Consider the following 531,363-nt stretch of genomic DNA (forward strand, 5'->3'; position numbering starts at 1 on the left):
AATGCTTATTTAAAAACAGAATGCTTGTTCCTTGGTACTGCAAGGAAAAATTAGCATTCAGACAAAAAGTTCTCTCAACAAGGCAGTTTTACTTTCTGCAGAAAGGCTGCTCCTCACAGACAGAACAATGGCAAGAGCACATCTGAACAAAGGAGGTAAGCAATTTTTATTCCTTACGCAGCTTGTCCTTGCTACTGTGTCCTGTCTCCACTGACTGGAGCCAGACCTCACAGTCTAAACTGCACCCGATTGGCTAACAGCTTAAAAACTTTTAAAAATAGGTAAAAGCAATGGAGAACAGAGTAAAAGAGGAAGTTGCTTACCAAAGGACTTAGAAAAGTAATAATATTCCCAAATAAGGAAGGGGCATAGGCTGCGAGCTGGGATATGCCTGTGAGCACGTCCAGCACAAATATCTTGGTTGAAGTACAAGAGCATAGAATGTACTGTGTGCCTGTGAGCATGTCTAACAGCTACATAGGATAGGGCTTAACAAACAGTTATCAGCACAAAGCAAGGAGTCTTGAAGGAAGTTAGTCTTTAAAATAAATTATTATTGGCCGGGTGCGGTGGCTCAAGCCTGTAATCCCAGCACTTTGGGAGGCCGAGACGGGCGGATCACGAGGTCAGGAGATCGAGACCATCCTGGCTAACACGGTGAAACCCCGTCTCTACTAAAAAAATACAAAAAAAACTAGCCGGGCGAGGTGGCGGGCGCCTATAGTCCCAGCTACTCTGGAGGCTGAGGCAGGAGAATGGCGTGAACCCAGGAGGCGGAGCTTGCAGTGAGCTGAGATCCGGCCACTGCACTCCAGCCTGGGCGACAGAGCAAGACTCCGTCTCAAAAAAAAAAAAAAAATTATTATTTCTAACACTTATGATTTATTCTTTAACAAGAAGGGAAACTTTGAAGAGGAAGCTTTTTACTTTCTACAATGAAGTTTTCTCCATGTTCTCCAAAACACCTTGTTCATCATGTTCCAACAATGGTCACTTGTAATAATCTGTTTTCCTGTCTCCCTCACCACATTGTGCACCCCTTTAGGGCAGGGAGCACCATATTCTTCTTTGTTATGTGTTCAGCAGTAACATAATGGCTGCACACATTCCCTCCTTCCTGCCTTTGCTCATTTTCTGCCTGTGATGTATTATACTAGATCATCTATAGAAACTTTTTTTTTTTGAGATAGGGTCTCACCTTGCTGCCAGACTGGAGCAAAGTGGTGCCATCGTGGTTCACTGCAACCCCGACCTCCTGGGTTCAAGCTATCTTCCCACCTCAGCCTCCTGAGTAGCTGAAACCATAGGCACATACCACCATAACTGGTTAATTTTTTTCTTTTTTTTTTTGAGCCACTAGCCACCACACCTGGTTTAGGAACTAAATTAAAAAAAAAATTTTTTTTTTCAAGATAGGGAGGGGTCTTGCTATGTTGCCCAGGCTGGTCTCAAACTCCCAAGCTCAAGCAGTCCTCTGGCCTTGACCTCCCAAAGTGCTGGGTTCACAGGCATGAGTCACCACACCTGGCCTAGGAAGTAGTTTTTTGTAATGAACAAGGTAGGCTCTCTGATCTTGAATTTACTCTTTTTTTTTTTTTTTTTTTTTGAGATGGAGTTTTGCCCTTGTTGCTCAGGCTGGAGTGCGATAGTGTGATCTCGGCTCACTGCAACCTCCGCCTCCCAGGCTCAAGCAATTCTCCTGCCTTAGCCTCCCAAGTAGCTGGGATTATAGGCATGCACCACCACACCTGGCTAATTTTGTATTTTTAGTAGAGACAGGGTTTCACCATGTTAGTCAGGCTGGTCTCAAACTCCTGACCTCAGGTGATCTGCCCGCCTCAGCTTCCCAAAGTGCTGGGATTACAGGTGTGAGCCACCGCACCTGGCTTGAACTTACATTCTAATGGATGAAACAGACATTAAAAAACTAATATAATTTGATGTGACAAGTTGTCAAACTGAGATATAGAAGGTGCAATGAGGAGTATATAGAAGACACAGAGAAGGCTTCCTCATCCATTCAGTTATTCAATAAACATTTATCCCAGCCTCGGTGGCTCACACCTGTAACCCCAGCACTTTGGGAGACTGAGGCGGGTGGATCTCCGGAGGTCAGGAGTTCGAGACCAGTCTGACCAACATAGTGAAACCCTGTTTTCTTTTTTTTTTTTTTTTTTTTTTTTTTTTTGAGACGGAGTCTCGCTCTGTCGCCCAGGCTGGAGTGCAGTGGCCGGATCTCAGCTCACTGCAAGCTCTGCCTCCCGGGTTCACGTCATTCTCCTGCCTCAGCCTCCCGAGTAGCTGGAACTACACGCGCCGCCACCTCGCCCAGCTAGTTTTTTTTGTATTTTTTAGTAGAGATGGGGTTTCACCGTGTTAGCCAGGATGGTCTCGATCTCCTGACCTCGTGATCCACCCGTCTCGGCCTCCCAGAGTGCTGGGATTACAGGCTTGAGCCACCGCGCCCGGCCGTGAAACCCTGTTTCTACTGAAAATACAAAAATTAGCCAGGCATGGTGGCAGGCGCCTGTAATCCCAGCTACTCAGGAGGCTGAGACAGGAGAATTGCTTGACTCCAGGAGTGGGAGGTTGCAGTAAGCTGAGATCACGCCATTGCACTCTGGCTTAGGTGACAGAGCGAGACTCTGTCTCAAAAAAACAAAAAATAACAAAAAAACAAACCAAAACATTTAATTGGTTAGTGCCCACTAAGTGCCAGACACTATACTAGACTCTGCAAGTAAAATTATTAGCAAAATCAGATGAAGAACTACTCTTATGGGGCTAGGCATGGTGACTCACACCTGTAATCCCAGCACTTTGGGAGGCCAAGACAGGTGAATTACTTTAAGTCAGGAGTTCAAGACCAGCCTGGCCAACACAGTGAAACCCCATCTCTACTTACAATACAAAAACGAGCTGACCATATGCCTGTAATCCCAGCTACTCAGGAGGCTGAGGCATGAGAATCGCTCAAACCCGGGAGGCAGAGGTTGCAGGAAAATAAACTACCCTCATGGGTTTATGGGGGGTGGAAACATAATGTTAATAGAATTGTCACCAAGTAAGTGCAAAATATTATGTTAGTCAGGGTTCGTGGTTACAGGCATGGAAACTGACTTAGGCTGACTTAAAACAGAAAAGGAATTCACTGGGAGGACATGGGGAGGTTCACATGATCACAGGAAAGGCTGCAGACTAGGCTCAAAAAACAGACCTGGCATTCCTCCTCCCAAGTTTTCTGTTTTCTTTTTTTTTTCCTTTTTTTAGAGACAGGGTCTTGCTGTGCCACCCAGGCTGGAGTACAGTGGTAAGATCATAACTCACTAAACCGTCAAACTCCTGGGCTCAAGCAATCCTGCAACCTCAGCTTCAGCCTCCTGAGTAGCTGGGACTACAGATGCACCACCACAGCCGGCTAATTTTTCTTTTTCTTTTTTGTGCCGATAGCACCCCACTGTGTTACCCAGGCTAGTATCTAACTCCTGGCCTCAAGCAATCCTCCCACTTGGACCTCGAAAGTGCTGGTGTTAACAGGTGTGAACCACCATCCCAGCCACCTCCCCAGTTTTCCACTGGACTCTTCTTCTCTGCCCTCTTTTAGGTATAACTTTCCTAAATCCAGAACCTTTGGGATTTGCATTTCCATTTCCAACTGGGGTAGGCTATTAGATATGGGAGTCTGAGGTCTAATTGTGCTTTATGCTGATTTTCAAATACTCCATCACTTTTCAGCCCCCTCATCCTTCCTGCCTTCCTAAATGTTTGATACCACCAATTCCTGAGCCTTGGTGCAACTTGCGTGCTTGACTTTGCTCTACCAAGTCAGGTATTCCTGTTTCTGTTGGCTTCCATTTTTGTTCTCATTGTTGTTTGGGTGTGATTTTTGAGAGATGAGGGCAAAAACATCTTTAAGTTGATGTATTTTGTTGTCTTTGAGGCACAAGATTATTCACAGAATTTTTTTTTTTTTTTGAGTCGGGGTCTCACTCTGTCACCCAGTGCAGTGGCATAGTCTCAGCTCACTGCAACCTTCGCCTCCCACGTTCCCAGATTGAAACGATTCTCCTGCCTCAGCCTCCTGAGTAGCTGGGATTACAGGCATCTGCCACCATGCCAGGCTAATTTTTGTATTTTTTAGTAGAGATGGGGTTTAACCATGTTGGCCAGGCTGGTCTGGAACTCCCAACCTCAAATGATCCACCTGCCTTGCCCTCCCAAAGTGCTGGGATTATAGGCATGAGCCACTGTGCCTGCCCTAATTTTTATATTTTTAGTAGAGATGGGGTTTCACCATGTGGGCCAGGCTGATCTTGAGCTTTTGACCTCAGGTGATCTGCCTGCCTCGGCCTCTCAAAGTGCTGGGATTACAGGCGTGAGCCACCATGCCTGGTCATTCACAGATTTAAAAAATTAACATTAAATTGATTGAAGTAACAGTGAAGTATAGTTTTTCCTCAAACTTTCAAGTTTGATTTATAGTTCTTATTATTCTTTTTTTTTTTTTTTTTTAACTTTAAGTTCTGGTATACATATATAGAATGCACAGGTTTGTTACATAGGAATACATGTGCCATTGTGGTTTGCGGCACCTATCAGCTGGTCATCTAGGTTTTACACCCCACATGCATTAGGTGTTTTTCCTAATGCTCTCCCTCCCCTTTCCCCCGACCCCCGATAAGCCCCTGTGTGTGATGTTCCCTTCCCTGTGTCCATGTGTTCTCAATGTCCAACTCCCACTTATGAGTGAGAACATGAGGTGTGTGGTTTTCTGTTTCTGTTAGTTTGCTGAGAATGATGGCTTCAAGCTTCATCCATGTACCTGCAAAGGACATGAACTCATTCTTTTTTTATGGCTGTAATAGTTCTTACTACTCTATTTATAGACTAGCAGCTAAAATAATACTTGAGTAAGTTAAATACATTTAAATATTAATTTTTTTTCTTTTTTTTAAGACAGGGTCTCACCATGTTGCCTAGGTTGGTTGTGAACTCCTGGGCTCAAGCGATCTTCCTGTGTTAGCCTCCCAATGTGCTGGGATTATAGGCATGAGTCACCATGCCTGGTCATTTAAACATTTAAAATTGCATTCATAAATCTAGCATATATGATTTTCTTTTCCAGCCCTTCAATTTTCTGGCTGCTAAATATTCTCAAGTACTGAAATAATTCTCATAAATTAAAAAAAAAACTGAATATGGCAACTCACCTATTAAATACTCTAATAACGCTTCCAAACCCAATACAATTTTTTACACCCTCCTACATAGACTTACAAGTCTAAGTTAGCTACCTGAAGATAAATTTTTAAAATTTATTTAAAATTGAATTTAGTTTTAGATTCAAGGAGTACATGTGTATGTCTGCTACATGACTGTATTTCATATTGGTGGGGATGGATTGGGGTTCTAGTGTATCCTTATCCAAATAGTGAACATTGTACCTGATAGGTAATTTTTGAACCCTAGTCCCCTGCAACCTTCCTCCCTTGGGTGTCTATTATTTCCATCTTTATGTCCATTGTCAAGCTACCTACTTATAAGTGAGAACATGGGGTATTTGATTTCCTGTTTCTGAATTAGATCACTTAGAATAATAGTCTCCAGCCCTATCCATGTTGCTGCAAAGGACATGATTTCATTCTTTTTTATGGCTGCATAGTGTTCCACGAGATATCTATCATCTATCTATCTATCTATCTATCTATCTATCTATCTATCTATCTCACATTTTCTTTATCCAGCCAACTGTTGATACACACTTAGGTTGGTTTCATGACTTTGCTATTGTGACTAGTGCTGTGATAAACATATGAGTGCAACTGTCCTTTTTAATGTAATGATTTCTAAGGAAATCATTTTTTTTTTTAAATTGGGATCACAAATTACAGAAGATACAAAGGACCTGGGAACATGTTAAAGTTTGCCCCAAGGATGCACTCAGCAAAGTCCAGACTGTAAGAATCTCTTCAGGGCAAACAACCTGGTTTATTTGACAAATAAATGCAAGGAAAAAAAAAAAAGAGAGAGAGAGAGAGAGAGAGGAATCGAGGAGGAACTTGTAAATTAAAGATACTTAAAAGTGATATTAAACAGTTAAAATGCATGGATCTAATTTGGATTCTGATTCAAACAAGCAAAGCAAATTTAAAATACGACATTTATGAACCATCTGGAAAGCTGTATATTCACTGGATATTTGAGAATGTTAAATAATCCATGTCAATTTTAAAAAATTGTATAATTACATATGGTTATGTTAGAAGAAAGGAGTTATTACCTACTAGTGTTTCTTACTGAGATAGTTATAGATGAAATTACAGGCTATGTGTGATTTGCTTCAAAATAGTATAGGAGAAGGTACAAGGTGGGAGTACAGATTAAATAAAATTGGCCATGAGTTATCATTGTTGAAGCTGAATGAGAGGTATCTGGTGGTTTACTATACTATTCTTTCTAATTTTGAATATGTCTGAAATTTTCTGTAATAAGTCTTTAAAAATTAGAATCATAGGTCAGGCACAGTGGCTCATACCTGTACTCTCAGCATTTGGGGAGAATAAGCGGGGGAGGATGTCTTGAACCCAGGAGTTTGAGACAAGCCTGAGCAACATGGTGAGACCCCCATATATACATTTAAAAAAATAGCTTTGCATGGTGGTGCACCTATGGTTCCAGCTACTTGGGAGGCTGAGATGGGGGGATCACTTGAGTCCAGAATGTCAAGGCTGCAGTGAGCCGTGATGGTACCACTGCCCTCCACCCTGGATGACAGAGTGAGACCCCATCTGAAAAAAAAATCAGAATTACAAAGATAAACTAATAGGCCACAAAGTGAATCTAATATAGTCTAAGGACTTACATATAGAATACATACACACAAATCATATATATAGTAATATATGATGTGTATATATGTACATACCATATATTATATATGATGTGTACACATATATTCACACACAGACATATATACACACACACACATATATCTGTAGTGAAATAAACCAGATCCACCTAGAGTGCTATTTTCCAGTATACACGCACAAGCACACACACACACATGTCTACATCACAGATTGGCATCTGCAGTGGCAGGGGACAGTCTTGTGTCTTATGAGACTGGGCCTTTAACCCATGGGAGATGGGAAAGATGGAGAGGTCAGGGTAATTATTACTCTGGGTTACTCCTTCAAGGTTACCTCAGGCTGGCTATGCCCTTCATTTAAAGGTTACTGCCCCTCTCAGGGTAGCTGCTGCAGGACTCTCTTTTTCTGGGCTCTGATAACTGCTCCCTCTCTTTGTACCTTCAGGCCTGGAGGGGCATGAAGGAACAGCCAGTTTTACTAAGCCCAAATTCTTCTTCTTCTGCTACCACTGCTACTACTACTACTACTACTACTGCTACTACTACTACTACTACTACTACTACTACTACTGCTACTACTACTACTACTGCTACTACTACTACTATTACTGCTGCTACTATTACTACTATTACTGCTACTACCTGTGATCCTGTGATTCCCCTACATACCACTCACACTTCTGTGAAGACACCTTCTGTAAACAAACCCTCCTGAAACCATCCCGATTTGAGTAAGTCAACTGTTTTCTTCTGGGACCCTAACAGATATAGCAATCTTTTTGTTTTTATTTTTGTTTAGACAGAGTCTCCCTCTGTTGCCCAGACTGGAGTGCAATGGCGTGATCTTGGCTCATTGCAACCTCCACCTCCTAGATTCAAGCGATTCTCCTGCTTCAGCCTCCCAAGTAGCTGGGACTATAGGTGCATGCCACCATGCCAGCTAATTTTTGTATTTGTAGTAGAGATGGGATTTTGCCATGTTGGTCAGGCTGGTCTCCAACTCCTGACCTCGGGTGAGCCACCCGCCTCAGCCTCCTAAAGTGCTGAAATTACAGGAATGAGCCACTGTGCCTGGCCATAATTGTTCATTTTAGACCAGATTTATTTTTTCATTTTTAGTTACATTCATTAGATTATTCTTGGTAGTCAAAAGGGAAGGCTTTTATTTTAATGCCTAAGAAATAAGTCATCTCCTTGGTATAGATTTTCACAAAAGTTAATAGACAAGATTTTGTTAAGCATCTATAAGATATGATTATGGTTAGCTTTGATTGAATGCTTACTACCGGCTAGGTACTTTGCTAAGCTTTTTGCTCACTTTCTGTTATTTATTCCACTCAACAATTCTATAAAGTAGATTACAGGTGTGAACCACCGCACCCAGCCAGAAAACATAGTATCCTACTTTCACAAAGGATAAACTGTGACTCAAAAATATTAAGTAATTAAATTACCCCAAATAACATAATTAAGAAGGAAGGGGAGATTCAAATTTAGGCAGCTAGATTCTCAGACTCCATTTCTTAACCTCTGTACTGTACTGCCTACCTAACATTATGTTGAGCCTCCAGGAGCTATAAAGAAAATGATTAAGATGGTCCTGGCTGGGCACAGTGGCTCATGCCTGTAATCCAAGCACTTTGAGAGGCTGAGGTGGGTGGATCACTTGAGGCAAGGAGTTTGAGACCAGCCTGGGCAACATGACGAAACTCAGTCTTTACAAAAAGTACAAAAAATTAGCCAGGGGTGGTGGTTTGTTCCTGTAGTCCCAGCCACTAGGGAGGCTGAGGTGGGAGGATTGCTTAAGCTTAGGAAGCAGAGGTTGCAGTGAGCTGAAATCGCACCAATGCATTCCAGCCTGGGTGACAGCACAGGACCCTGTCTCGAAAATTTAAAAAACAATAATTAAAAAAAATCCTATTAAAAAAAGAAATAAGATGGTCCTATACATGGGAACCCTTTAAGATCTTAAGGATAGAGAAGACATTAAGTGTAAAACTCGTTTGGAATGCTCATAAGAAAACTCTTGAAGGAAAAGTAGTTTATAACTTGTGATCTGTATTGTACTCAGTAGAATAGAGGACCTTACATTTTTATCATTACTAATCCTTTATAGATATTTTTCTTGAATTATTTCTGATTTGAATTATTTTGATTCTGTCATTTCAGTTAGGATTAGTTTCCACTGTTAGTAAAAGACAAAGTATTAGGTTGCTGCGCAGCAGGCTAATACTTTGTCTTTTACTAACAGAGCAGCAGTTTGTCTTCACAGATTATATGGCAAATTATATTCATTTCCTCAGGAAAGCCTTTCCTGTCCTAAGTACACTAGTCTGATGTTCCTGGTATGTGCTCCATGACATCCCTTTCCTCTGAGACACTCAACACAATTGTCATAAAATAATTAATCCCATCATTATATATTTAATATCTGTCACCCTCTGACTATGTAATCTGTGAAGACTGCTGCTCTGGTGTCTAGGGAAAATTGGTGCAATTACTTTTGCACTAACTTTGTAAATGGCAAAAACCGCAATCCACTATAACAGCAGCTTAAACACGATAAAAGTTTACTTCTCTCTTTTGTAAAAATCTCAGGAACCTTGTCTACAAAGTCATCAAAAATCCAGACTCTTTCCAGCTGACTGCTCCATCATTCCAAGGTCAAGGCCATCCTGGGATTCTACAATAATGACCATTAAATCCACCCTCCAAGAGGAAGGATGAAGTAGGGAGCAAAGGGTGCATACCAGTTGGCTTTAAGGAAGTCACATGACCACATCTAGGATTGCAAGGGAAGCTGAAAAATGTAAATTTTTTTTTTTTTTTTTTGAGACAGGCTCTCGGTCTATCACCTGGGCTGGAGTGCAGTGGCACAATTTTGGCTCACTGCCAAACCTCTGCCTTGCAGGTTCAGGCAGTTCTTGTGCCTCAGCCTCCTGAGTAGCTGGGATTACAGCCACGTGCCACCATGCCAGGCTAATTTTTTGTAAAAAAAAAAAAAAAAAAAAAAAAAAAGTGTGAATTTTATAATTGTGAGTAACCACATACCCCTGAATTAGGGATTCTGTTAATACAGAGGAAGAGGAGAAACATCTGTTAGGGGATAGCTTGCAGTTTCTGCTACAGATTTCTCAGTTTGTAGTGGGAACATCAATCCTTATGATTTTAGGTATAACATTTATCGTAACAAGAAAAAACAAGCACTTCTTAAAGAGAACACTTAGTGCTTACTAGAAAAACAGGGTCTTGATTTTTGGTTAAGTTTGAAATGATGTGGTCTTCTAGAAAGCTTTATTTGTTATTTATTTTTTTAGGCCAGTCAAGTGAAGCAGCGGGAGTGGAGAAGGAACAAAGAAATCTGTAACTGGTTGTGATCAATGAGTTGTAAACCCCGTTGCACTTGAAATAGCCAGTTTTTAAGTGTTGGCTGTCAGGAATAACATGAAAATAAATTTGCCGTCAGCCTCATTGCTTTTGCTAGCACCCTATATTCTAGTCACATAGGCCTTATTTATTTATTTATTTATTTATTTAGAGACAGGGTCTTGCTGTGCTTCCCAGGCTGGTCTCGAACTCCTGGTTTTAAGCGATCCTCCTGCCTTACCATGCCCCCACCCCTACCACCAGTTGCTGTGATTACAGGTTGAGCCACCACTCCGGCTCTTTTGTTTCTTAGAAGAATCATACTACTTCCTATTTCAGCGCCTTCACACAGGCTGCTCCCTCCGGCCCTCTTCCTCTACCTAACTTCTCTTCCTTCACATTTCCACTTAAATTCACTTCCTCAGGAAAGCCTTTCCTGTCCTGAGTACACTAGTCAAATGTTCCTGGTATATGCTCCCTGACATCCCTTTCCTCTGAGACACTCAACAAAATTGTCATACAATAATTAATCCCATCAGTATATATTTAGTATCTGTCACCCTCTGACGATATAATCTGTGAGGACAAACTGCTGCTCTGGTGTCTGGTACATATAATAGGTCCTCAATAAATATTTATTAGATAAATAAATGAATCAGAATAAATTAAAAATCTAGGAGTTGCAGGAAAGCACCTAACAATGAATTAACTTTAAAATGAAAACTGTCATCTTGGGAGGCTGAGGAAAGAGAATTGCTTGAGCCCAGGAGTTTGAGTCCAGGCTGGGCAAAACAACAAGATCCCATCTCAGAAAAAAAGATGAGAGTTACATTGTAAGGATTTCTCTCTCTTTCTTTTCTTTTTTTTTGACAGGGTCTTGCTATGTTGCCCAAGCTGGAGTGCAGTGGTGCAATCATGACTCACTGCAGCCTCAACCTTCTGGGCTCAAGTGATCCTCCCACCTCAGCCTCCTGAGTAGGTGGGACTAGAGGCATATGCCACTACACCTGGCTAATTTTTTAAAATTTTTTTGTAGAAATAGGGGCCTCAGTATGTCACCCAGGCTGGTCTCGAACTCCTGGGCTCAAGCAATTCTCTTGCCTTGGCCTCCCAAAGTGCTGGGATTACAGGTGTGAGCCACCATGCCCAGACTTCCGGATTTCTTTCTTTTTTTTTTTTTTGAGATGGAGTCTCGCCCTGTCGCCCAGGCTGGAGTGCGATGGCACAATCTTGGCTCACTGCAATCTCCGCCTTCCAGCTTCAAATGATTCTCCTGCCTCAGCCTCCCGAGTATCTGGGATTACAGGCACCCGCCAACATGCCCAGCTAATTTTGTATTTTTAGTAGAGACGAGGTTTCACCACGTTGGCCAGGCTGGTCTTGAACTCCTGACCTCATGATCTGCCTGCTTTGGCCTCCCAAAGTGCTGGGATTACAGGCATAAGCCACCGCACCTGGCCCCAGACTTCATTTTTAAAAAACAAAATTTTAAGTTTTAGGGTCTCACTATGTGGCCCACCCTGGTCTTAAACTCCTGGGCTCAAGAGATCTTCCTGCCTTGGCCTCTGATAATGCTGGGATTACAGGCATGAGCCATCATAACCAATGCAAAGATCTTTAATAATCAAAATAACCCTTTAAGTCCTGATGATCTCTAGGAGACTTGTAGTTCTACACTGACAATATTTAGGGTGTTCATAGGAAAAAAATATGTGCATACATGTATATGTATACTTATTTATATATTCATATTAACAGTAATAGGAGAAAACCTAAAAATAATGTGTTTGTGTGAAAGAAAGGGAGACTGAAGGAGAATAAGACTGTCTAGTTCACATCTCAGCTCCACCATTTATTTGCCATAGAACTTTAGAATAGTACACATAATGTGCTCGATAAATGTTAGCTATTATCATAATACAGATATAAGAAGACAGCTAGGTTCTGTGGCTCAAGCCTGATCCCAATTACTCAAGAGGATGAGGCAGAAGGATTGCTTGAGGCCAGGAGTTTCAGACCAACCTGGGCACTACAGCAAGACCCTGTCTCAAAGAAAAAGAAGAAAAGAAATGTCAAGTGAAAAGTTATACATCAAAATGTTAGCAGTGATTATCTCTTGGGTTTTGTTTTTTAAATGTGCATTCATTTTTTAAAAATCTGTTTTATTTGTTGTTGAGATGGGATCTTGCTGTGTTGCTCAGGCTGGTTTTGAACTCATTGACTCAGTCAATCCTCCCCGCTCAGTCTCTTGAGTACCTGGGATTGCAGGTGCACTCCACAACACCTAGTCTCATCTATATTTTGTATTTTGAAATAAGCATGGCTCAGTCTAGCACAGAGGTTAGGTTCATGAGCACTGGTAATAGTAGTTCCTGGGTTCAAAGCACAGTAACTTGTGTGACTTTGAACAAGTTGTTAACCTCTCTGTGCCTCTGTCACTTCTGTTTGTAAAATGACAGTCACAATAATTGTTTAGAAAGATCTTTTTTTTTGTTTCTTTTTTTTTTTTCTGAGACAGAGTTTTACTCTGTTGCCCAGGCTGGAGTGCAGTGGTGTGATCTCAGTTCACTGCAAGCTCTACCTCCCAGGTACAAGCGATACTCCTGCCTCAGCCTCCTCAGTAGCTAGAATTACAGGCATGTGCCAACATGCCCAGCTAATTTTTGTATTTTTAGTCGAGACGGGGTTTCACCATGTTGGTCAGGCTGGTCTGGAACTCCTGACCTCGTGATCCGCCTGCCTCGGCCTCCCAAAGTGTTGGGATTACAGGCGTGAGCCACTGCACCTGGCCAGAAAGATCATTCTAATAGTTTGGTTGTAAGATTGCTCTGGAATCTTTGCTCTCTGATTGATACAAAGACTGACTTTTTTTTCTGGGAAGTTACAGAAGAAAAGGCAATCCCCTTTTAAACGGAAGTCATTTGATGCCAATTCCAAAGTCCTAGAATTTTTTCTGTTTTGTCATTTTACTAGCATGAATTCAAAGTATCTGTAGCTGAGCACAGTGGCTCACGCCTATAATTCCAGCACTTTGGAAGGTTGAGGTGGGTGGATCACTTGAGGTGGGCGGATCACTTTAGGTCAGGAGTTCAAGACCAGTCTGGCCAACATGGTGAAACTCTGTCTCTACTAAAATTAAAAAATTAGCTGGGCATTGTGGCGGGCACCTGTAATCCCAGCTACTCAGGAGGCTGAGGCAGGAGAGTCACTTTTACCCAGGAGGTGGAGGTTGCAGTGAGCCAAGATAACATCACTGCACTCCAGCCTGGGTGACAGAGCGGGACACTGTCTTAAAAAAATAAATAAATAAAATAAAATAAAGCACTTTTACGTAGGTCAATATAAGTTATTTGCTGGTATTTCAAGTTTGTATTTTTGAAATTATACTTTATAAGTTGCTAGCACTGAACTCTTAAATTAGGAACACTTTGTGACGTGGCCTCTCTTAACTACTCTGACATCATTGTATTTGTTTTCCTTCTACCTTTCTTACTGCCACTCTTGGGAGACCCATGCTCAAGGTTATCCTCCTCTGATTTCTAAGTGTTGGAATTCCCTGGGGCCAGCTTCCAGGCCCTTTATCTTTTTTTCTATACCTAGTTCAACCTCTACTCTCCAAACACACCTCTTCAAGTACCTGCCTTTTGTTTTTTGTTTTTTGGGGGATGGGGGTCTCACTCTGTTACTCAGGCTGGAGTGCAGTGGCACGACCACAGCTCACTGCAGCCTCAACCTCCAGGGCTCAAATGATCCTCCTACCTCAGCCTCCTTAGTAGCTGGGATCACAGGTGTGCACCATCAGCCTGACTAATTTTGTGGATTTTTTGTAGAGACAAGGCCTCACTCACTATGTTGCCCAGGCTGCTGCCTCGTTTTGTATCTCCACTGGAGTGTCTCAGAGCCATCTCAAACTCAACAACTCCCAAACAGAAGTATGCATTTCCGCCCTCATCAGACTCCCCAAACCTGCTCCTCTCTCAGTTTTCCTTGTCTTATGAATGGCGCCATTGTCAAGCTAGTCATCAAAGCATCCACCTGAAGTGTCTTCCTCTCTCAATCAGTCCATCAGCAAGTTAAGTCATTACTTCCAATTTTAAAATACATCTGGACTCTTTCTCTCTCTCTATCTCCACTGCCACCACCCTCCATCACATGATTTATTGACTGCAGAACTGCAGTAGCTTCCTTGCTAGACTTGCCTGCGGTCTTGCCACTCTCCAAACCACTCCTCCCAGGGCAGCCAGAGTAACCTTTTAAAAATAGAAATCAAATTATGTCACTTCTTTTGTGTAAAAATCTCAAGAGACAGGGGCTCACTCTGTCACCCAGGCGGGAGTGCATGGCACGATCATAGCTCACTGCCACCTTGACCTCTTGGGCCAAGCAATCCTCCCACTTCAGCCTCCTACTCCCAGGGTAGCTAGGACTACAGGCACACAGCACCACCTACTCCATTTAATCTCTACATATGTCCTGTGTCCTAACTCCATGTTAACCCCTCCAAGGCTTATGAAGCCCAACATGACCTGGCTCCAACTCTCCTCCTGCCACTCTTCTCCACACTGTCCACCCTACTCCAGTATATGGTAAGCTATTTCCACCACATTAAAGTTTTTGTGTAAGTTGTGCCCTCACTTAGCCTAAACTTGTCTCTCCTCTTTCTTCCCCCAAAAATGTTGGTTTCTTTTCCGGTCTCAGCTTTGTGAGACCTTCCCTGGTCCCACTAAGTGAGTCTCCCTATTGGGGACTGGTCCCACTCTGCTCACAGCCATCAAGACTTGACATCTGGAATCATCTTTGATCCATTCTTCTTATACTTTATGCAGGGAATGTTCAACCAGTCCAGTTGACTGCTCATTCAAATCTGTTTCTCCTCTCTCTCCCTTCCTATTGCATAGTCCAGAAAGACTTCATGGGTAGCTTTGGAGGATGGACACGATTGGAAAGGACACAGATGGGCCCTCTGTGGGCTTCTACAAGAGCAAAGGTTAGCCTCCTGATGTTCCCTGGGAAATAAGGAAACATACTACACAGCCCATATTCAGTTTTCTTTACTATGTGATCTGTGTTCACTTACTTTCAATACTTGTCACTTCAGGAATATGGTTCTTAACTTGTTGAGAGGTTTATCAATTCCCTGGAATACATACTAAAAGCTATAGATTCTTTCTTAGAAAAATATACAAAAGCAAAATTTTGCAAGTCATAGGAAAAGGGAATTTCTAGGCAACCACTTCTGCTTTACCAGCCAATCATCTGCTGTCTTGGATACTTGCAACACTATCTAGTCTTTTCATTTGTTCAGCAAACACTTACTGGAGACCTATAATGAGGCCAAGCATAGTCTGAGATGCTGGGTTTGCATATGGTGAAGAACAAGATAGACATATGTCTCTGCCTTCACGGAGCTTACATAAGAGACATTAAACGAGGCTGGGTGCAGTGGCGCACACCTGTAATCCCAGCACTTTGGGACGCGGAGGCGGGCAGATCACCTGAGGTAAGGAGTTCAAGATCAGTCCGGCGAACATGGCAAAGCCCCCTGTCTACTAAAAATACAAAAATTAGCTGGATGTGGTGGTGGGCAACTGTAATCCCAGCTACTCGGGAGGCTGAGGAAGGAGAATCGCTTGAAGCTGAGAGGCGGAGGTTGCAGTGAGCCAAGATCATGCCACTGCACTCCAGCCTGGGCGACAGAGTGAGACTCTGCCTCAAAAAAAAAAAAAAAAAAAAAAAAAAAAAAAAAAAAAAAAAAAGGAGAGAGACATTAAACGAGCAAACAAATAATCAATATAAAGTCAGGTAATGGTAAATGTTCTGAAGGAAAATAAAGGGGGGCATGGAATAAGGGTGGGTGAGGCTATTTTAATGGTGTGGTCCTTTCTAAGATGATATTTGAGAAAGGCCTGTATACAGTAAGGTCAAGAGAAGAGGTGAGAGAAGCGCACTGTTGGCAATGGGAACAGAGAGTGCAAAGGCCCAGGGGACTTTCCTTCCTCCTAAGATGGAAGGCAAGGTCCAAGATTCTGCATATTTACTTCCTCCCATAATAGGTAGCCAGCACAGTTCTGAGGGTACAGTGCCAGGTTCTCTGAGCGGAGGGCCTCTTCAGGTTCTGATTCCAAACGTCCAATTCCTAACCTCCACATTTCAGGGCTTCTCTGGAATGTCTCTTCCCCTGAGAAACTTTAACTCATTTACTAAAGGGCAATCTACGATTTCTTTGAATATTAACATAATTTTTTTTTTTTTTTTTTTGAGGCGGAGTCTTGCTCTGTCGCCCAGGCTGGAGTGCAGTGGCCGGATCTCAGCTCACTGCAAGCTCCGCCTCCCGGGTTCCCGCCATTCTCCTGCCTCAGCCTCCCAAGTAGCTGGGACTACAGGCGCCCGCCTCGTCACCCGGCTAGTTTTTTGTATTTTTAGTAGAGACGGGGTTTCACTGTGTTCGCCAGGATGGTCTCGATCTCCTGACCTTGTGATCCGCCCGTCTCGGCCTCCCAAAGTGCTGGGATTACAGGCTTGAGCCACCGCGCCCGGCAACATAATTTTTTAAAAAAGTACTTGTAGGCTTGCATGGTGGCTCAGGCCTGTAATTTCAGCACTTTGGGAGGTCGAGGTGGGAAGATTGCTTGAGACCAGCGTGGGCAGCATAGCAAGACCCCATCTCTACAAAAATATTAAAAAATTAGCCAGGTGTGGTGGTGTGCGCCTGTAGTACCAGCTACTCAGGACGCTGAGGTGGGAGGATCTCTTGGGCCCAGGAGGTAGAGGCTGCAGTGAGCCGTAATGGAGCCATTGCACTCCAGTCTGGCTGACAGAATGAGACTGCCTCACACACACACAAAAATGCTTGTTACTTTCTAAGGGTATGTATGTGGGACAGTGATTTTGTTTTTCTGGGCACCTTGATAACGTTGCGGCCATGCTGCTACAAATAAAGGCAAGCGTGCATAGCAACGACTCGCTTTCCCTCTGCGCCCAGGCCGCTTTCCCACGGAGACTACATTTCCCAGAATGCCCCGCGGCCGGGAGGGCGCGCGCGGCGCTGTTTCGTGGGGCCCGGATTGAAACAAGATGGCGGGCTCGTGGTGAGAAGCTGTCAAGGTAACCGCTTCCCTCTAGTCCTCCTGTCGAGGACTCCCTGGAAGCTGGGCAGGCCCACAGTGTTTGTCTGCAGGTGTCGAGGTCTCCCGCCTGTCGTTCCCGGCAGGGCGAGGCTGCCTGCATCCCCAGCCTTTGTCCTTCCTGCAGAAGGGCCGGCATGTGGCCGCGCGCTTCCTATAGCGCCCCCTTCGTTCCCTGGAGGACGCCCGGGGGTGGCTGATGCAGCTTGTGGCCCTAGGGACTTCTTTAGGTCGAAGAGTCCGTGAGCTCCTGGTAGCCTGCTCCTCAAACCTCTGACCGCAGAGGCTATGTAGCTTTTGTTTGGGGGTTGAATTCCGGGCCAAGGGACTTGACCTCTGAAATGATCTTCCTGGGGTGAATAATCTGACTCCCAGCAGGGTGTGCTTGCCTCTGGGTTTCGGACAGAGGGAACCTAATTTCCCCCAAGATGTTTTGTTCGTGGTCAGAGGTCATGGGTTTATGTCCCACGCATGTCACCTATTAAGCAGCGATATACTGGTCAAGTAATCGATTGACCTCTCTGAGCCTTTGTTCTTAATCTGTGAAATGGAGATGCCTGCTTCACAGACTTGTGAAAGAGCACATATTGTATATGAAAGTGGATTGTAAACTAAAAAGCACACTTATGAGCTCACGGTTAGTAGTGTTAATGTACTGGCAGTGCAAGGTATCAGTGTTGAGTGATTTAGCCTAGCAAATAAGAGGGCCTGTGTCCTAATTCCCTTTTATCACTATTGGGGGAAGGGCACGGATAGTCGTTGAAGACTATTAAAAACAAGATTTAACAATGGTTGTTTGTCATTTATTCACAACAGCCCATGAAGATTGTGGTTTTCCCCATTTTGTCATTGGAGAAACTGAGGATCGTTTAATGACTTGTTTAAAGTTTCCCAGTTTGGCAGTGACTGACTTTAAAGTCCTTGGAAGCAAGACTTTTAAATTTTATGCTTTAGTTTCTTCATGAATCAGAATAAAGATACCTCACATGATTAATATGAGAGCAAAATGAAATGGTGACGAAAGTACCTTGGAAAGTTAAAGACCTTATACACATACAAGATGGTGAAATTTTATCTGGGACTTGAGAGCATTTGTATGAGTTCCTCCAATTGAGTATTTAATAGGCTAAGGATAGGCCTTCCTGTTTGATATTTCTTTATTATTATATTAATGGCTCAGGGCAGACAGAAATATTTCATTTATTCAGCAACAGGATAGTACTGTAAGTGATGTAGTATCTTGTGTATGGAACCTTAGAGGTTGTACACAGACACACTAGCATTATGAGAATGAATACTCTGTGTACCATTTGTGAATGACTGTTTCAAGAGTAATTACACATTTACTGAGTATTCAGTAAGTAGAAGGAGCTGCACTGGGTGTAGAGGACTACGTGCTCGCAAACGAGACATTCCGATAAGTCCTGCTCTTGCAAACGAAGCAGGGCGTTCCCGATAGGAGCCAGCTGCAAACAGCAGACCCTGGGGGCTTGTTTATGTGTAAACATCTTGAAAATCCAGAAAGTCAGGGAAAGGTCAGAAAAACAACAATGTGTCTTGTGACTTGGTAACATTCCACAAAGGACTGTATAAAATAAAGCGGAGCGTGTCGTTCGGCGCGGCCGCCATGTTTGTCTTGTCTTGTGTTGTCTTGTGTGTTCATTCCTTTGTTTAGGAAACACGCGGACCCCAACACTGGGTGCAGAGAAGTTTGCATCTAGGATAAATAGTAATGGACATAGTTCCAGTGGTTCTGATCTTGTATTTTGACCATATTGCTCTTCGTCCTGTTTAAATCATGGGAATTGCCAAGTTGTTTAAAAGCATTGCTTCAGTTGACTTCCAGGCAGTGATTCTTACCTTGTTCTTGTGGTGTTTAATATAACTTAAGTTTACCATAGGTAGCACTGATTTTTCTTTATCTCTTCAACAGGAGTAGAAATGGTATGCCTAGAAGCAGATGTTAAAAGCAGTTTCTCTTCAGAACATCTTTTTTCATACCACTTGATAAGCATCTTGAAACACCATGGCTGTAGCTGCAGTAAAATGGGTGATGTCAAAGAGAACTATCTTGAAACATTTATTTCCAGTTCAAAGTAAGTAAAATTTTTTTAATGTTTAAAAAGTTTTAAACTTTTAAGAATGTAGAAAATTTAAAGCATTTAGTTATTGTATACGCCTGTAATTTGCAGGAGTGTTTGCAGTAATGGAAAGTGGGAGAAAACCTAAATGTCAGTCAAAAGGGGAATGGATAGGTCAGATGTGGTGTCTCATGCCTGTAATCCCAGCACTTTGGGAGGCTGAGGTGGGAGGACTGCTTGAGGCCAGGAGTTTGAGACCAGCCTGGGCGACATAGCAAGACCCCCATCTCTAAAAGAAATGTAGATCGGGGAGGGGAATGGATAAATTATGGTACATCTTAACTGTGACTATCATGCAGCTGTTACTGACATGGAAAGTTCTATAAATAGAAACGAAAAAGCGTGTCAGAACTATATCTATATATATCTATTATATGATCTTATTTGTATGTTTAAAAGATGATCCATTATATGCATATGTGCATATGCATAAATGCAGAGGTAAAAGGTCTGGACCAAACAGTGGCTATCTGTGTAGCCCACTCGGGATTTAGCTGAGGGCAGGAGTAAGGGACTGGTCAAGGGTAACTTTCTCTTGTTCAATTACATGTATTACTATTTTAGTAGTTCTTAAAATGTATGTATAAAGGGTAAATTCACAGTCCCATATTCCAAAGATAATCATTGTTAATATTTTGGTGGATTCTCATTGTGTTTTTTCTATGTACCTAGCCATTTTAAAAATATGAAATGTAATTTCTGCCTTTTCTAAAGAACTGTATATAGTTAATATTTTCTCGAAAGCTTGTTAATACATGTTTGACAGTCAAAGCATGGACCCAAATAAGTAAATAGAATATTAAAGTCTTTTTTCTCAGCCAACTGTGCTTTCTTTTTTCTTTTCCTGTTTGTAAACTCTGTTCTCCCATTTCTAAAGTAGACATGTATAGAGGCTATGGTAGTTTGCCTTTTTATATTTAACTATGTCAGCCAACTTTTTATTTTTATTTTTTATTTTAGATTCAGGGGGTACATATGCAGGTTTGTTACATGTATATATTACATATACTGAGGTTTGGGCTTCAACTCAACCCATCACCCAAATAGTGAACATAGTACCCAATAGTTAGTTTTTCAACCCTTCTCTCCATCCCTCCCTTCTGTTTTGAGTCGCCAGTGTTTATTGTTCCCATTTTTGTGTCCATATGTACGCAATGTTTACCTCCTACATGTAAGTGAGAACGTGTAGTATTTGGCTGTTTTTGCATTAATTCACTTAGGATAATGGCCTCCAGCTGCATCTATGTTGCTGGAAAGGACGTGATTTTATTTGTTTTAATGTCTGGGTAATAATCCATGGTGTACATATATACCACATATTATTTATCCAGTCTGCCGTTGATGGGCTTGTTTCCATGTCTTTGCTATTATGAATAGTGCTCTGATAAACATGCAAGTGCAGCTGACTTTTTTTTTTTTTTTTTTTGAGATGGAGTTTTGTTCTTGTTGCCCAGGCTGGAGTGCAATGGTGCGGTCTCCGGCTCACTGCAACCTCTGCCTCCTGGGTTCAAGCAATTCTCCTGCCTCAACTTCCCAAGCAGCTGGGATTACAGGCCACCACACCCAGCTAATTTTGTATTTTCAGTAGAGACGGGGGTTTCTCCACGTTGGTCAGACTGGTCTCGAACTCCCAACCTCAGGTGATCCGCCTGCCTCAGCCTCCCAAAGTGCTGGGATTACAGGCGTGTGAGCCATCGCGCCTGGGATGCAGCTGACTTTGTAAATACAACTCTGCTTGACCTTGACTGTTGTCTCTTCTTTTTTATTTCCTATTTACCACCATTTGTAATTGAAAGTTTGTTTATTGAATTAAGGAGAAAAGAGCTATTTGAAGAATAGAGTAAAAGTAAAGTAATAGGCAATTTGTTATGGTTGAGGTGGGGAAAATATTTTACTCAGTAAACACCTTTGTTGAATAGAATGCTCAAAAGTTTGCCAGATCTTACTCTATTTTATTTTATTTTGTTTTTCTGAGACTGAATCTTGCTCCATTGTTCAGGCTGGAGTGCAGAGGCATGATCTTGGCACATGGCAGCCTCTGTTTCCCGGGTTCAAGTGATTCTCCTGCCTCAGCCTCCCAAGTAGCCAGGATTGTAGGCACCTACCACTATGCCTGGTTAATATTTGTATTTTTAGTAGAGGTAGAGTTTCACCGTGTTGGCCAGGCTGGTCTCGAACTGCCAGCCTCAAATGATCTGCCTGCCTTGGCCTCCCAAAGTGCTGGGATTGCAGGTGTGAGCCATTGCGCCTGTCCTAGTTTTTGTACTTTTAGTAGGGAAGGGGTTTCACCATGTAGGCCAGACTGGTCGCAAACTCCTGACCTCAAGTGGTCTGCCACCTCAGCCTCCCAGAGTGCTGGAATTATAGGCGTGAGCCATCGCACCTGACCACCGAATCCTGCTCTTATAGGAAGCTTTCCATCCCTGCTTCCTTGCTTGCCCCACTCTCCCCTTTTGTAGGGCCCTAAACATAATAACATTTATTACATTATATTCAAAGTAAAATCAACTTAGAATTCAGTAAATGGAACAGGAGATTGCTTAAGAGACTTTGGATATAAAATAAAATAAGTCACAACAAAACTACAATCAGCATTTGATTATCTAGGAGCATTTTTGTTGTGAGAATTGGGAGAAAGACCCTTACTTCCTAGCCTACTCTTTGCCTTGCAGGAACCCAGCTCCTAGACTAATGAGAAGTCAGATCCAATCAGTTTTTACATAGTCTATGTTTTGAAACAATTAGTTCTCACACAGGCCCATCAGAAAACCAATTAATGTGTCCCTGGATAATTGAAAATTGTTTATATATCTTTTTCCCCACTGGATTTCCCACTAAGTTTGCACTGTATCTAATTCATTTTGGTGTCTCTGGTGCCTCTCATTCATGATAGGAGATATATCAGTGTTTGTTGAAGTAATCTGAATGGATTAGAGTTACTCTCAAAATATCTAGTTAACTAAGAATTAGGTTACCCTAGAAAATCATTCTGTTATCAGTCATCCTAGTACTCAGTGACCTAACTTCTTATGTCCTAAAAGTCCCTTATACTGCAAAGTTCCTATTACTACTATTATTGAAAGTAAAGGGCTGGGCATGGTGGCTCACACCTGTAATACCAGCACTTTGGGAGTGAGGCAGGCTCCGAAGTTTGAGACCAGGCTGGGTAATGTGACAAAATGCCATTTCTACAAAAGTTACAGAAATTAGCTGGGCTAATTTCTGAGGTGGTGTGCGCCTGTGGTCCAGGAGGGAGGCAGCCTACTCAGGAGGCTGAAGTAGGAAGACTGCTTGAGCCCAGGAGTTCGAGGCTGTGATTGTGCCATTGCACTCCAGCCTGGGAGATAGAGTGAGACCCTGTCTCAAAAATAAAAAATGAAAATTAAAGAAAGTTTCATTACTGTTATTATTGATGTTTAATAAAAAAGGGAAGGACATTAAGATTAGAGGCAAAGCGAAATCATGATTAAGGAAGAAAGTTCAATAAGCAAAAATAAAAAGGCTTCCCTATATTCTAGAAGGAATATTTAAAAATTTCCCAAATGGTCAGTCAGCCTGGGAATGTAGACCACTTTACAGTTTTCAAAGCATGTTAAGCCATTTGATCCTTATAACGGTTTTGATTTTGGTAACCCATGTAGTATTATCCTCTTTATGAAGGTAAAGAAACTTGAGTTCTGTGGCCCTCATAAATTTACCCAGGGTCACATATTTGGTAACTGAGAACTGTGACCAAAATCGATCTCCCCACCTTACTTTGTCCAGTATACTTTCTACTGTACTTCCTTTTCTGTAGCAAGGTAAAATACTGAGCATTTGAAGATGGGACAACTTTTAGCTTTCATAGCTCTTTTCCAAATGTAATTGAACATATATATGTAACAAGAATAACTCATAAATTACAGAAATTTTTGTTAATTGAAATTCTTTTGGCACATTGAGTTGCTTTGGCTTGATTGGTGTTAACTTTGGCATTAGTCCTAATTATGTATTTAGAGCTTCTGCTAATTCTATATCCAGAACTTCCATTGGTAAAATGTCAGGTAATGAATGTTGTTTTTTTTTTTTTCGAGGTAGGTCTCACTCTGTTGCCCAGGCTGGAGTGCAGTGGCGCAGTCTTGGCCCCCTGCAGCCTTGACCTCCCTGGGCTCAGATGATCCTACTATCTCAGTCTTCCAAGTAAGCAAGACTACAGATGTGCACCACCATGTCTGGTTATTTATTTATTTATTTATTTTTGAGATGGAGTTTCACTCTTGGGATTACAGGCATGCATCAACATGCCTGGCCAGTTTTTTGTATTTTTAGTAGAAGAGGGGGTTTCACCATGTTGGCCAGGCTGGTCTCGAATTCCTGACCTCAAGTATCTACCTGCCCTGGCCTCCTGAAGTGCTGGGATTACAGGAATGAGCCACTGTGCCTGGCAAGTGTTAGACTTTTAAGGATGAGGGGTATTTGAACAAAATGGGGATGGAATTCCATACTGAGGATATGGTGAAGGCATGGAGATAGGGAAGGCAGGATAGGTTACAGTCCTATATCACAGGAACAAGAGGCTCTGACTTTGATTCTTGGCATTAATCAAGATGCATTCAAAACTTGCTTTTAACTATATTGAATTACTTTTAAATTTTTTTCTTTGTATTAAAAGAATATCCTCTTTTTGAATATAGGAGAACCTTTCAAAAGCTTTTAAAAAAGCAATTATGGCCGGGCACAGTGGCTCACACCTGTAATCCCAGCACTTTGGGAGGCTGAGGCAGGTGGATCACGAGGTCAGGAGACTAAGACCATCCTGGCTAACACGGTGAAACCCCATCTCTACTAAAAATACAAAAAATTAGCCTGGTGTGGTGGCGGGTGCTCGTACTCCTAGCTACTCAGGAGGCTGAGGCAGGAGAATGGCGTGAACCCGGGAGGCAGAGCTTGCAGTGAGCCGAGATTGCGCCACTGCACTCCAGCCTGGGCAGCAGAGCGAGACTCCATCTCAAAAAAAAAAAAAAAAAAGCAATTATGGCTCTTGAATTTGCAGGTATTCTAACAAAGGAAAATATACTTTAAAATGTAAGCATTTTGATTAAGAAAAGTTAATTTTGAACAGATTATTTCATATTTCATCACTTCATCACTGCCTTATAAACTCTGCACCTTGGAAAACCCAAAGTGCTTTATTTTTATTTATTTATTTTTTTGAGACGGAGTTTCGCTCTTGTTGCTCAGGCTGGAGTGCAATGGCATGATCTCGGCTCACTGCAACCTCTGCCTCTTGGGTTCAAGCAATTCTCCTGCCTCAGCCTCCTGAGTAGCTGACCACGCCTGGCTAATTTTGTATTTTTAGTAGAGACAAGGTTTCACCATGTTGGTCAGGCTGATCTCAAACTCCTTGACCTTAGGTGATCTGCCCGCCTTGGTCTCCCAAAGTGTTGGGATTACAGGCGTGAGCCACTGCACCTGGCCCCAAATACTTTAAGTTCTTTCTTGGAAAGGCTGGAGTACCCAAACACTTTTTTTATTTTACCTGGAGTCCTTGCACCTGTTACTCCCTCTGCTAGAAACATTGTTTTTATCTCTTATCAAGTCTTATTTTCTCATTCTTTAGAGCACCTTGGATATCACCTCCACTGAAAAGGCTTTCTTGAACCTGCACAATTTGTTTGGTAGCCTTTCTGTGTGACCCATCTTTGCCAGTGTTTACCAGTCCTAACAGTACTTATCCTCTATGTTGTAATTGTTTGTCTGTCTCTCTCACAAGCAGACTATACCCTTTTGAGGGTTGGGACTGAGTTTTGTTTGTTGTTGAATCCCTAGCCCCTAGCACAGGCCTGTTTCATAGTAAACAGTAAATGTTGGTTGAATGAGTAAAACTAGCTTTAAATTTATGGAGAAAATATGCTCAAATTAACTAAATCTATTTTACTGTTTGGGGTTTTTGCAGATGGAGCTTTATATTGTGTTTGTCATAAATCTACGTATTCTCCTCTACCAGATGACTATAATTGGTATGTATTAAAACTCAATTGAAAAAATAATAGTCTTAGCTATATCTGAAATAATTTAATTTTATTTCTTGTTTTGATGTCTTATGCTTTCGTTTCTCATTATTCTTTCCTTAATTTTGTTTTTAAAAATTATTTTAATGATTTTATTTACCCAGTATCTGAGCTTATAAACATTTTAAATAAAAATTATTATCATTGTGTTTCATTGAATATTTGTTGTAAGACAGACATGCTGTTTAGAACTGCTGTCCTTTCTGAAGCATGCTTTAGCTTTTTGGAAAAGTTAATTAGTTTTTATAGGGTTCGTATCTGTTAGCTTAAGCTATTATTTATCTTTTCTTTTGTTTGATATTGAATAATCCTAAATAACACATACTTAATTTAACCACCATTTATTTGGTACTTATTCAATTTAGTCACTATGATAAGAACTAGGAATAACATATGACATTGTCTTTTTCCTCTGCAGCAGAGTCTGATATGCAGAAACTGCTACCTATTTTCTTAATCTGTGTTGTTTTTATTACAAAATGATAATAAAAATATTTTTTCTTCTGTCTTGACACTAGTTTTATTTTTATTTTGTTTTCGAGATGGGGTCTTTTTTTTTTTTTTTTTTTTTGAGACGGAGTCTCGCTCTGCTGCCCAGGCTGGAGTGCAGTGGCCGGATCTCAGCTCACTGCAAGCTCCGCCTCCCGGGTTCACGCCATTCTCCTGCCTCAGCCTCCCTAGTAGCTGGGACTACAGGCGCCCGCCACCTCGCTCGGCTAGTTTTTTGTGTTTTTTAGTAGAGACGGGGTTTCACCGTGTTAGCCAGGATGGTCTCGATCTCCTGACCTTGTGATCCGCCCGTCTCGGCCTCCCAAAGTGCTGGGATTACAGGCTTGAGCCACTGCGCCCGGCCGAGATGGGGTCTTGTTCTGTCGCCCAGGCTGGAGAGCAGTGGTGTGATCTTCGCTCACTGCAGCCTGAGATGGGGTCTTGTTCTGTTGCCCAGGCTGGATAGCAGTGGTGTGATCTTGGCTCACTGCAGCCTGAGATGGGGTCTTGTTCTGTTGCCCAGGCTGGATAGCAGTGGTGTGATCTTGGCTCACTGCAACCTCTACCTCCCGTGTTCAGGCGATTTTCCAGCCTCAGCCTCCTGAGTAGCTGAAACTATAGGCGCATGCCACCATGCCTGGCTAATTTTTGTATTTTTAGTAGAGATGGGGTTTCACCATGTTAGCCAGGCTGGTCTCAAAGTCCTTACCTCAGGTAATCTGCCCACTTGGGCCTCCCAAAATGCTGGAATTACAGGCGTGAGGCACTGCAACTGACCTTTTATTTTTTTGAGACAGGTTCTCACTTTGTCACCCAGGCTGGAATGCAGTGGCGCTATCTCAGCTCACTGCAGCCTCAACTTGCGAGGTTCAAGTAATCCTCTTGCCTCAGCCCCCCAAGCAGCTGGGACTACAGGTGTGTGCCACCACACCCAGCTAATTCTGTATTTTTTATAGAAACGGGGTTTCAGCATGTTGCCCAGGCTGATCTTAAACTCCTGAGCTCAAGCAATCTGCCTCCCTTGGCCTTCCAGCATGCAAGGATTACAGGTGTGAGCCATCATGGTTGGCCTTTTATTTTTATTTTTGAGACAGGGTCTCACTTTGTCACCCAGACTGGAGTTCAGTGACGCTATGTCAGCTCACTGCAGCCTCAACCTCCCACGTTCAAGCTATCCTCCTGCCTCAGCGCCCCCAAGTAACTGGAACTATAGGTGTGTACCACCACACCCAGCTAATTTTTTTTATTTTTTGTAGAGACAGGATTTTGCCATGTTACCCAGGCTGGTCTCAAACTCCTGAGCTCAAGTGATCCTCCCGCCTTGGCCTCCCAAAGTGTAAGGATTACAGATGTGAGCTACCACACCTGGCCTTGACACTAATTGTACATCTAATGAGTACTATGATAGTGATGAAACTGGAGTAGGTAACATTTTTTGAACCTTGAAAGATTGAGTCATATACTGTGTTTTGCATTATATAAAACTATCTTCTCATGAAGAAATCATTTGACAGATTAAATGTTCATTGTAGCCGTGTTATGGTATTCAATCTTGCAACCATGGTGAAACAATCTATTGCCTATTCTCTGTTACCTACAAATTATTTTGTTGTGGTATTTAAGCTGACATATTCTGTGGGATGGTCTTCAGTTGTCTCCTGTGTTTTGGGTACCAGGTTTGCCAATCCAGTGATGTAGTATCTTCTCTTCAGCAATTTGTGATTAATTAAGTTTAGCCTTTTTTTTTTTTTTTGAGATGGAGTCTCATTCTGTTGCCCAGGCTGGAGTGCAGTGGCATGATCTTGACTCACTGCAGCCTCCGCCTCCTGGGTTCAAGTGATTCTCCTGCCTCAGCCTCCTGCGTAGCTGGGAGTACAAGTGTGTGCCACTACACCTGGCTAATATTTGTATTTTTAGTAGAGATGGGGTTTTGCTAGACTGGTCTTGAACTCCTGACCTCAAGCAATCTGCCCACCTCGGCCTTACAAAGTGCTGGGATTACAGGCATGAGCCACCACGCTGGGCCCAGAATGATTATTCTTTTTTTTTTTTTTTTTTTTTTTTTTTAAAGACAGAGTCTTGCTCTGTCACCCAGGCTGGAGTGCTGTGGCCTGGATCTCAGCTCACTGCAAGCTCCGCCTCCCGGGTTCACGCCATTCTCCTGTCTCAGCCTCCCAGGTAGCTGGGACTACAGGTGCCGCCACCTCGCCCGGCTAGTTTTTTGTAGTTTTTAGTAGAGACGGGGTTTCACCGTGTTAGCCAGGGTGGTCTCGATCTCCTGACCTTGTGATCCGCCCGTCTCGGCCTCCCAAAGTGCTGGGATTACAGGCTTGAGCCACCGCGCTCGGCCCAGAGTGATTATTCTTAAAGCTAAAATTAGGCCAGGCACTAATTTTAGCTTTAACCTGAAGTGCCCATTGCACTCCAGCCTGGGTGACACAGTGAGATTCCATCTCAAAAAAAAAAAAAAAAAAAAAAAAGAATAATCATTTTGCCGTGAATACAGTATAACTTTATTTCTAAAACATTCTTTTTTAGCAACGTAGAGCTTGCTCTGACTTCTGATGGCAAGACAATAGTATGCTACCACCCTTCTGTGGACATTCCATATGAACACACAAAAGTATGTATGAGAAAATTTCTTGTAGTTTTTAATTTGCTGTTAGAAATGTTTGCACTTCTTTATAGTATCCAAAAAGAAGGGAGTCGTCTGATTTTCCTTGTTTTAGATTTTCTTTTGGCTTTTTAATTTTACTATTTTGATTTTTCTCTTATTTGTTTTTCATCTGCTTTCTTTATAGTCTTTTTTTTTTTTTTCAGAATACAAAGTGAACCATTTAAACACAATTATGGCATCAGTTTTCTGGTCTAAAAATTTGGGTAGATTTCTGATTAAGGATCAAATACATCTAATATAAAATTATAAAATGCATTGTGCCATACTGCCCCATATTATAATCTAGAAAATTATGAAACAGTTGTATTTTAGAGTGCTGTTACAAATAAAAGTTGTATTTTAGAGTGCTGGGATTACAACTACTTTTTTACTGTTGGTTCTGACAGGTTTTTTTTTTTTTAACATTTGGTGAATTTGTTTTTTTTATTTTTATTTTTTAATGGGACAACATAGGTATGTATTTTGAATGGCTCAGTTAGATTTCTTTCCCTATTTTTTTAAAAAATCAAGTACTAGACAGAAGAGGATTTTGTATTGTTTTTAATATAATTTATTTTTAGTTTGACCCAAGTCTTTTTTTTAGTTTTGTATTTGAAATGCTTTTTCCTATTTCTTTAAGCCTCCTTCTACTAGGTAATGTTTGATTTGGTTTTTTTTTTTTTTTTTTTTTTTTTTTTTGAGACAGGGTCTCACTGTCGCCCAGGCAGGAGTGCAGTGGCGTGATCCGGCTCACTGCAACCTCCACCTCCTGGGTTCAAGCTATTCTCCTGTCCCAGCCTCCCAAGTACCTGGGACTACAGGCACCTGCCACTACGCCTGGCTAATTTTTTTATTTTTTTAAATTTTTGTATTTTTAGTAGAGATGGCGTTTCACCATGTTGCCCAGGCTGATCTCAAACTCCCAAGCTCAGGTGATCTGCCTGCCTCGGCCTCCCAAAATGCTGGGATTACAGGCATGAGCCACTGTGCCCAGCCTTGGCTTGCTTTTTGAGGAGAAAATAATTAGATGGTTTAGGTCATCACATGATATATTTAGTGATACTTATTTTAAAAAATCATCATTAAGGTCAGGGTGCTGGTTGATTTGACAAATAATTTCTTTCCTTTTTTTTTTTTTTGTGAGACCGAGTCTTGCTCTGTTGCCCAGGCTGGAGTGCAATGGCGCGATCTCGGCTCACAGCAGCCTCTGCCTCCTGGGTTCAAGCGATTCTCCTGTCTCAGCCTCCTGAGTAACTGGGGCTACAGGCATGCCCCACCACACCTGGCTAATTTTTGTATTTTTAGTAGAGACAGGGTTTCACCACGTTGGGCAGGATGGTCTCAATCTCTTGACCTCATAATCTGCCTGCCTCAGCCTCCCAAAGCGCTGGGATTACAGGCATGAGCCACTGCGCCTGACCAACCAATAATTTCTATATTCCTTTTTAAACTCACCATTTTGTCTCCCTGCTTTGTTAGGAAACAAAAGCCAGGTATCATAGGTACTAACCCAGTGCCTCTTTTGTATCACTTATTTGGGCAACGTTTAGAAAAATAGGCCTACACCACTGAGTTTTGGCCTGTAAACCCTCCAGGTCACACTATGTTGTACCTTTGTCCATTGTTATTTTGTTGAATATCTTCGGTTTATTTGTCCTGTTTTAGCAATTATACTAAGAATGCCAGGTCATTTCACATCATCCAGACTCTTATCCCCAAATGGCTCTTTATATCTCTGAATCTGACCGTCCTCAACTGTCAAAACTTTCCCACTGTACTTGTAGAACTTACCACCCTTGGCAAAATCTCTTACAACCTTAACCTATTCCAGAATGTTGCCTTCACCTTCTGACTCTAATAGAAACCTGCCTGTACCCTGGAGACATTACTTCCCCAGCAGTTCTTTTAAGTAGTTGCTGTTTTCTCTCTCATACTCTTTTACCACTGAGTCTAAAGATGGGGAAGGTATCCCTGTAGCTCCTCATTGTCAAATCTAGATCATTTCTCTTCCTTCCTAACAATTTCTGGCTTTGTAGCTTGTATCATCCAACTACATCATTTACTATCTTTTTTTGTTGCTGTTATCTACCAACTGCCAGGTTATTTCTCCTCCTCCACCACTCTGCACTTTCTTGAATTTTCTAAGCTTGCTGTCACACTTTCTCCAATACTCTTTTACCCTCATTCTTTGTTACTTCAATATCCATGTAGATGATCTAATAGTGTGGTGTCTCACTTCTTGATCTCTCACTACGTCAGCCACCCATTTCCATGGGAGGATTCCCTAGAGATATTCTAATTACCAATAATTGCTACTCCTCTTTTCCAATCTAAATAAGTCCAATAATTAACTACCAATCCCTCTTGGTCTCCCAGCTCCAAGAATTATTCATTCCCTCTTTGTGACCTACATCCATTGATTCAACCACTTTTTCACAGTCCCTCATGTATCTCACACATTCTCACTCCCTCCTTACCCAGCACAGATTCGTATCATGGTTTATCATTATCACCATTCCTCTGTATACATGCCCACCTTCCCTGCATCCTCTTTCTTTGTTGTGTTTCCTTTGTTTTGACAATTATCTTCTCTGCCACATCATCAATATTCATCTCTAGTTTAGGTAAGTAATCACTCCTACAAGTTTTCAAGTAAATCACTCTACTGCCACCATACTTACCACAACTGCAGCTGTTTTTCAACTGTATTAGGCGAGCCCCCCACTCAGAGCTTTTGTATTTCCTGCTTCCTTTGCCTGGAATGCTTTTACCTCATAGTTTACTCCCTTTCCTTAAGGTCTTTTTCCTTATCTGTTATCTTGTGTGGCCTTCCTTGGCTACTGCATTTCAAGTTGTAACTTTGCTCCTACACTCCTTGTTGTCCTTTGATTTACTTTTCTCAATAGCATTTATTATTTCTAGCATACTGGATGTTTTCTGGCTGTCTCCCATCACTAAAATGTAAGCTCGATGAGGACAGGGCCTTGTGTGTTTTTTTCTCATGCTTGGTCTTCAGCACCTGGAATAGCACTTTGAACTTGGTAGGTGCACAATAAATATTTTTCTGTTAAGTGAATGAAGTTGTTCCTTCCTCTTCATGCTTAAGGGTTTTATGTTTTAGGGCTAGCAGACATTCACATGAGAAAGCAGGGAAAGTTTTTTGTTTGTCAAGCAATAAATTGTAGATTGGGCTGCAAAATAAGAAACGTTCTTGAGAACATGTTACTATTAGAATAATAGTAACATGGGCTCAAGCAATCCTCCCACTTTAGCCTCCTGAGTAGCTGGGACTATAGGCACACACCACCATGCCCAGCTAATTTTTAAAATTTTTGTAGACAGGGTCTCACTATGTTGTCCAAACCAATATGGAATTCCTGGACCCAAGCAGTCCTCTCACCTTGGCTTCCCAAAGTGCTGGGCTTACAGGCGTGAGCCACTGTACCTTGCCCAATCTGGTTGTTTTTTTTTTTTTTTTTTTTTTTTTTTTTTTGAGACAGAGTCTCTGTCAGCCAGGCTAGAATGCAGTGGTGTGATCTTGTCTCACTGCAACCTCCATGCCTCCCCAGGTTCAAGGGATTCTAATGCCTCAGCCACCCAAATAGCTGGGATTACAGGCCCTCGTGACCACGCCCAGCTAATTCTTGTGTTTTTAGTGGAGAGGGGGTTTTGCCATGTTGGCCAGGCTGGTCTCTAACTCCTGGCCTCAAGTGATCTACCTGCCTTGGCCTCCCAAAGTGCTGGGATTACAGGCATGCACTACCATACCTGGCCCCATTCTGGTCTTTTTGACAAAGCTCTAACTTGGCTCCCTTTCTACTTTTCACTGATATCTTTGTTACTTTGCATTTCTGTAGTACGGTCATGCATTGCTTACTGATGGGGATATGTTCTGAGAAATGCATCATTAGGCAATTTCATTGTTATGTGAACATCATAGAGTGTTACTTACGCAAACCCAGATGGTGTAGGCTACTACACACCCAGACTTTATGGTATAGCCTATTGCTCCCAGGCTACAAATGTATATAACATATTACTGTAGTGAATACTATAGGCAATTGTAACACAGTGGTAAATATTTATGTATCTAAACGTATTTAAACATAGAAAAGGCACAGTGAAAATGTGATATAAAAGATAAAATGTAATATATCTGTATAGGGTACTTAGCCAAAAATGGAGCTTACAGGACTGGAAGTTGCCCAGGGTGAGTCAGTGAGTGTGAAGGCCTAGTACATTATTGTACACTGCTGTATACTTTATAAACAAACACTATATGTTTAGGCTACACTAAATTTTTTAAAAAATATTTTTCTTTCTTTAATAATAAATTAACCTTAGGTTACTGTCACTTTTAAACTTGATAAACTTAAAATTTTTTTTTTTTTTTTTTTGAGACGGAGTCTTGCTCAGTCGCCCAGGCTGGAGTGTGGTGGCGCTATCTCAGCTCACTGCAAGCTCCGCCTCCCAGGTTCATGCCATTCTCCTGCTTCAGCCTCCCGAGTAGCTGGGACTACAGGCGCCCGCCACTACGGCTGGCTAATTTTTTTATATTTTTAGTAGAGATGGGGTTTCACCGTGTTAGCCAGGATGGTCTCGATCTCCTGACCTCGTGATCCGCCCATCTCGGCCTCCCAAAGTGCTAGGATTACAGGCGTGAGCCACTGCGCCCAGCCAAAACATTTTTAATACTTTTTTACTCTTTTGTAATAACACTTAGCTTAAAATATCGTGTACAGCTATACATAAATATTTTCTTTATATCCTTATTCTATAAGCTTTTTTGTGTTGCAATTTTTGTTTGCACTTTTTAAACTTTTTTTGTGAAAACTAAGACACACACACAGTCTAGGCCCACACAGGGTCAGGATGATCAATATTACTGTCTTCTACCTCCACATTTTGTCCCACTGGAAGGTCTTCAGGGACAATAACATGCCTGGAGCTGTCATCTTCTATGATAACAATGCCTTCTTCTGGAATACCTCCTGAAGGGCTTGCCTGAGGCTGTTTTACAATTGACTTTTTTAAAAAGTAGAAGGAGTACACTCTAATGATGAAAAGTATAGTATAGTAAATGCATAAACCAGTTGCCTAGTAATTTATTATTATTATTATTATTTTTAAATTATTTTGGTTGAGACAGGGTCTCACTACATGTTGCTTTGGCTGGTTTTGAACTCCTAAGCTCAAGCTTCACAAAGTGCTGGGATTACAGGCGTGAGCCACTGTACCCTGCCGTTATTTATTATTATTATCAAGTATTATGTGCTATATATAATTGTATGTGCTATACTTTTATACAGCTGGCAGTGCAGTCAGTTTGTTTACATTAGCACCACCACAAACATGTAAGCAATGCATTGCACTATGGCTTTCTGCACCATCACTAGGTGATAGGAATTTTTTTAGCTTCATGATAATCTTATGGGACCACTGTAGTATACACTGTCCTTCATCACTGTACATTGTTGACCAAAACATTGTTATTATTTCAGACAGAATCACCCCCTGTCACCCAGGGTGGAATGCAGTGGCATGATCTCGGCTCACTGAAACCTTTGCCTCCTGGGTTCAAGCAATTCTCCTGTCTCAGCCTCCCAAGTAGCCGGGATTACAGGCATGCACCACCATACCTGGCTAATTTTTGTATTTTCAGTAGAGACAAAGAGTTTCACCATGTTGGCCAGGCTGGTCTTGAACTCCTGACCTCATGTGATCCACCCACTGCAGCCTCCCAAAGTGCTGGGATTATAGGCGTGTGTCACTGCGCCCAGCCTCAAAACATTCTTATGCAGCCCATGACTTTACTTAATTGTGCCACCTCCATTGCTTTTTAAAAAACATATATATAAAAATAGAGATGGTGGGGGTCTCACCACGGTGCCCAGGCTGGTCTCGAACTCCTAGGCGGAAACATTCCTTTGCCACTTTGACCTTCCTAAGTGCTGGGATTGCAGGTGTGAGCCACTGCACGTGGTCCACGTTGCCTTTTTTTTTTTTTAATTGAGACACGGTCTATCTGTGTCACCCAGACTGGAATGCAGTGGCGCGATCTTGGCTCACTGCAGCCTCTGCTTCCCGAGCTTAAGTGATCCTCCTATTTCAGCCTCCTCAGTAGCTGGGACTACAGGCATGAGCTACCATGCCTGGCTAATTTTTTGTATTTTTTGTAGAGATGGAGTCTCCAACTCCTGAACTCAAGTGATCTGCCTGCCTCAGCCTCCCAAAGTGCTAGGGTTAACACATGTGAGCCACCGCACCTGACCACATTGCGTTTTAAAGAGGTCTTGTTTCATGTGCATAAACTAGATATAAATGTATGCTATAATATTTAATACAGTGGTAGAATGTAGTTGTCACTAATAGTGTATGAATGTAAAGAAAATATCTGTTTGAATTGTTTCTTACTGGTTGTAAATTCAGATTTTCATTGTATTATAATACATATATATTGTTATTTTAAAGCAAGGCGGTGTTACAGTCTTGTTACATATATATTATTGTTGAATAATTACTTTCATTATGATAGCTTTATATAGTATTGAATGTTACAATCTTTGCTACATACCTTAATATCACTTAATATTTAAAATATAGGTAACTTGACCCTCCAAGATAGTGATTCCTTTTGTTTTCCATTTTGTTTTGTTTTGTTTTGTTTTGTTTTGAGACAGGGTCTCTTTCTTGCTCAGGCAGGAGGGTACTGTGCAGTCATGGCTCACTGCAGCCTTGAACTCCTGGGCTCAAAGGATCATCCTGCCTCAGACCCCAAGAAGCTGGGACTGCAACCGTACACCACCACGCCTAGCTAATTTATTTTTTGTTTTTAAATTTTTTGTAGAGATGAGGTCTCACTATGTTGGCCAGGCTGGTTTCAAACTCCTGGGCTCAAATGGTCCTCCCACCTTGGCCTCTGAAAGTGCTGGGATTACAAGATGTGAGCCACATGGCTGGCCAAGACAGTGATTCTTAAAGTCTTTAGCGAGCCACTGTTACTGGTGGAATATATTGCATATCATTCATGTGTGCTGAGGAGATGAGATTTTTAGTAATCATTAACTTTGGGGGAAAGGTATTTAAATAACAAAGCACTGTTTGGTGGCATTTTAGTCACCTGAAATGAAAATGTTGAACATTTTTCTGCTTCCATTGGATATAAGAAATGTCATTTTCTTTCTTTTTTTTGTTTTTGAGATGGAGTCTTGTTGTGTCACCCAGGCTGGAGTGCAAAGGTGCAATCTTGGCTCACTGCAACCTCTGCCTCCCGGGCTAAAGCGATTCTCCTTCCTCAGCCTCCCAAGTAGCTGGGATTACAGGCATGCGCTACCGCACCAAGCTAAGTTTTGTATTTTTAGTAGAGACAGGGTTTCACCCTGTTGGCCAAGCTGGTCTTGAACTCCTGACCTCAGGTGATCCACCCACCTCGGCCTCCCAAAGTGCTGGGATTACAGGCGTGAGCCACCGCGGCCAGCCAAAAAATGTCATTTTCAATGAAAAGTTTTTCATTGTTTCTCACCTTAATGATATATAAAGTAAATGGTAAACTTTTAAGTTAAAAAATAATAATAGGCATAATTTATACCTTTGAGAAACAGAAACTAAAGTAATAAGTACTTTATTACTGTGGAAAATAAGAATGTTAAATGGGGGTTTTCTTTTTTTCTTTTTTTTTTTCTCTTTGTAGTAGAGACAAGGTCTCGCTGTGTTGCCCAGGCTGGTCTTGAACTCTTGAACTGAAGAGATCCTCCCACCTTGGCCTCCCAAAGTGCTGGAATTACAGGCATGAGCCACCACACCCGGCCTTTCTATTTTTCTTTCTCTTTTTTTTGAGACAGGGTTTCACTCTGTCACCCAGGCTGGAACGCAGTAGTGTGATCACAGGTAGCTTCGACCTCCTGGTCTCAAGTGATCCTCCCACTTCAGCCTCTCGAGTAGCTGGGACTACAGGTGCATGCCGTCACGCCTAGATAGTTTTTAAATTTTTTTGTCTGACCATGTTATCCAAGCTGGTCCCATGTTTTGGAACTCTTGGGCTCAAGCGATTCTCCTGTCTTGGTTTCCCAAAGTGCTGGGATTACAGGCATGAGCCACTCACTGCACCTGGCCTAAATAAGAACTTTTTTTATTAGAATAGAAACCTAAAATTTGGTGTGAGAAGAAAAATATTTCTGACTAATGAATAATGCAACTAAGTGAAACTTTGTTTTGATAACTTATTTCCCCACCCTAAAGTACTATAGTGAATTACTGAGTATTGTAATTGTTTTATTGTAATCTCGAACAAATGCTGGCTAACATTCCCACATCTTCATGATGTTTGTTACTGATTATTTTGCAGCCTATCCCTCGGCCAGATCCTGTGCATAACAATGAAGAAACACATGAGCAAGTGCTGAAAACCAGACTGGAAGAAAAAGTTGAACACCTTGAGGAAGGACCTATGATAGAACAACTTAGCAAAATGTTCTTTACTACTAAGCACCGTTGGTATCCTCATGGACAGTAAGTTTTTTTTTCTTTTCTTCAATCCCTACTAGATACAGTAAAGGAACACATTGATTTTCTTGCAGAAACCAACTTCTGAAGTGGTATTTTGCATGAAGAAATTAACCCCAAGTATATTCACCTACTATTTTGTACTTTTTTTTTTCTTTTCTGAGACAGAATCTCACTTTGTCACCCAGACTGGAGTGCAGTGCCACAGTCTCAGCTCACTGCAGCCTCAACCTCCAGTGCTCAAGTGATCTTTCCACTTTAGCCTTCTGAGTAGCTAGGACTACAGGCATGTGCCACCACACCTGGCTAGTTGTGTTCTTTTTTTTTGACTCCTGTTCTGTCAACCAGGCTGGAGTGCAGTGACGCGATCTTGTTTCGCTGCAACCTCCACCTCCCAGGTTCAAACGATTCTCCTGTTTCAGCCTCCTGAGTACCTGGGACTACAGGCACGTGCCACCACACCTGACTAATTTTTTGTATTTTCAATAGAGACAGGGTTTTACCGTGTTAGGATGGTCTCAAACTCCTGACCTTGTGATCCACCTGCCTTGGCCTCCCAAAGTGCTGAGATTATGGGCATGAGCCACCGAGCCTGGCTCATTTTTTTTCTTTTGTAGAGGCAAGGGCTCACTCACTGTGTTACCCAGGCTGATTTTAAACTCCTGGACTCAAGTGATCCTCCTCCCTCAGCTGGGATTATAAGCATGAGCCACTGCCACTGTACTTTTAAGTTTACATATAATTTAGCTAAAATGAAATAGTACTTCTTTTTTTCTTTATTTTAATGGAGGAATTTAACCAGAGCTTTCAATGAATTTTGTAAGAGTTCTTGAAAATTTTTACATTCTATGATGTATTCATTTAATATGTTGTTTTTGTTCATTTTCCTGGTAATTGATTATGTCTTTAGCCCTTTATTAATTTCTTTATCAGATTTTGAGTTACTGCAAAAAACATTGGGTTACAGCAAATGATTGGGCAGCATATGTTCTCAGTTCCCTTAGAAACTATAATTGCCCTGATGTTCATAAACACTCACATTTTCCATCGATTCTTACCTGCCATTTGACTCTGGCATTAATTAGTTTTCCTTTTTTTGATTTTTTTCTTTTGTATCTGTCTTCTTCCATACCAAACTATAAGATGTTTTTGTTGTTTATATTTGAACAAACTTTTTTTTTTTTGAAAAGGAAGTCTCACTATGTTACCCAGGCTGATCTTGAATTCCTGGGCTCAAGCAATCCTCCTTCCTCAGCCTCCTAAGTAGCTGGGATTACAGGCACACTCTGCCACGCCCAGCCAGTTTGAACAAAACTTTGTTCTTACTTGTTTAACTCAGTAACTAGCACTGGGCTGGGTACATTTAGAGAATTAATGAGTATACATTCATCGAGCTGCTCTAAGTGCTGGTTAATGCAAAACATAATCCCCACTTACAAATTGTTTATAGTCAAGGAGGGAAGATAGTGGAGTAAATAAACGGTTACATCAAATGTAATTGAGCCTTGAAGGAGGGTTAGGAGTTAACCCATTGAGAATGAGGGGTAAACTTCACAGGCAGAGGAAACAGCATTTCTGATAAAGTGTGTGGGGGAAATTACTAGTAGGTCAGATTATGGCACCCAGAATATTAATTTATTATAACAAAACATAGCCCATTGTTTTCTGTCTTAAGAAGCCCCTTTCTTAATAATCTCTATAGTAAAAGTGATTTTTTATATCATTTTCCCAAGGAAAAATATTGATTATTTTTTGCGGGGGTGGGGCCAACATGGTCTTTCAATTCCTGCTTCTCTTTTGTATCTCCTTCCTTGATTTTTCCTTCTTATTTATTTTATTTAATTAATTAATTTATTTTTTGAGACATAGTCTCACTCTGTCGCCTAGGCTAGAGTGCAGTGGTGTGATGTCAGCTCACTGCAACCTCTGCTTCCCAGGTTCAAGTGATTCTCCTGCCTCAGCCTCCCAAATAGCTGGGACTATAGGCATGTGCCACCATACCTGGCGAATGTTTTGTATTTTTAGTAGAGATGAGGTTTCACCATGTTGGCCAAGCTGGTCTCGAACTCCTGACCTCAGGTGATCTGCCCACCTTGGCCTCCCAAAGTGCTGGGATTACAGGCGTGAGCCACTCCTCCGGCCTTCCTTTTTATTTAATACCCACTTTGTTTATGCATGCTATCTGGATTTTTCCTTATATTTTTAATTGTAAAGTTAGGATATGTGCAAACAAATTAGGGAACCATCTGATAGCCCTGTATCTTAAATCGTTAAATCTCATTATATTCTGAGATTTCTTTTTATAATTCTTAACATCTCTCATGTTTATTTTTTACTTGTATCACATTATCCAGATATTTGAGTTCAAACCTTGTTTCAACGTCTTCTGTAATGGCTTTCCGTACCTGTTTCTTTCCTGCATGTTCCATATTGCTACAATCTGTTTCAAGCATTCAGAACCAAATCATTGTAAAGGTGTATAGCCTGACAGAGACAAGACTGAAGACAGGGAGAATAATTAGGAGTCTTAAAACCAAGCATGTTATCTTTAGACATTTGTGTCTAGTACCCTAACTATGTTTAATCTTATTTACTTAATCTTACTGCTGATCAGCTTTTGACTGCTAGTTAGTTTAATCTCCTGATTTTTTTTTCCCATCAAAATTACTAGGCATTTTTTATTGTAAATTAACTTTAATTAGAGGGACTTGATTGTCCCAATATCTATCCTAATAAAGAGCTTGGCAGAAAAACCCCAGAGACTAGTTTATGTGTATAAAGAGAAATTTTATCTATAGGCCTTATCCTTGTAGATGTATCATCTTGCTGAATTTTACACTTGATCTTAGCCAAAAGGCCGAGAAGCGATATCTTGCTGAATTTTAAATAAGCCTATGTGTAATCACTTATCGTTCAACACATATTTATTTGGTATCTACATATATATTTTGGGTTAATATGAGTCATTTTCAGGTGTTAGTTTCTGGATGTCAGTGACCATTTCTTTCTTTTTTTCTATCCCTCTATCTATCTGTCTGTCCGTCTGTCCATCTGTCCATCCATCCATTCATCCATTGATTCATTCATTCATTCATTCTCAGCTTGTTTTCCCTAGTCAGACTATTTCTTTTTAAACCTCATTTAATATATAGAAGGATGATTTACTAAATATTTCACAGTTCTTAAGTTACAGCAGTCAAAAGAATGGGACTCATTATGAATTTATTAACTGGGGCTATATAACTTCTTAAATAAGTTTTTATTAAAAGGTTTAAAACACATTTTATTTTTATTTTTCTGAGACAGAGTCTTGTTTGTTGCCCAGTCTGGTGTGCAGTGGTGCCATCTCGGCTCACTGCAACCTCTGCCTCCTGGGTTCAAGCAATTCTAGTGCCTCAACTTCCCAAGTAGCTGGGACTACAGGCGCACACCACCATGCCTGGCTTTTTTGTGTGTTTTTAGTAGAGACGGGCTTTCACCATGTTGGCCAGGCTGGTCTCAAACTCCTGACCTCAAGTGATCCCCCTGCGTTGGCCTCCCACAGTGCTGGGATTACAGGTGTGAGCCACCATGCCTGGCCAAAACACACATTTTTAAAAAGTATTTTCAAACTATGCAGAAGTATTTAAAATATAAAATGGAAGTGTTCTCTATGTCTATGTTTCCCTTAGGGAATTGGGTAATATGAGGTAGGGCTATTCTTAGAGGTGGAGGTTAACCTACCTAGATGTTGAACATCTTTTCATGTGCCTATTGGCCATTCATATGTTTGGGTTTTGGTTTTTGTTTGTTTTCAGTTAAGTATCTGTAGAAATATTTTGTCTATTTTTTAAAAAGCAAATTGGGTGTCTTATTAAGGTATAAAACTTAACAGACCAAAGTGGTATATGAGCTATATGCTTTGTAAATTTTGTTATCTAAGCTTGCTTTTCACTATGTATGTTTAATGTATGTATGTATGTATTTTAATAGATACTGTCTTAGATGTGGTTTCCTAGGAGACCCTAAGATAAGGATTTTTTTATTGTTGTTATTTTATTTCAATTTTTAGCTTCGGGGGGTACACAAGGATATATTGTGTGATGCTGAGGTTTGGAGTATGATTGAACCCATCACCCAGGCAGTGAGATAGTGCCCAATAGGTAGATCTTCAGCCTTCTCTCACCTCTTTCCCTCCTGCCTGTTGTCCCCAGTGTTTTTGTTTCCATCTTTATGTCCATGTGTACCCAATGTTTGGCTCCCACTTATAAGTGAGAACATGTAGTATTTGGTTTTCCGTTTCTGTGTTAATTCGCTTAGAATAATGGCTTCCAGCTGCATCTGTGCTGCTGCAAAGGACATGATTTTGTTCTTTTTTATATCTGTATAGTATTCCATGGTGTATATGTACCACATTTTCTTTATCCAGTTCACCATTGACAGGCACCTAGATTGATTCCCTGTCTTTGCTGTTGTGAGTAGTGCTACAGTGAACATATAATTACATGTGTCTTTTTGGTGGAACAATTTATATTCCTTTGGGTATTTACCTAGTAACAGGATTGATGGGTCGAATGGCAATTCTGTTTTTAGTTCTTTGAGAAATCTCCAATTGCTTTCCACAGAGGCTGAACTAATTTACATTCCCACCAACAGTATGTAAGCATTCGCTTTTCTTTGCAGCCTTGCCAACATTTGTTATTTTTTTCTGTTTTTAATAATAGCCATTCTAACTAATGTCAGCTGGTATCACACTGTGATTTTTATTTGCATTTCTCTGATGATTAGTGATGTTGAGCATTTTTTCATATGTTTATTGGCTGCTTGTATGTCTTCTTTTGAGAAGTATCTGTTCATGTTCCCTTGCCCACTTTTTAGTGGAGTTATTTATTTTTTGCTTAAGTTCCTTATAGATTCCGGATAGTAGACCTTTGTTGGATGCATACTTTGTGAATATCTTATATTCTGTAGGTTGTCTGTTTACTCTGTTGATAGTTTTTTTTGCTGGGCAGAAGCTCTTTGCTTTCTTTCTTTCTTTCTTTCTTTCTTTTTTTTTTTTTTTTTTTTTTTTTTGAGACGGAGTCTCGCTCTTTCGCCCGGGCTGGAGTGCGGTGGCCGGATCTCAGCTCACTGCAAGCTCCGCCTCCCGGGTTTACGCCATTCTCCTGCCTCAGCCTCCCGAGTAGCTGGGACTACAGGCGCCCGCCACCTCGCCCGGCTAGTTTTTTTTTTTGTATTTTTAGTAGAGACGGGGTTTCACCGTGTTAGCCAGGATGGTCTCGATCTCCTGACCTCGTGATCCGCCCGTCTCGGCCTCCCAAAGTGCTGGGATTACAGGCTTGAGCCACCGCGCCCGGCCTCTTTCTTTCTTTCTTTATTTTTGAGACGGAGTTTTGCTCTTGTTGCCCAGACTGGAGTGCAATGTCACGATCTTGGCTCACCACAACCTCCGCCTCCTGGGTTGAAGTGATTCTCCTGCCTCAGCCTCCCGAGTAGCTGGGATTACAAGCATGCACCATCATGCCCAACTAACTTTGTATTTTTAGTAGAGACGGGGTTTCTCCATGTTGGTCAGGCTGCTCTCGAACTCCCGACCTCAGGTGATCCACCCGCCTTGGCCTCCCAAAGTGTTGGGAATACAGGTGTGAGCCACTGTGCTTGGCCAACTCTTTGTTTTAATTAAGTCCCACTTGTCAGTTTTTGTGTTTTTTTGCAATCACTTTTGAGTACTTAGTCATAAATTATTTACCAAGACCAGTGTCCAGCATGGTGTTTCTTTGAATGTAGCTTGTGTTTTTTTCTTTGAAAGAAAAGAAAAATGTAAGCAGAATAATATTTCCTAGGTTTTCTTCTAGGATTTTTGTAGCTTGAGGTCTTATATTTAAGTCTTTAATCTGTCTTCAGTTGTTTTTTATATATGGTGGTAGGTAAGGGTCCAGTTTTATTCTTTTGCATATGGTTAGCCAGTTATCCTGGCACCATTTGTCAAAGATCACTTGGTTGTAGGTGTATGGCTTTATTTTTGAGTTTATTATTTTGTTCCATTTATCTCTGTGTCTCTTTTTTATCACTACCATGCTGTTTTGATTACTGTAGCCTTGTAGTATAGTTTGAAGTCAAGTAATGTGATGTTTCTGGCTTCTTTCTTTTTGCTTAGAATTGCTTTGGCTATTTGGACTCTTTTTTGGTTCCATATGAATTTTAGAATAATTTTTTCCTTTTTTTTTGGAGACAGAATTTCGCTCTTGTTGCCCAGACTGGAACACAATGGCATGATCTTGGCTCACTGCAGCCTTTGCCTCCTGGGTTCAAGCAATTCTCCCGCCTCAACCTTCTGGGTAGCTGGGATTACAGGCATGCGCCACCACACCTGGCTAAGTTTTGTATTATTAATAGATACAGGGTTTCACCATGTGGTCAGGCTGCTCTCAAACTCCTGACCTCAGGTGATCCACCTGTCTCAGCCTCCCAAAGTGCTGGGATTACAGGTGTGAGCCACAGTGCCCGGCCTAGAATAGTTTTTTTCTAATTCTGTGAAATGATGTTGGTAGTCTGATAGGAATAGCATTGAATCTGTAGGTTGTTTTGGGCAGTATAGACATTTTAACAATATTGGTTTTTCCAACCCATGAACATGGAATGTTTGTCCATTTGTGTCATCTGTGATTGATTGATTGATTGATTGATTTTTGAGATGGAGTCTTACTCTGTCACCCAGGCTGGAGTGCAATGTCATGGTCTTGGCTCACTACAACCTCTGCCGCCCGAGTTCAAGCGATTCTCCTGCCTCAGCCTCCGGAGTAGCTAGGACTACAGACGCATGCCACCACACCTAGCTAATTTTTGTATTTTTAGTAAAGATGGGGTTTCACCATGTTGGCCAGGCTGGTCTTGAAATCCTGACCTCATGATCTGCCTGCCTCGGCCTCCCAAAGTTCTGGGATTACAGGCGTGAGCCACAGCTTCCGGCCGTCTCCTGTGATTTCTTTCAGCTGTGCTTTGTAGTTGTTGTAGAGCCCTTTCACCTCCTTGGTTAGATGTATTCCTAGGCATTTTACATTTTCTTGTGGCTGTTGTAAATGGGATTGTGTTGATAGTGTTGTTTGTTTTCTTTATCTTTACTCATTTTTTATTTAATCAATTATTGTGAGAGGAATGTTGAAATCTGCAACTGTAATTGTAGACTTCAGGCTCTCAGCTTGAACATTATTGGTATATAGGAATACTACTGATTTTTGTACATTAATTTTGTATCCTGACACTTGACTGAAGTTGTTTATCAGGTCTAGGAGCCTTTTGGCTGAATCTTTAGGGTTTTCTAGGCATTGAATCATATTATCAGTGAAGAGAGATTATTTGACTTTTTCTTTTCCTGAATGGATGCCTTTTATATTTTTTTCTTGCCTGATTGCTCTGGCTAGGACTTCCCCAGTACTATGTTGAACAGGAGTAGTGAGAGTGGGCATCCTTGTCTTGTTTGTGTTCTTAAAGGAAATGCTCTCAGCTTTTGCTTGTTCAGTATGTTGGTGTGGGTTTGTCATAAATGGCTCTTATTGTTCTGAAGTATATTCCCTCAATGCCAGGCAGAAAGCTTGCTTGATCGTGGTGAATTAATTTTTTGATGTGCTGCTAGATTTGGTTTGCTCGTATTTTGTTGAGGATTTTAGCGTCCATGTTTATCAGGATATTGGCCCATAGTTTTGTTTTTTTGTTATGTCTCTGTCAGATTTGGGTATCAGGATGATGCCGTTTTTGTAGAATTAGTTGGGGAGGAGTCCTTCCTCCTCGATTTTTTGTTGTTGTAGTTGGGGGGAATAGTTTCAGTAGGATTGGTACTGGCTTTTTGCACATCTGGTAGGATTCAGCTGTGAATCTATCTGGTCCAGAGCTTTTTTTGGTTGTTGGTTTTTTATTACTGATTCAGTTTTGGAACTCATTATTCATCTGTTCAGGGTTTCAGTTTCTTCCTGATTCAATCATGGGAGGTTGTACGTTTTCAGGAATTTATCCATTGCCTCTAGGTTTTCTAGTTTGTGTGCTTGGAAGTGTTCGTAATAATAGTCTCTGAGGAATCTCTTGAATCTGGGAGACGGAGGTTACAGTGAGCCTAGATTGTGCGCCATTGCACTCCAGCCTGGGGGACAAGAGCAAAACTCCGTCCCTGCCCCCTCCCCCCCAAAAAAAAATAGTGTGTGAGAATCTGTTGTATTTCTCTGAGATTGGTTGTATTGTCATCTCTGTCATTTCTGTATTACTTTTAACCTGGCTGTCTTTATTTTTAAAGTGGATTTCTTATTGGCAGCATATAGTTGGGGCTTGCCTTTTTTTTTGTTCTCACCTAATCTGACCTCAGTGCCCCATCTCATTTCAACATCAAGCTATTTAAAATGCTTTATCCCTCAGTTTTCAGCACTTTTACTCTTCCTCTGCTATTTGCTCTTAGCTTACTTTCTTCATGACATTTTACTTCTTTATATTCACTTTGAATGTCTACTGTCCCTCTTAGCACAACTATATATAGTTATAGATTATTAGGTATCTGTTAATGTTATATTTATATTTTTAGGTGACTTTTTTTGGTTAAATCTTCTTCTCTGGATTATTTTCTCTTTGTCAAGGATGTGGTTGGGCGTGGTGGCTCATCCCTGTAATCCCAGCACTTTGGGAGGCCGAGGTGGGTGGATCACTTGAGATCAGGAGTTCGAGACCAGCCTGGCCAACATGGCAAAACCCTGTCTCTACTAAAAATACAAAAATTAGCTGAGTGTGATGGTGGATGCCTGTAATCCCAGCTACTCAGGAGGCTGAGGCAGGAGAATTGCTTGAACTCAGGAGGCGGTGGCTGCAGTTAGCTGAGATTGTGCAACCAGCCTGGCTGACAGAGTAAGACTCTGTGTCAAAAAAAAAACAACAAAAAAACCTGAACATTTGTTTTGTAATTTGCCACAAGAATTCTAACACAGTATCCTTAATACAATGTATGGGTACTAAATTGTTATCTGATGGAATACTATCTCACCTAATTGTCTTCACAGCTTCTTTAAGGTGTTTAGTTCCTCTTTGAAATGGTACTTTATGGTAGTTCTGAGGATACACTGGTAAATTTTCCAGTGATTCTTGAAAGTTTTATTTCCAGAGTTCAGCTACCAGGTTATATGGGTTTATCCAGTTCCATTGTATCCAGGTAGGTCACAGGTGGGTTAAGATGCTCCTCATTATCAGATTCTTAATCAAGGTCAGCAGATCCTTAATGATCCAAAGGTGTTGCCCCACTTCGTTCAGTCTTGAAACTACCTGCGTCTAATTACTGGCCTCACCCAAGGTGGGTGAACTGGGAGTGTAAGTTGTATGACTGAAGAATCAACGCTGAATAGGCCAGTGGCTAATAAGTATCGTTGATTAGATTATCTCATGTCTGAAAATTTGAAGTGTTTACTATTAAATCTGTGGGCCAGGATTACATGCTTGTAATCCCAGCACTTTGGGAGGCTGAGGTGGACAGATTGCTTGAGCCCAGCAGTTGGAGACCAGCATGGGCAACATGGCAAACCCCATCTCTCCAGAAAATGCGAACAACAACAACAAAAATCAGCCAGGTATGGTAGTATGCTTCTGTAGTCCCAGCTACTTAGGAGGTTGAGTCTTTAGTCTTCCTAAGTTGGCATGAAAAAAAATCAAGTCATGAAGTATTCCTTCTAATATAATCTTCCTAGAACACATCATTTGAGCAATATTATTGTTGTAGGACTTTTTTCTTAGGTCAGCTAAAGACACACAACCACAAAAAATTATGCTTGCAGACAATTTGAAGGGTGAGGAAGGACAGGGTTTATCGAGTGAAAAGGAAAAAACTCAGCAAAGCGAGAGAGGTTCCTATTAACAGGCCCACATCTCACAGATTGAATCCCCAGGTTACCACACCAGATCATGAGAGGCCAGGCTCCTTTTCCCTGCAAACAGCACGAATTTCCTGAGGCTCTACCCCATTTTCCCAGTGCACAGGCTGGTCGGAGTTTCTCTGGGGAACCCTGTATCTCTATAGGGTTCCTGATAATGTGTCTGTTACTTTTCTCATTAATTCGACCTTAGTAACTGTTGAAATTCTTTTTACATATCTAAAGTTAATATTCTATCTTGATTTATCTTGGTGCTTCCTTTTCATCTCCCTTGTCTCTAGATTTTGGAGTGCCCCAAGAATCAGTCCTTGGACCTCTCCACTTTTCTCTTCCATTCTCTAGGACAGGAATCTCATCCAGTCCCATGGAATTAAATACCATCTGTGTGATGATGGCTTCCAAATCCATCTGTGGTCAAGACCTGTCCCTTGACCTCTAGGCTTATATATCCAATTGCTTACTTGACATGTGTAGTAGGTATCCGTAACTTGGTATGTGTCTAACTGCGCTTCTGATGGTCCTCCACAAACCAGCTTCTCCTGCAGCCTGCTCTCTCAGTTAATGCTAGTTCTGTTCTTCTAGGGCCAAAACTTGGGCCAAAACCTCTCATACCCAACATCTGGTTTGTTAGCAAATCTTGTTAGCTCTATCTCTAAAATGTATCCAGATGTGACTACTTATCACCATTCCCTCTGCCACTATCCTAGTCCAAATCACCATTCTTGCCTGTTTTGTTGAAATAACTTCCTAACTGGTCTCCCAGCTGCTTCCTTTGCTTTGATGCAGTCTGTTTGTAGCATAGCAGCCAGAGTAACCATGTTAATACTTCCCTTGGTTCTTGTAATTTTTCTGTTGAAAATCCTCAAACAGGCCAGGCACGGTGGCTCACGCCTGTAATCCCAGCACTTTGGGAGGCAGAGGCGGGTGGATCACGAAGTTAGGAGATCAAGACCATCCTGGCTAACACGGTGAAACCCCATCTCTACTAAAAATACAAAAAAAATTAGCCAGGCATGGTGGCGGGTGCCTGTAGTCCCAGCCACTCGGGAGGCTGAGGCAGGAGAATGGCATGAACTCGGGAGGCAGAGCTTGCAGTGAGCTGAGATTGTGCCACTGCATGGCAGTCTGGGTGACAGAGCAAGACTCCGTCTCCCCCCCCAAAAAAAGGAAATCCTCAAACAGCTTCCTATCTCACTCAGAAATACTCTTGGCCTACAACTAGCTACATGCTTTGGTCCTGCATTACCTTTCTACTCTCATGCACTACTGTCTTTTCCTTGTTCATGTATTCTGGCTAGATGGCCTCTTTTTTGCTTTTGAACATGCCCTTCCTTCCACCTCAGGGCCTTTATACTTGCTGTTTGTCTGCATAGAACACACTTTCTCGCAGTATCAGTAAAGCTAGCTCTCTTACTTCCTTCAGGGTTTTACTCAATGAAGCCTTCCCTGACCAGTTTATTTATCTTATTTTGCTATCTCCTGTATTGGAATGTAAGAACCATGAAAGTCAGATTTTTATCTTGTTTTGTGTGTACTACAGAATGATTAGGATCTACACATAATAGGTGCTCACACATTTGAAAATGGATAAATGATTCTGATTCTCGTAATACCTGGTTTTTTTTTTTTTTTTTTTTTTTTTTTTTTTTTTTTTTTGAGACAGGGTCTTGCCCTGTCACCCAGACTGGAATGCAGTGTGGCCTGATCTCAGTGCACTACAACCTCCACTTCCCGGGTTCAAGAGATTCTCCTGCCTCAGCCTCCTGAGTAGCTGGGACTACAGATGCATACCACCATGCCTGGCTACTTTTTAAATTTTTTGTAGAGATGGGGTTTCGCTATGTTGCCCAGGCTGGTCTCGAACTCCTGGACTCAACTGATCTGCCCACCTTGACCTGCCAGAGTGCTGGAATTACAGGGATGAGCCACTGTGCCCGGTCCCCACAATTTTTAAAAATTAGTTGGGCATGGTGGTATATACCTGTAGTCCTACCTACTGAGAAGACTGAGGTGGGAGGATCACTTGAGCCCAGGAGTTTGAGGGTGCAATGAGCTATGATTGTTTCATTACACTCCATCCTGGGTGTCAGAGCAAGACCCTGACTCTAAGAAAGAAAGGAGGAGAGAAAAAGAGAGGGGGTGTGGGGAGGGCGGGAGGCAGACGGGCATGAAGGAAGGAGAAAATAATTCTAAATTTCTGAAATACAGGGCAATCTTACAAATGCATGAATAATAGTACTACTTCATTTAAGAAATGACTTTAATATTTTCCCATGGAGACAACAAAAATTAGCTACTTCCATCAGTAGGAAACAGATTTGATTACCTAGCTTAGTATGAACCAGGAGGTAAAGTTTTCTGGGTTAAGAGCTGTGGACCAGTGTTCCAGATGTCACCGAGTCATTGTGTAATTTAAGAAGTGTAACAATATAACTTGGTTTGCCAGGAGCAATCTCAATTTAACTTGTGTATTAATTATTAATAGTGCCTGCAAGGTTTCCAGTCTGGATGATAGAATAAGGTCATCCTAAAATTTAGGTGCTTGCTTTTGGCTAGTGATTGTAGTGTACACTAAAATTCATGCATGATAAGAAATCTGTAAATGCCATTTGACATTTGTTGAGCATATTTTAGAACTTGACTTTGTTCAGTTTAGGGCTATCAGAGTCTCAAACATTTTCAGTTTTGAGTAGTAAATACAGTTGAACAGTGTATGCTGAATGACATTTTTAATGGATGGTTCTTAGCATTTTGAAGGTCTCAGACTTCATTGAGAGCTGATAAAAGTTTTCAATCCACTGCCCAGAAAAACACATATTCACAATTTTTACAAATAATTTCAAGAGGTTATTGACTTCCCAAACCCCTTCTAGAACCGCTCACTATTCCCGATGACCATTCTCCTTGCTTTGAGAGAATGCCTTTCAGAGACACTATTGCACTAGTACAACCTTGATTATCTGGTATGTCAATGGAACCTTTTAGAAAAAAAGCAGAATTTTCTCTATGCCAACATAAGTACATGTAGAAATGTTTATGCAAATGGTATTTTACTGTGTGTATTTTTTGACAACTTACTGTTCCATGTTGATATATACAGATGTAATTCATTCTTTTCAATTTAGTTCCTGTATTTTGCAAATTTTCCAAAAAAAAAAAAAAAAAAAAATAAGTGTGTCAGGAAGTTGCCTTTATGAAACCTGAAGTAAAAAATGCTTTAGCTATCTTAATCACAACAACTAAAGATCATAGGGTACATGTCTTACCATTTATAGTATAAAACTGAATTTCCACATTAGCAAAAAATTGAAAACAAAAATTAACTTGTGACCAACTTGCCAAAATCTGACCAGAAGGAAATTTTTGAAGATAACTCATCACAAAAGCACATGTACTCTATGCAGAAATTTTTCTTAAATCAGTGAAGAAAATAAGGAAATACAGAGGAGCAAAACAAAAAATTCTCCATGGTGAAATCACTCAAAAACTATCACTGCTAACAATGCATTTCATTTCTTTATATCTATACGTAAGTTTCGTTAGTTTGCTTATTTTTATATGGTTATAATCATACTGTGTATGTAAATTTGCTCCTGTGTTCTTCCTGAATATTTTAACTACTTTTTCTATATTCCTTTGGGACAGAGTGCTAGAAGAGGAATTACTAGGTCGAAGTTATGAATATTTTTTGATACATCTTATCATATTGCTTTTTAAAAGTATTTTGAAGTAAAAGTTTATACTTTTAACCAGTCGGGTCTGATGGTGCTAATTTCACCACACCTGGGCTTGGATTGGGCATTATGATTTTTAACATGTTTGTGATCTCAAAAACAAGTAAAAGGTTCCTCACTGTTCTGATTTGCAGTTCCTCCATTTTTCATGACATCATACATTTTTCCACAAACATATTACTAGTTATATCTTATTTTATATTAAAACATGATTTTGCATTTTAAAGACCTCCATTTAGAGGAAAATAGCCCCTTGTAAATAAAACTTTAACAGAACCCATTCGTGTTCACAATGTGATGTTTCTTTTATGTTTTAGAAGCCTAAATCTCACCAGATGTGATATTGCTTTACTACTAAGACAAAAAACCATTAGTTTTTAATTCAAAATCAGTCATCTAGGTTACCATGTTGTAATTATCCTCAAGATATGAAAGAAAACTATTTCAAATGCTTAATATAATTAATAGTCAACAACTTAGCCACATGTGGTGGTGTGCCTGTAGTCCCAGCTACTAGGCAGGGTAAGGTAGGAGGAGCCCTTGTGCCAGGAGTTTGAGGCTGTAGTACCCTATTGTTGAACTTATGAATAACCTCTGCACTTCAGCCTGGGCAATAAAGCAAGACCCAGTCTCTAGAAAAGAAAAAAAAAAAAATGATTACGTATAAAAAGGAAAACAAATTTTCACAATGGGAGAATGTGGCTTATTATTAAGAAATGCCTGATACATAGTTTCATTGATTTTTAAAAAATAGTTCCAATAGCAAAATAATCATAGAAGTTAGATTTTTATCAGGAATGATTTTTATTAAAATCATCTTATTCCAAGTATTTTCTTCTTTTCAAGGTATCACAGACGTCGTAAGAATCTGAATCCTCCAAAAGACAGATGATGCTGAGGTTCCTGGGGGAATCAAAGAGAAATGTGCCTCATTTGCCATTTGAGAAAATGTAGTCTGGTGTATTCACTAATATACAGTAAAGTAATAATGATAAAATATCTTTTCATATATTAGAATGTGTACTTATATATAAAGTAATTCTGGATTTGACATTCTTATTTAGAGAAACCTATTTTCTTTTTCGATTTTAGTCTTTCATTTATGTACAGTCTCCAATTTAGGACTTTTCCGTAGTGCCAAAGCCATACATATTCAGTAGAATATCAACAAATTACATCAGAAATTCAACACTTTACTATAAAACGGGCTTTGTGTTAGATAATTTTGCTCAACTGTAGGCTACTGTAAGTGTTCTGAGCATATTTAAGACAGGCTAGCATTTTCAATTTACAATATTTTCAACTGATAGTAGGTTTATTGGGATGTAACCCTACCATAAGTTGAGAAACATCTCTTTTTGGGTGTCTACTGTGATTTAAGTATTTTTAATCAGCAAAACATTGTTAGTAGTGTAAATATGATTAATAAAAAGGTGCATAGCTTTCATGAAGGAGATTTTTAAATTGCTTTTGAGAATAAACTCATACGGTCTACCAAGAAAATAAATGTTGTAATGTTTCAGTTGTCTTCTAGGAAATAATTAAATTAGTGATATTTTAATCAGGTTTTACTATCTGCTAGGCCCCTTCCATCCATTCTTATCAAATTCTCAAAATAATCCTTTGAAGGAGTATAATTACATTTTACAGTGACTTGAACCCTACCAAAAAAGTGGGAGAGCCAGGAGCCAAACTATCAGGCTCCAAAGCTTTTTTTCAGTGCATCACAATGACAAAGGGGTGGTTTTCTTTCACCCAAGAATGTGCTTTCCTAGAAATTTTTCTAGATAGAATATTATGTAATTTGTTTTGAGGGTTTTTTTTCCTGGCTGTCTTAAAGATTATGCTAGCTTTAGAACACATGCGAACAGCTGCAGCTCTGTGATTAAAACGTTAAGGTCACTAGACTGGTGTTATGAGAATGTTAATAGGTAATTCTGCTGCCTCTATTAGCTTATATGTGATCCTTAATAGCATTGCTTCCCCTTCAGTTTCTATTTAGGAAGTCAAGAATCTTTTAATAAGGTAGAAAGCTTGCTTTATTTAAATTTGTACTGTAGAATGTTTGTGATACAGTATTTGTAAAATTGATGTGAAAAATAATTTCTCATTCAAAGTCTATTGTTTGGTCTAGTTCTTTTAATAAAGGAACTCTAGTTGAAGTTTCAAGTGGCCAGTGAAGTGTGAGGAATAGTGACTAGGAGAGAGTAAAAGAAATAATAATGTTGACCCTCTGTTACCCAAAGGAAATATTTTTAAGTGGTTTACTTTTTCCGTTAATGTAAATTTCATTTGGAAAGATTAAAAAACAAAAGTTTGATTGAACTTGATAAATCAGAAATATTTACCAGCTTTGTCGATGGTGTATTCTTGAAAAATGTTTGGTTTTCTTTCAGGTTGACTTAAATCCAGAATCCTACAAATTTTTAGCTATGTTATAAATGTAGAAAGAAGTGAAAAGCAAATCAAAATATAATGACGAAGATTTTCTTCTCTTCCAAGTAGAAAGCTCTACTAAATTAGGGATTTACCCAAGACGTCTAAATCCACATACTTATGTGTCAATGCTTTGGAGAATTAACTTTGACTTTATTGTACTGGAAGTATAGATTAACACTGCTTTCTGGGATTTTGCTTTTCATGGTTTGCTGATTTTTAATTTTGCTAAATAAGCACATATTCCGTCACCAGCATCACTTGCCCTCTGTTCCTCCCCCGCCCCCCAGGGATAAGAACCTGTTATCCACCATCACTAACATTTTATGAAAGATCTACTTATTTCTGTTTTGCAGACTTTTTAAAATTTGTAAAATGGGATGCTTCTTTAAATTAAATACATTTAGCTTCATGAAAAACTCACTGTACAGTTATTGTTCAAGCATTATTGGAAACCACCAGAGGGCACTCTCACCCAGGGCTTCATTTGAACATCTCACCCAAAAGTGACTTTTAAAAGCACTTAATTAGCAGAGAATTTGGATGTTCATTAGTTGAGAATGACTAGTAGAATAAATGGTAATAGTGAAATTAAGTGCTGGAATATTCTGAGTAGGCCAATAGCAAAAACTGATTTTTTTTTTTTTTTTTTTTTTTTTTTTAAAGAGAAGATCTTGCTGTGTCGTCCAGGATGGAGTGCAGTGGCACAATCACATTGCAGTGCAACCTCAATATCCTGGGCTCAAGCAATCCTCCTACCGCAGCCTCCCGAGCTGCTGGCACTACACATGTGTGCTGCCACGCCTGGCTAATTGTTTTAATTTTTTTATAGAGATGGGGTTTTGCCATGTTGCCCAAGCTGGTCTTGAACTCCTGGGCTCAAAGCAATCCACCTGCCTTGGCCTCCAAAAGTGTGGGATTACAGGTGTGAGCCACTGTGCCCAGCCTTATTATTTTTTTTAAGATAATATTAACATTTTGTATACCTTCTTTCTTTGTATTTCTCTGCATAAATATATTTCAAAATGTATGCCGTTTTGGAATGCTTTTTTCACTTAATAGGAATTTTTTCCGTAAGTACTCTGATTTAATGGGTGCATATTCTTCTATAATCTAGCTTGTCATAATTTAATTAACTCCCTGCTGTTAGACATAATCATTGTTTCTGTTTGTTCCATCTTGTAAATAATGCTGTTATTAACATCCTGGTGGATTATTACCGTTTTTTTTTTTTAAATTATTTTTTAAATTTCTTTTTTTTTCTTATAATCTCATCAGAAGCTGGTAAGATCATTACTATTTTCTTAGATTTGTTTCTGTAAGTGCAATCATTGAATCAGAAGGCATCCATGTTTACGTACATTTTTAAAGTCAGTGGTTTAAACTGTATCTTTTTTGGGTTTTGGAGATGGAGGTTTGCTCTGCCCAGGCTGGAATGCAATGGTGCGATCTTGGCTCACTGCAACCTCCGCCTCCCGGGTTCAAGCGATTCTCCTGCCTCAGCATCCTAAGTAGTTGGAATTACAGGTGTGCACCACCATACTCAGGTAATTTTGTATTTTTAGTAGAGACAGGGTTTCACCATGTTGGTCAGGCTGGTCTCAAACTCCTGACCTTAAGTGATCCACCCACCTCGGCCTCCCAAAGTGCTGGGTGGGATTATAGGTGTGAGCCTCCGTGCCCAGCCTAAACTGCATACTCCTAACAGCAGTAGATGGAAATATTTTCTCTGTACTTCTATTGAAATTTTAAAAAATCTTTATCAATTTAGTAGGCAAGGAATGGAAAATGTTTTAATTCGATCAGCCACTTTAAATTTAGTATATGTCTCATTTCAAAGTATATAAAGTATACAAGTTTCAGGTCCTAACTTAAACCTATAAGAGGCCTTATTATGGGTTTATTTCCTTTGCAGCACTTTACCATAATGTGTTTCCTCTACCTTTCCTGCACAACATTCTTTATATGCCCCCTAAAATGTAACTTCTTTAGATTCCATTGTTACATGCAAGACTGTATATCTCTCCATAGCACTTAATCAGAGTTTGTAATTAGGCATCTTTTTGTGTGATTATTTGATAAATGTCCATCTCCCCTACTAGACTATAAGCTCCATGACTTCTAGGGACCCTGTCTGATTAGGTGTATCACTGTTCCTACCGCCTAACATTGCCTAGCACATTCATTGCTTCACAGGCATCCGAATATGGTTTTGTAAAATACATTGCTCTAGTGCATAGGATTTTAAGCTAAGGATTTCATGAATGGGATTTGGGGTGGAGGTATCTATGAAATTCCTGAAATTATATAGACTTTTGAGAATATGTGTTTTCCTGGGGATAGAGTATGTAGTTTCTCAGCAACTGATTAGTCTATCACATCATGCCGTAATTCTACTTGCCTGTAGCTAAACACCTAATAACATTAGAACTGAAATGATAGTGATATGCAAGATAGCACATGTGGTTTCCACATATTCTAAGAGGCATCTTCAATTAGATTCCAAAAATTTTTAAGAAAAAAAGAAGATATGATGTGCCATCATTTTGAATTGTTCTGGGCACTTCAGGTAAACCCTTACTCAAATAATACTCTTTCAGGTTCAGTGTGTATTTTTAAAATTTCCAGAAGATAAGTTGAATATCAGCCCACAAACACTGGTAGTAAGTAAACTTTTATTTGCTAAAGGCGTAAATAAATGTCTCCGTTGCTTTTAGGCAGATTTTTTTTCCCCAGAAGTTCAAAATAACTTGCTCGTAGTCTTCCCAAAATAATTTTCAAACATTCTAACACCAAAGAAAGATCTTCCCAATTGAGCTCAGCCATCAGCCTCCTACTATTTTTTTTTTTTTAGACGGAGTCTCGCTCTGTTGCCCAGGCTGGATTGCAGTGGCCGGATCTCAGCTCACTGCAAGCTCTGCCTCCCAGGTTCATGCCATTCTCCTGCCTCAGCCTCCCGAGTGGCTGGGACTACAGGCGCCCGCCACCTCGCCCGGCTAGTTTTTTTTTTTGTATTTTTTAGTAGAGATGGGGTTTCACCATGTTAGCCAGGATGGTCTCTATCTCCTGACCTCGTGATCCACCCGTCTCGGCCTCCCAAAGTGCTAGGATTACAGGCTTGAGCCACCGCACCCGGCCAGCCTCCTACTATTTTTTAATGTGCTATTTAACCTTTGAATGTGAGAATACTTTGAATGCACTGGGAAGGAATACTCAGGAACAATATGTAATGTGCTTTCTCGTTTTGCACAAAGGCATTCATTTTGATTTAGTAACAACCTCATACTTATAAAGCATATCCTCCTGCAGAAATGCTTCACAGTCATGACTGCTTGAATTCTTGTCATGTTGCTTGTAAATGAGCTCCTGTTTTTAGATGGAGAAATGGAGGCAGAGTCTCACAATTATATATGAGAATAGCAAGTAGAAACCTTATGATTACTTCTGAGTCTTTTTTTTTTTTCGAGCTGGAATTTCACTTTTGTCACCCTGGCTGGAGTGCAGTGCAGTGGCACGATCTCGGCCTACTGCAACCTCCGCCTCATGGGCTCAAGCGATTCTCCTGCCTCAGCCTCCTGAGTAGCTGGGATTATGAGCATGCACCAGCACGCCTGGCTAATTTTTTGTATTTTTAGTAGAGATGGGGTTTCACCATGTTGGCCAGCCTGGTCTCGAACTCCTGACCTCAGGTGATCTGCCCACCTTGGCCCCCCAAAATGCCAGGATTACAAGGGTGAGCCACCACGCCCAGCCTCTTCTGAGTCTTCATTTCAGCAAGAATGTCTCTTTTTTTTTTTTTTGAGAGAGAGTCTTGCTGTTGTTGCCCTGGATGGAGTGCAATGGCGCAATCTCAGCTCACTGCAACCTCCGCCTCCTGGGTTCAAAAGATTCTCCTGCCTCATCCTCCCAAGTAGCTGGGACTACAGGCATGCAACACCACATCTGGCTAATTTTTGTATTTAGTAGAGACGGGGTTTCTCCATGTTGGTCACGCTGGTCATGTCTTGAACTCCTGACCTCAGGTGATCCACCCGCTTTGGCCTCCTGAAGTGCTGGGGTTACAAGCATGAGCCACCGCGTCTGGCCAAGAATGTCTCTTCTTTATAATATTGTCTCCAAGCATGTAATATTTTTGGCAAATTTTATTAAGCGCCTATAGAGTTCAAGCCACTGTAGGTTCAAAGATGAGCCCTCCTCATTCCTGATTGACAAAATATCTTGCCCAGACCATCCCTTTTTTCCCCTCTAGTGAAAATTAATCTCTTCCTCACTCGTAATGCAAAGTACATTGAATTACTATTATACCACCTACTTGAATAATAGTCCTGATGAGTAACATATGTAGTCAGTAACATGGTAAGTGTGGCAATTTGGATTGATCCCATTGGACTTTTCAATTGCTGCATCCAGGTGTAATTACCATAAGAGCATAAAAGGTGAATGGTAAAGCTGAAAGACATCTTAAAGATGATTTTTGGGCACTGATATGGAAACAGATCCAAAGAGACTAATTGACTTGCCCAAGATCACAGATTGTGGCAGAACCAACCAATGTCTTTTTTAAACATTAAGAATATTTTGTATATATATTTATGCATATACATACTGATGAAATGTGCCTTTAGCAATAGATGTCTCCAGTGATGTACTAATAAAGGTTTAACAACTGGTTCTAACTTGTAATGTTTGCCAGTTTCCATGACTGGATCTTACAAGTCGGTGTGCACTGACACCACCATTCCACTGGATGTGCCCCTGAAATAATATATTTACTACTAAAACCATTAGATCGTTTCCTTACTTGTTCTAGTTATGCATTCAGAGACACTTTACCTTATTTTCTGATTACATTTGCAGGGAGAAATAACTCCTTACTTGTCAGTCTCAACCTTCACTTTTAGTTTCTTTTTCTGTTCCTTTTTCCAACCACTATACCTTAGAAACTTTCAGTTTCTTTTGAGGATTTAATAACTTGCTAATAAGTGTTAAAAATGACTTAATGGGTTCTATCTTTTAAGGGAACTTTGGATGAATCCTTGAATATCAGTTATCTGTTGCTAATTAATAAATCACCCCAAAGTTCATTAGTTTGTGTTCTTCCAGGTAATTCTTGTCTGGATCCAGCTCAGCTTATCGTGGCTGAACTTGCCCATGCAGCTGAGGTCATTAGTTGGGTTGTTGAGGCTGGCTGGTCCTAGGTGGCATCACTTGTATGTCTGGTATTGAGTGACTGTCAGCTGGGGCATTAGGGGGACTGTGTGTCATCATCCAGCAAACTAGGCCTGGATTATTCACATGGCTTTAGGGTTTCGAGACTATAAGATTAGGGCTGGGCATGATGACTCACACTGGTAATCCTAGCACTTTGGGAGGCCAAGGTTGGGGGATTGCTTGAGCCCAGGAGTTCAAGACCAGCCTGGGCAACATAGTGAGAGCCCATTTGTAAAAAAAAAAAATTTTTTTTTTTTTTTTCCGAGATGGAGTTTCGCTCTTGTTACCCAGGCTGGAGTGCAATGGCATGATCTCAGCTCACCGGAACCTTCGCCTCTTGGGTTCGAGCGATTCTCCTGCTTTAGTCTCCTGAGTAGCTGGGATTACAGGCACGTGCCACCATGCCCAGCTAATTTGTATTTTTAGTAGAGACAGGATTTCTCCATGTTGGTCAGGCTGGTCTCGAATTCCTCACCTCTGGTGATCCGCCTGCCTCAGCTTCCCAAAGTGCTGAGATTACAGGTGTGAGCCACCACACCTGGTCTTCTACAAAAAAATTTAAAAATATTAGCTGGGGGTGGGAAGGGTGGGGCAATGGTGCTGCATGTCTGTAGTCCTGGCTATTTGGGAGGCTGAGATGGGAAGATTGCTTGAGCCCAGGAGATTGAGGCTGTAGTGAGCCATGATTGTGCCACTGCACTCTAGGCTGGGCAACAGAACAAGCACCTGTATCAAAACAAAAAAGTGCAAGATTGGAGCTTCAAGGCTTCTTGAGGCCTTGTCTCAGAACTGGCACAACATCACTTCATAAGGCTATCTCAGATTCAAGGGAGTGAGAGGAGAGATGCTACCTATTGGAGAAGCAGCAAATACTATGACCATTCTCTTCATAATAGGAGTCAGCAAAACATAATTGATTTGTTTATGGGTTTAGATTGTCATGTCTCCATAGGACAATGCAAATGGTATGTTTGTCAGAACCCAGTTGGAGTTTTGTTTCCCAGCATCCAAAGGAAATCCCTAACTTATTTTTTCTTCCCATAAGCAGCCCCAAACACTTTTACTTATAAGCCATCTCTACCTGAATGAGCACTCATTGATAAGCTCAATCACTGATCATTTCCTTATCAGTTTAAACCATATCTATTTTAACACTGTCTCTTTTTCACACACATAGCTAAGAATGAGCTGGGGGGCTGGGCGTGGTAGCTCACACCTGTAATCCCAGAACTAGGAGGCAGAGGTGGGCGGATCACTTGAGGTCAAGAGTTTAAGACCAGCCTAGCCAACATGGTGAAATCCCGTCTCTACTAAAAATACAAAAATCAGCTGGGTGTAGTGGCAGGCATCTGTAATCCTAGCTACTCAGGAGGCTGAGGCAGGAGAATCCCTTGAACCTGGGAGGCAGAGGTTGCAGTGGGCCAAGATCATACCACTGCACTCCAGCCTGGGTGACAAAATGAGATTCCATCTCAAAAAAAAAAAAAAAAAAAAACGGCCAAACTGCTTTTTGCAAAGTGGTTGTACCATTTTATATTCTCACCACCATGAATGAAAGTTCCAATTGCTATATTCTTGCCCTCATTTGATAATATTTTTAGTTTTAGCCATTCTAATGGATATATAGTAATAATTTGATGGTTTTAATTTGCATTTCTCTGTTGATCAATAACATTATGTTTTGATTCATGTTGGGCACTCATATCTTTGGTGAAATATCTATTCAAATCATTTGCTTTTATTTTTTTTTTTTCTTAGCACTTAAAAAAGACTTTTTGCCAGGCATAGTGGCACATGCCTGTAGACCTAGCTACTCAGGAGGCTAAGACAGGAGGATCACTTGAGTCCAGTTCTGGCTTGTAGTGGCTTGTAGTGAGCTATGCCAATCAGGTGTTTGCACTAAGTTCAGCATAAACATAGTGACCTCCTGGGTCACTGGGACCCAGGGTTGCCTAAGGAGGGGGGAACTGGCCTACGTCAGAAATGGAGGTCAAAACTCCTGTGCTGATCAGTAGTGAGATCACACCTGTGAATAGCCACTGCACTGTGGCCTGGGCAACATAGTGAGACCCTCATCTCTTTAAAAAAAAAAACTACTTTAGTTTTTAAAAGCAGTTTTAGGTTCTGAGCAAAATTGAGAGGAAGGTACAGAAATAACATATATCCTCAATGCTCCCTTCCCCCATACGTAACCTCCCTAATCACCATCCCCCAGCAGAATGGCACATTGGTTACAATTGATAAACCTACAGTGACACATCATTATCACCCAAAGTTTATTGTTTCCATTAGGGTTCACTCTTGGTGTTGTACAATCTATGGGTTTGAACAAAGGTATAACGATGTATTCATCTTTATAGTGTCATGCAGAGTCTACACTGTCCTAAAAATCCTTGGCTCTGCCTGTTCGTCGTGTCCTCCCCACTAAACCCTGGCTACCACTGGTCTTTTCACTGTCTCCATAAGTTTTTCCTTTTTCAGAACGCCATATAGTTGGAATCATAAAGTATATAGCCTTTTCACATAAGTTTCTTTCACTTGGTAATATGCATTTGTTTCCTCTATGTCTTTTCACAGTTTGATAGCTCATTTCTTTTTAGCATCGAGTACTCCATTGTCTGGGTGTACGACAGTTTATCCATTCACCTGCTGAAGGACATCTTGGTTGATTGCTTCCAAGTTTTGGTAATTATGAATAAAATTGCTATAGACATCCATGTGTAGGTTTTTGTGTGCATTTAAGCTGTCAGCTCCTTTGGGTAAATACCAAAGAGCACAACTGTTGGATTGAATGGTAAGAGAATGTTTAGTTTTGTAAAAGACCACCAAACTGTCCTACAGAGAGGCTATACCATTTTGCATTCCCACCAGCAATGAATAAGGGTTCCTATTGCTCAACATCCCTGTCAGCACTTGGTGTTAGTGTTCTGAATTTTGGCCATTCTAATAGGTGTGCAGTGGTGTCTCACTTGTTTTGTGTTGTTTTTCTCTACTCAGACAGCTCATCCACATCATGGTTATTTTAGTTTGCATTTCCCTGATAATATGTGATATGGAACATCTATTTACTCTTATTATTTTTTCTTATGATTGAAGTTATAATATTTCTTTAAATATTTTGGATAAATCTTTTGTCAGATATATGCACTGGAAATATTTTTATGGGGGACCAGTGTTGATTGGATCTGTTTAAAGAGAAAGGAGAGAACGTTTCAGGCAGGGAATGCAATCGATGTGAAGGTTTGGGATAATTTGTTTCATTTATCTTTAACACCATGTTATGGGTGGCAAAATAACTTCATTGGCATTTTTTTTTTTTTTTTTTATCAAGAAAAGACCTTTTCTGAATGAAGCAGTATTATAAACCTAATGGTGACAATAAAAGTGATTCTGAATAAATGAAAACCAAAAGAGATTGTTCTGGTTTTACTCGTAAATATAATTCTTCATATACTGAGTTCAGTTTTTTAGCCATAAATGAAGATATGGGAAAACCATAACATGTTATTTGCTGAGAAGTTCTGGCAAATAAGCAATAAAATCATGAAAACTAAATCAACATTTAAATACAGAACGTAAACAGATAAGTCCAAAAGCAGAAGATTGCTTTGAAAGAAAAACCTAATTAAAAAACTGACAGCACAGATATTCAGTATTTCACAAATAAACGTTAATGCTTTTTTGACATCTTATAAAGTAAGCAACTTTAGATTGCTAAAACTAAAAAAAAAAAAAAAAAAAAAAAAAAAATGCAATTATTAAGACAATGGTGAAAAACTGCATCAAAGATTCTTAGAAAATGTTGGGAGACTGTGTGGCAAAAAAAGTACCTCAATTACCAGTTACCAACACACAACAATTTGAAATATCTAGGAAGATCAACCCATAGAACAAAGAAAGCTAATAAATTACCTTTTCTTGCAATTGGTTTGATGTGCCATTAATATATAGATATTACTAATATGGCAATTAGTTTATATGCTATTTGAATATGATAGTAATATGAAGGAAGAATTCTCTTTTTTCTGCTTCATTGCCAACGAACAACTAAGTCTAAACAATAAAAAAGTGTGGAATAAATTACTTTGCCAATAAATGTGATTTGAAGCTTTGTGTAGTAGTACGATTGGATGGATAGCTGCAGTGGTAAGAAGACATTCCGGAATAATTACCTAAGTTAAGGAGCTTGCCCTAGAATGTAAATCAACATACTATATCTTTATTTGAAAAATTCTTGGTAGAAAAAGCGTATCAACTGAACTGTACAGTGTGCTCAGTGACTTAGTAAAGACTATAACTTGTGTAAAGGCTAATGCAGTAAGTTTGAGATTGTTCTCTTTATTATGTAATAGTTTGGAAAACTTAAACAACTGTGATAGAGATATGATGGTTATCTAGAGGGAAAGTTCTGTTGAGCATATTTGAACATTTATTATTGCTGCAAGAAGCCAGTTTGATCCCAGCTTTATAAAGATATACATTGGGCCAGACACAGTGGCTCATGCCTGTAATCCCAGCACTTTGGGAGGCCAACGCAGGCGGATCACCTGAGGTCAGAGGTTCAAGACCCGCCTGGTCAACATGGTGAAACCCCGTCTCTACTGAAAATACAAAAATTAGCTGGGTGTGGTGGTGCACACCTGTATTCCTAGCTACTCGGGAGGCTGAGGCAGGAGAATAGCTTTAACCCAGAAAGTGGAGGTTACAGTGAGCCAAGATTGTGCCACTGCACTCCAGCCTGGATGAAAAGAGTGAAACTCTGCCTCAAAATAAAATAATAAAATAAAATAAAGATACATATTGGCCAGCTAGAGTTACCATCAATTATCTGAAGATAGTTCTGATAGCTTCAGAATTCTTTCATACAAGGCAGGAATGTAACTTGTTTTTCAATGGCAGATAAAATCAAAGAGCGAAAGCAAAAGGTAGAAGCTTGAAAGACCAGAGTTTCTACAGATTGTTATTAAATGTTCCATAATTTAACAATTGTCATTGAAGTTGGTGATTATCTTGATATTGCACATCTGTGAGAAGTAATCAAACTATTATGAATTTGATAGAATGCTTTAAGTTTTATTTTCCAACAAAAGAATGCCTACATATGGCAAATTCATAGATCTGGAATCCATTTATTTCATCAAAAGAGAATTAAAATTTAATTGTAAGCTTATATGATACATTGTTCTAACTGGCAACTAATGAAGAATTAAAAATGAATTTTGAAAATAGCACACCACTTGCTTCATTTTGGATAAAAGTTAAAAGTGAATATTCTGAATATGCTGAAATTATTTTAAAAACTTTTTTTTCCCATTCCCACTATTATCCCTTTGTAAATCTGGTTTCATCTTATGACTAATATTAAAAAGAACATGGAAACAGTTTAGATATATATCAGTCCATCAGAGTAGCATTATTGTCAATCTACCCTGGATTACATATTTTAACGAGAAAGAAACCAGCTCATTTGTGACATTTAGAACTTTTTTTTTTTTTTTTTTTTTGAGAAAGGGTCCCATTCATTTTATTGCCCAGGCTGGAGTATGGTGGTGCAATTGTAGCTCACTGTAACCTTGAACTTCTGGGCTCAAGCAGTCCTCCCACCTCAGCCTGCAGCTGGAGCTTCAGGTGTCTGCCATCATGCCTGGCTAATTAATTTTTTGTAGAGACCAAGTCTCCCTGTGTTACCCAGGTTGGTATCAAACTCCTGGCCTCAAGTGATCCTCCCGTCTTGGCCCCCACAATTGTTGGGATTACAGGTGTGAGCCACCCTGCTTGACCTAAAAACTTTTAAATATTAATATGCACTGTGTTTATTCAAAGTATATCTAATGGTCTAATAAACAGAATCACTATTTCAATTATAATCTTCAGTTATAATTGAAGAATGACAAAAAGTTGACTTATAGAAATTTTCTATATTGATCTTAAATTCACATTTTCAGTGAAAACTTTTTTAATACTTTTTTCTCTTTCCCTTTTATGTATGTTCCAATTCTATTTATTGAAATTTAATTTTATATCCATTAAGGTAATTAAAAAGTGGGGCATTTAAAAAAATGTTTTCTCTTTTCATTCTACTGGTTTCATTTTATAATTTATAAAAGTACTGGACCACAATGGATTAAAGAACTATCCTTTCATCACAGACAGTTCAACGTCTCCTATTTTTTTTTTTTTTTTTTTTTAGATCGAGGCTTGCTCTGTCACCCCAGCTAGAGTGCAGTGGTGCGACCTTGGCTGTCTGCAACCTCTGCCTCCCAGGTTCAAGGGATTCTCCTGCTTCAGCCTCCCAAGTAGCTGGGACTACAAGTGCACCCCACCACACCCAGCTAATTTTTGTATTTTTAGTAGAGACCGGGTTTCACCATGTTGGTCAGGCTGGTCTCGAACTCCTGACCTCGTGATCCACCTGCCTTGGCCTCCCAAAGTGCTGGGATTACAGGTGTGAGCCACCATGCCCAGCCAGCTCCTGTTTTATAGTGTACTTTCTGGAATGCTATTCAGCTTTCTCTTGAATTCTTTTAGTAACTAGGAGTTCACTACGTTTCCATGGACCTAACTCCATTTTTGGACAGTTTTCTCTCTCTCTTTTTTTTTGAGATGGCACCTCCTCTGTCGATCTCAGCTCATTGCAACTTCTGCCTCCCGAGCTCAAGCGATTCTTGTGCCTCAGACTCCTGAGTAGCTGGGATTACAGGCACACACCACCACATCTGGCTAATTTTTTTTTTTTTGGTAGAGACAGGGTTTCACCATGTTGAACAGGCTGGTCTTGAACTCTCGACCTCAGGTGATCCAACTGCCTTGGCCTCCCAAAGTGCTGGGATTACAGGCGTGAGCCACTGCATCTGGCCATTATTGGGCAGTTTTAATGGAAAATCTTTCCTTATATTGAGTGGAAATCAGTCTGCTTATGGTTTATAATTCTCAGACTTGATTCTGCCCCTGAATCTGTATGAAACAAATTTACTCCTATTTAAAAATATTTATCATATTCCTTATTTTTCTTTAAGCTTTATTTTTTCTTATTATCCATACGACATACTTCCAGAACCCTCCCTATCCTGGTTGTCCTCCTCTAGGCACATGCTTTTAATAATATATTTCTTAAAATGTATTACCCGGAACAACATTTTTTTTTTTTTTTTAAACTGTGGACAGTATACTTTTACGAATGGTGCCAATAATGCATTACATTTTTTTTTTAGCAGTCATGCCACCCTGTTGATTTGCATTGAGTCATCATTTCTTAAGAGGGAATCAGGATATCAAAATAGTCTCCAAACTCAGCTGATTCCTTCTGCAAATACACTCTCCACCCTTCTTGATTCCTTTTTGGGAGAAAAGAAAAAAGTTTATTTTCATTGCTAACCTCACTGATTTTTAATTTTACTATTTAAGTGTTAGAAACACAGCTGGTAATGTAACCAAAGAAGATTTTTGGCAGGGGATGATGCATTCAGAGGCTTCATTCTGGCTACAGGAAGCATGGAGGATGGGCTGGAACGGGAGCGTGATGGCATGCTGGGCACACTGTTAAGTGACTGATGGAGTCATTCAGCTGAGAAATGATAATGGCCTGGATTAAGGAAGGAGAAGAGGGGACCAAGAGATGCCAGAGATACATAGAGAGTAAAAATTAATAGGCCTTGGCAACTAATTTTTTTTTTTTTTTTTTTTTGAGACAGAGTCTTGCTGTGTCGCCCAGGCTGGAGTGCAGTGGTGTGATCTCGGCTCACTGCAACCTCTGCCTCCTGGGTTCAAGCAATTCTCGTGCCTCAATCTCCTGAGTAGCTGGGACTACAGGTGTGTGTCACCACTCCAAGGTAATTTGTGTATTTTTAGTAGAGATGGAGTTTCGCCAGGCTGGTCTCGAACTCCTGACCTCAAGTGATTCGCCCGCCTCGGCCTCCCAAAGTGCTGGGATTACAGCCGTGAGCCACTGCACCTGGGTGGGCAACTAATTTATATGGAATGACAGAGAGTGATTAATGAAAAATCGGGGGAGAAAAACTACTCTTGACATCTGAAAGCTGACTTGGCCTTCACAGCTAGGCTATGTTATTTTCCTGTTGGGCATAAGTCTCACAGAATACCAACATTAAACAAAATTACTCTGAGACCTTAATAAAGTGAGAAAAAACAAGTCCACTTCGTAATTTTGTCTAAGCACAGGCAAAAAGAGGGTCACGGTGCCATCCAGAAAATACCAAAAATCACCCTCTCTCAGCTAAAATGAGCAACTGCTACTTTACTAGTGACGGCTTTGTCCCAGCTCTAGTCTGCCTTTCCTGTAGAGAAGATGTATTGAGATAATCATGAAATTCTTCTTTCTGATAGGATCCAATCTGGAGCAAACCCCTGTTTCCTTAGACCTTCTCCCAATCCCAAATTCTATACTAGGTTCTTCTAAACACTCCTGCTGAGACACACCATGGTTCCCTATGTTGTGTGTTCTTTGCTGCAATGAGTAATAAACTCAACTTGTTTTAACTAGAGGTGTGTTCCTAGTGGTCTCTGGTTAAAGGGCATTGACATTAAGAAGAATTTCAGAGTTTTCTTGCTTGGACAATCAGGTGTGAGTACTGCCAGTAATAGAGATAAAGAGTACTGGAGGAGAAGAAGAAAATGTCTTCAGTTTTTAACAAGGTACCTTTGAGATATTAGTGGGTTACTCCAAGTGGAGCTATCCAAGAAGTAATTGGATGGATTTATGGCTCCGGGGGCTCAAGAGAGATGTCTGTGCTATATCTATCTATCTATCTGTCTATCTATCAATCAATCATCCATCTACCTACCTACCTACCTTGTAGCTACACATAATGTACTCAGAAATATATATATTTGAGAGCTTTTTTTTTCTTTTGAGGCAGGATCTCACACTGTTGCTGAGGCTGGAGTGCAGTGGCTCAATCTTGCCTCACTGCAGCCTTGACCTCCTGGGCCCAAGCAATCCTCCTGCCTCAACTTCCCAAGTAGCTGGGACTATAGGCACATACCATCACACCTAGCTAATTTTTGTATTTTTAGTAGAGATGGAGTTTCACCATGTTGCCCAGGCTGGTCTCGAACCCCTGGGCTCAAGCAATCTGCCTGCCCCGGCCTCCCGAAGTGTTGGGATTACAGGTGTGAGCCACTGTGCCTGGCCCATTGTGTATATAATAGCTGAAGCTGTAGGACTGGCAAAGAGCACCCAGAGAAGGAAAACAATGAGAAAAGGGCTGAGGACAGAGCAGCAAGGAATATCCCATATACTTATGGGATGAGCAGAAAATGAGATACCCAGAAAAGACTCTTAGAAGGAGCCATCATTGGCGGGGCGCGGTGGCTCACACCTGTAATCCCAACACTTTGGGAGGCCAAGGTGGGCGGATCACGAGGTCAGGAGATCGAGACCATCCTGGCTAACACGGTGAAACCCCGTCTCTACTAAAAGTACAAAAAATTAGCTGGACGTGATGGCGGGCGCCTGTAGTCCTGCTACTCCAGAGGCTGAGGCAGGGGAACGGCGTGAACCTGGGAGGTGGAGCTTGCAGTGAGCCGAGATCGCACCACTGCACTCCAGCCTGGGCAACAGTGCATAACTCCGTCTCAAAAAAAAAAAAAGAAGAAAGAAGGAGAAGGAGAGAAGGAGAAGGAGAAAAGAAGAAGAAGAAGAAAACAAGATCTGGTATTATTCCTTTTAAGAAGCTTGTCCGTGAAGGATTATGGCTGTACGATCACACGTGGGACTGGAAGGACAGAGGGGATACCTTCAGCCCAGGTGTTTGAGACCAGCCTGGGCAACATAGACCTTGTCTCTACAAAAAAAATTAAAAAGTAGCCAGGCATGGTGGCAGGCACCTGTAGTCCCAGCTACTCAGGAGGCTGAGGTGGGAGGATCCCCTCAGCCTGGGAGGTTGAGGTTGCTGTGACCCATGAGTGTGCTACTGCACTCAGCCGGGGCAACAGAGTGAAACCCTGCCTCAAACAAACAAAACTCGAAGCAGAGATAGTATGATCAGAACTGAAGCTTAAGGCCAGGCGTGGTGGCTCACTTCTGTAATCTCAACACTTTGGGAGGCCAAATTGGGCGGATCACCCGAGGTCAGGAGTTGGAGACCAGTCTGGCCAACATGGTGAAACCCGTCTCTACTAAAAATATAAAAATTAGCCTGGCACGGTGGTGCACGCCTCTAATCCCAGCTACTCGGGAGGCCGAGGCACGAGAATCGCTTGAGCCTGGGAGACGGAGTTTGCAGTGACCCAACGTTGTGCTGCTGTACTCTAGCCTGGGCAACAGGCTGTCTCAAAAACAGCAACAAACTGAAGCTTAAGGTCAGAAGCAGGTCTGAAGATTATTTGACCTTGAGTCCCAGAGTAGCAAATAGAGCTCCTAAGGTTAGGATTCGTTTTTTAAGAAATATGGGTGAAGCTCTGCTTCTCAATACACATGAAGTGATCTCAGCAGAGGAAAGAGGCCATGTGCCCAGGCTGGGCACCAAGCAAAACCTGAAATCACCTCTGAAATGTTTGGGAAAGCTACCTGTGCCAAGAATGTTATCCTGGTGTATAAGCTTTGTATAAACAAAGCAATTATAACTTTGTTTACTAAAGTGAGAATTATTTTTATTGACTTTAATATTTCTCATTATTAAGGAAATAATGGAATGTTTTAGTTCCAGTATTTGAACTAAAATCTTCCAAAGAAGGTTGAAACACCCCAACCTTTTTTGCTCTGGAAAATGCCCATTTTCCTACTGTAAATGCATCTCATTCCCTCCTGGCCATAGTAGACTGGACCGAGGTCAGTAACTACATTAAGTAGGGCTGAGCCATTTATGGTGTTTTGGGCTGAGCCATTTGTGGTGTTTTGTTTCTTGGTAAGCACATGACTCACACCCCAGGCCAGTGAGGGTCCTTTCTCAGAATTTGAAAAACCAGAGCTGGCCCAAAAGGCTTATTCCTTTTCTAGGACCAAGAGAGACGGGGGACATTAGGTTTGTTTGTGGCATAGTTCCTAGAAGAAGCCAGTGCAAGAGAAACAGAGATGGAGAGAGAAGATTCCAGGCAGTGTTCGAATCTCTGATTCCTGCTCTGTGAGGCTCAGGTGTGCTCTTGCCGTCTCAGAATCATGTGAACCTCTGTTCCAACATAGATTCCTTTCGGCCTCCACTAGTTTATTTCACCAAAAAAGAGAGACCTCGCTCATAAAGTGACTTCAAATAAGCTTGGTTTTAATTTACATTGTCAAAAGCTAACTTCCTTTTGATAAGTATCTCAAATATCCCACCCCAAATGCCAAGAAATAAAGTGACCACAAATGGCTGATGCATTTTTCCTAATAAAAGCAACAATTGTTCAAAATAATTTTTTGATCTATACCTAATATATTAGAACATTTATCCAGGCAACCCCCAAGGATCTCTTTCTTGTGGATCACCTTAGTCTAAATTGTATTTCCACTTCTCTCCTTCCTATCACGTGATTGCACTGAATGTATATTATCACTTTATTCAAATACTTTCTTCTCTAAAGCAAGAAGAAGTAAATCATTTGTCAGAAAAAGTACATATACTTTCTTATTTTCTTCTCTTAAGTTACATATAATTTCCCAGATGCCTACTCAAGCTTATAGTATCTCTAACCACAACTTATTTTAATAGTTTGGACTGTCCCTATTTGCTCTTTCAGATTTCCAAGTCCTTAAGGTTAAGCAGAAACCCTAATCCTTGTGTTTATCCAGACAAGTGCTAATTTCAAAGACAGCTATCTAAGCTGGTTAGTGGTTTTGTTCTTTGAAAAGAATCCTGGGTTTGCTTATAATAGCAGGGTTAATCATTGCACCAATAGTTTTTGGTTTGTTTTTTTGTTTTGTCTATACCTTCATAGAGAATCAGTCTCCCATTTCCTCCTGGGATTCCCCCTTTCCCCATTTCCTGTCAGATCTCAGTGGTACTCTAACCCCCTGCATTAGGAATAGAGTCATGGCCCAGGGCCAAGACAACCTGCACATGTATTCAAGTGGGCACATGACCTAAACCACCACAATTAGAGGACATTTCAAGACTTTTATGAATGCCGCCAACAGATACATTTTTTCTCTCTGCTGGACATGACCTTGAGGGACTGTGAGGCTGGCATTTCTGCAGCCATCTTACGATCATGAAAAGATCATCTGAGAATGAAGTCAGCCCAAGTCTTCTGAGAGGTAGAGAAAGGGAAACCAGGTCCTAATTACTTGCTAATTACCTAAGCCAAAAAAATGACTTTTTTGCTAAATGGATCTTTGTTACTTACAACCAAAAGATTCTTAACTGATGTTATACTTATCATGTGAAACTCAATTGAGTAAGAAGAAAAAGTGGATAAATACATGTGTATCTGTTTTTTTTTAAAAGAATAAGATCTGAGAAAGGAATGAAAACTCAGAATCTATTGGCCATATCAGCTTGTACCTATGTGTTTGCCATAATTATTTATCTGGAAAGAGAAACAAGGCTCTGAGCATTTTCTTCTAAGACATTCAGTCAGTGTCTTGGGACATCCAGAGTTGGAGACATTTAACCCAGTCCCTTACAATCTCTATGGCAACAATCTACTACAATAAAACAGTTGTTCTGAATAGTGACCTTGAGATGCGCTAAAGCCAGTCATCAGAAAAAGATGCATAGTCTTACAGAATATGAGATCTGGAGGCGTTACATCACCTACTGCTTAGTAATGCCATTTCCAACAGTATAATAGAAATACATATGTAGGGTTGAATCTTTAAATAACTAAAAGATTAAATATATGAAAACAATGGTTTTTCCAATGCCTTCCCTTCTTGATGAAAATCCCTTCGTGACAAAAACTTCTGCACAAGAGAGTTTTTACCATGGCTGGACCTTCTTAGGTCTTGGAGAACATAATAAACACTACCTATTTTACCCCATCCTGTAACTCCTATGCTGGGACTGGAAGAAAATGGAAGAAATTTACCATTAGCAGGTTCATCTGCATTCTACCCCTGTCCATAACTCTGAGAACTACTAGATGTAGCTTAAGCTAGATGTAGGGTAAGCCCCATCGGGGTGTGGCCCAGATCTGTCTTAATTCATTGACATATGACCAATGCCAAGCACAGTGTCTGCCACATATACTAGGTGCTCAATAAACTTTCTTTAAATAAACTTATATATGGATTTTGCATGAGTTTCTTATCCTTTCTTAGTTAGGCTAACTGCTGCAACAACCAGCAAAACCGCAGTGCCTTCATACAGTAAATGTTTACTTCTCACCTTTGTTACAGTCTCACTGTGGCCGATGAATGGGGAGAAATGTGTATGCTCCACAGTGCCATTCAGGGATACAGCCTCCTTCCAAGTAGTCGTGGTGGCTTCCCCATCCTTTGGGACCGTGGGCTCCTCTACTAGATTGAGGACACCCAGCCAGCCGGCAAGGAAAAAAGAATGTGGAAAACAGAGGATCATGCGCTAGGTTTCAAGGTTTCAGTGGCCAGCCCTGGAGGGGACTCAAATCACTTCCACTCACATCCCATTGGTCAGAACCAAGTTTTATGCAAGCTCACCACTGCAACTGCAGGAGAGCTGGGAACTATGCTCTAGCGGTGTGCCCTGGAAGAAGAGAAACTTGAACACTGGTGAATGTTAGCTTGCTTGGCTTCACTCTGAGCCCCAACTTCTTTTGAAAGAGGAATTAATCATTGCTATTTGCCAGCACTTCATGAAGATTAAATGAGGCAATAAATGTGGAAACACTTGATAAAGTGCCAGTTAAATATTAGCTATAAATATTCCTGGGTGATTTGGTTGGTTACGTTACCTCTGCCCATCATCTGTGAAACGCGTAGGCTGGAATGTTCTCTGAGAGTCCTTTCCAGCTCTAAAATGCTTAGATTCTGTGTTTCCTTTAAACTTTCAGCAAGTGCCTTTGAAATTTTGTTGACCCTTTAGGATCCTACATGTGATTCTACAAGCTAACCCTCCTGCCCTCAAATCCTCTTTCATTGCTATAATTTTGCCCATGATCTTTTTGAAGACATAACCTCTGTTTTATGTCATTTTAATTCTGTTATTTCCAACTATGGATTAAAGATAATCTTTGCCTTCCTATTACATTAGCCAGTTTTGGTCTGTTAGATTTATTTATTTATTTATTTATTTATTTATTTATTTATTTATTTATTTTGGGACAGAGTCTCACTCTGTAGACCAGGCTGGAGTGCAGTGGTATGATACGGTTCACTGCAATATCTGCCTCCTGGGTTCAAGTGATTCTCGTACCTCAGCCTCCGAATAGCTAGGATTACAGAGGTGCACTACCACGCCTGGCTAATTTTTTTTGTATTTTTAGTAGAGATAGGTTTTCACCATGTTTTCCAGGTTGGTCTTGAACTCCTACCCTCAAGTGATCTGCCTGCCTCGGCCTCCCAAAGTGCTGGGATTATAAGGGTGAGCCACTATGCCCAGTCTGGTCTGCTAGATTTCTTAACTTCAGAAGGAAATTGTAGCTGTGAGGAAAAGAACCCAAGAAGACATTTGACAGATTTGAAATATTAAAAACAAATATGATTAATCCTGCCTGGAAAGAGTCTATATAATAGAAGTTTGGTTCAATCTGTCTTTTTTACCTGTGGCTTCCTTAGCTGTCTTACCCCAGCTTCCCAGCCTTTTTTCTCCAGCTAAATTCCTCTTGCTGTCCATTGACAGCTGTTTTGAACCGTTCCTAGGGGAGTCAGCCAGGTGAAGTCTGTAATCTTCTATATTAAATTCAGGCAAGGGACTGACATTCATTAATGCTCAAGGGTATACTGGCTCCTAGGTCATTCACATAAGGGAGAGAAACTGGTCTATCCACTTCCATTCTAGCCCCTTCTAATCTTTCTCTGACCAAAACCAGGGTGCTCTATTTGCAGTGCAAATCTGATGTCATTTCTGTGCTTTCAACACTTTAGCATGTGTATTTAACTTTTTAAAAACTTTTTGATATATAATAGACAAATAATAAAATGCACAGATCTTCAGTACAGTTTGATGAGTTTTGATATACCTGTGAAACCACCACCCTAAACAAGATAATAGACTACTATCATCTCAGAAAGTTCCCTTGCTCCCCATTTCCTGCCATTTCACCCTCTTCTTACCCACTACCCCAAGAGGCAACCAGTTTCTGATTTTTGTCACCATAGATTGATTTTATCTATTTTTGGATTTCATACACAGTCATACAAGATAGACTTTTTTGTGTCAGGCTAATTTTATTTATTTATTTATTTATTTATTTATTTATTTATTTATTTATTTATTTTTTGAGACGGAGTCTGGCTCTGTCGCCCAGGCTGGAGTGCAGTGGCCGGATCTCAGCTCACTGCAAGCTCCGTCTCCCGGGTTTACGACATTCTCCTGCCTCAGCCTCCAGAGTAGCTGGGACTACAGGCACCTGCCACCTCGCCCGGCTAGTTTTTTTTTGTATTTTTTAGTAGAGACGGGGTTTCACCAGGTTAACCAGGATGGTCTCGATCTCCTGACCTCGTGATCCGCCCAACTCGGCCTCCCAAAATGCTGGGATTACAGGCTTGAGCCACCGCGCCCGGCCTGTCAGGCTAATTTTACTGCACATAATCTTTGAGATTTTCCTGTGGTGGTACGTGATCAGTAGTCTGTTTTATTTATTTATTTATTTATTTATTTATTTATTTATTTATTCATTCATTCATTCATTCATTCATTCATTCATTCATTTATATGAAGTTTTGCTCTTGTTGCCCAGGCTGGAATGCAGTGGTGCGAGCTTACCACAACCTCCGCCTCCTGGGTTCAAGCAATTCTTCTGGCTCAGCCTCCCGAGTAGCTGGGATTACAGACATGTGCTACCATGCCCAGCTAATTTTGTATTTTTAGTGGAGATGGGGTTTCTCCATGTTGGTCAGGCTGGTCTCAAACTCCCAACCTCAGGTGATCTGCCCGCCTCAGTCTCCCAAAGTGCTGGGATTACAGGAGTGAGCTATTGTGCCTGGCTAAGTCTGTTGCTTTTAAATGCTGAATGTGAAAGCTGTATGAATATATAGCCTTTTTTTTTTTTTTTTTTTTTTTGATACAGAGTCTTGCTCTGTCACCCAGGTTGGAGTACAGTGGCACGTTCTGGGCTCACTGCAACCTCCGCCTGCTGGGTTCAAGCGATTCTCCTGCCTCAGCCTCCCAAGTAGCTGAGATTACAGGCATGTGCCACCACAATTGGCTAATTTTTGTATCATTAGCAGAGACGGGATTTCACCGTATTGGCAGGCTGGTCTCAAACTCCTGACCTCAGGTGATCTGCCCACCTCAGTCTCCCAAAGTGCTGGGATTTCAGGCGTAAGCCACTGTGCCCAGCCTATGGCAATTTATTTATCCACTCTCCTGTTGATCGACATTTGGGTTGGTTCTAGCTTGGAGCTATTTTAAGCCTGCTATGAATATTTGTCTTCAAGTCCTTTGTGGATATAAGTTTTCATTTCTCTCAGGTAAATACCTGTGAGTAGACTCACCAGATCATAGGGCCTTTGATAGTCTAAAGACCCATTGTTTTTAGGATGAAGACCCAAACCTAAGGCCCTGCGAGGTCCTGACCACTTCTCTGGAGGCATCCTGCACACTTGCCCCTTCCCTTAACTCTGAATTTCAGCCTCTGTGTATATATTCTTCCCTCTGCCCAGAACATGCTTCCTTTGCTCTCTTCCTGTTAACCTTGACTCATCCTTCAGATCTAAATGCTAGCAACATTAAGGTAAAGCCCCTTATCATAGGCATTCCCAACTCTGTTCTTGATGCCCTAGCACTTACCAAGACTGTGGCTTTATATTGACATGTATGAGTATTTGTTTAATGTTTGCTTCTCATGCAACAGCAAGCGTCACTAGGGTAGATGTTGTGTCTGTTTTATTCACACAGTGCCTAGCCTAGCTTCTGGCACATACTAATCACTCAATAAACCATTGTTGGACGCATGAATGATGACTGCTCTATACCCCACTGCGAATCTTCTTCTCTGCTTTGGTGAAGTCCCATTTGGTCACCCAGAGAAGAAACCCTCCGTGCCCTCATCATGGATTTCTTCATGACCTGGACACAGCAAGAGGGGAAAAGACCAGGCAATCAGTTACGTTCAGGCTACCTGGCTTCCAGGAAAGAGAAAAGCTTAAACTTCAATCTTGATCATTCTTGTCCTAAACCATTATGTAAACCAAATTCCTGCTAAACAGGCTTCCGATCCAAATAAGACAACAAGGCAATGCAGTTAGCAAATATTTCACCTTGAAGGAGGCCAAGAGATTTGCTCCTGGTGTTTTTTCCCTTTGGTTTGTCTTCTGGAACAACCGGGTACTGGGGGCATTCTCAAGATGGCACCACATTTCTTGGAAAGTGGGATTGTTTCTTGGTAGAAAGTTATTCCAGAGGCCGGGTGCGATGGCTCATGCCTGTAATCTCAGCACTTTGGGAGGCCGAGGCAGGCGGATCACCTGAGGTCAGGAGTTCGAGACCAGCCTGGCCAACATGGTGAAACCCCATCTCTACTAAAAATACAAAAAAATTAGCTGGGTGTGGTGGCGCATGCCTGTCATCCCAGCTACTCAGGAGGTTGAGGCAGGAGAATCACTTGAACCTGGGAGGCAGAGGTTGCAGTGAGCCAAGAATGCGCCATTGCACTCCAGTCTGGACGATAAGAGTAAAACTCCGTCTCAAAACAAACCAACAAACAAACAAACAAAAAAACAAAAGAAAAATTACAAGCCATAATGCTTTTCCATCAATAAAATTTGTTTCCCATGTGGAAATGCACAACCATGGGGCATTTTTACTGTTTGAGTGGCCAGAGTGGAGGTGCTGAGTCGAAAGGCACGTTTAACAACATGTTGTTATTGTGAGCAAGGCTATTGAGGGATGTGTTTTGCTATGCATGCCCCCAGAATCCCAATATGTGCAGTAAAGATGATTCCTTCACATGACTATCTTTCTCATGGATAATTTCCTCCCCAGGTAGGCTCTTTGTCTGTCTCGAATGATAATAAGAGTAGACAAGCGTGTGGATACTAAGTTTTGTCTTTGCAAAAAGAGTGCAAATGGAAGTGATTCTACAGATGAACTGTAAGTGTTAAAGGAAACATTAGTTTGTATCACCACCAGACTACTTTTATTGCCACCAGAAAATGAAAGTGTTTTAGAAAACAGCAAATCCCTATAAAAAGAATAGAATGATGTCCACCAGTCTTGAAACAGGGATGGGTGATTGTTGAAGAGGATTTGAGGAAGTCAAAGGTGATAACATACATTAGAAAGTTTTTTGGGGGACAGGTGATGGATTGCTTTTTATTTTAAAATATTTATTATTATTCTTTTGTACTTGATATTACCCAAAAGGCCGAGAAGCGATTATTATTATTTTTTGAGACAGGGACTCACTCAGTCACTCAGGCTGGTGTGCAGTGGTGCTCACTGCAACCTCATCCTCCCGGGTTCAAAGGATTCTCCTGCTTCAGCCTCCTGGGTGCATGCCACTGTGCCTGGCTGATTTTTTAAATTTTTTGTAGAGATAGTATCTCACTGTGTTGCCTAGGTTGGCCTCAAACTCCTGGGTTTAAGCTATCCTCCTGCCTCAGCCTCCCAAAGTGCTGGCATTACAGGCGTGAGCCACTGCACCCAGCCTGGATTGCTTTTGTAATTAAAACAGAAAATGATTTAAAAATCTGGCAGAGAAATGAAGGTTAACATAAAACAACAACAACATAGATGATGTTAACACTCCTGGAAAAGCATTGAATGGAAGAAGGAAAGAAGATGAAAACAACTCTTTCCCCTCCCCCAAAATAAACAACAAAAAACTTGATCTTGAATATGGGCCCATGGAAGAAACTCTCTTTCAGGACATTTTAGATGGAAATAGAGTCCATATGCAGTAGTGGGCGTGCGTTCATCTAAAATGAACTTCTGTTAATAGTTTTAGAGCACTTTGTGTGTGCTAAATTTTTTTTCTGAGATCTTGGTTTGAGGGTCTTTCCTAATTTAAGATAATTTTATTCGTTCACTGTTTTGTTAGGTGAAGAGTTGGAAATATTTCTGTCTCATTAAACAGTGTTGATTCAAAGACAGACCACCTGCCTGATTTCCTACTCTCGTCCTCTAAAATAAAGACAAGCAACTGTGGGCACTCCTGAAAAGTGTGTTCCTTGTCCACTTGAGCTCATTTTTAAAGAATGACTCATGGCCAATCTGCACTCCAGCCTTTGATACTTAAGAGTGAGTGAGAGAGAGTGTGTGTGTGTGTAGAGGAATGGTGGAGAGAGGTACAAAAAGAAAATGAACAAAGAAGTATGGGTTGGAAGCCATACTCTGAGCTAAGTGCTGCACTTAACTGGAAATTCGAGGCCGACCTACAACTACAATGCTATAAAACTAAGATCAGGACAAAGCCATCGAAGTCTAAGGTTACTCTGGGGGATAGATACATGGGTCTGAAGCAAATGACACTATGCCTCAGTGTGTGGGCAAACCTAGCTTTGAGGAGTCTGGGGAAATGTTATAATTTTGGAAACCCTCTTAAAGAAAGAATACAATTTTAGGATGCAAATACAGATACTCCTCAACTTAGATGGAATTGCATCCTGATATACTTCCCATAAATCGAAAATACCCTAAGTCAGAAATGTGGTCAGGTATGGTGGCTCATGCCTGTAATCCTAGCATTTTGAGAGGCCAAGGTGGGAGGATTGCTTGAGCCCAGGAGCTCTAGATCAGCCCGGGCAACATAATAAGACCCTGTCTCTACAAAAAAATTTAAAAATTAGCCAAGTGTGGTGGCATGTGCCTGTAGTCCTAGCTACTTGGGAGATGGAGGTGGGAGGATCACTTGAGCCTGGGAAGTAGAGACTGCAGTGAGCCATGATGGCACTACTGCACTCCAGCTTGGGCAACAGAGTGAGACCCTGTCTCTCTCTCTTAAAAAAAAAAAAAAAAAAAAAGGAAAAAAAAGGAAATGCACCTATCAGCCCAGCCTACCTTAACTGTGCTCAGGACACTTACATGAGCCTACAGTTGGACAAAATCATTGAACACAAGTGTGTTTTATAATAAAGTGTAGAGCATCTCATGTAATGTACTGAATACAGTACGTTGTAGAATACAGTATCAGTTGTTTACCCTTGTGATCTTGTGGCTGGCTGGGAGCTGCAGTTGATACCACTGCCCAGCATCTTGAGAGTATCTACTGCATATTGCTAGCCCAGGAAAAGATCCCAATTCAAAATGCCAAGGACGATTTCTACTGAGTGTATATCACTTTTACACCATTGTAAAGTCAAAAAATCATAAGTTGGGGTCCATCTGTACAATAACAAGATGACGTGGTAGTGATTACTAAACACATAAATATATCCACTACACCTGACTTCGTGTATCCCTAAGCCAACTTTCCCTAAGCCAGACTCCATAGTGTCCAGGGGCACTCCAGTGTTCTCTGACACAAGAGAGATTGTGATGGAAGAAAAGTCAGAGAGAAAGGACATATTTGTTAAAATGCATGGCCAGGTGGCTGATGTCTGTAATCACAGCACTTTGGGAGGCAGAGGTAGGCGGATCACCTGAGGTCAGGAGTTCGAGACCAGCCTGGCCAACACAGTGAAACCTCATCTCTATTAAAAAATACAAAAATTAGCCGGGTATGGTAGCAGGCGCCTGTAATCCCAGCTACTCAGGAGGCTGAGGCAGGAGAATCACTTGAATCTAGGAGGCAGAGGTTGCAGTGAGCTGAGAGCTTGCCGTTGCACACCAGCCTGGGCAACAAGAGTGAAATTCCATCTCAAAAACTAAAGGCTGGGCGCAGTGGCTCATGCCTGTAATCCTAGTACTTTGCGAGGCCAAGGCGGGCAGATTTCCTGAGCTCTAGAGTTCGAGAGCAGCCTGGGCAACACGGTGAAACCCCATCTCTACTAAAATACAAAAACAAAAACAAAAACAAAACAAAACAAAACAAAAAACAGCCAGGCATGGCAGCATGCACCCGTAGTCCCAACGACTTGGGAGGCTGAGGCAGGAGAATCACTTGAACTCGGGAGGTGGAGGTTACAGTGAGCTGAGATCACAACACTGCACTCCAGACTGGGTGACAGAGCAAGGCTCTGTCTCCAAAAATATATATATATTTTTTTATTTCTCAAAAGGTATGTACACTTTCCATTTTGGTACTGGCAAAATGCCCTCAGAAAAGTTGATGCCTGTGGGCTCACAATGGTACACAAGTGTTCTCTCATCCCTCAACAAAACTGAGATTCTTTTTTAATCCCTGTAAACCTGTTGGGTGAAAAATAGCTTATTGTCAATTATACTTGCTATTTTTATTATTAGCTTGATGGCTAATTTTGTGTGTCAATTTGGTTAGGCTCTGGTACCCAGTTTTTGGTCAAACACCAGTCTAGATGTTGCTGTGATGGTATTTTTTTAGATGAGACTAATATTTAGGCATATGGTGGATCATGCCTGTAATCCCAGCATTTGAGAGGATCACTTGAGCCCAGAAGTTCAAGATCAGCCTGGGCGACATGACAAAACCTTGTCTCTACAAAAAAAAAAAAAAAAAGAAAGAAAGAAAGAAAAAGAAAGTTAGCTGGGCATGGTGGTGTGCACCTGTAGTCCCAGCTACCTGGGAGGCTGAGGTGGGAGGATCACTTGAGCCTTGGAGGTTAAGTCTGCAGTGAGCCATAACTGTGCTACTGCATTCCAGTCTGGGCAACATAGTGAGACCCTGTCTCAAACAAAACAAAACAAAACAAAACAATATTTAAATCAGTAGACTGAGTAAAGCAGATTACCTCCATAACGTGGGTAGGTTTTGTGCTCCTTATGAGAATCTAATACCTGATGATCTGAGGTGGAACAGTTTCATACCGAAACCATCCCCCACCACCCCTGGTCTGTAGAAAAATTGTCTTTCATGAAACTGGTCCCTGGTGCCCAAAACATTGGGGACCCCTGTCCTAGAAGAACTCATGTTGGGATTAAGAGTGTATCTGCCATCATCCATGTGTCCTCCACATGAGGGATGCCCTCTTGCTCCTCCACTACCTTTTCTTCCACATCTCAGACATCTTTGAGGGCCTCTGTTTCTTGAAAGAGGTGGTGGTCTCCACCTACCCACCTACCACCACTTTCAAAAGATAGTTCGTTGGCTTGCTCTACTTGAATTGCTTTTCCATCCAAAGACTTTCCATTCATATCATTGGCAGCATTGTTAGCATCTGCAGGGCTCTCAAAAGTAATCAGTGCAAAGTCTCTTGACTTGATTTCCCCATCCTTCATCAAAAGAACTTCCACATAGTGGCCAAATACTGCTTCAAGAGCCTTTCCATTGGGTTCTGTATTAAGGCCACCTATGAACAACTTGCCAGGTGGATCTGCTTCCACAATTTTGCTTCTTTTCCAGATTTTCTGAGATCTTGCCTTTATGCTTCCCTGGGTGATCACTAATCTAAATGTCTCTTTATATATAAGTACACATACACACATACACACACACACACACACACACACATATACACACCCATCCTATGGGTTCTGCTTCTCTGAAGAACCTTGTCTAATACAATTAGTGAGGTTACCTAGGTCAAATGTTTATTGGTCATCTGTATTTCATTTCATCTTGTTCCCTTCCCCCTTCCATTTCCTCCTTCCTCTTCCTCCTCCTTTCCTTCTCTTTTTGTTCTTTGCCCAGATCTTTTTTTAGATCCTCTGTGTGAACAGGCATCCCCCAAAGTGAGGGGCTCTGGCCTATGTTCCCTAATTTGCTAGGAGTGAAGAGCCTTTTTGACTAGGGACTACCAGTGAGACTGTGCGAATAAATACATTAAATAAACAAAGCTAAGTAATGGAGAAGGCTGCTTAGTTATGGGAACTGACTTTCAAAACCAGTTCCTCCTTCATTTATCAGTTAACCGCCGAATGCAGAATTTCCTGTTGTTTCTTTGTTTTCCTTTTTTTTCTTTTTTTTCCTTTCCTTCATAGCAAGTGATGTCATCACAGCTACCTAGAAGAACGATTTCCCACAGTGACGGAGGTTCTTTGATGTCACTAGGATTACAAAAGCCAGCAAAGAAATTCGCTATCAGTATTTGTTGCCAGAAATTACAAAGCAAATTAATTTCAAGCTTTCTGGGAAAGAAACCCTTCAGTGAAAGTAAACATTTAAGAAATTATTATTGTACAAGGAAATTCTGTCCTTTATCTGCCAGAGACAGAATGCCTGCAACCTCAAGGTACTAAATAAACAGACCTGGTAGAAGAGAGTTCTATTTTGGGGATATTTAGTGGGCTAAGTATCTGTGCCAGTGGCACCCAACCTTTTTGGCACCAGGGACCTATTTCATGGAAGATCATTTTTCCACAGACTGGGGTGGGGGATGATTTGGGGATGAAATGGTTTCACCTCAGATCATCACACATTAGATTCTCATAAGCAGCGGGCAACCTAGATCCCTCACATGTTCAGTTCACAATAGGGTTCGTGCTCCTGTGAGAATCTAGTGGCGCCACTGATGCGATAGGAAGCCATGCTCAGGTGGTAATGATCGCTCACCGGCCGCTCAATTCCTGCTGTGTGGTCTGGTTTCTAGCAGGCCATGGATAGGTACTGGTTCACAGCTGGGGGATTGGAGACTCCTGATCTGTGCCAAAATGCTGACTATCTTCAGATTGGCTAGGTTGGTAACTGGACTATTTTTCAAGCAACCAGACCTCTCCTGATGAAGCTTTGAAGTGTCTCGCTTTCTCTATCCTAGGTCAGATCTCCTGAACAGGGTCTCCCTTCCCTTTAATGGAAGTAGAGGTGCTAGTTTTCTGTGACTGCTGTAACAAATTACCACAAACTGGGTGGCTCGAAACCCCAGAAATTTATTCTCTCACAGTTCTGAGGCCAAAAGTCCAAACTCAAGGTGTCGGCAGGACTGGCTCCCTCTGCAGCATGCGGGGAGAGTGAGTTCCACGCCTGGCTCCTGTCTTCTGGAGGCTGCCACCATCCTTGGCATTCCTTAGCTCATAGGTGCATCCCTCTGATCTCTACCTCCATTTGCACGGCCCCTTCTCCATGGGTCTTCTCCCTTCTCTTCATGTCTCTTCTTTTCTTTTTTCTTTTTTTTTTTTTTGAGTCAGGGTCTTGCTCTGTTGCCCAGGCTGGAGTGCAGTGACACTGTCATGGCTTATTGTAGCCTTAATGTCCCAGGCTCGGACGATCCTCCTGCCTCAGCACCCCAAGTAGCTAGGACTACAGGCATGTGCCACAATGTCTGGTTGAATTTTCAGTTTTTAGTAGAGATTGGGGTTCTCATTATGTTATCCAGGCTGGTTTTGAACTCCTCAGCTAAAGCAATCCTCCTGTCTCGGCCTCCCAAAGTGCTGGGATTACAGGCGTGAGCTACTATGCCTGGTCATGTATCTTTTATGGTGATACTTACCATTGGATTTAGGGCCCACTCTAACCAGGATGTTAGATCATATTCTCAGGTGAAAGGGGTTAGGGCATGGACATATCTTTTTATGCCACAATTTAACCCACTACAGTGGATAAGGGTTTATGACCGCCTGGCCCCATCTTCTCCCAGAGGTGATGGTGACTCTTGAGAGCTGACTCTTTCAAGTGGTGGCATGTGGAATCTTCACAAGTTCATTCATTCATTACTGTAATGGGCTGAATTGTGCTCTCCCGCTGCTCTCAAAGTCATGTCTTGAAGTCCTAACTCAACACTCAGTACCTCAGAATGTGACTGTATTTAGAGGTGGGGCCTGTATTAGTCCATTTTTATGCTGCTGATAAAGACATACCTAAGACCGGGCAATTTATAAAGAAAAAGAGGCTTAATGGACTCACAGTTCCACGTGGCTGGGGAACGCCTCACAATCACGGAGGAAGGCAAAAGGCACATCTTACAACACAGCAGACAAGACAGAATGAGAACAAAGTGAAAGGGGTTCCCCCTTAAAAAACCACCAGATCTTGTGAGACTTGTTCAATACCATGAGAACAGTATGGGGGAAACTCCTCCCATGATTCAATTATCTGCCATGGGGTCCTTACAACAGGTGGGAATTATGAGAGCTACAATTCAAGATGAGATTTGGGTGGGGACACAGCCGAACCATATCAAGGTCTTTAAATTGGTATTAAGGTTAAATGAGGTCATTGGGGTGGGCCCTGATGCAACATGACTGGTGTCCTTATAAGAGGGGGAGTTGAGGAGAAGGCAGCCATCTGCAAACCAAGGAGAGAGAACTCAGAAGAAATCAATGCTGCCAACAACTTGATCTCAGACTTCTAGCCTCCAGGACTATGACAAAGTGTATTTCTGTTGTTGAAGCCACTCAGTCTGTGGTACTTTGTTACAGCAGCCCTTGGGAACCAGTGCAGTTGCTAAGAACCCACTCTCTGCCACATCTTCCACAAGGCAGAGGCACATCCTGCCTGGGGACTGGCTGTGAGTCTGGAGATAATTACCATTTTAGTCCAGATAGCTCACCAACCACCCCCAGAGCAGGACTATTTGTTTCTTTTTTTTGTTTGTTTGTTTGTTTTTTTGTTGTTGTTTTTTTTTTTTTTTGAGACGAAGTCTCGCTCTGCCGCCCAGGCTGGAGTGCAGTGGCCGGATCTCAGCTCACTGCAAGCTCCGCCTCCCGGGTTTACGCCATTCTCCTGCCTCAGCCTCCCGAGTAGCTGGGACTGACAGGCGTCCGCCACCTCGCCTGGCTAGATTTTTGTATTTTTTAGTAGAGACGGGGTTTCACCGTGTTCGCCAGGATGGTCTCGATCTCCTGACCTCGTCATCCGCCCGTCTCAGCCTCCCAAAGTGCTGGGATTACAGGCTTGAGCCACCGCGCCCGGCCAGGACTATTTGTTTCTTACTAACATTTCAGTGATATGGTTTATTATTCTAAAGATTTGGGTGTAAACAAGAGTTTATTATGTCTTCAAATATAAAAAGCTACAGTAAACAGCTGATTTTTGAAAGTATAATGAGGAAGATGCCATAGAAACTGTGAAAGAGTTCAGTGAAACTAGAGGAGTCCACCCAGGCTTAGACGATGTGATGTTTAAACTGGGATCAAAAATGAATAAATCACGGGTGAGCGAGGAGGAATGTTCCAGTCAGGGAAAAGTAAAAGTCTAAAGAAAGCCTGAGCAACATGGTGAAACCCTGCCTCTAGGAAAAACACAAAAAATTAGCTGGGCGTGGTGGTGCGCCTATTGTTCCAGCCACTCAGGAGGCTGAAGTGAGAGGATTGTTTAAGACGGGGAGGTGGGGAGTGCACTGAGCTGTGATTGCACCACTGCACTCCATCCTAGGTGACAGAGTCAGAACCTGTCTCAAAAAAAAAAAAGTCTAAAGCAGAAAAATGTTCAAAAAAACTAGAGAAAGCTGCGGAGATAGGCTGGGCCATATTGTGAAAGGACAATGAGAAGACGCCAAAGGGTTTTGGGCAGGGATGTTCTTACCGGAAAGATCATTCTGACTGCAGTGTGGAGCCAGAGTTAGACAGGGGAAGACTAGAACCCGGAGACTGTCCCAGGGGTCTGCGAAGGGGGATGGTGGATGGGGTGAGAGATTGAGTGCAGATGGAGAGAAATGGAAGAATTAGATATTTAGGAAGTTGAAGAAAACACATTTCCTCATTAGTTCAGTGTAGAAGGGTTGAGGAGGAGCAAGGAGTTAAGTACGATTTGGATAATTTGATGGGTAATGAGTCTTTTACTTTGGGGTATATTGGAGATGCTTATGGGTGAAGGGATTATATTTATCAGGATTTCCATGGTTGCAAGTGACAGAAACTGATTTCAAATAATTTAAGGATAAAGGACTGATGTGAAGAAACAGAGCTGCACTACCCCTCTTTATTTCTCTTTTTAAAATTTTCACTTCTCTCGGTGTATTGGCCTCACTCTTTCCTACTGCAGACTTGCTTCCTCCAGGCAATGGAGAGAAGGTGGTATTGTCGCAACTTGACATTTACATCTTCCCAGCTCAGGGACTCTAGGAGACAGAGCTTTTTTCTCCCAGCATCTTAGTTTGAATTTCACTGTGCAAGGTTTAGCCCCATCCAATTTTAACATTTCTGAAATCGGAAGCATCTTTTAATAGATGGCATCTTCCTTTTTTGTTGTTTCAATTGGCAGTATTATTTCTTAGTGATGGATAAAATAATAGTGTTTCTTACTGTAATGGAGTCTTAGATGTAATGAAATCCATATAAAATTTTAGAGAAGGGCTCTGATTGGTTTGGTGTGTGTCATTGACTGTCCCTGGGCCAATCATGGTGACCCAAGAGATAGGGGAGTATGATGATTGGTACTGGGATACAGGCCTATCCCTGTGGCCAGTGCTATAGGGTGTTATGGTTGAAAATCCCGTCTGAACTACACTTAGCAGGGAGTGGCAGTTGCTGCAAATAACACATGAAGCTGCTCAGGCCCAAACACACGATGATGAGTGCTTGAGAAAACAGTGAGTTCAATGTAGACTGGTGGCTACACTGGCTGGTGAGATACTGTATTAGTCTGTTCTCACACTGCCATAAAGAATGACCTGAGAATGGGTTATTTATTTATTTAGAGATAGAGTCTCACTCTGTCACCCAGGCTGGAGTGCAATGGCACAATCTTGGCTCACTACAGCCTCCACCTCCTGGGTTCAAGCAATTCTTGTGCCTCAGCCTCCAGAGTAGCTAGGACTACAGGCATGCACCACCATGCCAGACTAATTTTTGTATTTTTAGTAGAGACACGGTCTCACCATATTGGCCAGGCTAGTCTTGAACTCCTGACCTCAGGTGATCCACCTGCCTTGGCCTCCCAAAGTGCTGAGATTACAGGCATGAGCCACCGTGCCCAGCCGAGGCTGGGTACTTTATAAAGAAAAGAGGTTTAATTGACTCATGGTTCCACAGGATGCATAGGAAGCATGGCTGGGAAGGCCTCAGGAAGCTTACAATCATGGTGGACGGTGAAGGAGAAGCAGGCATGTCTTACATGGCCAGAGAAAGAGGAAGAGCTAGAGAAGGGGGAAGTGCTACACACTTTTTTGTTGTTGTTTTTTGTTTTTTGTTTTTTTGAGACAGAGTCTCAGTCTATTGCCAGGCTGGAGTGCAGTGGTGCGATCTCGGCTTACTGCAAGCTCCGACACCCTGGTTCAAGCAACTGCCTCAGCCTCCCAATTAGCTGGGATTACAGGCACACACCCAGATAATTTTTGTATTTTTGGTAGAGATGGTGTTTCACCATGTTGACCTGGCTGGTCCCGAATTCTTGACCTCAGGTGATCCACTTGCCTCAGCCTCTCAAAGTGCTGGCATTACAGGCGTGAGTCGCTGCGCCCAGCTGCTACACACTTTTATAAACAACCAGACTTTGTGAGAACTTACTCATGAGAATGGCAAGGGGGAAATCTGCCCTCATGATCCAATCACCTCCCATCAGGCCCCTCTTCCAACATTGAGTATTAAAATTCGATATGAGATTTGGGCGGGGACACAGACCCGAATCATATCAGATACCCAAATAATGATGTCCTCTGCCCATTAAATTTGGCAGCAAATTTGTCACCTTCAACTTCACTGAGAACATTTTCAATAGAGTGCAGGGCAGGAGGCCAGCTAAAGGGAGTTGAGGAATGAATGAGAATTGAGGAAAATGAGATAGGGTGGTCAGAAGTCAAAGAGAATTAAGGTTTGTGTGGGGACATTCTCTGCATTGAGGACAGAATTGCCCATGCAGCCCTTCAGGGCCCAAGGCAATGCCCTAGAGCAGCAGTTCTCAAAGATCATCAGCAGCCACCACCTGGGATTTACTAGAAAAGCAAATTTTGGGAACCTACCCAAAACCTACTGAATCAGAAACTTCAAGGTGAGGTACTGTGGTCTGTATGTTAACAAGCACTCCAGGTGATTTGGATGCAGGCTAAAGTTTGAGAACTAGGGCCTTAGGACTAGGTTTTTATGGAGTTGAACTATATTATCTGTCTCAGGGAGGCAAATGTGTGTGTTGTTAACATGTTTACTTCAGCTGGGCTTGCTGGAAGCAAAAAATCTGATTTGAGTAGGGGGTAAGGGCACAGATTTCTGTATAGCAATCAAATGAGAAAAAGGACTGTTGCCTTTCCAGGGCAGGATCCCTGCTGTCTGAGTATGAAATCCACCTGTTTGGGTTTATCAAGCAGATGAGCAATTTGACATCTTTCCACTCCTCTGAGCAACACAGTGTTAAGTAGATCTCTTGAAGGATGAGCCTGGTGCTTGGCTGGAGCTGTCACAAAGTGGCATTTCTCACAGTATTTGCAGAGGCCCTGAGAAATGTTAACCGGAGACTCAGTTTGCTCTTTGATTTCAGTCTTTATGGGTGAAAACCTTTCTCAAATGCATCTGTCTTTTTGACACTTTAGAGGCTAGAATAAAATCCAAAAGAGCAAAGTTTGTGAAAGATTTTTTTTTATCTTCACAAATCAGAATGGGTTTAAGATGTAGCTCTCTAATGTCACTCTTACTTGCATTCTGATTTGCTTTCTTGAGAGAAAGAGATTGGGATGCTTGGAGTTCCTGCTAGCTGCTGGGATTTGCATGTGATCCCTGACACACAATATCTGTGACACACGCTGGTATGTGTGTCTGTAGCTGATGTCCTATTAATAGCTGATACATGAATGTCATTTGTTGGGTGGGCAGATACAGGAAGTGTGGCACCGTGTAAATTCTATGAAGACGGGGCTGGTTGATTCAATGTTTTATCCCCGATACCTAGAATAGCACACAATACACGTGTTGATTGAATGAAAAAAATGCTAATTATAATTGAATCCTGGATCACTCAGAAACCTACAGATTCAGGGTCACCAGTTCTGAGCATTAATTCTCACCATCTGGGACCCTAAATATAGCATGTGTAGGCAGCAATGGCTGCATAATTTGTTGGGGCCAGTGCAGAATAAAAATGCAGAGCTTCTTGTTCAAAAATTAATAACTGTGAGACAGCATTAGCAGAGTATTCAGCCAAGCATGCGGCTCTTCTGAGTGTGGAGCCCTGTGCTCCTGCACAAGTCACACCCACGAAGCCAGCCCAGCAGGTAAGGAATGGGACAAAATTTTACCGATCCTGGTAATTTTCTGGAAATGGCTTTAATTTTTTTTCCAGAAATCCTTGAAATGACCTGTTTATTTTATTTTATTTTAAGATGGAATCTCACTCTGTTACCCAAACTGGAGTACAGTGGTGTGATTGCAGCTCACTGCAACCTCTGCCTCCCGGGTTCAAGCGATTCTCCTGCCTCAGCCTCCCGGGTAGCTGGGATTACAGGTGCCCACCATGATGCCCAGCTATTATTATTATTATTATTATTATTTTTGTATTTTTAGTGGAGATGGGGTTTCACTAAACCCCATTGGCCAGGCTGGTCTCGAACTCCTGACCTCAGGTGATCCACCCGCCTCGGCCTCCCAAAGTGCTAGGATTACAGGCATGAGCCACTGTGCCCGGCCATGACATTTTTATGTAGTTATTTTCTCCTTTTCCATGAAAAAGAAGGCAACATTAAAAATGAAGTTTGTCTGTGATAGGATTGGATTATCCCAATTCTTTTCTTCCTCCTTGGAGTGTATCCTTTGCCATGTTGCTCTACAATGCCTCCTACTGGAGAGATTGGAGTCTGTTTCCCCACTTCCTCATGTCGGGCTGGATCGTGAGGCTTGCTTTGGCCAATGGAATGTTAGTGGGCGTGATCGGAGGCTGTAAATGTGCCCATGTGGTTTGGCTTTTCTTCTCAGGCTCTGTCCTTTACCATGAGAACTGTCCCGGGTAGCTGTTGGCTCAAGCAAATGACAGAAATATGGGGTAGACTTGATCCCAAGCAGCTGCCCTAGCTAACCTGCAGACCTACATAGAAGGATGAAAAAGAAATGTTTTTGGTAAGCCAACAAGGTCTTGGAGTCTTTTGTTACACAGCATTTACATAACAGAAACCTAAGAAGGTATCCTTCAGGAGGATCCTAGTAAATGAATATCAACTGTTTTTTTTTTAAATTTTGAGGATGCTGAAAAAGAACAAGAGAGACTAGAAAAAGAATCAAAATTAATGCTGAATATTGGTATACAATCCTGCTCAAAAGATGGTTTAACATGATGCTCAAATCAGGTCAATAAGTCCTAAACAAACTCAGTGCTAAGCACTATGCAAGCTTTAATTCAAGTAATCCTGCCAGTGACACTATGAGTGAGGTTGCTAATATCATTGTCATTTTCAGTTGTGGGAGCAAAAAATCAGAGAGATGTAAGTAACTCAGCTAAGGTCACATGGCTTGGAAGTAGTGAAGCCAGGATCCTAACCCAGGTGGGATGGATCCAGAGCTGCACACTTAATCACCACGCCTTGCTACATTGCCATCTAAAAAGCAAGGGCCAGTGGCTCATGCCTGTAATCCCAGCACTTTGGGAGGACAAGGTGGGCAGATCACTTGAGGCCAGGAGTTTGAGACCAGCCTGGGCAACGTGGTGAAACCCCATCTCTACAAAAAATACAAAAATTAGCCAGGCCTTGTGGCTTGCACCTGCGGTCCCAGCTACTTGGGATGCTGAGGCTGGAGAATCACTTGAGCCCAGGAGGAAGAGGTTGCAGTGAGCCAAGATCGCACCGCTGCACTCCAGCCTGAGCGGGAGTGAGACCCTGTCTCAAAAATAAAAAGTAAAGGAAGGTCCTGGGGAAATTCAAGGTACTTTTATCTGTGTCCTGAACTTGACTTGACTTCAGACCACTTCTCCTTCTGCCTCCTCCTTGAAGATCAACTCAAATACCTGTTTCTTTGCTCTTGCCTTCACCCACACCTTGAGTTTGATGCCCGAGTAGATGATGCTCCCAACTCCCAGCAGCCCAAACTCTACTCTCCTTACCTAGCATGATGTGTCTGAGGAAACTGGGCCAATAATCCACTTGATTGCATAGCCCAGGGCTCTTTCTCACAGGATGTAGCTACCATTCCCAACCTTAGAACTGGGCCCACAAGAAGACCTTGAGATACAAAAGCCTTCAAGGTATGTGGGAAGGGTTTGCAAAAGGGGAATCAGGTTTATGGCTAAATGTCAGTAAGAACGCATGCCCCTGCCTTTCTACACTTCTCTGAATGCCCCTCAGCCAGGCTTCTTGGTGACTGTGTGGTGCCTGAGGCCATTCCTATAGCATGAATATATTAAAGCATGGTATAATCCAGACATTTGCCATTCTCCCTCCAGGTCATTACATATGAGCATGTCTCTTTGACAATGCTCTAATATGCCCTCAAGGAGGCTTCATTTATTTAGAGCTACATACAGATTTTGAAGAGAATGTATTTAAGACAAGTAGAAAAAGAATCTTTCATCCTTATTACAGATTATGTAAACTCCTAGCCAGATTCTAATTTCCTTGCTGCTCCCAACCTTGCCAAGAGAGATTTTTTTTGGACATCATTAAATAGATCTTATTCTAGTTGTCTTTGTTTGTTTTTTAGAGATTGCAAGTACTCCATAGGTTTCCTTAAAGAAGCAGCAGGAGGAAGAGGCCTCATTTTTAGGAAAGCTTGCCTTATGCTTGGGCAAAGGTGGACACGTCAGCTGCTGGTGCATGGGCCGGCAGCGGAGAGGAAGGATATTTACAAGAATTAACAGCTGGTCCAGAAAGGGTTCTGAACAATCAGGGAGAGGCCCTGTTCCTGACCCATCTGCCAAGCAGATGGGCTGTGATCAGACTGGCTCATCAGAAGGGGAGCATCTCTTTCCCAAGAATTCCAGTCCAAGTTCCAAGCCTGCGCTGGGAGCCACCGTTGTTGGGTTGAACTGATCCAGAACATATGGTCTGAGAGTAGAAAGGGAAGCTTCCCTGCAGTAGGCAGAAAAATGTCCCCAAACCCACCCCAAAGAGGCCTATATATGAATCCCCAGAATCTGTGAATATGTTACATAGTAAAGGGGAATGGGAATTAAGGTTGCCAATCCGTCGACTGTAACATAGGGAGATTACTCTAGGTTTTCCAGGTAGGCGCAATGTAATCCCAAGGATCTTTGAGAGAAGAAGAAGGAAGTGGAAGAGGAACCACCAAAGAGAAGGCAGCATAAGAGGGATCTGGCCTGGCGTTGCTGGCTTTGAGGTTGGAGGAAGGGACTACCAGCCAAGGAAAAAAAGCTGAAAAACGCAATGAGACAGATTCTCCCTAGGGCCTCCAGAAAGAACACAGCCCAGTTAACACTTGGATTTTAGCCCAGAGAGATCTATTTTGGACTTCTGATTTCCAGAATTATAAGGTAACAAATTTGTGTTGTTTTAAGCCACTAAGTTTATCGTCATTAGTTGTGGTAACAATATAAAATAAATACATTCCCCAACAGGAAATTAGGGTGCTCTTACCAAAATGAGAAGGAAGATGCCGGGCAGGCCAACAAAAAGATCAGAACAGATGTGTACTGCAGATGAGATCATGGGAGCGCTTGTTCTATAGCTCCCTGGATGGATATTTTCCCAGGGGAGACAGAATATACTTTCAAAGTATCAATAGTGGTATGGACCTGTTCCACAAAGCAAAAGCTAAGCTCATAGCACTTGTCAGCAAGACCAGAAGACCTGGAGTTAGGAGTGTGGCCTCTGAAGGCACTCCACAGAGATTGGAAACCTGGTTCCCTCATGCACCAGCTGGGTAACTCTGGGCAAGTTACTTAGACTGTCTGTGCTTCAGTAAAATGAGGATGATAAATATCTGATAGGATTTTTCATGGGGATCAATGACAATTATACACATAAGGAATTAATTAAAAAAATCTGTGGATGCAAAGCCCACGGATATGGAGGATCAACTATAAAAAAAAAAAAAGAATTAAGACTCACTTCTGGCATATGGTTAAGGCTCAATAAATGTTAATGGCTGCTATTATGACTAATAGTATAACCTAGCTCTGGAGTCAGACTACCTGGGTTCAAAGCCCAGCTCTGCCACTTAGAACTTCTATGCTTGGGCAAGTTACTTAGCATCTCTGAGCCCCAGGTTTTTTCATGTGTAAAATGGGGATATTAAAGTACTTACCTCATAGAGTTGTGATGAGAATGAATACATTAATTTATGTAAAGTACTAGAACAACGCCTGATATGCAAGATACTTGTTATCTAGCATCATCATCGTTAGTACTAGTATGAGGTCACCATCACTCTGGAGGACTAATAACTAAAGCACCACCACCGTGATGATGCAATGGCATCTTATGTGATCGTGAAGACCTTTTAGGTTGGGAAAAACCATGGTTCCCAAACTGTAGGGACCTCTGGGAGCAACATTATCTATCTTCCTATCAGAAACTCAAACCATGGAAGCACCTCGGTGAGATGGCTATATAATATATGAAAAGAAAAGAAAGTGGAAAAATTCGTCAGCAGAAACACACTGTAAGACTCCTGAAAGGGATGTAGAGAGAACCCACTTACACCTCCTATTTCTCTGCTCTGCAATTCTACAGGGTTGCATTTGCCTGATGTTTTTGATTTAGTGTTTTTACACTACGTAACATAGTGAGAACATTAGGTTAAGGAAGCTTGCCATTTTCGTTTTCAGAGCAGTCCTTTCAACAATACCAAGAATTCGCACTTTGGTAGATAATGACAAGAAATACGACAGCCCGTTAGTAAACAAGCAAATCATCTAATGGCAAAGGCTGATTTCATCAAAACATTCTGGTTCTCCCTCATCTGAACCCACACAAGGAATGAACCAATCCAATTGGAAAAAAATATTTGTTTTATCTTTGCCACATTTATTTACTCTTCAGGACTGTTTAACTTGATGGGGCAGAGAAGTTGGAAAGAACAAAAATACTCAAGGCAGTGAACAGCCTCCCAGGTCTCTGGCAGCAGGCAGGAATGCCAGTGGCCTGGAGGTATTTCCACAGGGGCCTGTTTGTGAGCAGTTTCTGAAGTTCTTTGCCCTCATCTTGAGGGGTGGAGAAATGACCTGCTTATGTGGCGGGTTTGCAGGGCAGGGGGTACAGAATAAGAACTAGAGAAAACAAGTCAGAAATGTAACCCCTGCTCTGTAAATGATTCCAAAATATGAAATACTTATTCCAAAAACTTTACTGAGCATTCTATACGTGCAAGACACTGAGACAGGTGTTACAAGAAGGCAAAGCTAAAGTAGACATAGATTCGAGCTCAAGAATTTCTTCATCAAATAGGGCATGGGAAAGACACACAGATACCTATGGGATGTAGAAAGCTCCAGGTATGTTTTGTATTATTTATTTATTTATTTTTTGAGACAGAGTCTTCCTTCATTGCCCAGGCTGGGGTACAGTGGTGTGATCTCGGCTCACTGCAACCTCCACCTCCTGGGTTCAACTGATTCTCCTGTCTCAGCCTCCTGAGTAGCTGGGATTACAGGCGTGTGCCACCATGCCCAGCTAATTTTTGCATTTTTAGTAGAGATGGGGTTTTGCCATGTTGGCCAGGCTGGTCTCAAACTCCTGACCTCAAGTGATCCACTCGCCTTGGCCTCCCAAAGTGTTGGGATTACAGGCGTGAGCCACTATGCCCAGCCTCTAGGTGTGTTAAATTGGAAGCCCTAGAAACAGGGCTGGAGATGGGGTTTGTGTACAGGTGCTTACTGTTGTAAATTGTTTTTGTTTTTTTAGAGACAGGGTCTCCCTCTGTTGCCCAAGATGGGTGCAGTGGCATGATCTTAACTCACTGCAGCCTCGACCTTCTGGGCTCAAGCCATCTTCCTGCCACAGCCTCCTGAATAGCTGAGACTAGAGGCATGCAGCACCACACCTGGATAATTTTTTATTTTTTTGTAGAGATGGGGCCTCACTATGTTGTCCAGGCTGGTCTTGAACTCCTGGGCTCAAGCCATCCTCCTACCTTGGCCTCCCAAAGTGCTAGGATTATAGGCATATGTCAGTGTGTCTGGCTTTATAGGTGCTATCTTGAAGAAGAGCTCTTGGGTGAAACCTTTAAGGATGCAAGTGGAGCAGAATAGGGCCGGGGAGAAGCTGGATAAAGAGGTGACCAAAGCCCCAGCCTGAAACCATTCTTAGATCTGGAGGGTGATTGGTACCTGTGGTATAATACAAAATATATATTAACCTTGGTCCCTGGTTCCCAGCATAGAGCTCCTAACCCCCTTGGAAATTACTCTTTTGCAAATGAGATGATTCTTGTTGGGGAGAGGGGGCCTAGGTAGCTTTAGGATGGGGCCTGGACACAGGAAAAACCAACCATGTACTGAGAAGGTTAGAACTTCCAGCCTTGCTCTCCCACCTCTGAGAGCTGGAGAGAGGTTAGAGATTGAGTTCAATCACCAATGGCCAATGATTTAATCAATCATGTGTACTTACTGAAACTGCCATAAAAAAATCCCTACACAATGGGGCTTGGAGAGCTTCTGAGTTGGTGAACATATCCAGGAGAGTGGCTCATCCCACCTCCCCAGGGACAGAGGCTCATGCATTCAGACCCTTCCTCAATACCCCTCCATCTGGCTGCTCGTGTGTGTCCATCATAATAAAGTGTAATAGTAGGTATGGCATTTTCCTGAGTTCTGTGAGGATTCTAGTGAATTATCAAAGCTGGGTGGGGAAAGTCATGGAACCCTTGAATTTATAGTCCACTGGGCAGAAGTGTGGGTCACCTGGGGACCCCATTTGTGGCTGGTGTCTGAAGTCTTGTGGAGCTGAGCCTTATAACCTGTGGGATCTGGGTTTCATAAAGGGAATCTGGGCACAACACAACAGCATTTACTAAAAGGTAATGCTACTGAAACACCAGAGATCCAGTCTAGGTCCTGCTGCTTGTTACACAGAATGCCAATCACTGAGACAATAAGTATTGCCAGGGAAGAAAGCTTTAATGGGGTGTTGCAGCCAAGGAGAATAGGAGATAAAGTCTCAAATGTATTTGTCTGACTGACTAAAATTGAGGGTTTTGTATAGCAGGAAAAGTGGGAAAACAGGAATTAAGGAGGAGTATGGAAGTAATCATGATGGATGAGGGGTCTGGCGTCTCTGTCTGGATACAGTGATCTGATGAGTTTTAGGTTTTTGTTTTTGCCTGAGTGTCTGTTTTTTGAGGAAGGAATTCAGATGAGATAAATGTATGTTTTAAATTTTAAAAACAGGAAGGGTTTTTATGTTCTTTTAAAAACTGTAATATCATTTCTATGGGACAATTGGGCTGGTTTTAATCCCCTTTTTCTATTCATTAATTTTTCAATCATGGGGAATATGGTTGTCTACCTTTCTGGCTACTTAATGCTAAGGGGTGCATTGTGGGATAATGATGGGAAATGAAAACATCACTCCTGAATCTGAAGGGCTCAGGAGCACCTGATTGGCATCCTGCTTGTTGGAGCACCATGATTTAAAAAAAAAAAAAATGCCCACGTATTAAAGTGAATCCATTAAGGAATCCAAGAGAACAATCCTAAGCCTATTAAAAAGTATTTCTGATTCATAACTGGGTGCAGTGGCTCACGCCTGTAATCTAGCACTCTGGGAGGCCGAGGCAGATGTGGCTCACTTGAGGTCAGGAGTTCAAGACCAGCCCGAGCAAAGTGATGAAACCCTGTCTCTACTAAAAATACAAAAATTAGCTGGGTGTGATGGTGCACGCCTGTAGTCCTAGCCACTTGGGAGGCTGAAGAATGAGAATTGCTTGAACTTGAGAAGTGGAGGTTGCAGTGAGCTGAGATTGCGCCACTGTACTCCAGCCTAGGTGACAGAGTGAGACTCTGTCTCAAAAAAAAAATTACTAAAAATTATTTTTGGTTCATTATATCCTGCATGCAAGAAGGGTTTTGGGGAGAATAATGCCAACCTGAAAAGCACATATTCCCTTTATGATTTCTGATTTAGGGTCTTTGCCTGGGCATTGAATATTAACTTAAGGCCATCTTAGGGTTCACAAGAGCATGCCTGTTTTTTTCTGGAGGGATGCCAGAGGGACAGGTTTTATCTGAGTGTGGTGAATCCATGGCTTAACACTGGGTAACTTGGTGGATGAGTGGGTAATCAGCAGCATCTCAAAAGGACTGACCCATGGTGGTTGCCGCTGGTTTGCAGCCTGCTGGGATTTCCAGGTCTTCAGCATGACTTGGTTTCTCAGCTTCAAAGAGAAAAGAGGCACATCTGTAGGACACTGGAACCTGTTGGAAGCAAGCTCAGAAAGACTAGTTAATACATTTTTAAAACACAAGGTTCATATTCCCGTCATTATAAAGCCAGTTCCCAATGGCTTGCATATGAAGCATATTATTGGTTGCTTCCTCTGGGGTGTTCCACTTGGCATTGATAAGTGGAGTTGGGCAGCCCCCTTCTCAGGGTAAATAGATCTTACAGTGGCTTTTATCCAGTTTACCAGGCTGGTCATTCTCTCAGGAATAGCTTCCTGTGTGTCTGAATTATATATACCCATCTATGATTGTTCAACAGTGAGCTGTGGATCTTGCTTATGGTCACTCAGCAAACACTAGGATTTCAATTGTGGTCTGTCGGACCCCTAAGCTGCCACTCTCCATGGCCACACGGTCTGTTCACCTTCAGGTTTTCTCCCTAGCTTCCCTGTCACTCAACGGTTCTCAAACTCTAGTATGCAGCAGAATCACTGGAGTGCTTCTTCAAGTAGATTTCTGGGCTCCACCATGACAGCTTTGATTCAGTTGGTCTGTGCCAGCCAGAGCTATGGCCGGCTACATTATTTGCAAAGCCTAGTGCAAAAGGAAAATGCAGGCCGGGCGGGATGGCTCACGCCTGTAAACCCAGCACTTTGGGAGGCCAGGACAGGTGGATCACCTGAGGTGAGGAGTTCAAGACCAGCCTGGCCAACCTGGTGAAACCCCATCTCTACTAAAAATACAAAAATTAGGTGAGTATGGTGGCGCACACCTGTAATCCTAGCTACTCGGGAGGCTAGGGCAGGAGAATCACTTTAGCCCAAGGGGTGGAGGTTGCAGTGAGCTGAGATCATGCCACTGCACTCCAGCCTGGGCAACAGAGCAAGACTTCATCTCAGGAAAAAAGAAAAAGAATATGTAGAGGTCTCATCCTAGGGTGGGGAAGTCAATTTCCCCTTCCCACTGGCTCAGTGCCCCAGTCCATAGCAGACAGGCCACCATGCCCACCAATGCTAATTGCAGCCTCACACCAGGACACGCCTAGTACCTGGATCAGGGATGGGAAGAAGCCCCTGATAAGTAGCCCACGGATTGAACTGGTGCTGCCACCCTAGAGTGGGGACAGCTGCTGCCTGGCCCTGGCCTGAGCACCACGCAGCATGCATGCAACCCTGATCCTCTCCGTGTTTGTGCCCAGGCCCCCGCCAGGGACAGAGGGCAATGGCAAACACAAGCCTCCTCTCATCAACACAAGCTCATCACACACAAGCTCATCAACACAACACTCATCAACACACCTCGAGTGGAGGGTGGCAGTGGTCATTGGGCAGGGTGGGAAGACTAAGTGGGGTGTGGAGGATGGGGTGCAGGTGCTGAGAACCCAGGGTGGAAAGGGGAGGCAAGCCGTGAGCCAAGTCTCCAAACCCCCATGCTTGCTCCATTGTCCAATTGGACTTAGTAAACACAAATTCGAAGGTAAAATCAAACTTCAGCTTCGATGTTCTGTGTGGCGACACTAGTTGCACACCCATGAATTCAACTCTGGCCAGAGAATATTTACATTTCTAGCAAGTTCCCAGGTGACCCTGAGAAGCAGTTGATCTTTCCTTTCTTTTCTTCTTTCTTTTCTTCTTTCTTTTCTTTTTTCTTTTCTTTTCTTTTCTTTTCTTTTTTTATTGCTTTGAGACTGAGTTTTGCTCTTGTTGCCCAGGCTGGAGTGCAATGGCGCAATCTCAGCTCACTGCAACCTCTGCCTCCTGGGTTCAAGTGATTCTCCTGCCTTAGCCTCCTGAGTAGCTGGGATTACAGGCGCCCGCCTCCAAGCCTGGCTAAGTTTTGTATTTTTAGTAGAGATGGGGTTTCACCATGTTGACCAGGCTGGTCTTGAACTCCTGACCTCAGGTGATCCACCCACTTTGGCCTTCCAAAGTGCTGGGATTACAGGCATGAGTCACCATGCCCAGCCAGTCCTTTCTTTTAAAAAGGCACAAAGCATTGCTCCACAGTGTGACTTTCCTCTTTTCCTCCATAAAATGGTGATGCTATTTCCTGCATTTCCTGCCTCATAGGCTTTGGTGAGAGGACAAAGAGAAGGATGCCTGAAAGTGCCCGGCACAGTGGTTGGAACAAAGTACATACTCGGGAAATGTTAGCAGCAGCACTAATAGTAATAGTCATAATTATTATTGCTGCCACCACCTTCGCTTTTGTTCAGGCTGTTGTGTCTGATGCCTTTTTCTAGTGCTCCCTATTTCCCCTCTGCTGTCTTCAGAAAAGAAACTAGAGAAGTACAGGGGCACGGCAGGGCTAGGGAGGGACACCTCAGGTCAGAGCCAGTTTTTGCCAAAAGCCAAATCATGAGGAGATATGTAAAGATGCTGAGGTTTGCCAGAACAAACTAAAAACTCAGATCCTCTGAAATTGGCCCTGGAGGGAGAAATCTGAGTGTGAGGAGAATGTAGGCAAACCATTTCACCCCACTGTTCCCTGGAGATTGTGTGTCCAGTCTGTAAAAGACACATAAATATCTCTAAGGGGTAGAAAGCTCCAGATGTTCTTCAGAGGAGGACAGATCAAGTCCTGGAGATAAAGATCCAACTCCCACAGCCACCCCCTCCTGCCCCTTCAGGAGTGAGTGGGGAGGTACCACTTTCCCTTCAACATTTAGACCAGGTTATGATGTTCAGAGCACAAGAACCCTGCACAGAGGCTGGCTTCTCCCCGCAGGGCTTTACCACATTTGAGATTACGTGGTCTCACTTGCTCTCCAGGGTTCACCCATCCCATCTCACATGGCAGACATCCACTGTTCTCAAACTCTGGGCCAGGGGACCAAGGCCAGAGAGAGAGAACAAGCCTGAGTGCCTCTGCAGTGGGTCTGGACTGTGGAGTGTTCCAGGGTGCTTAAAAAATACTGATGCCTGGGTCCCACCCCCCAGGAATTCTGATTTAATTAATTCTGCATTCTATGTATCAGTGTTTTGAAAACTCAGCAGGGGTTACTACTGTGCACTTGAGGCTGGGAGCCACTGCTATCCCGCCCACTCTGTTCTGGGATATTCTCTGAGGATCCTTCTCTGAATGGCTGACAGGCAGGGTGAACAACCCCCTCAGAGGCACCTCCATTAATCAGATGCATGAACTTGCCTTAGTAGCTATCCAGGAAGGTCTTCAGGAACCCCACTGCATGACCACAAGAGAGAACCAGCCACTGCAGGCGAGGTGAGGACGGCCTGTGCACGTGGAATCATTTTGGGAAGAAGTAGGAGGATCACCAGGTCAGCACAGGGTCGATTGTAGGCCTGTGTCTAGGGCATGTTCCCTGGAAATACAAAAGCTTCTTGGAGCTGTACTGAGAGCAGCTTTCGACCATGCTAAATTCCTATTAGCATTTTTTAAATGAACTAATTTGCTATTAATGTGTATTCTTTGGTGAAACTGTCTGTTCAAATATTTTGACCATCTTTTAGTTTAATTTTTTTTTTGAGACGGAGTCTCGCTCTGTCACCCAGGTTGGAGTGCAGTGGCGCAATCTTGGCACACTGCAACCTCCATCTCCCAGGTTCAAGTGATTCTCCTGCCTCAGCCTCCCAAGTAGTTGGGATTACAGGCGTCCGCTACCACGCCTGGCTAATTTTGCAATTTTTAGTAGAGACGGACGCGGTTTCACCATGTTAGCCAGGCTGGTCTCGAACTCCTGACCTCAGGTGACTGCCCCCCTCAGCTTCCCAGAATGCTGGGATTACAGGTGTGAGCCACTGTGCCCAACTAGTTCAATTTTCGGAAAATATTTTTTTTTGGCTGGGCGTGGTGGCTCACACCTGTAATCCCAGCACTTTGGGAGGCCAAGGTGGGTGGATCTCAGGTCAGGAGTTCGAGACTAGTCTGGCCAACATGGCGAAACCCCATCTCTACTAAAAATGCCAAAATTAGCCAGGCATGGTGGCGGGCGCCTGTAATCCCAGCTACTCGGGAGACTGAGGCAGGAGAATCACTTGAACCTGGGAAGGTGGAGGTTGCAGTTAGCTAAGATTGCACCACTGCACTCCAGCCTAGGTGACAGAGCAAGACTCCATCTAAAAAAAAAAAAAAAAAAATATATATATATATATATATATATATATATATAATGAAGTGCTGTAAAAGTTCTTTTTAAAATTAAAAAAACTTTTTTTTTTTTTTTTTTTTTTTTTTTTTTTGTAGAGTTGGAGTCTCACCATATTGACCAGGCTGTCCTCAAACTCCTGGGTTCAAGCAATTTTCCCACCTCGACCTCCCAAAGTGTTAGGATTGCAGGTGTGAGCCACCATGTCCAGACCAAAAGTTCTTTGCATGTTCTGGATACAAACTGTCAGATATAGAAGCCTTCTTCTGGCTCCAAGCAGTGGTGCTAGAGAGTGTTCATCAAAGCCTGGTATAGGTGCCCTGTGTTTATGAGCATTTGGCCCGGTCTGCCCTCTCTTCTGTGCCAGGCAGCACTGCCAGCTCAGGTACAACCTGCTCACGTCAGATCAAGTCCACAAACATTTACTGAACATCTATTCCCTGACAGGATCATGCTAGGAACCAGGGAGAATGAAATAAATAGCTGTTGTTTATTAATATTCTTTGTAGAATGTTGACCTCGAGCAAGTTACTTGCTTCTCGATATTTCAGTTTCCTGATCTGTAAAATGTGACTATGAAAGGACCCACCCTGAAGGGTTGTAGTAAAGTCGAAGTGAGTTAATACATCAAACTACTCAGTAGGATGTCTGGCATATATTACGTACCTAATAAATATTAGCCAATATTGTCATTATTTTAAAAATTCTTATTATTTGTTATAGCCTGAATGTTTGTGCCCCCACCAAATTTGTGTGTGTGTGTGTGTGTGTGTGTGTATATATATATACACACACACATTTTGAGACACAGTTTCACTCTGTTCCCCAGTCTGGAGTTCAGTGGCACGATCTCAGCCCACTCCAACTTCTGCCTCCCGGGTTCAGGCAATTCTCATGCCTCAGCCTCCTGAGTAGCTGGGATTACAGGCGAGTGCCACCATGCCTGGCTAATTTTTTGTGTGTTATTAGTAAAGACGGGGTTTCAATAAGTTGGCCAGGCTGGTCTCAAGCTCCCGACCTCAGTTGATCCGCTCGCCTCTGCCTCCCGAAGTACTGAGATTACAGGTGTGAGCCACTGCACCCGGCCTCCAGTGCACTATGATTAAGAGGTGGAACCTTTTAGAGCTTATTAGGTCATGAGGCAGAGCCCTCATCTGTGGGATTAGTGCTCTTAGGAAAGAGGCCTGAGGGAGCTTGTTCATCCCCACTGTCATATGAGTAGGCAGCCAGAAGACACTATCTTTGAAGCAGAGTGCAGCCCTCACCAGCCAATGACTCTGCTGGCACTTTGATCTTGGACTTCCCAGCCTTCAGAACTATGAGGAATACATTTCTGTTGTTTATAAATTGCCCAGTCTAAGGTATTTTGTTATAGCAGCCTGAATGGACTAAGACATTATGACAACTGCTACCATGGTGAGATGGAACTTAGAGGGTAATGGGGAAAACAAGCAATTATAATAGAGTGGTAGGTACTAATATAACTGGAAGCAGAGGTGCCATGGGAATATTCTGGAAGGGCCCCTATACAGGATTGGGGGTTATTGAAGGTTTCCTAAAGAAAACTGTGGCTTAGCTGAGAACAAGAAATGATCAAGACATTTCCAGGTATGGGAGGGACTGTGTATTAGTCCATTTTCATGCTGCTGTTAAAGACATACCCAAGACTGAGTAAATTACAAAGTAAAAGAGGCTTAATGGACTCACATCTCCACGTGCCTGGGGAGGCCTCACAATCATGGCAGAAGGCGAAAGTCATGTCTTACATGACGGCAGGCAAGAGAGAGAATGAGAGTCAAGTAAAAGGGTTTCCCTTCATAAAACCATCATATCTCATGAGACTTACTCACTACCATGAGAAAGTATGGGGGAAACAGCCCCCATGATTCAATTATCTCCCACCAGGTCCCTCCCACAACACATGGAAATTATGGGAGCTACAATTCAAGATGAGATTTGGTTGGGGACACAGTCAAACCATATCAGACTGTGAGAAGGAAGAACATTCCAGGCAGAGGGACTAGCAATGTACAGTCTGCAGGTAAGAGAGGAATGGTTTGGTGGAGAAGTTGTGGGGTGCTGAGAGGAAAGAAGGGACACAGCAGTGAGGTCATCCAGGCCTGTTAAGCCATGATAAGGAGTTTGGACTTGATCTAAAGATGGAGAAGTCACAGATCCTGCCCTTGAGTAGCTTCAAGTTAAACAGGAGAGGTGGACATAAAACAGATCATTTATTAATTATGTCATAGTTTAATATAATGTGAGAAGACAGAGGAGAGACCCCAAACCCTGATTAGGGCAGAGAAGGGGTTCTGGAAAAAGCCAAGATGAAATGCCCAGATCAACACGGATAGGTGTCACAAGGGAACACTTCCTCTTCCCAAGCATACCGTCTTGCCCCTCTTACCAGAGTCTTTTGGTATAACATCATCCTCCACCAAGTCAGAAACCTTAATGTGATCCCCCATGCTACTTTCTCCCTCATCCCTCCCTCACATTCGACCAATGGCCGAGTCCCACTGAGTTGTTGCCTCTAACTCTGTCACTCCCAATTTCCCTAGGCAAGGGCTTCAGCATCTGTTCAAGGGATACTTTCAGCAACCAGGTCTATCTATCTGAATTTGCCCTGATCAAATTCCCTTTCCACACCGCAACTGCCAGAGTGTCTTCCAGCATTTCCAACATGTCAATCCAGTCATGTTTCTCTCTTGGGCAAAACTATTTAGTTCCACAACATCTTGCTGGGTCTGAACTTCTATGCATCCATAGATCAAGAGCTAAGAATGAATGTGTGTAAAATATCTTTACCTCCTTTGGGGAACTGTAAAAGACCCTTTTAAATTCTATTTTTAGTATTAAAGATATGTCAATATCTTTTCCTATGTGTAATTTCACTAAACTTGAACTGTTCTTTCTTGAACAACCTGAATTAAGGTTGGAAGGTGTGTCTAGACCTTTCAGTGGTAGGGATTAAAAAATATAAATATATAAATACAAATTCTTAACTTCCTTATTTGTTTTCCCAGGGTGAGCACCATATAAATGCTAAATTATTGGTTAGTGGGAAGAAAGGTTATTCCATCATGGAGTCCTCCATACACACGGACCTCTTAGCCTGAATAATGTAAGATTTCAGCATTTCCCCCCTTCTTTGTTCTTCTCTAAGGTGGTTCTTTTCTACTTTTGCTTTTGCTTTTAAGAGTCAGGTTTATTAGGGACTAATTTTAACAAAATTTACCCCGTACTGTACATAATTCAGTAAGTATTGTTGATTTCCTGCAGTCATGTAACTGCCTTGTCAAGATACATAATACGTCCATCAACTCCAGAAATCCTCTCATGCATCTTTGCAGTTATCTCCTCACCCACCCCCACTTCCTGGCAATAGCTGATCTGTTTTCCAGAATGTAATATTAATAGAATCAAATAAAATATAGCCTTTTGTTTCTGGTTGCTAATAGTATATCAGTTTTGAGAATAATTCATATTGTTGCATGAATCAGTAGTTTTTTTTTTTTCATTGCTGACTATTATTCATGGTCTGAATGTAGTGGAATTTGTTTATCCATTTCCCTGTCGGTGGACATTTGGGCTGTTTCCAGTCTTTAGCTATTATGAATAAAATTGTAATTGTAATGTGAATACAGGTCTTTGTGTAGACATATGAATTCATTTCTCTTGCATAAATCCCTGAGAGTGGTATTGCTGGATCATATAGTAAATATGTATTTAATTTTATAAAAACTGCCAAACTGTTTTAAAGTGGTTTTATCATTTTTCATTCCCACCATCGATGTAAGAGAGTTTCAGTTGCTCCATACGCTTGTCAAATGTTTGATAATGTCCCTCCTTGTAATTTTAGACATTCTAGTGGGTATGCAATGGTACTTTGTCATATCTTAATTTACATTCCCCAAAATTCAAATTAGCATCTTCTAATGAACAAATTTCCACTAATATGTACATTTGTTGGTGAAAGTGTCTGTTCAAATATTTTGATCATTTTTTAGTTCGATTCAAAAAATATTTTTATTTTTGAGCTGTCAAAGTTCTTTATATATTCTGGATACAAGTTATAGACATAAAATTTTATAAAATTTTTCTGTCTGTGGCTTTAAATTTTTTTCTTAATATTATCTTTTTGCCCAGGCATGGTAATCCCAGCACTTTGGGAGGTTGAGGTGGGTGGATCACTTGAAGTCAGGAGTTTGAGACCAGCCTGGCCAACTTGGCGAAACCCTTTCTCTACTAAAAATACAAAAATTAGCTGGGTATGGTGGCACATGCCTGTAATCTCAGCTACTCTGGAGGCTGAGGCAGGAGAATTGCTTGAACTTGGGAGATGGAGGTTGCAGTGAGTGGATATCGTGACATTGCATTCCAGCTTGGTCAACAAAGTAGACCCTGTCTTTGAAAAAAAAAAAAAAGAAAGAAAGAAAAGAAAAGAAAAAAGTTAATTTTTTTATAGCAGCTTTATTGAGCTACATTCATATGACATCTTTGGAAGAGCAGAACATTTTAATTTTGATAAGGTCCAATGTATCAAATTTTTCTTATATGGTTTGAGATGTTTGTGACCTTTCTGAGAAAGCTTTGCCTAATTCAAGATCATATAATTTCATCCTATGTTTCCTCAGAAGTTTTATAATTTTGACTTACATGTAGGTCTGTAATCCATTTCAAGTTAATTTTTGTATATAGTATGAAGTAATGGTCAACGTTCATTTGTTTTGATGTGTGAATGTCCAATGGTTATAGTACCATTTGTTGAAGAGCTATCCTTTCTCCATTGAATTACCTTGGCACTTTTGTTGAAAATCAATTGACTCTATATTTGTGGTCTATTTCTGGACTCCCTTGTCTGTTCCTTTGGTCTATATGTCTATTCTTATACCAGTACTGCACTGTCTTGATTCCTGTAGCTTTAGAATAAATCTTAAAATCAAATAACATGACTCTTCCAACTTTGTTATTCTTTTTTCAGAATCATCTTTAGGTCTTTTGCATTTTTATATAATTTGTTAATTTTTACCCCCCAAAAAGGCTGTTGAGGTTTTGTTTAGGTTATGTTGAATCTACAGACTAATTTGGGGAGAACTGACATTTTAGCAATATTGACTCTTCCAAGCCATGAGCATACTCTGTCTCTTTATTTGTTCTACCATAGTTTCTCTCAGTATTTAAAAACATTATTTCAATGTAGAGGTCTTACATCACTAAGTATTTCATGTTTTAAAAATTATTATAAATTGTATTTTTAACATTTTACATTTCCAATTGTTTCTTGCTAGTAAATAGAAAAACTATTTTTTTATATTGACTTCGTATCTTGAATCCTAACTAAATTTACATATTTTATTTTTCTAGCACTGGCTAGAACCTTAGGGGGAAGCATTTGATTTTTTACCATTAAAAATGATGCTAACTGTAGGTTATTTATAAATAAGATTTATCAGATTGAGGAAGTTTCTTTCTATTCCCAGTTTGCTGAAATTTTTTATAATGAATGTATGTTGAATTTTATAAACACTTTTTTTTGCACCTATTGAGACAATTATATAATTGTACTATTTTAGTCCATTGAGATCAAGAGTTTTACTGATTGACTTTGAATGTTGAACTAACCTTGCCTTCCTAGAATATGCCCAAGTATGTCCTTTTTAAATATTTCTGGATTCAGTTTGCTAATCTTTTGTGACTATGTTCATGAGAGATATTTGTCGCTAGCATCATGATGACAGAATCAAATTCACACATAATAATATTAACCTTAAACGTAAATTGGCTAAATGTCCCAATTAAAAGATATAGAATGGCAAGCTGGATAAAGAGTCAAGACCCATCAGTGTGCTATATTCAAGAGACCCATCTCATGTGCAAAGACACACTTAGGCTCAAAATAAAGGAATGGAGGAAAATTTACCAAGCAAATGGAAAGCAGAAAAAGCAGGGGTTGCAATCCTAGTTTCTGACAAAACAGACTTTAAACCAACAAAGATCAAAAAACACAAAGAAGGGCATTACATAATGGTAAAGTGCTCAATTCAATAAGAAGAACTAAGCATCCTAAATATACATACACCCAATACAGGAGCAACCAGATTCATAAAACAAGTTCTTAGAGACCTACAAAGAGACTTAGACTCCCACACAATAATAGTGGGAGACTTTAACACCCCACTGTCAATATTAGACAGGTCATCAAGATGGAAAATTTAAAAAGATATTCAGGACTTGAATTTAGCTCTGTACCAAGTGGACCTGATAGATATCTACAGAACTCTCCACCCAAAAAAACAAAAAATATATATTCTTCTCAGTGCCACATGGTGCTTACTCTAAAACTGATCACATAATTGGAAGTAAAACACTTCTCAACAAATGCAAAAGAACTGAAATAATAACAAACAGTCTCTCAGACCACAGTGCAATCAAATGAGAACTCAAGATTAAGAAACCCACTCAAAACTACACAACTATATGGAAATTGAACAACCTGCTCCTGAATGACTCCTGGATAAATAGTGAAATTAAGGCAGAAATCAAGAAGTTATTTGAAACCAATGTGAACAAAGAGTCAACATACACCCCAGAATCTCTGGGATGCAGCTAAAGCAGTGTTAAGAGGGAAATTCATAGCACTAAATGCCCACGGATCTGAAATTGACATCCTAACATCACAACTAAAAGAACTAGAGAACTAAGAGCAAAGAAAGTCGAAAGCTAGCAGAAGACAAGAAATAACCAAGATTGGAGCAGAACTGAAGGAGACAGAGACACGAAAAACCCTTCAATAACTCAACAAATCCAGGAGCTGCATTTTCGAAAAAATTAATAAACTAGATAGACTGCCAGCCATAAAGAAGAAAAGAGAGAGGAGTCAATTAGACACAATAAAAAATGATAAAGGGGATATTACCACTGACCTCACAGAAATACAAACAACCATCAGAGAATACTATAAACACCTCTATGCAAATAAACTAGAAAATCTAGAAGAAATAGATAAATTCCTGGACACATACACCCTCCCAAGACTAACCAGAAAGAAGTTGAATACATGAATAGACTAACAAGTTCTGAAATTGAGGCAGTAATAAATAACCTACCAACCAAAAAAAGCCCAGGACCAGATGGATTTACAGCTGAATTCTACCAGATGTACAAAGAGGAGCTGGTAGCATTTCTTCTGAAACTATTCCAAACAATTGAAAAGGAGGGACTAATCCTTAACTCATTTTATGAGGCCAGCATCATTCTGATACCAAAACCTGGCAGAGATACAACAAATAAAGAAAACTTCAAGCCAATATCCCTGATGAACACTGATGCAAAAATCCTCAATAAAATACTGGCAAACCAAATCCAGCAGCATATCAAAAAGCTTATCCACCACGATCAAGTTGGCTTCATCCCAGGATGCAAGGCTGGTTCAACATATGCAAATCAATAAACATAATTCATCACATAAAGAGCACTAAAGGCAAAAACCACATGATTATCTCAATAGACACAGAAAAGGCTTTTGATAAAATTCAACATCCTTCATGTTAAAAACTCTCAATAAACTAGGTATTGATGGAACATACCTCAAAATAATAAGGGCCATTTATGACACACTCACAGCCAATATCATACTGAATGTACAAAAGCTGGAAGCATTCCTCTTGAAAACCTGCACAAGACAAAGATGCTCTCTCTCACCATTCCTATTCAACATAGCATCGGAAGTTCTGGCCAAGGCAGTCAAGCAAGAGAAAGAAATAAAAGGTATTCAAATTGAAAGAGAGGAAGTCAAACTATCTCTTTTGGCAGATCACATGATCCTATATCTAGAAAACCCCATCATCTCAGCCCCAAAGCTTCTTAAGGTAATAAGCAACTTCAGCAGTCTCAGGATACAAAATTAATGTGCAAAAATCACTAGCATTCCTAGACACAAAAAATAGACAAACAGAGAGCCAAATCATGAATGAACTCCCATTCATGACTGCTACAAAGAGACTCAAATACCTAAGAATACAGCTAACAAGCAAAGTGAAGGACCTCTTCAAGGAGAACTACAAACCACTGCTTGAGGAAATCAGAGAGGACACAAACAAATGCAAAAACACTCCATACTCATGGATAGGAAGAATCAATATCATGAAAATGGCCATAATGCCCAAAGTAATTTATAGATTCAATGCTATTCCCATTAAACTGCCATTGACATTCTTCACAGAGTTAGAAAAAACTACTTTAAAATTCATATGGAACCAAAAAAAGAGCCCCTGTAGCCAAGACAATCCTAAGCAAAAAGAGCAAAGCTGGAAGCATAATGCTACCCAACTTCAAACTATACTACAAGGCTACAGTAACCAAAACAACATGGTACTGGCACAAAAACAGACACATAGACCTATGGAATGGAATAGAGAACTCAGAAATAAGACTGCACATCTACAAGCACCTGATCTTCTCCAAACCTGACAAAAACAAGCAATGGGGGAAAGGACTCCCTACTTAATAAATGATGCTGGGAGAACTGGCTAGCCATATGCAGAAAATGGAAACTGAACCCCTTCCTTACACCTTATACAAAATTAACTCAAAATGAATTAAAGACTTAAATGTAAAATGTAAAATGTAAAACTCAAAACTATAAGAACTCTAGAAGAAAATCTAGACAATACCATTCAGGACACAGGCATGGGCAAAGATTTTATGACAAAAATATCAAAAGCAATTACAACAAAAGCAAAAAATGACAAACAGGATCTAATTAAACTTAAGAGTTTCTGCACAGCAAAAGAAACTATCATCAGAGTGAAGAGAAAACCTACAGAATGGGAGAAAATTTTTGCAATCTATCCATCTGACAAAGTCCTAATATCCAGAATCTACAAGGAACTTAAACAAATTTACAAGAAAAAAAAAAACAAACAACTCCATTAAAAAGTGAGGAAAGGACATGAACAGATGCTTCTCAAAAGAAGACATTTATGCAGCCAACAAACATATGGAACAAAACTTAACATCACTGATCATTAGAGAAATGCAAATCAAAACCACAATGAGATACCATATCATGCCAGTCAGAATGGTGATTATTAAAAAGTCAAGAAACAACAGATGTTGGCGAGGCTGTGGAGAAATAGGAACGCTTTTACACTGTTGGTGGGAATGTAAATTAGTTCAACCATTGTGGAAGACAGTATGGCAATTCCTCAGAGACATAGAACCAGAAATACCATTTGACCCAGCAATCCCATTACTGGGTCCCAAAGGAATATAAATCATTCTATTATAAAGATACATGCATGCATATGTTCACTGCAGCATTATTCACAATAGCAAAGACATGAAACCAACCCAAATGCCCATCAATCACAGACTGGATAAACAAAATGTGGTAGATATGCACCATGGAATACTATGCAGACATAGACAGGAAAGAGATCATGACTTTTGCAGGGACATGGATGGAGCTGGAAACCATTATCCTCAGCAAACTAATGCAGGAACAGAAAATCAAGCACCACATGTTCTCACTTATAAGTGGGAGGTGAACAATGAGACCACATGAACACAGGGAGGGGAAAAATACACACTGGGGCCTGTAGGGGTGATGGTGGTGGTGGGAGTGAGAGAATCAGGAAAAGTAGCTAATGCATGCGGGGCTTAATACCTAGGTGATGGGTTGATAGGTGCAGCAAGCCACCACGGCACACATTTACCTACGTAACAAACCTGCACGTCCTGCACATGTACCCCAGAACTTAAAATTAAAAAAAAAATTACAAATGAGAGATGTTGGCCTATACTTTTCTCTTTTGTCTTGCCTGTCTTTGGTATAACAGACTACATAATGTTGGTCTCCTAATACAAGTTGTTAAATGTTCTCACACCTCTGATTTATTTTTTTTTAAAGTTTATGTAGGGTGGATATTATTTTTCCATTAAATGTTTGGTATAATTCATCAATGAAGGCTTCTGAACCTGGAGAGTTTATTTCGTTAATATAAATAGAGCTATAAAGTTATCCACTTTTTAATTGTTTATTTATTTATTTTTATTCTGAAGGTACATCAGCAATCTTCTTCTTGAATAAGCTTTGTTAGTTTGTGTTTTCTTTTGTGGCGGTCTCTGTGTGGGATGTCGGCATATAACTATCTTCTGGCTTCCCAGTTGCTACAGTGATCATCTATGTATTTATTCATATCATCTTATGCTATCATTTTTATCCATTCAATGGCTGGAATCAATAGATCACAGTATAATCTGTTGTCAGTGAAGATGTGGCAGGGGGAACTTTGTGGTTGTGGCAAAGTAGAAGGCATTGTAGACCTTGGGCTAAAAATATAAGAAAGACAAGGATTTGCCTGATGGCTTTGTCAGACCAATTTGCCTCTTTTAATTAGTATGGATTTTAAAAACGGGAGAAAATTTAGAAAAGAGTAACTGGTTCAGAGAAACTTGTAATGAAAAAAATACTCCTTCCCTGCAAGCATTGGAAAAGCCAGAGAAAAGCCAGATACATTGGCAGGACTTACCAGCATGATGCTTTCTCTCTCTCTTATTTATTTATTTATTTTTTCGCATTTTATAAGAAACAAGACTTGACTTTAGTATTTATTTTGGAATTGTTGCCACATACTTAAATGTAACAGATTTTTTGATTGGGAGTTTTTGATAACAAAACAGAAAAAAAAAAAAAACAATTTTCCTCAATTCTTTATCCCTGTCCTATGTTTAAATATTGGGAATCACATTTGAGAATATTATAGTTACATTTGTTGGAATAGTACTCAGTGATTTGAATCACCTATTTTAAAAGCAACTTACTTGCCAAGCTACTTTTTCACTTAAAATGTTACTTTCATTTATACTAAACCCTATACTGTTTTCTTAAGGACAATTTGTTTACAAGTACAGAATAACCTACCTAATGTACTTTGGTTTAATTTACTTACATTTGAGGTATTTTTTTCTACCATCATCAAAGTGTTCTACAAGAATAAAATCAGGCATATGCTATAATATGTTGGTGAAGAGAGATTAAAACCATAAGTAAAGGCAAAGTGATAAAGGCAAACTGATATTATATTACGTTCCTTTATGGTGGGACAGAATCATTATGATTGTAAATTTAATGCGATAGGATAGCAGAAAAGGCCTATATGCGTGATCAGCTGGCCTTCCCATGTGGAATGTATGTAGAAGTTGTCCTGTGGTTTGAGGAAGCAGCTACTGTTTGCTGAGCCTCCCTCATGTGGCTCTGCCGCAAGCCTTGGCTAAAGGTAGCCTCACTCGTGATTACCCGTGATTGCCAGCCTGCAGGTTGCTTCACTGGGTGCTGCTGCTTCTCAGAATTCCATGACTAAGCCAGGAGTGGTGTTTGTTCTTTACTGATAGGTATTTCTTCTGCCTGCTCTGCTTACCACATCATCACACCAGGCCTTGACCTTTGTGAACCTCTCTGGAAAGTCAAACATACCTAGAGCCTGACCAGGCTTAGGTCTAATAACACCATCAACTGCTCTTTGCAAGGTCATGGAAAAGAGGTTGGAGGTGATTCAAATGAGAAGGAAACTTAATAGCTCATCCAGTCCAAATTTCTCATGACACGGATAGGAAAACAAAAATCCAGAGATTTTAGGGGGCTCCACCCAGGTCCCCTCTACTGTGATGCCTTTCTGGACATCCCAAGGTGATTGCAGTGGTGCTTCTGGCTGTTTGCAAAACCATTCTGTGCACTCCCCCATGACTTCTCATCCTTTGTTAGAATTATCTGTTGATGGTTTCTCTCTTACTAGAACTAGACCTCTTTGAGAGGAAGGCTGAGTCCCCCTAGTGGGTTCTGCTAGGCCTGGAACCTTGTAAGTACTCATGCATGTTTGTTGACTTGGTGAATCTCTCTCATGCTGTCTGCTAGGTACTATTGTTTTGGGGCCAGGCTCATGGAGATTAAGCAGAAACTTCAAGAAAGCCAAACTCCTCTTGGTAGAAGACCAGAGTCTGAAGGGTAAGCCAAAGTGTAAGCGGGGAAGCACATCCAAGTAGGGGAAGATAAAAAAAGTGGATCCAGGGCAGAAAGAAGGTGGTAAAAGTGTTTCGGTTCCCTCACTTACAGACGCATTAGATTCATTTATTCATTCATTCAGTAACTTTATATTGGGCCAGAAGCTGTTGTAGGCACTGAAGATATGGTGGTGAATATAACAAAGTCTCTGCTTATATCACAGTGGCAAGAAAGACAATAAACAAATAAATGAGTCCCATACAATGCTGAAGGCAGACTTTTATCTCTCAGGAGTATCTTAATAAAGATCTTCCACTCCCTTAGAACAAGTGTTCTCACCTGAGGTCAACAGACCCCTGCAGATTTAGAGTGAGGCTTCAGGTTGTCAATTAAGCCCCCAAATCTGTGCATCTAGAACATTTTTTCTGCAGAGAAAGTCTTAGATGTAGCCTGCCAATAAATGCCTGCAGAGCCAGGTGGGAATATGGAAGAATGAAATACATCAGGTGTGAGAACTCAGTCTCTTAAACACAGAGGAATATTATTTTCTTCTGCAGAGAAATATACCTTCTCCCTTTTGTTCTGACATATTCAGTCTTTTGGGTCTATCTTTTATTTCCTCACTTCTGGTAGAGACTTGGGTCCAGATAAATATCTCTTCATTATAAGAAAAACAGTAATGCAAGGGTGATGACAAAAGGCAAACAATGCTCAGTGTTGGGGAGACTTTGGGGCTGGTGAGGATTGGGCGAATGGGAGGGCACATGCCTTCTAAGGCGGGCAATCACTCCTCCGCTTCAGTTGATCACTGTCTTGAGGAAATGGGACCCAGTATTGACAGACCTTATGGCTGGTTAAGAGAAAGCAGAAATCTGGTTCTCTTTGGGGATGAAATCTCAATTTAGTTCACATTTTCTTTAGAGAATCCTGGCATACCAACCAGAACACTCTACGTGAGTCAAATACGGTCCCCATAGGCAGGTGGTTTGTGACCTCTGGTCTCTAGGTTCTACCAGAATTTCAGATTGATTCGTGTCTTAAATAAGTTTGAAAACCACTGTCCTAGAATATGACTCCCCTCCATTCTGTGGCGGAAAGACAGAGGGCATGGACATTTACCATGTTCCTGGGTCCCAGAAGTCTAGGGGAAAGCCATCTGCCTCACTGCTCCCTGCCCCACCCTGGGCCCAGAGCACTAATGCCAGTGGCATCTGCTCTGTTCCTCTCCCTCTCCCTTTGTCTACCAGTGAGTGTCCTCCCGTTATGGGAATGGAGCAAGCAGTATATTGTAAAAGGGACTTAGTGCTGAGAAGCACCAGAGGAAAAGTAGGATATGCTCATTAAAGTGGAAGGCAGCTCTCTTCTTCCCCTTCTCCATTCTGCATTCTGCTGTCTCCCCTAAACACCCCCACACCCAACCCCCAAACTCTTCAGAATGCCCAAATCCAACCAGGTCAGGAAAAAATAAGCTCACTGGTTCCTGTATTGAGAAGCCCAAGTGTGGTGCAGCTTCCGGCATGTGGGATCCAAGCACTCAGAAATTTCTCCCTCTCACCCAACCTCAGCTCTGCTCTTTTCTCTGTTGCCTTTGTTCTTTGACAGGCTCCCTCCATGTGGTAGAAAAGTTGACCTGCATGGTCTTTATCACTCATCATTTCAGAAGGGGAGAGCCTACTTCTCTTGCAGCATTTCCATCAAATCCTGAAAAGAAAAATAATCTGGTTAGTTCTACTGGACTTGTGATACTGGACAAACCTCTATGTCCAAGAGCTCAAGGCACTCCCATTGGCTCACCCGGGTCACACACTCTTCAGTGAGTGCATCCCAGGATCACAGGGAGTCTTGAGGGTGCTGTGTGTGGTAGGGTGGTAGGGAGATGACAAACTCTAAAAGGAAGAGATGGTGGATACTTAAAGCCTACCTTCTGCCCACAGGTGTGTCAGACACAATCTTCAAAGGCCATCCTATTGTTCCCCTATCCCCCAAACAAACAATGAAAAACCCTCCTGGCAATTTGGCAGTAGCTCAGTGTGGAGCATTTGTCAGTTCCAGTATTAGAATGTCTGCATTGCAAAACCAGAAACGTCCAGTCCTGGTTTGGCACACTAAGGAGATTTTCAAGCCTTGGCAACTCCTCAGTGCAGGCAGCGGAGGAAATGCTCCAGCTTTGTGAAAATCTTCTCCCTTCCCTCTTCATGGAGAATAACCGTTCATCACTGCAGCCATGAACCTGCCACACTGAACACATATGGTCTGAAAATCTAGGGACAAATAGAATAACTTTGGAAACCTGTAAATTTTAAAGCCAAAAGGGTGCTCCAGGGAACCAACTACATGAAGTTCTCTGGAAGCCACAGGATGGGAGGTTTGGTGGGGGTGGAGGTGACCATTGATTTTACGTAGGTAAATGTAAGACAATCTTATCCATAGAGAGAAAAATCCAAACTCACTGACAGTAACAGGATGATAGTTGAAATAACAGCTAATTGTTATCATTTGCTAAGTTCCAAAGCACTTTTCATAGATTATCTCAATTAATCATCACAACAGCCCTGTAAGGTAGGCGCCACGATCATCTCCAGAAGAGGCTAAATCAATTGCCAAAGATCACATATGTAGCAACTGGTGGCAGAGTGAGGATTCATACCTGGGCAGCTTAACTTTAAAGCCATGGTGCTAATGCATTCATCCATCCATCCATCCATCCATCCATCCATCCATCCATTCATTCAATGATTATATTGGATGCCTACTACATACTAAGAATTATATTCAAGGTGCTGAAGTACAGCTGTGAACAACGCAAGTACAAATCTATGAAGCAGAGTTGGGGAGAAAGTAAGTTGGAGAAAAAAGATATAAACTAGGTTAGTTGGTGATTGCGATTAAGGAAAAAACTAGAGCAGGGAGGAGAGAGAAATGTGCAGGGGGAGGGTCAATTCTGAGTGAGACAACAGGCAAGGTCTCACTAAGAACGTGGCATTAGATAAAGATTTGAGGAAGTGAGGGAGCAAACCTTGCAGCTATCTAAAAGAAGAGCATGAGAGGTAGAGGAGACAGCTCTCTACCCGACCTGGTACAAAGATCCTGAAGCAGGGGCAAGGCTAATGAGTTCTAGAATTAGCAAGGAGTCCAGTGTAACTTGAACAGAGTGATCAAAGAACAGAGCAGGAGGAAATGAGGTCAGAGGGGTAAACACGCTGGAGTGCAGTGGCACGGTCTCGGCTCACTGCAACCTCCACCTCCCGGGTTCAAGGGATTCTCCTGCCTCAGTCTCCCGCGTAGCTGGGATTACAGGCACGCGCCACCATGCCCGGTTAATTTTTGTATTTTTAGTAGAGACAGGGTTTCACCATGTTGACCAGGCTGGTCTCGAACTCCTGACCTCAAGTGATCCACCCGCCTCGGCCTCCCAAAGTGCTGGGATTACAGGCGTGAGTCACTGCCCCCGGCCATTATTCTTTTAATCAAGTGTGATGCAGCCACCGGGGTTGGAGGATTCTAGGAAGAGGGAACAGCATGTGCCAAGGAAACAGGAAAGCACATAAAAAGGAGTTGCTGGAAGATTCATTTCAACCCACAACCAAGTAGATATTAAATTTACGTTATAAAAATGTTAGGGCCAGGAGCGGTGGCCCACGCCTGTAAACCTGGCACTTTGAGAGGCCGAGCGGGAGGATCAGTTGAACCCAGGAGTTCGAGGCCAGTCTGACCAAAGGGCGAAATCCCGTCTCTACTAAAAATACAAAAACTAGCCGGGCGTGGTGGCAGGCGCCTGTAATCCCAGCTTCTCGGGAGGCTGGGGCAGGAGAATTGCTTGAACCCGGGAGGCGGAGGTTGCGGTGAGCTGAGATCGCGCCCCTGCACTCCAGCCTGGGCAACAGAGAGAGACTTGGTCACGTCCCCTCCCCCGCCCCCGCCAATTTTAGGAATAAATACCTTTTTATTTAAGCTAAAGTGTGGGTACACCCTTCCTCTATGATTTTCAATCAAGGAAGAAGAAGCCATATTAGGATAATTTAGAGGGCAGTTAACCCTAGTAGACATAGTGGTTCTTAAAGGCTTGGGGCCTCAGACTGTACACAGGCTTCACATGGAATCTGATTTGTTCCTTTATCCCGCTCCTTCACCCAGAACCCGAATCTAGCCCTTCATGTTATAAAAAGGGCCAGAGGTCCAAAGAGGGTAAGTGCCTTGTGCAAAATTATTCAACTACTTTGTAGAGGATTTTAACTAGGGTTCATTTAGCTCCGCCCACACCATAAAAGGCTCTTTCTAAAAAACGAAACATGATTACGGGCACAAGGCTCCAGCGTTAACAAAGCTCTGTGCTAGCTGGGAAATGGCCCCCTCCCCGACTCATCTGCTTATCATCTGCATAGAGTTATGTACTCAAAAGCAGGAAAATTATTGAGAAAACCATTGGTCCCCGGCTCCAGACCCCAAGGTTGGGAGCTGGTTCACGTTTCCTCACAGAGCCGGCAGGGGGGGCACCAGGCAAGGTTTGCAAGACGCGCCTCCGTCCCATCCCTCCCCCTTCCTCGCCCAACTTCCCATAGCCACGGCCTCAACTAAAAGTGGCCATTGACCTTGCAAGCTTTTGAGCAGTGATGCAATAGAATAGTATTTCAAAGAAAAATGCTTATCGAAATTTTGGATCCGGTTTTCCCGTGATTGTTAAGGGTTTCTTTTAAAAAGTAGGTCACATTTCAAGTAGGTCATATTTCGGGGGCGGGTGCGCAGACAAGGAGATGAGTTTCCACTAAGGTGGGGTGGCTTCCAACGGGGTTGGAGGTGAGAATCCCAGGTAAGGTAGAGGTGCCGGGATCCTTCCGAATTCCCGGCCCGGGGACGTCAGCCCTGCAGGGAATGGCAGAGGCACTCTCCGGACTGCTGGACTGCGGGAACCGAGGCCAGTCACCCAGCCCCTTCTGGGCGCGCAGGTAAGGCCGCCCCCTTAGCAGCCGGCGCAGGTGAGCCGGGCGGGCCGCCGGGTCTGCCGGAGACATTGGAGCAGAGGGGAGGAGGAAGGGAGGAGTCGGGTGGGTGCTAGTGACAAGGAGCCGGAGCGCCAGGGGGAGGGGACTAAGGACGGCCGGCGCCGCTTAAGGAGGCGCTGCTCTCTCGCTCGCTGCCTTCCAGGACCTGCTCAAGGGGACCGCCTCCGGTCCCCGGCCGTGGGCACCGGGCCGAGCACGGCGTCCCCACGCCATCAATGTGTCTTAGAGCCGGAGAGTCCCTTTTCCGAGGACCCACAGTCGCTCCTGCACGCCCACCCCCCGCAAAAGTGCGGCCAGGAGGGTCGCGTCGAGGGGGCGCCGCCGGGATGTTTAGAGGAACCCACCCCCGTGGCGGGCCCAGGGCCGAGGACCGCCATCCTTCCCTGAACCCGGGCGCTCAGCTGGCCCGGGTAGGGGGCAGGCTCCGGCAGCCGAAACGGGGTTGGCTGTGGCCGGTGGCGGGGGACATCTCCAGCTTGCGTCCGAGCACCCCGGGGTGTGGGGCCAGAGGCAGGCCGACCCCGGCGTGCACACCGTCCGCCTTGCACTCGAGCGCTCTCACCCGGTCTTCTCTGAAGCCTGTGTATTGCGACCGAGCCTCTTTAAAGCGGTAGCGGGGCCCGCGGTCACGTGAGGCCGATTCCTGGAAAGTTCCTGGAAAGCGGCCTCCGCAGCAGCCGGGCGGGGCGCGAGCTGAGCGCTTACTGGGAGGGAGGCGGGGAGCAAGGGAGGCGCGTCGGGCTGGAAAGTCGCGCGCACTCGCTGCTCCTGGGACCGACGTTTAACTCTTGCCAAGTCTCGTCGCCGCCGCCGCGGCTGGCGGGCCTTGGGTTTCCCCTGAAGCATGAGCACTCTGGCCCGCAGCCGCCCTCACCGCGTGGCCCGCGGACAGTGCGCGCCGGGGCCCCGGGCGCACAGCCTCAGGATCCCCCGTGCCCGCAGCTCGGGCGCCCGCGGCAGGTACCGGTAGCGGGGAGAAGCCCGAAGGCTCCGCCCCAAGGAGAGTTGCAGGGGAGGGCGGCGAGGCGCGGCAGCGTGCGCCGGGGAGCGGCGGACGGCCTGGGCTTCCGCCGCTCGGAGCACCGGCGAAGAGAGAGTCCGAGCTGCGGCTCTGCCCCGCGGCCTGGCGTTGCTGCCTGCTTTCTCCGGCCCCTTCTTGGCGTCGGGAAGTGTCTGGAGTTTCTTTTTTTTTATTTAACCTAAACTGCCATCCAAATTAATAATCCTCCTAATAACCTGATCTCCCGCTCCTCCCCACCGGCCTGCCTCCTGCCCTCGCTCCTTCCTCCCTCCCTCTCTCCTTCCCCACCTCCAGGGTCGCAGCCGGAGGGAAACCCGGCAGCAGTCCGAGGGTGGGGTGTCCCAGCCCGGAGGGGGCGTCGCCGCGCGGTGGGGGAGGGGGTCGAGGCAATGATCCTCGAGGCTTTTGTGTGCCCTCTGCGCACGGAACTCCGGCCGCCGCCTCCGAGCGCTGGGCTGGTCGCATCCCCGGGCATCTCGTTCCCAAATTAAACGTTAACGGGGGAAACAAGGGTAGATGCCCCTCCTCTCCTGGGCCCCACCCGCTCCCCCCCACCCCGCCCCATGTCCGCTGAGGAGGCTGCCTGGTGCGGAGGCGGCGGCAGCCGAGGTCGAGGTAAGAGCGCGGCGTTGGAGGTTTGCACTTCCCGCAGCGCTCGCGACCGCCCGCTCGGCCCCGGCCTCGGCTCGGAGCCCCGCGAAGGCTGCGCGCTGGGGCCGATTCCTCGACAGCGCCCGCGGCGGCGAGAGCTACCGCAGCCATCCTGGTCCGGGAGCGACCGCCGCAGCGCCCCCAACCCCTCCAGAGCGGGCACCGGGGGGAAGCGGGGGGAAGGGAGCGAGGAACCTCCCGGGCGGGGATGCGGCAGCTGCCGCGCCACCGCACCCCGGGTTGGTGCCTCCGGGCCCCGCAGCGCTTTAGGGTGGAGAACCAAGTTTGTGTGGGTGTTTCTTCCTGGGGGGGGCCCTCGGGCTGCCCCAGGTGTGAGACCGGAATGCCAATTTGGGGAGTCTCTCCTGTTCTTTCCTTTTTAATTTTTTTCTACTTGTCCTTGACAAGGGCCTATTCCCACTGGATCTGCAGGTGACTATTTGCTCTTCCAAGGTCTCCAGTCTTTGATTTCAGCTAGTGGCCCTGGGCGGGAAGACACCCTGTTCACCCTCATCCTGACCTCCGCCCCCCACCTCTTCAGCCAACTTTGTGTCTTGGATCTCTGCTCTCTTTATTCTTTCTCTAGAGCTGGGCCAGGGCGCTAACTGGAAGCTTGGGGTTAAATGGTGCAGGAACGTAGAGGCGGAGGAGTCCCTGGGATTTTCCACGTCCATTTCCCCACCCCCACCCCAGCCGCAGGGGTCCAGTTTGGACTGACCCAACCTCCCGCTTTCTCTTTGTAGGCGATCAGTGGGTGACCGCGTCTGCGAGGGACTTTGTCATCCGTCCTCCAAGACGTGGGGAGAAAAAGCCCCATCCTTTGCCTCTCTGCCACCATTTCGGACACCCCGCAGGGACTCGTTTTGGGATTCGCACTGACTTCAAGGAAGGACACGATCCCTTCTCTGACCCCAGCTCGGGCGGCCACCTGTCTTTGCCGCGGTGACCCTTCTCCCATGACCCTGCGGTGCCTCGAGCCCTCCGGGAATGGCGGAGAAGGGACGCGGAGCCAGTGGGGGACCGCAGGGTCGGCGGAGGAGCCATCCCCGGAGGCGGCGCGTCTGGCGAAGGCCCTGCGGGAGCTGGGTCAGACAGGTAGGGAGCCGGCCGGCCGCGACGCGTGCGGGAGGGGGCGCCTCCCCAAAGACGCAGCTGGGAAGAGGGGCCGAGGTGGGAAGCAAAGAATAAGATGGAAATACGTCTCTTGCTTCCAAGGGACCGCGGAGAGCACGCTCGCAGGGTCCTGGGTCCTTGGGAATGCGTAAGGAAAGTGGTTCTCCAGAGACTCAGGCCTGGCAGAGCGCGGGAAGGGCTTCTTGGAAGTAGCTTCTTAGCACGCTGGAAGCTTTACTGTTTTCCGCAGCTGCTCAGGGTTGGGCGCTCCGGCTCGAACCCCGGCCGGGGAAAGCGTCGGGCGCCTCCCTTTGCGCGGGGTGCAGTCAGCAAGTGGGTGCTGCGGGCCCCGCAGGCCCAGCAGCATCTGGCTCCCGGGCGGAGCTGCGGCTGCAGCCCAGGATCCTGGCAGCCAAGTTCAGGGACTGACACTGCCGCGAGGGCGGCTGCCCGGGCGTCGAGAGTAGGCTGCGAAGCCCCCGCCGAGCGCGGCTTCCAGGGTCGGCGCGCCCAGGAGACTGACGCTTTCAAGTACAGTCAGGCAATTTGTGCGGCACGCTATCTCTAGGCATCTGAAAAAGGAAAAAAAAAAGTAAAGTATCTGGCAAATCATTCTGGCTTTCCAAATCCGTATCCTAAAAGCTTACAGTTGTGGCACAGTTAAAATTTTGGTAGCAACAAGGGGAGGGAGAGGGAAAAGTTCTCTCGCTTGCGATTCCGGTCTTTACGTGTGGGCCATGGGCTTTCCCTCCAGGGGAGGCACCGGCAGATTGCAAGTATCCTGGTAATTGTGGGGTTGGGGGGAGCACAAATGTTCAGACTTCTTAAATATGGACGGTCTTTGAGCCTCCTTAGAAAGCAGGGTGAGCCGGGGAGATGGTGCAGGCAGATGAAATCGAGAATGCAGGGGAGGCCGATGGTTGTGATTGGATTTGGATTAGGGCACAGTTCAAAAGAGTTTAGGGAAGATTGTAAACCTGAAATAGTAATTATCACTGGGGACTTCCCATTTCTTAGTGACTGGTAAGGTAGTCATAAAGCAGCGAACAGAAGCTATTGTACTAGAGCTGTGCTTTTACAACAAGTACATAGCAGTGCTTTCTACGTAGCAGGCTGTTCATAGCAGGCTTTGCAGCCTTTTTTTTTTTTTTTTTTTTTTTTTTTTTTGTGGTTGGGGGGACACCAACCATCCAAAAAAGTTGCTTTTGTTTTTACTGTAGTTCAATTACAGGAGTAGGGTTTTCCACTTTTTAAAGGGCATGGCTTTTATTTCTAACTTCTGATTTTTTTCTAATTTACTTAAATCTTTATTTTACTTAAATAATGTTCAAAGTGTCATGCTTCATCAGCCAGTGTGTCATGCTGCAAATGTTCTTTTGGTTCATTTGAAGAAAATCTTAAGAAGAGCTTCAGAAAGTTAATTTTTTAAAAAAGAAAGAAAACTGGCTCACTGTGTTCATAAAATGTACCCAAATTTTTATTAAATTTCTACTGAAAGTATTTGTGGTGGCCCCTGGTAAACTTTCACTCACACACCACCTTTTTTTTTAGAGCTAAAAAAATTATTGCCAATTACTTGCTCTGTTCTAAAAATTCTTATAATAACTGTTTTACCCTCTTTTCTTTTTCTTTTTGAACAAAAACCCCAGGATGGTACTGGGGAAGTATGACTGTTAATGAAGCCAAAGAGAAATTAAAAGAGGCACCAGAAGGAACTTTCTTGATTAGAGATAGCTCGCATTCAGACTACCTACTAACAATATCTGTTAAAACGTCAGCTGGACCAACTAATCTTCGAATCGAATACCAAGACGGAAAATTCAGATTGGACTCTATCATATGTGTCAAATCCAAGCTTAAACAATTTGACAGTGTGGTTCATCTGATCGACTACTATGTTCAGATGTGCAAGGATAAGCGGACAGGGCCAGAAGCCCCCCGGAACGGCACCGTTCACCTTTATCTGACCAACCCGCTCTACACGTCAGCACCATCTCTGCAGCATCTCTGTAGGCTCACCATTAACAAATGTACAGGTGCCATCTGGGGACTGCCTTTACCAACAAGACTAAAAGATTACTTGGAAGAATATAAATTCCAGGTATAAATGTTTCTCTTTTTTTAAACATGTCTCACATAGAGTATCTCCGAATGCAGCTATGTAAAAGAGAACCAAAACTTGAGTGCTCTGGATAACTATATGGAATACTTTCTAAGAAAAGCTGAAGCTAATCTAATTTAAATGCTTGAAGAGGTAGCTAGGTGTTTAAAGTTCCTCCACGTACTTTTACCTGAGTGATGCTTCCCTTCTTAAGGCTGACCAAGACCAGTTGATCCTTTTAGATTAAAAATAAAATGTCGCATGTAAAGGCTGAAGGCACGTTTTATCAGAATGGCTTGCCTTCCTAGGTTCCTTTCCATTATGTCAAAGGTCCAGGCTCCAGTAGGAGAGAAAGAACTCCTCATAGGAATACTGAAGAAGTGGGAGGAACCAAGCTGACACAGGCCTCACTGCAATTTGATATGCCTGCTGATCAGAGTCTCTTTTGGGCATTTTATATTTTGCATTCTGATGTACCTAGGAGTTTTGTTAAACAGATTATGTGTGTGAGTTTCCCATTTTATGCAATTAACCAAATCAACCAAAAAAAAGTGACCATGAAGTCCTGTATTTGTCTTTTTACTACATGTATATACTCTCATGTGAATGAGTACTGTAGTAATCCATTTTAAGGGAGCCTTATTTCAGAAATATTTCAAACTGGTGCAAATGGAAAAGACTTTCTCTTTTCCTTTAAGGCTAAAGACAAGAATGTCATGCTATACAGGTGCAACTCAATCCCTGTTAATAAAAACCAATGTAGGTATAGGCATTTTACCCTTTAAAATAGCTGTGTCCCAACCTGTTGCCATTGATTTTTTGGAAATGGCTTTAGAAATGTCCAAGTTGTCCTTGAATTGTCTAACCATGGACATAAACCGTTGTCTCCCTTCTACTGTGTAGAATACTTTGACTTAATTTTCTTCCAGATACAGGGGGATACCTGCCTGTTTTTCAAAGTGTTTATTTACTGCTGTTACTATTTGATTAGAATGTATTAAATAAAAAAAAACCTGATTTCTACAAGTTGCACTTATTGAGTACTAGAGAACGTACACTTTCATGGTAATAGAGGATTGCCATAAAAACTTATGTCAAGTGAAATAAGCCAAATATTCAACAAGAGGTAGAACATTACTTGCCCTTCTGTAAAGTTATGGGCTGTACCTGCCCCCTTTGCAATTTAGAAAGCATGGTTTAGAAACTACAGGAATTGCCAAGTGGCCTGGTCTTTTACAGTTTGAATAGGCATAACACTGATGTCCTCTGTGTTTCCAAAAACATGGTTTAGAAGCTACAAACATTATGACATGGCCAGTCTTTTACAAGTTGAGTAGGCATAATATTAAAGAAAAATACAAAGTTTTATGGCCACTTATTTTTTGCTATATTAGTCTGCATAACTGTTATAAATGTATCATTTTTTCTAGAGTCCAGACATTATTCATTTTATGGCCTTTAAAATTTTCCTGCATAGCTACAATACTGTGGTGTGTCACCATAAAGGTGGACCCTGTGTGAATGAGGAAATTCAGTTATAAATTATAATAAAACCTGCTTACTGCCTATCTTACCTTATTTTCATGAAGAAGTTGAAAATGGTTTTGTGCCTGGCAGGAAACATACTATGTATATCCAAACAGCAAAGCCAAATACAAAAGATTGCTAGGTGTACCTTAGGAAGAGTTTATTTGTGGCCTAAAACTTCAAGAAAAGCTAGACATTTAGGGTCGGATATATGATGGGGCCATAGCCATTTCATTAGGATGCTCAGAATCTGCTTCATTCACCCTTTTTCTCCCACTGACAACATCTGTTTAGTGTTGGATGTTTGATTTTTCTGGCACAACTTCTATGTGATCAGTGCCAAGGGGCTTTGTGGAATTTCTTTAAAGGTCTTTTGCATTTCTATTGTCACTGTTTCGAACACTATTTCTCAGTTACTGGGAGCGGGGAGGCAGTTGTGGGGCATGAGTACCCGTGAAATTGGAAAAAGTTCTGAGTTACTGCTTGCAAGTGACTAATTATGAGAAGGCTGGAGGACAGCACAAACATCTCTGGAGTGTGCCATGAAACCTATTGCCTTATATTTTAATCTTCTGTATTGCAAGTAAGTTGATAAACATCAGGAGGCAATTATTTTATTTATTTATTTTTTTACGATGACTGACATCATTTATTGACTGAGTTTATTGTGAACCAGGTTCTTACTCAGCACTTGTATTATCTAATTTTCCCAAGAACAAAAGGAGCAAAGTACAATGATGACAGGAGGTTCCCCTCCCAATTGGTGAGTCAAGAGGCATTCTAGAAATATCCTAGCTCTTTTTTTTTTTTTTTTTTTTCGGGAGACGAATTGGGAAGAGCAAATTGCTGCCGAAAATGTCTACATTGATCCAGACAAACAAGTTAGAGCAGGCTGAAAAGGAACCCTTGGTGTTTTTACTGCTCTTCAGCCAGATCAACTGGAAAAGTATAGATACTTTAATTAGCACCGTGCTCTGTGGGATTCTAGTCAGCCTGGCCCAGTGGTTTTTTCCCCCTCCAACACGCCTGAAAGGGGAGCTCATAATGACTGCTGTGCAGGTGGGTGGGGAGGGCACTTCCTATTTCACTCAGTGGCTGATCAATGCCAGTTACCAATTATTGGTTGCCCCATTTTATACATGGTGGAACAAAAAGTACACTTGTCTGAATTTTCCTCAGCAAAACCTGGAAAAATATCCAGTGTTTTCTCCCAATGCATGGCAATTTAGGGCTTTTGTGAGGACATTTATTACTGTTGTTGTTGAAGAATATGGTATACAGGATTTATATATCCCCAGACTCTGAAAATATTTTGACCTCAGTTTCTGTTCTGGGCAGAGATGAGGCAGTGCAGTTTTTCATGACCATTACAGTGAGCAGTGGTGATTGCTTTTTAAGGACTTAGAGATTTTTCGGAACTTTGGATAGTGGAGAAAAAGGCAGTTCAGCTTATGAGATGAGAGGTCTTTTTTGGTGTGTCAGTAAGAAAGTCTTGACTTCATAATAATTATGTAATCCAAATAGGTAACAGAATGGGACAGTTGTTTGGGAGTGTTTATTTTCTTGGGGAGGATTTTTTCTGGTTTTAGAAAATTGTACCCTGTTAGGAGGGTAGGAGACGGAGACGTCATCTCGTCAAATAATCCAAGGGATGGAATGTCCTGAGACCAGGCCGTGCCCTTCTCAGTTGTGAGTTTAGGCACAGGGTAGGTGGGGTTTGAGTGGCTGTGGTTACGTCTAACAGCTGGACTGAAGTCTCTCTCTAAGTGGTCCTTCCTATCCTTTAGAGCAAAACAATGTTGTTGTATGCTTTCATTTACTTAACAGGTCTTCTGTATTCTCCTTTTCCAGTTTTTTTGACTTCTTAGAATTTTAAAGCTTGAAACTACTTTTTAGATCACATACTATGGATTTTATGGAAGACTTTCGGATCCAGAGGGGCTGGGAGATTTGCACGCACACACACACACACATGCACACAACCCAGCCAATCAATGACAGAGTCAGGATTCAAACGCAGATATTTTAATCTTAGGATTGCTATTTGTAAAAGTTGCACGCTCCTACCCTTTGTTAAGATTGCCGAGACTCTTCTTTGCTCTCCTGCAAGCCCTACAGTTCTCTTAACATCATATATTTCTTCTGCTGGGATTCAGAAACCAGGCCTGTGGAATACCCTGTGGGATAATTCCAGTTCTCGGCCTCCTCTACCCGATTCTGAAAAATCTGCCTCTGCTGGGTTTCATGTCTTGATCCACATTAGTTTTTTGTTAATTTTAACTCCTTAACATTTCTAATCTGTTTGCTGTTTTAAAATCCAAAACCTCCCATCCATGCTGTTTGATGATCTCATTTCTACCTCCGCCAGATGTGACTCACACCCAGCCACAATGCCCGGGCCACTGCCCACCCTCCCTTCCTTACCAGCAGGACCCACTCTTGCTTTTGCCTGCTCATGGGCATAAGGGCATAGTTAATTCCTGCCTTACTTTCTCCCTTTCCTATCATAAAGTTGCCCTCTTGACTCATCTAACACAGACCTTCTGGCCGCATGATACTCCAGTGAAAGAGGATAATTATACTCTCCTTGAGTTAGGTAATTGAATGATTTGGACTACCGTAAGATTAAATCTCTTTGTATCTCTCTTTGGTTCCATTCAGATTATGAAGCAAGTAGCCAGCCCCAGATGCCACACTTTTGTTATGGGCATTTTTTTAATCCACTTATTTTTTAAGTATAGCAGGCTCCTTTTTCAGTGTTAAGTTAACCTTCATTTGCACGGAATAAAAATGCCCTCCATTCCTTTGCTTCTGCTTTATGTCTATATGTAAGAATGATTCTGTGAGAGTTTTGTTTCATTTTTTCATATGCATGGTTCTTGTATTCTCATCTTCACATATTTTTGATTTTTCTAACTTTTCCTCTGCATGGCTTGAGTTCAGGTGACTTTATTACTAAGGTAATAAAGTTAACAACCATTGTTAGAGTAGCCTCTAAAAGTCCTGGAGTCCCCAGTGTCTGAAGTCATGGAGCAGAGCTGGCTATTCCTATCTATACCTACCTGAGCTTTGTCAGCAAAGGAGGCTGGATCAGCTAAGTGTGCCACAGAGAATAGGACTTACTTCAATAAACATGTATCTATAAAGATAAAATGAACTGCTTTTACAGACAACTCTCACTTTGACCCACATCCTTAACTTATAGGCATTCTGACTTGCCTTAGATCAGGAGTGCATTTTGTGATGTATTATTCACATGGCTTTGCTTCTCTTAGAGAAAGGCTTGCCAGAGTCCCAGTGAGAGAAAAGGAAGTATCGCCAGCTGCCTTCTTCTCCTGTCTCAGCATAAATGCCACCCAAGGAGCCCCCTTGCCATGGTGGGGTAAGGCTTTTTTGCCAGTTAAACCATCACAGAACTTCATAAAATTTTCCTACATCTCCCCAGTTTCCTACAGTGTTAAAGATAAAAATTTCTGTTTGTTCGTTTGTTTTTTTCTTTTTTGCTAAGCATTTTTTTCCCTTCTGTTAGTTTGGTATCCTTTTTCCTGTTTAGTGTTTGGTCCAGAATGCCACTGTGATCTTCAACATTCAGAAAAAGTCCATGTTGGCCGGGTGTGGTGGCTCATGCCTGTAATCCCAGCACTTTGGGAGGCCCAGGTAGACGGAGGAGTTCAAGCCAGCCTGACCAGCATGGAGAAACCACGTCTCTACTAAAAATACAAAAATTTAGCCGGTTGTGGTGGCGCGCACCTATAGTCCCAGCTACTTGGGAGGCTGAGGCAGGAGAATTGCTTGAACCCGGGATGCAGAGGTTGCTGTGAGTGGCGATCTCGCCCCTGCTCTCCAGCCTGGGCAACAGAGTGAGACTATGTTTCAAAAAAAAAAAAAAAGAAAACGAAAAGAAAAAGAGGCCATGTTATTTCTACCCAGAGAAAGTTGTTTGACTTCCCATTTTAACATCCCCCCTGCCATCTTGATGAACTTGACCCATCTTAGGTTTCCAGCATAGCTTGTTTCTCTTCATTTTTATTTCTAGGTTGTGGCCATCAATTCTGTATTTGGTCAGAAAGCGTCTTTGTATTTTACATATTGGATTAGAGCATCTGCTCATAATTATCTGTAGGAATAAGAGGCAGAGAGAATGGGGAATAATAGAAGCCCATAAACACATCTAGCCAATAGTTTCAACTTCCCCATTCTATCTCCTTTGCTAGAACCACTGACAGAAAACTCAGCTGCTTCTCCGTTCTGTCATTTTATTTTCCTTGTCCGTCACATGATAGGGATGTTAATATGCAACAAACTGGCTAAAAAAAATATCAAGAGAGAAAAGCAAGGGAGATGGAGCATCAGTAGTGTGTGGAGGCTCCTGAGAGCCAATTATTAAATACTGAGAGATTTTGTGAGCTAAATCATTATACATAAATTATTGGTAGATTAAAATCAGCCATGGTGGGAGTGTTACGCCACAGAAATGGGCAGATGCTATAAATTAAGACTGCCCCCACCAGATAGCTGATTTAACAACATAGCACTGATCTAGGTATTATGTCCTCCTCAATAATTGAAACCTCATTAGAGTAAGATCAGTTTATTTGTAGCCTCTTTTATACCAAGCCCAGTGCTTACAGCAGAGTAGGAGTGAACAATTCAAGGAATTATTATTATTATTATTTTAATGTGTGTCAATATTATATTGGGCTACATTGTCTTCTACTGTGGATCAGGCCATCTCCTGATTCTGTGTCTTTTTCTAGTTACTCTGTGGTATCTGTAGCTACCTTTTCAATTTCTTAGTAGGAAGGTGTTGGACAATCTCAAAATCACGTGATCATTGTTTATAACAACTCTTACAGATCAGGGCCTCTTTTTTCCTTCTAGCTTCATTCATTTATCTCATTAGTTTTCTAATTTTTTTCTTCCTCCCTCCCTTCTCACCTGCTTTCTCCCTCCTTCTCTCCTTTCTGCCAACATTTATTGAATGTATACTGTGTTACTCAACAGGAATACAAAGACAAGTAGGAAGTGTTCTTTCACGGAGGGAGCTCTTACAGACTGTGAGAAGGGATGGAGAGGAGGGGGACTAACATTTATTAAACAGTCTAATATATCCCATACTCTGCTTAGCCATTGCATTGAATCATCACAACAACCTGAAGAGGTATGTATGACCCTCATTTATTCCAAATGAAACAGAAACTTAGGTAAAAATATCCTGCCCAGTTAAGTAGGGAAGTCATGAATCAAACCCAGGTTCTGTATCTCAGGATACCATATTGTACAGGAGATGTAACTACATGAATAACTTACTGTAAAATGCATTGTTAAAGGCAGTGTAGTTACTTTGCGGACCGGGTGCCATTGACCTGCTTTGAGGGTTTGTAGAAGACAAGCCCCCAGAGGAAGGTATCTTGTGTCTGAGTATTAATAGGCTGGAGGGAGTCCTCAGACCTGCTGAGTGGGGAAGATATTTTGCCTGAAAGGTTGAAGAAGAGGGTAGAGATGAGGCTTGTAGGAGGTGCTGTCTGAGGGTGACTTGGGGCAGATCTTGCAGGCCTGGCTGAAAATCTTGGAATTTATCCTGAGGGCAGTAGGGAGCAGATGTCAGCTTTTCAAATGGAGGGGGAAACAACAGAACTAGGTTTGTGTTTTATATCACCCCTTTGGAGGTCCTTTGGAAAAATGGAACAAAGCAAGGGCAGAGTGAGGGAGACCGGTTAGGTGCAAAGTGGGTAGGAGGGAGGTGGTCCTTGTGGGAAGACTGGGGAGAGGGTCAGACGTTGACTCTCTTTCCTTGCCTGCAGGCTCAGATTTGCCCTGGAGTTTAGGGCTTTGAGTCACACAGATTGCACGCTTCCCTTTGAGGACCGGCTTCCACTTTGGGCAAGTTGGGGTAACTGGCACAGATTCTATTCTCAGGAAAGCAAGAGGTCATGGTACAGTGGGCACAACCCTGAACTAGGAATTGGAAAACTTGGAGTCCACTCTGGTTCTCTGACCTTGGGCCAAACGTTGAATCTCTGTTATCTGTACATTGAAGAGCCTGGAGTCTTCATGATTTTCGGTCCCTTCCAAGGAGGTCCCCATCTGCCCAGATGTGATAGCACACTGGGGCGGGAGTGCTCAGAGGAGAGACGGGCTCCACATAACTGTGGAATCTCAGTTTCTATGTAGATTGTAATATAGATTTTACCTCCATGCCATCATATGTTCTCATTTATTTTGAAACTATACTTCCTTCTTAACTCTGGGATTTTTTTCACAGCCAGCTGTTTTTTATCCTGGTTAGAAGAATTTTGTGTTTTCTTTTAGCTATGGATCTTTGAGCACCACCCTATCATCGACGAGTTTTTACTTGGGTTTTTAGATCTTGGTTGTGATGGAGACACAGGAATCTGGTATGTGCCAGTCATCATGATCATCATCATAACCCTTTAGATGAATTTTCATTATCAAGGGACCTAGAGGGCTGTCTTCGCTCTGCTCCCCAGCTAACATACAGATGTGTTCCCAGTAGATGATGAGCATAGGGTGTGTTTTTGCAAGTCATTTTTCCCATTTACATAGATTATTCTTATTTCCAATTGATCCTCAATAGATAAGAGTGCCATTGAGCTTTATTTTCATCTGTCAAGCAATTAAGAAAAAAGTAAAAGAAACAAAAAAGCTATAAAATACTAAAGGAAATTCTTAGATTCTTTGGTAAAATTAAAAGAATCTTGGTGCATGAATCATCCTGCCCCAATCTATCCATCTTGCATATTTGGGTTTTCCTGGATCTTTGTTAAAGTGGGGCATATCTCTAGTCTTGATAGGCAAGGAGAAAGGTTGGGGTAATCAGATGTCTCAAGGAGAGGTACATCATTGGGCCTGGTAATGGCTGAAGGCCCCCCAGAGATCCAGTTTGAAGCTGCATTGGGTAGGCCATGGGATTTTTTATGTCCGAGGCATGATAGGCAACCACTCTATAACAAACCAACTCTTAGGCTTCCAGAAGACTGAAAAAAGCTAGAACATTTACTAATGCCAGGCATTACATTTGACCCTTTACAAGTATGACCTCATTGAAAGCTCCCAACAAACCTCTGAAGTAGATTCTGCTTTTATCACCACTTCAGAGACAAGGAGATTGACACGTACACAGATTAAATGATTTAACAGTGTCAAAAGACAAAATCACAACAATTTCTCTTAAAGACCTTAATTACCTTTATTTGCAATTCTAGAATTGGGTAGCACTTAATTCCGTAAAATAGAGTAAGTGTTCCAATGAGCTGAGCAGAAGAGGTTGGTTTTACAGCCAGAGAGGAGCTGAAGAAAGCAAAAACAGAACCCGGAGTGGTTTAGTCCTTTCCAAAGTTAAGTTCCTTGTAAGGTGGGGACAGGGAGACAGAAAAATAGAAAAGCAGCTGATTGGTTAACATCAGGTTACTCCAGGTTACTTTTTTGTAAGGATTACAGTAGAGGGAACTTCATTATCATGCTGATTGAAACTAGCCTGCTTGGGAAATTAGGCTGTTATCCCTCTCCTGATTTCTTCTCAGAAGGTCAGATAACAACTTAGTCTCAGTTTGGTAAAAACCTCAGCTTAAGTGACTCCATTTTGATTAGATTAGATTTTGGGATCTAGTGTAAGACCTTAGTCCAAAACAATGACTTTCTATAATTTTTATTTAACACGAGGGAAACTTGAGATTTGAATTCAAACCACTCTGACTCAAAAACCATGGTTTTCTCATTCTTCTGTTCATTTTCTCAATAAGCTTGCAAATGCTTTTAACCTCTGATGCCTGCAACCAGTATGTACCTCAATATTGTCTGCTAGTCACATGTAGTTAATATATCATCTTGTGGTTAATATTAAGAGGGTTATGACCTCTTAACAATGATGCATCTTAATAATGATGCTATTATTGGGACTTTGGTTTCAGAAGTAATATAAGATCTACCCAAATCCTGATCATCCAGCTTGGAAGAGTCCCTGACATCTGAATTTACACCGTTTCTTCCCCCCCCCTTTTTTTTTTGAGACGGACTTTCGCTTTTGTTACCTAGGCTGGAGTGCAATGGCGTGATCTCAGCTTACAGAAACCTCCGCCTCCCAGGTTCAAGGGAACCTCCACCTCCCAGATTCAAGCGATTCTCCCACCTCAGCCTTCCGAGTAGCTGGGATTACAGGTGCCTGCCACCATGCCCAACTAATTTTTGTATTTTTTGTAGAGACGGGGTTTCACCATGTTGGCCAGGCTAGTCTCAAACTCCTGACCTCAGGTGATTCACCTGCCTCGGCCTCCCAAAGTGCTGGGATTACAGGCATGAGCCACCACGCCTGGCCATTCCTCCCTTCTTTTAATCTCCTTTAGGTGTCTATCTGGGGCAACCATAGCCCACAAGCTCTTCCCTATTACTCCTTTCCTTTCTATGGAGGTAAATTTTATAAATGATGTGTCCATCATAACAGCCATTTTATGTTGCAGAGCAAACAACCCCAAACTCTCAGTGGCTTAAGACAGTAAAGGTTTCTACATCTATACATGTCTGTCATAATCACCAGGGAGGCTCTTTTAGCCACTCAGAACAAGGTTGATGAAGCAGCTGCAGCACCTCCTCAAAAAACTGGGCTGAGGTGCCGAGCCAATAGGCGAGGAGAATCAGAGGATCTCTTATTGGTGTTTAAATGCCCTGTCACTTCTGCTCCTGAATGTTTGGTCAGAACTCTGCAAAATAGTGCCACCCAACCATAAGGGGGCCAGGAAGGACAGTTCTCCCCTGTGCCGAGGAGAGAAACAGAAATGTTTGGTGAGCGGCACGGTGTAATCACCACATATACCATGCCATATATATCCTGCTTCCTTCTTTTTTTCTGCCTAGCTTGGCAAATCTGACTTCACGTAAACTCTATAGGACACACATAGCCTCTTTAATTCCATTTATCTTTTGCCTTTGTCTTCCAAAAGATTTTCAGGTACTGCAAAACAGTGTCTGTCCTTTGTGTAAGCCAAAGGAATGATCTCAAGCCTTGAAGTGAAATTACATGTAATTCATCCCTCATTATCTTTGAGGATTGATCCCAGGACTCCCGCCCCCGCCCCCCACCCCCGCAAGCCCTGCCAAGGATACCAAAATCTGAAGATGCTTAAGTCTCTTATATGAAATGGTATAGTATTTGCATATAACCTGCATACACCCTCCCATATACCTTAAATCATCTCTAAATTAATAATACCCAATACAATGTAAATGCTATGTAAATAGTTGTTATACTATATTTTAAAGATTTGTATTATTTATTAGTGTTGTATTGTTATTTTTTATTGCTTTTTCCTCCTGCCAAATATTTTCATTCTGTTGGTTGGTTGGATCCGCGGATGGGAACCCACGGACACAGAGGACTGACCGTATTAAAGAGCTAGGGCTACTAACCTCAAAAAGTTTCTGAATGATCGGAAGTTCTTCTGATCTTCACAAACATCTCTTGGGCTTCCTCACTTGCTAAAATTAACCCTGTCTTTTCTCCAGTGTCAATACTCAAGATAAATAAATTATGTTCACATTCACTTCTATTGTTTACTGTTTTGCTTAATTGGCTATATTTCAATAATATTAAATAGTATTATTTTCTACCAGTTTTTAATCAGACTTGAAGCTTTTCAGGCACATTAGAGAGTAAATGGACTTTTGTGTGATAAATTGGCTACCTAATCACCAATTTTAATTTGCTTCTGAGGAAAATTGTATTGTAAATTCCAGACAACTGGTTTGCAAACCCTGCTTTAGAATGCAACTTCTTTCTAGGATGGGGCCTTTTCCTATAGCAAATTTCTGTAGCAAATTTCTGTATAACGAAAATACCAGAATAAATGCTGTGTTTTAATGGACAATTATGCACTACTACATTCATGGGTCACTATCTCTGAAAAAATTAGAATATGAAAAATGTACTTAATTTACAACACTCTACTGAACATATTGTTTTTTCCCTCGTTCAATGTTTTCTTCATTTCAGTTTTTCTACACTAACCCAGATTGAAACTTTGCATTATCTTTAACTTCTCCCTCTTTATATTTATTTCCTTCATTTATTTAGTTATTCATTTATTCGATCATTCATTCAGTCACTCATTCAATAAATATTTACTGAGCATCTACTTGTTGCAGTCATGAGGCAGGTTCTGGGGAATGTTAAAAAACACAGTCCCTGGCCGGGCACAGTGGCTCACACCTGTAATCCCAACACTTTGGGAGGCCGACATGGGTGGATCACTTGAGGCCAGGAGTTCAAGACCAGCCTGGCCAACATGGCAAAACTCCATCTCTACTAAAATTACAAAAATTCGCCAGGTGTGATGGCATGCGCCTGTAGTCTCAGCTACTCTGGAGGCTGAGGCACGAGAATTACTTGAACCTGGGAGGCAGAGGTTGCAGTGGGCTGAGATGGCACCACTGTACTCCTGCCTGGGCGACAGAGTGAGACTGTCTCAAAGAGAAAACAAAAAACAAAAACAAAAAACACAGTCGCCGACCTCAAGGAGATTCTGTGTAGCAGAGAAACACACAAGCCAGCAGTGCCATGATGCATGGTACAGTAAGATAATGCCTGCAATGGAGGTCTCTGCAAAGAGCAGCTAAGCAGAGAAGACCTATCTGGATCTGTTTGAAGGAGTCAAGAAAGACATCAGAAAGGAGGCAGCTTTTCATCTGAGACTTAAAAAATCAGTTGGTGGCTGGGCGCAGTGGCTCACGCCTGTAATCCCAGCACTTTGGGAGGTTGAGGCAGGCAGATCACGAGGTCATGAGATCAAGACCATCCTGGCTAACACGGTGAAACCCCGTCTCTACTAAAAATACAAAAAAGTAGCCGGGCATGGTGGCATGCGCCTGTAGTCCCAGCTACTCAGGAGGCTGAGGCAGGAGAATCGCTTGAAGCTGGGAGGCAGAGGTTGCAGTGAGCTGAGATTGTGCCACTGCACTCCAACCTGGGTGACAGAGCGAGACTCTGTCTAAAAAAAAAAAAAAAAAAAGAGTTGGCCTGGCCAAAAAGCCAGTCAAGGCAGTTCCAAGTAGAGCAGACCACACGAAGGTGTGAGAGAACACAGTTTGTTCCCATATGTTCTACCACTGTGGGTGGAACTCCAAACACAAAAGGGGAAACCAACCAGGAGATAACCCGGAGTTGGTGGGCAGGGAACTGAGCACTTAGGGCTTTGCCTGCCTTTCAAAAGAGTTAGTATCTTACCTGGGAAGTGAAGGAGCTATCGAAGGCTTTTGAACAACAGAGTAACCACATCAGATTTGGTGGCAATGTGGAGGCTGCTCTGGAGGGACATGACCTGAGGTCAGGGCTTCTGAACTTTAGACTTCCAAGGGACCCATGGATAAGATGTCTGGGATCTGTGAACTTGGACTGGAAAAAAGTTATACTGGCCATTGTCACTATCCTCTAAACTGAAATTTAGCCTTTCCTTTAAATATGAATCTAGGCAACAGATCACAGTAGAATTAACAGAAGATATGAGTTTATCACCAGTAGAAATGTTCTGATAGCATATTACAGCTGTTGTAGGTATCTCAAAATATCTTTTACACTTATCACTAAACTGAAATTATTGTAGATATTAGACTCACTGCCAGAAATTGTTAATGAATTAATAAAGGAGCACATATATACTGTGTGACAACTTTAAAAAAAATTTTGTATTTACATTTTAATATAATTTATCTTTTGTATTTTATTTTATGATTTAAGCACAGTATTCTGAGAAGGGGTCCATTAAAAAAAGTCAAAACTCACACACCAGAGGACGTGAGTCAAAACTCAACATCATCAAAGGAAAGTGATCGTTGAGGAGGTCAGTGCAGCCTAAGGCAGCAATGGGGAGAAGGAAGAAGAGGAGTTGGAGGAATTTGTGAGAAATTCTGGAGACAGAGTGATTCTTTTTTTTTTTTTCTTCTTTTTTTTTGAGCCAGAGTCTCGCTTTGTTGCCTAGGCTGGAGTGCAATGGCATGTTCTCGGCTCACTGCAATCTCCAACTCCCGGGTTCAAGTGACTCTCCTGTCTCAGCCTCCCAAGTATCTGGGACTACAGGCAGCACCACCAAGTCCAGCTAATTTTTTTAATTTTTAGTGGAGAAGGGATTTTGCCATGTTGGCCAGGCTGGCCTTGAACCCCTGACCTCAGGTGATCCACCCACCTCGGCCTCCCAAAGTGCTGAGATTATAGCCATGAGCCACCGCGCCTGGCCTGACAGAGTGAATTTGTTGATAGATCAGGGACATAAAGCAGGGGTAGGGGTATGCATAGACCCCATTTCCTCCAGCAGGTTTCTGGCTGGAGCAGAATTCTTATGCTTGTCACATGTGTTCCTTTCTTCCCAATGCTATAATTATTTACCGTGCAGCATGGTTTAAAACATGGAAAACATCCATCCTTTGCTTCCCTCCTCTGTGCCTGCCAGTCCTACACCTTTCTCAACTCTTTTAGTGTTATCTTCTCTAGTTAGACTGCAGATTCTTGGCAGGCAGTGCCTTGCAGTCTGCAACCCCATCATATATTTTTCACAGTAGGTGGTGAATACATGACTGACAGATTTCAAATGCACTTCCTGTTTTGAGGTCACCATGTACACCCTATTCTAGTTAGAGAAGTTATACCAACCTTGACATTCTGGGAAATTTTTTTTTTAGCCTAAATTCCCTTGGGTTCTATCATTTGTCTTCTCATAAAATAATACAAAATGTGCAAATAAAAATAAATCCATATCCTTGGGCTTCCTGATTGTTTTTCTTAAGTGAGTTTAGTGATGGTGGGTTAAATAATACTGTAATCTTAAGCCAGAAATTGAGAATATGGATTTGAAATGTCCCCATTACCTTTTTTTGTTTTTGTTTTGTTTTGTTTTGTTTTTGCTGTTGCATGTTCTTGGCAGCAGTGGTTGATGTCAGTATTGTTGCCCATGTTGTAGACTGCAGATGTTGCAGTGTAGCTGAGTACTTTGGTTCGCTTGCTGAAATTCCTCGCTATGCTTCTTATGAGGTCCAGGAATGTATAGATTTGCGGTCTGATGTATTTTGATGATTGCCAGATAAAACTGATGTCTGGCACTTTTTCTAGGAGAAACACATGTAGACATTTCCAAGTTGATTTGTAGGAATTTAGCGTTAATAGAACTTTGTGGCAAAACTTTTTCTAAGTGGCAGAAGAAATAAAGGAACTTTAGTTTTGAGGGCTGTTAACAGCACTCCCTTTAGTGCCAAAGCTGAGAAGGTTGATAAAGTACTGGATTGTTAAGATGGACTTTCTAGGCCGGGTGCGGTGGCTCATGCCTGTAATCCCAGCACTTTGGGAGGCCAAGGTGGGCAGATCATGAGGTCAGGAGTTCGAGACCAGCCTGACCAACATGGTGAAACCCCATCTCTACTAAAAATACAAAAATTGGCCGAGTGTGGTAGCATGCACCTATAATCCCAGCTACTCAGGAGGCTGAGGCAGGAGAATTGCTTGAACCCAGTAGGCAGAGGTTGTAGTAAGCCGAGATTGCACCACTGCACTCCAGCCTGGGTGACAGAGCAAGACTCAGTCTCAAAAAAATAAAATAAAATAAAATAAAAATAATAATAATAAGCAAGTACTGTATTTGGACTTTTAAGCATTACTGATACAGTAAAATACAGTTTTAGCTACTGACGCAAGACTAGCACCCAAGATTTTAGAAAAAGGCACTCTTTCCCTTTTATTTTCCAATAACATTTCTCAATCTGGTAACCAGGGAGACTACTCTGGGGTTAACTTGAGGTTTGATTGCTGTTTACTGTTCTTGTTTTTTGGAGAGGAGAGCAGAGTTTGGGAGAAATGAACTATTAAAAGTTAGCTTCCCGTACGGGCGTGGTGGCTCACACCTGTAATCTCAGCACTTTGGGAGGCTGAAGCAGGTGGATCACGAGGTCAGTAGTTCGAGACCATCCTGGCCAACATGGTGAAACCCTGTCTCTACTAAAAATACAAAAATTAGCTGGGCGTGGTGGCACGTCCCAGCTACTCGGGAGGCTGAGGCAGAAGAATCGCTTGAACCCAGGAGGCAGAGGTTGCAGTGAGCTGAGATGGCGCCACTGCACTCCAGCCTGGGCAACAGAGGAAGACTCCGCCTAAAAAAAAAAAAAAAAAAGTTAGCTTCCCAATGTACACATGAAAATTACATTCCTTTTCTTCATTTATATTATAATTATTTGAAGAGCAAATTAGATATTGTTAGTGAAGAAATGAGAGTGATTACCTGGTAATATGATGAGTTACTTTTTCTTTAAACTTACTGGCTTTTCCCTAAACACTAATGGGCTGGATAACAAGTTTTTACTTGTTGGCAGTGCAGTTTAGCCTCCGAATACTCTTGGAACAAAATGACTAATTTTTTTAACGCTTTATTGAAATATAAACTTTAAGAGAGTAAACATTTTCGATTTGGAAGAAGTATTTAGGTTACAGACCTTCAAATCCAGCTTTTTTCCCTGAGACTTGACATTTAATCACTAGGTTAATGAAGCGCCAAAAGAGAGAGCTTTTGTGGTTAGAAAAGGAGGTTTAAAAAAAAAAACAGAAAAACAAGTCTCAGCCTGAGATACTGGAAGCGACTTGACCTTGATTTACATATACAAGGAACAGAAATGAATTAGCCCGCTAGATATTTCTAGGAACTAGTTAAGGGAGAATGAACAAGATGGGAGCGAGAAGAAAGCGTGTGTGCGTTCGTGTGTGGCTGTCTGTCTGTCTGTCTGCGGAAAGACGAATCTCAGAGTTTCGGTTATTTCTTCTTGAAGAATTTTCAAACGGAGTTCCTGCAGGGGCTGGCTGTAGCGTCTACGATGTGCATACACGGTCTCTCGAGAGGGAAGTGATCCTGGCGCCACGGGGGTGATGCAGCAAAGTTCTTTTTGTCTGTGGCCAGGCTCGAGTGCGGAGCCCCATGGAGCTGTGGCGTGGCAGTTCCTCCCAGACGCGTCCGGGGCGCCGCTAGGGTCTCCCAGGACCTTATGTAACCCGGCGTCGGCAGCAAGGAGCGGGTCACAGGCTGACCCACGTCAAGGCGTTTCACTTTGGAAGCGCACCAGTTGAGTGTGGTACTGAGAGCAGACGGCTGGGTGCAACGCTTTTGCAGTATATCTCATGGGTTATTTTAATCTTTTCACGTAGCCTTAAGAGTCTCACTTGACAGTATACGAGAATGTGTCCAGGGATGTGGCTTCCATAGATTGTCCCAGATAAGAGCATCCCTTTTATTTTTGTTAATGCAGGGTAAATACAACCTCTTCTTAGGAGCTAGTTTTTCAATTATTCTAAAAGTGATAACATGCTCATGTTTCAAAATTTAGTCAGTTCAGAAGTGCACAAAATGAAAAAAATTGCCCAACTCTCGTCCCACTCCCCAGAGGTAACTTTTATTAAAAGTTTCCTTTTTATTGTTCCAGAATTTTTTTTAATGCAATCGAAGCCTCTATTTAAATCATTTTTTAAAAGCACACACAAATATTATTGTACTATACTTTCTGCTTTGCAATTTGCTTTAAACTTTAATATTTGGACTCTCTGTATCTACCTATATCTATATCTATTTATATCTTCGTGGCAACATAAGACTTTGCCTCATTCTTTTCAACAGCTGCACAATATTCCATAATATGAATGCACCATTGCTGATTGAATCAATCTCCTGCTAGTGGATATTCAGGTTGTTCCCAGTTTCCTGCTGTTACAAACAATGGTGCAGTACAAATCTGTGTACTAATGTTGCTGTGTGCTTACGGGAACATATATGATGAGTACATTCTTAGCAGTGGAACTTTGGGGTCCAAGGATACAGGGCACTAAACATTTTAATAGATATTTATTTCCAAATCACATTCCCAAAAGGTTGTACCCATGCATATTTCAGATGGAAATAAATTCTGTCTTTCAAGTTGTACACATAGCTGAAGGTTTTCCTTAAAATACTGTTCATTTTTAAACAGCATATTTTCCACGGAGATCAAATAAACTTGTTTATTTGCTAATTAATTGCCCTTGAAGTTAAATCTCTATTCTAGAAAAGATGTCTCGGAAACCTAGTGGAAAGGCCTCAACAACTTCGTCCCAGCCTTGATCAGAGACATTCACAGCTATCGGACAGGCACATGGCTCTATTCCTTGACTGTGGCTTCAAAGACAGCTGTCTTTAAAAACCCTAGGGTAGGATTGAGAAAGCTTTTTTTCTTTTTTTCGGTATGTGTAACAATATCTTCAATTCGTTCTGTTCAAAGGACATTGATTAAGCACAACTATGGTAAAAATTTCTCCAGTTCCCTATTCTCTGTCCCCTTATCCTGGTTTCCCGTCTTCTCTCTCCCCTTTTGTGTCTGTTTCTTTTCATAGCAGTTATCCTCTGCACCCACTGCTGATGCCAGATGGAGTGGCCAGTTCTAGGAATAGTAAAACTGATTTCCTACAACTGGAAGGTGGTTCTGGAGAGGGGATTAGCTTTGCCTAAGGTTATTATCACGCTGACCCGACTCTATATCTAGATCCTGCTTCCCGTGGGATACTTGATCTGCTATGACTCCAAAATGCCGAAAGCACTCCACCTACACAGAAACACCACATCTTCTTTAAAGCACCAGAAGAGAGAGCTTTTATGGTTAGAGAAGGAGGTTTAAAAAAAACAAACAGGGCTCAGCCCGAGATACTAGAAGTGACTCGACCTTGATTTACATATACAAGGAACAGAAATAAATTAGATATCAAAATTAAATTAAAATAAAATTTTAATTTAGATTTGTATAGGTAAGACCCATTACAGATGAAACCAGATACCAAATATGTTTCAAAAAAATGTGTTTCACAATGATATTAAATTGTTTTATAAGTGATCGTAGTAGCATCCCAATTACCTTTTAGATTATAGCCAACTTTTTGGGAATTACAAGACTTTTACGAGTATTTTATTTCTTAAATTACCTGCTTATCTGGAAAATAACCCTAGTAAGACCAAGCCCACTCATCCTGAAAACTCATCTTAAACAAAGCCAAGTCAAGTCAGAATAGGATCTGGGTGTCAGCAAAAAGGAAAACAAACAAAAAATCAAACCAAACCACACTAAAATAAAATAAAATAAATTTCTCATTTAAGGTCTGAATCTCTTTGGCTTTGTAAGCTACTGTTACCATACAGAGGTTTCTGCCTTAAAATAAAGGAAATAAACCAAGAGCATAGAAAACCTGTTTAATCAAAACTCTTAATTTCAAATCAGTGTTTCCATAACACATTAGAAGCCAGCAGGAAGAGAGGGGAGGCAAAATGTACAGTTCCATGATGTCCCCAAATAGAATGTTCACAACTGACAGGAAGCACCTGGGGGATTATGATTATTTGCTTTAGAAATTCAAAAATAAATTGTTTTTTGAAATAAAAAGGGAAAAACAAATCGATTTCTCAGTTCAGGTTGTTTTTAACATTTCACATACATCAATTTTTATAATCCCAATTCAGAAGACAATGAATTCAAGTTAATAATGTATTTAAATTTAAGGATAATGCAGGGAATGCCAAAATAGGAAATTCCAATAGAACAGTTGAGCCGAACTCTGAGTCTCCTTTTCTTATTTTGACCCAAGTTGACTTTCAATATTATAGTACTTTCATTTTTACAGCTCTTTACATATTCTGTAAAAAAGCTTTTAAAAAGTGAAATGAAGATGTTTCTTAACTATTAAAATTTCTATTGCCTAACTCTTTTAATTTTTTGAGTCCATTAAGACTTTAGAAGATATTCTTTCTCAAATCTGTCATTTAATTAACAATTTGCTAATGGCATTGATAGGATTTTTCCATTTTTATTTTCCAAATCAAGAAATCTCCAGGTTCCTTTTATTATTCTCATTTTATTTCTTTAGATACAATTCTTTTTTTTCCCTGGATAATTAGTATAGAATTTATTTATTGTAGAGAACTCTGTTCTGACAGCTGATAATATAAATATATGTTTGACCCACATTACTAGAAAGAATGTTATGCAAGGGAGTTTGTCGGGGAATATCAGCTCTCGAACACTGGGAGTTCAGGGAAAGAAATGAATTTATAGGTCATTGATCTTTGTGTTGTAAATAAAAATTAACCAAGAATTTTATGATTACATAATCAGTACATGAATTAGGTTTTACTGCATTTTGTTAATACATCGAATTGAATAATCCAATCCAAAACATAGGGTACCAATTCCTCTTGTCAGCAATACTTTGAAAGTAGGGATTTATTGAGAGTTCTTTTATTGCCTTGACTTCCTTAGGTTTGTAAACTATGTGATGGGTATTACACTTAGATTTATTAGGGTACTTAAAATCTTACCAAAATGAAACAAGCTCTTTTTGTCATAAGTATTGCCGATTTAAAAGCATTTGTGAAGGGATGGGGGGTGATTTTGCTTTTGGAATCTTACTCGTTACTGAAAATAAAATATGCTCAGCTTTTTCTTTTTCCAGTAGACATTTATTTTACTGAGTTCCAAGCTGATAGTTAACTTTAGGAAATGCTTCACATATTTTAACTAATTTTATGATTAAATTTTTAAAAAGGAGGTACATTTTAGAATTTTTTCCCCCTTTTAGATACCTGACTTACGTGTTTCTGAAGATAAATTGTAGATCCAGTCACTATAAATTCAGTTGAAAGACCAATCGTTCTACCCTTCTTTGTTGTTCTGATTTCAGAACTCCAGGCCAGTTTGTTGTCAACTTTAATGTACCTTTTGAGAAATAAATTGAGTCTCTCATTTCTTGCATGTGTTTGTGCCCCTAGAGCTGGAATGCTTTTCTTCGGCCAACTGAAAGTAGAGCCTGCTTCTTCTCCTCTCACAGATTAAATCTGCTTTCATTCGTGTTAAATTCAGTTAGTTCATGACCAAAAGAAAAGAAGTGCTCTCCTTTTTCTTTTTAATTTTAAACAACCACCATCTATAGTCTTCCTGTAGTCTTTGAGAGCTTCAAGTTATATAACTATGTTTGACTTTGTGTTTGGTTAATCTAATAGAGTCTACATTTTTGGGGGGCATTTAATTTGTGATTATCCCTTATTGCAGTCTACAGAGTCACATCAACAAAATAAGCAATTTTATTTTATTTTACTTTACTTTCTTTTCTGGTCTTTTTGTTTTTTAATTTATTTTTTAGTAGGGATGTGATTCTTCTAGCTACTTTCCAGTAGCAAATAGAGGGCAGAAACAGACATAATTTTATTGAATTTGCCTCACGCCTGTGTTTGCCCCTGCTTCTATTTACTCACAATTTAACACTTCTCAGAACTTTCACATTTCACCTAGCACGGAAACCTGATTGTTAAATGGTTGGATAGTACTGTGTGAAGGAGAGTCCTTGGGACCAATAATAGACATATTTGGATTTATTTCGCAGGTATTAAGCTGTGTTTCTTGACTTTTAGTTGAGCGCTAACTCTTGCCAAATTTTATGCCATGCACTTTACGTACATTATTTGACTTAATCCCCATAACACCATGCTTGGTATGAAACCACATAGTCTCTTTACATTTTGCAGATGAAGAAACTGAGGCTCAAAGAAGGTTAAAGTAGAAAGGCATCCCTTTACTACGTGGCAGAGCTGGAATTTAAACCCAGCTTATCTGATTTTAATACCTGATTCAATATTTAATATTTGGGATCTTAAGTTATGCCATGCAGCCTGAGTTACTAACTGGGAAGTCATTGTTATATCAGATTCCTAAGATAAGACTACCAAGAGACCCAGGCCCAGGCATTTGATCTCTGGAATGTTCAAAGAAAACTGCAGGGGTTGGGCACAGTGACTCACACTTGTAATCCCAGCACTTTGGGAGGCTGAGGCGGGCAGATCACATGAGGCCAGGAGTTCAAGACCAGCCTGGCTAGTATGGCCAAACTCCGTCTCTACTAAAAATACAAAAATTAGCTGGGCATATTGGCCTGCGCCTGTAACCCCAGCTACTCGAGAGGCTGAGGCATGAAAATTGCTTGAATCTGGGAGCCGGAGGTTGCAGTGAGCTGAGATTACACCACTGCACTCTAGCCTGGGAGACAGAGCGAGACCCTGTCTCAAACAAACAACAACAACAACAAAAAAAGCTGCAGGTTCTGCAGGCCTTTCTGCCCTATACCCTCCACTACCTACTACAAATTGCCTGTCTTCTTGGGGGCCTCACTTGTCTCGTCTGTAAAATAGAAGTATTATTTCATGTGGACTATATCTCTCCTTTAAAAAGAACATATTTAAAAAATTTTTAAAATAATTATAGATCTCAAAGGAAGTTGTTGAGATAGTACAGAGAAGGCCTGTGTACCTGTCACCCAGTTTCCTCCCAGTGGTTGGTTGCATCTTTTGTAACTATAGCACAAGTAAACCAGAAAACTGATCTTGCTATAAAGCGTTTGTATAGTTCTGTGCCATTTTATTGCCTGTAGATCGGCGTAACCACCGCTGAAACCAGGATACAGAACTATCATCACAAAGACCTCCTTTATGCTACCCCTTTATAGTGACCCCTACATTCCCAATCCTTTGCAGCTGCTGATTTCTTACCTATCGCTATAATTTTTATCATTTCAAATGCCTCTTTTTTTTTTTTTTTTGAGACAGAGTCTTGCTCTGTTGCCCAGGCATAATCTCGGCTCACTGCAAAACCTCCCTCTCCCGGGTTCAAACAATTCTCCTGCCTCAGCCTCCTGAGTAGCTTGGACTACAGTTGTGCACCACCACACCTGGCTAATTTTTGTATTTTCAGTAAAGATGGGGCTTTGCCATGTTGGCCAGGCTAGTCTCAAACTCATGACCTCAAGCAATCTACCCACCTCAGACTCCCAAAGTGCTGAGATTCCAGGCATGAGCTGCCATACCCAAACTCACATCTCTCTTTTAAAAAATAATTTTTTGTATTATGAAATAGCTCAATCAGAAAACTACAGGGAATGGAATATTGTAACAATACTTATGTAATCACCACTTAGCCATAATAGATAGCCAGATTTAATAAATACTGTTGTACTTCCTTTGCTGATTTATTTTAAGACATCTTTGTCCTACTTTTTGACCCTACTGACTTCCTACCCTCCCTAGAGATAAACTCTACCCAAAAGTTATTGTATATCCTTCCTGTCCGTGTTTTTTCTCTTTTACTGCATAACTAGGTGTCTACAAACACTACGTAGTTTAGCTTTGTAGGTTTTAAAAATTCACATAAGTCAACAAATATATATTGAGTGCCTACTGTGTACTAGACCTCAGGAATATGGTAGTGAACAAGGCAAATCTTTTGTTCTAAATATGTAAATATTTGAATACATGAGATAATTGCAGGCATCTGTAACTGTGTGAAAATGATAATATAGGATACTGTAGTTCAGACTGGCAGGGGAGGTGGGGAAGTGATGGGATTGGCAGGGCACTGAGGAAAGGCGTTGGTGACGATACTGTGTTTTAGATCAAAACCTAAATGATGAGAAGGAAGAGCAAGTGTTGATGCCCTAATGTAGGAATGAGTTTGGTTTGTACAAGGAAGAGCCACAAGCACAATGTGACTGGAACAGCACAGACGCCAGGGAGGAAGTAGGAGATGAGCTCAGAGGGGTAGAAGGTGAAGGTGGGAGGAGAGGGGGAGATTAGGCAGGGCCAAAGAGATGGCACTGAGGAGTTTGGGTTTTATTAAGGCTGCAATGGGAAGCCATTGAAAGATAAAAGCAGGGTCATGACATAGTTATCATGTAGGGGATGGCATAAAAGACGTTTAAGTGGGAAGAGTTAGGACACTGTTTCCGTTTATCCAGGGGAGAATTCAACCAGAGGGATGGTGATGTCTTCTATTAAGATGGAAAGCTTGATACTGATTATCTTTTCTGGATTTACCTGAAGGATTCAACGTTGTGTTTCAAAATTTACTTATGTTGATACTTTTAGATAAAGTTAACTCATTTTCATTGCTATGTATATTCCAATCTATGAGTACAGTATAACAAATTTTCTTTATCTATTAAGTTACTTATTAGTAGATGTTAAAGAAATATCTAACTTTTTTACTCCTGGATACGATTCTGCCAAAGCATCCTTATATAGAGAGGTTTGTGGATAGGATACTAGAGTTTCTCTGGAGTGTATATCTAGCAATAGAATTGCTGGGGTCTTTTTGATATACTCATTGTCAACTTTGTCAGATAGTTCAAAATTGCTCTCCAAAGAGGTTGTACCAGTTATTGTCCCTAGTCCCTAGCTGTATATGAGAATTTCCATTTCCTCACATCCTCAACAGTTAGTGTTAGGCTTTTAACTATTGCTAATCTGATGGATTTAAAATCATATGTCATTGTTATAATTTGCATTTCCTGCTTACTAGTCACTATGCTTTTTGACCCTTTAGAGTTAGATTTCTTTTCTAATTCCTATTCCTATCCTATGTCCAGATTTCTGTTGTGCTGTTTGTCTTTTTTTTTTTTTTTTTTGAGACAGGGTCTCACTTTGTGGCCCAGGGTGAAGTGCTCACTGTAACTTCAAATTCAGGCTCAAGCTATCCTCCTGCCTCAGCCTCTCAAGTAGCTGGAACTACAGGTGTGCACCACCACTCCTGGCTAGTTTTCAATTTTAATTTTTATTTGTATAGATGGGGTCTTGCTATGTTGCCTAGCAAGTATTGAATTCCTGGCCTCAAGTGATCCTCCCACTTTGGCCTCCCAAAGCGCTGGGATTACAGGCATGAGCCACTGTGCCCAGGCTGTTTTTTCTTTTTGATTTATAGGACTTCTTTACATATTCCAGGTGAACAATCCTTTGTTGGATTTTAAGCATTGAGATATGCATTGAAAAAAACCTTTGTTGGCTTTTATGCACTGCTGTGGTTTGAATGTATCCCCCAGAGTTAATCCCCAGTGCAACAGTGTTGAGGAGAGGTGGGACCTTTAATAGATGATTAGGTCATGAGGGCTCTGCCTTCTCAAATGGATTAATGTAGTTATCATGAGAGCGAGTTTATTATTTCAAGAGTGGGTTTGTTGTAAAAGCAAGTTTGGCTTTCTCTTGCTGTCTTGCACATGCATGCTCTCTTGCTCTTTTGTCTTCTACCATAAGATGACACAGCAAGAAGGCCCTTGCCAGATGCTGGCACCTAGCTATTAGATTTCCCAGCCTCTAGAGGAAATTGAGGAAATTTCCTCTAGGAAAAAAAACTGTGACAAATAAAATTTTTCATATGCTGCCCTGCCTCAGGTATTGTGTTATAGCAATGCAAAATGGACTAAGACATGCACTGAATTTTTTTCTTCCAGTGTTTAGCTTGTCTTTTCACTGTTTAGAGTAACGCTTTACATTTAAAATTTTACTGTAGTCAGATTTATCAACATTATTCTTTATGTTTTGTGTTTTCCTGCCCTGAGGTCATAAATATATTCAAGTTGTGCTTTTCACTTTAGTTGTTGAATTCACCTGGAAAACAATTTCATGAATGGAGATAAAGGTATAGATTAAAAAGTTTTTTTCTTTTCTTCATGGAAAATGAACTAACCCAGTACTATTTATTGGATAGTCTTTTCCTTTCCTTACTGATTTTTAAGGTTATCTTTGTAAAATATCAAGTTTTCCATAAGCATGGGTCTGTTTACGAGCTCACTATTCTGTTCTGCTCTTCTATTTGTCTGTCTCCACACCAATGCCATTCTTTTGTAATTACTATAGCTTTATAATAACCTTGCTATCTAGTGTGGTGAGTGATTTTCTTTATTCTTCTGTGTTATCTTGGCCATTTTTGATTCTTTACTCTTTGATGTTAACTTAAGGATCAACTTGTCAAATGCTCTGATGGGAAATTGTATAGATTTTAATTGTAATTGCAATGAATTTATAGATTAATCTGAAACAATTGTCATCTTTGAGCTTTTCCATCCCATACATGAACATGAATATCCTTTCATTTCTTGAGATTTTTTATGTACCTCAATCAAGCTTCACTTCATAATGATCTTGTATTTCCTTTGTTAAATCTGTTTATAAGTTACATAAATTCTTTTTTTACTATTGTTAATGGAATCTTTTAAAATTTTTATTATTTATTATTTTCATTTTTTTTTTTAGAGACGAGGTCTTGATCTGTCACTCAGGCTGGAGTGCAGTGACGTGATCATGGCTCACTGAAGACTTAACCTCCCGGGCTCAAGGGGTCCTTTTGCTTCAGCCTCCCAAGTAGCTGGGACTACGATTGTGCATCACCACACTTGACTAATTTTTAAAATTTTTTTGTAGAGACAGGGTTTTGCTAAATTGCTCAAGCTGCTCTTGAATTCTTGAGCTCAAGATATTCTCTTGTCTCGACCCCCCAAAAGTGTTGGGATTATGGGTGTGAGCCACCTTGCCTGGCTGGAATCTCAATCTCTCTCTCTCTCTTTTTTTTTTTTTTTTTTTTTTTTAAATATAGCTTCTATTAGTTTTGTGCTGGTATTTGGGATCACTATTGATTTTTGGATATTCATTTGTATCCAGCAACTTTTCTGAACTCTTACTAATTCTAATAGTTTGTCTGAAGAGTCTGGATTTTTTTTTTAAATTTTGTATTTATTTATGTATTATTATTACTTTTTTAAGACTGAGTCTTGGTCTATCACCCAAGCTGGAGTGCAGTGGCCTGATCTTGGCTCACTGCAGCCTCTGCCTCCTGGGTTCAAGGGATTTTCCATCCTCAGCCTCTCGAGTGCTGGGATTACAGGTCCCCACCACCATGCCCGGCTTTTTAGTAGAGACCAGGTTTCACCATGTTGGCCAGGCTGTTATATTTTTAGCAGAGACTGGATTTCACCATGTTGGCCAGGCTGGTCTCGAACTCCTGAACTCAACTGATCCGCCCACCTCGGCCTCCCAAAGTGCTGGGATTACAGGTGAGAGCCACAGTGCCTGGCCCAAGTCTGGATTTTTTAAACAGAGTTGTTCATACTGCTTTTAAGTAGCTATTAGTTTTCTCAAAGAACCAGCATTTAGATAATCTCTTTGTCTCTCTTCCAAACTCTAGAATATATGATGCTATTCCGTGCTTTTTGTACCTATGTATGGGTAAAAATTAAGCATGAGAACTCATTCTTGATACATTGTACAATATCTTGATGCATTATACAGCTGTCTTTTTTTTTATTCCTGCCTCCATCTCTTTTGAATTTACTAGAAAATTTTCACGTAAATTTAGATTAAGATGTTAAAAATATATAGCAAAAATAAAAATCTTTAAGAGATTCAACAACCTTTTATCACTTTCTGATGACCATCAGCATGTACAGTTACTGACAGAGTATGACTATAGACTCAGACACATACTAGACATATTACAGATTGCAAGATGTGGCCAAGAAAAAACAAGAAAAAGAAAATTATGTCAATCCTTAGTATTTGTTTGTTTGTTTGTTTTAATACGAGGGCTTGCTGTGTTGACCAGGCTGGAGTGCAGTGGCGCGATCATAGCTCCCTGAAGCCTCCATCTCCAGGGCTCAAGCAATCCTTCTGCCTCAGTTTATCCTAGACTACAGGCATGTGCCATTCTACCTGGCTAATTTCTTTTTTTAATTTTTATTTTTAGTAGAGACGAGGTCTCACTATGTTGCTCAGGCTGTTCTCGAACTCCTAAGGTCAAACAATCCTCCTGCCTTGGGCTTTCAAGGTACTGGGATTACAAGCATAAGCCACTGTCACTTGTCAATCCTCGGTATTTGTAGCATATACGTACACATGCACACCACACATATGTATAAAGTCATGTGACCTGTACAACATATTGACATGAGAACATGTGAACGTGCTTCCTGTGAATGAATAATCTCCAGGAAATGGAACCAGTTTCCAATTAAGATTCAAAGGTATATGACAGGTCTACAAGAGACTTTGGGAGATATTATTTCAGGGTTGAGTCTCTCCTCTTCAACAGGCCTTTCAGACCAGGAGTGGCTCAAATTTGAGTAGTACTCACCACTTAGGATTATGGTCAGGGCAGTTCACAGGGTGCTTTGTAACAAATCTCCCCTTCACTACTCAGCTCCCAGGAAAGAAGGGGGCTCTTTTTTGCCTCAGAGCCCTGCATTCTGTAATCCACTAAGATACTCACCTTGACGCTGCGAGAAGGAGAGGGTGGTGATGGGGAAAACACAGAAGTCAGTGAACTCATACAACTCACAGCCAGGTTGTCATCTGGGTCCTTTCCATCTTTGTAGTTTTCTAGATGAAGTAGCTGACAAAGGGCCTGACCTGGAGAGCACTGCTGCTTTATTGGGTTCTCCAAACTTTCCTGGAGTGAGGTCCATTCAAGATGTGGGCTCAACTAAGAGGCTGTTACCAGACTTTTTAGTCCACTGCCTAACCTTGGTCCGAGACCAAGTCATAGCTGTTCCCCGAAGCTATGAGAGTAAACACTGCCTCCTATTTTTAGTAGTTAATTGCTTGCAAAAAATAGCTTGAAATCCAGACCTTTAAGTCTCAGCAGCCTTTAGCTTCACAGACCATCCTGTGGCAACAACAATCTTAACAACAACAATAAAAGAACCATTAACACTTACCTGGGGTCACTGTGTGCAGAGCATTGTGCTATATGCATTGTTTTGTTTAATCCTCACACTGGGTGGTCATTGTTATTATCCCTGTTTTTTTCAGATGGGATAAAGAAGACTCAAAAAGGTTAGGCCCTCTGCCTCAAGTCACACAGCCCTTCAGAAGCAGAGCCAAGCCCGAGTCCAAGTTAGTACAGCCTAAGGCCACAGCCCATGGTTTTGACCACTTCTCCTTCTCACCTTTCCACCTCCCATTATGCCATCCATGGTGGGATGTTTATTACATGGATCTGGTCCAGTTTCCTCAAAGCACTTTTGTTGGTAAACTGGATTCAATCAAGTTAAATAATCAAGAGATTATTACCTTTCTGATTATTTTATTATTTTTTTAAAAGTCATTGGGTTTACAAGTTACCTTGTCTTCCTCATCATGTTCCCTTTTTACAGAGAAACCTGATATTTTTCCAATGCAGTATTATTTGGGGTAATGCCTGGCAATTTAAAGGGCACGCAGCAGTTGTGTGGAATGTAGTCTGAAAATGGCCAATAAAATCATCAGAGTATGAGCAAACTTCAGGGCGGGACCAGAAATGTGGCCGCCTGCTCCTTGGGCTGATTGCTTTAGCAGAAAAATCAAGTTCAGGATCCTGTGTTTACTGAGATGATTGGCACACATTATCAGAGTAGCTGCACCTGGAAAATTTCCGACTTAAATCTACTGACTTCATGTAAATGGCATATGGAAAACAACAAATGATAGTTTGGTTGCCAAATAAAAGTACATGAAACACCCACATGGAGGCAACATGCTTGTTTCTAATTTGACAGCTCTCAGAGGGAAAACGTTGTGGTGTTGGCTTCTTCCTGGTGAGTCCTCATTGGGTATACGGGTGTGAAAAAGCTTTGAAGCATTCTTAGTTCCTATTCTTCTGCACTCATAAATTCTCCAGAAAAAAAAAAAAAAAAAAAGAGTTTTTCTCAGTAGTAATCCTCTGATGTGTGGAAAGAATGTGAAAAGCAGATGACATTCTTACATGAATAAGCCATATATAAATTAAATATTGGGCAATGCATATTTTAAAAAATTAACACCCCAATAATCTGCATTTTTATTTCCCAGACCAAGCAAAAATGATGCATTTTATCCTAATCTAATATTTTTATGCTTCAAAGAGTTTTATTGTTCAAATTAACAACAAAAACTGCAATAAAAATGTAGTTTTGTCAGACAAATTATATTATAGGCACATTTATGCCTACCAAATATACCTAAACTCAATGTTTTATGAAAAAAAACTGTGGTGGGTATTTTAGAAAGTTAGACTTACATTTGTAAAGTGTTTAGTCACCTATTAACATATGAGCAAGTTCAGAATTTTTGCATGTTGGATTTTTTTCTTTTTCTTTGCTTTTCTTTATGTTTTTTTGAGACAGGGTTTCGTTTTGTTGCCCAGGCTGGAGTGTAGTGCTGCAATCACAGCTCACTGTAGCCTTGGCCTCCTGGTCTCTAGTGATCCTCCCACCTCAGCCCCCATAGTGGCTGGGATACAGGTGCACGGCACCACACCTGGCTAATTTTTTTTTATTTTTGTAGAGACAAGGTCCATTATGTTGCCCAGGCTGGTGTCAAACTCCTGGTTTCAAGCAATCCTCCAGCCTTGGCCCCGCAAAGTGCTGAGATTACAGGTGTCAGCCACTGTTCCGGCCTGGGTTTTTTTTTTTTTTTTTTTTTAAGTTGATTGCTTACATGTATAGGGTAAAATTTTTAGGAAATAAATAGCCATGCCCACTCCCCACTCCAGTCCCAGTAGTCTTGTAAATATGTCAAAGCAGCTCTCAGTACTTTTACATTTTCTTACTTTTAATTTAAAATTGTGTTTATAATGTATTTCAAATATATAAAAAGCACAGAGCACAGTAATTACCAATGCCACCACCGCCCACATGTAACAAGGATAATTGTTGCGGCTTGTCTTTCTCACTCTCTTAAAGGAGCAAGTTGCTGAGTGTCACATACACTATATAGCCAATGTATATAAGATAAGAAATTACCCCAAACTCTACTATGTATTGCTTATGGATAATGCTTCTTAAGACATAAATACACAATGGGAAAAATACTTAACCACTTCTGAAGGGCCATTACCTGTCAGAAATTGGGTGGATGAGGCCAGGGGCTTCAATCATATCTGTGAAGCCTTATTTTTAAAAAAATCACCTGAGGTGAATATGGGAAATGTTAATAGTTGTTGATCCCTGGAGATTTTCAGTGTAGAGCGTATGGTAAGACAGTTTGACTCTTCAGGCAGAAACTGGTCCTTTAGAAATGCACCTCCTGTGCCAATCAGGCACATTTGCAATTAATAAAAAGGAATTATGTGAAATGACCACAGGTGGATGCCTCCTGCATGTATTTCTATGGTATGAATATCACTTGAGTCAGGTAATGGGGAAAAAGCAAATGTAAAAGAATGGGAGCGGGGAAAGGAAATGTACTTCAAATTGTGTCCTTCCTAATTTTATTCTGTCTGACACTCTTCTGAACAGCAGTAGAGGCAGAATTCATACCCCCCACCATCACCATCATGGATGATATTTACTGAGTGCTTTATGTCTGTCACTTGCCAAGGACTTTACTTGAGGTATTAGATAGGGTATAGTTTCATCTGCCTGAACAGAGACCCAAAGTGACAGCAGCTTAAACAAGAGAGAATTTTATTTCTCACTCACATGACAGTCTGGACATATGTAGTCCACGACTGATATGATGGTTCCACATGCGTCAAGGATGCAAGCTCCTCCTATCTTGTTGCTTTGCTCTTCCTAGAGTATTGCCCTTTTACTCACGACCTAAAATGGCTGTTGACTCTCCGCTGCAACATCTAGTTGTTGCTTATATTTCATTGGCCAGAATTTAATCATGTGAGTGCATCTGGCTGCAAGGAAAACTGGGAAATTTGGTCTTTGTTCCACACAGCTATGGATGGCAGCCATAAAAATTGGGGTTCTATTCCTGTAGAAGAAGAAGAGATGGATACTGAGGGCCACTAGAAGTGCCACAAGTGGAGAGTTTCTGTTAATCCTTCTGACACTAGGAGTCAAGCCCAACTTACTCCATTCAACACATGAGCAAAAGACTAGGTCGAATGCTTCAGGTCACACAGTTAGTACTTTGTGGAACTGCTGAGGTGTGACTTTATTTTTGTTCCTTTTTGCTTTTGCATCTAGTTTGCTGAGAAGCTCTAATACTAGAATCAGGGCTGAGAGTTCTTGGGCTCCTTGGGATTGCCACACCTCATCAGTGTTTGCTTGATTTCATCACACCTTTTAAAACAGTTATCCAGCAAGGCACTTTGTGGTGTGTTCTTTAGAGTTGAAAACAAGCACACATTAAATTTTTTTTGTTTTTGTTTTTGAGACAGGGTCTCTCACTGTCATCCAGGCTGGAGTGCAATGGTGCAATCTTGGCTCACTGCAACCTCTGCCTCCCAGGTTCAAGCGATCCTCCGGCCGCAGCCTCCTGAGCAGTTGGGACTATAGGCGCCCACCACGACGCCCAGCTAATTTTTGTATTTTTAGTAGAGACGGGGCTTTGCCATGTTAGCCAGGCTGGTCTTCAACTCCTGGCCCCAAGTAATCCACATGCCTTGGCCTCCCAAAATGCTAAGATGACAGGCGTGAGCCACTACAACCGACCCATTTAATTTTGTTCAAGGAATTCTGTGACACTTATTTAGCAATGGGTAGTACATTTGGGTGTTGCCTAATCAGAACTGGGCATCTAGACCAGGGAAATGTCATTCTATAGTTTGATTCAGATTATACCTGGCTTCTGGTTAGGCTAGAATATGTGCTCCCAAAATTTTTTCAATAAGGAAATCCTTTAATAAAATATGTGTTCTTTTTCTGTGACACCTTTTTCTGAGCCCTATCTTGAGACTGTAGACTATCTCCTACATATTAAATAAAAGATGGCAGATTTTCTAGGAATCGTTTTATTTGAAGGAGGAAAAAAAATAGCATTGAAACCAGCCATTGCTTTTCTACATCATCCAACCACTGGCATCTTCCATGAAACACAATTTGATAAGGGAGTGATCCCTTTTTTCCACCCAGAGTACAATCTCCAAGAGACGGCATGTGCTGAAAACAAAACTTAAAAAGGGAACCTGGTTCCCAAGAGTTCACATTTGACATTTTTCAAGGTCATGCCAGATCAAAAGGATACACCCCAGGAGGAAGAACACAGGCATAGCTGCTGTGGCCCTCTGCCTTTGGAAACATTAAAATTGAAGTCTTTGAATGGTGCAATACTGGAGTAAGGATTAGGGTGAAGCAAATGAGGCATTCGCTTCTGGCAGCAAAATTCACAGGGGTGCCAAGCAAACTTCACAGGGGCACCAAGCCCTTTGTAATACAACTCAATACTATTTTAATGCAATAGTTGAAACTTCATGACGAACACATATCAACATTTTAAATAAAAATAGGCTGCCATTTGTTCGTTTTACCATTCTGCATCGTTGTGTGATGGGAACAGTCATTTCCAATCAGCCTGAGGTTCCTAGTCTGCTGGAATACCCCTCATTGTGTGGATTTATGAGGATTGACAATTGAGAGAACAGACTGGATGATGTGGGGCTTTATTATAGTTATGGCTTCTAAAAAAATTTATTCTCAACTTCATGGAAGAAAATTAGTATAGTCTGTCAACTAAATTTTGTTTTTAGTAGTTATGGCTTTTGACTGTAAATCTTTTTTTTTTTTTTTTTTTTTTTGGAGACAGGGTATCACTTTATCGCCCAAGCTAGAATGCAGTGGTGCAGCCTTGAACTCCTGAGTGCAAGTGATCCTCCTGCCTCAAACTCCTGAGTAGCTAGGACTACAGGCACGGTACATGCCTGGAGTTTTTTTTTTTTTTTTTTGCAATGACAGGGTCTTGTTATATTGGCCAGGCTGGTCTCGAACTCTTGTCCTCAAGTGATTCTCCCACCTTGGCCTCTCAAACTGTTGGGATTACAGGCATGAACCACCATGCTTGGCAATGTTAAGCTTTTATTAATTTCTCTCACTTGGCCGAAAATACAGAAGGATATTGTGATGAACGTATATAGGAGGGCACATTTTTCTTTTGCTCCTGGTTCTAATGTGGCTCTATAGAGCGCTCTTCTGGACCTCTATGAAGCCTGTTCTTCATGCTAGATGAGTCACGGTTCATCTAGGTTCTAATTTCAGGATAACATCACTTACTAACTGTGTGACCTTGGGGCCTCAGTTTCCTCATCTGTAAAACCAAGGATGATATTACATAGTTCATATACATAGACTTCATATACATGAAGCACTATAGAACATGACATAAGCACTATATAAACATGACATAAGCAATGCTGAACTATGTAAGTATTAGCAATTTTTGGTATTATTTCTCACAATGTGATGTCTTATTTATTGCTGTGCCTTCTACCGTCTAAAGATCACTTCCCGTATCACATTAAATCATCTCCCATTTCTGGGTGGGATGCATCTCCCATTTCTGTGGTGGTTTAATGGAACCACCACAGGCTCTGGAAAGTTACATCCCTGAACCCCAAAATACTCAGCTTAATTTGTGTTCCTTTAAGCAGATCACTAAGTTCTCTAAATTTGAGTTTTCTAGATGAGGATAAAACACTTACTTTCCAGAGGTAAGTATTTACCTTAATAAACACTGTAAGAGACTGAGCATGGTGGCTCATGCTGTAATTTCAGCACTTTGGGAGGCTGAGGCAGGCAGATAACTTGAGCTCGGGAGTTCAAGAACAACCTGGGACAACATGGTGACACCCTGTCTCTATTTAAAAATAAATAGGCCAGGTATGGTGGCTCATGCCTGTAATCCCAGCACTTTGGGAGGCTGAGGCAGCCTGATCACCCGAGGTCAGGAGTTCAAGACTTGCCTGACCAACATGGTGAAACCCTGTCTCTACTAAAAATACAAACATTATGTGGGCGTGGTGGCATGTGCCTGTAATCCCAGTTACTTGGGAGGCTGAGGCAGGAGAATTGCTTGAACCTGGGAGACAGAGGTTGTGGTGATCTGAGACTGTGCCATTGCACTCCAGCCTGGGCAACAAGAGTGAAACTCTGTCTCAAAAATAAATAAATAAGTAAATAAATAAATAAATAAAGACTGTAGGATTTACTTATTTAAAGTATTTTATTTATTAATTTATTAATTTTTTACCTTAATAATAAATTAATTACATTGATTTAACTAAATATTACCTTAATAATAATTATTTATCTTAATTTACTGCCTTGTTATTTACTTTATTACCTTGATTATTTGGTAATAATAATTTATAACTATGGGAATAAATAAGATCAGAGATAAAATAGCATCTATTCAAACACTTGAGCTGTAAAGGATGTTCAATAAATATTGGTTTACTTAAAAGCAGTAATTTATGACTGTTCCCTAGGGATCTGTGGAAATCTCCAGTGGAATCTTCAAACATGTTGCCTACTGTCTTTGTTTTGTGTTGCTATAACAGAATACCACAAATTAGGGTAATTTATAAAGAAAAGAAATTTATTTCTCACAGTTTAGGAGGCTGGAACGTCCAATATCAAGGTGCTGGTATCTGGAGAGGGCCTTCTTGCTGTGTCATCCCATGGTGGAAGGTGGAAGGGCAAGAGAGAACAAGAGAGCAAGAAGGGGCTGAAGTTACTTTTAGAAGAAGTCTATTCATATGATAATGACATTGATTCATTCAAGAGAGCAGAGCCCTCATGACCTAATCACATTTTAAAGGTCCCACCTCCCAAGACAGTTGCACAGAGGATTAAGTTTTCAACATATGAACTTCAGGGGACACATTCAGACTATAGCACCTGCTATATTATATTAATTTAAAAATATCCACACATACATTACAGCAGTGGTTCTCAGACTTTAGCACACAGAAGAATCATCCGGAGTTAGGGTAACCAAGTCATCTCAGATTGCCCTGGACTTTCCAGTTTTAACACTAAAAGCCCCTCATCCTGGGACACCCCTCAGTCCTGAGCTAACCTGGATGGTTGGTCACTCTGCCTGGAGGATTTGTTCAAACACAACTTCCTGGACCCCCACCTTTAGAGATTCTGATTCATCAGGTCTGATCTGGAGGGGAGCCTGGGAATTTGTATTTCTGACAAAGCTCTCAAGTGCTGCAGGGGTGTCTGAGACCACAGTTTGAGTAACATTGTGCTATGACTTGAATCCATGTGTTCCTCTAAAATCCATATGTTGAAACCTAATACCCAATGTGATAATATTAAGAAGTAGGGCCTTTTGGAAAGTGATTGAGTCATGAGCACTCCACTTCATGAATGGGATCAGTACTCTTGTAGAAGAGGTAGAAGGGAGTGCCCTAGTCCGTTTTTGCCCTGCCATCTCTTTTGCCACATGAGGACACAGTGTTCATCCCTTTTCTGCCCTGCTACCATGTAAGAACATGGCCATAAGGTGCCATCTTTGAAGCAGAGAATGGACCCTCACCAGACACTGAATTTCCTAGAGACTTAATCTTGGACTTCTCAGCCTCTGAAACTATGAGCAATGAATTTCTGTTGTTTCTAAATTACCCAGTCTAAGGTGTTTTTTTTTTTAAATAGCAATAGGAATGGACTAAGACACACTTTCACAACATCATACTAATGCCCATACTTGGTGTTTCATTTCTAAAAGTTGAGAGTTGCTCAATTTTTAGAACTCCACAGGGTTCCTTACATCCCTGGTGTTTTAACTCTCATTTTACAAATATTCAAAGAGGTGCCCTAGTCCCCCCTAGTCTCCCTAGTCTCCTGGCCTAGACTGGCCAGGAGATGAACTTCTGGCCCGTCATTACCATAGATCTGCAGTGGACACATAGAGACTCAAGTGGGGACCTCTGCTGAGCACATTTTGCTTACATATCCCTTTTCTAATTAGGAACTGTCAAAAGTGATTTTTTTTTTCTTTTTGAGATGGGAGACAGAGTCTCACTTTGTCACCCAGGCTGGAGTGCAGTGGTGTGATCTCAGCTCATTGCAACCTCCACCTCCTTGGTTCAAGCAATTCTCCTGCCTTAGCCTCCTGAGTAGCTGGGATTGTAGGTGTGTGCCACCACGCCTAGCTAATTTTTGTATTTTTGTAGAGATGGGGTTTCACCATGTTGGCCAGGCTGGTCTCTAACTCCTGACCTTAAGTGATCCACCTGCCTCGGCCTCCCAAAGTGCTGGAATTATGTGCATGAGCCACCTTGCCCGGCCAAGAAGCAATGTTTGCTTTGCAGATGGCATTATTTCAACAAATTTCACACCATCAGCTATAGCAACCAAAGCACTTAATTGCTTACCAAAAATGTATTTTAAAAAATTCTCTTTCATTACACTGTAATTATTGGTGGCTCCAAGAGTCATATTTTATTCTGATTTTATGCTTCAGCACAATTTATCCAATTTCTGCAGTCCCCAAAATGCAGAATTGCTAAATGAATGTAGAAATAAACCAAATCTACTATTTTATTGTATTCTGTTTCAATAATCAGTATTACTATGTGTAAATTTGGTAAGACTTCCTTTGATACTCAGTTTGTATTGATTTTTTGTTCATCTATCACAAAGGAGGCCTCCATTGGGTTGCTTCTCTGTTTTCTTTACAGCTCCTCCCTCTGCTCAGAGAACTGCTTATTTTGTTTGATCAGCCTCGTCTACTGGTTATACTTTTGACTCAATGCTCAGTCAGGCTTTGTCATTTTTGGGATTGAAGCTTTTCCAAGTAGCTCCAGGGAATGTTTTTCTTTGATTCCAGGAGATGCTAGAAAGACCCTGTGAGTAACACCTACTTCTTGGGGTTGTGAAGCAAAATAAGAGGATGTATCTAAACTGCTGAACATGAGACCTGCCCATTTTGCACTAAAAAAAGCTCTCCGATCTGTCCATTTCCCTTGAAACTCCCTCCCAACCCAGAACCTTTCCATGAATATTCCCCTTGCCTGAAATTCAACCTCTCCTGCAGCCTAGGTTCATTCCTCCATGGTACTTTTCCATGGTATCATGCACCTGTCCTTTGGAGCACCAATCACAGTGCCATTGTACTTTTTTTTTTTTTTCCCTGTGATTATTTCATGCCTGTCTTCCTTCTCTACACTAGGGACAGCACTGAAAGGTCATCCCATCTTTACAACCCCTTGTGAGGCTGGCCCAGGCTTCCTTTGAACCTGTTGCATATTTTGACATTGTCCCCTGCTCAATCCTGCTACCTTCAGTTCTTTCCATGGTGTTACTCCTAAGTGTGCTCCCTAATGCAAGCTATGCATTCTAATCTCTCAGAATCGTCTTCCCAGGGAACCCAACTTGCCATGGTACCCCCAATATAGGGAGGAATGGTATCATTTTTCTCAAATTGTGTATATTCTCAGTTTATCATAGTCCCTGGCACAAGGAGGATGTCAGTAGATAGTTGTGAAATGAATGAACAAATGAATCAATGAATCAATGGTGGTAGTATCTGGGTAATTTCTGTTTCATGCCCCACACTTCTCCTTTCTTTTAAGGGAATATAACCCCTACACAGGAATTTCTTGGGTTTCTTCCCAGGGATCTATTTTATTCCTCTTCATTTCCTTCCCTTTTCCCTTTTCCAGCCCCTTTTTCTCCTACCCTTCCCTTTTCTAAAATCTCTGCCTAGCAATAGCTCTTAGCTGTAGCCAAGGAGTGAGGAGGAAGCCCAAGGAAAGTGGCTGAGAGACAAAGACAGAAAACAGCTAAATTAGTTTAGAGACCAATTCAGGAACTCTGGCACTTCTTTCTGTCACAGCCTGTGTGGAGCCCTGCAAGAAAGGGCAATACCAAGGAACAGAGGAAGCCAATATCTGAAGGCTCTGCTAATTGCATGGCTGTCAGAAGGTACTTTCTCCTTTTGAATGAGAATAAAGAGTCTTTTAAAATAACAAAGCTTCTGTATAAATAGAAAAAAAGGAGAACTCACATTTTTGAGTCCATATGAACTCTTTTTATTAATTTCTCATCCTCATGTACAGTCTACTGCAGTCAATGCTTTATTTCCACAGTCCTGTTTTTCGTTTTTATGGTCCTTTTGTTTTCTTTTTCTTTTTGCTCCTTCTGCCCCTCCCAGAAAAAAACAAAAACAAAAACCAACAAACAAAAAACAGATTCAAGCTGGAAGATGAGTTTGAGACCTAGTTCTACCACTTTAGTAGCTGCATAGTGTCTCCGAGTCTTAGTTCTTTATCTGAAGATGGGCACTTGTTAACTAACTCACAGAGGTGGGCTACTGAGAAGCTCAAATGAAACGATGGGTGTGAACAAGCTTTGAGAATTGTGACACTCTAAAGAGAAATTGTCATTGCCACTTAAATTTTAGTGAAATGGAACAGCATGCTGAATGTAGTTAACAATTGAGTACTCTGACTTTCAATATTGGTAAGAAAGTAACTTTCTAATGTTCTCATCACAAAAATGTTAAATATCTGTGGCAATAGATATATTAATTAGCTTAATTTAATCACTCCACACTGTATTCAAAAATCATAACACCACTTTGTACACCATCAACATATACTACTATAGCATGTTAATATGCAATTAAAAAAAAAAAGAAAGTTAAAGCTGGTACCCTCCCAAAAAAGAATAGAACTCCTGACCTCAGGTGGTCCACCTGCCTCAGCCTCCCAAAGAGCTGGGATTACAGGCGTGAGCCACCGCGCCCGGCGCCTTGTATATAGCAAATTTCTATTTAAAAACAAAAAAAAAAAGACAGACTGACGAGCGTCATTGAGCAGCCAGCAAAGGATCCTAGGGAGAAACTGTCATTGCCACTTAATTTTCCAGGCCCTGTTTGGGATCTCCTTCTTTGGGATGACTTCTCTGAATCTCTCCTTGTCTTCTCATGCCTTAACCCTCTCTCCCACTGGGATAGGTGCCCCTTTTCTCAGCTGCCTTATCATCCTGCCTCTGCCCTTGCTTGACATTCTGAATTGTTCATCAGTGGCCTACTTGTCTGCACCCACCTCAGGACTGTTGTTTTAGAGAACAAGGACTTTTTTTGGTTCATTGTTCATTCCCAGAGTCCAGTACAGCTCTTGAGATATAGGAAGTATGTCATAATTGTTGGTTGAATTTATACTTGTTTAATACTCACAGATTGTTTAATCCTTATAATATGTTGGGGGATGCAGAATTCTTGGATTGTTTTATAATCAGATGTGCAAACTTGGGACTCAGATGTGGCCACATTTTCAGCAGAGATTTATAGATTATCTGGAAGCATTTTGGGATCAAGGATGGGCTTTTAAAATACCCTTCTCCCAGGTGCAGGCATTTTCCTGAAGGGTGAGCTTTGTATTTCATGTGGGATAAGGTGAAATACGAATAAACAGCTATACACAACACAAACATTACATAAGCAAGCAGATACTGTGCATAAAGTGCTTCTTCTACTGTTAAGATAGTAAGATTATAGGTCTCTTGAAGGCAGCCCTCTGGTCTTCTGTCTCTCTGACCTGGCATAATACTAGCAGATCCTTTGGAAATACGACATTTTGTTATTCCCCTGCTCAAAGTCTTTAAATAATTCCCCACTGTCGCCATAAAGAAATCTAGTTATCTTGGTTTGGCATTGAAGTCTGTCATGATCAGGCCTGGCCTCATCTCTTGACATTGCCCCATTTAAAATTCCACACTGCAGTCACTTGGAACAAATTATAATGTCCTGATCTTGCCCAATCAGGTGCATCTGTGGATGATCTTTCTCTGCTTTTGTCACCAGGCCAAATTTTTCTCTGTCTTCTTCCAGGCCCTGTTTGGGATCTCCTTCTTTGGGATGACTTCTCTGAATCTCTCCTTATCTCCTCATGCCTTAACCCTCTCTCCCACCGGGATAGATGCCCCTTTTCTGAGCTGCCTTATCATCCTGCCTCTGCCCTTGCTTGACATTTTGAATTGTTCATCAGTGGCCTACTTGTCTGCACCCACCTCAGGACTGTTGTTTTAGAGAGCAAGGACTTTGTTTGGCTCATTGTTCATTCCCAGAGTCTAGTACAGCTCTTGAGATATAGAAGTACGCCATAATTGTTGGTTGAATTTATCAATGAATAGATGCTTCAGATTCCATCCGTTTATCTCCACTGGCACCAATCTCTGGCTTGTTTTCCTATGACATCCCTGAGCAGGGATCCTGCAGAGTAGATAGAAAAGGCCTGTGTCTATCATGGAACTTGTGCCTCCCAATTGGCTTATACAGGCAGTTATATCACTGCAGATCCTCGTTTTAATTGGATTAAGGTATTCTCCTCTGAGAAGTGAAAACAGCGTATAATTTACAAGGGATATTAAGTGGGGTTCTAAAGTGTGAAAGTATTTGTTTTGTTTTGTTTTGTTTGAGACAGAGCCTTGATCTGTCGCCCAGGCTGGAGTGCAATGGCACCATCTCAGTTCACTGCAACCTCCACCTCCCAGGTTCAAGCGATTCTTATGCCTCAGCCTCTCAAGTAGCTGGAATTACTGGCATGCGCCACCGTGTTCAGCTAATTTTTGTATTTTTAGTAGAGACAGGGTTTCACCATGTTGGCCAGGCTGGTCTCGAACTCCTGCCCTCAAGTGATCCACCCGCCACTGCCTCCCAAAGTGTTGGGATTACAGTTGTGAGTCACTGAGCCTGGCCTAGAGTGTGAAAGTAGAAGGGACCTTAGAGGTTACAGGGTCCATTCCTCTTATTTTACAGAGAAACCAGGCTCAGAGGTGGAAAGATTCATCCAAGCTCTCATGATTAATTCATGGCTAAGGAAGATATCCATTGCTTTAGCCTGCCTCAGTCCCTTTGGGGAATCAGCCCTTCCCACTCTTGGTCCTAGCATTTTGGCTGGTGCTGACTTCACTCCCAAATCCAGGATGAGCATGAGAAGTAGGCCTCTTCAATCAGAGCACCAGGACTTATGTTCCCAGAAGGCCAAGCAAAACCAGTGAGACATGATTTCAGGACTTTGGAAAGAGAAGTTTATATGCTCCATTGGGGTTCCTGAGAGGATGAGATTCAAGCTTGAGACTGTTGACAGCCATCTTGTCACCATGTATAGACAGTCAAGGGAAGCAGTGCCAAGAGATGGAGAGAATGAAATCCAGTTTTCTTGGTTTGGCACTGAGGTCTCTCATAATGACATCATTGGAGACCCTGATACAGCCATGCTTGACGTCTGATCTCTGTAGGAGCTAATTAATTACTGGGGTTTCTGTTTATTTTTTGCTCAATCAAGTTTCTGTCACTTTCCAATAGTTAGCCTAAGGAATTCAACATTAGACCTAGAAGCAGGCCTCTTAACTTTCAAATGCTGTCGTCTTTCCACCAAACCACATCAGGCATTCCCCTGATTAACCCAATCCCACCCACACTGGGCATTCCTCTGATTAACCCAATCCCACCCACTGTCACGTAAGAGAAAGCAGAATTAGGAGGGAATGGGAGACAATGGGCTGCATTTCAATGGGCGGGGGTATGTGTGTATCTAGTGACGGGCCCCGGGGACAAGTAGGAGGCATGAGGTCAGTGGGGTAATGAAAGGGTTACATCAAAACCAAACTTCAGCTGCTTCCCTGTTTTAACCCCGGCAGTCTAATGAATAAGAATTGGTGGGCAGGAGATGGGGAAGTACATGTGACTAGAAGCTGATTCAGCTGGATGTTTCTTCTCGATTAATGAAAAAACCTTTTGGTCTGGACCTGGCAAAACCAAAAGTCAAGGCATCACTGTTTTATTGTTCATTTCTCATGACTCACCTAAGGCATGGGAAAATACAAGGCTACAGAAGAGCCACAGCCTTAATCAACAAACATTATGCAAACCCAGTACTACTAAGGTGGCTGTGCTGGGCTGTGTCCATTGATGGGGATCAGGCACACAATAATATCACTATGATATGCTAAGCAGACTGTCTCATGCTTTGGGGATAACCTGGTTGCAAGTCTCTGAGATCGGTTCTTCATTACCAGGCGCAAGAAGCAGGAACTGAAATTGTGGGCCTGTTCCTGGTGGGAATCCCATATGAACCATATCCCAGGGTGGGATTTTTAGCAATCTGCTTTCTCCTGATTTTTCCCTCTTCTTTGGTACAGATGAATTTCAACAACCAACTAAACTAGGGTGTGGGAGTAGCGACTTGGAGAGGACAGGAGATGGGTTCCTGGAGTCTTGGTGATGTTGAGTTCCTAAACTGTGCTACTTCTATGGAGATGTTCAGTTTGTGAAAATTTATTGAACTGTGCACCTATGATTGTTGTATTTCCTCTAAGTATATTATGTCTCAATAAAAACACCACAGTATGTTAAATGCTGTCATTGTAGGCAATTATTTGGCATTGTGGAGGTCTTAGAAATAAAATTAAATGGCGCCACTGAAATTATGTGATAATACTATTCCTGCTCTAGGGTGGCCATACAGATATTTCATGTATTTATATTAACTTCAAAATATGTAATAATCAAAATGAATATATAAATGTTAAAAAGAAAAATAGAGTTTTCACAATCCTCCAGGAGCCTAGGATACTGGTTGGGAAAGACTGAAGCATTGTTATAGTTCAGGATCACAGTGTAAGTTGACCTCAAATCCATTTACATCTCTCCACTTCTGCTGCCATCACTCTAGTTCATGCCACTAGTAACTCTGGCCTGGAGGAGAAGTACCCTCCACTCTTGTCTGATGTGTAATCCTTTGTCTACCGATATGGTCTGGATCTGTGTCCCCACCCAAATCTCACATCAAATTATAATCCCCAGTATTGGAAGTGGGATCTGGTGGAAGATGATTGGATCATGGGGGCAGTTTCTCATGAATGGTTTAGCAAAACCCCCTAGTGCTGATGTGGTGATAGAATTCTCATAAGATCTGGTTGTTTAAAGTGTGTGGCACTTCCCACTCTCTCTTCCTCCTGCTCTGGCCATGTAAGATGTGCCTGCTTTCCCTTTGCCTTCCGCCATGATTGTAAGTTTCCCGAGGCCTCCCCAGAAGCTGATGGCACCATGCTTCCTGTACAGCCTGGAGAACTGTGAGCCAGTTAAACCTCTTTCCTTTATAAATTACCCAGTCTCAGGTATTTTTCTTTATAGCAGTGTGAGAATGCACTAATACACCTACCTAGTAGAAAATCAGAAGATGATAGTTTTAAAATATGACTCAAATTACTCTCCCTTCCCCCCAGGTCTCCCTCCCAAGCCCTTCAAAGATTTCCTGACACTCTTAAAGTCCAAATCCTTCTCCATGGCTCACGGTGTCCACCCTTGACCAGTCCCCACCTGCCTCTCTGACCAGCTGCCCACCACCCTTCCCCAGCTCACCACTCTCAGCCCCACTGGCCTCTTTTCATTCTCCCAACACCACATGCTTGTCCTAGCCTTAGGGCTTTTACATGTATGCCTCTACTGCCTAAAATAGAAGTCTCCCAGATCTTTGGATTGCTGGCTTCCTCTGATTCTTTAAATCCCAGCTCAAATATTCCCTCAAGTAGCCCCTCTCAGCCATTCTATGTCACTATCTCACTACCTTACTTTATTTTCTTCATTGTATCCAAAGCTATTATGTTACTATGGTTGTTTACCAGAACATAAGCCCCATAAGGGCAAGGATCTTGTCCACCTTGTTTACGGTTTGTATCAGTCAGGGTACCAGCAAGGGGTCTCACTATGTTGCCCAGGTTGGACTTGAACTCCTGGGCTAAAGCGATCCTCCCACCTCAGCCTCTAGAGTAGCTGGGCCTACAGGCACATACCACCACACCCAGCTAGATGGCATTCTTAAAGGAGTTTAACCGACGGGAATTTAAGACAGGAACCAGGAACAGAAATGTGGGCAGGGTTAAGGGAACACACGATGTGGCACCCAGGGCCTACCACTGTGGAAAGCTATCCCCGCCGGTAGAACTGAAGGGGCAAGAGTGGGGAGTTGTGTTTGGAGATGGTAAGAGCTGAGGCTATGGGAAAGGAGCTACCCACCACAGCCATGGCAACGCAGGGGACAAGTGGAGACTGGGTAAGTTGCCCTGCTTCTTTCTCCTCCCACCCTCAGATTTCCTGCCATTATTTCCCGGCCAAGCCCAATGGGAAGCCAGAGAGCAAGAGAGCCTTACACAGTCCATAGAGGTCAGACTTTGGGGCCCCAGAACAGGGCAGGAAGGGTGGGGCACAGGGCTGGATTGGAGCAAACGGAGCATAGCCAACCCTACAGTGCTTGCTACGTAGGGGCTCCCACATGCTGATTGAATGAATGGATGACTGAATGAATGAATAAATGAACAACAAAGAAAGCTGAAGAGAAAGGCAAAGGAATATCCACAGGAATTAACATTTAGGAAGCTCCTGGTGGGTGCCATGTGGGCATGATATATAAATAATCTTGTTTAATCCACACAGGAATCCTATGAGATACCTTACTGTCCCTTATTATGGCTGAAGATCCTGAGACCTTAGAGGTTAACAAACCTTATTAAAGAGAAATCATGGAGCCAGGATTCCAACTGAGGTCCCAAGTGTTTTTCCCTCGCATTACACTAAACATAAATTGCATGTTTCCATACTTGCATCAGCCTGGAACCTGTATCCCTCCCATTCCTGCCTGGAATGCACTATAGCCTGCCTAAATCCCAGTTAACCTCTGGTTCAGCTCACGCTCCTCCTCTTCACAGCCTGCCCTGGATCACCACAGCCAAAGGTAATCTTTCTCTCTTTCGGATATTATAGCAACTGTTATATATCTTCATGTTTCAATTGTCATCTATTTCTTCATAATCTAATTATTTGAGAGCATCTCATCTCCTCAGCTATATTGAAATATCTTGGAATTTGAAATTTTTGTGTTTTTTTTGGTCTATTACTTTGTATCTTTATTGTAGGTAATCAATAAATATTTGTTGGTTTACTTACCTGTCTTATATAATTCATTTTCAATGTCTTTCGTTGTTTAAGAAAAAAATCACTTAAATGATACATTTTTACATATACTGTATAAACAACTTGTATCATTTTCTCATTTAATATTGGATCATAAGTTTTTTTTATTACATATCATTTGTAAACAATGTTTTAATAATATTCTAATAGTCAATTCTATGGCTGTACCAAAATTTAAATCATTTTCTATTGTGGACACTCGGGTGAATGGCATCCCTCGTCTCCTCAATATCAATGTTGTCCTAAACAGTTTGGTGCTACATTTCTTTTCTTTTTCTCTCTCTCTCTCTTTTTTTTTTTTTGAGATGGAGTCTTGCTCTGTTGCTGCAGGCTAGAGTGCAGTGGCACAATCTTGGCTCACTGCAACTGCCACCTCCCAGGTTCAAGCAATCCTCCTGCCTCAGCCCCTCTAGTAGCTGGGATTACAGGCACACACCACTATGACTGGCTAATTTTTGTATTTTTAGTAAAGTCGGGGTTTCGCCATGTTGACCAGGCTGGTCTTGAACTCCTGACCTCAGGTGATCCACCCGCCTCGGCCTCCCAAAGTGCTGGGATTACAGGCATGAGCTACCGTGCCTGCCCTCAAGCTACATTTATTTCTATGGAATCAATTTCCTTCACTAAGCCCTTCTTCAGGGAATGCTTAGTGAAGATTTGATTAAACACTACAGTTGTTAACTACACCAGATAAGTTTAACTTTGACACTCTAGTTTATTTTGTAATTCATCTTGTAATGGAAGAGTCAAAATAACAGTGTCTCCTGGTATATGCAGATAGATGAATACCTTTGGGAAGCCCATTGATTCATCTATCCATTCATCCATCCATATCCATCTATCCAAGTCTGCACAACTGGGGAGCCCAGGTGAGGAGAGCTGCAGTCATGATGGGAGGTTTGTGGTCTTCTCTGAAGATGTAACATTTCACCATCTTCAGTGCAACTCTTGTCCTCTGGCGACCAAGAGATGAGCATATTACGTCCTTGTGACTGTTCCAACTCCCTGTCAAGACTATATAGATTCCATGTATTATTATACTGATCACCGATCTAGACATCACAGTAGTTTTTGAGATGTCCAGTTGAAATGACAACTTTCATTAGTATTTAAAATACCAAACTATCTTTTTTTTAGCATCAGGAAATCCCCAATTCTGTTTCTGAAGTTGCCTCAAAGCACATGAGGGGATGTTGGGAAGGGAAATTACACAGACTATCTATCATGGATCAGAAGCTTGTACTGGTTATTTTACAAACATAATGCATTGATTAAGAGAGATGAAATCTGAATCCAGATTTCCTGGGTTTGGGTTCAAATCCCTGCTCCATTTCTTCATGACTGTGTAACCAGAACAAGGTTACTTAACTTCTCTCTCTCCTTTTTTTTCAGACAGAGTCTCACTCTAGCACCCAAGGAACAGTGGCACAATCATAGCTCACTGCAGCCTCAAATTGCCAGGCTTAAGAGATCCTCCTGTCTTAGTCTCCCCAGTATGTGGGACCACAAGTGCACACCATCATGCCCAGCTAATTACAAAAAAATTTTTTTGTAGATATGGAGTCTCACTATGCTGTTCAGGCTGGTCTTGAACTCCTAGCCTCAAGAAATCCTCCCACCTTGGCCTTCCAAAATGAGTGCTGGCATTATAGGCATGAGCTGCCATGCCCAGCCTACTTAACTTCTCTTATCCTTACTTTCTTTATCTGTAACATAGAGATAGTAATTACACCTCCCTCATAAGGTTCTTCTGAGACTTAAATCAGTTAACATATGAACACTAAAGTGGTGAAGCAAGCAGAATAGTACCTGACACATACTAAGTGTGATGTGAGTATGTGCTATTATTATTACTGATCTTATTTTAAACTCATTTAATTTAGTTCTTACAACAACTCTTAGTTAGATCGGGGTTGAAAATTGCCTATAGGTTGAACTTGGCCTGCAGATACGTTTTGTTTGGCCTGCACAATTTTCTTTAGCTTGAGCCAACATTTAAAACTCTGGAGTTTTATATAAAAATCTTGATTCCTGGCTCTTCTTGTAAAATCCTTATCTGGCAGCAGCCCACAGGAGCTGAGGGCTGCTGATTTCTTTAGATAAGGAATGCACCTTGGTAGTGTGCCATGATTCCGTGGGGATGACTTCAGTAGTGAGTGATAAAAGACCCAACCAATAGTTGCTTCAAGTCAGAATTTCTATCTCAATTAAGAAGTCTGAGGTAGGGTAGTTCCGGGTTTCATCCAGAGGCACAAAAACGTTGTAGGAGACTCTTGCTCCCTTACTGCTAATGTCTTACACCTGTCCTCTCTGACATCATTGGTATGTCAGCTATGATGCTGCACTCATACCTACTGATGCCTCCAAAGGCTCACACGTCACATGCAGATACCCGACCAGTGCAGAAGAGATATCTTTTTACTAGTCTCTTTTCCTTATAAAGGAAACACTTTAAAAAACAAAAAACTACCCTGGTTGAGTGTCTCCTGAGCTCACAATTGGCCAAGACTGGCTTCTATGCCAATACCCTGGTTGGAAGAAAGCCTAGGAAAGTTGGTCCCACACTTCCTGCCCTTAAGTGGGAAGGCAGGATCTGCCTATAGGAGGGATGAGGCAAGGGGTAGTGAACAGGCCAAGAATGCCAGGCACATCTCACTCAGTAATTGCTCAAGCACACACACCCAGCTTCCTCCACCTATTTACCTACCTGAGGGCAACTGGATAAATGGAATCTGCATGTCAAGTTCAGGATTCAGCGCTATAAACTTATGGAAGGTTTGAGGCATGACTAGTTTAGGTGGATTTTTTAAAATAAAAAAATCACTTTCAGTTCTTAAAAAAGGAGTCCGGTTTAGGTTCAAAGTAGCACGATAACTTTGCTGCTTAGAGTTTGAAATTCAACTGGGATATTTACTCTTGCCTGGATAACCTGCAGCACTGATAGGGTTTGGCTCTTTGTCCCCATCAAGTCTCATCTCGAATTGTAACCCCCAACTGTCAGGGAAGGGCCTGGCAGGAAGCAATTGATCATGGGGGCAGCCTCCCCCAGGCTGTTCTCATGATAGTGAGGGAGTTCTCACAAGATCTGATGGTTTAAGTGCCAATAAGTTTTCCTCCTCTCACTCACTCCTCTCTCCTGCTGCCATGTAAGACGTGCCTTGCTTCCCCTTCACCTTCAGCCATGATTATAAGTTTTCTGAAGCCTCTGTAGCCATGTGTAACTGTGAATCAATTACACCTCTTTCCTTTATAAATTACCCAGTCTCAGGGAGGTTCTTTATAGCAGTGCGAAAACGGACTTACACAAACACCAACAAATATTTATGGTATCTCTGGGTGAACGTCTAAGATGCCATTTAAAATGCTATATAGAGACGTGGGCGCTACCCTCTAGGTACTAACTATGGTCTAAACGCATCCTCTAAAATTTGTAAGTTGACATTTAATCACGAATTTTTTGTTTTTTTGAGACAGAGTCTCGCTCTGCTGCCCATGCAGGAGTGCAATCGCTATCTCAGCTCACTGCAACCTCCGCCTCCTGAGCTCAAGCGATTCTCCTGCCTCAGCCTTCCAAGTAGCTGGGATTACAGGCACCCACCACCATGTCCAGCAAATTTTTGTATTTTTAGTAAAGACAGGGTTTTGTCATGTTGGCCAGGCTGGTCTCAAACACCTGACCTCAGGTAATCACCCACTTCAGCCTCCCAAAGTGCTGGGATTACAGGTGTGAACCTCCACACCCAGCTTGAGCCACTGCATCTGGTCTTAGTCATGAATATTAATAGGTGGGGGTCTTTAGGAGGTGATTAAGTCATGAGAATGAAGCCTCATGAATGGGATTAGCCACCTTGTAAAAGGTCTGGAGGAAACTAGTGTTTGTCCCTTGTTATCCTTCCATCCCTTCTACCACATGAGGACACAGAGGTCAAGGCGCCATCTTGAAAGCAAAGACTAGGCCCTCACCAGACACTAAACCTGCCAGCGCTTTGACCTTGGACTTCCCAGCCTCCAGAACTATGAAAAATAAATTTCTGGCCAAGCGCAGTGGCTCACGCCTGTTATCCCAGCACTTTGGGAGGCTGAGGTGGGTCAAGAGATCGAGATCATCCTGGCCAACATGGCTAAACCTTGTCTCTACTAAAAATACAAAAAAATTAGCCAGGTGTGGTGGCAGGCACCTGTAGTCCCAGCTACTTGGGAGGCTGAGGCAGGAGGATCACTTGAACTTTGGAGATGGAGGTTGCAGTGAGCCAAGACTGCACCATTGTACTCAGCCTGGCAACAGAGCGAGACTCCATCTAAAAAAAGAAAAAAAAAATCTATTATGTGTTAATTACCAATTCTTAGGTATTTTGTTATAGCAGCATAAATAGACTAAGACAATACTCATCACGCAAGTCACTCTGGAGGGCACTGTTCTATAAGAGCAGAACAGAGTGTGATACATGAATGCTGCAGGCATCAGAAATTGTTGGAACCTTTAGTAAGGCTCCCATTAAGTTGGGGGCAGGGTGGAATAAGTAGAAGTACACAGTATGCCACTGTGTGGACAAAGTTGTTTCTGATTTCATACTAAAGATAGAACCCTAAGACAAGACCTAACAAGAGGTTTCTTTGTGGAAACAATCTTCTTAGGTTAATAGCTAAATATAGTGGCTAATGTCTTTCTCAGCTATACCTTATGAGCTACCTTTAGAACAAGCAGGTTGAAGCTCTGCCTTTTACTAATCCCCTGAGATAATCTTTTTAAAACTCTCAGTGGCAAGTGAAGACCCCATTGTTTTCCCCACCTCTGAGATTTCTTTCATATCCCTTTAGCATTTGCATTTGCTCTTACTGGTTACTTCCCATGCTGAATCATTCACTGTCTATCTGGTCGTCTTCTGGGGGAGCCAAATAGTTTTAAACATTCTCAGTGACTCATCTATCCTCACTAGTTCTTTCATTTATTTGTGTTGATGTGTCATACACACACACACTCTGTCTCTCTCTCATTAAAATGCTAAAAAAGTTTCTATTTACCGTCATAGTATACTCTACTTTCTCAGTGCATGTCTTCACTTGTCTTTTAGTTTTCTAGTTCATGCAGTTGAAATAAAGGTATAGTTATTTAATCTTTAACCAAGTCCCAGGTTTAGGCAAAATTGTCAAACTCAGGATTCAGCCCTTCAAAGCTTACGAATTATTGAGGGCCGGGCGTGGTGGCTCATGTCTGTAATCCCGGCACTTCGGGAGGCCGAGGTGAGTGGATCACCTGAGGTCAGGAGTTTGAGACCAGCCTGGTCAACATGGAGAAACCCAGTCTCTGCTAAAAACACAAAAATTAGCCAGGCATTGTGGTGGGTGCCTGTAATCTTAGCTACTCGAGAGGCTGAAGCAGGAGAATTGCTTGAACCCGGGAGGCGGAAGTTGCGGTGAGCCCAGACGGGCCACTGCACTCCAGCCTGGGCAACAGAGTGAGACACCATCTCAAAACAACAACAACAACAACAACAAAATTAATAATAATTACTTGGTGAAAATAATTCCGTATCATTACTATTTTGTAAAAAGAAAACTGGTCTCTTAGCACACTGTGTTGGTTGCTTTGCTACCTTCAACTGCTCTGCGTCAAAACCCTATATCTGAAATCCCTCAATAATGAGACTAACTGAGGTAGTGGTGCAACTCTATCTTGTACTTTAAAGCAGGCCTGCAAATACGGGATGCTCAGTAACCATGAGAAAAAGGCCTGATAAAAGCAACAACAGAAGCAAGTGGGACCCAAGGTGGACACCAGGGCACATCCTCAGCGCCTGGGTTTTAGACTATTTTGCCAAAGGTTTGGTTCTTTCCAACCTGAGATCATTGCTTAGATCTTTCTGGGGTGTAGTTAAAGTAAAATGAGCCTCTTTCTATTTATCCCACAGATGCTGTTCTCTCTTAACAATGTACTCCTTGAAGGCTTCTTAAGGTAATATCTGGTTGCTGCTGAATGCAGCCATAAATTCTATAGGACACTACCTTTGCTGAATGTGCTCAGTCCTCCCTCCTTAGCACGGCTCACCCTGCTAGACTTATTTTGCTGGCCTTCCTCTACCACCACTGCAACCTCCCAACAGGCTTTAAAATCCAGATATACCTAACGAATCACACAATTACCAAGCAGGAGGCTTTACATCAGAGCCTCTGAACATCCTGTTCTCTTCCCAGAATGCCCTTCTCCACCTCATCCACCTGGAGAATGCCTACGTATCCTTCAAGACCCAACTCAAGCTTTTTTTCTGTTTGTTTTAACCCCCCCTACAGCCTTCTTACCTTTCCAGATAGTACCAGAACTTTTCATCCACTACTATACCTTGTATGCAACTGTGTTACAGCACTCTCTAAACCTTCATGTCATCTCCTTACATTTTGAGCTTTATGAGAGGAGTGATATGGTTTGGATGTTTGTCCCCTCCACATCTCACCTTGAATGATAATCTTCCATGTTGGAGATGAGTTCTGGTGGGAGATGTGTGGGTCATGAAGTGGATCCCTCATGGTTTGTGGCTGGTGATAGTGAGTTCTCATAGGATCAGGTCATTTATAAATGTGTGGCACCTCCCCAACCTTGCTCCTCCTCCCCACCACGTGAGATGCCTGTTCTCCCTTTGCTTTCCACCATGATTGTGAGCTTCTTGAGGCCTCCCCAGAAGCTGATGCTGGTGCTATGATTCCTGTACAGCCTGCAGAACTGTGAGCCAACTAAACCTCATTTCTTTATAAATTACCCAGTCTCAGGTATTCCTTTATAGTAATGCAAGAATGGCCTACCACAAGGAGGGACTTACATTATTTTCTGAATCTCAATACTTTTCTCCTGAAAAGTGTTTACTAAGTATTTGTTGAATGAGTGAAGAACTATTTTGAAATATTTATAACTTGCTGATGACATAACAGTATATGGTAATAGAGAATTTAGGAAATGCAGAACTATACAAAGAAGAACTAAAAGCCATCTGTAATCTCTGGTTACTAGGAATTAACCAAAGTTAATTACTATTCAATAATTTTCTCTGTAGATTTTTTCTATATTTTAAAAATGACAGCTTTATTGAGATATAATTTACATACCTTACAAGTCACTTATTTAAAGTATACAATTTCAATGATTTTTAGTATTTCATAGAGTTGTATAACTATAACAACAAGTTTTATAACATTTTCATCACCCCAAGAAGTAACCTCATATTCATTAGGAGTCATTTTCCCTCTAACTCTACCCTCCTTCCATCCCTAGGCAATCACTTACCTATTTTTCCTCTAAAGATTTGCCTATTCTGGACATTTCATAATAAATGAAACCATATAATACACAGCCTTTCATGTCTTGCTTCTTTCACTTAGAATAATATTTTCAAGGTTCATTCATGTTACAGGATGTATTAGTTAGTACTTCATTCTTTTTTATGGCCAGTAGTATTCCATGGCATTAATATACCACATTTTATTTATCTGGTCATCAGTTGATGGCCATTTGGGTTGTTTCCACATTTTGGCTATTGTGTATAATGCTGCTATGAAGATTTGTGTACAAGTTTTTATATGCACATATGTATTTGTTTTTCTCTTAAGTACATGCCTAGGAATAGAATTTCTGGGTCAGATGGTAACTCTATGTTTAACCTTTTGGGGAAACTTCTAGACTTTTTTCTTTCAAAGGTGTGGCATCATTTTACATTCCCATTAGCAGTGTACCAGTATTATTCTAGATTCTCCACATCCTTGCCCGCACTTAGTAGCAATCTTTTTTTGCGTGATATCTCATTGTGGCTTTGATTTGCATTTTCTTGATAGCCAATTATGTTAAGCATCTTACCATGTATTTATTGGCCATTTATGTATCTTCCTGGGAAGAGCATTCAAATCCTTGGCCAATTTTTAGTTGGCTTATTAGTCTTTTAAATTATCGAGTTGTAGGCATTCTTTATATATTGTAGCTACAATTCCTTTATAAGATATGTGATTTGTAAATATTATCTCTTATTCTGTGGGCTGTCTTTCCACTTTCTTGATGGCATACTTTGAAGCACAAAAATTTTTAATTTTGGCGAAGTTCAGTATATCTATTTTTCCTTTTGTTGCTGTGCTTTTCATGTTAGATCTAAGAAGCCATTGCTTAATACAAGGTCAGAAAGATTTCAGCTATCTTTTCTTCTAAGAGTTTTATCGTTTTAGCTCATACATTTAAAATGTCTTTGATCTAGCTTGATTTAATTTTTGTAGATGGTGCCAGATAGGGGTCCTACTTTATTCAGTAGGCTATCCAATTGTTCCAGCACCATCTGTTGAAGAAATTATTCTCCCCTCACTGAATTGTTTGGGCACTCTTGTCAAAAATCGATTGACTGTAAGTATGAAGCTTTACTTCTAACTCTGAATTATATGCTGTTGATCTATATGTCTATCCTGGCGCCAATAGTGCACTGTCTTGATTATTGTAACTTTCTTGTGAGTTTTGTAGTTGGGAAGTATGAATCCTAAACTTCATTCTTCTATTTCAAGATTGTTTGGATTATTTTTGGGACTATTGAATTTTTGTATGAATTTTAAGATTAGCTTGTCAACTTCTGCAAAAAGGCCAGCTGGAATTTTGATAGGAATGGCATAGAATTTGTGGATCAATTTGGGGAGTATTGCTAGCCTAACAATATTAAGTCTTTAATCAATGAACAGGGGATGTCTTTCCATTTATTTAGGTCATTTTCAGTTTCTTTTGTATATTGGGCTTTCATTTTCATTTGCCTCAAAGCATTTTCTAATTTCCTTTGTGAACTTTTTTGACCCATTTGTTATTTTAAAATCTATTGTTTAATTTCCATGTATTTGTGGATTTCTAATTTAATTCCATTGTGGTCAGAGAATATTCTTTGCATAATTTCAAACCTTTTATTGCCTAAAGCAAATATGATATATATACACCATGGAATACTACACAACCATTAAAAAGAGAATGAAATCATGCCCTTTGTTGCAGCATGAATGCAACTGGAGGCCATTATCTCTTTTTTTTTTTGAGATGGAGTCTCAGTCTGTCACCCAGGCTGGAGTGCAATGATGCCATCTCTGCTCACTGCAACCTCCACCTCCCGGGTTCAAGTGATTCTCCTGCCTCAACCTCCTGAGTAGCTGGGATTACAGGCATGCACCACTACTCCTGGCTAATTTTTATATTTTTAGTAGAGATGGGGTTTCACCTTGTTGGTCAGGTTGGTCTCCAACTCTTGACCTTGTGATCTGCCCACCTCGGCCTCCCAAACTGCTGGGATTACAGGCATGAGCCACTGTGCCCAGCCGAAGCCATTATTTTAAGCAAATTGACCCAGAAACAGAAAACCAAATATTGCATGCTCTCACTTATAAGTGAGGGCTCAACATTGAGTACACATGGGCACAAAGATGTGAACAAAAGACATGGGGGGGCTACTAGATGGGAGGGGGAGGAGAAGAATGGGGCATCAGTTGAAAAACTACCTATTGGATATTATGCTCACTACATGGGTGGTGGGATTAGTCAGACCCCAAATCTCAGCATCATGTAATATACCCATGTAACAAACCTGCACATGAATCCTCTGAATCTAAAAAAAAAAAAAAAAGTTGAAAAAATTTTCAATCTTTTTAGAATTTATTGAGATGAGTAGGGCTGGCCGGGCAAGTTGGCTCATGCTTATGTTCCCAGAACTTTGGGAGGCCGAGGTGGGTGGATTACTTGAGGCCAAGAGTTCAAGACCAGCCTGGGCAACATGGTGAAACCCCGTCTCTACTAAAAATACAAAAATTAGCCAGGCGTGGTGGCACTTGCCTGTAGTCTCAGCTACTTGGAAGGCTGTGGCAGGAGAATTGCTTGAACCCAGGAGGCAGAAGTTGCAGTGAGCTGAGATTGTGCCACTGCACCCCAACCTGGGCAACAGAGTGAGACCCTGTCTCAACAACAACAACAACAACAACAAAAGAATAGGGCCAATACCACATCATGTATCCTGGAAAATGTTCTCTGCACACTAGAAAATACTATGTATTCTGCTGTTGTTTAGTAAAATGTTTTATAGGTATCTGTTAGGTCCAGTTGGTTTATGGTGTTGTTCAAGTCTTCCTTTTTTGTTGTTGATCTTCTGCCTAATTCTATTAATTATTGAAAGTAGGATATTGAAGTCTCTAGCTATTATTGTTGAATTGTCTATTTCTTCATTTAGTTCTGTTATTTTTCACAATCTATGTTTTGGAGCTCCTTTGTTAAGTGCAGAGATATGTTTATAATTGTTATATCTCCCTGATTGATTGACCTTGTTATCATTGTAAAATGTCCCTCTTTACTTCTAGAAACATTTCTTAAAAATCTGTGTTGTCTGAAATTAGTATTGCCACTTCAGCTTTCTTATGGCTGCTGTTTGTGTAGTATATCTTTTTCTATCCTTTAACTTTCAAGCTATTTGAATATTTAAATCTGAAGTGTGTCTCTTATAGACAGCATACAATTAGATCTTGTTTTTAACATACTGGCAATTTTTGCCTTTTGACTGGCTTGTTTAATCCATTCACGTTTACTGTTATTAGTGATGTAATTGCTTTTATATCTGCTATTTTGGTTTTTGTGTTTTCTGCCTCTTGTCTTTGTTCCTCTATTCTCCTTTGCTGCTTTCTTTTGAGTTAAGTGATTATTTCCTAGCGTAACATTTTAATTCCTTGAATGAGTTTTTTTTGAATTGCATTTTTGAGGTATTTTCTTAGTGGTTGCTCTAGGTGCTCCCATATATATCTTAACTTATCAGAATTAACTTCAGATTTATACTAAATTAATTATAGTAACATATAGAAACTTTATTCCTACATAGCCCTATTTTCTCCTTCCTTTTTTTGGTGCCATTGTTGTTACATATATAATATGTGTATATAATAGAAATCCAACAATCTATTATTATAATTATTACTTCATATCATTTTATGTCTTTTAAAGAAGTCAAGAGAAGAAAAGAAAGCAAGTATATATTTATAGAGTCTGTTATACTAACCTTATTTACCTTTTCTTGTTCTCTTCATTTATTCCTTTGGATATGAGCTACTATCTGGTGTTACTTGCTTACTCCAATACAATTTTGCTACCATCTACCTCCTTTGTGTTGTTATTGCCAAATATATTACATGACTTTATGTTATGAGCCTAATAATACAATTATATATATATTATTTTATATGATTGCTTTTATAAAAAAGAAGAAAGGGAAATAAATATGTGTTTCAATTTTCTCTTATAATCACCTACATAATTACCTTTATTGATGCTCTTCGGTTTTTTTGTGTAGAATCAAATTATTCTCTGGGATCACTTGCTTTTAGCTCAAACTACTTTCCTTAATGTTTCTGGTAAAGTGTGCCTATATTTTTTGCACTGAATCTTTGTGTGTTTTACATAACAATCTACCATGTCATTTCCTGTCGATTCTTCTTTTAAAGCACAACTTACTATGTCTACATGAAATGTTGTGAACAGCACGTATCTAACTATTCTCCTAAGGGGTTGTTTTTAACTTCTAATCACTGCAAATGATGCTATCATAAACATCTTTGCATGTACATCCTTTAGAAAACATTTTTTTAAAGTATACAAGCAATATGGTTTGGCTCTGTATCCCCACCCAAATCTCATCTCGAATTGTAATCCTCACGTGTCAAGGGAGGGACCTAATGGGAGGTGATTTGATCATGGGGGGTGATTTCCCCCATGCTGTTCTCATGATAGTAAGTGAGTTCTCATGAGATCTGATGGTTTTAAAAGTGGCATTTCCCCCTTTGCTCTCTCCTGCTACCTTGTGAAGAAGGTGTCTGCTTCCTCTTCCCCTTCTGCCATGATTGTAAGTTTCCTGAGGCCTCCCTAGCCATGCAGAACTGTGATGCAATTAAACCTCTTTTGTTAATAAATTACCCAGTTTCAGGCAGCTTTTTATAGCAGTGTGAAAATGGACTAATATAGAAAATTGGTACCAGGAGTGGGGTTGGAGACCCCATACAGAGTCCCTACTGGGGCACTGCCTAGTGGAGCTATAAGAAGAGGGCCACTGTCTTTCAGACCCCAGAATGATAGATCCACTGACAGCTAGCACCATGTGCTTGAAAAAGCCACAGGCACTCAACATCTGCCCCGAAAGCAGCTGTAGGGGCTGTACCCTATGGAGTCACAGGGGTGGAGTTGCCCAAAGCCTTGAGAGCCCAACCCTTGCATCAGTGTACCCTGAGTATGAGACATGGAGTCAAAGGAGATCATTTTGGAGCTTTAAGATTTAATGACTGCCCTCTGGGTTTTGGACTTGCATGGGGCCTATGGCCCCTTTGTTTTGGTCAATTTCTCCCATTTGGAATGGGAACATTTGCCCAACACTTGTACCCCCATTGTATCTTTGAAGTAACTAACTTGTTTTTTATTTTAGGCTCATAGGTGGAAGGGACTTGCCTTGTCTCAGATGAGACCTTGGACTTGGACTTTTGGGTTAATGCTGGAATGAGTTAAGACTTTGACTTTGGGGGACTGTTGGGAAGGCATGATTGGTTTTGAAATGTGAAAAGGACATGAGATTTGGAAGGGGCCAGAGGTGGAATGATATGGTTTGGCTCTGTGTCCTCACCCAAATCTCATCTCAAATTGTAATCCCCACGTGTTGAGGGAGGGACCTGGTGGGAGGTGATTGAATCATGGAAGTGGTTTCCCCTGTGCTGTTCACATGGTAGTGAGTGAGTTCTCATGAGATCTGATGGTTTTAAAAGTGGCACTTCTGGCTGGGCACAGTGGCTAATGCCTGTAATCCCAGCACTTTGGGAGGCTGAGGTGGGCAGATCACCTGAGGTTGGGAGTTCGAGACCAGCCTGACCAACGTGGAGAAACCTCATCTCTACTAAAAACACAAAATTAGCTGGGCGTGGGTGGCAGGCGCCTATAGTCCCAGCTACTCAGGAGGCTGAGGCACGAGAATCGCTTGAACCCGGGAGACAGAGGTTACAGTGAGCTGAAATCACACCATTGCACTCCAGTCTGGGCAACAAGAGTGAAACTCCTTCTAAAAAAATTAAAATAAATTTTAAAAATTGGCACTTCCCCCTTTGCTCTTTCTTTATTTAATGGAGAGATGCTCATGTCATTATGTTTTATGGAAATTAGTCTCTTTTTCTATTTTTTCTTTCTTTCTTTTTTTTTTTGAGACGGAGTCACACTCTGTCACCTAGACTGGAGTGCAGTGGCACAATCTCGGTTCACTGCAACCTACACCTGCCAGGTTCAAGCAATTTTCCTGCCTCAGCCTCCCGAGTAGCTGGGACTACAGGTGCATGCCACCATGCCTGGCTAATTTTTTGTATTTTTAGTAGAGACGGGGTTTCACCATGTTGGTCAGGCTGGTCTTGAACTCCTGACCTCGTGATCTGCCCGCCTCGGCCTCTCAAAGTGCTGGGATTTCAGTCACATGGAAAAGACAGTTTAGCTGGATATAAATTTCAACATAGCACATTTAGGTGTTGTTTTTTCCTTAATCTTATTTGGCATTCTATAATGACTTTCAAGCTGAGAAACTTTCCTTAATCCTGGTAATTCTCTGCCATGCCTTCAAACATTGACTACTCTCTTTTCTTCCTCCTCCTTCTGGTACACTCATTATATACATGTTGACATTACTATTATCTCTCAACTTTCCTTATATACTTTTATTATTATTATTATTATTATTATTATTATTATTCTTTTAAGAAAAAGACAGTCTTGCTCTATCGCCCAGGCTGGAGTGCAGTGGTGTGATCTCGGCTCACTGCAACCTCTGCCTCCCAGGTTCAAGTGATTCTCCTGCCTCAGCTTGCCAAGTAGCTGGGACTACAGGTGAGTGCCACCATGCCCAGCTAATTTTTGTATTTTTTAGTAGACACGGGGTTTCACTATATGTTGGCCAGGCTGGCCTTGAACTCCTGATCTCAGGCAATCCACCTGCCTCAGCCTTCCAAAGTGCTGGGATTACAGGTGTGAGCCACCACACTCAGCCTATTATTTTATTTGTTCTGGGTATGAAATGGCAGACTCCCAGCTCAGTAATTTGTTTCTCAGGTGTATTCCTTGAGATATTTACCTTAATTGCTGAGTTATTTTATTTCAGCTATCGTGTTTTTTGTAATCAGGTTTTCCACTTGGTTCTTTCTTATTCTGTTAGTTCTTATTTCATGTTGCCAATATTGTCTCTTACTTGTTTGAAGATTTTTATGCTTATTTAGCATTTGTTATTTACCTACTACATTCATTCTGTGTCTTCTTTTTGTCATATTTCCTTTTATAGTGATGCTCTTCAGGTGTGTGGGGTTTGTTTTGTTTTGTTTTGTTTTGTCTTTGGGCTTTGATGCCCCTGGGAGCATCAGCTTCTATAGTTGGCAATGTGCACTGGGGAGTGATCAGTACACCAGTGTTGTGCTGAAGTCAGGTCCTGAAAGGGAGTGGTGCTACATCCCCCAGATTGTTAATAAAGATTGGGCCATTATCTCTACCTGGAAGGAGAATTGTTCTTTTGTCCTCTTCCATTAGTACATAACTACATATTATTTAATCAGATAAATTCTCTTCTAGTTTGACACTCAGAAGTGACTTTCTGTACTTACCTGAGAGGACATAAAGTAAATCAATTTTAATGTGGGCTCATAAGAGTGTTCAGCACAAGGAACAGCAGACCTAGGATTTTGGAACTGGCACCTCAGGTGATGTAGGGGGCAACCCTGGGAGGAAGGATTCTCAGAGAATCCCTCAGTTTCTATAATCATTCATTCTGCACCTTGGCAGAGAGGATAACTGGATATTGAGAATAGTGGCGAAAATGTGTACTTGACTCTGACACTTGACAGCTACAACCCTCTGGGCAAGCATCTTATTTATGATCCTCAGTGTTCTCATCTGGAAACTGAGGTCATAATACTCACCTCAGAATGTTGTTGTTAGAAGTTTATGAAATACTATATAGAGAGGCTATGAGTTTCAAGCATTGTGCCTGGTCCTCGATAGATGTTTACTAAATTCTAGATCCTTCCCCAAAATATTCCTCATCCTTTTCCTTTCCATCATAAAGTTATAAACATAAGGCAAGAGAATGAATTCTATGACTTGTCAGCAAATGTGAATATCTTTACATTTCATTTATTATTTTTTCCATTTATATCTCAGTTGTGTTTCTTTACGTTATTGCTAGTCAGGAACACAATTTGCAATTACATGGGTTCATGAGTTCTGAAATTCAAGGGAAACCTATCTTCACACATGCCTTCCTCTTTCACCCTATTTCTGTGCACTTTCGTCCAAGCCTTTTTCTTTCCTGAACACTGTCATTTTGTCACATACTCTGGTCCTAAAGGATAAGCAGATGAAGTATAGAGGAGTCCCCTTTCTATCAAAACATTTAGAGCTTCTATTCCAAGAGTTAACGTGGTGAATTTTCACAATCTGTTTGTTGTTCTCATTCTTTCAACCTTCTTTTGCACTTTTTGCAAAACAGCTGCTATTGTTAGTTTTTCTCAGTACTCTTGTGAACATTGGGAGCTGTTCTGTTGTCAAAATCTTTGCAGCTGGCTCCTGGCTAGTATTTTGTAATCCATTCTGAAAAGTTTAATAGCCCCTAGTTTTTCATGTCAGCTGTGTTTCTCATGTTAGAGATAATTGTGAGCAACAGTCAAAGCTTGGTTGAGCCATCCATTCCCTTTTTCAATATGTCTTTGAAAGGCAGAGAGTTCAGATTCCTAAGGCTGATAGAAACTGACTAAGCTTTTTTTGTTTCCTGCTATGACTCTCCTCAAAGATGTTGCTATTTACTTAACTTCTGAGCATTGATTTGTCCTTGAAATTTGTGTGGCTTATCCTTTTAATATATATGGGTATTTTCTTAGTTATCTTCTTTTTTTCTTTCTTTGTGAATGATTCTTAAACAGTTCTGGGCATTTGCATGGGTACCAGACTTTTAAATTTCATGGACCTGTGAAAAAGAAAAAAAAATCTGAGGACTGATAGAGTGCTGCCAACATTTTATTTCGCCATGAATGTAAGAGAGAGGAAAAAAAAAAAGAATACCATCTTCTATCATTATCTTTTCACAAAAGGAGATTTAACATCAAAACTATGAAAGAAGAAATCTTGGAATAAAGGACAGTCTTTTAAGTGAAATATATAAGGGAAACCTGCTACATTGTCCTTTTTGTGTTGGGGACCAGTGCAAACCTCCACAAAGATATTTGGGAACTGCTGCCTCAAGAGCTCTATCCATACCCTCTTAACAGTTTGCTTCCAGCACTTTCTGTTGTTCACTTTATTCTGTCAAGGTTGTTCCTACCTGGCACTTTCCCCTCTCGCTCCAGTAACATTTAAAGACCTTTCCCCCAGCAAAGGCTTTGCTGCCACACGGGAGAGCCTTGATCATCAATTATGTTAGGCTGGTTGTCAAAGGAGCTGATGGTGGAAAAAGCCCAGCAGAGGTGGCAGCTGTTAGCTCTGAGGAAACCGAGCAGCTGTTTGCTGTCATTCCAGGGTTATCTTATCATTTACTGTGCACGAAGGTGGCTTTTCAGTTCTCCTTCATCCTTGTCCTCATCACCCAGGCTGTGACAACCCAATGCCTTTCATCTGGGTGCCATGACTCAAGGTCTTCACCACTTGTCTTGCTTTTCTTCAGGGCTTTCTGTAAGTTATTCATGTCAGACACTGGAGTGTGTTCCAATGTCAAACACAAAATGCAGCCCACCACAGAGAGAGGAGTCCTACCCTTTTGGCTTTGATTGGATTTCTTTCTGACTGCCAACCAAAACCTCTGCAAAATTATGAAGAAGATGAAGTGTGTGGTGTGTCTGGACTTTCCTCTTTGCACCCTTCGTTTCATTTCCACGTACCCTTTCTCCTGAGAGCTGGTGGCTTCACGCTGTCATTCTCTCTTCCTCCAGACTGTAAGTAATCTAATAAAATCACTCACACTAAAGGGCTAGGAGTTTAATTCTGTCTCCTCCAGAGGCTCTTGCACACAGTGAAGTGGAAAGAGAGCCCAGCTTTAGAGTTTGAAGGATTTAATTCCAGCCATGGCTCTACTTGCTGCTGCAGTACTTAGGCAATTCACATCATTTCTCTGGGACTCTGTTTCTCCTTCAGCATGATAGTAAGATCTACTTCACAGGTTTGATGTAAAAGTTAAATGAGATTGTCAAAATGTTTTATCATCTGAAAGTGTTTTGATTATTTGTTAGCCCATAAATACTAGAAGCTCACTTGTGCTGGCTTGAGTAAGGATATTGGATTCGACCAATCAAGTGTCATATAGCACAAGATCAAGAAGGAATCCAAGACGTTCTCTTTCCCGTATGTAGCAGATCCTTCTAGTGTTCACCAATATCTGGTTCTTTTTACTTTTGTAGGCACAAAGTGGAGTTAAATTTTCCAGTCGTCTTTGCATCTAGGTAGAACTGTTACCAAACCAAACTGGGTTCATTTGTCTGCATGCAATGGAAAGCCAAACACTGAAGCACTGAGTTTTTGCAGCAAAAAGGCTATTGCCAGTGAACTGCCGAGGAGACAGGAGGAAATTTTCAAATCTGTCTCCCTCAGTTGGGGGTTGGGTCGGGTTTTATAAGCATAGTGTAGTGAGGTGTGATCTGATTGGATCTTACAATGCAGTAGTGCCAGGAGGCATGATCTGATGAGATTCTGCCATGGAGTGACACCTGGGCTCAATCTGATTAGATTCTGGATCCTACCATGAAGGAATACAAGACGTTCCAAGATGTCTGCTTCTTGATTCAGTCCTTGCCCCTCAGTCCAAGCACTTCGGTTCCACTCGTGGTTGCATGCTGGGTTCATCTGGGCATGCTCAGGTTACATGACCTTCAACTTGGGGGGATGGGGTCCATGGCAACTAAAAATTAACTCACAGATTTGTTACATAGGAGTTGAACCAGTTTGGTCCAGTGCAGTTACAGAACTATGTGATTGAGTTCTGGCTAATGGATAGTGGAAAGAAGTGAGGTATGCCTATTCCAGCATACATCACAAAACGTCTCTTGTGATTTTTCACATTCTCTCTCTTCCTCCCCTCTCCTGGTTGGGATGATGTCATGGGGCTCTTGAAGCCATAAGATGATGGAGACATGAGATGGAAGGAGCCTGGGTCCCTGAGTCACTGCTTGGAAAGAGCTCACAGGAGAGCTGTCCAACCAGCATCACTAGATTTGAATTTTTGCATGAGCAAGAAATAAACTTGTATTGTCTTAAGCTACTGAGATTTGGGGCTGTTTCTTATAGTAGGTAGTCTACCTTAATACATACTCTGTATCTCAGGTCTGCTTCTTCCTGCCCCCTGCATCATTCATCTATCTTGGTGCATACCACTTTCTCTGCCTTCTTATTCATCATGGTGGAAAAAGGCCTCCAGGAATAACAACCAAGTTGACCTCTCTTCTATTCAGGGAAACAGGCTGACTGCAACTAAAAACACTTCATTTATTTCAAATTCCTTTGAGAAGATGGGGTTAAGCCCAGCTAGTATTGGATGTTGACTGAACCAATCAACATGTAGTGTCTCTGAGGATAGGGGAAGGACGATTCCCCAGAAAAACGGTGGTTGGCAGCCATCCTAAAGCATAGTTGACTCTGTGCTCCATGCTTGCAGTTAACACTTTTAAAAAGAAACATGGGGAGAGTGAAGACATACTTTTCTTTTTATATACCCCAAAAGAATGAATCTCTATGGATGTCTTTTCAGTGTTCAGTTAGTGATTTACATTTTGGGGCTGGGTAGCTTTTCCCAGTTGTTCTCAAATTATATAGCTTTAATGCAACAATATTGCCCATCCAGTGTTGGAAGGCACAGAGTTACAGGCTGCAGGCTCTGGTCTGTGAGCCACACTGGGCATGAGAACCATACTAATATCTGCAGTAAGTAAGGGGTAAGAATCATTATCCATGCACTGGTACTGAAAGTATGGTGCAGGAAACTCCATAAAGTGACCTTGACATGGTGCTGCAAGATATGGCAGACAAAAATTGGAGTTTGATTCTCTCCAAAGCCGATTCTCCATGTATGGTTTCTCCTCTGCCTGAAATACCCTTTTCCCTTCACCAACAGATAATCCTGGCTGACTTCAGGACTCAGCTCCAGCACACCTTCTAGAAATGGCCCACTCCCTCTTAGGGTTAGGCCACCTCTCCTTTGTACTCTGTTATAATACTCAAATATGATTCAGTTTTTAAAAATAACATTTTTTCCCTTGAGTTGCAAAGGGAAAAATGTTAATGCTACAAACTTTGAAAAAGTCCAAATAAGCTCAAAAAAGAAAATAAGAGTCTCATTATTCCACTCTCTAGGGGAATATATGTACACACACACACGCACATATGCACACACACAATATGCTTCCAAAAATTTTTGCTTTTGCACTTTTATCTCTTAACAGTATGTCATGAAGATTTTCCTACTCATTTACAATATGATTTATGAATATGTAGTAGCTTATGGATGTCTCATAATTTCTTAACCAAATTCATATTGTTGGACATTTATGACTGTTTCTAATTTTTCGTGATAGTAAATGAACTCCATTCAAGGCTGTCCTATTCAAAAGAGCAACCCAATTGCAACTAAACAGACTTGTATGTAAAGTTTTGCATATTTTCTTAGTTATTTCTTTAAGATAAAAACCTGGGATTAGATTGCTGGATCTAATCTACAATACAAAGATTGGTTTGTATACCCAGAGGTATACAAACAAGGCAAGAAAGCAGAGAGTATTACTGTCTTGGGTCCCTTTCTAAGAAAGAAGAGAATCTTTCTAGCCACCCCCTCTCCGTAGCAGATTTCCCTTTGTGTTTCACAGACAGAATTACATCACATGCTGTATCAGTCTGTTCTCATGCTGCTAATAAAAACATACCCAAAACTGGATAATTTATAAAGGAAAGAGGTTTAATTGACTCACAGTTCCACATGGCTGGGGAGGCCTCACAATCACGGCAGAAGGCAAATGAGGAGCAACGTCACTTCTTACATGGTGGTAGGCAAGAGAGCATGTGCAGGGGAACTCCCATTTATAAAACCATCAGATCTCATGAGACTTATTCACTATCATGAGAACAGTGTGGGGGAACCACCCCCATGATTCAGTTGTCTCCACCTGGCCCTGCCTTTGACACATGGAGATTATTATAATTCAAGGTGAGATTTGGGTGGGGACACAGCCAAACCATATTATGTGCATATGCAGAAACTAGGTGCCGGCATGGATAGTGAGACTACGATCAGTTTAGACCATCCAGATATTTCCTATAAGATTCAATAACTCAGAAATCTTTTTTTGCTGTTAATTAGGAAGATTTGGGAGTAGCTGCGGTACAGTAACCAAGTCCCTTTCATACTTGCTACAGAATAATAAAATGTTAAAAAATCTGTTCTAAGTTAATAGGTAACAGTTCCTTATTGTCATCTTTGTTTATATTTTATTGATTACTGGTAGATGTGAACAGTTTTTCAAATACGTGTTGGTCATTGTATTTCTTCTGTGATTTACTGAGTTATATTATACCCATGCATTCTTTAAAAAGTGACTGTTTTGTTTTTGAATTCTACAGAGCCGCAAATTATGTCAGCCATATAGTTAGCACAAAGTAAAAAGCTCATCAGGTGAATAAACATATATGTACCTACGCACAGTTTGCTGTGTGTTTTGTAGTTATAAGTAAGAATAGATGGGAGAGTGGTTCCTAGTGCAACTGGCCTATAGAGACTAAAAAGTTGTGGAGAACAGACTTAAGGTAGTCCTGAAACAGAATAAGATATGAGGCAGTCATGTCTAAAATTCTGCCTTCTAGAGCCAGGCACAGTGGCTCACACCTGTAATTCCAACACCGTGGGAGACCAAGGTGGGTGGATCACTTGAGCCCAGTAATTGGAGACCAGCCTGGGCAACATGACAAGACCCTGTCTCTACAAAAACATACAAAAATTAGCCGGGCATGGTGGTGCACATCTGTAGTCCCAGCTACTCAGGAGGCTGAGGTGGGAGGATCCCCTGAGTCCAGGAAAGTTGAGGTTGCAGTGAGTCGTGATCATGCCACTGCACTCCAAACTAGACAACCCTGTCTCAAAAGTAAAATAAAACAAAACCCACTTTCTTTTCTGTTAGTCTAATGTATTTTTTCACTGGCTAGTTTTGAATCAATTTTACAACGACCACTACAATGCCACCTTTATTTAAGCTGAAAAATCTTTTGGGTTACGGAGAGAAAAAAAAATCCATCACCCAAAGGAAAAACAAGGACAATAACAAAACCTAGACATGAATTATGGAATTGTTCCCTGGCTGTAATGCTTTTGTTAGTGAGTCCTTGCATAATTATCACCCAGTTTAATGAGTGTGAATTTGCAGGTAGGAGAAATTATCACGGTATCTTAAAGCTAAAATTACAGTGCTCTAGAGAGCAGTGGTGAGAAACATCAGTTTATTGACAGAAACCTAATATGGTGAGTCATCAGTCTGAATCCTGAGGTTTATGGAAATGGAATAAGCAGGAGGGACTCCCAGAAACTTCTTTTGACAATAGGAGGCTTGGCAGTTGGTCTTACAAACCCAGGAACTTGAAGTTCTAAATGAGGAAAGTACACAATTTTAAAATGTCATGATAAAAAATAAAAAAAGAATCTTTTTTGTTTAGAGATTAAAAAAACAAGATCTACCTTCTATGGGGTCTTAATTAAGTGAATAAGATCTTTTTTTAAACATAGCTAATGATATTTATCAGCACAGTGAGAAATCAGCATTGCATCCAGGTAATGAATAATTATGAACCCTGTGGTCTATCAATAACCAGTTATCTGGTTATGTTAACATACCCAACCGTCTTGTGCAAGTAGATATTTAGATTTTGTAATAATTGATTATTGAATTGATTTTTACAATAATTTATCTAATTCTTTCTAACTGCTTATGCGTATGGTTTTTTTTTTTTTTACCTTAAAGAATGAATGCATCAAATCACTCTTTTTTAAAGAAATAATTAAAAATTGAAATGACTTTTGCATGAAGGATATGAAGACCTTTCAAGGACTGTATAATTGATTAGGAGATTCTATAATTGATTGCAAAAGCTAAAATCCTCCATCATCTTGACGGGAGAGCAATCAATGACGATGACAAACTGATGAGAATTACAAAGCACATATATGTTGAAATTCATTTATTCTTCGGGCATTCAGGTATGTGAAGAGATTATAGAAACATGCCAATAAGAAAGAGGCCATACAATTCTGACCAGTTTCCTCCCTGCCAAATCCACAGGAGTCTCTGACCAGGGGTAGCATCCCCTAGAGCAGAAACTCTGCCTGCTCATTCTGTAAAATGATCACAGGTAGGGAATTAACTTTGGACTGATACTATAGACTGAATGTTCGTGTCTCCCCCAAATTCATGTGTTGAAGCCTTAACCCCCAATATGATGGTATTTGGAGGTGGGGCCTTTGGGTGGTAATTAGGGTTAGATTAGAACATGAGGGTAGGGCCCTCAAGATGTGATTAGTGTCCTCGTAAGAAGAAGAAGAGACATCAGAGCTCTCTCTGTGCCATGTGAAGATACAGAGAGATGGCAGCCATCTGCAAGCCAGGAAGAGGGCTCCCACCAGGAACTGAATCAGCTAACACTTCAATCTTGGATTTCAAAAGCTCATGAACTGTGAGAAATAAATTTCTGTTCCAGCGGGATGCAGTGGCTCACGCTGTTAATTGCAGCACTTTGGGAGGCCTAGGCGGGCAGATCATCTGAGGTTGGGTGTTCAAGACCATCCTGGCCAACATGGTGAAACCCCATATCTACTAAAAATACAAAAATTAGTCAGGTGTGGTGACACACACCTGTAGTTCCGGCTACTCAGGAGGCTGAGGCAGGAGAATCGCTTGAACCTGGGAGGCAGATGTTGCAGTGAGCCGAGATCGTGCCACTGCACTCCAACCTGGGCGACAGAGTGAGATTGTCTTAAAAAAAAAAATCTGTTCCATAAGCCATCCAGCCTATGGTATTTTGTTGTGGCAGCCTGAGGATTTGATCAACACTGGGTTTATTGGGGTATTGTTTCATGACTGTACCTTCCTTCATATGCATTTCCTTCCTCATTTTTATCAGCAACCGTTGGCACACCTCATCAGCAATTATGGAATACATAAGTTGGTTTCATTACCTTATCGAATAAGTATTTTTAGGGCATATAATAATGCAGCCATCCTAGACTTAAACTTTGAGTAGGATAAAAAGAGGAAGGAGGGCCAATCATTGCAATTGAGATCCTAACACTTTACACCTGAGTCATAAATAAATAAATGATGTGGGCCACAAAAGGGTACTGAACTGAACCAGGACCTGTGGGAACCCAAGGAGGGAGATTTCCAGAAGATTCCAGCAAGGTTTCCAAAGGAGGTGATATTTAAGTTTTACTAAGTAATAAAACTGCATGTAAAAGTTAGTATCAATATTTTAAATGTTATAGACCATAAATTATGAAAAAATTAAGCATATAGAAAATATAGAAAATACTTTAATAGCCTTTTTTTTTTTTTTTTTTTTTTTTTTGAGACAGAGTCTGGCTGTGTCACCCAGGCTGGAGTGCAGTGGCGTGATCTCGGCTCACTGCAAGCTCTGCCTCCTGGGTTCATGCCATTCTCCCGCCTCAGCCTCCGAGTAGCTGGGACTACAGGTGCCCGCCACCACGCCTGGCTAATTTTTTGTATTTTTTTTTTTTCAGTAGAGACGGGGTTTCACCGTGTTAGCCAGGATGGTCTCAATCTCCTGACCTCGTGATCCGCCTGCCTCGGCCTCCCAAAGTGCTGGGATTACAGGCTTGAGCCACCGCGCCCGGCCTTCTAATAGACTTTCATGTATCCAAATTTAATGTAGGTAAACTTTATTTTAGATATCTCCCTGAAATAGTTTGCATATTTGTCCCCTCCAAATCTCATGCTGAAACCTGTTCCCCGATGTTGGAGTTGGGGCCTAGTGGAGGCTAAGTTATGGGGGCAAATCCCTCATGAATGGCTTGGTGCCCTCCCTATGGTAATGAATGTGTTCTCACTTTGTTAGTTCACAAGAGCTGGTTGTTTAAGAGCCTGGCACCTCTCTTGCTCCTTCTCTCACCATGTGACATGCCATCTCCCCCTTTGCCTTCTGCCATGATTGGAAGCTTCCTGAGGTTTCCCCAGAAACAGATGCTGGCACCATGCTTCTTGTACAGCCTACAAAACTTTGAGCTAAATAAACGTCTTTTCTTTATTAATTATCCAGCCTGTATTCTTTTGTAGCAATGCAAGATGGACTAATACACTCCCCTTCATTTTTTTTTAATTTTTAGAAATAAAACGCAGTAGTTACAGCTGAAGTTCTATCTTTCATCCCTTTATCTTTTCCTTGTCCAGAAGCTATAACTATCCTGAAATGGATAGGTATCACCACACACATTTTAGAATGCTTACTGTATTGGTAAGTAATATGTATATATAGTATTGTTACCTATATTTTTATTTATTTATTTATTTTGGGGCAGAATCTAGCTCTGTTGCCCAGGCTGGAGTGCAGTGGTGTGATCTCAGCTCACTGCAGCCTCCACCTCACCATTTCAAGCCATTCTCGTGCCTCAGGCTCCCAAGTAGCTGGGATTACAGCCATGTACCACCATTCCTGGCTAATTTTTGTAAATTTTATGTATTTTTTAAATGCACATAATAGTATTCCTCTAAACTTGCATTTTCATGTAACCATACATTTTTGAGATGTGTTCAGTTGTAGACAGGTTATTCCTTCACTTTTTTTGGAAGGGCTATGAATTAGTAATGTAATGGGCATTTATACCTAGAGAATGTTTCTTTAAGAGCACAAGGGATAGATATAGTAATTAATTACTGTATATATGTGTGTGTATATATGTGTGTCATAGGTCATAAATCATGAACAAATTAAACATACAGAATTAAGAGCACAAGGGACATATATACACACACATACATATATATGCATATATACATACACACACACATATATACACTAATTAATTACTATATAGATCCCTTGTGCTCTTAAAGAAGTATTCTCTAGGTGCCTAGAAATGGAATTTTAAAATCCCATTTTAAAGAAACTCTCTGACTGCATTTTAATTGTTTCAAGAAGGTGTTGTTCCTACCTAGGAAATTGCTTCATCATTTGAATGCAAATTGCAACAAGAACCTTGTCAGTAACAATAATAAAACAACACAATCATTAATTATTGGGACTACCTATATGCCTGGCACTGTTACAAGTGGTGTTATAAGTGGTCATGTAATTAATTTACGTGAGTTAATTACATGAATTAATGCAAAATGTACATTTAATACACAATTGTGGATAGTACCACCGATCCTCTAATTTTACTGGATTGGACAGGAGTCCATCACACTCATAGGCAGGGTGGCTGAGAACAGCTAAAGCAATGGTTCTCAGACCCAAATGTGCATCAGAATCACCTGGAAGAACTGTTGAAACATCTTTGCTGACTCCCACTCCCAGGCTTTCTGACTCAGTAGGCCTATGGTGGAGCTCAAGCATCTTTCTTTCTTTCTTTCTTTCTTTCTTTCTTTCTTTCTTTCTTTCTTTCTTTCTTTCTTTCTTTCTTTCTTTCTTTCTTTCTTTCTTTCTTTCTTTCTTTCTTTCTTTCTTTCTTTTCTTTCTTTCTTTCTTTTTCTGTCATCAGGCTGGAGTGCAGTGGCATGATATCGGCTCACTGCAACCTCTGCCTCCCAGGTTCAAGTGATTCTTCTGCCTCAGCCTCCTGATCAGCTGGGATTACAAGCGCATGCCACCACACCAGGCTAATTTTTGTATTTTTAGTAGAGGCGGGGTTTCAGCATATTGGCCAGGATGATCTTGAACTCTTGACCTCGTGATCCGCCCGCCTCAGCCTCTCAAGGTGCTGGGATTACAGGCATGAGCCACCATGCCTGGCCCAAGAATATTAATTTCTAATGAACTCCCAGGTGAAGCTGATGCTGTTGACCCGAGGACCACACTTTGAGAACCATTGATCTAAACCATTCCTTCAGGCCCCAGCATCCATCACCACAAATCTTTAGGCATGAGCATAATGAATCAATCAATCTTCCTTCCCTCCCTCCCACCACCCTGCTCCTTTTCTCTCTCTCTCTCTCTCTCTTTTTGCAAACATTTATTTCATACTTAATAGTTGCACAGCACCAAACTGGGTGCTATGAAAAAAAATCAAATGATAAATATTGAGTAGTACATATGAAGAAAATATTTAGCGATGCTGTCAATTAATGAAAAGTTGCTGACTTCAAGTGGATTTCACTTTATCTGAGAAGACATTCACACATGAAAAATTAAATAACAACTGTGATTAAATGACAAATGACTGTGATTAAATGAGAAATGAAAGTTATAGAAATAACTCAGACACATCATAATAATCCTGGCTAATGAGTAAACAATTCAACATTTACAAGATGCTATCTTTATTTTTCTTCTAATAAGGATATTCCAGTAGCATTTTCAAGTAGAAATGTAGTAATGTGTAGGTTCAGACACTTTAACAAAGATCAACTTAGCCTGGTTTAAAACAAAATAAAACTTTCTCTCATGTGACAGAAGGTAGTGATCCAGGGAGGTCCATATTTCAGCTTCTGGAAAGGGAAAAGGGAAATTCAGGGCGTGCTCCCCTTTTTTATGGATTTATCTGAGAAGTTTCACACATGACTTCTGCTCACATCCCATTGGCCAGAGCTCAATCATATGACCACATTTAGATGCAAAGGAGGCTGGGAAGTGTATCTTTAGCTCAGTGGCCATGTCCGCAGCCAGAACTTGGGCGTTCCCTTATCAAAGATGGAAAAGGAGAGTGGATGTTAGGGAACAACTACTGTCTTTGCCTGAGAATTACTATCCATTTTTGTAGATGTTGAAAACTGAAAACAGAGAATGTAAATGACTTGTCCTTAATTACATAATCAATAACTGATGGACTTTGTGTTGAAGTTCTGGCTTTTTTGTTTGTTCATTTTTGTTTGTTTGTTTTAAGTCCATTGGCCTTTCCCTTCTGTTAAACTCTTCAAGTGCAAAGCCATTCTATTTTAAACAATCTATAAAAGAAAATATGATGTTGGTTTCTGTGATGGTTAACATTAGATGTCAACTTGACTGGATTGAAGGATGCTTAAATGGCTGGTAAATTGTTGTTTCTGGGTGTGTCTGTGAGGGTGTTGCCAGAGGAGATTGACATTTGAGTCAGTGGACTGAGAGGGGAAGACCCAACCTCAACGTAGGTAGGCACCAGTTAATCGACTGCTAGTGCAGCTAGAGCATAGCAGGCAGGAGACGGTGGGACAAGCTGGCTTGCTGAGTGTTCTGGCTTCCTTCTTTCTCCTGTGCTGGATGCTTCCTTCTACTACTACCCTCGTACATCAGACTCCAGGTTCTTTAGTCTTTGGACTCTTAGACTTACACCAACGGTTTGCCAGGGCTCTTCGGCCTTTGGCTACAGACTGAAGGCTGCATTGTTGGCTTCCCTGCTTTTGAGGCTTTTGGACTCTGAATAAGCCACTTCTCTCTACCCCAGCTCACAGACAGCCTATTGTAAGACTCCACCTTATAATCGTGTGAGCCAATTCTCCCTAATAAACTCATACACACACACACACACACACACACACACACACACACACACCCTACTTGTTCCCCCTCTGGATAACCCTGACTAATACAGTTTCCTACGTACTTTTTTTTTTTTTTTTTTACAATACTCATTGTTAGGAATATTTTTCTGAAAGTAAATTAAGTTTCCATTTATTGCAATTTCAACCCACTCTATTTTATTTAACCAACAAAATAGGACACAAAATATTAAAGACTCACTGTCCACTTTCTGACAAGGCCCTGAGCTCTCACTTGACTCATACAGAATCTGTTTTCATAACCTCCAGCAGACACAAGTCATCCGTTGATACGAGACCAAGGAGACTGAATCTCCTTCGCCATTTCAAACCCATTTCAAATAATGCTTCCAGTCTATATCTCAGACTGTGCCATCATGACTGAGATGGTGTTTTTTTGAACATCCATGGTTTGCAGAGCACTGTAATAGTATGTGTGTGTGAAGGTGAATGGGTAACATGACCAAACAAATCAAAGATCACTCTCCTTCCAGTTAAGAGTTTTGGGCCGGGCGCGGTGGCTCAAGCCTGTAATCCCAGCACTTTGGGAGGCCGAGACGGGCGGATCACCAGGTCAGGAGATCAAGACCATCCTGGCTAACACGGTGAAACCCCGTCTCTACTAAAAATACAAAAACTAGCCGGGCGAGGTGGTGGGCGCCTGTAGACCCAGCTACTCAGGAGGCTGAGGCAGGAGAATGGCGTAAACCCGGGAGGCGGAGCTTGCAGTGAGCTGAGATCCGGCCACTGCACTCCAGTCCGGGCGACAGAGCGAGACTCCGCCTCAAAAAAAAAAAAAAAAAAAAGAGTTTTCTCTTGTGGGGCTAATAAAAGCCACAGCTGGCCAAGATTAAAAAGTTACTCGTAAGAAGGTAGTTGGAGAAAAAAGAAATGACAAACTAGGAAAATAAAAAGTTGTGAGCTTCTGTAGTATGAAAATAGATGTAATGAAGAATATTTAGGCCAGGCTCAGTGGCTCACGCCTATAATCCCAGCACTTTGGGAGGCCGAGGCAGGTGGATCACTTGAGGTCAGGAGTTTGAGACCAACCTGGTCAATGTGGTGAAAACCCATCTCTACTGAAAGTTAAAAACAAACAAACAAACAAACAAAAAACCCAAGCGTGGTGGCATATGCCTGTAATCCCAGTTACTTGGGAGACTGAGGCAGGAGAATTGCTTGAACCTGGGAGGCAAAGGTTGCAGTGAGCCGAGATTAACCACTACACTCCAGCCTGGGCAACAGAGCGAGACTCCGTCTCAAAAAAAAAAAAAAAACAAAAACAAAAAAACAAGTGTTCAATGATATTCTTATTAAGCTACCACAAATGAAAATAAAAAGTAAAAATGAGAAAGAAATTAGGAAAACAGTAACATAAAACTAAAAAAATTATTGAGATACAATTGTGTGATGTTCATATATAGTCATTCATGGATATATTCAACATTTTCCTGGCCCATACAAGAATTGCAACAGGATTCACCTTATTCTTATTCTTATGACATTTTACAGTTTAAAAAGTTTTTCATATAATTATTTTATTTGATTTGAGGATGAATCAGATAGATACCAACTCAATTCAGAAGATTATGGTGGAGTAGAGAATGTGAGAGTAATATGCAGATAACAGTAATATACAGTCATATATCACATAAGCACATTTTGGTAAATGATATTCCACAAATATGACAGTGGTCGCATAAGATTATAATGGAACTGCTCTATATAGGTGTACCATTTAAAAGTTTTATACGATATTTTTACTGTGCCTTTTTATGTTTAGATATGTTTAGATACCCATGTAGTTACTACCGTGCTACAATTACCTACAATATTCAGTACAGTAACATGCTGTACAGGTTTGCAGCCTAGGAGCAATAGGCTACACCATATAACCTAGGTGTGCAGGAGGCTATACTTGCATGGTACACTCTATGATGGTATCACCTAATGATGAAATCACCTAATGATGTATTTCTAAGAATGTATCTTTGTCATTAAGTGATGCATGATTGTATTAGGAAAAGTGGTGAATTTCGTCAGGGAAGTTGCAAGGGAATTCCGAGAGGGGAGCAATGGTTTCTCGTTGAGGAGGAGGGAGACAGTGTGTCTTTGATACACAAGTGATGCTTCTATCTGCTATACTCTGTTCCAAGCGTCAGCACCCCTCAGCAGGATGATTGCACCAGCCTCTTAACTCGTCTCCATACATGCCCTTACTTTACTCCACTCCTGCCCTTTGATGTTCTTTTCTGTTTTTTCAAGGGACTGGAAGCCTGAAAACTGCATTTCCCAGACTCCCAGCTGTTCTCTGGTTAGATTCTGCTAGTAGGAAGCACTGGCTGGAGATTAGAATATGCTCTTATTTAATTATCTACTCTGAAAGCTAACCATTGCCATTAGGTAAGGATCTCTGCCTTTATGAGCTTTTCTTAAGCAAAGCTGGACTTCTTAAGCAAAGCTTGCTTTTACTATGGCAGAGAAAACAACAACAAAAAATCGTTAAGCTGAAGTTTGCTTTCAGGTCCCTGGCATTCTTTTTTACTTTGTCTTACTCTTCCATCAAACCTTCTTACTTGGCAACTAATGCTTTACTTTTGCCTTCCTGAAGAAAAATAGCTCATAAACATATTGAGTCCAGTAAGGCCCAGGAATGGGCACTGCTAGTTCATTCAGAGTCTTTGCATGCAGTGGAAAAGCCTTCCTTCTTCCACGAAGACAAAGCCCTAGGACAGGCTCATGGTTTGGCAAGGGGAGCACAGGCTATATTTCGACTCCCTCCTACCTGCTTAGTCAGGTATCTTTGCTCAGTGGACAATCTGCAGAACAGTATATGGCTGGTCAAGACAACACCTGAAACTTACTCACTGGAGTTCACCACTGGGGACTTTGTTCGTACCACTGAGATCTTTCCTTAAGATGATTACTGGTGTCATTTCATAGATGCCCAGACATTCATTTCCCTACTTCTTCGTTCATTAATTATTAAGGCAGGGTCTTGCTCTGTTGCTCATGCTGGAGTGCAGTGGTGCAATCATAGCTCACTGTAACCCCAAGTGATCCTCCCACCTCAGTCTCCAGGTAGCTAGAACTACAGACATGCACCATCACACCCAGCTAATTTTTTAATTTTTTTTTTTTTTTTTTTTTTTTTAGCTGGAGTTTTGCTCTTATTGTTCAGGCTGGAGTGCAATGGCACCATCTTGGCTCACTGCAACCTCTGCCTCCTGGGTTCAAGCGATTCTGCCTCAGCTTCCCAAGTAGCTGGGATTACAGGCATGTGCCACCATACCCAGCTAATTTTTGTGTTTTTAGTAGAGACGGGGTTTCTCCATGTTGGTCAGGCTGGTCTTGAACTCCCAAGCTCCGGTGATCTGCCCGCCTCAGCCTCCCAAAGTGCTGGGATTACAGGTATGAGCCACCACGACCCGCCTTAATTTTTCAATTGTTTTGTAGGGATAGGTTCTTGCTATGCTGCCCCAGCAGGTCTCAAACTCCTGGCCTCAAGTAATCCTCCTGCTTCAGCCTCCTAAAGTGCTGGGATTACAGTCATGAACCACCATGCCTGGCCTCATTAAATATTCTTAGACTCCTGCTATGCACTTGGTTCTATTCCAGACTCTGGAAACTAAGGGAAGAAGCAGACCTTAAGATGATTACAACACAGTGACCAGAGTTAGAGTCAAGCCTTCCAGAGAAGTTAACCTTCACACATAGCAATGCTGGGGAAATGGGTTCTGTGTTCCAGTTTGGGATGGCAGTTTTATTCTTTCCTTACTGGGGCCTCCATTTTCTTTTACCCTTGTCTTCAGGGCTTGCTGTCAGCTGTTTATGACTGTCTTGGCTTGAGGTTCCATTGGATTGGGTCTGGAGGGCTGACATTCAGAGTAGGGAGTTTAGGGGATGGGAAGCTGTCTTCTGACCATTTGAACCCTGGGGATATGTTTTTAATCCTGACTTGATGCCCTCTCTGCTACCTTACTTTTCTTTTGCACGCCCCAGGGCCTTGTGGTTTGCTTCGTTGTCTACCATCTACAGCTTCTGAATGGTTTTTCTCTCCCTTCCCTGCCCTGTGAAAGAACAGAACATGAGCTTAGGGCATCTTTCTTACCCTTCTTTCACTTGGTAAGCAGTCAGCTCTTCTGACATTTCTGAGGGACACGTAGAAGGTTCAAATGCCCACCTTCCCATCTGCTTTTTAGGACAACTACAGATAGGTGCATAGGGTATGGGTGGGTCTTTTGTCAAAAAGAAAACTGAGGGGAGAGAATCCACAGGTAAGGTCCCATAGGTTATCTCCCATAAAGCCTCACAATAAGCAGGCTAAGATGGGCATTCTCTTCATTTTTCAGCAAGTGAAGAAATCTGCCTGGATCTGCCTGGACCTGCAGAGCTGGACTTGAACCTGGTTTAACTACATCACCCCCACCCTTTTCATTACCTTACACTCTCTCCCATTTAGAAACTGAAGACCTAAGGGAGAAGGCTTCTTACATAACTGGCACAGCACACTAAATCATCACAACCCTATGAGGCACATGTCACTATTAGCTCATTTTACAGATGAGGAAACTGAGGTACCAAATAATTACTTTACTTGCCCACAGTCACAGGGTTTTTAAATGGTAGAGGAGGGATTCCAATCTAGGCAGTCTTCAAAACCTGGGCTATTCACCATTGTCTTCCAGATGAAAGAAGGTGCCTTACCCACATACCTGAAGTGGTCCTTCACCCATGTTTGTCTTGAAGTAATGTTCATCTGGGTCAGGAGCCACTTCTGCAAAGTTACCAGATAATTCTGAGCTCCTGGAAACAAGAGAAAAAGCAAGCTGTGGTAAGATTTGGGCTCTCGGTTGTCCCTGGCTTTGCTGCACAGGGACTTTTATATTAGTCAACTTTCTCCAGAGAAACAGAACCAATAGTAGAGAGAGAAAGAGAGAGTGGGAGGGAGGGAGAGAGAGAGAGAGAGAAAGAGAGAGAGAGCGATTGATTATGGGAATTGGCTCACACAGTTATAGAGGCCAATACATCCCACAATCTGCCATCTGCAAGCGGGAGAACCAGGAGAGCTAGTGATGTGCCTCCCAGTCAAGTCTGAAGGCCTGAGAACCAGGAGGTCCTATGTCCAAGGACAGGAGATAATAGATGTTCTGGCTCAAAAAGAGAGAAAATTCAGCTTCCTTTATCCTTTTGTTCTACTTGGGCCCTCCATGGATTGAATGATGCCCACCAACATTGGTGAAGACCATCTTCTTTATTCAGTCCACTGATTCCAATGCTCGTCTCATCCAGAAACACCTTCACAGACACACCCAGACATAATGTTTATCAACTATCTGGGCACCCTTTAGCTTAGTCAAGTTGACCCATAAAACTAATCATCACAACTTTTCCAGGCAACCACCCAGTTGTTTGATGACAATTTCTCTTAGGTACATCAGATGTAAAAGCCAAAAGGCTGGGTCCACTGCATTATTTTTTGGGCTTAATGTAAAATAAAAATGTAGGTTCCCTTATTCAAAAAGTAAGAAAAGAATGCCAATAAACATATTAAAATATAAGGCCATTTCCTTTCTTTCTTTAAATTGCTTGCAAAAACCTTACCAAATCTCTTTCTATTGTGCAATTGTAAAAGCTAGTATAAGAGCATTTCCTTCATATGTGGAATCACAGATATTGCATAATTTGTATTTTGCGGCCCATACATGCCCATGTTCTTATTACAACAGTGGAAATGCTACACAAAACTAAACCAACTCAACTGTTTATATTTTGCTTCTTGATGTGCATACTTTGTTGTTGTTGTTGTTTTTGAGATGGAGTCTCACTCTGTTGCTCAGGCTGGAGTGCAATGGCGCGATCTCAGCTCACTGCAACCTCCACTTCCTGGGTTCAAACAATTCTCCCACCTCAGCCTCCCAAGTAGCTAGGATTACAGGCACCTGCCATCATGCCTGGCTAATTTTTGTATTTTTGTAGAGATGGGGTTTCACCATGTTGGCCACACTGGTCTTGAATTCCTGACCTCAGGTGATCTGCCCACCTTGGCCTCCCGAAGTGCTGGGATTACAGGCATGAGCCACTGCGCCTGGCCAATGTGCATACTTTTACCAACACTGTGGAAGCTGGTGACTTCCATAATTCACTATCTTGTACTCACTTGGAGTCTTGCTGACTTCCCACAGATGATGGGTTTGAAATTCTGTGTGAATGGATGGCGAGAAACTGTGGGCACATATTAATATATTATGCATATCTCCTCTGCTCACACTCACACTCCATTGTCCCATCGGCTTTCAATTACAAAACTTAAGTTCAAAGGTAAAGTTATTCAGAATTTCAAGATGGTGACAGCAGAGCATTAAACCAGGCAGGAGGCCCTTTCTAGCCTGGAGCCCATGAAGACAGTTCTACCAAAGGGGACTGAAAAGGTTTCACTGAAGCTCAACCTTTCATTTTGGTGGGAATGCCCAAGCCAGACCAGAATTGGGTGAACCTTGAGCCTCTAACTGAAATGCACGACATTCCTAATTATACAATTCTAAAATTCAGAGCTGAAAAGGGCATTATTTAGCTATGGGTTTGTTTGTGGTTTTCTTGTAATGGAACCTACATTTTGAAACGTAGGAAAACACATAAAATACTGTAATAAACATCATTTCACTCCAGAGCCAATCATTGTTAACATTTTACTTCTTTTCTTCAAAGTTCTTTTTGTTTTTTTTTTTGTTTTTTTTTTTGAGATAGAGTCTCACTCTGTCACCTGGGCTGGTGTGCAGTGTTGCGATCTCGGATCACTGCAGCCTCTGCCTCCTGGGTTCAAGCGATTCTCCTGCCTCAACCTCTCGAGTAGCTGGGACTACAAGTGCATGGCACCACGCCTGGCTAATTTTTGTATTTTTCATAGAGACGGGGTTTTGCCATGTTGGCCAGGCTGGTCTCAAACTCCTGATCTCTAGTGATTCGCCCACCTTGGCCTCCCAAAGTGCTGGGATTACAGGTGTGAGCCACCGTGCCTGGCTCTTTTTCATTTAAATAATAGAACTGAGACATTTTAGGTAAAATCGAAGCTTTTTTCATCTTCCACCCCCAATCAGATTCCACAGTTCCTTCACCAGAGGCAGCCACTACCATGAATTTGGTGTATATATTTTCCAGGTCACTTAAATACGATAATACTTTACTTGAATATACAGAATCCATAAACAAGATAGAGATTTTCTTATGTAAGTTTATTTCTTTTCTTTTAAGATGTATACAGTGGTATCTTATAGTACAAATTGTTCTGTAGCTTGCTTTTATTCTCATGCAACATTATATTTTTAAGATCTACACATCTTAATATGTAAGATTAGTTTATTCCTATGAAATGTTATAGTGCATTTTATGAATAGCCCACGTTTTATTTACCTGCTTAGCCTGGTGGACATGTAGTTGTTTCCAGTTGTTCACTATTATAAACAATGCTGCAATGAATTTTTTTTTTTTTTTTTTTTTTTGAGATAGGGTTTCATTCTGTTGCTTAGGCTGGAAGGCAGTGGTGCAATCACAGCTCACTGCAAGCAGCCTCAACCTCCTGGACTCAGGGGATCCTTTTGCCTCAGCCTCCAATAGGTGGGACTATAAGTGTGCACCAATACACCTGGCTAATTTTATGTGTGTGTGTGTGTGTGTGTGTGTGTGTGTGTAGATGAGGTCTTGCTATGTTGCCCAGGCTGGTCTCAAACTTCTGGCCTCAAGTGATTCTTCCACCTGAGCCTCCCAAAGTGCTAGAGTTCCAGGTATGAGCCACTGAGCCTGACTTGCAATGAACATTTTGTGTGGGAGTTCCAGTGCACATGGGAGAGAGTTTCTTTAGGACAGTACTTGCTGTGTGCCAGATTGCTCTCCAAAGAGATTGTAGCAATGTGCATGTCTGCTGGCTTAGTATGAAAGTTCTCATGCATCCTTGACAGTGCTAAATAATACCTATTTCTTTTTTTGTTCTTGTCCTTCACATTTTATAGCCTTGAGACTTGGCCAGAAATAGTTCTAGAACCCAGGACTCATTTCCAGCCTAGGGCTCAGTAGTTGATTCAAATATTAACCTATCATGCTCTTTTCCCTCTACCTTCCACAAAATTTTCAGAAACATTCTATGGTAGTTGGCAAAGTTGTAGGCCTGGGATTTGGGTTGAGCCCTGACAACGTACCCTGTATTGTATATATTGTCAATGTTCTGTGTATTTTGATGTTTTGATATCTTAAGAACCCTTTCTAGGTGGGGAGAGACTACCCCTCCCAGTGCTAGCTGATTCTTACAGATAGCAAAGGGCCCGGATAGGAGTATGGCTTTGGTATGGAAACTAATCAGTGCAGAGCCATGCCTTCTCTATCAGGGTGCACAACCCAACACACAATATTCTTCTCTCTCAATCCTCCCAGGTTCGGGTACCAGGCAACTAAAGACCACCCTTAGAGTTTAGAGCCCAGTGAAATTATACAAACTTGCCAATCCTAAACCATTCACCCTGCCCTATCTTGCTTTTCTTGCAGAAACTCCAGTAAAGGCAGTGGCCTAATGTTCTCCCCTAGCTCTTGTCTTTTGCCTCCTGCCTACCCTGGTGCCTTTCCCACCTGGCTCTGTGTGGCTTGCTGTGTCTCTAGGACTTGTGAGTATAATAAACTTTTTTTTTTTTTGAGACAGGGTTCCACTCTGCCACCTAGGCTGGAGAGTGGTGGTGCGATCATGGCTCACTGCAACCTCGACCTCCTGTGTGCAGTTTGATCCTCCCACCTCAGCTTCCTGAGCAGCTGGAGCTACAGGTGTGGGCCACCACGGCTATTTTATTTTTTATTTTTTGAATTGTTTGTAGAGATGGGGTTTCACCATGTTGTCCAGGCTGGTGTCAAACTCCCAGGCTAAAGCGATCCACCTGCCTTTGCTTCCCAAAGTGCTGAGATTTTAGGTATGAGCCACTGTGCTGTGTCATAAACTTTGTTTTCCTGAGCCTTTCCTATGTCACCTCTTGGAGGTGCCCCTGAGAGACAATCTCATAAAAGAATAAAAACAACCCCTACCCCAAGTCTAGCAGTAGAGGGGACCTAGCCAGTCTTATATTTTGTCTCAAAAGCCTCCAGGAAAACGTGACTTCTTATCTTGTGTTTTCCTATATGCATATGAGGACTTGGGGCAGAGTATCGGAGTGAAATCATATACAGGATATAGGTACCGTTATTTGGAGAGTCTGGAGCACTTTAAGACAGGAGTGGGGATAAAATTCAAGGAATAGTTGAATCAAAAACAGGTTAATCAGAAGAGGTGCAGAGTGTTATGAATGCAATCAAGGAGAAATATTGTTTGGACAGAAATGCTAAACAATTCAAGTCTGGAAGGTTGTGATTCCACTGTTATGAAAATAGGGGGTACGCTTTTATAGATCAACACACTTCTATGCAAATCATGTCTCACTCCACAGAACTCATTGTTCAAAAATAATATGAAAAGAAATCCTCCTTCCTTCACCTTTGTCCCAGGAGACTTTCTGTTGGCTAAAAGAATAGGTATTCACAGAGGTTTGTCAGCATGAATTAAAGCTTAGGTTTTTTCCCTGAGGGCCATGAGGACTGGAATTTGGCCCTGCATTTATAAATAATGCAAAGAGACACCAGGGAAAGGGCAGCATGATGGGTGGATCTCTGTCTATCCACACTCCTCGATTTTCTCCTTTACTTAATCCAGACCTGGGTTTGTTTACAAGCAAGCTAATTAGCCTTTAAGACTTGCAGTCCTCATCTGAAAATGAGGATGATAATAATTCTGACTTCACAGGACTGTTGTGACTACTGAAACAGATAATGCATTTGAAGTGCCTAGCATATAGCAGGTACTTGATAAATGCCAGCCCTTCCTCTTATTAGTTTTTACCCTCCTTGAATTCTTAAGAGGCTTTTCATTGAGAGCCTCATAATTTAGTAGCTAATTACATACTGTCTTATACAGTTTGCTATTGTTTCTCCTAAGTTAATCTTATCTTTCTTATGCCTCATAGATCTTATGAAGGATGCATTATAAGATCTAAACCTGCTGCTTTACAGTGTATGAAATGTATGCACAGATATTCTTTTACATGTCTTTTGATTCCTCCACTTGCTCGGCCCACAGCTGAATATGGACGAGGCACGCCACAATCTGTATTAACTGATTGATGGCTCTTTGTCAGAAAGGCGAATTCCTCCAGAACTTTTTTTCAATGATTGGGAATCATAGACTTTCACTTTGAAGAAAGAGCACAGTGCATTTTCAACATCCTAAAAGAAAGATCTCACCTTGAGAATTTTCAGTCTGCTAGATTAAATACAAAATGATTATGAATTCTTCTTCATGGGAGCACGGTGGTAAAGTTAAAAAGCACCTGTGGCATACTGTTCTTTTTTTGAAGAGGAAAACACAGGGCTGTAACGGTACGGCAGAGCCCATTGCTAAGCAACAGAACCAGGTCTAGACTGCACCGGAGCAAAAATTCTTCTTTGTTCAGTATAATGAAGAATTTTTAAATGGAAAATCCTTAATAGGTTTCTAGCAGCAACAATACTCCTTATGATTTTCTAAAGTACTAATCAGCAGTTGATATCTAACTTTCATGGGAGTCTCTGACAATAGCTCACTGTTGTGTTTTCTAAATGAAACACTTCAACAAGAAGGTTTCAGATAATCAATTTTATAAAAGACGTGAATCTAATGTATGAATTAGAAGTCACCAATCCCTGTATTTTAGTTTAAATTCAGGATTATAAAAATCCATCTCAAGTAACGTCAATACCCATTAATGTTGACGAAACTATGTTGTTTGTTGGCATAACTTGAAATGAGCAGCATCTGGGAACCTGTTCGAAATGCAGATTATTGGCCGGGCATTGTGGCTCATGCCTGTAATCCCAGCACTTTGGGAGGCTGAGGTGGGCAGATGACTTGAGGTCAGGAGTTGAAGACCAGCCTAGTCAACAGAGTGAAACCCCTTCTCTACAAAAATACAAAAATTAGCTGGGTGTCATGCCTGGTGCCTGTAATCCCAGCTACTTGGGAGGCTGAGGCAGGAGAATCACTCGAACCCGAGAGACGGAGGTTGCAGTGAACTAAGACGATGCCATTGCACTCCAGCCTGAGCAACAAGAGCTAAACTCAGTCTCAAAAGAAAAAAGAGAAAGAAAGAAAGAAAGAAAGAAAGGAAGAAAGAAAGAAAGAAAGAAAGAAAGAAAGAAAGAAAGAAAGAAAGAAAGAAAGGGAGAGAGAGAGAGAGAGAGAGAGAAAGGAAGGAAGGAAGGAAGGAAGGAAGGAAGGAAGGAAGGAAGGAAGGAAGGAAGGAAAGAAAGAAAAGAAAAGGAAGAAAGAAAGAAATTCAGATTATTGAGCCCCATCCTTGGCCTACTGAATCAAACACTCTGAAGACGAGTTCAGTGCTTGGTGCTTTCTCGGGTTCTCCAGGTCATTCCTCTATAGTTCAAAATTTGAGAAAAACGGAGTTAAGGGATTCAGATCACTGTGTGAGACACAAAGAAGTAGGGAGTAACGAGTTAGGTCCTGTTTAGTACTAGTGAGCCCTGTGAACCGGTGGAACTCCCGAGCCATTTGGAACTGGGGAAGAAATCTATAGCGGTAACTCAGACAGTAAGCATGCAGAAAATAGCATATGAAATGGAGGAGAAGCTTCACAGTAGCCTTCACTTCCTGCTGAAATTGGAGCTGTCTGTAAACACTGTCTGGGATGGTTAATTTTAGGTGTTGACTTGACTAGCTGAAGGAGTACCTAGAAACTGGGTAAAGTATTATTTTTGGGTGTGTCTGTGAGTGCATTTCCAGAGGAGATTAGCATGTGTGTCTGAGTAGACTAAACGGGGAAGATCTGCCCTCAATGTGGGTGGGCACCATCTAATCTACTAGGGCCCTGGAGAGAACAAAAACAGAGAAAAGAAGAACACGTCGATCTCTCTGCTGGAGCTGGGGTACACTCTTCCCCTCCTGGCCGTGGACAACAACTCTGGGCTCCCTGGCCTTTGGATTTCAGGACTTACATCAGCAGCCCCGCCAGGCTCTCAGGCATTTGGCCTTGGACTGAGAGTTACACAATTGACTTCCCTGGTTCTAAGGCCTTTGGACTTGGACTGAGCCATGCTGCCAGCATCTCAGGTCTCCAGTTTGTGAATGGCCTGTCATGGGACTTCTTAGCCTCCATAATTGCATGAGCCAATTTCCCTAATAAATCCCCTCTCATATGTCTATATATCTTATTAGTTATGCTTCTCTAATGCACCTCCCAGTTGTCTCCAAACAATTAGAAAAGGGCATTATTTTAAATGGTCATTTGTCCATCCAGTATTTACTGGGTAACTCCTATGGGCCAGGCATCATGGTAGCATTACAAACAATTGTTTGTAATAAATATATGGTGTTTTTCCCAGTCAGCTGTAATAGGCTTATGTAGAGTTGAAGAAGAGGGATATTTCTTGGAAACTGGAAATTATACAGATAAAAGGAATAGTGAATAGGAACATAAATAACTAATGATACAGAAATATAGTTAGTGAAGTTTCTATTCCTTTGGCCAGATTAAAGATGGCCACAAATTCTTTGATGTCAAATAATTTCTGCTATTGAGATGTGGGATATATTTCCCCTCTCCTTGGATCTGAGCTGTGACTTCTTTAACCAGTAGAGTATGACAGTTTCAGGCTTAGGCTTGTAAGAAGACTGGCAGCCCTGAGCTGCCAAGTAAGGCATTAGACTACTGTATTAGTCTGTTCTCACGCTGCTGATAAAGACATACCTGAGACTAGGTAACTGATAAAGAAAAAGAGGTTTAATGGACTCATAGTTCCATGTGGCTGGGGAGACTTCACAATCATGTGGAAGGCAAAAGGCACATCTTACATGGTGGCAGACAAGAAAGAATGAGAGCCAAGCAAAAGGGGAAACCCCTTATAAAACCATCAGATCTCGTGAGACTTATCCACTACCACGAGAACAATATGGGGGAAACTGCCCCCATGATTCAATTATCTCCCACTGCATCCTTCCCACAACACATGGAATTATGGGAGCTACAATTCAAGATGAGATTTGGGTGGGGACACAGCCAAACCATGTCAACTACCCTGCTGGAGAGGGCAGGTGAAGTGCCCTGAGACTACATGGATAATGAGAGGAGTCTTGCTGAGCTCAGCCTTTCATTGTTCTTGCCAAAAAGTCAAGCTTGGGAATGAAGCCAGATGAACCATCAGATGAATACCACCAAGGAACACCAGTCAACACCACATCGAAGCAGAAGAGTCACCCAGCCAAGCCCTGACCACATTTCCAACCTGCAAAGTTGTGAAATATAGTAACATTGTTGTTGTTTGAAGCCTCTAAACTCTGGAGCAGTTTGTTATGAAGCAATGGATAACCCTGCACTTTAAACCATTGCTGACAGAGATGGAAAATGACTTGACATGAGTAAAACAGTCAGACATGGACTCATGTAGAACTACAAAGTCTAAGAAAGAAAAGCAAAACCAGGACAATGCAGAAGAGGACTGGATTAGAACAGGCCACTTCTGAGTTAGAGTTTCTCCCAAAACCCAATGAGGAGACACAAGAAGTCAACATCAGAATCACACTGTTGTTACAACTATACAGCAAAATGGTTAAGAGTGCAGGGTATGCAGTCAGGCTAACTTGGGGTTAGAGCCCAGTGCCATCATTACTGGCTGCATGCTTAGAAGAGAAACTTGGCCATGCTAAGATTCAGTTTACTCTAGGGGATGTAATAGTACCTGTCTGTTGTGAAGATTAAATCAGATAATCTGCATAGAAGTGCTTTATCAGAATACCTAGCTATGCAGGTTCTACGTCTGCTTGACCTTGAATGTATGCCTTGTGTTTTCCCTGACTTGCTCTGCATGCCGAGCTTCCTGGGCTGTGTGTTGTCTGATTTCCAGTTGGGTTCAGCCAAGAGAAGGCAACGGCAAAAATTAGAGAGCTGAGGAAGACAGAGCAGCGTAATCTCTTCTAGCCTTTTGTTGTTGTTCATTTTGCATTTATTTTATTCTGACTTTTGTTGTCCTCATCAACTTTTTTTTTTTTTTTCCTGAAAGTATAGTCCATTGCCTATCCTAGCTCTATACAAGATGGTCTCCAATTCAGCTTTCCAACCTCCATGAGTCCAGGGCTTTATCTCTAGCCTTCCTCTTCCCCTACTCCCACTCTGCTACCCACTTCACCCACTGCTGCTAAATTTTTAGCCCTATAATTTATAGGTGAGTATCAGGTGTTGCAGGGCTCAGCCACCTCCCTGCACCCATGCACCCACTCTAGTCATGGCCTCAGAGCAATTTTCTTATTTTTTGTAGGCTTATGTATTCATAAAATAGTAACTTTCATATTTTATCTTGCACGTTTAATGTTGTGTAGCATTAGGTTGCAGGATCTCTTATCCACCATGTTGCCAGAGATGTTGAAACTATTTTTTATAATTTTAAGTATTTAGTAAACTCTATTATGTTTTTCCAGGCTCTTGGTCATTTTGATAAATTTCTTCTTTATTCGTAAAAGTTTCTGCTGTTGTCTGAATATTTGTGTTTCCTCAAAATTCTTATGTTGAAATTGAATCCCCAGTGTGATGGTATCAGGAGGTGGAGCCTTTGGGAGGTGATTAGGTCATGAGGGCAGAGCCCTCATGGAGGGGATTAGTGTCCTTATAAAAGAAGTCCCAGAGAACTAGTTCATCCCTTCTACCATGGAAAGACACAGTAAGAAGGTGCTATCTTTGAGCCAGACAGCGGGCCTTGCCCAGACACCAAATCTGCCAGTGCCTTAATCTTGAACTTCCAAGCCTCTAGACATGTGCGAAACTAAATTTCTGTTATTTACAAGTCACCCAATTCATGGTATTTTGTTATAGCTGTCCAAATGAACTAAGATAGTTCCAAATTAAAATAAGTGCTTTATACATAATTAGAAGGAGTTATCTGAAGCAGGCAGATGCTTGCAGTCATTTTTCCATTGTCTGGGGTAGCTGTTGGAATTTTGGGTGATATGGCTCTTTAAGTAGAACAATCTCTTGGCTTACAGGCCATTTATACTAACATCCTTGTCCTCTAGACACCAAATGCCAGGAGCTTTCTCTAATCATTATGACAACCCCCCAAAAAATCTTCATACATTTTCAAATGTCAGCACTTCCTGTTGAGAGTCACTAGGGAAAAAAGTACCATTGAGAGTGTCCATCTGCAGGACTCTTACTGTTCAAATGCACCATATGTTACAGTTCCATCTGTGACAATTAATTTTTGAAGAGCTCATTGATCATAAACATATAGTAGTTTTGTCTTGTTTTGTTTTTCCTGGATACACTAAGGTGAAATGATGTCCACTGCTCATTATATGGGTGACTGGTCTCTTCAGAAAATATTACATAAAATATAAGGTCCAGAAAAAATATGTCCACATCAATATCATAAACTTGGCATCATTCTGAAAGTTTGAAATCAGGTGTGTTGACTCAGTTAAGATGATTGTAAAGATCATTACTGAGATTCAGATTGAAAATTAAATTTGGGACCGGACACAGTGGCTCATGCCTGTAATCCCAGCACTTTGGGAGGCCAAGACGGGCGGATTACTTGAGGTCAGGAGTTTGAGAACAATCTGGCCAATGTAGTGAAACCCCATCTCTACTAAAAAAAAAAAAAAAAAAAAAAAAATACAAAAAATAGTCACACGTGGTGGCACACGCCTATAATCTCAGCTGCTTGGGAGGCTGAGGTGGGAGAATTGCTTCAACCTGGAAGGCAGAGGTTTCTGTGAGCCGAGATCATGCCATTGCACTCCAGCCTGGGCAACAGAGTGAGAGTCCATCTCGAAAAAAAAAAAAAAAAAAAAAAAAAGAAGAGAAAAGAAAATTAAATTCGGTAAACAATGTAATTTCATTCTATTGGCTACCAGCCCCTCAACCACAAGTCACTTCACCTCTCTGTGCCTCACTGTTCACTTTCATAAAATTAGGTGCCATTTCTTAGTTCTTTTCCATTTCCAGAATTCTGTGATTATATTATGGTGCATATTCTATGTAATAGTTTATATTTTTTCAAAGAGATATCATATGCACCAGCTCACTTCATCCTTACAAGAGCCCAATCCTTCTGTATGTAAAAAGAAAATTTTGTTAAGTATCAACTTCGGAGGCCTGAATCTTAGAAAATGTGTAATAATCATTGTACAGGTTCAGCAGAACACTCAGAAATTTATTAATTAACTAACTGAAGAAATGCTGTTTTGGCTAATGTCTTGCTGTGCTCATAGGATATGCGTTGTGAGAAGAATGGTCTTGTATAGCCAAGCTTTGATCTCGATGTGCTCTCAAAGGAAACCACACAAATGCTGCAGCTTTTCAGGGGAGAGCCATGGGGCTTTACATTGAGGCTAAGTTGCCCTGACCTTACTTTGCTGGATGAGTGTTCTAGGGAATCTGGCCAGTCTGAAAGGAACGTTCATATTAAAATGGTAGTAAAGAGCTTGGGACTCTGGAATAAGCCTGACTTTTATTTGAATCCTGGCTTTGCCACTTAGCTAGTTGTAATTACTTTATAAGGCTGTACAAGGATGGAATGAAATTCATTGAGCTAATATGTGTAAAAAATGTTCAGTTTCTGGCATGTAATAAATGTTCAACGATTGTTAACTAAAAAATAGTAGGGTGAGAGCTGTCAAAGGACATTGGATAATTTAAATTTAGTCTCAATAAATCTGTTACTTACATAAAAACCTGTGTTGTTCTGCATTCTGCTCATCTTTCATGTTCAAATACACATTAGGCTTATTCACTAATTGATTCATTAATTTATTAATTCAATACTATTGAGCACCTATTATGTGTCAAATTCTATTATAAACACTGGAAATGTAGCAGCAAACAAGACATTAAGAGTCCCTACTCTTATGGGCGTGCATTTGAATGGGGAGTGACAGAAAATATCCTCCTCCTTCCCAATAAAAAAACAAACAAATAAGAAAATTAACTGGTAGTGATAAATGCTAAGAAAAACATGAAATTAGGCAATGTGATAGACTCTGGGGAGCAATTTTAGATTGGGTATTCAGGGAAGGCCTCTTTATGGATGAAAAGATGAAGCAAAGTTCCGGAGTCCAAGCAAGATATGATGTAGAAGAGAGTAGTGGTGGCTAGGATGGAGAGAGGCAAATGGGTTAGGCAATGATGTAGAGGAAGAGCAATAGTACTTATTGATGGGTCAGGCAGTTGGTGTGAGGGACAGCGAGGAATTAAGGATGAGCCCTGCAGTCTTTGGCTTGAGTGAATGGTGGTCCATTTACAGAAGTGGAGCAGGCTGAGTAGAGTAAATTGGGAGTGAGAGGATCAGGAGTCTGGTTTTGGAAAGATTAAGTTTGAGATGCCTATTGAACTCCGGTGGAGGTGTCATGTAGACAACTGGATACATGAGGTCAGAGCTAAACATTTGGGGGATTTTTGCCTTTACATAATATTTAATGGAGTGGGCGGGATGAGAATGGTTAGGGGAAAGAGCACACTCTCACTTCTCAACAATGGGAGTTCAAAACGAGAAGAGGTTCCTGGTATATTCTTAAATTTTCAGGTATCTATGACTCATAACAAAAGCTTATAGTAATAAAATATAATCCTTGTAGAATTACCCATATGGAAATAAATTGATAGAATTTTGGTCTTTTCACATTCTTTAGCATACATGAATGGAGATCAGAAATAAGTCTGATTATAATACACTACACATTCTTTGACCCACATTTTTGGCTGCCTACTCCTAGGCAGGTATGTCAAAGGAAATTAATATAGCACAGTCATGGTGTTGGTCAAACATTTACTGAGCACATGCTGTGTGCATAGTACCAGATTATTTGGGTGGAGACTAAAAAATGGAAAATTAATTTTCTGTCCCAAGAAAAAACAGTCTAAATTAGTGAGGGAGTACAAGCCACTCAAAAGTTTCAAGGGTAGTATGTTTCCTTTTTCTTCCACATATCTGATGTTCTTAGGCCACTAGGAGTTCTTGCATTGCTATAAAGAAATACCTGAGACTGGGTAACATATAAAGAAAAGAGGTTTAATTGGCTCACGGTTGTGCCGGCTGTTAAGGAAGCATGATGCTGGCATCTGCTTGGCTTCTGGGGAGGCCTCAGGAAACTCACAATCATTGCAGAAGGCAAAGGGGAAAGAGGCACATCTTGTGTGGCCCGAGCAGAAGCAAGCGGTGTGGGGTAGGTGCCACACACTTTTAAACAACCAAATCTCATGAGAACTCACTCACTATCATGAGAACAGCAGCATGGGGGAATTCCGCCCCCATGATTCAATCACTTCCCAACAGGCCCCACCTCCAACATTGGGTATTACAGTTTGACATGAGATTTGGGCAGGGACACAGATCTAAGCCATATCAGACAGTATGTTTCCTTCCACATATCTGATGTTCTTAGGCCACTAGGAGAAACCTGTTTGTGCTGAATGGATTTGGTGAGGTAGGCCACAGTCCATAACTCAGTCTGTCTTTTCCCCTCCCTTCCACTTTGTGACAATGGCTGGGCTTCTCTGAGTAAAGAGAAGCATATTTCAGCCCATATTTTATTGCTAGACAACTGGTACTCCAGGCATCCCAGCATTCATATTCGCATTATTATTCCCACATTGACATTTGTAATGGCTTGATTTTTTTGCCTGTTAAATCAAACACAATCTCCACTTTCACATTAATATCACTATTTGGGCCAGATGTGGTGACTCACATCTGTAATCCTAGCACTTTGGGAGGCAAAGGCGGGAGGATCCCTTGAGCCCAGGAGTTCAAGATAAGACCCTGTCGCTCAGAAAAGAAAAGAAAAAAAATCCACTATTTGTTCAACATGCTATGCTTCCTGTCTAGCTAGTATGTGGATTGGATGCATGCCCACTTATCAGCAAAAATGGGAGGGAAGGGAAGCACCCTTTTCTAGGCCAATGGTTGTATTTGCCTTATTAAGATGCAGCAGAGGCCAGGTGCAGTGGCTCATGCCTGTAATCCCAGTACTTTGGGAGGCCGAGTTGGGTGGATCACCTGAGGTCAGGAGTTCGAGACCAGCCTAACCAATATGATGAAACCCCTTCTCTACTAAAAATACAAAAATTAGCCTGGTGTAGTGGCATGCACCTGTAATCCCAGCTACTTAGGAGGCTGGGACAGGAGAATCCCTTGAACCTGGGAGGTGGAGGTTGCACTAAGCTGAGCTCATGCCATTGCACTCCAGCCTGGGCAACAAGAGCAAAGCTCCATCTCAAAAAAAAAAAAAAAAAAAAAAAAAGATACAGCAGAGGCTTTTGATGGCTTATTATCAGAAAGAACAGCCCAACATTAATTATGCAGAAACAAAAATCATTATATTTAGCAGTCATTTAGTTTTTAAATGAACTTTATTAAATAACCTCAGATAAAAGCTTTGTTCCTTCAACTCCTTGGGACATTTACTGATAAATCATCCTGGCAGACCAATGGTGATGTAATTCTGATTGGAAAGAAATTCTCAGTAGAGTCCATGGTGAAGTTCTTTCGTGGTCAAAATGGCCAAATAAAATACTCAGGGATTTTTTTGTGGGGGGGAGGATATCAAAATAATTTCTTTATGCTTGATGATGTCAAGTTCTGTGATCTCCAAATACTTGGCCATCTTCTGAAACAGGTTCAAACTCTTCTTGTTGCACATTGAGAAACATCTTGGCCTTCTTCCCTGGTACCAGTACAGCCTGCTTCTATGTCAATTTTCTTGAATGAGAATGGAAGGTTAGCTATTAAATTGTTCACCACAAAATGTTAAATCAGTCCCCTTTGTGTCTGCTGTCTGAACCGTATGCATTTCTCTTTCATCAGTGATATGCAATGTCAGCCCAGTAGATATTCAGCAGAGATTTTAGCTATAAAATTTTGCTATTCAGAATACCGAAGTTCAGGGTTGTTACTTAGTACCTGAGAGAATCTAAGTGGCATTCATTTACTAGTTTCTTTCAGTCCCTGCATGTAGTTATATCACCAGAAAGTCACTACCTGGACTGCATTATCTTGTGCTTTATATTGGGTTACAATCAGAAATGTCATTTGAAGAAAATTTTAGTATCTTATGCAAAATAACATGAGAAAATGACAGTTTATTAACTTATCTGATGTTCCTTATAGAAAGAATCATATGATAAATTCCTGCTTGAAACCAGTGCCAGAGAAATATTAGTCCATTTAGGTGACTCAGTATATTTTCTTTCTTTGAGAGATAAGAACTCTACAATATGAATGATGTTGTCTTTTTACTGTTGAGTGCCAGGAAACTAATAACTTATTTTAACATGTCCTCATACCTTTTTGTGTCCTAATACCTTAAATTCTTGTTTTTTTTAAAAAATCCAGCTGTTTATTTATTTATTTATTTACTTATTTGAGACAGAGTTTCTCTCTGTTGCACAGGCTGGAGTGCAGTGGCACAATCTCGGCTCATTGCAACCTTCACCTTCCAGGTTCTAGCGATTCTCCTGCCTCAGCCTCCCGAGTAGCTGGGATCACAGGTGCCTGCCATCATGGTGGGGTAATTTTTGTATTTTTAGTAGAGACGGGGTTTGGCTATGTTGGCCATGGCTGGTCTCAAACTCCTGACCTCAAGTGATTTGCCTGCCTTGGCCTCCCAAAGTGCTGGGATTACAGGCATAAGTCACTATGCCCGGTCATCTTTTAAATGTGTGTCGTACAGTTTTATAACTCCTGCCAAGTCTTTGGAAGAAAACTAGGAGAAAGGTCATCTCCTCAAAGAGGCTTTCTCCGAAGACTGAATTAGAATCAGCTCCCATCTCCCAGCCCCTGAACCAGTTTATCTTATTAAAGCACCTTTCCTTCATTGCACTTATAGCAACTTGTAATTATTACTTTTGTTTTGTTTCCTTGTTTAAGTTTGTTTTCTCCACTGGATTCTAAGTTCCATGAAGACTAAGACCATCTCTCTCTTTCAGTGGGTTATCCCTAGCTGACCATAGCATGTAATCAAAGCTCAGCAGAAGCTTGCTGCTGTCAATTATTAGTAAATTATAATAGTCCTAGTATTACCAACCACTAAAGTCTTATGGTGTAATGCTTCAAATTTCTAGAATTATTGGAGGATTAAATTAGTACATGATACTCTGCATAATAATGTATTTGGCTCTTTTAAAAGGTTTTTGTAAATAGTCTCAGGATTTTTACAACAAACAGTAATTAAGATGAAAATTAGCAAAGAATTGAATGAATCATTGGAATTCATAACTTAGTAAAATAATAATTTATTAGTGCAGATGATATTATCTACAGCATATCTTAATCAAAAGTTACACTGAAAGAGGCAACACTTGCATATTCCAAGTGGGTTTTTTTTTTTTTTTTAAGGATTTACAGTTACAGGGATAGATGTCTGTATTTCTTTTGACAAATTTTTATTTTATCTCTTTTTGGGGAGGGTTGGTCTGGGGAACAGAGACCACATGAAATTCTATGCTGCATGTCAAGAAAATAGCTAAGATAAAATGGGGACTAGGAATTTAGGCCTAGAAGTTTTCATTTCTCCCTGACTATTGGCAAGTCCTTTATGGCGTTCGTTTTCTCCTTCTTTCTCCTCTGATCCTCCCTCTCTTGCTCCTTCCCTTCCTCAAGTTGTCACACCTCCTTCTCTTCTTAAATCTGTAACTATTTCTCAGTCTTTCATGACCTTGACACTTTTGAAGAGTACTTGTCAGATATTTTGTAATAGCAAAAACCGCAATTACTTTTGCACCAACCTAATAGAATGTCTCTCAGTTTATGTTTTCTTACAAAAACACCTGAGGTTATGAATTTTGAAGGAGAATATCACAAAGGAGATATGCCCTTCTTGTCACATTGTATTGGAGTACATGATACCTCCATGACTCGTTGCTGGGGATGTTTAACCTTGATCACTTGGTTAAGGCAATGTTTGCCAAGTTTCTCTACTATCAAGTTTTTCTTTTTCTTTCTTTCTATATTTTATTAGTTATACATGTGTGACTTTTTTTTTAAACCCAAGGGTTTAAGCTTTGTTTTATTTAGTTTCCAAATTTGTGGGATTTATGGAAGCTGTCCTTTTGTCAAAATTCCTAATTTTATTGTATAATTATAGAGTACGTAGTGTGTATTCTATTGATTTTCAGGAATTCATTAATGCTTCTTTGTGAACGAATTTATGATCTATTTTAATAAATGTTTCAAGCATGCTTGAAAATACTGTTTTTCCCCATGACTTAACTTCTACATCAATGAAACAGGAAGAACCAAAACATGCAATTCCTTTGATTTATTTTTTGAAGGATGCAAAACCAAAGACCAACCGAAAGAGAAAAATACTGCATTTGTTCTTTTTGACTCTTTCTTTTGCAAAATCACATAGGGATATCTCGACACAAGTAAACATACTAGGGGAGAGAGAAAAATGAAAATATCGGTCCTTCCTGAAGATGGATTTGTTACCACTGGGTAACAGGTGCTTAATCCTCCGTGGGGGCACAATTCCAGACTACAGAGAGGGACTGGCCAGAGCGGAGGAGTAACCACCTGTGATAATGATTCTGATCTGTGTTCCATTCCTTAGAAGCCCTCTGGCCTTAGCTAATCTGCCTAAGTAAAGCTGGGTGTTTGGTGTGCTGCCACAAAGTATTGCTGTATGCTGAGGTGGGGTGGCTGATGGCAGTGGGCTAGTCGTTCAGCCTAGTTGCTTAAGAGGCAGCATGGATACTCATCTGTATTTGCCATGGGAAGAGGAATTTGATGGTCAAAGGCTTCATGCTGCAGATTTAAGTCAGATCTTTAATGGCCACCCTCTCAGGTTGTTTACCATAGGACGCCATGCCCCTCGGCTGCTGCCCTGACACTCTCCTGCTGTCTCTTGCTGCTTCTCTTCTGTGAACCTCATGGATCCTACTGTTGGCTCCCCACCTCCTCTTGGGTATCATCATCAAGGCTTACCTTCTAGCTCCTAGGAGATCTCAAGTCTTTCCAAATATGATGAGTCATCAAGAAATATGAAACTTTATATGGGCATTTATTGCATTATTTGTTTCAACTTTCCTATATGTTTGAAATTTATCAAAGTTTACAGTTAGAAAAAATCCACTGCTTTTCCTCTCTAAAAAAGTTAGTATGGGTTAACTATCCCTTACCCAAAATGCTTGGGACCAGAAGTGTTTTGGATTTTGGATTTTTTTGGATTTTGGAATATTTGCATATACATAATGATGTAACTTGGGGACAGGACCCAAGTTTAAGCACAAAACTTAAGTTTCCTATATACTTTATACACATAGCCTGAAAGTAATTTTATACAATATTTTAAATAATTTTGCACATGAAACAAAGGTTTGTGTTTTGACTGACCCATCACGTAAGGTCAGGTGTGGAATTTTCCACTTGTGGCGTCATGTTGACACTCAAAAAGTTTCAGGTTTTGGAGCATTTCTTTCTTTCTTTCTTTTTTTTTTTTTTTCTGAGACAGGGTCTCTGTCTGTCACCCAGGCCGGAGTGCAGTGGCACGATCTTGTTTCACTGCAACTTCCACCTCCCAGGTTCAATTGATTCTCCACCTCAGCCTCCTGAGAAACTGGGACTACAGACGTGCACAACCATGCCTGGCTAATTTTTTGTATTTTTTGTAGAGATGGAATCTCACTATGTTGCCCAGGCTGGCCCTGAACTCCTGGGCTCAAATGACCTGCCTGCCTTGGCTTCCCAAAATGCTGAGATTACAGGTGTGAGCCACCACTCCCAGCCAGGTTTTGGAGCATTCTGGATTTCAAATTTTTGGATTAGGGATGTTCAACCTGTAAACTTCAATGCTTGGCAGTGTTGCAAGTGGTCTGCACTTTATCTGGATGAAGACAAAGAATGGTGCTAACACTTGTCTATGTACAGATGGGAAATCTTGCTGAGGAAAAGACAATGATTCTCGAGCAAAAGGGGAAAAGGGAGAGAGATAGGAGGTGGCAACAGGATGATTTGCAAGTAATATTTGGCTATCATTAGAACAACAAACTCTTCACTATACAGGGTTGTATGATGTACTGGAAAGAGCATGAAATCAGAGAAACTTCATTAGAATTCAAGTTTTGCTCTATATTAGCTGTGAGATTTTGGCTAAGACAATGGACTATTCTGATTCCACAGTCTTTATACATGCAAAATGCTAATACAGTTATAACAATGGAGATACTTTGTGAGAAATGCGTCATTGTGCTGAAATGCGTCATTGTGCAAACAAAATAGGGTGTACTTAAGCAAACCTAGATGGTATACCCTACTACATACTTAGGCCATATAGCATAGCCTATTGCTCTGACCACTATCATATATGCAGTCTGTCATTGACTCAAATATTGTTATGCAATGCATGACTGTAATAATAATACTTGCCGGGCCGGGCGCGGGGGCTCAAGCCTGTAATCCTAGCACTTTGGGAGGCCGAGACGGGCGGATCATGAGGTCAGGAGATCGAGACCATCCTGGCTAACACGGTGAAACCCCATCTCTACTAAGAAATACAAAAAACTAGCCGGGCGAGGTGGCGGGCGCCTGTAGTCCCAGCTACTCGGGAGGCTGAGGCAGGAGAATGGCGTAAACCCGGGAGGCGGAGCTTGCAGTGAGCTGAGATCCGGCCACTGCACTCCAGCCCCGGTGATAGAGCGAGACTCCGTCTCAAAAAAAAAAAAAAAAAATAATAATAATAATGCTTGCCACATAGGTAAAAATACTGTCCTTAAAGGTGTAGTAAAATGGTAACTGGCATAGTAACACTGTAAAGTGGATACAATTTTTAGAAGGTTTTGGGGAGGGAGTTTCAGAACTGTTCTCCATTGATTTGCTTACAAAGATATTTTCATTTTCCACCAAAGGTTTTGGCTATGAAAACCTTTGCAGAAATAATATTTTAGGAGTTTTTCCCCCCGTACTGTCAACTAATTTTTAGTAAGCATATGACTTTCTGTATGTATCATCCAATTGATTTAAAAATGAATCAATGAATGTATTTATTTATCGACTGCCTCACTTCACAAAGGAATGTGAGGAAGGACACCCAATTTGGCATTTCTGTGTTTCTATTTGGGTCATGCATTTTTTCTTGCTTTCCAAATTGAAAATGTGGTGGATGCAGTAGATAGGCCTTTACTATCAGCCCTTCCCTCGTTTACTATACCTTTTTGTGTTTCTCAAGCTGGAAAGCTACAAACTACATGCTCTAGATATCCTTGCTGCTAATATTCTGCATGCGAAATTGGTCTCACCAATTGCACGCAGCAGAGCAAGATTTGCAGGTGCTGTTTTCATGCTGCTGGCAAATGCAGCCGTGGAGACCACTGTTTTTTGCAGCTGTGTTCCAGTGTCCTGTTAATTGTTCTGTCGGTGTTGAGAGGTTGGGGACGAGGCATGGCAACTTCCTGATGCCATCTTCCTGATTGTGGGCAGGAGCCAGTATGGCAATCTTATCTATGTAGTCATTCATGGATGTTCAGCCCTTCTCCAGTCTTTCCAATCATTTCAAATGTCCCGAATTCCCCCTGACAAATCCCTTTTTGACTAGGAGTAGCTAGCTGAGTGCTGCAATGAAATCCTGACTGACAGATTTGTAAACTTTTTGCGGACAGGAACCCTTGATATAAATAAATACCTTGCATTTTAATGGAGGGAAGCAGAGGGATAAACAAATGAATAAGTAAAAAGTTTTAATAAGATGGTAATACGTAAAAAATAAAGCTAGTTAAGGGAATGGGGAGTGCAGGAGATGAGCGCAGCTGTGTTGCCGTTTTAATCAGGTCAGAGAAGGCGTCTCTACCAGGGTGAATTTTGACCTGCCTCTCTGTTATGTCAATTGTGTGTAAGGCCCTGTTGTACTTACTGTGTTAAAATGCAATGATTCAATTACTCCATTACTTAGATACCCTCTAAGTGACGCTACTGTTGTCCACTTCCCCGAGATTGAATTGTTTACCCACAGTAAACATGGCGGGAAGAGCTTCTAGCCGACCCTTGAACATTCAATAAAAATGGCGACAGCACTTCCTGTGCTTGCCCTCAACAAAGATGGTGTCAACACTTCCTGTTTAGGGTTTTCGCCTTTAACAAAGATGGTGCTTGTGGGGCAGGTTCCCTAACAGTCAGGATTCCGGTTGCAGTTTTTCTCCCCCGCCCCAAAGATACGTGGTTGCAGACGTAAGTAACAGGAATCCATCTTTTCTTGAAAGTCCTGCATTGTAGCGTCTGCGACCTGGGCCCTGCGGGGGCTTCCCTGCCCCACTAACTTGCTCTGCATTTCCGATCCGGGCCAAGGCTGGGTGGCTGCGGTAGTGCCGGAGGCCCGCTCTCCCCTTGGTCCGCTCTTAAGTTCATTCCCAGCACTCCCTCTTTAGCGGGTCAAATTGCCGCAGAAACCGTCCGTAGTCTTCCTGTTTGATACAAGGATTTCAGCGGCCGAGGCAGGGACTTTTTAAAAAGTTCCCAATGGGCGCTCACAGCCAAATGTGAACACCTCCCCCTCCTCACCTGTCACCTCCTAAACTTTGCAGGCTTGCGAGGGGGGAGTGTGGGATCGGGTGTTGCCCAGCCGTGGTCGTACTGCCCGGGTGTATCTGAAGCCGCATCTGTCATCCCTACCTGCCTTCCCGGTCACTTGACCTTCAGTGCCTTATACACAACCAAGCCACAGCACACGGGTGCAGGGGTGGTGGAACTGCACCTTCAAATTGTGCCTGGCTACTGACCGGCGCTGGGGTGTTTTTTAAAGAAAAAAAAAAAAATCCCATAAAATGTCCCATGCATGTGTGGCCACGACAGTGTTGTGCTGGAGATTCGGAATTCTTAGTGGGAAGGAATGGAGTCTGTGACTACATATTGTGTAAGGTTTATTGTAGACTGGGCACAAACAACAATTTTCTTAAAGGTGATGGTGTAGAGGACTTTTAGCGAAAAGAGCCTTAAACTCTGTTCCTGCTGATTTCTGTCCTGCACTCCTATTACTGATCAGGCTTTGCAAATACTTGTGATCAAAAAAAGGCCACCTGCGCCCACCTTGGCAGTTTCTGCCGTGGTGGTGGTGGTGGTGGTGGTGGTGGTGCAGGTCTGATGAGGGCAATGTTAAAATAAAATCACGATTTCTTCTCCAGCATGTTAAAATTAATGCTGCTCTGTAATCTTCAGATAAAAATGGCTTTTTCGGAAAGGCCTCTGACCCACTTTTTTTTTTTTTTTCTTTTTCCAAATTTCTTTATTGAACGAGGAATTGAGCTGGGACCCCACTGTGTGAAAAGCAGGAACAGAAAAGATGATTCATCTTCAGTGTTGTTCATTATGTTAGGAAACATTCAGAGTTAACGTTTGGCTTGGCTTAACTCGTAAATTAAATACCATGACCTGGCACTCTGCCACGGTTTGAAGATATGCCTTAGCTGAAGGAACTTACATTGCAGTGACACTGTCTTTCAGGCCACATCAGCATGTCTGTAATTTGAGCTGTGATTTCGGCTCTTTCCAGGGAGAAATGGAGGCCAGAGACAAGCAAGTACTCCGCTCACTTCGCCTGGAGCTGGGTGCAGAGGTATTAGTGGAGGGACTGGTTCTTCAGTACCTCTACCAGGAAGGAATCTTGACGGAAAACCATGTTCAAGAAATCAACGCTCAAACCACAGGCCTCCGGAAAACAATGCTCCTGCTGGATATCCTACCTTCCAGGGGCCCTAAAGCATTCGATGCATTCCTAGATTCCCTACAGGAGTTTCCCTGGGTCAGGGAGAAGCTGAAGAAGGCAAGGAAAGAGGCCATGACCGACCTGCCTGCAGGTAGGCCTCAGAAAGATCACTTCAAACCAGCTCCAAAATGTTGTAATTATGCCCTTTGCTTTTTGGTTTGTTTATTTGTTTGTTTTTGAAACAGAGTCTCGCTCTGTCACCCAGGCTGGAGTGCAATGGCATGATCTTGGCTCACTGCAACCCCTGCTTCCTGGGTTCAAGCAATTCACTTGCCTTCGCCTCCTGAGTTGCTGGGAATATAGACTTGTGCCACCACGCCCTGCTAATTTTTGTATTTTTAGTAGAGATGAGGTTTCACCATGTTGGCCAGGCTGGTCTCGAATTCTGTACCTCAAGTGATCCACCCACCTCAGCCTCCCAAAGTGCTGGGATTACAGGCGTGAGCCACCACACCTAGCCAGAACTCTGCCCTTTGGATTTGAAGTTGGGATGTAAGGCAGGACAAGGGTCAATGGTTGATAAAAGTGGGTAAGGAGTTGGGACTGAAGGGACATGACATATTGGAGGCATAGGATCAGGAGGTGGCATTAGGAAGTGCAGGGAAGGAAGAATGAACCGTGACTGGGAGGTGAGGGAGGGAGCTCAGAGAATGCATTCAGAAATGCTTCCAGGGAAACCTGGCATGTCACTTGGGAAGCATGTTCTCATCAGAGAGTCAGGTCATATCTCAGCCGTTGGCATCAGGAACCATTTGGAAAGTGCAGATGGGAAAGCAGGCATTCGGCCTACTGACAAGTGATTTGTGAGGTGCCAGAGCTACCAGCTGGAAAAGGTCAGATTCATGGAGGAGGAGACAGCCTCTAGGAAGGAATGCCCTGCACCTGTCCCCTGGGCTGTCCTATGTGGCCAAAGGGGATTATTTTGAAGGCTGACTTAGTTTGTTTTTAAAGGTTATTCGTTTAAAGTGTCCTTTTTAGTTTAGCTTTTGTTCAGAAACCAGAGTATTTAATTTTGCAAAGAGCAATAGTTTGGGGAGGGTCTCAGTTTAATTTGAAGGAGAATTGGAAGCTGGAGAAGAGAGAAACAGTTCTGGTTCTGTTAGCCTGGCTTGTAGCAGGAAGAAGATGTGATACGGAAACACTTGCTTCTTCTTAACCTCCCTTGACTCTGTTTTACAAAGATGGAGGGGCAGAGAACTGAACTGGGAAAAATTAAAAATTGAAAAAAAAAGTAATTGAAAGTTGACTTGCAAATTTTTAACAAAGTTAGAGAATCAAAGTTCTCTGGGGTTTGTGATAACAGTGATAGAACTATTCTGGTTTAGTGGGCCCCAGGCTTCGTGGCTGTTATTTTTTAAATACTGATGAATACTGATAATAAGACCACTTTTACTATTTTTGCTCCATGGACCTCATATTTTGACATATGTCTGAATACCTGATCAGCATGAGATAGCCAGCTAACTTTAGGAAGACCTGGGAAGATCCCAGTGGAAAAAGCAAAAGTATTTTCATTCCTAGCCTGGGCTCATTACAGGTAAATGTATCTTTAGGCTTTTTGAAATATTAGAAATAGCTGGCTTTTGAGGACCACTGGAATTCACTGCTTGGATTGTCCTTACAAAATTAAATACTCCACATGTCTGAACAAAATGTGTCTAAGATGTTTTTATGACTTTATTGAAAGCAGAATAGATAACATAAGAGTTGGAGAAATGTTAAAAATTATTGGTGCTTTCCTGATATTTGACTTAAGAGGTTTCTGCTGGCATCATATAGTTGGAAACAACAAAACAGGTGAACTGAAAGCCTTTCACTATCAAAATACTGAATTTAATTTTATGGTCATTTTGGGTGATACAAATCATGCTGTTGTATGTCATTCATAGAGGCATAATACCATTTTTTTTTTTTTTTTTTGAAATGGAGTTTCATTCTTGTTGCCCAGGCTGGAGTGCAACGGTGTGATCTCGGCTGACCTCAATCTCCTCCTCCTGGGTTTAAGCAATTCTTCTGCCTCAGCCTCCCGAGTAGCTGGGATTACAGGCATGCGCCACCATGCCTGGCTAATTTTGTATTTTTAGTAGAGATGGGGTTTCTCCGTGTTGGTCTGGCTGGTCTCAAACTCCCGACCTCAGGTGATCTGCCCACCTCGGCCTCCCAAAGTGCTGGGATTACAGGTGTGAACCACCATGTTCGGCCATAACCCCATTTTTATTTATTTGGATTCATTCAGAGAGTTAGAAAGAATTAACTTTTTTTTTTTTTACAAAATGATGAAAGTTACAGAGAAGCTAAGGAAAAATAGCTTTTTAAAAAAGCAAACAGAATGAAGCAGTACATAATGCGAAAAACTTGAGCATATCTGTGTAGAAGTTTAGAAAAATAAGGTTTTTCTCAAGATTTGTTAATTCTGTAGAAGGTTGGCTCTGGAACAAATTTGTACAGTCATAATTGTTTTACTTTTTATTGAGTAACACTGCTATTGAAAAAAACATTCTGAAGTGAGGATTTGATTTATATATGTCTTTCAATATCTTCCACAGTGACAAGCATATAAACTCCTTTAAAAAAGACTTGTATTTATTAAATATTGACTATTTTAAATAATATTACAAAATGCAAGTAAGATATGGAGAATAATGATACAGCAAACACCCATCTCCCCATCACTCAGTTTAAGAAAAATAATATTATGATTGCCTTTAAGAATCCTGGGCACTCCTTCCCAATCTTGTCTCATTCCCAACCCCCACTCTGTGAAAAGCCCTGAATTGGGGGTTTATCATTCATTCACTTCTTCACTGTATAGTTTTCTGTCTCCTAAAAATCACTTTTAAAATCTTCATATGTGTTTGAAAATAAGTTCTAGAGGGGTGTGTGTGTGTGTGTGTGTATGTATATATATATGTAAAGATATATATAAAGGAAAGGGTGGAAGAAATGGAAGAAATGATGCATTTAAACTTGATAGTTAACAGCTTCTCTTGTTTCAGACCTTAAAATATTTTTTAAATATTTAAAGTAATTTAATTGGTGACGATATTTTAATTCTAAAATTAAATTGGGATTTACTGAATTGGAAACCTAGGTTTTGTTCTTTTGTAAATCCTGGGAAGAGTATCGGAGTTGAAATTCCTTCAATTTAACGTCCCTATAGAAAAGAAATAGCGTACTACCTAAGACCCTGGTGCTTCTCCAGTGTTGTAATAGAGTAATTTTAATAAGATTTAAAATAGTCTACTTAAATTTTTGTAAAGATATCTTTGAGTTTTGAGGAACTAGACTACAGGAGAATGTGTGTACTCATTAACCTCTTAATGTATGTACACATTAAACTCTTCTTACCTTTTCCTCATTTTGATCATACTTATTAATTAATTTGTAAGGATTCAGTAGTCTTCTCTTGGGAGGCCTTGAGAACAAATGGGAAGGAATAGCCTTCTTTTTAGCCAAGAGGTTGGTCCTTCTCTAAGAATGAACTGATTTTATCTTATTAAAGTTTTCTTGTGTTGGTCTTCCCAGAGATGCTTGGTTTCTCCTTTGTTGCTTTGTTGTTTTAATTTTTGTTGTTTCACTTATAAATTTTGAGCTGTCTCAGAGGCTTTATTTTGGTGATTGATCCTGGTTAGTTGCTTTTTACTTACGTGCTGGATGTAATTTTTTTAGAGTATTGAAATGTATCTTGTTCTTCTCTACTCTTCTGAACCCCACCCGTATCAAATCTCAAAGCATACAAAAACACCCTAAACCTTTTGATTCTCTCAGAATCTGCCTCGGTGACTGGTCTCCCAGTCTCTTTTAGGAAGAAAAAAAAAAAAAGGTCTACGTTGTTAAAGTTGTTAATGGATCATTGGTTTTGTGTTTTTCTCACCCTGTAACGACTCTTACCTTTTAAAAGAGGAATTCTGGTGATAAAATGACTTAATCCACCTTGGCACCATGGAAAGAACACTTCATGGTTTGTCTCTCTGGCTAAGGTCACATACTAGACATTAGATCAGTTGGAATTCCTCTCTGGGCTCCTGTCGGGTCATTTAGGAGATAAAGACAGTGCTGTATCTGGGTGAAGGCAGCCTGTGCATGTCTACCTGGCTTCTCACTGCTCATGGGGCCTGTCCACGTTGACAACTCCCTCCAGTGCCTGAGCTAATCTGGATCTGGAAAGGAGGTTGATGGCAGCCCACCCTTCCCATCTGGTGGGACTCAGCGTAAATCATGGTGGGAGTGACTCCTGGGCCACAGGACCCCCTGTTCCACTGTGTTGGCTCTGGCTGTGGATCTGGGTGTCTGCCATGATTCTCTGCCTGGTAACCCTGCCTTTTACCCCAGTCTTCCTTTAAGCTTGGGAGTGTTTTTGTGTTTCTCTCCTCCGTTGGTTTGATTCCTGCTTTATGTATTCTTAGCCACAGGAGAGCGAAGAACAGAGCTCTGGGAACACAGCTCAGTGTCTCCAGCATCAGCATTGGATGTCTCAACTATTGAGCCTGTTGGAATGGCTGTCCCTAAGCTGACACTTGCTTCAATCTTCCGGACTTGACCTTGTCCTCCCCATAGATTCTGTGCACTGGACTCCCTGGTGGCTTGTACAGCAGCGGTACGCAGGACTGGCTAGTCCGTTTCCCCTCTACCTGTGGGCTCCAGGGCTCTGCCTGCCCCTGGTGGCGCCAGCCTTGACTGATGACGCAGAACCACACCTGCCGCCCTCCTGAGATACACTCTAGCTCTGAGTTGCATCCTTGGATGCATCTGAAGTCACTGAGCTCTTAATGGCAGACATTTTATATATTGTGATGGGTTTATTAGAGAGGTTTCTAGCTTGGGATTCTTTTCATAGTTTACTCCAATCATACCATGTAATTGACCTTGCTCTGCATGGAAGTTCAGTGTTGATCTCAGTGTATCTAGCTTGCGGTCTATCCACGTGCTTCCACTGTGGCTGAGTAGTGTTTGCCTAGTGGCTCCTGTGTGCTACAGCGAGAACAGTGGATCAGCATCCATATCTAGACCCTTCCCTCTGGTAAGCGGAGAGTCTGCAGAGAGCCCAGATTTCTGTGTATACCCAGCCCGATGTTCATATACTTCCTGAGGACCTACTGCATGTGGGTACTGGGTATATAAAGACAAATGGAGGATCTCCAGATCAGCTGAGGGCATTCATGCGTTCATCCAGCAAATATTTGCTGAGTATCGACCATGTGCTACACCAGAGGATCCCAACCTTTTTGGCACCAGGGACTGGTTTTGTGGAAGGCAATTTTCAACTAGTGGGGGAGTGGGGGGAATGATGGTTTTGGGATGAAACTGTTCTACCTTAGATTATTACCAGGCATTAGATTCTCATAAGGAGCCTGCGACCTAGATCCCTGGCATGCGCAGTTCACAACAGGTTCACGCTCCTATGAGAGTCTAATGCTGCTGCTGATCCAACAGGAGGCGGAGCTCAGATAGTAATCCTCGCTTACCCGCCACTTCCTGCTGTGCAGCCCGGTTCCTAATAGGCCACGGACCGATATGGGGGTTGGGGACCCCTGTGCAAGACAGTAGGTGCTGGAGATATAACAGTAAGCAGAACAAAGCCCTTGTTTTCATGGAGTTCATTGTATTCTAGTAGCGGGAGGGGATAAGGGCAGGGACAGATAATCAGCAAATGAATAAATAACATTTGGTGGTGAAGAGCGCTATGAAGAGAAGCAGTGTGTGTGGTGGTGGGGATGGTCAGGAAAAGCCTCTCTGATGAGGGGACACTGAGCAGAGAACTGAGTTTGGCCGCAGAGTTGATACAGGGAGGAGAGCTTTCAGATAGAGGGGACCACAAATACACAGGAAGTCGAGTGGGAGCCACAGGTGACAGTGTGGCTAATAAGACACCTTCCTCCCTGGGATGAACCACATTCCACATCAGCAGACGCTCAGTGGCTACCGTTTGCTGCGCTTCTCAACATGTGAGATGTGTGTGCGGCCGTGATCTTGGGTGACTCCTAGCATGACTTTAGTTGATATGTGGATGTGGGATTAAGTAATCTTGAATTACATGATGAGAAAGTTATTTCCTTTCTATTTCTGTTTCAGTTCATGTAAGAATGATAAGAGGTCCTCATGCTTAAAGCCTCTGTGGGCAACAGTATTTAGGTAGAATCTAGTTGTATTGCTTTTTTTGTGTGTGTCAACTTAATGGCTTCCTTCCATTTATGGCAAGCAAAACTTTTCTATTTATGAAGTTACTTTTAGAAATACATGAAGTTTTAGAGAGTAGAATTGTAGTTATTAGAGACTGGGAAGGGTATGAGGGAGGCAAGCATAGGGGAGGTTGGTTAATGGATACAAAATTACAGCTAGATAGGTGGAATAAGTTCTAATGTCCTAGCACTGTAGGGTGAATATGGTTAACAGGAATTTATTATATGTTTTCAAAATGCTAGAAGAAAGGATTTTGAATATTCCCAACACAAAGAAAGAATAAATGTTTGAGGTGATGGATGTACTAATTGCCCTTATATGATCATTACACATTGTATGCATGTATTGAAATATCACCCCGTATCCCATAAATATGTACAAGTATTATGTATCAACCGAAAATAAAAAGAAAAAAGTTACGTAGGAGTATTGAATAGGAAATAAGATTGAAAGTATACCAAATTATTTAGGAAAGAAACATTACTTATATTTAAGTAGAAATGCGTCAACATAAAGCAGACTATAAGAAAATAGGCCGGGCACGGTGGCTCACGCCTGTAATCCCAGCACTTTGGGAGGCCGAGGCGGGCAGATCACCTGAGGTCAGGAGTTTGAGACCAGCCTGGCCAACATGGTAAAACTCCCTTCTCTACTTAAAATACAAAAATTCGCCAGGTGTGGTGGCAGGTGCCTGTAATCCTAGCTACTAGGGAGGCTGAGGCAGGAGAATCGCTTGAATCCAGGAGGCGGAGATTGTAGTGAGCCGAGATTGCGCCATTGCACTCCAGCCTGGGGTACAAAAGTGATTTGTCTCAAAAAAAAAAAAAAAAAAGGGATATAATGGCTGGGCACGGTGGCTCATGCATGTAATCCCTGCACTTTGGGAGGCTGAGGTGAGTGAATCACTTGAGGTCAGGAGTTAGAGACCAGCCTGGCCAACATGGTGAAACCTCGTCTCTACTAAAAATACAAAAATTAGCTGGGCGTGGTGGCACGTGCCTATAATCCCAGCTACTAGGGAGGCGGAGGCAGGAGAATCACCTGAACCTGGGAGGCGGAGGTTGCAGTGAACAGAGACTGTGGCACTGCACTCCGGCTTGGGCAACAGAGTGAGACTCAGTCTCAAAAAACAAACAAAAAGAAAAAGAAAAAGAAAATGGTGTGAGGATGTGACCAAAAGTTGCTTTTTATCATATGTTTTTTAATTTGAAAAGAAAAGACAGGCATTTGGGGGAGGAGCCTATCACCTGGCTGGCATAAAGCAGGAAGGCTCCAGTTCTAGTATAGATAGAAGATAGAGCTGAATTCATGATGCTTCACAGTTTTGCTCTTTCAATTTATGCACAGTGACAGGAATTGGTTAAATTAACTAGAATTTCAAAATTCATAAGTTCTCTAAATTTTAAACACATTTACTTGCTAGTGAAACAAAGTCAGCAAGATGGAGCCATATGCTGGTATTATGAATTTTAGAACTGGGTGGGACTCACAGATCATCTAATTTTTCTCTGAGAAAACAGAGGCCTAGGGAGATTAAGTCAACTTGCCCATGATCACACAGCTAGTTAATGTAATTTATTACTGGGACTAGAATCCAGGCCTTGCAACTCTTGATTTAGAACTTTTTCTGCTGCGCAATCTTGGCTTCCCACTGAGTTTGAAATGGAATTGTATTATGCTTCAGTGTTAATAATTGAAAGAGCCTTTTAAAAAATTGTACTAAGGCATTTGTTTTTTTCGTTTTAAGAGGATAATTTCCAAGGGCCTTTAGAGGTATGCTGGAATGAGATTTTACTAAAATATTTTATTTTTATGAATGCTAATTTTAATCATTTAAAAGGAAATGATGATCGTTCATTACTGCATTTTATCAGAAGATTTTTTTCTCCCTACCTCTGCAAGACTGACATAAAGGAAAAGCAGAAGACTTTTATGGAGTATTTATGGGACTGATGAAATAATGCATCTGTTGGCAGCTAATTCCAGGTCTTTCTAGGAATAGCAAACATGTGACAGGTCTTGCCCCAGCAAATATGCCTCCATTTCACTTTAAAACATGGATTTGGTATTCTTTTCACTTAGAAATTCTGACTATCTCTTTTTTTCTCCCTTCTGTGGATGTAGAGATCATTCAGCTGCATCAGACACTGTATTGACCATCAGGGTTGATTTAACTCAGTGTTTCTCACCTGTGGCTATGCTTTGGAATCACCTGGGGAGCTTTTACAAAACTGCTGATGCCCGGGCTCTACTCCAGGTGAATCCATTACACAATTTCTGGAGGGTGGGGTCTAGGCAATGATGTTAAAGGCACACACGGGCATGCCCATGAGTAAGCCAGGCACACGTACAAATGCTTCCTGAGGTCATCTTAAATTGCAGCCAGGGTTGAGAACCTTGAGATCTGACCAGCTGGTCAGGGGCGTGCCTCCTTCCTGACTCATTGCTTCCAAGTTCTTGCTTCCCAAAGCTGCGTACTGGCTTGAAGCATTGTTCTTATTTTCAGGTAGCACCAGATGGAAAGGTGGTAGGAATCAGGGTGTAGAGGGATATTAGTTCGCAAATCCTTTTGTTCCTTGAATTTCCTGAGCGTTGTTGCTCAAGAATGTTCCAGAATCTCAGATTCCATACAGTGGGAGATGCTACTACCAACATTAAAATCCGTTAGAGCTCTATGGGGATATATAGGCTACACACGTGAGGCAAACATTGGAGGATTTTGGATTGCTGGTGAATTTGAATTTGGGAATATTTTTATTGCTATTCACATCATTTAGTACAGTCATTACAAACTACATGCAGTACCTTATGCTCTGTAGATCAGGTTATGTCCAAATGGAGACAGAATCTCTTGCTGAAGAATGAGTTGCATGTTCCTCTCAGTTAAAAAGTGAGCCAAAGATGGCTTGAGGATGGAAGAGAGAAGGAGAGACAAATGGCCAGTTGGGAAGAGTGGGACTGGCTTAGTTTGTCAGACTGGCTGTCTGTCTGCTCATGGTCTTTGTTTGTAATTAAAAACGAATTTCAGGCTGGGTGCATTGGCTCATGCCTGTAATTCCAACACTTTGGGAGACCAAGGTGGGAGGAACACATGAAGTCAGGAGTTCAAGACCAGCCTAGGCAACATGGCAAAACCCTGTTTCTACTAAAAATACAAAAAGTAGCCGGGCATGGTGGCACATGGCTGTCATCCCAGCTACTTGGGTGGCTGAGGCACGAGAATCACTTGAACCCAGGAGGTGAGGTTGCAGTGAGTCGAGAGCACTCTCCATCCTGGGTGACAGAGTGAGATCCTGTCTCAAAAAAGAAAAAAAAAAAATCAGTCTTTTGTGTCTCACAAAGAACTTCAGTTAACATCAGTAAAATAATCAATCATAGTAGCTCATGGGGACTTACTGTCTGCCAGCTATGTTTTAAACCCTTTGTGTTTATTAATTCATTTAATTCTGACAATAACTTGATGAGGGAGGTGATGTTATTACCCTTTTGAACAGATGAGAAAATGTAAACATAGAAATGTTAAATAACTTGCTGAAAGTCACACAACATAAGGTCAAATTTGACTTCAAAGCCTACTGATTCATATCCTATAAAAGCACTTTCCTGGCATTCAGTTTTCTCCTCTTCCTAATTCTGCTAACCTGTGGCTGTTCCAGAGCCCATCACCCTCATTCTTCTTCAGGAATTCCCCCACTTCCAGTTTCTTCCAGACACACAGACTCGGGAGCCGTTCTCTTTCTTGCCTCTTGTCCTAAAGCTGATTCCTGGTTGGTATCTCTCTCCTCTGTCTCATTTTATGCTTTTTAAAAATTGTTGTTGGGGGAAGGCTAGGCTCTAATGGAAGACCATATGGCGGGGAGGGGTCATGGAACAGAGCCCCTGAATCTCTCCCATTTCAACTTGCTACTTTGAGAGTAAAAAAAAAAAAAGACGAAATCTCCTTGGCTGTGATCAGGAGATAGTGTGTTGGCTCCCCTGACACTGGAATCCAGTTCCACTTTTGCAGCTCTTAAATCATGCTATCTAAAGCCGTCAGTTCCAATAACCAGCTTTTCTGGTGATGCAGATTCAGAGTTTCACCAAATGCATAGCAAGGTAGTGTTCTCTTTTTATGGGTATAGTTCAAACTTGTAGGCTGCTGTTGTAGCTAGCTGTGGGAATATTTGCTTTACCTAATTTTAATAGGCAGCTGTGTTTATACTTGTTCCTCAGTTTAAGCAGTAAGGAGTGTATATATACTATTCTTTGAGGGCATTTCCCCTAGACTAAAAAAAAGAAAAAAAGGTATGTTGTGTTTTTTCAAACAGTAAATTTTAATTGAAAAGGAATGTAGTTTCTAGAAGAAGTTTGGAGCAGGTTTTACTCCTAGGCTTTATTTTGTTAATGTTATGAAAGAAATTTTAACTCCTTCTAAGAAGTGCCAAGTTGACAATTCCTGGAAATGTTCATGTTCTATATCTATTTATGCTCAGCACCGTAGCAAAGAGGGCGGCAATACCATTACCAAAATAATACCGCCGAGATGTACTAAGTGGCAAATGAGAGGCTTGTGGTTTTATAACCTAAATAAAAGACTTTAAAAGCATAAAGCATCTCTTAATTCTACCATTTGTTGATAAGGTCTGTGGGTGCTGAATAGTAATGGTGAAGTTGCTGTGGAGAATTAAAGATCGAGTAGAGCGTATCTGCAGTGACTTGTCCTGTTACTAGAACTATAGAAGGTTAGAGCTGGAAGGGATCTTAGAAACACTTTATAGATGAGGAAATGAAGGGATATCCAAGTCTAACAGCATGCATATGGGTTCTTCTGTTCAAATAGTAGAACTTTGTATAACATAAAAATAGGAATTTCTCTGAAATATATTGGGTAGTTCACATCTTTGAAGGAATGATAAAGGTTTCAGGGCTTAATAAGGGCAGGAATGGGGCAACAGTTGGGGATCTCAGGCCATCAGATGGTCATCTCCAATCAAGTTTCTACACTGTACCTTGCCTCCAGATTCAGACTATTGGCCAAACCTGAAGGAAGGGTCATGAGCCCTTCCCCTAGGACACCAGAATCACCTGAAGTGGGGAAAGGAAGTTCCAAAAGAGAGAGGTGAAAGCTGATTGAAGCAAAAGTTGTCTACTGTGTCATCCTCCTTCTTTTTGGATTGACTAGGTCTCACGCCCATGGGCCTGGAAAAAAAATGATAGCTGTTTAAGGGAGGAAGATGCTCTACATCTTCTTCACACAGCAAGGCCCAGGTTGAGGACCAAAGGTGGTAGATAAACACTGGAGAGCAGTTTTTGGAGCAGCATAGGTCTCCTTAAACCTTTCCAAAATCAGAATATATTGGGGAAGAAAAATGGATTGAGAATGTCGATGTAAAGAGGAGGTTTAGAAAGAGAATTTGAATTGGGTACTGGCCTAAGGACTTTAGATATATAAACTCACTTTATCATCATAATGGCCCTTTGAAGTAGGTACTACTGTTATTTGCATTTCACAGATGAGAAGACTAAGGTGTTAGATAAATTGCTCAAGGTCACACAGCTTGGCAGTAGCAGAGCTGAGGTTTGAACACTGACAGTCTGGCTCACAGTCTATGCTTCTAATCACTAGAGTCCTGTCTCTATCAGTCTACTACCAGTTTTTAGATCTGGTTGGAGTCACATGGCTTAGATGACCTGACCTGGGCTAGCTGCAGCTTCTTTATTTTCTGACCTTTGCTTGTCTCAGGTCTCACGTATATCTGGGCATTTTCATTATGTGTATGTCAGTCTCTTTTTTAACAGTTACCAAAATTTTAAAAATACCAAAGAAAATGAAAGATGTTTTCTAAGAAATATGATTAGGTAAAATAAAGGTTTTGAATGTGATTGACATGGACATTTTTGTTAATTTAGTTTTTAAATGTATCTCTTCCCTTTCAGTCTCTTTATTATTAATTAGTCATGTGCTACCAGCAAATGTGCCTTTTCAGGCCTTTCGTATTTGTTTGAGCCCTTTTACTCTGTCATGTGCCAGTCATGATTCATTCAGGAGACAGAAACCACACAGTAATTTAGGGAAAACTTAATATAAATAATTTCTTTCTTTCTTTTTTTTTTTTGAAAGGGAGTTTCACTCTTGTCACCCAGGCTAGAGTGCAATGGCGCGATCCTGGCTCACTGCAACCTCCACCTCCCGGGTTCAAGCAATTATCCTGCCTCAGCCTTCTGAGTAGCTGGGATTACAGGTGCCTGCCACCATGCCTGGCTACTTTTTATATTTTTAGTAGAGACAAGGTTTCACCATATTGGCCAGGCTGGTCTTGAACTCCTGACCTCAGGTGATCTGCCCACCTTGGCTTCCCAAAGTGCTGGGATTACAGGTATGAGCCACCGTGCCCGGCCAATATAAAGAATTTTTAACTGGTGAAAAGCAAACCATGATTGACCACTAAATGGGGTAAAAGAGGTCTCTAAGTAATACAGAAATCACAAATGGCAGAAACTACTTTTTCTGAGGTTGAAAGGTAGTGCAGGATACAGTTACTAAGAATGTGGAAGAGGGCCCTCCCCACCTCTAAGGCTGAGATTCAGACTTCAGTGGAGTTGAAGTGACTATCACACTAGCTGGTCTGTAAGAGCAGCCTACCTGGTAGCTAACTTCAAGAAAATACAGAGAAATAATTTCATGAAGTCAGAAAAATAATAAATGACCAAAATGAGAAATTTAACAGATTGAAATTATTTTAAAAAATTAAATAGAAATTCTGGAGCTGAATTAGGAAAAATAACTAATGCATGCAGGCTTAATACCTAGCTGATGGATTGATAGGTGCAGCAAACCACCATTGTCTCACATGTCCGTTTGAGGACACCACCGAACAGGCTTTGTGTGAGCAACATGGCTGTTTATTTCACCTGGGTGCAGGTGTGCTGAGTCTGAAAAAGGAGTCAGCAAAGGGTGGTGGATTATCATTAGTTCTTATAGGTTTTGGGGTAGGCGGTAGAGTTAAGAGCAATGTTTTGGGGGCAGGGGGTGGATCTCACAAATTGGATCTTCAGTTGCTTCAGGCCATCTGCATGTATATGCGCAGGTCACAGGGGCTATGATGGCTTAGCTCGGGCTCAGAGGCCTGACATTCCTGTCTTCTTATATTAATAAGAAAAATAAAACAAAATAGTGGTAAAGTGTTGGGGCAGCAAAAATTTTTGGGGGTGATATGGAGAGATAATGAGTGATGTTTCTCAGGGCTGCTTCAAGCAGGATTAGAGGCGGCATGGGAACCTACAGTGGGAGAGATTCAACTGAAGAAAGATTTTGGGGTAAGTGGTGATATTGTGGGGTTGTTAGAAGGAGCATTTGTCATATAGAATTATTGGTGATGGGTCTGGATGTGGTTTTGTATGAATTGAGAAGCTAAACGAAAGACACAAGGTCTGAATAAACAAGGAGAAAAATAGGTATTAAAGAACTAAGAATTGGGAGTATCCAGGACTTCCCATTAGTGAGTGAACTAGGGGGTTCAATGTTACTGTTTGCTTGGTTGGTGAGTTTTTGGGCTCTATCCTTGAGTTTTTTTTATGTTGTCATATACCAGGCCAGATTGATTTAGGTAAAAACAACACTCTTCATTTAAAAATATAGAGTCCTCTTTTTTTAGCAGTGAGTAGGTTGAGGTCTCGGCGATTTTGGAGGAAAGAGAAATGCAAAGCCAGCAATTGTTTGTTAAAGAAGGATTAGAAATGGCTCGGAGAGTGTGAGTTTGATAGTGTGGTGGAGATAGCTGGGGAGAGGTAGAGGGTGGCATAAGAATGGGAATGAGAATAAGAGTGAGTATAAAAGTAGAGAATAGGACTTCATCAGGGTGAAAGTATTGGAGTGTACTTTGTCACTGAAGATCTTCTCTCCATTTAAAGAGAGACTTAAGGGTGGCAGTTTGAAGTAAAACCAGGCGCCACTGAATACCAAGAGCCTGAGAAACTGCTTCAGTGATTTGACTGATAAAGGCCAGTCCGTTATCGAACTGTATAGAGGTGGGAAGGCCAAACTGAGGAATTATGTCTGATAAAAGGGAAGAAATGACCGCGGTGGCCTTCTCAGACCCGGTGGGAAAGGCCTGTACCCATCCAGTGAAAGTGTCTACCCAGACCAAAAAATATTTTAGTTTCCTGACTCGAGGCATGTGAGTAAAGTCAATTTGCCAGTCCTGGGCGGGGGCAAATCCCTGAGCTTGATGTGTAGGGAAGGGAGGGAGCCTGAACAATCCCTGAGGGGTAGTAGAATAGCAGATGGAACACTGAGAAGTGATTTCCTTGAGGATGGATTTCCATGATGGAAAAGAAATGAGAGGTTCTAAGAGGCAGGCTAGTGGCTTGTAACCTACATGGAAAAGGTTATGAAATGACAATAGAATAGAATGGACCTGTGAGGCTGGAAGGAGATATTTTCCTTGGTCCAAGAACCATTTGCCTTGTGTGGGAAGAGATTGATAGGTGGAAGTTTCAGTGGGGGAATAGGTGGGAGTGACCGATGAGAAGGAGAAAAACTGGCATGAGGGATATAAGTTGGAATGCTAGCTGCTTTTTTAGCTACCTTATCAGCATAAGCATTGTCCTGAGCAATGGGATCTGATGCCTTTTGATGGCCTTTGTAGTGAATGACTCCTTTGGAAGTAAAGCGGCCTTGAGAAGAGTTTTTATTGAAGAGGCATTAATGATGGAGGACCCTTGCATAGTGAGGAAACCTCTTTCAGCCTATATAACAGCATGGTGGTGCAAGATATGGAAGCCATATTTAGAGTCAGTATAAATATTGACACGTAGTCCCTTTGCAAGGGTGAGGACTTGAGTTAAGGCAATGAGTTCGGCTTGCTGAGAAGTAGTGGAGAGGGGCAGAGTGGTAGCCTCAGTGATAGATGTGGAAGATACTATAGCATAACCTGCCTTTGCTAGTGAGTGGCGATTAGGCCTGGTGGAACTGCCATCAATAAACCAAATGTGTTCAGGGTGAGGAACAGGAAAGAAGGAAATATGGGGAAATGGGGTGAATGTCATGTGGATCAGAGAGATGCAGTCATGGGGATCAGATGTGGTATCTGGAATAATGTGGGAGGCCGGATTGAAGTCTGAGCCAGGAACAATGGTAATTGTGGGAGAGTCAACAAAGAGTATAGCTGAAGGAGCCAGGGAGCAGAAAGTATATGTATCAGATGTGAGGAAGAAAATAGATTTTGGAAGTTAGGAGAGCTGTAGAGAGTGAGTTGAGCACAGTTTGTGATTTTGAGGGCAGCAGCAGCCACTGCACGCAGACATGAGGGCTAGGCTAAAACAGTAAGGTCAAGTTGTTTGGACAGAAAGGCTATAGGGTGTGGTCCTGGCTTTTGTGTAAGAACAACCGCACAGCCCTGCACTTTGGCTGTGTGTAATGAAAAGTGTTGGGATGAGTTAGGGAGAGCTAGTGTGGGGGCAGCTTCTAGGGCTGTTTTTAAGGAATGGAAAGAGGAGTGGCAAAAGGATTTAGGATCTATGGGGTCAGCTAGGTTTGATTTTGTGAGTTTATATAATGATTTAGTCAGGATGATAAAACTAGGTATCCAAAGGCAGAAGTAGCTAACCATGCTTAGGAAGGAAAGGAGTTGTTGTTGATGGCTTAGCTTGAGCTCAGAGGCCTGACAACCATGGCACACATTTACCTATGTAGCAAACCTGTATATCCTGCACATGTAGTCCAGAACTTAAAGTAAAAATTAAAATTAAATTCTGGAGCTGAAATAAAACTTAATGGATTGAAAAATGCAATAGAGAGTATCAACAGCAGAATTTATCAAGCAGAAGAAAGAATCTGTAAACTTTAACACATTATTTAAAATTACAGTTGGAGGAGAAAAAGAATGAAAAGGAATGAAGAAAGCTTATGATATTTATGAGACACCATCAAAAGAACAAACATTTGAGTAATAGGAATTAAGGCAGAGGAAGAAAGACAAAGTGGTAGAAAGCTGTTTTAAAGAAATATTAGCAGAAAACTTTCCAAATCTGGGGAAAGATGACCTTTGACAGGAAGGTCAAAGTCTCTAATTAGATTCAATCCAAACAAGACTACACTAAACCATATTATAAATAAACTGTCAAAAATCAAAGACAGAGAGAAGACCCTGACAGCAGCAAGAGATAAGAAGCAAATAACATATAAGAGAATTTCAATAAGCCTAACAGTACATTTCTCAGCAGAAACTTTATAGGCCGGGAGAGAGTAGGATGATATGTTCAAAATGTTGATGGAAAAAAAATTGCTAACAGTGCATGGTGTAGCTGGCAAAACCGTTCTTTAGAAGTGAAGGAGAGAGTGATAAAGACTTTCCCAGATAAAGCTGAGAAAGTTTATCACCACCACACCTGTTTTTACAAGAAATGCTAATGGAGACTTCAAGTGGAGAGAAATGGAAGGTTAATAATAACATGGAAACATATTAAAGTATAAAATTTACATAGTCAAATTCGGAATACTCCAATACTGTAATGGTTGTACGTAAATCACTTAATGTCTTTAGTCTGAAGGTTAAAAGATGAAACTATTAAAATGGATATAACAACTTATAAAGGATATACAAAACAAAAAGACATAAATTGTGCCATCAAAAACAGAAAATATGGGAGTGATGGTGGAATAAAGTGTAGAATTTTTTGTATGTGATCAAAATTGAGTTGTTATCAACTTAAAATAACCGGCTATTTATAAGATTTTTTGTAAGCTTAATGGTAACCACAAAACAAAAACCTGTGGTATATACACAAAAGATAAAAAGGTAAGGGACTGAAGGGTATCACTAGAGAAAATTACCTAATCACAATGGAAGACAGCCAGAGGAAGGAAAGAACAAAGCATCTACAAAGCAACCAGGAAGTAGTTAACGAAATGGCAGAAGCAAGACCTTATCATTAATTACCTTGAATGTAAATGGATTAAATTCTCCAGTTAAAAGACATAGGGTGTCTGAATGAGTTTTATAAAAAGCACAAGACCCAACTATATGCCACCCACAAAAGGTTCACTTCCTTTTTAAGAACACATGTAGAGTGAAAATTAAGGGGTAGAAAAAGATTTTCCATGCAAATGGAAACCAAAAGAGAGTAGGGGTAGCTATATTTATGTTAGATTTTAAGTAAAAAATTATCAAGAGACAAAGAAGGTCATTATGTAATAATAAAGGGGTCAATTCTTAAAGAAGATATAATAGTTGTAAATATATATGCACCAATCACTGGAGCTCCTAAATATATAAATCAAATATTAATAGATCTGAAGGGAGAGACAGACTAGGGTATAATAATAGTAGAGAACTTTAATATCCCACTTTCAGTAATGGACAGGTTACCCAGATAAAAAAATTAATAAAGAAACAGTAGATTTAAACTACACTTTAGACCAAATGCACCTAACAGACATTTATAGAACATTCCATCCAACAGTATCAATAATACATATTTTGATTAGCCTAGTAATGAATAAGGATATTGAGTCAGTAATACAAAGCCTCCCATTAATGAAAAGCCCAGAACCTGATGGCTTCACTGCTGAATTCTACCAAACATTTAAAGAGCAAATACCAATCTTTCTCAAACTCTTCTACAAAATTGAAGAAGAAGAAATACTTCCAAGCTTATTTTGTAAGGCCAGGATTTACTTTGATATCAAAGCCAGATAAGGATACAACAATAGAAAATTACAGACCAATATTCTTGATCAACGTAAGTGCAAAAATTGTCAACAAAATACTAGCCAACTGAATTTAACAGCACAGTAAAGGAATCATTCACTGTGATCAGAGGATGCCAGGATGGTTTAACATACACAAATCAATAAATATGACATACCACATTAACAGAATAAAGGACAAAAACTATATAATCATCTCAATAGATGCAGAAAAAGCATTTGACAAACTTCAACATCCCTTTATTATAAAATCTCTCAACAAATTGGGTATAGAAGGAATATACTTCAACACAAAAAAAGGTTGTATGTGACAAACTCATAGCTAACTTCATACTCAACATTGGAAAACTGAAAGCTTTTTCTTTTAAGATCAGCAACAAGAGAAGGATGCCCACTGTCACCATTCTTACTCAACATAGTACTGGAGGTTCCAGCCAGAATAATTAGGCAAGATAAAGAAATAAAAAGTATCCAGATTAGAAAGAAAGAAGTTAAATTATCCCTGTTTGCAGGTGACATAATCTTAAATATAGGAAACCCTAAAGACTCTACCAAAAAACTATTAGAACTAATAAATTTAGTAAAGTTGCAGTATACAAAATTAACATAAAAATCAGTAGTGTTTCTGTACACAAACAGCAAACTGTTTGAAAAAGAGATCAAGGAAATAATCCCATTTTCCATAGCTACCAAAAGAAAAATACTTAGGAATACTTAACCAAGGATGTGAAGAACCTGTATAATGAAAACTATTAAAACATTGATGAAGGAAACTGAAGAAGACACAAATAAATGGGAGGAAACCTCATGTTCATGGATTGAAAGAATTAATACTGTTAAAATGTCCATACTACCCAAAGTGATTTATAGATTTAGTGCAATCACTATCAAAATTCCAGTGGTATATTTTATATAAATAGAAAAAATAATTCTGAAATTTATATGGAACACAAAAGACCCTGAATTGCCAAAGCAATCTTGAGCAAAGAAGAACAAAGCTGGAGGCATCGTATGACCTTCCCTGATATCAGAATATACTACAAAGCTCTACTAGTCAGAACAGCATGATATTGACCTAAAAACAGACACATAGACCAGTGGAACAGAATAGATAGTCCAGCAATGAATTCACACATTTATGGTCAATTGATATTCAACAAAGGTGCCAATAGGACACACTGGAGAAAGGACAATCTCTTCAATAAATGGTGGTGGAACAACTGGATATGCAGAGGAATTAGACCCTCATCTCACACCATGTATAAAAATAAACTCAAAATATATTAAAGACTTAAACATAAGACCGAAATTATGAAACTACTAGAAGAAAACCTAGGGGAAATGCTCTATGACATTGGTCTGGGCAATGGATTTTTTGGATATGATCCCAAAAGCACAGGCAACAAATACAAGAGGGGACATATGGGATAAACCAAAGCTTCTGCACAGGAAACAATCAACAGAGTAAAGAAGTAACCTATGGAATGGGAGAAATTATTTGCAAACCATATATATGATAAAGAGTTAATGTCCAAAATACACAAGGAACTCTAAAAACTCAATAGCAAGAAAACAACCCAATTAAAAAATGGGCAGCTGGTATGGTGGTTCACGCCTGTAATCCCAGCACTTTGGGAGGCCGAGGTGGGTGGATTGCCTGAGGTCGAGTTCGAGACCAGCCTGGCCAACATGGTGAAACCCTGTCTCTACTAATAACACAAAAATTAGCCAGGCATGGTGGCACATGCCTGTATTCCCAGCTACTTGGGAGGCTGAGGCAGGAGAATCACTTGAAACCAGGAGGTGGAAGTTACAGTGAACCAAGATTGAAATTGTGCCACTGCACTCCAGCCTGGGCAACAAGAGCGAAACTCCATCTCAAAATAAATAAATAAATGGGCAAAGGATTGGAATAGACATTTCTCAAAATAAGACATACAAATGGTCAACAGGTATATGAAAAAAATTATCAACATCGCAAATCACCAGGGAAATGAAAATTAAAATTATAATGAGATATCACCTCACACCTGTTAGAATTCTAGGTGCTTATTAAAAATATGAAAGATAAAAAGTACTGGCAAGGATGTGGAGAAAATGGAACCTTTGCATACTTGGTGAGAATGTAAATCAGTATAGCCATTACGGAAAATAGTATGGAGGTTCCTCAAAAAATTTCAAATAGAACTCTATGTCTTAGCAATCCCACTACTGGGTATATATCCAGAAGATGGAGTTAGTATATGAAAGAAATAGCTACACTTTCATGTTCACTGCAGCATTATTTACAGTAGCCGAGATACGGAATCAACCTGAGTGTCCATCAACAGATGAATGGATAAAGAAAATATAGCATAGCCTGGCCGGGCGCGGTGGCTCAAGCCTGTAATCCCAGCGCTTTGGGAGGCCGAGACGGGCGGATCACGAGGTCAGGAGATCGAGACCATCCTGGCTAACACGGTGAAACCCCGTCTCTACTAAAAAAAATACAAAAAACTAGCCGGGTGTGGTGGCGGGCGCCTGTAGTCCCAGCTACTCGGGAGGCTGAGGCAGGAGAATGGCGTGAACCCGGGAGGTGGAGCTTGCAGTGAGCTGAGATCCGGCCACTGCACTCCAGCCCGGGCGGCAGAGTGAGACTCCGTCTCAAAAAAAAAAAAAAAAAAGAAAGAAAAGATAGCATATGTACATAATGAAATACTTAATTCAGTTTTTAAAAAGGAGGAAATACCATCATTTGTGACAACATGGATGAACCTAGGTAATATTATGCAAAGTGAAACAAGCAAGGCTCAGAAAGACAGATACCATATAATCTCACTTATATGTAGAATCTAAAAACGTTAAACTCATGGAAGCAGAGAGTAGAATGGTGGATACCAGAGGCTGGGGGAGATGTGACTGGGGAGATGTTGGTCACAGAATGCAAAGGTTAGTTAGGAGAAATAAGTTCAAGAGATCTGTTGTACAACATGATGACTATAGATAATTAACAACCTACAGTTTGCCCTTTGTATCCATGGATTCAACCAACCACAGATAGAAAATATTTGAAAAAAAAAAAAAAAAACACAATGAAAAATAACAATTCAGCACAAGTAAAAATATAGTAGGAGAACCATTTACATAGCACTTATTTTGTATTAGGTATTATAAGTAATCTAGAGATTATTTAAAATATATGGGAGAATGTATGCAGGTTATATGGAAATACTGTACCATTTTATATCAGGGACTTGAGCATCCATGGATTTTGGTATCTTGGATGGTAGTGGGGGCCTGTAGTCCCCCTGCAGATATTGACAAATGACTGTAGACTGTATTGCATTCTTGAAAATCACCTGAGTAAATTTGACATGTTTTCTTCACAAAAAATGATAAGTATATGAAGTAATGCATAGTTTAATTATCTCTATTTAGCCATCCTGCAATGTATAAGCTGTGGTCCCAATTTCTCCCAAAATTCAACTTAACCCCCATTGTGGTGGTATTAAGGGGTGGTAATAAGGGGTGGTATTAAGAGGTGAAGTGATTAAGTCGTAGGGGCTTTACCCTCATGAATAGATTAGTGCCTGACTAAAGGCTGGAGGGAACTATCTTAGGCTCTTCTTGCCCTTTGGCATTCTGCTGCGTGAGGACACAGTGTTAGCCTCTTCTGCCACATGAAGATGCAGCAAGAAGGCCCTCACCAGACACCAAATGCTTGATCTTGTACCTTTATCTTGGACTTCCAGCCTCCAAAACTGTGAGAAATAAATTTCTATTGTTTATAAATTACCCAATCTGTGACATTTTGTTATAGCAGCAAAAATGGACTGCCAGTGTTCATATTTCAAAACATGTTATACATGATAAATATGTACAATTTTTATTTGTCGATTAAAATAATAATTTCAGTGTCTGTAAATCTTTTCTCTTCATTGTTTTTCCCCAAATTGTTGGACTCTGAGTAAGCTTTTGCCAGTGGCATTTTAATTAATTAAAAAAAGAGATAGCCAGTGTTTATAATAAATGAATCATCTTAACATTTGAGTTTTTGCTGTAGGGGAAGAAAAATCTCTTTTTCTCATTCATTCTAGGTTCATGACTGAGGCACTTATAACAAAGGACAGATAAACAAGAGACAAGCATAGAAATTTATTTAATATAAATTTTACATGACACAGGAACTTTTATAAGGGAGTGAAGACCCAAAGAGATGGTTACACTTGTGTATTTTTATGTTAGGTTTGATGCCATGTGGATGGTTGTGGGGAAATGGGATTGGAAAAAGAATATGAGCTCTAATGATAATGAACTAGGGTAAACTTTGCTAGGCTGTGTGTTCCTATTCTCTCTGTGATCTGCATCTTCCAAAATAAGGATGCTCCTTTCCTCTGGGGATAGGGAAGGCATTGCACATGAGAGTCACCTTACCTGCCTTCAGGGGAAGGTCAGAAAATCCTTTCTAGGGTTTACAACCTGCTTTACGGGAGAATCGTGGGAGCTGAGGGGAGGTTAGGGTGGCCTGCCTGCTTATGTTGTCTTCTCAGATTCCAAGTACCATATCTTGGGCCAGTGTGTCCTGAATCCCATCGTTACCGTAGGAAATTGCATTTCAGAAGCCCACTCTTTGCTAACTGCCAGTTACTTCTAGAACTGGACACTGATGCTGAAATCTGGAATTTCTTATGTGATGCCAAATAAAGAAGAAAATTTAGAAGATTATGTGTATGTGTGTGTTTAACAAAGTATACATACTTTTTTTCTTCAGAGAGTAAAACTTCTGAATCAACTTGAAGTAGTGTTTTCAAATTGTTATCAAGGCATGCTGCTATTTCTACTATTAGAGGGATAGCACCAGACTTAAAAGACCTTCTCTAAATGAGTCTTCAGGAACTAGGAAGAGCATTTTTCACTCTGCTGTTGAAAGTATTTTGTTTGTCTTTCTGTGAGTATACTGTTTCAAAGTGTTTCACTAGATTATTATATAACCTGATTTTTTTCAGTGTCTTCTGTGTGTATGCTTTTAAGTTTCTAAATCTTTTCTCTTCATTGTTTTTCCCCAAATTGTTGGACTCTGAGTAAGCTTTTGCCAGTGGCATTTTAAAACATATTTATATCCTTCAGATGCTAAAAATAGTTTGTGCACTTTTAAACAGTTGAAAAAGAAAGAAGATTACATGATGTTTGAAAATCACATGAAATGCAAATTTCAGTGTCTGTAAATAAAGTTTTATTGGAACACAGCCATGCTTATTTGTTAACATGTCTCTGACTGCTTTCACACTATACCGGCAGAGTCAAGTAGCTGCAATAGGGATCTTATGGTCCACAAAACCTAAAATATTTACTATCTGGCCCTTTACAGAAAAAGCCTACCACCCCTGGTATAGAGTGAGAAAGGCCAGAAACCAGAAAAAAAAAAAAACTGCGGCTTTTCCCAAAAAAGCTTTGTTTTTTTTTTTTTTTTTACCGGAATCAGCTTTATTTGCCTTTCTTTACTTGGTGCCTGACTGAGTGCTGGATTAAAGCAAATGCTTAGTTCTAAAATTGTTTTGAGAATCAAAACTCGGGAGGCCGTTCTTCAGGGTAAACTTTTCCTCTGAATGTATATCATTATCTTTGCCATTTTTTTTTTTTTGAATTAGATTTTGCCAGAAGAGATTTGTCATACCAGGGCCATTGAAGCTTTTCTTTCATTTCTAAAATTGTACATAAGAGAAAAAGAGTTAGGTAAACCAAACAGATAAAACCCTTTTGTGCTCTGCACATTCACATAAGGATTTAGTTTCAGCTTATCCTGTGTATTTACTCATGGTTTAGTCTCAAGATTTGTAAGTATTGGCATGATGAGATAATGTTAGCATTTGAATACTAACCACAGAAAGCATTAAGCAAGGTCTGCGGTCATGAAGCATTTGCCTTTTGTTCCCATCCATTAGGTATTTAATGTATTTTTTACATCCCCCCACCTTGTCTCTGTTTTCACCTCCTTTGAAGGGAATCTTTTGTCATTGAGATTCAAACCTTCTGATGAGTAATGCTAAGCAAGGGTATAAATTTCTTCCCATTCCCTGAGATAGCCATTGTACTATTAGTATTTCTGTCTGTTGTTTAGAAGTGAAGCCTATATTAGATTTCTCAATCCCCTAAGGAATTTAACATTTTAAGTGCTCGTAGAGTGCTGTGGGCTCTAAAAGGTATCAAAAGCATTCCATCAGAAATAGAAGCTAGAGAGCCCTTGTCCTTCAAGGAGGTTGAAGTCTGTATGGTAAGAGAGGGGTAACATGCATATGAATTCTGAACATGTACTAGCAGCCTACAAAGTGAATGGAATTCCACCAGAGCATGCAGCATGAAGGAGCGATCTCGGTGGGGAAGGGAATAAAGTAGGGAGTGCTTCTAAGGTGAATCTGGGTTTTATGGAAGGTAGAGTCATTGGTTCCAGGGAAAGAAGCCAGTCCAGACAGAGGAGATGCCAAGTACTTCCCTGACATCTCAGGATGCCTTGCTAGAACATTAAACCCAGCATGTTGCAGACAGAATGAGTTTTTCTCACTGAATCTAGTTCCTGCTCCTGCCCTCACTATTTCCATCAGTGTCATGATTTTCTGAGTTATGCACCTGTCTCTTACTTTAGGCTTTTATTGCTTCTCCAAACTACTGTGTAACTGGTCTGCCTGTACAAAGAAGCTGCCAGGTTTGTCTTCCAAAGCTTTCTTCCCATCACTGTGACCCCTGCACACCATTCCAGCATCCTATTGTGCCATTCTCTGGAGAACCGCTCTTCCACATACTAGCCAAATTTGACTTCCTTCAGTATTTTTTTTTTTTTGAGATGAAGTCTTGCACTATTGCCCAGGCTGGAGTGCAGTGGCGTGATCTCGGCTCACTGCAAGCTCTGCCTCCCGGGTTCACACCATTCTCCTGCCTCAGCCTCCTGAATAGCTGGGACTACAGGTGCCCACCACCATGCCTGGCTAATTTTTTGTATTTTTGGTAGAGACGGGGTTTCATCATGTTAGCCAGGATCTGCCCGCCTCGGCCTCCCAAAGTGCTGGGATTACAGGTGTGAGCCACCGCGCCTGGCCCATTTTTTTTTTTAAGGTGCTGTGCTGTTGGGTTTTGTTTGTTTGATTTTTGTTTTGCCTCAGTGTCTTTGCCTATAGTGTGAATGTTTTTACTTCTTTCTTTGCCATGTTAACTCCAGTTCCTCCTTTGGGGTTTAGCTTAGGTGTGTTTTCAGGAAGCCTTCCTACACCTTCTATGTTGGACCTTCAAGTCCTCTCATCATGGGCTTCTGCGCATCTTGCACTTCCTATTTGGTGTGCTTCTCTGTAGGTTGTAACTTCCAGAGGGAAGGGACCTAGTGTATTGGACAAATGATGAGTGCTCAAATAAAAGATGTTTTTCTCTGAAAATATATTTAAATTTTCCTCATTGTCTACAAAATTAATTTCAGACATTTTAAAATTCATTCCAGACCTCCCGTAATATGGCCCGACCTTATCTATATTAATTATTGAATTAGATTTGGAACATTCAACAGAAAACCCAAATGACAGAGATTTTAATAAGTCGGAAGGTTTATTTTCCCCTCCTCCTCCTCCTCTTTCTCCTCCATATCCTTCTTTCTCTCTTTCTGTCTCTCTCACACACAGACACACACACACACGCACACACACACATGCACACACACACGTCTGTAAGTAGTCCCCAGGGCCGGGGGCTGGTGTGACTGCTCCACAGTTACCAAAGAGGCCAAGGCTCCTTCTCTCTTTATGCTTTGCCATCTTTGGCACATGATTTCCATTCTCAAGATTCCCTCACGGTCCTAAGTGACTGCTGGGGCCCCAGCCATCTTGTCCCTTGTGGGAACAGTGCTAGCAGAGTAGAAGGGAGACTCAGAGAGAGGAAGACAAAAAGGAAGCTAAAATGAAAAAGAGACTGGCCAGCAGTCCTCCAGGGAGAACAGCCTTTTCATCAAATGCTAGTTCTTTGATCTTCTGGGAAGAAAAGAGTTTCTAGGAGACCACAACTTTTTACTGCTTTGAAAATTCCAAATTCCTGAGAATATGATTCAGTTAATGAGCAACATTCTCTGTGCTGGCAAAGGAGGAAATTACCTGGATATGGACCTATCTTTGGAGGATGAGAGAGGAGCCATTATCTCTCCCCCACTGTTACAATGATGCTGTAATGTCTTTTCAGTAGGCATTTGCCTGAGCTCTTTTTTTTTGGACTATAATTTCCCCCCACCCCACTTTCTAATCTCTGCTTCCCAAAATCTTATCTGTTCTTCAGAGCCTAATTCCTTTCTTTTCCCAGAAGGCTTTCCACATTCTCCTCAACTGGGAATTTTTTTTTTCTTTGAACCGCCACAGATTTTTGTGATGATCTTTCTCCATGTTTTAACATAGTTACCTGTAAATGTAGCTAACTCTTCCCTAGCTCCCGCTCACCATCGAATGCCATCCCCTTGAGTTACCTTAGGGTCTATGCCTTGTTCACATCTGCTGCAGTTATCACAGAACCTTTAACAAAGTAGGTTCTTAAATCTTAAATGAGTGCCTGCTGTGAGGGAAGGAAAGCAAATAGACTTTTTGGCTCAAGTAAAGAATTGATGTGTTTAGAAGAGACACAGGTAAAGAGAGAGGGGATTAGTTGTTGGATGATCTTGATATCTAGGCTTTGGATCTGGGCTTGGTAGGGTAGGTGAGTGAGCCCTGAATATAAGGGAACTGGCCTAGGGAGAGATGAAAACCGTCACTTCAGCTCCTGTGTTCCAGGGTGTTGACTTCATTAACTGCCCCACATCCACCAGATTTCCCCAGATCTTAGTTGACATAGAGACATTCATTCTGTTTCTCACCTTAAGAAAATCCAACCTGAGTTAGCTTCAGGTTGGTGCTGCTGCTAGGCCTGATGGTGATAGACTTTGGGAGGAACTGAGAATCCCATATGCTAGGTGGTATCTGAATGTGGCACTATGTGATATAATGCTCTCAACTCTGCAATTTCTCTTGTAAGAGGGAAATAATTCAACCTGTTCTTTGACTCCTTTTCTGGGTTTTCTTGGCTCCAAGCTTCTTAGAATACTGTTTACACTGTTCCACCACCCCCAATCTTTACCTCCATTAGCTCTACCCCCTCAGCCCCCACCAAAACGCAATTCTTTTCAGGCAAGTGTATCATACAGGTGCTCTGGTGGTCCCGTAAATGAGGATGTAGCTGCCAGCCTTTTAGCAATGTCGAGAGTTCTCTGCAGGCTCTTGACCGCAGTGGCCTTGGTTAAATTGGATAGAATCACCTTTTTGGTAAATTCCCTTCTGATTCATTTCACAAATGGCTTGAATCATTTATGTTGTTTTGTTCAATCCACTCAGGAAATGAAAGCATTGCCATTTTAATTGTTTTAGAACAGCATTTTACACCTAATATAGACTCCCAAAGCCAGCCAAATGCAGATTTTGGCTCCTAGATCGCTGACTGCATGCTGACTATGTTCTTGAGTGCAGAAGGAAACAGATCCAGCCAAAGACTGATTACCTTCCAAAAGGTCACAAAAGAAGTTTCTCTTTATCTACGAAAGAAAGTAGATGCCATTAGGTGTTGATTTTTTTTTTTTAAGTGCTTTTAATTTAAACAACATTTGAATAAAAATTATGGTATGTCAACCACAAATCAGTTGATCAAGTCTCAAATTTTGGCAGTCTCCCTTGGTTCAGTGTTCTTGGGCAAGTTTACTTTCTTTTTCTTCTTTTTTGAGACAGAGTCTGGTTCTGTTGCCCAGGCTTGAGTGCAGCTGCGCGATCTTGGCTCACTGCAACCTCTGCCTCAAGCAATTGCTCAAGCGACCCTCCCACTTCAACCTCCCAATTAGCTGGGACTACAGGCGCATGCCACCACACCTGGCTAATTTTTGTATTTTTTTGTAGAGACGAGGTTTTACCATGTTGTCCAGGCTGGTGTAGAACTTCTGAACTCAAGCCATTTGCCCACCTCAGCCTCCCAAAGTGCTGGTATTACAGGTATGAGCCACCATACCCAGCCTCTTTTTTTAAAAAATAATTTTTTACTTTGAAATAATTTAAGACAAGAAGTTGCAAAAATAGTACTGAGAGATCCCAGGTACCTTTCACTCAGCTTCCCCCAGTGTAAGATCATAGCACATTGTCAAAAGCAGGGAATTGACATTGGTGCAATACTAGTAATTCAAGAACAGACCTTAGTGGAATAGTTTTTACATGCAATCTGTTTTTAGTGTGTGTAGTTTTGTGAAATTTTGTTACCTTTGTAAATTCATATATACTTTTGATTTCTAATGCTCACTTACCTTCAAATTATTTGGAACCTTTTTTTTTTTTTGTAGAGATGGGGGGGTTCCACCATGTTGCCCAGGCTGGTCTTGAACTCCTGAGTTCAAGGGATCTGCCTGCCTTGGCCTCCCAAAGTGCTGGGATTACAGGTGTGAGCCACCACACCTGGCCTATTTGGAGCCTTTGCGTGAATAATTAATAATAATAGCATAACTGGAAATTATTTAATCTGGAAATCTCAATTTAATACTCTTAACTAAAAGACTACTGGATTAGAAAGTAGGCAGTTGGGTTCTAATTACAGCTCTTCAACTAGGCAGTTAAGCTTCTTTGGTTAAGTCATTTACATACTTGGTACATAATTTACTCATCTCTGAAATGAGTGAGCTAAATGAAACAAATCTTGATTTCTACTTTCCCTTCTCTAAACCGCCTTATGTCTACTGTATTGTAAAAGGCACCATCTGTATTTTACCAGATTGTTCTAGCCAAAACCTTAGGCATTATCCTTGTTTCCTTCTTTGCTGTACCTACCTTCCTTCCCTCTGTATATTCCATTAGCAAGCCTTCTACAACATTCCCCAAATCTGTCTACTTGACTCCATCCCTTGCCTGAATTACTGCAGTAGCCTCCACATGTACTTTCCCATAAAATGTTTTCCACTTGGCAATCAGAGCCATCTTTTAAAAATAGAAATCAGACTTTGTTATTCCTCTGCTTAAAACCTCCTCCAAGGATTTTACATTGCACTGAGAATCAGAGCTCTTCACCAGGGCCCAAAAGGGACACCTGTGACCTGGGGACTCCTGCTGGCTTCTCTAGTCATATCTACCATTCCCCGCTTTCTCCCTATAGCCCAGCACAGGCCTCTTCTGTCGCTCCAGTCGGCCAAGTCAGTGCCCACCTCGAGGCCTTTGTTCCAGCCTAGCCGTTCTCTGTGCCTGGTGTGCCCTGCTCCCAGTTTTGCTCTAATAAGGGGCTCCCTCTGGTAATTTAGGTGTCAGGCCTCCTTGATGAGGCCTGCCTCATCAGTCCAAATTAGCCACCTCCCAAGTCACTTTCTGCAACATTATCCTGTTTTGTGCCTTGCACAGCATTTAATGCTATCTGGAATTATTCTCTGCACTTGATTGGACTTGTTACTTGACAAGTGAATTTCCCTTCTCTAGACTGTAAACTCTTGAGAAGTAGGGCAGCTTTAACTGCCTGCTTTATCCTGCATTCCCAGACCCCAGGACAGTGCCTGTCCCATCAATAATTATTTGTTGAGCAGATGCATTTATGGACCAGATCATCACAGAAAATTTTGAAATTGAAAAAATTACTTAATTAAATGAAATGTTTAAAGTCATTAATTTTTGGAGATTCTGAAGGGAACTTTTATGATTAAATTTCTGTGTACTACAGACTATTACTACAGACGATTAAATTTCTGTGTACTACAGATGACTACTATTGTGTAGTCGTGTTTTAGTAAAAGTTCTTTTCCTGAGGCAGGACCATTTCAGATGGGAAAGATAAGTTTTCTGTACTCTAGGGACAGTCTCCTCTCTGCCTTGAACACATTAGACAGATGACCTTAATGATCGGAAGAGATGCATTGGAAATACGTTCCTTTCCCCCATCAGCAGTGCTTTTGCATTAGCACTGAGCAGGGTTTGACTTTCTTGATGATACAGAAGGTGCAAGAAGCTTAGTATCATGTGGTTTGACATTTAATCAGACTTGCTTTCCTTGTTAACCTAAAGGCCTTCCTCTTATTTGGAATTTAATGTGTCAGTAATGGCTCCTAGAGCTGGAACAGATGGAGCTGCTGATGTTCTCACTTAAATGAAAAGAACAGGATTTATATCGTCAGCTTCATTTCTTAAATTCTTGTTGAACTTTCATTTGTCAGAGCCACATAACCAAAATGTCACTATATTTGCTTTTGACAGCATTACCATCTACTTTTGCTTTTTAAGCAGTTTTGGAAATGCGATGTAGTATAGGAATATGAGTACATGTTTCTAAACATGTATTATTCTGAGTTAATGGTTCACTGCTGCGGAAGGAGTGGTTTCTATGTGAAGGCAATGGTTATTTTCTTCATTAAATATTCTCATTAGAAGTTAATGGTTTTTCTTCTCTAATTCTGGAGTTCTCTTATAAAAAATACATGTACTCATATAGCTGCCAATGAGACAAGTGTTGACGTTTTGGTTTCTTTTGTTATGGTTTTATTGTTGTTATTGCTAATAAATTATTTTTGGAGCAAATATGTACTTTCAAGCAAATATGTGCAAATTTGAAGTTGGAAGGTGATATTTTCTCTTAAAAGCATTTTACCATTTTCACATTGCCATGCCCTTAGCTTTCAGGGTGTTTTTTCTTGAGTCATTATTTTCTTTTGTTGATTCTTTAAAATGTACCAATAGTGAGTGTGAATTCATAGTATGAAAAATGTGGGTGATAGACTATGATTAGACATAGTTCAGGATAGCAGTTTATATGAAAAATTGATGTTCTAAAGCATTTACTACCAAAATTTGTTTTTGTATGTGTGTGTTACCTTTACTCCTCTCCTTGGGTCCACTTAATGATTCTGTGTTTTTTTGGAGAGTCAAATATGACTTGAAGGTAGTGAGGGAGAGGGAGGAGGGACGATATTAAATGAGTGTGCTGTTTTATCAGAAGCCACTTAATCACAGAGCCTGAAGTGACAGCTGTTGGGAGAACTGATCATACTGGTGGGGGTAAAACTCCCTACCCATTTTGGGGAGCTTTTGTTTTCATAATATAACTTCTTTGTACAAACAAAGGATGTTCTAAAGGAGAGGACTGTTTGCAGTTGAGTGTTTTCCATTCTGGCAGCATCTGGCTGAAAATCATTTCAGAAATTCTTAGTATTGCATGCAATCATTGTTTAGTAGCTGGATCTTTTTATGATAGAATTGTACATTTCATCTCTGTTTTAAGTCCTATCCATGTATTTAAGTAGTGTAATAAATAATTTTCTTGCCAGCAGGGTGACTTGAGTGAAAAAAATATGTATAATTTGGCCAATAGCCTAATTCTGGGACCTCTACAATCCAAATGGATGCTATGGCTTTTACCTTGGTTACATTTCAAATGACTTTCATTGGCCTGAAATTCTATTAGTATGATTGATTTAGGATGCTCATTCGAAGTCATCTAATCTGTCTGTGTCATTTGTCATGGATCAAATCTCTGGGCAGAGCGGTCATTGAACCTTGGACAAACCTCAGACTGTGTCCGTCTGTCAATTTTATAAATGATTGGGAGGAAGGCACTCTTGTGAGTTCTGGATCAGTAGTGATATGATTCCGTTTCTGTTTTTTGTTTTTTTAAGTCTACTGCTACATAACAAACCACTCCAAAACTTGATACCTTAAAATAACCCATTTTATCTTGGTTGTGATTTTGTGGGTTAGGAATTAACAAAGGGCTCAGCTGGGCAGTTTGTCTCTGATCCACATGGTGTCAGCTGAGGAATCTGGGGATAGGGGATCCACTTTTGAGATCTCAGACTCAGATGTCTGGTGCCTCGACTGGGATGCCTGGCTCTGGGCAGGTGGCTTAGCTGGGGCCCAGCATGCCTGAGCACTGGCATGTGGTCTCTCCATGTGGCTTAGGTTTCTTTCAGCATGGGAGCTGGGTTTCCCAAAATGTGAGGACGGAAGCTTCAAGGTTCAAGGTTTCTTAGGATGTAGCCTCATAAGTCCCAGAACACCAGTCCTCCTGCATATTATTGGTCAAGTAAAACACTAAGTCCAACCCAGACTTGGGGTCAGGAGGGAGTCGGGGAGGGGAGTAGCATTATCCTTCACTTTTCATTGGGAGAAGAAACAAAGGATCTGAGGCCTTCATTAATGACTAGTGATGAGATCACATCAGAATAGCATTTATTTAATAGCAATTTATTACTCTCCTGAGGTTCAGGTGGCTTAAAGTGCAAATATTAGTAGGTAGTTGCATGTAAGGGAATCCCATTCCAAAGTGACAGCCTTCGTTTAAACAAAACTCTAATGTAATTCATTCTAGTCATTTGATGGATGGAGACTCTAAAAGTGGCGTGAATATAATCTTAAAATATCTAGAAAGATGTCAGTCCTCTGAGTCATTGTGCAAACTAGTTTGTTGAGAGGGTTCAAAGGCATCATAGATCTTACAGCTAGAAAAGATTCTAAGAGATTCCATCATCATTATCACTTTCCAGAAAGATTTATTGAGCATCTCTTAGGTGCCAGGCCCTGGGAATACAGAGGAGAATATGACTGATTCTTGCCATTGAGACATAGCTGAGGACATAGAACTGATACACAAGAGATGAACAGAAATTCGTGGAATATAGACTAACTGGTAAATAAAAGTACAGGTGATAAGAACACAAGAAGGAGAAGGAATCAATAGAGGCTTAGTTAGGGGCTGGGAAAGGCTATAAGGAGATACTTTCTATCACTCTGAAAACATAAAGTCCAAAGTGTTGGCCATTCCTAAAAGTCCCTCTGGGATCTGGATCCCTGCATCCTCTCTGATCCCCTTTGCTACCTCTCTTTTCCTCACTCACTGGCCTTCTCCCATGGATGTGTAGGCATTTGAGGATCTTTGCCACTTGCTCATTCCTCTGCCTGGAATGCTCTTTTTTTCAGATATTCTCATAGTTTGCTTTCTCACTTCCATCAGATCTAGATCTCTGGTCAACTGTGTTCTCCTCCAGCCTTCTGTGACCACTCTGTCTACTTCCTGTTCATCAACACAGTTTGTCTCCATGAAGCCAGAAGTATTGTCTGCCTTGTTAATTATTGTATCCTGAGCACCTAGAGTAGTGCCTGGCATCATCGGTGCCCAATAAAATATGGTTGAATATATGAATGAGTAAATGAATGCAGAATCTTGAAATGGTGTGTTTTTGAGCTGCTATAACAAAACAGTGTAAACTGGGTAGCTTATAAACAATAGAAACTTAGTTCCCAGCATTCTAGAAGCTGATACGTCCAAGATCAAGGCACCAGCAGATTAGGTGTCTGGTGAGGGCCCATTTCCTGGTTCATAGACAGTACCTTGTTGTTGTGTCTTCACATGGTAGAAGGGTCAAGGTAGCCCTCTGGGGCTTCCTTTATTTGGGTACCAATCTTATTTATGAAGACTCTGCCAAGGATAACATTTAGCAAAGTGAAGAATAGATGATATTGCTGGATGCCTGCAAGGCAGAGTGAAAGAGAAGCAGAAAGTTACATAATATATTCATAGATCATCAGCTTCAGCTCTCTGACTTCAGGGGTCCTTATTTTACAACTTTGAGTACTGCACACCATTTTGCGAATATATAAGCATTGTAATAGGACTTGCACAGGAAATGATTTATTTTTTTCTTTATTTTTAACTTTTATTATAGGTTTGGGGGTACATGTGAAGGTTTGTTACATAGGTAAACACGTGTCACAGAGGTTTGTTGTACAGATTATTTCATCACCCAGGTATTAAGCCCAGTACTCAGTAGTTTTCTTTTCTACTCCTCTCCCTCCTCCCACCCTCTCCCCTCAAGTAGACCGCAGTATCTGTTGTTTCCTTCTTTGTATTCATATTTTCTTACCATTTAGCTCCCACTTAAAAGTGAGAACATGCAGTATTTGGTTTTCTGTACCTGCCTTAGTCTGCTGAGGGTAATAGCCTCCAGCTCTACCCATATCCCCATAAAAGACATGATCTTATTCTTTTTTATGGCTGTGTAGTATCCCATGGTGCATATGTACCACATTTTCTTTATCCAGTTTGTCACTGATGGGTGTTTAAGTTGATTCCATGTCTTTGCTGTTGTGAATAGTGCTTCAGTGAACATTCATGTGTGTGTGTCTTTATGGTAGGATGATTTATATTCGTCTAGATATATACCCAGTAATGGGATTGCTGGGTTGAATGGTAGTTCTGCTTTTACATCTTTGAAGAATCACCATACTACTTTCCACAAGTGGTTCATTTTAACCATTGAACTAGAATAGCTGGTTCATGACTGGTGGTAGTTATTAGAGAACTTGCCTTTCTTGAAAAATATTCTGTACTATACCATTTCTTTGTCTTTGCTCCTGCTCATATTTCTGTCTGGAATATCCTGCTTTTTGTATTGACCTGTTGAAATTCCACATGAATGTTCCAAAACGTAGTAACTTAAAACAGCAGTTTATTATTTCTCACAATTTGGTGTGTTGGCTGGGTTAAGCTGAGTGGTTTTCTGTTCCATGTGGTGGTGTCCACTAGCATCGCTAATACAGCAGATGTTTTCAGTTTCAGAACTTGGCTGGTCTAGAATGTCCAAGAAGGCTTTACTCTCATGTTTCCTGTTGGCTGTAGACTAGAGTTCCTTAGTTTTCTTCCATAATTTCTCATTTCCTCTGGTATCTAGACCAGCCACCTTATAGCATGGTGGCTGGGTTTCAAGTGTGAGAATAAGGAAGCTTCTACTTCATTTTACTTTTACTTTTTTTTTTTTTTTTTCTGAGACAGAGTCTTGCTCTGTTGCCCAGGCTGGAGTGCAGTGGCGCAATCTCGGCTCACTGCAACCTCTGCCTACTGGGTTCAATCAGTTCTCCTTCCTCAGCCTCCCTAGTAGCTGGGATTACAGGTGCATGCCACCATAGCGGCTAAATTCTGTATTTTTAGTAGAGATGGGGGTTTCACCATGTTGGGCAGGCTGGTCTTGAACTCCTGACCTCAGGTGATCCACCCACCTTTGCCTCCCAAAATGCTGGGATTATAGGCATGAGCCACCATGCACTGCCACCTTCTATTTCTCTTGAAGCCTGGATCTAGAACTGGCACATCACTTTCATCACATCCTGTTGGTCAAAGTGTGTCACAAGGCCAGCCCAAATTCAAAGGGAGGGGAAGTAAATTCCCTTTCTTGATGGGATGGTTGGGATGCAGAGACAGGGATAGGAAGAATGATTAATGGTGATGTTTGCTGACAGTTCTCCTCAGTATGCTTAGATATTTGTTAGTATTATCTTTTCAGTAAGAGATAGGTATTATTAGTGAAGTCCAAGGCCTTTGAGTATTATTTGAACCCTTTGGTTTTGAGCTATGAATTGTTTATAGAGTGAATTGCTGTGAACATTTTGGGCTTTATTGAGCTGCAGCTGAAGATGATCATTGATTGACTCCTCGCTCTGCCTTTTTTTTTTTTTTTTTGGCTTTAGTTGCCATTCATATTGTGTTGTATATGTTCCTCTGGGTATATTAGAGGTTAAAATCAAAAGCCAAAGGAATCTGAAGGGGGTCCTCAACTCTTCTCTGGGTCTTACTGTAACCTAGAGCAAGTGGCTCCATCAGCAGGACAAGTAAACTCAGGAAAAGAAGCAAAAAGGAAGCAAACTAGTTGCTGATATAATGTTAAATGGCAGAGGGAAGCTTGGGTTACTCAACTGCTGATTGGCTTCCATCTTCTCTCTCCTTGTTTCTCTGATTCGATTCTTGCTTTCTACAGTTGATTTCCCACATAGCAAGCAGAGGGATCTTTTAAAGATGTAAATCAGATCATGTTATTCCCCGGCTTAAACAACCCTAGGGGGATTTTTGTTGTACTTGTAATAAAATCCAGACTCCTCATCATAAATTAGCTCTTACTCTTGCCTCTTTACCTCTTCTCTTACTCCTCTCCCCTCCCTCTTTATCAGCCACATTTTATTTCTTTCTGTTCCTTGAGCCCTCGAGGTTCATCCTGCCAAGTTCATCCCATCTTAGGGGTTTTGTACTTGCTGTTCCCTCTCTCTGGAACACTCTAACCCTAGATCTTTGTGTGGCTAGTTCTTCATTCAAGCCTCAGCCCAGAGGACCTCACAGAGACCTTTTGTACCCTCCTAGATTCTTTTTCTTTTTTTTCTTTTTTTTTTGGAGACAGAGTCTCACTCTGTCCCCCCAGGTTGGAGTGCAGTGGCACAATCTCGGCTCACTGCAACCTCCACCTCCTGGGTTCAAGTGATTCTTGTGCCTCAGCCTCCTGAGTAGTTGGGATTACAGGTGTGAGCCACCACTCCTGGCTAATTTTTGTGTTTTTAGTAGAATTGGGGTTTCACCATGTTGGCCAATCCGCTCTTGAACTCCTGACCTCAGGTGATCTGCCTACCTGGGCCTGCCAAAGTGCTGGGATTACAGGCATGAGCCATCACACCTGGTCTCCTAGACTCTTGATAGTGCACTAGACACTTGCCCTCTCACAGTTCCTGTGTTCTGTTTTTTCTAGCACTGACTGCTCTTCTTCTCAATTTTCTCATGTATAAAGGTGGTGTCAATGATAGAGGCACATAGCTCGTAGAGTTGTTAAGAAGATCAAACTAGTTACTATTTAGAAGAGTATCTGGAGCATGATATTGCTCTCAACTGTTAGCTTTATTGTTATATCATTCTTTACTACCTGAAATTGTCCTGCTTAGTTATATGCTAGTTTATTGTCTTTCATTCATTGCTAGAGTGTCAGCCTTTTGCAAGAAAGGATGGCATTTACGTATCTGTTTTACAGCTCGTCCGTGTTCCCAGTGTGTTGTCATGCACAGTAGGTCCTTGACAAGTACTTATAAAGTCAATAAATGAAAGGCAGGAATGCTTGTTTTGAACAGGCCAGAAAAAACATCAGTAACATTAAATTAAAGCTTGCGAAAGCTGAATGGATAGTAAAAGATTGTTTAGTTGTTCAAAATGGGTTTAGGATTTTTGGTCCAGAAGCATTCTGTTCCAGGACACTGAAAGACCCTAGGGATAATTCATTGTTAATTTTTATTTTTATGGAATTTTGAAGAGTGGGAAATTGTTGGAATTATGATGACAGGTAAATGACATTCTGATTTTCAAGAGTGAGAAATGTGGGCTTAAAAACTGTAGACTAGGAGCTTTATGCTGCCTGTGGGCAGAATTCTAGAATGAATTCTTAAAAGGATGATTTGTGAATGCTTAGGACAGTGTTGTTGAGTGGGAAAGTGGAGCACCCTTAGAGAAAAGAGCCCTGTAGAAATGAATTGATTTCTTTTCAGGTGATTACTGAGCTTGGTGGCAGAATTGAGAATAAAGACTCCCTGACTCCAGACCAGTGTTCTCTCTGTTCCAGTAGTGTTTTCAGTCTGGGACCACAGAGATACTCAAATTCAAGCAAAATATAATCTTTTTTGGTGTGTCTTTATTTTGAAGATCATTTTTTTAAAAAGCCACTTTTGAAAACAGTTTCTCAGCTGGGGTACATCGACCTCTGAAAGTTCTAGGACATAGTCTCAGGAACCCAGGAAATTTAGTTCTCTTTCCCACCACTTTAAAAGAGGTCTGTGCAGTACTCTAGGTTCAGAAACTTGGCACCATGATATTTTGCCAGTTTATCTGATTAACTGAATGCTGTCTGTAGTCACTCCGCAGAATACAGTGTTATGTTCTTCGGTCAGACCTGTGCTGTTTAATATGGTTGTGCCTAGCCATATGTGGCCATTGAGCAGTGAAAATGTGACTCCTCTAAGTTGATTATAGACTACCATGTAATACAGTCACCCCTCAGTGTCCGACGGGTATTGATTGGTTCCAAGACCCCCTGCACATACCAAAATCCATGGATGCTCAAGTTCCTCATATAAAAATGGCATAGTATTTTCATGTATCTACATACAGCCTCCTATATACTTTAAATGATCTCTGGATAATTTATAATACCTAATACAATGTAAATACTATGTAAATAGTTGTTATATGGTTTGGTTTTTTAAAGTATTTTTTTAATGGTTTTATTGTTATTGTTTATTTAAAAAATATTTTCAATTCAAGGTTGACTGAATCTACACATACAGAACCTGGGATCTGGAGGGCTGACTATAGCATACACATTAGATTTCAAAGACTTAGTGTGAAAAAAGAATGTGAATATCTCATGATTTATTTTGAGTATCTGTTGAAATGATATTTTTGATATATTGGGTTTCATGAAATATATTAAAATTAATTTCATCTGGCTTTTCCTTTTTAAAACGTGGCTACTATTTAAAATTATGTATGTGACTGGCATTCATTAGAACTTGATACCTCTCTCAGGAGGAAAGGGGGAAGGAACTGGTGGATATCACTATGCAGATGAGGTGATATGACAGCTGCCTTCAGCTCTTTGGATGGCTCTCATTCATAAAAGAGATTCTTTCTGTTCTGTGTTTCTCAAAAGGTAGAAGGAAGACATAGAAGTAGCAAGTTAATATAAGATAGACCTTTCTAAAATAGTTGTCCAAAGATGATATAGGCTCCTTCTAGAGATAATGAATTCCTTGTCACTATACATAATTCAAGAAAAGGGTAAATAGCTGCCTAATTAGGTTGTTTAGAGGGAGGTCAGGTGGTTAAAATTAATGCCTTTCTAATCCTGAGAATTTGTGACTTGATGAAATTGGGCAAAGGGCTGATTTTACAGCTACATGAAATAAATGGATTCTATGGGCAGGAGAAGAAAGCAGTTTATTTCACTCCCTGTCCTTTTCCTTTAAACTTTCACGTGAATATTTTCCAGTTGAGGAGCTTTGCATTCTTGGTTACAGAAAGATGTTTGATTGTCTAATCCCAGGGAATCTGGTGAACACTGTATCAGTTAGGAATGTGCTTGGCAACAAGTAAACAAACAAGCAAACCAAAGTGACAATGGCAAATAAGTAGAGATATATTTTAATCCTATAACAAGAACTCTGGAGGTCAGCTGCTTCTGGCATTGATTCATTGGCTCAAAGGCATCAGAGCGAGTGTCTCTGCTATTCTCTTGGCCTTCCTTTTCCTCGTGGTAGCAAGGCAGTCACAGCTACCAACAGTGCATCTGTAAGGCTGGAAGAAGCACGGAAGGGGCGCAGCCCCTACTGCGTCTGTCGCTTTTCTCAGGAAAAGCAGTAGTCTTTCCAGAAATCCCTAACACAATTCTTCTTCTGATTCATTGGGCAGAATTGTCTCATGGCCGCTCCTTGGTGCAAGGGAGGCTGCAAAGTGAATGTTTGCTCTTCTAGACTCTACGATTGAGATAAGACAGGAGGAGAAGGAGGTTGGGAATGCATTTATATCAGCCAAAAAGAACAGGGTCGGCCACAGATAGTTTTGAGTGTGACTGAGGGCACCACTCCCAAGTCAGACACAAGTGCCTGGGAGTTGAGACATCATGCAATGTCCTTTTTTTTTTTTTATTAAAAAAAATTCTTTCACTAAATGGTTTTAGCTGCCATTGATGATTGTAGATTTGGTTGAGTTTTATTAAACAGTTCTTTCTTTTTAGAGAGGAGAAAATTCAGGACCTGAGAAGTTCATGCCTTTGATTTCTATTGAAATTACTTATAGGGTAAGAGTGAGAGTTCTTACTTTGCCCTTTCCACCTTCCTGACTTCATCAGCAAAGAAGAGAATCTTGGCTTTATTTTTCATTATCTGCAAATGATATGTCCATAACAGTAGTTATTTGTCACAAAAATACTTCACAAGAGCATTGCTAAACAAATACACATGTTAGCAGTTCTGAACAGGCATTTATTGTAGAGGAACCTGCTTGTGATGAGAAATATGAAAGAATTGAGACAGTGGGCCTCTACCATAGAGGAGGTAAGAAACTAGGGTGAAATTTAGTGTTAGAATGTTTTGTCAAAAAACTATTTTTGGGAGGCTGAGGCAGGAGGATTGCTTGAGCCCAGGAGTTTGAGACCAGCCTGGGCAACATAGCAAGATCCCATATCTACAAAAATAAATAAATAGAAATTAAAAAAATATTTCTTCATCTTTAACATTAATGGCGAATTAAACAATATAGTTTAGAGCTATATTTAATGGAAGTATATGTGAATTGGTGGTATAACAGATTTTTCCAAACTCTTTTTACTTGTGATTTCTGTGGCTATAACAGACTTCTACTCGCCTCTTGGGAGTTTCTTAAATCCTTTTTCCCCATTTTCTTTGGTCTATGATAAAGAAGTAATCTGAAGTAGAAAAAATTATTTAGGCTGGGCGCAGTGGCTCAAACCTGTAATCCCAGCACTTTGAGAGGCTGAGGCGGGTGGATCACTTGAGGTCAGGAGTTCAAGATCAGCTTGACCAACATGGTGAAATACAAAAATACAAAAATTAGCCAGGTGTGGTGGCAGATGCCTATAATCCAAGATACTCGGGAGGCTGAGGCATGAGAATTGCTTGAACCTGGGAGGCGGAGGTTGCAGTGAGCTGAGTTTGTGCCACTGCACTCTAACCTGTGCGACAGAGCAAGACTCCATCTCAAAAAAAAAAAAAAGATACTTAGATGAGCTAATTTTTGAAGATGGTCTTATAAAGTTTATTTATTTTTTATTAATACACTTTATTTTTTAGAGCAGTTTTAGATTCCCAGCAATATTTAGTAGAAAGTATGAAGAGTTGCCATATACTCCCTTCCCCTACAGATGCACAGCTCCTCCCACTGTCTACAGTTCCCAGGAAAGGTGTGACATTTGTTATCACTGATGAACTTATATTGACACATCATTATTACCCAAAGTTCATAGTTTACCTTAGGGTTCATTCTTGATATGGTACATTCTATGGGTTGGGACAAATATATAATGACATGTATCCACATTTATGATATCATACAGAGTACTTTCACTGCTCTTAAAAATTCTCTGTGCTCTTGACTATTCATCCTTCCTTCCGTGCAACCCCTGGAAACCACTGATCGTTTTACTGTCGCCATAGTTTTGCCTTTCTAGACTACTGTACAGTTGGAATCATGTAGCATGTAGCCTTTGAAGATTGGCGTCTTTTCTTGGTAATATGCACTGAACTTTGCCCCATGTTTTTTCATGACTTAATAGCTCGTTTCCTTTTAGTGCTGAATAATATCCCATTGTCTGGATATCACCATGTATCCATTCATGTACTGAAGGATATCTTGAATGCTGCAAATTTTGGCAATTATGAATAAAGGTGCTATGAACATCTGTGTGCAGGTTCCTGTGTGGACATACATTTTCAGTTCATTTAGGTAAATACCAAGGAACATGATTGCTGGATCATATTTTAAGAATATGTTTAGTTTTGTGAGGAATTACCAAGCTGTCTTCCAAAGTAGCTATACTATGTTGTGCTCCTACCAGCAATGAGTGAGAGTTCCTGTTGCATCATACTTTACCAGCATTTGGTGCTGTAAGAGTTTTGGATTGTGACCATCTAATAGGCGTATAGTGGTATCTCATTGTGTTTTAATTTGTGTTTCCTTAATGATATATGATATTGAACATCTTTTCACATACTTACTTGCCATCTGTATGTCTTCTTTGGTGAGATATCTGTACAGGCCTTTGGCTCATTTTTTAAATCAAGTTGTTCATTTTCTTGTTGAATTTTAAGAGTTCTTTGTCTATTTTTGGTAACAGCCCTTTATCATATGTGTCCTTTGCAAATATTTTTGCTAGTCGAACTCATCTTCTCATTCTCTTGACAGTGCCTTTCACAGAGCACACTTTTTAATTTTAATGAAGTCTAGCTTATCAATTATTTTTCATGGATTTCTGCCTTTGTTGTTATATCTAAAAAGTCATCACCATACCCTTAATAACCTAGATTTTCTCCTATGTTATCTTCCAGGAGTTTTAAAGTTTTGTGTTTTACATTTAGGTCTGTGATCTATTTATTGTTTTTGAAGAGAGTCTTGCTCTGTTGCCTAGGCTGAAGTGCAGTGGCATGATCTTAGCTTACTACAACCTCCGCCTCCCGGGGTTTAAGCAATTCTCCTACCTCAGCCTCCCAAGTGGCTGGGACTACAGGCATGCACCACCACATCTGGGTAATTTTTGTATTTTTAGTAGAGATAGGATTTCACAATGTTGGCCAGGCAGGTCTCAAATTCCTGACCTCAAGTGATCCACCCACCTCGGGCTCCCAAACTGTTGGGATTACAGGCATGAGCCACTGCGTCTGGCCTGTGATCTATTTTGAGTTAACTTTTATGAAGGGTCTAACATCTGTGCCTGGATTCTTTTTGTTTTTTTGCATGTGGATATTCAGTTGTTCCAGCACCATTTGTTGAACGGACTGTCTTTGCCCCATTGTATTGGCTTTGCTCCATTGTCAAAGATCATTTAACTTTGTTTATGTGAGTCTAGTTTTGGGTTCTCTGTTCTATTCCATTCATGTATTTGTCTGTTCTTCTGCCAATATCACACTGTCTTGATGACTGTAGCTGTACATTAAGCCTTAAAGTTAGGTAGTGGCAGTCCTTAAACTTTGTCCTTTAACATTGAGTTGGCTGTTCTGGGCCTTTTGCCTCTCTATATAAACTTTAGAATCAGTTTGCCAGTATCCACAAAATAGTGTGCTGGAATTTTGATTGGGATTGCATTGAATCTATAAAGTTGAGAATAGCTGACATTTTGACAGTGTGGAGTCCATGAACATGGGATATCTGTTTATTCAATTCTTCTTTGGTTTCTTTCACCAGTTTTGTAGTTTTCCTCTTATAGATCTTGTACATATTTTGTTAGATTTATACCTAAGCATTTTTATCTTTGGGGGGTGCTAATGTAAATGGTAATATGTTTTAAATTTTTAATTTCACTTGTTCATTGCTGGTATATGAGGAAGTGATTGACTTTTGTATATTAAACTTTTATTCTGAATCTTGTTACAACTGCTTATTAGTTCCAGGAATTTTTTGTTTATCCTTTTGGAATTTTCTGCATAGACAATCATGTCATCTGTGAAAAAGACAGTTTTGTGTCTTCCTTCTTAATCTACATACCTTTTGTTTATTTTTCTTGTCTTAATGCATCAGTTATGACTTCCAGTTTGATCTTGAAAAGCAGTGGTAGTAAGGGACATCCTTGCCTGGTTCCTGGTCTTAGTGAGAAAGCCTCAATTTTCTCTCTCTCTCTTTTTTTTTTCCTTTTTTGAGACATGGTCTGGCTCTGTCACTCAGGCTGGAGTGCAGTGGTGTGAACGTGGCTCACTGCAGCCTTGACCTCATGGGCTGAAGTAATCCTCCCACTTCAGTCTTCCAAGTAGCTTGAAATACAGATGTGCACCACCATGCCTCGCTAATTTTTGTATTTTTTGTAGAGATGGGGTTTTGCCATGTTGCCCAGGCTGGTCTTGAATTCCTGGACTCTAGCAATCTTCTTGCCTCAGCCTCCCAAAGTGCTGGGGTTACAGGTGTGGGTCACCATACCTGGCTGACTTTCTCACTAGTAAGTATGATGTTAGCTGTAGGGTTTTAAAAAATATGTTCTTTAACAAGTTGAGGAAATTCCCTTCTATTCCTAGTTTGATGAAAGTTTTTATTATGAATAGGTGGTGAGTTTTGTCAAATGATATGATCATGTGATTTTTCTAATTAAGTCTGTCGATGTGATTGATTAGATTACATTTATTGATTTTTGTATGTTGAACCAGCCTTGCATAATTGGGATAAATCCCACTTGAAAATGGTGTATAATTCTTTTTATGCATTTTTAGATTTGATTTACTTATAGTTTTTTGAGGATTTTTATATTTATGTTCAAGAGAGATATTGGTCCATAGTTTTCTTTTCTTTTAATGTCTGGTGTTGGTATTAGGGTGATGCTGACTTTATAGGATGAGTTAGGAAGTATTTCCACTGTTTCTAGCTTCTGAAAGATATTGCAGAGAATTGTTACAATTTCTTCCTTAAATGTTTGATAGAATTTATCAGTGAACCCACCTGAGCTTGGTGCTTTCTATTTTAAAGGTTATTAAATATTGATTCAATTTTTTAATAGATGTAGGCCAACTCAGATTGTTTATTTTTGTGTGTGAGTACTGGCAGATTGTGTTTTTCAATGAATTGATCCTTTTCATGTATGTTATCAAATTTGTGGACATAAAGTTGTTTATAAAATTTCTTTATCCTTTTAATGTTCATGCGATCTGTAGTGATGTTCTTTTTTTCATTTCTGATATTAGTAATTTGTATTCTGTCTCCTTTTTTCTTAGACTGTCTAGAAGCTTGCTGATTTCATCTATCTTTTCAAAGGGGAAAAACGTAGGTTATTGATCTAAAGACCTTTCTTCTTTACTAATTTTTGCATCCAAATGCTATGCATTTCCCTTTGCTTTAGCTGCAAACTACAAATTTTGATGGGTTGTTTCCATTTTTATTTAGTTCAAAATATTTTTTAAAATTATCTTCAGAATTCTTTCACCTGTATGTTATTTAGAAGTGTATTGTTTTATCTCCAAGTACTTTGGAATTTTCCAGCTATGTTTCTGTTATTAATTTCTTATTTAAATCCATTGTGATCTGACAGCAGATTTTATATGGTTTCTATGCTTTTAAAGTTATTATAATGAGTGTTTTACAGCCTATAGTGTGGTCTATCATTGTGAATAGTCCATATGAGCTTGAGAAGAATGTATAATCTGCTGTTGTTTGATGAACTAGTCTATAGATGTCATTTACATACAATTGATTGATGTTGAGTTTATGTCCTTCCTGATTTTTTGACTGCTATATATGCCTATTTCTGAGGGATGCATTAAGGATTGTTATGTATTCTTGAAATATTGACCCCTTTATCATTTTGTAATGACTCTATCTCTGACAACCATTCTTTCTCTGTAGTCTGCTATGTCTGAAATTACTGTAGCTACTCCCACTTTCTTTTGATTATTGTTAGTGTGGTATAGCTTTCTTCAACCATTTAAATCTATGTATGTATTTATATTTAAAGTGGACTTTTTGTAGACCACATATGGTTGGGTTTTGTTTTTTGATCTACTTTGACAATTCCTGTTTTTTATTTAGTGCGTTTAGACCATTGGCATTTGAGGTGATTGTTGGTTGAGTATATAGTTGGATGAATACCTACCATATTTGTTATTGTGTTCTATTTGTGGCCCTTGTGTTTTGTTTCTATTTTTATCTTCCACACTTTTTTGCCTTTTGTGGTTTAATATTTAGTATTAAATAATTTTACATTGTTCCATTTTCTCTTTTGTAACATATCAAGTACATTTCTTTTAAAAAATTATTTGTAGAAATGAAGTCTTAACTGTGTTGCCCAGGCTAGTCTCAAACTCATGGGCTCAAACAGTCTTCCCCTCTTGGCCTCCCAAAGTGCTGGGATTAACAGGTATGAGCCACCATGCTCTTTTTTTTTGTTTTTGTTTTTTTAAACTTTTTAAAAGTGGTTTCCCTAGAAGTTTGCTGTATTCATTTACAACTCATCCAAGACCAATTTCAAATAACTCTGTACCACTTCATGGGTAGTGTGAGTACCTTATAATAATGAAATATTCCTAATTTCTCCCTCCTGTCTCTTGTGCTGTCATTCATTTTACTTATGCATAGGCATATATAACTAAATGTGTATGCACATACACAAACACACACACATGTATACATACACACACACAGTCAGCCCTCCATATATGTGGGTCTGCCTCCATGGAGTCAACCAACTGTGGATCAGAATATTTGAAAAAGAATAGATAGCTGCATCTGTACCGCACACGTACAGATGTTTTTCTCTTGTCATTGTTTTCTAGACAATAGAGTATAACAACTATTTGCATAGTATTGGGTATTATAAGTAATCTAGAGATGATTTAAAGTGTATAAGATGATGTATGTAGATTAAAAGCAAATGATGCACCATTTTATATAAGGGACTTGGGCATTCATGGATTTTGGTATCCACTGGGGGTGGGGTCCTGAAGTCAATCCCCCATGGATAATAAGGGACTAGACACATAAGCATACATAACCAAATGCATTGTTGCCATTATTATTTTGAACAAACTTTGATCTGTTAGATCAATTAAGAAAAATAAAAATAAACATTTTTATTTTACCTCCACTTACTCCTCCTTGATGCTCTTTTTTTGTTTATGTAGATCTTATTTCTGATCTAATATTATTTTCCTTCTCTCAAAATAACTTTTAACATTTCTTGCAAGGACAGGTCTACTGCCAACAAACTCTGTCAGTTTTTGTTAGTCTGCGAAGGTCGTTATTTCACCATCAATTTTGAAGGATAGTTTCACAAGGTACAAGAATTCTAAGTTGGTGAGTGTTTTCTTTTCCTCTCCACACTAAATAGTTCGCTCCACTTTCTTCTTGATTATGTGATTTCTGAGAAGGTGGATATAATTTTTATCTTTGCTTCTCTATAGCCAATTTACTTTTTTTCTCTGGTTTCTTTCAGGAATTTTTCTTTATCTTTTACTTTTTGTAGTTTGAAAATGATAGCATAGGTGTAGTTTTTGTTGGCATTTATCCTGCTTAGTATTTTCTAACCTTCCTGGATCTGTGGTTTGGTGTCTGGCATTAATTTGGGGGCAATTCTCAGCCTGTATTGTTTTGTATATTTTTTCTGTTTCTTTCTCTCTTTTTCTCCATCTAGTATTTCCACTATACATGTGTTAAACCTTGTATACTTGTCTCACAGTTCTTGGATATTCTGTTTTTCAGTCTTTGTTCTCTTTGCTTATCAGTTTTGGAGGTTTCTACTGATACATCCTTAAGCTCAGATACTCTCTCCTTAGCTGTGTCCAGTCTAGTAATAAGCCCACCAAAGGCATTCTTCATTTCTGTTACAATGTTTTTGATCCTTAATATATATATTTTTTTCCTTAGGATTTCTGTCTCTTTGGTTACATTGCCTATCTATCTCTTTGGTTGCATTGCCTATGTGTCCTTGCATGTTTACTGTCTATTAGAGCCCTTAACAAATTAACCATCGTTGTTTTAAATTCCCTATCTGATAATTCCATCATCCTTGTCACATCTTTTTCTGATGCTTGGTCTGTCTCTTCAAACTGTGTTGTTTGCCTTTTAGTATGCCTTGTAATTTTTTCTTGATAGTTGGGCATGAATATGGGGTAAAGGGATCACTCTTAAGTAGGCCTTTAGTAATGTAGTGATAGAAGTGTGGGAAGAGAGGAAGTGAAACCATCTTTGCAAAAATTATGACAGTGAGAAAAATCTGACATAGGAAAATCATGGTAGTGAAAGAAATCTAACCTAACTGACTCCATGTTGCTTCTCACCTCCAAGCCGTTCCTATTCATTCCTGGGCATAGGCCGAGCAAAATATGGGAAGAATTTACTTTATAGTTTAATTCTGAAGCAAAGATGATAACAGCTCCTTCCTGAGCCAAACCCCCTCTTTGCTTAGGGATTAGACCACCTTTGTAAAACTAAAAAAATTAGCCACAAGATTAGAAATTCTGGCTTAGGAGTCATGTAGCCAGAGGCCACAAGATTCCTAAACTTCCCAGTTGCTCCTATAGATAACATCACTATTGTAAAACCTAAGATTGGGCTGGGCGCGATGGCTCATTCCTGTAATCCCAGTACTTTGGGAGGCCGAGGTGGGCGGATCACGAGGTCAGAAGATCGAGACCATCCTGGCCAACATGGTGAAGCCCCGTCTCTACTAAAAATACAAAAAAATAATTAGCTGGGCATGGTGGCGGGCACCTGTAGTCCCAGCTACTCAGGAGGCTGAGGCAGGAGAAGGGCGTGAACCCAGGAGACGGAGTTTGCAGTGAACTGAGATTGCGTTGTGCCACTGCACTCCAGCCCGGGTGACGGTGAGATAGTGAGACTTCGTCTCAAAAAAAAAAAAAAAAGCAAAAACCTTAAGATTGGTGTTTGAGGTATTTTTCTGACCCTGCATTCTGATGAACCAACCAGCTGGTGCCACCCAGACTGGTGAACTGGCTTATCTGGTCTTTTGGCCCACACCCAGGAACTAACTCAGAACAAGAACATAAACTTCGACTCCCTATGATTTCAACCCAACCAATCAGCATTCCCTATTCCCTGCCCTGCTGCCTGCCAAATTATCCTTGAAGAACCATAGCCTCTGGATTTTTGGAAAAGCTGATTTGAGTAATAGTAAGCTCCTGTCCTCTTGTTTAGCTGCCTCTGGGTTTATTAAACTCTTTCTCTATTGCAAAAACCTGCTCTTCTCAGTGCATCGGCTTTGCTGGGCGGTGGGAAAGATGAAACTGTCTGGTGAATACGGAAGTGTTCTCTTGTCCTGTGAGTAGGTCTCAGTCTTTGAGTAAGCCTGTGCCTCTGGACTGTGAACTTCACAGTGTTTCTCAGGTTTTATTTCCTTTTAAGTGGGACAGAGTTGCTAGACTCGGTTGGAATTATGTATTTCTGTTCATCGCATGGAAGGCTTGAGTGGGCTAGAGCTGAGAATTTCTCTTCCCTCCAGGCCAGTTAGGCTCTGGTAAAATCCACTGTCAGATGAGGCTCTGGTTAGACAGCTTCTCCAGAGGACAGGCCTTGTTAGGAAGACCCCAGTCCTCTGGCATATTTCAGAATGGTTCCTTTTCCTCCTCCTGCTGTTGGAAAGGGATTTTTCTTGGGGAAGTTTCTGCTCCAGGCCAGGTGCACACTTGTAATCCCGGCACTTACCTTGGGAGGCCAAGGTGGGCAGATTGTTTGAGCTCAGGAGTTCGAGGCCAGCCTGGACAACATAGAGAAACCCGGTCTCTCCTAAAAATACAAAAACTAGCTGGGTGTTTGGTGCATGCCTGTAGTCCCAGCTACTTGGGAGGCTGAGGCAAGAGGATCCCTTCAACCTAGGAGGTCAAGGCTGCAGAGAGCCCTGATCGTGCCACTGCATTCCAGCCTGGGCGACAGAGCCAGACCCTGTCTCAAACAAAAACAAAAACAAAAGTTTCTGCTCCAGTATGTTGGGATTCTCTGTATCTCCCTGTCTGTTGCTTCAATTTCAGAGGCATCAGTTTACCCTGTGATCTCACTTTTCTTACAAAACTAAGACTTGTTGATTTTTGAGTTTGTTCAGCCTTTTTACTTGTTAGGATGGAGTGGTGACTTTTCAGCTCCTTAAATACAGAACTGGAAACCAGAAGCCTCTTGACCTTTCATTTTTTGCCTTTGGAAAAAGTCAGGTAGTTAATACTTCTCTTTCAGGGTGCGGTTTGTTATGCAAAAACACAATGTAGATAATATATATTGCCAGTAAACGATAAGGCACATTGGATATAATTGTTATTGTCTTGCATTTTTTAGCATAGTTTTAGATGTTTTATTTTGCTGCAAAGAAATTTTGAGCAGAAGAATGTGACATGTATCTGTAAAGAACAGACATTATTATTATTATTATTATTTTGAGACAGAGTCTCGCTCTGTCGCCCAGGATGGAGTGCAGTGTTGCGATCTCCGCTCACTGCAGGCTCTGCCTCCTGGGTTCACGCCGTTCTCCTGCCTCAGCCTCCCAAGTAGCTGGGACTACAGGTGCCTGCCACCCCACCCGGCTAATTTTTTGTATTTTTAGTAGAGATGGGGTTTCATCGTGTTAGCCAGGATGGTCTCCATCTCCTGACCTTGTGATCCGCCCACCTCAGCCTCCCAAAGTGCTGGGATCACAGGCGTGAGCCACCACACCTGGCCCAGACTTACTATTTTTTATGTTCATCTCCCTGTTAATTATCTTTCACTCCCAATATTCCCTTTGCTTTTCCTTTTTAACCAGTGGTCCAATATGGGTATCAGTGGAACAATATATGTCTTAAGAATAAAGCAATTTTAAACCACCATGACTACTAGCAGTGTTTAGCTGAGTTCTGTTTCCCAATTGTCACCAACTACTGCATATACTCCCTAGATATGCAGTTGCATGTTCTCACACTGTTCTGTGTTGAAGAAAAGAATGTTTTAAAACATAGAAATTGAACCAAATGCTATTACTATCTTTATTGACTTGAAAGGCCCTCATTCCACCCAATCCTGCCCTACTCCTGTCACCCCAATTCCTTTGTGAACTACTTTGGGAAATGCTATTGGTGGTGGTGGTGTGATGATATTGGTAAGAGCATGAAAATAAAAAGCTGAGACTATATAAGAGATTCAGATTTTGCTGAAGCGGAGAATTTGACTTGTGGAGTATTGTAATGCAAACTTTGGTGCACTGTTAATGGAAAGGATTTGCTATATTAAACAGTAAGCGTTCCTTGTAGGTTGAGAAGCTGAGGAGATTTATTTTACCATTTAGTGTGTAGAGAATTTGAATAGGAAAGTAGGTGGGTATAGAGCGCCTGTCTGTACCATTCATTGTTGGGGTTTATATATACCTTTTTCTCTTAGTCCTCAAAACCCCCTGTCTGTAATGTAGGTATTTTCCCCATTTTGCAGATAAGGAAGCTCAGACAGACGAACTTTTCTGAGGTCTCAAAGCTAGTACATTGTGGGGCTGTATTCAAACCCAGGGCTGACTTCAAGACCTGTGATTTTTCTACTGAATTAACCTGAATGCTTGCAAAGTCTGTGGCTCTAATTGTTTCTGTGGCGAATTAATGTTCATGAACTAGTGAAGAGTAAATAGTTTAGTTTTTTGAGATGGAGTTTCACTTTTGTCACCCAGGCTAGAGTGCAATGGTGTGATCTCGACTTACTGCAACTTGTCACCCGGGTTCAAGCGATTCTCCTGTCTCAGCCTGCCAAGTAGCTGGGATTACAGGCACCCACCACCATGCCCAGCTAATTTTTGTATTTTGATTAGAGATGGGGTTTCACCATATGGGCCAGGGTGGCCTCGAACTCCTGACCTCAGGTGATCTGCCCACTTTGGCCTCCCAAAGTGCTGGGATTACAGGCGTAAGCCACAGCACCTGGCCAATCGTTTAGTTTTTAAATGACTCCTTCAACTTTGTTAGGTCTGTTTATTTGAGAGCATGTATTTATTTGGGGCTATACATGTATTTTTATATTTACCTATTTTATTTATCTCAGGTCTTGCTTTTTACATTAGAGAAGGAAGCTTTACTAGTACTCTAGTTGGAGGGGTGCATCTCTTTATCAGGAAAGAATCTTATTCAGATACATACATACATACATTGTATTTATTTATAAATACAATAATAACACTGAAGTATCAATAACCACAATTTATTACTTTTTTCCTCGTTTTTTTTTTTCCCCCGCTGTGGAGCTTACCAGGTAGAATTCTGGTTTTGGTAGCAGAAAAGTGGCAACTTTTTGAATTGTGGCATTTGAGATTAGACTGATATACAAAATGGTGTACTACAGCAATCTAGTTAACAGAAGGGAATAGCACTGTTGTCAAAGACATAGGAAGGTCTCTTGTAACTGAAAGAACCCTCTTTGGCATTTGGCTGTCTCAGTTTCATGATAACATGACGAAGCAGGAACCTTGAAATTGCTCCTGTTTATATTCCATTCCTGGATAATTACCATCTATACTTAGGTTTCGAAAGGTCCTTTTATTTTGTGATTGCATCTTTCCGCAACAACTCTTATTATCCTGTTATGCAATTTGCCTTATTTATGATGCTCAGGTGGGAAAACGTTCAGCCTCCACAATTGAAAAGATCGCCCTGATTGAGCATTTTGTGGTGCTTTTGCTTGTTTTGCTGTTGAGCAAACTGAGTTCAAGACAGGTGAATTTTTTCCAGATGTGCATTTGAATAATTGGACAGATCCCTGTGGTCTCTTCAGTAATAACACAAGTGACTGCTTATTCTCGCCTTCTTCCTCCATGCCTGGCTTCCTGTGATCACTCTGCAAAGGGCTCTGTAGTTGCAGGATGACTCCACAGTTAATATTGAGCTCATGAGGAGTAAATAGTTCATCCAAGCTGGGAATCTCTGAGAGCTTCATTAGGTCTGCTTATTTGGGACAGAACCTGTCACTATCCAGGAGTCACACAGCAGATCAGTTTTCATTTGCTTTGTTACCATTTTAGGCATGAAATAGAACCATTTTCTCCCAGAACATGATGTTCCTGTGTAGTAATAAGTGATAGCACTTTATGGGCGTTAAGGAGTCTAGAGCCAGGCCAGTTAGCAACTGAAGCTGTAATGACTCAACTGGACACTGACCTCCTTTTCCTGAAGTTATATGAGCAGAGACAGGTAAGGGAAATGTGGCTCGGTGACCCACAGTGCTCAGCGCCCAGTTCAGTGACAGGTAACCAGGAGAGCTGAGCCATGGAGAGGCCAGCAAGCCAAAGGAATTTGCTGCCATGCTCTGACATGGAAGGCAGGGTGCACTCAGCTCTGTATTGATGACATTCTTAAGTCTGCAGGACTTAATGCAGTTTCTGGATGTGTCTCCTCATCACCACACCTGTTCAAGGGGGAAAGTAGGACCCACCCCAAGAGTCGGCTCTATAGAAGTTTTTCCTGACAATACTCTCTACTTCTGGAGGTAGACTGTGTTTTTCTCCTGTCCTCTCTAATACAGAACTTGCGTGTTACTATATGCTACTTGTTTATCTGCCCTCTGGACTGTGAACCCTTGAGGACAGGGATATTGTCTTATCACTCTTTGAATTCTCAGTGCCGGGTACATATTACGTGTTCAACACATGTTTGTTAAATAAATGAAGCAGTGATGTTTGGCTCCTTTCTTCCACAGGCACTCCACCCTTCCAAGGAAAATATTATAGCAGCTATCTATAACTGGTAATCAGAACTAATGAAATATGGTAGCACAGCCATGAGTAGAGTTGAAATGATCAGAGTGATTATAAAATACTTAGGAATAAACTTAACAGAAATTGGGCAAGACCTTTATGAAGAACACTTCCAAACTTAACTAAGGCACATAAAAGAACACTTGAATAAACAGAGAAACATGTTCATTGGTGAGAAGAGTCAATGTAGTAAATATGTCAATATCACTTTTTGTCCACATTAACCTAAAATTTAATAGAATTCCAGCATAAGCTGTAACGTTATTTTTATTCTATGGAATTTGATAAAATATAGTAAAGTTCAGAAAAACATTGCCTGAGACTAGTGAAGAATGAAAAAGAGGGGGAAATTTTATCTCATCAAGTATTAAAACATAAAATATAGTAAATATAAACAAAATGGTAGACAAACTAAGAAATTGGAAGCCAGTATAATCTGGATACCAAAACTTGACCAAGGCGCTGTAAGAAAAAATTGTAGCCTGAAGCATGGATGCAAAAATCATTAACAATATATTAACAAATGGAATCCAGCAAAACAGAAAAAGGATAATATATCATTACCAAATGGGGTTTATCCTGGAAGTGCAAGATTGGTTTAGCATTTGAAAATCAATGTAATTTATTGCATTAATGGAAAAAAAGAAAATAAGAGCATAGCTACAACAGGAATTCTAGAAGCAGGCTTGAGCATACATGGAAACCTAGTACAGGTTCACAATCCTTTATCTGAAATGTTTGGGGCCAGTTATATTTCAAAATTTAGGGTTTTTAGCAGTGTCTCTTAATCAAATTCATGTAAATTTCCACAGCAGAACAGATTAATACGGACACTAAATGGGATGATAAAAACCAGAAATAGCCTCACATTAGCTCAGGTCAATTTTTACCACCAAATGAATTTAAGCACCAAACTGCAAAAAACAAAAGACTCTGTTTTCAGAGCTTTATGAGTTCAGAATTTCAGGTTAGGAATTATCAACTTTTTAATGTCAGGGTGGCACATCAAGTCAATGATGAGAAGATTTATAAAAGGTGTTGGGATTACATACTAGTCATTTAGAGGGAAAAAAAAGGATAAAATTAAAAACTAATGTCAATGTGGAGAAAATATTGGCTACATATATAGTGGCCAAAGAGTTATTGCCCATAGTTTATAGAGAGCTCTTACAGATTAATAAATAAGAGATGCATTCTCTATGACAAAATCAGACCAAAGATATGAAAAGATAATTTGCAAGAGAAGAAATACAAATGGCCGCCGAATTATTTACTACTACTGTATCACTATCACTACTACTAGCAGCTACCATTTTCTGTTTATCGTTTGCCAAATACTAGGCTAATGTCATATCTTGCTTAAGAAAACACTATGAGACAGGTGCAATTATTGACATTGTTCTATGAGGACAGTCCAATTTAGGGAGCTAAAGCAGCTTATCCTAGATCATAACATTTAGCAGAACTGTTGCAGCCCAGGGCTGTCTGCCTCTGAAACTCTTGCTCTTCAGTATAACACTGATCTACTGCTCCTATATATCAGTATTTGTACAAAAAGAAAATTCATTGAAAGCAACCAGAAGTTACCGTTTGTTTTGCCTATCAGATTGGCAACAGTTGAAAAGGAATATTCATAGCCAGGGAAGATCAGAGTGTGAAGCCTGCACTCTCATATATTGCTGGTGGTAGTGTCAACTGCCATGAGTTTTCTGGAAGGCACTTTGGCAAAATGTATTGAAAGCTACATCCTTTGATACAGTCTTTCTACTTCTAAGAATTTGTCTGAAAGGACTAGTTAGATAAGTGCTTATATGTAAATAGTGTTCGTTTCAGTGTTATTTATGAAAGCAAAGAGAAAGAAACTTGTCCATCCGTGAAAGATTGGTACAGAATTGAAGTTGTAGAGCTATATTTATTATTTAAACACTGACCCTCATTTACTTTTTTTTTTTTCCTAAATGGAGCTTCGCCCTGTCACTCTGGCTGGAGTGCAATGGCACAATCTCGGCTCACTGCAACCTCTGCCTCCCGGGTTCAAGCGATTCTCCCACCTCAGCTTCCCAAGTAGCTTGAATTACACCCAGCTAATTTTTATGTTTTTAGTAGAGACGGGGTTTCACCATGTTGACCAGGCTGGTCTCGAGCTCCTGACCTCTCAACTGATCCACCTGCCTTGGCCTCCCAAAGTGCTGGTATTATAGGTGTGAGCCACTGTACCCGGCTGACTCTCATTTACTATTGGATGGAAAAATAAAACAAAATAAAACAAAGCATGTTGCAAAACAGTTTTGTGGTGCAACTGTATATTTGAAAAACTCCAAGTCATATACACATATGCCAAGAAAAAAGTCTGGGGAGGCTGTGAAACACAGTATTGACAGTGGTATAATTATTAGTGTTTTATTTTTTTCTTCATATTTTCCAGCAGTATTTATTGGTTTATTTTTGCTGTATACCTAGACTCCAGTTGAAAAAGGTATTTAAAAATACATACTATAATTTTCTCAGACTGATAGAACATCTCAACTTGAAGATTAAGCACAGAATTTGGGGATGTTCATCCAGGTCTGTATATTTGCTTTTGTTAGGGAGTATGTAGGTACTTCCTGTACTTATATTTTACTTTTTGAAAGTTGACACAGGCATACGTTCACACATACATTATTTCCCACATGTTACTCCAAGAATTTCTAGACTTCTATTTCACTGACTGTGTTTAAAGTAATACTTTGCCAGCGACTTGGTTTACACATCCAATCAGTGTGAAAGTTATGTGAGTATACTTCTCCATAGATACAAGGAAGTCCTCTTTGCCCAATCAGTAGATCAAGAAGGCGAACACCTTCTTAATTGCAAATGAAGTTTTAAAAATTTGGCTTAACAAATATAGCTATAAGATTGCTTAACAAATATAGCTATATAGCTTAACAAATATAGCTAAGGAGACCTACCTGAGGATTCTTCTGGTTTAGAAAAGAATTATTTCTGATAGGGAGACAATCATGTTGGGCATATCTTAAAATGCTTGATATAACCTTCAAAATTTATTATGAAACAGTGAAATCTGGCCGGGCACAGTGGCTCACGCCTGTAATCCCAGCACTTTGGGAGGCCGAGGCGGACAGATCACCTGAGGTCGGGAGTTCGAGACCAGACCGACCAACATGGAGAAATCCCATCTCTACTAAAAATATAAAACTAGCCGGGCGTGGTGATGGGTGCCTGTAATCCCAGCTACTCAGGAGGCTGAGTCAGGAGAGTCACTTGAACCCAGGAAGCGGAGGTTGTGGTGAGCCGAGATTGCGCCATTGCACTCCAGCCTGGGCGACAAGAGTGAAATTCCATCTCAAAAAAAAAAAAAACAAAAAACAGGAAAAACAAAACAAAACAAAACCCAGTGAAATCTAGTATTTTATATGACATGAGCAATTTGCACAGTGACTTTGAACATTATCCTGACCATCAAAGAACATTGTTTAATAAGAATTGTGGACTAAGTAACTTTAATGTGCATTTTCATGGCACCTCTAAAGATTTGGATGCAGAGTTATGAGCTCCATTTGATTGAACTGGTAGTTTTAGAAACAGATTTTCAAATTACTTACCAAATATAAAAGGAAAACACTTGTATTGAAAACACTGGTTGCAGATCGCTCTAAAGGCCATTTGGGACAACAGAACAAGGCGACATCTCAGAGAAAATGGTTAGTAATGGGCTGTTAGAGATGGTGTCTTAATGCAGTAGTTATTTTGAATTATCTTTAAAGTGGTTTGTTGACCCTTTCTTCTGTTTTGACATTCTCCTTTGAAGGCATGCAAGTTATACTGATGGTATTTGAATAGTGGAACTCTTGTGTAGCAGTTTAAGAAGGTGCATTTTAGAGTCAGACAGACCTGGGTTAAAATCCAGGCTCTACCACTTAGTCATTTTTTGAGCTTTGGCAAGTCACTCTAGTCTCTCTAAGCTTTAGTTTCTTCATTTCAAAAGTACAGACCTGACAGGGTTGTTGAGAGGATTAAATGAAATAATTTTTGTAAAGAGCATAACAGTGCCTGGCACATATTGAATGTTCAGTAAGTGGTTGCTCTTTTTATCATAAGTAGTCTGATTTCTTTTGGAAGATTTTTGTAATAATATGTAGTGTAATGAAAAGAATGCACACTGTGTTGTCTAATAGACCCAGATTTGAACACTGGTTCTGCCCTTAACAACCTCCTAACCTTGGGCAGATCATTCTGCTCTGCGCCTCAATTTTCTTCCCCAAGAAATGGAGTCATCATGCTGACCTTGTTAGAGGTTGTAAGGATTTGAAGTGATATAGGCTAAGTGTCAAACTCTATGCCTGGAGGAAAGTCAGTATTCAACAAATGGTTACTATCATTCTTGTTATAAAGCTAATAAATATCAAAGAACATCTTAAGGCTTTTAATATTTTTCCTTTTCTCTTTTTTATCTTTAGTTGTAATTCTTTAAGGAATTGCATACACATAGCTAAGACTGTGCAATGTAAGAAAAGTGTTAATAAGTTATATAAAAATGCATTGTAATACTACATTTGGTAAACAAAGAATAAGAATCTGTAGGTAGGGATTATATGAGTGGAGAAGGATGTGTACTTAGGGCTTGGCTTTGGGGTGTCAGAGATTAGCGTATGAGGAAGAAGAAGCAGGAAAAGGCAGTGTTTCATTTCTCACAATCACGCCTCTCACCAGCAACACTGAAGAGGTGATGTCATGGGCCTCTGACGCTGTGCTTGCCCCCATCACCCAGCCATCTGGAATAGCTGCTGGAGGTGCCCAGCGTGCCAGCACTGAAGGAAGGCCTGGCTGCTTGGCAAGCATTGGTGACGCTGTGACATCGAGTTCCTGGGAGGCTGCCTGCTCAGGTGGACTGCTACATGCTGTATGTCTTGCTTCATATTTGCACAGTATGGTGCTTGATGTGATTTATTCATCCATTCATCTATCCTTTTTTTCTTTCTTTTTTTTTTTTTTTTTTTTGAGACAGGGTCTCACTCTGTTACCCAGGCTAGACTGCAGTGGTGATCAAGGCCTCCTGGAGTCTCAACCTCCCAGGCTCAATCGATCCTACACTGCAGCCTCCTGAGGAGCTGTGACTATAGGCATGCACTACCACACCCTGCTAATTTTTTATATCTTTTGTAGAGACAGGGTTTCGCCATGTTGCCTAGGCTGGTCTCAAACTCCTGGGCTCAGGCTGTCTGTCCACCTCAGCCTCTCAATGTGCTCCGAGTACAGCCATGAGCCACCTGCCTGGCACATATTAAATGTGGCACATATTAAAATGCTTTTTTCCCTTCCTCCCTCCTTCCCTTCCTTTCTTTTTTCCCTTCATCTCTTCTTCCCTCACTTTCTTATATCCAGCCATCCATCTGTTCATCAGTCCATCCATCTGTCCATCCATCCATCCCATCCATCCATCCATCCATCCATCCACCCATCTATCCATCCATCCATCCATCCATCTTCTAGGTCCTAGATATAGTAGTGAACAAAACAGTCAAAGTCCCTTCCCTCAAGGAGCTTACATTTTAGAGATTCAAAGCATTTTCAAGTGTGTTATTTCATTTGCTTTTTAAAACAAGTATGTGAATTTTGAATTTTTTAGTATTTTCATTTGCTAGATGAGGAAACAAAAATATTTTGAGATTAAATAACCTACCCAGGATAAGAGTGCAATGAATAAAATCCATTATTTTTTATTTAGAACTCTTTTATATATACCACTTTTTGTATCCTAAACAAGTTTTTCATCAATGAAACATATTTTTACGCTGTGTTTTTCTTAATACTTTAATCACAGGTAGCCAAGGGAATTTTAAAGAACATTAAATGCACTCAACTAAGCTGCTTTAACCTTTCAATATGTTCCCACTGCTCCTAGAATAAGATCTGAAACCCACTGCATCATTGGGCCAATGCCTCCTTCACAGCTCTGTGTCTGGGCCCTGTCCCTCGTATTGCCTGTCTTCTGCAAACGCTAGCCTTCTTTCCTGACCTCAGAGGCATTGTGTTCCTTCCAGCTTCAGCCCTTTGCATGTACTGTTCCCTCAGCTTGGAATCCTCTCTGTTTCCCTTTTTGTCCCTCTTCCCTCTATCTTCACCGAGCCACTCAACTCACAGATCTCAGCTTTCATGCCACTTCCTAGGGGAGGCCTTTCTCGTCCCCCTGCCAAGGTCAGGTCCCTGTACCATATGTGCTTTCTCATGGCACGCTGTGGTTTTCCTTCATGACTCACCTATCACAATCCAGGATTTTGTTGACTGCCTGCCTCCCCTTCCTGTGAAGGTTAGAGGGTAGCTCCATGGGGGCAGAACGCTAGTTATGTCATTTTCACCACTGATTCCCTGGCTAGCACTGGGCCTCCTGTAGCCCCTCCAAAATATGCAAATAAATGAATGAACAAACACTGGGGCAGCATGGAAACCCAGAGCGGCACAAGCGAGTTCAAATGCTTATGGTTTATTCCATCTCACTTCCCTCTAGGATGTGATTTTAGCAATGTAGGCAGCTTACAAAATGGCGCAGGTTTCTTGTGTTTTACTAATGTGTAAATAAGAGAAAGTAACTATTAAGATACGGAAAGTTAGTAAAGTGGCAGCAAAAAGTGACAAGGGGTGGGGACCCAAATACAGAGCCTAGGGAAAATAGAATAAACCAAGTTATTTGTTTTTATGTCTCTTTTCCATTAGACTGTGAACAAGTTGAAGTCAAGTCCCAGAACTTATGTTTATATCCTCAAAGAGACTATAGTGCCTGGTTCATAATAGCTGTGGAATAAATGTTGAATGAATGAATGATACACCTTTTACCTTTGAAGCTGACTTTCTCGTGTTCTTCATGCTGATACTAGAAATAGGAACAGTCAGTCAGGTACAGTGGCTCATGCCTGTACTCCCAGCACTTTGGGAGACCAACGTGAGAAGACTGCTTGAATCCAAGAGTTTGAGACCAGCCTAGGTGACAAAGTGAGACCCCATCTCTACGAAAAGAAAACCAAAAGAAATTGGGACAGTATTATTTATAGAAAAAATACTAGATCTAGAACCAGAGAGACCTAGGTTAAAACTGATTTAAAATGAGAATAATTATTCCTATCAAGGGGAGTTGTTGGGAGGGTGATATAGATGGTGTATATAAAGTGCATAGCAAGCCAGTTGTGGTGGCTCACGACTGTATTTTCATCTAGTAGGGGGCTGAGGTGGAAGGATCCCTTGAACCCTGGAGGCTGAGGTTGCAGTGAGCCGAGATCACGCCACTGCACTCCAGCCTGGGCGACAGAGGGAGACTCTGTCTCAGAAAGAAGTGCATAGCAATCACCGGGCACATCTAACAGCTCCTCAAAACATTTAAGCTCCCCTTTTTTGCCTCTTTCCCTTTGGAATAATTTTAGAAAGACTTTTGGGGAGCATGACATAAATCATTAAAAAAGAGCCTCAAAGCAGAATCGTGGCAATTGAGCTAGACTTGTATTTATGAAAGCAAGCATGATGCTGGGATGCTTAAATAACAGTATAGTACATTGCAAAGGAACTGGGGAGTAATGTACCTATTATTCTTGTCCATGGTCAGTCTATTACTAGAAAACAGTGATCACATTGATTTCTTTTTTCTTTTTCTTTCTTTCTTTTTTTTTTTTTTTTTTGAGACTGTCTTGCTTGGTCACCCAGGCTGGAGTGCAGTGGCTCAATCTAGGCTCATTGCAAGCTCCACCTCCTGGGTTCATGCCATTCTCCTGCCTCAGCCTCCCGAGTAGCTGGGACTACAGGGGCCTACCACCACACCCAGCTAATTTTTTATATTTTTAGTAGAGACAAGGTTTCACCGTGTTAGCCAGGATGGTCTTGATCTCCTGACCTTGTGATTCACCTGCCTCGGCCTCCCAAAGTGCTGGGATTACAGGCGTGAGCCACCGCGCCCAGCCGACCACATTGATTTCTAAAGTCCTTATGTTCAAAACTTGCTGTGCTGACCACCATCATTTATGTTTTTCCCATCTCTACTTAAAAACATCAGCTAGTCCCAACTTTTCCTCTAGTTATTTCTTTTATTAGATTTATTCTGTTCTCCACAATAAAATCTACTATTGCCATCCATGCCAATTCAAGTAGTTATAATGGGTGGATATAGGGTGTGTTAAATGTTGGTAAATCCACTGAGTTCCTTGAGCTCCACATTGATGTCTTTTAGGATGTGACTGGGGTAGGCTAAATATTTTCTAGTTTCTCAGCTGGTACCCATGGTCTAATTATGATATAGAGGCCAGAGAAGTGTCACCAGTTTTTATTTCTCCTCTGAATGTAGAGCAAGAGCAAATGATTTCAGATGACAGCATGAGAAACTTAGGATCAACCACCAGCATCTATGTGAGTCTTGTACTAGGCTCATTCCAGTTAAAAACTGTAAGTCATTTAATAGCCACATAAGTTTAGTTTTCTTTTATAGCACTTATTATGTGCTATAAAATATGCAAGGCACTGGAGATACAAATACAATTAGTTCCTCAAGGAACTTTGAGTTGAGTAGGTGACACAGACATATGAGCAAACATGGTACTGTCTGGTGAGACCACATAGAGACATGTGCAAGGGGCAGAGGAGGCAGTGATGACTACTGGTCTGGGATAGTTGAGGGAAGGTGGCATAGGCTGCCTATTGAAGAATATTTTAGAGTTTGCTATATGAACAAGGTTGCAGAGGGAATAGTGAAAAACAGGGAGATGTGGACTCACGTATTTTGTGCTGGGATGTCCAAGTACTTAGATATTACTATATTGCAAGTATGAAGAAGGCTTTTTTGAGATCTGACAATGCCAAGGTAGGTTATGGACTCTCTTTGGAGTCCCCAAAATCAAAATAAAGCATTCACATCTGCTGAAGATAGCTTGAATGGTATTTTTGCTAAAGGCAGAGTCATATACTGTATGTGCCAGATAAAAGTCAATGTCTATTATATAAACATTGAGATTACATTAATTAATTTGAAAGAAAGGATTCAAACTTTGTACTAATCTGCATCTAGGGAACTAATCTGGTATGTGTTATTTTCAAATCGCACAAATAAAGCAGTCTGTTGTATGGAACTCTGCTCCCTCTTAGTCAAACAAATGCCACCAGAAAAAGCAGTGCAAATTCAGTGTCACCTTTTCTCCACGGGATGGGGTGGTTTCTTTTGGAACAGAGAGAGTTTCCAGAGAATCAATATAGTACTCAGAAGAAAAATGGAGGGTGGCCTTACCTTTTCCACTCTGGGCTGCCTGAGGGTGAAATGGAACCTCGGATGTTGTACACCTTTAAATTGTCCATGTTGCCTGTTTCATAGCCTTCCTGGGCCAGGGAGCTGGGTAGTCAGTTTATAGTTCTGAGAACCAGAGCAGGACTGCTTTGCTTGCAATTGCATGCTTTTTATGGAACAGGCAATGTTGTTTAGGGAATTTGGGCAGCTGGAACCTGCCACATTAGCAATTTGGACTGAGGAAGAATTTCAGGGTGATAAAATAAAGCTCATTATATAAGTTCATTTGGGTATTTAGGAGGCTGAGAAGGGAGAGGATGAGAGTATTCCGAAGGCAAGCAGGAGAGTTTCATAAACAGTTCCCTTTCTATTCATTTTTACTGGAAGTGTTGAATTGAGCTAGGAGGATCACATGGCCCATTTTGCAAAGGGCAGTCATGTTCTGCTGTTTCTTAGCTGTTTTGTCAGTTGGAACAAAACAACAGCGCTGCTCATTTTTTGCAGGGTTAGAGGAAAAAGGAAGGGCTGGCTGAAGAATGGGGTGGGGAGCTGGAGAAGAGAAGGGCCAAAAGTGTCAGACTGTGGGGACGAGGACCTGAAGGAGGCCCATGAGACCTCAGGCATGGGCCCTGGAACTCGGCCTTTTTGAAGCCTGTTGACAATCTCACCCTGATTTAACCTTTTGTGGAATTCTTCCATGAGGTGCAGTTGCCAACGTCAGGCTTCCTAGAGAATTGAGCCTGCCCGCTCAGTTATGAAGTCTACCCGGAAGAGCTGGCAGAGTGGGCCCCTTCATTGTGACTGCAGCAACACTGACTGAAGCAAAGCCCTGTCTTGGAAGAAACAAACTCATTCCTCACACCTGCTTCACCCCACTCCTCCCGCCCACACCCTGCGCAACACGCCAGCCCTCAATAAAAACCAAAACTGATGTCATTGTAACCTTTGGTTATTCTTTTTTGTGCATAAAGTGTCAACCTCCTGTTTCATTCTCATAAATAATGGAAATCTTAACTTCATTTCAGAAAATCACAAAACATAACAGGGACCCAACTCAAACAGAATAAAAATAATTAGTAAGTCACAAACTCTGGCTGGAAAGAAAAAGAGAAAAGAGAGAGGGAAGGAGAAAGAAAGAAGGAAAGAGAGAGAGAAACGAGGAAAGGAAGGAAGGAAGAAAGTGAAAGAAGAAAGTCTTCTTGTTGGTGTTAAAATGTGTCTTTAAGGGGAAGCTTATTTAGGTTACTGGTGGTTTCTTTCTTCATCATTTTAATTTCCATTAATAAAGTGTGACTTTGAAAGGATACAGGGAGTTCAGGAATAGAGAGTTTTGTTTATTTTTATGTATTTATTTTTCCCCTTCTCCCAGCAAAATACACAGGTATCTGACTATGTAGAGACACGAGCCCACCTATCCCGACTGACCTTGGCAGTGGTCAGGGGATAGGAGGAAGTGTAGTACCATGGGATGGGCACCAGCCCGGATGAAGAACTCAACTTTCTTTCCATCTCTCTCCTGCATCCAAATGTTGAGGAGACTTTGAGTAGTAGTGTAGCCTCTTCTCCTTTTAAAAATGTGCACTCTGCTTATTTCCAATACAGATATGACGTTGGTACCTACTAATCTTAGCAGGATATATATTTATCGAGAGTATATAACATTATTTAAAAACCAATGTATTATTGAGGTTTTATTAAATTATCCTATTTTCAAGCTATGCTGACGGGCTAAATTTGCCTAAACTCCTGAGATTTAGATTCTCCCTTATTGGCATTAGAGGATTTCCTAAAAAAAAAAAAAAAAAAAAAAAAAAAAAATTAAGATTAAATATCATAAAAGTTTTTCTAGGAAAATATAATCAAAGGCATCAAGGCTGTCTCCTACAGTTAGTGGCTTTGATTTTCTTGGTTCTCAGAGCTATGACAATGTCACTGGATTTCAAGAATTCAAAAAGGCAAAAAGAAAACTCATAATTTTGAAATGGGGAAAGGGAAAGATCTTGGATGTAGTCTTCTGTTTTAAAAATAGTCATTCTCATCTTAAAATAGGAAAAAAATCATTTTTCATTTATCAAAGGAAAGAACCCAGTCTGTACTTTTAAATTAATACAAAGACCAATATTTTATAGGGAGAACATTAATAATCATTGTGGAGCCCATTAATCACAATTCTGCTTTTGATTTATTGTAAATATGCCTTCCATTTTCTTCCTCATTACCAATCACCTTCTTTAATTATAAGAGGGCTTTCATTAAAACTTTTGAATCATTTATTTTGGAGCACCTAACATTAGAAGACATTTATTGATTTTTATAGCATAAAATACAAATGTTTTTATTTTAGAAAACATAATAAACTAAAACTTTACTGGAGGAGTTTGACTAAAGATTCAAAAATACATAGAAGTAAAAATATATTTAAAACTGCACAGTTTTTACAACAGCATGTATGGCATTTGGATTCAGAATTTTAACTAGTAGTAACCTCATCTGTTTAGTAATGAATTTTAAAATAGAAAAAAATCTGCCAAAACAGACCAGTTGTTTACTAGCTATTTAACTTTGATGAGCTGAAATTAGATAGTGAGGCAGAATAATTAGAACAACTTTTTTTCTCAACATCTAAATATTTCTCTTTTTCATTAACATTTCAGTTAAGTTTGAAGAAATTCCAAAAATGAGATTCTCATTAACTAAAAGAAATTTTAAGGGTTATAAGACATCCACATTTTTCTATGACCTTAAGACTTTTTTTCGAAAAATAGTTTTGGAGGAGGATTGTCAGATTTGTTAATCTTCCTTAATGTGGTTTACTTAGGTTTTGTTTTTTAATTTAAAAAAATTTAAGCTATCTTAGTGATTTTTGTCATCATTTTTATTTGTTGCCATGATTAATATATGGAAATCAGATATATGGAAATCAGATAAATTGGATTATGTTTCTGTGAAAGCCATATTCTTAACATCAATGCCTATCTTAAAAATATAGGAGTCACACTTGATCATTCAGAATCATTTTGAAATTCTCTGGTAATTTTTTCAAAAGCCAGCATTGACTAGTATTATGTGGCTAGTTATATTTATTACAGCAATCTAGTTATTGTTTGTGTAACTATAGTTTTTTCCTAATAGAAATAAAATGTCTATTTGCAGTGTAAAAAGAAGTATGTATATTTGATAATTTTGTTGTAGAAAATACTTAATACCTGTTAAAAGCTGTTTGACTTTCAGTTTTAAAACAGCTGTGTAGTTTGGTGAGTCCTGCAGATTCCGGCTTTCTCTGTGGCCTTTGAGCCAAGTAATTTTTTGCAACATTTTCCTTTGCTTTCTTATAAACACTCAAAAATTGTACTTGCTTTTCCTGAAGGCCAACTATTAAGTTAGAAAGCACCAAAGGTGTTATGAAATTGCCTTTTATTTTTTCGTACATCAGGAAGGAATGATAGATTTTGTGTATCTCTTGTGAGTCGTTAGAACAGAAATATTTAAGGCTGCTAACTCCCGTAGCTGTATACTCAACCTTATTACAGATGCAGTGATTTTGTCTGACTGCATTGCTTTAAGATGAGTTTTACTGCTTTCATGCTAAGGCAAGGATATTTAATTTTATTTTTGTTTAGAGTATCTTGTTGTAATATACTTATCCCCCATCTGGTGCTCTTAAATTTGGGATAAGCATAGAATCCTTTTAGGACTGTAGGTTATTGTCCAGTTTACTAGAAAGCTTGACACATATAAATTAGCGACTAAGGATTGTAGAGTCCTTTCATAAAGGTTATCATGAAAAGAAAAAGTGTCAAAGAAGATGCTACTCCAGTAAAAACGATTTCCTCTGTAAAATCCTGATACCTCATAGGAAGCTTTGGGTCTTGTTCTCAGCTACCAAAATTCTTTAAATATGAAAGTTAACATGACATGAAAGTGGAATACACTCTGTGCTGAAGACCCACTGTTCAAGGTGTGTGGTTATTAATCTGGGTTTGAATTTACAAATTACATGGTCTGATTAATTTGTAGATAGGGTCGGTGGAGGTTAGATCATGGGCTTTAGAACAAAGAGGCTGATAAAATATTACTCACAAGCCTTTCTGCTTGTTTGTGACTCTCTGGAAATGCCATTAGATAGTTCTCATAGCTATGGTCAAAATAAGTAGGCTTAGAAATAAAAGACATTTTCTCCCCTGTAAAAGGAGGCGGCCGCCCCCCTAGAAGAGCTTTTTCTAGGCTCTTCCCAGAGATAGGAACCTCTGTTTCTCAACCCAAGGAGTGCTCATTCTGTGCTCTACCGCATCTCCTCTACACGCCATGATCTTTGTTATCTGATTTGCTAGCCATTGTTACGGAAAGTTCTCTTGCAATGCAAAAAACCCAGCCACGGGTCCTTGCTAATGTCAGCAACCCAAAGGCGCTCTTCAAACCACCTCGAAAAGAAAAATCCTTTAAAAGATGTCAAATTCTGCTTTCATGTTAGCCCAAAATGAAGTTCCCGAGCAGCATCTGGCCGAGCAGGGTAATTCAAGCTATTTTAATGCAAAGATTTTCCAAGAAGGCAGGAAGCCGTCAAGGAGAAGGCTTTCAGGCATCTGCTGTTTCGTTTCCAGATCCCTTGTGTTAATTTAATGTTTCTAGGGAACCCGGCTCTTTCTTTTTTCTCGGAATCCCTGCTCTAGGAACTGATGAATGCGGGGGCGCTGTGGGAGCCGCAGATAAGCCAGCGCTTGGCCGGGCACCCGCGGGCTGCGCAGCGGGGCAGGGAGGCGCGCGGCTGCCTCTGCGGGCCCCAGCTGCCCGACCCAGCGCGGGGAGGGGATGCCGACTGCCCGGGGGGCGCCTGCGAGACCTGTTTATTTGCATTAGTCCAATTTGGCCCAAGTGAAAGGTAAATACGGAGCGATCAGCTTGCCCTCACTCCAGCAAAACCAGGGAAACTCAGCTCAATCTCCAGGAAACAAACCCAACCCAAACCTGAGTGAAACGTAAATCTTGCATAAACAAACACTTGCATTTGCTTCTGGGAAGGAACACTGGAGAAATGGGCATTCCTTCCGACTGCCCGCCGCCCACTGTCGGTAAAAATGAGCGATGACAGGTTGCCGGCAATTTCTTGTGTCCCGAGCCGTTCCGCAGATCTTGTTTTGAAGGGGCCAACCATTCGGGTAGACTCAGGTGTTCGTGCGGCTCCAGATCCTTGAACAGGTTGTGCGCTGGGTCCCTCCTCATCAGGGCGGGGGTCAGGCCACCCTCCCATTCTCATCTTCCGCCCCAGACCAGAGGCTACACCAAACTTCACTTTTGAAAAGAAATCCTGCAGAATTAAAAATAATTATCTGCCCTTTAAAATAGTTTCATTTTAGTATTTTGCATATTTCTGTTTAGGAACTTGTAACGCTAATTATGTTGCTATGACAATTGTCCTGCATACCTAATATTAAACTTAATGAATTAATGTGGCCTATAGAATAATAGTAACTTAACTAGTACTCCGATAATGCCAGTATTCCCTGTGTTACTAAGTAAATGGAATCAGAATTTTGCAGTTAGAATATAGAGGTTTTTTAGGCCAATTTTTCTATGGGATTCTAGGAATCTTTTTGTAACATTTCTGCTTTTTGAAGCGGTCCATACCATTGCTGGAGAGTTGTAATTATCAGGATGTTATTTCTTTTTTTTTCTTTTTCTTTCCTTTTTTTTTGGTGTGAGACAGGGTCTTGCTCTGTCATCCAGGCCGGAGTGCAGTGAGGCCATCTCAGTTCACTGCAACCACCATCACCTCCTAGGCTTAAGCGATCCTCCCACTTCAGCCTCCCCAGTAGCTGGGACCACAGGCCCTCGTCACCGCCTGGTTAATTTGTATTTTTTAGTAGAGATTTGGTTTTGCCATGTTGCCCAGGCTGGTCTCGAATAGAATGTTATTTCCTGTAGTAAGCTGAATTCCCCGTGTAATTATTCTTACTGTCCCTTCAATAATAAAAAGCCTAAAATTATTCTTATTCATATATTTTAGTGAGAGTGGTGCATGCTTGAAGACCGTGAGGAGTGTTCTCTTCTTATATTCAGGGCAATTATAATCACATATTGGGCTCTAGATCCTTGCTTTATTCATCTTCTTTTGAATTGTTTAGAAACAATGGCAAAATTTCCAATTTCAAGGTAGTGCTTGAAATTATGCAATAAAATGTTATGTTAGCCACATTTTTTTTAAATTTTAAAAATTCCTTTGATTATTTCACACGTATCCTGTTCTCTGTTATGGTAGTTTTGTTTTCTATTTTGTTTTATTTTTAGTTTCTATGTAATTTATTGTGCTTTAGCTGAAATCACTAAATAAAGATAAATGAGTTTAACAGGCTCTTACATGCTCATTTTTGGTTATTTTTTGCTTCACCCCTTGTATTCATTTTCTATTACAGGCATAACATATTACCACAAATGTAGTGGCTTACCATATCCATTTATTTTCTCATCATTTCTGTGGGTCAGAAGCTTGGCACAGGATGGTTCTCCTGGCTTCTGTGCCCAGGGCCTTCACAAGGCTGAAGTAAAGGGAGCAGCAGGCCTGGACTTGTACCTGTAGGCCTTCCAGGGGAGAATCTACTTCCAGGCTCATTGGCAGAATTTAGTTCCATGTGGTAGTTGTATTGGGGGCCCAGTTTCCTTTCTTGGAGAGCACTAACTGCTGGCTGTTAGCTTAGGGTCTTCTAGAGGCTGCCCATCTACATCTTCAAAGGCAGCCACAGTGTGTGGAATTTGCTTTAGATTTCCCTGCCTTCCCCTAACGTGTTTCTCTTCTGCTTTTAAAGGACATATGATTAGACTGGCCCAACTGGATAATCCAGGCTAATCTTGCTAGTCAACTGATTAGTAACCTTAATCACACTTGCATTGTCCCTTCATAGCAGTACCTACTTAAGTGCATGATTGAATAACTGGGTAATGGGACTTCTCGGGAGAGATCTTTGGCATTCTGCTTACCATACCCCTCTGGGTACCACTTTGTTGTTATGGTAACATCATAAGCAACCATTTAAAAGAGATTTTAAGCATCTTAATATTGAAAATTGTGCAAGGTAAAATTAAATCCAAGTAACATCAAATATTACTTATACATAATTCTAGAGGTTTAATAAAAACAATAAACATTCACCATAAGTAGTTGTTGCTTTTTAAACTCAAACTTCTTCTACCTTGCAAAATCTTCCCTGATTTTCTTGTTTTGTTTTTGGTATCATAATAGATCAGTTTCCAGTACCACCACTATATAAAATAAAAATAATAATTGCACTTTAAAAAGAATGGTTTTCCTCTGCACTCTAATTTTATCCATGGAAAGTTTTCGGTATACTCAAATATAATTCTGTTAGATTCCAATTTTGGATAAGAAACTGGGTTCCCTGACCTAGCTGCCACTTATTCATATTTAAAATGTACTTGAATTTGGAACTTCCAAGTTGGGCACATGTAAACCCCCTCTTCACTTCTTACAGAGCTGCATAGTTCTTAAAGCTTGTTGTGGTGAGGGGAGGGCACACTTGCTTATATGTCCAAATTTACTGTTTATGGATCTCGATTAGTGTTTTCTACTTAAATTCTAATTTTTCTCATTCATTAATTTTAACTGGACAACTGTTCAGAAGTATGAATTACATATGGGCAAATTCTAGTGCTTTGAAATTACTGGAAAAAAAATAAATGGATGACCAACAGATGCAAGGAACAGAAAATGTTTGGCTTTTAGGGGAGTTTTATGAATACTCTTTTGGACTTCCCCACTTCCTTTTAGCAACTCTAATGTCTTCCAGTAACTCTAGCAAGTAGGAGGTCCAGGGAGAGAAGTGGGGATCTCACAGTCTCATACTAGGAAGCTGTGCTATGAGGAAGTGACTGGTGGTCTGGCGATGTGAGGTAGAGGCATAGGTAGCAGGTATGTTGACACTTGAAACCAGTACTTCCCTCAGCCCTTGCAGTGAATGTGATAATCCAGTCTCAGCCATATATCTCAGGTGACTCTATATCTGAAACGTGCAACGTAGGTAAGGTACTTCTGTTGTTTCTCCTAATTTGTGATTATTTTCATATAATGAATGATGGTCATGGGCATTTTGGTATAGAAGGTTTTAATTATGGCTCAGTATTTGTGTAATTAACCAAGTGGAATGATTTAGAGTTCTGATATGACTGAAGTCTTTACAGCTGGAAGTAAATGGATCCATGCCAGTACATTATTAAGTATACAATTACTTATTTGCCTATTTATTCCTTCTCCGCCTTATTACAAAAAGATATTGAGGAAATTTACACATATACACACACTATTACCACCACCACCACCATCACCTAAAATGAATAGATGAAATTAAGGTAAAGGGAAAATAAGGCTAGGAGAAAAATAACCATTCTAGGATGAATAGAATTAGGGCAAAGAACATGTAATATAAAATTCTGTATGGGGCTAGAGCTAGGCTGTAAATTTGGCTCTGGATTTTCTAGCAGCCAAAACACAATGAGAGAAAATTAATGAGCTACAAGATTCATCATATTCATAAAATGATTAAAGAAGATTGGGATTTTCCCTTGAACCCATCTTGTTTGAAGGGGTGGCATTTGATACTTTCCTCGTGCTAGAAAGGTTAACTTTGAGTTGCAATAAAAATCATAAAAACTTAACTTTGGCAGAAACATAAATGAACAGTATGACAGAATGGAAGCAGTTCATAGGATTTCTAATATTACCTCTCTTTTCCTCGGTCCACATTCTAATATTCCAATATGCTCCTCAGCACACAGAGAGGTCCAAGAAGATTGGCCATTCTTTTCGGAAGTTGGACTTCCCTGAAGATTATGTGGGAATGGGAAGTGGAACCTGATAATTTTTTTGCAGAATGAAAACCTTTTATCACGAAGAATTTTTCTTTATTGCATACTTTTATACAGTTAGATCCCAACCCAGGAATTAGTGGTATTCCAAAAGTTCCTTTTTAAGTTGCTTGTTTGAAATTAAGAATGTATTTCCCCCCAGAAATGGTGTTGGCTACAATCTAATTTCAGACTTGCGATGAACCCAAGGTTCAAAGAGGTTAAATCTGAATAAATACAGTTCTACAATTCTGTATTCAAAACCATTGAGACCAGATTTTGCTGAATTTGGATTTTTTTTTTTAAAGTAGGATAATATTGTGCATGTACCAGTTATTATATAGCACGGCAGTGTGGTCTGGAACAGGATCCTATAATCAAGCACATTAATATTTCTGCAGTGAAACTGATGAATATTCACATGCAGTGGGATAAATAAAAACTATAAATAGCCTCATGTCAGTTCAGGTCAGGTTTGTCACCAAATGAATTCAGGCCAAATGAGTTCAGGTCAGGTCAGGTTTTGCTGCCAAATGAGTTATAAAAAAAGAATGGTTTTCACCACTTTTGGGGTTTCAGATTAGTGGATCTTTATTACACTTTTTTTTTTTTTTAAATAAAAAGCCACTAGTATTATAAACTTTAACCACAATGTAATGTTATTTTGTGGAAAAATGTATTGAATTCCTATTAAAGAAGCCAATAAGTCATTGCTCTATTACAGCCCTGTAGCAAAAATGGAGTGTTTCCATCAGGCTGGAGTCAGAGCAGAAAAGGACTTCCTCTGTAACCCAGGAGAGAGAGGGCTCTTGTCAGACAGGTGCTGGTGATAGTATTGGGAGACTTAGGGCTGGGAACTGGGGAGGGGCATGAGACGGGGAGAGGGAAAAGCAAGGGTGAGTATTATTCCTTTCCTTCCCCCTTATTCATTTCCCTACTTTTTCTCTTTTTTCCTTCCTCATAATTTTTCTTTTCTTTCTTCCTTTCTTTCCTTTTCTTTCTTTCCTCCCTTTCCTTTCTTTTCTTTCTTCTCTTGCTCTGTTGCCCAGGCTGGAGTGCAGTGGCACGATCTCAGCTCACCACAACCTCTGCCTCCCTACCTCTCGGGTTCAAGTGATTCTCCTGCCTCAGCCTCCTGAGTAGCTGGGCCTACAGGAATGCGCCACAATGCTGGCTATTTTTTGTATTTTTAGTAGAGACGGGGTTTCACTATGTTGGCCAGGCTGGTCTCGAACTCCTGACCTCATGATTTGCCTGCCTTGGCCTCCCAAAGTTCTGGGATTACAGGCGTGAGCCACCGTACCCGGCCTAATTTTTCCTTTCCTTCCAATGCTAGGGCAAGGAGCATGGCAGTGGTGTCAGGTGGCGTTACACTCCCCTCTTCTCCCACTCTTTCCTTCAAGCTACCTGTAAAGACACTGGAGGGTGCTGAAATAATACAGCTTTTAAAGGTAGTTAGACCATGGTCTCAGTCTTGGCTCTGTCTTCTAGCTGTGGGACCTTAGGTGGTTTGCTCAGCTTGTAAAGTAGAAAAAATCTCTCTCTCTCTCTCTCTATATATATATATATGAGATATACTTTATGTAATATTGTATATCATATAGTAAGTATATGTTTATATACATTGGAGCTATGCATATATCTTTGATTGGCATCCCAGGATGATTGAGAAGATGCAGTACAGTGTTAGGTGATAGTCCCTCCCACAGAATGCGAGTTCAGTAGATGGTAATATCCTTCATCATTGTTTGTTGTCCCTCTCACACCTTCTGGAAATCCTTTCCTCGTCTCCCTGAACTCTGGCTGAGAAGCAGGGAGCCACAGTGCAGCTGCGAAGGGGAGGGAACAAACTTCTTTTTTGTTTTGTTTTGTTTTGTTTTGTTTGAGATGGAGTTTCACTCTTGTTGCCCAGCTTGGAGCGTAATGGCGTGATCTCAGCTCACCGCAACGTCAGCCTCCTAGGTTCAAGCAATTCCCCTGCTTCAACCTCCCGAGTAGCTGGGATTACAGGCATGTGCTACTACACCAGGCTAATTTTGTATTTTTAGTAGAGACGAGGTTTCTCTGTGTTGGTCAGGCTGGTCTCAAACTCCCAAACTTAGGTGATCTACCCACTTCGGACTCCGTAAGCGTTGGGATTACAGGCGTGAGCCACTGTACCCGGCCAGGAACAAGCTTCTTAAGCATTGAGTATGGCAGGCATACTGGGGAAGTGGTCTGCAAAAGCATGAAGGCCCCAAAGTGTGGGTGTTTGTATCTGGCCTGACCAAGGGATCCTGTCCCCCTTTGGGACCTGCTTTTGGCTTTGGTAAATCCTAAGACTTAGAGGTTTCTGGAAGAAAGACTAATCTGCAGTCTCTTCTGGGAGTTGATTGGAAACAGGTATCTTTGGGGCTTACCCAAAGCTGTTCACAGATGTGAGGGCTGATAGTGCCTTGCCTTATCCCATGGCCAGGTCCTAGCAGGAGTAGCAGTAAGCCCTCCAAGAAGCCACTAGAAGTTGCACAGCTATTCTAGGACTTTGACATGGGCCCTGGTTGGTGGTACTATAGCTCTTCATATTAACTGCATACAACCTTTTAATAATATTAAGTGCGTAATGTCTGCCAGGCACTATTGTGGGGACATGATGGTTAATGACCTAGACAAGATCCCTGCTGTCATGGAAACAAATGAGGGAACTACGTTGGAAAATAGCAAGATGAGGGTGGATGGGTGGGTGAGGGCTGTCAGAGGAGGTGACAATGAAGCTGGCACCTAAAGGATGAACAAGAATTAGCCATGCCAGTAGCCTCCTAGCTAGAGAAGCCAGCAAGTCCAAAGGGCCAAGATGGGGAGGAGCTTAGTGTATTCTGGGACCTGCCAGGAAGTCATTTTGTTGGAGCTTCATGAGCAAAGGGGAGAGGATCCAGGACTGAGCCAGAGCTTGCTGAGCCTTGTAAGTCCTGGACAGGAGAATGGATTTTATTCAAACAAGAATCTTCTGAAGGTTTTTGGGTTAGGGCAGGGACATAGTTTGCATAGAAGAGTCCACTTTGCCTCTCGAGTGGATGTCATGCAATATTAAAAACTGGCAGAGGGCTGGGCTTCTTCAGTGATACTCCAGCCTTCCCCTTGTTTTTAACTCAAATAGCAATAATTTTAATTCACTTTTCCCTCTTTATTTTTTAGGTTTTCTCTTCAAATCCAATTAACTGTCATCATTAATGAAGGAATATGTGAGCAGTCATGTCTGTAGTATTGAGCAATTCTCCTGTTACCCGTTTTTTGCTTTCTATTATGAGTTTTATCTACTTATCTCCCAACACGCCCATCATTTGCTGCCAGCATTGGCATGCTTTCTCTTTTAAGCTTTTCTCTTTTCCTCGCTGTTTCAGATTTGTGAAAGACTCTTTTTGTGTTTGTTCATTTATTTCATGTCCGTTAGGGGCATTTTCTCTTGTCTGTGCTGATTTGCTTTATAGAACTTGGCTCAGTACAACAAACCTAACACAGCTCCTTGTACATAGTAGGTACTCAGGACATGTTTGTTACATGAATGAATAAACCTTTAGGGGCAAGATCTCCTGGGCTTTTGTGAAAAACACGAAAACTAATACATTATGTTCCTGCCCTTAAGCAGACTACTGTTTAAGCAGGGCTACTTTAGAACCTAAAGTCAGTGTTTGCAATAGAAGCCTAATAAACGAAGAATGTAGAAATGTACAATGTAGAAAGGAACTTTGGGCATATAAATCTGACTCCAGAACTTCAGATCCAGCCTCTATTCTGACTTTTAATAGGCGGCTTCTTCAGGGAGACGGAAGTGTAGTTATCGTGGACAACTGAATCGGGGCTTTATTCACACTAGGAAAAATGACCCGGAACTTGGTAATAACATGAAAGAATGACCTTTCAGAGTTGTAGTAGAGCATTGTCTAACAAGACCTAAGGCTCATCTGATTCTGTAGAGGACATGACTTCGTTTCAGAAGTTAACTTAAAGAAAATTGATATGATGTAAATAATTTCTGGCAGGTAGAAAAGATAACTCTAAAGGTTTTATTTTATTGTCCTATAGAATATTCACATATTACATAAAAAACACATAACAAAAAAAAATACAAAAAATTCTAAATTACATACAAAAAAAACTACGTTTTGTATATGATTTAGAATCTTATTCCAGTATTCTTTTTCTAAAACTGACTATATGTATCAATTTCTTAGCCAATTTACTGTTTTCATTAATGAAGTATCTGTCTTTGACATGCCCACTATATATTTGCATGTGGATTATATTTTTAACATTTTGAAAATTATATTTTCACATTCATATTCAGTAAAGTCTTTAGACATGAATGTACATGTCATTATCCAAGTTACCTAATTATATCATACCATGTAATTTCTAAATGGACACATCACAGATGTCACAATAAGGGGAATTATAGTATGATAGAGAGGTAAGCATTTTACTCACAGAAAACCTGAACTTTAATTTTAAGAGGTTCTCAGAGGGACTCTGTCTTTGTAGAAGTTTGATAGAAACAATCTTAGTTAATTTTAGGCCAGCCTCAGGGAATGCTGTCACTGAACTGACCTGGTAACTTGCCTGCGTCTACTGTACTCTTTCTTGTATTGTGGAAAAAATAAAAAATGTAAACTTGAGAGACATTTCACAAATACAAATCTTGCTTCTTTGGCTTAAAAAAACTATGAACATAATTGTAGAAAAATTGTAGATTCTGGTTGTTTACCATAAAGAATTACTACTAGACCAATAGCAAAGGAAGTTACAAAGCACAGATGACAAAAATCTCTCCAGTCACACTGGGAAGTTCAGCCCTGGATGGTGTTTATTTTCTCAAAGATACTCTACCTACAGTGAGGGCAGTCTGTCCTGTTGAGAGCCTCTTGATCTAAACAGGAGGTTCAGTCAATCACTATTAACTGAAACCTACATTAATATGTATTATTCCTCATTAAACATTATGCAAATGAAGATTAATACATGCTGAATTTTGAACAGATGACACATAAAAAGAAAAACTAAGGAAGCAAAATATTCATTTAGTACCTGTTGGTAAAAACTTCCCAATCACTGCTTAAACAAATCCTAGTACTGACCTCAATCAGAGTTTTAGTATAATACTTTAAATACTTGAATCTAAATCCTTTATCTTGGGCCAGGCACGGTGGCTTATGCCTGTAATCCCAGCACTTTGGGAGGCGGAGGCAGGCGGATCACTTCAGGTCAGGAGTTCGAAACCTGCCTGGCTAACATGACAAAACCCTGTCTCTACTAAAAATACAAAAATTAGCCGGGGTGGTGGTGTGTGCCTGTAGTCCCAGCTACTTGGGAGACTGAGGCCGGAGAACCACTTGAACCCAGGAGAAGGAGCTGCAGTGAGCCAAGATCATGCCACTGCATTCCAGCCTGGGTGACAGAGCAAGACTCTGTCTCAAAAACATAAACAAAAAATCCTTTATCTTTACTTTGCTCCTTTCAGGATAGCTCTGGAATTTGAATCTGCTTTCCAGAGCTTTATTCTCAACTGCCGGCAGCGTTTTCATACTGTAGTTACTTAAGAGTGCTGGTAGCCGGGCAGGCAAGTAACTACCTGCAGTGTACTTGAGAACCTTTGAAAGCATCTGTACTTGCCAAGGGTGGGGCATGATCATTCCCATTCCAGGGCTCTCATCCCCACAGAGCCTCAGAGGAGGGTAAAGCAGGGCTTTTGCTGAAGGTTTCCAGGTAGCATTCCAAAGTACATTAGCATAAAGGACTGGGGATGCTGACCATCTAGCTAACTCATGATTTGGAAACCCTTCGGGTCCACTTACATGTGGTTTACTAGTTCTGTTTTATGCCTGCTTTTTCAGCATCATTTAAAAAAAATGATTTCAAATTTTATTTTAGGTTCAGGGGGGTACATGTGCAGGTTTGTTACCTGGATATATTCAGCATATATTCAGGATCATTTTTTTTTTTTTTTTTTTTTTTCCGAGACAGAGTTTCACTCTTGTGGCCCAGGCTGGAGTGCAGTGGCACGATCTTGGCTCACTGCAACCTCTGCCTCCCGGGTTCAAGCGATTCTCTGGCCTCAGCCTCCCAAGTAGCTGGGATTACTGATGCATACCACCATGCCCGGCTAATTTTTGTAGTTTTAGTAGGACGGGGTTTTGCCATATTGGTCAGGCTGGTCTCGAACTCCTGACTTCAGGTGATCCTCCCATCTTGGTCTCCCAAAGTCCTGAGATTACAGGCATGAGACCCTGTGCCCAGCCTTCAGCATCATTCTTAATGGGACTCCTTTTTTCTCTGAGAAGTACCCAGTTTGTATGATAATTTATATAGCCACCTTACTTTACCCTGACAAGATTTTGTTACTAACCCAAGTCTTGTCTGCCTTCTTTGGTCTTTCTGCCCTTCTTTTTTCTTTCCCTATGTGTGGCAGAGGTCGAAAAAAAAAAAAAAAAAAAAAAAGAGTCAACAGCCAAACAAGTGTGTTTTCCCAATCAATTGTGCTGTCATTTTTCCCCTTCACAAAGAATGGCCTTATTTTAGTTATTCAAACATCATAATAGCTAGCATTTATTGCAACTTACCATGGTCCATACACTGTCCTTTCCTAGGATTAACTCAGTTTTTACAACAGTGTCATGGGACAGGTGCTGTTATTACCCCACCTTATATGGACAGAATAGATAAATAACTTGTCTTGGATCACACAATATGGAGCATAGATTTAAATCCAGTCAGTCTGACTTTAGAGCCCATTCTGCTGACTACCAATTTTTATGTGTTGTTTTTTCAAATGCATGTAGAGCTAGACAGAGTATGAATTGAAAGTTAACATCTGATGATTCATTTGTCAGCTAGTAACTTAACATATAAAGGTTTATATTAGTTGTGTATTGCTGCCTAACAAATTACCCCAAAATTTAGCAGTTTAAAACAAAAAACATTTATTATCTCATAAGTTTCTCTTAGTCAAGGATTTGGGAATCCCTTAGCAGAATAGCTCTGGCTTAAGGTCTCTCATGACAGCTCAAGATATCAGCTGAGGCTGGAGTCACTTAAGGCTGGACTGGTGCCAGTGGTTCTGCTTCCAAGATGGCTCACTCATGTGGTGCTGGTTGATGGCAGGTCTCAAATTCTTCCCATTTGACTCTCTTCACTAGCTGCTTGATGGACCTTGAGGCATGGAAGCTAGCTTCCAGAGGGAACACTCCTTCTCCCAGGGGAACACTGCTTGCACTCCTAAAGCAAGGTGGATGCCACAATGTCTTTTATGACTTAGCCCTTGGAAGTCATGCTCCTCCATCATTTCACTAATATCTTATTGGTTATATAGGTCACCCTGGGTGAGGTGAGGTGGGGTATGTTGTGATGGGAGGTCTACAAAAGGGTATGAATACCAGGAGGCAGGAATCATTGGGTCATTTTTCAGGCTGGCTATCTGTTTTAGTCCATTTTCCCACTGCTGTTAAAGACATACCTGAGACTGGGTAATTTTTAAGGAAAGAGAGATTTAATAGATTCACAGTTCCACGTGACTGGAGAGGCCTCACAATCATGGAGGGAGATAAAAGGCACATCTTACATGGTGGCAGACAAGAAAGAATAAGAACCCAGTGAAAGGGGAAACCTCTTATAAAACCATCAGATTTCATGAGACTTATTCACTACCACAAGAACAGTTGGGGGAAACTGCCCCCATGATTTAATTATCTCCCACTGAGTCCCTTCCACAGCACATGGGAATTGTGGGAGCTACAGTTCAAGATGAGATTTGGTGGGGGACATAGCCAAACCATATCACTATCACAAAAGGACTAATCCATTTTAAAATAAAATTTTTAAGGCTTAACGTTTTAAAACTTTAAATTCTTTTACTCTCAAATTAACAAAGCTTTTGAAAATTTACTTGTATCTAGTTATTTTGCTTAGCTTCCACTGACAAAGGAAATTTTTGATATTTGCATAAAAACTACAATTATTAATTTTAATAATAATAATTGGTACAGACCGAACTCAGAATTTATTTCCAGCAATGTGTGACAACAAAGAAGCAGCTTCTGAATATCTGGCAACAATAAATGAGTGGAGATAGGCACCTAACCCTGAGGAAGACCCCTGGTAGTGAAGATACAGAAAATAGGGTAGTTCTGCCTTCTGAGGGTTGAGGTAGACAGGCAGGCAAGTATGCTTGAGAGCCCTTTAAAGCATCTTTACTTGCTAAGGGAGCTATGACCATTCCCATTCCTGGGACTTCATTCCCACTGGGACCTCATTTCCCAGTGGAGGGTAAAGCAGGACTTTTGCTGACGATTTCCAGGTACCCTTCCAAAGTATATTAGCATAAAGGACTAGAGATGCTGACCATCTGGCTAATTCATGATTCAGAAGCCCTTTGGATCCACTTATAAGCCCATTCTATTTAGGCCTGCTAAGGATGTCTGCTATGTTCATGTCAAAAGCAGGGATTTTAGGCTATGTGATCAGTGAGGAATTTTAATATCTTGTTTTGTCAACTACTGAGGCTACAGGCCCTTTTAGGTCTTCAGGAGAAGTAGACCAGTAAAATAAACACTGTGTGTTTAAGCTATGAGAGCTCAGGATCCCTGTGTGGTTAGCAGGCATGAGGCACTTGGACACGTATTTATACTAAGAGTTGTAACTTTTACTTATCTTGGGTAAAAGATATACTCCAAACAGTTAGGACAGAAAAATGTATCTGATGGTAAAATGGATACTGTATTAGTCTATTTTCATACTGCTATGAAGAAATACCCGAGATTGAGTAATTTATAAAGAGAAAGAGGTTTAATGAACTCAGAGTTCCACATGGCAGGGGAGGCCTCATAATCATGGCAGAAGGTGGAAGAGGAGTCTATTAGTCTGTTTTCATACTGCTGATAAACACATACCTGAAACTGGGCAATTTACAAAAGAGAGAGGTTTATTATACTTATAGTTTCACATGGCTGGGGAGGCCTCACAATCATGGTGGAAGGTGAAAGGCATATCTCGCATGGTGGCAGACAAGAGAAGAGAGCTTGTGCATGGAAACTCCCCTTTGTAAAACCATCAGATCTTGTGAGACTCATTCACTATAATGAGAACAGCACAGGAAAGACCTGCCCCCATAATTCAATCACCTCCCACCAGGTTCCTCCCACAACATGTGGGAATCGTGGGAGTTACAATTCAAGATGACATTTGGGTGGGGACACAGCCAAACCATATCAAGGAGCAAAACCACGTCTTACATGGTGGCAGGCAAGAGAGCGTGTGTAGGTGAATTACCCTTTATGAAACCATCAGATCTTGTGAGACTTATTCACTATCACAAGAATAGCACAGGAAAAACCTGCCTCCATGATTCAATTACCTCCCACTGGGTCCCTCCCATTATATGTGAGGATAATAGGAGCTAAAATTCAAGATGAGATTTGTGTGTGGACACAGCCAAACCATATCATTCCACCTCTGGCCTCTCCAAATCTCATGTCTTCACATTTCAAAACCAATCCTGCCTTCCCAACAGTCCCCCAAAGTCTTAGCTCATTTCAGTATTTACCCAAAAGTTTAGAGTCCAAAGTCTCATCTGAGACAAGACAAGTCCCATTTGCTTATGAGCCTGTAAAATCAAAAGCAAGTTAGTTACTTCATACATACAATGGGGGTACAGGCATTCAGTAAATACCCTCATCCCAAATGGGAGAAATTGGCCCAAACAAAGGGGCTACAGGCTCCATGAAAGTTTGAAATTCAGCAGGGCTGAATAAAGGAATACTTGAGACTGGGTAATTCATAAAGAAATAAGGGTTTAATGGACAGTTCCACATGGCTGGGGAGGCTTCACAATCATGGCAGAAGGTGAAGGAAGAGCAAAGGCACATCTTACAGGGTGGCAGGCAAGAGAGTATGTGAAGGGGAACGGCCCTTTATAAAACCATCAGATTTCTTCAGACTTATTCACTGCCATGAGAACAGCATGGGAAAAACCCTCCCCCATTATTTCATTACTGCCCACCACGTCCCTCCCATGATATGTGGGTACTATGGGAGCTACAATTCAAGATGATATTTGGGTGGGGACACAGCCAAACCTTATCAGATACAATTCCCAAATATTACCTTATCCCTCACAAAGGAGTGGTGGGCTTAGAAGGCCACATGTCGGAAGAGTCCTGCATCTCCTCTGCATAGGTTTATATCACTTTCTAATTTGGAAATTAAAAAAAAATCTCTGTTCTAGCTTTGTCATGTGCCCTGCATGACAGTGGAACTAACTACCTTGTGATTTTCACCTCAACCAGGCTTAGTCTTCAGGTTCCAGGTGTTGGTTGTTTAACAGCATCACAAAACCTAGGGCTCCCAACATATTAAAATGCAAACTTACAAATAAGACAGGCATTTCAGAGCAGAACATCTGGTGGTTTTCTGCCCCACAGGCATACCTCCTTTAGCTCTAATTCATTGGAATCCCAGTCAGCCGATTTAGGAGCTTAAGTGCATTAGCTCATGGTCAGTGCACTATAGCCATGTTCTGTAGTTTCTTCACGTTGAGTGATGCTTATTGATCTTTTAGTTTGCCCCACAGAGCCCCTCTCTGCCCCAGGTAACTTACTTTCTGATGGTAATATTTTGATACAAAGTAAATAACTTTATTTCAATAAAAGAAAAAGTAGCATATGATTATTTTAAGGATTAAGATACAGATTGGATATTTTTGGAAAACTTGCAGCTTTTTAGGCAGATGAACAGTTAGGTGGGTGTGGGCCATGTTCTAAGCCCAACTAAATCCATCTTTAGAGCAATTTTAAAGAAAGCAGAGAAGATAAAGATATCAAGTCATACATGTATACCTGTTTATTGAGCATAGTTTAAAATTTTAATCAGCCTACAACCAGTCCTGGCATCCTTACTTTGTTGCAGTTTTTAAAAAAGCACTAATAATTATCTAAAACGCTAAAAAATTTATTTATGTTCATTACTTACTGAGAATTTGCCCCTTCATTCTCCAAGTAAGTGGCACAGGTCAGGCATCTTTCTCTTTTTTGTTCACCAATATATCTGAAATGTGTATTACAGTGCACATAATAAATGTTCAATAAATAATTGTTAGTGAATGTTGGGAATGACTCACCATAAGTTCAATGATATTAAGATTAGTTAAGCCATGATCCAGTGAGTATGTCCATTTTTAGGAAAGCATCCTCACTAAAAAGAATAAAATTTTGTTGTAAGAGCCCATTTCTCTGTCCCTGGTGAACTGGGCCAGACCACCTGTAAGCCACACAGGGACCTGCCACAAAGATAGAGGAGATAAGAGAGAGCCTGGATCCCTAAGGTCTAGAGCAGAGATGTAAGCTGTTTATTCCAGGGCCTTCCTTGTTCACTGCTGCATCCCCAGCATCCAGAACTGGGCCTGCTGAGTAGTAGATGCCTAATAAATATATTTTGAATGAAGAAAGGCAAAGTCCTTATAAGCAGTAGGCAGCCTTTCTGTATAGGAGTAGAAGAAGGAGGAACAATTCAAAGAGGAAATGGGTCCAGTGATAAAAGCTTACAAGAACATGCCATATAGGCACAAAACCTTAACTTTTTGGTACATCAGGTATCAGGGAACTGCCAGACAGTGCAGGACACACAACCTCCTAGCCTCCATCCACACTGGAAGGTCTCCCTCATTCTTCTGGCACACCTGCAGGTGGGAAGTCTTGAGCACTGTCTTGAGGCTGAACCTGCCACTGACAGAAATGATTCAGTTTAACAGAAAATTGGTTAATTTCTTTGCCAATCTATTTGTTACCTTGATTACCATTGTCATGGTTGAGTGAAATTTTCATTTAAGGGATGAATGAATTGTAATCTTTTAAGCACCATCACTTAAAACTATTCCAACCACTTTTGTTGGAAAATTTACTAAAACATACTGTATATTTCCCCATCTTCTTAATAAAGTATTAGGAATATGATCTAATATTTTCATATTATCTCAAGATCATTTGGGAAACATCGTGCTGTTATACAGTAGTACACTTAGAGTCTACTCCAGGTAGAGTATGGAGTTTTCATTATGCCAAAGACCATATATTGTATTTTTTGAATTCTCATGCCTGTTTTTCATGGTTTTACCATCTTCTCTCTCTGGTAGGCTATGTGTTCATTTTCTAATGCTACCTCTGTGGCTGCCCCAAGAGTCTCCAATCCCCCAAAACATACTCTCCCTGGTTAACTGTAGAAAAATAGATGGCCAAGTTTATTAGATTCATCTAAAATACAAAGGAAGTTTAATGTATGGACTTTGTGATACCCACAAGTCTCCTGTTTCATCTCTCCCATCTCTAGTTCTTCTCAGCAGTGCTCTGGAAAGTTGGGCTCATCAGACATGTGGCTTCTGGATAAATGAGGTTTTAATAACTTGTCATTTATCTGTTCCAAATTTTGAGAGTAGCAGGATATCACTGCTTAAAATGTGCTAATTTTTGAGATGACTTTTCTTAGCCTGGTTCTCATTAGAGCTTAAGAAGGAGGCAATAGCAGTAGGATGTTGTTTGCTCAACTTCTCCATTTCTGTAGGAAAAGAATTGTTAGGAGGAGGAAGGGTAGGGAAAAAAAGTACAGGGGGGTGTCATCATCTGGTAGATAGTTTTAAAAAATTCCTCTGGCTTTGGAGTAGGAAAATGGATTGTAGAGGATCCAGGAGGAATCAGAGAGGTTGTTGAAGAGGCTATGGTAGTTGTCCATGTAAGGGACAGTGGCTTGGATGAGGGTGGCAGTGGTGCAGATAGAAAAGGATGGTTGGATTCAGCATACATTGGAAGTAGAGTGCACAGGACCCTGTGTCAGATATTTTGGTACGGTTCTCCTGTCATTAGAGTTTACTCATGTGTATTCACACCCTACATTTGTTTCTTCTAAGAAATGAAATGTATCAGTTAATGAAATGTATCAGTTAATCCTCATTGCTGCTGTTATCATGGTTGGATTTGCTCCAAAAGGTGTGTTACCATATGTAGAATTAAAACCAGTCTCTACCCTGTGGGCAAGCAATGCAGATGTTTTGAGATTAGAGTTTAGAATCTGGTTACAAAGACCTGCCAGAATACATATTTAATAAGAGCTTTCCCCATTGCTATTCTTATTATTTTGTTTATCACACAAAGATAATTTGGCGGCTTGTTTAGACACTCCACAATATTTAAGAAAATAAATGCAAATCTCCAAGTCAATAACTAAATATTTCTCATGGGATACTAAGAAATATAACTTATTTTATTAATAGTTATTAATATAATCATGACTTTTAAATTAATATTAATATTAACTGTATTACTATTAATACAGCCATGACTTATATTAATGGTCATTAATATAATCATGACTTTTAATTCTTTTAATTAAAATATTTGTGGTTCTTTATAGTTCACTGCAGCTTTGAATAAAACAAAATTGTTTTCATGTTTTAAATGCAGTGGAAGGTTTTATGTTTGGTGTTATTCAATTGGTAAGGCAAATTGCTTTGTTATTAGCTCGATTGACATGAAAACTTAGATTTAATTTTAGATTTGGTAGATTTTAATCTGATACCACTTAAGTTGATTTATATCTGAATGCTTCATTAAGATCCTGGGTATACACAGTTTAACCTCAAGCATATAGGCTTATTATCTTATATTATTTTATTATAAGAATCAGAAGTATGGAAACTTGAGGCTGGGACTGTTCAGAGCTAAATCTTATGAAAGCAAATAAGTTCTTGTAATCATTTTGCAGCCATTATTTGTTGTGCTTTTGTGGCATTTTGTCTCTTTTGAGCTATCCTCACAGGTTTCCAGGAAGGCAAGGCCTAAGAAACATTCGACTAAGAACTTGAAACACCAGGGCATTTACTTTTTGGAGGTGTAGAATGTTTTATTACTTTTGAAGTTTTGAGGACCAGCAAAATAGAGAAGTGTATTGTGTTACACAATTTGCTATGTTATAAATGTTTACTTTTAGTGGACATGATGTAACCAGAATGGAAAAAAACACAGAAATAGTAATTGTTGATATAATCTTGCCTTGGAGGTGGCGATGGGTCGGGGAACGGGGAGTGGGAACATAGCATGAGAGGAGAAAAAAATCTGTTAACCAATTTACAGTAAAATTATTACAGTTAAGAAGAGTTGCATATATGAATAATAATAAAACCTTCACCTAGCTTGCTTGAAAGTTTACAAACTTCTTTCTTTGCTTAGAAACTCGAGAAGGAAAAAAAAAATCTCCTCTTAGGTTCTTTGCATAAAAAACGAATTCCTTTATTTTTCTCACCGATTCTCTTCATCTTTCATTTTGATCCCTGGAGAATACTGTTTGACTATTTTGAAATCATTTCTCTTCTCCACTTTGTTACACTTTGCCCTCTGGGATCGTTTCCCCAGCTCACTCTTCTTCCTTTGTCCTACTGCTCCCTTTATCCCCACCTCTCTTCCTATAGCCAAGAAAGAAACTTGTTAACCATGACTTTTTCTTTTAGGAACCAATTCAGAAATCCCTTTGGTACATACGTTTACAGGCACCTATCTCAGTCTGATTCCAGAAAAACAAGCACCAGGAAATACAGGAAAATGTGTAGCTATTAATAAATTCCACAGATAGGCAGAAGTTGCCAAAGGAAAATGAGAGAACAACAAGGACTGTTCATTGGACTTCCAGGAATGGAAATTGTTGGGAGTCTACTGTTTTCAAAATAAACTTTGACATGGGACTGAGCACCTTGTCAGTTACTCCCATCTGATGCTGGGGTGTGGCAAACAAGGGCAAAGGTATTGTTTGGTTCTCAAGGTCAGGCTGCTAATTGTATAATTGGATTAACCCAGCCCGCAGAGACATGGAGACTACCAGTCACTTGTTAGGCTGAGTCGCAAGGTAGAAGCAGCACAAAAGTATAGGGAGGATGTTCCGCTGAAATGGAAGGAAGAAAGAAAAGAGGACAGAGAAAAAAAATACAGAAATGTTAGCCAAAGGAGTTGTAGTTAGGAGAAAACCATTATCTTATTAATCTCTGTGTGATTAATTATAAATGACTTTTCTCTTGGAAAAGACCTAAGCTACTTAGTATGACTTGAGGGAAGAGCGTGTATGAGAATAAGAAAGTGTACTTTTTCTGCCCAATTATGGAAGGTCTTAAACACCAGCCACATTTTTAGGAGTTTGACTCATAAATCCAGAAGGCTCGTTATTTATTTTATCCAGGCATGTTTTATTTACTGTGAGAGATCTTCTTAGTTCTTGCTTTTGTTTTGTAAAAAAATGAACTAGGTTAGCAGTGTCCATTTTCTGTTTTTAGAAAATAAGATGTCTGAGATGTTAGAATCTTCACATATAATTTGCCCTACCCCACAGTCAGCAATTTCATATCTACTGCTCACAGTATGCCCGATCAGAGCACAGACAGGTGTGTGATGGTGGCTTCTCAGTAGGAACTTACATTTAAGGGTACTTGTCTTCACTGGTTTGTTTGCCATTCATTCATTCATTCATTCATTTGACAAGCACCCACTGTACACCAGCACTGTTGTAGGGATATTTATCCTGGGTGAGTGTGAGAATCACCTTACTCTTCAGGTGCCTCCACAGTTCTCTGTTGATTTCTTTAGTGATGATTTGCTGACACTATGCCCAATGGTAGGTGGCTTTAGCAGATATTGGAAGGGTGTCCCGGAAGAAGTGAGTGACATTTGAGCCAAAACCTAAGTGATGATCAAGGGGAAGACTGGTTCAAGCAGAGGGGCCTGCAAAGCCAGGGCTGTAAGGTGGGCATATGAGATAGGGAGAGGAAGCCGCTGAGGTAGGAGTCTAACGAACAAGGTGAGAAGGGGTAGGAGATGAGACTGGGCAGATTGGCAGTGTCTTCAACCATGGCTGCACTTTGCAGCCATTGAGGTGGCTCAGGCCATACCGCAGACCAATTCAGTCAGAATCTCTGTGGACCCAGACATCAGCATTTTTTAAAAGTTCTCCAGTAACTCTAATGTGAGTTTAGATTTGCTCTGATTACACTGCGAAGCTTTGGAAGAGTGATAGAGTCAGCTTTTCATTCTTTAAAAGGTTGCTTTGAGGCTGTATGTAGTGAGAAGGGTACACGGGGGAGAAGGGGAAAGGGTGTCTTCAAGAGGACTGGTTAGGAGGCTCTGGTGGTGGTTTCAAAGAGAGATGATGATGGTGGCTTAAACGAGGCTGGCAGTGAGGACAACTGGGAGAAGTGGTCACTTCAGGAAGTGAGGAATGAGACTAAGAGATAAATCAAGGATGACTGATTGTTTAGGGACCAGAACAATTGGGTGGGTGGAGTGGCCATTTATAGAATTGGGGACAACTAAAGGAAGGACGGTTTTGGTGGTACAGGTGGGAGGAGGATCATCAGACCTGGGTTGTCATCTCCTTCCCATTGTCCTAGACTCCTGGAAGACACAGCTCACACTTCCTACAACTCTTTAAGTTCATACCTCTATTATAGCACTAGTAGGTTGAGTTGCCTAGTATGGACTCTCTGCCTATTTTCAGCAAAATTCACTGTGTGACCAAATTGGTATTATGAGCACTAGTTTCATTTCATGACAAAGAGGAATAGAGAGAAAATTCTCAATAATTGTCCCAACTTTAATTCTCTATTGCTTAGCATGCTTTGAGCCCTGATGGATTTCTTGCTGATTTTTCAGAAAAATTCTGTCTATGCTTTAATATAAAGGAGGATGAATACTGCAGATTCAGAAATTTGTGGTGCCAAAGGATGAGCTTTGCTTTCCTGCCATCTTCTGTGCTTTGTTCCCTTCTAACCTTAAAGGAAATACTACCCTACTTCAATAAAAAACTAAAACAAAGATTCAGCTCAGCAGAAGGAAGAGCCCAATAAGCTTAACATAAATTTGAAAAGGTTAATAACTGGAAATCTTTTTAAAGCTAAATAAAAGCCTCATCTTTAAAGTGTTAGTCTGCCTTTTCTGGTCTGCATCATGATAGCTTCTAAATAAAGAAAATGGACCGATGTGAGTAATTGCAGCTTCTACTCTGGGGCTTATATCAGGCAAGTGATTCATCAAGAAGAATTTATTGTCTTCATTTCTGGGATGAGGCTGAGGGCAATAAGGAATTCAGAAGGCTTCTTCCTTGTCTTTAAGGGGTTTGTAGTCCATTGGAGAGATATGTCTGGCTTTCTTGAACCAGTTAACAAACAATTACATTAGATATAATTGGAAGCCAACTTATGGAGATGAGGGCAGTAGACATTCAAAGAAAGGAGAGGTCAGGCAGGAAAAGCCATGAGGTCATTAAAGGCCTTATGGGCAATAGGGCTTGCCTTGCAAATATTTGGTTGAGGCAAGTTGAAAGTTGAGCTGGACCTTAAATGATATAGTGACCTTTATTTACTGTTATGTGCTAATAGTTAAAATTTACTTATTTGGGACTGCTAACATATGCTCAAGTTAAAAATGCCAAAGTTCTTCTTTCTATTCCTGTCCCCAGTCCCTCAGTTTCCCTTTCCAGAGGCAGTGCTATGACTCCTTTCCTACAAACCCTTCCAGATATAGCATCATACTTTTTTTGTTTTTTTTTTTAACATATATATAGCTTTTCTTATTTTTTCATTTGTAAAATTTATCCTTTTCCAAGTGCTAAAACAGTAAAGAACAGGTAAGCTAAACAAGTCAACTTCCCTGTGGGGAGGCTGGAACTGTGCTGGTCTCATTGACTGGTGGGGAGTAGTACGTGAGTGAGGTTTGCTTTTCCTAAGATATTTGCCTTCTCATTGATTGGAGTATTGGTGGCTAAAACGTAAGCAACTCTGAACCCTCCAGCACTTAGAGAATGGTGATAATATTGTGTTAGTGCTATACTATGCTAGAACTTCACATCTGTTTTCTCACATCTCTGTAAGGTGAGCCTTTTCCTCCCTTGACAGATGAAAAGGCTGGAACTCAGGCTAAGTCAGCCTGGTGTAGGCCAGACAGCAAATAGGAGGTAGAGCTGACTTCTGACCTGACCTTTTCCTGCCATATTATGCTACCCCTCTGGATCTAAAGCTCTTGGTTCTGTATTTCTAGTATCATTGTTGCTGTTTTCTTTTATGGCTTTACATTCTGAGTCCTTGGTATGAACTTGGGGTGACCCAAGAGAAAAAAGTGAGTGGAAACTAACTTCCTCTCTATTAAAAAAAAATCTGCTCAAAGGAAAAGAGCAAATTCACAGCTCAGTTTCAGGGGGCTGAAAGTCAAGTCAATATTTTCTTCTTTTTTTTTCATATGGATAAACTGCCTCCCTCATTTTGAGTTTTTGAACTTGAAATAATGAGAGTCTAATGAATAACAAATATATGCTTATTTTTCTTCTTTTAATTCTTATTAGCATTTTGAATAAAAGTCTAGAAATTCCTCTTCATTTTTTTTTCTTTTTTGTCTGATATTTCTTTTGAATAAGGATTGAATGTTACCTACTTTTAAATGCAAAAAAAATGTAAAATTGGGAAGACATTGTCTTCTTGCTTTTTGCACAGGCAACATTTTGATTTGTGTGCATATGTATAAGTTTGGTCCCGGGCTGTGCTCACAATCCCCAAGCCCCCTGGCAGAAGGGGACTCCAGGGTCCCCCCATCTCGGGGATGACATGTGGTCAGTATAGTGTCAGGATGGTGAAGATCCACTGGCTCTGAAACCACAGAAATGTTCATGAGTATCTGCTGCTGCCTACCTGTGGCCTTCTTGTTAAATGAGAGAAATAAACCCAATTTCTTTTGGTTGTTCTATCATTCCTGCAGCCCAGAAACAAAGAGAGGGTATGGCTGGTTCAGGAAATTTTATTCAGTCTGGTGGGCAGACAGAGTGTGAAGAGCCAGCCAGGGTCTCAAGACGATGCTGGAGCCATTAGCACGGTTTACATTTTCACAGGTCTTATAAATCACATTATGGTTTTAGGATGTTTTTCCTGGGGAGTTATTTTAATCAGAGGATCAGACATGAACAGGGTTTTTTTTTTTTTTTGCTTAAGAACGGTCACTCTGGCTGCTCTGTGAGCAGTGAATTGGAAGTGACAAGACTGGGGGCAGGGAGACCTGTTTGGAGGCTATTGCACTAACCCTGGTGAGAGGTGGCCATGGCAGAGTTGCTGGAGGGAAGGGGGAGAATTCTAGAAATGTTTAGGGATACAAGAGAACAGGGCTTGATGTGGGAGATGAGAGAGAAGGAGGACTTCAGGGTAACTTCAGCATTTCCTGTTTGTGCAGCTGGTTGGTTGGTGGCGCTTTTTGATTGACAAAGGGTATACAGAAGATGGTTTCTTAGTGCTCGTATTGATAGATTTTAATACAATAAAGTCATCTCAAAGTTTCAGATACATTTCTTCATGCTCTTTCTAGGTCTTTCTTTCTTTTAAATTTTTCATGGCCACCCATGAAACCCACTTTCTCTCATTTAACAAGAAGGCCATAGGGTTTAAGAGTCTCAGTTGCTCTGGAAATGGACCTTCCTGCTAGGGAAGAGATGGTGGGATCCTTATGACAATTTTCTTCCAAATTGTGGAATGCTTTGTGATATTTAGTAATCATATTTTTGTTTTTTTGTCTACAGGGAGTGGAATTGCTTTCACAGAAATATATAAAAATTCATTTTTTCTCTCCTAATGGTTTTGTTGTGATACAAATTCTCTCAAGAAGAAATTATAGGACTTAACTTTCTGTGAGTGTGGTAAAGAGGATACATACTTCTTTATCCTCTTTATATAAATGAAAGGCATCTATCCAGTTTTGAATTATTTGGGAAAAAAATTCCCATGGAGGAATGAACTTGAGATAATTAAATTTCTCCAATTCAGAAATTCTGAATTTTTTTTTTCTTACTGGGAAAGTGGTTGAGATATGGCTGAATGGAAATTTAAAATCTTGAGCATGGTTATGCATCAGAAATCTAACATGTAGTCTAGGTCCATTCCAGAGAGCAAAACAGACTCAATATTTTTGACATTATTAATGAATAGTTTGATGCACTTGTTATGCCTGAAGGGAAACATTATTTTATCACAAATTGCCTGCAGCTCAGAGATTAAAGGGCTTTTGGAAAAGTTATTTAGAGAGAGGTCAAGCGGGAGTTACTGATTTTTTGTTTTTACAGGGAAGTTTTAGTAAATCATATTAATAGTAATAATAATAATAATGGTGTACATTTGCATAGCACTTGGCAGTTTACACTGCTCTTTGGAGTACAGGATCCATTTAGCCCTATGTGAAGTAAGCATTTTATAGATGCCGAAAGTATAGATTCAGAAAGTATACCTGAGGTTGTCTATTTCCTGGGGCGGTAATTTTTCCCAATAATCAGTAATATTCCCCATGCGTTACAATGGGATCCACAATGCAGCTGTGTGGGGAGAAGGTAAGCCTCTTTATTGAGGGTGAGAGGGCATGAGCTGGTTCCTGGATGCGCCCTCCTAGGATTGAGTTAGAATTTGCAATATTAAAAGCACAACTCCAGTCACACCTGTAGATGGTAACAAGGTGCTGGACTAAGCATGACAGGTTATTTCTCTTTTTTTCTTTTTCCAGTAAAATTTATTTATTCTTTGTCCTCATGTCTTCTGTTAGCATTCTTTGGAAAAGCATTAGTTAGTGCCACAGGTTTTAGATAAAAATTAAGGGGAAAATACTAAAGCTGAGAACGTTTTATTAAGGTTTTTTCTTCTTCTTCTGTGAATTAGTAAAAGACTGTCATGTATGATTTTAGCAGAATACCTTGATCCAGCTTGAGGAACTCCAACCAATACTCCTGGGAGGCATAATTTAAGAACCACTAACAGAAGCATTTTGAAAGTGATTGAAATTGACATTCCTTAAAAAGGTGGTTTATTGCCTTCTGAGGAACATTTGTTTAGATCTTTTTTAAATTATTCATATTTGAAGGGAAAACATTCTACAAGAAATCTTATTTTTGACATATAGCTGGTAAATATGGAAAACTCAAAATGCCTGCCTGTTCTACTTGTCATCGTTCATCCTCTGACAGCTTACACCAGTCAAGTTACTAAGTCTCTGGCTATTTTTGAGACTCTTTTTCCCCAAGCGTTCCTTAGTAAATCTTAAGATTCTGGGATTTAGCTTAGCAGACAGACTGTGCCACCATGCAGTGTCTTCTTCAGCCCTTCCTGCCCCATTGCAGTGTCTTTTGCTACACCTGATTTAGCCAAAAATGTGCAGTCCTTTAGTGATGAGAATGTAATAATGGAATACTAACATAATTAAAGATACTGCTTTTTCTGATTGAAACAAAATCTAATAGACTCCCAATTGTCACCTGTCACAGTATGCTTTTTTGAAGTTGCCCTTTGAGCTGTGTTATCTGATTTGAACTGTTCAAACTTCCTCTGGCCACACTGGGATTTTTCTCTGGCAATGCCCTGCAGTCCCTTTATTGAATTGGCAGTGCTCCTAATGCTTTTCTCTAGCTTTCATTTGACCTTCAGTAGAGGTTAAAATTAACTTCAAGGCAAAACTGGTACTGGTGATTGGTCGATTGCTTCTCTTTCTTGAGAACTGCACCTATTTCAGAAGACAGATGTTTTTAGTATTAATGGCATCAGCCATCCTTTGCTGGAAGATAAAGAGTCAGACTTTCTATTTGGAATGTAAGCTCCTGAAGACACTGAGCTTGTTTATTCAACCTTCTATTCCTAGTGCCTAGAACAGTGCCTGGAACACTGTAGAGGAAGATGTGTTGATTAAAGGAGTGAAACTTTCCTTTAGGGACTCTCAAGAGATAGCTGGCCTAACTTAGAATAGAAATGTGTGTGCCAAGGACTTGTGGTTTCAAGTAACAGATATTCAAATGGGCATGGACACATTTCCAGGATGTTCTCCCTCTCACATGTACCCAAACAGACCCTCAGGCCTTGTCCTTTCTGTCTGGTCCTAGGGAAAAAGCCCATTGCCTGTGCTTTCTAAAATATTAAATCTCACATTCACAAAGGATCTGGTTTCTGCATGTTTTTCTGTATGTTCCAAGCTCCAGCCATGTGCAAGTGATATTTGTTCATATCCTCTTCCTTCCAGAGATTGGTTGAAATATTAAACTGTTCATTTCTGTTCTTCACTTCCTTTAAGCCTTAATTGGAGCCACTTCTTCTATTGGATAAACGCCTTCCCTGGTTGGCCTCATTTCTCTCAGGTCCCTTGTTTCACTTTGTGTTTCCTCAGTTGCCAGTAGGCTGTGCTGTGATGCTTTGCATTTATTTGGTTATATCATGTATACATTTATTCTGTGTCCTCTATTAGATACTCTTGTCATTTTTTAAGCTAACATTCGTGGAGGTTTATCGTGTGTCAGGTCCTGTGTTTAGGGCTTTGGATCCTAAATTATCACATTAATTTTCACAGCAACTGTTAGCAGTAGGTGCCATTATCCCCATTTTACAGATGAGAAACCTAAGTTTTAGAGGAGAGACACACCCAAGGATGTACACCTAAGTAAATGCAGAGCTGGGGTTTGAATCTTTATGCATTTAATTTAAAAGCCTGAATCATTACATTTCACACCCACTTAGAGGAAGGCAGGGTTCATGCCATCTGCTTCCTCCAACCACTACCACTCTTCAGCAGTATGCCACAGAATGCTCTAAGCTTCTTATGACCTGAAAAGATGTAATTTTAAATGCAATCAATACAAGTCTTCCGAAGAAATACACACAAGCAAATTCAATTCAACACCACCAAAAACTCTTTCAATTAAGATAAACCAGTATTGATATTTTGGAGTATATCTTTCCTTGTTTTTTATGCAAAAGAATTAAGTATATACATTGGAAACACTCTGAAGGCTAAATGCATTCTGCTAATAAATTTCTCTTTCTTAGAACCAAAGTTGTGTGCTTACTAAGAGGCATTTTTTTTTTCTTAGTACTGTTTATGCCAATCGAACTTACTGTAATTCTGTAATCTAATTAAATATTACATAAACCAGTGAAATATGAGTATAAAAATAGAGTCGTTGCCAATAAATTAGGTTGAATGCTTTAGCAAAATGTGATGAAAACAAATCTCTAAAACAATTGCTCTAGAATTCAGAGTAGGTGGAATAACTGAAAGATTTGAAAATAAATGTTAAAAGTCACAAAGGATTCAACATTCATATTGCTTCACAAGTGTATTTAAATTTTTGTTTCATGTTAAAGAAATTGAAACTGAAAATAGAGAAGAAGATAGATTATGGATATGATTTATGCAGGAAAGATTATGTGGAATTCTAGCCAGCAAATACTCAAGTCCTCAGTGTTAAAGTTAAAATAAAATGTTTTAGGCAGCAGGTGGTTTTTTTTTTATGAATCCTCACTTTCACTAGCTTTTGAAATTAAGCAATTAACTTCTGATCCTAAATGTGTTAGATAAGAATGCTTCTACTCTATATATCTCAGAAAAGAATAACGTAATTTGCTAAGCAGCTTTTTTCACGTAATACATCATGAACATGTTTTCAAGCCAATAAATATAGATTAAGACATTTTATGGCAATATAACATATATGCAGAAAAGTACACAGATCCTAAGTGTACAGCTCAGTTTGTGATCACAAAGTGAACACATCCATTTACTGTCCCCCTACTTAGGTCAAGCAACAATATTTCCAGTACCCCCAGAAGCCTCCCATGGCCTCCTCCTCCCCACCAGAGATAATAGCTATTTTGAATCTAACATTATAATGTTTGTTTTTGAACTTTACATAAATGAAATGTCCGTAGTTTTTGATTTTTTTTACTTACTTTACTCAATATTTGTTTGTGAGATTCATCCATGTTTTTCACATGTATTATTTGTTTATTCATTCTCATTGCAGTTTATTATTTCATATGAAAGAACATACCATAATATTTACTCATTCTGTTGTTTTTGTTATATACTTTTTTTTTTTTTTTTTTTTTTTAGAGACAGGGTCTTGCTCTGTTGCCAAAGCTGGAGTGCAGTGGCGCAATCTCAGCTCACTGCAATCCCACCTCCCAGGTTCAAATGATCCTCCCCCAACTTAGCTGTCTGCGTAGCTGGGACTACAGGTATACGCAACCATGCCTGGCTATTATGTTTGCATTTTTCGTAGAGGTGGGGTTTCACCATATTTCCCAGGCTAGTTTCGGACTTCTGAGCTCAAGTGGTCCACTCGCCCCAGCCTGGCAAAATGCTGGGATTATAGGCATGAGCCACCGCGCTTGGCCCTCCATTCTATTGTTGATGGCCATTGGGGTTGTTTTTAGTTTGGGTCTATAATGCTATGAACATTCTTGTACGTGTCTTTTGGCATACATGTGCAGGTTTCAAAGTTGTTCTTTTGTGTATATGCCTTAGGAATGGAATTGGCAGGTGATAGGATATGTGTGTGTTCAGCTCTAGGGAATACTGTGAAAGTGGTTGCACTAATCTACAATACCATCATCAATTTATGTGAGTTACTGTTGTTCCCTATCTTTGGCAACACTTGGTTTTGTCTGTCTTAATTGATTTTATCTAAACTGGTAGACCTGTTATAGTCTCTTGTGATTTTAATTTGCATTTTCCTGTTGGCTTATAAGCATATTTTCGTATGTTTATTGACTATTTGGATGTCTTTTGGGTGGGTGTGTTGAAGTATTTGTTTAGTATTTGTCTCTTGCCTACTTTTCTGTAGAACTGTCAGACATTTTCTCATTTATTTGTACATTATATATTCTAGATGTAAGTTCCTTTGTTGGTTATATGTGTTAGAAATGTCTTCTTCCACTCTGTGGCTTGCCTTTCCTGCTCTCTTAATAGGGTTAATGGAGCTTCCCAATTTTAATGTTGTCCAACTTACCAATCTTTCTCTTTGTTGTTCGTACTTTTTGAGTCTTGTTCAAGAAATCTTCACTTATGCCCAAGGTCATGAAGATATCCTCCTATGTTATCTTTTATCAACTTTATTCTTTTACCTTTCACATTTAGGTCTACAGTCCACATGGAATTAATTTTCGTGTATGTTGAAAAGTTAGGGTTGAAAAGTTAGGGTTAAGTTCCGTTTTATGCTACATTAATATCCAGTTGCTCAAGCAGCACTTATCAAAAATACCATCCATTCCCCATTGCCCTGCCATACAACCTGTTTCATAACATAAATTAGATATCCATATATGAGTGGGTCCAGCTGCGGACTCCTTATTCTCTTCCACTGGTGTATTTCCCTTGAGCTAATAACACATACTTTGATTACTGTAGCTTAGTAGACTGAGGACTACATCTTCTTTTCACCAATTCCTGGAGATTCTTGGTTATTGTTGATCCTTCACATTTCCAAATGAAAATATTAGAACAGCTTCGAACAGCTTGTCAATTTCCACAAATACACACAGAGACACACTCTGATTTGCAGAGATTTTTTAATGAGATTGTTTTAAGTCTATAGATCAATTGCTTTTACAATCAAATCTCTAAGAAAATTGATGTCTTTGCAATATTGAATCTTTGTCTTTGTACATAGAGTATCTTTCCATTTATTTGGGTTTTCTGTAATTCATTCAAAGTTTTATGTTTTAGTTATTTACCTTTAACGTAATTCTTTTCAATGGCTATAGAATATTTTTTGATTAACATAAAAATTTAATTAATCTCCTTGTAAACTTATGTTGTTTTTGTTTTGTTTCATTGTTGTAAACAATGTGATTATGAACATTCACAAATATACGTATTTTAGTGCCTTTTTGTCTCCTTGGAGTTGACTGCCGAAACTGGAATTTCTGGATCATACAGCATGCACCTTCATATTCCCCAGTGAGTTCTATCATTTTAAACTCTCTCCCAGAGTTATAATATGTTCACCCACTCTTGTTGAACCTGGAGAATATCTCACTGTATTTTCCATTTGAATTTTTAAATTACTATTGACAGTGAACTAGTTTTCATCTGGCCATTTGTAGTTCTTTTGTGAATAGCCTTTTCATGGCTTTTGCTCAGTGTTTTTATATTTTTCTATTAATTAATAATTGCTCTTTCTATACCACACATAACCCCTTGTCACGTGTATTTACAACATATGTCTGTGTGATAAATGAATTAATCAGTATACTTTTGTTACTGGGGTGGACCTTTACAGAAGAGCACAAAAAGAAAACCTTGTTAAGCCTGTTTGAAATGTGATTATTCCCTGAATGTTTATGTCCTCTGCACGTTTAGGAATATCATAGCAATAGTGAACTTAGTAGCAGGGACAATCAGCAACTAAATGAAGTAGAAGAAAGATAATATAATTGCATGGAAAGAACATAGAAATTAGATCCAGAAAACTGGGTTCTAGACATGACCTCACTGCTCTTTCCCTCCATGATCTTGATTAAACCATATATTCTCTCTGAGTCTTAATGTCTTCGTCTGTATAGTGGGCACACTTATTTATCTTCCAGGTCTAAGATGAGATCGTATATGAAAAGCAATAGTGCAACAGTGAAAGTTATACCATAGAAATTATAATACCAACAAATATAGTGTAAGTGTAGCAAGTTGAATGAATGCTTTATTTAAATTATCATCTTTCGAGGTAACCTAATTTATAAAATATTCAGCCTAATGGCCATGATTCTGAGTCTGTGGTTTGTGAGTTTGTACTAATTTGCATGACTCCTTTTAGAAAGAAATGGTTTGTTGTTTGGAAAACACCGCATGTTCTCACTCATAGGTGGGAACTGAACAATGAGATCACTTGGACTCGGGAAGGGGAACATCACACATCGGGGCCTATCATGGGGAGGGGGAAGGGGGGAGGGATTGCATTGGGAGTTATACCTGATATAAATGATGAATTGATGGGTGCTGACGAGTTGATGGGTGCAGTACACCAACATGGCACAAGTATACATATGTAACAAACCTGCACGTTATGCACATGTACCCTAGAACTTAAAGTATAATAATAAATATATATATATATATATATATATATACATGTAGAAGAAATACTTTACTGCCAAAACTAAAAAAAAAAAAAAAAAAAAAGAAAAAATCAAGTTGACATCCTTTGTGACTGTTCAGAGTATGTTTGTGGTTTATTGGCTTCTAGGGCATTAGGTTTCTGTCTCCCATATTGACAGTCTTTATGAGCTCGTTAGCCACTGTTCTGGTAAAAGCCATTTTGATCTGTGATGAGGGCACTACATTAAAAGAGTATTGAAGTTGGAAATCTATATTTTGGTCCTTTCATTAGAATGTACCCTTTACAAAAGAGGCAATATGAATTTGCATTGCAAAGGATAGCTTATTTCTTTTTAGAACTCTTGAAACCAGGTAATTTATAATGTCTATGCCATAGCCTTTTATCTTCCTCTGCAAAGAAACTCTCTCTTCTGACACCTCATATTGGAAGCCGGTCTTCTTATGCCCAGAATTAATTAACATGCAAATACTTGTCTAGAGACATGGGAACAGTGCTTTTTCAATTAGCATTTAAATGTCACTCTTAATGATGTTAGATTGACTCTTTTAAGGGAAAATTAAAATACTATAGTCATCTCTGGATTATTTCCTAGAGCACATTATTGATATTTTTGAAGATATAGACTTAGTAGGAGCTTCAATCTTCTACTGTTCACAGACTGATTGAGTCAGATCCAGGGTTGGACTGGACAGTAAAGTCTGGTTGTGGCCTTCCTTTGCCTCTAGTTTCGTAGCTAGGCCTGCTTGTCGTGCCCTGTGCTGCTTCTCAGTAGCAAGTGTATTTATGTAGGAGCAGCACCTGCAGGAACTGTTTGCAACTGGGAAGGGTACCCAGGAGCAAGGAGGGAAGTGTAGAGGGGCTTTGTTAGCAATCATCTCCCCCAAAATGAAGATGAACTTTGGAGTTAGAGATGCATAGGTTCAAATGTTGCCTGTGCCACTTTGAAGCAGTGTGATGTTGAGCAAGTTGCTTCCCTTCAGTGAGACTCAATTTCCTCATCCGTAAAATATAAATAGTAATATTTACCAGTCCGGTTGTTAAGAGGGTTAAAGCTGACAGTGCATATGCAATATGTCTTACATAAGTCAGAGTAGGCTCTCTGCTGTAACAAAGAACTCCAAATCTCAGTGGTTTAACATAGGTTAGGATGTGGTTTGACTGTGTCCCTGCCCACATCTCATCTTGAATTTCCAGGTGTTGTGAGAGGGACCTAGTGGGAGGTAGTTGAATCATAGGGGCAGGACTTTCCTGTGCTGTTCTGGTGGTGCTGAATGAGTCTCACGGGATCTGATGATTATATACGGGGGAGTTTCCCTGCACAAGCTCTCTTATCTGGTCTGCTGCCGTGTGAGGTGTGCTTTCACCTTCTGCCATGATTGTGAAGCCTCCCCACCACGTGGAACTGTAAGTCCGTTAAATGTCTTTTGTAAATTGCCCAGTCTCAGATATGTCTTTATCAGCAGTGTGAAACAGACTAATACAGGTTATTTCCTGCTGGAAGAAAGGAGGGCTTTGCTCCATGCAGACATTCAGGGACCCAGACATCTTTCATCTAGTGGCCTTGTCATTTTCGAAGGCCTTGGAATTCTCATTGAATCATCTGTCTCTGACTGGCAGAGAGGGGAGAGAGTGAGCATGGATTGTGCGGGAGGCCAGGCTGGAGGTAGGGCACATTGCTTCCACTCAGATTGCATTGGCTAGAACTCATAGCCATACCTACTTTGTGAGTTGTTTTTTTATTTGTTTGTTTGTTTGAGACAGGGTCTTGTTCTGTTGCCGAGGCTCTAGTGCAATGGTGTGATCAGGCTTGACCACCTGGGCTCAATCGATCCTCCTGCCTCAGACTCCCAAGTAGCTGGGACTACAGGTGTGCACCACTATACCTGGCTAATTTTTGCATTTTTTGTAGCGATGGGGTTTCATCTTGTTGCCCAGGCTGGTCTTGAACTCTGGGCTCAAGTGATTCACCCACCTCAGCCTCCTGAAGTGCTAGGATTACAGGCGTGAGCCACTGTGCCTGGCTGCCATAGCTACTTTCAAGTGAACCTGGGAAATTTCTGCTTAAGAGAAAACCAAAATGGATTTGTTTAATAAACACGTAGTCCATCACTATGTAGTCCACCACAAACATACAGTAATACTTGTTGAATAAATGAAAGGAAGAAAAAATGAAATGAATTTTCTTCTTCATAGATTCCTAGAGTATTAGAGCTGATGGGGGCCTTGGAAGTGATAGAGGTTTTACCCCTTCTTTTATGGATGAAGAGCCTGAGGGCCTGAGGAATTTAGTGGCCAATGCAAGATCATCCAGCTGTTTAGTGGCAGGACCAGAACTTGAACCCACTTTCCCCAAATGCTGCTATTTATTCTGCATTTAATTATTTAAAATGTCATTGTTTTCTGCCATAGGGTTGCCCTTGCCTTTTGGAATGTGAAGATGGGTTAGGAGGTGGGAGGGGGGTTAAGGATGTTATTCTGATTATTATAGGTAGACTTCAGTTTTCTTTGGGGAAGGAGAGGTTTGGTATTTTAGGGTAGTAGGATAGATATACCCTCAGGGCTGGAGGCTCTACAGCTTCTCAGTAATTTGTACTGAGAGTGAAAATTAATCTTGACTCACTCACTCATGTGTTTAAATAGCTTTTCTTTAGTCCCATTCTATGTGTGACAGATCATCCAAGGTTATATGGATGCAATGATTAGTAAGACTGGGATGTTCACAGCCTAAGGAAGGTGTCAAATATTTACACAATAATGACTAAATGAAATGAGGAGCAAGGAAGCAACAAGGTGGAAGGGACCAGCTGCTAGGGTCGGGGAGGGAGAGGGCATAAGGAAAGCTTCATGGAGGCAGGGTCTTGAAGAATGAATCACAGTTTGTTGGGAATTTGATCTGTCCTGAAATACACACACTTGTGTTTGTGTAGTTGGTGTAAATAACCTTGACTAGTTGTGGATGTGCATTGAGAAAAATGAAAGAAAAAAACTGACAAAAACCCAAAATGATGATCAGTGCTCCTGTGAGCATTTGTTACCCACATTTACCATTCATCTATGATTTTGTCAAGTTTTTATCAGTAAATAATTAATAAAATAACCTTCCGGATACAGCTCAAACATCAACAAGCAATATTTTATCACATGCCAGCAAGTTTTAGACCCAATGTGCCCAATAGTTTTTGGTTGGGTACCTGCCCTTAGAATTTGTAGGGGCAGGGGTAAGATGCATGAAATAACAGTAAACTAAGTACCAGTATGAAGAGGAGGGCACACTCCTGTGTAGAGGATGTGCAAACACTTATATAGGTTTGGATTAGGAGTCCTGGTTTTCAGAAAGGTTTCTGTGAGATGTACTATTTAGAGCTGAGTTTTGTAGGGTTGATGGACATGCTTAGGAGTTGGCATCTCAAGTATAGTTACTAAATAGTGGTGAAAGAGCATGGGTTACTCTATGGTCTGGCAAAGAGGATTTTTGGAGGAGGGGGATTGAATGAAAGTTTTATAGTTAATAAGTGGCAGAGCTTGGCTTAGTAGCCTGGGCTTGTCTGACATCTTTCTTCCATGGCACCATAGTGCCTTGCTGAGAATGTACGTAGGAGTCAGAATTCTATGATGCTTTCCATTTGGAGATTAGAGTCAGGGTTGCCAGGGGTCGATTATGAAACAGGTGATGTTCATTTTCAGCATCATTAGCTCCTCTTTGGTGTGTCTCTTCTCTCCTTGGCATTCATTTTCTCACACCCTTCCCAACTGATTCACAGTAGGGTTTCAGAGGACTCCAGGAAGTATTTCTATTATTTTAAAATATACATTTTAAATTCTAAAAGTATCCTTATAGTAACAATTCAAGTTGTACAAAAAGGAGATGAAATGCAAAGTAATTTTCTCTTTCTGTAAAACCTTTAATCCTCATCTTTAAAGAAGTATCTTTTCAGAAATTTTATATGGACATTCAAGCACGCACAATATATCTGCTTTTATCTGAGAGAACTCATTTAATATATGTATTTTCTGTAATTTGATATATTTAATTAATGTATGGAACAGTCTTTCATACGATTATATAGTTCTACCTTATTTTATTTTAATCACCAGAATAGTGGTTCACTGTACTGCTTTTCCGTGATTCTTATGGAACAGTATTTAAATTTCTTTTCTTAATGTCTGCATTTATTATGCACTGTGCTGCAGAGAACATCCTTATAGTGATCTGCAAACTTGTAAAGTGGTTATTTGTAGGGGACTTGCAATGGAATTTCTAGGTTGAAGAGTGTGTGTGTTTAAAATTTTGATAGATATTGGGGAATTGTCCTCCAGAAAAGCAGTACCATTTTCATTCTATTCACAGGGTATGTGAATGCCTGTTTCCTAAGCCTTTTTCTTTTTAAATAGGACTTAAGACCAGAGAAGAAGAGACAAAGAGCAGAGTGGGTACTAAAAATAAGTGGTGGCCAAGAGAAATAAAAACACAGGTTCACACAAAAACTTGTATATAGCAGCATTATTTATAGCAGCCAAGCAGTGGAAACAGCCCACTGTTCATCAAGTACTGAATGGAGTGTTATTCAGCAAGAAAGACTACAATGTGGATAACCTTTGAAAGCATGCTGCTAAGTGAAATAAGTCAGTCATAAGATACCACGCATACTTATGTGAAATATCCATATAGGCAAATCCATAGAGACAGAAAGCAGATAGTGGTTGCTTAGAGCTGGAGGTGGGGAGGATTTGGGAAATGACTCCTGATACGTAAAGGGTTTCTTTCTGGAGTGATAGGAGTGTTCTAAAATTAGATTGTGGTGATGGTTGCACAACTCTGAATATATTAAAAAACCATGAATTGCACACTTTAAATGGGTGAATTTTACAATATGTGAATTTTATGTCATTAAAACTATTTTAAAAAATAAGTGGTGGCAGAATGCATGGTATGGGATGGAAAGGATGAGGATATGGTCATTCTCATGAGTCTGTGGTTCAGGTAGGAAGACAGTGCCATAGCCAGCGAGGCAGGGAAGGTGGGGGAAGGTGTTCTGCCAGGCTTTGCTGAGCCAGGTATTCAGGTGGCTGATGACAATCAGCAATAGGGGTGGATGGTGGAGTTTTTTCCCCTAACAGAATAGAGGCAAGAGGCAGTTGATGCCCTAGACAGGGTCAGAACTGAGGTTAGTACACTGAATTTCTGACTTGTTGTTCTTGTTCAGTCCTTCGAATACACAGAAGATACTGTTCTCCTGGAAGACAGTAATAGTTTCCTTTGTTGACCTAGAAATGCCTGCTGTGCTCCAGCATTTGGAAAAGGAAGGTCAGAGAGAGGAAGCTGAGCTCAGCTGCTGAGTCAAGGAAAAGAGAAGGAAGACCTCGGGGTCACCAACGAAGATGAGGCCCTCATTTGTGAATAAGTGTAGTCAGTTTTAAATTTAGCAATTAAGCTCTTTCTGCATAGTGGAAGTGACTGTTCTTTTGGAATGTGCTTGCTAGTAAATATCATAAGAATGTTTAAAAGGAAGTTATGATTTTAAGTGACCTCTGAGTTGTGCTGATGGATAAAATTTAGCTCAATGGAACGAGGGTTAATCTCACAGTATACCCTGAAAATTAAAGACAAATCAACACACTTTTTGACCAAAGCCCGTTTTTCCTGGTGCTTGCAGCTTTTTGAACTTGCCCCTTGCTTCTGATTCCCTGTCATCGTGGCTCCATAGCATACACTAAATCAAACCATGACCTCTAAATCTTCTTAGTTATTTTCAGGTCCAAGGTTTTCAGCTTCAGAAAGAATAGAGGTCTCTGTGGTTCCATTTTGAAGATTTTTGGGTGGCTACTGCTCAGTTTGGTATAGAAGCCCAAGACAGTCCATGTGTAGTTCAGTATTGACCTAATAGCAGAATAATTTTGGACCAAACAGATGTCCTTTTTTTTGTCACTGTGTTTGATTAACTATCCTGGATATGCTTTATTCTCTAAAAACTTCATTTTAGAAAATACCATGGTTATCAAACAAAACAACTAGTCTTTGTGCTTGATTAGAACATAAACAGGAATCTCACCCACTTTTAAACCTTTCCAAGAAATAACTTTTCCTCTGATTTTATTTTGAATTGCTAAAAAACTTTTAGCAGGGAGAGAAATTTTAGTTGATGATTCAGAGCGCGAGGGAAAGGAAGCGAGGGATTCTGGCATATGTGCACGAGTTGAATGACAACTGGTGGATATTTTTATATTTATTGCTATTCTTAGCCTAAGGCCTGGAGCTGAGTAGGGAGTAACTAAGCTTAGCTATACTTATTAGACTTAGAGATTTTACTTTGTTCATGTCAATGTCAAGGCCTTTGGGAAAACTTTGGTATGCTTAACTGATTTCTTGAAATACAGTCTTTCTGTCATGTAATTTCCTCTCATTCGGTACATGAAGAATAAAATGTTGACAGGTTAAACTGCAAGACAATTTAAGTTGCTGTTTGTTTTTGTCTATTAGCCAAATCTTAACCCACTATTCTTAGCCATACAGGGTTTTTTTTGTTGTTGGTGGTTTTTTTTTTTTTTTTTTTTTTTTTCTTTTTGGGTTTGAATTCTTTCTCCTAAATACATTTTAAAGATAATTAGTTATGGCCTGTATTAGAATTTCTTTTTGTGTTCTTGTGTTAGGATTCTCTAAGTAGCAATGAATTCACAGGAGAACTCAACAGTGTAAGAGCAAGGTGTTTCCACCACTTACTGAGTTGGGGTATAAGCTTTTATCCTTTGCCAGCCCCTGTAGAAATTGTGACTGTGAACTGCCATGACTTAACTTCAAAACACAGCCTGTTCTCTTGTCAGTGGAGCCAAAATATTATGCCTGAACAACGATTATAGGTTAGTATATACAAGTGAATAAGAGTCTTATTTTGTTGGATTCTGATACTACACACACTTAGATTCAGCTAAATATCAAAATTGCCACAGCAAAGATATAGTCATTGATGAGGACTTTAATTCTATCCAATGTCTGATCAATGTTTCATTCCATAGAAACATAGATGTTTCAATCCAGAAAAGCCTTTCTGTTTTTTAAACCACAGATTGAGGAGGCAATGAGATGAAAATACTACTCCAAACTTAGTTCTAACTACCTAGAAAAATTTTTTATTGAAGTAGAATTGACTAAAACCTTGGGCGGGAGTAAACATGATAGTATTGTTTGGCAACTTCAAAAGAAAGAAAAGTTGGGCATAACCAAATGGTAGTGGTGATTTTAGGAAAATATATTTCAAAGGAAAAATAACAGGGATTTTTCAACATATAGAGACTTGAAAAGAGCGTAAAAAATAAAAACAAGAAAGGGAAATAGAGAAATAAAAAGAAAGGAAAATTTCTGAAGCAAAATCATCTTTTGAGGGAATGAGGAAAAAGAGAGAATTTTTTTTTTTTTTTTTTTTTTGGAGACAGAGTCTCGCTCTGTCACCCAGGCTGGAGTGCAGTGGTGCAATCTCGGCTCACTGCAACCTCCAACTCCTGGGTTTAAGCGATTCTCCTCCCTCAGCGTCTGGAGGAGCTGGGACTACAGGTGCCCAACACCATGCCTGGCTACTTTTTGTATTTTTTGGTAGAGAGAGTTTCACCATGTTGGCCAGGCTGGTCTCGAACTCCTAACCTCGGGTGATCTGCCTGCCTCAGCCTCCCAAAGTGCTGGGATTACAGGCCTGAGTCATCGCGCCTGGCCCAGGAACCATTTTAAGAACAAGGAATTTTTGATGGGCTTGGATATTGAGAGAACATGTATAGAAGATTGAAAGACAAGCACATGAAAGGAACAAATTCAGAAGAGTGGTGTAAACTGGTAAGAAAATATCTGCAAAGCAGAAGTTCAGACTGAGCTGAAGCTGAAAAGAATGTTAAAGACAACAAGAAAGCGCTCTTTAAAGCTATGCTCAAAACAAGAAAAACAAGTAAAGGCTAAGCTCATTGCTTGGGGCAGATAGAATAATGTTAAAATATGACGAAAAACAGACCTACTCAACTATTTGGCTTCTCTCTTTCTCTATTAAAGATGATGATGTTCAAACTGGAATGTGTAACATAAACATAGTTAAGGATAAATTGAAGCATGCAAGATAATGACAATAATAGTTGTGACTACAATTTCTTGAGGTTCTATTCAGGACCGAGTAGTGTAAAAGAGAATTTAGTTGCTTTTTAAAGTACTTACTGGCGGTTGTGCACAGCAGGTATTACTGTTATCAATCCCATTTACAGATGAGAAAACCGAGGCACAGGAAGATTTAATGACAAACCTGAAGTTACACAGTCAGTAAGTGATGGGCTGGAATTCAGATCCAGGTCTGACTAACTTCACAGCCTGGCTCTTTTCACTGAACTCCCTGACTCCCATACCTGTCACATCTAGTATTTTCAACAGGATTGCATTTTTTTGGTTTAAATTATATTGTAAAGCACATAAAACACATGCCAGTAGATGTTATTGAAGAGCCACTGTGTGTAATTGGTGTGAAACAAGGAAAATGGAATATCAAAATGATAAACAACATATAAAGACTTTCTTGATTACTTTTTTTTTTTTTTTTTGAGACGGAGTCTCCTCCTTCTGTTGCTGTTGCCCAGGCTGGAGTGCAATGGTGTGATCTTGGCTCGCTGCAACCCCTGCCTCTCATGTTCAAGTGATTCTCATGTCTCAGCCTCCCGCATAGTTGGGATTACAGGCACATGCCACCATGCCCAGCAATTTTTTTTTTTTTTTGTATTTTTAGTAGAGACAGGGTTTTGGTGTGTTGGCCAGGGGGTCTCGAACTCCTGACTTGAAGTAACCCACCCGCCTCAGCCTCCCAAAGTGCTGGGATTACAAGTGTGAGCCACCATGCCCAGCCTCTTGATTACTTTTTTTAAAGGTTCTTTTTGAACCATCTAAAGCAAAGTCATCAAAGAGACTGCTGGGATTGTGTCAGAATGATTCAGAAGCCAACCTGAGGGGACCCCCCCAGAGGGCAAAGATGAGACAGTTTGAGCATCAAAAGGATAGAAATATATAAAAATATATAAAAGTCCATGAGTTTATGACAAAATTCTAAAGACACAAGACAATAAAACAAACAAAAAAATCTCTCATTTGTCACTTCTGAGATTGTTAGGGCACCAAGTAATTGTTCTGAAAGTGGATTTAAACAGGAGATCTCACATCCACCCCTGCTTTCCTATTTACTTTATAGAGAATTACAGCTAATAAGTGCAGAAGGGTGCTAGGAAAGTTTTAAAAACCTACAGTTTTGTAGGATCTAATGAAATAAGGGAGCTAAGCAACAACAATTAATGAATGATAAAATCATCAGGTAAAATTGGTGCTATCTAACAGAGAATCAGGCTGATAACACTTGAGCGCACTGATCCGTCTCCATATCACTAAAAGTGGAATAGCTGAACATTAGTTATGCTCCTCCAATGTGATCTGATAGAAAAGTAACAGCACCACCTGTGAAACAGTCTTACCCACATCCCCTCCCTCAATGAGACTGAAACAGAATTTCATCAAACATCCACATCTAACTCTTAATACCAGGTTATAGGAAATACGGGAGACAGAGGAACATGCTAAACACAACTACAAGGGTACAGATCAGCCAATGCCTGAATGTAGGAAGTTCTACAAAACAAGTGACCTATTTTTTTTTTTTTTTTTTTTCAGTGTATAAATGCTATGAGAAAAAAGTGGAGATGGGGAACTGTTAAGTTAAAAGACTTAAGGGACCTGTAAACCAATTGCAGGTATGAATTTTGTTTGGAACTCGATTTGAACAACTAAAAAAATGCCTTTTTTTAAAACATGCAAAAATGAAACATACTCTGTTTATTACATATTACTAAGGTATTATTGGTAATTTTATTGAGTTGGTGGTATTGTGAGTTTTAAAAGCCCTTATCTATTTAGAAGCACTTATTAATGAATTTACATGAGGCCTAAGACTTTCTTTAAAAAAATACTCCTTCAAAAGAAAAAAGGTATGTGTATAGGGGAATAGGTGAAATCAGAATGGTAAAAGGTAGTAATTGTTGAAGCTTGGTGATAGGTTCTTGGGGGTTCTTTACACTTTCCTCCCTACTTCATTATGTATGGAAAATTCACATAATAAAAACAGTGAAGTATTCTATTTGAGAGGCAGAATTTTGGCAGAAGGCCTGAGTTATAACCCAATTTGTATAGCTTGGGGAGAGAGTCACTGCTACTCTCTCCTTTTTTTGCCTCTTTCCTTTTTACTTTCCTTCTATTTCTTAAGAAATCATTTGCTGGGCCACGTTTTCCCCCGGGGACTGTCCTGGTACCACCAGCCTTCCAAGGTATAAGTATAAGTATTATTATTATTATTATTATTATTATCATTTTACAGATGAGGAAATCAAAGCAGAGAAGCGACTAAGTTTCTCACTCACAAATCGGCCTGTGTCCAAAATCCGAGCTCTTTTGTTTTATTTTTTGCTGGCTCCCAGGAGTAGTCCTTTGATTTTATAGTTTTTAAGTTTTTTTTATTTTTAATTTGGTTTATGGATACATTTTAAACAATGAGTAAATAAAGATAGATCAAGCGGAGTAGCATTTGTGTTTTTTGCATATGAGAAAGATGCAAGGTATGGTTGTTATTGTAACAATTACAAAGACTTCATCAAAAGCAAGCAGTGATAAAAGTAAAATGTGTGGCAACTTTCTTCATATTCAGAAAAGAGTAAAAGCCTATACATTGTAACTTTAAGCCATAAAATAACATTTATTTATGCTTGTTCTTCAAAAGCATATATGATCATCTTTTTTATTAGAAGTAGAAGCCTGAAAAAATGGCTAATTTCATTTTTCATGTGTTTGTAAAATACTTTTAGGACTATCACAAGAAATTCCCTAAAAATGTCAGAGCAAATGAACAAGTGAAATCCTGCACACCCCTTGTGCCACTGTTTTCTTTACTTACTGAAAAAATTACATTGGCTTTTGTAAAACCCGGGTGTGCTCGTGGGCATGTGCAGACGTGTTGCTGTCATCTGTCATGTGTCATGCTCTGGATGTCAGAACCAGACATCAGTCGAGGAAGACAGCGAGTAGCAAACCACCCCGCCGAACTCTTGCTGCAGGGTGCATGGGGTTCACATCCTCTGCTCAGATTTAGCGTGACTTTCCAAAACACCTGCAGTGCGGTACTTCATGGCTGGTCCCACATAACAATTTATGCCCTAGAGATGTCTGACTAGATCTTAGGAAATTATACTAACGGTTCTGACATTGTTTCCTTCAAGAATCAAGGCACTAAATATAGTCAAGCTGAATGACAAAATTTTACTCACACTCAGGGCATGTCAGTGAGGGCATCAAAAATGGAAGAATAATAAATATTGCTGGTATTTACTAAGTTTTATGGCATGACAGGCACTGCACTAAGTCTTTTGAATATCTAATCATGTTTAACTCTCAATGTCCCATTTTATAGCTGAGGTGGCCGCAGCACAGAGAGGTTAAGTGAGTTGCCCAAGGTTGCACAGTTAATAAGTGGCAGAGCTAGGCTCTAAACCCAGGCCATCTGACCCCTGAGCCTTTGCTCTTCTAACCACTGTGCAGTCTCCAAGCATCAGCAGAATGAAGTGAGAACCTGCTAATCCACAGCTGCCATGGTTTGGCCCTCTGTGCACTTTCAGAGCACCTTAAAACCCTTTGTTCTGTGTCAGAGCTGTTTTTCAGCTTTGCAGATGTCTGAAGTCAAGCAGAAGAGATGGAGAGGTTGATAAAGCACACGTGGCAAATCTCTGGCCGAGTTGATATTAGAACACAGAGTCCCAGAGTGATTTACTGTCCAGGGGAAAGCCAGTTGGCCTGGCTACCTTGCAAGACGGTTAAAGGACATAAGAATGGATATTCATTCAAGACTGTCAGAAAGAAAGTAGGTCAGAAATGAAATAAAAACAAATGTCAAAGAAACACCACTTTGGTATAAATAAAAAGTCGATTCTTCTTAATAAAGAGCTGTCTATTCTTTATTAGTTTGTTAGAAAAGTACAGAGCCTGGTTACTTTGAGATTCTAAAACCTCTTCAGGCACAACTCATTATTAATTTGATGTACTTTCCTGAAAAGAATGATATTTTGACAAATACAGTTTCTGGCTTCAGTCACATATAGAAACATTGGAATAAGTACAATGTTGTGTTTTGCTTTTTTTTTTAAATAGGAACTATATTTGATAATGCATATACTCCAAACACCTCTAAAAATAATTTTCAATTGGCAAACTAATTTTTGGTGTATTTTCCTAGTCTGGGAGAGGAAGTTTTATCATTTAATTTGATAAACTTAGTACCTTTGAGAGGAAGGAGGAGAAAATTTTACCATCTTATGTGGTTGAAATATGCTTTAGTATTTACATAATTGAAAATGATTCAAACTGATTTCCTCTGACGAACATCCGAAATGAAATAAAAATTGTGTCTACTCCAAAGGGTAGTGCAGTGGCTTGAGTCACCCACTGGTATGTGTGATCTATGAGTCACCCGCTGGTATGCATCTTCCCTATCCCCTGACCTATGGGTTAGAAGTCAAAGATGCTCCACTGGGGCTTCCTTTGTAGCTTCTTTTCCCCTTCAGTATTCAACCATAGCTGCTGCTGGCAGCTCCTGGCAGAACAGGAATGGGAGACCAAGGAGAGGATATGTGGAAGCTGAGTGATTTATTTATAGGGGACTTTCGGCAAATGAAAGAAAAAAGATGTGAAGTCGTAGCAGTTTCAGCATGTTCATCAGAAATGCAAGCTCATGATAGTCACTTCAAAGGGAATTGTGGAAGAATGGTGTGACCCCACTTCACAGGCCATTAAATCATATATATATGTTTGGTTGCCAGTGAGAATCTGAGTAGCAGAGCAGACAAGAATGAGGACATGTGGGATCGAGGCCTGCAGCTTGTGACCATGAACAAGTCACTTGACCCTTTGGCCTTAAATTCACCAGAAAGGGTGGGTATTTGATCTCAGTGATTGTATCTTACTTCATCAAAATGGTATGATTCTAAATTCCTGTGGTATATACAGGTAAGACAGGACTGGTAGAACGTTAGTTTTGGTTTTTGCTTTAAAAGAAAGTATTGGGGAGGCAGCAGGGAATAGCAAAGGTCACAGACTCAAAAGCATTAACTGCCTGGCCTTTAAAGACAAATGAATGATGTAGGTTTGACATAATGGAGGTACAAATCCGTATTTTATGCAAAACCTCATATTTCTAAACTTTGGCAATTCATTCATGTTTATCAAATCACTGTTTTAGGCCCCCCTTTGGCTGGCCAATGGGCCTTCTGCTTTAGACTTCTGGAATAAACTCCACAGTTTAGAGGTGAAGGAGAGACCTGGATTCTAACAGACCTGAATTTGAACCTTAGCTCTGCCCTCTAAGGAATATGTAAACTTATACATCTGTATTTAACTTCTCAAAGCTTCAAGTTTCTTTATCTGTAGAAATAAGAATGATAATACCTCCTTTGTAGGATTTCCTGAAGACTGCGGGCAGCATAATACTTAATACATAGTGGGCACATCCTCAAAGGAAATTCCATTACCTTTTCTATGGAAGTAGATCCTGTATAATTTTTTTATTTTCATCTTGATGGCCAGTTGCTCACAGTTTATAAAAGTGTAGTAGATGCTAGTGCTTTTTTATAGATTCTGAAATCCCTTCAATTTAGATTTTAGTTGTTTTAAAATAAAGATTTCTTTAAGAGACAACATTCAGAGGGATAAGTTTTCTACTTGCCAGTAGAGGTAGAAGGCAGTAAAACCAAATAGATCTGTCAGTTACTGTCTTGAGGTAGAGCCCCTAAAGCAGTAAAACCCACCTTTGACAATGAGGAAACACGAGACAGCATTTTCTCCTTAGGACAAAAGTCTAGTGGGTAATGGCTCTTCTGTGACTAATGGTAATTCTGTACTTTATTCCCATAGGAAATCTAATTTTGAAAGCATTTGCTGCATGCCCTACTATGTACTAGGCACTGTGCCAGGGGAATAAGGTAAAGATGACCAAAACATAATGGAATTGTTGCCTACAAGTATGTTTCGGCTGTTTAAGGATTTATATTGCAGTTTGTGCAAATTGTGTATGAGTCCACTTTGAGAGGTTATACATATCTTCCAATAATGTTGCTATTGCTCAAAATATCTTTGAAGTCTCTCTTTGGAATTTGTTTTTAGAGACCTTGGCACATTCTGCTGAAGATTTTTTTTTTTTTTTTAATTTTTTTTTTTTACCCTAGTGGTATTTATTCTTAGAAGGTGGATTTGATGTCAGGGACTGGCCAAGAGTTAGTTGTTCATCACTAAGTCAGCCTCATGGGTGGTGGTTAAACTGGCTAGAGTAATTTTTGGTTAAAAACGAGCCAAGACTGTAAAGTAGTATGACAGGGTTTTTTTTTTTTTTTTTTTTGTATATCACATCAACTGATTATAAAGATAAAGATAGTTCCAAAAAGGCATTCTGCACATTTTTTGCCCCAAACCAGTATCTCTGGAATATATCTGTAGCTCCCTAACAGGCTAGCTTTGAAATAAGTGGTGCTCACATGTGCATATGTTGTAGTATGTCTGCTGAGCCTTGTACTTAACCTCTTAGCAAACTCAGTTTCTTTGTTTTTTTCCTTTTAAATGTTATTTTTTCAAGTTCAGGGACAGATTTTCTCCAAGAAAATGAAACAAATAAGATCCACTCTCGAAGGACCTTAATGGAAAGAAATACATGCTTATACCAAGTTCTTTAAAACTATCCAGACTGGAAAGGATTGCCTCATAGTTGGCTATGATTTTTCTGCCATGATTTAGGGACAGATAATTTCCCATCAGCATGTTTAACATGATAATTAAAGAGTTCCGTAGTGTGGCCTGTTGACCTCATTTGTTCATTCCACAAACATCTTTTGGAGCCCACTGTATGGCAAGCATTATCACTTACCATGATGATGATGGTGAGGCCATGAGCATGCTTCACCTAAGGAAGCCTGATCCTCAAGAATACAAACTCACTCAACAAGAAACTTGAGTGTAATTAATAGTAGTACTTGTAATTATCCTGTCTTTTCCTTATAGGATTATTTGGAGGTTGTGAAGTGGCAAGCCTCTTTAATGCATTTGAAATATGGCTCATCTCATGACCATTGGAATGTGTGTATGCTCTGGAGGAAACAGATCTCTGCCATGGCACCTGTATTAATCTGTTCTCATGCTGCTATGAAGAAATAGCCAACACTGGGTAATTTCTAAAGGAAAGAGATTTAATTGACTCACAGTTTCTCATGGCTGGGGAGGCCTCAGGAAACTTACAATTATGGTGGAAGGCACCTCTTCCCAGGGTGGCAGGAGAGAGAATCAGTGCCCAGCGAAGGGAGAAACCTCTTATAAAACCATCAGATCTCGTGAGAACTCACTCACTATTACTAGAACAGAATGGAGGAAACCATCCTCATGATTCAGTTATCTCCACCTTGTCCCTCCCATGACACATGGGGATTATGGGAGCTACAATTCAAGATGAGATTTGGGTGGGGACACAGCCAAACCATATCAACACCTGACCACAGTGTGTGTGGTCCCTGAGGCCTAAGGGTGGCTCTCAGAGCACTTCCTTAGCAAATGTACCACTGGACCCTTGTTAGAATGATGTTCTTGATTTTTTAAAATTTATTTTTATCTTTTGGATATTCTTGATTCAGGAATGTTCTTGATTTTAAAGGGAGGGTCTGAGGTAGTTGTTGTCTAGTTGTCTAGATATCCTCCACCTGAGAACGCTGTCTGGTGTCATAGAAACAGCAATGGCATTGAGATCAAAAGACAAAACTTTCCAGCCCCAGCTCTGCCCCTCCTTAGCAGTCACCTGACCTATACGAGGTTCAGTTTTTCCACCATTTAAGGGAAACCAATAGCACTGTTTTATTCACAGCACTCTTGTGGGAATCACAGGAGATGGGGCACAGGAGAGCATTTGGGGAACTGTGGGTGTTAGTCCCTGTCATCATCAGCCTTTCCATAGTGGAGCCTGGGCTACTCTGAAATAGAAGCACCTCTCCTTCTTTTGGACCCCTGGAGCACTGTGTTCTAGAGTTCTTAGCTCTTCTTCCTATGTGCATTATTTGTAGTATGTCTTGTCCTTGGTGGTCAACCATTTCAAGGTCAGAGACTGTGGTGGTGGTTCCTTTCTTTTTATTTTTTAATCTCCCCTGCCCCATCTTCCTCTTTCCCACTTGCTGTGTTGACTGACGAAAATCTTCATATTTCCCGGAGTGCCAGAGTTGTTCTCTGAGAAGCTAGGTTGGTGTATTTCCCCAAGCAGAGGCTAAGAAGTACCTGATGCAGTCATTTATTTTCAGAGTATGTGTAGCTTATCTCCAGCAGATTGCCTGGGAAGCTGGAGATGTGCTTAGGGGAAAAGTAGTCCATCCACTTTTCCTGAATAGGCTGTGCATGCAGCCTTGACATAGCCAACTCTGCAGGTCATGAAAGAACTGAAGATATGGTATTCGACTTCCAATATTTCCAATCACTTTAGAGACAGAAAGGGTGATGATTGGTTTAGAAGAGCCAGGGGATGACTAAGGAGCACACATAAAACAATAATGTTCAGTATAGACTCTAGTTTCTGATTTGAAACATTTTCTAAAAAATCATGTATCTTTAAAAAATTGGAAGCAGCTCAGTGTTTGCTGGAGATAAGGTGTAGAGTGTGGTGGAAGGGAGGGATGACAAAGGGGCAGGCAGAGACTTTGGGGGATGAGGGGTATGCACATCACCTTGCTAGTGGGGACTGTTTCATGGTTGGATACATGTGTGAAAGCATATAAAATTGCATGCTTTAAATATGTACAGTTTCTTTTGTATCAAGTATTCCTCAATAAAATAGCTAAAAATTGTATACCTTTATTATTCTGAAAGAAGGGAAATTTTGGAAAAGAGATGTTTTTCTGTAGAAGATAGCTTCTAGAAAGGAAAATCAAACACAGTCTAAGTTATCCTGTGCTTTATTCTCCTCCCTCCACAGATTTCTTGTTGTTTTGGGTCCTCTTACCTGAAATTTCACAATATGTGAAAGTAGCCTGAACTCTTTAGAAGTAAAGGTAGTAGTTGTGGTTTTAGAAAATTATGTGTTTATACTGCCTCTGTAAATGGAACACAAGCCTCTCCCACCCTCTGGGGAGCTTGTCACTTAGTGCAATTTTTTGGGGACTCCTAAGCAGTTTAAGTTCTGGCCAGAGGTCCTGGAGTTAAGGATGTTGTCAACTCTGCTACTCATTTGAAAAATGTCTTCTGGAACCTATAGCTGCAGAAAGAGCTTTGCTTCTCTGGGTGAAAACAACTTGCATTATCATTTCTAATAACTTTAATGGATGCTGCTTCTTTCTTCTTTTTGGTCCCCAGGAGACTCAGAGATAAGCTTGAAACTCAACTATAACAAGCATGGTCTGCATACTTGTGTTTATATTTTTGCTGATCTCGAATTTCTATTTATTTATAGTTTTCTGGCTTGCAGTCTATATTTGTGTAATATTTATATGGTTTTATATGGTTCTTGATGGAAATCCCCTAAAATCCTTTTCATAGCGAGTCAGAGAATGAAATCTGTGGTTTAATCCACTGGCTTTTCTTTAGGCAAGAGACAGCTGTACTAGAAGAATCAAGGATTATAATAAATTTGAAAAACCAGAAGAGTTCTTCAGGTAAGCATGATCTTTACGTTTGCTCCTGACCTTAGGAATTGACTCTAGGTCCCAGATTTTGAATTTCTTATGAACAGAATCATCTACTTAAAAAAATCACTTAATTAATAGTGATTATTGAGTATCTGCATCTCCTCCAAGAAATAAAATGCCATATCCATAACACACACACACACACACACACACACACACACACACACACACACTCTTGATAATCCTACTAATGACTAATCACTCCCCACCCCCTGACTTCCTGCCTTTTCATTCATACATTGGGATTGGGATCCACAGGAGCTGTTGTAGAGAAAAAGATTTTTAAAATACTATATTATGTAAATTACTGCAACCATTATGGAAAACAGTATGGAAGTTCTTCAAAAAACTAAAAATATAACTATCGTAAGATTAAGCAATCCCACTGCTGAGTATATATCCAAAGAAATTGAAGTTGGTATATCGAAGAGATAGCTGCACTGCCATGTTCATTTCAGCATCATTCATAATAGCCAAGATATAGAATCAACCTAAGTGTCCATTAATGGATGAAGGGATAAAGAAAATGTGGTGTATATATACACAATGGAATACTATTCAGCCTTGAAAAAAAGGAAGGAAATCCTGCCATTTGAGACAACATGGGCAAACGTGGCAGACATTTTGTTAAGTTAAATAAGCCAATAACAGAAAGACAAATACTGCATGATTTCACTTGCCTGTAGAGTCTGAAAGAGTTAAACTCATAGAAACAGAGAGTAGAATGGTGGTTACCAGGGCTGGGGGTTGGGGTGGAGGGCAGGTGGAGGTGAAGTTAGTCAAATGTACAAAATCTCAGACAGGAGAAATAAGTTTTTGAAATCTATTATACAGCATGGTTAACTGTGGTATTTAATAATAACGTTTATTTCAAAATTGCTGAGTAAATCCAAGTGTTCACACCACAAAAATATAAGTTAATGAGGTGATGGATATGTTAGTTAGCTTGAGTTAATCATTCCATAGGTATATGCATATAAAAACTCACATTTTATCCCCTAAATAGATACAATTATTATTTCTCAGTAAGAAATAATAATATAACATAAATACCATATTGTTTCAAAATAGAGGGAAGAAAACATGTAAATAGTCCTAATGGATTTTTTTTTTAATCTCCAGACTGGCTTCCAGACAAGGCTCTATGGTGGCCCAGACTGGTTGAATTTTTTCACTTAATGTTTTGTTACTCTGCCTTAATTAGAGTAACAAATAACTAGAGATTCTGATAAGAACTTTAAGAATAGGAATACTTCTGAGAACCTTAAGATGTTATTAGCCATATATAAGTAACCATACATTTTCTAAAAGCATTTTTCTCTTCACAATAGCTGGAAGTGGAATATCCTAGAGAATAATTCATTTTTGAAAAACAGAATGTTTTAGGGGAGACCTGGCCTGCTAAGTATTATAGGAGAGGACTCAGGACAGAATCAAGTTATCAGATAGCTGGGGCTTAGAAAGCAAGGAGTTAGAAGGTAGAAGAGGCTTACAGAAAGGAGGAAAGAAGATGCTGAAGACCCTCTTTCATCTATTATAGAACATTTTCTATGGCTGGCCCGTGTTAAGAGAAGGATGCATATCTTGCTGCTTTCTATACCAAATAGTTCCAAGATCCAAAATTCAAGCTAGTGCTCTTAGTGAATAGTTTGGTTATATTATGGGTTAAATGGGTTTTCCTATAAAGCTAGCCACCATTTATGCTATTTAGATCTACCACTTAGGAAGATTTCGGTCACATTCATGATTTTCAGATTATCCTCTCTCAGAACCCTGGTGTCATGAACTGTAATAGTTGTAGGAGTTGTTGTAGTGGGTATAGCAATAATATTTCTATGGAAAAATATAGAACTTAATATGTGCCAGGTACTGTTTCAGTTATAGACACTCATTTAAATGTATGAAGTAGATGCTATTATAATTCCCAATTACAGATGAGGAAACTGAGAGACAGAAAAGTTAAATAACCTCCCCAGGTCATGTAGCTACTAAGTAGCAAAGCCTTGATTTGAACCTGCACTCTCTAGATCCCATTTAGGCTCTTAACTGCTATACTATCTTAACTGGATTGAGGTTTTCCATAAAATTAAAGTTTCCCCTGAATCCACAGAAAATGTTAACAATATATAGAATTTTCTGGATTTCATTTTTTTCTGTCTCAAATCTTTGTACCCAGGATCACAGATGACGGAAGACTGAACAAGTTGCAGATTTCTTAATAGTCACATATGTATCGTTATATACTGAGAGTTTAGCCAAACAACCCACAATAAATTGCTAATGAAGCTTAATAATTTATAGTGAAAAAGCAAAAATAGAATTGTAAACCATAAGCAACTGAAGACATGCATGGGGGATTATGCATACTTCCCCCAACTTACAGAAATTCCAACCATCAGCATATGTGTTCCACAACAGTGCCAGGCATTGTGTGGCAATCAGACTTCTTACCTAGAAACTCTATACATATCCTAATTTTAGTAATCCTAAATAACTTACATAATAAGCTATATTACTTAAGCTATGTTATGCACAAATATAAAACTAGAAAACAAAAGGTGAACTTGGACTTCCTCTATCCTTTATAACAATGGAAGGACCTGTGCTTTGCTGGATTGTTTTGCTGTTCAGGTGGTAGCCCACTGAACCCCATTCAGTGGGCTGTGGGCCATAGTTTGAGAATCCTGCTTTAAAGGAAGAATACAGTTCATACATTTTATTAAAGTCAGTCTGCTAAAGTGATGGAGCTGGAATTTTCTCAATGAGAGCACTGTATAACAGGGTTTTCTGTTGTCCTTTTTCATAACAAATGGTACTTCTCACTTAAAAAACAATTGTTCCTTGCAATGATGTCTGGGATTTGCCTCAAAATAATCCTGTGGGTAAAGAGTTGGGAATGGGTTGGGGAAGAAGTGGAAGAAGTGGGATGAGGGGCAGATAATTGTCAAAGCGGAGTGACATGGGGCTTCATGATACTATTTTCTCTACTTTTCTGTATCTTTGAAAATAAAATGTTAACAGCAACAACAAAAACCTTCCTTGATTACTATCCTACCTACTTCATTTCTCTGCTCTTGTTCACAGCAGAGCTTTTAAGAAGAACTCTGTATATCTCACTTGTACCTCCTCATCCTCCATTATTTAAACAACCCACTCACTTGGCTGTCCTCCCACCAGCCCACTGAAATTACCTTTTTTAGGGTCCCCAACAATCACCATCTTGCCACATGGGGTGGTTAATTCTCTCTTCTTATGTTACTTGACTTTCAGCAGCAATGTAGTAGGTCACTTTTTGTTTCTTGGAGCATTTTCTTTTATTGGCTCATGTCCACCCACACTTTCTCATTTCTTCTGCATCTTGCTGGTTTCCAACAGCTGACCTCTAGCTGTTGGAAAGCCTCCAATGCTTCATCCTTGAGTTTCTCTGTACTCTTTCTGAGTAATCTCATTGGATCCCATTGCTTTAAATACCTTCTGGTTGCTAACTTAACATCTGTAGCCCTGACTTCCAGACTTGAATCTGAGAAGCATCTCAAATTTAATGTATCCAAATCATAACTCTTAATCCCAGCCTTACTTTCTTCCTTTCTTTCTCACTTCTTGCTTACCCCCATCTCAGTAAATAACACTGTTATATATCTGGCTGCTAGAGCCCCAAACCTTAGGCATCACCCTTGATTGTTCTTTTTCCATCATATCCCACATCCAGCCTATCATGATTACCTATTGTAATATCTCCAAATTTACCTGCATTCATCTACTTTCCTCTCCTCTCCTGCTACCATCCAAACCTCTGTCAGTCCGAACCTCTGACATCTGTCACTGGACTTCTGTATCACCTCCTAATCCATCTCTGCTTCTGTGTTTGCCCCTGGCAGTCCATGGAGAGAGCAGCCAGAGTGGTCTCTTTAAACTGAAGTGCCACTCCGCCACTTAAACTCACCCCTTGGCATCCCATAGCACTTAGAAGAAAAGCCAAACTCCTTTTTTATGTACGTGCTGCCTATGTCTGCCCCACCCTCCCAGGACTCACTACTACAGTCACACAGATCCCTTTTCTGTTCTTCAGATATACCAAGTGGGAGTCTTACCTCAAGCCTTTGCAGTTCTCTTCTCTCTCCCTGCTATACAGATCACCATAAGGCTGGCTTCCTCTTATTATCTAGATTTCATCTTAAGTCACCTCCCTGGAGAGGTTTGCCCTGACCACCCAATGTAAAGTATTCGTATAACCACATTCTGTGTCATAGCTATTTTATTTTAGTTTATATAAAGCATGTGTGTTTCTCTATACTTATTTTTTTGCCCCTATCTATAAAGTCCAGAAGAGCAGGTACCTTGTTTGTCTTGTTCAGTGCTGTATCCCTGGCACCTAGAACAACGTCTGGAACATATAGAAGGTTAATATTTATTGCATGAATAAACAAATGAATGACTTTGTTTGTGATTTAGGATCAAGGAACTTTTCCCCAAGGGCTAATCTGTGCAGTTTTACCCCACACTTCTTCCCCATCCCCAGTTTCCTGCTCAACTGGACTGTGTGCTTACGAATTGTGTAAAGACTTGTTCGACATTCTTAAATAGGTTAAAGAAGTACTGCACTTTGGGCTCTTTGTCATTTTCAAGTCATATTCCATCCTGGGCACCATCCGGAGGGGTCTTGTCCAGTTTCCTGGTTTCTCAGAAAGGAATATTTCATGGCTGCTCGCACGTCCTCTTGTCTTACAGTATTTGTACTTTACACCACTCATTGGCAGAGCCAAGGCCTACCCCATCTGAGCAAAGAGCAACAGAGATCTGTTGGCTCCATTCACTCCTTTGCTCTAAGACTCGCTTGTTTCTTCTTATCTTTTCCCAACTATCTTTAGTTGTCAAATTGCTCCTTTCTTTCCCTTTCCCATCTGTTTTTCTTTTCCTATGGAAAACAACCCATATATTTCTAGTTTAGTCAGATTAGCTGCTAGGAAGGCCCCTTTCTCAAGCTTATTTATATAATGAAAAGCTATACCCAAATCCTAATTTAATGTGACAATTGAGCAGCCTCTTGTCAAATAGCTAGAACAAGGGCAAGGATATTAATTTGGCTCTTGGGCTGAGACACACCAGGGATGTCCCAAGGATTTGAACAATTTCTGATCTTCTCAGAGGAGGGCATAAGGAAATTCCTAACCAAAGTGAAATCCTTTGTCACATCCTAGAGTAGATAAGTACTTCAAGAATCTTCTAGACTGGGGATAAGTTGGAATCACTAAATATTATCTACTTATCTAATGCATGTAATAATAGCTATCTATGTCTATGTGATCAAGTGGCCGGGAGGATACGTTTGGTTTTTTTTCCAAGGACTTTTGAGCTTTCTCTTCGGGTAATATATCTTAAGGGAAAACTTTATATAAGGCTAAGGCATTGAGAATTTTTTTCTGCCATAGCCAACAGTTTTGTAATTAACATTCCTTTGCATGGTATAAATACAAATCTGTTCTTTTGTCAGGATCATTCTTTATGAATTACCATATAAAAGTCATCTGGGCTGGGCATGATGGCTCACACCTGTAATCCCAGCACTTTGAGAGGCCAAGGCGGGTGGATCACCTGAGGTCAGGAGTTCGAGACCAGCCTGGCCAACATGGTGAAACCCTATCTCTACTCAAAATACAAAAATTAGTGGGGCGTGGTGGCGGGCACCTATAATCCTAGCTACTTGAGAGGCTGAGGCAGGAGAATCACTTGAACCCAGGAGGCAGATTGTGCAGTGAGCCGAGATCACGCCACTGCACTCCAGCAGGGTGATAAGAGCGAAACACTGTCTCAAAAAAAAAAAAAAAAAAAAAAAAAAAAAAGCCATCTGGATAATACGTATTCTTTATTAGTATGAAGTATTTACTTTTAGATCAATGAAAACATTTCTATGGGGCTAGACTTTTTCTTGTCAAGATTATAATTTTTCTTATGAGTTTTTACCTGAAGCCCCTATTTTCTAAGACCCTAGGGTTAATGAGTCTCTTTGACATTAATCATTTCCATTTTGCTGGTTCTGATGACCCTGTGCTATCTATTGGAGCTCTCACCCTTTGCAAACCTCTCTTCTGCCCTTGGCAGTGTCTCACATGCTCATGTGCATCTTAGGCTGGAGATCACGTGGCACATCCTGGTACCACCTCTGCTGCTTTCACTGGCCACTGTTGCATCTGTTTGTTGCAGCTGCTGCCTCCACTGGGGCCAACCCCTCCACTTCCTTACAAATATTAGGAGGTGGGGAAAATGAAAATGCTATCACAGGAACATCTGGCATCAGAATTTGCTTTATGAAGAAAATAATCTTGGGGGAAAACACTTTGATGAGTGCTTGAGGAAGAAAAGGAAACCCCAAAGGCCCGGGTATTGGCAGAGCTGCTTGTGTGAGCCAAGGGCAAGCAATTTAGTGGTTGTTTAGAGACTGACGGGGACACATGAGAGAAAGAAAGAGAGGGGAGGGTGGAAGAAGGGCAGGCATCAACTAAATGGCAGAAAATTGTGCGGAGGTCTTGATGCACCTGTTCCTCGTGGTCTCCAGACTTTTCTGTGAAGTATAGCATGTAGTGTGGGGTGGATTACAGGGAGTGAACTTGGAGATGTGTACATTCACATCACAGTCAGTGCAGGTCAGTATAGAGACAACAGTCATGGAAAAGGGAGCCCGGGAATGAAAAAGTCCCTGAGAACATCTGTCACCAAAATATTAAGAAGGGCTTTGGGTTTCCAGAAGCTATAGAGTTGGTGGCAGCTTGAGCCAATTTTTTCCTACATCTTGAAGGGCAATAAGAATCCCACATAATGTCTGGGCCACATCTTGGTGGTACCTGGCATAACTTTGTCAAAAGAACTTTTTTTTTTTTTTTTTTTTTGAGACGGAGTCTTGCTCTCACCCAGGCTGGAGTGCAGTGGCGCAATCTCGGCTCACTGCAAGCTCTGCCTCCCGGGTTCACGCCATTCTCCTGCCTCAGCCTCCTGAGTAGCTGGGACCACAGGCGCCTGCCACCACGCCCGGCTAACTTTTTGTATTTTTAGTAGAGACGGGGTTTCTTCGCTGTGTTAGCCAGGATGGTCTCCGTCTCCTGACCTTGTGATCCGCCCATCTCGGCCTCCCAAAGTGCTGGGATTACAGGCGTGAGCAAACGCGCCCCACCACCAAAAGAATTTTAAAACCACTGCAATAGGTAACTCAACTGCTGGTACTGTATTTTATGTGTGCTTGGTATGTTTATATATCTTTAATTCTATTACAAAATTGTTTTATTGCACAAAGAACATTATAACAATGCATAAGTATGTATCAATAGCAATATTAAAAATAAAGACAAAAGGACACATTCAGCCAAATGTGCCTTCAGTGTCTGGCAGGCAGGTATGGCATAGAAAGGGCAATAAGAGGCAGTTCCTGCCTTTAGGGGGCTTCCAGGATCCAGCCCACAGTCCCAGCACCCTATTGAACCAGCTGTTTCTGTTTTTCCATTTTAGTCGCGTCACTCAGGCTTTGGGTGATTTATTAAGAGAACCAATAAGGTTTTGCTTAAGATTGGAAACACTCTCTTTCCACAGTCATTTAAGCCTCAGTTGAAGCTTCATTTTCCTCCTTCAGCTTCACCTGAGATTCCTTCTGGTAAAATCCCGCTGCTCCTCCCTGATCCTATAGCTTTCTCTGTTTTAACCCTTGGAACATGATGTGATTGGTGGGATGACTTTTTCTTTGTTTCCCAGGAAAGTATACCTTTCTTGAAGGCAGGAAATTGTGTTTTGTCTGTATTTTGTGAATCCCCACAAATGTTTACTGAATGAGTGTTCTTGGGGACACTGCCCTAGGTACAGTAGAAGCAGTAGTATTTTTCGGTTTTTGTGTTTTTTTTCTGGAATGAAGGGTAAGGTGAAGGGGTATAGACAGAAATAAGAGTGATTGAGTCATAATTGCACCTCTATCAGTCAGTCTTGTAAGAACTTTACATATGTTACACTTCACTCAATCCTTATAACAAGCCTGTGAGATAGCAATTATCAGCTCCTCCCTCCCTTCCATTTTAATCTTGACCTCTCAGAAACACAGAGAGGTCAAGTGACTTAATCAAAGTCACAGCTAGTAGGTGGCAGTTAGATCTGAACTCAAATAGGCTCCAGAGACCGGGCTCCTGACCGTTATTCTTCCTCTCCAAGGTTGGAAGAGACTGAGAGACCTCAGCTCCTGAACACCTGGAACTGCCAAGCCACAACTGTTACCATTACTGTACTGTTACTAAAGAGCCAAACCAAACCACATGGCTAGCTCCTTTGGCAAACACTTCCCCTCTAGATGTGCCTCTACTTAGCACTCTGATAGTGAGCACAGGTGAGTCCGAGGAAAGCAGGCCAAGAAGTGCTGATGAGTTTCTCTCTGAGGCCCAGGGATAACCAGCCGTGCCAACAACCAGCCCTCCCATGCCATTCCATGCTCTGTAGCCTGGCTCTCTTGCCACTTTAGGAGCCCTGGGCTCTCTTACACCTGTGTGGAAGAAGGAGGGACTCCCAGGAACAGAATTAGGAGTCGGGGAAGGGAGGGAAGAGGGGGAAGGGAGAAAGGACATGCATTTCTACCCAGATGCCTTTGGTTTCCTTGTATTAATATAAGGGACTTGAACTAGCTATTCTTTCTCAGATTGGGATTTGAGGGCCCAAGGAATCCAAAAATTCTATGAGAACTAGGTATTTTTATGTAAATGATTAACTAAAACAACGAATGTAACCTTATTCCGGATCATCTTCGAATGGAGTCCTGCCTCTTGATTTTACTTTCTGAGGTTATGTCTGTGACTGTGATGCATGCAAATGTCAGTCACCTACAGTGGCCACATTCAGACAATTTAAAATACATTTTACATTGTAACCCAGCACACACATACATGTGAATAGAAATGCACCAGGAGTTTCCTAAAGTATTCCTCACCCTTTCTGCATAGGGAGTACCCTGTTATCCCCCGCTTCTATTCCCAGGTAGTGGGACGCACTCTCAGGTACAGCTTTCAATAAAAAGATCATAGCATGTAACTGTGAGCAGGACCAGTCTGCCACTTTCTTTTGCAGTGGAAATGTTCCATTGAAAGACATTTTCCAGATACATCTTTACCACCCTAAGTTGTTTAACAAACTGAATCGTTGACTTGAAATCATGAGAACAAAATAAAGATATGAAATAATGACTTTTATTCTGGATTGCTGAAAAAATACCCAGGTAGTTTAAAGCTGTAAATCAGAACAGAGCAAATCGGAGTCTCATTGCTGTCAATGAGGGGTATAAGACTGATAGAGTAATAATTGCAGCTATACAATTATTTGCATCAAAACAAACTATATCAAAGTAGCCAGTGCCATGTTATTTACTTTGTAAGCAGATATAGTGCATGGATCTCATCTCTGAATATGCCAGCTTATAATTCGTTAGTGGAAAATGTGGTAAGTATACCATGATGACTTACTTTTTCATTAACTTAACATTTGGGATGCACTGTATTAGTGTTCTCCAGAGGAAGAGAATTGATAGTAGATAGATGACATAATATTAATAGATAGATTGACACAGAGAGCGTAACAGATAGGCAGATAAATATAGATATGAGATTTATTATAGGTATTGGCTCACATAATTTTGGAGGCTGAGAAGTTGTGTACAAACTGGAGAACGAGGAAAGCTGGTGGTGTAATTCAGTATGTGTGTGTTGGGGTCGGGGCTAGGGGTGTATAGGGTGGATATGGTATAAGTCCTAGTCAGGGTTGGAATGTCCAAGAAGAGTGCTGTTGCCCAAGTGCAGGAGAGGATGGATATTCTAGCTCAAGAAGAGAGAAAATTCACCCCTCCTCACTTTTTTTTTTTTTTTTTTTTTGAGACGGAGTCTCGCTCTGTCACCCGGGCTGGAGTGCAGTGGCCAGATCTCAGCTCACTGCAAGCTCCGCCTCCCGGGTTCCCGCCATTCTCCTGCCTCAGCCTCCTGAGTAGCTGGGACTACAGGCGCCCGCCACCTCGCCCGGCTAGTTTTTTTTTTTTTTTTGTATTTTTAGTAGAGACGGGGTTTCACCGTGTTAGCCAGGATGGTCTCGATCTCCTGACCTCGTGATCCGCCCGTCTCGGCCTCCCAAAGTGCTGGGATTACAGGCTTGAGCCACCACGCCCGGCCTCCTTCCTCACTTTTTTGTTCTATTTGGGCCCTCTACAGACTGGATGGTACCCACCTACATTGGCAAGTGATATGGCTTAATTCTGTGTCTCTATCCAAATCTCATCTCAAATTGTAATCCCCATGTGTTAGGGAGGGACCTGGAGGGAGATGACTGGATCATGGGGACAGTTGCCCCTATGTTGTTCTTGTGATAATGAGTGAGTTCTCATGAGGAGCTGATGGTTTAAAAGTATGGCACTTACTCCTGCTCTCTCTCCCTCTCTCTAGCCACTATGGAAGATGTGCCCCTTGCTTCCCCTTTGCCTTCTGCCATGATTGTAAGTTTCCTGAGCTATGCATACTGTGAGTTAATTAAACCTCTTTTCTTCATAACTTACCCAGTCTCAGGTAGTATCTTTATAGCAATGTGAGAATGGACTATTACAGTGAGGGTGATCTTTATTCAATCTGTTGATTCAAATGCTACTCTCTTATGAAAATACCCTCACAGACACATCCAAAAATAATGTTTTGCCAGCTATCTGGGCACCCCTTAAGCCCACTAAAGTTGACACATAAAATTAACCATCACATACACTATTAAAGTGGCTGAATCATTTATTCTGGATTGGGGTGATTTTATCCTTGTGGTGGTGGTTAATATGCTTTTCTGTTTGCTATATTTCCTGTAAGCTAGTCATTGAATCTAGAGGCTCGATTAGATTCAGGTTAAATATTTCAGGCAGGAATACCTTTTATTGGTGGTGCTGTAGACTTTCAACCATACCACATCAGGAGGGACATAAAGCCTGTCAGTCCCATGTGTAATGATCATAGATGGATGGGAGGTTTTGACATTTTCACCTTGATCTTTCCATTATAAAGTTCCTTATCAACCTTTCACACAATGGTTTAATGTTTATTGATAACTGCCAAGTTCCAATACTTCATGAAGTGGAAGCAAAATGGTGGTTTCCTAATTCCTACATTTTTCTGCATTTATTAGCTGGTATTGATCTCTGAAGAACTGTCCCTCCTTAACTATTTGATTGCCCTTAGATGTAGTTCTTAGGCCCTATTTTATTTTATTTTTATTTATTTTTTTGAGACTCAGTCTCACTCTGTTGCCCAGACTGGAGTACAGTGGTATGATCTCGCCTCACTGCAACCTCCATCTCCTGGGTTCAAGTGATTCTCCTGCCTCAGGCTCCTGAGTAGCAGGGATTACAAGCACCTGCCACCATGCCTGGCTAATTTTTGTATTTTTAGTAGAAATGGAGTTTCACTATGTTGGCCAGGCTGGTCTTGAACTCCCGACCTCAGGTGATCTGCCTGCCTCAGCCTCCCAAAGTGCTGGGATTACAGAAATGAGCCACAGTGCCTGGCCTTTAAAAATTTTTTATTTAAATAATTTTGGGGATACGGGTGGTTTTTGGTTACATGGATAAGTTCTTTAGTGGTGATTTCTGAGATTTTAGTGCACCCGTCACTTGAGCAGGGTACACTGTATCCAATATGTTGTCTTTTATACCTCACCCTCTCCCATCCTGCACAACAAGTCCCCAAAGTCCGTTACATCATTCTTATGCATCCTCATAGCTTAGCTCCCGCTTATAAGTGAGAACATAGAATATTTGGTTTTCCATTCCTGAGTTACTTCACTTAGAATAATGGCCTCCAGCTCCATCCAGGTTGCTGCAAAAGACATTATTTCATTCATTTTCATGGCTGAGTGGTATTCCATGGCATATATACACCACGTTTTCTTTATTTACTCATTGGTTGGTGGGCACTTAGGCTGGTTCCATATCTTTGCAGTTGTGAATTGTGCTGCTATAGACATGCGTGTGCACGTGTCTTTTTCATATGACTTATTTTCCTTTGGGTAGAAAGCCAGTAGTGGGATTACTGGATTGAATGGTACTTCTACTTTTAGTTCTTTAAGGAATGTCTATATGGTTTTCCATAGTGGTTATACTAATTTACATTCCCACCAGCAGGGTAAAAGTGTTTCCTTTTCACCACGTCCATTCCCACATCTATTGTTTTTTGACTTTATAATTATGTATTAGGCTCTATTTTAAATCAGTGCTCTCTGAGCTTGATCTCATGTCAGCCATCATCATATCAGTGTGAAAACAGACTAGAACCAGGTATCTGGAGTAATGGAGATAGCATGTGTGCAAGTAGGCAGGAACTCCCCTTAATGTCAGCTTGAGAGCAAGGAAGGGAGAGGAGAGCTATACCTCTGAAACAATACCATTTTGACCCCAATGCCAGTTTTATTTCAGAGGTAAAATGCATGCTTCAGAGCTGTCAATAGTAATTGTTTGAGATTGGTGACCTCTGGAAGTTGACAGAACACTAACTTCTGGGAGGAGACTAGAGTAGATCAGGATGATTTCTTGGTATACTCTCAGCTGTTTCCCACCATGTATTTCCTCTTCTTTCTGATATACAGCCAGACTACATTTCCCAGTCTGCCTTGCAATTAAGGGAAACTGAGGTCTAGTCAATGGAATATAAGTAGAGAAATGTGTACCACTTCCAGGCCTGGCCCATGAAAACCTCCCATATACTCTTTCTCCTTCATCCTCCTTTTCCCTCCAGGCTGGCTGGAGGGGAGGCAGCTCCTGGGAGAGATTTGGAAGTTGACAGAGCCTCTATTAAGCTGGGTTCCTGAACGATGGCAAGAAAAAGGCCCACTCCTCTATCCTATTCACCTGCCAAGTATTGTTTGTGAGCAAGAAAAAAAAAAATCCACTGTCGTTGAGGCCATCTTAAATACAGTTTCTCTTTTAAAGCCATTCCACGTCCACCATTTGGCATTAAGCGTCTTAAAAAAAAAAAAAAAAAAACTGTCAGTGCCCTGCCTTGCCAGTAAACTGTTAGCGAGTCTTAACTCGGGAGATCTGTCTCTCCTGGCGTTCTGAGAAGCAGAAGTCTCAAGTTACTTCCAGCTGAAATGGAAAAGAAACCAAAACAGAAACTCATCTGTGGTAGGCAGACTAATGTCCCTCCCACCAAGATGTTCATGCCTGAGTCCTTAGAACCTGCAAATATGTTACCTTCCATGGCAAAGGGGACTTTGCAGGTGTGATTAAGGGTACTGATCTTGAGATTGGGAGATTATTCTGGATTATCTAGATGGGCCCAACCTAATCACAAGAAAAAAATTGGAAAAGAGTGGATCAGACAGATGCAACGTGAGGATTTGACCCACTGTTGCTGTCTTTGAAGATGGCAGCAAGGCCTTGGAGCCAAGGAATACAGTCTCTAGAAGCTGGAATAAACAAGGCAATGCAATCCCATTAGAGCCTCCAAAAGGGAGCACAGCCATACAGATACCTTGATTTTTAACTCATTGAGACCCAGGTCAGGCTTCTGACCCTCAGAGCTGTTAAAATAGTAAATTTGTACTGTTTGAAGTCATTAACATTTGTGGCCATTTGTCATGGCAGCAGTAGAAAACTAATATACCATCCCATACAAAACATTTAAATGAAAAAAAAAATACATGTAGCTGTAGAGTAGGCACATTTGTAGGTTCTTAATGCCTATCCTCCTTATCTGGAAACTTGGGTGTTTAATGCATTTTGGCAAGAGTGATGCCAATGAGGATGTTCCTTGGTAGCTTAAATATATCCAGGCTATTGCAGTGATGCCTGACATTGAAGGGAAAATGTACAGATTTAGTCAGTCACATGTATGATTTCAAATATCTGCATTTTGGAATTGCGTAATTACATATATCCAGCTACATCTGAAGGGAAATTTTCAGTTTTCATCCAGATGCTCTGGTAAGTGCTGACATACCCAGACTATGAGAGATTTGGATGGAACTAAAGAAGTCCCCAAGTCTCAGGAGAACAATGAAATGTAGCCCAGGGTATGTGCTGGAGTCATGGTATACTCATCAGAATGAGCTGCTGAACACTGTGGTCAGGCCCTTGACTAGTGACACCATTAGGATTTTGTTTCCTTCTAAATCACCACCCCTCCTCTACTGCTGAAATGTTGCTGTTTCATCTCTCCATTAGAGTCCTTCCAATTTACACCAAGCAAAACAGTTGGAAAATAAAACCTCATGGCCAGGCAGTGGGTAGGGGTGAGAGGGAGGAGGAAAGGATGTAAACACTTAATTCAGAATCCAACATTGAATGAAAGACTCCTCGATTCAGACCTCATCCCAGTTTGCCCATGGACTCAGTGTCTGACCTTGCATTACCCTCCCTGATCCTTAACTTCGCAGAACTCTGACAGATGATTAATAATACCTGCTATACAAAGGTGGTGAGAAGTTATAAATGGTAGTTAAGGATGATGAGTAAGCCGAGTATAATAGCTACTGCTTTCAAGATTTCTCAGAATCCATTAGAGTTTCTTTTGTTTTAATGACTGTGATGAGTTCAGTAAGTCATTTCAGAGTTAGGCATCACTTATCTTTGTGTACTGAATATTCTTAAAGCCACAGTTATTTCCTTGCTGTGGTTATAAAGCAATTCTGAAGACCAAATCATGTTGCCTTTCTACATACCCATTGAAGTTTCTCTCTCTTACTCTACGTGGAAATCCTGTAATACAAATTTCAGCCTTACACTGAGAAAATATATATTTCTGAGTCTTTTTTTCTTAATATATATGTGATACAACTCTAAAGTAAGAATAAATGGAAAATCATTAGAAGTATAGAAATTACTTTGAAAGGGTATATACAGTCTAATTCATTTTTATTTTAGAAATTTGAATGAATTATTTTAATAAATTTATATAAAAGATTTGACATTACTGTATACTCAATTTTTCTTTTTCTTTAGTTTTTTGAGCCAGTCCTCAGAGCCTGTTAGCTCAACTGCCCTTTTCCCCTACCCAGTACATCGAGCTGTTCAGTGAAAAAGAACACAGTATTTTGTGTATATAAATAAATAAATAAAAATAAAAATAAACAGCTAACTAGGAAACCCTCCTTCTCCTTCCCCAACAAGTTGCCTGGAGAAATATGTATTAGCAAGACTGCTGGAAATTCACATTTGTTACGTGAAATTAGGACATTAAAACCGTATCCCACTGCTTAGTGCCCAGACCTTGTACCCCACACAGCAGCCTGCTTGTTGCCCATGGAACAATGTGTAGCAAATGCCTTGGTGATGACATGTCTGTCAGAGGGAAAGAAGGAGGGCATGGATTATCATAATGCAGCATAGAGCTCATTTCCTTCTGAAATTACCCAGAGATGCTTGGCTGGGCAAAGTACAGCAAGTCCCTGAAGGGGGCTGTAATTTCTCAGGCCTGTTGAAGGAAAGAAGAACAATATGTGTGTGAGTTGCTATGTCTTTAGACGTTGGCAGTGGCAGCAGGCTGGTAATGAGCAGATTAGGTATTTAATATGTTTCTTTGCCACGGGAAATTTAACAGGTACACCTGCTTTCTTTCAGTGGCTAAAAATGTCAGTTGCCATCAGCCAGGTGTAGTTGGCCTTTTTAAAAAACAAGAGAAGTGGCCGGGTGCAATGGGTCACACCTGTAATCCCAGCACTTTGGGAGGCTGAGGTGGGTGGATCACAAGGTCAGGAGTTCAAGACCAGCCTGTCCAATATAGTGAAACCTGTCTCTACTGAAAATACAAAAAATTAGCTGGGCGTGGTGGTGCATGCCTGTACTTCCAGCTGCTCAGGAGGCTGAGGCAGGAGAATCACTTGAACCCAAGAGGCAGAGGTTACGGTGAGCCAAGATCGTGCCACTGTACTCTGGCCTGGGCAACAGAGTGAGAGTCTGTCTCAAAAAAAAAAAAAAAAAAAAAGGGGGTCTGAGCACGTGGTCAGTCTTTGTTCTTCTGGTGGCTTGAACACTAACAAAGTGTTCTCTACCCACTTAAGCTTCTCATCTGCACATCAGTGGTCTTCAAGCTGTTTTTGCTGTATACCATTGAGAGAATGTTTTAAAAACTATGTACCATCTCACTTTTTAAATTTGACATCTAAACCTTTCCTTCATTTTAAAAATGAGTAGAAGACATTACGTATTTCATAAGGTAAAGATTGATTGTGTGTGGAATAAATATTTTGTGACATGATTTGATAAACTAGGTTTTAATGACCTTATTGAATGACATGTTAAATCAGAAGGAAATCAATAAAAAGCTTATATGTAGACTTTATCCAGCACATCTTAAAAGATCTGATGATTTCAGAAAACACTGCGGTTATTTAAAGATAATCCACATCATCCACATCACTTATGTGTACTACTTTGTTCTAAACTCAGAACTACCCAGGACTGGCCAATCCTACTCTTACAGACTTGTTTGCAGGACAGGGAGAGAAAGAAGGCGCCAAGGCTTCCCCCAACCAGTATTTGGAATCATTTAGGGCAGCACACCATATTACAATTTGAGATATGAGTGGTGTGACTTTCTTTTGTAGAGTGGGAGAAAGAATATTGTTGATGCCCAAAGGCTCTCAGGCAGTTTCAGAAATTAGTACATATGGAAATTGAGGATGTAGAAACCCATTTTTATGAAACTACCCCTGCTCTAGTACCTTTGGGAAGTCCGTTTGAAGACTGCTGGAATAGATCATGGACTCAATAAATACCTTTTCATAGGAGCACAGAGGGATGGACAAGGCAGACTGAACGAGAGAATATGAAGGCTACCCATGTCAGGTATGTGGAGGGTACACCGAGGCTCATTCTGGGTGCAGGCAGTTACCTCCAACAGAAGAGGTGGAGGAGCTTCCCCCAAAGTAGCAAGCTCAGATTACTCATACCTCAGCCGCCTTAATTCCTTCAAGCTGCTGGATCAAGAACCAGGCAGCCAGCCCTCCAGCTGATGACCAAAGACATTTATTATCTACCGTGTGCCAGGCACTGTCCTAGGTACCAGAGACACCCTGGTAATCAAGACAAAGTTCCACATTTGTGAAGTTGGGGGTCAAGGAGGTGGAGAGACAGAGAAAATAAGCAAATCTCTGAGACTCTATGAGAGGTAGAGATAAATGCTATGATGCAGATCACCTGAGTGACATGACCGGAATGGCCCCTCCAGCTTGGCTGGTCAGAAGTGGCTTCTCAGAGGAAGTAGCAGCTAAGCTGAGACCTAAAGCCATCCGCATAAAAACCAGCGAGTACGTCCATCAGTCGGCAAGTATTTATTGGGTGCCTGCTATGTGGTAAGCACTGTTTAGGTACTTGGATTACATTGGAAAACAGGTCAGGGGAGCTTACATTCTAACTGGGTGAGAAGGGGGGCTGACAGATAATAAGCATTGTAAGTAAATAAATTACCTGGTATGTTAGAAGATGGTAAGTGTTACACACACACACACACACACACACACAAAAGGTATAGAGCAGGCTAAGGAAGAGAGGTAGCCTGGGGGTAGTGTGTGATTTTCATTAGGGTGGGTAGGGAGTGCCCCATTCAGTGGGTGTCCTGGGAGTGAAGACTTGAATGAGGTGGAGGAGTGAGCTGTATAGAAGGAGGTGTGTGAGGGGAAAGCTCAGGCTTTTGCTGTAGTTCTCCCTCACACAACCTGTTCTCATGCTGCTAATAAAGACATACCTGAGACCGGCTAATTTATAAAGGAGAGGTTTAAATGACTCATAGTTCCACATGGCTGGCGAGGCCTCACAACCATGGCAGAAGGCGAATGAGGAACAAAGTCATGTTTTAAATGCTGGCAGGCAAGGAGAGCCTATGCAGGAGAACTCCCATTTATAAAACCATCAGATCTCGCGAGACTTATTCACTACCATGAGAACAGTATGGGGGAAACTGCCCCCATGATGCAGTGATCTCCACCTGGCCCCACCCTTGACACGTGGGGATTATTACAACTCAAGGTGAGATTTGGGTAGAGACATAGCAACACTATATCAGTTCTCATTTTATTATCCCATGAGAAGAACATCCAGCTCCCCTTTACTGTAGCACTGTGCCCACCTGGTTTCTCAAGGAAGCCAATGAGACTAGCAGACATTGTCAGGTCACAGTATTTTGGAGTGCTCTGCAATGTATCTTGTCAGTCCAGCTCTTTGTGGCTTCAGTTGATACATTTCAGTCCCCAGTCACCTCTGAGTGAGCCAGTGCTATTGAGTGGCTGCGTGCACTGAGTACTGCATTGCTTGCCCAAGTCACCTCTGAAGATCCCCTGCCTTCCTCAGACTGACCATGTTCCTAGGAGGTCGGAGAAAGTAGACCATAGTGGCTCATCTCAAGCATAGAATCTTTGTGAAGCCTTCTTTTTATTATAAACATTTTTGTGAAATTTGACTTCTTTTTTTCTTTTTTTTGAGACAGAGTTTCACTCTTGTTGCTCAGGCTGGAGTGCAATGGTGCCATCTTGGCTCACTTCAGCCTCCTTCTCCCAGGTTCAAGTGATACCCCTGTCTCAGCCTTCTGAGTAGCTGGGATTACGGACACGCACCACCACGCCCAGCTAATTTTGTATTTTTAGTGGAGACGGGGTTTCACCATGTTGACCAGGCTGGTCTCAAACTCCTGACCTCAGGTGATCCACCTGCCTTGCTCTCCCAAATTGCTGGAATTACAGGTGTGAGCCACTGTGCCCAGCCCGAATTTTGATTTCTATTCATAATATATTCATATGTGTTTTAATATAAAATGTTTATCATTTAAATGGACTCTCCAGGAAAATACACCAGGTTTATTCTTTTGCTGTGCATATACTTGTACTCCGAGAGTAGTTCTGCCTCATTTTGAGGAACATGGGTGTTCTGGAAGAAATCCTGGATTGGGGGTAGAGATATGGGGTTCTGGCCCCATCTTTGGCATAAATTAGCTGTGTGACCTTGGGCAAACCATTTAAATCCATTGGTCTCCATTTTCTTTCATGTGAAGTGGATGGCAGTGACTGATCACATTAGATCACAAAATCCCTTCCTTCTGTCATGCGATAATGACATAGAGTCTTGAATGCCAAGCCCATGCCTCCCCAGTGCCTGAGTGGTTGTGCTTCCTAGACGCCAAGGTCCAGTGTGCCAGTATGGCCTTGCCCTCTTTACTGCCTCATAGTCACAGTAAGGGCTTTTCTTTATAATTGATTGAACACAGAATGAATGGGCATCTTGGCATAGCTGGTTTACACATTATTCTTGTTTCCCTTTTCTACATATATGAAAATGTGAACTAAATCCATAGCTCTCCCTTGGTGGATAAAGACATAGGCATAATAGTTCCACGAATTCTAGCATAATTGTTCCACGAATTTAGCCTCTTTTCGTATTCAACAGTCTCATCCCTTCCCCTCAACTTGTGTTCTCCTTGATAGAAATCTAACCACTTCTACAAGTGGCAGCTGAAGAATTAGTCTTATATAACCTTTTCACTCAACAACTGAAAAGTTGTACAAACCTTTTAAAGAATTTACCATCAGCAAGGGCTGTGCTTCTAGGCTTGTCAAAATTGCTGTGTTAAGTACACTCTCTAAATTAACCAGACCATATTAACCCTGAAAACAAGCCTTACTCCTCTTCTTAAGCTATGTCTCAAGGCTGTACCAAATTGTACTTTCTCTTGAAGTAGGACATTCTGTGCCCTGTTTGAAAGCTGGTGTGACTGATGTAGCTGGAATTGCTGACGAGAGAAGAGAGGAAGAAAAAGAACCGATGTGACTTAAGAATAGGGAATATTGGCTGGATGCGGTGGCTCATGCCTGTAATCCCAACACTTTGGGAGGCCGAGGCGGGCGGATCACCTGAGGTCGGGAGTTCGAGACCAGCCTGACCAACATGGAGAAACCCGGTCTCTACTAAAAATACAAAAAAATTAGCCAGGCATGGTGGTGCATGCCTGTAATCTCGGCTACTCAGGAGGCTGAGGCAGGAGAATCCCTTGAAAACGGGAGCAGAGGTTGTGGTGAGCCAAGATTGCGCCATTGTACTCCAGCCTGGGCAACAAGAGTGAAACTCAGTCTAAAAAAAAAAAAAGAATAGGGAATTTCACTAGGCCCTTTGCAGAATACAGTATGGCTGATGTGTGTATTATGACAGTAAATTTTACTCCCAGCCTCCAGATTGTGAAATGGGCTCCATGTCTTGCCTCAAAGCCCTACTAAGTCATTGCTAGAGCTAAGCCTCAAACCCAGCCCCAACAGTAGGCTCAAGCTGGCCTTCCCTCCCAGCACTATCACTGCCTGTCTTTCAACGTATGCTGTATATTGTGACAATCAGTTAACTGAGGTACAAGTGTATTTGGATTTATGCCAGACTGAGAATGAGAAATATTCAGATCACACCTGGAAAATGCAATGCAAAACTCCCTTGTCTTGAGCTAAAAATCTAGAAGCATTTTCAAGCGACTAAGTCTCTTAGTTTATAGGTATGAGCCTGTGATAAGTTATCTTTAGTTGTTTCTGGCTTAAGGCGATGTCAGTGACTTTTTCCCTTAGCCCCCCTCCTGGAACAGCCCGCTGCTGGTGGTCTAGCTTTTTAAAGAAGCCCTGAATTCTGAAACCTCATGCTGGGGCTTTGGGTTAGTGTTCGCATTACTGAGGGTGGTTTCATGGCATGATAATGCAAAGTTTAATAAGAGCAGGCTGTCTTTGCCTACAGCTAGAGCTGCACTGAGACATGACTACTTCTAGTGCTTGCTCTGTGCCAGATTTACAGTGCCTTACAGCTTGAACTGGGGCAGAGAAGGAAAGGAAGAGTGACTCTCTGGTTCAGGGGAAGAAGTAAAGTTTCAAGGCTGTGTGATAGGACATTTTCCTGATGCTTGGCTTTAGAGTCAGGATGGGGACTTTAATACATTGAGCAGAGGCTGGCCACCTATACTGGTGCCACTGAAGGACTCTGGCCTGGCTCAGTGCTGGGTTTGCTTGGTGATGCAGTGTAGTGTAGCAGGACGATCACTAGCTTTAAAGCCAGATCCACCCAAATTTGAATCCCAGCATTAGTCCTCACTCTGCTTTGAGACTTTGGGCAAGTTATTTAATCTCTTGAAATCTCAGTTTGTTCATCCGAGTAACAGGTGGTAAAATACATACATTGAAATGCTGCTAAAAGATGAAGCAATGAGAAGGCAAAATGGTACAGCCACTTTGGGAGACAGTTTGGCAGTTTCTTATACAACTAAACATACTCTTACCATATGATCCAGCAATCCATCTCCTTGGTATTTACCCAAAGGAATTGAAAACTTATGTCCACATAAAAACCTGCGCACACGAATGTTTGTAGCAGTTTTATTCATAATTGCCAAAACTGGGAAGCAACCAAGATGCCCTTCAGTAACTAAGTGGATAAATTGTGGTACGTCCATCTGTATCTTTTATTCAGTGATAAAAGAAATGAGCTATCAAGCCATGAAAAGACATGGAGGAACATTAAATACATATTGATAAGTGAAAGAAGCCAGTCCAAAAGGCAGTATACTGTATGACATCCGGAAAAGGCAAAACTATATGACATCTATGTATCAGTGAAATAAGCCAGTCCAAAAGGCGGTATACTGTGTGACATCTGGAAAAGGCAAAACTATAGCAAGAGTAAAAAGCATCAGTGATTGCCAAGCATTCAGGGAAGGGAGTAAGGGATGAGTTGATGAAGCATAGGGGACTTTTAGGGCAGTGAAACTGTTCTATAGTGTCTAGAATACTATATTACTATATCAGTCATAGAATGATACTAGAGAACATACTGTAATGATGGACATATGACATTGTGTATTTGACAAAACCCTTCTTTGTGTTGTACACAGAGAAGGGAACCCTAATGTCAACTATGGACTTTAGTTAATAAGTCTTCTAAAAAGCTTAAACAAGGCAATGCATATAAACTAACCAACTAACTGGCATAAATAAATAGTAGACTTCAAAAAAAATTCATAATCCTAGCACTTTGGGAGGCCGAGGTGGGTGGATCACCTGAGGTCAGGAGTTAAGACCAGCCTGGCCAACTTGGCAAAACCTCATTTCTACTAAAAAAAAAAACCAAAAAAAAAAAAAAAAAAAAAAAAGTGTATTCTAAGTTCCAGGAATGTCATTTAGACATAGTTTCTGTTGAGGCTAGATGCATCAATTTTCATTAAAGGTGGTATTATTATTTAAAAATCCAGCTGATTACTAAATGAGAATTAGCTACCCTTTATAATCAGGGATTGTTTCAAAGAAATGTAGTATTTTCTCCCCTGTGGCCTATCTTGTGCAAAGTTAGTAACAGTTTGTTGCCAAATGCAAGGAAAGCAAACTCTGGCTCAGGCATGAGTTTTATTTTTCTCACCGTGATTTACAATTGGTGTAAAATTTAGGTCTGGACTTGGTTAGTTATAATGCGATCCCAATATACTGCATCTTGAGTTGATTTTGTCATATCCTGTATTGTTATATAAAATGTTAACTTTAATTGATAATTGCCCCAATAGAATATCCCTATTTGTCCTGCATGAAGTTTCTCATCTTTCGTATCAATTTTTTGTGTGGTTCAAATTAGTGTGGGAAGAAAAGGCAGAAAATATAAATTTAAGTGACGTGTTATATCATAAAAGAATTGTATCACAAAGCATTAGGACAATGCACAGAAAACTTTGCCAATAGCTGATAGAGCAGAAGCGCTGGTATAATTAAATAAGAACTAACACCTATTTTGTAACTGGAAATTGCATTGTCAGAGTCCCTTTCCTTTTATCACTAGATGCCAAGAATCTAGCCATGTAAAAACTCCCAAAACATCCAAATTCAAAAAAACTGGAATCAAACATGGTAATGCAGTTGTCAAGAGCATACAATAGTCTTTGGGCTTTTACAAAGCACTGAAAACTAAATGTTGCTTTTGTGTCCTTATCTTCCACAACTTCTTTCTTGGCAGCTTTTCTTGGTTCACTTCAGACACACAGAATTTCAAGTAATCAGGGAAAGTTGGGACAGAAACTTCCTCTTTCTTTCCATGACCTTTTCTTCTTCCTTTACGGATCTTTTCTCCTATGCTTTCTCTCACATTATGTGTGTCAGTTGGAGAAATCTTTTTTTTTTTTGAGACGGAGTCTCGCTCTGTTGCCCAGGCTGGAGTGCAGTGGCCAGATCTCAGCTCACTGCAAGCTCCGCCTCCCGAGTTTACGCCATTCTCCTGCCTCAGCCTCCCGAGTAGCTGGGACTACAGGCACCCGCCACCTCGCCCGGCTAGTTTTTTGTATTTTTTTTAGTAGAGACGGGGTTTCACCGTGTTAGCCAGGATGGTCTCGATCTCCTGACCTCGTGATCCGCCCGTCTCGGCCTCCCACAGTGCTGGGATTACAGGCGTGAGCCCCCGCGCCCGGCCAGTTGGGGAAATCTTGATGCTCAGTTTCATTTGTTTCTTCTGTCCCACCTGTAACTATTTTAGGTTGAGTTCCCTGGCTTGTGTATCAGTGGATATGACAAATTATCTCAAAGCCCAGAGGGCCTCGATGGTCCAAGTCCCAGGAACAAGGGACACCTGCTGGCATGACACGGGCTTGACCTGGGTTCTGTGGACATTAAGGCACCACTGTCCTGAGTGGGGGTGTGGAACTGAGCTAGGGGAGGGGGCAGGATGAGCTTAGAGCTGCCGAGGAAACAGAAAGAGTCTATAGGCTTTTAAAAACAAGAAAGAAAGAAGAAAAAAAGATGTTTCTGGGGACTCTGAGAACAGTTAAGAGTCCAGGGCCAGCCAGAATCACCCTTTCCCCCAGCTACCGAGAGAGCCACAGAACAGAAATTGACTTGGAGCCAAAGGATATTGCTCCTAGATCAAAAGCCCAAATTAAGGGGTATAGGCAGTTAAGGGCAAGGGAGGGCAGTAGAGATGGTTGTCAGAGTCCAGTGGCCATGAGAGGTTTCTCAGCTGCCTGCTGATTCTCTGCTGGGGCAATGCCAGCCATAAAGTACAAGCCATGCTTTGGTGTGGGCTGTAGACATATTGTTGTCCCAGAACTACTGTCATTCAAACAGGATCTAGTTTCTTGGCATGAGCAAATTGTTCCCGCTGAATACACACACTGTGTCTGCTATGGGGCAAGGCAAAGCGAATCCTCCAAGGAACTGGATGGATTTTTCATTCCGAGATAAGCAGTTTTTTTTGTGGGGGCGGGGGAGATGGAGGGGAGCCAGCTTCACTCTCTGTTCATGCGAGTTTTGAATGAAAAGAGTAAAGTTCATGTTCCCCCCAGAGTATACAAGGTTCAAGTGGGATTACCCAGTGGGAATCCAGCCCAATTGTAATTTAACTTGTTCGAGGGATCTAAATATTTAATCTGCCTCCATCACGAATCCTAGAATCCTATGTAAGCAGCAAAGGCCGAGGCTCTGAGAGTAAACACTGTAGTCAGAGTCAGAAGTGTTGCAACTGGCACAACTGCTGCCGTGACGTCCTCCAAACTTTGGAGAGTGCCAGAGGAAGCAAGCCTGAGAGCACGGAACTGGCAGTCATGAAGCCTGTGTTCTCCAGCTTCGCCTGCCACCAACTCTCTGAGCCTCCAGGCCTCCTTTGTTAAGTAAGGACACAAGCAAAGCATCTCAGAAGACAAGTCATTTTCATAACTGGAAATGTAACAGAGCCAACAGGGATGTGTGAAACCAGCCACATAAATTGTGAAACCTACGTGATCATGTGTATGTACAATGTTTTCTTAAAAAAAAATTACCGTTCCTAGATCTAATATCTGTGCCCCACATTTTGCTCAAATTATGCAAGTGTTTGAAAGAGAGTCTCTACAGAGGTTGGAATCACCCCCTCGGGTGCTGGTAGCAATCTGTGAGGGTAGCTCTTTAGATGTCACAATGATTGGGGGTGGGGTGCTGGTGACATTTGATGGGCGGGCGCAGAACTGCTAAACAATGCTCTGGGCAATCCCACAAAGCAAGCACCTGGCCATATCCGGCCTGACTTTCATGTTCCGCCAGACATTCAAGGAATCCAACTATGTTTTCTATATAAACATATAGTATTTTTCACGTCTGAAAATATGCATTGAATTTTCCAGGAGTGTGTATAAGTAGAGGTAAGATTGCACTTTATTTTGCTCAGAACTTTACCAAGAGTTATTAATAATCTCCAGAAAATCAAATTATAGCAAACACTAATGATGTTTGAGTCACTAAGCAACACACCTATATCTGTCTGCATTGTGATATCACATTCGTGGTTATTCTACAGGTCCAAGAATCTGAGCCTCCCTTGTTCTTTAGAGTAATCAAGCAGAGTATCCACATACTGAAATACACAACATTTTATGTAAGCTATTTTCATTTCTTCTTTGTATTACAGTTTTCACGTTATATTAATTTTAAAACATGGGCAGATTATATGATCTATGGATTTTATACCGAATTAGTAGTGAGTACTATAAAATGTTTGTTATAAAAAGTGTGTTTTATCTGATTGGGTTGAAAACCATGGGGCCAGGTAATCCTAAAGTCTCTTAGCTTTTAAATTTTGTGAGCCTGTGAGATTATTTAGCCAAATGTCTTCATTTTTACTGTTGAGTAAACTGAAGCCTGTTAAATCTTTCATGCATTGTATTACATTCAGAGGTTGCTGTGATCATTGGGAGGGGGGAATGAAACCACCCACCAAAAGAATATGATTTTAGTTTATTCTCTCCTTTCTTTTCCAGGGTTACAAAGGACCAGGAATAGCTAGTTAGCTTGCCCTGGTGTCACTGCTCACTCCTGTGAAGAGTAAGGATAAACCATGAGGACAATAGGGGTAATGGTGAAACAGAAAGAACACAGAAAGCTGATTCTACAGTAGGGCTGTCTAATAGAAATATCATACAAGCCACAAGTTGGAGCCACATATGTGTTTTACATTTGGAAGTAGCTACATTTTAAAAAGTAAAAAGAATATGTAACATTAATTTGAATGATATATTTTATTTAACCCAGTATATTCAAAGTATTATTATTTCAACATGAAAGGAATAGATTATTATTTTTTAAAGGCTTGAATTTTATTTATTTATTTACTTATTTACTATTTTTTGAGATGGAGTCTTGCTCTGTCACCCAGGCTGGAGTGCAGTGGTGTGATCTCAGCTCACTGCAACCTGTGCCTCCTGGGTTCAAGGGATTCTCCTGCCTCAGCCTCCCAAGTAGCTGGGATTACAGGTGTGTGCTCTAATGCCTGGCTAATTTTTTTTTTTTTGTGTGTGTGTGTTTTTGGCAGAGACAGGGTTTCACCATGTTGGTCAAGCTGGTCTCGAACTCCTGACCTCAAGTGATCTGCCTGCCTCAGCCTCCCAAAGTGCTAGGATTACAAGCATGAGCCACCATACCCTGCCAGAAAACAATTAATGAGATTATTTTATGCTTCTTTTGTACTAAGTCTTCAAAATCTGGTGAGCACTTCACATTTAGAGCACACTTCAATTAGGACACAGGCCATTTCAAGTGCTCAGTAGCCACACATGTCTAGTGGCTGCCATATTGGGTAGTGTGGCTCTAGTGCGATGGCTTTCAGCAGTTCCTCTGCTTCTACCCAGTTCACCTGTCTAGGTAGGAGACTTACCATCCCTGTAGAATGACAATGGATGGGGAATGGGGGTGTAGCAGGTGGAGTTTACCATCACCTACTCCCTGCCCTGATCTGTGCACTAGAGTCAGAGGCTTTAAACAAGACGGTTTCTGCTAAGACTTACTTGCAAGGCTTTGTGACGTAGCAGGGTTCAAACCTTGGCAGAGAGGACTAGTGATTTGAAATGAGAGGTCTGGATTTGGAGAAGTGGTTGCTTGCTAGGAATTAGAGGGCTTAGTCCTATAGAACTTTACTGAATAATAATAATAATAATAATATATAATAAATATAATAATAATAGTATAATAACAATATACTATTTTTAAAGTAATTCATTTTTTTCTCATTGTATCTTAATCTCATTTGGCTCATTCATGGTACACAAATATAAAAAGTATTAGACCAGGTGATTGTTCAAGTCTCTCTTTGTCGCTGTCACTGTCTCCTAATTTGGAAGGAGGTCCATCAGAGACTCAGATCTGGTCCTTCAAGAGACTGTGACTTCTGGCCAGGTCTCTCCCCAGGTGGCTCTGAGGTATTTGAAATGTGTTTTCAATGGCCAAGAGCTGTCTATGTTCAGCTGTGTGAGTGCTTGTTGTTGCAGAGTCAGGGTCGGGACAGGGAATGTGGAGCTTAGCCAGGCAAAGCGCTTTACATCTGTGACCCTGTTGAATCAGTGGAACAACCATTTGAGGTCGATGCTGTCATTGTCCTCATTTTCCACAAAAGGAAACAGAGGCAGCAGAGGTTTAAGCAACTCCTCCAAGGTGGCAGCGGCTGTCGCCATTTCATTCTTTATGGTTGACGGGCTGAATTTTCTTTGTTGATGGAAACCTGCCTGCCCCTTCTTAGTCATCCTTCTTTTCCTCTTTTTCATAACATCTTTTCCCTTTTCTTCCTCTACTCCTCGACCACAAACATGCATCAGATGAGGAGCACCTCATCATAAAGCAGGTTGGGGGCTTCAGATCCACTCTCGGTAGCCCTTAGATTTCTCAATTGGTTTTCCATTTGATGGCTGACATTCCTTCTTCAGGAAGCTCGGGCTGGGAGTGCATGACTCTCCTCTCACTCGGTCATTCTACAACCAGTCAGGGGTCCGGTTGGCCTGCCTTCTCTTGGGGACCCAGAATATGGGAGCTGTTGCTACTACTGTTGCAACCTTAACCTGTCATAGGAAGAAAAGCTGCTTTCCAAGACCAGAGGAAGGCTGCTGGCCATGCCGCAGTGCCTTGTGGATGGGCAGGGCCCCACCAGGGTCCCCATCTCCGGGTCTGGTCTTCAGCTTCGCAAACGAAGGGATTCCCGGACCCAGAGCAGATCAGGCTCAGAAAAGAGATGGGAGAAACAGATTCGTGAACTGGTGTATAAATCAGAACACCTGTTTATTAGTGGGTTAAGAGAAAAATTCCTCCTATAAGGACACGAACATGCACGCTTGCAGGTCAGCGTATTTTTCTCTCTATAGAAAATCTTGTGTGAAGAGCCAGACTATTACCTGTAGGTTATTTAATGCACTTGGAAACAGAGCTGGGAGAGTTAGATTATTGCTGAAAATCTAAGTATTTATATTTGAAGAAGATGTGATACAAAAAGGTACCTAGTGAAAAGGCGGCCGCTCCTTCACACCTCCCCACTCCCAAGCCCCTTCCCAGGGGCATCCCTTAGGACCGGTGTCTTCGGTAAGTTCAGTTGCCTGAGGCCTCCATTTCCTGGGCAGGGATGGAGCTGCTGTGCAGGCCAGGTGACCTGTGTCTTCTGGGCTCCCTTCCTCGACAGGTTTTGTCTTGAGATATTAGCGGGTGGGAGGTGGGGAGGAACGTAAGCCATGGGAGTGATAGAGGCCAGTTGGCAGAGGAGGCATGCAGGGGTTTATGAGTTAGAAATATCTGCAGAGGGGGCATGGGGCGGGGCGAGGAGTGACCCAGTGGCAGCCAAAAGGAGTGTCCCCAAACCCCTGGCAGGGAGCAGACAGCGGCTGTTCTCTGACACTTCTCAGCCCCTAAGGAACAGGACAGGAAGGAAAACCACAGGGTGAGAGAACTGGGGAGACTCTGTCCCTGAAAAATCCTCCCAAAGAGACAGAGCATGATCCAAAACCTGGTGAGAGGCGGCCTGGCCCCACAGCAGCCGTGCCATAACATAGGTCAGTCCTGTCATAGAGTGCAACCAGGTAAGGTGCCTTCCAGCTTCAATGCCGTGATCTAGAGACCGTGCTGGCGAAGATCTCGGCAAGAAGGAACAATTAGCCAATTCATTATGTTGACATTTCTAGCTACAAGTGCAGTATTTTACAAAATAAGACCTTTTCCCTTAATTAAGGTTGTGACAGATAAAAGTATATTCCCAGCTGACTCATGTCACCCATGTGGGCAGGCCTATTATCCCTACTTGGCCTGCCCTGTCCGCCTATGAGGGCTTGCTCTGTGTGCGTACTCTTGGCAGCTTTTTAAAGGATTCAGAAGGAATAAACACAGGACCTGGTTCCTGCCCTTCATCCAGAAGAGAAGACTCATTCATACGCATGGTCCAAGCCAGCAAACTTTAGTTGCTCAAGAGCAAGAAAATAAGGCTAATGAAAGAGCGGAACATCTAGAAACCAGCTCAAGCGAGGAGCAGGGGTATTTAATGTGGAAGGGTGAGAACTAAAAGTAGCCTTGAATATCATTTCTGACATTTGAAGAGGCAGCAAAGCTTAATGTGTGGTGGTTAAAGGCATGACTCAGGAGCCAGATTACTTGGTTCAAATTCTGATTAAACATCTCTGGCCTGTTCACACTGGGCAAGTTACTTCATCTCTCTGTGCATCAGTTTCCTCATTTAGGAAAGTGAAGATAAAGAAAATTTAAAAAAAAAAGAAAATAAAGATAATATGATAGCTATCCCTCAGGGCAGTTGTGAGAGGTAAGCAGGCTAACACATGGTCAATACTCAGAACAATGCCTGGTAGGGCAAACACTATAGAAGTACTTGTTACTTGGTGTGCGTAAGAGGGCAGGGAGCTGACTAAGGGTTGCACCATGTAATCAAAGGAGAATCAGTGAAAAATCTTCTTCGGTATATGGATTAACTGTTTCTTTTCGTATTAGAATTAGCCAACAGAGGACTTCAAAAATAATAAGCAAAGAAAACTCCAGAGTTCAAAGGGATTGATTCTGTAACTCAGACCCATGTGGGTTCTGCAAATCTGGTCATTGACTTGACGTTTTTGACTCTGATACCACCCAGGCATCTCACGCTTCACATGTTCAAAAGCCATCTCTGGTTCTCATGTCTACCTGCTCCTCCTTCAGTCTTTTCCTTACCAGCCACCCAGTCATTCAAGGTAGAAACTGGACCGTCAGCCCCCTTTGATGCTTCCCTCTGTCTTGCCCCTATATTTAATCACTTACAAACAGATGTCCATTCTACCTCCTCAATATCTTTGGAGACTGTGGTTTTTTTTTTTCCTCCACAGCCACTGCCTCCATCTGAGTTCAAGAATCATCATCCCTCCCCTGTAGGAACTTTCTAGCTTGCCATCTTGTTTTATCCCGGCCCTGTGGCTAGAAAACCTACAGGTCACCTTGATATAGAAAAAGTGTGCTCCACAAGGTCAGGAGATAGAGACCAACCTGGTTAACACGGTGAAACCCCATCTCTACTAAAAAAGAAAAAATACGAAACATTAGCTGGGCATGGTGGTGGGTACCTGTAGTCCCAGCTACTTGGGGGGCTGAGGCAGGAGAATGGCGTGAACCCAGAAGGCAGAGCTTGCAGTGAGCCGAGATCATGCCACTGCACTCCAGCCTGGGTGACAGAGCAAGACTCTGTCTCAAAAAAAAAAAAAAAAAAAAAAAAAAGCGTGCTCCCCTCTGAGAAGACACATCACTGGGCCAGGCCTTTATGCAGCCCAGAGGCCAGATATCCCCATCGCTTGCCACTCAGCTGGCACTCATATGTTTGCCACACTGGCTTGACCAAGTACAGTGATTCTTCTTTTCAGTTCATTCTTCCCACATCAATCAGGATGAATTTGTGAAAATGTACATTGGATCATGCCCCATTTCTCTCCGGTATCACCCCCATGCCCAGTCCCTCTTGGTTTCCTATTGCCCTTTAGCTCCAGATCAAATCCCAGCTCTGTCCTGTCACCTGCGGTCCCGTGCTGTGCCATTTCTGGCTGCATTATCAAATGGCCATTCATCAGGAAGGAGATTCTGCTGTAAAAACATGCTCTAGAGTAGATCATAGGATGTTACCTCTCAAAGAGAGCTTAGAGACACTGCCTAATGCAGAGGCAAAAGACTGTGCTCCTGAGGGCTGTAGCCAGCCTGCAGACATATTTTGCCTGGCTCACAGCATTTAAAAATCTTTTTAACTAGTTGACACTATTTAAAATAGAGATTTTACCTAAAATATAGACTCATGGCTTCTCCTTAAAGATTAGCAATTGTGGAGACATTGGACCCTTCTTTCAGGGCGACAGTTGACCACTTCTGAGCTGCCACTGTCCCCTGAGATGGGGCATGCCTGCCCCAGTTCTCCCCAGCCCGCATAGCTCTGTGTTCTATGCTCATTTATATTCCCTAACAGGCCCCTGTAGACATTGACGTTTGCAACTCCTAAGCTAATTGAACCTCTTCATTTTATAGGTTTGGCAGGTGAGACCAGAGAGCTGGCACATCGGTCTCTAGGTCATGTACTGGATCATGAAGCATCTAATGGCTTCTAACTCCCGGTCCCCTATTCCCTCTGTTGAACCATAGCTACCTCTCAGTGGAAAACAAAAAAGAAACTCACTGTGTAACTTGATTAATTATCCTTCCTGCTGTGACTGCTAGCCAACGTGCCTTTTAGTTGTTTTGCTTATATCTGTTGCCACATGAAAATGGGAACATATGGTCTGGAAGGTCAAGATGGTATTCTAAGAATATCTCACACCCTGCGTGAAACTAGACCAAAGAAGAAAGGTAGAGAAATAGAGAGGATTGAAAATGACAGAGAAAATGAAATCTGAACAGCTTTTGAGAGGGGCACAGCCTCTTCCTTGTGGTGTTGCAGGATGGTGGGGAGTCAGTTGGGTTGCCACTCTTTAAGGGATGTGAACATCAAGATGTAGACAGCAGGCTGGGCATGGTGGCTCATGCCTGTAATCCCAGCACTTGGGGAGGCTGAGGCGGGTGGATCACTTGAGGCCAGGAGTTCGAGACCAGCCTTGCCAACATGGTGAAACCCCATCTCTACTAAAAATATAAAAATTAGCCAGGCCTGGTGGTGGGCGCCTGCAATCCCAGCTACTTGGGAGGCTGAAGCACGAGAATTGCTTGAGCCTGGGAGGCAGAGGCTGCAGTGAGCTGAGATTGCACTACCGTACTCCAGCCTGGGCAACAGAGGAAGACTCAGTCTCAAAAAAAAGATGTAGACAGCAATGAGTCAGTGGCACGAAAAGAATTGAAAGGCCTTTTCTTCTTTAGGCTTGATTCCCCATCCTACCCTGCCACTCCCTTAGAATTAGTGTGGACAGGCAGAGCACTGCAAAAAAGGGAAATTTGTCATTTGCCTTGGGGAACAATGGCTTTCACCAATCAAGAGGCACAATCAACCACAGTCTCAGAGCCTGGAGTAAGATGGAAAAATCTTCCTGTTGTCTTTAGAGGAGGAGGTTACATCATTTCATAGGGAAATGAGCCTTGACAACCCCCACATCCCCCGATACTGCATCCTCTTTGTACCACTGTGAATCGTTGTCATGAAGCTGAGACAAGGCTTGGCATGGGCAACTCCAGACCTCATCCTTGTGGTGACCCTGGGCTCCTTCTTCATAAGCAATAGAGAAGCAGACTGTTTGGGAGAAGGAAAAAGTTCTCCCAAGATGGGACAAGTTCCCAAAAAGAAGCCGTGGCAGGAAGTTCAGTGTTACATGCAGTCACCTTTTGGGTTTTGTCTCTGTTGGATTATTCTGTTTTTTGTTTCTCATTGGAGTCTAAAAAATGTTTAATGATACTTAATGGTGCTTTCTTTATCCATGTAAAAGTATATCTAAGAACTTCTGCATATATTAACACTGTAATGATTAAGCCAATGTAATTAGAATATTGTGTCAGCAAGAGAAATATTTTTCTCTAGACATACATATATAAGTCAAATTTTTTCTTTCAAATCTCTGTGCAATTGCTCAAAAATGGAAATCAGTTTTATGATTTCATGGATTGTCATCTTCTTACGACAGCAGACTAATGAACATGATGATTTATGCAAACAAAATGTATTCCTTTAAGAATATGCTCGCATTGGCTGGGCACCATGGCTCACACCTGTAATCCCAGCACTTTGGGAGACCAAGGCAGGAGGATCACCAGGTCAGGAGTTTGAGACTAGCCTGGTCAACATGGTGAAACCATGTCTCTACTGAAAATACAAAAATTAGCCTGGCGTGGTGGCAGGTGCCTGTAATCCTAGCTACTCAGGAGGCTGAGACAGGAGAATCGCTTGAACCCAGGAGGTGGAAGTTGCAGTGAGCAGAAATTGTGCTCACAACAGCAACAACAACAACAAAAACAGAATATGCTAGCATTGTTGATTTGATTTCTAGAATCCCAAGGGCCTGTTCCTCTGACCCTCTTAAAGAATACATCAAAAGAGTGATTAATGGATTAATAACTTAGCACTGTCCCTTTTCACTTCCTACTCTTCGACTAAAACAATTTTTTCAAATTACTTCTACAAATGTTGTACTTTCATTAATTGGTTGGATCAACAGGGTAGAAAGCTGTTTTCTTTTAAGAATTTTCTACCACTAAGTTCTTCCAGCCAAAGAATGTTCATTCATTATAATACCTCTTCAGTTCAGGCATTTACTTACTTGAAGTGTGAATCCATTGCTATTCTCATCGTGTCTAACTTTGTCTTTTTAGAAGTAAGGTATTTTTCCTTGCCTGTGGTTCATGCAGAAGTGGAGATAATGATTGTGTTGAGAATTCAGGGAGAGCCTACAAGTAGGTAACAGAAGTGGGACGTGGAGTGAGGAATAGTCAGAAGAGAAAGAAGCAAGGCTGTTGGAATGGAGAGGTCTAAAGAGACTGTACTAGAAGGAGCTCACATCATTAAAACCCAGCTGCACAGTTCTGGGAAACTGTCAAATATCAGAGAGTCTACAGTTGAAGCAGCTTGGGAACAACTTCTCTCTGCAGTAAAAATGCCGAGTTGTGGAGAACACAGTGACCCAAACTGACAAAATAATGAAATACATGGCGTTTCCCCAGTGAATGGAAAGTTGCTTTTTACCATGTTCCAAAACACTGGCTCCGTTTGGTGTGTGTTTTGTTTTTATTTGTAATACCCTACTTTGATGTTTCCTGGAAACTGTCCCTTGAGTCTGTGAGTTTTGGTGCAAGCTCAGTGGCAATGTTACCCTCACCTCTAGGCTGCTCTAGGACACACCCTGGTCTCATTTTCAGTGTCTCAGCATACTTTCCAATGCTTCCAGTAATGGATTGTGCAAAACACAAAACCAAAAGCAGATGGGACGTACGTAGATAAGCTGTTTCATTTTTCATCCCTGTAATTTCCTAGACTTGATAGCACTTCAATTTTCTAACCATAAAAGCTGCTTCTGTGCTTTTTGGAAAACACACACACACACACACTCACACACACAACCAGGAAGTAGGTTGAAAGAATATTACATGGGGTTTTGTGTTGTTTTGCTTATTTCTCTCTTTTTAAAAGAAGTACCTTGCTGCTGGAAAAGAAGTCAAAAAATTGCTTTAAAGAGTATATTTGCCCAAGTGCAGTTTACTTAGGAAACTGTCGTGTTAACACCAAAGAATACATTAGAGCGCATCATTCTATGACACATTATCATAGCTGAAGCTGAAACCTAGCCTTCTACTGAGTGGTATTCCTGAAGCCAGTCACTCTTAGAAGTGATAATATTTGTTTACCAGAACTTTAAATGCCGATCGTGGTGTCTGCATCTCCTGCCCAGGGGAAATGGCTCTTCTGTCCATGGAATGTGATAACCCAGCAGGAGGTAAAAGCTGCCCCTGGACAGAGTGAAGCATGTAGAGGGAGGTGGAGTGAATTACAGCTGTCTCTTTGGACCACCCATCTTTTAGCCAATTAAATGTTTACATTATCTTTTTGCTCAGATAGATGTCACAAGTATGTATTTATTAATACAAGGGGCTTGTTCCAAATCAATCATGAAAATAAGTTTTTGCTGTTGGTCTTTTTTGTTAAAGAACATCTAACCCCATAACTGTTTGATGAGGGCAGTTTCCCTCAGGCTGTAAAATGAATTAAGGGAGCACTCTTCTCTGCAGTCATTTTCTTCCCGCATTGGTTCTAGGCTCAACCATTTAGGTGTCTCTGGTATCTGCATAGTTTGGGAATTACACTTGAACTAGCCCCAAATTACTGCCCAGTAATCCTCTTTCTCGCTCAAGAGATTTATCAACATTCATCTAACCAGAGACTTAGCAGGACCTAGAGAATCATCTAGAAGAGCACTGACTCTGGAGCCAGACAGACCTGGAGCCAGATGGGCTCTCTGTCACTTACTAGTCTGAGTGATTTGGGGCAAGTTATTCAGCTTCTCCAAATATTAGTGACCCGTTGGGAGAAGATGATGGTGATACCTATCTTGTGGCGATGGCTTTAGGAGTAAAAGTGTTTCCTTTGTTTTCCCTTCTCCTTGTTTTAAAATGATAGGAGGAGGGAGCACACTTATCTCAAAACTCTCTGAACCGGAAGGGGCTGTGTTAGAAACTGTTTCTAAGCTTGGAATGGAGCATGTGTCATATTTGTCATATGGTGGAGAGGGAAATGACTTCTCTTATTTCTCTTCTCTGTTATCCACCCAAAATCTAGGAGATAAAGCATAGGGCTGGTTAAGCCTAGGAGAAGCACAGCAGTATTAGGCTGTGAGAATCTGTTTTGCTTAACCACTTTCTGGTAAAAGGAGGAGCTACCGACACCAAAAAAGGGCAAGCAGGATGTCCAGTACCTCTCTCCCTAACTTTGCAGACCCGTTGGTGCTACAGAGGAAGATAGGCATATTGGCAACATGACCCCTCTGCCTCCTCCTTTCATCTCCCTGATGTTTTGTCTTCCCTATTAATACAAACACAGTTCCTTTTAAATGAACAAAAAGTGAGACAAATACGTCCCTAGAATCTGACAAGTATTTATGGAATTCTGTACTTTTATTTTCTCTTCTACCTATAAAGTACATGAATGGCAGGGCTGAACTGTCTTCAGGAAAATCTGAAAGCCCGGAACTTATTAACATGCTTGACACCTGCCTCTATGAGGGACTTCTGAAGCCAGAGATATTCTTTGTAACTGAGGTCCATCTGTTGCACAGATTTTTAATTCAGATATTCTTCCTTCTCAAGCCAAGGCTGAGAGAGCAGCCAATTTTGTGGAAAGATTTCTTTAATAAGAAATGAATAAAACTATCAATGCTAAATAAAATAGACCGCTGTGAAACTTGGGTTAAATCCCACAGGGAAGAGTATGTGAGATTAACTGCATTATATAACAAGACCGCCTTTAATAGCTGGCACGATTCTTTTTGTTGTTCCAAGGGAGAAGCAGCCAAGACTAGAACCAAAGCACATGATATTATTTTAAAGTGCTACAGCCTCTGGAATTTTTCCTCGGAGAGATGTCAGGATCCTGAGTCTTCCTGTGATTTATAGTTGTTTTAAATGTTTAATACTTTTTACATTTTCAAAGCTATATCCTCTGCTTCCAGCAGCCTAGGGATGTGTTTCTGTTGCTTTGAAAGCTGATTTCCAAATGGGAAGTTTTAAAACTGTGCAAAAAGGAGGTCTTACAGTACTGGGTGTTTGAATGATTTTTAAATGGATGAAAGGGAGAAGGCTGTAAAGGCAGGGCCCACGGGAGTCTTTTTCTCAGCTCCTTGTGAGGACCCAACAGAGGAGTGGCTGGAGAGAACTTTCAGAGTATCAGCACCTTCACGCAGCAAACATTGCTGAGCCAGATACTCCCAGACCTCAGCGAGCTCACTGTCAAGTATGGCTGGCAAGCAAGTGTTAGGTTGAGCCACGTGAAACTACAGTTGTTGTAGATCAGAAATGGTAGAATATTGGCAATTTCAAATGACTCAACCTAATAATTAGATGAAAACTATACACAGTGATAAAGACTGTGATGGCCAGCCTGCAGTATTCTGGGAGAGTCTAGGGAACAGGACCTAACCCAGTGAAGTGGGTCCAGGGACAAGAAGGGGACAAAACAAACCCAAAAAACCCAAACTTTATTGAGGTATAGTTGACATATAGTAAACTGCACAAGTTCTTAGTATGTAATTTGATGTTTCCACACACTTATACACCCATGAAACCATTGCCATAATCAGAATGATGAACCTATCTGTGACCCTTAAACATTTTCTCCTGCCCCTCTGTAATTCCTTCTTCCCATCACCCCCATCTCCAGGCAAACACGGATCTGCTTTCTGTCAATTGTGTGTTGGTTTCATTTCCTAGAATTTCACGTAAATGGAGTTCTACAGCATTCTCTTTTGTCTGGCTACTTGCACTCCACTTAATTATTTTTAGATTCATCCATGTTGAAGTGTGTATTCATACTTTGTTCCTTATACTGTAGAACAGTGTTTCATTTTGCAGATGTGCCATAGTTTGTTTATCCATTTACCTGTTGACACATTTGTGTTGTTGGCTATTACAAATAAAGCTGCTGGGAACATTCATTTACAAGTCTTTGCATGGACATGGGCTTTCTTTTCTCTTTGTTAAACACCTAGAAGTGAAATGGCTAGACTGTATGGTAGATGTATAATGTGTTAAGTGACTACCAAACCGTTTTCCAAAGTGTTTGTCCCATTTTATGATTCTATCAGCAATGTATGAGAGTTCCATTTCTTCCATATCTGTGCCAACATTGTCTTCAGTCTTCTTAATTTTAACCAAATTTTTTATTGTGTTAAGAACACTTAACATGAGATCTACACGACACGGTATTGTTAACTATAGGTACAATGTTCCAGATCCCTAGAAATTACTATATCTATATATTATATATATATACACACACACACACATACACTGTAGATACAATGTTGCAGATCCCTAGAAATTACTCATCTTGCATAAATGAAAGCATACCTGTTGAACAGCAACTCCTCATTTCCCCCTTCCCCCAGTAGTGGTTCCCCGCTGGCATCCGCTCTTCTCTGTTTGACTATATTAGATACCTCAAATAAGTGGAATCATGTCCTGTTTGTCCTTCTGTGACTGGCAACCATTCTAATTTGAGTAGAGTGGTATCGCATTGTGATTTTAATTTACATTTCTCTAGAGAGTGATATTGAGCATCTTTTTATGTATTTATTTGCCATCCATGTATCTTATTAACTGAAGTGTCTGTCCAAATCTTTGCCCATTTAAAAAACTGGGTTTTTTTTTTTTAAGCTTTGAGAATTATTTGTATGTATTTGTATACAAGTCCTTTACAACATGTGATTTGCAAATATTTTCTTCCTAGTCACTGGTTTGTCTTTTAATTTTCTAAACAGTATCTTTCAAATAGCAGAAGTTTTAAATTTTGATGACATCCAGTTTATCAATTTATTCTTTTATGGATCATGCTTTTAGTATGGTGCCATTTTAAAGAACTCTTTGCCTAAGCTAAGGTTGCAAGTAATTCGTCTGTGTTTTCTTCTGGAAGTTCCATAGTTTTAGGTTTTCCATTTGGGTCTATGATCCATGTTGAGTTACTTTTTGTATATGATATGGTGTATGCCTTAAGTTCTTGTGTATGCCTGCGTGTGTGTGTGCGCGTGTGTGCACGTGCGTATGGAGAGTCAGTTGTTTTAGCATCACTTGTTGAAGAAACTATCCTTTCTCCACTGAACTGCCTTTGCACCTTTGTCAAAAGGTTTCCACATGGGTGTAAATATATTTCTGAACTTTCTCCTGTTTTATTGATCTATTTGTCTACCTTTTCACTAATAACCACTGTCAATTTCTGTAGCTTTAGGATGTCTTAAAATCAGGTAGTATAATTATTCCAGCTTCATTCTTTTTCAAAATTATTTTAGCTTTTCTAAGGTCTTCACATTTCTTTATAAATTTCAGAATCAGCTTGTCAATTTCAATTTTAAAAAATATGTTTGGATTTTGATTGGAAGTCATTTTGATTGGGAGTGATTGGGCTTCCCAGGGAGATGTGTTCATGGGAGGAAACACATTTTTATGTCTGAACAACTGGCATTTTAAGACCCATACAGCATTTAAAAATTTTTCCACAGCCTTGCTCCCAAGTTTATTGAAAACCCATCTGCGAAAAATAGTGTTATTTTATGCCAGAGGATACAAGGAAAAATAAAGTGTTCTAATTCTGGTCCTTATTTCCTGTGATTTCACCCTTTTTTTTTTTTTTTTTTTTTTCATCTCGTCCCAGAGAGAGAAGAGTAAAGACAGTTGTCGCAGGCAGTCTTTTACCCCTGGGAAAAGACCACAGACACATAGGAGGGTTTGTGCTGCCTTGAGTGAAAAGAGTCGGTTTTGTTATGCTCTCCTTCCCCCAGCTGGCTGGAGACTCATCCACCAAGCCTTAAACTATTATGCTGTGCAGGATTTTCTACCATTATCTGGTACAGGAGGCGGAAATCAAACCCTAATAAGGCTTGTGAGTTCCTGGCTGGACCTGGGAGATCAGCTCAGCGACTGGGCTTTCTCATGTGTGCTAAGAGAGTGGATGCTGGGGGTAACCAGCATGAGGATGACTCTGGTAAGCTGACAAGCAAAGCTACAAATCTGGAATTTTGTGAAACCTCTCAATTTTTAAATGCTCTTTCTGTAGTTTTTTGAACTGGAGAGGACAAATGAAACACATCTGCAGGCCAAATTCAGTCCATCGCTACCACTGTGCAGACTCTGATGGATGGGTGCTTTCATTGGCTTTTAGGGTCAGCTCTGTCATCAGCTCCCTAAAGTTGTTGTTGGTGTTGTTGTTGTTGTTGTTATTGTTGTTTGAGATGGAGTCACGCTCTGTCATCCAGGCTGGAGTGCAGTGGCATGATCTCGGCTCACTGCAACCTCTGACTCCCGAGTTCAAGCAATTCTCATGCCTCACGCTCCTGAGTAGCTGGGATTACAGGTGCCCGCCACCATGCCTGGCTGATTTTTTGTATTTTAGTAGAGAGCGGTTTTCACCATGTTGGCCAGGGTGGTCTTGAACTCCTGACATCAGGCAATCCACCTGCCTCAGCCTCCCAAAGTACTGGGATTACAGGCATCAGCCACTGTGCCCGGCAGTTATTTCAACAGTTGCTTATGGAGCACTCCTGATGTGCCAGGAAGTGCTGAGTGCACAGGTGCACAGGAAATTGACCAGCGGTGGGGAGAGCCTGCCGCGGGTTTTAGGGGCTCCTGCTTCAATGTGGGGCTCATGCGTGGCAGACAGAGACATCCCAGTGCCACCACCTACTTTCACCTTGAATCTGTCTGTTCCTCGAATCTTCACTGTCACTTATTTCAGGCCCTCCAAGAAGAGCATGGCTGATTTATGCTTGGAAGGCTCCCAGAAGGCTTCTTTGAAGAGATGACACGTGAGCTAATTATTGAATGTAGAGTAAGAATTAGCCAGCCGAATGTGCTCTAGAACAGTGTTGGTCAAATCTTGCTACCTGTTAGCGGAACGTGAAATCAATTTAAAATAAAATAGGATAGAAGGTAGTAAAGGTAAGTATTTTTTGTTTTGTTAAACTCTTTTTTCAGTCTCCCTCTCATACACATGCACCTGCTTCTTTTAAAAGAAACTTTTAAAAGAAAATTTTGGTTAAACATATATAAAAACAGAATCTGGAAAAAAGTTTGATGTTGAGAATGTTAAGAAGATTAAAAGAATATTTATTAAGGATAAGCCTATGCTATTTCTGCAGTCCTTTCATAAATATGCCCCTTCACCTGCTTATTTGCAACACTAAGTAGGTGCTGAATACTTGCTAGGATAAGCATCTGCAAATCACTGTATGACTGACTGAGCTCCACAGTAATCGTGGGACTAAGCAAGTGACTTTAATTCTCTTGACTTTATTTCCTTCATTGATGAAATAAGTGAGTTGGTCTAGAAAAGGTCATGTTCAAGCCTAAGTTTCACAGAGGTGCTTTAGACAATTGCCAAACAATTTACAGAAATAGCTAAATAATAGCTGTATCATTAGCACCTAAAATGTAATTGGCAGTACAGGCCTCAATTAATATTTGCTAAGGCAATATATCTGTCTTCAGGGTGCCATTGTATTTTATGTGAGATTGGGCATATTTGAATTCACTAATAAAATATTTCACTGAATTCTCACTTTAGGCAAAAAATTTGAAACATTGCCAGGCACATTAACCTGTGTCTGGAGTCCCAGCTAATCAGGAGGCTGAGGCAGGAGGGTCACTTGAGTCCACGACTTCTGGGCTGTAGTGCACTATGCAGATGGGTGTCCGCGCTAAGTTCGGCATCAGTATGGTGACCTCCTGGGAGCAGGGTCCACCAGGTTGACTAAGGAGGAGTGGACCACCCCAGGCCAGAAAGGGAGCAGGTCAAAACTCCTGTGCTGATCAGTAGTGGAATTGTACCTGTGAACAGCCACTGCACTCTGGCCTGGGCAACATAGCAAGACCATGTCTCTGAACAACAAAATTTTTTAGTAATTTTTTAAAAAATTGAAATATACAATTTCAAAGCCAAATGGGATTCCCAACTGTGGTTAGCTCTTCTTGCATGGCAGCGCCTCCTGTGCTTCGTCAGGTTAGTTTTGCATTACATGCAGCTGCACAGTGAATGCAGCTGCTACCCAAAATGCAACTACTCCACAAGTGTTTTAAATTACTGTCTTAAAAGATACTTCTTGGGATCTGCTTCCTACCAGACATTGTGCTAGGGGATAGCTGTGAACAAGAAAGACACAGCTCTCATCTTCCTTTAACTCTTAGTTTACCTCGATATATGCCACACGCTTTCTTGCTGAGTTAATACATGCTTGCAGGTTAATGTCTTCGGGCGGACACTGTGTTCAGGCTTTGCCTGCATCTGTCTGTATCATGTGCAGTCAGGTCACTGATTTGGAAGTGGTCTGTTTGATTAGTGTGGATTCTGTGAGACAATCATCTTCCTTGTTCCTGATTCCAAACTTGTGTGTTAATGGAACCAAGTTTGCTGTCAAGTTTTTGGTTGGTTTTGGGTTTCATGCTAGGGTGATAGTGTATTTGCAGTCAGTAAAAACATCTGAACCTTTCCTTCTGAACTGCATTATAGCCAGGTTGAGAACATTCTATGCATTTATGATTGATTTTTTTAAACTTGATGATATCACATTTATCCTATGACAAATTAAATCTTCTTAGGATCATTCCATCAGTCTAATGAAGTTATTTTGATTCTTGATATGTCAATCACCGTATCACTGTCCCTTACAGCTTTGGGCAGGCAGCAGATGTAAAAGCCTTCCTTCTCTCTCTCTTCCTAGGATGCTGATAAGAGAACTGAAAGTTTCATTTATGAGATTATTGTTGTGTCATAGCTTTGAAGGATTTTGCTTGGTAAATTTGCATGACCTCCATATTTTTTTCATTTCTTTGGTCTTACTGCCAAGCCACTCAACACAGCTGAACTCCATCAAAGAAATATGCTTTTGATGCCTGAATTCAGCTGCCTTCTTAGCATTACTGATAATCTTACCCTTCTTCTAGGCAGGTTTGGCATTAATAAGGAAAACATAAGTCCATCAGAGTTGTTATTTTATAGTTTATAATATGCAATTGAAGCTTCTTAATCTTTCTCTATACTTTTTATTACTCAGTAAACGGCAGCAAAGATAATATCAAGGAACCATAGGACATCTTGTTTTCTTCAGTTTTAGTATCTGTTTAAATATTTATATATTTGATATTGAAGATGAAACTAAAGTTATAAGTATTTTTAAACAATTTTGAAAATTTTGGAGAACAATCATCAGTAGGAAATAATTATGCGATTAAGAAGTTCATTTTCCCTATTTAGAAAAGGGGGAAGACTGAAAAATGCAAAATGTTATATTCACATATGTAATTTCCATATAAAAGAATCTTAAATGTCTTCTGCTAATAACCTGTGGAGAAGCAGTGTTGTCATTAATGTTGAACTTACAATCGTTATCTGAGCGTTTTGGTAAACAGACAAGGCAATTCGGAATTTCGTCTCTCAACATCTGTACTCTGCTTTTAACTTCAAAAGGTAGTTTTGAAGTACATGTAATTTTTGCCATCTGCCACTGAATTTGTGATTTAGAAATATTAGAAGCAGGGCCACATTATGACTTTCTTGGGCTGCAGGCCTTTTTGCCTTTGTGGCAAAACTTCTCATGATTTTATTGTGTTACACGAATGATATGTGCTCATTATAAGGAATCCAAGGGATGTAGAAAAGTAAAAAGAAACAAATCATACATTCTGTCATTTAAAAATAAGCCTCATTAACATTAAGGAAACACTGTGTTAGATATCACCCTAAACGTGTTTGCAGATGGGAGAGAGAGATATGCTTTCATAAAAGTGTGACCATATGATACATGATAAGTTTTTATTTAAATTTATTTTTTTGAGATAGGGTCTCCCTGTGTCACTCAGGCTGGAGTACAGTGGCACTATCACAGCCCACTGCAGCCTCCACCTCCCAGGCCCAAGCAATCCTCCCACCCTGGCCTCCCAAGTAGCTGAGACCATGCCTGTGGTTAATGCCCACCAGGCCCAGCTAATTTTTTGTTTTTACTTTTGTACAGATGGGAGTCTCGCCATGTTGCCCAGGTTAGTCTTGAACGCCTGGACTCAAGCGATCCTCCTGCCTCGGCCTTCCAAAATGTTGGGATTATAGGCATGAGCCACTGCCCAGCTATACACGCTAATTTTTAAATGTAAAAATCATTACACTTAATTTTACCTGATTTTAACTGGAGAAAAATAAATGAGAATTAAGGAATTACTGAACTTTGAACAAACATTTTTTTCACAGTAAAAAAATGTTATTTTTTTTTTAAGTAAAGAGATGATAAGAACTTGCTGGTTTTCATTTTGTGTGTGTGTGTGTGTGTTTTCCAGTTATGTTTTTGTGGTAGGCAGTGTTGCTGTTCACCCAGTTTTCTTCCTCTTCTGGGATACAGGAGAATCATATTTCCTCATTCTCTTCAAGGTTACTGTGTGACCTTGTGGCTTGCTTTAGCCACACAACATGCTTTAGCCTCCCAAAGTGCTGGCATTACAGGCGTGAGCCACCATGCCCAGCCTAAAATTAGTTTTATATTTAAATGAATTCAGTGCCCAGTACTAATCTTTTTCCTATGGCTTTCCTGGTACTGATATTGAGGAACAGATCAAGGGGTTTAGTGGAGACTGCCTGGCAGAGGGGAGGAGTATTTTATCATTTGCATTGTTTAGAATTGCTTGCACACGGTGATGTGAAAAACAGAAACGACCATTATGGATGAATGCATTTAATTGCCAGGTCTCCAGTTTCACCCTTTCTTCTACCACCTTGGTGAGCCTGGATGCTCATGTTAACGTGGTGGGGGCATAAGATCAACACAGCACAGAGTGCAGAGCCAGCACGTGAAAGGCACAGCCCTGAGGACCCACATGGGCCTGCAGTGCAGGGAGTATGAGCACGAAATGAACTCTTGATCTGTTAGATAACTGAGACTTGGCTTGTTTTTAACCGTAGATTACTTAGCTTATCCTGATGCTATCATTTTCATACTAGACAGTATGGACGTCCTTCCTGCCATGATAAATAAGGTCATTAAGAACTTTCACTCTTTTTCCTTCCTTCCTTCCCTTTAGATTTCAGTTAGTTACATTGCTGTTTTCACATAGTCAAATAGATAATATTTACATTCTATTCTATAATCTAGCTTTGATTTTGATTAGTTATGTTATTTTCATATAGTTAAGGTATATAATGTTATGTTCAGTTGTTTAAAATTTGTTTGTTTCTTTGTTTGATTGTTTGTTTTGAGACGGAGTTTCGCTTTTGTTGCCCAGGCTGGACTGCAGTGGCACGATCTCAACTCGCCATAACCTCCACCTCCCAGGCTCAAGCAGTTCTCCTGCCTCAGCCTCCCAAGTAGCTGGGACTACAGGCATGTGCCACCACACCCAGCTAATTTTGTATTTTCAGTAGAGACAGGGTTTCTCCATGTTGGTCAGGCTCGTCTCAAACTGCCGACCTCAGGTGATCCGCCTGCCTCGGCCTCCCAAAGTGCTGGCATTACAGGTGTGAGCCACCATGCCCAGCCTAAAATTAGTTTTATATTTAAATGAATTCAGTGCCCAGTACTAATCTTTTTCCTATGGCTTTCCTGGTACTGATATTGAGGAACAGATCAAGGGGTTTAGTGGAGACTGCCTGGCAGAGGGGAGGAGTATTTTATCATTTGCATTGTTTAGAATTGCTTGCACATGGTGATGTGAAAAACAGACTTTTAGTGCTTTTGTTACTTATTTAAATTTCTCTGTAAACACTGCATCCTTTATCGTCTGCATCTGAAGCAAACCATTTTCACTGACTCCCCCATTGGTATGCCACTGCTGATAGCTTTATTTTATTCATTGCACTGACTAGATTGTCAAGACTTCAAGGAGGGCTCATGAATGATGAATTTTTTAGTTTTTTTCATGTTCAAGAATATCTGATGATTATTTTACCTTTATACTTCAATATCATCCCTAGGAGTATAATATTTATGCACTATACTTTATTCCCCTTAGAATTTTGGAGGAATTGTTTATCTTTTACATTTAAAATACTTTTGAAAAAAATGACTGGCTTTCCCCTCATTGTAGGCAACTTGGCTTGTTCTGCTTGAAGAATTGTTTCTCAGAACTGGAAATTCAATTATTTAACCAGGGTACATGTTTCAGTTAATTGTTTCATATTCATTTTTTGTAAAAATAAAGAATGCTCTTTTGACTTAGAGCTCCGTTGCTTGCTCATTTTAGGGATACTTTCTTGTATTGGATCTTTAAATACTTTGGCCTGGGTTCTCTACTTCAGGGATACTCATTAATCTTTCTGATGGATTTTATTTTTTCTCCTCTATGTCTATCATTTTTCTCTTTAAGTTTTGCCTTTTATCTCTGATTACCTCAAGGCTTCCTAGGATATAAATAATTTTGAGTCATCCTTGGTGTTTCTCACTTATTAGTTTATTCCTGGGAGACTGTAGATTTTTGGTTTTGGCCTATTTTCTTCCACATAATGCTCTCTTTTTAACTCATGTGTTACTCTGGTATGTCACTCACTTGCCATGCTGTTTCATTCCATCCTGCGTATGTTTGGGTGACTGTGGCCTTTGGGCTGGGATCCACTGGGGTTATTTCTCCTTGGCACCCTTCTGACCCCTGTGTATTACCTCTTGAGGACCAGGTATCTCCTGTCCTGTTCACTTTTCTTCAGCCTATAGGCACATGTAAGCAAAAGAGCAGGTCAAGGAAGTGAGCTCACCAGGTTGTTTATGCGTGGGCCACCCTATAATGCCTGTGCTGTGCCGTCTCTCCTGAGAACATGTGGAATGTCTTCTCATTCTGCCAGGGACAGTTAGTCCTTGTTGTCCACATTTTTTATCTCCTGTCGCTTCATGTAGCAGTTACCATCTCCACTCTGCTGACATCAGAGGAGAAAAACATGTAAGAAACCCACTTAATTTTTTCCTCTCTAGATTTGGGGATAGTAGAGTGAATCTCTTAGAGTTGAATTTGGGTGAATAATTGATACAGCTTCAGGAAGGTAGGAATTGGAAGGTGGTTCTGCCATCTTTTTTGATGGGCTTCTTTTTTCATTTTATTCCCTTTTCTTCATTTCCTTAGGTGTTGGGGGATGGAGACACTGGGGTCAGGCCTCACTCTGCCGTATTTACCCAGAAGCCATCTTGGGACCTGCCTGTCTTTCTCTTTTCAAATGAAACATGGGTGTGGGAAAGGGGAGTTCCCACATTGTAGCCCCGTTTGGCATAAAAAGAGGTAACAGCCCATGTCTAACCTTGACAATATTTTACCATCATGGAGTTTCCCCTCTTTTTAATTTTCTCTTCACCCTTAGATTATGCAATATAATTTCTCTGGTTTTAAATACAAAGTAAATTAAAAGTAGTAGCACTTGGTAACACTGTAGCTATAGAGAATAAAGCTAAGTGAGTACGTTGTCATCGTAATGAATCCTTCCTTTTCATTCATTCGTTCATCCAACAGATATGTAGTGGGTGCCTGGAGTACCTCACTGAGCAGGATGGACGAAGCTCCCCTGCCTGCCTTCCAGCAGGCCCGAGTGTGTAGGGTTGGGGGCAGACAGCAACAACAAATAGAGCACATCTGTAAAATATGTCACACGTGACAAGTGATTTATGGACAAAGGGAATGAGAGTGGAATGGGAGTTGCAGTTTGGAACGTGGCAGTCAGGGCAGCTGCCCTGAGAAGTTATATTTGATGAAGGGGTCAGTGAAAGAGTGTCCCAGGGAAAGGGAACAGCTCATGCGAGGCTCTCTGGTTCGCAGCTGGCTGGTGTGTTCAAGGAACAGGATGAATGACAAACTGATGGAGCTGTGTCTGGTCCATGTGAGAGAAACGAATGGCCCAGCAAACTGTAACATTCACTTTTAAAGTTTTTACTGTTTTGAAAAATTTACTTTACCAGATATTCATTTCATGGTTTTTTTGTTTGTTTGTTTTTGTTTTTTTAGAGGGAGTCTCGCTCTGTCGCACAGGCTGGAGTGCAGTGGCACAATATTGTCACTGCCACCTCCGCCTCCCGGGATCAAGCGATTCTCCTGCCTCAACCTCCCAAGTAGCTGGGATTACAGACGTGCGTCACCATGCCCAGCTAATTTTTGTATTTTTAATAGAGACAGGGTTTCACCATGTTGGCCAGGTTGGCCTCACACTCCCGACCTCAGGTGATCCACCCACCTTGGCCTCCCAAAGTGCTGGGACTACAGGCGTGAGCCACCACGTGGTTTCCATGTGTGATCTTTAAAAGGCAGAAACAAATAAGCAAAAATCATTACTAAAGGCCCACGAGGGTTGTTTCTATCTTAGAAAATATGTAAAGAAAAGTGATACAACAATAAATGGTTTGATTTAATGAGAATTCAAAAATCATAAGATTTGTTGAAAATAATAAAATTGCTTCTAAAAAAGATAATATATTTTATTGAAATAAAAGCCTTAGAAGTCGTCTGGTTTTGCCTTTTACAAAGAAGAAAGCAATCTAAGAGAGGCTAAATGACTTATCCCAAGCTATATGGCTAGGTGGTAGCAGATTGAAATTTGTACTACCCAGGCTTGCTAATCCTTAGCCCAGAGTTGTGTCTACTGTACCTCCCACCTTTTAATTCAGTGCGAGCTCAGTTATTGCTAACAGTTTTATTGTTGACCTTCCATGGACTTGATAGTCAAATCGAGTCTTCCATTACAGTAAGTGGGATTTATTTGTATTTTGCAACATAATCTTGTTCTTTGGAGTGGGTTTCACTTAATCATCCTGGAAATCGGTTTTAGAAAGACTAAACATGATTTCTCCATCTCTCTGTGAGGACCAAATTGTTCTCTGTGATTATCTATCAGAACAAGCAGAACAAGGGGTTCTAATTTGTTTTCCTTTTGAGGTGTTTTTTGTTTTGTTTTGGTTTTGGTCTTCTCTTCTCTTTTCTTCTTCCCCTTCCCCTTCCCCTTCCCCTTCCCCTTCCCTTTGTAACCAGTCTCAGCCAAAGGGATTTTTCTGCAGAGCCATGGCACTCAGGCACCAGAGTTAATTCATGAGTCCTGGGAGGTGGCTGCTTAGGTTAGCTTTTCCAGCCTGAAACAGCCCCGCCCTAGCCCTGACCTCCTCCACTCCACCCACTTTAGCTACAGAGAAACTGGATGTTGTCAGCCCCAGGGGTACCACGAGACAGCTGGGTTCAGAGTGACTCTTGACCTTCCCTCTCTCCCTCCCTCCCTCCCTCCTTCCTTCCCTTCCTCCCTTGCTTCTCTCTCTCTCTCTTTTTTTTCCTTTGCGCCCATCAATTTATGGCCTACTTCACTAATTGGTCTGTGAAAAGCTTCTTCCTTTTCCATTCATGTATTCACGCTTGTTCCCACTCCCATTTCCCTCCTTCTCGTAGATAAAGATAACTATTCTGTCTGACATGTATTCCTTTATTTGTGTGTGTTTTTGTAAGTGGTGCATTGGACATATGTTCTTTTTTGTTTTTTGAGACAGAGTCTTGCTCTTTCACCCAAGCTGAAGTTCAATCAGTGATGTAATCAGAGCTCACTGCAGCCTTGACCTCCCTGGCTCAGGTGATCTTCCCACCTCAGCCTCCCCCGAGCACCTGGGACTACAGGTGTGCACCACCACACCTGGCTCATTTTTTGTATTAATATATTTTTTTGTAAAGATGGAGTTTTGCCATGTTTCCCAGACTAGTCAAACTCCTGAGCTCAAACGATCCACCTGCCTCGACCTCCCAAAGTGTTGGGATTACAGGCATGAGCCATGGGTGCCCAGCCTGTACATATATTCTTAATTTGCATTAGTATAGACCTGATTATTTTCCTTACATTTTTTGCTCTGCACTGCATTTAGTCCATCCCCTCTAACTCTGCCAGTATTCCCTATGTGCTGTTTTGTATTTCTGTATCTCGTCCTCCAGCAATGAGCTCTTAGATTGCTTCCAACTCCTTTTTTCCAACAGTATTACCTCATATAAATGACCTCATAGTGACCCCTCATGGATCTGTGTAAGAATTTTCCTGAGGTGGAGATATCTGTATCTCCCAGAAGAGGGTTTCTGGATTATAAGGTATATATGTATTTGCTAGCACAAATAATGAAGCTTTACACAAACAATCTAATACGTGTCTCTTACAGGTCTTTTTTAGAACTTTCCTTGGGTACATCTAACACAACAAGATTGGAAAGTACATTCAATTTTACCCACACTGCCAACTTGCTGGCCAGTATAACTGTCCGATCTTTATTTCTGTCGGCAGTGAACAAGGTTCCTACATCACATCCCAGCCAAAGCTTGGTATTGTCTAGATTTGTATACATATAAAGTGCTTTATCGTTGTTGTTTACATTTGTTTCTTAAATTTCTGCATTTGAGCATCTCTTTATATGCTCCCTTTTATGTTTCCTCTAATTTGAATCACCTGTTCACACCTTTGTTCTGTTTCCTGTGGAGGTTCTTACCTTTGCTGTTGATTTTCAGAAACACCTTACACAGTCTAGATAGTGTTTCCCTTATTGGTCTTAGACATTAGCCTCGGTCTTAGACGTCATCTTGGATCACGTCTCCTTCGTTGAGCAGAAATCTTTAATTTTGACATAAAAAATTTACCTTTGGGAGATTAATTTTAAAAACCGCTTCTGACCACAGGTCATAAAGATACTCCTGCCTTATTTTCCATGCACTTTATAGTTTTACCTTTTACCTTTGGGACTTTATCTCCATGGGATCCACCCCTGTTCATGGTGTGATGCTCCAGGCCAGTTTTCTTTTCCTCTGTAATTAGCTAGTTCCCCTCAGTTTGGGGAAAGCCTCTTCTGTCCCCGTTATGGAATTTTAATTGTCACTATAGGAATCGGCATCTTTATATTATAATAATGGCATCCCACCTAGCACAACAGCAACTCTCCTTTTAGTCAGCTCTTGCTGTATGTCTTTTAATAAAGGCTTAAAATTTTCCCTATAAAGGTCTTATACGGTCTTTATTAATTTCATAGATCCTTTATCCTTCTCATTGCTTATTGTATTTTTATTGTGTTTTGTATTTGATTATTGTGAGAGTGTTGAAATGCTACTTTGTAGTTTTTTGTTTTAAGTTGATCTTGTATCTGGCAATTTTGCTCAGTCCTCTTATTCTAATAGATTATCTGCTAATCCTGATATTTTTCTATGTATTAGATCATATTTTCTGAAAATAATGTTAGTTTTATCTCTTCCCTTGAAATGCTTATTATTTATAACTAATTTAACTAATTTCTTTTTTTTTTTTCTTTTTTTGAGACAGAGTTTCACTCTTGTTGCCCAGGCTGGAGTGCAATGGCTCAATCTCGGCTCACGACAACCTCCGCCTCCTGGGTCCAAGCGATTCTCCTGCCTCAGCCTCCCGAGTAGCTGGGATTACAGGCATGCGCCACCACACTGGCTAATTTTGTATTTTTAGTAGAGATGGGGTTTCTCCATGTTGGTCAGGCTGGTCTCAAACTCCTGACCTCAGGTGATCCACTTGCCTTGGCCTCCCAAAACTAATTTCTTTTCTTTCTTTATAGCACTGGTCAGGACGTCCAATACTGTATTCCACAGTAATGGTGATGGTGTGCATCCTTGTCTTTTTAAAGAGAATACATTTAACATTTCTCCACCAATTCAAATGCTTTTACAATCTTTACCAAATTAAGAAAGTTTCCCATATTTTGAATTTTTAAAGAAATAGATTTTTTCAAATGATAGTTATGTGTCAAACTTTATCAAATTTTTTTTCTGCATCTATTAAGATAATAATGAGTTTCCTCTTTGGTGGATTGATATATTGAGTTAAGTGATAGATTTTATGATATTGAAATGTATTGAAAACCTAGGATAAATTCTACTTGTTCATGATATGTTACTTTAAATTTTTTGATTCAATTACTTAATATTTTATTTATAATTTTTGCTTCTAAAATCGTAACTGAAACAAGCCTATAGTTTTTCTCTTCTTGTATTCTTATCCTGTTTGGAATAAAAACTGTAGTATCCTCATAAAATCAACCAGATAACTTTTGTCCTTTTTTGATTTTCTGGAACAACTTACATATGATAGGAAATTAAGTGTTCCATGAGCTTTTTCTTTTTCCGCTTTAACTTGTCCAAGGTCCACAGGATCCATGAACATTTGATGGAACTTACCTATAAAGCCATCTGGGCCGAGGACTCTTTGTCAAGGGAGGGCTTTGTTTGCTATTTCAGTGTATTTCATACTTTGGTCTGTTCAAGTTTCTGCGTTTTTCCTGCACCAATATCCAACACTTGTGAGTGTTTAGAGTTCATTGTTGAGCAAACTTTCATTCCTCCTACCACGTGCAAAGATTTAATTCCCTTTCCTGTTGGTGTTGAGTTTGGCCACATATCTTGCTTTGATCAATGGAACATTAGTGGACTTGACATGAGCAGAGGCCTCAAATGTCCTCACAGAAGCATTTAGCCTTATCTTCTAAAAAGCAGCTGCACTGGAACAGGACAGTCTCTTAGCTCAGCTTTTTTTCTAGTCCTGCACACCTGTAGCATATGACACTTCCATCAGTAACAGTGGCTCACTGCAGCCATGAGCCGGGGTGACTGGTATATTACCAGACCCTCCAAAGGAATGTATATAGTTTTTAGAAGTGCTACCCCATGACCAACCCAGTCACCGTCACAAAAAAAAAAACCCCTTATCTTCTTACAACATCTCCTGTCATATAACAAAATAACTGAAGTTGAAAAAGGAATTTCATAGTTAAAAAACCTTTTTGACTCTTCCAGCAGCTGTTTGTGTGTCTGCTGTGTCTCTTCTTTAGTCCTTGGTCTTCAGCTTCTGAACTGTGCTTTTGTACCCTGGAGAGTTCCTATTCTCAGATTACCTGTAAGGTGATCACATCATTGAATGCAAGGTGAAAACAGGAGGTTGACCAGACAGGACCCTGGGCCGGTGGACTGTCCTTCACTCACAGAACCCACATCCAACCAGTTATTCCAGTGAAAGCAATAAGGAATAGGTAGGAAGGACTGCTGCACAGAAATTCGTTAGAAGACATGGCTTTTTTTCTGGAACAGATGAAGTCAAACACACAGCTGGTGGAGATGGTGAGTCAGAAACTTGACTTGGAGGGCTCTTAGCTCCTGGAAAGGTGTATGTTGAGTTCCCTTTTGTGCTTGGCAAAGAGCTAAAGACTAGGGGAAGGAGGTCACAGAAGTAGAAGACCTGGTCTCTGCCCATTCTGTCATATACAGAACCTGGTAAAATTATGTGAGAAACTTTCACAAAATGTAATAGGGATTAGAGAGGAGATTTTTAGTTTTGAGGCCAGAACAGTGATTGATAGGCATGGGTGAGGAAGGAGGAGATAGCTGGAGAAGGAGGGAGAATGCTGTGTCGTTTTCATTCACATAGTGACCACAGAAATGAGGGATGGAGGGGTGAGAGAATAAGTTAAGTCAGGGTGGGGATGGGGGTGGAGAGCAGGGCGAGGGGTTTCCATTTTCCTTTAAGTGGATCTTGGCTTCATTGCAGTAAATGGGGTTGTCAGTGTATAGTGCTCCTTTTGAAACAGACGAGTTTCACTGAGAATTGGATTAAAAGATTGCATGAAAAATTTAGGATCTGTATAAGGGAGAACATTTATACAGCCCTATATGAGGGCTGTCTAAAAGGAGTTAAATTCCCATTTAGGATTTTTTAAACCAGTGTATACCACAATGTCTGGTGGTTTTAACCAGAGGTAGTACTGCCTCACCCCAGGGTATGTGAACGTGTGTGTTTGTGGTAGTATAGGGGTATCACTAGCAATTAGAAGGTGGATGCCAGGGATGCTGATGACCCCATCATGTACTGGAGAAGCCCTGTACAGTAAATTGTCTGCCTAGAATGCTAAGGGCACACTTGCGGAGAAATAATGCACTTTCCAAACTTCAGTAATTTGGGGTCCCCTTGTTTCATTTTTGCGATATCTAGGTACCATTTCTACCACTAATTTAATGCTTTTCTTTTTTTTCTTTTTTGTCTTTGTATTCTTTTTTTTTTTTTTTTTTTTTGAGACAGTCTCTCTCTGTTGCCCAGGTTGGAGTGCAGTGGCGCGATCTCGCTCACTGCAACCTCCACCTCCCAGGTTCAAGCAATTCTCCTGCCTCAGCTTCCCAAGTAGCTGGGAATACAGGTGCCTGCCACCATGCCCAGCTAATTTTTGTATTTTTAGCAGAGATGAAGTTTCCGCATGTATGCCAGGCTGGTCTCGATCTCCTGAGGTCAAGTGATCTGCCAGCCTCAGCCTCCCAAAGTACTGGGATTACAGGCGTAAGCCACCATGCCCAGCCTAATTTAATGCTTTTCTTTAAATTTATTTTTATTTTATTTATTTATTTATTTATTTGAGAGGGAGTTTATTTATTTATTGGAGAGGGAGTCTCACTCTCTTGCCCAGGCTGGAGTGCAATGGTGAGCTCTCAGCTCACTGCAACTTCTGTCTCCCAAGTTCAAGCAGTCCTCCTGCCACAGCCTCCCGAGTAGCTGGACTTACAGGCGTCTACCACCACACCTGGCTAATTTTTTTGTATGTTAGTAGAAACGGGGTTTCACCATGTTGGCCAGGCTGGTCTCAAACTCCTGACCTCAAATGATCCACCCGCCTCGGCTTCCCAAAGTGCTGCGATTACAGGCATGAGCCACCGCGCCCGGCCCTTTAAATTTATTTTTAACTGACTTTTAAGTTTTTAGTTGTCATTCTGTATCTGCTTTTTAATTTACTTATTGTGATCCTTGCTTTTTCATTTCATGAGTTTGAAATGCTATTGATATTTTTAATCATATTAAAATAGATGACTATTGCAATACAGAATGTTCATCTTACACTCTGCTAGAGGCATGCATGCTAGCTTTGAGAAATAGTAGCCAGATGGTCACAGTGGATTCATGTATGGCTTGACCTGAATTTATGTAGTATATCCTTGAGAGTTGACACCAAAACCTTGGGACTCTCATTTTTAAGTACGCTTGTGTTCAGCAGAATTCACGAACTGAACGGGTCTCGTAAGGATACTTTCCCTGATAGAGGTCAGACAGCACAAACACTGTGATTGCCTCTCTATGTGTGCAAAGATGTCCATTTGGAATGGCTTGATCTGCTTGGTGGGGTGGTGCTTATGTGCCAATTATCTTTGCTCCAGCCTGTGTCCACAGACTGCTGGCCATCTCCCAGTTATGTGGCCCTATTTACAAGGGCTAAGTGACCCTGAAAGTGTGGAAGAATCAGAGCAAACTGTGTCCTTACTTCCAAAGAATTGGCTGGAAGCATATGTTGCATTCTTGTTGGCCAAGAGTGAGAGAAAAGGATGACAGAGTATAGCAGAAACACAGACTCCCTTCCCAACACCCAAGCAACAGAACCAAAATGCAGTTAGGAACAAAATCAAACCCAGCCCCATATGCACCCATAGCAAACAAACAAACAAAAAACAATTACAGCTTTATTTCAGCCACTTTGAAAAGTGGCAGGCAAGGAAGGGAACACCTCACTGTGGCCCCTCAGAAGCAGTGCTGGAAAAGGAAGGTGAGAAGACCAATTCTTGAGGGTTCCTCCTAATATAGATCAATATGGCAAGCAGCTGTTTGAGGTGGTGAGTGGATAGACTTGATAAATGTTAAAAAAAAAAAAAAAAAAAAAAAAACCCTTGGCAGAGTCAGAGTCAGGAAGGCACCCAGGGGAGGCCATCTCCTACTCTCTGTGTTGAGTTACAGGAAAGAGACCATAGGTGTGAGTCTGCCCTGGTTAGGCCGAGTAGGCCCTGGTCTAAGACATTTAACTCCCCTCCAAAAGAGGGCAGAGTATAGAGCCCCCAAAGACAGGCCTCATGACTCCTACCTCTCCTCCATGGCAGAAATGTTTGGAAAGCAGCAGCCAACCTAAAATTGTAACTCAGAGGTAGAATGACAACTGGTTCCCTGTAAAGTGAGGAGCACGTCAAAAGATACATCAGCTTGCTCTAGGAGAGTAAAGAGCAGTTCTGGACAGAGATGCTCATGTTGTCGGTATGAACAAGATGGCAGTGAGTGTCATGACTACTCTGTGAAATGCTGCAGCAGAGGAATGCAAGAGAGGAGCACAGTTTTTTGGCTGGGCACGGTGGTTCAGACCTGTAATCCCAAAACTTTGGGAGGCTGGGACACGAGGATCACTTGAGGCCAGGAGTTTGAGACCAGCCTGGGCAATATAGTGAGACCCTGTCTCTATTAAATATATATGTTTTTTTAAATAAAAGAAAAGAAAGGAACACAGTTTGCCAAAATAAACATACAACCAATCTGGTCTATAAGAAAACCCAGTCCTAGAAAACTCAACCTCACAAGTGTTTTATGCTATAGAAAGGCTCAGCATCGATTCAGTAGAAACAAAACTCAAGATGTAGCTATGATAAAACAACAATGGGATTCTTTTTAATTTTTATTTTTAACTGTGGTAAAATGTACATAACATAAAATTTGCCATTGTAACCATTTTTAAATGTACAGTTTAGTCATGTTAAGTACCCTCACATTGTTTTATAACCAATCTCCAAAAGTCTTCATCTTTCAGAACTGAAACTCTGCACCCATGAAACGGTAATTCCCCATTTCTCCCTCTCCTAGCCCCTGGCAACCAGCATTCTACTTTCTGTGTTTGAATTTGACAACTCCAAGTACCTCATATGAATAGAATCAGAAAGTATTTGTCCTTTTGTGACTGGCTGATTTTACTTAGCTTAATGTCTTCAAGATTCATCCATGTTGGAGCATGTGTCAGAATTTCCATCCTTTTTAAGGCTGAATAATATTCTGTTGTATGTCTATACCATTTTTGCATATCCATTCATCCAGTGATGGATACTTAGTTTGCTTCCACCTTTTGGCTATTGTGAATAATGCTGCTATGAACGTAGGTGTAAGAATTTATCTTTGAGTCCCTGCATTGAATTCTTTTGAGTATATACCCAGCAGTGGGATTGCTGGATCATACGTTAATTCTATTTTTAAATTTTTGAGGAACTGCCATACTATTTTCCACAGCAGCTGCACCATTTTCCATTCCCACCAATAATGCACAAGGGTTCCAATTTCTCCACACCCTTGCCAACATTTGGGACTTCCTGGTTTTTTGTTGTTGTTGTTGTTGTTGTTGTTGTTGTTGTTTTGATAGTAGCTCTCCTAATGAGTGTGAAGTGGAATGGAATTTTTAAAAGAGCCAAGAAAAGAAATTAAGAACAAAAACACAATACAACATTAAAACCAGAACACACACACACACACACAGACACACACACGATAGACATAGCTGAAAATCAAAGAGTGAGATAATCCCAAGGAGGGGATTAAAGCGATAGAAACAATATGACAGCCATGGAGGAGAGGCACAGCTGTCCAGCATATGAAGCAAGAAAAGAATGCAACCATGTGACCCAGGAAGATTTTCCCAAAAGGAAGACACAACTGAATCTTTGGTTGGAAGGTTATGCCACACACCTGGAAGTGCAGATATAGAATGGATAACATATACCCTGGTCTAAAGTTTCGGTATTTAGACCTCAGACAGGAAAAGCAAGTTACACAAAATACTGGATGACTAAATTGGTATCAGAATTCTCCACATTTTTCAGCAACCCCTACCAGAAAGTATGAACAAGGCCTACAAACTTTTAAGGGAAATAAAATTATTTAAATATATAATATATTTTATATTATGTTCATAATATAAAATTATGAACATAATTTTTAAAAGAGCCAAGAAAAGAAATTAAGAACATATGAACATAATTTTATATTATACTGTTAAAAAGAGTATAAAAAGATAAAAATAATATAAAATTGTTCTCTAAATATTAAGTTATTATTCCAGCGAAGGCAATAAGCAGGCCGCCTTGACCTGAAAGAAGTCAGGGACTGTTGCAATCATGAGCATTTCTTGAAAAAAAAAACAAAAAAAAACCACCCTGTGATGAAATTGACCCAAATGACTCAAATCAGAAGAACAGACCCAGGAGTAGAAAAGCCACAGATGAAAAACAGTAACAACAGCAGCAACAACAAAACACTGCTGAGCATTCAAACCATTATAATTCTACCTTAGGACTAAACAATGGGACAAGGGGCATGGATGATTGTTAAAGAAATGTATAACTGTTAGGCATCTGACAAAATACAAATTATATAAGCGAAAAAAAAAAAGTCAAGTGTGAGGAAATGGAGAGGAAATGTAAAGCAATTATAGAGTATTACTATAAAAACATGCAGTTAACCCTTGAGTTTTCATAACTTTTTTCTGTGCATTAAATTGTGTGTATGTGTGTGTTTTCAAGTATGTAACTTACAACTGCCGGTCAGAATGTCATTTTCTTTCACTTCTGCTTTTTCTTCTGTTATATCCAAACAAAATTAAATAGCTCTTACTAAAAAGAAAAGTTCATATATTATCATTTTAAATGAACCCATTACCCTCTGTCTAGCCTTCTACCAATGTATGTGCGTAAAGAGATATCCACAATGATGGTCACCAACTGTAAACACAATGGCGGGATATTGGATGATTTCTTTTCTTCTTTGTGCTGTTTTCTGTTGCTTTAATTTTTTTAAATGAGCCTATGTTTTTATACAAACCGTAAAATCATTGCTGTTAATCTCAACTATTGATCAGTAGTGTCATCAGTATTCTAATTGCTTCTTAGTCCTTGTTTTTTAAATTGTAGTGTTGACAAACACCAGAAAGAGCCCTTGACAATATTTTTGCAACTCATCTCTAAGGTGTTGGCCACTGCTCAGAGGCCAAAGGCACGGGCTGTAGAAAACATCAGCTCTTGTAATAAGGTGCTTTTGCCTTCTTATTGAGTCATAAATCAAAACACAGTAGTGGACTGGTGAGCATGAAGTAGACTGACCTGAATCCCTGTGATGCTGATGGACAGGAGTCTAGTGTACTGTGCTGTCAAATGTCTGAACCTAGCGCATGACTTTGGATATTTGGAGTCCCTCTCAATCTCTGCACTTGGCTGCTGCGAGTCCCTTTGACTTCCTCCATTGGGATTCTCCTCGCCTTTGCACATGCAATTCTCTCTTCTCAAGATGCACCACGCCCTCTTCCTCCTTCATCACCCAGCTCCTCCTCCTAGTGTTCAGGGCTTAGCTTTAGCCTCCTTCCCCTGGAAGGCCTTCCCTAATGAACTTAGGAGCTCCTTCTATATAACCAAAGGCACTGCTCACTGGTTTTGCTGGGCACATTTATAACCATTTACTCAGTGTCATGCTTCTTAGCAGACTGGCCTCAGGCAAATAGGAATCTAGTTCAGGAAGTGGAAGGTCAGATTTCCTCCTTGCTCCCTCTCAGCACATATTTCCTGTTCCTCTTCTGGGCTCTGCCAGGACAGTAACTCCACTCTTGAGGCCGCTGCTATGAACAAACCCTGCTCTCTTCCCTTCCTGCTACCCTATGGCCTCTTAGGTTTATTTTGTTCTCGGCAGCCCTCTTGGCTCCTGCTTCTGTTAGCAGCTACACCTTCTCTTGGTAATATTTCAAGTTCAACCTCACTGGGGAGGGTAGCTGTTTGGTTTAGCCTTTGTCCTCTAGCACTTGCCTTTCCTGCAGGGAGGGGCATTCCCAGCCTTGGAACAGGCCCCACCACTAAGGCCACAGACAGTGCCAGAAGGAGCTGGGGTCTGTGCAGCCATTCTTGAATTCCCCCAGATGCCTTGCCTGGCCTTGAGTAAAAGGGATATAAGTGAAAAAAGCATGTTACAAAGCAGCATGTACAAGGTAACCCTACATATGTGTTTTATATATCAAAGAAAATAGACCAGTTATTATCAATGAGTTTTTCTGGTGGGATTTCTAGTTTTTATTTTCTTGCTTACAAAGTTTCTGTAATAGGCCGGGTGCTATGGCTCTCGCCTGTAATCCTAGCACTTTGGGAGGCCAAGGCAGGTGGATCACCTGAGATCAGGAGTTCAAGACCAGCCTGGCCAACATGGTGAAACCCCGTCTCTGCTAAAAATACAAAAATTAGCTGGGCGTGGTGGCAGGTGCCTGTAATCCCAGCTACTCATGAGGCTAAAACAGGAGAATCACTTGAACTCAGGAGGCGGAGTTTGTAGTGAGCCAATATCATGCCATTGCTCTCCAGCCTGGGTGACAGAGTGAAACTCCATCCCAAACAAACAAAAAAAAAAGTTTCTGTAAAAAATGTTTTTGTAGGTACTAAACGGTATTGAAGCCCTGAATCATGGCATTGTCCAGAGCAGCCCCCAGGAAGAGGAGAGCCAATTGGCTCTGCCATTTGGAAGCATTGCCTTCTTCTCCCCATGATTCTCATTTCTGCCCCCCAAATGATGTGTTTGTTGCCTTGCTCATTTCACCCGGGTGTCTTTTTCCTCCTCAGGTGACAGATTGACTGGAATCCCCTCGCACATCCTCAACAGCTCCCCATCAGACCGGCAGATTAACCGGCTGGCCCAGAGGCTGGGCCCTGAGTGGGAGCCCGTGGTGCTGTCTCTGGGACTGTCCCAGACAGATATCTACCGCTGTAAGGCCAACCATCCCCACAACGTGCAGTCGCAGGTGGTGGAGGCCTTCGTCCGTTGGCGGCAGCGCTTTGGGAAGCAGGCCACCTTCCAGAGCCTGCACAACGGGCTGCGGGCCGTGGAGGTGGACCCCTCGCTGCTCCTGCACATGTTGGAGTGATGGTGCCTCCACCAACCGCTGGGGAGTGAGTCCCTGAGTCATGTGGCTGAATCCTGACTACTCAGAGCAGGTGGTGTTTTGTATAGGTTTGTTTTTTATTTTTAATGATCCACAGATGGAAGGAGAAAACAGGGTTTCCACTAGACGTTATTTGAAAGGCCAGATTACTCAGCAGATCTCTCATGGTGGCTCAACAATTCTTTGTTTTTAATTGCTTGAAGATTGCATTGTTGTAATTGTTCAGTTTTTAAATGTGTAATGGCATTTTAATAGACTATTAAATCACAGTGGTTCAAAAAATATATATGTATCGTGTCATCACATTACAAGCAGGTGTCTCATATGTAAAACATTTACCTGAATATTGTCTGAGGACTGAACTGTGGACTTCACTATTCATAATGATAAAATAATCAAATGTGAATTACTACATATAATGTGCCTCGTTCATGAGAAAGTAGTGCGTTGGGTTTTTTTTTTTTCTTTCTCATTCCTGTATTGCATAGATTAAGGGTGTAAAATTACAGTAAGTCTTTTTTTTTTTTTTTTCTTTTTGGAACAGAATTCATAGTAACAGTGAAATGGTTACTTTCCCAAGTCAGGATAAATAGCTCAGGCAGGATGTCTGTATTAAATGTCATAAGACACTAAAACTCCCTGCAAAGACCAGTTCAAGTACCAGCAGGCATACCTGAGCCCTTCATCTTTAAAAGATTGCTCAAGAAAATCCTGTGCTGTTTATTGAAAGCATTAAGTCGGGATGAGAGGGGGTGTGGTCTTTTCACTGAAGCCAGAATGATTGAAGTGCTGTGCTCCGAAGGAGTGTGATTTAGTCTTCTGTCCTTTTATCAGTAGCACATGGTGCTTATAGAATGCTTTACTGTTTTCATGGCCTTTCCTGTATGTGATCTCATTTGGACCTCTCAGCCATCCTGAGTGGGCAGTGGGCAAGGTGGTTCAACTCCTTCCGTAGAGAGATTGAGCGATTGGCCCAGGGTGAATGAGCTTGGGCACCAGCTCCTGAGTCCTTTCCAACTGCTCCACAGGACTCCTCCCCTTCTCTCTTGCATGCTCACTGAAGAAGCTTGACTCCTGCTCCCCGCCTACTAGCTGTATGGCCTCGGACAAGTTACCCTCTCTACGCCTCAGTTTCCCATGGGGAGAATGAGGAAATAACTGTACTCACCTCTGAGGTCTTTGTGATGATTAAAGCAATAATGTCCAGCCAAGAGCACATCCAGATGCGGTTCACTGTCAGCTTTCAGGAAATGGTAGCTGTTAATTTGCCGCCACTGTGGCTGAAGGTATAGTTAGACCACAGGCAAAACTGAATAGTGGCTGAAAGCTGAGGGCACTGTGGGAGGAGCTACTATTGCCATATTTCTTACTGAGCTTTAAAATGGGATTTGATTTTATAAACTTTACAATGGAGCCAATCTGTGATCTATCCTTATTAATAATTATGGAATCTGTTTCCTAATTCTAACATAACTCAGGATTTTTCAAAAGGGAGGAAAAAAATCATGTTTTTTATTTCTCTCCATTCCAAGGATAAGTGTATAGAATGGTAGAGTTGAACACAAAGTGGGTGCTTAAAAAGATGACAATAGTATGTGGATAATATCCTTTCAGGCATCTTGTAACCATATTCCCGTTACTAAAAAAGAGCTGCTATGCCACAGTTTATTCTTTCAATGAATTCGGTTCAAAAGGATAGTCTACTGGCCTGATCAGTTCAAATTTTCCATTTTGTAGCCCAGCCAATAATTCATTATCTTGTAAAATTCTCATAGTTTTGGCCGTCTCACTGCGCCCAGTGATAGATTATACTGCTGTGGCATCTTCAGTGAATCACTTGTCATTTTGAACCTGGGACTTGTTACATTGCTGTCTTCCCCCGGGTTTCCTAATAGAGAGTTGCTCTGGCTTTTGTTCTCACAGCTCAGAGTCACATTCATGGATGAGTGAGTAGAGCTGGGCTCTGCTGCATCTGACTAGATGGCATTAGCAGGTCTGATGATTAGCTGGGTCATCTTTCCGCCATTCACCATTTGCAAGGAATCTGTCACGCATAAAGACACTTGTGGGCTCTGTCAGCAGTGAGAGACAATTAGTGAAGAACAAGCCCATGATGGGCCAGACAGATAGGGCTGAGGGGGCCCTTAGAGACCTCTGACTTGTTGCCCTTAACAAGCAGAGTGTCTTCACCACCAAATGGCAGCAGCCCCTCCTTGGGCCTGCTCAGGTGCTTGCAGAAGGTTTGCAGAGTGGAAGAGCAGAGCAGCTGAATCCCTATCTTGGTCTACCTCTGGCCATGACGAATGATGCTACATAGCAGCTGCCTGCCTCCTAACAGAACTGGGGAGGTGATGAGCCTGCAGGGATTTCCTGTGTTTTGTATGGGAGAAGATTCTCCAATTTCAGAGACTGTTTACCCCCAAGAAAACTCTGAATGAATGCAGCGAGGTGGCAAGAGCATTTGCAGGCACTGACAAAAAGTATATTAATATATAGTCTTGCAGCACTTTGGGTTGGGTTGGAGTGTGTGTGTGTGTGTGTGTGCTCACACGCATATTTGGGTCCATTTTTTGCAATCCACGACAGCCAATATTTCTAAACTGAGATTTCTGGGCACTATTGAAAAACAACCTTTGGCTACTCTGGATCCCTGTCCTTGAATCACAATAACAGGCAAGCCTTTTCTATGCATGAGTGTGGCCCTTAATGTTTTTAAAACTATAAATTTTATTAAATATTCTCAACATAAAATACATGTTTATTATCGCAGTTGGAAAAAAAACAATAAGATGAAGAAAAATAAGAATTACCCCTACTCCCATCTAAGCACTGTACATCCCAATTTTCATCCCTGTCCTCCAATTAGTTTTCTCTGCCTGCATATTCTTTTTATAAAAAGAATAGGATTTTCTCTGCATTTCCTTATAAAAAGTGTTGTATTTTCCGACTGATAATACATATTTTTTTTTTGGTCAGTGTGAGGACTATTTAGAGAGACTAAAATGTGTAATTAAAATGATACGTCTTTTAAATATTCCTCAATGCCATACTCCAAATGGTTATATTCATGGCTTAAAATTAACTAAATTAAGTTTTCGATTTTATAACAAGAATGGGATTATATCGTACCTACTGCTTTACAAGTGGCATCTTTTATATAACATCAAACTGTCCTTCTGTGTCATTATTTCTCTATGCCAATGATTTCAACATCCTTTGTGTTCACCACACACTTTCAAGTCCTATAATTTTTGGTGGCATGTTTGAAGAGATAAAAATACACTTAGCTACTAAAAAGATGACAACAAGTATAGCAATGTCTTTCACTCTCAAAACCATTGTCCCACTTTTTGCTCTATCCCCATTTGGTACCATGTTCCACTATTTGAGTAGAGCTGTTTACGGCTCCCCTCTGTGCACTCTTATCTCCTCAAAAAGCAAAGTTTAGCACGGTCTGGGCTTTATTCTGAGATTTTATCTCTTCCTTATAGCAAGATGGCCTCTACGCTACCTGATGATCCAATCAGCTTCGTGTTCCATTTCCACAAGAGTACGTGTTCCAGGAGGGCAATGAAATTTTACCTGTTGATCAAAATTTGATGGCACACTTATGAAGGGTTGCTAGTCTATGTGTTGCCACTATTCTCTGCCATCATTTTCAGCAATGCATACCTTTCCAGTATGCAGTTAGGCCATCATGTCTTAACCACTTGCCTGCATGGATCTTTAGGTTGGTTTTGCTTTTTCATTATTATAAAGTGATGCAAGGAAGGGAGCGTTTGTGGTTAAATCTTTACATTCATCAGACGTTACAATGAATTCGATCCCTGCTTTGTTTAGCGCCAAATATATTTTAATTTTGTTCTCAATTAGCTTTTTTATATAGCAAACCACCCCCAAGATGTAATGGCTTCAAACAATAAATGTATTGGCTTAGAATTTAGCCCACAATTCTGTGAGCTGGCTCGGCTTGCTCTTCCAATCTGGGCCAGCTCAGCTGATTTCTGCTGGGCTGTCTCGTGCATCTGTGGTCAGCTGGTGGGTTGGCTGAGGAAGGATGCTCTAGGGTGGCCTCACTCATGTGTCTGGAAAGTCGCAGGCTATTTCCTGGGGCAATGAGTCACATGTGTCTAGGTCACGCCCTTTTATCTCTCAGGTTACCCTGCCTTCTTTACATGGTAGTAGTGGCGGGGGTTCCCGGGGCAGCAAGAAGGCAAGCCCCTGTGTGGAAACACCTTTCAAGCCTCTGTTTGCATCCCTTTTGCTGACATCTCTGGCCAAAGTCGGTCATGTGCCAGCTCAGAGTCGGTGTGGGAGGGCTCTACCGAAAGGCATGGAGAGATGAGGGGAATAATTTGGGTCCATTTTTTGCAATCCACCACAGCCAGTATTTCTCAACTGAGATTTTTGGGCCCTATTGAAAAACAACCTTTGGCTACTCTGGATCTCTGTCCTTGAATCACAATAACAGGCAAGCCTTTTCTAGCGTGCCACGGTCCTTCCCATCGCCCACCCCACGGAATGCATATCCTTTACCCAGCTCCTTCCACCTGCTTACTACCTGCTCAGCCACACACATGTTTATATTGATGGCCTCTAGACCATAAACGTATAGACATATAGCCATGATGATGCTTAGCATAATCTCCTAGAAGTGGAATTGCTGGGCTTAAAGTATGAATAACATATTTTTTTTAAACTATTTTGACGTTTTAACACTTTTTAAAAACTTTAAAAACATATTTTAGGGATGGATGTGGTGGTCCATGCCTGTAATCCCAGCACTTTGGGAGGCCGAGGGGGGGCGGATCACTTGAGCTCCAGGAGTTCAAGACCAGCCTGGAAACATTGTGAAACCCTGTCTCTACTAAAAATACAAAAATTAACCAGCTGTGATTGCCAGCACCTGTAATTTCAGCTACTTGGGAGGCTGAGGCAGGAGAATCGCTTGAACACAGGAGGCAGAGGTTGCAGTGAGCCAAGATTGCACCATTGCACTTGAGTCTGGGAGACAGAGCAAAACTCCGTCTTAAAAAAACAAAAAAAATTTGACTACCTTTGCTCTAGCAAAATATAGGGTATCTGGTTTAAATGCCAGTTAGTTCCACTAGGCTTTGGTGGCCCACTGTGAAAGTTGCTGTTGGATGTACACACACACACACACACACACACACACACACACACACACAGTCCTGAAGCAGTAGGATGAGTCTGTCTTCATCCCTTTCTCTGCGGAGTTCTCCAGGTGTGGTAGCTTTGGATAGAGCCTCCCCTCATTCAGTTATTCAGCAAACACTCAAGCAGAGGCTACTACATGCCAGTCACTCTGCTAAGCAGGGAGGTGAAAAGGTTACTAATAAATACACAGTTCCTCTTCTCCAGGAACTCACTGTTTGACCGATGAGACAAGACGTGAAGCTCTAATTACAACAAGATGCAATCAAGCCTGTGCCTGAGTATCGAGTCTATGGGAGTGCAGAGGAGAAATGATTCGTTTGCCTGGCTTCTTGGGAAGCGAGAGGTATGAGAAGTAATAAGGCTCTATCTAAGCCTCTATCACTTGGGCAAGTTACTCCACCTTTGGGTGCCAGTTTCCCTACATGTAAAATGCAAACAATAACAGTACCCACCTATGGTCACAGTGAGGATTCCATGAGATGAAAGGTGTAACATGCTTAGAACAGTGCCTGGAAGAGGTGTTTTGTTAAACCATTGAGTTGAATTCTTTTGGCTATCAGAGTTTTTCTTTTTCTTTTTCTTTTTTTTTTTTTTCTTTTTTGAAACAGAGTCTTGCTCTGTCGCCAGGCTGGAGTGCTGTGGCATGATTTTGGCTCACTGCAATCTCCACCTCCCCGATTCAAGCGATTCTCCTGCCTCAGCCTGACTACAGGTGTGTGCCACCACGCCCAGCTAATTTTTGCGTTTTTGGTAGAGATAGGGTTTCACCATATTGGCCAGGATAGTCTCGATCTCTTGACCTCGTGATCCGTCCACCTCAGTCTCCCAAAGTGCTGGGATTACAGACGTGAGCCACTGCACCTGGCCCGGTTTTTCTAATCTTCTTCACCCTCCCAGGGCTCTGAGAAGTGTGAGGGTAGAATCACCTCCTGCAGATGTTTGTGGTATAGAAATAGAAACTGCATAGTCCCTCAATATCTTTATCAGGACTCTAAAGATAAGTGGCTATGAATTGTGGCACACTTCAGAGCATACTCAGTGTTGGGGTGGATTCAGATCTAACAGTTGGCTACCCTTAAATGAATATTTACAATCTTTGAGCAAATTCTTGCTGATTACAAAACACTATGCAAGTTACCAGAGATACAAAGATGAATAAGACATAGTCTGTGCCCTCAGGATCTCAGCCTTTTGGGGAGACAGCTATAACCACCAGCAACCATGGTCAGCACAGAGGGAGCAATTAAGTTGGCCACAGAGGAGGTAATACTTCAACTGAGCTTTTGTAAGTCCTGCCCAAGTTAGCACATTGGTCTCTTTGGGAGGCATTAATGTGTATGGGCAGCAGAATCCCATTTAATTTATTTTACATCCAGTTTGACAAATGGCTCTCCTTGCCATGGGTATGCAAGATAAATGTGCCTCCAAAATGTGATCTCAGAGCCATTTAGAAACTAAGTGGCAAATATCCTATACATCAAGGTGACAGTGACATTGAGAAACATGTGGCTTGTTAATCCACAGTGGAATCAAGATCAGACTTCAAGTTCTAGGTATTAGGCATATTTTGGGGGTTCTTTTTTATGACATCCCATTCCTTTTCCTCTAAAACTCCCACATTAAAATTAGATGTCGCTGGCATACAGGGAATGTTTTTTAATACAATAACTGCCTGTTTACTTCCTAGAACTATAAACAAAGCTTAGAAGAACAGGGATGTCTATCTTGTTGGCATTTACTGTTCTTACAGGAAAATCAAAGTCTCACAAAGACACAGTTCAGTGAGCCAATTAAGCCTTGTCTGTTAAACTTATGCAAAATATATGGCAATAATTCTGATAGCCATTGCTAATTCAAAGCATAGGCTATGAAATCCAGGTTTGAGCACTTAAAAAGTAAAAACAAACCCAACATCTTGCAATACTCATATATTTCCATTTCATTTTCATATTCTATCTCTAAGCAGACCTGTTTTTTATGTCAAATTACATTCTTAATGGAGAATATTTGGAGGAAATATAAAATGGGTTGGATTTGATCAAGTAGTTACTAGTCTTTCTTTTGGTGACATATAACCTCCTACTTGTCAGCTTCTAGAAGATGAATCAATTTTGTGAGGACTTGGCCAATATCAAGGTCTTCAGCACGACTCATCAGCTCGTTGCTAATCCAAGGACAACAAATAACTACAAATGCTGTAAGTAAGCCCAGTTATAGACTGCTGATGAATTTGGTGCTCCTGGTATGTGCCCTGCCCAAGAATGACGGTGTCTGTCTAGGGAATATTTCTTTGAATATAAATAGTAGATAGTGGTTTATCTTAGTCCATTTAGTGTTGCTACATAGGAATACCTGAGACTGGGTAATTTACAAAGGGTTTATTTGGCTCACGAATCTACTGACTAATGACTGGGCATGTGGTGAAAGCCTTGGGCTACTTGCACTTATGATGGAAGAAGGCAGAGGGGAGCTGCCCTGTTCAGAGATCACATGGCAAGAAGCGGAGCAGGAGCTTGTAGACATGTGATATATGACAGTCTCCATCTTCCAGGGACTTCTGCCTCCACCCCATCTCTTTATAACCAGAGCCCCCAGACAGGGAAGGACTGAGTCTTTTGTGGCTAGCACATTGGAGATAGTTGATTTCATGGGCAAATTATATAGAGTGACATTTACTTTTTATGCTGGGAAATTTCTTCCAACAATATATTTTTGTCCAACCATCTGCTTGAGTCAAGTTTCTGTCAGCCTCTGGAAGTAATAATTATTCCCTGCTCTGAAACTGAGCTTCATGCTGGCTTTCTGCTGAGGGAGCAGACCCTTTGGCTATCTGTTATCTATTGTCAAGAGTTCTTTTGTCACTCACTATTGTCAGCTGCTGATTTTCCAACAGACGCTTTAAGGCTATAAATAAACCCTCCCAACACAAATCCCCCCCTTTTGAAAGTATGAAAGACAAAATACACCAGTAAATTAGGATATGATTTTTTTCAGGCTATTGCAGTAGGAGGACATTCATTAATAAGAAATACCTCAAAGAAAAGGAATGAGCCTGGCTTTTATGGAGAACAAAGAGAGTCTTAAGGGAGCATGAGGAAGGATGGAGGTGGGTCTTACTTCAGAAAATGCAAAACCTGTGTGGCCCTTGGCAATTAGCCAGTTCCTACAACCCAAAAGGGCAGAAGATTTCTTAACATCTCTACTTTTTAGAGTATAAGACTTAGATTAAGTTCAACATTGCCAGTCTTCCCTTTTGTTGAAAATGAACATCATTGCCACTGTTGGGACTCAGAAAACAATACCCCAAAATGAAAGCCTCCAAAGTAGCCTCAGAAGCAAAGTCTCTCTCTGACCTTCTTCTGCGCCCCCCGCCCCGTCTCTCGCCCCTCATTCTCCCCTGAGATAAGCCATAGAAACTGTGATCCCTCTTCCCCAAGATGGGTCATAGAAACAAGGACTCCTTTTCCCCAAAGCCAGCCATAAAACCTAGAAATATTATTCTAACCTTCCACCATTCTTCTGTGTAACAGCCATAAAGAAACTAAGACCCCCCATCCCAGAGGGGTCCTACCCCATACCTGGGAGGAAGGAATGCTGCACGGAGAGGCCAAGAAGAATCTGAACAGCCAGGCCTTGGTAGGTTTCCTCACACAATCTATTTCCGTTAGATCATACCCTTTTTTGTCCAATCACATTTCCACATGACCATCCCTGCTTCATCAAACCTAAGCATAAAATTAGATAGCTTCTCCTGTATCTCTGGATCTTTATTCTGAAGGCTCAACTGTCATGTAAACCTATGATCAAATAAGCTGTTCATTGTTTGAAGCAATAAAGTACAAATGAAACCTGTCTTTACATGCAAAATGGGGCATATGCTTCCATAAATGCCTGATTGTGTGTGCAAATGTTTTACACACCCAGTTACCTGTTTGCTATATTTATATTTTTAGGGTCAATGTAAGTGCTTTCATTTTTTAAAATGAAATTGTTTTTAAAAAAACTGGCCGGGCACAGTGGCTCACGCCTGTAATCCCAGCACTTTGGGAGGCCGAGGCCGGTGGATCACAAGGTCAGGAGATCGAGACCATCCTGGCTGACATGGTGAAACCCCGTGTCTACTAAAAATACCAAAAATTAGCCGGGTGTGGTGGCAGGCGCCTGTAGTCCCAGCTACTCCGGAGGCTGAGGCAGGAGAATGGCGTGAACCCGGGAGGCGGAGCTTGCAGTGAGCGGAGATCGTGCCACTGCACTCCAGCTGGGCGACAGAGCGTGACTCCGTCTCAAAAAAAAAAAAAAAAAACTATGATCAAATACACTTGTTATTTTTTTTCCGGTTAACCTGTCTTTTGTATAGTTGGCCATGATCCTTATGATGGGGAGGAAAGGAATCACCAATTTTCTGCTCCCTCCCACTGAACAACTTAGAGATGACCTAAGGCCTCCTTACCTGTGTGAAGTAACTGGGAATTGGAAGGTGAGGTCCAGTTATATCCAAGTGTTGGCATCAAACTGTGAAACACAAAATGCACTGGACAATTAAGGATATGATTTTATTCATGCCGTTGTAATAGGGAGAACATTTATTAATGAAGAATAACTCAAAGGAAAGGAAGGGGTCCTGGTCTCCCATGATTCCTCATGGAAGCCTTGGGGAAGGATGAAGGTGGGTCTTATCACAGAATATTCCAGGGCAGGATTGTCCTTTGTGGGGATGGCTGTTTCTTTTGAAACACAAAAGGGTAAGAGATTTCTTTCTCTCTCTCTCTGTCTCTCTCTTTTTTTTTTTTTTTTTTTTTTTTTTTTTAAAGAGACAGGGTCTCACTCTGTCTCCCCACCTGGAGTGCAGTGGTGTCATCACGGCTCACTGCAACCTCAGCCTCTTGGGCACAAGTGATCTATCTCAGCCTCTCAAGTAGCTGACACTACAGAACAACAGGTGCACCACCAAGACCAGCTAATTTTTTTGTTGTTGTTGTGGAGATGGGGTCTCCCTGTGTTGCCCAGGCTGATCTTGAGCTCCTGGGCTCAAGCCATCCTCCTGCCTTGGCCTCCCATAGTACTGGTGTTACAGACATGAGCCACTGTATTTGGCCCAGTAGGGGATTTCTTAAGTATCACTGCTTTTAGGAAACAAAAGCCTTAGAGAAAGTTTAACAGTGTCAAAATTCTTTTAAGAGGCCAAAGCAAATTTGGAAAAAAAAAAAAAAAGTTTTTATAAGGTTTAGGTATGAGATAATATCAGAATTCTGATATCTCAACTGTTTGCTTGTTCTATAAGAGATACTTAAGCTAACTCCTTATTTAATTTGAGTAAGGAAAAACAAATGGCCTGTCTGACCAAAGCTAAACAACAGGAAGGGAAACACAGCTCCTCTTACTTTCCTAGAGAATCATGGACCAATTTTCAATTTGGACCAATCATGGAACCTTTTCCTGTAGCTTATAGAAATTCATTCAAAATATACTTTTTGAGCACCTGCCATTGCCAGGCATGAATATAGGTGGTGGGGATATAGCAGTCAATGTGACAGTCTGTAATTTCTCCCCTTGAGCCCCTTGCTATGGAGAAAGAGAATGCAGGAAAGCCCAAGGAGAGCCAGGGGAAGGAGCAGTACTGTTTCCAACAGGTTAGCCAGAGAAGACCCCCACAAGAAGGTGACAGGAGTAAAAACCCGAGGGAGGAAGCAGTGCTGATGCCTGAAAGAACATTTTGGGCAGAGGGAACAGTAAAATGGGAAAACCCTGAGATGGGAACTGTTCATAATTAATCGGGAGGCCATTTAGCTGAGGTACCTTCAGCACCCTGGGTTCCTTCCTAAGCAAATGGAAAACCAACTCAATGTAAACAGTAAAATGAAACAAGCGTAACCAGTCAGAAACTGCCAGCTAACTTCTAACTACGGACTTTACCAATTAGAAACTGACCTCTCACCAGGGACTTTCTGCTTTAACCAATCAAATATTTTCTTTGTCTTGCTTCCATGATCACCTTATAAAAGGCCCCTGCTCTCCTCCCCCTCCGAGCACTGTGCTGAGCTGCTTGTGGTCTGGTGCTGCCGGATTCCTGAATCATTCAAAGCTCAGATAAACTCATGAAATTTTAATATGCGTAAATTTATCTTTTAACTGAACTTGCCAAGATTTTCAAAGAACAGCAAGGAGTTCAGAGTCTCTAGGGTGCCGTTATAAAGAGGGGAAGGGTAGTGGCTGAGGACTGACAGCTGAGGGAGCAGAGGCTGTAGGGTCGTACAGACAATTGTGATGACTTTGGATGTTACTCAGGTTGAGGCAGGAAGGTACTGACATGATGACTTTGAGCAGAGATGGAACATCACCTAACATATTTTCAAAGGATTACCCTAGCTTATGTGATAAGAGGATTGAAGCAGGCAGACCAGTGAGGAGCTGTTGCACTGCTCTTGAGAAGATGGAGCTCCGATCAAGATGGCCATGGTGAAGTGTGGTAAAGGCTGCTTAGGTCTCCTTTGGGAATTAAACATTTATTCCTCTGGCAGCCGGGAAGCTCCAGCTAATGGCTTTTGGCTGTCAGCCCTCTTCAAGAATCGCCTCTGCTAAAGACAGCTGCCTTGCCCAGTGACACTTTCTCTGCCTGGAGGCTTGTTAGTGAGGGCTACAAAGGCCTGGCCCTGTACCTGGACTCAGGACAACTCCTAAGGGCCATCCCAGTTCAGAGCTCCTCAAGGAGTCCGCTCAGACCTTCCTTGTGACTACCTCACAGCCCAACTTCTCCCTTTCTACAGGCATTGATCCCAAGAGTACCCCCTAATACACTCCCTGCCCACTCAGCTCCATCTCAGACTCAGCTTCCAGGGGAACATAGCTTGTGCATTGAGGTGGTGAGCAGTGGTCAGGTTCTGAATATATTTTCTTTTCTTTCTTTTTTAAAGACAGGGTGATATGGTTTGGCTGTGTTCCCACCCAAATCTCACCTTGAATTGTAATAATCCCTGGGTGTCAAGGGCAGGGCCAGGTGGACATCCTTGAATCATGGGGTCGGTTTCCCCCATACCTGCCACCATGTAAGAGAGCCTTTGTTTCTCCTTTGCCTTCCACCATGCCTTTGTGAGGCCTCCTCAGCCATGTGGAACTGTGAGTCCATTAAATCCCTTTCCTTCTCCACAGAGAATCTAAGTGGTCTTACAAAGGAACAAAGCTAGCCATCAGCACGTCCACCAGGAAATGTTTCCAGCATTGTTTTTTTGTACACAGCCCATGCTGCAATAATAGGCTCCCATGAGATGTTGAAAATAGGCAAAGCTGCTTACAAACTACCTTTATCATACACCCCGAGGATAATTCCAAGGCAACATTGAAGTAATCTGAATGACATGACACCACCTTGTGTAGGTACAGTTTCACAGTAGAGAGAAAGTTCGCTGTAGGGAATGGGAGTTAAGGAGATGAATCTTGAGCTGGAGCTTGACAGGAGTATGGAGTAAGTGGAAAGCCTGGGAAAGGTGTGCTAGGGGAAGGGGGAAGATGAGAGAGGGCCCAGGAGTGAAGATGGATAAGATGCCTAGGAGGAACTGTTGTTGTGAGTCTGCCTGTCATGAAAATTACATCTGTTAAGTAAGGTGGGATAAGTCAGCTAATTTTTAAAACCAGGCCAAGAGTTTGGATTTCACCCTTTAGACTACCAGGGGAACAGAAGAAATTTCAACACTTTTAAACTGCCAGTGTGAACTGTGAATCTCCACATCAGAAGTGTGCAGTATTTCCCAAATGTATTTGGCATTGAAAACTTCTCTTCCATGACACCACCTATTAACATCTTTGGAAAGATTTGTCCCACAGACACATTGAGGTAGAGAACACTCAACCTTGGGGTGTAATGGGAAAACTAGTGGGTCAAGGGAGCCAGTAATAACCAAGATTTTTAAAAGTGTATGAACAGTATCTTGGGTGGTACGCAAAAAACATTGATTTATTATCCTGCCCCCACAATTCATGTTCACTGTTAGTGGCATATTATGGGGCGCATGGAAAGAGACCCATGGTTTTCTGGAACCTTCTTTTCCTTCTTGAATGATTAGTAAATCGGTTACATTTTTCATCATATGACTTGTATCCTTGCAAAATATCCCCTGGCTTGGTATCATACTGTATTTATGTTCAAGCAGTGGTTGTATTGCCTGTTTCTCAGCAGGCAGTGGACATTGTCTCTGGTCGTTGTCAGATGCCAGGTGGCACCTGTAAGACAAGCAGGAAGGAACTGGTCTTGCCCTGTAACAACAACCCCAAACCAGGAAAGCTCTGTCTATAGCCCCAGGCCTGTGCGGTCTGTCCCCACACTTGCCAGGACTTCTCATCCCTTTGCTGTCTTCTCATTTCAGTTCTCATTTGCTTACTGTGGTGCCTCCCTCACTGAGCCACTTGATAATTGAACTTGAGTTTTATCTTCCCTTCCTTCTACTTCAAAAATACCCGAACATAGCTTGTTTGTTTTCCCAGTGAGGCATCTGACAAGTCTTTAGCTTCCGTTTAGCAGTAGTGAAAAGGTAGTTTCAGCTACCTCTGAAACACAGATAATCATAGAACCAACCTCATAACACCATTATAAGGAGGCATTGAGAGTGTATTTGTTGAATGCTTAGAACAGTGTCAGGCACAGAATAAATGTTATAGAAATATTTGATGATGAATAAAGAAATGAATGAGTGGTGCCTGGCTTGTACTCAGGTTTGCGATGTTTGCTGAAAGAGTGAATCAACAAATCCTGGACTATAATGTTCCAACGCTCACATCCTTGGTACTCAGCTGTTCCCGGGAGTAGCAGTAGATGCTAAAGCAAAACATCCCAAGTTCCAGTGAAGAGGTCTTCTATGGTTAGCACAGAAAAGCTTTTCATAACAGATAGCCTAGGGTGATGCCCCATGTATCACCTTCCCTGCTTCCCCACCCCACCACCTAGTTACAGGCTGCACAGGAACTGCATACTGGTGCAGTCCTCCCTTGGTATCCACAGCAGACTCATTCCAAGGCCTCTGCAGAAAGCAAAACCCATGGATACTCAATTCCCTTGTATAAAATGATGCAGTATTGCCATATAACCTACCACATCCTCTTGTATACTTTATTTATTTATTTTGAAACAAGATCTCACTCTGATGCCCAAGTTAGAATATAGTGGAGTGTTCCCAGGTCATTGTAGTCTCAACCTCCTCAGCTCAGGGGATCCTTCTGCCTTGGCCTCCCTAGTAGCTAGGACTACAGGCGCATGCCACCATGCCTGGCTGATTTTTAAACATTTTTTATAGACATGACTATGTTGCCCAGGCTGGTCTTGAACTCAAGCAGTCCTCCCATCTGGGCCTCTCAAAGTGCTGGAATTATGTGAGTTACCATGCCAGGCTATCCTCCTGTATACTTTAAATCATCTGTAGGTTACTTACAATACCTAATACAATGTATGCTATGTAAACAGTTGTTATACTGTCTTGTTTTTTCTTTGTATTATTGTTATTGTTGTATTTTTTTTTTTTTCAGAATATTTTTGATTCACAGTCGGTTGAATCTGGGGATGTGGAACCCACGGATGTAGAGGGCTGATTGTATTTATTTAGGGCATGCTAGAACATGTCCAATTAACTACATTCTGTTCTGTCTCAATGAACTCATTCTGCAGGAACAACACACTCATGTGCAGTGAGCACAGAGAGGCAGGGAAGGGGAGACAAAGGAAAGGAAGCAGCAATGATGAAGCATTTATTATACCCCTGGCACATGGAAGGGGATTTCAAGTACACTGTGTCATTTAATCCTCTGACAATCTTAGGAGCCAGGAGCCATTTGAGATTCAGAGTTTTAGCCTTTTTTCCTTTACAGGCCGGAAACTGATGCTCAAGGAAGCTAACTAACTCAGCCAAGGTCATTTGGCTAAAATACATAGCCATGCCAAAACTTAGGACTCTATGAGCATTTAAATGAACCCCTGAAGTATTGTCCAGGGCCTCAGAAAGGTGATGTCAGCTGCATATCAGCATGTGCCCAGCTCACCAGCTGGATTTTTAGTGTATCTCCCATTATCATTATAGAGAACAAATGAGTGACATTAATAAAATAGACAATCTTTAATAGGTCCTGCCTGCCACCAGCCATCAAGTCCTGCAAAACAGCAGAGCAAAGTGAGGTTGTAGTTACTGCCCTGTGGTATTTAGTAAACAGCCAACATGATCCCATCTGAGACAGTCTGTGGGCAGGGCACGGCATGGGTTTTTTAATAGGGTATTTGTCTCAAGGCTGATGGAAAAGCACTCCATTCATGACCTTTCATCCATAGCCTTTTTTGCATGAGAAAATGTAGGAAGAGCTGATTCTCTGAGAGAAGGAAGACAGGTGGATCCCACACCCCACTGCTGACAACACTGATCTTAGATAAATGGTTTAAATTTTCTTTCTTTCTGACACAATTAAGGGGGCAGCACTATGAAGTTGTCTTAGTATCTGAGTGATCTAGAGCGTATTCTGACTTTATTTGACCAAAAAAAAATATGAGCTCCTTCTGGACTTCTCTAAAGAATCCTCATTGCTCTCTGTTCCCACCCCAAACTCTTCATTCTGTTCCCATGGAGCATTTCTACAGTGAAATGTCATTAGCTTACTCTACCCTCTGAGCAATAATCCTCCTGCCCTTTAGCAATGACAGGTATGTATCCTGCCTTCCAAACAGCTAATCTTATTAGGTCATCCACAGGACTGGGACATGGTCTGTCCTCTGAATTTGTTAAGTCCAGCAAAGATTATCTGAGGTCACTGTTGGTCAGTCTAAATTTTGGGCTCCCAAGAAAAATCCAAAGAATTCCCTCCCCTCCTTCATTGTCTGTGAAATAAACAGATCTTCAAGTAGGATGGCCTTGCCTGTAATGCAAGACTTCCTTGAGTAGTGATTGTCCCAATATTTGAGATTCCTGGTGAATGTTTCAGACGCAAACCTGCCTGTATGTGTCTTCACTGTTGGAATTTCCAGGCACAGTTTGCACTCGTCAGAACTTGTTTCCTTCTGTTCTCTGTTGACAATGTAGAGGAGGAAAAACTATTTAGAGAAATAATTTTCTCTCTACCCTTTTGTAGTTCTTAGTTGAGATTGACCCCATAACAAAAGATAGATTAATCAGAGAAAAACTAACAGAAGTATAATAACATGTATATATGGTAGATACTTAGGGCAAAGTGAGTAAATCTCAAAAATATTGCTTTGAGTTCAGGCTTTAATACCATCTTTCCCTCTAACAAAGAAAAAATGGTTTGGGGATCTGCCCAGTTATGACAAGATGGTCAGAAAATGCCCCCAGCCTCCCCTGGCACACACTTCTTATCCTTCATTATCCCAATATTTATACCATAATTTTGGTGGGATCAGTATTAATATGACAATATAAATGTTGAACTGTGATGACTTTTCCTTATCCAGCTTTTAGATTTACCTTGAATTCCTCTTCTTGTTTGTTTAGTTTCTATGCATTTATCGTTAAGTCATCCCCAAACTCTCAAAAATGTTCATATGCAAGCATTCTATCAACTTCATCATCTTAGATCCTTATCAGTATTCTGGCTTTCTCCAATATAGATAAGTTGCCCTGTGGACTTGCTACATAGCTGTTATCCTGAAGATTTTCTCTCAATATCATGCTGGGATTTATTGCACTTGTTTGTCCTGCATTCCAATATCTTTCTTGTTTTCCTCTTTTATTTTGGTGGAGGAGCTCCTCTAATTGCATCTTGAGAAATGTGCATAGAGTGCTGTTTGAGAGCTTATATGTCTGAAAAAGACATTATTTTATTTGATAGCTTGGCTGGGTATAAAATTCTATAAAATTCATTTTTCTGCAGAATTACTTCTAGCTTCTAGTGTTATCATTGAGAAGATTAATGGTCATTCTGATTTTTCATTAGAATCTAACCAATTTTTCACTCTCTAGAAGCTTTAGAATTTTTTCTTTGATTCCAATATTCTTAAATTTCACAATGATATGTTTTGACTGATATATTTTATTCATTTTACTGGACATTTGATAGGAACTTTTATCTCACAATGACTTTCAGTTTGAAATTTTCTTAAATTACTTTTTGATGATTCCATTTACTGTTTTCTTTTTATCTCTTTCTATGACTCATAGTGTTTGGATATTGGACTTCCTGGCTTGATCCTTAAAGTTCCTTGCCCTTTCTCTCTTATTTTTTGTCATTTTATTGTCCTTTGGAAAGTTTAATCAAATTTTCCTTCCAACCTTCTTACTGGATTTTTAATTTATAACATAATATTTTTAATTGCTAAGACTCTTTTGTTGTATGAATGCACCATTTCAAAACAGCATCCTCCTTCCTATTTACAATATATTCTCTTTGCTCTCTGATAGTTTTTGTCTTCTTATCTAATTTATGTTTTCTCCAAATTACTTCAGTCTCTTTGTTTTTAGTCTCGGCCTTTCATGTTAGAGACTTTCTTTAAAAGATGATGGTTGGCTGTTCATTTATATTTAAAATTGGAGCCCTAAAAAGCTGAATGAGACTCTGTATTGTGGGTGGGGTTTCAAGACCATTAGCTCACTTGTAGGATTATCAGGCTGAGCTGTTTGTTGGATAATCCTAATATCAGCATCTTTAAATCTTTTCTTTTGGCTTGTCAGATGTTTTCAGAGAAGAATCTTCTAAGATCCTGCACAGTTTTCTGGGAACCTAGTGATGGAAGAGGGCCATGAGCTGTAGCAGAGGGCTTCAACATTTAGTATTTAGTCCTCCTTCTTTCAAAATGATTGCTGTCCTCAACTGTGCCATGTATCCCACACTTCAGAGACCTTCTGTTTTTGCTGTCTCTAGAGTATAAACCACAAATTTCTGCTGAGGGAAAGAGGGGTTAATTATCTGATCACACAAAGTAAGCATTAGGATTTGGGTGGGGCAGCAGGGAGGATTTGGATTTGTGTCTATCTGACTCCTAGACTTTTGTATTCCCCTTTACTCCCAAATCATAAACCCCTGCTACTTCTAATTCTTGCGACTTTGTGGTTCTATTTTAGAAAATGGGCTACTACTTAGCTTGCTCACTTAGGACATAGCTAGCTGTCCTAGACCCGCTAGGTCAGTTTTCTTTCCTCTTTCTGTTTTCTAACTCACAACATTTGATGGCTTTCATTTTCCCTCCAATTATCCTTTCCTTCTTGGGTTTCCTTCCTATATGTTAGTTAGTGGGGATCCATAAAAAGTACAGGAAGACATGTGTGTTTAATATCTGCTATCTTTAAGCTGTATTTGACATATATATATATATGTATTTGATTCCAATATTCTTAAATTTCACAATTATATGTTTTGATTAATATATTTTATTCATTTTGCTGCACACTTGATAGGAACTTTTATCTCACAATGACTTTCAGTTTAAAATTTTCTTAAATTACTTTAAAATATATATATATTTTAAACTTGGAAGTCCAAGATCAACATATATATTTTACTGACAAAATGTTCCAATATGTAATTTGCTCTCTTAATGATTACTTTTTTTTAAGTAAGGAAGCTAAGGAAGCTACAGCAGTAATTCTTGAGGCATATTAGAACATTTCTTACTGACAAAATACTTTTCAACCAATTGTTACAGGAATATGGTTCAACTGAAATTGTAGTGGCATAATTTACAAAGATAAAACTGTCTATTTTAGGGAATGCAGTAAATTTCAAAAGTAAACGAGGGAATGTGAAAGGAATGAGGTAAGCTGTGAATACCCATGTAGAAGAACCCTAGGAAATAAAACCCTGGACCAGGTTGAACTGGGAATGATGCTTTATCAGCAGCAGCGCGCCTGGACATAGAATCCAAATTGTTTTTGAGTGGGGAGCCCAGAGCCAAAATTGATTTTCCTATTCTAAGACTGAGTCACAATGTTAGGAAATTAGAAAGAGAAATTTAAAATAGCTCAGAATCAGGATTTAGAACAGCAAAAGAGGACTTGACAATTTCTCTTTTTAAAAATGCTATGAGCATGTTTGTGTTTATGGGAAAGATTTAAAGGTTGAAAACATCCAATATTGTTAAAATTGTGAAGAAATAGGCAATTTCATTTACTGTTGGAGAGTATAGAATTATTAAATAGTAATTGGTAACTATTTATTAAAATTATAAATGTGGATTTAGTTTGACTCAACATTTCAACTCCTACAAATAATCCTTTAGGAAAGACGGAAAAGTAATATACAGGGATGTTCATTGCATCATTGCTTGTAATAGCGAAAACTGAACACAACCAAAATGTTCATTATAGAGGATTATTTCAATTCATGGTGCTACAGACCCAAATATAACTAGTCTTTTGTGGTCCGCTCTTATATAATTCAAAAGAAACTAATTTAATATCTCTCAAAGAACATTGAAAGAGACCTAATTCATAACCTATAACTCCATTTATAATTTATCCTTGTTTTACAGCCTTTTATTGATATATGGAACACCATATAGCAGGCAAAAGACATAAAGTCAATTAAAATATATGTATACAATGATATCTAAAATATGTTGTTCAACTTTTTACCAAAATGTTATCAAATAGAATATATGGTATAATTTCATTAATGTTTAAAAAATATAAAGGCTTCCAGCTTTGAGTAATGGCAGAGTAGTTAGTATCAGACTAAACCTTCCACTGCTTATGAACTCATTCTCTCTCTCTCTCTCTCTCTCTCTCCCTCTCTCCCTCTCTCTCTGTCTCTCTCTGTCTCTCTCTCTCACACACACACACATGCACAAGAAGGACCAAAAATAGGTACAAACTGGAGGAGATATAATACATATTTAACTGGTTTTTTTACCTGCAGACATCCACCACCTGCAGAACAAGTACTTATTCAACTAAAGAATTAGAGGCTTGAGTACAGGGCTGCCAGAGCAACTGGAAATTGAAGTGGGTTGTTGGGGGATCCCAGGAGGTTAGGAGTAATAGAACGGGGAGGTCCCAGAATTATGTACAAAATCTTCTCAAAACCTTGGCTGACTCTTTAACCACAAATGTGCAGGGCAAGACTCCAAAGAGCATAGCAGAAAACATCAGCTGGAAGGCTAAGCGGAGATTTCGGCAGCTGCCTAGTACTGGAGAGATACAGTTTGAAGTTAAAATCTCACCAAATTAGTGGGGCTTGATAAACATCTCTTGAATTCCATCAGTATGCCAGAAGCATCATGCCCTAGATATGAGGATCATATCCCAAAACTCAGAGTTATATCCTAGGAGTAAGAGCAAAAATTAAATATAACTAGCTTAATAAAGCCTAGAAACAAGCCTACACAGGATTAAGGTTATCCACAAGAAATTTACTTGCCTACTAGAACAAAACCAAATACTAATCTGATGAAAATGACAGAATTTAGAGTTTCTACATTGTCCAGCATACAATAAAAATTACCAGACATGTAAAGAAGCAGAAATATATGACAATAATAGAAAGAGAGAGAGAAACTGCAGAAAAAAAAGGATACCTACAAACAAAGCAGGTATTGGAATTAGCATATAAGGACTTTAAAATTACTATTGTAAATATGTTACAGAATTTATAGAAAACAATAGATGTAATGTGTGGAGACATGAGGATTTCAGAAAAGAGATGAAAACGCTGAAAAAGAACCAAATGGAAATCAGAACTAAAAAAATGCAATCTCAGAACTGAAAAATACAATATCTGAAATAAAAAGTACAATACCTGAAAAAATTATGGATGGGATCAACATCAGTTTGAAAACAATAGAAGGAAAGATCAGAGAACTTGAAGAAAAGCCAATGAAAATCACCAACTGAAGGAGAAGAATATTTGAAAAGAAATTAACAGAGCCTTCCTTACCAATAGGGAAATACTAAGCAATCTAACATACGTGTTATTCAGGAGAAAAGAGAATTAATGAGGCAAAAAATATTGAAGGAGACTTGGCTGAAAATTTTCCAAATTTGGATAATAATATCAATTTATGAATCTAAGAAGCCCAGTATACCTCAAACAGAAAAAAAAAAGAAATTCATATCTAGGCACATAATTGACAAATCGCTGAAAACCAAGGATAAAGAAAAAAATCTTTAAAACAGCCTGATAAAAGACACATTTTATACATGGAAATAAAGACAAGAGTCACTGAAAATGATTCATCAGAAATAATGAATGATTTACAGGTGGGAGCAGGACTTCCCAGGCCCTCTCCCAAGTAAAATAGCAATTTAACTGGTGAAAACTATTTTTTAAAAAATCATTCCAAGTCTCTGGAAATTGTCCTAAAGACATACAACATACAACACATGGAGAAGTATTTATTCAAGAAAATCTGCTAAATATTGGTAAGAACACTGACAGTCTGTGGCACTTGAACCATGATCTGCTCATTCCATTTCCTCACCTCTCCTCAGGTCTGTGTTATGGAAGCTCTACCCTGAGAATGTGCAACTAAGAAAATGAGGAGGGGACCTTCCTCTCCCTTAAGTTCCCAGTCTGGGGCTACAGTTTTACCCTCAGAAGGGCAGGCTACTGACATTTTTTTTGTCCATCCCAGCCCTATGTTGTAGGAGCTCTATTCCTGGTAGGCATGGCCAAGAAGAACACGTCTTGCTTCCCCCATCATGCACCGCCACCAGTAGTGTGGAAGCTCTGCCCCAAGTGCGGCACCCAAGAGTACTGGGGCTCCAAACACCTACACTCCAGCCAGCTCATAGGGTGGAGGTTTCACGCTGAGATGGGCAAGCCAAGAAGACCAGGGACTGCCACTCCTCCTCAAAGCCCATTATAGAGTAGGAATGTCACCCCGGGAAAAGCAGGTCCCAACCCCAAACTCCTTTTGAGTGGCACCGGGTTTCTTCCCAGAGAGAAAGGCAGGCCACAGGATCAACCCCACATATCTGCCTAAGGGGACTGATTATTTGGAAGAGAAAATGGAGAACACCATGTCTAAAGCTATTGTGAAATGGAGATGATAGTGGACAACAATTAAAAGGAGTCTGGTAGCTCTGACATAGGCAAAATGGGAGCACAGATGTTTTCAAACAAATGAAAAGACAAGACTCAACTACATGCCGTATACAAGAGATACACTATGAATGTAAAAGCAAACAAGTCAGAAATTCAGAATCTTTAATGGGATGTATCTGTATACCTCTCTTTCAGTATTCTTGCTTGGCACATAGTGGTTCCAGAATTATTGGGTTTTAAATTTTAACCTAATGACTTAATATTTATTTATTTACTTAGGCTAGTCAAGTGATACAGTGGGTGTTTCTCTACTAATGACTCCCTGTCATCTTATCCATGCTGTCCTATAATTGTTTAAAATAATGTCAATCTTTATTTATCCTGCCTCACATTAAATGGAAACATTTAAAAAAATTTTTGTGGGTACACAGTGGGTAGTAGGATAGGTATATATGTAGGTAATGGGGTATTCATCCCCTCAAGCCTTTCTCTTTTGAGTTACAAACAATCTGATTACACTTTCTAAGTTATTTTAAAATATACAATTAAGTTATTATTGACTATAGTCACCCTGTTTTGATATCAAATAGTAGGTCTTATTCATTCTTTCTGTTTTTTTGTGTCCATTAACCATCCTTCACCTCTCCCACAGCTCCCCATGACCTTCCCAGCCTCTGGTTACCATCCTTCTATTCTCTATGTCCAGGAGTTTAATTGTTTTGATTTTTAGAACCCACAAATAAATGAGAACATGCAATGTTGGTCTTTCTGTGTCTGACTTATTTCACTTCATAATGATCTCTGGCTTCATCCATGTTGCAAATGATTGGATTTGCATTATTTTTTATTGCTGAATAGTACTCTATTGTGTATATGTACCACATTTTCTTTATCCATTCATCTGTTGATGGACACTTAAGTTGCTTACAAATGTTAGCTATTGTAAACAGTGCTGCAACAAACATAGGAGTGCAAATATCTCTTCGATATATGGATTTTCTTTCTTTTGGGTATATCCCTAGCAGTGGGATTGCTGGATCATACGGTAGCTCAATTTTTAGCTTTTGAGGAACCTCCAAACTATTCTCCATAGTGGTTGTACTAATTCACATGCCCACCAACAGTGTATGAGTGTTCTCTTTTCTTTGCATACTGGCCAACATTTGTTATTGCCTGTCTTTTGGATATAAGCCATTTTAACTGGGATGAGATGATATCTCATTGTAGTTTAAATTTGTATTTCTCTGGTGATCAATAATGTTGAGCACCTTTTCATATGCCTGTTTGCCATTTGTATGTTTTCTGTTGAGAAATGTCTATTCAAGTCTTTGCCCATTTTTTGAATGGATTATTAGATTTTTCCTGTAGAATTGAAATCCTTATATATTCTGGTTATTAATCCCTTGTCAGATGGGTAGTTTGCAAATATTTTCTCTCATTCTCTGGATTGTCTCTTCACGTTGTTAATTGTCTCATTTGCTGCGCAGAAGCTCTTTAACTTGATGTGGTATCATTTGTGCATGTTTACTTTGGTTGCCTTTGCTTGTGGGGTATTGCTCAATAAATTTTTGCCTGGGCCAATGTTCTAGAGATTTTCCCCAATGTTTTCTTGTAGTAGAAAACATAGTTCAAGGTCTTCGATTTAAGTCTTTAATCCATTTTTATTTGATTTCTGTATATGGCTAGAGATAGGGGTCTAGTTTCACTCCTGTGCATTTGGATATCCAGTTTTCCTAACACCATTTGTTGAAGAGACTATCTTTTCCCCAGTGTATATTCTTGGCACCTTTGTCAAAAAATGTTTTCATGCTAGGTGTGTGGATTTGTTTCTGGGTTCTCTATTCTGTTCCATTGGTCTATGTGTCTGTTTTTATGCTGGTACCATACTGTTTTGGTTACTATAGCTCTGTAGTATAATTTGAAAGCAGATAATGTGATTCCTCTAGTTTTGTTCTTTTTGCTTAAGATATCTTTGACTATTCTGGCTCTTTTTGTAGTTCTATATAAATTTTTGGATTGTTTGTTCTATTTCTGTGAAGAATATCATTGGTATTTTGATAGAGTTTGCATTGAATCTGTAGATTGCTTTGGGTAGTATGAATATTTTAACAATATTGATTTTCCCAATCTATATTGGGGGAACATAGAATATTTTTATATGTTATTTAGAATATTTTTCTCTTTTTTTGGTGTCCTCTTCAATTTCTTTCATAAGTGTTTTATAGTTTTCATTACAAACATCTTTTGCTTCTTTGGTTAAGTTAATTTCTGGATGTTTAATTTTATGTGTGGACACTGTAAATGGGATTACTTTTTTCATTTCTTCTTCAGATTGCTCATTATTGGCATATAGAAATGCTACTGATTTTTGTATGTTGATTTTGTATCCTGTAACTTTACTGAATTTGTTTATCAGTTCTGATAGTTTCTTCGTGGAGTCTTTAGGTTTTTCCAAATATAAGATTATGTTATCTGCAAACAAGGATAATTTGACTTCTTCCTTTCCAGTTTGGATGACATTTATATCTTCCTCTTGGCTTATTGTTCTAGCTAGGACTTCCAGTACTATGTTTAATAACAGTGGTGAAAGTGGGCACATCCTTGTCCTGTTCTAGAGCATACAGGAAAGGCTTTAAGTTTTTCCACATTCAGTATTATACTATCTGTGGGTCTTTCATATCTGGCTTTCATTATGTTGAAGTATATTTCCTTTTTCCCCAGTTTTTTGAGGGTTTTTAATCATGAAGAGATGTTCAATTTTATTGCATGCATCAATTGAAATGATCATATAGTTTTTACCCTTCATTCTGTGGATATGATGTATCACATTGATTAATTTGCATATGTTGAACCATCCTTGCATCCCAGGGATAAATCCCATTTGATTGTGATGAATGATCTTTCTAATGTATTGTTGAATTCGATTTGTTAGTATTTTGTTGAGGATTTTTACATAAATATCCACCAGAGATATTGACCTGTAGTTTTTTGTTTTTCATTTTATATGTGTGTGTGTGTGTGTGTGTGTGTGTGTGTGTATGTGTGTGTGTCTTTGTCTGGTTTTGGTATCAAGATAATACTGACCTTGTAGAATGAGTTTGGAAATAGTCTCTCCTCCTCTATTTTTCAGAATAGTTTGAGTAGGATTGGTATTAGTTCTTCTTTAAATGTTTGGTAGAATTCAGCAGTGAAGCCATTAGGTCCTGGGCTTTTCTTTACTGGGAGACTTGTTATTATATAAGGCTTCTATCTCATTACTTGTTATTGGTCTGTTAAGGTTTTGGGTTTGTTCCTGATTTAATTTTGGTAGGTTGTATTTTTCTAGGAATTTGTCCATTTCTTCTAAATTTTCCAATTTATTGGCATTTGGTGCTCATAGTAGCCACTAATGATCCTTTGAATTTCTGTTGTATGAGTTGTAATGTCTCCTTTTTCAATTCTGATTTTATTTATTTGCATCTTTTCTCTTTTCTTCTTAGTCTGGCTAAAGTTTTGTCAATTTTGTTTAACTTTTCTAAACACCAACTTTTTGTTTCATTGATATTTTGTATGTTTTTATTTCAGTTTCATTTATTTCTGTTCTGATCTTTATTATTTCTTTTCTTCTACCAATTTTGTTCTACCAATTTTGGGTTTGGTTTCCTCTTGCTTTTCTAGTTCTTTAAGATGCATTGTTAGATTGCTCATTTGAAGTTTTCCTTTTTTTTTTTATTTTTTTTATTTAAGCACTTATAGCTATAAGTTTCCCTCTTAGTACTAATTTTGCTGCATCCTATAGGTTTTGGTATCATTTGTTTCAATACATTTTTTAAATTTCCTTTTTAATTTCTTCATTGACTCACTGGTAATTCAGGAGTATATTGTTTAATATCCATGTATTTGTAAAGTTTCCAAAATTCCTCTTGTTATTGAGTTCTAGTTTTATTCCATTGTGATGAGAGAAGACGCTTGTCATTATTTCAATTTTTTTTTAATGTTGTAAGACTTGTTTTGTGACCTAACATATGGCCTGTCCTTGAGAATGATCCATGTGCTAAGGAAAAAAATGTGTATTCTGTCGCCATTGGATGAAATGTTCTGTAAATATTTACTAGATCTATTTGTTCTATAGTGCAGATTAAGTCTGGTATTTCTTTGTTGATTTTCTGTCTGGAAGATCTGTCCAATGCTGAAAGTGGAGTGTTGAAGTCTCTAGCTATTACTGTATTATAACCTATCTCTCTCTTCAGTTCTAATATTGGTTTTATATATCTGGATGCTTCAGTGTTTGAGTCATATGTATGTAAAATTGTTATATCCTCTTGCTGAATTGACCCCTTTAACATTATATAGTGACCTTCTTTGTTTCTTCTTATAATTTTGGGCTTGAAAGCTATTTTGTCTGATGGCACTATAGCAACTCCTGCTGATTTTCGGGTTTTTTTTTTTTTTTTTTCCATCCCTTTATTTTCAGTCTGTGTATGTCTTTATAGGTGAAGTGTATTTCTTGTAGGCAACAGATTAATGGGTCTTGTTTTTTTCATCCACTCATCCAGTCTATGTCTTTTGATTAGAGAGTTTAGTCTATTTACATTCAGTGTTTTTAACTGATAAATAAAGACTTACTTCTCCCACTTTGTTATTTGTTTTCTGGTTGTTTTGTGGTCTTCTCTTCCATCTTTCTATCCTTCCTGTCTTCCTTTAGTGAAGGTGATTTTCTCTGGTGGTAAGATTTGGTTTCTTGCTTTTTATTTTTGTGTCTCCATTATATGTTTTTTTGGTTTGAGGTTACCACAAAGCTTGCAGATACTCTTATGTACCATTATTTTAACCTGATAACAACACTGTTTGCATAAACAAACACACAAACAATCAAAGAGAACACTAATAAAATCTCTACATCTTAACTTTGTCCCCATGCTTTTTAACTTTTTGTTGTTTCTATTTATATCTTATTTTACTGATGTCTTGAAATGCTGTTGTCGTTATTATTCTTTATTGGTTCATCATTTAGTCTTTCTATTCAGGATAAGAGTAGTTTACATATCACAATTACAGTGTTAAAATAGTCTGTGTTTTTCTGTGTACTCACCATTACTGGTAAGTTTTGTACTTTCAGGTGATTACTTAGTAATGTTCTTTTCTTTTTGATTGAAGTATTCCCTTTAGCATTTCTTATAGAACAGGTCTGGTGTTGATGAAATCCCCCAGCTGTTATTTGTCTGGGAATGTTTTTATTTCTCTTTCATATTTGAAGGATATTTTTGCCAAATATACTATTCTAGGGTAAAAGTTTATTTTCTTCTTTCAGCACTTTAAATATGTCATGTAATTCTCTCCTGGGCTATTTCTCTTTTCAGTTTCCACTGAAAAGTCTGCTGCCACACATAGTGGAGCTCCATCGTACTTTGTTTCTTTTCTCTTGCTGCTTTTACGATCCGTTCTTTATTCTTGACCTTTGGGAGTTTGATTATTAAATGCCCTGAGGTAGTCTTCTTTAGGTTAAATCTGCTTGGTGTTCTTCTTGTACTTGAATGTTGATATCTTTCTCTAGGTTTTGGAAGTTCTCTGATATTATTCATTTGAATAAACTTTCTAACCCTATCTCTTTCTCTACCTCCTCTTTATGGCCAATAACTCTTAGATTTGTCCTTTTGAAGCTATTTTTTAGATCCTATAGGTGTGCTTCATTGTTATTCATTTCTCTTTTGTCTCTTCTGACTGTATTTTCTAATAGCCTGTCTTCAACCTCACCAATTCTTTCTTCTGCTTGATCCATTATGCTATTAAAGGACTCTAATGCATTCTTTAGTATACCAGTTGCATTTTTCAGCTTCAGAATTTTTGCTTAATTCTTCTTAATTATTTCAATCTCATTGTTAAGTTTATCTGATAGAATTCTGAATTCCTTCCCTGTGTTATCTTGAATTTCTTTGAGTATCCTCAACACAGCTATTTTGAATTTTCTGTCTGAAAAGTCACATATCTCCATTTTTCCAGGGTTGGTCCCTGGTGGCTTATTTAGTTCATTTGGTGAGGTCATGTTTCCCTGAATGGTGTTGATACTGGTAGATGTTCTTTAGTGTCTGGCCATTGAAGAGTGAGGTATTTATTATAGTCCTCACTGGGCTTTTTTGTAGCTGTCTTTCTTGGAAAGGCTTTTCAGATATTTGAAAGAACAAGAACCTGGGCATTGTGATCTAAGCTGTATCTGCTTCACTGGGCACCCCAAGCCCAGTAACACTGTGGTTTTTGCAGACTCATAGAAGTACTGCCTTGATGGCCTTGGACAAGATCTGGGAGAATTATCTGGAGTACCAGGCAGAGACTCTTGTTCTCTTCCCATACTTACTCCCAAACAAACAGAATCTCTCTTTGTTTGGAGCCACCTAAAGCTGGGGTGTAGTGACACAAGAACCTCTGTGGCCACCACCACTATGACTGCTCTGGATCACACCTGAAGCCAGCACAGCACTGGATCTCACCAAAGGCCTGCTATAGCCACTCCCTAGCTACTGCCTATGTTCACTCAAGGCCCTAGGGCTCTTCGATCACTTGATACCCAAGCCAGCCAGGCCTGCGACCTTCCCTTCAGGGTGGCAAGGTCCCCCAGGCACCAGGTGGGTCCAGAGGTGCTGTACAGGAGTCAGGGAATATAGTCAAAAACCTTAGAAGTCTACCTGGTGTTCTATTGTACTGCAGCTGAGCTGGCACTCAAACCACAAGGTGCAGATCAATGCACAAGATGCAGTCCTTCCTCCTCTGCCTTCCCTTTTCCAAAGGGAGAGGAGCCTCACTCTGTAGCCACTACCACTCCGGGCCAGAAGGAGTACTGCCACACTACCACCAATGTTCTCTTAAGGCCCAAGGGCTCTTAAGTCAGCTTATAGTGAATGCTGCCTGGCCTGGGACTCACTCTTTAGGGCCATGTGCTCCTCTCTGGCCCAGGACAGGTCCAGAAATGCCATCCAAAAGTCAAGTCCTGGAGTCGAGGGCTCCAAGAGGCTGCTTAGTACTCTATCCCCCTGTGGCTGTGCTAGTACCTAAGTTGCAAGACAGAGTTCCCTTTGCTTTTCCCTCTGCTTTTCTCAAGCAGAAGGAGTTTTGCCCCACAACCACCACAAATGGTAATGTCCTGAGTCTCACCTGAAGCCAGCCAGTCTCAGAGACTCACTCAAGGCCCCCAACATTTTACCTGGGTGTTGCTGCTGGTTATTTAGGGCCCAAGGGCTCTTCAGTTAGTAGGTGATGAATGCTGCCAGGACTGTGTCCTTTCCTTCAAGTAAGGAAAGTACGGGAGTAAGTGTGGGAGGAGAACAAGATCTAAGATAATTCTCCCAGATTTTGTCCAAGACCATCAAGGCGATACCTCTACGAGTCTGCAAGAACCACAGTGTTACTGGGGAGTGGGTTCCCTCCTGGCCCAGGGTATGTCTAGAAATGTCATCTGGGAGCTAGGATCTGGAATGAAGGCCTTAGGACCCTGATCAGTGCCCTCTGCTGCTGTGGCTGAGCTGGTATCCAAGATGCAAGATGCAGTACTCCCCACTCTTCCCTCTTCTCTCCCGAATCAGAAGGAAAGGGTATCTTTTGAAACCATGAGCTGTGTAGCCTGGGCTAGGGTAGGGGTTATGCCAGCACTCCCTTGGATGTCCCAGCTGGTGTCTCAGTAGGTCACATGCCCCACCCCCAGTCCACTCTCTTTAGGTCTTGTTCAGCACTAGGATTCGCTCAGCCTTCCAGTCCTTATGGCCTAGACTGCCTTTTAAGTTTGTTTAGAAACACAGCACTGTAGCCCATGGTGGTGAGGTTTGCGGGATCTCAAGTTCTGACCACTGGAATCATGAATTTCCTCTGGCTAGGGCTGGTTTAAATGCTTCCTCTGTGAGTGGGCATTAGCTGAGTTTGGTCCTGTTTCCCTTTCCACTCTAATGTGACAGCACAGTGGGGAAGGGTGACATCGGCAATTCAAGACTGTTTTTTCTATCTCTTCAGTGGCCCTTTCATCAATATGAAGATAAAACCAGGTACTATGAGGGCTCACCTGATTTTTGGTTCTGATGAAGGTGTTTTTTTTCTGTATAGATAATTGTTAAATTGGTGTCCTTGCTGGGGGGGAAGATAGGTGGCACTTTGTATTTTGCCATCTTGCTCTGCCTCCAAAATCTCCCACAATTTTTATTAAGCAGATTTTTTTCTTCTGAATCTTCTATATTCTTAATTTTTTCCTCATAATTTTTTTCTCTAGCTTTTTGCACTATGTTCAGGGAGAATACCTTGATTTGGTCTTCCAAATCACTAGTTCTCTTTTCAACTGTATCTGTTCTGTACTTCATTTCTGGTATTGAGTTTCTATAATTTGTTAATCATATTTTTAGTTTTTAAAGATTTCTTTCTTTTTCTCCAATTGCTGCTTTTTCTATAGCTCTTTTTTTTTAATGGATTTAATACGGATTTTATATCAGGGAACTTAATAAAATTACTTGAACGTTCTCTTTGGCTGCCTGCATTTGCTGCCTCCTTAGAATTTAATTCTGTACTCATTCAGTTTCAGGCTATGAGGTTGGTTCTAAGGTCTGGTGGTTCTCAGTTATTCCTTTGCAAATGTAAATTGACCTGCATTGGTAACTGGTCTCCTTTCCTCACCAATTGTTTTGGTTTCCTTCCAACATCTCTTGCCCTGTCCGCCCACTAAATGTGGTGACTAACTGTAACACGTGTTGTACTCCAAAGTTCATGGGCAGGCGGGGGAGGCCAGCAGGTTGGCCTCAAATAAACAAGTAGGAAAAGTTACCTTTTAGCGCCTCAGGGCATTTTACACCTGTCCCCAGTTGTGTCTTTCCTTAATTAACAGTTCAATAATAACTGGAGCAATGCTCTACTTTTCTCTCTCACCCCAGTTCTTATTCTAAGGATCTCCCATGACTGATCCTTTACTCAGAAAGCCTGGGAGCAAACACAATAACTAGCTGCTCTATGTGCCACTGGGAGAGGTGGGGCACTGGCCTGGCACTTCGTCTATCTGGTCAAGCATCCTGCAATACACTTCTTCCCTGTCCTGTTGACCTTGGGCTTAGTTTTCTCTTGAGAAAATTAGCATATTCAGATTTTACAGTAATATCAAACACCTACTCTATGCCAGGAGCTATGCAAGGCAGAAATAATACAGTAATGAATACAACAGATGGTGACTTGTCCCAGTGAAGTTTACAGGCTCAAGAATTATTTATCCAGCAGCCCCGTCCTTCAGTGTGGTGGACTGTGTGTTTCTCAATGCTTTGGTATTCCTGTCAGCCTGCTACCATTCAGAAATTCTTCAGCTCCCCTCAACTGGCATTTTCTAGGTAATGCCTAGGACTTAGTCTTATCTCATGGATCACATTTCACTGAGATCTGGAAAGGTGGAAGCATGCAGGCTCAGTGCACCACCTTGAACCAATCCTTTTTTTTTTTTTTTTTTCCTTCAAGTGGAAGAGGAAGAGCTAGTGGAGTTCAGATGTCCTTTATGACTCTGTAAACAGAAGAGGTCATTTCCACTCCACAAAGAAAGGCTTTGAGTACAATTATTCCTACTTGGTCCTGGCTCTGTAACTGGAGTTTCTTTGGAGATTGGCAGGAGAAATCAGAGTCCTAGTCATATTCTAACGTCAGGGAGAAGTCTAGGAATGGAACTGCACAGTTCACCATCTTGCTTTTTCATTTTGCTTCTTCTGACATTTTTCATGATCCCCTAATCAGTGTGACTTTTAAAAATATGGTTTGGAAGGTGCCACTTTTGGAGCATGAGAACAGAAGAGCATCTCATCCCCTCACTCTCCCCCATACATCCCAACCCCTACCATGCTTCGAAAGAAGAACTGTCTCTACCAATTTTGCTTCACTCCCTGATGTCTGAAAATCAGTCAGATAGGTGAATTTCTTTAGGTCTTCTTTGGAACCCAAAAGATCTCTTTCTGCCTTTTAGTTGCTCCCGAGCTTTGACAGAAAACTCTATTTTCGGTACTTTTTCTAGTTGACCTTTGTTAATAAGTTCCTTCCCCCACTCTGGTTTCAGTAGATTTGTTTTTGTTAGAACCAAACTGAGTGAAAGGCTTTCCTTCTCAGAAATAAGGGCAAACACCCCACTAGGCAGCTTGTTTAGCCACCCTTAGGCAAACACCAAATTGAGCATTTAGCAATTTCTTTTTTGAAGCTGGAGGGAAGGGTCCAAGAAAGCCAACTCCCAGTTCCAAGAAAGTGTAGACACTATTTGTGTACTTTTCTTTAGATGGTTGTCATTTTTAACCAAGTAGCTACACTGTCAACCTCTGATACCTCTGTGACCACATCTAGGTGACAAAGTCAATCAAACCACCCTTGGCCTACCTGCCCCAAAGCAACAAAGATCTTATCTTCCGATGAGGATTTAAGAAAGACTGTCATCCTGACAAGGAGGAAGTTAACAAAGGTTCAGGCAGCACTATTTTTTTTTTTTTTTTTTTTTTTTTGGCAGCAGCGGTATTACTGTGGCTGGTTTCTTTTAGCACACAAAAAAGATTGTGGCTAATAGATATGTTAGAGCTTTTTAGAAACACATCCTATTTTTTGTGTGTTCTGCGGCTCTCAAAAAAAAAAAAAACAAACAAACAAAAAACAAGGGGGGAAATCAATCCTTTGCAGCTTCCAAGAAAATGGCTTTTCTTTTCTTCTTTTTGTTTGTCACACATCTAAATCCTAGAATCATTTAGAAAGAGGGAGGGATGAACGTTTTCAAAAGAATTGGCTCCCTCACTCCACACATGCAGTTACAAGCATGTGAAGAAGAGAAGGGAAAGTACTATTGGCATTCCTGGGTCACAATTTGGACTTTTGATTTAAGTAGAGAAGATGTGTATTCTATAGTCAACATTTATTATATAAAGTTGCCCCTGAGACTAATCCTCAGAAACTAGATAAATAGAACTGTGTGCTCTGACCAAGTGTCTCCCTTGGAGATTATCTCACGAGGATATGAAAACATTATACCCTACACCAAAGATGTGGGTGATTGAAATATATAGGCTGGGCGTGGTGGCTCATGCCTGTAATCCTAGCACTTTGGGAGGCTGAGGCAAGTGGATCACCAGAGGTCAGGAGTTTGAAGCTAACCTGGCCAACCTGGTGAAACCCCATCTCTACTAAAAATAGAAAAATTAGCTGGGCTTGGTGGTATGTGCCTGTAGTCCCAGCTACTTGGGAGGCAGAGGCAGAGAATCACTTAAATCCATAAGGTAGAGGTTGCAGTGAGCTGAAATCTTGCCACTGCACTCCAGCCTGGGCAACAGAGTAAGATTCCATCTCAAAAAAAAAAAAAAAAAAAAAAAAGGCTTGGCATGGTGGCTCACACCTGTAATCCCAGCACTTCAGGAGTCTGAGGCAGGTGGGTCACAATGTCAGGAGTTCAAGACCAGCCTGGCCAACATGGTGAAACCCCATCTCTACTAAAAATGCAAAAAATTAGCCAGGCATGGTGGCAGGTGCCTGTAATCCCAATTACTCAGGAGGCTAAGGCAGGAGAATCACTTGAACCCGGAAAACAGAGGTTGCAGTGAGCCAAGTCTGCACCACTGCACTCCAACCTGGGTGACACAGCGAGACTCTGTCTCAAAAAAAAAAAAAAAGAAAAATATATACATATTATACACACAAACACACACTCTCCCCCTACCCCCGTGTGTGTGTGTGTCTTAAACACTCATACATACCTAAATTTGTATATAAAGATTTGTATAGAGGGCCTTGTTTTTGAGATACATCATGAATATAATGTCTATTTATACCTCTTTCTTCTTGTCTGGGTAACTCTCAATTTTCTTCTCAATCACCTTTAAAATACATGTGGCCTCTTTCTGAGTTAATGTTTTTGAACTTTTCAATACCTATACATAAATCAACGGATCAACTTCTGAAGACAGCGCTGTCTTCAAGGGAGGGAGAGGGAATGCACAGAAAGAGGGAAGCAGGTTTCCTGGAGCGTTTGGCTCAATGTTAGGTCAAGCTTGAGATTCCAGAGTTAGGAGACACTACAGATGGAACTGGCCTTTGTGGTTTCCTTTCCATTCTCTTCCTTTCCTTTCCATTTCCTTTCCATTCTGTGATTCTTAAGGGTACCCTCAGTCTTTGGAATTAACGTCTGACTGTCTCAGGGGACTGTGTCAATTGAGTAAAAACAGACCCAAAGTGGCAACACGAAGAGACTTGGAATTAATATCTCTTTGGGGCCAAAATATTCAGCATAATTAAGCACAATTTGATTAACGTGGGATGTAATTTAATTAGGCCTATGGACAAAGGAGGGAGAAAAGGTTCTCCACTGTGAAGACGAGATCACTCTATCGTACGTGCTGGAACTAAAATTATGAGGGCAAGTTTGAAGATAATATAAAAACCCATATTTAAGTCCAAGAGGTTTCTTAGACTTCTCTTTTATTTCCACACATGGACTTATTCAGCAATCTATAGTGTCAATAAAATATAATGTAAACTGCTACATTTGGCTTTCTACCAAAAGAAATTCAAACCCTACACTTTTGACATTTAAAATATGAAGTATTACTATAAGCTACATATAAAACTAAATTTCCTTCTTTCTTTTACTGAGTAATCATTTATTGAGATAGTAATATGGGGTCTGGTACCACATAAGACATTAAGAATTTAAAGATAAGTAAGAAATAGTCCATCTCTGACCTCAAGGAGCGAGAAAGGCTGAGCATAGTGGCTCCTGTAATTACTCCTGTAATCTCAGCACTTTAAAAGTCCAAGGTAGGAGGATCACTTGAGGCCAGGGGTTTGACATCAGCCTGGGCAATATAGCAAGATCCCATCTCTAAAACAAACAAACAAAACACCGCCTTACACTGGCATAGTGGCACATGCCTGTAGTCCTAGCTAATTGGAAGGCTGAGACTGGAGGATCTGTTAAGCCCAGGAGTCCTAGGCTGCAGTGAGCTAGGATCATACCACAGTACTTCAGCCTGGGTGACAGAGTGAGACCTTGTCTCTAAAACAATAAAATAAAATAAAATAAAAAGGAGCAAGGGAATGTCAAGCAATGATTCATAAAAGGACAATGAAGGGTACATTCTGAAAATGGAATCCCATAGGCCTCTCCAGGAGGCTTCTCAGGATGTGACAAAAGGATGATCCAAGAGAAAGAGCAGCCAAGATGGAGGCTGCAGAGTCCCAGCCTCAGAAGTAACACACTAGCACTTCTGCCACAGTTTTTTGATCATACAGATCAACACTGTCATGGGCAGGAGGGGACTAAAAAAGGGTATGAATACCAGGAACGGAGGCTCATTGGGGACTGTCTGGGAAGGCTGGCTACCACAGTTCTCCAGAGACAGGCAGAGGACATAAGTCAAATAACAAAGTACTGCATTTTATTAACTGAGCCACCATCCAATAACCTCCATTACAAATTTTAACTAAAAATGAATAGAAGCCATAAGGCCTAAGCAGAATCTCCTACTTCTTCCTGAATCTAAACCTTGGGATCTTAGTACCTTCTTAGAAGGATGCATAGAGGAAAGATAACAAAATTGATAGAGACAGGAGACAGTCAGAGGTCCCTGGCGAAACCCCTCCTTCAAGCCTAAAACAGCCTGAAGGCTGAAAAACCCGACTGCTGGTCCCAGATGAAGCCTACTATTTCCCGACTGATTCTTTCTGAGTAACGCCCACCTGCACACAGGAAGGACGGGGTGGAGCCTCGGGAAGTTCATGGAATTTGCAGCAAGGAGGAGCCTAGCCTCTCCTGTTCCTATGTGGTGACCTGGAATTCAATCTGTGAGGTGGGAATCCTGCTAGCAGGATTTTCTCTCACTTTGCAGATAATTATGTTCCCTTTTATCTTTTTGCCCAATAAATTCCTCTCCTCACCATTCTATGTGTCCGTGAGCCTAATCTTTCCTGGTTGAGCGACAAGAACCTGGTTTTAGCTGAACTAAGGAGAAAATTCTGCAACAAAATGACAGAGAAAATAAAATGACTTATCTCCTTAGTCACTTGTATGAGGAGGTGGAGAATCAGAGAGGAGACTGAGTGTACTTGTCCACCCAACTGCATAGAGTGGGACAGATGGAGAACCATTCCTGAGTATGACATCTCTGTCTACTAACTACAAGCTTCTATCTCTGGTCCCAGACTCTGACCAATCAGATTAGCAACTCCTCTTCCCTTGGGTTGGGGGCAGGGATGCTAGGAAGAGGTGGGAATGACATGGGAGAAAGACGCTCAAGTCATTTCTCCTGTACAGAAGGTATTGTCTTCTCAGTTTTTCATGTAAGGAAACTGAGATGTGGAAAGATTAACTGAAGTTTGGTGAGGCCTGTTTCCAAGAAACAGACCGGGACTGAAAATTCCAGTTTTAAATTCAGCCATAGTGGTCACATCAGGTCAAAGACACTGTAATTGCTGCTGAACTTGTGGTGAACTCCAGATTTATCTTTTAGGCATTTCTTCTATGTCACAGGTATTTGGGTTATCCATTAAACCAAAGATCCACTTAAAGAAATAGAAACATGGGAGGAAACTTGGAAACATTTTTTGTGATCTGTTCTTTGCAGAGATAAAGAAACTGACATCCCTGGGGAATGAAGCCTAGGTCCTCGTACCCCCCCACCCCAGTCTGGTGCTTTTTCCTCAGTGGCACAGTGGAAGGGTTGCTGAATATGTGTTCCCTCTGAGGCCGATTGGAACCTTCCTCTTCACCAACTGAGTGAGAGGCAGGTGAGTGTCATGGAAAGAACAGTTCTTGGAGCTGGAAGCCCCCAGTGAAGTCCCAGCTCCATTCTGTATAATAAGCTTGTGTGATCTGGGTATACTCTCCTCAGTTTCTTCTTTTGAAAAATGGGTATAATGAAATTTGCCACCCTCTCAGGATGGTTGTAAGGATGAAAGAAGATACTAACTATGAAAGATCTCTGTAGGGGCCAGGCGACAGTGGCTCAAACCTGTAATCTCAGCACTTTGGGAGGCCAAGGCAGGCAGATCACTTGAGGTCAGGAGTTTGAGACCAGCCTGGCCAACATGGCAAAACCCTGTCTCTACTAACAGTACAAAAATTAGCTGGGGATGGTGGCACACACCTGTAATCCCAGCTACTCAGGAGGCTGAGGCAGAAGAATTGCTTGAACCTAGGTGACAGAGGTTGTAGTGAGTCGAGATCATGCCATTACACTCCAGCCTGGGTGACAGAGGGAGACTCTGCCTCACATAAAATAAAATAAAGATCTCTGTAGGATCCCAGGTGCTGGGCAAAGGTAAGGAATCAGTCTTTGTATCTATAAGATATACAACTGCCAAGCTAAGATGGCCATGCCTCTAGCTGCTGCTGCTGCTTTTTTTTTTTTTTTTTTTTTGAGACAGAATCTTGCTCTGTCACCCAGGCTGGAGTGCAGTCACACAGTCTTGGCTCATTGCAACCTCCACCTCCTGGGGTCAATCCTCCCACCTCAGCCCCCCAAATAGCTAGGACTACAGGTGCATGCCACTAAACCTGGCTAAGTTTTATATATTTTGCAGAAAAGGGGTTTTGCCATGTTGCCCAGGCTGGTCTCAAACTCTTGAGCTCAAGCGATCTGTCCACCGTGGCCTGCTTAAGTGCTGGGATTACGGGTGTGAACCACTGCGCTCAGCCTGCCTCTTGCTTCTTACGTTTCACAGCCTGGAGAGTTTATCAACTCCCCACCCGTAGGTATTTCACCCCCTCCTCCTCGCATGATTTTGTTTCACCTGATGGTAGTTCAGCTGAATGCTGGAGACAGGCGATTCAAGTAATGGGAGAGGTCAGTGACTGAGTCTTCTATGTGGGATGAGGTTTTCCCTTCCCCATGACCACAAGAATGAGCAGAATATGTGGATCTTACTTTGAAGGAACGAAAGCAAACAATCCTATCATTTAATAGGAGCTTTAAGAGCTTTAGCAGCATGGGTGAGTGTGGTCATCGAGACTGTCTGGCAACTGCCCCTGCTAACAGTGGAGATTTATTATCATAGAAAATCATTTCAATCTGCGGAGGTTCCAAAGGGACCATTATATGGTCATGGGCATAATTAATAGCAGAACTGTTTGGGAAGGACTCTAATATTTATTCACTGCCTACCATGCGCAAAACAGAGAGTAAGGTGGGAGGCTGGTGCCGTTCTGATTGTGCAGAAGAGAAAGCTGAAGTTCAAGGAAGTTAGGTGGGTTGCCCATGGTTCTGCTTATAAACGGTAGTGTGAAGACTTGAATCCAGATCTTTGCACTTCCTGTAGTGTAACACAGGGAGGGTTCAGTGCATTTTAAATCTGCTAGTTTATCTCTTTTGAAAATGAGAGAAAATGTGTGGGGAAATATGAGAATTAAAATAGCTTCACCAATCATCCAAAGGTCACAAAGCCCCAGAATTTGGAAACCTTGGGGTAAAAGAGGTCAAAATGATGATTAAAAATGAAAAATCAAAGTCTCAGCTTCTCCTACCTCTTGACACCAGGCACAGATACACTTTTAATGACTGCCCCTTTTCAGACATTGCCATCAGCAGGAGATCTCAATGCCAGGGCCACTAATGAGTGGAAGGTAAAGAAGGTCACAACACAGAGGATGCAAAATAAGGATTTGAAGCCATGTCTGTCTGGCAAGAAGAAATTAAGCAAAACTCAGAAAGTTCTTAAATACATAGAAGGAGACTGTGTTTCACAACTTCTACAAACAAATTCCAAAATATGTAGACTTCTAGGAAGCAGAGAAGTTAGCAAATTGCCAAGGTGTTAATAGTCAGTTATTGGTATTGTTAGAGCACAGTTTGATTTGCACATCTGACTGAAATACTTGCTTTAGCAAGCACGCTCTTTCCTAGTAGTGCCTCTTAATGTTTCTACTAAAAGGCAACTCATCTTTTTGATGGCCTGAGCACTTTAGTCACAAAAATAAAATTTATTGAGCACATACTACATGCCTGGCTGTGACTAAGGCACAGGGGATACAAATGAAAACAGAATTACACGTTAATGTTCATGGAGTTTCTAGCTGGATGGGAAAAGCAGTCAAGTCAAGCAGAAGGAATTATGGCATGTATACTTCATGTATAACATGAAGGCAGGACAAGGTGCCCAGGGAAATGCAGTAGATGTGTACCTAACTCAGTCTTGGAAAGTCAGCAAAAGTTTCCAAGTTAAAGTGCCACCTGAGCTGAGACCCAAAGGATGAGTGGGAGTTAATGGAGTATATTTTCAATGGAAAGAGAAACATGCACAAAGGGATAGAGATGAGAGAATGGGGTGTGTTTGGGGAACTGAAAGAGATTCAGTCTGGACGGAGTATTAAGAATAGAGATGGCAGGCTGAGCATGGTGGCTCACGCCTGTAATCCCAGCACTTTGGGAGGCCAAGGTGAGCAGACCACGAGGTCAGGAGATCGAGACCATCCTAACACGGTGAAACCCCGTCTCTACTAAAAATATAAAAAATTTAGCCGGGCATGGTGGCGGGTGTCTGTAGTCCCAGCTACTCGGGAGGCTGAGGCAGGAAAATGGCGTGAACCCGGGAGGCGGAGCTTGCAGTGAGCCCAGATCGTGCCACTGCCCTCCAGCCTGGGCAACAGAGTGAGACTCCGTCTCAAAAAAAAAAAAAAGAATAGAGATGGCAGATAGATGGGTGGGGGCTCGCCTTCTATACCATGTGAAAGCATTAGGGCTTTATCCCAGCTGACTGTTGCAAGGGTTTAAGCATGAGAATAAGATGATCATATGTGTGTTTTAGAAAGATCATCATTCTGTGCATATGTGTTTCAGAAAGATCTGTTTGGGGATTTGGAGCATGCAAGGCAGGGTGGGGAGGTGTGGGGAGGGGGGCAAGACCAGTAGCAGGAGACCCAGCAGCTGGAGTTGCTGTCATCCAGGCCAGAGATGGGGGTGGTCTAGCCCAAGTCAATCCATTAGAGCGGGAGAGAAGTAGACAGATTCAAGAGCTCCTTAAGGGGTAGACTGAATCAACCACATCTTGAGATTGTTGTAAGATGTGTGGAATGAGGTAGGGAAGCAATCAAGAATGGCCTTCAGGTTTCTGGGCTGTATGGCTGAGGATACCAGCTCCTGGACCGCGGAACCCGGCAGAAGGAGCAGGTTTCAAAAAGGTGTTGAGGAGCTCCATTTTGGAAATGCTGCTGGAGCAGTGGTGGGGTACAGCCACGGGAAGCTGTTCCATAAGAACCACCGTCAGAATCTCAGGAGAGAGATCCAGATGGGTTGTGGAATTGGGAGTTATTGGCACATGGATGGCAGTTGATGCCAAGGCTGACGTCGTGTGACAAGGCTAGCTCCAGCAGTCCTGTCTTCAAAGAGGGTCTGGAAGCTCTCACTTTTTCCTGGTTTGTGCTTGTCAGACCATATGCAAGTAATTAAAACAGGACATTCATTCACACGCCTCTTTATGCCTTTTAGTCTCCCTATGTCTCCAGGGCTAGTAGGTGAGGTACATAGAGAGATGCCATGCATCTTTTATACAGGACCAGGTTCATGCAATGCCAAGCCGTGACACAGCCCAGCTCAGGTTCCTCCAGGTGCTCTTCTCACCGCTCTGTAATTCCTCTGAGGTCGCCCTAAAGAAAACAGTCAATTCATAGATAATCATGACAGGACTGAAATTCATGATGACAGATAAAAGGGGGCATCCTTTCTACTAGGCTCGGTGGCTTTTAGCCTCTGCCATCCTCACCCCCTTGCCCTTGCCCTCCACTGCAGCACTTTCCACCTGGTGTTGGTCCATCTACCCCCAGCAGGTCTCAGAGGAAGGGCTGTGGCTCCATGGCTCCCAAGTCTCTTGACGCTTGGCCAAGTGAGGGTTGTAAGTCATAGCCCAATCAGGCCCCAGCTGCTCAAAGACACAACCAGAGGTTATGCTGTAACATAAAGAGCCCTGGAAGTGATACCATAACATAGAGACATGGCCAGTAAATTGGGAAGGGGAGAAGAAGGAGCTTTTCCTGCTGACCCAGGAAATCATGGTACCATGGAGAGAAGGTAAAGGGGAGATCAACAGGGCTTGGGGCTTTGTTTTGGTTTTGTTTCTGAGCAGTGAGATTCTCTTTCCAAAAGACAACTTGAAGGGAACTTCAGTATGTAAAATGGTTTTTTAAAAAAGACCTGCCCTAACAAAAGTAGGAGCCCTGGGGCCTGAGCCAGCTTCCTCTACCTCACCCCATACGTACTCAGTGCCGGCCTCCGAGCAGCCTTCTTGCAACACTTGAAAACTGATAGTTCAGTCCATACCTTCCAGGATGGTGGGAAGTACACGAATTTGAAAGCATGGAATTATAGTCAAATTCCCCTGGGTTTAACTCTAGCCACACTGTTCATTAGCTGTGTGTATTTTGGATAGGTTATTTAAGTTTTCTGAGCCTCAGATTTATCATCTGTAGAATGGGGAGGGAGTACAGAATTGCTGTGAAGTAAGAGAAAAAAAATCGAAAATATTGAGCATTGTGCTCAGCACTGAGTATATTCTCAGAACATGGGAATTATTGTTATCAATTGCTGAACATTTGGATATTTCTAGACAAGCTGGAAATTTGGATTTTAATAGATGGTCTAGAAATTGGGATTTTTATAAGAATCTCCAAATTTTTAAATGTTGGCAAGTAATTTTTAAAAATGAAAAACATTGTATGAGCTCAATAAGACAGGCTCCCGCAGTCAGTTTGGGACCTCTGGAATGGATAGGTGCAGGAAGGAGGTTAGATCTGGAGGGGAGGGGCAGGAGCAGAGCTTGGGTCCCTGGGTGGCGCTTGTGGGTTTCAGTCATGGGTGGAGACTGGCCCTGCCATCCTGCTGTAGGGTAAGGCATTTCTGGGGTGGTCAGAACATTTTTCTCCCCTGGCCTGCTGAGGTGGTGCCAGGATTCACAAACCAAAGGCCTCTGGTCCTGGCTCTTCCCAGTTGCACTGGACGAGGGCTTCTGCATGGATCCTGTATTTGTTTTAAAAATGACTATTGTGTTCATCATGCATATTTTTGGTTTTTAAAAATATCACATTAACATATCACTACTCTTGATTACTGAGTTGCTTTGCTGTTCTTTCAGATTTTGTTTCACTCACCCTAGTCCTTATCCTAAATCCCAGCCCTGAGTTGTGGATTAGCGGATTATCCGTGTAGTGAGCCCTTGCCGCAGCCTCCCTCCCCACAGCCGCCTGCGGGGCAGGCAGTCACTCCCACAATGCAGGTGGGTGCTGGGGAATGCAGGTCGATTTTTGTAGCCAAAACAAAAAGTCTCTAAGGGGAGACTTAGGGGAGGAGGAACACGTTCCAAAGACAAACAGGAATTATTTCCAGAATCTTTATTCTTTTGGATTCTTGGCGCTTCTTCTTTCTCTTTTTAATCAGAGAATGCACAGACTGGCTTCCAGGGGGTCCACTGTGACTCACAGCCCCCCCACTTTACACATTGCATTCCCCCTTTGTTCCATCAGGAAAGGTACAGAGATTTGGTTCAAAGGAGCTCAGTCATCCCAGGAGAAACCACTTTCCTTGAAACATCTTTTGTCTGAGGCTTCCATATATTAACAGCACTGATCTGGAACTGCCCATGGGGCCCAGCCCTGCGGCTTCCAGGTCAGGGCCCAGGGTGTGTCTGGGAAACCATAGTGAGGGCTGGACTGCTGCTCACCCACAGAGGAAGCAGAGCAAGGCGGGGCACTGCCCCATCTGCGGAGCAGGGGTGGCTGCAGGGCACACCCGCAGCCTAAAGCTGTGCTCAGAGCCCCATGTTAGTGTGCTTCCTCCACCCCCAGAAATCTCAGCTGCCCCTGAACTGAAGGGCAAAGCCTGGAAGTTTGGCAGAATCAGTAGGAGGCCTAGATGAGCTCAGCTATTTTGGACATGCAGTTAAAAAGACCTGTAATTGAACTCTGTACCCTCCACCCAGATTAAGAAATTGTAAACCAAAAATAAAATTCCAAGGCCCCCCAGCCATCTGAATGGACTTTCTCCTCGGCCAGGGCCCTCTTCAAATTTAACCTGAAAGACTGGTTCAGGCCATGATCGGAAGTGGGGGTTGGATGTGCCTCATTATATTATACCTCTCCAGCATTCACATCCACACAGACTTTAAGTCTGGTAAGAAACATTTTACAACCTATTCTGTCTGAATCCTGCAAATAAGAACTTTGGTCTCCACAATCCTTTATCTTAACCCAGACACTACCTTTCTGTTGATCCCATGTCTTTAGATAAATGCAACCAATTGTCAACCAGCAAAATTTTAAATCTACCTATAGCCTGCTTCCAGTTGTTCCACCTTGCTGAACCAAACCAATGTTTTCTTTTGTTTTTTTGTTTTGTTTTGTTTTGTTTGTTTTGTTTTTTGAGACAGAGTCTCCTTCTGTCACCCAGGCTAGAGTGCAGTGGCACTGTTTGGCTCACTGCAAGCTCTACCTCCTGCGTTTCTCATACCTCAGCCTCCCGAGTAGTTGGGACTACAGGCGCGTGCCACCACACCTGACTAATGTTTTGGCATTCTTAGTAGAGATGGGGTTTTGCCATGTAAGCCAGGCTGGTCTCAAACTCCTGGCCTCAAGTGATCCATCTGCCTCGGCCTCCCAAACTGCTGGGATTACAGGCATGAGCCACCGCACCTAGCCCAGTGTATTTCTTAAATGTATTTGATTGAAGTCTCATGTCTCTGTAAAATGTATAAAACCAAGCTACAGCCTGACCCCCTGGGCACATGTTCTCAGGATCTCCTGAGAGCTGTGTCACGGGCCCCACTCATATTTGGCTCAGAATAAATCTTTTCAATGGCCATGTGTGGTGGCTCACCCCTGTAATCCCAGCACTTTGGGAGGCCGAGACAGGCAGATTGCTTGACACCAGGAGTTCGAGACCAGCCTGGCCAACATGGCAACCCCATCTCTACTAAAAATACAAAAATTAGCCAGGCATGGTGGCACATGCCTGTAATCCCAGCTACTTGAGAGGCTGAGGCACAAGAATCACTTGAACCCTGGAGGCAGAGGTTGCAGACAGCAGAGATTGTGTCACTGCACTCCAGCCTGGGTGACAGAGCGACACTCCGTGTCAAAAAAAAAAAAGGAATAAATATCTTCAAATATTTTACAGAGTTAGACTCTTTTTGTTTACTCTGGGATGGAGACTGGGGTATGCAGGGAGGTGTGCATGCACACACTTATGTGTGTGTGATGGAAGGGGTTAACACCCAGCTGTTTGCAGACCACACTAGGTGCTACATACATATTACTTCATAGTCAATCTATTATTATCCCCATTTTAAGACTGGGAAAACTGAGGCTCAGAGAGGTTGGAGAATACACTGAGGTTCAGGAAGCTGTCATAGCTGAGCTGAGACTTGAAAGCAGGTCAGATTTCAGAATCTGGGCTCCTCGCACTTCCCACCACACTGCCTGTCCCTTACTCCCCCCGACCTCCTTGTCCTGTCTCCTGCCGATTCTCCCCTTCCCTTTCCAAGAATATCCTGTTTTACCCACCACTGTAATTACCAGTGTTATGGTTATACTTTCTGTTATCCATTTCAAGGATGTCATAGATTATGGTTTATCAAATGCTCCCATGAACAAGATCTCATTTGGTCCCAACAAACCCTGTGAGGTAGATGGGTGAATATTAAACCAACTTTGCAAAGGAGAGCAGAGCTCAGAGAGGTTGGAGATATATGTCGTGCACAAGGACCCTGCTCTTCTGTCTCCAAATCCAGAGCTTCTTTGCTCACCCTGCTTTACCGAGCTCCTTCCAGGAGACCCTGCAAAGCCAAAGTAAAATGTGTGCTGATTGGCAGGGACACCCAATGTCTGTGAAACTGGATCTTGATTTTCAATTTTAATATTTTGATATTTTGTTCATCCTGGATTTTTGATATCAATTTTCACTTAAAAATATTGCATTAAAATATTATTTATTTGATTATTGCGTTTATTTGGCACCCTTAAATTTTGCACCCCAGGCAGTGCCCCCACTGACCTCACCCTAATCCCAGCCCTGCCCCTGTCTGTACCGGTGTAAGAATTACATTGTGATTGCCACTGTGATGTAAGCACATGAGAGTATTTTACAACAGTGCCGAGTCTGCCTGCCTTTTCTGACCCTTCTTTGTTCCTTTGTTTGGTTCAGAGAGTCACTCCCCTAACCTCCCTTCAAGGAACCCTGTCTGACTGGAATGATCTAGTAGGAGTGGGTGGGCACCTTGGGTGCCCGGACAGTAATGTCTGGCCTTGGAAAGGGGACACGTGCTTTCCTCCTTCTTCCATGGGGCCCTTGTTGTTAGCTAGTGGGCGCTCTCAGTGCTTTGGGCAAGTGAACATAATGAAGCCTTTTTCTGGAAGGGATCATTTGGGAATAAACTTTCATGGATACCTTCTTGCTCACACCATCCGCTGCCCCGTGCTCCCCCTCCAGCCCTGTTGGCCACTAGGGAAACAGAAGGAACAGCTTGATCAAGGTTTTTCCTAGAAAAGCCTTTTGATGGGCCCATTATGGAAAACGAAGCTGTTTTTGTTTTCTTTGATTAATCACAGTGTCCTGTTTCCCAAAGCAAATGTGGCCTTGGCTCATCCAAAAGAACACAGCCTGTGCTGTAAAGAAGGGCTGCAGCCGCCTGGTGCTTGACAAGGTCCCCAAGACGGGAGGGGACACATGTAGCCCTGTCCTCCAGGACTCGGCTCTTCCTTTTTTACCTTCCAGGGAGCTCAGGTTACCAGTTTCCTTTGTGTTTTTCTGCCAGTGTGAACAGGAGAAATATTAGCCTTTAGAGATTTCTTTACAGTTCCTTGAAAGCTGGAGGGGTGAAATCAGCCAGAGAATTATATAACAGCAAAGCTCATTTAAAGCAACAGTGTCTTTCTATAGGGCTGTGGTGGTTCCTTACCAGTTTTTGTTACTAACTATAAAGAAAAGGATGCTAATTTTGTGTATAAAATAGAGGGGCATTCCCTTCCCTCATTACTTTCTGTTTGTTCATTGGACAGACACAATTCCTAGGGTGTTGATTTTAAAAACAAAACAATTTGAAGCCTCTTTCAAGGAAGACTAGGGGAAATCTTGTACATTAACCTCAGGCAGACACAGCCTACTTATTCTTGTTAGAAATCAGAAGAAAAAACATAAAGAGAAAAGCTTTCTAAAGCATTTGTTTGTTTTAATTTAAGAGTCATGGGGAATTTTATACATACTCGGCTAAATTCTTCAAAGGGAGCCATGTTCTTTAAATTTAAGCACTAGGCTGGGCGCAGTGGCTCACACCTGTAATCCCAGCACTTTGGGAGGCTGAGATGGGCCGGTCACCTGAGGTCAGGCGTTAAAGACCAGCCTGGCCAACAAGATGAAACCCCATCTCTACTAAAAATACAAAACTTAGCCAGGCATGGTGGCACGTGCCTGTAATCCGAGCTGCTCTGGAGGCTGAAGCAGGAGAATCGCTTGAATCTGGGAGGCAGAGGTAGCAGTGAACTGCACCACTGCACTGCAGCCTGGGCAACAGAGCAAGACTCCATCTCAAAAAAGAAAAAAAAAAATTAAGCACTACATCATCTATTCCTACATTGTTTGACCTACAGCTGAACTGCCTCTCAAAGTGCATCACACACATTAGCTCAGCTGATCTCCATACTCCCTTGATTTGACCTTCTCTTTCTACCCATTTTAGAGATGAGGAAACTGAGGCCAAAGGATTCTGTTACTTGCCTGGCTTCACAACTCACCTGGAGATTCTGAACTGGCATCTTCCTCTCTCTGCCATCACTCCAGACCCTATCCTCTTTCCTTTACACCAGTGGTTCTCAACCAAGGGCGATTTTGCCTTCCAGGGAACATTTGACAATGTCTGGAGGCAGTTTTTTTGTTGTCACAATTCTGTGTATGTGTGTGAGACAGCGGGGGGCAGGGGATAATGGTGGCATCTAGTGAGTAGATACTAGGGATGCTGCTAAACCTACAATACTCAGATGGCCCCTAACAAAGAAGTATGTTGTCCAAAATGTCAATAGTGCAGAGGTTGAGAAGCCCTGGTCTGTACAGAGCTCAGCAGTCCAGGGCAATTGCAACTTCTGGGAGTTACCAAGAGCTCCTCTGCCCGGCAACAGGCTTGGCCTGTCTGCTGTGGCTGCCACAATAGTTAAAGCCACTGTCTAGAATGCCCTTTGGCAGTGGCCAAGTGTCCCCTGTGGAGCTGACTGTGGGACATGCGGTGCATCAGCCAGAGCTGATGTGTTTTATAATTTATAGTCACAGGGCGCCTGTCTTCATTTAGCAGCAGGCCTGCTGGCAGCCTCCCTGTCAGGGAGGAAGCAAGTTCCACAGAGGCCCACAGCCCCTGCCAGCTGACAGCCCGTGGTATTTGGGGACGGCTGTTGCTCAGAGACACCTGGGAATAGGCCGGGGCCGTGATGGCGCTGAGCACTCGGTCTCCCCTTCAGACCCATCCGTCAGCAGCGATCCCTGCCAGAAGATGGCCTATTGAACATTTCCAGAAATAGCACAGCCAAGCCTGTCAACTGCTTTCTTGGAAATACACTCAATAAGGATGGCAGTCCTCCAGCAGGGAGAGCAGAAAACCTGGCCTGGATCAGGCTGCCGAGAAACGGCAATGCCTGGCTACAGGCCATGTCAGTGCCTTGGGAAAGGGGAGCAGTTCTCATGGGACTTCCCAAGCCCTGCAGCCTCTGAAGTCACTTCAAAATGTTCTCAGTATGGAGGGAGAGAGTCATACCTTGCAGAAGGCCTTAGGCCCTGCCGACTTCATGTAACTCAGTGACCTGCACATCTTGCTGTTTGTTCAGACACCACGCAGACAGGAAGGCAATTCAGGCTTGGAGGCAAGGTATTAACTGTCAGCAGAGAGAGACCTTTGCATCATCTAGGAACGTTTATTTGCAGTCCCTCCTCTTGTGAGCTTCACTCCCAAATAGAACCAAAGGAGCATCAGAAGAGGGAGTATTTTCTTCCCTATCCTTCAGTCATTCCGAGGATATAGGAAATACAAGGCAAAGATGTCATATTGAAAGAAAAGTTTGTAATTTATACTCCTCCCTTCCCCACTTCCTGCAGAATTAACTTTCCCTTAACTTCCCTCACAGGAGCCTGACATTGCTGTTGGAATTCAGCCACCCTGAGAGCCTCTGCACCCCGAGCTTTCTCCAATTTCTGGGATGGTACAGTGATGGCAGGGCTTAAGAGTGCCCTAAGAAGGCCAGCTGCCTTCAAAAACAAGCTCCTTGAAGATGTAGGTGTCGCATAAAAGCAAAAAACAAAAACTCTCCGCAATTTGGGGTGTTCAGGAAATGTTGATTAATCACATTTCTTAAATTATAAGAGACTGCTGGATGTGGTTGCTCACTCCCGTAATCCCAGCACTTTAGGAGGCCAAAGTGAGAGGATTGCTTAAGCCCAGAAGTTCAAGACCAGCCTGGGCAACATGGTGAAACCTCACCTCTACAAAAATATCTAAAAATTAGCCAGGTGTGGTGGTGTACACCTATAGTCCCAGCTACTTGGGAGGCTGAGGTGGGAGGATTCCTTGAGCCCAGGAGACTGAGGCTGCAGTGAGCCATGATAGTGCTACCGCACTCCAGCCTGGGTTTACAGCAAGACCCTGCCTCAAAAAAAAAGTGTAAGACAGTTACCAAGTTTATTATAGAGAATTCATGGGACCTGGTTTTCTTCCCAAGAGCCACCGCAGGACAAACATAATTTGAAACTATACTGAGCTATAGGTGGAGGCAGGGCTGTGAGAATACAATACAGGATGCCCAGTTAAATTTAAATTTCAGGTAAGCAACATTTTTTTTTGTATAAGTATGTTCCAAATATTATTATTATTTATCTGAAATTCAGATTTAATGGGCGTCAGGTGTTTTGTTCAATCTGTTCACTCCAGTTGGGGTATAAATTGATCTAGTTGTTAAATTGCTAACAGGGAACACTGACATATATTCAATACATATGAAAGACCATACCAGTTAAGAGAAGAATAAGGAGATGAGCAGTGAAGAGGGAAAGCGAGAGAAATACCAGGAAGAAAGGGAGATGGGCATAGCGAAAGAGAAACAGTTCCAAATGAAAGAGAAACCGGAAGTGCTGAGGAGAGAGAAGAAAACAGGAATGTTTCCAAAGGACTGAAAATGTCTGATAAATTATGACTGTTACACAGAGAGCCATCTCCCTGGGAAATGCTGTTGAGTTGGCTAACCACTGTTCCTGGATCTGCTGCTCTTTGTTCTGTCTGCTAAAACCCACAGTGACCACTAGGGAGAAATGAATCTCTAAGCCATGGTACCATTATCTGTGTCACTATTACCCTGGGCTCAGGTTGTTAAATAAAATTTACAGGAGGCCATTGCTTTGGACAGAGTCCTTGTACTAGGCTCCAACAGACCATAGCAAACCAGAATAGTGTCACTAGTGCTACCTGACATGTGCTCAAACTGAACTTTAAAATGGGCCAGTTTTCCAAAAATCAGGAGATTTACAGCAACCAACAGAAAGTGAAGTGGTGTAGTTCATCTGGGGTGATACCTGAGGTTCACTGCCTCATGCCAAAGAAATCGAGGACGCAGACATCCACACAGTGAGTTTAACAAGCGAAAGAAAGAAAATAGGTCTCTCCCCTGCAGAGAGGGGGATTCCCGAATGGGTCTTCCGGTTCCATGGTAGAATGCACGAGGTTTTATAGACCGTCTTGAGGAGGCGGTGTCTGATTTACATAGGGCCCAAAGATTGGTTGGACCAGGTGTGTCATTTACATAACATGCGAAGAAGATGGCCTCGCCACCCTAATCTTTTATTATGCAGATGGGTTGTCTACCTGGCTGGCGCCATATTGCCTGTTCCCTTACTGTACACGTGGTGACAAAGAAAAGGGAAGATGTAGCCTCCATGTTGAACATGCCTGGCCCCCAGGTAGCCTTTTCCTATTGGCACAGCTGCCAGCATTCATCCGTGCAAGCTTCCAGTTTGCTTGTCTATGTTTGCAGCTCCAATTTTCAGGTCACTGTCTGTTAGAAAAGAAATGATTTGGGGGCTGCTTTTTGTTAAAAGGGTAACCTTGCTGAGGACTCTCTTACCCTCACCAACTGCCTAATTTCTTTCTAGCTCCTGCATCAAAAGGGTCCCCATCCACCTGCACAGGCATGAGAGGGAAGGCCCCTCTGCATAAACCCCGTAAGGAAAGTAACTTTGAAATGACCAAGCCACTTCTTGTTTCTTGATCTTGCTATCCCCAGCCTTTTCTGCCCCTCCATCTGCTCAGCTCTTCAGAGCACCCTTTCTATGTTACAGATAAGATGCTGCCTGATTCACAAATCAATAATAAAAACCAACTGGACCTTTAAACTCAATGTGTGGAAATTTTGTTCTTTGACAGGGTGAAGCCACATCTGAGGCTCCGTCCAACTCCAGAACCTAAGAGCCCTCCGGCCCTCCCCGCTCTTCCCACCTCCACCCCCGCTTCCCCTGCAGACTGCTGTCATTCATGGATTGAGGATTTTCAAAAAATTGGGATCTAAACAACAAAATGGATTTGGTTGCCACCATTCTATGAAACTTTTTTGTTGTTGTGGATGATTCAGAAAACCTTCAACAGCTTCTTTCGCCTCAGGATCAATGTGTTTGAGGGGGAGAGTCATTGTAGGTCTATATGCAGACAAGTGAGGTTCCTTGAATTATAAACACCCTTATTCCCATCCCCACAGGTGGCAGGTCAGGTTGGCTTAACCCAAAGGGAGAAGCCTATGTAGGCTGGGGGTAGGTGCGGTGAGACAGGAGGCCTCCCAAGGAGGGGCCTGTAGTAGTTGGGCCTGCCATCACCGTGGATGCCGTGGAATTGAAAAGATGAGACAAGCAGGACCCTCCTCTTAGGGACCTGTAGGGGATGGACTGGTGGGAGAGGGTCAAGCATGGAAATAAAGGAAAACCTTGAGTCCCATTAAGGGAAATTCCAGGCACCTAGCTAGCCCTGAGGAGCTTAGCCCCATGCTAAGACCCTAGCCCAGATAAGCAACTTGATAAGCAAGAAAGTAATAGTAGTCTAAAACAGGCTGGGCATGGTGGCTCATGCCTGTAATCCCAGCACTTTCGGAGGCTGAGTTGGGTGGATCACTTGAGGTCAGGAGTTTGAGACCAGCCTGGCCAATATGGTGAAACCTTGTCTCTACTAAAAACACAAAAATTAGCCAGGCGTAGCAGTGCATGCCTGTAATCCCGGCTACCTGGGAGGCTGAGGCAGGAGAATTGCTTGAAGTTGGGAGGCGGAGCTTGCAGTGAGCTGAGATGGCGCCACTGCACTCCAGCCTGGGTGACAGACTACATCTCAAAAAAAAAAGCAAACTAAAACAATAGCCAAGGAAGCCAGAGTCACAGGATGCTTGGTTCCCTATAGAAACTAAAGATAGCATCTTAACATGCATCTCTGAATTGTTTTTCAGAAACTGGACTGTCACTAAACCCATCCCCCCACATATAGATCTCAGATAAGGGGGAACTAGGAACTGAACTCTGATCATCGTACTTTGTTCTAAATTTCTTCCTGAAGGGCCTAGAGAAAGTCACACCCAAAGAGGCAGAGCTAACCTTTATTTCTGCTGGCCCCAAATTTTTAAACAAAGCTTCTTTTTCTTAACCAGTTGCAAATCAGAAAAGCTTTGAATCTACTTATAACCTTTAAGCCTTCTGCTTCAAGATATCCTGCCCTTTTAGGCCCAAACCAGTATGTAACCTGGGTATTGATTTATGATTTTGCCTGTAACTTCTGCTTTCCTGAAATTTCTCCCTGCATTTAAAAATGCTTACCTGCAAGCCATCAGGGAGGTGGGGACTTAATGCTTATTAGTTACCTGGTTCTCCTTGCATAGTGCCCTGCAAATAAACACCTTCCTTTCTCCCACTGCAAACTTTGGTGCAGATATCTGGTCTTGCTGCATTGGGGAAGTGGACTTCAGTTAGATTCTATAATATAATAAAGGGGCTGCCTTTGGTTACCTGGGCTGGGGAGTAGGTCTCCCCATAAACTCCAGTGAGGAACAAAAGAGACACACTAAATGTCTCACCATGCTAAGACCTCATTCCAGATACCTGTAGATATCTAAGCTGTTGATTTGGAACATCACCATTGCAACAATAACATTTATGGAGCATGTACTCTGGGTCATCAGGCAGAAAGTAATTTATATGCATGATCTCAATTGATCCTCAACAACTGAGTCAGGAAAAATACAGCGTGGTCACAGGAGAATAGAAAATTCCAGGAGCATTTTCACATGTCTTGCAAAAAGGAAACTCTGGAAATAACTATAGAAGCTAGGGGCTGATAAGACCCTGAAAAACCAGGGTATGGGCCAAGCTGGCTAAGACCAACTGGACCCAACATAGTGCTGGATTTGACCTAGATTTCTCCCAAGACCTCATTATACCCTCACCCACCAGTGCCATGACAGTTCCAGGAACACCCATATTTGGTGTAAAAATGGGTGGCACTACAGTTCCAAGAAATCCTCACATTTTTCCAGGAATCTTTATGAATATTCCACCCCTTGGTTAAATAAATCAATAGGGATAGGAACCCCAAGCTCCATGTGACTCTTTCTTTTGAGTATGCCAGCACTCCCTTGTCTTCAGTGTGTACTTTTGCTTTGCAATCAAGCTCTCTATCCAGCCAGGCACAGTGGCACATGCCTGCAATCCAAGCACTTTGGGAGGCTAAGGCAGGAAGATCGCTTGAGTCCAGGAGTTTAAGACCAGCCTGGCAACATGGAGAAACCCCATCTTCACACACACACACACACACACAATACAAAAAGTAGCTGGGCATAGTGGTGCACACCTGTAGTCCTAGCTACACAGTGGGTTGAGGTGGGAGGATCACTTGAGCCTGGGAGGTCGAGGCTGAGATCATGCCAATGAACTCCAGCCTGGGCGACAGAGTGAGACCCTGTCTCAAAAATAAAAATAAACAAATCTCCATACTTTCACTGTTGTTCAACTCCTCCTTGAATTCCTCCTCATGAAAGTGCCAAGGGCCTGGATACTGGCTAGGGTCAAGGTCCCACCATTGTTTGGGGACCTCTCCCAGCCCACCAGTTTTACAACTATCTCATGTTGTAGGAATAATATTATTCATATTACTACAACATTGCCCCAAGTCAAGAGATGGAGAAATTAGGATGGCAAAAAGTTAAGTTGTTGTCTCAAAGTCAATTGATTAGTGAGTGTTGGGGCTGCGATTTGTCTCAGGGATGCCTCTCTCCCAGCCCAGGGATCATCCCCAACCCTCCAGTCAGACTGCTGGGTTCAAATCCCAGCTCTATCGCTCACAAGCTGTGTGGCCTTGGGTAAGTTACTGAATCTGTCTGCATCTGTTTCACTGTGTGAAAAGTGGTAATAAAAATAGGACCTAGCTCATGGAGATGCTGCAAGGATTTAATGAAGGCTGGGTGCAGTGGCTCATGCCTGTAATCCCAGCACTTTGGGAAGCCAAGGCGGGGGGATCACTATGGGCAACATAGTGAGACCGCCACCTCCACAAAAAGAAAATTTAAAAAAATTAGCCAGGCACGGTGGTGCTACCTGTAGTCCAGCTACTTGGGAGGCTGAGGCAGGAAGATTGCTTGAGCTTCAGAGGTCAAGGCTGCAGTGAGCTGTGATTGTACCACTGCACTCCAGACTGGGTGACAGAGAAGGACTCTGTATCCAAAAGAAAAAAAAATAGATTTAATGAGTGAGAACTAAACTGACTTTTTTTTCTCTTGCCCAAATTCCTATCTAAGGGGCCTGGGGAGTCACGCCTTAGAAACCATAAAATCTCATTAGACAGGTTTTATTAGCCATTTTTGTTTTTATTTTAGCTTTTTTTTTATTGTGATGGGGGGCTGATCTCAAACTCCTGGGCTCAAGTGACCTCCTGCCTTGACCTCCCAAAGTGTTGGGATTACAGGTGTGAGCCCACACCTGACTGGGTTTTATTAATCTTATATAATGTGGCTTACTTTACAACCTGACTCAGAAATGGCATCACATGACAGATAGCAGACCCTGAAGGAAACCAAAATATTTTACCCCAAAATATAGTTCCTTGATGTATTTTGAAATGGCTGCCACAGGGCCAACAGATTGAAATGAGTTTGCAAAGCCATCTTTTGTGGGGAAATTTTGCATCTGTAGAGAATCTCCATTAATGTAGCTAGGACTTTCTCCTTCTAGGTCTTTCCCTGATTAACTGAGAGTCTGACACCTTTAAAGTCTGAGAAGAGACATTCACTATCCTCTCTGAGAGCTGCCACCTATAAGGTTCATCTACATAACAAGAACCTTGGTCTCCACAACCTCCTTATCTCAGTTCAGGATTTCCTTTCTACTGATTTCAAGGATTTAAATCAAGCTTTGTGATGTCATGCTTTTTGGGCCAATCCAACGTATACTGTGCACGTATTGATTTACTGATTTTAACTGCAATTCCTGTCTCCCCAAAATGTCTAAAACCAAACTGTAAACTGACTGGCTTAGGCTTCCTTTCTCAGGTCCTCCTGAGATTGTGTAACCTGGGATGAAGGTACTCACATTATCTTGGAATAAACTTATAAACATAAGTTTCTAAGTGTAAAGCACTTAGGACGTGTCTGTCACATGGAGAACAATAAGTATTAGTGCTATTATTATTCCTATCATTGTTAGTGTGATTTCAGTTATTTCTAAGAAATGATATGAGCCTGATGGACCATCAACATTGTCCTTGGGAGGGTGCGGCAGAAGAGGCTGGTTCCACCTCTGCTCTGTTCATGTTAGTGGTGGTGAATCCATACGGTCTGCAGCAACCTCAATTCTCGCCCCTTCAGAAGAAAGAATTTGACCAAGGGGCATAAGGCAAAGGGAGAGACCAGGGCAAGTTTTAGAGCAGGAGTGAAAGCTTATTAAAAGGTTTAGAGCAGGAAAGAAAGGAAGTAAAGTACACTTGGAAGAGGGCCAAGTGGGTGACTTGAGAGATCCAAGTGTCCTATTTGACCTTTGACTTGGGGTTTTATACATTGTCATGCTTCTGGAGTTTTGCATCTCTCCTCCCTTGATTTTTTCCTTGGGCAGGCTGTCCACATGCACAGTGGCCTCCCAACATTTGGGAGGGGCCACATGTGCAGTGTGCTTCCTGAAGTTGTGTGCACGCTCACTTGAGGCATTTTTCCCTTATCAGTTGAGCATTCCTAGAGGAAGGTCATATACCAATTAAACTCTACCATTTTGCCTCTTAGTGTCCATCTTGAGCCCACTTGCCCAGCTCCTGAGATCTTATTGGGAAGCAGCTGATCACCCACTTCAGGTGTTTTCCATCTATCGGAGACTGCCAATAGGTCTATTGGGTGCTGTCTGTGATCAATTATTATTTTAGAGAGACATTTTAACAACCACTCAACCACCACCTGATGGTCGCCTGACATCCCTGGGGAGGGAGCCCTCTCCTGCCATGCTCATGTCTGCCTAACTGCCGACTTAACAGTTTTAGTTTTTGTGGTTTACACATGTGTCATTGTCCAGGCAACATTTTAATATTCTTATACTTGTGAACAAGGTACAGGGGCTTCCTTAAGTCTACCAAGTAGTTATTCACAGAAAGATGATTCAGAAGACTTAATTTTTCTGAATTTACCTTTTATCTCTGCTTGTTAATAATGACTCTATTAGTCAGGCTGTGCAGTGAGGCTAGACAAGGCTGTAGGAACAAATAAGGCCCTGAAGTCACAATGATGTATCAGAACACAATTTTTTTCCCCCTTCATAGAATGTCTTGGAAAGCTTTCCTCCATGCATTGACCCAGGGATCTAGGCTGTTTCCACTTAGTGACTTATCAAAGGCTTTCATGGTCACAGCCAAATGAAATGAGAGAAGTGGAGGGACTCTCCTGGTGATCTGCCTTGACCTACATTTACACACTCCTCCTCTGTTCAAAGTCCGTTAGTCAGACTTGTCACATGGCTCCAACCACAGCAGGTGAGGAAGTAGGAGGAACACATAGATTTTCTCTTCCCAGCACCCTAATGGTCTCTACCTCAATGCACAAACCCAGTTTACAGCCCCAAGTAAAGAACTGCTAGTCACTTTATTAATCAAGTCATGAGAACCTTTTTCTTATTAATTATGGTCATGTATTTATTTGACTGAGACATAGTTAATTTATTCACTCTTTCAATAAGTATTTGTTGAGTATTTCCTCTCTACCAGGCACCTTTGGGCCCAGGGGATATGTCAGTAAGTGAAACAGAACAAAACCACTTCCTTCGTAGAACTAGCATTCCAGTGGGAAATTGTGAAAGATAGATAATTAACCCAAAAAATAAGAAAGCAATATATAATAGGTGTTGATATGTGCAATGGAGAAAATAAAACAGGGAAGAGGTTTCAAGATGCAAGTGTGTGTATCTGTGTGTTTGTGTGTATTGAGGGAGCAATTTAAAATAGGATGGTTAGTGAAGACCTTCTTGCAAAAGTGACATTTGAGTAGACACCCAAAGGAGGCAGAAGAGCTTTGGGGTAAAAGCCATCTGAGAAGGGGGAAGAAGGGAGTGCCAAGGCCCTGAGGCAGGAGAGTGCCTGGCATGCTGAGGGCAGTGAGGATGTCAGTGCGTCTGAGAAGGGTGGTGGGATATGAAGTGAGGAAGGTGATGAGGATGTATTCATCCTGGAGGGCCTTGTAACCTGTGTAAGGTCGTTGCTTTTACTCTTGCTTATAAACCTCCATTTTCCTCCCACTTCCCAACATACATACTGCACATCTGTCAGTTTCCCTACAGCAGTGGTTCTCAAATTTCAACTGGCATTAGAATCACCTAGAAGGTTAAAATCAGACTGCCTTGGTTCACCTGGAAGAGTTTCTGTGGTAGGGCCTGAGAATTTGCAATTCTAATTGGATCCCAGGTGCTATGGTCTGAATGTGTGTGTCCCCTCAATTCATATGTTAAAACCTAATTCCCAATGCAGTGGAACAAGGAGGTGGGACTTTTGGAAGGTGATTAGGTTATGACAGCGGAACCCTCATAAATGGGACTAGTGCCCTTATAAAAGAGGCCCCAGAGAGCTACCTGGCCCCTTCCACTGTGTAAGGTTGCAATAAGAAAGTGCCATCTATGAACCAGAAATACGGCTCTCCCCAGAACAGACAGCCCTATTCCTCACTGCCCCCCAACATGCCAAGCACTGTCCTCCCTTAGGGCCTTTGCACTCACTACTTCCCCATCTCATACAGCTTTTACCCCAGAGCTCTCCTGCCTCCTTTGGGTGTCTACTCAAATGTCACTTTTGCAAGAAGGTCCTCACTAACCATTCTATTTTAAGTTCCTCCCCCAATACACGCAAACACACAGACACGCACACTTGAATTTTGAACCAACCACCTTGTGTGTTTTATTTTCTCCATTGCACTTAACATGAAATCTGGCCGGGCGCGGTGGCTCATGCCTGTAAATCCCAGCACTTTGGGAGGTGGAGGCGGGCAGATCATTTGAGGTCAGAAGTTTGAGACCAGCCTGGCCAACATGGTGAAACCTTGTCTCTACTAAAAATACAAAAATAAGCTGGGCGTGGTGGTGGGCACCTGTAATCCCAACTACTTGGGAGGCTGAGGCAGGAGAATCGCTTGCACCCAGGAGGCAGAGGTGGCAGTGAGCTGAGATCATGCCCCTGCATTCCAGCCTTGGCAATAGAGTGAGATGCTGTCTCAAAAAAAAAAAAAAAAAAAAAAAAAAAAAAAAAAAAAAAAAAAAAAAAAAAACAAATCTGCCAGTTTCTTATCTTGGACTTTCTAGTCTTCAGAACTATGAGAACTAGGTATTGTTATTTCAGCCACCCAGCTTACGATATTTTCTTAAAGCACCTGAGTGGACTAAGACACCAGGTGATGCTGATGCTACAGGGACGACACTCTGAGAACCGCTGCTCTAATGAGACAAGCTCCCTCTTGCTTTCCTACTTCCCCATGAAAACCTGCCCTGATTTTTGGTCAAGGCCAGCTACATAATTTTTGAGGCTCCGGAAAAATGAAAATATAAGGCCCCTGTTCAAAAAGGCAGGGGGAAAGGGGGCAGTAAAAGGTACTAAAATATCAAAATTATCCTTCTAAAATATTTTATAGGTGGAGCATCCTTAATCTAAAAATCCAAAATATGAAATGTTTTAAAATCCAAAACTTGTTTTGAGCACTGATATGACACTCAAAATGCCCTAAAGAGCATTTTAAATTTTAGGTATTCAGATTTGGGATGCTCAACCAGTAAGTGTAATGCAAATATTCCAAAATCTGAAAAAAAATCTGAAATCCAAAACACTTCTGGTTCCAAGCATTTCAGATAAGGTATATTTAATACACTACATCGCTTAGAAAGTATAATGAGAGTAATAATGGCACATGAATAGCAACACAAGTTTTTAAATAGCCAAAAAATATTTTTGGTGTTTTAAGTTTGTATAACACAATACATAATAGTATCTTATATTAATGTGACATTATAATTAATCTGGCTTGCTTTCCTGCATATTCCTTATTTTCTGATGTGTTTTCTTGCTTATTTATTTATTAGATCATAAAAATTTGTACTTTTGACAACTTGATTTTCAACTAATCTAATTCAAAGTAATGTCAGTTGCTATTGGCAAATGCAAGATCACGAATACTTTTTGATAAATTTAATTTTGACAATTAAAATATACTGCTGCAACTCTTACGGGAATAAGATTTTTTTAGGCTATAATGACATTGGGATACATTTCTGATAAATTTTCTTGAAATATGAATATTAGTACATCTAGAGGTGACGATGCCTATAGAAATATTTTCTAAAAAGATTTAACTCTTCATACAAATCAGTTTCTTATAAATCTGAATTTAATTGTCCATGTAAATTTTAATATTAATTAATATTTCCTCCAGCAGTTCCTGTAAGTTTAACAGTTACATAAGAAACAAAAAAAGTCTTCATAATTTTTATATAGTTCAAGGCACCTGTTTATGTATTCTATCACTGCATCTTCAAGTATAAGGAAATTTAATTAATTAATTTTTTTTTTTTTTGAGAAAAAGTCTTGCTTCATTGGCCAGGCTGGAGTGCAGTGGCATAATCTCGGCTCACTGCAACCTCCGCCTCCAGGGCTCAAGCAATTCTCTTGTCTCCCAGCAGTAGCTGGGATTACAGGTGTGTGCCACCACGCCCAGCTAATTTTTGTGTTTTTAGTAGAGGCGGGGTTTCACCATGTTGGCCAGGTAGGTCTTGAACTCCTGACCTCAGGTAATCCGCCGGCCTCGGCCTCCCAAAGTGCTGGGATTACAGGCGTGAGCCACCGCGCCTGGCCAGGAAATTTAATTTTTAAATTGTCTTGGTAATTTTTGGTTTATCTGAGTTTTATCTGCAAATAATAATGTTCTTTTCTGTTGAATAGGATACTCTCTAAATTTAATTTCTATTTCCAAGCCTGTGGATATTTGTTTGCAATGTCGCAATGGTTTTCACAACTCTTTGAAGAATTTTAATAACTCCCTGATATGCTTTTTTGCAATGTCCGTGTGTACATCCTTGTTTTATAATAACTTACCGACAAACTTTGCTGCCTGAGTACCAGCAGTGCCTGTTGCAGTTCTCAGACTAGACAGATGATATTTATGCAGATGCTGCAGGAACAGGCTCTGGGAACAGACTCTCCAGGGTTTGCCCCGCATTGGAACACCAGTGCTGCTCCTCTCTGCCACAGCCACTACTTCTGCTACTGTCGTGCATCTGCCGCCTCCGCTACTACTGCTATCACGACCAATCTGGGCCCGTGTCCCAGCCCAGCTGCCCTTCAGATACCCCTGGTGCCCAGGACAGCCCCAGATGTGCCCGTGCATACCAGATGGCCAGGCCAACTCCTGGTGCTGCCCTTTGCTGTGCCTGTAGGCATGAGCCTGCACATGCACACTAACACCTGGAATCTCCTCTGCTCCCACGCATGCTCCATTGTCTGATCTGACTTTACAACACAAGATCCAAAATAAAATTGTCAAGAATTTCAAGACAGTAACAGCAGAATGTTAAACCAAGCATGGGATTCCTTCTGAGAGTAGGCCCTGTGGGCACAGGTTGCACACCCATGAAGCTGGTCCTGCTTTGGATTAAGTGAGTTACCATAACTTCTGCCCATGTACCTCTTATATTATTTTCTAACAATGTATCATACTGAATTGTTTAAGGTCTATTTTCTCCACTAAATCAGAGGTCAGCAAACTATGGCCCATTGGCTAAATCCAGTCATTTGTTATTTTTAAAATTGTTTATATTTAAGGTGTGCAACATAATGGATTTTTGTTGTTGTTATTTGTTTGTTTGTTTGTTTGTTTTTGAGACAGGGTCTCACGCTGTTGCCCAGACTGGAGTGCAGTGGTGCTATCTCTGCTCACTGCAACCTCTGCTTCCTGGGGTCAAGTGATTCCCATGCCTTAGTCACCTGAGTAGCTGGGATCACCATCACACCTGGCTAATTTTTGTATTTTTAGTAGAGAGGGGGTAATCACTATGTTGGCCAGGCTGGTCTTGAGCTTCAGGCCTTGTGTGATCCACCCACCTTGGCCTCCCAAAGTGTTGTGATTACAGGTATGAGTCACTGGGCCCTGCCAACATGATATTTTGGTAAACATATACATTGGGAACAATACATGATATACACATACATTATTATAGTCAGGCAAATTAACATATCCATCATCTCATATAGTTACCTTTCTTTTTGCATGATAAGAGTCCCCAAAATTTACTCTCTTAGCAAATTTCCAATATAAAATACAATATTAACTATAGTCCTCATGTTCCACATGAGATTTCTAGATTTATTCATCCTATAGGAACCACAACTTTGTGCTCTTTGACTACATCTTTCCATTTCCCTCACTCACCCGCTCCTGTGGTCACCGTAAGTTACTCTTTGCTTTTATGTATTCAACTTTTTGTTTCTGCCTGTTTTGTAATAAAGTTTTATTGAAACACATGGACACTCATTTGTTTACACATTGTCTATGGCTGCTTTCAACAGCAGGTTTGAGTAATGTGACAAGGAATGTTTGGCCTACAAAGCCTAAAACATTTGCTGCCTGGTCATTTATAGAACTAGTTTGTTGATGCCTGCACTGGACTATAGGATCCCCAAAGGCAGAAATTATATCTCTCCAGTTCACCTCTGTGTTCCTAATGCCTAGAGCAGGGCCTGGCATATAGCAAATGCTCAATCAACCCTTGCTGGGGAAAAAAAAAAAAAAGAATGAGAGAAAAAAATGAATATATGAAGAGCCTAGCCTTTTTTGAAGTAACTCATTTTATCTAAAAGAAAATCATCTTTGGCTAGAGTCACAGAATAGAAAAAAAAGTAAAAGAAAATCCTGTAAATTTTGATTACTTTTCTGTTTTGTTTTCACGTAAAAATGATGTTTAGAATTACTCACGTTATGGTGAAATTGACTCTCCAGGGAAATCTAAGGTGATTGTCAGAGGGCTTGCCACACCCTCTGGCACACACTCCAGTCTGGAGAGGCACAGGCATTTAATAGAATAGCATTCATCTTTCAACAACTATTTATTGAGCAAAGCATGGGGCTAGGCATGATAACAGAAATGACAATGATTCCACTATGTCTTACTCAATAGACCTGTAGAGCCTGTAGACCAAAGAAAAAAGACTTACAGATATATACGAATACACATATATAACTATACCATAAAACGTGTTAAGTAAAATGGAAAATGTCTGGATGAAGTGCTTTGAATTTTCAGAGCCAGGACAGATTCCTTTTGGCTGCAGAATCCGGAAAGGCTTTGTGCCAGTCATTCTCTATTTGGTCTCAGATCCGATCCCTGCTCTTCTGCATTGCTTTGCACCACAAGATGCTGGCCCCTGCAAACTACATTTCCGTGGCTGCCCTGCCAACTGGCTCTATCTAGGCTCTGTCAGTGGGAGGCCACAGAAAGAGATCGGAGGACTGGACAAAGAGAGGAGAAGTGCCACAGCTCTTCCTTTCTCCTGCTCCAGAGAGAGGAGCCATGATATTTCTCCTCTCTCTTTGAACCTCAGTTTTCTCACTTTTCCAATGGAAAAAGCAATTGTGTCTATTTCATGTTTTTTTGTTGTTTTTTTTTTTATGAGAATGAAATGAGATAAGGCATGCAAAATGCTTAGCACAATAACTGATAAGTAATAAGCATTTAAAGAATAGAGGCTGGGTGCAGTGGCTCATGCCTGCAACCCCAGCACTTTGGGAGGCCAAGGCAAGTGGATCACTTGAGTCAAGGAGTTCCAGACCAGCCTGGGCAATGTGACGAAACCCCATCTACCAGAATACAAAAATTAGCCCAGCACAGTGGTACATGCTTGCAGATCCAGCTACTTGGGAGGCTGAGGTGGGAGGATTGCTAGAACCCAGGAGGCAGAGGTTAGAGTGAGCCAAGATCACGCCATGTACTCCAGCCTGGGTGACAGAGTAAGACCCCATCTTAAATAAATAAATAAATAAAATACAGAATAGAGCTATTCTTGCTTTTGGGCTTGTTCAGGGAAGTGGGAAGGAGTGCAGTGATCAGTGATGTCTGCTAAAGGTGAAAGGTGAGAGAGTAGAGATATGTGTGAGGAATATTTAGTAATGTGTATTAAAACTGTATTGATATAAACTGTTAACTGATATTAACATATTAAAACTGTATCATAGAGATAGAATTGAAGGGACCTGGCAAATGGACTGGCAGACTCTAGAAAGGGATTAGGAAAAACCAAAGACCTGGGATGGTGATACCAAAGCACACACAGTCAACACACAACAACCAGTAGGCTCAGGATAACAGATTATGAATTTACTTTTAGACAATGGTGTGCAAACCTTTCCAGTTGCAAAAAAAAAAAAACCTACAGTAATACATTCAAGACACTTTAACAGGTAGGGATTTTTGTTAGAGATACAAAATATATGCAGTGAGTTAGCAAAACAAAAGCAAACACAAAACATTTCAGCAGCTGCACATTCTGGCCTCATGGAGAACTGGAAAACTATCCAGGAAACCACAGCAACTGCAGTTCCTAGAGTCTGGCCTCCTCTGAAGAGGAGAAACCATTGTTTTTTACTAAGCAGTTCTACCCTGCTCAAGGTTCCTCTGTTTCCAATCTCCCTCTTTCTGGTTTTCCCTTTCTTGCCTCTGTTTCTGTGGCTGTATTATCTGTCTTGAATTCAAGATGATTAGGCGGGATATTTACCATCCAATATGAAGCTTCCCAACTGCGCTGCATCCTCAGGTTGGGTCTGGCCCATGTTAGATGATCTGGGCCCAGCATGGCAGTTGTGGTCTGCACAGCAGATTCACCTGAAGCAACGCAAAGACCCACCTTTCTCAGCAGGAGCTGTGTAACCAGTAGGTTTTATGGCCAGACTGGTGAAGACAGGGTGAATTAGAGACGTCAGTGGGAGCTCCAAGGAGCTGAAAAGGTTAGACTGGATTGTGATTGAGGGAATATTGAGGATACCTAATTACTTTTGATATTCTACATTTCATATGGATTTGCTCATATAAGATCAATATCTGTCCAAGGTTTAGGGCAGAGCAGGCAGAAGTTATTTCTGGTAAAGATGATTATTTCAATGGGACCCAAAAAGTTAGGTGATTTGCAGAGGGAGGAATTTTATTACTGTCCCTTATAAGGATTTAACTAATTTCTTAGAAGAACAACTTTGAAATTGGTTTGGAAGCGGGAATGTGGTGAGGTTAGGATTTCTTTATTGCATTGAGAGTAAAATATTCTACAGCTCAGGAAAGCAAACAGAACAGCCTGGCCCTCTGTGACTCTTCCCCGAACTCTTCTCATCCATCATCCCTCTTGATGCTGAAGAAACCCAGAGCTTGCAACACACATATTCCAAAGATAAGTTGACACAAGCTCACTTATGCAAATGTCTTTAAAAATGAAGAGAGAGAAAAAAGTGGAGAGAGAGAAGACAAAAAAAATAAAAGAAAAAAACCAGCTAATATTTGGAAAATCTATTATTGATGGAGCTCTAAGGGGCAGATGAATCCTTATTCATAAAATCCCAGGTGAGGAAAAAACAGAACAATTGTTTATGTAGCTGTGCCTGAGAGGTGGTGTGTGCACTTTTCCTCTAACTCTTAACAGAGAAACACCCCAGCACTCAAAATCCTCTTTGAGAATAACTTGAACTGAAAATAATGAATTTCACAAATATCACTGAAGAAGTAGAAATTTTTAAATACAAGAAAAATACTCAGTATCTTATTATCCTCTAATTCTGCCCCCTTATTTTGTAAACACATTTATAATTCTAATTCACATGCATATGCAATTTTTATGTAATTGTCATCAGAAGCCCTTGGGCTCACTACGCAGACCTTGAGTCTGAATGCTGTCTCAGCAGTTGGCATCTATGTGATTTGGCCAGTTACTTAAACTCTCTGGGCCTCAGTTTTCTCATCTGAGAAGTAGGTATAACAATAATACCTACTTGAGGGTTAAATGAGACAACGATCTATACAGTGCCTCGTTCAATGCCTGGCACATGCTCAGTCAATGGTAATCACTGATTGTCCATCATTAAAATCAGGGAGCTTTGTAAGCCAGACTGGTTGGACAGGAGAGCTTAGCAGTTAAAGTCTGTGTTTGCTCCCTATTTTTTCCCTCCCCACAATGATGCAATCCAGTATCTCTTTCCTCTGGCTGCCGAGCCCCACCCAAACCAAGATGAAAGACGTAACACACACAACAAATATCACATGAGCACCTGATACATGCTGGAATGGCCTATGAGGACTTGGGGGAATAAAATCCTGCCGCTAGCTGCTGCTGTAAACACACTGCCATGCCCCATCGCCATGTTGAGCACTTCATATGCGTAATCTAAACTGGCACCCATAAATGTGGCCATAGTGACTCTCATGCAGTTGAGGAATCCATTTCTCAGGAAGGTTACAGTTATGGGCTGAAGTGTGTTCCCCCCAAATTCATACGCTGAAGCCCTAACTCCCAGTACCTCAGAATGTGACTGTATTCAGAGATAGGGCCTTTGAAGAGATGCTTAAGTTAAAATGAGATCATTAGGGTTGGCCCTCATTCAATCTCCTTATGGTGTCCTTAATGATGTCCTTATAAGAAGAGGAAATGTGGACACCAGGGATGTACACACATGGAGAAAAGACCATGTGAGGACACAGCAAAAAGGTAGCCATCCACAAGTCAAGAAGAGAGACTCAGAAGAAACCAAACCTGCCAACACCTTGCTCTTGGACTTTAGCCTCTAGAACTGCTGTTTAAGCCACCCAGTCTGTGATATTTTTTTATGGCAGCCCCAGAAAACCATGAGTTATATAATGTTTAAAAGCTTAGAAGGTATTCAGCCTTAAAGAGGAAGGAAATTCTGACACATGCTACAACATGGATGAATCTTGGAGACATTATGCTAAGTGAAATTCTAAGCAAAAGAACAAAGCTATACTTGAAACTATACTTCAAACCCAATTTCAAAGTATACTATAAGGCTACTGGAACCAAAACAGCATGGCACTGGTCCAAAAAGAAACACATAGAGCAATGGAACCGAATAGAGAGCCCAGAAATAAAGCTACACACCTACAGCCATCTGGTCTTTGACAAAGTCAACAAAAACAAGCAATGGGGAATGGATCCCTATTCAATAAATGGTGCTGGGCTAACAGGCTAACCATACGCAGAAGATTGAATCTGGACCCCTACCTTTCACCACATACAAAAATTAACTCAAGATGGATTAAAGACTTAAATGTAAGACCTAAAATGATAAAAATCCTAGAAGAAAACCTAGGAAATATCATTCTAAACACTGGCCTTAGAAAATAATTTTTGGCTAAGCACTCAAAAGCAATTGTGACAAAAACAACTTGACAAGTGGGAGCTAATTAAACTAAAGAGCTTCTGCACAGCAAAAGAAACTATCAACAGAGTAACCAGACAACCTACAGAATGCGAGAAAATGTTCACAAACTAGGCATCTGACAAAAATCTAATATCCAGAGTCTGTAAGGAACTTAAATCAATAAGCAAAAGCAAATAACCCCACTAAAAAGTAGATAAATGACATGAACAGGCACTTCTCAAAAGCAGACATACAAGTGGCCAATAAACATATGAAAAAATACTCAACACCACTAATCATCAGAGAAATGCAAATCCAAGCCAAAGGAAATACCATCTCATACCAGTCAGAATGGCTATTTCTAAAAAGTCGAAAAGATAACAGATGTTGCTGAGGCTGTGGAGAAAAGGGAATAATTATACACTGTTGGTGGGAATGTAAAGTAGTTCAACCACTGTGGAAAGCAGTTTGGAGATTTCTCCAAGGGCTAAAAATAGAGCTACCATTCAACCCAGCAATCCCATGACTGGGCATATGAGCAAGGGACAGTAAATGGTTCTACCAAAAAGACACATGAACTTATATGTTCATCACAGCACTATTTACAATAGCAAAGACATGGAATCAACCTAGATGCCCATGAATGGTGGATTGGATAATGAAAATGTCGTACATACACACCATGGAATATGACATAGTCATAAAAAGAACGAAATCATGTCCTTTGCAGCAACATGGATGTAGCTAGAAGCCATTATCCTAAGCGAAGTAATACAGAAACAGGAAACCAAATACTGCGTATTCTCATGTATAAGCGGGAACTAGACATTGGGTACACATAGTCATAAAGACGGAAACAAGAGACACTGCGGACTGCCAGAAGGGGAGGGCAAGGAGGGGCGAGGGGTTAAAAAACCACCTTTTGAGTACTATGCTCACTACCTGGGTAATAGGATCATTCATACCCCAAGTCTCAGAATCATGCAACATAGACATACCCATGTAGCAAACCTGCACATGTACCCCCTGAATCTAAAATGAAAGCTGAAATTAGAAAAAGAAGACATGCTAGTAAAATAAGCCACTCACAAAAGGACAAATACTCTAGTCCATCATATGCGGTACCTAGAGTTGTCAAATTCTTAGAGACAGAAAGTCGAATGGTGGTTGCCAGGGTCTGGAGGGGAGGGAGGAATGGGAAATTATTATTGAAGGGATACAGTGTTTCAGTTTTGCAAGACGGAAAGTGTTCTGGAGGTAGATGGTGAGGACGGTTGCCCAACAATGTGAACACCTCTGAACTGTACCCTTAAAAATGGTTAAAATGGTAAGTTGTATGTTGCGTGTATTTTACGCAATTAAAAAATTAACTTTTTAACAAGTGTAGGGGGCTCCCACTCTCTGTAAAGTTCAACCTCATTGAATCTTGACTAATTGCTTTTGGGGAGGATGAAGGCAGGGAGTTGGAGGAGGAGGAGGGACTGGGGGAAGGCAAGAGAGGGCTCAAGATGAAGAAGGCCTATTTGCTTTTCCTGTTCTGTGGGAACATCTTTAAGTGAATGCTGGCATCACAACAGCTGTGCAGTGATTGCTGCCTCTGTCAACAATGATGATAGAGGAGAACAGGATTTCCAAGTGAGTCCAAATTCCCTGAGCGTTTTTTTATTTTTAAAGAGTCTTTCTCTTCTTCTTTTCCAACTTTTGGGCCTGCTCTTTATCACACACAAAATGAAAACATTTCCTCAGTGGTGGCCGAAGCTCTTTTCAGATTCTTCCACAGCAACAATAAATCAGCACAGCCTCTCCTTGTGGCCACCGTAGATTTGCTGACTCTCTGCATCTGCTCCCTGCCAAACCCAAGACCTGAGGGTTGGGCTGTGAGCATCTGCCCATTTATGCAAAGCGTTTCTGAAACGACAAGTCATGCCCACAGGACCCTGCTGTAGAATTCCTCAGGGCTGGGCAGGGACTGAGTGGGACAGAGAGAGACTCCAGTCCCCCTTCTTAGATGTGTTCTCAGAGAAATAAACATTTCTATTTGGTGGGAGAGGATCCCGTCAAAAATGGGCTGCTGGTATGGTGTCTGGGCAGAAAGCCACCGAAGGGTCTCCCAGGGGCCAAATCAGGAAAACGTGGGCATCAGGATAAATAACGATGGGTCAGGCGCGGTGGCCTATGCCTATAATCCCAGCACTTTGAGAGGCGGAGTGGGGCAGATCATTTGAAGTCGAGAGCTTGAGACCAGCCTGGCCAACATGGTGAAACCCCATCTCTACTAAAAATACAAAAATTAGCCAAGCATGGTGGTGGGCACCTGCAATCCCAATTACTCAAGAGACCGTGGCAGGAGAATTGCTTGAACCCAGGAGGTGGAGGTTGCAGTGAGCCAAGAGATCACATCACTGTACTCCAACCTGGGCAACAGAGCAAGACTCTGTCTCAAAAAAAATGAAAAATTAATAATAATTATTATTAGAAAAATGGCAGCACGTTGAACCTATTAAATACAATAGGTGGCCAAGACTCCACCTAACTGAATACATAAATGGAAAGTTCAATGAAGAATAGGATATACGTATGTTTTTAAACTACCTCACCACAAAATACTTATTAATTACTCAGAATAACTTATTAATTGTAAAGACTAAACAAAATACTTATTCATTACAAAGAGTACAAAACCAGTGGAAGGCCTGACAGATGCTTCTTTAAGCAAGAGATCAAAGTGAACACTGTCATGATGGGACAAGCTGAGCTCATGTGTCACCTGACAGGATGCAGCGAGAGGACCCCGACACCCCATTGGTGACATTCCTGCCAAAGACACATAGCCTGAATCGACTCATGGGGAAACACAGACATACCAAAACTGAGAGGCATTCTACAACACGGCTGACCTTGAAATATTCAAAAGTGTCAGGATCAGGCCAGGCGCGGTGGCTCATGCCTATAATCCCAGCACTTTGTGAGGCTGAGGCTGGTGGATTGCCTGAACTCAGGAGTTCAAGACAAGCCTGGGCAACATGGTGAAACCCCATCTCTACCAAAACAATACAAAAAATTAGCCAGGCATAGTAATGTGCACCTGTGGTCCCAGCTATCGAGAGGCTGTGGCGGGAGAATCGCTTGAGCCTGGGAGGCAGAGATTGCAGAGAGCCAAGATCATGCCACTGCACTCCCGCCTGGGAGACAGAGTGAGACCCTGTCTCAAAAAAAAAAAAAAAAAAAAAAAAAAAAAATCAAGAAAGACTGAGAAGATATTCCAGACAAAGGACATAAAAAACACAACCAGCCTGTAGTCTCAGCACTTTGGGAGACCAAGGCAGGAGAATCACTTCAGCCTAGGAGTTTGAGACCAGCTTGGGCAACATAGTGAGACCCTGTCTCCAAAAAAAAAAAAAGAACCAACTGTAACTTGGTTCCGGACTGGATTATTTTGCTGTAAAGAACATTATTGGGACAATTGGCATAACTCAAATGGGATCTGAGGAATAGACAGCAGGGCTATGTCAATGTTGATTTCCTGATTTTGCTGGTTAATGTGGGGTCATGCAGGACCACATCCTTGTTTGGAGGAATTCCACACTAAAGTAGTTAGGGGCAATGGGACATCAAATTGCAACTTACCATCAAATGGTTTAGGAAAAAATAATTCTTTGTACTGTCCTTCAACTTTTCCATAAATGTAATTTTGTTTTTCAAAATAAAAAAAAAAGAAAAAAGAAAAGTAAGGAAAAAAAGAAAGAAGTCAGTGCCTTGTTTGATTGGGAGGAAGGTCATGGTCTTGGGCACAAGCCTGAGATGTTTCTTGAAATTGAATTGCCTCTTTGCTGACTGCCGTAGGGACCTGGGTGGAAATGGAGGGGAGAGGCCTAAGATATCAGATGAGTAAGTTTGCTCATAATCTTGCTACTCAGAAGGATTCATGATGATTTGATGTGTAGCCTTTTAGGAATGTGTGTGTGTGTGTGTGTAGAAACCTATTTTTTAAAACTGGACAACATACTATGCATACCGTTTATGAATCTGTCTACTTAACGGTATTCTTCAACATCATTTTTAAAGGTTAACTAATGAGTATCCCATTGGATGTGAATCATCATTTAGCTTACGAACCCCAGCTGGAGTTGGATTTGACATTCCTTGGTCCACCCTCCATACCTCATATTTTCAGTTCATGCTGTGCCTCAATGAGAAATAAAAGAGGGAAGAGCTGCCAGGTTCTTTCTGGAAGACCTTGTGTAGTTTCCCACTTTCCCATGAACAGAATTGGGCTATGGGAGGAAGTTTTGAGGAAAGATTAAGATCATGCGCAGATGAGCTAGGTTTAATGACCAATTCTCCTCTTACCAGCCATGTGAGGTTGGACATGTTACCTGACATCTGTGTGCCTCAGTTTCCTCATCTGTAAGAGGGGGTGAAATGAAAAGTACCCATCTCACAGGGTTATTGAAAGATTAACAAACTGTAAGTAGCTGGCACATGGTAAGCGCTCACTGGTGTTGGCCATTGTTAATACTATGAATAAATGTAAGAGGCAACTTTTTACGTCTGCAGGAGGTTAAAAAGACACCAAGTGGGGCAACCTCCTCTGCTGAAGGGGAAATAGTCCTCTGTGTTGGTGGTGAGGCATAATTATGATGGAGAAAACATTTTCCAAGGTCTGGAACTGACGTGTACTCCTTGTGACATTTTAATCTCTGAGTAATAGATTCCATTGCCTACAGGGCTGCAATTTTTCCATTTATTGCTTTTTCCTCTTCTCTCCCAAACCTGGATTCTGACTTTTCTCAGCTCCAGCCTGCCTCTAGCAACCATGAACTGTTTCTGGATAATCCCCTCCCCACACCAGCTTCTCTACTCAGGCAAGGAAGCCTAAAGCCCCAGAGCCACACTGCATTCCTTGGGGAAAGTGGAGAGGACCTACCATTTGCTCCATTAGTTACATTGCTTTCCATGCTCATGACAACTCTCTAATGCAGACACTGCAATGACCCAGGGTGCAGCAGAGGGGTTCCATGAATGGGCTTTGGAATCTGCGAGTGCAGGACTGGCTTTACCTCTCATATACTCACTGTGAAACCTGAACATCTGAGGCTCAGTTTTCTTATCTCTAAAATGAGCAGGATAATAATAATGACCTTACAGGACTATTAGGAAGATTGAGTTAAATCACACATGTAAAGTGTATGCTTGTATTAGTCTGTTTTCACTCTGCTATAAAGAACTGCCTTAGACTGGGTAATTTATGAAGGAAAGGGGTTTAATCAACTCACAGGTCAGCATGGCTGGGGAGGCCTCAGGTAACTTACAATCGTGGCAGAAGGTGAAGTGGAACCAAGGCGCCTTTTGCACAGGCGGCAAGAAGAAGTGCCAAGTGAAAGGGGAAGAGTCCCTTATAAAAGCATCAGATCTCGTGAGAACTCACTCGTTATCACAAGAACAGCATGGGGAGAATTGCCCTTATGATTCAATTACCTCCACCTGGTCTCTCCTTTAACACGTTGGGATTATGGGTATTATAGGGATTACAATTCAAAATGAGATTTAGGTGGGGACACAAAGCCTAACCATATCAATGGTTAATTAAACCTATTTGCTTCAATGGTATAGTCCCTAGAGCACAATGGATGCTCAATAGATGCTAATTACCATAATTATCATTATTTGGAGTTGAAAAAAATGAGCCTTGGGGTAATATAATTATTATAACTATAATTATAATATTCTCATTACATTTTGCAGGTGCAGAAACCCTGGTATACCTATCTCTAAGTTTAGTCCTTTTCCTGCTGTACACAGTGGCTTGTCCCACTGTGGCAAAAACTACCATTCCCTGTCTTCTATAGTAATAGAAATTCTAGATGAGTGTATGACCACCAGCTAAGATTACATTTCCCAGGCTTCCTTGAGGCAAGATGTGGCCATGTGACTAGTTTGGTGGGTCAAATGTGCATGGAAGTGATATTGGAAGCTTCCTGGTTAGGTATTTACAAGGAAAGGGCCTGCTTTCCCTTGTCCCTTTCCCTGTTGGGTTGACTGTGTGGACTTCGACATAGAAGGATATAAACTTCTATCTTGTTTAAGCCATCGTGTTTTGAGTCTCTTTGTTACAGCAGTCAAACCCTCAAAGACAGGGAGTAGCAGTGTTGGTAGTAACAGGACTCAGGCTAGGAGTCAGAAGACCTGGCTCTATCCCTCATTTGCTTCATGGCTAAAACATTCATTTGCTCCCTTATCTGACAACATTTTGCCAGCACCTGTACAAGACATTAGCAATACAGAGATAAATAAAACATAGCTCCAGAAATTATCTAATCCACCTGCAGTCTTGGTAATGTTATCCATGTTCATCTTTGAGGACGATATGCTCCCTTATAGAGAATATGGAGTTCAGTTGCAGATGCAGGCCAGGGCTCTTAAATAATTGCTCTGCAATTTCCAAACATTTTATGGGTTCAGAATGAGTTACAAGTCTGTTAATATATTGAGCAAAATGCTCAAAACAATCATAGATGTTGAGAGACTTACGAGTTGCAAATCTTTTGCAAGATATTGAACCTCAGTTCCAGTTGTCATATGGAAATAATGGTGTGGAGAGAATTAAATTAGAGAACACATGTAAAGTACTTAACACTGTGTCTGACATTTAGGAAGCAGTCAATAAGTGCTATTGACAATGACAACAATGCAGACAATGACAATGATGATGATGATGAAGTCATAGGCTTGATTTTCCACTGCCCTGGAAAGTCGGCCAACCAAGGCCCTCAGAAGAGTGGTCATCAGCAATACTCTGCCACCCATGTGTACTCTGAGGGCCAAACGAGGCTGTCTTTGTTAAAACACTTTTTAAGAAGGGAGATGCGATAGTGGGGTAACATCTTTGACAACATCCAAACCTGCAGCATTCCACCCTACCTACCTTGGTCCCTCCAGTTACTTTTCTTGTCTTTGCCAAGCTCTCATCTGGTGACTGCTGCTGCATTGCAATGATTTACTGTTCATTCTGAGGGGTTATTATATTGACTAGTGATCACCATCAAGTCTGCATGTCCTTTGGGATCTGTCCACATACTTGCATAATTAAGCAGTTAAAAGTCAGGAAAAGAAAAAAGTTTTAGTCTAATGATTATATTAAATGACCTCTCTACCTTTGAATATTCATAATGAGTTACCTTTTTTGAATTCTGGAATGCTGACTCTCAATACAAGGTGCTATACATATAATTTCATATATATTATATTATATATTCCTTATTTCCACAGACTAACGGTTATTATCCTGACTGCAGGTAAGGAAACTGATTCAGGACAGTCATGTAACTTCCTAGGTACATAGAGGAAAATCAAGAAACTAATAAAGTTTAAGCTCAGCCCCCTTATTTACACAATCCTCTTCCAAGGCCCTGTACTGATTTTGAATCCATGTTTGTGCTCTTTTTTTTAAATAACCCCGTGAATTTTATCAGCTACAAGCCCTACCAAATCTGGATCTGTCCGTATAAGTCATATAGATGCTAAATATTGGAGCCAGAATTTGAACAGCAATTATTTAGTATTTTAATTCAGTTTAACTCGAATTCATTGTAATTTATTAAAATAGTGGTATGGGCATACCAAGTGGTGCCAATGAACCAATGCTGATCTATGAGTTTGGGACTGAAATCTCACAGTGATATGCCCAAATGATATGCTGCATACATTGTATGGAGTCAATGTATTGATATCAGCACTTCCTGTTGTCCAAGGTTCTACACTTGATAATGACCATAATACCTTGGTTTTACAGAACATATATTCTCTAACATGCTCAGAGATTGCATCCATTATTCTGATGAGGCAGAATTATCTCCTTCACATTTTAATTGCTAATCAAGCTGAGAAAACAAACATCTTAATGGGAGAACCAGAGTAGAAGATGAAGGGACTGATCAGGAGCACATAGGAGAAACCCTCTGGGAATTCCAAGATATGATTCAGTGACCTGTCGAGTGAGGGCATTGGGCAGCTTGTCTTTAAAAGTGAAGAATTACACCTGACTCCAGTCTGTCCCCCGACTTGAAAGTTCTAACTGATCTCATTTTCTCTTTCACAGCTTCAAGTCTTGGATTCCTGTATTCATCTCCTCTAAACACCACACCTCAACCCCCATCCTTCAGACCTAGAATTGGACATGGCAGGGGAGCATAGAAAAGAGAAGACAGTCACCATCATCCAACGGTATAAGAATGTGAAGACGGGAAAAGGATGCATGTGGTCACCATTTTTGTTGTTGTTTTTTTCTTGTTGTTGTTGTTGTTTTTTGAGATGGAATCTCACTCTGTTACCTAGGCTGTAGAGTGCAATGGCACAATCTCAGCTCACTGCAACCTCTGCCTCCTGGGTTTAAGTGATTCTCCTGCCTCAGCCCCCCAAGTAGCTGGGAATACAGGCATGTGCCACCGCACCTGGCTATTTTTTGCATTTTTAGTAGAGATGGGGTTTCACCATGTTGGCCAGGCTGGTCTCAAACTCCTGACCTCAGGTGATCCGCCCACCTTGGCCTCCCAAAGTGCTGAGATTAAAGGCATGAGCCACTGTGCCTGGCTGCATATGGCCACCTTTTGCCTCCCATTATGAACCTGGGTTATGTTGACAGTTGAGCTGAATGCTCTTGTTGTGACACCAATCCTATCCTTCAGGATGGTTAGCCAGAGAGAACTCTCAGATTCTCTTTCTCTCTCCTTTGCTGCCACAGGGTCTTCCCTGCCTAACAATCTCTGTGTATGGTTTAAATCGCCCCCAGAGCTTCACCTGGTAGAGAAAAACAAACTCACCTAAAGTTTCCAATTCTTCTCATTTAACTCCAGGAAAAGTGCTATCTGCACATCTTTGATATCAAGGTCTCTGCTTATCTCATCAGCAAAATGTCAGCAAACAACAGTAAAAACTATGACTCACATTCAAACAAATCTCCTGGTATTACAGATAGGGAGGCATCAATTTCTTTATCCCTTGAGAGGAGAGATAAAACTAATTCTCATTTTTCCAGGAAAGCAGGGTGAAAGTTGGGTAAAGAGATGGGTGGAGGATAAGCCAGAACCTCTGAGTCCTGTGCCAACTGCTCCAAGCTTGGCAAAGGCATGCCAAGAAAACAAAGACAGGCTTGAAGTACTCCACAGGTCAAGGTCTCTGCGGGGGTCTCAGTGGAGACAATGGCAATACATGATGATTCCCCTCATCCAGCACCCTCCTTTGGAGTCAGAGAGGGATGCTATGTAATGTGCCACTTTCTAGAACAGCTACTGGGGGCATGTTTCTAACTATTTGACAAAGCTTTGAAATCCTGAACCACCTCCATTATAGATAGAACAGCTGTCTTTTCCCCCCCACCCCCTCCCTTTCTTCTTTAATATTAAGGCTGGGCATTGTGGCTCATGCCTATAAACAGCACTCTGACAGGCTGAGGCAGGAGAACTGCTTGAGGCCAGGAGTTCGAGATCAACTTGGGCAATATAGCGAGACCCCCGTCTCTACAAAAAATAAATATAAAATAATTAGCCAGGCATGGTGGTGAGCCTGTAGTCCCAGTTACTTGGTAGGCTGAGGCTGGAGGATCACTTGAGCCCAGGAGTTTGAGGCTGCGGTGAGCTATGATTGCCACTGCACTCCAGCCTGGGTGACACAGTGAGATGATGTCTGTCAAGAAAACAAGCAAAAACAAAAACAAACAAAAACTCCCCCACCACCATCCTCAAGCAACAACAACAAATTTAAATACTTATTAATTAATACACACGGGGAAAATTTAAAAAGTTAAGATTAGCTTGTAATAAAAAGAAATCGTTTCCTGCCTTGCTTTTGCTTTTGTTTGTTTGTTTGTTTTGAGACAGAGTTTCACTCTTGTTGCCCAGGCTGGAGTGCAATGGCTCAATCTTGACTCACTGCAACTTCCACCTCCTAGGTTCAAGCGATTCTCCTGCTCAGCTTCCCGAGCAGCTGGGATTATAGGCATGCACCACCACGCCTGGCTAATTTTGTAGTTTTAGTAGAGACGGGGGTTTCTCCATGCTGGTCAGGCTGGTCTCGAACTCCCGACCTCGGGTGATCCGCCTGCCTCGGCCTCCCAAAGTGCTGAAATTACAAGTGTGAGCCACCATGCCCTGCCAACAAGTCTCTTTTTTTTAAAATACATTTCTTTTTTTTTTTTTAAGTTTTACCTTGTCTGGTGGTTGCCTTGGTATCGATAAATACATTTGCTATACTGACCTTTCATGATTTATCAACTTTATAATTTAAACACTGACTTCCTGTGAGGGTAAATTATTGTTTCACTCACTTAATTCCTCCTCTAATCCCCTTACCCTTCACAAAGTTGCATCACTGTTTTCAGTTCACAGTTTTTGTACTTCAAAACGTTATATTTGAAGGATTATTTATCTTATTATATCTTATCACCTAAAACCAATTCTTGCTAATTTAGTCCAAAACAATGAGGTTTTTTTTTTTTTTTGAAGGACAGATATCCATAAAAATCAAAGAAGGTGGCTTTGAAGTCAGGTTTCAGAAAAACCAGCAGTAAGAGTTGTCCTGAAAATTTCAGGAGCAAGAATTAATGCATTGTCTCTTTAGGGCACTGCACAGTGTGAAGTAACAGGGATTTAACTTTTTATTTCTGAGAAAGAGAGAGTCTGATTGGCTTACATTGGGCCACATGCTCACCCATCGACTAAGGAAGGTAGGGCAGGTTGACAATCTCATGAAGACTTCATGTGTTGGGATGGAAAGTGACCCAAATAAAAACTGGAGTGCTATTACTCAAAGATGAAAGTAAGGATGCTGGGTACTCAGCTCCTCCCTTCGTGAGACATTATATATTATATGATCACCCTTTCCTTCCTTTCACTTCTCCTTTCCTATGTCTCTCACTTCAATCTGTGGTCTTATGCTAAGAAGATTCATTATATTTATATCTTTTTTTGTGCATACTTTGTTTTTTTTGCTGATTTCAAAAATTAAAAATTATTACACAAGGCTGGGTGCGGTAGCTCATGCCTGTAATCCCAGCACTTTGGGAAGCTGAGCCAGGTGGATCACTTGAGATGAGGAGTTTGAGACCAGCCTGGCCGACATGGCTAAACCCTGTCTCTACTAAAAATATGAAAATTAGCCAGGCACACTGGCAGGTGCCTGTAATCCCAGCTACTCTGGAAGCTGAGGCAGGAGAATCGCTTGAACCTGGGAGGTGGAGGTTGCAGTGAGCCGAGATTGTGTCATTGCACTCCAGCCTGGGCAACAGAGTGAGACTCTGTATCAAGAAAGAAAAAGAAAAAAAAGAAGAAGAAAAAATAAAAATTATTGCACAGTTTTTGCAGTACTATCTTTTTGGAGAGAAGAGTGTGCTATGATTACATTCATTTTCTTATAGCTTTTTATTTTTCCTGGAATTTCTAATTGCCTTCATTTTGTATTCTCTGCCTTTATCCTATGCTTATTCTCCTAAGAAGTCTCAAGTACACTGTCTATTAAGGAAGCTCTTTTCTCCCCCAGAGTCCTCCTCTTGGAACTCTCCATTTATTTTCCCCCTCGTTTAGACTGACTGCTTTCTGGGGCTGATCATAGTTGTCATTTTCCTTCCTTTCCTTTCTCCCCTAAGTTGGGCACATCATTCCCTAAATCTCATGATTTCATCTTTCTTGATTCATGTGTCTTCTCAAGTAACTCCCCAATGAAGAATGAATAAGAGGTAAGCTTTTCAAGTATTGCATGTCTGAATATGTCTATTCTGCCTGCATTATTTAATAATATTTTGTCTGGAATAGACTTCAAAGCAAAGATAATTTTTCTTCAGTTTTATTGGTTTGTTCCATTTTCTTTAAACACTCAGTGTTGCTGTTCAGAATTCAGATGTCAGTCTATTTCTTTCTTGTTCCTTTCTAGAAAAGATTTTTTTTTGTTGTCGTTCTGAAGCTTTTTAGTATTGTTTCATCTTGGAAAATTTATTTGCATTACTTCTTTTTCTCCCTTTTGTCTGTTTTCCCTTTTTGGAACTCCTATTGGTCGGATGTTGGATCTTCTGCATCGATCCTTTATGACACTTATTTTTTTCTCTCAGATTTTTGTCTCTTGTCTCAACATTTTGGAAGTTTCCTTCAATTTTATCTGTCTACCCCTCCATTGAAACTGACAGAGCAGGAGCACTGTCATCTCGGACAAACACCACCACTTTAAGTGCCAGCTCCCTTCCTAGATTCATGTATTTCAAGGAAATCACTTCTGTTGTAATTACAAGCAGCCAGAAAGAGCAGACAATAAAACACAGATAAGACAGCCTGGGCCCAGAGGAAGGTGGGGGGAAAGTCTCTCGGGTAACTGCCAAACTTCACCCTCAGGCAGTAAAACAGTGGGCCTTAATAAGCATGTTCCTTTCCCTTCAGGCGTACTAAGTTAGGGAAGCTAAAAGCAGACTGAAGGGATTTGCTTGCAGCTACAGAAAGATATATGGGAACGGATACACAACTCTCTCTCCCAGATAAGCACAACGAAGAGACACAGAAGCAGTCCAAGCCTCTGATAAACTCTATCACTCTGTATCCTTACAATCTCTTAGTCTGTAAGAGAGTGGGCTCTGACCTAACACTCCTGGAAGCCCCTCTCAGGTTTATTTAAAATAAACCTGTCCCTACTGACTGAAAATCCACCCTTCATGTTTCTTTCCTCTTTCTTTAATTCTTACAGAAACTTTTAGTTTGGCAATCATATTTCTAATTCCTAAAAGCTCTTATTTGATCTATGGTTGCTCATTTTTTCCCAGCTTACCATTCTAATTTTAAGGATGCGATCGTTCCTGAAATTGCTTTGAAGACATAACTCAATTTTTAACATATCCTTGTTTTTTAATATATCTGTCTCCTCTTGGATCATATTTTTTGTTTATTTTGTTCTTTTTCATCAGTGTTGGAAGCTTTTCTGAAATGTATGATGATCTTGATGTTTTAAAAAAGAAAGAGGCAATGTAAGGCTGAAAAGAGCCTTGAGAATGTGGCTGGAGCTTGCCGAATAATTGGCTCTACATTACAGAGAGCGGTGGGAAGATGACCATGGCATCGGGGTCCCACAGTGTCAAAACATAGAGGTGTTTGGTGTCCATTACCCATATTGGTTACTCAGTTGTTACATGACAACTCATCAATTTCTTTAGAGAATAGATAAATAAATGTTACTGGCTGAATTGTATCCCCCTAAAATTTGCAGTGAGTCCTAACCCCAGTATCTCAGAATGTGACTGTTTTGGAGATAGTCTTTCAAGAGGTAGTTAAGTTAAAATAAGGTCATTAGGGTAAGCCCTAGTGCCATTTGACTGGCATCCTTATAACAAGAGGAAATTGGGACACACATAGGAAGACCATGTGAAGATACAGGGAAAAGACAGTCATCTAAAAACCAAGGAAGAAACTGACTCTGCCAACATCTTGATCTTGGACTTAAGATCTCCAGAATTGTGAGAAAACAAATGTCTATTGTTTAAGCCATACAGACTGTGGTAATTTATGATGGCAGCCCTAGCAAACTAATATAATAATACTTCTTTTGGAGGCATAGATGGTAAACACTGGATATGTGATGTAAAGGGACTGGTCCTGTTTTAGGACTCAGCTCTCACTCCATCCCTGTGTCCCCACTGAGCATAGTCTAGGTTTTCTGTTCTCTACGCTGGTGGATTGGTCAATATTATTTCATCTGATTTTCAGAAATTCGTTTAAATTTCAAATCTGCTAATAGCTCTTCTCTTGGTTTCTATTTTGTTATGAAATTGTAGCTTTTATTACAGCATCAGTGTGCTCTCTGGAGGAAAAAGACAGAAATGTATATGCTTGGTTTGCCATATCAAACCTCAAGTCTAGGTCATTTTACTTCCACCACTTTTTATTAAAAGCGTATTATAGACCAGGCATGGTGGTTCACGCCTGTAATCCCAGCACTTTGGGAGGTTGAGGCAGGCAGATTGCCTGAGCTCAGAAGTTTAAGACCAGCCTGGGCAACATGGTGAAATCCCTTCTCTACCAAAATACAAAAAATTAGCTGGGTATGGTGGAGCGTGGCTGTAGTCCCAGCTACGCTGGAGGTTGAGGCATAAGAATTACTTGAACCCGAGAGGCAGAGGTTGCAGTGAGCTGAGATTGTGCCACTGCACTCCAGTCTGAGTGACAGAGCAAGACTCTGTCTCAAAAAAAAAAAAAAACCTACTATATACTAGGACCTGTTCTAGCTACTGAGGATACAAGCTGAACACCACAAAATACCTGCTTTTAAGGAAGTCAACAAGTGAAGGAGATAGTGATGTTATGGCATGTGGCAGATGGAATTGGTTGGCTCACTCAACACACCTTTTGGCTTTCCAACCTCTGCTATAGACACTGGCAAACTAAAATATACATTTCCCGGAACCTCTTGCAGATAGGGTTCAGGTATGTGGCCTGTGTTCTTCTAATCAGATATACTAGCATAAGTGGAAACAAAAGTGCCACATGAGGTGGCAGCCACACACAGGGTGAATGAATTTTCTGATAAGAAGAGTGGTAGAAGTGTCACGTTCTGATGTGGCTGTCACCATGCTTATATCCTCAGGCCTTCAATGGGTAATTAATGATGAGGATCAACAGCAGCAGCCGCCATGACTCACTCAAGTAGCTAGTGTGGTTGAGCTATTTCCTAGCTAGATAGCATTGAAACCTGGTTCCCTATCCCTCCCAAACACTCTTTGAGCCACCCAATATCCTTTAACACATTTGTTTCTGCTTGAACTAGCCAGAGTAACTTGATTGTTTGTGTATAAGAACCTTGACATGGAGTCACATACTGGATATATGGGAATGGAGGCAAAGAGGCCTTCCCCTACCTGGAACAAAAGAAAGTATTTCACAGAATGAATGGCAACCGAGCAGAGACTTATTGGATAAGTAGAAGTTTACTGAGTGAGCAAATGTAGGAGATTTCAGGCAATGGTACATCAGTGAGAAAGCTCATATTCATTCATTTATGCATTCAATACTCATCAGCACATATTATGTTCTAGGTACTGTGCTAGACTCTGGGCATACAACAGTGAGTAAGACAATTATAAATCCCACCCACAGAATGTTTACATTTTTTCCAAATTGTGCATGCAGATTATGCTAACCTGTAACCCTTTAGATATGGAGAGCCCTGTTCATCCGAAGTAACTGCCTTTTGAGAGGTGAAGAAATACACTTTCTTGGCTGCCTTCCTACAAGTAAGTAAGGGTGAAACAATCCTAAGACTACTGAAATATTTGGTTATATCCAGGTAAAAATGATTGTGCTTTTCTGAATAAATAGTCCTGTCTATCTGATATAGTTTGGCTGTGTCCCCACCCAAATCTCATCTTGAATTGTAGCTCCCATTATCCCCACGTGTCATGGGAGGGACCCTGTGAGAGGTAATCAAATTGTGGGGGCAGGTTTTCCTGTGCTCTTCTTATGATAGTGAATAAGTCGCATGAGATCTGGTTGTTTTATAAAGGGCAGTTCCTCTTCACATGCTCTCAAGCCTGCTGCCATGTAAGATGTGCCTTTGCTCCTCCTTCATCTTCTGCCATGATTGTGAGGCTTCCCCAGCCATGTGGAACTGTGAGTCCATTAAACCTCTTTTTCTTTACAAATTACCCAGTCTCGGGTATATCTTTATTAGTAGCATGAGACCAGACTAATAATACACTATCCTGCTTAATCGGTGCCCAAAGTAGTATGTGTTGGTGCTTCAGAAAGTCAGGTCTAGAGGAGGATAGGCATTGACAAGAGGCATCAAAACATGCCAGTGCTATGGCCCACTTTTCCATATCAGGTCTGATGGAGAGAAAAATCCAATTATTGAACCCCAAAACCACTTCAGATATCCGCTATCATTATAGTCTCTTGTGTCTTAGGCTCCAAATGGCCAAGCCCAGTCATGGAATGACAAGTCCCAAGGAACAGCATATGATGGGGTTGATGTTGCTAGGCCTGAGGAAATTTGCTGTCAACGGCCTTCTGTGTGTTGATAATCCTTTTACCTGGAAGGCTTGAAGCTTTGGCTGGGTTTTTGATTTATGAATGACTTGAAAGATAATGTCCCTTCCTGATTCACAGTGAGTTATTGTCTGTAATACCATCCTTACTTTTCCTTGGCTATCTCCCTCTTGAGAACTGGCTCAGTCATATGCTCATTACTTAAATCCATGGGAACTGGTGGGAAGCCAATGGCAATGGCAATCCAAGAAGGCAAATTTCAGATTCCAATAGCCAGTTGCAGAGTCTAATTTTCAAAGATTTCATTGTTAGAACATTTTGTGAAAGCAATCTATAATAACAATAGTTAACGTTTATAGAATGCTTCTTATGTCCAGTAGCTATGATAAGTATTGATTCGCATTTTCACCTTTAATCCTCACAACCTCACTCTGACATTGGTATTCTTATTGTTGCTGGATTAAGATGATGACGTTGGGGCAGTTAAGTAAACTGTTCAAATTGAGTCAGCCAAGAAGTGGCAGAACCAAGATTAGAACCTGGGGCAGTCAAAATCTAAGGCCTGAGCTCTGAAATACTTCATTCTATTGTCTCCCTTTTAGAGATGGTGTTTTGGTTCTGATGATTTATCCTCCATAGCCCTCCTATGCCTCCTAGCCCCTGGCATAGAGTTTAAACAAAATTAAGGTTTACTTAAGCAAAAGATTTGATCAAATTATGAGTTGAACTTAATCAAATTAGTTTCACATATAGGCACAACCTAAAATGAAGCATTGGAAGTTTCTTCTCTGATGGGTCTAACTGGCATATGGATTGCAGCATTCATGGCTCCAACATAGTTTGGATTTTAACTCAATAAATAAAAGATAAAACAGGTTTTTTTTGTATTATAAATAATGTATTATAAAAAACATTATTTAAAATATCCTTTCTAAGGTGCCATCATGTTGCAAGATGTTTTACAACATTCGGTGATAACCCATTGGTGTTACTACTGTGTGTGTGTGTGTGTGTGTGTGTGTGTGTGTGTGTGTGTGTGTGTATTTATATATTTATATTTATTTACTTCCAAGATCTTTACATAGAATATCACAGAAATTCAGCTGGAATTTGATCTTTACAAATCTGGAGATAACCAAATGGTTTTCTGGATTTAAGTGAAGACACTCTCGCTGCTAAAACAGCACTTTTCTTAGATTCATTTCTCGAATTGCATTAGGAACACATGAAAGTAGTATAAATGTGTTGCTAACCCATCTGCAGATGGTGGTTCTCTTTTTGGTAAACATGCAGGGGCTGTAATAGCACCGTTTAGAACAAATCGAGTAGGTTCTCTGATTAAGACTGATCACAACTAATTTAATCATTTCTCTACATTATGAGGAGATGGGAATTGAAAGTAATCACTTCCTTTTGATATATTTCCTTAATATTATTTAGATTTGGCCCTTGAGATACAAATGCTGTAAGTTATTTCAGCCTCCTGAGCACAGGCAAGTTAGATGGCCAGCATCCAGATTGGATAAGGGAGGAAAAGTGCCTTAAATGCAATCTCTTCAATTGCAAACTCCCAAACTGTGAAGGACAAAGTCCAGTTTAGAAAATACAAATGGCAGTTTCTCTCCAAAGACTCTTGGAGGTTCTCTAAACAAATCCCAGAATTCCAGTTGTTTATAAGAAGAGGACCTGAAGGATCATCCAGAGCACACAGGAGAGCCCATGCTGGGTCTAGTATGAAAATCAGTCACACCTCAGTACAATCTCCTTCATCCTCATAATGAAAAGGAATATGCCCTGAATGCCATTTCTCATTTACCTTGTTTTATTGTGTTGTTTTATCCTTAAAAAAAAGGAAAGAGAGAAAGAGAGACAGGGTTTCCCTATGTTGTCCAGGCTGGTCTTGAACCCCTGGGCTCAAGCAATCTGCCAGCCTCACCCTCCCAAAGTGCTGGGATTACAGGTGAGAGCCGCCACACCCAGCCTGTGTTGTATGTTCCTAAAGAAATAAGTTCGTTGTAGAAAAGTAGAATATAGTCCACTGTGAAAAGTTAGACAAAAAGATACATAAAACAAAGAAAAAAGAGGAAGCAAGGAGAAAAGAGAGAGAGAAAAGAAAGAGAGAAAGAATGAAAAAGAAAGAAAGAGAGAAAGAAGGAAGGAGGAATGAAGAGAAGGAAGGAAGGAAAGAAGGAAGGAAGGAAGGAAGGAAGGAAGGAAGGAAGGAAGGAAGGAAGGAAGGAAGAAGAAGGAAGGAAGAAAGGAAGGAAGGAAGGAAGGAAGTGGGTGGGGGGGAGAAAAGATCCAGTTATTCTACCACCCAGAGGTAACCTCTATGGATTTTGGGTATATATCTTTTCAGTGTTTTTTAGTAGATCCATGTAGTATTTTTTCTGAGAGGAATCCTATTCTTAATAGGATATAAGAATATGATGCTGGGTGCTGTGGTGCATACCTATAATCCCAGCACTTCGGGAGGCTGAGGCAAAAGGATCACTTGAGGCCAGGAGTTCAAGGCCAGCCTGGGCAATATAGCAAGACCTCATGTCTACAAATTTGTTTTTTTTAATTAACCAGGTGTGCTTGTGCACCTGTAGTCCCAGCTACTTGGGAGGCTGAGGCTGGAAGATCGCTTGAGCCCTAATATTTGAGGCTGCAGTAAGCTATGATCACACCACTGCTTTCCAGCCTGGACAACAGAGAAAGACCCTGTTTCAAACAAAGAGATATAAGTCTAATCACTTAGGTAATTTAATTTATCTCATAAGCCTGTATTTTCTTGGGGGATAAAAAAGTAATTTTAGTTCAGAGTTTCACCACCACTCTTTCCCAAGGCCCCAAAAAGTCACATTGTAAACCAAAAACAAAATTCTAAGCCCCACCACAACCGTCTGAATGGACTTCTTCCTCAGCCAGGGCACTCTTGAAATTTAAACAGAAAGACTGGTTCAGGCCATGATGGGCAGTCGGGGTTGGACGTGCTTCATTATACCTCTCCAGCATTAACATCAACACAGACTCTTAAGTCAGCTGAGAAACGTTGTACAGCCTATTCTCTCTGAGCCCTACTACCTGAAGGCTTCCTCTGCAAATAAGAACTTTTGTGTCCACAATCGTTTATCTTAACCCAGACACTTCTTTCGGTTGATCCCAGGTCTTTAGATAAACTCAACCAATTGTCAACCAGAAAATTTTTAAATCTACCTGTAGCCTGGAAGCCCCACTGTTTCCAGTTGTCCCGCCTTGCTAAACAGAACCAATGTATTTCTTTTTTCTTTTTTCTTTTCTTTTCTTTTCTTTTTTTTTTTTTTTTTTTTTTTTTTTTTTTTGTGAGATGGAGTCTTACACTGTGACCCAGGCTGGAGTACAGTGGCATAATCTCAGCAACCTCCACCTCCTGCGATTCTCATGCCTCAGCCTCCCAAGTAGCTGAATATACAGGTGCCTGCCACCACACCCAGCTAATTTTTCTGTGTTTTTAGCAGAGACGGGGTTTCACCACGTTGGCCACCCTGGTTTTTTTTTTTTTTCCTGTATTTTTAGCAGAGATGGGGTTTCACCATGTTGACCACTCTGGTTTCAAATTCCTGGCCTCAAGTTATCTGCCCGCCTCAGCCTCCTGAAGTGCTGGGATTACGGGCATGAGCCACTGCTCCTGGCCCAATGTATTTCTTAAATGTATTTGATTGAAGTCTCATGTCTCCGTGAAATGTATAAAACCAAGCTACAGCCTGACCCCCTTGGGCACACGTTCTCAAGACCTTCTGAGGGCTGTGTCACAGGCCCTGTTCAATCATATTTGGCTCAGAATAAATCTCTTCAGATATCTTACAGAGTTTGACTCTTTTGGTCAACATCTTCATTCCTGGATCCAGATGCAATGTCAAGGCATCCAGGACCTGAAGCTGGGTCCTCACCTCTCATGTGGTCATCTCCTTGTCTCTCTGATCCTCTGCCTGGCTGGTGCTCAGAACACACAGTGCTGCTGAGACCTGCCTTGTTTTAACTGCTGGTCCCTCCAGGGCCCCGTCTCTTTCAGCTGTGTCTGTATCTCTCTTGAGTCCTCCTCAGCTGTAAGAAACTCAGTGAGCTTGTCCGAGGCCCTGCTGATTGCATAGCACTCTCAGATACATAGGTAAATCTGCCACAAGCAGGCCACGCTAGAGCCCAGGACATGCTCCCTGGTTACTGAAAGCCCTTCCGGCACACAGGCAACTCATCTCTGGGTCATTTCTTCTTCCCGATCTTACCAAGAAAATGCAGCCTTCCCTTCTACAAATGTCCATGTATTTGAGAAAAGAAAAACAGCTCAGAGCAATTTGAGCTCTGTGAGGTATGCCGGCCTGGATAGACATGAGCATGAGACGTCAATCATCCTCCTGCAGTGTCCCCCACTTCAATCATCCTCCCCCAGCATCCCCTTCACTTGGCAGACAATTGTTTAAAGTTCATGTTCTTGGAATTTGTGATACAAAGAACAGCAGATCATAAATAACCTAACCAATAACTTATGTTATTTTCATGTAAATTCTTGGTAAACAAATCAGGAACTACCTCTTCTTTTCCTTTAAAAACCCACTTGTAACTGCAGCTATTTATTCAGAATATTTATTCAGGACATCTTGAATCTATTCTCCTGGGTTGCAATCCTCAGGCTTGACCGAAATAAACTCTCTGTTTATATTAATTTTGTCTCAGCTTCTTCCTTTTAGGTCAACATATTCATAAGCTCTCCAATTATTTTACCCTTCCACCCAATATCTGTAGGCATGAGCCCAGGAGGCATCTGAAGAATATTTAGAAGAATCTTTCCTCTTTCTCATAGGATCTTCCAAATCTATTGTTCATGCTCTGAATTTTTGTTGTAATTGTTGTTGTTCTTCCTAAGGGCTCAACTTTTGAAAGAAACAGCCAGGGCCCAGCACAGTGGCTCATTTCTGTAATCCTAACACTTTAGGAGGCTGAGGCTGAGGTGGGAGGATTACTTGAGGCCAGGAGTTTGAGGTTACAGTGAGCTGTGATCATGCCGCTGCACTCCAGCCTGGGTGACAGAGTGAGGCCTTCTCATAAAACAAAACAAAACAAAAGTCTTCTTGCTGTTCAATTTAATTGCTCAGACTGAAACTGTCTTTGCAAAAATCATAACTGTGAGAAAAGTATGACAATAAAAGAAATCTGATTTAAGCAAACCCTATCTTGCCTTTAGCCTCCCGATTGCCCTTAATCATTCCTGGTCTTGGGCCAAACTAACTTTGAGAGACATTTAGTTTATAGTGTAAATGATAATAGCCCTTCCCCAGTACTAAACCACCTCTGTAAAGCTAATGAAAGACCACCAAGTTATGAGGATGAGAGGAGCCTGAATTCTGCTAAGGTGTAAATGATTACCAGCCATTAATTCCAGAGGGCACAAGATTTGCAACTTCCCCAATTACTCCTGCAGATAATATCACTCTTATAGAATCTAAGATTGGCCTTTTGAGATGTCTCCTCAGGTTTTTGCATTTCTGATGACTGATCGCTCCACCTGGACCTGCCAACTGCTCCTGTGGCTCCCACCCAGGGGGCAGACTCAGCACCCACAAGGACCATTTTCCAAACACCCATGATTGCATGCCCAGCCAATCAGCAGCACCCATTCCCTGGCTGGCCACACAATCCTTGAAAAATACTAGCCTCTGAATTTTTGGGGAGACTGGTTTGAGTAATAAAACTCCAGTCTCCTGTTCAGTTGTCTCTGCATGAATTAAACTCTTTCTCTATTGCAATTCCCCTGTCTTGATAAATTAGCTCTATTTGGGCAGTGGGTGAAATGAACCTGTTTGGGTGATTGCAAGGCAAAAACTCAAAATGGCCTCATTTGAAGAGTGGAAGGGCCACAGGAGGGAATGAAAAAGCGGGAAAGGAGAAGAACACCAGCTGCAGTTTTAGAATGGGGTCCCTCCGGTTGTGCTTACAGGACTGTAGCTCCTGCATTACTCCTAGGGAGTTGGCTAGCAACAGGTGAAGGTGGCAACAGGCATATATCTGGAGGAGGTGAAAAGTAGAGTGACATTTGCTCTAATCAAACATAAAGGAGGAAAGAGCTTTCTAAGAGAGGCTAGGGTGTCCCTTGGGTGTTGCTTATACCTAAGTCCTGCTGTTGAAGCCATTGTTTATGTAGATGCAAACACACAGGCACTTCCCTGGTTCTAGACTTTGCCCTCTAGAGCCCAGAATAAAGGTGTCCATCCATGAAGAACCAAGTTTTCTTATCTCTCACCCTCACTGTGGGGATGGAGTGGAGGCAAAAGAAAGGGAGGAGAAAAGGAAAGCCCTTGAGTGCAATAATCTAGAGAGAAATATACGTTTTACCAGCAATGTAAATATGATTTATGTGACCCCTCCTAGCTAGGCTCCTTTTATTTCCTTGAATTGGAAATGCAGAACAGAGGTTTGTATTTATCTTCTGTCCCAGAAGGCGACTCTCTTGGTAGATGAAGGTTTGGTATTGGTCCAGGATCTGAGGTAGAGATCACAGCCTTGAGACAATGCCAAGGCAGCCAATTAAGAAGGTGTTGACAATACTTTCCAGGAAAAATTTTCTAGATGTTTAACTTTGACCGAAGGTTTAAGCTTCTAATAATCCCCAGGAAACACACATTTTCCAGGGAATAGTGCCTGGACTCTTAAGAACTTCCAAGAAACTTGGATTCTCAGAAGAGTGCAGCCACCAAGCACACACACCCATTCAAGAGCTTTATGGAAAAAACAAAGGCGATATAAACTAGATTTTCTCACATGCCCTGGGAGAGTTGGACAAGTAAAGTCACAAAAGAAGCCAATTAGGCCACTACATTGTCCTTGGGAAACTAGAACTTACCCTACCCTCCCTTCCTTTAGCCACTGGCCATAACAAGGTTGGAATGCCAAAGTCTGTCAGCCCAAATGGTTCAGGTTAGTGCTGGTCAGGCCTTGCTTCCTTCATCTGCGATTTTCTTGGCATCCTTGCTCAGCTGAATTTCACTCAAAATTGTTACAATCTAGCTACTAAAAGCTGAAGTGTATATGCCCATCAACCCAGTGACTTCACCGGAAGCCCTGCAAGGTAAGCATCCATCTCCATCTTACAGATGAGAAAACTAAGACTCAGAGAAACTAACGGATTTGCCCAAAGTTCAGTAGCAAGTACAAATTAGAGTCTGGTTTTTCTGATTCACACTTGAGAATTTCCAAGACTAGGTAAGAGCTACAGAAGACCTTGACCGGGGTGCTGGGGAGGGTCCTGCTGCTCCTAGCATTAATCCTTCAGTGACTACATCCTGGGGCGGTCTGGAATTGGCTGGAGTGGGAGCAACAGAAAGGAGGCATGTGGAGGTCTTGGGACAGCAGCCTTTTATTAACCCTCACAGAAGTGTTTCTATAATTTTACAGCCAGTGCCGCCAACGTGGTGCCCAATGACTAAGTATCAGCCCAGTCATAATTATATTAATTGAGAAATAGAATAATGGGATAAAGATGGGAAGAATCAACTCCATTTGGGTGAGAAGTGGAAGCATTAACAACAGGGTCCACCAGACCATCAGAACCACAGAGGGGAAGGGAAGGGCATTTCAGGGAGAAAGAAGAGCACAAAAAGGCTGGAGGCAATACATGAGAACAGGGCCTACAACCTGTTTTCTGTGGTCAACTAAGGAGGTGAAGTTAGGGGTTCAGAGGGTGGGAAGGTCAAACATTTATGACAGATGAGACTGGAGGGACATAGAGATCTGGTACATGATGTCTTGACTGGGAATTCTGATAAAACCATGTTTTGTTCCCCCATGCTGTTCTCATGTTAGTGAGTGAGTTCTCTGAAGAGCTCATGGTTTTAAAGTGTTGCACTTCCTTGTTCTCTCTCTCTCTCAGACATGTGGACATTCTTGGGTTATTTCTTCACTCTACAGTATAAATTATTGAATCTTCGAATAAAAATTTTAACCAAGTGTTATGTATAATGAACATTTTCATCCCACAAAGACCTCCATTGCGTCCTCAGTGCCTCACATGCCCGCTGAGGCACAGGGTCCCACTGACCACTTCCTATTGGGCTTGTCTTACAACTGCATCACCTCCCAACAATCTTGCTGGAACTGAATTTCTTTGCAAAACACCAGTCTTCTTAGGTGAGTGCCTGACTTTTGCCTACATATTCCCAGGCCTCTTCCCTGGGGCTGGATACTTACTACTCCGCTTTTTCAACCAGGGGCTGCAGATTTGCTGTGAATGGAAATATCATTCAGAATCACACCACGAATTCCCTTTAACACCCCCTTTCACCTAGATTCCTACTGCTTCCGTTGATCTGCTGATTTGGATTCTCTTATATTACCAAGGCCTGCAGGTAGAACACCTGAGATCAACATGGGTGCTCTAAAATGTGCTTCCTGCTGTTCCCCTCAGGGGTCAGGTGCCATAACCACGTGAATTTCTTCAAGTCTCCATTCCTGTCTTACAGAATCTCAAATATCCCGTGTCCTGCTCTTTCCTGTCCCCCCTTGTTAATGGAGAGCCATCATGCATTGTGCAAGAGTCCCATGATGTGATAACAACAAAGACAAGCAACTTAAGTCCTGCTAATCTCTACAAGATGTCCAACTCTTAGTGCAAATGTTTAGACAGGTTTGGTCTTCATGAATTTGATTGCTCTTGAAAGAGAGGATATATAATGCTCTAGACAACTAAATGGAGACACATCCTCAGTGCAGGCAGGGATCTGCTAAGGGGGTCTACTAAGTCCTTGTATCAGTCCATTCTCACACTGCTATAAAGATACTACCTAAGACCAGGTAACTTACAAACAAAAGTGGTTTTATTGACTCATAGTTCTGCATGGCTGGGGAAGCCTCAGGAAACTTACAATCATGGCAGAAGGAAAAAGAGAAGCAAGCACCTTCTTCATAAGGTGGCAGGAGAGAGACAGAGAGAGAGAGAAAGAGAGAGAGAGAGAGAGAGAACAAGGAAGTGCAACACTTTAAAACCATCAGCTCTTCAGAGAACTCATTCACTATCATGAGAACAGAATGGGGGAAACTGCCCCCGTGATCCAACCACCTCCCCCGACACGTGGGGGCTACAGCTGGAGATCAGATTTGGGTGGAGACACAGAACCAAACCATATCAGTCCCTATCTATTTTAACAGATTTTTTTTCCTGCTCATTCTAAACCCTGGTGACCTAGGTTTATCAATTCAGAGTACAAATAAGGCATAGTAGAAAAAGGTCTTGATGGTTGTGAGGACTGAATTCTAGTCTTGACCATACAGATCTTAAGCAAGCTGGGTTACTCAACCTCAAATACGTTCTCCTTCTATAACTTTAGTTTCCTTAGCCTAAATAGGGGACTGGGGGCTTGACACCTTACTAAGGTGGTGATTCTCATTCTTCTAGTGCTTGCAGCACACTTTCAAATAAAAGAATGTGGATAGCACAATTGGAAACTTTAAAAGACTGAAAACAATATAAAAATGTCAGCAGTCACTAAGTACAATGGTAACTATAATACAACAGTGTCTTCCAGTTACCATAAAATTATCCACAGTTACGGCTCGATAGCTGACCAGCTTCACTACTTTATGGGTTCTTTGAATGGAACGGTTTACAGCCCTGACCGTACTCTGTTATATACCCCAGAGTCAGAGGTTTCCCACATTCTGGAAGCTCTGCAATCCTTCGTTAGCCTTGGCTTCACATCACACCCATATCCCATAGAGCATATTTGTTCCAAGTCACGCAATCCACACATCTCAATGTTGTATCAGACACACAAGTTGAAATCATATGAGGACTCAGATGAACCCAGACTGGTTTTATATATTAACAAAAATTGGGCTAAATATTGAAGATGACTGCTCCAAGGGCATGCCAGCTAAAAAGTTTTATAGTTCTATTAAAACAATACAACATTTTGAGAAAAGCAAATCAAGTTGAGGTAGAGTATTTAATTAAGACATTGAGTCTATGTCAGTTAAAGGAAGAAATCCTTGTTGATAAGACTGAGGACTTAAAGGGGCCCCAGTGAACCTACAGAGTTTGAAGGGCATTGTCAGAAAAATGAATGGAATAAATCACACAGAATATGGGTAGTAATGAGACAGAAGTTCAGCTTCTCTCTGTTTCTAACAGGTATACATTTTTCAGAAAGTGGCATTTAAAGTTTTTCTTTCATAGTAGGAAGCAATTATTTTTTATGTTCTTAGAGATTATTATTTTGGGGGTACTAAACTATTGGCTTCATTGTATTCCTATAAATTATTTTTCATTTCCTCTAATGCCCTTTCCAAACATCTGTTGGTTTATTGTTCTGGGCACAGAAAATTAGGATCAGTTTAGTAGTTGCATAATACAGATTCAGATTCGTTTGTGAGGGAATGGAAAAGATCAAAGCATTTCAGAGCCAGGCAGCAAATGGATCAAAGGAAATCCTTATTTCATATCCTATATGGTATGATTTATCTTTAAATATCAGAAAATGGACATTTATCTTTAAATATCAGAAAATGGACATTTGGAGTTTATATTATTATCATAAAAATACTTTTCTGCTTCTGAGAAAACAAGCTACCCAGCTAACAGCCTGCACTTGTGCCAAGAAATGAGGTGGGTGTGAGTAACGAGGATGGTGATTTTTCTTTTCCTCTCTAGTGAGCCTCATTCAATGGGTCAATGAGTTTGCTTTAGTGTTTTCTCTATGCCAGACATATGCTCAATGCTGGGGACACAGAGATGACTGAAAACAGACAAGGTCCCTGCCGGCATCTAGACCAGCTGGGAAGACAGCCAACTGTGAAAGCAATTGCCTTAAATTGTAGCGAGTGTTACAACCAGGAGCATAGACACACAGTGGAAGGCCCATAAAGGGAGATTTAACCTGGCCCAGACATCTGGAACACCTCAGTGAATGAACACCTGGGGGACAAGCAGAAGTTAACGAGTGAAGTCTGGGCCATGGAAGAGTGGGTCACAAAGAAATGAGATAAGGAGGGCATGATTCTCAGCAGGAAGTGAGTAACAGTTCAGTCTGGGTGAAAGACAGAATACATGATGATATTGTAAAGATGCTAGGACTGAGAGGGAGGCAGTAGGCAGGTCACACAGGGCCCCTGAAGCCATATTAGTTTGTCTAGGAACAATGGGAAATCATTGGGAGACTTTAGAAAGGATGCTAGCATGAGTGGATTTGTGTTTTTGAAGAATCCCTGGAGAGGACTGGTAAAAGTGTATATGTCTGTGTGTGTTAACACAGACTTTTACCAATGCTGTCCGAGCTGTACATGCTCACATAGGCAATCAGATAATCTATCTACAAAGCCATTTTCCATTTCCATTATCCATCCACAAACTTGATGGCTTTCAGCTGAGGAATTGAAATAGGGTTCTCCACTTAAATAAGATGAGTGAGTAGGGGTTCCCTGCCAATAGTAGGGGCTTGATTTCCATTTCACAGATGTTGAGAGACAGTTGGTTCTTCAGTAGCAGTATATTTATTACAACACTGTGCCCATGGCAGGTGTTTGGCCAAAACTACCTCCAGTGCACTGCCCGGCATCTGTCCTCCTCCTGAGAATCCCTCTGGAGGCACCTTGCTTCTTTCTTTCTACTCTTCCTTTCCTTCCCCTCCAGATCTGGAGACTTCACCAGCCCTAGGCAAGGGGCAATATGGACAACATTCGTGTTTGGGCTCCAAGCCACTTTTCTTCCATCTGACTTCTTGCCATTTTATAGCATTCTCCTCTCTCCAGTTACACCAACTAGCCCCACATCTCTAAATATTATCAGAAGTCTTTGAAAATGACCCAGAGCATTTTTTTTTCAGCTTCTCCAAGTTGTCTATCTCCTCACTTCTTCTGACCCCTGTTACGGTTGTGTGAAAACTAGCATTACAATATTTCTGTTCCATCTATACCTGATTACCATAAAGTGCAATGACTATGCACATCACTGTGTTGGATTAATTTGGGCTATGCTTTATTGGTCACTATGTCATACTCACGTGGTTACTGATGTAACCTGGCTGTTTTTATACACTGTGATCAAAATCTAGGGCAATGATCACGATCAGGGTATAGAGTAGGGGCCAATCTGCATCGTATCTCAAAAACTGTGAAGTATTAAGATGACTGTTGGGCTTCTATTAAAGGTAACCATTGGGTGGGCGTGGTGCCTCATGCCTGTAATCCCAGCACTTCGGGAGGCCAAGGCGGATGGATCACCTGAGGTCAGGAGATTGAGACCACCCTGACCAACATGAAGAAACCCCATCTCTACTAAAAATACAAAATTAGCCAGGTGTGGTGGTGCATGCCTGTAATCCCAGCTACTCGGGAGGCTGAGGCAGGAGAATTGCTTGAACCTGGGAGGTGGAGCTTGCAGTGAGCCCAGATCACGCCACTGCACTCCAGCCTGGGCGACAGAGCGAGACTCCATCTCAAAAAAAAAAAAAAAAAAAAAAAAGAAAGAAAGAAAATCCAAATGCCTGCCCCATGCACTGGAACTTTGGTTAACAGCACAAGGAAGAGAGCTTTCGGAGATAATACTTAATGATGCTGTACAGTGTCCCCTTAGTCTCTGAGGTTCTTATCCCAAGTAACCCAAAGAAGAGAGATAGAAAGGAGAGAGCAGGCTCCCATTTGGAAGTCAAAAAGGCATATAAAGGCATTATAATCTCTTAGAAGTACACCCTCTCCTAAATTCCAAGGCCTTGGCAGGGAAAACACTGATATTCATGGCAGCCAAAGAAAATGACCATATCAACTGAACCACAAGGACACAGCAACAGCAGAGATCAAGAGGGACAGTGGCAGTTGGACTGTAGCAGTAGTTACAGAGGAAGGGAGTAAGCCACACAAGCAATTCTGGAATAGAGGGAAATGGCTTGAGGGCCTTGCAATTGCAATGATCTCCTGGGGTTGAAGCTTAGGTTCACTCACATTGTGACTATCACCAAGGCTTTAGGTCATTTATTTAGTTTTAGTACCTCGTTTACACACCACCTGTGTGTCAGGCACAGTGGCTGTGTTGGCCTAGGCCAGGGGTCAGTGAACCTTTTTTGTATAGCGCCAGGTAGTAAATATTTTAAGTTTCATGAGCCATAAGGTTCCTATCACAACCACTTAACTTTGCTGTTGTAGTGCAGACACAACCACAGACAATAAATAAACAATGATTTGCTTATTGGATGTGTTCCAATAAAATTTTTCTTATAGAAACAGATGGTGGGGCACATTTGGCCCATGAGTCTGTTGAGGCTCAGAAAATGATCCCCAGTATGAAGGCCTCAGGAACAGCCACAGAAGTAAAGTCTCTTTTGGACCTTCTCTTGCCCTCCTGTCTCTTGCACCTCATTCTCCCCGAGGTTAGCCATAGAAACGAGAATTCCTCTTCCCCAAGGTAGGTCACAGAAGCCAGAACCCCTTCTCCAAAGCCAGCCACAAAACCTAACAATATTACTCTAACTTTCTCCCTGCCTTTTAGTGTGGGAGTTGGCCATGAAGAAATTCTCTGATCTGCCTTGTCTGATTGTAGGTGTTAAGCCCCCCATTCCAGAAAGGGTCCTGTCCCATATCCAGGAAGAAACAATGCTGCACAAAGAGGCCAGGAAGAACCTCAACGGATAGGCCTTGCTGGGTCTCCCCACTCAGTCTATTCCCGTTAGCTCTTACCCTTTTTATACAGTTGCAGGTCTACACAGCTGTCCATTTTTCATCAAACTAAAGCATAAAAATGGACAGTTTTCCCCATATATTTGGGTCGTCACTCTGAAGGATCCCATGTCACATAAAACTATGATTAAATCTTTTGTTATGAGTTTCTCTTGTTAACCTATCTTTTGTTAAAGGAGTGTTGGCCATGACCCTTATGATGGGGAGGAGAAGGACCACTCCCTTTCCACCCTTAAAGGCCAGAGTTTGCCAACCCCTGATTTACAGGAACAAAGTGTGCTAGTTATCTTGTTGCCTTTCAGATCCAGTCCATAGACTTCTTCTACCCTGCCCTTTATTCCAAGAGGCTGCCCTCTGCAGACTGTGTCACCCAGGCTACTTGCCCTCTGGCTCCTGGTTAGGCTTGGGTAATCAGAAGCATGGGCAATGGATCAGAAGTTGGGAGGAGAGAGGGGTGGAGGAATGTCGTTGCTCTACACCCTGCCTCCTGGGTTGGGCTGTGGCAGTGTCTATATCTCGTCACAGCTCTGCCTGGTGGCCCATACCCATGGCTACACCTCTCACTCAGTTCCCTTAACAGTTCCCACCTCATTCACCTTCAGGCCTAGGGGCTTGGAACTAGTGTCCCCCTGTTCCCAGCCCTGCATGCTTCTCCATTCTTTGTTTCCCTTCGTTAAACTCTCTTCAGTTGCTCCTTTGAGTGTGCCGTGGATTCCCTGACAGACAGTGTTTGAATATGCCCTCATATACATTCACTGTTTTTAGATGTAACGGTATTGTTCCAACCTCAGATCCAGGACGGGACATGTAATCTAGACATGGCCAATTAGAGCACTGAATCACCCAAGCCACAGTAGTTGGTTCTGGAACGTTCACACAAACCAAGTTGTTTCTTTTTTCTTTTCTTGGTCTTGCTCAGTCACCCAGCCTGGCATGCAGTGACATCATCTCGGCTCGCTGCTGCAACCTACGCCTCATGGGCTCAAGCGATTCTTGTGCCTCAGCCTCAGAGTAGCTGGAATTACAGGTGTGCACTACCATGCCTGGCTAATTTCTGTATTCGGGTTTTTCAATTGGAGGAAATACTAATACTTATATAGAAGCCACCAAGAAGTGCCATCTATACCACTGGATTTGAACCTAGAAGAGTAAATTTGAAGCTTCCAGAAGCTACTATGTAAAGCCTGAGGACAAGGCCCAACATGAAAGAAGGCAAAGTCCAGAGGTGGCCTTGTTTGAGTCCCTGCAACTGGCTGAAGCTAGCTCTACTCCTCAATGATTTGTCAACGAGACAGTATTTTTTCCCTCAAGAAATTCTGTCACTTGTAATCAAAAGCGAAACTTATTTTTAAAAAGACAAAACTCTTAACCACTTGACACCAGTGTATTACATTCTCTGGATTATCTAAGCAAGGGACCAGTCCGATGTCATCTTTGGATTAGATACATACTAAGGCAGTATAGTTAAACCCCACTGAATTTCAGGAGGGATAGAAGCCAGAGAGTAAGTTTACTATCAACCCACTTCCAAAAGGAAATGGCAGGAGTCCAGCAGCCTCGTTATATTCGCAGTCTCCCATGCCAGGAAGAAACATCTCCCAAACTCAAATTCTATCCACTTTGACACTTGAAAAGTAAAACATCTTCATGCGAATGAATGGGGAGATGGGTGTGATTGCTGGCAGTGCAACAATGAGTTGAAGCTTGCTGTTTATTAACTGTTGTAAACAAATTATGAATTTGTGCCAGTAGCCAAAAGAGAGACAACTGGGCATAATAAATATTAATTTCAAAGAGATCATCTAACAAACTACCTAAAAGATCCTTTGTGGACTCCAAGGGCGTTAATTTTGTGAGACCTTGGAGTCTATTCATTAATTCATTCAAGATTTTGTTGAGTGAATGTCAGCCTGGTGCAGTACAGGGCTGGCAAATTGTTTCCATCTCTTGTGCTAATTGTGGTTATAGCTGCTCAGTGGGCTGTGTTGAAAAAGACTGTGAGTCCAAATCTGGGCTTCATGAGAAAGAGTAACGTGAAGAGTATCTTCATGATACTCTACATTAGAGGCGTCTTCTGTGAAAGTGGAACAAAGGAGTGTCCGAGGTATTTGTCATTCCTGCAAGGTGAAAAAGGCCTTATCTGGAGTGAGAAGGAGTAGATTTGGGGTAAATCATTTCCATCCTATGTGTCTTTATTTCCTTAAATTTGTAAATCGAGGAAGTTTATCCAATAATTTATGAGGTTCTTCCTTCCTACTTTTATTTATTTATCCATTATTTTATCTGTCCTTGCATTTGCGGTGGTTTCTCACCTTGTGAATGCATTCCTCCCTAGCATAAAAACCCAAATCTCATTTTCCTAGCCTCCTATGTAGTAAGAATACAACCATTGAATCTAGGTCCATCAATCAGCTACATCTGTTCTAAATTTGTTTAGAACATTATGTAGAACATGAGAATATTTCACCCCAAAATATGACTGTAGGAGACCAGAATGTGTACCCCAAATATGCCTCTTTATCATAAGGATCATTTTGAGCTGATTATTTTGGGAGACAGTAGACATAGGAGAAGCTCTGAAAATAGAGTAGAAGTTACGCTTTTGTAAGATAAATTTACATCTATAAAGGAAATCTCCATCGTAAGGGTGTCTCCTCTCTGTACCAGAAGGAGGATGAGTCTAAGTTACTAAAAACTCTCATCAATAGAGAAAGCAACTTAAACACGGTAAGGTTGTTTTGTATAGTTACCCTTGTTTAAGGTGCTTTTTCTCCCTCTAACTGTGTAGTAACTTTCTTTCTTTCAGAGAATGGTATTTAAGCTTGAAGTCAAAGCTATAATACTTCTTGAGATTGATTCAAAAGCTTTGAGACATTTCCTGTATTATTTCATTTGTGTTGCTAGAAAGGAATACCTGAGGCTGGCTAATTCATAAAGAAAAGAGGTTTGTTTGGCTCACAGTTCTGCAGGCTGTACAAGAAGCATGGCACCAGCACTTGCTTCTGGTGAGGGTCTCAGGCTGCTTCCACTCATGGTGGAAGGGGAAGGGAAGCAGGCATGTGCAGAAATCACATGGTGAGGGAGAAAGCAATGGTGGTGGGGGAGGTACCAGGCTCTCTTTAACAACCAGTTCTCAAGGGAACTAATAGAGCAAGAACTCACTTATTACGACAAAGATGGCACCAAGCCATTCATGAGGGATCTACCCCATGACTCAAACAGCTCCCATTAATCCCTACCTCCAACATTGGGATCAAATTTCAACATGAGGTTTGGAGGCAATACACATTCAAACTATAGCATTCCCCGTGAAGGATCCCAGGGAATTTCGGCACTCTGGTATGCTAATTGTAAAAATTAAAGGCCCTTTGAGATCAGCAAATGCTGGGAGACACTTCACACTGATAATGCCTTATTTACCTTAAGACCAGCTGTGCCAAATAGAATACAATCACCTTCCATTACCCTCCCCTGAATCTGGTTATCTATCATAAGTAGAAGACTGAAGAATCTACAACTGGATGAACTTCACAAGACAATATCTGTTTCTAAAGACAATCATTTACAGGCTTATTTCTGTCCCTTGGTTCATTCATTCTCCCTAAGAAACATTTTACTACTCCTCAGAGAATTGCCTACCATTCTCCATCCCTCCTCTCCCCCTTATGAAGAAGGGTGTGTAATCATCTGGACCTCATTAGGTATTTGGGTAATCACTCTTCTGTGATTTTCCCTTGTGTATTTTAAAATTAAATTTGTATTCTTTTGCTCCTGCTAATCTCCTTCTTATCAGTTCATTTTCAGTGAACCTTCAGAGGGTGAAGGGGAAGCTATCCTTCTTTGACCCTACACCTGAATATCTCCCATATATACATACATGAGGTATACATGTTACTAAACTTTGTTTTTCTCTCATTAATCTATCTTTTGTTACAGCAGTCCATTCCAACCAAGAGCTCAGAAACGGTAGAGGAAAAATTAATTTTTTCCTCCGCTATGCTAGTGATGGTGCACAGAGTCCATCTGGCAAGAATAAAGGCAGAGACATTCTGTTCATTAAAGCAGCAGTGATAGGGTGGGCTCCGGTGGCTGTCCCCAGCGGGGGGCAATGATGACTTCACTGAGCAGCTCTGCAGCACAGGTGGGGGCATTGTTCCTGTCTGCCAGCAGCTAATCCTTTGTCTCTGGGCCTCCCTTGGAGCCCTTCAGCTGTTTAATTCTTTCTGAAATAAACTCATTTTACTGCTGAAATGAATCAGAGTGGATTTCTTTGTCTTCAAGGAACTCAAAAACTGATGATCGGGACTACGTGCCTTCAAATAGAATTTATTCTCCCTTAAAGGTGAAAAAATTACATTAATTCTGTTTTATAAATTATGAAGAGGATACTTAGCTAATGGTTTTCAAAATGTATTTTATTGCAATTATCAGCAGGATAATTGTTGCAAATGGATAAATATGTGTTATAGAGAGGTTATTCTCACTTTTATCGTCTTCATTGTTCTAAGTGCACTAGAGAAAATGTAATTCCTTCAGTGTTTATATGGCCCAGCTTTACATTGAGAGAAGAAACCCTCTTCTTAATCATTGCTAGTGTGATTTTCAAGAGTTTGCAGGAGCACTTTGGTAGGATTTTATAGTTTTAGTAATTCCTTTAATTTTCTAATGAAGATTAGAACTAAGTATCTCATAAGGATAAATGGCCACAGCAAAGAAACTCACTTTACTAATTGCCTTTATGGAGTGTTTCTTTAAAGGGTGAAAGAAGTTCTTGAGACTTACCCCAAATTCTGTGTACAAGAAAGATTACATTCTTTTATTTTCTTTAATAAATCAAAATTCCCCCCTACCTTCAGTCCACCATACTAAGGAAACATAGGTGTTTAGTGACTTGTTGTAGGGTAATGGGGCTTAAAAGGGCTTTACCTCCTTCATATTATCCATCAACAACCATCCTCCCACTTTTCAAATAGACAATAGATATATTGTTGACTTTTTATGCAAAAGTGGTATTTATATGCTAATTCGAGCTCTTTCTTTGTAAACTGATTGTTGTTCTCAAGGTCTTCCAGTGTTGAAATTTTGGAGCCTAAACAATTAGGTTTATTCCTTCTCTTGTCCTCCCAGCCATTCCTCCCTTAGGAACCTTAGAAATTTCTGGTGTCTTACAGCAGCACAAAGACTTACTGGATACAACTTCTAATTTTGGCCATGAGAGAAAAATAGATACCAGACTTGCCTTCCCACTTTAATGTATTTTTGTGTCCAACTGTAATGTTGGACATAATATATGAAGAAGTGGCTTTCAGGCATTATAAAACAGACAATAGGGGAATATAATTCTTGAGAGAAGAAAAACACACAAAGAGCTTCCCATTCATCCCCATGAAAATTCAATTTATGAGAAAAAAATTAAATTAACCAGGGGCACATTGCAAATAAAGGCAAAGGGAAGTGGAACCCAAAGAGAGAAAAGCGTTTTTCTGGGCAAAGTAAAGAGAGATCAGAGTTCAGAAATGCTGAGGCTGCTTGGAATTTTCTTTTTTTCTTTTTATTTTATTTTATTTTATTTTTTATTATTATTATACTTTAAGTTCTAGGGTACATGTGCACAATGTGCAGGTTTGTTACATATGTATACTTGTGCCATGTTGGTGTGCTGCACCCATCAACTCATCAGCACCCATCAATTCGTCATTTATATCAGGTATAAATCCTAATGCAATGCCTCCCCTCTCCCCGCTCCCCATGATAGGCCCTGGTGTGTGATGTTCCCCTTCCCGAGTCCAAGTGATCTCATTGTTCAGTTCCCACCTATGAGTGACAACATGTGGTGTTTGGTTTTCTGTTCTTGTGATAGTTTGCTAAGAATGATGGTTTCCAGCTGCATCCATGTCCCTACAAAGGATGCAAACTCATCCTTTTTTATGGCTGCATAGTGTTCCATGGTGTATATGTGCCACATTTTCTTAATCCGGTCTGTCACAGATGGACATTTGGGTTGATTCCAAGTCTTTGCTATTGTGAATAGTGCCGCAATAAACATACGTGTGCATGTGTCTTTATAACAGCATGATTTATAATCCTTTTGATATATACCCAGTAGTGGGATGGCTGGGTCATATGGTACACCTAGTTCTAGATCCTTGAGGAATTGCCATACTGTTTTCCATAATGGTTGAACTAGTTTACAATCCCACCAATGGTGTAAAAGTGTTCCTATTTCTCCACATCCTCTCCAGCACCTGTTGTTTCCTGACTTTTTAATGACTGCCATTCTAACTGGTGTGAGATGGTATCTCATTATGGTTTTGATTTGCATTTCTCTGATGGCGAGTGATGATGAGCATTCTTTCATGTGTCTGTTGGCTGTATGAATGTCTTCTTTTGAGAAATGTCTGTTCATATCCTTTGCCCACTTTTTGATGGGGTTGTTTGTTTTTTTCTTGTAAATTTGTTTGAGTTCTTTGTAGGTTCTGGATATCAGCCCTTTGTCAGATGAGTAGATTGCAAAAATTTTCTCCCATTCTGTAGGTTGCCTGTTCACTCTGATGGTAGTTTCTTTTGCTGTGCAGAAGCTCTTCAGTTTAATGAGATCCCATTTGTCAATTTTGGCTTTTGTTGCCATTGCTTTTGGTGTTTTAGACATGAAGTCCTTGCCCATGCCTATGTCCTGAATGGTACTACCTAGGTTTTCTTCTAGGGTTTTTATGGTATTAGGTCTAACATTTAAGTCTCTAATCCATCTTGAATTAATTTTCGTATAAGGAGTAAGGAAAGGATCCAGTTTCAGCTTTCTACTTATGGCTAGCCAATTTTCCCAGCACCATTTATTAAATAGGGAATCCTTTCCCCATTTCTTGTTTCTCTCAGGTTTGTCAAGGAACAGATGGCTGTAGATGTGTGGTATTATTTCTGAGGGCTCTGTTCTGTTCCATTGGTCTATAGCTCTGTTTTGGTACCAGTACCATGCTGTTTTGGTTACTGTAGCCTTGTAGTATAGTTTGAAGTCAGGTAGCGTGATGCCTCCAGCTTTGTTCTTTTGACTTAGGATTGTCTTGGCAATGCGGGCTCTTTTTTGGTTCCATATGAACTTTAAAGCAGTTTTTTCCAATTCTGTGAAGAAACTCATTGGTAGCTTGATGGGGATGGCATTGAATCTATAAATAACCTTGGGCAGTATGGCCATTTTCACGATATTGATTCTTCCTATCCATGAGCATGGTATGTTCTTTCATTTGTTTGTGTCCTCTTATTTCACTGAGCAGTGGTTTGTAGTTCTCCTTGAAGAGGTCCTTTACATCCCTTGTAAGTTGGATTCCTAGGTATTTTATTCTCTTTGAAGCAATTGTGAATGGAAGTTCATTCATGATTTGGCTCTCTGTTTGTCTGTTACTGGTGTATAAGAATGCTTGTGATTTTTGCACATTAACTTTGTATCCTGAGACTTTGCTGAAGTTGCTTATCAGCTTAAGGAGATTTTGGGCTGAGACAATGGGGTTTTCTAAATATACAATCATGTCACCTGCAAACAGGAACAATTTGACTTCTTCTTTTCCTAACTGAATACCCTTGATTTCTTTCTCTTGCCTGATTGCCCTAGCCAGAACTTCCAACACTATGTTGAATAGGAGTGGTGAGAGAGGGCATCCCTGTCTTGTGCCAGATTTCAAAGGGAATTTTTCCAGTTTTTGCCCATTCAGTATGATATTGGCTGTGGGTTTGTCATAAATAGCTCTTATTATTTTGAGGTACGTTCCATCAATACCGAATTTGTTGAGCATTTTTAGCATGAAGGGCTGCTGAATTTTGTCAAAAGCCTTTTCTGCATCTATTCAGATAATCATGTGGTTCTTGTCTTTGGTTCTGTTTATATGCTGGATTACGTTTATTGATTTGTGAATGTTGAACCAGCCTTGCATCCCAGGGATGAAGCCCACTTGATCATGGTGGATAAGCTTTTTGATGTGCTGCTGAATCCGGTTTGCCAGTATTTTATTGAGGATTTTTGCATCAATGTTCGTCAGGGATATTGGTCTAAAATTCTCTTTTTTTGTTGTGTCTCTGCCAGGCTTTGGTATCAGGATGATGTTGGCCTCATAAAATGAGTTAGGGAGGATTCCCTCTTTTTCTATTGATTGGAATAGTTTCAGAAGGAATGGTACCAGCTCCTCCTTGTACCTCTGGTAGAATTCAACTGTGAATCCATCTGGTCCTGGACTTTTTTTGGTTGGTAGGCTATTAATTATTGCCTCAATTTCAGAGCCTGATATTGGTCTATTTAGGGATTCAACTTCTTCCTGGTTTAGTCTTGGAAGAGTGTAAGTGTCCAGGAAATTATCCATTTCTTCTATGTTTTCTAGTTGATTTGCATAGAGGTGTTTATAGTATTCTCTGATGGTAGTTTGTATTTCTGTGGGGTTGGTGGTGATATCCCCTTTATCATTTTTTATTGCGTCTATTTGATTCTTCTCTCTTTTCTTCTTTATTAGTCTTCCTAGCAGTCTGTCAATTTTGTTGATCTTTTCAAAAAACCAACTCCTGGATTCATTGATTTTTTGGAGGGTTTTTTGTGTCTCTATCTCCTTCAGTTCTGCTCTGATCTTAGTTATTTCTTGCCTTCTGCTAGCTTTTGAATGTGTTTGCTCTTGCCTCTCTAGTTCTTTTAATTGTGATGTTAGAGTGTCAATTTTAGATGTTTCCAGCTTTCACTTGTGGGCATTTAGTGCTATAAATTTCCCTCTACACACTGCTTTAAATGTGTCCTAGAGATTCTGGTATGTTGTATCTTTGTTCTCATTGGTTTCAAAGAACATCTTTATTCCTGCCTTCATTTCGTTATGTACCCAGTAATCATTCAGGAGCAGGTTGTTCAGTTTCCATGTAGTTGAGCAGTTTTGATTGAGTTTCTTAGTCCTGAGTTCTAGTTTGATTGCACTGTGGTCTGAGAGATAGTTTGTTATAATTTCCGTTCTTTTACATTTGCTGAGGAGTGCTTTACTTCCAACTATGTGGTCAATTTTGGAATAAGTGCGATGTGGTGCTGAGAAGAATGTATATTCTGTTGCTTTGGGGTGGAGAGTTCTATAGATGTCTATTAGGTCTGCTTGGTGCAGAGATGAGTTCAATTCCTGGATATCCTTGTTAACTTTCTGTCTCGTTGATCTGTCTAATGTTGACAGTGGAGTGTTGAAGTCTCCCATTATTATTGTATGGGAGTCTAAGTCTCTTTGTAAGTCTCTAAGGACTTGCTTTATGAATTTGGGTGCTCCTGTGTTGGGTGCATATATATTTAGGATAGTTAGCTCTTCCTGTTGAATTGATCCCTTTACCATTATGTAATGGCCTTCTTTGTCTCTTTTGATCTTTGATGGCTTAAAGTCTGTTTTATCAGAGACTAGGATTGCAACCCCTGCTTTTCTTTGTTCTCCATTTGCTTGGTAGATCTTCCTCCATCCCTTTATTTTGAGCCTATGTATGTCTCTGCATGTGAGATGGGTCTCCTGAATACAGCAGACTGATGGGTCTTGACTCTTTATCCAGTTTGCCAGTCTGTGTCTTTTAATTGGAGCATTTAGTCCATTTACATTTAAGGTTAATATTGTTATGTGTGAAATTGATCCTGCCATTATGATATTAACTGGTTATTTTGCTCGTTATTTGATGCAGTTTCTTCCTAGCCTCGATGGTCTTTACATTTTGGCATGTTTTTGCAATAGCTGGTACCGGTTGTTCCTTTCTATGTTTAGGGCTTCCTTCAGGGTCTCTTGTAAGGCAGGCCTGGTGGTGACAAAATCTCTAAGCATTTGCTTATATGTAAAGGATTTTATTTCTCCTTCACTTATGAAACTTAGTTTGGCTGGATATGAAATTCTGGGTTTAAAATTCTTTTCTTTAAGAATGTTGAATATTGGCCCCCACTCTCTTCTGGCTTGGAGAGTTTCTGCCGAGAGATCTGCTGTTAGTCTGATGGGCTTCCCTTTGTGGGTAACCCCACCTTCCTCTCTGGCTGCCCTTAAGATTTTTTCCTTCATTTCAACTTTGGTGAATCTGGCAATTATGTGTCTTGGAGTTGCTCTTCTCGAGGAGTATCTTTGTGGCGTTCTCTGTATTTCCTGAGTTTGAATGTTGGCCTGCCCTACTAAGTTGGGGAAGTTCTCCTGGATGATATCCTGAAGAGTGTTTTCCAACTTGGTTCCATTTTCCCCCTCACTTTCAGGCACCCCAATCAGACGTAGATTTGGTCTTTTTACATAATCCCATACTTCTTGCAGGCTTTGTTCATTTCTTTTTCTTCTTTTTTCTTTTGGTTTCTCTTCTCACTTCGTTTCATTCATTTGATCCTCAATCACTGATACTCTTTCTTCCAGTTGATCAAGTCGGTTACTGAAGCTTGTGCATTTGTCACATATTTCTCATGTCATGGTTTTCATCTCTGTCATTTCGTTTATGACCTTCTCTGCATTAATTATTCTAGCTGTCAATTCTTCCACTCTTTTTTCAAGATTTTTAGTTTCTTTGCGCTGGGTACGTAATTCCTCCTTTAGCTCTGAGAAGTTTGATGGACTGAAGCCTTCTTCTCTCATCTCGTCAAAGTCATTCTCTCACCAGCTTCGATCCGTTGCTGGCGATGAGCTGTGCTCCTTTGCAGGGGGAGATGCGCTCTTATTTTTTGAATTTCCAGCTTTTCTGCCCTGCTTTTTCCCCATCTTTGTGGTTTTATCTGCCTCTGGTCTTTGATGATGGTGACGTACTGATGGGGTTTTGGTATAGGTGTCCTTCCTGTTTGATAGTTTTCCTTCTAACAGTCAGGACCCTCAGCTGTAGGTCTGTTGGAGATTGCTTGAGGTCCACTCCAGACCCTGTTTGCCTCAGTTGAAAATGCAGAAATCACCGGTCTTCTGTGTCACTCGCACTGGGAGTTGGAGACTGGAGCTGTTCCTATTCGGCCAGCTTGCTCCGCCCCCGGAATTTTCAAGGTAGGATACTTGGGAGGAGAAAGTCCCAAATTTTGAATATGGGTCTCCTTGAGTCTTTAACTGAGTACTAAGCTGCATGTGTTCAGGGTTCTCTGATAGAGAACAACTACTAGTAGAGTATGAGCTGAGTAAGTGGTTCAAGATATTCCAGATTTGATAAACCAGACGGTAAAGACTTCACTAAAAATCCACAGCAATTAGTTGACCATTACAATAACCAAATGTTAGAAGTGGGGCTACTCTAGTCCTAGAGTAAGAACAACTTTAGACTTACCCAATAAAGCCTAAAATCAAGCCCTGATTGCCTTAAACCATTTGTGCTACTGTAACAATTAAACCATTTGTGCTACTATAATTAAACATCTGGGCCTGGATAATTTATAAAGAAGGGAAGTTTATTATTCACAGCTGTGGAGGCTGAGAAATCCAAGATCAAGGTACTAGCAGGTCAGTATGTGGTGAGGGCCCAGTCTTTTCTTCCAAAATGGCATCTTATTGGCTTATCCAGAGCGGAGGAACACTGCATCCTTACATGGCAGAAGAAAGGGGAAAAGAGGGCAGAATTCTGACTGAAGCCCCTTCTATAAGGACCTAATCCCACTAATGAGGGAGGAGTCCTCATGACCTAATGGCATCTTAAAGACCGCACCTCTTAATGCTATCACACTGGCTATTAAGTTTCAACACATAAATTTTGGAGGGGACACATTCAAACCATAGCACTGACAGACCAAGTGAAGTTGCAAGTAAATTAACTGCTAGTAAGACTAAAACTCAGCACTAATTAAAGGAGGACTGTCAACCAAATAACATTCTAAAAATTCAGCACACAATAACAAATTACTAGATAAACAAATAAGCAGGAAAATCCATTACATATCCAGGAGAAAAAAACAGTCAATACAAACAGATCCAGAGTTGACAGAGATGTGAGAATTAACGAGTCAGGACTTCAAAACAGATATAATGAATGTATTCAAGGATTTGTTAAAATATTGACATAGTGTACGGAAGAGAAATCTAATCAAGGAAATGGAAATTATAAAAAAGAACAACTATAAATTCCCAGAGTGAAAAATGCAATATGTGAAATAAAAAATTATCTGGATGGACTCAATGGCAAATATGCCATTGCAGAAGAAAAGTTCAGTAAACTTGAAAACCGGTTAAAATAAATTATCCAAATTTTGGAAAAGGATTTTAAAAATAAATACAGCTTTAGTTACCTGTAGGGCCATGTCAAGAAGTCTAACACATTAGTAATTGTAATTCTAAAAGGAGAGAAGAGAAAAACTGGGAAAGAAAAATACATTTGAAGAAATAATAACAACTTTTTCCAAATGTGATGAAAAATAACAACTGCAAGCCTCAAAAATCTGAACAAATTCCAAGTGGAATAAGCACACAGAAAACTATTTCTAGCCATATCATCATCCAATTGCTGAGAACAACAATGAAACAAAACAAAATATTCTTAAAGGGATAAGTTATCACAGGAGAAAAATAAAAATAAGCACTAACTTCTCATCAAAATCAATGCAAACCAGAGAACAATGGAATCACATTTTAAAGGCTAAAATGATAGGGACACCCTATCAACCTATAATTCTATATTCAGCAAAAATACCTTTCCAAGATAAAGTAGAAATAAAGATATTTCCATAGAAACACATGTTGAAAGGATTCATTACAATAGACTACACTACAGAAAATGTTAAAAACAGATCTTCAGGTTGAAATAAAATGATAACAGAAAGTTGGGTTGGGCATGGTGGCTCATGCCCATAATCCCAGCACTTTGGGAGGCCAAGGTGGGCAGATCACTTGAGGTCAGGAGTTCGAGACCAGCTTGACCAACATGGTGAAATCCTGTCTCTACTAAAAATACAAAAATTAGCCAGGCATGGTGGTGTGCACCTGTAATCCCAGCTACTTGGAAGGCTGAGGTGGGAGAATCACTTGAAACCAGGAGGCAGAGGTTGCAATGAGCTGAGATCAGGCCACTGCCCTCTAGCCTGGGTGACAGGGGGAGACACCATCTCAAAAAAAAAAAAAAAACAAAGCAAAAACAAAAACAAAAAACAGAAAGTTGAATCTACATGGAATAATGAAGAACACTAGAAATGCTAAACATGCAGGCACATATATAAAATATATTCATTGTTTTTTAATTTGTTTAAAAGACAATTGACTATGTAATATATAAATAATAATGTATTGAGGAGGTTTGTAACATATACAGGAGTAAAATATCTGACAATAACAGCAGAAAGGACAGGAGGACATAAAGGAGTGTATATTGCATAACCATACTGCGTATACATGAAGTAGTATATATTAAATTCGTAGTAGACTAGAATAAATTAATGGTGTATATTGTAGTTCCTCTTAAAAATACAAAATAAACAGGTGTAGCTAAAAGTTAATAAAGAAGATAAATAAAATACTAAGAAATATTTGTTTAACCCAAATTAAGGCAAGAAAGAAAGAACAGCTGTAAGGACAAATGTGTCAAAAAGAACAGAAATAGCAAAATGATAGGGTTAAATCCTATGTTCTCAATAATTACATTAAGACAAATGGACTAAACACTACAATCCAAAGGGAGAGACTGTCAAGCTAGATAAAAGCAGGGCACAAATATATGTTGTTTAAAAGAGACATGTCCTAAACATAAAGATGCAGATTAGTTAGATGTTAAATTTGGGGGAAAAAATATGCCATGCAAATACTCATTGCAGTAAAGCTAGAATGACCATATTAATATTAGACAGTAGATTTCAGAGCAAAGAATATTGTCAGAGATAAACAGAAACGCTTCATAACTGGGTCAATTAATCAGAAATCTATAATAATTCCAAATAAGCATACACCTAATAACGGCTTCAAAATACACAAAGTGAAAATCTGACAGAACTAAAGAATGCAGTAGATGAGTCCATAAGTATGATTAGAAATTTTAATACCTTTTTCTCAGTACTTTAAATTATACAGAGTAAGTTGTCTGATTACCCAGAATTAAGTTACAAATCAGTAACAAAAAGATATCTGAAAAATCCACACATCTTTAGAAAGTAAGCAATATACTTCTAAATAATCCATGGGTCAAAAAAGAAATCATAAGAAAAACTTTAAAATATTTCAAAATGAATGATAATGAAAGTACGATATGTTAAAACATGTGGGCTGCAGCTAGAGAAGTGGTTAGAATGAAATTTATAGTTTTAAATGCTTTATTGAAAAAGATATTTAAAGTCAGTGATCTGAGCTTCTATTTTAAAAAGCTACAAAAAAGGGCAAATTAAACCTAAAGTAATGAGAAGATAAGAAATACAGAGCAGAGAATAATGAAACGAATAAAAGCAAGTAATAAAATTGACATACCCCTGGCAAGACTGATTAATAATAAAAAGGAAACACAAATTACCAACACCAGAAATGAAAGTGAAAACATCAGTTCAGATACTTCAGATAAACAATTTTGTGCCAGTAAATTGGACAACTTAGCTGAAAAAAACAAATTTCTTGAGAGATACCAACACCAACACAAAAATAAATAAAAAATCCATATAGTCTCGTATCTGTTAAAGAAATTAAGTTTATAGTTGAAACCTCCCCAACAAGAAATTTCTAGATTAGGTTTGCTCCACTGGTGAATTTGTCAAACATTTGAGGAAGAAATAAAGTTTATCTTACACAAACTCAGAAAAAAAGAGTGAAAGCGAACACTTCCCAACTCTTTATATGAGGCCAACATAATACTGATACAAAATCCAGATAAGGATAATGTTACAAGAAAAAAATCATAGACTAATATTTCAGGAACAGAGAAGGAACAAAAATCCTTACCGAAACTAGCAAACGAAATCTAGCATTAGAGACAATACATTTTGACTAAGTGGGTTTATTCCAGGAATGCAGGATTGGTTAAACATGAAAAAACTAATCAGTATAATTTACCACATTAACGAAATAAGAAAATGTGATGAACTTAATAAATTCAGAGAAAGTATTTGGTAAAATTTAGTACCCATCTATTATAGAAATTCTCAGAAAACTAAGAATGGAAAGAAAATTAATCAGTATGTTAAAGGATTTTTATGAAAAACTCAGCGTTATCATGCATAAGTCTGTTTGAACATTCATAGCAACCTTATACATCATGGCTCTAATCTGGAGACTATCCTAATGTCCACCAACAAGAGAATTAACATACAAACTGTGGTTTATTCATATGATGAAATAGTACTCAGCAACAAAAAAAAGATAAATTACCGATGCATGCAACAAAATTGGTGAGTTTTAAAACACTGTGATGAATACAGGATGCAAGACACCAAATTGCACATACTGTATGCCTCCATTTATATAAAGTCCTAGATCAGATAAAACCTATGCATGTTGATAGTAATCAAAACAGTGCTTTTCTTGATAGTGCTGGGATTACAGAATATGGTGTCTACTGAATGCACATCACATTCACACCATTGTAAAGTTGAAAAGTTCTAAATTGAAAAATCCTAAATTGGAGACCATCAGTAGTTTGTTCATTCATTTAATACTTTTTTTTTTTTTTTTTTGAGACAGAATTTTGCTCTTGTTGCCCAGGCTGGAGTGCAATGGTGTGATCTCGGCTCACTGCAACCTCTGCCTCCTGGGTTCAAGCCATTCTCCTGCCTCAGTCTCCCCAGTAGCTGGGATTATAGGTGTGCGCCACCATGCCCAGTGAATTTTTGTATTTTTAGTAGAGATGGGGTTTCACCATGTTGGTCAGGCTGGTCTCGAACTCCTGACCTCAGGTGATCTGCCTGCCTCGATCTCCCAAAGTGCTGGGATTACAGGCATGAGCCACCATGCCCAGCCCATTTAATAAATATTGATGTGTACTTTCTAATATCTGCCAAGTACTATTTCTCTGTACCAGTCATAGTAAGTTCTGTAAAAAAAATAGTGCAGAAGAAGGGAAGAAACAGTGACGGTGGTGGGCAACAGAGTGTGCTATTTTGTGTAAGATATCCTTTGAGTTGAGCAGAGACCTGCAAAAGGTAAAAGAGTGAGGCATGAGGGTATCTAGGGAGAAAGCTTTGAAATAGAGGGAAAAGCATGTACAAAGACTCTGAGATGAAATGCTGGGCATGTGTGTGGCACAGCAAAAAGGCCAGTGTTGCTAAAGTGGCATGAGTAATCGGGACAGTGGGAAGAGATGGGGTGAGTGAGGGGCTGGGAGAACATTTTCATTCTAAATGATCTGAGAAGTCATAGAGGGTTTTCTGCAAGGAGTGATGGTAGCTGACATTTTCATGGTATCACTCTGACTGCTTTACTGAGAATAAATAAATTACCAAGGGGGCGCAAGGCAATAGTAGGGGCAGTTATTGCAATCTTCTGGACAAGAGATACTGTTGACTTTGGACTAAAATAGTAGTGGTGGGGTGATGAAACATGGTCAAACTCTGATCATATTTAGAAGGCAGAGTCATCAGGGTTTGCTGATGGATTCAATGTGGAACATGAGACAGAAGTCAAGGACGACTCCAAGGTTTTTCTTTGGGCAATCGTAAAGGTTAATTTTATGTATCAACTTGACTGGGTCACAGTGAACCCAGACATTTGGTCAAACATTACTCTGGGTGTGTCTGTGAGAGTATTTCTGGATGAGACTAACATTTGAATCAGCAGAATGAGTAAAGCAGACTGCCTTTCCGATCGTGGGTGGCCCTCATCCAATCTGTTGAAGGCCTGAATAGAACAAAAAGGCTAATCCTCCCTCCAGGAAGAGGAAAGTCCTTTTGCCAGACTGAGCTAGGACACTGATTGCATCTAGCCTTCAGACTCAGACTGAAACATCAGCTCCCCTTGGGTCTCAAGCCTGCTGGCATTCAGATTGGAACTTACAACACTGGCTGGAACTTACACCACTGGCTCTCTTGGTTCTTAGACTCAGACTGGACTACACATTAACTCTCCTGGTCTCCTGGTCTCCAGCTTGCCAACAACAGATCTTGAGACTTCTTAGCCTCCATAATCACATGAGTCAATTTCTCATAACCTCTCTCTCTCTCTCTCTCTCTGTTCATTTATCTGGAGAACCCTGAATAATACAGCAACTAAAATAATGCATTTGCCATTTATCAAGATAGAGATCAAGGTTTCGGTTTGGCCATGTTAAGTTTGAGACGCTTCTTATTAACTATGCAGGTGGAAATGTTGAGTAGGCAGTTCAATATGTAAGTCTGGGGTTTAGGGATGAGGTCAAGGCCAAAACTAAAAAGGTAGGAGTTTTTATCATTTGATAAAATTTATATCCACTAGACTGAATGAGACCATCTAGAGAATGAATACAAAGATGAGAAGTGGTATAAGGACTGAGCCCTCAGATACTTCAATAATTAGAGATCAAGAAAATGAAAGAAGTCTAGCAAAGGCAGCTGAAAGGGAGCTTGTCATCAGGAAGACTAAGGGACATCCTAGAAGCCAGGAGAAGAAGTGTTTCAAGGAGGAACAAGTGATCAGCAATACCAAAGGCTACTACTGACTTATGGAGAAACGAGATTGGGCCATTAAACTGGCAACAGGCAGGTTACTGCTGATTTTGACAAGAACATTGTCAGTGGAGTGGGTTCAAGAAAAAATGGGAGGAGAAAGTGAAGACAAAAAGAAAAGAAAAACGTTTTACAAAGTTTTGACCCAAGACAATTCGAAAGATGGGACAATAGCAAGAGGAGTTTTTGGAAGTCAGGGACAATTTTCAAAGATAGCTACAGCATATTTGGATGTTGATGGGAATGATCCAATAGAGAAGAAAAATTCCGTGACAATGTAGAGAAAAAAGGGGGAGCATTGCAGGTATGAAGTCCTTGCGTAGGTGAGAGAACATGGGGTTCAGGGATTGAGGTATTGTTCTTAGGTAGAACCTGGAAATATCAAATATAGTAGTAGGAGGGAAGACAGAACTTAAGGAATAGATGCAAATAAGTTAGTGGATTTGATAGTGGGTGCGTATGAAAGTTCTTTTCCTAGTGCTTTTATTTTCTCTGTGAAAATCCAGATTATACCAACCTGGGTTTTAATTTCAGCTCTGACACCTTTTAACAGCTGTGTAATTTTGGTCCAGTCACCTCACTTCTTCATTACAATCTGGCTAGATGAATTTAGAAAATTTAACTGACTCCACAATGGTGGCATTGTACACCGTGCAATTTGCAGTACACGTGATTTACGATATAGACCATGGGAACTATGTCATAGTAGACTATGTGATATTGCAAGCTCAACTTAAACTTAAAATCATAAATTCTCACTAATTTTATAGGTCAAGCCTCCTCACCACATTTCATAATTTTCTCCTCCAAGATGGGCAAGTACGTACTTCAACTCTTGTATTAGTCCATTCTCTCACTGCCATACGAAGAACTATCTGAGACTTGGTAATTTATAAAGAAAGGTTTATTTGGCTCATGGTTCTGCAAGCTGTACAGGAAACATAGCTGGGAAGGCCTCAGGAAACTTACAATCATGGCAGAAGGTAAAGGGGAAGCAGGCACATCTTACATGGCCAGAGCAGGAGGAAGAGAGAGTGGGAGGTGCTGCACACTTTTAAACAACCAGATCTAACGATAACTCACTCTCACCACAACATCACCATGGGGGATAGTGTTAAACTATGAGAAACTGCCCCATGATCCAATCACCTCTCACCAGGCCCCACCTCCAACATTGGGAATTACAATTAGACTTAAGGTTTGCGTGAGGACACAGATCCAAAGCATATCAACCCTTTAAGCTAATTTCATTTCCATTGAGGAGTTCATTTTAAAGTCCCCAAAATTGTTCCTTTTTCCTCTTTTTGTGAATTACATATTAGATACTTCCCCCAGTAATTTGAACAGTGGAATTGGGTTATGATCCTCTCCTCGTTCCAGTCAATAGCCTCTGCTGATGATTTCTGGGCTGTTGGCTCAGCTTCTTTGGTATACCCATTTGATTTTTCATAGAGACATCCTGGCAGTAAGCATCTTCATATTTTCTAAAGGAAGTTGTTTGTTAACAGTGCTCCCCAAATCTGGGTTGATCTGTTCTCAGCTTTGATTGCTGCACTCATGAAACCTTCTGTAATCATTTATTTAACCTCTGCAGAATTCAGATATATTTGGCTGTAGCACCTGCCAAGATCCGGCTCATTCTTTAGTCTTTCCCTGACTTTACCATTGTGAGACTCCTGGCTGCCCTTCCCATTTGTCTGCAAGGATTGGCTTGCCAAAACTCTGTGGCCTACTTCAGTGATTTTTGTTTTTCTGGTTTCTCTGAAAGTTTCATGTTAACTTATTATTTGGTCAGTTTCATTGCTTCTTTTCATTTGAAGATTATTGGTTTTTAAGTTACTACTTATTGGAAACTTTCTATCTCAAGCCTATTAAATTTTATATAGAAATCAGATTCTGGCTTGGTACTCTGGTATATTTCTCATAATCCTCCTGTTCTATTTCCACTTCTTTTAATGACCTTCTCAGCTGATGTCATATTCGGGCTGGTTGCCCCAAGAAGTGGGAGGGGTTGGATATGATAACACCAAGCAAGCATCCCTAGGCCATGCTGAATCGTAGAATGACAGAATCTTAAAGCTGGCAGGATACCCAAGGTTGGTTAGTTCTATTTCTCTCCCAGTGCAATAATTTGTTCTATAGCATCCATTATTACCTCCTCTGCTGAAATCCTTCTAAGCAGGGAGAGCTCATTAGTTGGATAGGTAAATTTCTCCTTTGTTTCCAGTTCTAATTATTAAATTTGTTTTTTTCTTTCATTGAATTAAACTCTACCTCTCTAAAACTTCCTCCCATTGGTTCTATGTCTGCCCTCTGGAGGGTTATAGAATAAGTGGATTTAATCTCTTAATAATATAATAGTAATTGCTACCTTGTATTGAGTACTTGTGAGGTTCTATGCCAAGTGTCTTATGCACTGTATTAGTCAAGGTTCTTGAGTTGCAAGCAACAGGATCCAACCTGGCCAACTGTTTTAGTTATCTTTCACTACATAATAAATTACCCCCAAAACTAGTGGCTTAAAAAAACAAACATATACTACCTCAGTTTCTGTGGGTCAGAAATTCAGAAGGAACTTAATGGGTGCTTCTGCATCAGTCTTTCTCAAAATGTTGCATCCAAAATGTCAGCCAGGGCTACGGTCATCTGAAGGCTAGACTGGGGTTGGGGGATTCACTTCTAAGCTCCTTTACATGGCTGACAGCAAGAGGCCTCAGTTCCTCACTAGCTGTTGGCCAAAGCCTTCAGCCTTATTGCCACAAGGACCTCACTATAGAGCAACTGTAACAGAGAGAGAGAGAGAGAAGGCACAGTGCCTTTTATGACCTAATCTCTGAAGTTGCTAATTTTACATATATAATACATATAATGTATATAATATATAAATATATATTATATATAATATATGTTATATGTAAAATCAGTAAAAAATTATATGTAAAATATATGTATTATATATATATATTTAAATCTGACAATAAACACAAAGCTTCTGGGTCAGAGATAAACTGAGTATTTAGTTACAGAGTATTTTAGTGGCAGTTACTCATGTCCCATTTCCCCCACTCCGGGGTAACATGGTGAGAGCCAGGTTGATCCTGCTCATGTTAAAGAGAGAATCTATATTTTAGGAGAAGAATTAAGAAATTATGAATCTCAAATCTTGTATAGGAGCTGGAACATCTACCCTTTCTCCTCTCCAAAAAAAAGGGACACAGGACTTGGAACGTAAACTGATATCTCTTGGGGGAAAGGAGGAAGGTCTCTACTTATAAATATAAGCATTTGGCTCTGGGGAAGATAAGAAAGGTATTATTATTCTTTGAATGGGAGTAGATGGCTCCATCAGAAAAGACACAAGTTGTCTCAGTTTGTCTCCCTTAGAATGTGAAAAGCAAATGGCTCTTGGGTAAAAGAAAAATATTATCTATCTTCACGGCATGTCAATTTCCATTGCTCAGAATGCTCTGATCATTTAGACACATGAAACTATTCATACTGTTTTCCAACAGTCACTACCATTACTTCTTCTTCATTGTATGTATTAGGAGCAAGTCATTAAATTTCCCTGATGAACATAGATGCAAAAATCTTCAACAAAATGCTAGATAACAAAATCCAACAGCACATCAAAAAGGTATTACATCATGGTCAAGTGGGTTTCATCCTAGGGATGCAGGGATGGTTTAACGTACAGAAGTCAAAAAGTGTTACACATCGCAGAAAAAGAATTAAAAACAAAAACCATATGATCACCTCAATAGATGCAGAAAAAGCATTTGACAAAATCCAGCATCCTTTATGATAAAAACTCTCAACAAACTAGGCATAGAAGGGACTTACCTCAAAATAATAAAAAATATATATGCAAACCCACAGCCAACATCATACCAAATGGGGAAAAGTTGAAAGCATTCCCCCTGAGAACAGCAACAAGACAAGGATGCCCACTTCCACCACTGCTATTCCACATAGTTTTGGAAGTCATAGCCAAAACAATTAAGCAAGAGAAGGAAATAAAGGGCATCTGAATTGGAAAAGAGGAGGTGAAATTATTGCTGTTTGCAGATGATATGATCATATACCTAGAAAATCCTAAAGACTCCAACAAAAGACTCCTAGATTTGATAAAGGAATTTAGTAAAGTCACAGGTTACAAAATCAATGTACAGAAATCAGTAGCACTGCTACACACCAACAATGACTAAACTGAGAATCAAACAAAGAACTCAATCCTGGCTGGACATGGTGGTTCACACCTGGAAACCCAGAATTTTGGGAGGCCCAGGCATGTGGATTTCTTTAGCCCAGGAGTTTGAGACCAGCCTGGGCAACAAGGGAGACCTTGTCTCTACAAAAAATACAAAAAATTAGCTGGGTGTGGTGGTATGCACCTGTGGTCCCAGTGACGCCGGAGGCTGAGGCAGAAGGATGGCTTGAGACTGGGAGGTCAAAGCTGCAGTAATTGCATCACTGCACTCCAGCCTGGGAGACACAGTGAGACTCTGTCCTAGAAAAAAAAAAAAAAAAAAAAAAAAAAAAAAAAGAACTAAAGATATTTTACAAGAGCTGCAAACAAATAAACTATCCAGGAGTATACCTAACCAACGAGGTGAAAGAACTCTACAAGAAGAACTATAAAACACTACTGAAATAAATCATAACTGATATAAACAAATGGAAACACATTCTATGCTCATGAATTGGAAGTATCAATATTGTAAAAATGACCATACTGCCCAAAGCAATCTAGATTCAATGAAATTCCCATCAAAATACCAACATCGTTTTTCACAGAATTAGAAAAAACAATCATCAAATTCATATGGAACCAAAAAAGAGCCCAAATAGCCAAACCAATTCTAAGGCAAAAAGAACAAACCTGGAGGCATCACATTATCAGACTTCAAATTCTGCTGCAAGGCTATAGTTACCAAAACAGCAGGGTACTTGTATAAAAGTAGGCATATAGACCAATGGAATAGAACAGAGAACCCAGAAATAAAGCTGAATACATATAGCCAACTGATCTCCAACAAAGCATGTAAAAACACAAATTGGGGAATGAATACTCTATTTCATAAACGGTGTTGGGAAAACTTCCAAACCACAAGTAGAAGAAGGAAACTGGTTCCCTATCTCTCAGCTTATATAAAAATCAACTCAAGATGGATCAAAGACTTAAATATGAGGCTTACAATCATAAAAATTCTAGAAGGCCACATTGGAAAGACATCGACCTAGCCAAAGATACATGACTAAGACCCCAAAAGCAAATGCAATAACAACAACAAAATCTAAATAAATGACACCTGATGAAACTAAAAAGCTTCTGCATAGCAAAACAAATAATAGAGTTAACAGATAACCCACAGAATGAGAGAAAATACTTGCGAACTATGCATCTGACAAAGGCTAGTATCCAGAATCTACAAGGAACTCAAACAAATCATCAAGAAAAAAACAAATGATCCTATCAAAAAGTGGGCAAAGGGCATAAATAGACATTTCTCAAAAGAAGATATACAAATAGCCATGAAATACATGAAAAAATTCTCAACATCACTAATCAACAGGGAAATGCAAATTAAAAAACAATGATATACCACCTTACTCTTGCAAGAATGGCCATTATTAAAAAATCAAAAAATAATAGCTATTGGCATGGATCGGCTGAAAAGGGAACACTTATACGCTGCTGGTGGGAATGTAAATTAGTACAACCTCTATGGGAAACAGTATGGAGTTTCCTTAAAGAGTTGAATGTAGACCTACTATTCGATCCAGCAATCCCACTACTAGGTACCTACTCAAAGGAAACGAAGTCATTATATGAAAAAGACACTTGCACATATATGTTTATAGCAGCACAATTCACAATTGCAAAGATGTGGAACCAATCTAAGTGCCCATCAACTAATGAGTGGATAAAGAAAATGTGGTATATATATACCATGAAATACTACTTAGCCATAAAAAGGAATGAAATAATGTCTTTTGCAGCCACTTGGTTGGAGCTGGAGACTGTTATTCTAAGTGGAGTAACACAGCAGTGGAAAACCAAAAGCTATATATTCTCACTTATAAGTGGGAACTAAGTTATTCAAAGGCATACAGTGTTATAATGGACTTTAAAGATTCAGAAGGAGAAGGGTAGGTGAGGGGCTAGGGTTAAAAAATTATACATTAGGTACTATGTACACTACTCCAGTGATGGGTGCACTGAAATCTCAGAATTCACCACTATATAATCTGTATAATTTATCTACGTAACAAAAAAAAAAAAAAAATGACTTGTATGCCCAAAGCAATTGAAATAAACAATTAGAAAAGGAAGCAAGTCACTAACTCCAGCCCACATTCCAAGGGAAGGGATTTAGGCTTCACCACTCGGAGAGAGAAATATCAAAAAATTTGGGGACATTGTAAAACCACCACATTCTGCCCCAGTTTCACACACATGCAAAATATAGGCATCCCCTCTCAAGATTCCCAAAAGTGTTATCCTATTATATGTCAGCTTAACCTACAGATATGTCATTTAAATCAAAACCAGGTGCATATGAGGTTACTTGGTTGTAGCTCCCTAAGTACAGTTCTTTTCTTTTCCTTTTTTTTTTTTTTTTTTAGAGACAGGGGTCTCACTATGTTGACCAGACTGGTCTCAAACTCCTGGCCTCAAGTGATCCTCCCACCTCAGCCTCCCAAAGTGCTGGGATTAAAGGTGTGAACCACCCTGCCTGGCCCTTAAGTACAGCTATTGATCCAAAGATCTGTGAACTAAAGTGAAAGTTATCTTCTCCACACTCTCAACACACATGGTGAGGCAGGCATAGGATAACTGATATTGATACTTCTGTTCAGAAAAGAATAAAACAAGAAGCACACAGGAGTCACTGGTTCATAGCAATTTTGAAATCCAATTGGGAAATATTAGAATTAGAGTAAGGCTCAAATTATGGGAATAATTTTCTGTAATCTTAGCTCTGTTTTTTGAGTTCTTAGTTCTGCCTTCTTAGTCGTGCTTCCTTTTTCATGACGATATTGGGACTCAGAAAACAATATCCCAAAGTGAGGGTTTAAGAAGTAGCCTCAGAAGCAAAAGTTTTTCTCTTTCTTATGTCCTCCTGTCTCTCAGTCTCATTTTCTCTTAAGGGTAGCCATATACATGAGAATCCCTCCTCTCCAAGGCAGGTCATAGAAACCAGAACTCTTTTTCCCCAAAGCCAGTGAAGAAACCTAAAAATATTACTCTAACATTCCTTCTGCCTTTCTGCATGAAAACTGACCATAAAGAAATTACCTGACCTATTTTGTTTGACTGTAGATCATAAGACCCTCATTCCAGACACTGTCTTGTCCTGTATTCAGAAGGAAGAAATGAACACTCAGAAAGACCAAGAATCTACATAGGCAGGCCTTGCTAGGTCTTCCTACTCACTCTATTAGCATTAGATCATACTGTTTTGTCCAATCATATTTCTAAAAAGCTGCTCATACTTTGTTGAACCTAAGCATAAAAATGGACAATTTTAAAAATAAAATCGGGGCGTGCCCAAGATGGCCAAATAGGAACAGCTCCAGCCTCCAGCTCCCAGCGTGAGCAACACAGAAGACAGGTGATTTCTGCATTTTCAACTGAGGTACCGAGTTCATCTCACTGGGGCATGTTGGACAGTTGGTGCTGGTCCGCGGGTGCAGCCTGACCAGTGAGAGCTGAAGCAGGGCGAGGCATCACCTCACCCAGGAAGTGCAAGGGGGAAGGGAATTCCTTTTCCTAGCCAAAGGAAATTGAGACACACAACACCTGGAAAATCGGGTAATTCCTACCCTAATAGGAATTGCCAAGAGCCTTAACAAACAGCACACCAGGAGATTATATCCCACATCTGGCCTGGAGGATCCCATGCCCACAGAGCCTCCCTCATTGCTAGCACAGCAGTCTGAGATCTAACTGCAAGGAGGCAGCGAGGCTTGGGGAGGGGCGCCCGCCATTGCTGAGGCTTAAGTAGGTAAACAAAGCTGCTGGGAAGCTCGAATTGGGTGGAGTCCACCACAGCTCAAGGAGGCCTGCCTGCCTGCCTCTGTAGATTCCACCTGTGGGGACAGGGCATAGCTAAACAAAAAGCAGCAGAAACCTCGGCAGAGGTAAACGTCCCTGTCTGACAGCTTTGAAGAGAGCAGTGGATCTCCCAGCACGGATGTTGAGATCTGAGAATGGACAGACTGCCTGCTCAAGTGGGTCCCTGAACCCTGAGTAGCCTAACTGGGAGGCATCCCCCACTAGGTGCAGACAGACACCTCACACCTCACACGGCTGGGTACACCCCTGAGACGAAGTTTCCAGAGCAAGAATCAGACAACAACACTCGCTGTTCAGCAATATTCTATCTTCTGCAGCCTTTGCTGCTGATACCCAGGCAAACAGGGTCTGGAGTGGACCTCAAGCAAACTCCAACAGACCTGCAGCTGAGGGTCCTGACTGTTACAAGAAAAACTAACAAACAGAAAGGACACCCACACCAAAACCCCATCAGTACATCACCATCATCAGAGACCAAAGGCAGATAAAACCACAAAGATGGGGAAAAAGCAGGGCAGAAAAGCTGGAAATTCAAAAAATCAGAGCGCATCTCCCTCTCCAAAGGAACGCAGCTCATCGCCAGCATCGGAACAAAGCTGGACGGAGGATGACTTTGATGAGTGGAGAGAAGAAGGTTTCAGTCAATCAAATGTCTCAGAGCTAAAGGAGGAACTACGTAACCAGTGCAAAGAAACTAAAAACCTTGAAAAAAGATTTGATGAATGGCTAACTAGAATAACCAATGTAGAGGAGTCCTTCAAAGAACTGATAGAGATGAAAACCATAACACGAGAACTACATGACAAATGCACAAGCTTCAGTGACTGACTCGATCAACTGGAAGAAAGAGTATCAGCGATTGAAGATCAAATGAATGAAATGAAGTGAGAAGAGAAGTGTAGAGAAAAAAGAGTAAAAAGAAATGAACAAAGCCTCCAAGAAATAGGGATTATATGAAAAGACCAAATATACATCTGATTGGTGTGCCTGAAAGTGACGGGGAAAATGGAACCAAGTTGGAAAACACTCTGCAGGATATCATCCAGGAGAACTTCCCCAACCTAGTAAGGCAGGCCAACATTCAAATTCAGGAAATACAGAGAACGCCACAAAGATACTCCTCCAGAAGAGCAACTCCAAGACACATAATTGTCAGATTCACCAAAGTTGAAATGAGGAAAAAATGTTAAGGGCAGCCAGAGAGAAAGGTTGGGTTACCCACAAAGGGAAGCCCATCAGACTGACAGCAGATCTCTCGGTAGAAACTCTCCAAGCCAGAAGAGAGTGGGGGCCAATATTCAACATTCTTAAAGAAAAGAATTTTAAACGCAGAATTTCATATCCAGCCAAACTAAGTTTCATCACTGAAGGAGAAATAAAATCCTTTACAGACAAGCAAATGCTTAGAGATTTTGTCACCACCAGGCCTGCCCTACAAGAGATCTTGAAGGAAGCACTAAACATGACAAGGAACAACAGGTACCAGCCATTGCAAAAACATGCCAAAATGTAAAGTCCATCAATGCTAAGAAGAAACAGCATCAACTAACGAGCAAAATAACCAGCTAATATCATAATGACAGGATCAAGTTTACAATATTAACCTTAACACAATATAACACAATATAACACAATATAATCACATAACAATATTAACCTTAAATGTAAATGGACTAAATGGTCCAATTAAAAGACGCAGGCTTGCAAATTGGATAAAGAGTCAACACCCATCAGTTTGCTGTATTCAAGAGACCCATCTCACATGCAGAGACACACATAGGCTCAAAATAAAGGGATGGAGGAAGATCTACCAAGCAAATGGAAAACAAAACAAAAAAAAAAAAGCAGGGGTTGCAATCCTAGTCTCTGATAAAACAGACTTTAAACCATCAAAGATCAAAAGAGACAAAGAAGGACATTACATAGTGGTAAAGGGATCAATTCATCAGGAAGAGCTTACTATCCTAAATATATATGCACCCAATACAGGAGCACCCAGATTCATAAAGCAAGTCCTTAGAGACTTGCAAAGAGACTTAGACTCCCATACAATAATAATGGGAGACTTTAACACCCTACTGTCAACATTAGACAGATCAACGAGACAGAAAGTTAACAAGGATATCCAGGAATTGACTCAACTCTGCTCCAAGCAGACCTAATAGACATCTACAGAACTCTCCACCCCAAAGCAACAGAATATACATTCTTCTCAGCACCACATCGCACTTATTCCAAAATTGACCACATAGTTGGAAGTAAAGCACTCCTCAGCAAATGTAACAGAACAGAAATTATAACAAACTGTCTCTCAGACCACAATGCAATCAAACTAGAACTCAGGACAAAGAAACTCAATCAAAACCGCTCAACTACATGGAAACTGAACAACCTACTCCTGAATGACTACTGGGTACATAACGAAATGAAGGCAGAAATAAAGATGTTCTTTGAAACCAATGAGAACAAAGATACAACATACCAGAATCTCTGGGACACATTTAAAGCAGTGTGTAGAGGGAAATTTATAGCACCAAATGCCCACAAAAGAAAGCAGGAAAGGTCTAAAATTGACACCCTAACATCACAATTAAAAGAACTAGAGAAGCAAGAGCAAACACATTCAAAAGCTAGCAAAAGGCAAGAAATAACTAAGATCAGAGCAGAACTGAAGGAGACAGAGACACAAAAAACCCTCCAAAAAAATCAATGAATCCAGGAGCTGGTTCTTTGAAAAGATCAACAAAATTGATAGACCGCTAGCAAGACTAATAAAGAAGAAAAGAGAGAAGAATCAAATAGATGCAATAAAAAATGATAAAGGGGATATCACCACTGAGCCCACAGAAATACAAACTACCGTCAGAGAATACTATAAACACCTCTATGCAAATCAACTAGAAAACATAGAAGAAATGGATAATTTCCTGGACACTTACACTCTTCCAAGACTAAACCAGGAAGAAGTTGAATCCCTGAATACACCAATAGCAGGCTCTGAAATTGAGGCAATAATTAATAGCCTACCAACCAAAAAAGTCCAGGACCAAACAGATTCACAGCCGAATTCTACGAGAGGTACAAGGAAGAGTTGGTACCATTCCTTCTGAAATTATTCCAATCAATAGAAAAAGAGGGAATCCTCCCTAACTCATTTTATGAGGCCAACATCATCCTGATACCAAAGCCTGGCAGAGACACAACAAAAAAAGAGAATTTTAGACCAATATCCCTGACGAACGTTGATGCAAAAATCCTCAATAAAATACTGGCAAACCGAATCCAGCAGCACATCAAAAAGCTTATCCAACATGAACAAATGGACTTCATCCCTCGGATGCAAGGCTGATTCAACATATGCAAATCAACAAACATAATCCAGCATATAAACAGAACCAAAGACAAAAACCACATGATTATCTCAATAGATGCAGAAAAGGCCTTTGACAAAATTCAGCAGCCCTTCATGCTAAAAACTCTCAATAAATTCAGTAATGATGGAATGTATCTCAAAATAATAAGAGCCTTTTATGACAAACCCACAGCCAATATCATACTGAATGGGCAAAAACTGGAAGCATTCCCTTTGAAAACTGGCACAAGACAGGGATGCCCTCTCTCACCACTCCTGTTCAACATAGTGTTGGAAGTTCTGGCTAGGGCAATCAGGCAAGAGAAAGAAATAAAGGGTATTCAGTTAAGAAAAGAAGTCAAATTGTCCCTGTTTGCAGATGACATGATTGTATACTTAGAAAACCCCATCATCTCAGCCCAAAATCTCCTTACGCTGAAAAGCAACTTCAGCAAAGTCTCAAGATACAAAATCAATGTGCAAAAATCACAAGCATTCTTATACACCAGTAACAGACAGAGAGCCAAATCATGAATGAACTCCCATTCACAATTGCTTCAAAGAGAATAAAATACCTAGGAATCCAACATACAAGGGATGTAAAGGACCTCTTCAAGGAGAACTACAAACCACTGCTCAGAGAAACAAAAGAGAACACAAACAAATGGAAGAACATACCATGCTCATGGATAGGAAGAATAAATATTGTGAAAATGGCCATACTGCCCAAGGTTATTTATAGATTCAATGCCATCCCCATTAAGCTACCAATGACTTTCTTCGCAGAATTGGAAAGAAACTGCTTTAAAGTTCACATGGAATAAAAAAAGACCCTGCATTGCCAAGACAATCTTAAGCCAAAAGTACAAAGCTGGAGGCATCAAGCTACCTGACTTCAAACTATACTACAAGGTTACAGTAACCAAAACAGCATGGTACTGGTTCCAAAACAGAGATATAGACCAATGGAACAGAACAGAGCCCTCAGAAATAATACCACATATCTACAGCCATCTGATCTTTGACAAACCTGACAAAAACAAGAAATGGGGAAAGGATTCCCTATTTCATAAATGGTGCTGGGAAAATTGGCTAGCCATAAGTAGAAAGCTGAAACTGGATCCTTTCCTTACTCCTTATACAAAAATTAATTCAAGATGGATTAGAGACTTAAATGTTAGACCTAATGCCATAAAAACCCTAGAAGAAAACCTAGGTAATACCGTTGAGGACATAGGCATGGGCAAGGACTTCATGTCTAAAACACCAAAAGCAATGGCAACAAAAGCCAAAATTGACAAATGGGATCTCATTAAACTGAAGAGCTTCTGCACAGCAAAAGAAACTACCATCAGAGTGAACAGGCAACCTACAGAATGGGAGAAAATTTTTGCAATCTACTCATCTGACAAAGGGCTGATATCCAGAACCTACAAAGAACTCAAACAAATATACAAGAAAAAAACAAACAATCCCATCAAAAAGTGGGCAAAGGATATGAACAGACACTTCTCAAATGCATCTATGCAGTCAACAGACACATGAAAAAATGCTCATCCTCACTGGTCATCAGAGAAATGCAAATCAAAACCACAATGAGATACCATCTCATACCAGTTAGAATGGCAATCATTAAAATATCAGGAAACAACAGGTGCTGGAGAGGATGTGGAGAAATAGGAACACTTCTACACTGTTGGTGGGACTGTAAACTAGTTCAACCATTGTGGAAAACAGTGTGGTGATTCTTCAAGGATCTAGAACTAGAAATACCATTTGACCCAGCCATCCCATTACTGGGTGTATACCCAAAGGATTATAAGTCATGCTGCCACAAAGACACATGCACACATATGTTTATTGCAGCACTATTCACAAAAGCAAAGGCTTGGAATCAACCCAAATGTCCATCAGTGACAGACTGGATTAAGAAAATGTGGCACATATACATCACACAATACTATGCAGCCATAAAAAAGGATGAGTTTGTGTCTTTTGTAGGGACATGGATGCAGCTGGAAAACACCGTTCTCAGCAAACTATCACAAGAACAGAAAACCAAATTCCCCATGTTCTCACTCACAGGTGGGAATTGAACAATGAGATAACTTGGACACAGGAAGTGGAACATCACACACCGGGTTCTATTGTGGGGAGGGGGTAGGGGGGAGGAATAGCATTAGGAGATATACCTAATGTAAATGATGAGTTAATGGGTGCAGCACACCAACATGGCACATGTATACATATGTAATAAACCTGCACGTTGTGCCCATGTACCCTAGAACTTAAGGTATAATAAAAAAAAGAAAAAGAAAAAAATGGACAATTTCCCACGTATTTTTGGGTCTTCATTCTGAGGGTTCTTATGTCACATAAAACTATGATCATATCAATATGTATGCCTTTTCTCCTATAAATCTGCCTCTTGTCAGTGAAGCACATTTTTGCAGCTGAACAGTTTTGTCAGTCTGCTTCCCCTATTCATAGAAGTTTGGGGGTGCAACCTTCATTTTGTATTGTCTCTACCCCTTTTGGTCTAAGCTGGTGATGCTTCTGTGGATACAGTTCTCTTAAAAACACTGTTATTCTTATTGGGGTTTACTTCACTTGGCAAGAGCCACACTTACAAATCATTTGGAGAAGAAACTCTTCTCTGCCTTAAGCTTTTGCTGAGTTGATGATATAACGAGACCCTTAAGCTTCTTGGAAGTCCTATTATTTGATTGACAGGATTGGTGAGGCTCACCCTTAAACTCTTTAGAAGACCTTTGGTCTGACTGAACAGATCTTGAGATAGACCTTTGGTCTTTCTGATATCTTAGAAAAGAACTCTAGAGTCATACCTTTGGCTTCATCTTTGCACCAAGCTTTCCTGATAGTGCCCTGGATTTGTATCTTTGCTCAGAAGCCATTTTTCAATGTTAGTATTATTTGCTATATTGGGAAACTAAGAATTTTAAATCATCAAGTCCCAGCTCCTCCATGTTTAACATTACTTTTGTTAATTTTTTTTTTATCCTACTATCACGTTTTATATAAGTAGCAAAAAGAAAATAGGTGGCAGCCTCAATATTCCCGCTGGAAACCTCCTTACCTAGGTCATGCAGTTCATTTGGTACATTTTCTACTTTCCACAATACTGCAGGTGACAGTATTGCTAAACTTTCTACCACTGCATAATAAACATTCCCTTTCATCCAGTTTCCCAATAAATTTCACTTCACTTTCCTTTAGGCCTTCACCACAGCCCCTTGAAAGGATAATAATGCTTCCACAAACAATTGTTTCAAGGCCCTTGAGACTTCCTCAAATATTTCAGAGTCCTTGCAGCTTCTACTCACTTTCTGGTTTCAAAGTCACTCCCAGATTTTAGTTATTTGTTATATAGCACCCCATTTTCAGGTACCAAAATCCATATAATTTATTTTTGCTGTATAACAAATTAACATTTAGTGGCTTAAAACAGCATGCATGCATTGTTTCACAGTTTCTGTGAGTCGGGCATTTTGGATCAGTTCAGCTTGGCAGTTCTGGCTCTGAGTTTCATATGAAGTTGCAGTCAATATGTTGGCCAAGACATGTACAGAAAATAGCTGTGGAATCGGAACCCCAGCCTCCCAGATGGAATCCAGGGGAAAGGTCAGTTATACAGTCCAGACCTCACAGTGAGGGATGAATGGGAAAACCCTCCCCTCCAAAATGACAGGGAGCCCATAGGCCAAGAATTCTGATTAGAATTAGGAACTGGGTCAGGCTCTGACCGGCACAGGCAATGCCTGGGACTAAGTCTGTGAGTGGCAGAACTTTGGTGCCCAAAGTCAGGCAGGGATAGGCTCACATTAGGAGCTGCCGCATGATAACCCTCTCAGCATTTGGGGTTAGTTACCATATAACATAATATTCAAATTCTTCATCCTTCAATGGCCTTTCTCCAGCCACACTCTACTTCATCAAAGTCCTGATTCTGTGGTAGTTCATGCCTCAGGCACAGTCTGTCCAATGCAGAGAACAGAGGGGCCATTAAACACATCCAGAAACTATGCCCAAGGTTCTTGTTTCTGGGATGAATCAAACAAAAGGAGACTGTCATGACAAGAACTTGGGTAAGGATTGAGAAATGTCTCTAGATTCATAGGAACATGTCCAGTTTAGGTTCACCATTCATTAGAACCTTTTATAATCCTAGCCCATCAAATTAGCTCTTGGGATGCAGACATGAACACCCACATATATTTCTTCCCAGTTGAGAAGCTCCCGTTCTTGATTCTCAACTCCTTCAGCCAGCTTCTTCACATCAACTTCTTATGTACACTTGGGATTTATCCACTCCTCTCCCTCTCCTTCCATGTCCAAGCCATCATCATCATCATTGTCCATCTGAAAGACCACAGTAAGCTGACATATCTCTCCCTTACATTCCTGTGTTCTTCCAATTCTGTTCTCCCCACAGCATCCAAAGTATACTTTCCAAAAATTAAATTAGATGTTTGTACACAATATAAATAAAAGCTCACTCCTCTGCTTAAATGTCTTCAATCACTATTTAATCCACTTTAACTGTGTTGTTGTTGTTTGATTGTTTATTTGCTTTTGAGACAGGGTCTCACTCTGTCACCCAGGCTGGAGTGCAATGGTGCGATCTCAGCTCGCTGCAACCTCTGCCTCCCGGGTTCAAGCAGTTCTGCCACCTCAGCCTTCCAAGTAGCTGGGTCCACAGGTGCCTGCTATCATGGCTAATTTTTTGTAATTTTGGTAGAGACGCAGTTTTGCCATGTTGCCCAGGCTGGCATTTAATTCACTTTGAATTAAATTCAAACTCGTAACCAGGGCCCCCAAAGTCCTGTGGGAGCTAATGCTCCCTTCAGCTACCTTGTCTCTTCCCATGCCCTCTTCACTCACTGTGCCACAGACACACCAGCCTTCAGGACCTGGAGTTCTCGGGCATTACAAGTCTTTCACACCTCAGGACCTTTGAATGTGTCAGATCCCAGCTGGAAGGCTCTTCGTCATTCTAATCACAGCCCAACATACATGGGTACTCTGTTCTTTGCATGATTATGTCTATTTCATCCTCTAGGCCTTCCTCAATCATCCTATCTGTACTGTTTTCTTACTCCCCAGTGAGGGCATACTTTGTTTCCATGAGATAATGCATCACAAGTTATAATTACATGTTATTTACTTGCTTATATGCTATTTTTCTCCACCAACCTAAAAGCTTCTTGGGGTGGAGACTGCTTTGTTGCCCATTGTGTACTTAGGACTTAGTGCAGTGCTTGGCCAATAATACCAGGCTCTTGATAGATACTTGTTAAATACATATTTTTTTAAATTATCCTTTACATAAATTATAGAAAGAAGTTATTAATTAGGATACACAATACCTTTCCAGATTTTTATAAGAATTAACTTTATTGTTGTGAGGAATAAATGAGATATGTGAAAACATTTAACAGTTTATCATCCGCCCCTTATCCCTCCATTCCTCCCTCCCTCTTTCCATTCCTCCCTTCTTCTATCCTTTCTTTCCTCCTTCCATCCCTCCCTCCCTTCATCCCTCCACTCCTCCCTTTCTCTTTCCATCTGTCCATCCCCCATCCTTTCCTCCCTCCTTCCATCCCTCCCTCCCTTCATCCCTCCCTCCATCTCTCCATCCCTCCCTCCCTCCATCCTTTCTTCCCTCCCTCCATCACTTCATCCCTCCCTCTATCCCTCCCTCCCTCCATCCCTCCCTCCTTCCATCCCTCCTTCCATCCTTTCTTCCCTCCTTCTATCCCTTCATCCCCCCTTCCCTCCATCCCTCCCTCCCTCTTTCCATCCCTCCAACCATCCCTTCCTCCCTTTATCCATCCCTCCATCTCTCCATCCCTCCCTCCATCCTTCCCTCCTCCATCCCTCCCTCCCTCCATCCTTTTTTCCCTCTCTCTATCCTTCCCTGCTTCTTGTGCTAAGAAGAACATGGAACTCTCTTGACTTTGATTTTCTTTTCCGTCTACTTTCTCTCTCCGTGAAGTTTGACTACAATGAGATATTTAACTTCCTAAAAGAATCTCTCTTTCAAATGACATGGATTATAGAGGAAAGAGCATTTTCTTAATGCTCTGTTAAAACCACCTATAAAGAGATCGCTCTATAAAATGTTGACATCTCCTAAGATCTCACAAGCAATTTTTAGATAAAGTCACCCGGAATTTTGAATTCACTCTCAAGGATCAAAGCATAGACCCATAATTAAAGTAAATTTAGAAATAACAACCACCACAACTAGTACTCAGTGAGGTTTTCCTTGCGCCGAGGCTACCTCATCTCTTTTAATCTACCCAGCAGCCTGGGGATAAATACACTGATTACCCCAACTCCCAGGGAGAACCTAGAGCTTACCAAGCAGGACTCGACTGCAGGGCTGTCTGACTCTAGAACCCTCTGACATTTTTCTGCATGGATTCCCAGCGTTTATTCTTCTATCTCTCTGTTTTGTACTTCAACCTGGTTCAAGTCTAGGCCTCTCCCTCTCTTGCCACAGTTCTTTGGGATTCCTTGTGGCAGCCAGCCTGGATGAGTGTGCCTAGTTCTTCTGTGAATTCTCTCTACTTCATAACTGCTCACCTCGCCGTCCCACCTTCTTTCTTTCAAGTTATTCTACATTCCACATAGGTTAATGTTGCTGAATTTACATGTTTTTGTATATCATCTCAACTCAAAAGGTTGTACCGATCCCCCTGTTTAAGATGTCAGATCCAGTTCTGCCTTTTATTAGTCATATCTCTGAGCAATGTAATGAATTTTTTTGAGTCTCAGTTTTCTTATTTCTAAATTGAATATGCACACCTGTAATCCCAGCATTTTGAGAGGCCAAGACAGGCAGATCGCTTGAGCTCAGGAGTTCAAGACCAGTCTGGGCAACATGGTGAAATGCTCATCTTTACAAAACTTACAAAAATTAGCCGGGCATTTTGGCACACACCTGTGGTCCCAGCTACTCAGAGGGCTGAGGTGGGAGGATCGTTTGAGCCTGGGAAGACAAGGCTGCAGTGAGTTGTGATTGAGCCACACTGCACTCCAGCCTGGGTGACAAAATGAGACTCTGTCTCAAAAACTAAAATACAATTAATCTGATGATATCCACTCCATGAAGTCGTTAAGAAGATTAGACAAGGTTGTCATTCTGGACAGGTGAGGCTGTGCTGCTGTGATAAACGAACCCTAAAACTCCGTGGTTTTGTTCTTACTCCTGCTGCATGCCCCCCACAAGCTCCTCATCTTCACTTTGGGGCTCACACTGACAGCAGCCTTTATCTGAAGTGTGGGCAGATGTGGGCCAGTGAATATGAATGCTACGACCTCCTACAAAAAATGCACAGCACACACCCGCATGGCATCTTGATGCCTGGTACGTGCTGAAGGAACATTCTCTCGTTGGAGCTCATCCTCAAGTGGGAAGTCTGTTACACCAACATCTCAACCTTTATGGGGAGCCTGTTCCTGCAAGGTGTGTGAAGTTCAGACATCAACCATTACAATCCTCTTTCAGTGGGCTTACACTGTTGAATGATTAAATTCTTCTTTATGTCTCCTGGCTTCAAAATCTGTGTGGGTTACTACATCTGTTTCCTGGGGCAGCCATAACAACCCCAAACTCAGGGGCTTAAAACAATGGCAATTGATAAACTCACAGTTCTGGAGGCCAGAATCTAAAACACAGGTGTTGGCAGGGCCACACTTCCTCCAGGGGCTCTCGGGGGAATCGTTCTTGGTTTCTTCCAGAACCTGGTGGCCACACCACTCCAACCCCTGCCTCTGTGGTCGCATCGCCTCTTCCTCTTCTGTGGGTTTCCCCTGTGTGTCTCCCATAAGGACACTTGTCATGGTATTTAGGACAGACTCAAATAATCCAGGACGGCCTCCTCACCTTAAGATCCTTAATTTAAGTGTATCTTCCAAGACCCTTCTT

General features: G+C 41.0%; 3 protein-coding genes and 2 long non-coding RNA genes across 25 annotated transcripts; 3 read left to right on the forward strand and 2 right to left on the reverse strand.

Moving 5' to 3' along the window:
- Positions 1–17,260: 17,260 nt before the first annotated feature.
- MRPL42 (mitochondrial ribosomal protein L42) lies at positions 17,261–53,146 on the forward strand. The gene is made up of 6 exons (XM_010383931.2): positions 17,261–17,338; positions 19,292–19,454; positions 25,435–25,498; positions 28,577–28,661; positions 37,039–37,202; positions 51,652–53,146. The coding sequence occupies exons 2-6, from the start codon at positions 19,385–19,387 to the stop codon at positions 51,695–51,697; spliced, it is 429 nt and encodes a 142-aa protein (XP_010382233.1). The 5' UTR covers positions 17,261–17,338; positions 19,292–19,384; the 3' UTR covers positions 51,698–53,146.
- A 40,567-nt stretch (positions 53,147–93,713) lies between these two features.
- LOC104678595 lies at positions 93,714–119,231 on the reverse strand. Of its 2 annotated transcripts, XR_750210.2 has the most exons (5): positions 119,031–119,231; positions 114,516–114,607; positions 114,196–114,422; positions 96,318–96,605; positions 93,715–94,560 (listed from the first exon to the last, which is right to left on the reverse strand). It is a non-coding gene; the product is annotated as an uncharacterized LOC104678595 (long non-coding RNA). The 2 variants fall into 2 exon arrangements; XR_004059672.1 differs by lacking the exon at positions 114,516–114,607 and having other exon boundaries at positions 93,714–96,605.
- On the forward strand, positions 117,271–123,633 carry SOCS2 (suppressor of cytokine signaling 2). 5 transcript variants are annotated; one of them, XM_010383928.2, is made up of 3 exons: positions 117,271–117,664; positions 120,137–120,488; positions 122,156–123,633. In XM_010383928.2, the coding sequence occupies exons 2-3, from the start codon at positions 120,350–120,352 to the stop codon at positions 122,611–122,613; spliced, it is 597 nt and encodes a 198-aa protein (XP_010382230.1). In that variant the 5' UTR covers positions 117,271–117,664; positions 120,137–120,349; the 3' UTR covers positions 122,614–123,633. The 5 variants fall into 5 exon arrangements, with proteins under 5 accessions (XP_010382230.1, XP_010382229.1, XP_030795285.1 ...); XM_010383927.2 differs by lacking the exon at positions 117,271–117,664 and adding an exon at positions 118,447–118,681 and having other exon boundaries at positions 122,156–123,631; XM_030939425.1 differs by lacking the exon at positions 117,271–117,664 and adding an exon at positions 118,711–119,632.
- Positions 123,634–221,549: 97,916 nt separating this feature from the next.
- CRADD (CASP2 and RIPK1 domain containing adaptor with death domain) lies at positions 221,550–472,882 on the forward strand. 16 transcript variants are annotated; one of them, XR_004059598.1, is made up of 10 exons: positions 221,550–221,666; positions 222,985–223,288; positions 398,428–398,799; positions 404,130–404,268; positions 406,016–406,122; positions 406,920–407,031; positions 407,456–407,561; positions 435,452–435,614; positions 446,971–447,116; positions 449,256–449,979. XR_004059598.1 is itself a non-coding variant. In XM_030939090.1 (5 exons), exons 2-5 carry the CDS (start codon positions 222,991–222,993, stop codon positions 364,380–364,382), a joined length of 456 nt encoding a protein of 151 aa, XP_030794950.1. In that variant the 5' UTR covers positions 221,550–221,666; positions 222,985–222,990; the 3' UTR covers positions 364,383–364,397. The 16 variants fall into 16 exon arrangements, 10 of the variants coding, with proteins under 10 accessions (XP_030794950.1, XP_030794952.1, XP_030794955.1 ...); XR_004059602.1 differs by lacking the exons at positions 398,428–398,799; positions 449,256–449,979 and adding an exon at positions 330,539–330,618 and having other exon boundaries at positions 446,971–447,317; XR_004059597.1 differs by lacking the exon at positions 449,256–449,979 and having other exon boundaries at positions 446,971–447,315.
- On the reverse strand, positions 255,266–285,194 carry LOC104678593. Its single transcript, XR_750209.1, has 3 exons — positions 285,070–285,194; positions 282,645–282,814; positions 255,266–256,568 (listed from the first exon to the last, which is right to left on the reverse strand). It is a non-coding gene; the product is annotated as an uncharacterized LOC104678593 (long non-coding RNA).
- Positions 472,883–531,363: the final 58,481 nt, after the last annotated feature.

The sequence above is a fragment of the Rhinopithecus roxellana genome, chromosome 10, assembly GCF_007565055.1.
Source record: "Rhinopithecus roxellana isolate Shanxi Qingling chromosome 10, ASM756505v1, whole genome shotgun sequence".
Taxonomy (NCBI): domain Eukaryota; kingdom Metazoa; phylum Chordata; class Mammalia; order Primates; family Cercopithecidae; genus Rhinopithecus; species Rhinopithecus roxellana.

Coding starts and splice junctions, on each gene's coding strand:
- MRPL42 (XM_010383931.2), top strand. CDS start 19,385: ATGGCTGTAGCTGCAGTAAAATGGGTGATGTCAAAGAGAACTATCTTG. Junction 19,455..25,434: donor ACATTTATTTCCAGTTCAAA/GTAAGTAAAATT, acceptor GGGTTTTTGCAG/ATGGAGCTTTATATTGTGTT. Junction 37,203..51,651: donor CGTTGGTATCCTCATGGACA/GTAAGTTTTTTT, acceptor CTTCTTTTCAAG/GTATCACAGACGTCGTAAGA.
- SOCS2 (XM_010383928.2), top strand. CDS start 120,350: ATGACCCTGCGGTGCCTCGAGCCCTCCGGGAATGGCGGAGAAGGGACG. Junction 120,489..122,155: donor GCGGGAGCTGGGTCAGACAG/GTAGGGAGCCGG, acceptor CAAAAACCCCAG/GATGGTACTGGGGAAGTATG.
- CRADD (XM_010383922.2), top strand. CDS start 222,991: ATGGAGGCCAGAGACAAGCAAGTACTCCGCTCACTTCGCCTGGAGCTG. Junction 223,289..398,427: donor CATGACCGACCTGCCTGCAG/GTAGGCCTCAGA, acceptor TTTCCTCCTCAG/GTGACAGATTGACTGGAATC.